Consider the following 576716-nt stretch of genomic DNA (forward strand, 5'->3'; position numbering starts at 1 on the left):
GGCAATGGTACATGGATTGTAACGAGTAGATTGCAAGTCTATGTAGGAGGTATGACTATTTAAATGGTGAGAGTGAGCAGTGTCGCGATTGTACAAATGTTGATCTAGTGGTGTGTGCAAGTGAAGCCTAGTAACTTCTGGGAATGGTGAGTGAGGGGTGATGTAAGTGGGAATGGTAAATGCTTCTGGTGTAACAAAAAATTGTGGCTAAATGGTGTAGGGGAAAGGGTGGTGTTGACATGTAGTCAGAGCATCTTAAGAGTTACTGAGTGATACCAGTACTAATCAGTGTTAAGAAGCTTAGTGGCCCGGGCTATATGTCAAAGGCTTAGCAAAGTGACAAGGGAAGATGTGAGTGGTGTTAATAGGCATAGGAGTCGTTTTAGGAATAAGGGGCAATAATCTCACTCCCCATCATTATGGACACTTTCTCAATCCTGAGCTTCTAAACTACACATTTTTGATACATGGTGTAATAGTCTAATTAGTTCAGGGGAAGCAACTCAGGACTGCAAGACATAAGATCGTAGAGGACTGGAAACCAAATGCAAAATGCCATGGAATAAAGTGAAATAACTGGTTTCGCCCTGATTGGCTGAGATTAATTTAAGCATTTCATCCATCACTTTTTTTGTGTACTTCACTGTGTTGTCCAGATATTCTGCTATACCTGGCCGAAGAACCCTAACTTGGACAAAACCGGTCCTGGGTTGCTTGTGTTCCGGTTAAGGGGGGGGCCTTTCTTGGTAGTTCAGGCTCAACTGTTCCCACTAGTACAGGGTCAAGACTGATTTGCATATCGCTGGACCTGAGGTGCAATGGTGTGGAAAATGAAGATGGATTGGGGTGCGGCCCGAGTAATTACCAGTGGCGGAGATTAATTTAAGCATTCCATCTATCACTTTTTGCATACTTGATTATTACATGGGACTGACAGCTGTCTTAGAGTCTGCATATGGAGGACATGTTACTGCGTCAGAAACGTGAAGATATACCATCCATCGTAGGACCAGGTAAGATAGTCAGTGAATCTGGCTGCTGGCACTGGTGAGTTAGCCCAGGTAATAGATACATTGCAGTGGAGTTTCTTGATGTGTAAATGAAAGAAGCATACAGAAGGTATTGAAGAAAGCAACAACCATGCATGGCTAAAGGCTACAGAAAAAGGTATGGTGACACTGGAGTTCTCATTCACAGTCAAGGCCCAGCCGAATGACACTTACCCTGAAAAGACACATGACATGTCTTCTAGCCACCGTATTACCTGTGCTCTCCAACATCCAGCAGCACCTGGTCTCTTCTGACAACATATTTGAATTTTGTAATGGAAGCCTTTTCTTCTTGTGAAACACTGCTTTAACTTTGTTTTGAAAATTGTGGGAGGTGGAGAGTATTTTAATTACAGCCAGAAACATTTTTTTTTCTACAAATAATCATAAGGCCCACAAACAATTGTCATGACTTTAATGATTCTATAGGCCATCCTGTCACATACCCCTTTCATCCCTCTGTCAACTACATCACTGGCTATGTGCTACTTTTGCCCATTCCATAATCAGTTACTGCTCTCTGCTGCCAGTAATTCTGCTAAGTTGAGATCACTCGCTCCACTGCAGTCTCTCCCTTCATCGAAAAAGCGCTTTGATGCCTTATCAGGGGTAGTAATCGCTATATAAATCAATTACAATACAATACAGTGCATGAACTATCATTGTACTAATGCATCAGGCATGTATTGCAACGTGTAAACACTTTCTGATGTGGGGGTAGGAAGGAAGAGTGGCAAAGGAAGGAAGCAGACAGATAGAAGTCATGAAAGATGTGCAAGAAGGAAAAACAAAAGGAAGAATGTAAATGGAGAAGAGATGGATGCAAAGGCACACAAAGAATTTGAAGAGAACTTGGGAGAGCAGAGCTAGGGAGTACAAGATTGGAGTAGAACATGGTGAAAGTGAAAAGAGAAGAAGTGAGTAAGAGGCAACGGAAGAAGAGCAGTCCTAGAGGAAATGGTGTGAATAGAGAGAATGAGGAAAAGACGTGGAACTGAAAAATGAAAAGCGGTGAGAATAGGGAGAACAGAGATAAAGGGGAAACTCAGAAACAGAGAAGAGCATGAGGGGGAGAAGGATAGAAGAGAGGTGAGAAGGGGAGGAAGAAAAGCTGAGTGTAGGAGAGAAAAAAAAGTGTAGTTATGCATTATTAAACATATAGTTATTTAATATGTATGGTTGAGGGATGACACAGTAATAGCATACTTAGCATGCTGCAATAGTGGCTAGTTGTGCTGTCCAATACACGCAATAAGGTTAAGGTCTGCTGAATTTAAAATATATTTCTGTAGCATCACCATAGGTACGCCTGATGCGAGATAATAAAGTGCCAGTAATGCCATCGGGATCAAACTTTGGTGGAGATCGGGTTCTGAATATTGAAAGAGTTATATTACATGATTAGGATAGAAAACACATAATTCTACTGAAATCTCTTTCAAAATGAAGACATTCAGACAGGCTTCCACGTGCACCTTAGAAATAATTAAGCACAAAACTAACTCACCTGAGTCTGCTCCACGGTGTGTTGAGATGTGAACAAACATTACCTGCCTCCCACGCACAGACACATTTGCTGCAGTGTCTTAAAGTGCCAAGCACATTCATGCAATCTGGATGTATGTCGTTACTACGCATGCTTTTACAACGCATGCCTTTACCACGCAACTTTTACAACGCAAGTCGTTACAACGACTTGCGTTGGGGGGCGCTGGATAGTGAATAGTTTAATTTACTATTCAAACTCCAGTCCCAGTGGATATTAGGGAAGGTTTTGGATAGTAAATTAAATCATTTCCTATCCTACAGCCCCCCCCCACCAGCGCAAGTCGTTGTAACATCTTGCGTTGTAAAAGTTGCGTGGTAAAGGTAGTGCGTGGTAAAAGTTGCGTTGTAAACGCTGTTCCCCATGCAATCTATTACTGGTTCCATTCACACATTTTCAAGAAGATCGACAAAGTAATTAAAGCACAAAGGAGCAGTGGACTCCTGCTTCCACCATCGTTCCCAAACAAAGCGCTACATTTTAGCGCCGAATAATAAAGAGTAGCGGGTTCCCGCCTTTGAAACAAAGGGCAGCGTTTTCCGAGGAACCCAAAGTGCGAGAAAAGGTGGCAAAAATCAAACCCATCGCACTTGCTGCCTCTTCCCCCTGCCCCACAGCTAAAATACAGAAAAAACTGAGGAAATATCTCTTCTTTGCCTCTCTAGTACGGTCTCCCCGAATCTGTACACGGTGACGAACAAGAATTTAAATTCGACTAGTGGCATTAATAGGTGACACCTATTAATGCCACTAGTCGATTTTAAATTGAATGTCTTGTTTAAAGTTGTTTATGATTTTATATAATTAATTATGTATTATTGATTTTTGTTGTATTTGTATGATATGAATTCTCTTTTTTATACATGTTTAAATTAAAAATAATATAATTTTTAACAGATTTGTGCCTTGGTTGTTCTCCCTTACTGCAATCCTATTTCCCTCTATGTTGTTATAGAATGCCTAGGTTTTTACACACAAGCCTACAAATTACTCCATGCAGCTTGTGAGCATCAGAATTAAAAATGTGCAAACATTCGTGACAAGAATTTTCAATTCTATTAAGGACTAGGAGGCGAGGATTATGCTTTTCTCATTTCTTTAATGAAATGCTCAGCAGCCAATAAATGAACAAAAAACTACATCTCCCATGAACCTCAGGGAGTAACCATAGAGTACAGCGTATAAAAGGTCCACACACTAGTCTGTCTTCCTCTTTCTTTGTGGGAAAATGTCCAAGTTAAAGTAAAATCCTAAATACAACAGGAACAACAATTCCAAACAGGCCGCTGTCATCCAGAGGATCCTGAAAAAGGCAGCCGAAGAACCATGGGTCCAGAAACCAGGAGGAGCAACTGATTCCGCCGAGGAACAAACATCATCACTTCTGGTCTGAACCTGGAAAGAAGATACGAAGCCATAATATCCAAAGTAATATTACTGAACAACAAATCAGGGAGGGAGAACAAGGAATGAAATATTTGTAACTGCGTATATACAGTCATAATACATTAGCATACAAATATGAAACACGGGTGGGATAATCCTCGCCTCCTAGTCCTTAATAGAATTGAAAATTCTTGTCACGAATGTTTGCAAATTTTTTATTCTATGTCAGGACAGGAGGCTCTGATTATGCTTTTTTAAAGCTGATCCACCACCACAGAAGCAACACTATCGATAGGCTTGAAATAAAAAGTCTTAAACACAGAAGCAGATGACCAATCTGCAGCCTTCATGATATCAAACAGAGTAACACCCATGGAATAAGCTTTGGACGCCATCGCTCCACGTGCAGAGTGTGCGCCAAACACAGAAACATCAATTCCAGCTTCAGACATAAGCCCCCGCACCCAGCGCGCTAAGGTGGCTGGAGAGACAGGGCGAAAAGGCTTTTGTAACGCAATCAGAAGCTGACCCTGCATGTCTGAGCGCAAAGAAGCGGTACTCACCTCATAATCCTTCAGGCATTGAACCACACAAAGGTTGGGGTGAGAAGGAAAAGAAGGATAAGAAATAGAAGGCGTATTAGATTTGGTACGTCTGGAGAGATGAAAGGAAACTCCTTCAGGAGTGAAGCTGCGACCCGCCAGATCCAAAGCGTGTACATCCGACACGCGCTTACATGAGACCAAACATAGCAACATAGTCAGTTTTGCAGATAGTTGCTTGCGAGATAAGGAAGTATTGGAAGGCCAGGCCTCCAAAAATCTGAGGACAACTGAAACATCCCACAAGGTAACATACTTAGGGGTGGGAGGTTTTGCAAAACGAACTCCTTTAAGCAACCTGGAAACAAAAGGATGTTCACCCGCGGGTTTCCCATCTATGTGGGCATGACCCGCCGAGATCGCTGACCGGAAACCGTTGATAGTCGAATAAGCCAGACCAGAGGTGGCTAAGGAGGCCAAGAAATTAACAATCATGCTGATATCTGCTGAAACGGGATCAACTTGTTGTTGTGAACACCAATCACACCAACGCTTCCAAGACCCCTTATACCGTTTGTGAGTATTGGGAGCCCATGCTTCACTAAGGAGCTTGGAAGCGTCGCTTGAAAGGCCTGGGAGCGACCAGCGATCCCCGAGATCCTCCACGCGAGAAGGGGGAGGGAGCCTGAGAGGATCAGGGGATGAGGACCTCCGAGAGGGTCCAACAGGAGATTCCACAATGGGGGAAGGAGAAACGGTGGGGCCGAACACATTTCTAGAAGGACCGGAAACCACGCTTGAGCCCTCCAGAGAGGGGCAATCAGAATCAGATCCGTCTGAAATCGTTTGGATTAGGCCAATACCCTGGGAATCATTAGAAATGGAGGGAAGGCATAGCAGAGGGTCGATGGCCACTGCTGGAGAAAGGCATCCGTGGCCAGAGCCTGAGGGTCCGGCCTCCAACTGTAAAAATGCGGAAGTTGCGCATTGAGGCGTGAGGCAAAGAGATCTAGTTGGCAAGGACCCCAACGCCGATGGAGAGCACGGAAGACTCGGGGATGCAGCCTCCAATCGCTGTAATCCCGGAGATGCCTGGAGTGCCAGTCCGCTATCTGATTGTGGCATCCCGGAAGGTACTCCGCAATAACAGTGATCTTCTTCTGCAGACAGAAGTGCCAAAAATCTTTGGCGATCTCCGCCAGGATTCTGGACCTGGTCCCGCCCAGTTTGTTTACATAGCGGACTGCCGAGATATTGTCCATCCGGAGAAGGACACAACAACTGGTCTGCAGGGGGGAAAAACATTTGATCGCAAAGGAACCCGCTAGAAGTTCCAGACAGTTGATATGAAGCTTCAATTCCTGAGGGGACCAACGACCCCCGGTCGAGACCGAGCCGCAACGGGCTCCCCAGCCCCACCGACTGGCATCGGATTCTATCACCAGATCCGGAGACACACCGAAGAGGGCTCGGCCGTTCCAGGCCTCCATGTGGTCCAACCACCACTGCATCTCCCACCGGACCTCCTCCGTAAGAGGAATCTGATCGGAATATCCGAGGCCTTTCCGGAGATGAAGAATTTTCAGGCGCTGCATTGCCCTGTAATGCAGGGGACCCGGAAAAATCGCCTGAATGGATGACGCCAGCAGACCGACTACACGTGCCAACGACCTCAACGACACAGTCGGTCTGGAAATAACAGACGTCAACTCTCTCTTGATATAACGCATCTTTTGGTTGGGCAAGAGAAGTTGACAAGTAACCGAGTCGATCTGGAAGCCCAGGAAATCGATACGCTGGGCTGGAACCAAAACCGATTTCTGAACATTGATTAGAAACCCCAGAGACTGTAAAAGAGTGATGGACAATTCCAGATGTTGAAGAAGTTTGAGAGGACAATCCGCCATAAGGAGAATATCGTCCAGATAAATAATCAACCTGACACCCAGCGACCGAAGATGTTCCACAACTGGTCTCAACAGCTTCGTGAAGCACCATGGTGCTGACGAAAGACCGAACGGGAGAACCTGATACTCGTACCAGACTCCCTGCCAGAGAAACTGGAGAAAACGGCGATGAGGTTTGTAAATCGGAACCGAGAGATATGCATCTTTGAGGTCCAGCCTGACCATCCAATCCCCTTCTCGAAGGAGATCCCTCAACAGACGGATGCCCTCCATCTTGAAATGTCGATAGACGACTCCGCCGTTGAAGTCTTTCAGGTTGAGAACAAGACGAGCACCGCCCCCTTTTTTCTCGACCAGAAAGACAGAACTGGCAAACCCCTTTGGATGACGGGTGGTTGGAATCACCGCCCCCTTTTTGAGAAGAGAGTCTATCTCCTCGGAGAGACAAACCTGATCCTGAAGAGAAAAACGCAGACAAGGAGGGGGACAAGTCTGATGCATCGGGTGATAGAATTCTATTCTGAACCCCTGAACAGTTTGTAGCACCCAAGCATCGCCGGAGAGCATGCGCCAATTCTGCAGGAAAAACTGAATGCGACCCCCCAACATCACATCGCATGCATGAATCAGGCTCACCTGTAGAGTGGGAATCTTGGTATTGTCCCTGATGACCACCGGAACGTCCTTTGCTGTACTGGCCTTTTCCTTTTCTGGAAGGATAAAAGTTGGCTCTCGATGAATAACCTGCGTCGTAGGAGCCTCTGTGCTGAGAGGAATTGCCTCTCTGGGACTGATTGGCAGAGCCACGGCCGAACGAGCGTCCCCTACCTCGTCCGGCCTTTCCAAAAACCGGACGCATGGCTCGCCGCAAGGAGGCCTGCGCCTTGTCGATGCCACTGAAGGTGGATACAAAGCGCGTGAGTTCCTTAAGGAATGGCTGACCAAACAGGAGGCCGTCCGCCTCAGGGCCCGACTCAGAAGTGGCCAATTCAGAGAGTCTAGGGTCAAGCTTTAACAAGATGGACCTGCGACGTTCCGCAGACATTGCACAATTTGCATTACCCAATTGGCAAATCGCCCGTTGCGCCCATTCGATCATCTCCTTTGGGTTCACAAGGGCAGAAGCTGCTTGTGCTCTGAAACCAAGGTCCAAAATCTTAGTGAGAGGCCCAAGCAGGTCTAACATCTTATCTTGACAAGACCGCCAAGATCTATCAAGGCCCTTCTTCGGGTCCTTGGCATATTTTTTCAAATACGTGACCATCATGGGGTCAACGTCTGGTGTCTCAGCCAAATGGGCAGACAAATCAGGCCTCGGGCACTCTGAGCGCAACCGGGCACGAACTGAAGCCTCAAAAGGTTGGCGGATATGCGCCTCAATGTAGGCAGCTACAGCTGGAGAAGGCACCCATGAGGAAGAGTTCGGATGGATTATGTCTGCAGGCTCGAAATTGAGCACCGTAGGACGCTCGGGAGCGTCTACAAAATGTTCTTTACAGACCCGTTTTTTAGGTGGAGGAGAAACATGGTCTGAAGATGCTGAAGAAAGCACATTGTCCGAATCAGCCTCGTGAAGACCAGCAGTTGAGGATGGCGCAGCTGCTAAACTTTTTGCCAGACGCTGAAAGTCAGTCTTGTGAGGGTTAACAGGCGACTTCGCCGTTTTCTTGGAAGCAGGCAACCAGCCCTGCTGTTGTGCATAGAGATTGAGATGACGCTTCAAAGGGTTAATAGCACGTACTAGTGCTTTGTTAACGGACTGTTGAACACCCTTGTCTAATTGTTCAACTAAGTCCTGTTCTAAGGAGCCTTCCTCCTCATCAGCATAGTAGTAGTCGTCTTCTACGTCATCAAAATATTCAGCCATTCTACACCAAGGTAGAGGTAAAAAGCCCACAAGACGACTAGAAAATTATGGAGTGTTGGAAACACCAGTCAAGGGGGAGTGTATAACCCCAAAGCAGGCTTAAAAGCAGGAAGAAACCTGACTTGCTAGCAATTAGAACGTGGAGGGAGCCAAAGCCTGCACCAAACAACACTCTAGGCAGAGCCTATGCCAAGAAATACACTACCAAAGTCCTAAAAGACCTCGGCGTCAGACGGGGTGAACTGCACTGACAGGCCGTGGGCAAGACGTCAACAAACGCCGTCACTGAACCAGCTGAAGAGAAAACAACCGGAAATGGGACAGCGCGCATGCGTGACTGTCGCCTGCCAGTGAAAACCGCCGAAGAGCGCTCGCGCTCCCAAAACAAACGGAACCCCTGCTCCCGCTCCACAAGAAGCGCGCGAGCAGCTAGGAAGCGCTCGGCGACCAAAACGGAGGTGAGACACACGCTCCGGTAACTATACAAACTGCACGCTGAAGCGGCGAAGAAGCGCGAAGAAAAAACAACGGAGCCCAAGCCCCAGACGCGCGACACACTGCGCAATGGCAAAGCACAAAGCGACAGTAAGCAACAAGGCACAATATTACATAAACAGTAAAATGCCAAGCAATGTTACATAAACAGTAGAGTAAGAAAGATAATGCACTTAACTGGCTGCGGAGCAGCAAAGAAAGAGGAAGACAGACTAGTGTGTGGACCTTTTATACGCTGTACTCTATGGTTACTCCCTGAGGTTCATGGGAGATGTAGTTTTTTGTTCATTTATTGGCTGCTGAGCATTTCATTAAAGAAATGAGAAAAGCATAATCAGAGCCTCCTGTCCTGACATAGAATTAATTTGGAGGCCTTTCGGCCACAACAAGGCGGCCCGTACAAATTGCCGCCCGTCTCAAAGCAAAGTCAGTACCTATAGTGAACTGGGACTCTGCTTTGGGCTAAAAAATTGCTTGACATCTGCCCAGACTGTCGTGCCTGGCTGGCGCAGCGCGGCTTTCCTTTGACTCTCTCTCACTGCTGCCAATGATTTACCGATGGGGGTCCTGCCCTCTCAGCACTCAATGCTAATGACTGTCAATCACTGTGGCACGCCATGTTGCCCCAGTGCCGTCACGTCCGGAGGAAGAGAAAGTGAGGCAGAACGGCGGGGGACTCAATCTGAGTCAGCCGAGTCCTCTTCGCCGGGTGCGCAGTCTGTGCGGACTCTTCATTCTGCAGTGTGCAGGCAGCGCCGCAATTTTATTAAACCCCTGGCGTGCCCGTGTTCACATAACTTGCCAGCCCCTGTGATGGGGTGGGGTGGGGTGGGGGGGGGGGGAGGGGGAAACTCGGAGAGTGACTGACCGACGCAGAGTGAATTCTCTCCCCTCCCAACAGCAGTAAGGAAGGCGGTGGTGGTGCCCAGGTGGGTATGGGAAGCACACATCGAGATTATGGGAAGAGAGTCAGGAGCAGAAGACACAAAGGGGAGCAGTCATTAAATTAACAAGCCCAGCAGAAATATTATAGGTACTCTTGAAATCCCCTCTCAGAGACCGGAAAAAGACAGGAGGACTCTGGGAATGTAAGCCTCTTTTTGGCACCCAGTATAGAGGGGTGGTGGGGGTCATTTCAGCAGTTCCTGTTGTTTCCTGGGCCATGGACGGAGGGTTCCTTCAAAGATAATGACAAGGGGAGGAAAAGGTAATGCATTGTTACATGTTGTGGAGATCGCATGCGTGAGTTGGGACTGAGTGTGCATGTGGTGATTATACAATAATGTGTGGTGGCGACTGCCGGTGTGCATGGGGATTGCAGATGTTGGTGCTGGTTATACAGATGCATGTGCTGATGATTGCTCGTGGTGGCGGTGGTTGCACATGTGCTTGAGGTGGTGATCAGAGATGTGAATGATGATGGCATGTGTACATGATGTTATGTTTGTATGTGTAACTGGTGACTGTGCATGCACCTGAGGTGGAGGTCACTGGTGTGTGTGAATGGGGATAGCACTCTACATGAGGTTATGATTGCATGTATAACTGGTGATTGTACATGCACCTGAGGAGAGGAGGGGGTTAGAGGTGTACATGATGATTGCAGGTGCTGGTTACACAGGTACATGTGGTTGTGATTGCTTAGGTGCATGAGGCACTGACTGTACATGCACCTGAGGTGTGAATGGTGATTGCGCCTGTACATGTTGTGATGATTGCATATGTAACTGGTGATTGTACATGAACCTGAGGTGGTGGTCATTGGTGTGCATGGTGAAAGCACGTTACATGGTGTTATGATTGCATGTGTAACTGGTGGTTGTGCATGCACCTGAAGTGTGAATGGTGATTGAACGTGGACATGATGTTATGTTTGCATGTGTTCCTGGTGACTGTACATGCGTATGGGGTGGTGGTCGCAGGAACCTTACCCGGTGGATGCTCAGCCAGGACACCTTGCCTGGGTGCAGAGGAGCAAGCAGGGTGGCAGCCATTGTGAGAAGGTGGCCTGATATGCAGTGCTCACTATTCTAGTGAACACTATGTATCAGTCCAGCAACCCTTATTGATGATTGGTTGTAAGTCAACCTTATAGACCAGCTATCCTAGTAGCGTGGATACGAGCAGTCTAAGGCTAAAGACTCGAGAGGGCGTGTTAAGCCAGCTGTTATACCACACATACACCCCTTGAACACCAAGTGAAAGGACACCACACAAGTGTTATGAAAATAAACAGTTATTTATTAAGAATCACAACAGCCCTGTACTCTTTATGAGGACAGGGTACTAAGCACAAACCAAAACTCTTACAAAAATACTTAAGTTAGCACAGTATATACAAATGCCCGAGGGGCACGGAAAACCATATACTCTGAAAGTGGAATGCGAAATTACTAGCAGGTAAGTACAGTACTAATAGGCTTTGGAATCGCTAGGACTTGACTATAGAATCTTCAGATTACTTCTAGGAGACCTAGGGGACTCGGGTGCAGAGTGTGCACTCTCACGCGGGATGCGGGACAAAGTCTATGGTAGCTAGAAATTGCAAAGTTAGTGTTCTCGGGCGAACCCGACCTGGTAGGGAGAAAACGAAAGTGGATCCTGACCCTTGGATAGTGAGGCTATGCTGGGGCACCGAAATGCCGAAGTTACCTAGCCCAGGGGCTGCAGCTGCATAGGACTCAAAAGACGTCGGGAATCCTCGTTGCCGGACCAGGAGCCTGGAAGAAAGAAGTTGCTGGCAGGCGACCAGTGAAGAAAGTTCGGTGGATCCAAGCCTGGATCGATGGAAGATGACACCTGAAAGCAGAGGGGACCAAGTTCGAGACTACTAGCCAGTAGTCAGTGGGCACCAGGAGGGCACCGGATGGTAGCCACCTCGACAAGGTGAGTGGGTGACGCTGTGCTCGAAGATCTCACGGACCAGGAGGCGTTGTCGGCGACCAGGAAGGAGGAGCGAGCTGTCCCACGAAGATTGAAGCTGTCGGCGTCGCTGGACCCAGGATTGGGCAACAAAGCCTTGGCAAATTCAAGCCCACGCGGTGGACCTAAAATGGCGTCTGGAGTGGACCAGGAGGGTCCGGGGTGCCTCTCTTGAAGAAGGAAGCAAGGGCCAGTCTGGAGCAACCAGACCAGCAGCAGTGATGACGTCGGGCGTCGTGAAGAAGGCCACAAGCCAGCCGGCTAGTAGCCACACAGCGCGGTGAGCCCGCAAAAGCAGAAGGGCCCCACGCAGATAGTGGAGATGCTGGAGGGCTGATCTTCGGTGCTGGAGCTGCTCAGGGTTGGGGCTTCTCGGACCCCAAAGCACTCACCAGTGGAGCACACGGTGGGCTTGTTACAAAGAAGTCGTGCAGTCTTGGCAATCGTCGGTCCCTCGAGGTCTCGTCGCACTCACGGTTCTCAGCTTTGCTGTAGAGGTGAGTAGAGGTCAGAGGTGCCAGGGAAGCCGGGTCTCGTCGAGCTGGGTCGTCGGATTCGTGATGAAGGACTTGCAGCAGACCGCAGTGTTCTTAGGATGGTGCCTGCGGATGCAGAGTGACTACTCCTTAGCCACAAGGGAGAATCTTGAAGAAGAAATCTTGATGTCCTTTCGTAGAAAGTCGTGTCTTGATTCCAAAGATGATCTAATTTTAACAGGGGGCCCGCTCCCATCTTTATACTAAAAAAGGGGGCTGACCCGGTGACTAGGTCCTGCCTATGGGTGGGACTAGGAGGGGGGTGGTTACACCCCTCTGCCATGCCGGACTTCCCCCAGGCCAGGGGCTGGTGTGCCCCTGGAACTGGTTCTGACCGGCCTATGCGTAGTGAGCACCGGGGTGCCACTCAGCAGTCACCTTCCTGAAAAGCCCTGCCTACCCAGGATACACAAAACCATGTCTGGGACGGTGCTAGCACCGCCCCTGACAGGAAACCCTTTGTCCAGGCTCCCCTCGCTGGAAGGACTCCCAGCTGCAGGGGGTCAGACTCGTGTCTGTGGTGGCAGCATCCATTTTGTGGAGCTGAGGCTTCGCTTAACTTTAACCGGGGTTCACAGTTACATACATGTCGTGTCCCTCTAGAAGGGTGGAATGCTAACCCCGTCGCCAGAATTGGCGAGGGGTTAGTATTCCAATTCGTATGACACCTTACTCGACTTGTTTTGATAAAGCAGTACCAAAGTTAGCATTTAACCGCGAGGATTATAATGCACTTAAGAGTATATGGTATGCGATATCATGGAACAGCTATTAGGACTTGGTTCCGCAAGCTGCAGACAGGCTCAGCTCATGCCAGAGCACCACCTCACACGATTCCAAGCACTCTGCCTTCAGGATTGTCAAGGCCTGCCATAGGAGTGACTGATAGGAATCTGTGTGTCCATTCTAGGGTTAGGTATAGGTATACTACACCTACAGCAAAGGGTGATTACACGACTTTGCCCCAGCTGTCATGCAGCCAGTTGTGTCAAATTTAGGAGGCCAGCCAGGGGTGGCATAATACATGCTGCAGTCCCTGGCAGCCCTGGGTACACCTATGCCCTGAGTTACAGGGTCTGATAAGGTGGCCCAGTACCAATTGGAAATGTACCTAGGGTACATGGAATCCATTTTAAAGAGAGAGCAGTAGGCCTGGGGTCCTGATTGGCAGGATCCCAGGTCGACTATGTCCAAAACCAGCTAAAACACAGGGCAAAAAGTTGGGGGCAACCATAGTCAGGATGTACCTTCCTACAGCCATCTCCTCTTTGTAGCATTTTTTTGTGTTTCGGTAGTGGTGTGTCACTCAAATAATGCACCAGTTTATGTGATGGTGTGTGATATACAGGATAGTGTGTTGCTAATATAGCGTGTGTAACACAGCAGTTTGTAACAGTGCACATAATGTGACGCAACGCAATGTGCGTGATGAAATCTGTGAGAGTGCGTGCCTGTGACCTTGTGTGCGTAAGGCCCTGTGAAAGTGTGTGTGTGACATCGTCATTGATTCTGTGAGTAACAGTGTGCACTACAGTATACGTGACAATGTGTTGCTTTTTTGCCGTATGCGTTCGAATGATTGTCGTATACCTTTCATTGTTAAGAACTGCTTTATCCCACACACTGGAAGTGCTTGCAGACTTGTACCAGTGTGTACTTGTGTTTTATGTTTTTCAGCGGCTTGAGACCCTCATTATAAGAACACTTATTGATTGATATCACAAGTAAGTCTTTCGGCAAGGGCAGTACTTTGTGTCACTGACATAGGTCAGATCTAATTACGTTTTTTGACGGGGAGGAAGGAAGCAGTGTGGTGCAAAGATACAGCGCATAAAAAATTTTGTGCATTAGATGCAGACATTTCAACCCTCCCGATTCAGACGGGAGACTACCGATTTCAAGGCTAGTCTCCCGCCTCCCGATTGCTGCAAGCAAAAACCCGAGTCCTCGGGGTTTCAGCTGACAGGGCTAGGTATTGTGTAAAGTGCTAATTCTTCGGGCCATAGTCAGAGTGGCATGCAGGGGCTCTAGAAGGGGTGAAAAACCAACAAAGCTTCATTAAGAAACGAATGGTCTTTTAAAGACCCGTGAAGTACTGGGGGGGGGGGGCAGGGGGCGGCTGTATGTGCCCGGGAAGCTGTTTCAGCCTGGGCTGCCACACAGTGGGGTGGGGTGGGGGGTGTTGTGTACTGCCAGCAACCTGACAGTCTAGTGCACAATACTTGCATCTCACCCTCTCTCTGCCTGCCATTGCGCTCCATGCTTCTGAAAGGGAAGAATAAAATGTGCATGTGCGTTTCATATGTCCGATCCTGCAGCAGCACACTTCCAAAGCCCATACATGACAGTAACCAATTCAATTCAATTCCTTTATTATGTTTTGGAACTCCGAGGAGATCCACATAAAAACCATACACAGTACAAAACCCACTGAATGCAAAATAGATCTTTACAATGCTTACAAAAAATACAGAGAAGTCAAATATCATCAGCCACAAAAGTCATCAATAAATAGCTAAAAAGCATTAAAAAAAAGTTAAAAACATTAAAACAAAAAAATTCATTTGGAGGGTTATACAGTGCAAGTTGAAAAGAGTTAGCATTTAAAATACCCAATTGCAGACATATGAATCTTAACCACTTGCGCCGGAACGGGCGCAATATGGGACATATGAAGAGAACATGCAAGCAATCCTGGGAGGGCAAGTTGCAAAGATTACAAATTGGAGGAGTACCGTACCATTTTGCTAATAAATTGTTTAATGGTAATAGATCCTGTCTTAGGAGAAACCAGAAACGTCGAATGCCATGAGGTAAATTCCAGGTGACATAAGGTTGAATGGCTTTCCTCATGTACGAATCAGTAAGATGGTTAGCTCCCTTCTTAGCGAGGATAGCCTCCTTGTCCATTTTAAAACTAAGATCCCAGGTTGCCTCTTTCAGAAGTAACTTTAATTGTGCGGCAGAAATAATAAAGAGAGTGGTCTCTTCCAATTGAAGAAGATCTACCGCCTTTCTAAAATTTTTAACAATTTGTGAGTGTTCTTTTAAACTGCCTAAAAGTTCAATCTTCATAAAGTCTCTTAATGAACCCTTTTCTCCTCTAGCCAAACTAGCCACCCACCGTACTACCGCTGCTAGGCCCTGCGCCCAGCTACTGCGAAGGCCATATTCAAGTCTGCAGGCGGCTGCAGAGCAGGCAGTATTAAGAGAAGATATAGATCTTAACAACTTCCCTTCTATAGTGTGTAAAAAATTCCATTGCCTTAGATCTACCAATTCCATTCCATACAAAAGGGAGGATGGAATTTTTGCCCTAAAAACTTCCAGTAGGTGATCGAAATGCCTTCTCCCCGTGGCTAAATATAAGGTAGCCAAGCCCTTTCCCTGGGACAAAGCTTTGCGGGAGTTGTTATCAGTATGGGGTTTGTCACTTAAATTATTGGAGATAATTTTTCCTAAATAGACATATGTCTTTACCACCTCCAATTTGTGACCGCCAGCTGACCATACAAAATTCTTATACTTTAACTTTTTTCTCCCTGCAATACACATGATTTTGCTTTTTGATGCATTAATCTTCAAGAAGTGGGCTTCGGAAAAAAGATCAAGTGCTCAAAGACGATTGGCCAACCCTTTAGGTGTTAGATCAAATATTATAATGTCGTCTGCATATAACAAACAGGAAATAGGAATTCCCCCTACAATCGGGGCTATTCCATCACTTGACGAGATAGATGCAGGAAGATCCGCAATATACAAGGAAAAGAGCAATGGAGCAAGGAGACAACCCTGTTTCAATCCATTAATTGATGGGATAACTTGTGATAGCCCCCTTGTTCCACCTTGAAGAACACGGCACCATGTATCAGTATGTAAAACCTGCACCAGGTCAAGCAAGTGAGGAGGCATGCCCATTGCGGATAGCTTTCTCCACAGCAGAATACGATCCACCTTATCGAATGCTGTGGAGAAGTCTATAAATGCCGCATACACAAATCCCCCACGGACCTTTACATATTTATCCGAAATGATCTGTAGTGCAGTAAGGTTATCTAAGGTGCCTTGCCCTTTTCGAAATCCGGTCTGTTCTAAGGGTAATATATTGTTTGCCTCAACCCAATCATTAATTAAGGATAGCAAACACTTGGTAAAAACTTTTCCAGTTGCGTCAAAGAGGGCTATTTGACGATAGTTTTTTGGAATATCCCTATTGCCCTTCTTGAAGAGTGGCACCAGTATACTCCCTTTCCAAGAAGAAGGGACAATTTTCTTCATGAAACAGAAAACATGAAACAATATTTTGATCCATAAAATTGGCTTCTGTTTCAGGACGGATATCGGGAGTTCATCAGTTCCCATGGTTCCTGAAGTACGCATATCTTTAATCGCCTGTTCAATAGTTTTTTCTGTGGGGGGTTCTATTGCCGAGTCAAACTCAATACTAAGGTTCCTAAGCTCAGCCGACTCCCCATTCAAAGCGTATAAAGTAGAAATATAATTGACCCATAATGATTCAGGGATGGGAATCGGTAGGGGACCAACTCTTGCACCGCATCCCTCTCCAATAAGGGTCCAAAACTTTCTAACTTTGCCATGAACCACTGCCTCCCGTAGACTTATCCAAAGGGAATCTTCTTTTTCTTTTTTTATCCTTTTCTTAATCCTATTTCTCCTTCTTTTTAAGCAATCAATTTTATGGACTCTTTCGATTGATCTGCGCACGTATTGTTCCCTCACTAACTTATTTATTTCCTTATTAAGAAGAATAATCGATCTTGGGAGAAGAATCCTTTTCCGTGTCGAATTAGATTTTTTAACATCCAAAATGATTCTCTCCATGAGATCCTTAAAGCGGGTTAACTCAGACCCTTTCCAGTTATTTAACTCTAAGATAGTTTTATTCAAAATACGCCCCAAGCCATCTATGGCTTTGAAGTCCCAGAAACATCTACCAGACTTTTTATTCATGTTGACCATATCACCATTAAGAGACCAGGGGTCAGATTCAGGAAGGCGTATTGAAAGGGTTAGAGTTAACAACTTATGGTCACTCAATATATTGTCTGAGACCACCAAATCTCTCAATAAAGGGAAGGAACAATAATCTATAATTGCATAGTCCAAAATGGACTCACTTGTACTGGATTTGTGGGTGTAATTCGCTGGAACATCCGAAGGGAGCCTACCATTCACTATTAGTCCCTCCGTAAGAGATAATTCTTCCAGCAGAATTTTCCCTCTTTTATTAGTTTTGATTTTGTCAGGGAAGAGGGCTTGAGGAATCAAAAAAGCTTCCTCTTTAGACTTATTTCTAAAGAGTTCTAAGCTAAAGTTGGATACTCTACAATTGAAATCCCCCACTAACAGGACCATGGGAGTAGGTATTTCCTCCTTAATCTTTTTAATAAAACTAAAAACCTGCTTCAGTACACTGCTATAGCAATTCTCAGGGGGGATATAAGCATTTATTATGACCAGTGGGTTTTTATGTTCCCCATTACCAAAGCTATTAAAAATAACCACCTGAAAAAGGTTACTTTGATCCACATAGTGGAAATAGTTCCACTTTATTCTATTAGAGAGGAGGCATGCAATTCCGCCTTTTGCATGTCCTCTCTTCGAGAGAAAAGCCGCAATCTCATGTACAAAATAATCCTTCCCCACATCCATTCTATTGATACACCAGGTCTCTTGAATACAAATCACATCTGGGTTCAGTGAGAAAAGATACTGTAATTTCTCAGGACTATTATTTATCCCTGCAGCATTCCAAGAAAGAATTTTTAAACAGCTGCTAAAGATGAGAAAATAGCTTTGGGTTATCTTTTGATTTGTTTAATAGGACCCCAGGAAGCCAATCGCATTGATGGTTATCTTCTCTAGGGGTAGAAATTTTTTGCAAAGCTGGAGTTACATGGGATACTAACCTTTTAGTTTTTGATATACAAATCTTTAAATCCTCAAAAGACAAAGGGTGACCTGATTGACTAGAACGATTTTCATGAAATCTATCTCTACAATTCGCCAAAACAGTAACCAGATTCAAGACCCCACTGCCCATTTGTTGCGGACGAACCGCCTGCCATATGCTGCAAGTGACAATACGAAGAGGCTGCTCCCGTGGAAGTCTAGGGTATCCTCATGATATGCAGGCCTGCAGTTTCCGGTTGCAGCGTGCAGTGCTGCTATAATAAAAACATTATTGGGTGGCTGAGAAAAAAAAAAAAACTACGTGCGGCGTGCCGATTACTGGCAAAATCCTTCCCCGTAGCGACGTAATTCTAAAAGCTGGTAGAAATTAAAACATAAAAGGAGGAATAACCATAGCCTTCCCTTTCAAAACAACCCGGCGATCGACTGATCATTATAATGCTCCGCAAACAGCACGGAATACTGAAGTAACTTTTGGATGTGCGCTGTGTTTCACCGATGGGATCACGTTTCATGTTGTGGGCCGGCAGCCGTTAGGCCAGCGGGTGACACTGTATAATATGGAGTGTCCCGTCAGGTTCTTGTAACCTCTGCCCTTCAGCTACCTCTGGGCTTCCTTTCTCACTATCTGCGATGCCGAAGAACTCGTTCTAAACCACCGCCCCTCTCTCTCTCCATAGGAGTATCTTAATCCAGTTTTCAGTGCAATAAAGAGACCAGATCTGCGGCTCCCTGAGCTAACTCTGCGGCGATGTTCTGTCATCCATACAGTATTTTATCTAGCTGGAGCTATTGTCCACTTTCACTTAACCGCAGCCAGGTTGCACTCCTGAGCCAGCAGCGCTCAACAGCGTGTAAATATTCACAAGTGACTGGTCCTAAAACCAATTCTGACCTTCACTAATCTAACTGGTGCTCATGCAAAGTGCTCCAATGCACGCTATATAAAACTGCGACAAAAAGCAACGAACAGGAGTCCAGTTTGCACCTCAAAAAACAATTGATGTCATTTATTTTGTGCGGTGGTTATTTACTGGTAATAGCCATAGTGTCATTTAGAAAATACTTAGTAATCACAGAATACTTGCCCTTCTTCGGATTCATTTGTACAACATCTGCGACGTGTTATACATGTACAGAGTACAGTCAAACTGATATACCTTATGATATTTATGTTTCCTGTGTCTTAATTGCTTGAGTTTGCTCGCGAGGAAGTGTCACTCGTAGTCATTGAAATGTCACTCAAAATTTCACTGAAAATATGAAAATGTCACTCGTAGTAATATGAAACCTTGGCAGCTATGTGCTTTCATTGAATAGCGCTATTGCGCCGTGACATCAATGGTGCAAGTTCAAAAAAAATCTTTCAGCGCGGCCACGGGCGGGCGCCAGTTTGGCAGGTACTAGTATATCAAATCAAATGGGCATCATTTCACCCATTCTATGCTAAATTTAGCAGTTCCTCTAGCTCGAATGAGATTGTATTTTTCTACCCAATTTCGAATCAGGAGCGTAAATAATTTTTATGGGTGTTTAAAATTGCTGCATTTCTATTTGTGGTCTGGGGTAAGACATTGCAGTCCAGCCATGTCGAGTGCCCAGAGGCAGGCTTCCGCAACCAGATGCATGCAGCTGCACAGACAACTCTGCTCGGATTTTACCACATAATGAGCATTCAGCAGCACGCACATGGCACCAGCATACAGCTAGAACACCTCCTCAAATTAGGCACTGCGTGTATTAAGCCGTACAGCCTTCCATGTTAAGATGAGGGATTCTTTATCACGAGGCTCCCTTTGATCTTCTGATTCTCTCTCGAAACTCTCTTCCAGCACTTCCCCGCCGCCCTCCTCACGTAGGGTTCTGTCAAAAGAGCCTGGTGTTGTACTAGCTCTGCGACAGGCAGAAGTAGAAAGAACATTTAGTGTCAAGAATACAACAACACCAGGCTCTCCTACTTAACTGAAGGGTTAATTTATTAATCATTTTATGATATAAATGACTGGTCCAACAAATTATTTTTAGCGCGGCCACACACATCAGTTAAATGGAGAACATGATAACATGTTCTCCATTTAACAGGAAATTAAAAAAATATTCATATTCTCAACATATATTAATTTATTATATTTAGGCAGGTGGCGTCTTTTAAATCAGCTTCGAACATCAGTGGTCGGGGCCCTCATTGCGCTAGTGCGCTGTGTCAACACTGGTACCAGAATCTCAGTTTATATGTACTAATTAAATAGTTTCTTTTAACATTCTGGTAATTTTCTCGACAAAGCAGGCCCCCAGGAATTAATGCTGCCAGGTGGCGCTCTGGCCGAGTCAAATTACAGCATGGGTACTCACAAACTTTCTCTCTGGGGCCGAATTTACAGTGTGGTTTGTGGCCGAGGGCCGCACCGGAGGGGGAGGGGTCAGTGGGGGGGGGCGGGGCTAGAGAAAAAAATATTGTGACCATGAGGTTGAACACATGCCCCTGCAGTGGACGCCTTCGTCCACTGAGCCAACAGACCCGGCATACACACATCTCTCTCTCTCTCTCTCCCTCCCTCTGTCTGTCTCCCTCTGTCTGTCACTCTCTGTCTGTCACCCTCTGTCTCCCTCTGTCTCCCTCCCTCTGTCTCCCTCTGTCTCCCTCTGTCTGTCTACCTCTGTCTGTCTCCATCTGTCACCCTCTGTCTCCCTCTCTCTGTCTCCCTCTCTCTCTGTCTCCCTCTCTCTCTGTCTCCCTCCCTCTATCTCCCTCCCTCTGTCTTGTCTGTCTGTCTCCCTCCCTCTGTCTGCCTCCCTCCCTCTATCTGTCTCCCTCCCTCTATCTCCCTCCCTCCCTCTATCTTCCTCCCTCTGTCTGTCTCCCTACCTCTATCTGTCTCCCACCCCCCTCTGTCTGTCTCCCTCTCTCTGTCTGTCTCCCTCCCTCTGTCTGTCTCCCTCAGTCTCCCTCTCCCTGACTCACTCCCTCTGTCTCGCTCCATCACCTCACCGGGCTCTCACTCCCGCTGACCTCCTACCTCACCCAGCCTCACAGTTCCTACTGCCCTCCCACCTCACTGGTCTGTCTGTCTCCCTCCCTCTGTCTCCCTCTCCCTCCATCTGTCTCTCCCTGACTCGCTCCCTCTGCCTCCCTCTCTCTCCCTCTGTCTCCCTCCCTCTGTCTTCCTCCCTCTGTCTCCCTCCCTCTGTCTCCCTCCCTCTGTCTCCCTCCCTCTGTCTCCCTCCCTCTGTCTCCCTCCCTCTGTCTCCCTCCTCTGTCTCCCTCTCTCTGTCTCCCTCTCTCTGTCTCCTTCCCTCCCTCTATCTCCCTCCCTTTGTCTACCTCCCTCTATCTCTCTCCCTCCCTCTGTCTGTCTCCCTCTCCCTCCCTCTGTCTCTCCCTGACTCACTCCCTCTGCCTCCCTCCCTCAGCCTCCCTCTCTCTCCCTCTGTCTCCCTCCCTCTGTCTTCCTCCCTCTGTCTCCCTCCCTCTATCTCCCTCTCTCTGTCTCCCTCTCTCTGTCTCCTTCCCTCCCTCTATCTCCCTCCCTTTGTCTACCTCCCTCTATCTCTCTCCCTCCCTCTGTCTGTCTCCCTCTCCCTCCCTCTGTCTCTCCCTGACTCGCTCCCTCTGCCTCCCTCCCACTCCCCCTCTCTCTGTCTCCCTCCCTCTGTCGCCAGCCTCGGATTGGTAACGCGGGCACTCGGGCAATGCCCGAGGGGCCGGTGTCTGAGTTCCTCCTGAGGGTTGCTTTTTTTAGCAGTCTGGGGCCGATTTGGACGGTGTCTCTATTTTCGGAATACAGCCAGCGGCCCAGTGGGTGTCTGAGTGGCCTTTCTGCAGGCAAATGGACGCTCATTACCACCCTCCCCCGCCACCAACACCGCCGGTCCCCACCCCCGGTTTAGCAACAGGCAGAGGTATCACTCCCTTTGTCTCGCTGGCCGGCCCCTTAATGTATGCATATACTGAGCGGAGCAGGGGACCTCAGTAGAAGTGGCCTCACTTGTTTTCAGGTGTGTTTCACTAGTGTAAACTAATGCGTGCATTTTTTTAAGCCCCCCTCCTTTGTAATTGAATTACGCTGAAGTAGTGATGTGAGGAAAGGCATTATGCAAATGAGGGCCGATTTTTTTTGTATGTGCCCGGGCTGATTTTCAATCCCAATCCGACCCTGTCTGTCGCCCTCCCTCTCTCTCTGTCTCCCTCTGTCTCTCTCTGTCTCCCTCCCTCTCCCTCCCTGTCTCCCTCTGTCTGTCTCCCTCTCCCTCACTCCGTCTCCCCCTGACTCCCTCCGTCCCCCTCTCTCTGACTGCCTCTCTCTGTCTCCCTCTCTCTCTCTCTCCCCTCCCTCCCTCTGTCTTCCTTTCCCTCCCTCTCTCTCCCTCTGTCTGTCTCCCTCTGTCTGTTTCCCTCTCTCTGTCTCCTTTTCTCTGTCTCCCTCCCCGTCTCTCTGTCACTCTGCCTCTATCTGTCTCTTCCTGTCCCTGCCTCTATCTGTCCCTGCCTCTATCTGTCTCTGTCTGTCCCTGTCTCTGTCTCCCTCCATCTGTCTCCCTCTCCGTCTCTCTGTCTCTGCCTGTCTCGGTCTATCTCTGCCTCTATCTCTGTCTCTATCTCTGTCTCTCTCTCTGTCTCTATCGCTGTCTGTCTCTACCGCTATCTGTCTCTACCTCTATATGTCTCTACCTCTCTCTGTCTGTCCCTGTCTCTGACCCTATCTAGCTCTGTCTGCCCCTGTCTCTATCTGTCTCTGCCTCTATCTGTCTCTATATGTATTTATCTGTCTCTATCTCTATCTGTCTCACCTCACCTCACCCGGCGCTCACTCCCTGCTGCTCTCCCACCTCATCCATGCTCTCAGTCCCTGCTGCCCTTCCACCTCACTGGGCTCTCAGTCCCTGCTGTCCTCTGTCACTACACCCGCTGTCCTCCCCCCCCCCACACTCCCCGCGGCGTGTGTGTTGTGTCAGCCCAGGCTGACACAGCTTCCCAGACACATACACAGTACTTCACAGGTCTTTAAAAAGACCATTTACATGTTAATTAGGCTTTGTTCACCTCTTCTTAGCGCCCCTGCAGCTCCACTCTGACTGTGGCTGGAATCGCCCGGCCCCCACAGAGCAGTACCAGCGGTGTTTGCTGACACAAAAAAAAGAACACAGGTACGATGTCTGTATGGTCCGCCAAGAATGGCTTGCCGGGCCTCTGGCGGCCCGCGTGCCGTACTTTGAGTACCCGTGAATTACAGGAACACCGACGCCTGTGTCAAACTGATATACCTTATGATATTTATGTTTCCTGTGTCTTAATTGCTTGATTTTACTCGCGAGAAAGTATCACTCGTAGTCATTGAAATGTCACTCAAAATTTCACTGAAAATATGAAAATGTCACTCGTAGTAATATGAAACCTTGGCAGCTATGTGCTTTCATTGAATAGCGCTATTGCGCCGTGACATCAATGGTGCAAGTTCAAAAAAAATCTTTCAGCGCGGCCACGGGCGGGCGTCAGTTTGGCAGGTACTAGTATATCAAATCAAATGGGCATCATTTCACCCATTCTATGCTAAATTTAGCAGTTCCTCTAGCTCGAATGAGATTGTATTTTTCTACCCAATTTCGAATCAGGAGCGTAAATAATTTTTATGGGTGTTTAAAATTGCTGCATTTCTACTTGTGGTCTGGGGTAAGACATTGCAGTCCAGCCATGTCGAGTGCCCAGAGGCAGGCTTCCGCAACCAGATGCATGCAGCTGCACAGACAACTCTGCTCGGATTTTACCACATAATGAGCATTCAGCAGCACGCACATGGCACCAGCATACAGCTAGAACACCTCCTCAAATTAGGCACTGCGTGTATTAAGCCGTACAGCCTTCCATGTTAAGATGAGGGATTCTTTATCACGAGGCTCCCTTTGATCTTCTGATTCTCTCTCGAAACTCTCTTCCAGCACTTCCCCGCCGCCCTCCTCACGTAGGGTTCTGTCAAAAGAGCCTGGTGTTGTACTAGCTCTGCGACAGGCAGAAGTAGAATGAACATTTAGTGTCAAGAATACAACAACACCAGGCTCTCCTACTTAACTGAAGGGTTAATTTATTAATCATTTTATGATATAAATGACTGGTCCAACAAATTATTTTTAGCGCGGCCACACACATCAGTTAAATGGAGAACATGATAACATGTTCTCCATTTAACAGGAAATTAAAAAAATATTCATATTCTCAACATATATTAATTTATTATATTTAGGCAGGTGGCGTCTTTTAAATCAGCTTCGAACATCAGTGGTCGGGGCCCTCATTGCGCTAGTGCGCTGTGTCAACACTGGTACCAGAATCTCAGTTTATATGTACTAATTAAATAGTTTCTTTTAACATTCTGGTAATTTTCTCGACAAAGCAGGCCCCCAGGAATTAATGCTGCCAGGTGGCGCTCTGGCCGAGTTAAATTACAGCATGGGTACTCACAAACTTTCTCTCTGGGGCCGAATTTACAGTGTGGTTTGTGGCCGAGGGCCGCACCGGAGGGGGAGGGGTCAGTGGGGGGGGCGGGGCTAGAGAAAAAAATATTGTGACCATGAGGTTGAACACATGCCCCTGCAGTGGACGCCTTCGTCCACTGAGCCAACAGACCCGGCATACACACATCTCTCTCTCTCTCTCTCCCTCCCTCTGTCTGTCTCCCTCTGTCTGTCACTCTCTGTCTGTCACCCTCTGTCTCCCTCTGTCTCCCTCCCTCTGTCTCCCTCTGTCTCCCTCTGTCTGTCTACCTCTGTCTGTCTCCATCTGTCACCCTCTGTCTCCCTCTCTCTGTCTCCCTCTCTCTCTGTCTCCCTCTCTCTCTGTCTCCCTCCCTCTATCTCCCTCCCTCTGTCTTGTCTGTCTGTCTCCCTCCCTCTGTCTGCCTCCCTCCCTCTATCTGTCTCCCTCCCTCTATCTCCCTCCCTCCCTCTATCTTCCTCCCTCTGTCTGTCTCCCTACCTCTATCTGTCTCCCACCCCCCTCTGTGTGTCTCCCTCTCTCTGTCTGTCTCCCTCCCTCTGTCTGTCTCCCTCAGTCTCCCTCTCCCTGACTCACTCCCTCTGTCTCGCTCCATCACCTCACCGGGCTCTCACTCCCGCTGACCTCCTACCTCACCCAGCCTCACAGTTCCTACTGCCCTCCCACCTCACTGGGATCTCCGTCCCAGCTGCCCTCCCACCTCACTGGTCTGTCTGTCTCTCTCCCTCTGTCTCCCTCTCCCTCCATCTGTCTCTCCCTGACTCGCTCCCTCTGCCTCCCTCTGTCTCCCTCCCTCTGTCTTCCTCCCTCTGTCTCCCTCCCTCTGTCTCCCTCCCTCTGTCTCCCTCCCTCTGTCTCCCTCCCTCTGTCTCCCTCCCTCTGTCTCCCTCCTCTGTCTCCCTCTCTCTGTCTCCCTCTCTCTGTCTCCTTCCCTCCCTCTATCTCCCTCCCTTTGTCTACCTCCCTCTATCTCTCTCCCTCCCTCTGTCTGTCTCCCTCTCCCTCCCTCTGTCTCTCCCTGACTCACTCCCTCTGCCTCCCTCCCTCAGCCTCCCTCTCTCTCCCTCCCTCTGTCTTCCTCCCTCTGTCTCCCTCCCTCTATCTCCCTCTCTCTGTCTCCCTCTCTCTGTCTCCTTCCCTCCCTCTATCTCCCTCCCTTTGTCTACCTCCCTCTATCTCTCTCCCTCCCTCTGTCTGTCTCCCTCTCCCTCCCTCTGTCTCTCCCTGACTCGCTCCCTCTGCCTCCCTCCCACTCCCCCTCTCTCTGTCTCCCTCCCTCTGTCGCCAGCCTCGGATTGGTAACGCGGGCACTCGGGCAATGCCCGAGGGGCCGGTGTCTGAGTTCCTCCTGTGGGTTGCTTTTTTTAGCAGTCTGGGGCCGATTTGGACGGTGTCTCTATTTTCGGAATACAGCCAGCGGCCCAGTGGGTGTCTGAGTGGCCTTTCTGCAGGCAAATGGACGCTCATTACCACCCTCCCCCGCCACCAACACCGCCGGTCCCCACCCCCGGTTTAGCAACAGGCAGAGGTATCACTCCCTTTGTCTCGCTGGCCGGCCCCTTAATGTATGCATATACTGAGCGGAGCAGGGGACCTCAGTAGAAGTGGCCTCACTTGTTTTCAGGTGTGTTTCACTAGTGTAAACTAATGCGTGCATTTTTTTAAGCCCCCCTCCTTTGTAATTGAATTACGCTGAAGTAGTGATGTGAGGAAAGGCATTATGCAAATGAGGGCCGATTTTTTTTGTATGTGCCCGGGCTGATTTTCAATCCCAATCCGACCCTGTCTGTCGCCCTCCCTCTCTCTGTCTCCCTCTGTCTCTCTCTGTCTCCCTCCCTCTCCCTCCCTGTCTCCCTCTGTCTGTCTCCCTCTCCCTCACTCCGTCTCCCCCTGACTCCCTCCGTCCCCCTCTCTCTGACTGCCTCTCTCTGTCTCCCTCTCTCTCTCTCTCCCCTCCCTCCCTCTGTCTTCCTTTCCCTCCCTCTCTCTCCCTCTGTCTGTCTCCCTCTGTCTGTTTCCCTCTCTCTGTCTCCTTTTCTCTGTCTCCCTCCCCGTCTCTCTGTCACTCTGCCTCTATCTGTCTCTTCCTGTCCCTGCCTCTATCTGTCCCTGCCTCTATCTGTCTCTGTCTGTCCCTGTCTCTGTCTCCCTCCATCTGTCTCCCTCTCCGTCTCTCTGTCTCTGCCTGTCTCGGTCTATCTCTGCCTCTATCTCTGTCTCTATCTCTGTCTCTCTCTCTGTCTCTATCGCTGTCTGTCTCTACCGCTATCTGTCTCTACCTCTATATGTCTCTACCTCTCTCTGTCTGTCCCTGTCTCTGACCCTATCTAGCTCTGTCTGCCCCTGTTTCTATCTGTCTCTGCCTCTATCTGTCTCTATATGTATTTATCTGTCTCTATCTCTATCTGTCTCACCTCACCTCACCCGGCGCTCACTCCCTGCTGCTCTCCCACCTCATCCATGCTCTCACTTCCTGCTGCCCTCCCACCTCACTGGGCTCTCAGTCCCTGCTGCCCTTCCACCTCACTGGGCTCTCAGTCCCTGCTGTCCTCTGTCACTACACCCGCTGTCCTCCCCCCCCCCACACTCCCCGCGGCGTGTGTGTTGTGTCAGCCCAGGCTGACACAGCTTCCCAGACACATACACAGTACTTCACAGGTCTTTAAAAAGACCATTTACATGTTAATTAGGCTTTGTTCACCTCTTCTTAGCGCCCCTGCAGCTCCACTCTGACTGTGGCTGGAATCGCCCGGCCCCCACAGAGCAGTACCAGCGGTGTTTGCTGACACAAAAAAAAGAACACAGGTACGATGTCTGTATGGTCCGCGGGCCGCCAAGAATGGCTTGCCGGGCCTCTGGCGGCCCGCGTGCCGTACTTTGAGTACCCGTGAATTACAGGAACACCGACGCCTGTGTTAGACCTCCTGACCTTGACACACAAGTGGAGGTTAGTGTCCTTCCATTTCTGGTGCCTTGCAACACTTTTAAATTCTTTTAGGGGTTATGTTGATCAAATGCGTGTAATTATATTTATATAAATATTTCCCTTGTCTTCATTGCTTGATTTTGCTAATAAGAAAGTGTCACTCATAGTCGTTGATATGTCACTCTTAATTACACTGAAATTATAAAAATGTCACACATAGCAATCTGAAACCTTGGCAGACCAGAGTTACAAGTTGGCTCAGGCTGTAAAAGCTGGTGCCTGAGCACAATTTGAAAATATTTTGTGTCAGCATACAACAAATATCATGTTACATTAAAATATGGTGTCTTTACAGTTCAAATAAATATATCTCTTTTATATGCTGAATTGTGGTAAATCATATTATTTGTTATCTTTTAAACGTAAAAGTATACTGAGAAACATTGACTTGTCATAAATGTACAATGTTAATATTAAATACTCAATTTCAGTAAGGCAGCATACTACACTCTACTTCCTGGTGCGTGAAGACCCCATTAGTATGAAGCAACATTTATTTGTATGTAAATGAAAACCTGTGAATTAGCTAAACAGCGTTCATTGTTCACTAATCAACAAGTAATTCTTAAATTATTACTAAGGTGCGGTGGGGTAAGGATGGAGAGAAAACCAACAGAATCCCAGTGCAAAGGGGTGTCCGCCAGGGCTGTGTGCTGGCCCCCACACTATTCTCATTATATGTCAATGGTGTGGTTGAACATCTGCTTAAGGAGCCAGCAGACGCCCCGTCCCTGGCGGGCACCCGGATACCAACTTTGCTCTTTGCCGATGACACTTTGCTCATCGCCAAAACACCGCAGGGTCTCCAAAAGCTCCTCACTCGTTTCCAGGAGTTCTGCTCCCTCAGGGGCCTCATAATTAATGTGGATAAGACCAAATTTCTATCTATGAATCCCCCAAAAAACCCTGGTCCTCCACCGGTCCTAAATTCAGTTGCACTCGAAAGGGTCCTCGAGTTTGATTACTTGGGGATTCGCCTTAGTAACACTATGAGCTGGACCCCACACATCAATAAGATGTTACTTAATCACAAAAGGGTGGCGGGTGCTATACTCAGGGAACACCGTTCTTCCCCCAAACATTGCATCTCCCCAGCAATAGACATTTACAAAGCCAGAGGGGTTCCAGCGGCTTTGTATGGGGCGGAATTGTGGGGCTCTAATAATTTAGAAGCACTGGGGAAAGCAGAAAACACATTTTTGAAAGACCTTTTGCTACTCCCAACCAGCACACCTACTATCCCAGTGCTCCTCGACACGGGCTGCAATTCAATCATGGACCAGGCACGATTGCGGCCACTGCTCCTTTGGGGCCGTTTATGGAGGGTACCGGAACTAGCCTCCTATGCAGCTGGTCTGTCCGAAGTACTTGCAATGGACGGATGGCATCGGATAAAATGGTTAAGAGACATCAAGAGTCTCCTGGTGGAGTTGGGTTTGGAAAATTGTTGGGTTACCCGTTCTGCCCCACCAAAAGTCACCCTGAAGAAGATATATTGCGACTGGGTAACCAACAAACTCATTTGCTACCCCCGTCACTGCAACTCAACCACTGCATTTTTACAAATTAAAGACGCTGTAGCATTTGAGCCCTACCTGGATTTAATCTCCATCTCCATGGACAGGGCCCTCTATTTCAAATTTCGAGTGGGCACTTTACCCCTGGCCGACCTGGTGTCAGGTGGAGATCAACAACGGCTCAGCCCTCTGCTTTTTGTGCGGCGTGTACTACAAGGGTCGAGTCAGTGGCACACTTTCTGTTCGAATGCCCCGAGTACCGTGCCCCAAGGAAGCGATGGTTGGCATCCCTGTGCAGGCTCCTTGGCACCAGACAACATTTGGTGGCACTCCGCATTTTACTAACTGACACTTCCCCTTCTACAGTTTGCGCTGTCTCCAAATTTCTAAAATGGGCTTGGATAATTAGAACAAAAAGGCTTTCCATTTCAATTTAATACTATTTTTAACTATTTATTGCATTTTTTATTTGAATGGTTTATGAAATTATAACTGTAAGCCCCTTTTTTTTAATGCTTGAAATTGCATGTTTGTAATGTATTGCTTTTAAGATATTTACGTATCGAAATAAAGCCTTTTTCACTTTCACTCACTTTCACTAAGGCTTATTTTTTGTGACAAAAATGAAACCAGAACAGAGAAAGGCTTTCAAGTAACAAGCAAGCCCTCCTCAAACCATCAGGGCCAGTTTAATTTTGTGAGTGCCTATGAAGTAAACAGATAGTCCTCTTAAAAGCATCCTCAAATCATCAGGAACCACCTAATCTTCAGACGTCATCGACTGCTAATCCTCTGATTATCGGAAACAATCACACCTTGTGGCGTCATCAGATACTCATTTTCAACTCATCCTCAAATCATCAGGCTCAGGTTGGACGCTAGAGGGAGCTTGTGAGTCATCCCAGAAACGCCAGATCGCCATCTTCACTGCCACGGGAGGACGCGGTGGTTGCCGTTCTTTGCAGTCTTGCGATCTGCACTGCACTGCGCCCGTGGAGTTCGTGGGGCCCGTGGGAGTTGGAGAAGATCTGAGGAGCCGAGGAGCGAGGCACGCAGTGAGAGACGGGGGTTCGAGAGAGCTGTCTCCTTCAACGTAGCTCCGCTCCGCCCGCCTGCTGCTCTGTCTGTTGGCCCGAACTCAGCTGGACTTGCACCCTGGCCCTGTCTCTCCGACACAGCTGCAGTGAGACGACAACACAGTGAGCAGGTCGGCGGGAGGGAGAGCGGGCTGCCACGGGCTGTTGGAGCAAGTTGAAAGGCGAGAGAGGATGTGCATCTGTCGTGCCTCTGAGTGGTCTAAGTATCGGGTGAGGCACTGAGCCAGTATAGCCGCCACCCCGGTAAACCAAACATTCAAACACTTTCTGCAAAACTCCCGTAAAAACATTAAATAGGCTCAAGGACTAAGGACCACAGTCTACGGCGGTGCAGGGGCTGCTGGGGCTGCTGGCAGATGTGAGCGCTGTCTCAAGCGCTGTGATAACAACGCCTGCTAGCGGGGGGTGCTTCACTTTTTGGCCCCCCCTGGGCACCCAGGTAATCGCCCATTGACCTCGGCGCTAAAGTGTTAATGTTAATGTGCGGTAGGCAGGCGTGAGTGCTGCGTGGAGCTCTGAGCGCTGTGATAACAACGCCGACACTGACCAACTCAACCATCTGGACCAGACATCTATTGAGAAAAGTCTTTAATCTCAAGCGAATTAGAGCGTAGGAGGTCTACGAATTAAAGGGATACAGAGCGGCTGCGGGTACATTGCCCCCTTCTTCATCACCCCGACGCTCCCAGAGGGAACAACGCTAACGCTGCAGGAGAGCAGTAGGAAATCACAGGGGAAATAATGAGGACTAGAAACTCTACCCTATTGCAGGCCCAGATACAGGCAAAGCCCCGCCCTCATATTTTGAAAAATCTCGAAAAACTTCCGCACATTATGACTACACTAATTGAGGATCTTAAAATAGAAGCTGGCAAGAACAAGGCCTCAAACGTAAAGGCACCAGCGCCTGATCCCTCTAAAAAAGAAGGCTTGAAAATCCCTCTCCTAGACAGCATAGAAATCGGTAAGGCAAATAACTTCGATAGGGTGGAACCCCATCATTGATCAATGCAAACTCAGTAGAGGTCTCATCGACCATAACAAAAACCCATGATCGGCAGCAGATTCCCATACTGACCAGCCCAGAACTCCAAAAACACCTATCGAGGAAAAATAAGAAAAAATGAAAAAAACTGAACAAAGCGAACAAAAACAAATCTATACGGGAATGGCTTTGCCCCTGCAACCATACGCAAGGTCATAAACAGACACCGGAAATGATAGAACTAGACGCAACTCCCACAATACCAGAAAGCTTGGTACAAAAGCATGAAGTTCTCTATCTCGCTGAAGCAGCAATTAATCCAGGGCCGGCTGCCCCTCCGGTAACGTCCCGGCAAGTTCCACCAGAACCAATCATAAGCCTAGTAAATGAACTACAATGCCAAAATGCTGTTGAAGCGACTCAAATTTGCTCTATTGAACATAATGCTCGCTCAAACGACCCTTTGGTCGCTGTCTCAGCAATGTCGACGACGCATGGTGCGCCTCAAGTGCCATGGGTTGTCTTAGATACCAAGAACATCGTAAACTCTTCGTTTAACAATTGCCTTCCTAGAATTCCATTCACGGTGGCCCCTCAACAAGCCACGAGTTCAAAAGGTCAGGCAAGTGCCCTTCCACCTGGATGTCCACAGTCATTACAAACAGGCGGTCAGGCCGCGGTCCCTGTTTGTTATTTAAAGTACGACCAACCACAGGACCGGGAAATTAGGCTGTACCCAGATTATGTCTCGCAGGGGAGGTGGGACATCCTCGATCGCCGTAACCTTCTGACCCTCTGTGCGAACATTCCAGGGCTGGAGGGAATAAAATCTACGGACATTGAAACCGTCTCTTTCCTACTGCCAGATGCGGAAGAGAAAAATGAAACAACGGAGTTAACTTTTACGAGCTCGGCCATGGCAGAGGCCTTGAAAAGCCAGGATAAGCTCCTGGAAAGCTGGGGCATAAAGATAAAACCCAAGCGTCTACAAAAATATCCTCTTATACTAAAAACACAGTTGGTATATCCCCGACGGGAAACACGGCCCAACCAGCTGGAGAGCCTTCATGCTCACAGGCGCTATCCACCTATGCGCCAAAAAAGGGGTCTAAAGGGGGCATTAACACTGGTCAATCCATCAGAACCCCAATAAAGATAACCATGAATCCAATCCAGGGTACACGCATATGCGCTACACTGGGACCTGTGAATAAAGACTGGTCCTGGCTGCTGCTTGCTCTAAACTCCAAGACCTAATGGTCTTTGCCCTAATGCCTGGGGCTATTCCCACTGATGCACAGTAAACATGTACCCAAAGCCCCCAGAGAAGGAACGGGCTCCAGTGAGTCTGAAAATCATGTCTTGGAACGTTGCTGGGCTCAGGAGGTTGCTTCTTAAACAAACCGCGGTGACATTTATGAAGGAAGCAGACATCATCTGTACACAAGAAACCTGGCAAATGCATCCTCTCTCCTTGAGAGGATACGCTGAGTATGGAAAACCTGCTAAAAAGCTCAACATTTTCGGTAGACCTGCCGGTGGGATATGCATCTATATTAAACACTCACTCAACTTGGAATTCGCAGAAATATCCAACCCCCCAGGCAGGCATCCTGAAAGGCTGTCGGCTAACAAACAGGAACTTTTCATTTTTATTAGTTAATCTTTATCACAACCCTCACGGGCCCAATTCTAACATGGCCACGCTGATACACCATATCGAGCGCCTAATGCTCCAATTCGCGGGCCTTGAATGCATTATTCTTGGTGATTTTAACTCTCATAATATAGGGGTCTCAACCACACGCAGGTGCCAGGCAGGGGCTACCAATGCCCTGAACGACCTACTAAAATCCTATAATCTGGTGACGGCGCACTCTGTCCTTCTAAGAACACTCCTGGGCTGATCGTCGCTCCCACATTTAATAACCAAACTACGGTCGACTATATAATCCTAAGTGGCAAACTCCAACTTTTAATGTCAAATTTCTCAGTCCAACCGCGTAGTGACAGCGATCACGCTGCCCTAATTGTCACATCGAACCTTATAGCGGACTACCGCCACAAGCTTGAATTCATCAGGGAAGCCGATGGAGAAGAACTAATAAAGCTGCCCAGAAGGATCAAATGGGAACAGACCGCAATCAATAGATTCAACAGCTGGGCAAATCATTGGACAGGGTGCTCACTAAGCGATCAGAAAAAGGACGCCATAGAAACTTGGAGTGTCACAATAGAGACCTTTGCGGTGATTCTTCGCGGGAACTTGAATAATATATCGCACAGGCGCCCCTCACCTACATATGGGTATAACTCTGAAATTAAAATAAGCGCAAAAAATCTAAATAAGAAACAAAAACTTTTCCGCAAAATTGGGACAAGCTTAAACAAGATCGAACTACAAGAAGCCAAAAAAAGACATGCAAAGAAGGTTTGGGCAGCAAAACGTGCCCATTGTGAAGCACAATGGCTAAGAATTTTTGACTTTTTGAGCCTGGGAGAAACACAGGAGTTTTGGAAGTACATATGCAACCTGGGCAGAGACACAAACCATAGAGAAAACTCCCTTGAAGCCTTTATGTGGGTTGCCCATGTAAAAGCACTTTATACTAATATTGGCGCTGCTAACATGCAAATTGACACTCCCATTGTTGGAGACAATCTAGGCACATACACCGAGCTGATGGCTCCACCGGGAAAATTGCTTGTCTCCAAAATCATTAAAAACATCAGACAAAACGCTGCTCCAGGTCCTAATGGTCTCCCTGGACATCTATTCAAGGCAAATATCGATTTTTCGTCCACTAATCTGACCCACTTGTATTCTGAATGTTAGCTCCAGGGGGACGTACCAGACTCATGGAGAGGCTCGCTTTTACAGCCCATCCATAAAAAAGGCCCAAAAACTGAACCTACCAACTTCTGCATGATCGCCCTGATCGATATCGAGGGAAAACCTTATGCCAGCGCCATCTTGAGGGACCTCGCAGATTGGACGAGCGCAGAAGGCATCCTTCCATTTTGTCAAACCGGTTTTAGATCTGGGTCTGCCACAGTTGACAACATCATCGCACTTTCTTTCCTGGCACATCGCGCTCGGAAAAGCAAAAGCCTTCCCCTCTTCGCCTGCTTTATTGACTATTCGGCGGTGTTTGATGGGGTAGATCGCCCAATTCTGTGGCACAAGCTGGTCCAATGGAACATCAACCCGGTACTGCTAAGAGCGATACAGTCCCTTTACCAAAAAACATGGGTGCAAATTAAACTTTCGAGGGACCAAGCATCAGCTAAGATCAACACAGACAGAGGTTTAAAACAAGGGTGCGTGCTAGCCCCACTATTGTTCAATTTATACACAGCGGACATGGAGAAGGCTTTGACTAGGGCTGCCCTGGCCACCCCAAAGATTGGTGGAAATAAAATTCTTTTCATGCAATATGCTGATGACTTGGTTCTTTTTGACCACACGAGAATGGGGCTACAAAAGGTGCTGACGGCTCTTGCCACGCACAACGACAAAAACAGGCTTGTAGCAAACCCGAGTAAGTCAAAAGTCATTATTTTTGGTCATTATCCAAGGAAGAAAGCTTTCAAATGGAGACTAGGCAACCTCCTTCTGGATTCCACGCAGCGGTACATCTATTTGGGCATTTGTTTCCAGGAATCGGGGCTCGCAAGCGCCCACCTTAAGTCAATCCAAGCCAACGGTAACTCCATCACCTATGCCATTTGCAAGCATCCTTACATAGCCCGTCCACCACGGCCATTAATAGAGTTCTTAAAGCCAAACTTATGCCGGCACTCAACTATGCCCTACAGGCATTCCCGGGCAAACTGAGTAATGAATTAGAAAAAATTCAGTGCAGAGCATATAGGAAAGTCTACCATCTTCCAAGGTGTACTAGAAACACAGTCGTTCGCCTGGAGTTCTCGCTCAACCAGCAAAACCTGGAAGAGTTGTCCGCCTTAAGTAAATATTACTTCTTAACAACGGCGGCACAGGAGAACACATTAAAGGCAGTCTTGAAATGTATTTTCATAGAGCCTGGGAACCCCTGGTCGGCCACCCTCGAAGTGGCTAAGGCCCAGCTCAAACTTGCCACGGACTCATGGAACCCTGAATATGTCAAATATTTTGCCATTAAGAATGCGATAAAAAAACAAGTGCGTCTGCGGTCACGGGAACTGGACTCCCTGAGAAGAAAAGACTTGCATAAGACCTTGTGTCTCCAGCACACCCATCATACTCCTAAACATCATCTCACGCAGGCGGTGGGCCGTGCCGCCCTCCATAAGATTTTGGCTTATAGACTACATCCATTGCCCCTTAAAGAACTATATTCCTGCGGTCAGGCCAGCTTTGAAGTCCGGGAATGCAGGCTCTGCAGGTATAAACGTGAGACCTTGGCCTACCTCCTCTTCTGCTGCCCGGCCCGTAGTCTTTACCTTAGGCCATTATTAGGACAATCGGGGTCACGCACCGCAGAGGGGATCACTCATCTGTATACCCTGTCCACGGTAAAGCACATGGCGGCCTTTGGAAAGTTCATCTTTCAAGCTCGAGCTATGTTGATGGCTTCCACAGGCCAGATTCCAGAGTCTCCTGCTGGCCCATGAATCCTTTCCCCAGCATGTTTTGCACCTATGGACCTTTTGCAATTTCCTTGATTTTAACTTTTGTAATGTTACTTTTGTATTTTGGTTTTGTGTAATGGTTTTTAGTAACCAAACAAATATATTCATCAGGCTCACTTTTCTAAGCTCTGCTGATGACCTCAAGAGCTTGATGATGTCTAGAGTAGTTGGATGATCATTCAATGACTCTGGGATGGCTTCTAAAGTAATCCTTTTTGACCTGGGCAAGTAGGTATTTTCATAAAATGGAAAACCAGCACACATGACGTGTAGAAAGAAACACAATGAATCGGAGGCAAGTGTGTGTGTGTACTTTATTGAAGCAAGCAAGACAGCGTCCTCCCTGTTCCAGTCCTCCTTCAACTGTCACCCTCTCTCCCATTCCATTTCGGAACACATGGTCACCTGTCACCAGGATACATTGACCATGGTTACCAAGACGCCACATGCTTGAGCAGCCTAACTCGCCCAGGATTTTCTTTGCATATCTGGACTTAGACTGCAAAGCCCAGTCTGCAATTAAAAAACTGCATTGGGTCAGTTATTCGGGCTCCTAACTGGGATACGTGAGCGCCTCACCACATACACCATGCATTTACCCGAGCGAGGGTAGTTTGTCGACCAACCTTACTGAAATGCGACCGCCTATACATTGACGACCTAGGCCTCCCTAAATGGGTGTCTTCGCACAAGTTCTCAGGTTAAATCTCCATCGCCAACATTCCTCCTCCCGACAACTCCCAAGATGCTGATGGCTCATGTTATGCCTTTCGCATAACTAGACACATTAAAAAAAAGCCTCGTAGCAAATTCACTTTGTACAGAGCTTCAAATTGTGCCCCAATCCTCACAGTGAGCACCCCATGCCCTCTCTTGGCTGCTCAAAGGTGACTTACTACATGACACTCCTCTGCTCCGCTTGGTGTAAAAAAAAAAAAAACACTCCCATGACAGCCCTGAGAACACTGCCCACCAATTGTACTGCGTAAGGGAATACTTTTGCTTATTTCTACTTCCCAGCCAAAGCGAACACCAGGCCCGACATAGATCAGCGGGTCCGAAATTAAACGAACGAACTAAAACTGAACGGCTAGAGCCCACAAACTCAGTTTGTCTACGTGCTGCTGGTCAATTACTTCCGGGGAAAGTCTGAGAAATTGGGCGGTTTTTCCGGGGTAATGGGCGGGATTTCCGGGTCAGATAGGTTGACTTTTCCGGTGAGGGCTCTTTTTATGCAACCAATCAACGTATGAAAGAGGCAGTACGGATGCTAAGCTCCTCCTAGTACCGCCCCTTACTATGTCAATCACTATAAACTAGGTTTTCTATTGCCGCTCCCTGGCTTCATCTACTGAAGTCGGTTTACAGTCGAAACAGTGGAACCGGATTTTTAAGATCTCTAGAGGCGGGAGGTAAGGCTCATTGTTCGGGAACCTCCCGCCCGCACCGGGAGGGTTGGAACATATGCCACATTTGTAAATTTATAAAACAAGGTCTGCCTCTTCTTTTGTCACACTTGATTGTGAAGCTTATACCGAGAATGGTGATTAGCATTTCCTTTGTGTCAATCATGAATGTGTATGCAGCTTCCGAACTACGAGGTGGCTGCAGTGTTCACATAATGCACAATTTTTAGACTGCATGGTGCTCGTGGAAATGTATACTTTTTTACACTCCGAGTGTATGTATTTGTTTTTTTTAGATCGAGGACTCTGTTTTGCTTCTTTGATTTTAAATCTCACATCGTATTAGTGGAATGTCAAGTAAACATGTGACAAATGTGCTCTCTTTGTGGTAAAAGAGCTACGTTTGTTACACTTGTGAAACGGTTGACAACCTGAACAGCTGTGCTAAAATATGAGAAATGTAAAGTTTCCACAACAACCGTAAAAGAATAAATAAGAGCATCATATAATTTACATAAATGATTAATATATAATATATATGTTCACGAACTACATAGAAAACACATAATGAGTCGTCCGCGGTGTGGGCTTCACGTTAATATAATTACTCTATAGTCTGATTAACTCTACAGTTGAAAATCAAGTGGACAGTTCTAACAATAGGAGGCTGGAACATCTGATCGCTTTATGAATCCCGTAGTTGAAGCTCATGTTAACATATTTCACAGCTAGATTGGAAGATATATTGACAGTACCCCCTTTGTTTTTGTCGGTAGAACATATTTGTACGGTGGCAATTCTTCTGGTGTATCCAATAAATCCTGTACAGAAGAACACCAGTTTATCAAATAATTTTCTAGTTGGTCATCATTTCTTTATTTTTATTCTAATTTTGTACTCCGTAGACCGTTCTACTATACCTGATCCATTATTTTCTTTTAGTCTTAGGGTTAAACAACCATCGTATAGCGCTAGTCGTTTTCTAGCCAACTGGTATGTAAAGTGTGCTGTTGTCTACTTGATTCTGATTTTATTTTTGAATCGGGCAACTCCTAAAACATAATTTTGCTTCTTCTGAAAATTTAGATGTGCATACTTCTGGCTTGCTTTCGCCTGATTATCCAAAAAACGAATGCAATTGGGACACGACCATGTAAAGTGGAGAAAATATAGGCCAATTTTTCCTCATTTTTGGACAATGTCAAATGTGTTATGCAGGCTCTGTGAAGTATATCAAAATGTATGAGCCCAAACTTTGCTTTATTACCTCGTGAAGTAGCAGCAGGGCCTTATCCCATTCTTTTGGTGCATTTAGTCACCTTGGTCAGCTTCCAATTTTTACCTCACTGTCAATGTATTTTCACCTCAATGTCTGTTTAGCAGTAGTATCACATTTCTTAGACTACTCATCTACTTCCACAATTGATGTTGTAGGAACAGGCGTTGGATCTAACCATGTGTTCTTAGCTGCCTATATATTCTATGATATGAATGTTCTTTATTTGCATGAAGTCAAAATCTGTTCAAAACATATTTAAAACCCAGTACATAAAAACTTCTCAAAGATTTATACAGACGTAATATCACAGTTTACCATAAAATGCATAAGATAACATGCTCTTAAAAGAAATGCCATTAAAATTGATGTATACATAAGTATGGCTATTTAAATGATTGAAGGCGATTCTATTATTATATATGACTCCGAGCTTTTCACTGAACTTATATACAACCTTTACCAGTCTAATGTTCAAGTGGGTGTTGACGGGATTTGACGCTACCATAATGGCATGTCTGCACATTAAAAATAAAAGATCTGCCCGTGAGCTCTGTGTGTTCTCTGAAGAGTGCTGGGCACAATCATACTACATGCATAAGGGTTTCTTTTCCAGCATTGCACAGCCTGCAGGTAGAGTCGTTATGGCATGTGAGGCACTTTGGTAAAGGGCCCAAGGTTGGAAAAACCACAAAGCTTTAGTGCATGAACTTCAGGTTGACATATTTTGAGTAATTTGTGCTCAGAAATGCCTGGTGGCCTTTTGCATTATGTGTGTTTACCACCCTCCAAGGATGCCTTTACCATGCTAACCTGCTGTTATCTTCTAGTTTGCTGACCTGAGTGCTGATGGAACCACATTTTTTAAACACTGCCTAAGTCAACTGCTGATTCCACAGATCCCTTGCCTGGAAAGTATCTAAGGACGGTTCTGGGAACCAAAGGTGCAAAGAGTTTCTCGGGCTAGTTCAGATTTCTTATCTGTTAAGATTCTCCAGGGTGCCTTGCCTAGAGGCTCATAGTTTGTGGCACAAAGTCAGAAATACCTTCTGTCTGGCTATTACTTGATTTAGCAGGCCAAATTGTAGGTGCACTTGTGCTGGGGAAGCTGTACTTGTAAGGCGAAAAGCAGATTTGTATATTTTGGCCACCCATCCGTTTAAGAAGCCAGCATCCTTCCCCATCAGGATTTTACTCCCGTATGTTATTGATGGCAATAGCTTCGCCTTTATGACCTGAAGGATTGGATCTAGGCTGGAGCCCCATAGATGTTTAGAGGCATTTGTAAAAGCACATTTTAGGGCCTGGGCTTTATTTCTGCATGATTCTTTTGCTGTGTCAAGTTACTTTATGCATCGATCCAAACTACTTATACTCTGTTACTTTATCACAGCTCTAGTTTCTCCAGTGGTACACCCCTTTTTTGTTGACTCTCCTACCATAAATAACTGCTTTGGTTTTTGCCAAGTTAATTTCCAAACCATTTGACCTAATATATTCCTCAAACTTATTTATTAGTCGCTGGTGTCCTCTTTTTAAAAAAAATATAACGAAATTATCTATGTACAAAAGGTTGGATAGTAACTTTCCTCCAATTTTTTGCGTATGTTAATTGATATGATCCAACGCCAATGTGAGATCTGATATATTAAGGTTGAATAACAAGGGAGCGGGCACAAAGCCTTGTTAGAGCCTAGCTGTTATATGCACCTTCCGGCTTACATAATTATCATCACTAAATATTATCCTTATCCAGGTATTGGAGTATAGGCGTTCTATTGCCTCTAACAGTTTCCTTGTAATAGACAATGATAGCATTTTTCTCCATAATTGACTTCTATGGACATAAATGTCACAATAAAATAACGTCTAGATGAAAAATAAATACTTTTGATCTTGCTAAAAACTCATCCTATTTGATTATGCTTATGCAAGTTTGATTCTTAAATGCAACCAATTTTGCTAAGATCTACTTTTCGACCACATCTTATGTGGGTTCTTAAAGGCAAACACTCTCATAAGATTCAGGAATATATTTGGTAGACAACATTTAATAATAAAAAATATATATCTTGCGTCATTACAACAGTTTATTTTATTTAATTTATTTTATTTATTTATTGCTATTTTTAAAGCGCGCAAATACCCCTACGGGTGTCTCGGCGCTAGTGATCAGAGAACTCCTTGCTCTTTGAGGGTAGTTAGACAGAGGAGAAAAGCCATGTCTTAAGGCTCTTTCGGAATTTGATGAGGGTGGGGGCAGTTTTGATATGCAGTGGGAGGGTATTCCATAATTTGGCAGTAGCTGTAGTAAAGCACCTGTCTCCCCAAGTGGCTTTTTTTGTCCGAGGGACAGACAGCATGCAAGTAGTAGAGGATCGAAGTGTTCTGCGATGCTCCAGAGGATGAAGAGCTATTTTTAGGAACTTAGGCCCTGGGTAATTAAGGGTCTTGTAAGCTATGCAAAGAGCCTTGAATTTTATTCGGTTCCTAATTGGGAGCCAGTGGAGCTCTTTGATGCGGTGGGATACTGAAGTGAATTTGGGGATTGAAAGTAAAATTCTTGCAGCCGCGTTTTGGACGGTCTGGAATTTGTTAAGGACTCCTTCCTGCGCATTAAGAAGCAGAGAGTTGCAGTAGTCCGTTTTTGAGAACACAAGAGTACTGATGAGAGTTTTGCCAGCTGACTGAGGTAGATATGGAAGAAGTTTCTTGATATTTTTAAGTATAAAGAAAGCAGATGATGTCACGGCATTGGCGTGGTGGTGGAAGGTTAGTTTATTATCGAAGATAACTCCCAAGTTACGAACCTTAGTCACCGGTTCGGGGGGGGGGTCCTAGCTCCGATGGCCACCATTGTGGGGACCATGCTGGTTTCAAGCTCCCGAATGTCATCACCTCAGTTTTATCGGAGTTAAGCTTGAGGCAGTTTGATGACATCCAGGAGCTTATTGCCTTCATACCCTCCTGGAAGTTGGCTGCTATGCTCGCTCCGTTGTCATGTACCGATAGCACTAATTGCGTGTCATCGGCGTATGTGGTCAGTGCAATGCCATAGGATTTTATCACCCTCGCCAAGTCCGATACATAGATATTAAAAAGCGTCGGACTTAGCGAGGAACCTTGTGGGACTCCACAGGGGAGGGAGAAGGTCTGGGAGGTGTAGTTGCCCATTTTGACAGTCTGTGGCCGGTTGGCGAGAAATTAAGCAATCAGGTCTTTGGCTGTTCCTCCTATTCCCAGGGCTGCGACACGGTCGATCAAAGTGATATGATCGACCGTGTCAAATGCAGCGGAGAGATCTAGGAGTATCAAGACAGCTGATCCTCCCTTGTCCATAGTTGTTCTAATTTCGTCCGCGGCTTTCAGTAGTGCCGTCTCAGTCCCGTGTCCCTGCCTAAAACCGAACTGTGTGTCATCTAACAGGTTGTTGTCATTTATGTATTTTGACAGCTGCAGGTTCATGGACTTTTCAAAAATCTTTGCTGGAAATGGGAGACAAGCGATAGGTCTATAGCTTGCTGGAAGAAGAGGGTCTAGCGTGGGTTTTTTCAGCAATGGTTTTATGATCGCTTCTTTCCAGACTGAAGGATATGTTCCCGTAGCGAACATGGCATTACATATTGTGGATAGTGAAGGGGAAATTGCTTCCGGTATGCGGTTGAGAATGGAAGGGGGACAAGGGTCGAGGGGGGAGCCTGATTTGGTGCTGGCTACTAGATGTTGAATTTGATCTTTATCTACAGGGTTAAAAGATAAAAAAGTTGGTGAATTGCTAGTAGAGGGAGAAGTCACAGATTGTAGAGGGGTAGATCTCGAAAAAGTCTGGAAGATGGAGCTGACTTTTTCCTCAAAAAAACTGGCCAAGGCATCGGTCAGTGATTGAGAAGTCTCTAAGGGCGGCGTCGGGGGGTTGGATAAGGTGGTGACTACCCTGAATAGTTCTCCTGAAGAATTTTTTGCCTGATTGATCTGAGTGATATAGTAGTGACTTTTCTCGGTAGTTATCGCTCTTTTGTAGATAGCGAGGGCGGTTTTATAGTTGGATTTGTCTGCCGGGTTGTAGTTGCGGCGCCATTGTCTTTCCAGGTTCCTGCAATGTTGTTTGTGCATGCATAGGGCCTCCGTGAACCATGGGGCTGAAGGTGTTGTTCTATTTCGGTGTGTTGTTTTGGGAGGGGCTAGTTTGTTACAGGCCAAGTCCAGGTTGGTCAGGTAGTTTAGAGATGCTTTGGTAGGGTCTTGCTCAGTAGGGATATATGTATCCTGTATCATCTCTGCTAATTGAGATATATCAATATTTTTCCAGTCTCTGTATGTTGATCGAGCTGGTACGTCGGTGTTCGATTTAATGGCGGTTGTTTGTATAGTGAAGCAAATGGCTGAGTGGTCTGACCAGATCAAAGGGATTATCTGGGTAATATTTACAAGAGGACTGTTTGTAAATATGCCGTCTAATGTGTGACCGGCCTGGTGAGTCGGAGAGTTAATGAGCTGTATTAGTCCCACAGCTTCAAGATCTGAAATTAATTGCAAGGTATCTTGGTTATTTGAAATCTCAAGGTGAAAATTAAAGTCACCTAGTAGCGTAAACTGGGGGGTGCCAGCTACTGCTTCCAGTAAATTACCTATGTTAGTTAAAAACTTCGCTCTTGAGCCCGGAGGGCGGTAAATCAGCATTCCCTTAAAGGATGCTTTTGCTGATAGTCCTAAAGTAAATGTAAGTGACTCGTATTCAGAACATATATGTGGTTCGGTCACAAGTTTGAAGTGGCTTTTATAAATGATGGCTATGCCGCCACCTCTTTTTATTGGTCTATCGAGTCTACAAACATTGAAATTGTTGGGAGTGGCTTCAGCGAAGTCGGGTCCTGAGGCCTCATCGCCCCAAGTTTCAGTAATAAACAGTAGGTCAAGTTTATACGCATCGATCAAGTCGGCTATTTCCGTTTTGTGTTTAGGGAGGGATCTGGCGTTTATTAATGCCGCTTGTATGGAAGGTATGTTGTTTGAGGGTTTACTGGAACGTTTGATGCAAAATGGACATGACACTGGGCCTAATATATGGTTGGAGTGTCTTAAAGTAGGGGGTGAGTGCGGTTGGTCCGCTAGATGTCTTAGTTGTCGTAGTTCGCCGGCGGAATAGGTTAGTCTCACCGTATCTGAATGAGGCCGTGGGTCTGGGGTTGCAGGGGGGGTGGCCGTTGGCCCGCCCACGGCGCGGACGAGCGCAGACGAGCTTGCCTTATGCGCGCCTTCGGCGCGCATTCGTCGCGCCCGCTGCGCTCGTCCGCTGCGCTTCCTGTTGCAGCACATTTTTATGTCAATGGCCTGGCATAGAATGAAGGCGTGGTTACGTGATAGGTCACGTGGGTGGGCGTGTCCGCTGCTGTGACGCGGCGTTGCCCTAGCAACAGGATGCCGATGCCGTCTGTTACGAGTACGCAGGCGAATGTGTGGAAGTTAGCAGTTCTATTTAAAATCAAGCAACAACACAACACAACAGATTAAAATAAGGGCGAGCTAACTCCCGGCTTCCGCCTCAGGAGTGGAGTTCTTTGAACGCGCGAAAACAAGCTGCGCGCGCTCAAATAGAGCTAGTGGTCACGTGATAGGTCACGTGGGTGGGCGTGTCCGCTGCTGTGACGCGGCGTTGCCCTAGCAACAGGATGCCGATGCCGTCTGTTACGAGTACGCAGGCGAATGTGTGGAAGTTAGCAGTTCTATTTAAAATCAAGCAACAACACAACACAACAGATTAAAATAAGGGCGAGCTAACTCCCGGCTTCCGCCTCAGGAGTGGAGTTCTTTGAACGCGCGAAAACAATCTGCGCGCGCTCAAATAGAGCTAGTGGTCACGTGATAGGTCACGTGGGTGGGCGTGTCCGCTGCTGTGACGCGGCGTTGCCCTAGCAACAGGATGCCGATGCCGTCTGTTACGAGTACGCAGGCGAATGTGTGGAAGTTAGCAGTTCTATTTAAAATCAAGCAACAACACAACACAACAGATTAAAATAAGGGCGAGCTAACTCCCGGCTTCCGCCTCAGGAGTGGAGTTCTTTGAACGCGCGAAAACAATCTGCGCGCGCTCAAATAGAGCTAGTGGTCACGTGATAGGTCACGTGGGTGGGCGTGTCCGCTGCTGTGACGCGGCGTTGCCCTAGCAACAGGATGCCGATGCCGTCTGTTACGAGTACGCAGGCGAATGTGTGGAAGTTAGCAGTTCTATTTAAAATCAAGCAACAACACAACACAACAGATTAAAATAAGGGCGAGCTAACTCCTGGCTTCCGCCTCAGGAGTGGAGTTCTTTGAACGCGCGAAAACAATCTGCGCGCGCTCAAATAGAGCTAGTGGTCACGTGATAGGTCACGTGGGTGGGCGTGTCCGCTGCTGTGACGCGGCGTTGCCCTAGCAACAGGATGCCGATGCCGTCTGTTACGAGTACGCAGGAGAATGTGTGGAAGTTAGCAGTTCTATTTAAAATCAAGCAACAACACAACACAACAGATTAAAATAAGGGCGAGCTAACTCCCGGCTTCCGCCTCAGGAGTGGAGTTCTTTGAACGCGCGAAACAATCTGCGCGCGCTCAAATAGAGCTAGTGGTCACGTGATAGGTCACGTGGGTGGGCGTGTCCGCTGCTGTGACGCGGCGTTGCCCTAGCAACAGGATGCCGATGCCGTCTGTTACGAGTACGCAGTAGCAGTTAGATTAGCACATTATTTTCTAGGCACGCAGAGGTTAGTTTGAGATACTGCAGTTTTACTGAATTTGCAATTGCTTATGCTTTTTAGTGGCGTAAGTAGTGCATATCAAGGCAGTTGCTTATTTGCTATTTATGCACCTATTTCGTTTTGGTTTATGGAATCCATTTATGTCCAATAATCTGTTGACTGCAGCTAATTTGGTGTATTCAGCCGAGGCAATTTGAAATACGTAATGAAAGGCTGATGATACATACACTGTGACCGAAAGACCAAAATAGTGCATCCATTTACAGGTCTACTTATTTCTCTTGGATCACTATACTCTCATGTTTTACGCATTATCACACAGTAGAGTTGTTCTATTTTGGCAGAGAGATCATGATGTCTGCTTTCTTTAAATGATTATTGCATATTACCTGTTTGATATTTGGGTGATCTCCTAACATTTAAATAGGGATTTACTCCTCAAAGGGTGGGTTCCTTGCTCCCAGTAACTGGAAAATGCACTTTTTTTTCAAACCCCGAGCAAATCAGTGTTTTTGTGGTAATATTCGAATATTTGAGGATGGAAGTGTTTGCTTAGTTTTTGATGACACTATTCCCACATCTGTTTGAGGAAAAATACAGATTGCTAATAATGAATTTAATGACGCCACTCTTATGTGAAAGGCAGGTCTTAGTTACCTGCATTATCTTTAAGCAGGTAGGAGAGTCTCGCCTTTCTGGTAGATTAGAGAAAAAGTACTGATTTATAAGCAGTCCCATCAACCGTTACGCTGTTTTCTCCCTGCCCTATTTCCAGCAAGACTGTTTTTAAGGATTGTCTGCATCCTTGGATGGATAGCTAGAATAAATAAGTGTTGAATATTTGTCAGAGGACAGTCAGTTGGGAATTATTGCCAAACAAATAGAAGAATGCTGGGTCAGTTTAAGGAATGAATACACGCTTGGGGGTTGTTAGCACCAGTTTGCTATTCTGGTCTCCCCACTTAAGAAAGAAATCAAAACAAGCCATAAATTGCATGATAGCACTTAAAACTTTATTCATTAATATAAAATGTATATGCTTGAGCCAATTAAGTAAGTGTATTGTGCATATCGATTCTTATAATCACCTATACCACTGCTGTTTGAGTGTGGTCCTTTGGCCTAGTATCGACTGGAGTCAAATCAGAATGTTCTTTGAATTTTAGTTTTTAATTGCTGTGCTTCTGTCTTGACCAAGCTTTGAACATAACCTGCAAAGAAGCCAGGTGGTAATTTTTAGACAACCTTTTAATGACCATGTATTTTTCTTTTAATTGCCAGTTGTGATTACTTTTTGCTTGTGTATATTTATTACTACTGATTGTATATGCCAACCAATAAAAATGCTATTAGTCTTAGGAACACAATTTCCAATCTGAAACATGTCTATAGTTTTATATTAAGTATAGTTGTTTCTTGTTTTTGCTTGATTCCATTTTTAAGATTACATTGTATAAAGAGTTATCCACTACAGTTCCTCCAAAGATGCAAAGTGCAATTATGCAGAAGTGAGACTTTAATACAAAAGAGCCAAAGTGTACACCATTAAAAGATGTACTTTTTGCATTGGTATTACATATTTCATAAAACAAGCTGTTTACAATTTAATATATTTATTTGTTTAATGCCAGTGCGAGGTCATCTGACTTATTTATTAAAAAGTGTAAAACCTAAAACAACACAGGGCTGAGTTTTTATATTGGTTAAAAAAAAATTACCTCCGATTTGCTCTTTAATCACGGTCTGCAGAAAAAAAAGCTGAATGGATAAAACCCGTTCTCTTGATGCCTGTGCAAAATACTTGTAAAAGGTTACCTTAGAATAATGGCTGGTACCACTTTGAGAAAGGTATAATAGGATGACTTAGTCTTATTCTGCTACTTAGCTGGTTGCTTTCGATTATGCAACTAGTCGCTCTTGAGGAGAAAAAGGAACATCTACATTTACTTGTCAGACACCATACTCCTCCTTTTTTTACAAATTTACTTCAATAAAATCACGCACATTTGTAAAAATACAGTCTTATCCCAAGAAATAGGCTTGTCTGTCTTCCACTAATCACAACAGTAATACCTTTGTTATAATTGAACAGTCGTTTACTAACATGAAAATGCTAATGATAATGCAATACCCTGAAATATTAGACAAATTATACTAATCCATTAGTTGTGTGATTAGATTTTCAAAAAGTCAAACCTCTTTTATCGAATCCCAATTCGAATTTATCTTTTAAAGTACATTACTCTGCAGTGTCTTGAGTAGCTATTATCAGGACTGCATTGACACAGTTTCTGCAGCGAAGGTGATTTGAAGTGCTGCGCCATGAGCTGATTTATACTAAAGGTACTGACAATAATTTGTACTTGGGGTCCTATGTGCGTTTAATCCTCAGCATAGTTTTAGTACTTTGGTAATGTGGGCTACAGCATATCTGAGGCCCACTTATTTTCCCCTTGTGTGTAGCTGAGAGAGAATTGCGGCGTGATCATTTGAACAAGCCTTACAGAGCAGCACCAGTGACCTCATGAAAAGAATGTTCTTTTTCGTTTGAACTGGTTCTCTTTTAGAGAAACTGAAAAGGATGACTAGACAGACAGTCAAGCCTGAAGACCCACTTTTTCGCCATAACCATCTAAACTTGAGTCCGGGTGGGTTTTGTTTTTATAGAGCTACCAAGGGCCACTCTTAGGTTGTCTGGAAGGGTCCAAGGTATTGGAGTCAAGACCCTCCCAGGTAAGCTTACCCTTGTGTGAAACGCCTATAGCGAAATGGGGAAACACTCAACGGTTATGCCTCTGTATGGGCTCACAAGCTCTGAATACATTCTATTGCTCCAGTGTGCTCTTTAGTTGCTGGTAGATGACCTGCAAGAAAGATGAACAAATGAAGAGTGAAGGATGACGGAACGTGCACATGGTACTTTAGTACCAAAATAGTATTAGGAAGCAAGGTTATCTCATCTGATGCAGAGAGACATTTTTGTTATTCCCGTATCAGAGTATGGAGACGTTCCTACCTTTGTTAGTATACTTTATGCCTTAGAAGGAGGAGCAAATGAAGAATGAATAGTGACTTTTCACATCAATGGTTGGGAAGCAAAGATCTCAACTGAGGGAGGGATGCATTTTGTTTAACGTAGCAATAGTCCAACTTCCATAGGGTTGGAGATGGCAGACATTCATGTGATGACTGAAGTACCATTAAAGGAGGTATACTATTGCTATGCATTGGACCCCCACACTTTGCTGACCCACGGTATACATCTTGCTGGACCCTAAAACAACAAAGGTTTTGGAAGATTACTGTGATTAAACTACCCAATATGACAGAGCACATCTGGAACTCTAGATGGGCAAATGTCAAGGAAAGGAAGGACCCCCTTAGGCTTAAAGTGTGGAAAGAGATGAGGCTCATTAGGGAGCAGACTCGTTTCCAGTGAAATCATGCCGTAGGCCAAGTCTGCCAGGAAAGCAAGCCACAAAGGTAATAATTTGACCAAGACTCAAATGGTGTGCCTAAAGAAATGCCACATAGTGACCCTACTGTCTCCAGCACGATGTCACCCCCATGGAATTCGGGGAAGGGAATTTTTCTGTAGATATGAAAATAAATAATAAGGATGCACAAAGCTATTGTTACGTTAAAGTACCAATACCAATGACGATTTGGAATGCAAGTATGTTAAATAACAAGTCCAGGAAATATTGCGCTGCTGAACAAGGTAAGTGAACGTTGTTCAGTAAGGGGAAAGCAGAGAGGAAGATGACAATGGGCAACTTCACCCATCTAAATCTTTCAAGTAGGCAATGTGAAGTCAGTATAAAGAAAGAAACTTGAGGTAATTACTAGTTTGGTCTCCTGGATTGCCCTAGCACCTAAAGATATGTGTTTTCTGTAATGGTTTGGATGATATTCAATCACGTTGACAATTTTCTTTATTAGCTCACCAGACTTTGAAAAGACAGGTGCACAAATGCAGTGCTCAGTTCAATAATCATTGAGAATATTATAGTCTAGCATGATAGCTTTGTAAGCGACTAGAGGAAGCATAACCATAGATAAACTATGTAAAACAATTATATAAATCTGTGCTAAAATGTAATCATAGTAATTTTGATCAAGCAAAACCGGTAGAACACATTTTGATGACCCTCCTTTTACTTGTTATGATCCCTCTTTTGGTTATTACTTTATTATGCAACTAGGAAGGTTGATTTTCATAGCTATATCCGCTTCCCTGTTAATTTTCTGTCACCAACTAAAAGTATTTTTGTTTTATAGAAGTGATAAAATTATCATAATGTAAAATCACCTTATTTGGAGTAAGGTCTGGAGTTAGTGATTGAGGAAGTCATTTGCAGCACCTTGCTAATACCTGCTGTGGCACCCAACTGTAACCCTGTCAAGGGCTACTGAGAATATTTACATGCTTTTTAGGTTTGAGCTGCGTAGGAAAAAGACCTTAAGCTATCGCTTTTGTTTTTGTCCTAAAAACATGCATGCGTTCCATTGCCTTCAACGGCAACGTGTGCGCGTTTGGCGATTCCCTTGCGGGAGCGAGCTTGACACCATGTGTTTGTAATAAACAAAGCCATCTCAAATAAAAGGAGTGGCCCCAAGTCCTCCTGGTACACCCCTGAACTGGGATGTATGAGAAAGAAATGTAAAAAGCTGGAGCGAGAATGGCGGAAGAACTGGGCGACCACCAAAAAAGACAACTATCGTGAAGCCATGAGAGCATACAAGGTGGCTTGCAATTTGACCAAAGCCGCCCATTTTGAGGAAAGAATCAGAATGGCAGGTAACTCTTCTAGGGAGACTTATCAGATCCTTAAAGAGCTTCTCACTGTCCCCACTCCCCCGGTAACTCATGAGGTAAATTCTGATAAATGCAATCAACTGGCCCAGTTTTTTGATGTCAAAATACAGAACATCTTAGCCAGCCTTCCTCTGAGTACCGGTAGGGTAGACAAAGCAGCTCCGGAGGCCGCATTGGATGAAAAGGTGTTTGATAGCTTCCCCCCCATCTCAAAGGAGGCTTTTTGTGAGGAGCTTTCAGCCCTGAAGAGCGGCTCCCCTTCGGACCCCATGCCCATTCGGATCCTCAAGCAATTTACGAACATCATTGCAGGCCCAGCAATCGACCTGCTGAATGCCTCATTTACCCATGGCATTGTTCCACCTAGTTGGAAGCAAGCCATTGTCAAGGCCCTTCTGAAAAAGCCAGGCCTTGATCCGGCCGATTTGGCGAATTACCGTCCCATCTCGCTTCTGCCCGGGCTGAATAAGATCGCCGAGAAGTTTGCCAATCGCCAGCTTTCGCACTTCCTGGAATCTAATGATCTACTGGGTCGTACTCAGACGGGCTTTCGGCCTGGCCAGGGAACCGATTCGGCCTTGATTTCAATGGTGGAGGAAGGCAGATGCATCTTGGATTCGGGAGGATCCGCTGCGGTGGTCCTCCTGGATCTAAGCGCTGCATTTGATACGGTTGATCATAATATCCTGATCAACCGTTTGGGGAAGATTGGAGTGAGAGGGTCGGCCCTCAAATGGCTCGCGTCGTACTTGAGCGGCCGGACTTATCAGGTCTGCGAAGACAATCTTCGATCTCTGCCTACCCCCCTTCAGTGTGGAGTACCGCAGGGCTCTTCATTGAGCCCTACGCTTTTTAACATCTACATGGCCCCACTGGAGGCGGTGGTTTCACCCTTCGGGGTGAAAATCGCAACCTACGCAGACGACACTCAATTGATCGTCTCTCTGTCCCTCTCGGAAAGCCAGGGGGAAAAGTTCGCATCATGTTTAGTTAACATCATGTCATGGATGTCGGATTCCCGGCTCAAACTAAATGGGACGAAAACGGAGCTGATGCTTCTTGGCAATCTGTGTACAACACTCCCCAAATCCATGTGGCCGGATAGTCTAGGTGCCCCCCCAGTTCCCAAAGAAGCAATAAAAAGTCTAGGTCTGGCTAGAACCGGAACTGTCAATGACCACTCAAGCTAAACGAGTGGCAGGGACTTGCTATGGACTGCTTAGGTCAGTACGGAAGATCCTCCCGCTACTCCCTGAAAACTCCCGGAAACTACTGGTGCAAGGATTAGTCATGTCAAGGCTAGATTATAGCAATGCCTTATTCCTTGGCTCACCAGAATCCACTCTGAATGTGCTCCAAAGAGCTCAGAATGCGGCTGCACGAATGCTCACTGGTACTGCCAAAAGATCATCAGCTAAGCCTGCTCTCAAGGCCTTGCATTGGCTGCCAATCCGAGCTCGCATAAAATTTAAATCCCTTTGCATCGTGTTTAAAGCTTTGCAAGGATCAGGCCCTCCAATCCTTAGAGACCTGGTGCGCCCTACAAACCTACGCGAGCCCTTTGCTCGGATGATGGTAATTTTGTGGTGATACCCAGAGCCAAAAAGGTGAAGTCCGGCGGTCGCCGGTTCTCTATTAATGCAGGCCAATTATGGAATGCTCTGCCGATAGCCTTGCGGAAAGAATCCAATCTAGTGCGTTTCCGCAAGGCATTGAAAACTTATCTCTTCCCCCTTTAGGCTTTCGCTTCAGTTGTATTTGGGTGGTGGTCCTGTGTTTTGTTTCAGCGCTGGGACGCTCAAGGGCAGCCATGCGCTTTATAAATCTCTTTTCATGGTGCCCCTGGCTCGCACCCACAAGGGAAATGCTTTGTGTGCACTCCCCTCAACCCTCCCACTTTTAGCGCGAGGCGCCCGCACGCTTGTTTCTTTTACCACAGTACAGCAAACTTGGCATTATGAAAACACTGTTTACTACCTTTCAGATCGCGTGTAACAGGGGAAAGAAATCTAATAGTCATGAGGTGTCTACTGTATGATTTTACCTTTACTGTATAACTAATGCCTTGAACGCTGGTTTTGGTGAAATACCTTTTGTGAAAGCAAATTCACATGATAATAAAAACAGAATGGTAAAAGTCATATGCAAATCAACAGTGGCAATTATACCCTGACTACCAGGAGGGCACCACACGTGACAATGGTAATAAAAAGCACAATGCACTCTTCGTGTACTATGGCAAAATATCAATACATTTATTCAGAAAGTAATTGATATAAATGTACCCCATTATAGAAGAAAGGGTCTCAATGGGAAGAGGCCTCTCGGACATAAGCAAATGTTTCAACAATTGTTTTAGTACATTTTGTGCACACCATATAACTGTGCAAAATTGGATCGTGATGTTATTAGTACCGTAGGGTCTTCAATTGTGGCTATTCAAAACTCTTGTATTAAGGGGGTTAACTAGTTTCTCCTAAGAGCTTTGTACATGGGACAGCAAAAGAGAGCTATGTGTATGGACATTACTTAGGCTGCACCTTTCACGGTTAGCGGCCTCCAGGGAGTTGATTATGGTGGATTGGGTCCGTTCCGGAGAAAAACATTTTGGCAAAGCCTTCGTATTTTTATAAATGTGCATACAAACCCCTTTGGAGGGATGTATATGTACGCCGTGTTATTTTATGATATGCTTCAACAGGTGTTGGTCCGGATTATTCTATTGCCTATGCATCTAATTCGACTGATTTCTAGTGAACCCCCCCTGCGCCTCGTCCCCCACCAAAAATAACCAGGAGATGTGCAATTAACTTGATATTCAGGGCTGGTCGCCTGGTCGTCTTTTGTTATTTCCGTTTTGTTCCGTGTGGGCGCACCCCGTGATTGAGTACTTGATTCATTGCCACACTGGTGCTTCTCTATATGATGCTTTGCTTCTCGCCACTATATACTACTCTAGCCAACCCAGCTGTAGTTTCTCGGTTCCACTTGAAAACTCCAGAGCTGAATTGATGCCTGGTGTGCAAGAAAGCGAAGTGAGAGAGGAGACCCATTGGGCAGTGCCCACCATCCTAATGGAGGAACAGTCTTGTGATCTTGGGTGAGATCCACCCCAAGTCATCTTTGTGTGTGGTTCTTTCTATTTATTATTCTAGATGATCCTGGATCATCTGTTGAGGAAGAGCCGGGTCCTTACCGCCGTCATTAATTCCAAGGGATTGTCTTTGCTAGATGGGGAATTCCGTACCAATGTGTTTCTTTTTTTGGTGAAGGATGAGCTGCTGAGGTGTAATACCCTTGGAACTGTTCTTGGAGGTAGCATGGCCCTTTGTCATTGCTAATCGCAAATAGCTCTGGCTAAACACTAATAAGGTCCCAAAAGCGAGACCTATTGGCTATGCCAATGCTTGTTTTTACAAGCCAGTACCCACAAAGATTTGTAGTGACACCTAGTTTTTCTGTAAAGTGATCATTATCAGCCTGATCCACAAGAGCAAATTATGATCTCGCTCCCCCTGGAATGAGAAAAGGCCCAGTCGACAAGTTGATCCTAACAATAGAAGAAGTTAAGGAAACAATTGATTTTTGCCTAGGGCATAAGGCTCCGGGATGCGGCAGAATGCTGGTCGATTTAATAGTCAAGGGTGGAATTATGGGCCCCTTATTCACCAAGTTCTATGAAAATTGTGATCGTAATAATCTACAGAAATCTTGGTCGTCTTCTGTAATTATCCTTCTTTTTAAACACGAAAATCGAGGGGTACCAAGATGCTACTCACCAATATCATTTATCGACACTTCGTTCAGAGTACTCGGGTAAGTAATCTACAGCAGGATGTGTGCTTGGGCCTCCATCAGTAACATCTTACATCTAACTCAATATGGTTTTAAGGAACGGCTGCGGATAGTGGAGCAGTGCTTAAATTTGCAGCTAATCCTGAGTAAATAACAAGTGCCTTTCCTGACCACTGTACCTAGCATTTATGGACCTATTGACCGCCTTTGATTCAGTCAGTCAATCCAAGTGGTGGCATATCTTGCTAGAAATGCGTTTTGATTGATGTTTAACGGACTCCGCACAAATCTGGTCGCAAGCTTAAGATATGGAGACTCCAGGGAGTTCATAGAGCCCGTTTCATTGCCTAGAGGCGTGTGTTGGCCCTGCTTTTAATTATTTTATATACGAATAATTTAACTCCATTTACGGTAAACTCTGCCAGTTACATTCCCATGATCAGCAAAGCACTCTTGCAGGCATTGCTGTAATCGGATGATTCTATGCTGATCGCACATACTCCTAATGCCTTGTGCTCCTTGGCCCATGCATTTGTTAATTTCAAGACCAGTTTAAGTCTTTTAAGTCCCATATCATGGGACAACTGAAGAGAGTTTCCACTATTGTGTATGGAGCCAATAGCCTAACAGTTTCTTACTTGGGTATCTGTTGTGACTCATCCGGGCCATAGTCCTCCCATATTTTAACCTCTTTGAGTAAATGTATTGGATCCTTAGGCTAGCTATTAAGTATGCTGCAGCCTTCTGGACTCTTGGGGTCTTACTACCTACTTTGAAACCTACAAAAATCAGTATATGTCAATCGCTGCATATAGTGCTGGGGTGGGTGTTCCCTGACAGTACCAATTTACAGTATGAGGAACATTGTTTACTCCAGTTCTATCAATCCCCCCCAATTGCACTTTTCACGTGAGGAACTGGGTTTCAGATATCTGGAAGATAGTATATATGGGCCCCTTTGGTAATGTGGCTTTCAGTCTGGAATAACTCGGTGACCACTCTTAATGTTGCCATTATCAAGGACTGGTTAAGCCTTGATCAGGCCTCCAGCATTTCCTGGATGTTCTTGTTTCAGGCACCCTGAATAGTATAGGCATTTCCCACCTTTTTGATAATCGAACTCCAGTTGTTACACAGGATAAGAAAATCGTGAAGGCCCAGCTCCTGACCAGTAGTGGCCGTAAAATGGAAATGTCTGCTATCTTCAAACCAACTGTGGAGGAATATCTTTCCCTAAGTCCGGATGGAGGTACAGCATTATATCAGAGTTTGGTGTTGGGCAAATTGAAATGGTCTGTCCTATTTAGTTTCCGGGCTTGGACAGTTCTTTATCTTCTTTGTTTTCAGCTGGATTTTTAGCACGATTAGTCATCCCAAACCTGCCTGTGTGACGGGGTTTCCACTCAGTTTTATGCACTGTAGATTTACCTGTCTGCATTTGCAATTACTTCAGAATGAATAGGTTTGTCTTAGAGTAAGTCCATATTGAAAATGTGAATTTTTTTTCTGGGAAAAGCATGCTTTGGTGATCATTATTTTACCGTTTTACTCATTTAAATGGGTTTCACGCTGTACATGTTACATTTTATGAAATGTGGTGCATTATCTTTTATGTGTGCGTCTTACACACAAAGTTGTTTGGCTGACATATGATTTTTCTCAGATGCTGTCCTTCAGCAAACGTGCAGCATAAATCTAAGGAGCATTTGCAAAGCCAATAGGTCTTGCCTATGCAAGACATATTGGCTCTGTCAATATGTTTTAGCCTTGTTGTACACCAGCATGGCTGCTGTTCAGCATGGCTAAGAGTTAATGGGGTAAAGGAGAGTAGTGTCATAAAGTAGAGTGTTGTGGAGTGGAGTGGAGTGGTGTAGAGTGCCATAGAATGAAAGGGCGTGGAGTAGAGTTGAGTGGTGTATAGGGTAAGCATAGAGTGTTGTAGAGCAGAATTGCTTGTGGAGTGGCATTTAGTGAAGTAATGTAGGATAGTGGAATGGCATAGAGTAGAGAGTTGTTGAGTGGAGTGCATGTTGTAGAATCGAGTGGAGCATAGTGGCGTAGAGGGAGTTGCGTAGGATGTCATAAAGTGGAGTAGTGTCAGTGTCCTAGAGTGAAGTAGAGCATCAGAGTGGGCTATCTTGGAGTGTGGTGTGGTAGTGTGGACTAGAGTGAAGTGGTATAAAGTACAGTGGTGCAGAATAGATTGGTGTAGAGTTTATTGGCTTTGAGTAAAGTGGCGTAGAGTTAATTGGCCTAGAGAACAGTAGTGTTGAGTGCAGTGACGTAGAGTAAAATGTTCCTGAGTAGAGTTCAGCGGTGTAGATTAGAGTGAAGTGGCATAGAGTAGAGTAAAGTGGTGTGTAGGGTAGTGACCTAGAGTGCGTTGGCGTTGAGTGCAGTAAAGTGTCATAGAGTTGAGTGTTGTGGAGTGGCATAGAGTGCAGTAACACACATTGCATTGTTGTAGAGTTCATTGGCGTAGAGTGGTGCAGTGGCAAAGAGTGCAGTGATGCATAGTAGAGTTTGGTAGAGTGCACTGGCGAAGAGTGGTGCAGAGTAGAGCAAAGAAGCATACAGTGAAGTAGTGTAGAGTGCACATGGTGTGCAGTGTATTAGAGTGGCATAGAATGTACTTGCCATAGAGTATAGTGATGTAGAGTTAATTGGTGTAGAGTGCAGTAGAGTGGCTCAGAATAGAGTGGTGCAGAGAAGAGTGGCTTGAAGTTCAGTGGCAGAGAGTGCAGTGTTGTAGATGGCATTGGTGTAGAGTGCAGTGGCGTAGAGTGGTGCGGAGTAAAGTGGCGGCGTGTGCAGCGGTGTAGATAGTGGCATAGAATGCAGTGACATAGAGTGACAGCTGTGGAGTATAGGTATACAGTGCAGAAGTGCTGAATAGATTGGCATGAAGTGTTTTGGATTGGAGTGAAGTGGTGCAGAGTGCATTGGTGTAGAGTATAGCGCATAGAGTAGAGTGCAGTGGGGAGCAATGCAGGGTGGATTGCAGTGGTTTAGAGTGGCGGAGTGTGGAATTGCACATAATAGAATAGAGTGGCATAGAGTAAATTGTTTCAGAGTAGAGTGAAGTGGCATAGAGTAGAGTGTCGTAGAATGCAGTGGTGCTGAGTAGATTATAGTGGCTTAGAGTAGATTGGCGAAGTGTTCCGCGGTGCATAGTAGAGTAGTGTGTGGTAGAGTGCTTTGGCATTTTATTTATTTATTTATTTTTTCAATTTATAGGGCGCAACAGCTACCCAAAAAGGGTTTCCCGGCGCCTAGACACAGCTAGTTTGAGGACAGAAAAAGGGGGGAAATGGCTGTTGAGTATTATTGTTCAAATAGCCAGGTCTTAACAAGCTTTCTGAATCTGATGTAATTTTCTTCCTTCCGGATGAAGGGAGGGAGCGTGTTCCAAAGGGAGGGTCCCAGATGGGCAAAGGATCTGCCACCTGTTCTCGCCCGTTTGAATCTCGGTACGCAGAAAAAGGCTGCCGTCTGCGACCGAAGGTTTCGCTTGGGAGTGTAGAGGTAGGCGAGGGTTTGAAGATATTTAGGTGCTGTACCTGCTTTAATTCTGAACATATAGTTCAGGGCTTTAAAGCGGATTCTGTTTTCAATCCTGAGCCAATGGAGTTTCCGACGATGGTTCGAGACTCCGGAGTTCTTGGGAATATTACATAGTAGCCGAACTGCTGCGTTTTGCACCACCTGCAGTCGGCCGACTACAGATTTGTTTGCGCCCAGGTATAGAATGTTGCCGTAGTCAAGCCTTGATGTAATGAGGGCATTGACTACGGTCTTTTGCGTGGACAAAGGCAGCATCCAGAGGATCTTCCTCAACCATTTAACTATAGTGAGGCATAGGTCAGTTACTTTACTGGCCTGTTGGTTCATGGATAGGGAATTGTCCAGAATGAAGCCCAAATTTCGAGCGTGGGTCACCGGGGTAGGAAGGGCGCCCATCTGGTCAGGCCAGTGTACGGGATTCCACAGATCTTGATCTTTTCCCAAGACCAGTATCTCCGTCTTGTCGCCGTTTAGTTTTAACTGTTTTTTTGTCATCCAGTTCAGGATGTTTAGGAGTCCGTCTTTGAGTAACAAAGGAGAGTGAGGACAAGATTCGGATAGGGAAAAGATGATTTGGGAGTCGTCGGCATAGTTCATAAGAGTGAGACCCGATTGTTCAACAAGGTCGGCCAGGGGTTTGAGATATAAATTGAGTAGAGTGGTGTAGAGTACAAAGGCGTTGAGTGAAGTGGCTAGTGTGGAGGGGTGCAGAGTAAAGTGCATAGTGTTAAGTGGTACAGTGTTGTGAAGCGGTGCAAAGCAGAGTGGCGTGGGTGGGGTAAAATGGAGTATGCATGGTGTGGTAGCACACTGCAATTACAGACAACCCATCTTCAATTGAAATGACTATTACATTTCCACAGACATACAGTTTTACTGATAAAAATACACATTGCACAAACGATAGAGTATTGATCCGTTTTGGGCATGTTAAAATATTTTTCCCCCACACTTCAGAATTACCAAAAAATGTGCTTTATTTCTGTTTTCCATATTCTGAAATATCTGCACAGTTCATTGACAGGCATTTAAATTTTGTGCTTGAAAAAAATAACCGCTAGAAAAAATAACATCACACTGCCTTTCTAGCTCACACGTGTACCCAGAATGAGTGTCACATAAATGCCCTCACTTTGAAGTCTGAGAAAGAAAGGTAAACACCAAGCTTTCTGGAAGACAGAGGCTGACATTTGACCTCTGCCTTTGAATGCACAGCAAGCAAACGTGACAAGATAAAAGAGGATGTGGCCTTGCGGCTAGAGCAGTCTACCTTGACCTTGGAGAACCGGGTTCGAGGATCGGCAGGGACGCTCAACATCTTGTGAGTCTGGGTAAATCACTTAACCTCCCCGGTGCCTAACAAAAAGTGAATGTGTCTGTCAGTAACGCAACTGGTGCTCATTTAAAGCGTTCTGATACCTTTGGGTCAAGTTAACTATATAAAACTCCGTAAATAAAATAAATGAATAAGAGCAAGGTTTAAATGGCCGATATGGACAAAGGAAGGGACAAACTCAAGCTAGCCATCTTAAAACAATTAAAACCAGCAAATCGAGAGCAAGGAATTGTGAGCTACAAACCACCGAGCCAATGGTAAGCAATGAGCTGAATGCGTTCCCCGGAAAGCTTTCTGAATGTTCCCAAGATGTTGTTTACAGACCAGACAGCTGCGCTGTTTGTTAGGTTTAGTCCTAAAAAATGATTTACCAGTGGTTCATGCATAGCTCCCAGAAAAGTTATCCAAAATACAATCCTTTAGCATTCTGAGATTGGTACTATATGAAAGTGTAACTGTCAGTTACCCGGATGTTGGGTCTTCGTTTTGTTGAACACACATTCAGGTTTTTCTATTTTTATGCAAATATCCAGTCATTCCGTCCCTCAAAGACATACAAATTGCTATTGATAAAATTCTGTATGTACACACAGTGACTTTTTATCTCATAGACCTCAGGATTTCAGTGACCTCTATGGGCAGATCTGTGCTTGGTTTCCCCTCCCCCCCTCCTTTTTGGCCACAAGTTAACAGTAGATACAACTGTTAAGAATCTTGATGGCAAAAAAACATAAAATTGCAAAAATGAGAATTTCACGATATTTCCTAATGAGATTCTCACTGGGTCTTACCTTCTGTAGCTTGTGGGGAACAGTGGGTACATACTATGCAGAGGAAAGTAGCATACTATTTAGAATTGATTGAGAGATTTATAAAGCGCATGGAAACTCAGCTGAGTGTCCCTGTGCTAGCTTAAAGGCTATCTGCATAGGCAAACAGTGACACTATTCCTGTTAAAACATCCAGGTTTTTAATTTTTTTCTTGAAGATTGATGTCTCCGCTGTTGTGCATAACTCCAAAGGAAGTTTTTTCCAGGCAACCGAGCCAAGATAGAAGAAAGACGTGCCTCCATTTTTCCCTCGATGAATCATGGGGATAGTAAGGATCCTAGTTCATAGTTTTGTTGAACACTTGGGTCAGCTGAATGTTATTTAAGCAAGGGTAGAATTTTAGCTTGCTTCCATTGTATAGGAATCACTCTTGTAGTCAGAGGCGTTGAGAACTTTGTTTGCTAAAGGATTAATGGTAAGTGTGCCTTTAGCAAGTAAATTAGGCAGGCTTGGTCAGAAGGGCACCCTGATTTGAGGCTTTTGATGGCTACTAAAGAATCCTCCAAAGAAACAGGAAGGAAATTAAAGTTGCCATCCCAGTGGTTTTCTTACTCATACATGCAACCTCAGGTCTGCTAGAGAATCTAATAAAACGCTAGCTTGAATGCTTGTGATTTTACTATTAAATTACGAGGCCAGTTGATTGCACCAGAGGGCTGATGGTCTCAAATGGCAGCCTCTGGGCTCACAAACGTTTTCACTATTTTAAAGATTTTCTTGGACTTGTTGCCAGAATCTGCTAGCCTTTCCTCAAAGTAGGCATTTTTGGCTATGCTTACTTCTAAATAATATTTTTTTAATGCTGCTTTATAAGTCCTTTTTTCCTCAATGTTTTAATCTTTCCGCCATTGTCTTTCTAAAATTTTACTGTGCTTCTTTGCATTTCTAAGGCTCTACTTATACCAAGAGATAGATGGCTTAGTTCTATAATATATATATATTCGGATACCGATGCCAGTTTGTTATATATTCTATGGATCCAGTCATCCAATCTTTTCACATCTAAATCTATTACCCCAGAGAGTGCAGGAATATCCTCTTCCAGAGCTCGAGTAAAGGCCAGTAGTTGTATTTTATGACCGGGATGTGGAATTCCTATAGCCCAACGCCCAGGACATATTGTTTGGGGTCAAGGGCAACAATTTATCATATGTATTTTGTCCTTGGGACAAGTAGGCCCAATCCCCTGCAGCACAATCCCTTTGGCTGTCAGTTTGGAGTACCACATTACGGATCAGGGAAGGGCACGGTCAGCAGTTAAGGTAATATTTTTGTCCATGTGTAATTGCTGTTCAAACTGGTATTTATGGTTCATTAATTGAAAGCCTTTATTTTTAGGATGAGCGCTCTAAGTAAATGTTGTAAGCTGTGACTGCACTACTGCCAGTGGTTCCAGTATACAAATGTTTATACACATTTTCAAGGTTTAGCAATATGAGGCTATGTATAATGCTCCCAGAATGCTCTCTGATTTGATGCAAACATTTGCAGAAGCTTGAAACAAAATTAATGATTCTTTGCTTTCAAAATAAAATGTCCATAAAAAAATGAAAGCAGGAAAAAAACATTTAGCTACACCACTGTAAAAATGTAGGTACCCTTTCTTTGCAGCATCATTTAGTAACGTGTTGATGCATACTAGTATTTCCCAAAAATATTCATAATGGAAAATCAGTGTAACCAGTTTCAATGCGATTATGGGGAAACAAAAATATGCAAGCATTGGCAATGACAGTAGGTCTGAAATTGGTGGTCAGTTTTTAAATTTTGTCAATTTGTGACTTGTTTTGGCATGGTTTTTAAAAAACCTTGTTGTGTGGGAGCTGCTAGGCCCTCATTATAACAAACACTGGCAAAAGCAAAAGTTGTTTTTGGTCTCAATTTTTTCTAACAACAATGGTCCCATGCATAGATAGGTACAGGAGAAATAAATATAGAAACAATGGCGCTATATTGAGTAGCGTGATTTGTCCAGCCGGACAGGGATCACAGATTTTTACTATAGAGTAAATTCAACAAGGAAAATACCTTACATTCACAAAGAGTGAGACACAAGCCTGTGCCCTCACGCTTACAAATTGGCAAAGTAAGAAGATCGGAAAGGCAGAAGAGAGATGTTTAGGCAGAAAGTGAGCGATTTCTGAGAAATGAAAAGTAACAGAAATTCAATTACACCATTATATGCATATCACATTCGGTATACATTCACATATATGGTGTTACAACAAGTCGACGGCGTTTCGATCCCTTAACCATAATACATGGGATCATCAAAACAAAAGTATTATGCCTAAGGAGTAAATTACACAATAGCCTGTTTAGAACGGCTAAGCGAATTAACCGAGGATTGTGGCTTGCTTAGCGTGGCCAGCGGCCGGAAAGGATTCAATGCCAAGTACGTCGCCCTGCCGATTAATGCCCGGAATGGGCACTGAGTAAGTTACGGACTATTTCCCCGGCAGTACGGCAGCTCCAGGATGGGGCTGTCAGCCGGACGTTTGGAATCCCGCGTTAGGGAACTTCCGAGGGCCGAGTAGGGCGTTACAATACAAGAGCCGAGAGAAGGTTCGAGTGTGGACCTTAGTTTACCAGGATGCCCGCAATGGGGAGAATTGGCATCAGGCGCCAGGAATGAGGCGCGGGAGCACGAGCCAAGATAGAGGCTTCGTGTATGAATCCGGCTGTCTCAATATAGCGCCATTGTGCCTATATTTATTTCTCCTGTACCTATCTATGCATGGGACCATTGTTGTTAGAAAAAATTATGTTCCCCGAGGTCCTGTGCTGACTCGTTGCGTGCCCTTGTTGTTTTTAGGTCTCGCCTGTCGATGCGCATGCGCATCGAGCAAGCGAGACTATGGGGGCTTATCCACTCTTTGTCCAACTTGCAAGGAATCGTGGCGATTCCTTGCAGTGCCCGTGACTTTTAAGCTCAATGCGCATGCGCATTGAGCTTAAAAGCGCGTGCACATGCCCCCAGCCGCCTGCCTTGCCTACTCTCCCGCCCCCTCACTTCTTGATTGCACGGACGCTAGGCCGTGCCTCCCCTACTCTCCTCCTCCTACTCTCCTCCCCTCGCCGTCTGTTCCCGCACTCCTCCCACACCCCCGCTCCGCCCCCTCCCCTGCCTGCCATGTCGCCTCCCCTACTCTCCTCCTCCTACTCTCCTCCCCTCGCCGTCTGTTCCCGCACTCCTCCCACACCCCCGCTCCGCCCCCTCCCCTGCCTGCCATGTCGCGTCGCATTTCTCCTCCCCCCTCCCCCAGCACGCGACGCCTTCCTCTTCTCCGCGGTGATTGCACAGCCCCTTGTTTTAAAAGCAGCCATAGTACTATCCATAGGCAACTCCAGCCTGAGCAGTGCGGTGTGTGTGCAGCGGGGGAGCTGCAAGGAGCTCGGATGGGGGAAGGCTCAGGATCCTCAAGTGAAACGTTAGTAACAGACGCAGCACTCCCTGCCCAGGCTCCGCATCATCTGCATCACGGAATCCCTGCAGCTAGTTAGAACGAGCATTTCTCGTAAGTGTTTGAGTTTTATCGTTGTGTCAGTGACACGTTGCACTCGTTTGCCTTCTTCCTTATTCTCTGTCGCCCTCAAAAAAGTCATGCCAGAGGAAGACCTCCCCCCTCGATCCAGAAGCAGCGTGACCACCCTCCCATCTCCCCACCCGCTCGTCATGCCAGCCGCGACTAGTGTGCCACATTGAGGCTGTCACTCAACCTTCACCTTTGGCCCCTGCTTGTCCTTTCCTCACCCTGATGTCCCCGTGCACACACAGTTGCAGTAGGCCTTGAGCACTAAACTCTTATGTATCGCACATAGGTCAGGATCCCGCACCCTCGGTAGCTATACAATTACTATCAGCGTGACAGCTCGAGTGTGCTATTAGTGACCCTGCCTCACTGTTCATGTGCCAGGCTGCGCGTTTTGACACAACAACACAGCAGGTAATGCCGGAGCCCACGCAAGTCGAGAGTTATACAGACGCCAAAGTGCAACACCCTCACATTTCATAAAGCAGGATTACAGCCCGTCTCCTATTGCCCGGAGTGTCAATCAAAGGAAGAGTCAGGATCACCACATGCACAGCCCATGGCTACTGGCTTTGCTGAATGAATGTCCCTTCACTAGAAGTTCCGTATGCAGCGCACCTAAAGTTTCTCAAGTATCCAGCCACACACCTGCTCCACCCGCCGCAGCCCCGAGTTCCCAAACATGTCCACAGAGTCGCTGTGTAAGTGCAAGAGTGTGTAAGGAAATGTGCGATAGCAACATCCTACCGGTCACAGTGCAATCCAGCTTTTCCGAGTTTTTTCCACCTCCTTACCCTTTTGCACTTTTGAAACGCCCACCCCAGTGCCTTCAAGGCTGTGTGTGCTGTGCAGGTCTCTCTCCGCAGTTCCTCCAGGGTTTGTGTGCAGGCCTTTTCCTTATCACTTCAACCTCTCCATGAAGTGTATCCTCGGGCGTGTCCTGGGCTTCCAACTGGCCCTCTGCGTGTGCCTGGCTCACATGAGTTTATCAGCTGTGTGCTCTCACTCAGGGGGTACTCATTCAGTGGCACACCTAGAATGCCATGGGCCCTAAAGTAAGTAAGGGAATGGGGTCCCATCCTCTGGTTTAGTAGTTAAAAACACACTTTAATGGGGATAAATTGGAGTCGTCACACCCATGGTCCTCTGAGTCACTGCACCTGCTGCTCCCGACTCTGGCCCTGGTGTCACTGCACCGTCTGCACCATCAATATATATGCCTATATCTATTCAGCCCCCGGGGCTGTCGGTCCTTGGCTCAGTCACTGTAGGGGCGCGCTGCTTTCATTAGAGTTTGAAGACTAGGGCTCTAGGGCCTATTGGCTTAGCCTGTGGCCAATGTTAAGCTCCAAACTCCTACGAAAGGTGATGTCACCCATCAAATACAGGTAGCCCCGCCCACACTCCACAAACACCCTCTGCCTAACAGCTGAACAAAGCCACACTTGCGTCGAAGTGGAAAGTCCCCGACGATCTCTGTTCGATCTTTAGTCTGCTTTGCTTTCACTTTCTTTTAAGACAGTAAAGTTAGCATTTCCAGGAAAGGAAGGACACCCACGCGCAGTACATGTGAATGCCCTCACCCTCACTCACCCTCAACCCCTCACCCTCACTCACCCTCAACCCCTCACCCTCAACCCCTCACCCTCAACCCCTCACCCTCAACCCCTCACCCTCACTCACACTCACCCTCACTCACCCTCACCCTCACTCACCCTCACCCTCACTCACCCTCACCCACCCTCACCCTCACCCACCCTCACCCTCACCCACCCTCACCCTCACTCACCCTCACCCTCACTCACCCTCACCCTCACTCACCCTCACCCTCACTCACCCTCAACCCCTCACTCACCCTCACTCACCCTCACCCTCACTCACCCTCACTCACCCTCAACCCCTCACCCTCAACCCAACACCCTCACCCTCACTCACCCTCAACCCCTCACCCTCACCCTCACTCACCCTCAACCCCTCACCCTCAACCCCTCACTCTCACTCATCCTCACTCACCCTCAACCCCTCACCCTCACCCTCACTCACCCTCACCCACCCTCAACCCCTCACCCTCACTCACCCTCACTCACCCTCACTCACCCTCACTCACCCTCACTCACCCTCACTCACCCTCAACCCCTCACCCTCAATCACCCTCACTCACCCTCAACCCCTCACCCTCAATCACCCTCAACCCCTCACCCTCAATCACCCTCAACCCCTCACCCTCACTCTCACTCACCCTCACTCACCCTCACCCTCACTCACCCTCACCCACCCTCACCCACCCTCAACACCTCATCCTCACTCACCCTCACCCTCACTCACCCTCACCCTCACTCACCCTCACCCTCACTCACCCTCACCCTCACTCACCCTCAACCCCTCACCCTCACTCACCCTCACCCTCAACCCCTCACCCTCAACCCCTCACCCTCAACCCCTCACCCTCAACCCCTCACCCTCAACCCCTCACCCTCAACCCCTCACCCTCAACCCCTCACCCTCAACCCCTCACCCTCAACCCCTCACCCTCACCCTCACTCACCCTCACCCTCACCCTCACCCTCACCCACCCTCACTCACCCTCACTCACCCTTACTCACCCTCACTCACCCTTACTCCCCCTCACCCACCCTCACTCACCCTCAACCCCTCACCCTCACTCACCCTCACCCTCACTCACCCTCAACCCCTCACTCACCCTCACTCACCCTCACCCTCACTCACCCTCACTCACCCTCACTCACCCTTACTCCCCCTCACTCACCCTCACCCTCACTCACCCTCACCCTCACTCACCCTCACCCTCCCTCACCCTCACTCACCCTCACCCTCACTCACCCTCACCCTCACTCACCCTCACTCACCCTCACTCACCCTCACCCTCACTCACCCTCACTCACCCTCAACCCCTCACTCACCCTCACTCACCCTCACTCACCCTCAACCCCTCACCCTCAACCCCTCACCCTCACCCTCACTCACCCTCAACCCCTCACCCTCACCCTCACTCACCCTCAACCCCTCACCCTCAACCCCTCACTCTCACTCATCCTCACTCACCCTCAACCCCTCACCCTCACCCTCACTCACCCTCACCCACCCTCAACCCCTCACCCTCACCCTCACTCACCCTCACTCACCCTCAACCCCTCACCCTCAATCACCCTCAACCCCTCACCCTCACTCACCCTCACTCACCCTCACTCACCCTCACTCACCCTCACCCACCCTCACCCACCCTCAACACCTCATCCTCACTCACCCTCACTCACCCTCACCCTCACCCTCACTCACCCTCACCCTCACTCACCCTCACCCTCACTCACCCTCACCCTCACTCACCCTCAACCCCTCACCCTCAACCCCTCACCCTCACCCTCACCCTCACTCACCCTCAACCCCTCACCCTCAACCCCTCACCCTCAACCCCTCACCCTCAACCCCTCACCCTCAACCCCTCACCCTCAACCCCTCACCCTCAACCCCTCACCCTCAACCCCTCACCCTCAACCCCTCACCCTCAACTCCTCACCCTCAACTCCTCACCCTCAACCCCTCACCCTCAACCCCTCACCCTCACTCTCACTCACCCTCACCCTCTCACCCTCACCCTCACCCACCCTCACTCACCCTTACTCACCCTTACTCACCCTCACTCACCCTTACTCCCCCTCACCCACCCTCACTCACCCTCAACCCCTCACCCACCCTCACCCTCACTCACCCTCAACCCCTCACTCACCCTCAACCCCTCACCCTCACTCACCCTCACCCTCACTCACCCTCAACCCCTCACTCACCCTCACTCACCCTCACCCTCACTCACCCTCACTCACCCTCACTCAGCGCAACCACAGCATCTTCACTAAATATATTTAATAAACTTTAAGCTATTGGCAATATAAAATAAAATCCATTTTATTTACGTATTAATTATTAATTGTTTTTTAAAGCCATTGAGTTTTTTAATATCAATACATATAAGTCCCGTTAATACAAAACATGTTGCTTTACAAATGCTAGAGGTGTCACATTTACAAAAATTATAACTATTGGCTTTGTAAAGAAGAAAGCTATTAATTTAGCCATTTAGAAAAAACAACACATAAATAAAAAACAAAAAAATAAATAACACCTATAGCTCAAACTTTACTACTGCGAGACCTATTGCATTTCCAATGCTTGTTTTATATGTTTTTGGTCTCAAAGCACACACTGCCACAGTTACTGGCTCTAACCCAAACTACTTTGTGTGACGATATGCTTCTTGTGATAGAGCAGAATGCTGCCACAGAGAGAGACAGAATGTTAATAAACTCAAAAGGCCGCGGTCAACGCCAGACCAAATTAGTGGCCCAACTATTATAGAAAGTCTCAAAAGTGCACCCATGGTATATGTCCTTGCAGTAAGTGCAGCTATACGGCCTTCATAAATTCTCAAGAATTTACAAAAGTAGGTCAAGAAATAGTACTCCCAGAAAATATTTGTGAACTGCATTTTGGCAGGAGCAAATATGCATGTGTAGATCTGCTCATGAGAACATCTGAGTGTTTGCAAGTTCACGTTCCTTCCAGCCACTTTTTTCCCCAACACTGGAAGAAGGTTTAGGTCTGACATTATCAGGAGTAAATTGCCAACATTTCTCAGTATGGGAACAGATTAGAGAAGAGTTGTTAAACTCTTAAAACATGCAAGTTAGTAGTTTAGCACAGACTCAAAAGGGCATCCTAACCCTTGAACTATTGCTTACTTCAGCACTAGTATGTAGATCTGTGGAAACATGGCAACATAAGGGGATTGCAAGTATTCGAGTGAGTATATCCTCTTTATTGCTTGATTACTTAAAATCATTGCAATCACAGCATCATAATTAACCAAAAGGGGGGCGTGGCTTGGGCGCCGATGGCGATGGTCGCCTGAGAGCTCGGCTCCGGGACTGAGCCTGGATTTATCCTGAATATCGGAGGCTGAGGGGCACCCCAGACCCCGCATTCGGTTGAGCGAGGCGACGACACCCGCCCGAGGGCCCTGGTGGAGTTTGGTCGGAGGTGGCTTTGAAGAAATGCCGAAGTTTGCGGAGTGGCGGAGTGCGACCCAATATGGCGCCCGGACCCCTTTGTCCCCTTGATCGGACCTACGGAGTTGAGGAGGTCTCGCGGGTGTCGCCCGGCACCCGGCTTCACCAGCCTCAGGAGTTTTAGACATTAGACATTGGCTGGTTCGGACCCTCTACAGCGGGACCATACTCGATTGGACGTCTGGGCGGGTGCCCACGCACTGGAGGGCGCCGGGCACGGGCGCACCCAGCACTAGGCAGTGGTCGACACCGCGACTCCGCAACGGGCTGCGGGTTCCTTGCCGCCCCAACTACATGGATGGCGCGACGCTCGGGCGCCACAGGACAACCGGGGGAGCTGGTGGCCCGTGCCCCAGAGCTATAGTGGGTGAACGGGCCTGCCCGACTCGGAGACGGGTATCTCCGCCCCCTTATCGGTGCCCTCGGACGCCGTGGAGGTGGCGTGAGCCGAAGCGGCGGAGTCTCCACAGGCTCTGGAGAAGGAGATCGCCCATTCCGGACTGGAGAGCGGAATCCCGGGGAAAACGTGCTGGACACTTGCACACGGAGGCGACTACTCCGGGTCCTTTGTGAAGAGCCCCTGGCAGCATGGGGAAACCTAGAGGAGCCAAGGGATCCAGCCAGGCCACCTCGGACTCTGAGGCCCAGGACAAGGAAGAACATGGAGATCCAAAAAGACCTGGTGGCGCACCACTCCAGCAACAATTTGACCGTGTACTGGAAGCTATAGAGGCAACTCGGTCGGCCCTACAACAGGACATTGCCCAGGTGGCGACTGGCCTGGGTCTCCTTAGGGCAGACCATGGCAAGCTCTCGGACCGGGTCAAGGAGGTGGAGAGCACGGTGAGGACTATAGAACCGGCGCAGAGAACCCTGGCTGCGACGATAAAGGATGCCATGTCCCGAATCGAGACCCTCGAACGGAGGGCGGAAGATGCGGAAGGCCGAAATAGGAGGAATAACATTCGGGTAGTGGGCCTGCCGGAAAAGGTTGAGGAAGGCGACATGGTGCGCTACCTGGAGACCTGGCTCCGAGACACGGTGGTCCCGGAGGGCCTGTCCTCCTTTTATACTCTAGAACGGGCCCACAGAGTTCCAGCGCGACCCCCGCAACAGGGACGAGCCCCGAGGCCGGTGGTGGCGCGGTTGCTACATTTCCGGGACAGAGACCTGATCCTCAATGCCGCCAGACACAATGGCCCGTTCCAGGTTGCAAACAGCCAGGTGAATATCTTCCCTGACTATACCTACGAGACGCAGCGCAAGCGGTTCTCCTTCCTGGCGGTTAAGCGTGAACTCAGGAGTGAAGGCATCCAATATTCACTCCTATTTCCCGCGAGGCTCCGAGTCATTGTCGACGACAAAACCCGGTTCTTCGACACCCCGGAGGAGGCCTGTGACTGGCTCGAACTGTACCGAACAGGGAAGGATGGTTATAGCGCCTCGACCCATCAGGCGGAGGAGCCGGAACAAAGGAGGCGATCTAAAAGGGACAGGAACCGCCGCGGCCGCACAGGAGGACCCTCGACAGCGGAGACATCATCTGAGCGGAGGGGAGTGTTGAAAGTTCTGTCGGGAGCAAGGGGCGAAGTCATCGAAGAGGAGGAAGAAAACCCGGGTGCTCGGGGGGCTCCATCGGACTCGGAAGACTCAGTGGCAGACAGTACCCACACACCGGTGATCACACCGAAATCGGTGGAGGACCTTCTGGACGGACAGGGGTAATGGGATCGATTGCCTTGTTTTGGGTGGGGGCCCGGCAGGGGGGAGGCGGCTGCCGTCCTTTATTGCTGACAATGGGAGAGGGAGGGTCGGGAGGCTTCTACTCTTGCCCCGAAAGAATTTGATACGGGGGGGCTCATGATAGTCCTAGTAGCCTGGGCGACGAGGGCCCACTGCCTCCGCTCAGCCCGCACCTGGCCCATAAGGCCTTCCTACGGTGGCGACCGTAGGGCTAGTGGGGTTTGTGGGGTTTTTGGGGTTGTTCTCCGTAGAAGTTTGGATGGGATCTAGATGGTGCAGTTTGGGTCCTGTTCTGGGGTGGTTGGGTGGGGGTTCTGTTGGGTTTTGGGGGGTTTGGTTCTGGTTGGGGAAAATGGCCGCCGACAGCGCTGGGAGGAACGATGTCTTTTCTTTGTGGGGACCCGGACGGGGGGACTGTGCAAGAACACTTTGGGACAATGGCTGATGTTGCTAACTTGAAATGTATTACTTGGAACGTGAGGGGGCTGCACACTATGTCCAGGCGTCACAAGGTCCACGCTTATTTAGTGCGTAGGGGAGTGCAAATGGCGCTGCTGCAGGAAACGCATCTGAACAAGGCGGAAGGGGCGGCGCTTCAGCGTAGGTGGCGAGGGCAGGTCTTCTCCACGGCGTACTCTGCTTATGCCAGGGGGGCGCTAATATGGATCAGGGCAGGAGTCCCCTTTCAAGTCACGAGGACAGTGTTGGACCCGGAGGGGCGCTTTGTGGCCATATCAGGCACGCTGGGAGGGAGGGACTTGAATGTTTGTTGTGTGTATGCCCCTAATATGGATCAGACTGCCTTCCTTTCCGGGTTATCGGGCTCGTTGGCCCACCTTTTCACCGGTCCCCTCCTGCTGGGGGGAGACTTTAACTCCGTGGTTGATGTAGACATGGACCGCTCGCATCCCCCGCTCCCCGACTCCCCGGTCCGGCGGGTGGCAAAGGGCCGTCAAGATTGGCAGACCCGCTGGGGTTTGACGGACATCTGGAGGGCGCATCACCCCGCGTCTAGAGATTATTCGTACTTTTCGAGCCTTCATGAGCTGCATGTTAGACTGGATGGCTTTCTTGGTTCGTCCGAATTAGTCTCGTCGGCGGTCCGATCAGAGTATTTATCGCGGACCATTTCGGACCATAACCCCCTCCTACTGGACATTCGCTGGTTCCCTGGGACGCCAGCGGTACCCACCTGGAAGATGCGCCCCGAGATCCTTGAGGACAGTGTCTTCAAGGCAGACCTAGGGGAGAAAATCACGGATTATTTTGCATCCAACGGCGGTTCCGCGAGTACTAGGGCGCTCGAATGGGACGCTTTCAAGGTGGTGGTGAGGGGGTACTGTATCTCTAAGAGGGTGGGCATGCGGCGTGTTATCCTGGCTGATTTAGACGCAGCGGACCGGACGCTTCGCGAGCTCGAAATTAGCCGACCCGGACACCCGGAATTGCAAACACGAACGGTAGAGGCGAGGGAGAAGGTGGCGGTGGAGGTCGAGCGGCTCCGCTGTTTCGATTACAAGGCCTACATGGTCCGATCTATAGCGGAGGGCGACAGATCGAGCGCATTACTGGCGTGGTTGGCCAACCCTACGCGCCAGTCCCAAACGACGACTGGGATGCGTGGGGCGGATGGGACCGAGGTGTGCACCCAACCGGAGATTCTTACTTGCTTCCGGCATTATTATGAATGTTTATATCGCAGTCGCTCCGCACGCGACCCAGACCGGCTTGTTGACTATCTTCGCCCGCTGGAACTCCGCACGGTGGAACGAGAAGTGGCAGACGCCCTGGGATCTGACATTGGCTTGGGGGAGATCCGCGGGGCCATCAAACGGATGGCGAGGAACAAGACCCCGGGCCTGGATGGCCTGCCGGTGGAGTTCTATGCAGCTTATGCTGACCTTCTGGCCCCTCGTTTACTGGTGGTCTACAGAGAGGCGAAGAGGCTGGGTCGCCTCCCCGGCTCGATGTGTGAGGCGTTGGTGGTTCCTCTTCTCAAGCCAGGCCGAGACTCGTCTGACCCGGGGTCCTACCGTCCCCTCTCTATGTTGACGGTGGACTACAAGATATTGAGCAGCATCTTGGCCTCGAGGCTGTTGGGACACATGCGTTCCCTAGTACACGAGGACCAAGCCGGTTTCATCCCACGGCGAAATACGACCATGAACATCCGACGGTTGTTCCGCTTGCTTGGGGAACCGTTTGTGGATGCCCCGTCCCCGGTAGTTTTGTCGGTGGACCTGGAGAAGGCGTTCGATAGCCTAGAATGGGACTATTTGGACGTGGTATTGCGGAAATTCGGCCTTGGGGAGGGATTTGTTAAATGGACGGCAGTTCTTTACGCTTCTGCTTCAGCCAGGGTTAGATCGGGCCCCTTGATTTCATCGCGTTATCCGGTGGAGCGTGGCACGCGGCAAGGGTGTTCCTTATCCCCGCTTCTTTTTGCACTAGCGGTGGAGCCACTAGCGATGCATCTTCGCTCGGGAGCCCACTATACGGGCCTATGGACAGCGGCGGGCCCGCATTACGTTTCGCTCTATGCGGACGACCTGTTGATCTTCCTGGAGGATCCGATCGACGCGTTACGGGGAGCGGAATTAGCGCTAACGGAGTTCGGGGAAGTTTCAGGACTACGAGTGAACTGGTCTAAGACCTGCCTCTTCCCGATGCGTAGGGGTGTCCCCATTCCGGCGCTAAGTAGAGAGATCAGATGGGAACCCGACTGCTTTAAATACCTTGGGGTATTTGTGTACCACGACCAGCCCGACCTCCTGGACGGAAACATTGCCCGGTGCATGCGAGCACTCCGAGGCAGCATGGATTTTTGGGCCACGCTGCCGCTCTCAGTGGCAGGACGCATTGCCCTGCTCAAAATGGTGGCGCTCCCCCGACTATTGTATTACTTTCGGACTTTGCCGATCTGGGTACCACCGGCTACGTTTCGCCGCTTGCGTTCTATGGTGATCGGGTTCCTTTGGGGCACGGGCCGGCGGCGGGTGGCTCTCAATACCCTGATGAGGCCGAAGGACGAAGGGGGGCTCGCTGTGCCGGACTTTGAGAAGTACTATCTGGCGGCGCAGCTCCAGACATACACCCAGGAGATAGCCAGGGAGTTCAGAGGCCCGGAAGACGATAGGGGGACGGGTATAGCCAGGCACGTCCTATCGTTTATCGCGCTGCGACAGCGTTTAGTCCTTCGGGACCTGTCGATGGAGGAGCGGACTATCCGACTCTGTTGGAATCGGGCTCATAATAGAGGTCACCTGCGGACCCCATATGCACCTGAAATACCATTGGGGATGCTGACGGCCCTCCCCCACGGTGGAGACTGGTCGCGACTGGCGGACTGGGAGGAGTCGGGTTTACAGCTCGTCGGAGACCTGTATGAGGACGGAGTGCTCCTGTCCTTTCAGGATCTCATTGACCGCTTTGGGATCCCCCGGGGCGACTTTCTGCTGCACTCGGCCATTGTGCGAGTGATCCAGGCGTATTGGCAAAACGGACTAGAGGAACCTCAGTTGTCTCAGGTGTGCCAGTATGTAATGATGTCGGCAGGAACAGTGAAGGCGGTCACATGCCTTTACGGCAGAGTGATCACCGAGGGGTTGGTCCCTCTCACCACACTGAAGTCCCGCTGGGAAGAGGACATCGGTAGGGAGATCCCGGAGACGACCTGGTCCCAGCTGGTGAGGCGAGCATGGAAGGGTACGCGTTGTGCCCGTTTCCAACTGGTCCACTACTATGTTCTCCATAGGGCGTACCTGACCCCGGTTAAGATCAGGCGTTATTTTACCACAGCCTCGGCGGAATGCCCCAGGTGCCCGGCTCAGGAGGCGGACCTCCTACACATGCTATGGGCCTGTCCCGGATTGACGGCCTACTGGCAGGAGGTGGCGGCGACCTTAGAAGAGGTGACGGGGAGGCGCTTATCGTTCGACGCGGCGGTAGGGCTACTGCACTGGTTCCCCCATACCCCCCGGAATAAAATCTCCAGTAAGTTTATAGACCTGGGGCTCCTACTGGCTAAGCGAGAGGTGACCAGGAATTGGAAGGCACGTGCTGGTCCTACGGGCAGCAGATGGCACGGTGAACTTTTGAAATGGGCGGCGGGTGAGAGCGCGCTGCGATATCAGTTGGCTTGGAGGCAAAGCAATGAGAAGGCGCAGGAGGCCGCGTTAGAATGGGAAACGCTGGTGCAGGCCCTCAGATTATTGTACCCCCAGCGATTCCGAAAACGAAGAAGCAACTAGACCCGAGTCCCTTTAAACACTAGCATTAACAGCACTATTATCTTCCCCGGGGGTCAAACAGTGGATCCTACAGTGATAAACTCCCTGGCGCTGATGGTGGGGGGGGGGGGAGTTTCATAATGTCTGGTAGTTGAGGGAGGGGGGGTTTTCTTCTTTTTGGGGGTTGGGGTTTGTTTAGAAAAGCAGATGACGGACAGTGTGTTATCCGGACCAGCTCCAGCACCCTATTGACCCCAGCTACATTCACCGCCTAACCCCAAGAATACGAGCCGCTTGGCTGCATAGCAATACTATGGAAGGGGGTCGTGGGCTGTGGTGTGTAAGAGTTGGCTGTAATATGAGGCTGGTCATTACTGTATTGTTGTACTGATTCCTGCAATAAAAATATATTTAAAAAAAAAAAATAATAATTAACCAAAAAAAACACAATTACATTTTAAAACAAGAGATCTTTTCTTCACATAATTCAAAAAACAATCCCATATTTACAGTTTAAAATCTTGTTGATAAGCCCAAATCTAGCCACCTTACATCTTGAATTACATAATACAGGTTAAAGTGACGGTGTGCTTTACATACTTTTGCATAAATATCATAAGGAAATCTTATCGACCAATAAACATTAATTTCCCATCCTTTCGAATGATCTAATGTGCAAAAAGTGCATCAGTTTGCTGCGATGGTAACCCCGCTGATATTACATTTAAAATTAATACCGTTGTAACAAAAATTATTAATTTAATCAAGATTATAAATCATTAAAATCAATAGCACCAAGGTCATAAAATTAGAGGGGATCTACCCTATAATAAACATTTGTCTACTGCCATTACAAATTTTACCAATTGACATAGAAGTGGAACCGATTCACCGGACAATGACATGGTTAATGCCTGTCGAGCAGATCTCACACCACTCATCAGAAAATAAGGTCTCAGAAAAAAGTCTAAGATTAGTCAACCTCGGGCATACACATATTATATGTACAAGAGTTTCCTGTGGCCAACCACAGAATCTACAATTGGAGTCCGGCCACTGTTTAATCCAAGAACGAGTGCCCTCATTTATTGGGTTTATACCCATACGTAGCCTTAGAAACATTTTTTTAAACTTTACAGAAAAGAAGACATTTAAATATGGCTGAACACGCGGGGATTGATATAAATTAATCACGTACCATGCATCATTTTTTTTCTGCTAAAGCAATTTTATCCAATTTAAACGATTCCGCTTTGATATGCTTTTTTTAAATTAGTTTATAGTTAGGCATTTTTGAAGCTGACAGTTCAATTTCCAGGCTGATATCATGTAAGGATGCTAAAATATAGGCTAGTATTCAAACACTACTATGGTATGAGCCCTGGCATAATCAGAAGACTATATCCGAGATTGCTACCATAATTTGTCGCTGCACTACATGGCACCAAAGGGAGAAGTGGATTTTGTTACAGGACAAGTAGATTTAGGAAGCAACCTGCCCCATGGACAAGTACATATTTTATTAAATTCCACACCCCTGTAATTTTATATGCACTCTAGATGAGACTTGTGCTTTATCTAATGTGGGTAGAAAATGTGTCAATTTTTGCCAACTGAATTTGATTAGGTAAACCAATGGCCAAAGTTCAACTAGATGTAGCTTGATGTTGGAAAAGATTTGGTCTAGACTATGACCTGCTTGATGTGATGAATTAAACACATGCTGGGAAAGCCCCAATATTAAAATCACTTAGGGTTATGAAATGGTCATATTTAAGGTACCAGGAAGCCAGGGCACTACCCAAGGATCTAAGAAAAGGGCCAGCATATCCCGGTGGGCTATAGATAAGAGCTCCAGCTACCGATTGATTGGGGGGGGGAGAGGGGGAGGCGAAAGGCTAACCTTTCTGTACCTTCCAATTCCGCAAGTAGGATTGGCATGCAATCATATTCATTTCTATGGACTGTTGCAACCTCTCTCCCCCCTGCCCTTAATGCTGTCCTTTCTAAGGATTGTATAGCCCTTAGGCTGCTGCTATTGTTGGATTAAAGAATGTTTTAAGACAGGTTTCTGTTAGAAATAAGATCAGGCTTCTCTTCATTCAAGACATCGAATACCTTGGTTTTATGCTTCTGTAGCAAGCGAACATTCACTAATGCTGCACAAAACTACGTTTGTCAAACACTTAGCATGATTAGTGACTGCAGCCTGTATTTTTATTGAAGGTTTTGGTGTGCAGTGACAATGTGTGCAGGAAAACCTATCTCTTAAAAGAGGGGAGGAATTAGAAGTGCATCCAGACCCGGAGGCCATGCTAAGCAGTGCACTGCCCTCATATGTAATATGCTGCTTACCTTCTGTGGAGCAGCGGACAGAGTGGCTGTCACTGGCAGCTTCCGGGATGCAGATGGGCGCAGATGGACTTGCCTTAGGCACGCCAGCAGCGCAGGTGCGCTATCATCATCGAGATAAGGGCCCAGAGCTCTTATAGACTCTGCCTACAAGGGCTCACCCCTTTAGCTAAGAGAAATGCCCCCCAGCACGTCTATCATCGCCCAAGAAAATACATTGTTAAAATCAACAGAATTGTATTTTTAAAAAGTTCTACAAACATTAGTGGCTGAAAAGTTACTGTCCGTCTCAGAATCAGTTTTCTTGCACAAATAAGAGCTTGCACCCAAAACCGAATTAGCACTGTAATTACACTTGTATTCTAAATATTTATTAATTTGTATCTGTTTGTTTATGTTGTGTATGGATGAGGCATATGGACTTGTTAAAAGTATTGTTAATGTAGCCAAAACGTTTCCTTGTATAGAAAGTTGGATCCTGTTAACAGATCCAGACTTACATTTTTCTGGTCTTTAAAATTTGGCTTCCTGCAAGCAAAATTCCATATTCAATTACTGTCAGTGATTGTACGTTTTGTGTTAGGCAAATGATATAATCTCTAGAGGGGATTTGGTAATTAAAAACTGTAAGGTGACTCCATTTGTTAAACACGCCATTCCAACATCGAGTGTAGCATGTAGGCCACACGTTCGGATTTTCAGCGAAAACCAAGTATTACACAGATGGTGCCTGATGGTTATGTGCTTTCCCTAGTGTTTTATGTTTCGCATTGTCCAGCAACAATCTTAAACCCTAAGCAGGCACACGTTCAGTGTGGCGTTTCTTAATGCAGAAACATCGTTTCATGATCAGGAACTTCTATCAGGGCTCTGCCTGAAGGGGAGTTAAAATGATGGCTAAGAGTCCACTAATTCGTGTTGTATTTTCAACAAAAAGTTGATTTAGTCTACTTTTTTGGATTAGGTCGATATTTCTCTTTTTGCTATTTGTGAAAAGTAGCCCATAAATAAGTCAGGAAAAAGAGTGGGCTAACCTTCCCTATATTATGTGGTCTCGCTGGCACTAATATGGAGGCAAGCTGGCTTCCCACCAAAATAAGGCAAGTCAGCTTGCCCCATATTAGTAGGCACATATGGTAATTTAAAGCTAAATCAGCTTTTCAAATTCCTTGGGAACACGTAGGAGAGCACCGTTTTTGGTAGATTTGCTGATACAAGTGTAGAAAAGATGAGTATGAAGAGCAAATTGGAGGTACTCTTCCCCTGCCACGCCGTGGGACTCCTTTATTTTATAACCTAAAAATGGAGCCCGCAATTACATGGTGAGTGTGAGATGGGGCATTTGTTTGTGAATCCTGTGTTAGTTGAATTTGGAACGGCACAGATACATTTTGATAGACAGTGGGGGGAATTCTAATAATTGCAGGATGATTTCCCAGTGCGGGCTCCAGAATCAGAGATGCTTGGGAAGTTGTTGAAGCTGTCACAGGGTGGCCTTGCAATATCATTTGTGGATATTGAGGGATGATGGATCAAGATTGCCTTTGGCCTCAAAATGTAAATGGGACTTCGACTGTGAGATGCCACTTTCTGACATGGTGTGGACTTGGACCTGTCAGTCCTTAGAGAAGGTATTGGGAAATGCCCAATTTAAGCTTGCACAGTAGTTTTCTCCCTAGAACATATCATACTCAGAAGACTGTCCACAATATCTAGGTATTCCATACAGGTCTCCCTGCTCCAGATGATGGACATAATGGCCTGATTTATACATATGATGTGGTCATAAATGATAGTCAGTGAATATTGTAAGTGTTTATCCAGCTGAATGATGTGACTCGAAGGTTGAATAGATGTAATGTCAAATATTGTACACTGGTACTTCTCTCGAGTATGCAAGGTATTGCTGCAGCATAAGTTTTTTGTCCTTCGCATAGTTAATATACATTGAAAGTAGATGTCTATTCCCCCACTGACTAAGTGGCCTAGGCATGTGCTGGAGTGGGCTGAGGTAAAAGAGTACCATACATTGACAACTAGAAGCAATTCTGAACTGGATCAGGGCTTAGTTACATAGTGCATACTGATGCTTCATTTAATACATCCACCTGATATTCTGAATTTGATTCACACACACACCTCCCGCGAAACAATGTGAATTCTGTGTTGTTGTTAAATTATAGTATGATAATGGAGAACCTTACAATCCACACATACCTTCTGGCTATTGTAACTCATCCACAGGATGCATGATACTTCAGTGCTTTACATGGTTATTTGTCTTCAGTGCTGAGTAAATCAATAAAGAGTGGAAAAAAAGGTAAAATAAATTCCTGGAATGATAGCCCGCTTATATTGAAGCCGCTGCAATTCTTCGGATATCATTGATCATCCTCCTTATCAGTCCCGGAGTCAAAGAACAGACAATATAATTGTAATTTCCAGAACTGTTACATCATCTACCTGTACTAAGCTTGAAATAAAAATAGCCAGTATTTACCTACTCCTTACAATTATAAATAAGTTAGACACACAAACTGTGTTGTGTTGGGTATGTTATTTGTAGATTTGAATCACAGGATATTGAGTGAACAAAGTGCTGCACCATATTGTCCAAATGGCTGTATTCTTGTTATTTTGGCTAATCACTTGGATTATTGGGGTAGGTACCTTTTCACATTAAAAATGTATTATTGACTAACTATTGGCACACTAGCAGTCGGAGTGTTGCGCAAGACCCGGTTCCTCATAAAATTTGGAAGACCTTTGAGACAGAATTGTTTCCTACGCTGAGATTAATTTGTAATCAATCTCTTAATAGTGGTGTAGTGCCATTGCAGTGGAAACAAGCTTTGGTAACCCCTCTGCTTAAAAAGGCCTCTTTGGATCCAGAATGTCCCAAGAACTATAGGCCGATTTCTCTCTTGGCCGTTCCGGCCAAAATTACGGAGAAAGTGGTCAGTAGGACCCTCTCCAATTACCTGGAGCAGCGCAAACTGTTGGAAGAAGCTCAGTTCGGCTTCCGGCCAGCTCACGGTACGGAGTCTGCCCTGGTGACCGTGATGGATGAACTTCGGTCACGGGCAGACAGGGATCAGGCAGCTGTTCTTATCCTGCTTGACCTGTCTGCCGCGTTCGCCACGGTCAACCATGGGACTCTGTTGAGCGGGCTGGAGAAGGTAGGGGTGAAGGGCTGCGCCCTGCAATGGTTCCAATCTTTCCTCACGGGTCGAACGCAGGCGGTCTCCCTCCCTATTGGTCTGAACTGATCAAAATCACACATGGGGTACCACAGGGCTCATTTATCAGCCCAATTCTTTTCAACATATATATGAAACCTCTGATTGCAGTTGTCAAAGAACACAGGATTAACAACACAAACTACGGAGCTATGGTGGAGTTCCACGCCTCCACGTAGCACCTGAGATCCTTGCTTTTCGCTCTCCCCCCCCCCCCCCCCCCCCCCCCCCCCCCCGGCAGGTAGCTGGCGTTTTCGGAGCTCGCGGCATTTTAGTTAATGTGGCACTTTCAGCGTTTTCACCGTTTTTCGAAGATTTATATAAGTGGCGGCGATACCGCACGGAAACGAGGTTTTGAGACAGCGAAGTGAGGCGAAGAATCTTCTTTACTGAACCCGCGCCCAGTCTAAGTCATGTGAACCTGCGGACCTGTTCCCGGCCGAAAAAGCTTGTAGCTTTGGTTTTTGGCTACATTCGTATCCAGCAGTAGCGACGGCGGGTGAGTCCTGATCAACCATATATCAACGTAACACATGAAGCAATTGCTTACGGCGGCAGGCTTAGGTAAGGGCGCGAGAGGTGGAAGAATTTCGAAAATTTGAACTTTTCTTGCTAAAGGTCATTGTATTCATTAACTGGGAAATCGCCGTATCTTCGCAGTGATATTGCTGAAGTACTGAAGGGCTGGTTCTAGTAAGTTTAAGCATCCCCCCTCTACCACTGCGGACCAGGACTTCAATATCCAGCATCCTGTGCTTCTATATATTTCCTAGCACCGAGAACGGGAAAGTGTTATAGAACGGGCTTGTAAGAACAAGGAAGCCCTTTCGCAAAAAAAAGTTACAGAAGCTGTAACAGGATTTACTACTACTGAAAACTAAAAATGGGCAAGCTTCTGAATGCACGTAATAAGGCGAAGGCTCGTTGACAGCAGGCTAAGGAAGCAGAAAATGCTGCTAAACTAGTGGACAAAGATGAATGTAAGGAAGAGGTCTCTTTTGAAAGCTCGGATGAGTTGGAGCGGTCTCTTACTGAGCCACATATTCAAACCAGCCCAGGAGATAATTTGGGGCAAGCTGAGACTGGGAAGATGAATATTGGTTCGGAGGTACCTCAGCTCGGCCAATCTGTTCAAAATGGCCTAAACGAAGTAAAAAAGGTTAAGACGCCGTGTGCGCTTAAGGGTCCAAAGCATTTCCCTTTTAGTTGAAAAAAAAAACAAGTATACACTCCACAAGCAACCCTGGTCAACCAGCTGTCTTTCAGCATCAAGTCGTTTTTCGGAAACATTGGCTGTTAGTGTTCTCAGGGAATTTGGACCATGCACTAAACACAGCGGCCACTAATGCCTTAAGGCCTGCCATGACTTCACCTCAAGGCAAAAAAACCCCGATATTCTTAGTTCAAGGAGAAAATGAAGTGGGCAACGCTACAGTGTTACAAGACGACCTCAAACCCGCGCGCCTTGTTGACCCATTCAGCCCTATCCTAGGTATGAATACAGAGACTGTGGGTCAAATCCAGATGTCAGTAAAAGACATGTTGAATTTAATTTTAGACGAGGTGCGGGAGATGAAAAGGTTTCATAAAGCAGAATTGACTTCAATTCATCAGCGATTGGACAAAATCGAAGATCTAGTTTCCACCTTCCCAGCTCGTCTTCAAGAAGCTGAGAAACAAATTTCAAATTTGGAGGATCAGATGACGGAGGCTAAAAAAGATGTGAAAGTAATGTCCAAGATCACACAGGCATTGGAAGTAAAACTGGATGATCTCGAAAATTACATTAGAAGATCAAATCTTCGAATAGTGGGGGTGCCTGAAGGAATAGAGGGGTCCAACATGGTGCAGTGGGTTACTTCTTTTTTACAACAGAAAGTGATTCCAGAATATAAGGGGGATTGAATGATTACTAGAGCTCATAGAGTACCTGCTCAGCCCTTCCCCAACTCCACACTGCCTCGCACAATTCTGTTAAACTTTACAGATGTCCGGCTAAAAGAGACTATCCTATCTAAGGCTATCCAGCAGAGACAATTCGCGGTGAATGAGACAATTAAATGTCAAATTTTTTCTGATATGTCTGCAGCGGCCGCACGTAGAAGGAAAGAGTTTGTGAAGATTCTCCATCTGTTTAAAGCTAAGGGAGCCCAAGCTATGATTATCCAGCAGTCTAAGCTGAAAGTTTTGGTCAAGGGCATATTTTATATTCTATCTGATGTGGATGAAGCACAGGATTTGCTTAAGGAGATTTCACATGGTCAGAAGGGCTAGATACTGCTAGGTTTTGTTAATTACTTTAGTTAGGTCATCGTTATTAGGTGTTTTTGAAGCTTGGGGGGAGAATTGGGAGGAGAAGGGCCAGGGGCAAGGGGTCCTGGGGGTCAAGGGGTGTAATAACACAACACCCCAATGTTAGGGGGTAGAGTTCTGTGGCTGGCGTGGGGGAGGGTAGTAGGAGTAGGGCCACAGGTGGGGGGTTGGTGGGGTCATGGGTGTGGGGGTGAAAAAAGAAGTGGAAAAATGAAGTCCTTGGTGCTATTCTGGTTAATTATTTTTTGGCTGATGGGTTTTTGGCTTTTTGTAAAAAGACAAAAAAAAGCGTGATTGGATAGAGAACGTGAAATGTCTATGCAAATGTTTAATAATTTTAAATGTCTACTAGGGAGTATTTGAAAATAATTTCTTTTAATGTCAATGGTTTAAACAATAAGAAGAAAATGCGTGCTATAGAAATGTGGATCAAGACTGAAAACCCCTCAGTAATACTGTTACAGGAGACACACATTCCGTTTTCAAAAATCGAAGAGTTTTCAATGTTTAAAACATGGGCTTCATATCGAGGCTTTTCTTCGTTTACTGAGTCTCAGCGGCGGGTCACGCTATTACTAAATAAGAACATACATGCTGAAATTATACAAACAGAAGAAAACGGCTCAGGACGTTGGTGTTGGGCTACATGTAAAATCAAAAATAGACAAAGACCTATTACCTCTGTAAGTTTTTATGCCCCAGTAGAGGACAACTCTGGAGTCTATGAAGATTTGTTTCAATCTTTATTGATGGTGGGAGGGGATTTTGTTATCGGAGGTGATTTCAATATTCTCATGAATTTAAAGTTGGATTCCACTACTTATTCAAGAAAGCAGCTTGAACCTAAATCATTGAAATCTATTTTTAATTATATAACAACACTTGACCTTTGTGACCCATGGCGTATGCAAAACCCATTAAAAAAAGAGTATACTTGTTGGTCAGGGAGATTTAAATCTTCCTCCCGTTTTGATTATTTTTTGGCTTCTAGACATCTTAATTTCTGTCACCAGAGTACTCTGCATAATGGGTTCTCTGATCACGCAATGCTAGTTATTGAGTTTGTTTTGGGGGAAAACTTGAAAACAAAATATATTTGAATGATGAAATGTGGGTAGCATCATTAAAATTAGAGATTACAGATTTTGTTGCCCGTAATATTGAAGCAGCTCCTCTTAATATCGTTTGGGATTCCTTAAAGGCCTTTATTCGTGGTATAGTTATAGGGAAAGACACAGCAGAATTGACCACCGCTAGGTCTATCAAGATTTCGCTGCAACAAAGAATACAGGTTTTAACTGACTTAAGGCAGCAGAATCCTTCTAGAAGTATTCAAAATCAATTAAATGAAGCGAAACGGGAACTCGGCGCAAACTTTTATGATCAGAGCGAGGAGATTTTTCGTGGGCAATCTCAAAAAGTTTATGAAGAAAGTAATTTTACGGGGAAATTCTTAGCCTGGCAGGCTAGAGAACAAGCTGCCGCAAATTTGATTTGAGGTTTAAAATGCCCAGTCAATCATATTGATACATCAGATTCGGGTGGGATAGGGAAGATAATGCTTTCCCATTATAACAATATTTACAGTTGTCAACACATTATAGACCATCAAAAGTTAACAGATTTTTTAGAAAAATACGTATTGCCTACGCTCCCTCAAACAGAACAATTGATAATGGGCAGTCCATTTTCTATGGAAGAAATAGAGTTGGTGGTGAAAGACCTTCCGAATGGTAAGGCCTCTGGCCCAGAGGGGCTGCCCGCAGAGTTTTTTAAGGTTTTTTTCTAGTGCCTTTTCCAATCTTTTTTTTGCAATTATTAAATTCTATGTTGGAAGGTGGTCCAATTCCAGATTCCTTTCGCGAAGGAACCGTGGTGAGCTTTTTGAAGAAGGGGAAAGAAGCCAAAGACCCAAATTCGTACAGACCTATTACATTATTAAATTCCGATTACAAAATTGCTACAAAACTACTATCAATGCGTTTTAATCTCATATTAACGGATTTGATCCATCCTGATCAAAATGGCTTTATTGCAGGACGACAACTGATAACTAATACACATTATTTGATTGAGGCTTTAGATTATCTCGAGACACAGGGGTTCCAGCATTAATTTTGTTATTAGATGCTGAAAAAGCTTTTGATTTGGTGGTTTGGGAGACACTTTTTATTATTTTGCAGTATTTTGGGATTCCTGAAAAAATCATAAATTTAATTTGTAATCTTTATACTGGTGCTAAAGCCAATATCCTTCTAAATACAGCCATGGTGGGATCAGTGTTAGTTAAACGGGGTTTGAGGCAAGGATGCCCATTATCACCTGTTCTTTTCGCGTTTGCCATTGAACCATTAGCAGTCGCAATTCGGAATTGCGGGAATACTCTCCCTCCCGTTACTTCTATGGCTAAGATTAAGCTATATGCGGATGATATTATGTTGTTAATTAAACCCGACATACAATCTCAAGTACGGGCTCTTCAGATTTTTGAAGAATTTGAGGCTTTGAGGGGATATCGGATCAATAAAAAGAAAACGGAAATTCTGGTATGTGGAGGTATAGACCCAGAACTCCATCCTGATATAGGCTGTTGCATCAATAATAAACCTAAAAGATATCTCGTTTTTTTTTTTTTTTTTTTCTCAGCTTCAAAGATCTATACATACTTAATTTCGATCCCCTTCTTCAAAAAATGTGTACAATGTTTGCACGGTGGACCTCATTGCCATTGTCCATTCTTGGTCGTATCGCATTGATAAAAATGTCCGTCCTTCCTTTATTTAATTTTCTGTTTTCCACCATCTCTTGTTTTTTGCCCGGCGCTTTTTTTCTAGGGTAGAATCTCTGTTTTCGGCTTTTGTTTGGCAAAAAAAACACCATGAATTGCAATGGGAACCCTCTTTGAGGATTCAGATCAAGGAGGTCTTTCTTTACCAAATCTTACGGATTACTATAATGCATATTTTGCACATTATCTGTCAAGATTTAAAAACCAAACTCTCGGCCAGAACTTATTCATAATTTTCTTTTTCGATCTTATTTGCATTGAAATTCAGATACCTTCCCCCCCTCCAGGTACTTAAATCACCCAAATTTGTTCGCTATAAGACATTGGCCTGGCTTTTTAAAAAATGCTGCGCTATGCTTAAAAGATATTCTCTTCCCCCCTTTAATTTAACAACCCCTTTGTCTAGTGCATTTCCGTTTTTAGGGATTAAAATAGGGTCAGAGATAGTTGAAAATTGGGTTAGGGCAGGGTTTATTAAAATAACGGATTTTTTAAGAAATGGATTGTGGATAACCTCGATAGAGATGGCACGTCTAATTCACAGGAATTCTCTGTTGATTGGTTCCTATAATATGATTTAAAAAAATTTGGGGCAATTGGATCCCACACAGATTAGTCAGCCTACCCAATTGACTAACGACCTTTTTATAGATGAACGGTTAAGGAAACCCGGGGATTTATAAACGCTTTTTAGCGTAGAGTAGGGAGGTGGATTTAAGCCTAAAAGCAATTAGAAAATGGCAGGAACAAGAAAATCATGTGTTATCTCTGAATACTTAGAGGACCATTAATACATTTAATTTCAGTATACTAAGGGGTGCCAATTGGCGCAGAATCTTATTCTTTGGTAAATTGGCTACTGTACCGTACACCCGCGGTTATCTCTAAAATGTACACTAATAATTCATATAATTGTTTTAGATGTCTACAACATGCCCCGGCCAATTGGTCCCATATTATGGTACACTGTACTAAAATTAAGGCATTCTGAGATGAAATTTTTGTTTCTCTTCAAATTCATTATAAGATTATGATTTCCTTCAATGTAAAATGTATGCTTTATGGTTTTGATCCGGATCTTAAGCTCTCAGACCAGTTGGTTAAATTAGTGTACATTGCAATGGCAGTGGCTAGATCCTTGCTATTGCAGAATTGGCGGTCAGATCCCATCCATGCAGGAATGGCTACAGAAAATGAAGAGAATCAGGAAAAGCAAAGAAATTTATGCTTTGAGGATAGGGGGGGTAAGAACATTTGAAAAAATTGGGGGATCCTATTTTGATTAAATTGTATATAGGACTTCGTAGATGAAAGTGAACGATAATTGATGTTTGTATCTATAGGCTGGATATGTTATATGATACGCTATATGATGAATTTTGTTTGTGTATTATGATTGTCACTAAAGGACTTCAATAAAAAATGTTTTTTTTTAAAACTATCACAAACTGCGCCGATGACATGCAGCTTATCTTCTCATTGGAGGGAGAACAGGCTACCTCTATCGAGGAGTTTCACTGTTGTTTGCGTGACACGACTCAGTGGCTGAAGGGCAACTCACTAAAATGTAATGCCGGTAAGACGGAGGTACTCTTCAGTTCTGCGGATAGGGTTCCCTCAGTGTTGCCAATTAACTTCTGGCCTAGTGATATGTTGACAGTAGTGAGACCAGTGGATAAGGTTTGCAATCTAGGCATTATGTTTAATAACAAATTGACCATGGAGGCCCAAGTTACCAGAACGGTGGAAAGCTGCCTTGGGATCATTAGATCATTACATAAAATGTTCCCTCTACTACCTTCTCAATCACAGGCACTAGTTGTACAGAGTACAGTTTTGAGCAGACTGGACTATTGTAATGCCCTTCTGCTTGAATCTCCTAAGTCTCTTGTGGACAGACTTCTTAGAATTCAGTTGACTGCAGCTAAACTCGCTCTGGGCTGGCCTAGAAGGTCTTCGTCCTCCCGGGCCCTGGCAGAACTACACTGGCTCCCGGTGGGACAGAGAATTCAGTTCAAGTCCCTCTGTCTTGTGTTTAAAGCCCTGCACGGGATGGGTCCTGTCTCGTTACAGAGGGCATTTGAGTGGTATGTCCCAGCCAGAAATCTTCGTTCCGCCTCGACTAGATTAGTTAAGATCGCGAGGTTTAGGAAAGTTAGAACGGGTGGCAGAACCTTTACGGTTGCTGCGGCCAGGCTGTGGAACGGGCTTTCCCTGGAATTGAGACAGATCAGTGATTGCCTTCTTTTTAGAAGGAAGTTAAAAACTCGTTGTTTCCGATAGTCTAGTTGCTGTATTGCCCTGCATCAGTTTGCCCTGTTGCTTTATTTGTTCGCCTCTTGCCATGTACTCTGAGTTCTCTAGCGCCAGGATGCCGTCAGGTGATGGAGCTCTTTATAAATGAAATATATAAATACATTAAAGATTTGGCAAATATTCCAGGCAAAATACTATCTTGACAGAGGTTTCAAAGTACAGTAAAATTAATTTATAAGACACAATAAATGTAAAGTTCCTTCCACTTGTAACCCTGTTAGCAGGAGGGAGATATGGGAGTGCAGTGAGGTCTAAACTTTTACCACCCGTTGTTATAGGCATTTGTGTGAAGGTGCATTTGCCAGAACAGTGAGGGAAATGCCTTTTCTCTATATTACATACCCAGAACTGGTGGGGTTTGAAAGTTTTCTTTGTTTGGTTTAAGTCAAGAAGATAAGAAAAGTGCCAAGGAGCTGCACACTGCTTTTTTAGGTCTCGCCTGTCGATGCGCATGCGCATCGAGCAAGGCGAGAGTATTGGCACTTATCCACTCTTTATCCACACTGCAAGGAATCGTGGCGATTCCTTGCAGTGCCCGTGACTTTTAAGCTCAATGCGCATGCGCATTGAGCTTAAAAGCGCGTGCACGTCCGTCTTGGTTTACCCGCTCCGCCCCCTCTCCTTCCCGCCGTGTCGCATTTCTCCTCCCCCCTCCCCTCTCTTCCCTCCGTCTCGTTTGTTTAATTTAACCCGCTCCGCCCCCTCCCCTTCCCGCCGCCTCTCCCTACCCGTCTTTTTGTTTCTTTTCTTGTTGTTGTTGTTGTAAATCTAACCCAGTAATAACAGTGGGATGGAAATTGATTTTGGCTGTTCTTGGACGACTCCTAAACCTCCCTAGGTCATCACGGGCAGCTTGAGTGCATTATGATTTGCACGATTTCAAGGCAGGGCTGCCATTTGAAACGTAAGTGCCCTGTATTTTAAATTGATTTCGCTGAGGTTTAAACCCTCTTTTCGGACTACTCAGTCTTGTTTTTCACTTGAATATAAGGCGTGTGTGTGTGGAAACTTTGTCCTCCTGCTTCGATGTATATCTCCAAAAATACGTGGTTACTTGCATCGTTTGGTTCATTCTAGGTATGTTCTTAACTGGGATCTCTTGTGACAGTCCACGCGTTTTAAGTGGCAACCCCCATGCCAGATAGCCCCCTCCCTCTCCATGACTGTGTTTTTATATTTTGTCATTTGGAAACTACTGCTACTCTTCCTTGATTAGATACGTATTTTCTGTCCAAGCCTTTTGGATAAAATGCTTGTATAGCCGCATTTCCAGCTTCTAACCTAATCGTTCATCAATTCCCTCAAACGTTTTGCGTTGTATATTTTCACACCTTTACCTACACGAATGTATGCTCTTAACATTCGTTGAGGATTATCGTTTTACTACATTTTGATTGAGTTCCCAAGCCCATTGCATTTTAGATTATATTTGGGATAGTTGCTAAACGTGTTTTTTGGATGCTTTGGTATGTCCACTTTTTAGAAATGGAACGAGAATGTAATTAGCAAGAAAGTGGACTGGGTGAATGGGTTACATGGGACTAAGTCACTTGAGTTTTACACCCCATCGGATCAAGATGTCACCTAAAGATTTGCATTTGCAAGGTTTGATTGGGCCAAACAATATTGCTGTATTCCTGCTGGAGTATATAGCATTATTTTGTTTCAGCCCTGTTGCAGAATATTGCACTTCTCTATTTTATTAATACCCCCTGTGTTTTGTGGCACAAACATTGAAATTGTGCTGCACACATTTGCATTTTTTTGCAGCAATATTTTGGAATTTTATTTTACTGATGTCCCTTAGTTTACCACAGTTTAAAGCCCCCAAAAAGTTATTCTCCTGTCATTAACTTACCCTGCCATAACCCTCCTATATCACCACCATCCCACTTGTCACCATCCTCAGCAAGCACCTCCTGTGATAGTGTCTTCCTCTGCCACCACAGTCATGTCATCACCTTTCCTTGCCATTCCCGTTATGTCACCACTCCTCCTCCCATGACCTGTCACTTAGCTTGCTCTGCCATCACCCTCCATGCTTCTCTGCCTTTACATCTCGCTAGTAATCATCTCGCTCTGTCCTAACCTCCCTCTATATCGCCTTCACCGTCCCGTTATCACACTTTTATGCCATTGCCAAGCTTTTCAGCCATAGTAATACAACATTGATTGGAACGCACAGTAAACACTTAATATTTTAGCTAATTTTGTGGTAACTCATCTTATACTGCATTCACCTGCCTTTTGTACAGCGTGCAATAACATTTTCTATTTTTATTGTGGCAGCCTATTTTATACAGTCTGTAATACACTGTTTAAACTCCTGGTATGTGTTCATAGTACTTTGTCAGACGGGGCCCTCATATAACCATAGATACACAATGCTATTCCCAGGTGCACCAACCAGGATTCAGATCTGCGACCCTCCGGCTACACTGACAGAAACCTGAACTGATTGCAATAACCAGCTGGGTTTTCCTAGCAGATCAATGCATTTCTCAAAGATGAGTCTAACTTGCATTTGTCATTTTAAAGTGTGTGCATCACGTGCTATATACAATTACTTCTAGGTGGAAGGCCAACAAAATAGTTCCCAAATATTTTGTTTGTGTCTGACCCGCCCCCTTTTGTGTTCAGTATCAGTATCATAGTCCCATACATTTTTTAAAACTCTTTAACCACTGCTTATAAGTTAATAATCAAATTATACACTTTTGTTTTGTGTGTGCACCATATCCCAGTAAGTTAAAATAAATATGCTGCACAGATAAGAGGCGGGTGCAGTGCTTGTGCTCTGCCCAATGATCATTTTAGGAGGGAAGAGGTGTGGAGGAAGTCCACGTCTTGCTTGTCCGACCTGCACGCATACCTGCAGTGAGAACTGAGCCTGTCCTATGCAGGTAAACAGTCTGTAAAATATGAAAAGGCGTGGACATAGCGGCAGCTATGACACTTAGACGCGCTGACCTGCTCCTGCAGAGAACAAAATTGAAACGATTCTTCAGCCAGTTCCACAGAGGCACACGCGAGCCTGTTATGAAGTGCTTTGTGCAGATATCTAATAGCCTTGTGTCATTGAAAACACGGAACCGGGGAAAAAAGCCTATCCCCGTGCGTAAAATAGCTTTTTTTTGTGGGTGCTGTCCCTAATCGTTTTTCACATTTTTTTTTATAGCTAGCTCGTATGTAGTGTGTGTGTGTGTGTGTGTGTGTGTGTAGAGGGGGAGATCTCCCCACACACACTCCACCCACACACTATAATATCAGGGATGTAATATGTGAGGTAATAAGCAGTGCATTGCAGGGGCGTACGTTATACTTGGCTCAAGTAAATAACTGCCAAATGTCTCTGGTTTGGTTTCTCATACAAAACGAGAAACATTTGAGCTAACTATAACGTACGCCCCTGCAATGCACTGCTTATTACCTCACATATTACATCACTCATGACATTGGTCAGTAACATCACTTATGACATCATCCACAGAAGCACTCACCCACCTACTCATACCCCCATACAATCTCTCGTATGCCACCTCACACACCCGTACAACCACTGACATATCCATACTCAGACCTAATGCTCACCCTCACTCACCCTCACTCACCCTCAACACCTCACCCTCACTCACCCTCAACCTCACTCACCCTCAACCCCTCACCCTCAACAACTCACTCACCCTCAACCCCTCACCCTCAACAACTCACTCACCCTCACTCACTAACGCTCACCCACCCTCACCCTCACTCACCCTCAACACCTCACCCTCACTCACCCTCAACCCTTCACCCTCACTCACCCTCAACACCTCACCCTCAACTCCTCACCCTAACTCACCCTCACTCACCCTCAACACCTCACCCTCAACCTCAACCCCTCACTCTCACTCACCCTCAACCCCTCACCCTCACTCACCCTCAACCCCTCACCCTCACTCACCCTCACCCACCCTCACCCTCACTCACCCTCAACCCCTCACCCTCACACAGTGCAATAGGTCTCAGACCATTTCAGTTAGAGCTTTAAGAAATGTTTATGGCTTTTTTTATTTGTAATTCTTTAGCATTGGCTACAGGAAACAAAAATGCTAAACATTTACAAAAAAAACCCATAAACAATTCTAAAAGCACTAACTCTAATGGTGCGAGACCTATTGCATTTCCAATGCTTGTCTGAAAGCAGCAATACAGTGCTTGATCAGAAAAGTACCAACCTAATGGGCTTTGACTGCAGAAGGATTTGCTGTATTGTTTTCTTAAATGTCAATGTTTTCAGGTGGGAAAGGCCATTGCTGCAATTTGTATCACCATATGCAGTCCATTTTTGTGTTGGCTTTAAGTTCAGGTAGATGATCATATTTGTTAGGTTCGGCATCTTAAAAAATGCAACTGTGGTAAAAGGATACATTTATCAATATTATGGTTTCAAACCATTGTGTTCTAGAGAAGGCTCACCTGTGCATTGCACAGCACTATCAACCCATTAAGTACTGTCGTCGGCCATTGAATGTTCGGAGCACTACCTGGCTGGTGCTGCACACGTCCAATGTCTGACGCAGCCCCACACGGTTTTTAAAATGGCTGCACTGCCGCAAAAAAACGACCACGGTTAACGGGTTAAATTGTTTGCTTTCAAACTAGGTCTGTGAGTGGTGCATTTGCAAATACCAGCTAACAAAGGTTTTGTACAACTGTGCAGGTCTTCTACTAGTTTGCATAAACCCTTTGTAGCCAAAGTCCACTTTCTGAATCATTCTTATGATGTCTACTTTTGTGTTGGGCATAGAGAACTCCCAGCAGTAATTTCAGTTACTGCTTTAATAAAAGATAGTTATGTGTATTCGTGCTCAACATGCAAGTAAGTGAGATCCTCTTTGAAAGCATGTCCAGTATCGCATCATGCCCTTGTGATTAGTGAAGTCATTGCGATATATATGACCGAGTCCGAGCTTAAGATTGTATAAATTGGTGTGTGGTTTTATTCTTCCAAGGGGTAAACTAACAAAGTCAGTTAATCTGTGGCAAGAATGACCCGGATTATAGGAATTTTGAGGATTTGAGTTACTTCTCTTACCAAATTTTCAAGTAATGTATAGATGGTATCCCAACTTCTTGGCAGCTTTTTAGTACATTCATGGGTAGCCAGTTTATCTTTGACTCGTTCCTTAATATTTTATCACTATACACTCCTGGCTAGATACTATTGTTGAGACTTATAGAATCTGTGTTAACCTTTATGAAGATAAACACAATTTTGTTTTCATCTTTACATGAGCATTTCTGTTGTATTTGGATACAGACGCTGAGCGCCACTTAAAACATATGTTTTGATTTGAAACCACTAGCCCTCTCTTTTTCTGAAATCTGGAGCTGGACTTCATTAAATGTAGTAAACAGTTGTCACTCTGTGGAGAGATTAGTACACAAAGACAAGTTGCTTTGATGTCATACTTGTTCCTTGTACTGTTTGAGTTCCTCCTCAGATAACCATCCGTTTGCTCTCCACTATTTCTAACTTTCAGGAACATTCACTTTCTGGCATAGATTATCCCCACTAAATGGTGCTTTTTACTTTGTCTAGTTTTGGGTGCTCCAAATCTTATTATTGTGTTTGTTTCTGTTGAATCAGGTGCTTGTAAATGCAGAAGTAGCCTTAACAGTTGCAAACATGTGAAGACTGAAATATTAGGGATTCCAAGCGTTGAAGGTAAGCAATCAACTGCTTTGCAACATTTTCCCATGAACTGCTATAGATAATTTTCAGCACTGTCTGTTGCACACAAAACATCCATAAAAGGAATGTGTTAAGTTACTTTTCTAGAGAATTTCTGCGAGTATCGCACAATTTTCATATCTTCATGAGACTGCCTGTAAATAAATGCGTATAAATCTCAGCTTTACCTTCTGTTTATTCAATATAGTGTCTTTGTCCTTGATGTAAATTCTGATCTTTTTGCCCAGCCTACCCCACTAGCATAACTCAATATAATTAACACTTAGTTACAGTTTCCACTGCTTGACAATCTCATCTTTACTATGCATTGATAGCTCTCTTACGAATTGTCTTCAGTGCCTGTAAGCAGATTGCAAAACAAAAATGACACTAATGTTCCTGTTGCCTTTTGTAGGATCCTGAAGTATTTATTGTCGATTTTAAATGATGTTGCTAGTTTAGTTATAGATTACACTCTTTCAGATATAAAATGAAGATAATGGTCTAAAATTCTAAGAGACCATTTCACATTTTATCTATCAATTTCTCATATCACCTTGGTTGCTTCTCTCAGAGAGTTGAGTGATTTTTTTTTTAGTTTCAGTAGTTTTTGTTTTATCAATTTATTTTTATTTTACCATTTGTAAAGCGCCTGGTTACAACCAACGGTGTGTCTCCGTGCAAAAATCAGTACATCTGTCATGGGTAATAAGACAGAGGATACGACCGAAACCTAGACTAAAGGGTAAAAGACTAGTAGCAGACAACTAAAACTGGAGTTAAAGTGCAAACAGCCAGGTTTTTAGTTCCTTGCAAAAGGTCCGTTCCACTGGCTCAGATCTCAGATTCAGAGGCAGAATGTTTTACTTTTTAGCTGCAAGGTAACTAAATGATCGAGCTCCCCTCCTGGCTCTTTGAACTCTAGGTAACTTTGCCAGTTGAGATCCTCTATGTTGGATTCCGTGTAAGAAGTAATCATAGATCGAAGGTAACTAGAACTCTTATTACCCAAAATTCTGTGGTAGTAGCACATTGCCTTATAGATGATCCTCTTCTCCACGGGCAGCCAGTGAAGAATAGACAGAGCCTTAGAGGCAGAAGTTCTTCTCTGAAGGTTGAGAACCAGACACGTGGCTGCATTTTTAATGTGTTGGAGTTTAATTAGACTTTCTTTAGGTGCTCCTAAATATAAAATATTGCCATACTCTATTTGAGATGTGACCAGGGCATGGACAATTGTTTTCCTGGCCACTATAGGTAAAAGGTCAAGGAGTTTTCTTAGAACTTTGAGAGTACTAAAGCACTTACCAACTACTTTCCTGATTTGATTTTTGAACTAACGTTTCGGATAAAACCACACCCCAAAATTTTTAGTTTCTGTTTTAGGGGTAGGGGTTTGCCCCAGAGTCTCGGGACACCACGCCCATGACTAAATAGAAGGTGCTTTCCCAACTATCAGTACCTCAGTTTTGTTGCCATTAAGTTTTTGGCAATTTTTAGACATCAAGGAGACTAGTTCCTCTACACTTAGTGAAAAAAAGGAAGCCGCTGCCTCCGTGTCCTGAGATAGTTACAATAAGCTGCAGATCATCAGCATAGGACACAATTGTTACATTGTGTTTTTCCACAATTTCTGTAAGGGGGGCAATCTAAAGATTAAATAAAGTAGGGCTCCATATAGAGCCCTGTAGGACCCCTTGCAAAAGGGGGATACTCTCTGACATAAAAGTATGCTGGGCAACCTGAAAAGTACGCGCAAGAAGAAGGGAGCGCATCCAACTCAGAGCTGTACCCCTAACACTGCATTGGAATAACCTTCGAAGAAGTATATTGTGTGATATGGTGGGTGACAAAGACCACGCTTAGGTCCAATAATATCAGTGCAGCTGTTTGTCCAGCATCAGCACACCTCAAAGTATCAGTGACAAGAAGGGCGGACTCCGTCGAGTATGAAGCTCTAAATCCTGATTGTGTAGGATGAAATAAATCATTCACATTAATATGATTTATGATTTGCTTATTCACCACTTCCGCCTTGATTTTAGCAAATAGTAGCAGCAGAGAAATACGACTTACGTTTTCTGGTATCGGGATCAGCAGAAGGATTTTTCTGTAGCGGGAGAATTGTCGTCTGCTTCCATTTAAAAGGGACCTCGCCTAGGCAAAACAATAGTGTTATGAGCTGTTGAACATATGGGAGGATAATTTCCTTTCCATGCATCAGAAGTTTAGGCAGGGCTGGATCCGTAGGAAAACCTGATGATTTGATGCCTAAAGCCAGGTCCTTCAGATCATCCAAGTCATGGGTCTTAAATTAAGACCATTCTCCCTGAAAGATTCTTCAGAAAGGATATCTAGGTTGATGGTACTGCGCACATCTAAGGGAAAAGTATTATAGATCTTTAGTACTTTAGATGCAAAGTAATTGGCAATCTTCTTGCAGTTCTCCATGGATGACGTCGCAGGAGCTGTTGTTCATTCCAGTGAAGACAGTGATTTCAAGATAGAGAAGAGTTCTTTGGATGAAACATTAGCTTTCTCTATTTTTTCGGTGTAGCAAAGGCACCTTGTTTTCCTGATGAGCGTCTGATAATTTTTAACCCCTTCCATGCTGATGACAGAACGGTTCCGTCATCAGCTACGGGTGAGCTGTGCTGATGACGGAACCGTTCCGTCATGACTCCGCCCGCGCAAGGCGGAGTCAGCACAGGCGGAAAATACGCCCCGCACGAAAGGGGTTAAGCTTGTTTTGTAATTGACTCCTTATAGGGCAGTACTCTTTCCTCCAAATTTGCTTCAGGCGTTTGTACGTTTTTTTGGCTACGTTAAGATCTTCATTGAACCAAGGAGCTCCCGCAAAGACACTGGGTCACAAGGGAAGTTATAACCTGAAATCTAAGATGACTGACGCATTTCAGTACTTAGTGGGAGTTCATGACATGCTGGGAAATGTAGTTTGTAAATGAGGCCCTGTAGCATCACCAAACTCCATTAGAGTTTGACATGCAGGGAAGTTTAATTTGTAGTCCAGGCACCGTGGCATAATGCATTTTCCTCACACTTGCAGACTGTCTCCAGACATCGCCAAGACTGTCCAAAGATCACCACTTTTCCTTCCCTGAGATGGACTCTGCATGAACTGATTGGAATATCTTTCCCCCACCCGTGGCGAGTATTAAGCCATATCTCCAGGCATGCTTCCTGAGAGCATGCTGCTGAGGGTGTGGTGGTATCCCTAAGTGCAGACCAACGAATAAAATATTTGTTGTGTTTTGTCATTAAGAAACAGAACCAGGCACAGGTAGAACAAGCATTAGAAATGCAATAGGTCTCGGGTTTATTTGAGTTCGAGCTAATGGCATTGTAAATGGCAATGTCTTTTAGCCATCTGTTATGGAGTGTATGCATGTGGTGTGTAGTGGAATTATGTGGGTTGGATTGGAATTGTAGCAATGGTGGCATGCTGCGCTTTAGATGAATATGTTTAAAAGTAAAGTGCACCATACTGCGGTTGCTACAATATTTAATTGTGGATGCGTTAACAATTGATGTGTGCACTGATGACTGGTGGTGTGTGTGCCTGTAGAAATTGTGCACTGATGGCTGGTGGTGTGTGTGCTTGGTGGAAGCGTGCACTGCCGGCTGAAGGTGTGTGTGTTTGGTGGAAGCGTGCACTGATGGCTGGTGGTGTGTGTGCCTGGTAAAAGCGTGCACAGGCGGCTAATGGTGTTTGTGCCCGGTGAAAGCGTGCACTGACGGCTGGTGATGTTTGTGCCCGGTGAAAGTGTGCTGTGACGGCTGGTGGTGTGTGTGGTTGTGTGGTGGTGTGTGTGGTGGTGAGAGTGGTGTGTGTGTGTGTGTGGTCTTATGTGCGCGGTCTTATGTGCGCGGTCTTATGTGCGCGGTCTTATGTGTGTGGTCTTATGTGTGTGGTCTCATTCTGCACTCCCTCTGCTCACACTCACACTCATCTCTGCAGCACTCACTCACACTCTGCTGCACACACTCTCACTCTGCACACACTCTCACTCTGCACACAATCTCACTCTGCACTCACTCTGCACTCACTCTGCACTCACTCTCACCCTGCAGGACTCACTCTCACCCTGCAGCACTCACTCTCACCCTGCAGCACTCACTCTCGCTCTGCAGCACTCACTCTCACTCTGTAGCACTCACTCTCTCTCTGTAGAACTCACTCTCACTCTGCAGCACTCACTCTCACTCTGCAGCACTCACTCTCACTCTGCAGCACTCACTCTCACTCTGCAGCACTCACTCACTCTGCAGCACTCACTCACTCTGCAGCACTCACTCTCACTCTGCAGCACTCACTCTCACTCTGCAGCACACACTCTCACTCTGCAGCACACACTCTCACTCTGCAGCACTCACTCTCACTCTGCAGCACTCACTCTCACTCTGCAGCACTCACTCTCACTCTGCAGCACTCACTCTCACTCTGCACACACTCTCACTCTGCACACACTCTCACTCTGCACACACTCTCACTCTGCACACACTCTCACTCTGCACACACTCTCACTCTGCACACACTCTCACTCTGCACTCACTCTCACTCTGCACTCACTCTCACTCTGCACTCACTCTCACTCTGCACTCACTCTCACTCTGCACACACTCTCACTCTGCACACACTCTCACTCTGCACACACTCTCACTCTGCACACACTCTCACTCTGCACACACTCTCACTCTGCACACACTCTCACTATGCAGCACACACTCACTCTGCAGCACTCACTCTCACTCTGCAGCACTCACTCTCACTCTGCAGCACTCACTCTCACTCTGCAGCACTCACTCTCACTCTGCAGCACTCACTCTCACTCTGCAGCACTCACTCTCACTCTGCAGCACTCACTCTCACTCTGCAGCACTCACTCTTCAGCGCTCACTCTACAGCGCTCACTCTGCAGCGCTCACTCTGCAGCGCTCACTCTGCAGCGCTCACTCTGCAGCGTTCACTCTGCAGCGCTCACTCTGCAGCGCTCACTCTGCAGCACTCACTCTCACTCTGCAGCACTCACTCTCACTCTGCAGCTCTCACTCTCACTCTGCAGCACTCACTCTCACTCTGCAGCACTCACTCTCACTCTGCAGCACTCACTCTCACTCTGCAGCACTCACTCTCACTCTGCACACACTCTCACTCTGCACACACCCTCACTCTGCACACACCCTCACTCTGCAGCACACACTCTCACTCTGCAGCACTCACTCTCACTCTGCAGCACTCACTCTCACTCTGCAGCACTCACTCTCACTCTGCAGCACTCACTCTCACTCTGCAGCACTCACTCTCACTCTGCAGCACTCACTCTCACTCTGCAGCACTCTCTCACTCTGCAGCACTCTCTCACTCTGCACACACTCTCACTCTGCACACACTCTCACTCTGCACACACTCTCACTCTGCACACACCCTCACTCTGCAGCACTCACTCTGCAGCGCTCACTCTGCAGCGCTCACTCTGCAGCGCTCACTCTGCAGCGCTCACTCTGCAGCGCTCACTCTGCAGCGCTCACTCTGCAGCGCTCACTCTGCAGCGCTCACTCTCACTCTCACTCTGCAGCGCTCACTCTCACTCTCACTCTGCAGCACTCACTCTCACTCTGCAGCACTCACTCTCACTCTGCAGCACTCTCTCACTCTGCACACACACTCACTCTGCACACACTCTCACTCTGCACACACCCTCACTCTGCAGCACTCACTCTGCAGCACTCACTCTGCAGCACTCACTCTGCAGCGCTCACTCTGCAGCGCTCACTCTGCAGCGCTCACTCTGCAGCGCTCACTCTGCAGCGCTCACTCTGCAGCGCTCACTCTGCAGCGCTCACTCTGCAGCGCTCACTCTGCAGCGCTCACTCTGCAGCGCTCACTCTCACTCTCACTCTGCAGCGCTCACTCTGCAGCGCTCACTCTGCAGCGCTCACTCTGCAGCGCTCACTCTGCAGCGCTCACTCTGCAGCGCTCACTCTGCAGCGCTCACTCTGCAGCGCTCACTCTGCAGCGCTCACTCTGCAGCACTCACTCTCACTCTGCAGCACTCACTCTCACTCTGCAGCACTCACTCTCACTCTGCAGCACTCACTCTCACTCTGCAGCACTCACTCTCACTCTGCAGCACTCACTCTCACTCTGCAGCACTCTCACTCTGCCGCGCTCACTCTGCCGCGCTCACTCTGCCGCGCTCACTCTGCCGCGCTCACTCTGCAGCGCTCACTCTGCAGCGCTCACTCTGCAGCGCTCACTCTGCAGCGCTCACTCTGCTGCACTCACTCTGCTGCACTCACTCTGCTGCACTCACTCTGCTGCACTCACTATGCAGCACTCACTCTCACTCTGAACACACTCTCACTCTGCACACACTCACTCTGCAGCACTCACTCTGCAGCACTCACTCTCACTCTGAACACACTCTCACTCTGCACACACTCTCACTCTGCACACACTCTCACTCTGCACACACTCTCACTCTGCACACACTCTCACTCTGCACACACTCTCACTCTGCACACACTCTCACTCTGCACACACTCTCACTCTGCACACACTCTCACTCTGCACACACTCTCACTCTGCACGCACTCTCACTCTGCAGCACTCACTCTCACTCTGCAGCACTCACTCTCACTCTGCAGCACTCACTCTCACTCTGCACACACTCTCACTCTGCAGCACTCACTCTGCAGCGCTCACTCTGCAGCGCTCACTCTGCAGCGCTCACTCTGCAGCGCTCACTCTGCAGCGCTCACTCTGCAGCGTTCACTCTGCAGCGTTCACTCTGCAGCGCTCACTCTGCAGCACTCACTCTCACTCTGCAGCACTCACTCTCACTCTGCAACTCTCACTCTGCAGCACTCACTCTCACTCTGCAGCACTCACTCTCACTCTGCAGCACTCACTCTCACTCTGCAGCACTCACTCTCACTCTGCAGCACTCACTCTCACTCTGCAGCACTCACTCTCACTCTGCAGCACTCACTCTGCAGCGCTCACTCTGCAGCGCTCACTCTCACTCTGCGACTCTCACTCTCACTCTGCAGCACTCACTATCACTCTGCAGCACTCACTCTCACTCTGCCGCGCTCACTCGGCCGCGCTCACTCTGCCGCGCTCACTCGGCCGCGCTCACTCTGCCGCGCTCACTCTGCCGCGCTCACTCTGCCGCGCTCACTCTGCCGCGCTCACTCTGCCGCGCTCACTCTGCCGCGCTCACTCTGCCGCGCTCACTCTGCCGCGCTCACTCTGCAGCGCTCACTCTGCAGCGCTCACTCTGCAGCGCTCACTCTGCAGCGCTCACTCTGCAGCGCTCACTCTGCAGCGCTCACTCTGCAGCACTCACTCTCACTCTGCAGCACTCACTCTGCCGCGCTCACTCTGCCGCGCTCACTCTGCCGCGCTCACTCTGCCGCGCTCACTCTGCCGCGCTCACTCTGCCGCGCTCACTCTGCCGCGCTCACTCTGCCGCGCTCACTCTGCCGCGCTCACTCTGCCGCGCTCACTCTGCCGCGCTCACTCTGCCGCGCTCACTCTGCCGCGCTCACTCTCTCTCTGCACACACTCTCACTCTGCACACACTCTCACTCTGCACACACTCTCACTCTGCACACACTCTCACTCTGCACACACTCTCACTCTGCACACACTCTCACTCTGCACACACTCTCACTCTGCACACACTCTCACTCTGCACACACTCTCACTCTGCACACACTCTCACTCTGCTGCACTCACTCTGCTGCACTCACTCTGCAGCACTCACTCTGCAGCACTCACTCTCACTCTGCACACACTCTCACTCTGCTGCACTCTCACTCTGCTGCACTCTCACTCTGCTGCGCTCACTCTGCTGCGCTCACTCTGCCGCGCTCACTCTGCCGCGCTCACTCTGCCGCGCTCACTCTGCCGCGCTCACTCTGCCGCGCTCACTCTGCCGCGCTCACTCTGCCGCGCTCACTCTGCAGCGCTCACTCTGCAGCGCTCACTCTGCTGCACTCACTCTGCTGCACTCACTCTGCTGCACTCACTCTGCTGCACTCACTCTGCTGCACTCACTCTGCTGCACTCACTCTGCTGCACTCACTCTGCTGCACTCACTCTGCAGCACTCACTCTCACTCTGCACACACTCTCACTCTGCACACACTCTCACTCTGCACACACTCTCACTCTGCACACACTCTCACTCTGCACACACTCTCACTCTGCACACACTCTCACTCTGCTGCACTCACTCTCACTCTGAACACACTCTCACTCTGAACACACTCACTCTGCACACACTCTCACTCTCGGCAAACTAATCAATGAGGCATGAACTGCTATCTTCAGCGAGAGAAATGAAAAATAAACCGGAGATAATCCCCTCCGTTAAAAGGTTATTCTCTGTGATAAAAGCCATTTTGTTAATTGATTTACTTACTGCTGTGGTGAGATAAAGAGAGGGAACAATTAGAGAATTCCAGTAGAAAGGATTTGAAAGGGCAGTGACGACTTACCATTTTATGCTGTTTGATTGACAATGTAGTTTAGTGCAATGTAGAAGTACTCCAGCATTCTGAAAGGAGAGGTGTTCCATTTCGCATTAGTGCTACCAGTTAAACAATAGAGGATTGAAAAGAACACGCTCCCAAAATTGTTTTTTGTCTAATTAAAATTTCACCTCTTCATCATAATTAATTTGCTCCTCTCTGAGCACTGCATGAAAGTACTGACGGATACAAGGCCTACCAATCTTAACTGGACACCTTCTTAAGAGGAATGCACAATGATGTTGTGCCCATACAAAATACTTAATCTATTTTGTATTTTCATTTATCACTCTGCCACACGCATCACACCAAATATTTCCCTTTGCTGGTTCAGTCCGTATTACTGTCAGGTTTTAATTTCTGGTTCTGAAATAAAAGACGTGTTTCTTCGGCCGCCGACGTTACAAACTGCTTCCTTCTATCACAGGCGCGAGCTCCTGCTAATTTAATGACGTGACTCATTCAAAAGAGCAAATCCAACATCCTTGAAATAGCCACACAGCAAAGATGAAATCATATGTCTGCAAATACGAAAGGGGGCTACCAGGGAGTTTTTTTTTGGGTGATACTGTATGTATAATTGTGCGAGCAAAATAGTATTTAGATCTCACAAAGAGCGAAATTAATTTCATCATGAGCGGCATATTTGAATGGAGCTTATACGTGCACGCGAACCATGTGCTTATCTATTCGGTAAACAAAATAATATCCATAGCTCTCGCCAGCCCCTCGTCTGCATCTACTCCCCGGATAGGCGTGGGGGCTCCAGCAGGACGGAACAAGGACCGGGTCTGAGAAAGGAATGCGCGCTGGAGTGAAAAAACAAGCTCACGCGCCGCGCGCCTCTCTGCAGACTCCCCCTGCATTCCAGAGAGGCGCGCGTCGCGATCCGGTCTGCCATGCATGCTGTGGAGACAAGACCTGGCCGCGCGCACAACGTTATCCTATGGGGAAACGCTGCACGCGGCCAGGTCTTGTCTCACTTCGGCGTTCTCAGAATGCTGAGACGCCAACTATAGTTCTCTGGCGAAAACGCGCTTTCAGCGCGTTACTAGCCGACACCTGAAAATGCAGGGAAATATATTCATTCCTTTGAACGTGCCATGTCTCTGTACCTCACACCCCATTTAATGAAACAATATCGTTTTGTATTTTCATATACAAATTTAAGAATGAAGGTGCTTAAATCATTTTATGCCTAGAAAGAAGCATGTATGGCCGGTTTCCCTCCCTTATAGCTTTAAAAATAGTAACTATCCTTGATTGGAATGTTGGTATCTCAAAATACGGGCTTCAAATTCAAATCAACAGTCCAGACATTGATATATAAGGAAACACCACTATATTATATGTGTATATTATATACATGTTTGCGGAGTGGTTGAGAAAAGGGGCGGGTCCTCTGACGCGGTCTCAGCAATCCCGCTGTGGGCGAATCACTTGTGGCAACAATAGGGGTTCTTGTCCCCCAACGACCCTCAGCAGCCAAGGGGACTTCCTCCCCCAACCGGTAGTGCGCCAGAATGTCCCAATGCAGAGTGATTGAGAAAGGGGACGGGGCCTCCGACGTGGTTAAGCAATCCCGCGGTGGAGGACTTGTTTGTTACAACAATAGCGGTTCTTGACCCCCAGTGACCCTCAGCAGCCATGGGGACTCCATCCCCTTAGAGGTCTTAGCATTCCCACTGTGGGGGACTTACTGGTGGCAACAATAGGAGTTCTAGGCCCCAAGGGCCCTCAGCTGCCAAGGTAACACACTCACTCACACACCCACTGAGACTGTTGCAGGGATTCTGCTCCTACAGAACTGTGCACAGAGACCCAGGACCTCAGTGAATTGTGGTGGACCAAAAAACTCACCTCAGTACCTAGAAACGCTAACCAGCTAGCATCAGTGTCACATTAGCACTTCGTCCTATAGCAAAGGAACCAATGATTAGACAACCCAGAACAAGCGACTTAGGTTATACTCAGGAATGGTGGGAAGCAAGAACACTCTTTCGTTATACTCTTATACAGGAGTAAAAAGAGACACAGGTAAGGTTAAAATATTTATTTTAACGACGTGCTCTAAGATGCAGTATCTTTGCTAACATAAGCAGACATATGATTAGAAATAATATGATCAGCATTGTTACAATTCCATAAAACACAAAAGGTGAAATCATATTACAATGATGGTGAAAACAGGTTTTATAGTGCCTAGTGAATTACCCTCCCTAGCTAGGAACTATGTTTTATAAAATATAGAAGGTCTCTTAGGCTTGTGTGGGGGACCCCATACCTCCAAGATCAGCAGGAATGGATCACATCAGGATCTGCAAAAGCTCTCTTTCTCTCTGGAAAAACGGGATTCTTCCAAGTGTCTGAAATCATGCTTACAGTGCAATATTAAAGGAGCCAGAATCGCGTTGGCTGCAGCTGCATGTATGTTATGTCTAAAACGTGAGCCAATCAGCCCGAATAACAGCTACCTAGTTATGATAACCTTGGAGGCTTTAGCACTCACTGTGCAGACTAGGGTTGCGATATTAGTCTAGGGATGCCGAAAACAAGCCATTCTCATGTGGAGCATTTCACGCAGCCTAACTTACAACAACAGCTATATGTGGTGTTGTGTGCAAAAAGCAGCAAAAAGGTAAAGTGGCGTTTAAACTTCTAATAAGCCTATGCTAACATAGCAATGTGTGTAACAAGGCCCAGCCCTCACTACAAGACACTCATGCACTTCCTCACATAATCACTTTCAAAGGTTCAATCAATATTAATATTTATTCGGTAAATAAAATCACCTTAAAATAATACAGATCAAAAGATAATATCAAATTCATAGTTGATAAAAGCATACAGTATTATTGCTCATAAAACTGAACATTTTTTTTTTTCTAAAACGTTTTTATTGTTTGCAAGAAGTGACAAAATTCATAGCAGATCAGTTCCATAATTAACATACAGTTATAAATTCATAACATTGAGGAATAAAAACGTTATACAGTATTTCGTAAATCAAACTTCACATTGATTCTACAATTAAAGTACTAACCTACAATAACAGAAAAAAAAAAAACGGATTGGGCCTAATCACAGCTCTTGACCATCAAAAAAACTCTTCCAAATCTTTTCTTTTTTCAAAAGGGCTTTAGGGCATCTAAGCTTAGCTAGAGAGAACTCCATAGTTCTAATTTCATATACCAGAGCTAGCCAGTCAGCAACCTTGGGGGGTTCGTTAGAGATCCAGACCCTGGCTATAATTAATCTAGCACATGCGAGCAAAATCGTTAAAAGATCTTTATTGGGACAGTTCTTATCTTGAATATCTAACAAAACCCATTGTGCCGTAAAATCCATTGAGCTTATTTGGTAAAATTGAAGATAGTAAGATATACGGTTCCAAAAATTGGAAAGTGCGGGACAGTAAAATAACATATGTTCAATTCCAGCCGCGGCAGTATCACATTTAGCACATTTGGATTTATCTGTCAAGGAGTTACCTTGTGACCAGCTGGATATCCTTTGTGGCGTATAATATAGCTCCGTAACTGTCCTATATAGTTGCATTTTCAAGTTGGAAGAGTGAACTATATCATTTAAGTGAGTTAGGGCATTACCAATGTGAACTGAATTGATGTTTTGGCCTAATCTACGAGACCATTTAGCTGCAATTTGAGTTGTGTTTTCACCCTTCTCCTTAATAAGCCATTGATATCCCCATTTAATCAGTGATTTAGTTTTTTCTGAATAGATACCCTCAAGAATTTCAGATTGTCCGACTTCCATTATCTTCAATTTGTTGCAAAAAAAATCTCTAAGTTGTCTATATTTAAAGTGCATATCATCAGTAAGCCCATTTGTAATTTTTAAATTCTCAAAATCCATCAAACCATTGATACCATACAGGTCTCCTAGTGTGTTTATACCTAGTCTCATCCACCGATTACCCAATCCATCCGAAAAGATGCCAGGAAGGCCAGGATTATTCCATAGTCTAAGCTCAGCGTTATAAAATGAGCAATTACTAATGTGCAGGATTTTGTCCCAAATTCTGATAGCATGCTTAGCCGTCTTAAATTTTACTCTTTTAAAGTAATTAGGGTCGTGAACCCGTAATAGAAATTGGTTGGCATCTGCCCCCAGCATATAGTGATGAAAAAATAAAGGAGGAGTACTCTTTAATAGGCTCCTAATGCGCAAAAAAAAAGTAGCTAAAAAGTAGAGATTAAAATCCGGAAAGGTAAGTCCCCCCTTAGAGATAGGTAGTGTCAGAAGTTTAACCGCCCTCCGTGCCTTTTTATACCCCCAGATAAAGCTGCTACAGATACCATCCAATTTCTTAAAAAACAGCTTATTTGGCAGTAGTGGTATAGCTCTACACAAATAAAGTAACTTAGGTAAGATTTTCATTTTGATCAGATTTAATCTCCCTAGTAAACTCAGAGGTATCTTATGCCATTTTTTAAAGCTCGCAGTTGTTTCTTTGAGAAATGCCCCATAGTTTATTTCAGCAATTTTCTCCACTTTAGCCATAAGCTTTATACCTAGATATACAGCTTCTTTGCAGGTCTTATAGTTGCATGCAGCCGGGGTGTAATTAAGTATGATTTGGGTTTTGTTAACATTTAGTTTATACCCAGAGATTTCCCCATATTTGTGTGCTTCCTCTATAATTGCTGGCATAGCTTTACACACATCCGATGTATATATTGCGATATCATCCGCGAAAGCTGTTAATTTAAGGGTTATGTCCCCATGTTGAGCAGGTATTATATTTGTTTGGGCATTTAAAGCATTTAAAAAAGGTTCTAAGGATAAAGCAAATAATAATGGTGAAAGGGGGCATCCCTGCCTAGTACCTCTAGAAATCTTAAAATTGTTAGAATCAGTGCCTCCGTAGCTAATCACCGCCCGTGGTTCATCATAGATTGACATAACCCAGTCTAAGTAAGGGCCATTTATACCCATTTTTCTTAATACTGTCCATAAATAATCCCACCCCACTCGGTCAAATGCCTTTTCCGCATCTAACATTATCATACCGAGTAGGGTGTTAGTGGTTTCTGCTACATCCAAGGCAGTTATGGAAGTATTAACATGCATAGTGGTATCTCTACCTATCACAAAGCCATGCTGTTGGGGATTAACAATATCTGGCATATGGGGCGCTTGCCGAGTAGCTAGAATTTTAGCAAAAATTTTCACATCGGAATTTAGTAGAGATATGGGCCGATACGATCCACATTCTTTTTCTGGCTTCCCCTTTTTCAAAAAAAATATGATTTTAGCGAGTTTCCATGAAGAAGGAGCTTGTTTAGAAACAATAATAGAGTTAATAACTGTTTGTAGTAATGGAGCCAACTCTTGATAGCAGAGTTTATACAATTCTCCTGGTATACAATCTTCCCCAACTGCCTTACCTAAAGGTAAATGATCGATAGCTATTTTAATCTCCTCAATAGTAATGTTTGAATTTAGTTGTTGAATTATTTCATGTTTCAGTTCTCGCGTTGAGCTTAGATGTTGATCAAGATATTTTTCAATGTCTAACTTGCTCGGTAGCTCCTCTGGGGTATAAAGATGCTGGTAAAATTTAACAAATTGATTTAAAATTTGATCTTCTTGCCCATATAACACTAAATCTGACCCCATTATTTCCTTTATTCTAGTTTTCGCTTTCCTATCTGCGGTTTTAAAGGCTAATATTTTTCCGATGCAGTCGCCGCCTTCATATTGATCTAATTTGTATTTATGTAATCTAACCGCATACCTTTCCCTTAACGTTTTCCTAAGTCCAGCTTGTAGCCCTGCTAGTTGTGTTCTAATCAGATCAATATTATTTTTTGATTGCAATGTTGCTTCAGCCAGTTGTGATTCCAGATCTGATAGTTTAGATGTCATATCCTTATTCTTATTGCGATTTTCTGCATTAAGCCTATATGCATACTGTTGGACACAACCTCTGATACTACACTTGCAGGTGTCCCATACAGTATTGATGCTCGCTGTGTTAATATTTAGCATAATAAATTCCTGTATATGATTTTTGATTAATGTAATAAAAATTGGGTCAACCAATAAGTGTCTAGGAAAAGTGAATTTTCTTAGTTTTACATTCTGATTTTCAATGTTGATTTCCACAAGAAGAGGATTGTGATCCGATGTTATTTTAGGACAGATTTCAATCGTGCAATTTTCTAAAATATGTTCAGAGGCCCATATCATGTCAATCCTAGAACATGATCTATGCGGGGCAGAATAATAGGTAAAACCTGGCACCTTTGTGTGTTTAGACCGCCATATGTCTCTAATATTGTTTAGTCTTGCCAATTCTAAAATCGCAGTTCTAACTTTATGCATTCTCTTATAATTCATTGGCCCCGTAGAATCCATTTTATAATTCATCACACAATTAAAGTCTCCAGCAATAATAATTTCCCCTTCCCATTCTAGTAGTTCTAAACTTAAATCTTCATAGATTTTAGGCTTATCAATATTTGGGCCATATACCACACAAAATACTAATTTAGCTTTAGCACCTTGAATCTGTGCTATTGCCCATCTGCCTCTATTATCTGTGGCAGTCTTCATTATATCTAATTGAAGTGTTCTTTGTTTTAAAATAGCAACCCCCCTTATGGTCTCATTCAGCGAAGTACAGATAACCAATTCATAACCTAGTTGTGTTAGCAATTTTTTATCTTGATATTTTATATGAGTTTCTGACAACAGCACTATGTTAGGGTTATACATTTTAATCTCTTCCTTTACTAGATTTCTTTTACTTTTATTGTTTAGGCCATCTACATTCCAACATAAAATTCTTAACTTAAGCATTTATTTAATATTGATCTTATACATAATGTACTCCTATTCCTCCATGTTTTAACCTTTATTAGCATTACATTCCTACTTTCCTTAAACAAAAATAAAACGTCAAAACTTGCAAACACATTTTTCCTTTTTACCTCCACCCCCCACCCCCGACTCCTGCTGCCACCCTTGCCCTTGTGGCAGCCCCACCCCCTCCCTTGCAACGCCCCGTTTCTAGGGGGGGAGCTCCCCTCTAGCATTGCTGCCGCTGGAGTGGCAGCTCTGTGAAGAAGCATGCATGAGTGGTTGCTCAAACCTAAGTAGATTCATAATTTTAGTACCTTTAGTATCTATATTCAAATCACATTTCAAAGTATCGCAAAATATCACACTAAAATAGAGGAAGAAGAAAAAGAACAAAAAGGGAATAGAGGGTATATACATATGCCTATATCTAACCTGCCTTCTTATATATTAGAAAAAAAAGAGAAGGTAAAAGAAAAGAAAGTATAGCCCTAGTTCTCTTTTTCTTTTTGCTTTCTTCTTTCATTATCACATGAGAATTTTTCCAAGCATTGTTTCGCAGATAAAGGATCGGTGAAAAAGGCCACTTGTCCATCCCGAATGACTTTAAGGCGAGCAGGTTCTTGCAGATAGGCCAAGCATCCTATATTTTTAAAGGCATCAATTAATTTCTGGAGTTCCCACCGTTTATCCATAGTTACCTTAGTTAAATCAGACTTCACAAAAAAAGTGAAGTTATCAACGGTTACAGGGTTATTTGGTTTTGCTTTTAGTGCAACTGCTTGTCGCAAAAGAAAATTGCCAAAGTAAATCAAAAAAGGTCTCGGGAACTTGCTGTTAGTGTTCCTTTGAACTAACGGAAGTCTGTGTACTCTTTGGAGTTGAGAGTCCCAATCCCAATCCGCGAGATCAACAAAGGCCCTTTGAAAAAGTTTGACCACAAAAGCTCGCGGGTCTGACCCCTCAATACCTTCCGGTATTCCAAATAATCTAAGATTTTGTCTTCGGGCCCTATTTTCCAAATCTTCCACTTTGGCTTCCAGAAGGGTCACTCTAGAAGTATTCTGTTTAATAGTTGAAGAAGCATGATTAACATCTTCTTCCACCTCCACTATTCGTGTTTTAATATCTTCTATTTCTTTACTTATTCCTCCTAGATTTTGACAAATGTCGCTCATGGTTCCTTGTATTTTAATGTTATCCTCTCTTAGTTGGAGGTATTGTTGTTGACTCTCAACCCTCTGATCTAACAAGGTCTGCATAATTGCCTCCATTGATATGCCTTTTGGTGGTATGAAATTGGAAGTGTCAGAAGAGCATGGCAGATAAGAATTTCCAGCTTGTACTAAAGACCCTCCAGGTATTGTTTCTTGCAGATTTAAATATGTGCCTGTTGGCACTTCAACCGAAGAATCTAATTCAACTGCTTTTCCTGGATTATCTTCAGAATTATGATCAATTTGATCTAGTTGTGTCTGTGTTTTCCTCAAACTGGATACTATAGTTTCCTCGGCTGCGTTTATCTCCTCACTATTTGGATTTGACAGCTCGAGATTTTGTTCCATACTTGATTTCTCGAACTCATTTGATATAGTTTGTAACATAGAGGTATCTAGAGTACCAATAGAAATAGAAGAGACTCCAGGAGTCTCTGAATGTGTCACAACATTTATGTCATTATTCTCCTCTTCCGAGACTATGATCGTGTTACTAGAGACCTCTTGATTCAAAGGTAGTACATTTACGTTAGAGTCAACTAGGGGATCCATAGGTCTGTCCACGTTTAAGCTTGTATTATTACTTGAATTATCCTCTTGAATTTTACTCAGCTGCCCGTTGAACTCGTCTGGACTGGCCCCCGATAGTCTTAAGGCCATATTCTTTACTCCGCCTTTGGCTTCTATCCACCTTCTCAAAGGGCTGTCATCAATTAAGCGACTTCTTTTATTTTCGACCATTTCTTTACCTGTTGCTTTTAATAGGAGGATTTTTTGTTTCGTCTTAACCTTTCTCTTAGCTTTCCTTGGTACCAATTTTTTACTAGTTATCGCTTTGGGAGTCTCATTGAGCCCTTCTTCTTCTTCCGAAATTTCCTCGTAGTCAACATTTGAATCTTCATCTGATTTAGTTCCAGATTCCTGACCTAAATCAATCACACCCTCTCCCTCCTTCTCCTTCTCTCTTGGTTTGTGTTTATCAATCTTTACACACATGTTATTGCTAGCGTTAGAAATCTCGGAGCCTCCCAGTTGATCTTGTACCATCTGCAGTGGTTTATTGGTTAAATCAGTCTCTATATTGCTCGCAGTTTCACTAATCTGGCCCAGCTTCGTTTCACTAGTTCCCTTAGTTTCCTTAGTTACAGAATTTGTAGGCCCCTTGTCTATAGATACTTTATCCGATCCTTTCTTGCCACCATGTCTCTCAGTAGTAAGCCCAATATCCTTAATGGCTTCCTGCGTACTCCTCTCTGCCTGTACCTCTCCGGATATTTTACCTAGTTCTTTATTTCTGGCACATGTTTCTTCGTTTTTATTTTTATTTTTATCACCTTTAACATTCTCATTCATCTTATCTTTGCCGGCAGGCAGCATCTCTGTTAAACTAGAGTCCACCTTTAGCACGCCCCTGGTGTTTCCCTTTGCAGCAGCGGTGGAATCAATTATCTTCCCTGGGCACAAGCTCTTACCGACATCACTTTCTATTTTTTTAGCTCCATTACTAGCTCCATGGGTGTTCAGACCGGGGTTAATAGTCCCACTTAAAGATGTTTGGCTAGTCTCACTCTTATCCCCCAGGGTGCTTACCACCGTTACCCCTACAGCCACCGCAGTCATAGTACCTGTAGGTGTTTTTTTAAGCGCCAAAGCGGTCTTCCTGGATCTGGTCTGACGTGAGGACATCGACTCGTGCACCACTGCTGTTTCTGTCAATTCCGCCGATTCAGCCGCTCCCGTCCGTCTCTGCAGCCGTGTTCTTGGGAAAACTCTCAGGTGTGCGCCCTGAGTCAACGCTCGGAATGCCCAGCTGATCGAAAAGGTGGAGGGCGGTGTGGTATGAGTGAAGCTCACTGCTCGGCTCCGGGAGCGAAGCAAGCTCCTGCCGTGTTGCAGCAGCTTCCACAACATTGACCCCGCCAAGCGCCAAACGCCAAACACCAAACGCCAAAACGCCAGTCACCAGCTGATCCTCTTGCACCTCTCGATACGTAAGTGCAAAATTGCCCGTAAATCAGTAAATCGCCAGTAAGCAAGTTAAATCTTCCTCTCCTTCCACTCCTACTCCGTTCTCCGTTCTCGGTTAGAACACCGTTAGGTGAAATTCGTGCCTTCGTACATTAACCGCAGTTACCAGGAGCAGACCACACATGCAGCGTCTCCACTCGGCGGCGTTCAGCCCGCCATCTTGACTCCTCCCCCGACTTACTGGCTTATTGTAAGTTGCTCATAAAACTGAACATTAATGCAATTAATCAGGTCTCGTTCTCCTAGCCACCCAAACAGCGCGTAAAACGGATTAAACAGTAAAAATCACTTACTCCGTGGGGAGCATCTGGAGATACATCTGGGTAGGCCCAACTTGTTTCAAATCCAGAGATTTCAACAAAGGAATCAAACGCTTTCTCAGCCATCTGAAAAGAGCAAAACATTATAAAATGCAGCATATCCTTCGGAGACAAATTATCGCAGCTGCAGGGTGCCCTTTCCTCGGGCTGTGCTCACCCACATGGAGTTGCCAAGAAATGGTGCAGTTGTTTGAACCTAAACCTGGCCAATAAAAACCTGTCATGCTGTGAGCGAACCACGACCAGATACGGCTCCATTCTCTTCACAGTTTTGAAGATCATGTGACCTCGAACTCATGGCTTCTGAAGTTCTAAGCCTTCTCTCCCCAAATGTGAGCGTTCCAAAAACAAAATTTTGACACTCCGCAGCTCGCAGATGGAGAGAGAGGTAGGGTCCACATACATGTCAGCCATACCTATGGAAGAAAAGGCTGTATAAGCTAACTTTGGTCTGGTGTTTACCCGATCCATGGCCAAACAGTCCACGAGGATCAACCAGCTTAGCTTCAGTTCTGCCCTGCTCAAGATCTTAATCCAGCACAGGAGCGGACTTAAAGATATCAAGTCCGAGACTTGTTCAAGCCCAAGCTCGCCATGCATGGACAAGACTGCGGTATACTGAGGTACCTGGAACAACTTGCATAAAAAAATATTCTTCCATATTTGGATCCGATCCAACTTGACATACCCCCAGACTTCACTGCCATAACGAAGCTGTGCAATGCACTTGGCCTGATACATTTCTAGGAGATCCATTGGAGCCCTGTAGCTGAGCCTTTGTACAAAACTAAAAACTGCCCCAATGTTTTTAAAGAGACTAATCTTTTTGCCTCGACCAAAGGTTTCCAACAATTATTAGCATCAAATCAAGTACCCAGATAAGGGAACGACTTAACTTTGCTCAGGTTAAAATTTGATATCTTAAAAATCTTGCTACTTGTCGATTTGGCACACTACCATTTCATATGACTTCCAAAAGTTAACCAACAAGTCAAGATGCCCCATAAAAGACACATACCTAGGCAGAAGCAAATCCAACCCGCGTGCGGTCCCAGCCATAAGGACCGTGTCCTCTTCATATAATAAAACAGGGTGAAATCTATTACCAGCCTTAGGGCAGTGGGCCGGAACTGCTAAGATCACAGACTCTAGCCCGTTCACATTCAGCTTAAACAGAAAAGGGGCAAGTATGCACCCCTGACAAACCCCAAATCTTGTCATGAATGAACGAGTACACACTTCACCCTGAGAAAAACACACCAAGGCTGAAGTCTTTGAATGGAGATCAGCTAAAAGGGCCACAATACTTGGATCAACCCCCATCTTACTGAGCAAAGCCCAGATTTTCACTCTGTTCACCCTTCCAAATTCAGACGTCAAGTCCATAAATGCTACATGTAAAGATTCAGACCGCGCCACCGTATATTTCTTAATAATTAGATGGAGATTCAAACACTGGTCTGAAGTCAGCCTCCCTGCCCTAAAGCCATATTGAACATCGCTCAAAATACTTTATTTTTTCCTGCCCAGTCGCACAACCTATTTAAAATCACCCTCCCCAAGACCTTAAGCGTTGCAACCGATAAGAATATTGGTCGATAACATTGAGGGTTCTCTTAGTCCCTCTTCTTTAAAATGGGAACAATCCCGGCAGTGGACCATGAGGTTAACGACCTACCTGTGCAGCCACGTTCAAGACCTTTTTGGTGCCCAGACTTCTGTATTTGCTTTGAAAAGATCTGGCGGTATACTGTCAGGGCCCAGGGCCTTATTGCTAGACAAGGCAAGAATGACGTATGCGACTTCATCTAGGGTGAAGACCACTCGGTTACCAACTGTGACAGGTGCATCTGGTGTTTTAACACCCCCTCCCACCCCCTGTTTATACCCTCAAAATGATCCACCCACTGTTCTGAGATGTGATGGCATAGGAGCGGGCCAGAGCCATCAGCAAAGTAAGGCCTGGTTAACTACTTGCCAAAAAAAGAGCTGTCCCCTGTCTGACAAGCTTGACAGATCTCCTCCCAGGCTGATTCCTGTAGGTTATGTTTGCACGTCATTTGAGCCTGCTTGTAAGCTCGCCTACAATTGTCAATCATGTGCACTTCCCTTGGTGACTGCTTGAAGGCCACCTTTAAATGGCGCAGGGTTCTTGAGCAGTCCCCATCAAACAATTTAGGGTTTTGTGACACCTGGGCACTAGAGGCTGTAGCAGTCATTAGTTTACGAACCCTCGGGGCTATGACTTTGAAAGCTTCCAGTACCCCCCCACCCCACCCCTTAATCACTATCAAGAAGACAGATATTGATTTCACGCAGACACAAGGCTTGGAGTCACTGAGGGTCCACCTGACACCATTTCAACCTTCTTCCTTGGTCAACAGTAGATAGCCTCATAAGTGCCCCCCTTGCCTGTGATTTCGGGACCATGGTGATATCCAAGGTTAAGGATAGTTGGTTGTGATCACTAAAAGGGCTAAAAAGAATATTAAAATGAGAAATAAACAGGTATAATGGTGCTGAAACAAAATTAAATCCGCGATTGATCTACAGCCTCTCCGTTTAAAAATCTGGCAGATAACAGGGTTCAAAGAGTTCACCAATTTCACCCTACTAAAAACCTAATTATGAGAGTTTAAGAGCTCATTGAGATACCGACCTTCCTGTGAGTGTACAAAATGTACCATCTTTCAACAGACCACTGTAAATTAAACCATCGCTGTCTAGATGAGGGTTACATAAATGACTATTGAAATCACCGACCAGGACAATTTGAGCTCGGCCATCACCCTTTGCTGTAATGGAGCCATAAACACCATCCAGATGAGACTTCGAAGGGGTCTGAGGTACCCCTCTTACTATAATAAAAATGTATTCAAACCATCGGAAAACAGCCAGTCGGTGAAAGCTGTACTCCCTGCATTGTGCGCATGTGCCATTAAGGTCCAAAATGTAGAGGAGCGGCTTGTTTTGGGGAAAAGAGGTGGGGTGGGGGAGGGGGCCCGGAGGGGGGTATGAATGGGGAACAGGAAAGAAAAATGACAAAAGAGGCATTGGGGCGGTTAAGGGGGGACAGCGAAGCCCTTCAGCATTGCGTCGTGAGAGCAGCTTCAGGATTTGCCTGAGCTCAGATGTGCGCTCCAGGGCAGCCCGGGAGTCTGTGCCTGCTCTCTCCAAGCCCAGCATTGCAGCAGGTGTTGGACCGGGGTCACTGCACATGTGGTTTGTGGCCGGCCTGAGACCGCCGGCCTAAAACCACATGCGCAGTGTAGGTAGAGTCCACCACATCCTCTCCACCTTATCCTCTCCAGCCTAACATAACTCTGGCCAGGCCCCAAGCCCAGCATAAGCTTATCATAATGATAAAAAGATGATGAAACAGGTTTAAACCCCTTTTTATTATTGTTAAATTGTTTTGAGCCGCCACTCAATTCAGTTCTGAAAAATATAGTTAAGCACCCCCCTCTGCCCTTCCTACCTTTTGAGGGCACAGCAATTTCAAAGTAAGTCAAAGTAAGTCATGGAACCCTCAAGGAAGAAGCGGTTATCAGTTCCCCAAGTTTCTTGGAGACAAATTATGTGAAAAGATTTAACAAATTGCACCCACCAAGGATCACTAAACTACGAGGAAAGACCTGCAATGTTCCATAACGGCACCATAAGGCCTGGCCTCTTTCTACTGCTCTTTCCAATGCACTGGTTCATTTCTTGCGCAATGCCTATATCGGAATGTCTATTGCCTCCACCCTCGAATTCATCCCAAACCCCATACCACTCCTATGATCCCTAAGGTGACCCTTTCTGGACTCTTCCCTACTCCGCCCCTCCTTGCATCGTCTCATGCCTCTTTTTACTATTCTGTACACCAAGGCAAGCTTTTCTGGACCATCCCTCTGACTCTTCCCCTTCCACCTCCCTTTTACTCCTCCCGCTCCACCTCCCTTTGGCTCATCCTAGGCCTCCTTCTACTGCTAGGAGTTCCAAAACAGGAAAAGGGAACATTCTAAATCCTTCGCTTCTATCCCTCCACTTTCCTTTTCAATCCAAATAGTGGACTAACATGTCCACCACTCAAATTAATTTCACTATACTAGTTCACCACTGGTCCTTTATGGGTGGTGTGCTGCTCGCAGAAAAAGCACTTGAACACCCCATCAGGGGTAGCAAGCGCTATATAAATGCAGACGTTTTTACCTATTCTACCCCTTCGCTATCCTTCCCAATCCAAAAAACTGACTAATATATCACCACTCAAATTACTTTCATATTTTCATTATACTAATTCACCACTAATCCTTTATGGGTTCCGAAGTAGCGTGCTACTCGCCGAAAAGACGCTTCCAATATAGATGTTGTCTTGGTTGAGCTGCCTTGCAGCTGAGAGGCGTTGAGCTGGCGGATCTCCCCGCCATCCGCCACCTACCTTCTGGGCTTGTCCTTTGTTGCTTGGCATCCCCTTTGGTCCCGCTCCATTTGCCAAAGACGATTCGAGGCAGTGAGTAAATCCAGCACTGGTTTATGTGACTACGTGACCCCTACCTGCTTGTGGTCTCGTTAACTCTGACTTTTGCAGGCCCCCTGATGTACTTTCTACCATTGCCGGTCTGTCCGATGCTATCTGTTTTTCCAGCCCCTTGACTTTACCCCCAAATCCCCACTACCTTCTATGCTCTATTGGGACTTGTTTCTTTTTTCTGTGTTATGCTATTCTCTTGTAACTAATGTAACTATGCAATAACTGTACTCAAGTAAAGCACTCTGATACCTCCGGGTCTAGCCAGCGATATATATAAAAATCTGCAAATAAATAAAAAACTGCCAGAGAAACATTGTGTGGGGGGCAGAGGGGGCGGCCTAAATGCAAGATGGTCATTAACTAGACCAGACCCCTAGCAAAGCGATTAACATCAAGTGGGCGAGCTGAGCTTCCCAGTCTGTAAAAGAAACCCAGAAGCTGTGCAGCTATCCCTGGTGTGCCTGATGACAAACGAGGGGCAGCAGCAAGTAGGTCACCAGCTAGCCTGGGTTTATTAAAGTTCAACACCACGCAGTCTCCTGCCCAAGGTTTCCTATCCTTGCCTATCCAGCTTACTCTGCGTACCATGATGATAGAATCCGCAATCTCTCTTCTGTGAGAGAGATGTGAGCTAAGCCAGTGAGGCACCTTGTTCTTAAGTTCCTGAAATTATTCCCCAATGGGCGTAGAGTGGGAGGGGACATTACCTAGGACAAGAGTATAAGGAGTTGCATCCGGGGGAAGTTTAACTCTCCCCCGGGGTTAAAAGGAAATGCTGGGCACAGACTCCTCCCTTTATTGCCCAAACGGTGGGGGTGAACAACTATGCTACGAGTTCTCCCACCCCCGAACCCTGGCTTTGGTACAACTTGGATTGGGCCTGTCCCTCCGAGGTCATGAGTAGACACAGGTTCTCTCACAGGGATGATGAAATCAATTGACCCCTAATGCTCAGCAGATGAACCCTGCTCCTGGCCCTCCCCAAACCCCATTCTCTCCTTAACCATTAAGGAAAATAACTCAAACTCTGTCTTCAATGTGAGAAATTCTCGCCAAGATTGGATCCAGCTTGTTGTTTAGCAAAGTCTTGAGGTCCCTAATCGAGGCATTCCTGAGGAAAGGGACCCCATACTCTCCAGATTAGTTAGAAATGGGCCGAGCCACTGACCGCCTCAAAGGGAGGCTGGGCAGATACGCAAGACTTCCGTTTTCGCCTTAGGTTGATAACTGTTTTGGTGGGAATTGCAGAACTTTCCACACCAGAAATAACCCCATTCATCAGAGTTTCCTCACGCCTGCCCAATTGACCCTGGTCGTGAGGTGGCCCCTCCAAACTAGAGCAAACGGGTGACCTATGAGGGGGTGCAAGGGACATATCCCTGTCCAGCGAGAGCTTCTTTTCAACCAGCCCGATGAAGAAAACCTTTTATGATAGATACACAGGGGCAACGGAATCGGGCAGGGTTTTAATGGAAGGATCTTTCTTTTTTCCATGGTCGCATCCCCCTTAAGCACCATTTAACACCTTAACAAGCTAAAAACCAACACAATGTTGTCATATAGAAATTCCCAGTAGATATCCAGGCGAAACAGTCCGACATGAGTCGCAGGAAAGTAGGTCACAGAGCGAAAGTACCTTGGCCTTGTCCTGAGTGATGTATTAGACCGAGCGAGGTTGCCTCCAGGGCAGATAGCCTTTAATCTTCTGCACAACGATTTATGGTGCTTCGGCGCCCTCCAGGAACGTGCGGCTTTTGGGGCGTTCAGTGATTGCTGGGGGGGGTGTAGTTTCTTCCCCGCCAAAGTGCAAGGCAGGACAAGCTGGAGGAAAGAAGCAAGGCTCTAACAATTAATAAGGCGTGACCTAAGGCAAACCACTCCCAATCCAAAATGGCCACTATCAAAGGAAGAAGGCTCAGTATCTAAGCAGGCCTCCTAAATCCAAGATGGCCACCACACAGGGAGTATGGCTGGCGCAATGGGGCAGGCATGCAAGGCTCTGATTTGCCATTGACAGCCACACGGGTCCGGCGGAGGCTTGAAGGCCGCTGTGTATCGGTTCCGATAATTATGTTAGTTCTTTGCTTACTTGGATACCGGGTGGGCTGGTGGTTTAGGCGACCACAGTGGTTCGTGCAAGGCTCCCTATGGCTGACCGGCATCAGATCTCTCTGGGGCTTAGTTGAAATGTAGGCGCTGAGCCGCAGGCGTTGATTTGGGAGATGAGTGACCCTCTGCAGTTCAGCGGAGCCGCTCACTTGCTGCCTCTGCACTGTGTATGCTGCCAAGGCCTGCCCGAGAAATAATTGATTAATGAAACTGGGCCAGCCTGGCGCTTCCTCTCAAAGCATGAGAAGCCCCAGCTCTGTACCCTGCAATCACTGCTAACAGCCATGACCTGGTGAGCGATACAGGCTATAGGCACCTTGTGGGCCTGATCAAGATGTTTGATCTGTTTAGTTAGCTTGAAGGGCTGTGAAACACAACTTGATTTCCAAGAGAGAGAACAACCCCCCCCCCCCCCCCCCCCCTTTCAACTAGCAGCAGGAAAGAGATGGGCTTTGGCTTATTAATCCGTCAGATAGTGGAGTCTCCAGTATCCCTCAGCTTCCTTTTTAGTCCCATTTGAGGCAAAGTTCCAATACTTCAGTCTTAGCTGAAGGCTTTCGAGTCATAGTCCCACCCGAAGGTGAACCCTGACTCCTCACGGTTGCTCGCTCTCACCTTTGAGATCCGGAGGACGCATCGCGTTGTCTCTCACAGGGGAAAAGGGCTGCCGCTACTGTGGCTCTACTTTATTCAATCACTGCCTTAGCCAAGTGTTTCTGGGACTTCTATAGACGGTATCAATATGGGTGGTCCTACAACATAGCATTTCAGTGTGTTGGCAAAGGTACTGTTTGTTGTTAGTGCGGTTGGTGGATGAAGTCTCATTTGGTTCCTCAGCAGAGGGGGCTAACAGGAAGAAAACAGTACCAGGGTAAGAGTATTCTACTCCTTGGTTCAGTTTGCTTACACCGCTGCACCGAACAACAGCACAGAGCAGGATCCCGGGAGTTGAGCAGGAAGGAGAGCCACACATTTTCAAAGGTGACAAGTTACACTTAGTAAATAAAATGAAACATTAGAAAACCAAAAGGTTATAGAGAGACATCCTAGTTGGGAAATGGAATTTAAAAAACCTTAGAAAAGCACTGGAAAAAACAAAGGTTACATGGATGTTGTAGTTGGACTCAAATAGAAATTCATCAGTTATAGATCCCTGAGCTAACTATCGTTTACGCCCCTGCAACACACTGCTGAATCCTCACATATTAAAACACTCATGACATGATCTGTGACATCACTGATGGCATCACTGATGACAAGCCGCACATGGTTTTCACAACCTTTATCACTTGCAGGCAGCTTGAGGTCAGTCGGTAACTCAATATTTACCTTTCACTTGCCACCCAGGCACTGATACCACCCCAACATGGAGGCTGTGTACACGGGTGTGTGTGACCTAGAAATCCCAATAGTAGAGGTTTCAGTCCCTGCGTCTGTTACCCAACCGTCATCACCAATAGAAAGAGGACAATGTTACGAGGCAATGGCTTGGCTTCCGAGTTACCCGTTTTTGTGCCTTCAAATGTGCCAAAGAGCAGCGCGGGCACTGATTGGTTCTCATTACTGCTGCGCCTATAACTACATTTGCTGCTGGTACAACATATAAGCTCTCGCAACTACAATTGTGTATTACAAAACAGGGTTCAATGACCAACAGTAAAAGGAAACGCAGACGCAGGTTCTTTGGTGTGAAATTTCTTATTACAGCAAGACGTTGGTTTTCCTCCAGACTTAAGAATGATATCAAACGCCGACACGTGTTTCGTCGTGTACGGGTGAGTCAAACACGACTCTTCAGGGCTGATAATACAAAACATTGTAGGCAAATTTTAGTCTAGGTATGCATAGGTTAGGTACTGCATATGGTGACAAAAGTGTAGCCAACATGCAGTTTGACGTGCGTTTGTGTCGCACATGATGGGTGAAAATAAGTGACAGTACTTGCATATTCAGTCAAGTGCTCGGTCTATAGTGCTAAAGTGTACGAGTAAGTGAGAGATAAAACATAAGACCTTGGTGTGGTCATGAGTCACTCGTACACAGTGGTCCTAAAATTATGAGGGTGTCCGTCGTGATGGTGAGTAAAAACGTGAGATGCACTGCTTCTATTAATATTGAGACATAAGTGAGGAGGTGTTGTGTGACCTCATAGCGTGGCAGTGGCAAGGTGCATAAACTGACTAAAGATCCAGAGAGCGCAAGTTCATGCAAAGTCTGATGTTCTAAGGATAATATTTATTACCTTATACTCCCAATCCACAGTGTGGTTGGAGTAAGTCTGGGTCTTTCAAAGCTCAGTTATAGGCTATATTGTGAGAAAAAGGAAAGAAAAGCAAAAAGCAAAAAGATTCATGAGGAGGCTTCTAAAGGAAATAAAGGGGTATCCTGCGAACTGGACAACTGTATCACTAGCATGAATAACAGATTTCTTAACAGGGGTTACTCCAAAACTACCCTCAAAAAAGCTGAGACAAAAACAAAGGCCATCACGAGACCTGATTGTCTCAAAGCACGTACTGAGGTGAAAACCTCTGACCCAAAAGTTAGATTTATAACTGAATTCAATGAACTGAACCAACTTACTAGGAAGAGTCTCAACAGACATTGGAAACTTCTATTAGAGGATGCCACACTGAAGGAATTTTTATCTGACAGACCCTCCATCACTTACAGGAAAGGTTTCACCTTGAGGAATAAACTGAGTCCCACCGTTCCCCGCAACACCACGGCACAGAACTGGCTATCCACAAGGGGCCTTGGCTTCTACAGATGTGGATTCTGTACTATGTGCAGATGGGGCAAACACGGCACAATAAACTTTGCTAATCATGATGGAATGGTCTACCAGATAAAATACAACATTACTTGCCTCAGTAAGTTCGTAGTGTATATCATTGAATGTAAATGTGGCAAGATATATGTAGGGAGCACTATTAGGGCCCTAAAAGAGAGGATAGCTGAACATATGAGAGCTATACAAAGGAGGGACGCTAGATACCCAGTAGCCCTTCATATCGCAGAGTGTCAACCCAATGAGGACGACATCATAGTACGTGTTTTTGGAATTGATTTAATTCCCCTCAATATTAGAGGGGGCAACCGGGAATTGCAGCTCAGGCGCAGGGAGGCGACATGGATCATGCGCTTACGTAGCGTAGAACATGGGCTTAACTACGACTCTGAGCTGCAATATTTCCTGGGAGACTAGATTCTCACCGGGGGGATCCTTGGTGCACACTGCTTACAGTTTTGGTGAAAACATCTTCTTCACACTCCGTAATTCTGAATTCCAAGAGCATAACATTTGAGGACAACAAGGAAATGACCTCTCTCTCTAGGAGTGACATGTTTCCCACCACTGTATTTTAATGCGTTAAGACAATCTTGTTTTATATTTGTATTGTTTAATAATACATAGGGCTATATGTTTTTTTGTCACAAAATCTTTGACTTGCAGACCATCGTTTTTAGACTTGCTGACCATCAGTCATACATGTTTTAAGATTTCACATGTTGAAACAATGTTTAGACACATTTGTATACATCCAAATGTACAAGGGCATGATATATCCTCCTCAATTTGTCACCTTGAACACGAGCATATACACACTTTCTCCTAAACGTGCACCATATGTATGAATGATCCGGCCACATTTGGGGTGATTATGCATGCTCTACGCCATACTTTTTCCTTTATACGTTGTTTCAATAGACCTAAACATTTTACAATGGACTCATGAAACCGACACGCATTATTAGTGTCATTGCAATAACTTCATTCTGATACAAGAAATGAGGTTATATATAATTGCTGATAATAGTAATTGTCTTGTCAATTAAACTGCCCATTTTTTGGTAATATCGGGACCTTGGTCTAATTGACACACGCGAGTGTTTACACACCAATCGCCTTAAATCGAACTTTGGACAAAAACACAGATGCCCTTCTCTCACCATGCAATTTTTACCTCTTAATAATGGCGCTGGTTTCTGCCTCGCCGCTGAGACCTTTTCTATGTCGTTTTTCTACCATTTAATCCCTCCTCTCCCGGGGTCACGTGTTCGTACACGAGAGACGACCGCCGGGAACAAACAGAGGAGGGATTACACGGAGCGGGTAAGAGCGATTTTTCTGCTTCACTAGCGTTAACTCGTCTTTTGCGCAGTACTTTATGAGCATACTTGCTCCTAACATATGGTCCTTATGGACGATTACCCTTACGATGCCTTGTCTTCACTTGACAGCGCACCGCCACAGAGGAGACAGACTCGTTTACTCAAACCGGCATTGTTCAAGAATCCCCTCCCGGCTTACCGCCTGACGACAAACAGGTGTCAGGTAAGACAAACCGATCCCCAACAAATCCCTCCCCCTTCTAGTTTTATCCGCTACATTGCGTTTTGTACAAGATCGGCTGGGCTGGCTCTGTACAATATATCCACAGATAGAAATAGCTGCTTTTAAATAAATGCTTTAGCGCTATATAATGGTGACACATGATGTCCATATTTTTCCTTTTTCCTACATGTAGCGCTGTTACAATCTGTTAAAGACCACCAATGGGAGTGGACAACTCCATTCTCTTACCGCAAATAACCATCTACTCAATCAGTTTCATCTATATATGAACAGAATAAAATCCTATTGGTAAGGAATAGTATTTCATGCTGGCCCCAACAATATTCAACCGGATACCCCTTTATTTCCTTTAGAAGCCTCCTCATGAATCTTTTTGCTTTTTGCTTTTCTTTCCTTTTTCTCACAATATAGCCTATAACTGAGCTTTGAAAGACCCAGACTTACTCCAACCACACTGTGGATTGGGAGTATAAGGTAATAAATATTATCCTTAGAACATCAGACTTTGCATGAACTTGCGCTCTCTGGATCTTTAGTCAGTTTATGCACCTTGCCACTGCCACGCTATGAGGTCACACAACACCTCCTCACTTATGTCTCAATATTAATAGAAGCAGTGCATCTCACGTTTTTACTCACCATCACGACGGACACCCTCATAATTTTAGGACCACTGTGTACGAGTGACTCATGACCACACCAAGGTCTTATGTTTTATCTCTCACTTACTCGTACACTTTAGCACTATAGACCGAGCACTTGACTGAATATGCAAGTACTGTCACTTATTTTCACCCATCATGTGCGACACAAACGCACGTCAAACTGCATGTTGGCTACACTTTTGTCACCATATGCAGTACCTAACCTATGCATACCTAGACTAAAATTTGCCTACAATGTTTTGTATTATCAGCCCTGAAGAGTCGTGTTTGACTCACCCGTACACGACGAAACACGTGTCGGCGTTTGATATCATTCTTAAGTCTGGAGGAAAACCAACGTCTTGCTGTAATAAGAAATTTCACATCAAAGAACCTGCGTCTGCGTTTCCTTTTACTGTTGGTCATTGAACCCTGTTTTGTAATACACAATTGTAGTTGCGAGAGCTTATATGTTGTACTGTTGTCTTGTCTTTTGACCTGTTGAGACGGTTAAGGGTGTTTTTCCGTCTGCTCTTTACGCACTACACAAAGATACATTTGTCCTTACACACTTTGTAACGTTTAACCAAGGCAGTGCGCCCTTGTAGTCCTACTTTTCTAAAAAACCCCATGCACAGTACATTTGCTGCTGGCTTAGGCTTGTTCACATTTCTTCCTTCTTTTCACAATGCCTAACTCTACTTCTTTTCACCTTTTTTCCCTCCCTGCTCTCTTGCTTCCACTTTTCCTTCCCACAATCTCTGTTTCTCCCCCTTACTATCTACTAATCTTTATTTCTTCCCTTTTACTTTTTGGTTTTATCTTCAAACTGTAAAAAAATATCGCAGGAATCTCGCAGGAATCTCAGCGCTCTCAAAACAGGAATAACAAATGCTGATTGTACTTGATTACTATTGCACCAGACCAATCCCAATTAGTATATCATAATCGGAAGGTAGCGAGGGTCTGCTGCGCTCCAAACTGATAATTTGCAGGTTGTACAAGATCACAGCAGCAGGTGCCTAGCCCACCACGCTATTTTACACAAGCTCTGAGTTTTTTTTAAAGTCCATTCCCTCGCACTCCTGCACTGTTATGTTTCAGCTGTACATTTCTAGGGTCCAAGTTTTTAGTTAGAACTGTGATGCTAATTCTGTTTCAGATGCAAACTCCCAAACCCCTCCCCTCCTGCCTCTCAGCGGCGTGACTTCCATTTGTACAGCAGGTGCAGTGGCACCGGGACCCAGAGCCCTGAAGGGTCCGTTGAGCCCTGATAATTGCTGTATTTTATAATTCAAACAGCGACCAGGGTGGCCCATTACTTGCACTAGGCCAATGACACGCTGGCTATGCTACTGCCACTCACAATTTAGGGGTCAAATCACATCTTAAATATTTGCTCCCAGGATTTGCTGCGAGAAAACCTGCCACAAATCGCGGGAGTAAACTGAGCGAAATTTCATTTTTTTGCACCCTCCATTAGAAGAAATATTGCCTGAATGGTTTATATGTATGTTTATGTAATTGTTTTGACTTCCAACGTGTTGCACTTTATCCTCTGCAGAGGGTTTAAGACACTGTAAGCAGACGGAATTTCTGAAAATAAATGTCATAGACCAGACCAGCACAGCACCACCATCTCAGCTTGACTCAGCACCACCTCAGCATCACTGATTATGGCATCATTTTAACACCACAGCATCAACACAGCACAACCTCCGCATCAGTACAACAATTTCACAGCACCTCCCCAGCATCACTTCAGCACCAGTCAGCATCACTCATCACCACTGCAGCAACACCACCTGAGCTTCACTCACCAGCACCTGGGCACGACCACAACCACAGCACCACCTCAGCATCACTCAGGCCCAGCACAGCACCATCCCAGCACAGTACCACCTCAGTATCACTCCGCACCAGGACAGCACCACCTGAGCACCACCAATGCATCAGTCCAGCAATACCCCCGCACCGTTTCTGCATCTGCGCAGCACCACTTCAACACCAGTCACGGTCACTCAGGACCACTTCAGCAGCACCACCTGAACGTCACTCAGCATCAGCTGAGCACTACTACAACCATCAGCACAACACCACCTCAACATTATTCAGCCCCAGCGCAGCACCATCTTAGCACCACCGCAGCACTACCTCAGCACTAGCACAACACCACCTCAGCACCACCTGACTAGTAACACAGCACAACCTCAACATTAGTGCAGCACCAGCACAGCATCACTCAGCACAGCATCACTCAGCACCAGCATCACTCAACACCACCACCTCGGCATCACTCTGCACCACCTCAGCATCATTAAACATCACCTCAGTATCACTCAGCACCACATGAGCACCACCTCCGCACAAGCACACCGCCACCTAAGCACTACTTCAGTTTAACTCTGCATGATCTGAGCACCAGCACAGCACTACTTTGGCATTAGTGCAGCACTACCACCTCTGCATCAGTGTAGCACGAGTACTACCTCAGCATCACTCACCACCACAGCACCACCTCCGTATCAGCACAGCACCACCTCCGCATCAGTGCACCACCAGCAAAGCACCAACTCAATACCAGCGCAGCCCCATCACAGCATCAGGGTTGCACCACCTCCGCACAACTACAGCATTAGCGCATCACTCAGCACCACTTCTGCACAAGCACACCACCACCTCAGCACCATGTCAGTATAACTCCGCATCACCTGAGCATCAGCATAGCATCATCTCAGCAACAGGAAAGACAAACTGGAAGACAGTGTATATATTAATTTTCTTTTAATAGGGTTGTTCGTTTGTACATTATGTTTACTTGTTTACTGTATGCATGTAAAGAGCTCTGATACCTAAGGGTCAAGCTAGCGCTATATACAACTTTTAAAATAAAAAAAATTGTAAATGACAAAGCTATTCATTTTGCTATTCTCAAAACCAACACATAAATAAAAAAAAATGTCATTTACAATCCCAAAAGCTCAAACTTTTCTAATGTGAGACCTATTGCATTGCAAATGCTTGTTTTAAAGCTGAGGTAAGAGGGGTTACAACGCAGGTCCCTTGGGAGGGCATTCCAGATGTTTGGGACATTTCCAGAGAAGGAGCGAGATTGAGTGGGTTTCTTTTTTAAAAGCTGGGGGACATAGAGGAGCGCCGTGGCGCTTCTCATCAGTCTGGAGCAGCCCGCTTTATTTATTTATTTATTTATTTACTTGGGGAAAAACCTTTATTGATGATTCAAAGCACACAGCTATTCAGCCTTACATCCCTGAGGCTAGGCAGCAATAGAAAAGCGGAGAAGTGTGCACAAAACAATTAGAGGAGTAATCAGGTTTAATTCTATAATATATTATGAACCTAAAGAACATTACCGAAACCTAAAAGGAAGGGAAAAGAAGAAGGGGGGGAGGGGAAAAGGAAAGGGTGGCAAGGTAAAACATAGGAACAGTGAAGCACAAATCCAGGGGGCGAGTGGGACCTGTAGACATTTTGAACGAAACCTATCGGGAAGAGCATACAAGTGTGGGGGGACTAAAGGACAGGATTACGTTAAAATGGAACATTGAGTGGAGGGAATGGTTAGGGTGAGAGACGAGCCTCCAGCGGACCTACATCAGGGGGCACACAAATATCGCCCCTGTAAGCATTCCATGCCCCCCAGACCACACCCCACATCCTGGGCTTGCCCCTAGCTAGGTACACAGTTTTGTCACGGAGCATGCACCAGTCTTTATTAGTTTTCCAGAGACTCACGGAGGGGGGGGTCGGGGCGCCCCACTTTTGAGCAATATCTCGCTTGGCCACCATGTTCCCTAGCGTGATCCAGCGAGTTTGGGCATTATTGTAGTCAGTCGGACCCCACACGTTCAACAAACAACGTCGAGCTTACGCAGACACATCAACGACAGTCACTTCACGCATAACCGCATGCACCCGCTCCCAATAGGAGGCAATAACCTGACATTCCCAAATGGTATGCATGAAGGTGGCCAGTGCACCGCATCCTCGCCTACAAAGGCCATCCTGGGAAAGCCCCATATGAATCAACCTGGGGCCAGTAACGTAACCCCTGTGGAGAATTTTAAGCTGAACTAGACGCAGCCTAGCCGAAATCGCTACTTCTTTCGGGGAGGACACCGCACACTGCCAATCCTCATCATCCAACTCAATCCCATCACGCACCCACTGATCACGCACTTTCAGCAACAGGTCCGTCCGAACGTTTATTAGCTTTTTATAAGTCAGGGAAATGGCGCTGTCTGGCATATGGCCGTCCAGCACCCTATCCTCCAACGGGGACGATACGGGGACCTTCTCACCAACAGGCAGGGTAGACGTAAGGGCATGTCTCAACTGTGCATATCTAAAATATTCCGTGGCGCCCAGTTGGAATTCAGTCTGCAAAGTCTCAAAGGATTTGATTTCTCCTCTGGCCATCACATCAGCCACCTTAGAAATACCAATGAGGTCCCATCGGTCAAACCCCTTCGAGTGCCACAGCCTACCCAACAAGTCGGAGTCATAGAGGGGAGTGGCCATGGTGAGCCTACCCCTCCACCCCAGCGCCTTCGTAATGGCCCTCCACATCTGCACAGCGGTCTTGGTGGGACCAGTCAATCCTCCGTCCGGAGATCTAGAGTACAACGCCCCTGTAGTACATCCCGTCATTCATGAGCCAACGATCCATGGCGTATCCCGGGCTTTCCGCCGGGCCATAAAAGCCATGATTAAGAGCAGCCAATTGGGAGGCCCAGTAGTACCGACGGACATCAGGCAAGGCAATACCGCCGTCGTACCACGGGATGGTCAGCTTAACCACGGCTATACGCGGCCTACCCTCCCACAAAAGGGCCCGCTGTAGACCTTCAATTTCCCTGAAATACTTCGAAGGGACAGGGTCCTGCGTATTCTGAAGCGCGTATAGGAATCTCGGCAGGGACATCATCTTAAATAATGCCGCGCGGCCCAACAGGGACAGCGGCAACCTTTTCCAGCCTTCCACATCGCGCCTGAGGCGCGCAAGAGGAGGAAACAAATTGTTGGCGTATCGCGCCCGGGCATCCTTTGATACATAGATGCCCAGGTACTTGAATCCCTGCTGCGAGACCTGTATCGCACAACCCCTAGGGAGGCGTGGAGTGTCTCCGCTAAGCACATAGAGGTAAGATTTGGACCAGTTGATAACTAGGCCCGAGTACCCACCAAAGGTGCACAGTACGTCAAGCATAACAATCAAGGACCGACAGGGGGAGGTAAGGTAAAGCAGAATATCGTCCGCATAAAGCGAGACTCGATCTTCAAAGCCAGGCGACCACTTGATCCCACTGATGTCAGGGTGAGTGCGGATCCTAGCGGCCAGCGGCTCAAGCGCCAGGGCAAAAAGGAGCGGTGATAGCGGACATCCCTGTCTCGTACCCCTGCGCAAGGCAAAGGAAGCAGACATCCGACCGTTGACCGTTACATTGGCCAACGGGGAGGCATAGAGAAGCCGGACCTAACTTATGAAGTCGGGGCCGAACCCAAACTTGGACAGTACCACCCAGAGATAATTCCATTCGAGGGAATCAAACGCCATCGTTGCGTCCAGGGAAGCCGGGACCGTCGGCTCACAAAGCTTGTGCACCCGCGCCATGACAGCGTGAAGCCTCCGAAGGTTAAGGGCGGTATTGCGGTGGGGTATAAAGCCCGACTGATCCGGATGGACCAAGTCAGCGATCACACCCACGAGCCGATTCGCCAGCAACTTAGCCAGGATCTTGGGTTCGGCATTCAACAGAGAGAATGGGCGATATGATCTACAAAGGTCTCTGGGCTTCCCCTCCTTATGAATGACCACAATGGTGGCCAGGCGCTGATCCAGTGGGAGCTCACCAACCTCCCGGGCCTCCAAGAACATACGCCGCAGGGGTACTGCGACGGTGTCTGTTTTAATCTTGTAGAGTTCCACCGGAAGGCCATTAGGACCGGGAGCCTTGCCAGACTGCAAGGACCGTATAGCAAGCGCCACTTCATCTGCCGTGATACCCCGGTCCATGTCGTCTCGCTCGGTGTCCGACAGGCAAGGAAGCTCAACCCCTTCCAGGAAAGAGGTCGAGTCCGACTCAGTCAAGGTGGAGACTGAGGTGTAAACCGTCTCGAAGTAGTCGGCAAAGGCCGAGGCGATAGCACTGGGGTCAGTAACAACCACCCCGTCTTCGCCCAGAATCTCAGGCACTACACGGGAAGCCAACTCCCTCCTATCCAACCAGGCAAGGAGCTTGCCCGCCTTATCTCCGGCATCGTAGATCCTCCCTTGTTGTTTCCTGCCCATCGCCTTGGCAGCGTCAGTGGCAGTGGCTCGATATTCCGACTGCTTTAGGGAGAGAGCGTGCAGCAATTCGGGTGTCGGGTCTAGCGCCAGCTGGGAATCCAGGCTCGCTATATCCGACTCCAACCGCACCAGTTCCTCATCCCTTCGTCTACGCACCTCGGCTATCAGGGAGAAGGCTTCTCCTCTCAGGACAGTCTTAAAAGCCTCCCAGAGGGATAAGGCCGACGTTACCGAGCCCGTATTCTCAGCGAAATACAGGTCGATGGCTTTAGCTAGGAGGTCTCGAGTCTTAGGGTTGCGGAAGTACCATGGGTTGACCGGCGCCACCCTGGACGTTGCCACAGTATCAAAGTCAAAGGACACCCAGACAGGGGAATGGTCCGAGATACCTCTGGCCATAAGGCGGGCTCCAGAGACGGTCGATGCCTGAACCGCCGGAGTCAAGATATAATCAATCCTAGAAAGGCTACCGTGTGCGCCCGAGTGAAAGGTGTACTGGCGCTGAGCAGGGTGTAGAAGCCGCCAACAGTCAATAAGGCCCATAGTACTCATGAAATTCGGGAGCCATGATTGCGCACTGCGAAGATCTCTGGACGGAAAACGGTCAAGGGTCCCCGAAACCACAGAGTTGAAGTCTCCACCAAGGACAAGCCATCCCTCCGGGAGGCCCAAAATGGCGCCCCCGAGATCCTGAAAGGTAGTCGTCTGCAAACCCGGAGGGACGTAAACTGAAACCAAAATCAGGGTGCGCCCCTCCCACCTGCCCACCACAACAACATATCGGCCCCTATCATCAATCACAGTGGACTCCACCTCCAGGGGGAGAGACATGCGCATCATGATTCCAACCCCTCGGGACCCCGAAGAGAACCCAGAATGAGCCACCATCTTAAACCCCTTTCTGTTAAGAGCGTGACATGTATTGCCAATGAGATGCGTCTCCTGCAAGAGGATAACATCGGGTACACAGCGCTTAAACATTTGTAACACAACCCCACGTTTAATGCGATCCCCCAGCCCATTCACATTCCAACTCAACACATTTAAAGTCCTACCCCCCATCATCAAAGATGCACCGTCCCACCCACCACCCCCAGAAAACTGCCACTGCAACGCTGCAATCAGAACAATAGTATCCTTGCCATAATAAAGGGGGAAAAAGAAAAAGCGAAAGAGAAACACACAAACCAACCACCCCCCACCCTGCACCCCTGCATTAGACTAAAAAGCCCCCCCAACTCGCAGTGTGCCTGTCGCCCCTAGTAAACTAACCTACAAAAAGCCCCCAGAGGAGAAAGGAGACATCCTATCACCCCCCGTTACCCTCCAAAGTTGAAAAAACAGCAGAAATGAGAAAAGACAACAAGTGCCAGTAACTGCTTGCATCCGCAGGGTCCTCTACCGAAAGAGATCCGGAGAAGCACAGTTTATTCCTGAGAGCCAGGACCACCCGACGCCTCTTCCGACTGGTCCTCAGGGGTAGTCCGACGTTGAGGCAAAGTGTCCAGCCAGTCCCCAGCAGCCTCTGGCAATCAAAAAACACCGCTCGTTCGCCATGTTCTATACGAAGCTTCGCTGGGTAAAGCATGGAGTACCTCATCCCCATCTCTCTCAGTCTCCGTTTAACACCCATGAAGCTCTGTCGACGCTTCTGTACCGCTTGAGTGAAATCAGGGAAGAAGTTCACCTCAGCGTTTTGAAATTTCAACGGACCTCCTCTCCTTGATGCCTGCAGGATCGCATCACGGTCTCTGTAGTTAAAAAGCCTGGCGATGATGGGGCGCGGAGACGCTCCCAATTTCGGCTGGCCTCCTGGCAGTCTATGCGCTCGTTCCACCGAGAAAAACTTACTCAGGCCACCTGGAACCAAGTGCTTCACCACCAACTCTTCGACAAATAGATCGGCAGCGTCCTCTTCCGCCCCCTCCGGTACACCTATAATGCGGACGTTCTGGCGCCGTGCCCGTCCCTCAAAATCATCGAGCCGGCGGGCAAGCATCAAATTGGCGGCCTTCAAGTCCCGAACCTCCGATTGCACATCAGACATGTCCGTAGTCAAGCTCGACGTCTTGATGTCGAGCGACTTGACCCTGTCATTCGTTTTTCCGAGGTCGGCTCTGATTAGGTTGAGATCAATCGTGAGGGTATCGACCTTGTGCGACAACACTTCATGCTGCTTATGCATTTCAGCCTTAACGCCCGCAATGGCTCCCATCACGTTCCGGAGGGTGGGTTCAGCATCCTCCGGAGACACATCTCGGTGTGAGTCCTTGGTGCGGCCCGAAGCACCAGGCGAGCCCTTAGGAAAGGAGAAGCGCTCAGAGATGGTAGGCTGCGAGAGGGGAGGTTTCCTGCTGACTCTCGGGGGTTTGCCCTTGTCCGGGTCTCCTCTGCCCGCCATGATGGGTGACGGGAATCGTGTGACCCAAGGCGGGGTCAAGCCCACACTACCACCATCAGACGGTCGAAATCAACAATCACCTCCACCGTCCCAGCGGAACACCAGGTCTCCAGGCAGGCCAGTCAGGTCACCGGTATTGAGCAGGGCAAATCACACCCTCTCGAACTGCCACCGTGTAGAAGCGCCGCCGTCTCCCTCACAATGCCAGGCCAGTATGGCGTCGTCGTCACCAAACTTCACAATGGTGTAACTTGGCACAGGAAGCCCGGATCTTCAATCGGAGAACGGGCCCCGCATCCGCAACAGCACCACAACTGAATCCCACCACCGTGGGACAGGATAGATAACAGGATCAATGCGGAGGATCGGAGGGTCTTCGGAGCTCCGAGCTCACGCGGCCATCTTGGTTGCCCGCGAAGCTCCTCCTCCCCCAGCCCGCTTTATTGAGTTTGTTAGTTAGGTACATCGGGGATTGTTGGTGAAGAGCTTTGTGTGTGATGCATGCAGTCTTATAAAAGAATCTTCCTTCAATGGGCAGCCAATTTAGGGCTTTAAGGGCCGGAGAGATGTGGTTGAATCGTTTACAGTCTGTGATGAGCCTGGCAGCCAAGTTGAGCACAGCTCTAAAGGGAGCTAGGTGTACTTTAGGGGTTCCGGTGAGGATCGCATTGCCGTAGTCCAGTTTAGAGAGGACTAGTGATTGGACCACCCATTTGAACTCGTCAAGAGGAATAAAGGGTTTGATTTTCTTGAGGTGTCGGAGTGTGAAAAGTGCTCCTTTAGCCGATTTTTGGGCTCGCGCCCTGCGTTGCACTGTGTAGCTGTGCTCACGCAGCAAGACTCCTTTTGTCCGGGGTGCAGAAATGGACCCTGGAATTGTACACACTTGTGCGTGTGTTTTTTGTTTTGTGGGCTCTAATTGGGCTTTAAGTGCGTGTTTTGTTTCAACAGAGCACGCAATAGGCCAAAGGCGGGCGCATTGCTCTGCCCACGGCCTACTGGTGTCTGTTATGCGCACCAAAGCTCATGTGGTTTCAATTATCGTGCCCAGACACGTGAGCGATAATTGAAAGCACATGTGGCGCGTGCGCACCACTCGCGGGCGTGTTTTTTATATTAGGCAGCATGAAACCCTGGTTCGTAAGGGTCAACAAGACACGTGAAAACTCCCATTTGTTTAGGCGTTCAAGCACAAGTACCCACAATGTCATATTTGTATTTACGTAGCTCCAAAAGTCATGAGCATTTAGTCAAAAACAGTATCATAAGGAGAAGGCTATAAGTATATTGAGGCAATGACGAACATAGCGACGATTACAGTATCTAAGGATAGCGTAGCTGAATCAAAGGCTAATCCCTAAATGTCTTACCGAGTTGCGGAGAGTACTCCCGTTGAAATCAGAGTATCGGATGTGAGTGAAACAGAGTACACAAACTCTCCTATTGAAATAGGCAAGAGAACTAATTAGCTTCATGTTCTCAAGAATAAAAGAAACCGGACTTCTCACCAGTGGCATTTCTAATATGAGCCATCTTGGAGAGGTGAGATATAAGCATTGGATATAAGAAACGTAATATTTCGAAGTCAAAATATATTTATTGGGCATTTGTAATCCAATCTAAAACAAAGGTAGGCTACGGCACTACCTAAGAGTTGAGGAAAAGACTATATAAAATCTTTAAGAGTAGAAAATCGTATTGAGGTAGGGCCAGGAATGACCGATAACACTACCTGAGAGGTGAAGAGATTAGCAAGAGCACGCATGCATAACTCGCATGCATCCTTGTGGCAACATAAGCATATAGTAGCGAGTACATTACCCACTATAAGACACTGGCTAAAGATATACTAAACCTGCCTAATTAGAATTACAGTATCAGCGTAATAAGCAGTGACATTGTGGTAACAGAGGTATCTGTAACATAGGTACAGGTCGCAAGTCTTTACAATTTCATCCAGAACACGCATTCGCATTGCAATTGGTCTCGCATTATCAATGTTTGAGCTATTGGTGTTGCATTATTTAGCAATGCCAATAGCTCAAACTTAAATAATGCGAGACCTATGCATTGCAAATGCTTGTTTTATGTGGGCCTTAAGAGCCAGGTTTTCGTCAAGAGTGAAACCTAGGGATTTTGCCGAATCCGATAAGGTGAGCGAACAATTAAAGGCATTGAGATCCTTGATTCAGCCTTGGACGGATAGCCGGTTGTTTTTTGGAGAGAAGAGAATAATTTCAATTTTTTAGGGTTCAGTTTAAGATGGTTGGAGTAGAACCAGGATTGGATCTTGCTCATGGTATTGTTTAAATGAAGTACATTAGAGTGGGATTTAATCTTATAGTAGAGTTTGGTGTCATCAGCATAGAGGTGATAGTTGATTCCAGCTTGTTTTGGTATGAGGGTAAGGGGTTCCATAAAGAAGTTGAGGAGAGAGGGGGGAGAATAGAGCCCTGGGGGACACCCAGGGAGACAGGTGTACTTGTTAATTTGTGTCTACAAATATGCAGAAGCAACCATTTTATTTTATTGGATTATCAAGATACAAATCGAGCCAATACTCGCGATTAATGTTTGACACATCATTTACACCCACAGTACCTGTAGTGATGAACAGATTATGATTCCTGCAGAAACTGCTGGTAATACAACATAAACATGAACATGACAGAGCATTTAAAACCCCACACCGTTGAAGGTATCATCTTTTGTTTGATTATCAAAATGTGTAGCTTTCCTAAACTGTTCCGGGACTTGCAGCGCAAAGGGTAACCATCCTATATTGGGTCTATTTCTGGCAGAGGTGGTAGCTCTATTCCTTGATAGATCACCCATCTGGACCATACCTTTCTGTGTTTTTTGGGGTACCCTCTTGCCTAAAATATTGCTATATCTGCCCTCATGCAAGAGTCTAAGGCTTGCCTCCAATCTTTAGGGGAGATGTTGCCTTCCACTGCTGTGCAATGTCTCTTTTAGCCTGGGCGAGGAACAGGAAAGGCAGATGCTGTTTATATGTGTTCCCTCCAATCACATCTGTGCTATGTAATAAGGAGAGTCACGGGTAAGAAGGAAGATCCAAACCCAGGACCTGATCCAGGCCACTCTACGCCAGAATGGCTGCAATGCGCTACAGCACCATACAGTATGTGAAAATGTACCCTCTTCTTTATCCCAGCGGAGACACACTGGGGACGGAATAACCCCCATCCAGATCTAGTGTAATATATACAATGTATATGTTTAAATTGAATGAGGCGATAGCGCGAGGACACCGCTGCACCCCGGGGCTGGCCAGAGCCTCTGGCCAATCATCATCCGTCATATCTGGTAGATCCCAGAGCCATGCCGCCCATGTCTTGTGTAAGGTGGTGTGGGTTTGCGTAGTCAGTGTCTGATTTATCTGGCGTATTTTGTGTGTCACAATGTCCCCGGTGAGCAACCGTCCCTCCAACGGGTGATATTCAGGTAAAGTCTCTAATGAGTGTAGTTGGGGGTGGAGTGCATGTCACAACTGAAGATGCTTATGAAATTGTGACTTATGTAGCTGAAACTCGGTCCGGAAGCTGGGCAAAAGATTTAAGTGTAGTTCCCTTCATAACATTGCCCAGGGTAGATATACCCAGTAGATCCCACTTCCGGAAGCCCCTTAGCTCTGCCACTGGGCGTAGATGGGTACCATTCCACAGCGGCGTCAAACCAGTCAGGTGGCCCCGCCATATCATCTGCCAGACCGCGTATGGCCAAAGTTATATCACCACCCTACCAGCAGGTGGCAGGAGATCCATGTTTGTTTGGCTCCATCGGAGCTGAAGGAGAGATTTATATTCCATAGCCCTATGTTCCAACCGGTATGCTGGATCCGACGGCGAGCTATGCCACCACTCGTTAATGACTAATAGATGAGATGCTGCATAGTAGGCAAACAGAAGTAACCATTTTAACCTCTGGTGGTAGCCAAGAGTTTTTGACTTTGCTATAATGTGATCTATAATATGCTTACTTATAAGGAGGGGTACAAAAGGGGGTGGTGATGGACGGAGCATCTGAACCAATCAAACACTCACACCCAGTCAACAGATCTGGGTTTAATCCATCACCGTTCTTTAGCCCACTCTGCCACCCCAGTTCAGACATGGCCATATGCAAATCAATCTGACCCTGTGCCTCATGGGAACAGTCCAGCCCGAACTGCCAAGCCATGCCTTCCCTGGACCGGAAACAAGCTTCCTAGGACCGGTTTCTGGCATTACAGCCGTCTTCAGCCAGGCTTGCTTGAATCCAGTGGCAATGTGAGCAAGGGACTCACGTCTGAGCATACCCTGCCAACTTATAGCGAACAAAGCAGTACAAAAGGGGGTGGTGATGGACGGAGCATCTGAACCAATCAAACACTCACACCCAGTCAACAGATCTGGGTTTAATCCATCACCTTTCTTTAGCCCACTCTGCCACCCCAGTTCAGACATGGCCATATGCAAATCATTCTGACCCGGTGCCCCATGGGAACAGTCCAGCCCGAACTGCCAAGCCATGCCTTCCCTGGACCGAAAACAAGCTTCCTAGGACCGTTTTCTGGCATTACAGCCGTCTTCAGCCAGGCTTGCTTGAATCCAGTGGCAAAGTGAGCAAGGGACTCACGTCTGAGCATCACCACCCCCTTTTGTACTTATAAGGAGGGGCTTCTTGCCCACTCTTACCATTGTCTAACTGCACTGCGAGTGACAAGCTTCTGCTGCTTCACAAAGATCGCATCCACACACAATGTAGTTCCTTTCAGTGCCAGGGAGTTCTATGGCAGTAGGTGCTTTTTGAGACCAAACAAATATTTCTGCTTTTAGCCAATATTTTTTTATGTTGATGAGGGCCCAGGACAGCATCTCCAACAATAGGTCTGTTGGCTTTGCATGTACGTTTATGAGAGTGTTTGAAACTAGTGCTTGTTCCTCGCTAGGCAGCTCATAGTCTAGTAAGATCACAGTTCAGAACCCAATTTAAAATGCTCAGAAATGTATACCTGTAGTACATGACAATTCTATCTTCAGGTTGCAGTTGCACAGCCAGGTGTTCATCAATTATGTATGTGCCATCCCTCAATATTACATTCATATCTTCCCTTAGCAGTTTGTTGCATGACTAAAAGACCAAGGCACTTATTTTTCATTCCTGCGTTAATACTGTGAATTAATATCTTGTCCCTACAGATGTAAAGGATGGCTGGTATTGTGAGTCCTATGCTATACTTATGTAAAAATATTTTGCTACATCAGTTGTGCTTTTACACTTTGTGCAATTAGGTTGCACCTTTAAACCTGTACTTTGAACATTCTGAATTGCTAATCTACAAATAATTCTAATCTCCAGGACCCATCGTGCTTCAAAGTGGAAAATCGTAGATGGGCATGGTATATCTATACCCTTGTATAGTTGCTTATCTAGGATTCCCTTCAGATGCCTTTTAGCCTCCAGCGTTCCTAGGAGCATGGTACTGAACTTGTGGCTCATCGCTTAAACCCATCAACCAGTCTTATTTTTGTAATGGGTAGAGGCCAACTGTTGTGCCCACTATAGGGATATTGGTTGCTAAATGATAGGCACCAAAAAGAAGAATGCATCCTTTACATCTTCTTCCCCTATGGAGGTGTCAGCTATAAGCTTCTTCCTCCACTAATATTATAGAATAGGAATCCGTTAAATTGGAGCAGAATAGGATTGAAATTGTGCGCTCAGTGTTGCATTCAGTTTGATTTCTGTAAATTAAATACAGTTCATTATATGCTCTACTAGAGTTTCAGTTTGAAGGTAGTTTCTGTACTCCGCTGTGTACAAGCAATACCTGATATTCTAGCTAGATATCGTAATTTCTGCCCCACTCTAGGATGGCAGCACCCACTCCTCGTGGAACAGGAGAACCTTCCTTTTGCGTGGCACCTTTCTCCCTTACCAGGTACCTTCCTCTTTTGGAAGTGCTTGTTTGTCAGGATATTTTACCATCTGTTTTCTCTTGCTGGTATGATTTGTCTCTTTTTGAAATGTACACTCTAGTCTGCATCAGATCTCCTATCCCCATGATCCTGCAGGGATTGAAAGTAACAGTCATCAGTGGATTGACACCTGGTTCTCTTATTTCTTTCCTATTGCTTATAACTCCCCTCATGTTCCTCTCTAGTATGTTTTTTATTTTATTTTTGCTGCATTCACCCTGGGTTTTTGAATGATCCCCATTGAGTTAACAGTTGATCCTGATATTTCTCTTTCAAATTCCGTTAGTTTTCAGATTGAGATTTTATTTGAGATCTGAATCCTTGAGGATCTCTATATATTGAGACATAACCGCAGGAAATACTTTCCGATAACCTGTTTCTTTCTGTTCAGGTGGAGTAGCTGTGTACTTCTGGAATTTGCCCGAATGCAGTGCATCATTTCCTATATTTGCAGGAGCAATTTTGGTTATGGTAAGAATAGTCCAGATCCATTTCATACCCAGTAGCGCCATGTTCCTCTTAGTTCTGTTTTGAACCTCTGCAGTAGTTCTATTGTAGGTATACCATGTGTGGTCTTATGTAAGGTTGGAAATCTACTTATACAGGACTGGCACTGTCAAGCGTTAGGCATAATCTCTCTAGAAAGACACATTCACTATTTCAGGTTCTCAATGTTTAGTAGAGTAAGGGTATCCTGCCTTTAGCGGATATGTTTTCCAAGCAGGAAGAATGAAATCGCATTTTGATCGGTTGGCTAAACCATATAATCACATTCAAAGTTTGTGTTAATATCAAGTGATTGAATAAGTGTAAGTGTTTGAGCTGTCCCTGTCCTCTCTGAACTCATTGCCTTAGCACATACTGTCTAAGCTTCTAAGCTTCCAGTCAATTCCTCTCCCTCCCCTCAATATTTCCTTAGCTACATCCATATTTCGTTGGTCCCTCACAGTCTGTGTAGTTTAGGTAGCTAATGCTGGCAATGTTTATTTTGCTAAGGTTAGCATACAAACATACAGTAAGTATGAGGATGTCTTCCATGGAACAAAGTTATGTGCTCATACATCATGGGTACTTTGTTGTACCTCTAAAGATCATACTGTGCTGGAAGATCTATCTGAGTGTATTTGGTGAAATGCCCGGAATCATTTGGAGGCTCTAGATCAATCCAAGATTATAAGATCTAAGATGCATATGCCAGACATGACCAACAATAAACATGATTTCTCCCCCTTTTAATGGTAAGCTATTTCTTGTTAGATATGCAGGAAGGTAATGGGCACTTTTTTCGAGCATTTCTACTTTTGCACCCATTGAGTTCAAAGACTCATGTAATGGTACTCCAGATACGTGTGTATGGATAGTTGCAATTTAGTTTGCGTGCCACTGGATTTTAGGTTCTATCTTTGGGCCCCCTCATAGAATTGGATCCCATCATTGGACACAACTGTTGTGAAGCCCCCATTTTTAGGTATGTCCTTATACCCTAGAGGGAACCTCTTCCTTTGCCAAGAAATTGAAAAGATACCAGTATTTCTCATCTTCTCCTTTTGAGTTTTACTTACATGAGAAGAAGGATGCTTATACTCTTAACAAACCTTTCGTAGTATCTCTTGCTCTTGAAGCGTAAAGATAAGGCATCCTGACCTGAATCCTGCCCTCATCCCAAAAAACACTCCCATGTATTTTACAATCCTTGATCTGTATTATGTGATGGTTTAATATAAATTATGTGAATAGCTACCATAATCATAGTAACAGAACTTAGCTGTAATATTTCTAGAGTGAAAATAGACCCTAGTCACAATTGAGCGCACACCTGTACACTATTAAAATAAACTCTCTATGTGCCTTACTGCATCCTATTATCATAACGTTTGCAGATGAGTCGTGTAACCCCCCGCCCCCAATACCATCAGACAAGTTAAATGTCCTGACAAGTCACATTTTCCCAGAACTCTCTTCTATTTCTAGCCTTGGATTATTATTGCGAATCTATATACCCTTTTCACCTTAGTATTTCTATGGAGCATATGGGGGTCACTCACTCGAAACACCATATTTGCAGCATCCATCTAAAGACCATGCTATGATTTAAAATAGCATTAATTCATAAGTGGAGCAACATTAGACGTTGTTACTTTTGGAACCCTGTTAGCACAGAAGCCGAAGTGTGTTACAAGGTCATCTTGCCGAAAACATTTACTTTACAACCTCAGTTACTGCTAACATCCAGCAGGAAAGTGGAAAATATGCCCTCTGCAGAAGAGCAGAAAACATTCTGTAATTTTGAGCCCACAAATATTTGTTCAGCTTGTATAAAAAAACTAACAAGCATTTATTTTTAGTCTTGTTATTCTGACTCTACGCAAGTAAAATCTTTATTGATTGATTAATAAAAATCATTACAATATTTGGAGCATTACCAGCTGTAATCACATTAGTACAAAGGATTAATTATAATCAAATGTATAAATAGATAAAATAGGTAAGGACCACTTACATTTCATCCTTTTCAACTGATAGTAGTGATAACGTGTTTCATTAGAACATTGATACCACATAAACATCTTAAAGTAGCTTGTCTGTTGTCTATAATTATCATAGTTTCTGTAGTCATTGCCTTACTAATAAGAGATCTCCATGCTTGCACGCGATCATTGCCCTACGTTTTCGTTAACTATACATCTATAAAGTCACTATTTGCTTATTTTGCTGTGCTATGTACAGCATTAAAATAAATGGATAAAATTCCTCAATTCCCATCACTTTTAATACAGACTTATTAAACTCCTCAAAGATGTAACGGGCTTAAATGCAGTCTCTTAGTGCTAACCCAAACTATATTTCTTTCTTTAGATAGCATGTCAGTAAAGTGCTTCTGATTGTCCTAATAGTACCTAGTACATACTCTCTGTTTAATTCTTAATTTAGGTTGTTTTCTGTTATAAAGATATGCTTGACAAAATGTCTAATTAAATGTATTAATTTCCCAGAAAGACATAAGATTATTTCTTGACGGCAGGTTCTCACCCCTTGTTAATTGAAAATGGCTTTCAACAAAGCTTACCTTTCCTTTAAGAGGCAATTGCAAGTACCCACAATATGTGTTCGTGTTTAACGAGCAAACCCACAGAGTCTACAGTTGGTGTCGGCCAGTTGCATATCCATCTTGGGGTTACATCCTGTGTTGGATATTGGCCAAATCTTATTTTAAAAATGTGTCCCTAATAATAAATGGCTGAAGATAAAGTAGTAGATAAGGTTGGAGCTCCTTTTTATTAAAATAATTAACAATCGACCAGGCATGTTTTTTTGCTGATACAGCCTCCTTATTGAGTATCTGAGATAAAATGTTCATAGATCGATTTTAAAAGATGCTTAAAAATATTTCAATTTCTTCCCCAGTTATCATAAGGGTAGAGGTTAAATGTATTTAGACTCTTAGTTAAGTAAGACCTCCACCCAATTGCAAGTCTGATTAGATAAATTCTTGTCAACACATGTTTAAAAGGCTACGAATCGGATAAAAACAAGGAATAGCTTTTTAGGAATGCTGAATGCCTTACCAGTAGTTGGCTTGACATGCCAAATTCTATTTGGATATTTGCATGTCCGATATGTTTTGAAATCCTAAAAGTACATTTTAAAATCCTAATTTGTAAATTATCAAAAAATTGAGAATCCTTGCCTCGGAAAATTACAGACCCGTAGGCCAAGGCAGGAATTGTCTTGGCCTTCATAAATTTAACTAAATGCTTGTGACTGAGACATGCAAGTTTCTGTAGTAGGGGATCTCTGTGTATAGTCATAATCTAGTGAATAGTCCCGCCCATGTGCGTGGACCCCGGCAATCAAAAATAATCTCTTAAGTTGTCAAAATAATGCAGAAACTGCAAAGACACTTAAAGAGAGAATTTAAAGACAAATAATACAGCCTATATCCACAGGCTACACTGTCCAGTACTTCAACTAGAAATTCCACCAAAAAACACCACACATAATACAGCCTGCCAGTTTCTACCATAGAGAAACTTGCCTCCCCCAGTAAAAGACTCTGGAATGATAGAGAGGAAGGTAGGGACAGACAAGCCCCATAGGCTGCCATTATGTGGCTAGGATACTGTGCCTTTAAGAGAACTTTCCAGAACTTCTCCCAGTATCCCAGAATGCATAGCAGGCCCCTCTACTTTCAGTTCTTTTTTCCGGCTCCTGCTTACAGGACCCTGGCATTGAGCTCTCCCTTGTTTCAAGGGTTTATTGAATATTTTGGCACTTTTGTGTTTTAAAAGTGTTTCAGCTTACTTTCTTGGTGTTCTTTCTCTTTTGTGTGCTGATTCAGGCGTTTTAGGGCTCTAAAATGCCTGGCCTTTTTGATAAGTGTCCAGCATGTGGGAGGAAGAAGGCCAAGAGTGATCCCCACGATGTCTGCATCGTCTGCCTCCCTGAAGATCATGTCCCTGAGGATTGTGTCATCTGCAAGCAGTTTACTGCTCGGACTCTGAGGGACAGGATGAAGATCAGGCTTTCTGGCCTTGAGGAGAGACGGCTGCAGGTGGGTCTGGGCAGGCTGGGAAGGTTCCCTCTGCCTCTGCTGAGGCCTCTGGGGAAGGAACGTTCAACGTCACGGAGGCGGCGTACGACGTCGCGGAGGAAGAGGTCGACGTCGAGGGGTCGGCGTTCGACGTCGAGGAAGAGGAGGTCGACGTCGCGGAGGCGGCGTTCGACGCCGGAGTCGCGGAGGCGACGTTCGACACCAGAAAAGCGACGCTCAGCGTCGAGAAGAAAGAGGTCGGCGTCTGGGAGTCGTTCAGCCTCTCCAAAACGGCGCAAGAGGGATTCTGGTCCCAGAAGTCAGACTGCTTCTAGTGGAGGGCGCAAGAGGAAGCGATCACCTGCTGAAGGGGCTGGATCTCAGCCCCCTTCGCCTAAGGGGTCACCGGGCTCGGTGTACTCAGAGGTGTACACGCCATCTCGGCCTCGGTCGCCAACTCCTCCTCCTGTTCCTAAAGAGGATCCTCCATCCAACCCTCCACTTCCGTCAGGCGACCCACCACCTCCACCAGTCCCTCCGCATGGGCCCGCCCCGCAGCCGAGGGTTCCTCCGCCGAGGTCCACTTCGCTGCCATCTTTGCCTGTACCTCCTAAGGGGACCCCTAAACCGAAACCCCGAGAGGAGCCAAGGAAGCCCCCACCACGGAAACCGGTGGAGCGGCCACGGGCTGGCAGGTCTCGCTCTCGATCTGGGAGAAGGGAGAGATCGCGACACAGATCGTCCACGAGGTCGAGACACCGCCATAGGAGGCGCGACTCTCGCTCCCACACAAGGTCCTCTGGTACCAGAGACTATTCTCCTACCTTGTCCGAGTCCCCGGACTCGAGGGTGTCCCCAATTGATGACCTGGTGGCGTTCCATGATGTGCTTTTACGGGGCGCTGCGAAGTTGGGCATATCCTTGACGGTGCCTACTCCTAAAACTTCAGTCATTTTTGAGACATTGCATCAAAAACACCTGTCTCGTCCTCTCCTGCCTCTGGTGCCGGGCCTGGAGGAACCGGCTATGGCCCTTTTTCTCACCCCTGCGGTGACGAAGGCGGCTCCATCGAGGCTGCTGAAGAAGTACCGGGCTCCCGACTCGGACCCGGCCCTTCTGAGGGCGGAACCCCCTCCAGACTCTGTAATTGTGACGGCGGCCCGCAAGCAACATGCCACCTCCCCGTCATCCACGGTTCCCCCGGATAAGGAGTCCAGATGGATGGATTCGGCAGGGAGGAAAGTGTGTGGAACATCGGCTACCTCTATGAAGGCTGCGAGTGCCACGGCGCTGTTGGGACGCTACGACCGCGCCCTCTGGGACTCCCTCCAGCAGTTTGCGGAGTTGTTGCCCCGTGAGAAGCGCGAGGACTTCCAGGAAGTGCTGAATGAAGGGATGCTGGTGGCTAACCAGATTATCAGCGCTGCAGCGGACTCTTCCTTGTTGGCAGCTCATGAGTTCTGCCATGGGGTTAATCAACGACGTCACGCCTGGCTCCGTCTTACGTCCCTGAAACCGGACGCACAGCAGAGGATGGCCAACCTACCATTCTCCGGCGAGACCCTCTTCGGGAAGCATGCGGACGATGAGATGGCCCGCATGAAGGCGGAGGCCGAAGCGCTCACGGCGGTGGGCCTGGAGAAGCCTAAAGACACGAAGAAGTCGTACCGCCCGTTCCAACGGCGGTTCGGTGGGCAAGGCAGAGGACGTGGCCAGGCTTCGGGACAGTCGCAACAACAACAACAGTTCCGTAAGCCATTCCAGAAGCGCCAGAAGGGCAGAGGAGGCCAGCAGTCGGCTCCGGCGCCCAAGGGCCAGGCTGGGTCTAGGCCCTAGGAACCTACTTCCCCCGGTTCTGTTACCCACTCCGGTAGGGGGAAGCATTCAATTTTTTCTGGCAGAGTGGAGAAAAATTACTCCGGACAAGTGGGTGCTGAATATTGTTTGCAATGGATACAGTCTTCGGTTCACCAGCCCTCCTCCAGCAATTCCACCGGTCAGCTCGCAGTTTCAGCTGCGCGAGCTTCAGGCGGAAGCGGATATCCTGTTAAGGAAAAGGGCGATAGAAGACGTACCTCTGTCTCAGAGAGGAAGAGGTCTATACTCCCGGTTCTTTGTGGTTCGCAAGAAGGACAAGAACGAGTTCAGGCCCATTCTGGACTTGCGACAGGCAAACAAATGGATTCGCAGGGAAAAGTTTTGCATGCTGTCGTTGCATCAGATGTATCCTCAGTTGCAACAGGGGGACTGGCTATGTGCTATAGACCTCCAGGATGCTTACTTCCATGTGCCCATTGCACACAAACACAGGAAGTTCCTGCGGTTCCAGGTCGGCGCCAATCATTATCAATACACAGTACTCCCATTCGGACTGAAGTCTGCGCGAGAACATTCTCGAAGTGCATGGCGGTGGTAGCAGCACACCTGAGGAAGAACAAGGTGTTCGCCTGCCCGTACCTGGACGATTGGTTGATCAAGGCATCCTCCTTCTCGGAAGCGCAAGCACACTTCCAGAAGACGTGCGTTCTCTTGAACAAGCTGGGGCTGCACATCAACATGGCCAAGTCTGTCCCGACTCCGGTCCAATGCATACAGTACTTGGGAGCCTCCATCAATACGCTGTCAGCAAGCGTGTCTCCTTCGGAAGAGCGACGATTATCTCTCCTTCGGAAGGCTCAGGCTCTTATGACAACTCCATCTACAACAGTGAGGACGGTGTCTTCTCTACTGGGATCGATGGCCTCTTGTATCTTCCGGACGCCACACGCACGGCTGCACATGAGACAGCTGCAGGAGTGCTTGGAGGACCAGTGGGATCAGAGGAAAGGATCTTGGGACGACAAGATTCGACTGTCGCTGCATGCTCTTCAGTCTCTGAAGTGGTGGTGTTCGGCGGAGAATCTCCTCAGAGGGGTTCCCTTTCACAAGGACATTCCCACGCAGACTGTCGTGACGGATGCTTCTCTCCTGGGATGGGGAGCACACCCCGGGACTCTACAGATTCAAGGAACGTGGTCACCAATGGAGGCCACGTATCACATCAATTTCCTGGACCTCAGAGCTGTTCACTTGGCACTGAAGGCCTTTCTTCTCTCCTTCCAGACCAACTCTCTGCTTGTACAGACGGACAATACCACCACGATGTATTACCTCAACAAGCAGGGGGGCTCGAGATCGCGCACTCTGTCACAGGAGGCGCAGGCGATCTGGCACTGGCTCCTAGCCAGAGGACTGACGATAACGGCTACCCATCTGCCAGGTGTGCAGAATGTTCAGGCAGACGCACTGAGCAGGCTGGTTCAGGAAAACCAAGAGTGGGTCATAAAGACGAAGTACTAGGAGAAGTCTTCGCAAGGTGGGGAACTCCAGACGTAGATTTGTTCGCCACCGCCGACAACAGCAAGTGCAGAGACTTCGCCTCCAGGTACTTCCAGCAAGGAACGCTGGGTAATGCGTTATGGATCGACTGGACGAACTGCTTTCTGTACGCCTTTCCTCCCATTCCCCTGATTCCGGCGGTGCTCATCAAGCTGGCCCGGTCCAGGGCTCGGATGATACTCATTGCCCCGGAGTGGCCCAGGCAGTGGTGGTTCACGGACCTGCTTCACCGGTCTCTCCTTCCTCACATTCGGTTGCCGTGCAAGCCGGACCTTCTCACGAAGTTCGGGGGACGGATGTTACACCCCAACCTCTCGTCTTTGAGTTTGGCGGCATGGCTCCTGAGATAGTGCAATATGGCCATCTGAATCTGCCCGAGAATTGCATGGACATACTGAAGGAGTCTAAGAGACCTTCCACTCGGACTTCATATGCTTACAAGTGGAAGAGGTTTTTGTATCTGGTGCCAGTCTAAGAACCATGACCCTACGACCTGTAAGGAAGATGTCATCCTTCCTTACCTTTTACATTTGGCGCAGTCTGGCCTTAATGTTCATTCCATTAAGGTTCATCTTGCTGCATTGACTGCCTACAGGAAATGCCCTTCACAGACTTCCTTTTTCCAGATCCCTGTGATCAAAGATTTTCTGGAAGGATTGAAGAAAGTATTCCCTCCTGTCAGGCTTCCTTCACCTTCATGGGAATTGAATGTGGTGCTGTCCAGATTGATGAAGGAGCCTTTTGAACCTATCCATAAGGCTTCGTTGCAGCACCTGTCCTGGAAGGCGGCGTTCCTCCTGGCCATTACATCGGCCCGCAGGGTGAGTGAAATTCAGGCATTGTGTTGTACTGAACCTTATACTGTGTTTCATGCTGCTAAGGTTGTTATGCGTACTAACCCTAAATTTCTTCCCAAGGTTATTTCTGATTTTCATGTCAACCAGACCATAACTTTGCCTACGTTTTTTCAGAACCCTTCATCCCCAGCGGAGAGGTCTCTCCATTCCCTGGATGTTAGGAGGGTGTTGAAATTTTATCTGGATAAAACCAAAGATATTCGTAGGTCTGACCAGTTGTTCATCAATTATGGATCGGTCAGGACGGATCTTGCGACCTCTAAGCAGTCCATCTCTAGGTGGATTGTGTCCTGCATACAATTATGTTCCCAAAAGGCTAATAAGACCTTAGGAGGTAAGCCTAAGGCTCATTCCACCAGGGGCAAAGCTGCCACGACGGCTCTGCTCTGTAACGTGCCGATTGCTGAAATCTGCAAGGCAGCCACTTGGAAGTCGGTTCATACCTTTGCTAAGCATTACTGCCTGGACACTGACACCAGGGCAGACGCTCAGGTTGGGCAGGCTTCGCTGCGGAATTTGTTAGCACAGTAGTGGCGTTATGTATTATTCTCCACCGCCGCTTTGGTGTGGGGATGGGCTTGCCATTCTATTCACTAGATTATGACTAAACACAGAGATCCCCTACTACAGAAGGAGTAGTTTCTGTCCTGTAACTCCAGTTCTGTAGTAGGGGTATCTCTGTTATAGTCATAAGCGCCTGCCCTCCTCCCCGGTGGAGATATTTCATCATGTAAGGAATGCGACAGGTCTGACGTGCTTCGCCTTCAAAAAGAACTGAAAGTAGAGGGACCTGCTATGCATTCTGGGATACTGGGAGAAGTTCTGGAAAGTTCTCTTAAAGGCACAGTATCCTATTTAAGCCACATAATGGCAGCCTATGGGGCTTGTCTGTCCCTACCTTCCTCTCTATCATTCCAGAGTCTTTTACTGGGGGAGGCAAGTTTCTCTATGGTAGAAACTGGCAGGCTATATTATGTGTGGTTTTTTTTGGTGGAATTTCTAGTTGAAGTACTGGACAGTGTCGCCTGTGGATGTAGGCTGCATTATTTGTCTTTAAATTCTCTCTTAAGTGTCTTTGCAGTTTCTGCATTATTTTGACAACTTAAGAGATTATTTTTGATTGCCGGGGTCCACGCACATGGGCGGGACTATTCACTAGATTATGACTATAACAGAGATACCCCTACTACAGAACTGGAGTTACAGGACAGAAACTACTCCTTATCTCGCAGGATTCTAAAAGCGAATGCAAGAGATGTAGCTTTGGACTCTACATTTGAAAAATGATTTTTATAGGTAACCCTATCATCAAATGTAATTCCCAAGTATTTGTAATTTTCCATGCACGCCTACCTTGTATACTTGACCCTATCATCATAAATTTTTTTTAAAATATACAATTGTAAGGCATATGCGAAAATATAGTTGTTGAAAGAACTTAGTAGCCGTGGTAGATCTATTGGGGTGTGGCTAAGCAATACTGTATCATTGGCGTACTGCAAGTATTTTATGTTTGCTCCAGAAAGATTTGGTGAAAGGGTATTAACATTCTATAAATTAAAAGGCGAATCCGCAATGAAAAGATTAAATAGACAAGGAGCTAGAACACAACCTTACTTCAAACCACAAAAGGTCTTAATACGGCGTGTAGTGCAGGTGCCATCTCCCATTTTCACATGGATCCAAGTATTTGAAAATAACAAAACAATCATATACAGTATTTTTTTTGTATACACCAAGCTGCCGGCTTCTTCCAAAGTATGTACAGGGACCAGAGTCAAAAGTGGCTTTCAGGTCCATGAAGCAAATATGTAACTTATTTTTTTTAGCTTCCTCCTCTAACAGCGTGAGGGATATTAGATTGATAATCATTGACTGGCCTCTTCTAAACCTGGTTTGAAAGATCGGAATTATCTTTAGATAGTCGGTCCACTCTTCCAAATCCTTAAGTAAACACGTTGCAAAGATTTTCCCCTCCACATCAGTTAGAGATATGAGGCGATAGTTAGCAGGATTGACAGGGGGACCACTCTTGTAGATGGGTTGGATAATACTCCCCTGCCAAGAGTCTGGGATTACTTTGAACATGACGGTTTCTTTAAACAATGGTGTGAATTTTTTTCCCACAGATTGGGTTTGCTCTTGAACACCGCATTAGGAATTCCATTTGGACCTGGAGCGTCATTTGATTTAATCCTACCTATCATTTTCATGGTCTCCTCCTCTTGTATAGGGATCAATAGAAGTTGGTATTCATCATGGGGTTTTTCCTCAGTGTAGATTTGTTAAGTGAACTTATAATATACAAGTCAGTGCAAAAATACAGACAACTTTAACATACATTAAGGCTTCCAATGCATGTTAACAACAAACAAGTTCTTCTATCCGAGTGGTCAATTTCGATATAGGATTACAAAAAATAGCTATTTTGTGTCCCTGGTGTAATTGGAAACCTTGGAAGAGAACTTCCAATTTTGATTCGGGGTTACCAGCCACCTGCAGAACATGCTGATAGAGTGGATTGCCAGATAGTTATAGAGCCATTGAACCATCCGTTGTCTTCATGCCTTATTTACAAAAATGAACAAAAAGGATTGCAAGTACTGTGCAATGGTTTAAGCGTTTGAAAAGGGGGTTGAACTCACTATCGCTCAGCCCAAGGACCACTCTTTCAGTCAAGGCTTTTTAGCAAAAATAATTGATTTATTTTATTGGATTTTTTCTTTTACTTTTAATTTTAAAGAGTAAATTTCGAGAACACAATTTTTTTGGAGTTCGTAGAAACAAAAATGTGAAGCTACAACTCACATCTGATACATTTATCAGTATAATCCAGGAGGATAACTAAAGGGTATTTAGACTAACGGTTGGACACAGAAGAAAAGGGCACGAATGCCAAAGAATAAATTCAAAAGGTAGTACATATAACATATGACACTCCTGGACAACAATTTGACGACAGACAAACAAATAAATAAGATGGGGCAAGAGGGAACCTTTCCTCTATCACAATATAATTTCTTACTATTGAGGGGCCCTATAAAAAATCCTGTTCTAAATACAACAGGTAGGCCTAATCCACTAAATGGAGGGATAGACTAGTACAAATCTCATTTAGGAGGACGACCATCCAACATTATTGTAATCCAAACATTTTTTGAAAAGGATTGGTCTCTAAAACAGAATGAATCGGAAACACTGGGGGGGTCGACGCGTTTCGAATCCCTGGGGTTTTGGGGATTCTCTTCAGGACCAAACAACAAAATCTGAAAAACATAAAATAAACAACGTACTGTCAGACATTCAAATGGACGACCTTCAACTTACATACGGCTTAGCAAGTTCCTGTTTCATACCTGAGTTATCTTGTGTTGTTACCCATGTCTTGGTGTCTGGAAAAAAAAAATATGCATGTCTAGCGATTTTATTTTAAATAACAGGGGAGGCTTAAAGTCGAATTATATAAACAGATGATGCCACTTACATGTTTGCGACGATCAACAGATTCAAAGTGGGTTCACTATCACAAATATTTTTCATCAAGGAGAGATACGTTGCTCTCTGTAAGAAACGGAACAGGGCATGAATGCTTTATGAACGACGTCGGAAATGCAAACGCGTCGCGTAAGTAAAAACTAACATATCATTTAAGCATGGCAGGGTGTCGTCAGGACGACTCGTGCTAATGCTATAGCTGAGTAGAAGATGGAATTGGCTGAACCGCAATTACATGCCGGTGTTCTTGGGTATTTGTGGAAGTCGGGAAAGTATTTCTAAAGGCGCCGCGTGACTTAATAAGTGAATGCCGGCTGGCGCTTGAAGTATTTTACAAGGAACAAGGTCACTCTCCGGTTTACCTTGGATCTTCGTAATATCCTCCTCAGTGCGGTGTCGCCATCAGTGCAGACGCCGTCGGGCTATCGTTTCCGGTTCAACGTATTTAAAGGAAGTTGTTGAGGTCCTTGTGTGCAGGTTATCCTGGGAATTGTAGTTTAAATGAGGTTGCACAAGACGGCGTGCCCGACTATTATGGAATTGTTCAGTTGTCCGAAGGTGCAACGAAGTGAGATACATTGTGCTTCAACATATATTGAACATTTTAAGGCAAATTTACTGTGAGGAGTCGTAATATTAGCGCAGAAGCTGCAGAAAAGTGTGTGTAACGTTTATCTGCATGTTTGCATGTCTAGGGTGGGACTCGGTGGACTAGTCAATCTGCCTGGCGGCGAAGTTTAGCTATTGGCTGCAATCGACGACTACGTAGGACGCGTCATCTTGGATGTTTACAAGGCATGACTAGAATGAGTGAAGGTAGTGCCTTTACAAGCCACTGGTTAGAATGATGCCACTGATATTGTTCTCAATAAAGCTCAATTGCCACATTTCTCTCATGCTGATGTGTGTTCATTGATCCCATTGGGTAAGCCTCACTCCTGATATTACCAAGATTAATCGTGGATGATGCATAAATACAACACGTTTCAGAGATGATATAATTCAGACATTTCATTTAAGCCCTGAATCGTAGTGTTAAATTTTAAGATAAGCATCACTTCTCTCTGTCTCAATTTGGCCTCCACGTCTCCACCTCTTGGATCTGGGTCAATTTTGGATATGATTGTCCATTTCAAATCATTATCCCCATGAGATTCATCAATCCAATGTTGGACTAGGGGAGCTGTTAACACTTTCTTTTTTTTATCCGGGATTTATGCTGCGACATTCTTTGCCTGGCCTCCTGATTGGTTTTACCAATGTACAGCTTATTACAGGGGCAGATTATCCCATACACTATATTTCGCGTTTTACAATTCGTGAATTGATCATGTTTCCATGAAACGCCTTTGTGTTGGAAGAGGTTGCCTTCAACAGTAGAGTTGCAACACAGGCATGTGCCGCATTTTCAATGTCCAGTGATAGGGGGAAGGTTTACATAGTCCCGTAGAGACATAGTCCTTGTTTTCGGAACAGCTGCTCGAACAATTTGGTTGGCAATGCTTTTGTCCTTCTTAAAGGCGAAGAGTGGTATGTCTTTAAACTGCTCATCGATTTCTTTTACTAAGTGCCAATTTTGTTGGATGATCTTTTTCAAAAAGTTGGATGAAGGACAGAAGGTTGAAACGCAAACTGTGCGATTTAGTTGTTTCTTCTCTCTCTTTTTAAGCAGTTCTTCCCGTGGTGTCCACCACGCACGCTTAATGGCTTGTTTCAATAGTTTAGCCGGGTACCCACGATCCAGTAGTCTTTCCTTCAACGTGTTAGCATGAATCATGTATTCGCCCTTGAAGGAACAATTCCTACGGATGCAGAGGAATTGCCCCACTGGTAAGTTCTGTTTTTAAATTTCTCGGATGGCTACTTGAATAGTCCAAGGCTTTGTTCCGATCAGATTTCTTCCTATATAGTGTGGTCACTAGTTGGCCATTGGAGCAGTATATTTCAACATCCAAAAATGAAAGACGTGTTTTCGATGACTCTAGACTGAATTGGATGTCTCTAGTTCTATTGTTGAGCCATTCATGGAATTGTAGGAGCTGTTCGTTGTTGCCAGACCATGTGAAAAAAACGTCATCTATAAAACGGACTCAACCTCCGATCCACTGTTGAAAAGGGTTGTTGTTATAAATGAATGTGTCTTCGTACTGGCTCATGTACAATATTGCCAGCTCTGGGGCAAATGGGCAGCCCATTGCGACTCCCTTGATTTGGAAGTAGAAGTCGTCTTTGAATTTGAAGTAGTTTTTTGTGAGAGCCATTTTAGCTAAATCCAGGATGAATTCAGTTGGGATTTTCGATGGCATTTCCCGTTTATTCAAGAAAATTTCTAAGACCTCTAGAGCTTGGTCTTGAGGGATTTGAGTGTACAATGAAACAATATCCATACTGACCAAAAGGTCGTGTTCTGAATTGAATGGAAGTTCTTGTAGTTTATTTAGAAAGTCCGTTGTGTCTTGGAGAAAAGACCTGACTGTGGTTTTAAAACCAAATCGATTAATTTAGAGACTGGTTACAAAAATGGCACAAACCCCTCCTTTATAACTTGTTTTATTTGGGCTATATAATGAGCCTTTCTGTTTTGTCGTGATGTGCAGAATAGGCCTAGTTCAAAATACCAAAAAACACCGCAGGGAGTGAAAGGGTCACATTTAAAGACCTGCCCTGGTTGCATCCCCTTATGTAAAACACAGAAAACCAGGGGGTCTCACAAGAAGCTATTTAATCCGCTTCAAAAGGCCAGATTCCTTGATTAAGTGAATCCAGGCACCAGGTCCTACATAGCCTCAAAATATATGAGTAACAAATAGTAGACAAACAACAAGGACATAAGTGATTGTCGGTGAGACTCAAAGTAGTCAATGGATTCCCATCAATCTGTCACGATGATCAATCTTCTCATTTGGTCCTCCATACGTTGGGATGGTATATCTCTTGATCATTGAGACTTTTATCCATACCCACTGTATCAGACTGAAAAATGGGTCAAGCCCACAATCACATTCCGACCATGAGAGATTTAGTCTGTGGGAATAGTGCAGTGCAAAAAACAGAAAAAGAAGTGGTGAGATAAAATACGGTGAAGAGTCCAGGAAAGGAAATATTTTATTTAAGTACTGGCTCTGCCCCTAATTAAAACCAAGAACAGTGCAACAAAGCAGTTTCGACCAAATAGCTGCCAACGGGCCAACATGTTTCAGCCAAACGGGAAACCATCCCTCGGCTTTCTTCAGGGCCTCTGCTATATAATTATTGCTACTGCAAAAAGTGATGAAACTAACTACAAAAAGGATACAAACAAACATATAGGTGTTACTGTTCCTCTATGTCAAGTGGTGTGTCTCACATCCAGCTTGACCGGGGACCGGACCTCACCTCACCTGGACCAAGCTCAGGGAATAGGAGGCCCCGCTCTGTCCCTCGTTGCCTCGGGCGGAACCTGAGGCTACAATGCCCCTCCCCCACCCCAGAGCGCGTCTCACAGCTTTTTGTGCTTTTTAAAAAAATTGGAATTATGCCTTCTCGCTCCCGCCTCCTCCCTGCCGTCATTGCTGCCTTCCTACGCTGCTGCCTCTGATTTGAATTATGCCTTCATCTTTGGGATTCGGGCTTGTTTTCCCATATCTCGCCCTTTTCTTGCTCCCTTTCCTTGCTTCCCCACTTGATGTCTTCCTCATAGCGGCAAGCTGTCTAGCTTCCCTTTCTTCGCTTCAACATATCACGAATTGCACCCAACATAGTTTTGATGCTACATAATTCAACTTTTACTTCTTATTCCTTGTGCGCCCTCTTGCGGCTTCTTCCAGTGTATCACACTCTTGTATCATTGCACTAAGAAATCAAATGCACATATGGAAAGCTTTCATTTAAGCTTGATGTACTTTTCATTAGTGAAAAGTACACACTGTGGAATGCATTCACTTCTTTATTTCATACATGCATTGTTTGCAAAAAGCAATCTGCTTTGTTATTTTTTTCTCTGCAAGATACATTGCTTTACTTTGCAGCAATGCAATGGTACCCCTGCACCCAAATTCAGCTTCTGCACCAAGCAGTTCCTATTCTCTTGTTGTCCAACTGCTGCTGAAATACTAACTCGATGCGCACGTCAGTTTTGTAAAGTCAGCAGATCAGGTTTAGAACTGAAAGTGATTCTGCGAACACTTGCTTTCTCAAAGCAGGTATGCCCTATTTAATGGGACGGGAGCTGTTGGCACCAGAAGAGTAGACAGCGCATTCTCCCCTGATGTCAAACATGGAGGAAGATAAGACGTAGAGACGAGGGGAAAATCTGCCCACGGTCCGTCTGGGTAGATGACGGCAGGAGTCCATAACCCATCTCCTCTTTAGCTATTTGGTAGTTCCACCGGGCATCAGCACATAGGTGAGTCGCTGGTCTTTCTCCCACTGTTTCTCGCTGCTAACATTCACTGGCTGTGGGGTAGGATGTGTTCCTGTACCGTTTACGTTCCCAGCAAGTAACTGTGCGTATATCAACTGTGCGGCCCTGGATCGCCAACGTTCAGGTTCTCTTGCCCTCTGAACACTGCTGCGAAGTTGTTCCCTTCTTGCCTTAGGATCAAAGACCTCCCTCCTGGAGCACGGTAAAGATGAGGAAGACAGGGCATTCACCAGATTCTGTTGCGACATTGCTCAACTTTTTACCTGTGCTTCCTTGTCGCAGTTATCTGTGTCTGTAGGGGCATAAGCACTATCCGTTGCATCCAGGGGGCTCAAACTCCAAGCAAGCTGGTCACCGTGGGTCTGAGGGGACTACAGAGGTGTATTATTGTTTTTTTTTTTTTTACTTTCTTTATTGCAATTTTCTTAGCATACTTTGCACATGGAAACAGGTACATCACATAGACCACCCCATACAATAAGTAATACATTCCCCCGTCCGGGGTTACCAAACCATTACGGGTGGTATCTGAGGCACCCATCAAACCAATCAATCAGTGAAAGCATCATTCTCATGAATCGCGTTCAGTGTAGTATTATTGTTTCAGCGTAGGGCCTCTGCTGGATGCAGACTGTTCTTGAGAGGATGCTCCTGGGAGAAGGGTGCCACACCGCGGGGGAGGGAAGGGGGGGGGGGCAGCCTCTGTTCAGTTGGTGCAGGGAGTCCCCAAGCCGTTCGCGCCCTCTTTCATTTTGCTGTCGACTCAAGTGTTGGGCACCATTTTAGGGTCAGGCGCGGGGTCTTTGAGAGTTGAGAGTCCCTTGGAGGCCACAAGTATCACCGCCCCTGTGAAAGTGCGCGTAGTGGATGCCCTGATGATCCTCAGTTGAGGTGTGCAGCTCCCAGTAATTAGTGGTGCTGCCTGTGCGCATTCCCCCACCGTTGCTCGCGGGACTCACAGAGAATCGACTGTGGTCATTAGCAGCAATTGCACTCTTGCTGTCCTCACCGCGGGGGAGATTGGACACCCGCTGCAACGCAGACAGGATTGCGGGGGACGGGGACAGTCCCCCCACGATGCTGCACTCTCCGCCGGTTCCCGCTGCTAGTATCTGCTTGTGGCTGCCACTTTGTCCCTCTAGGCTCTGCCACCTGGCAGCCGCCTGCAGCCCTCTACATTTCCTGCCCGCACCTCCACTGGCCTCGCAACGTTCTGCACGGAGGTCAGGCACCCTTCACAGGCCACAGAAACGTCAGCAAGCTCAGCTTTTCCCGGTCGCCTCAATTGTCCTCAGCGCGGAGGTCAGGCAACTCCATTACAGCGTCAGGCAAGCAGCTCGCCCCACTAATTCTTCAAGCTCACTTCCCCCTTCGGTACCCTGCAGCTGCCCTTCGTTTTCAGTGCCGCTGGGACTGCATACCTTTCAGCAAGTTTTGGAGTCGCTTGGACGCTGGTTCCGCCAGGATTAATGCAGGATTAATTGCTTAGGGGCAAGAACTCCGCTTTAGCACGTCCACCCGGCTCACATGGTCCCATGGTCCCTCTCTTTCTCTCCCCTTCATTCACTCTCTCCCCTTCATTCACTCTCTCCCCTTCTTTCTTTCTCTCTCTCGCTCCCCTTTATTTTCTCTCCTCTCGGTCTCTCTTCTCTCACTCACTCTCCCACTTGAACTCCATCTGCCATTTATTTATTTATTTTCTTATAACGCGCCTGAATCAGCCCCGAAGGGGTATCTCCGCGCGTAGCTTCTGTAAGGGTTAAGAAACATACTAGGGCATGACAGTGTAGGAGAGCAGGAGGGAATTAATCTAGGGTGAAAAGGTATGTTTTTAATTTTTTTCTAAAAGAGAGGAGATTAGGGATTTGTCTCAGCTGTGGAGGCAGGGAGTTCCATAGCAAGGGGCCTTTGAGTGAGGGGGCCCGGCCTCCCAGTCTTGCTCTGGTCACTCTGGGCACCTGCATCAACATGGTGTTGCTGGAGCGCAGGGCACGTCCAGGAGAGTAAGGGACAAAAATGTCTCTTAAGTATTTGGGACCGGACCCATAAATACACTTATGCATTATACAGCATAGTTTAAAGTTGACGCATTGTCTCACCGGGAGCCAGTGAAGGTGAGAGAGGAGTGGGCGTGATGGGGTCCGGGGGGGGCATTCAAGATGAGTCTTGCTGCAGTGTTCTGCACCACTTGCAATCTGCACAGTTGTTCTTGATTGGCAGAGATGAGTAGACCATTACAATAGTCTACCCGTCCGATGACCAGTGCTTGTACCAGCGTCTTCCTATGGATGTCGGTTAGGAAGGGGAAAATACGTCGTAGAAGTCCAATTACTCGGAAACAGGTTCCCGTAACTTGATTAACATGGTCTTTTAGTATCAATGCTTGGTCTAGGCGCACTCCCAAATTTTTGATGGTCTGTTTTGGCACGGGGACAGGTCCTAGCTCAAGTGGCCACCAGTCCGGGGACCAAAGCAGGGTGGCCCCTCCAAACAACATGACTTCAGTTTTAGTCACATTGCAATGGAGGAAGTTCTGGGCCATCCAACCTGCCACAGCTCTCATACCATTTTGAAAGGATTGCATGACTGCAGGTGTGATGGTTTGGAAGGGAAACAACATTCCTTGTTCCATTCTTTTGCTCTTGTATTCGCTCCTCCACTTTCCTCCTCTTTGGCATGCAGGTTGTAAAAAGCATTGGCATAGTCAATAGGTCTCCCCTTTGGGACCTTATAAGCGTTTTGCCATGCAACAGTTAATGTTGTTGCAGTAAGGATATTGTGCTGCATAACTAAATACCTATAAGGTCCCAAAGGCAAGACCTATTGGCTATGCCAATGCTTGTTTAAAGCATGAACCTGCGCTACATTCACTGCACTTGTAAAAATATCTTAGTTCTGTGTGCAAGTTTAATCTTCATTTCATGTTTCTCACATTTTGGCAAAGGGGAGTCAACTAAATCCAGTGCATTACTATCTAATTGCACCATTATCCTCAGCTCAGTAAAAACCTAAGCTACGCTATAAGTATAATTTAATTCCTGGATTCATTTTCTCCTAGATTCATTTTCTCCTACAAGACTGAATTCATGGTCTGCTATTTTCTATTTAGAATGCCAACACCCTTTTTTTAGCTGTCTGCTGCCGATGTCCTATGTTGGACAACACCGACACTTACAGTGATCTTTGGGCCAACATATTTCTTACCACTGATTAGCTTTCATGTCAATCTAATTTACTTGCGTATTAACTAATGTCTTTCTTTTCTCTGTTTGTTTGTCCCTCCCCTAGGGCATAGTTTTTTTTATTAGATTGATTTGTAGCCTTCTACTACTACCATGTTGCTCACTTCTCCCATTTTTGTCAGTTGCTTTCCTCACACCTTCTTATGAGCCATTCCTCCCTTCACCTCAAGCTCGTCTGTTGCTACCATTCTAAACATATATATATATATATATATATATATATATATATATATATATATATACACAAGGCTTCGGGTGAGCCGAAACGTTATGGCGACTTGCACGCAAATTAAGAAATAAACTGCACTGAAATTCCAGGTCCGTGTCTGTGCTGCTTGGGAGGGCGCTTGGAGTGAGCGAGCCTTGAGGCGGAAACGGAACGTGTTAATATATAAATATATATATATCATGTATGTTTTTTGCTGGTGCTACACTGCATTACTGAAAGTATCTTTTCCCTTTTTGCCGATGCTGAACAGCATTGATAAAAAGTATTGGCAAAGCCATTAAGTCTGCATTGACAGTCAAGAGAGGAAATCTGTTGTTTTTCTCATTGCATGTTTACACTGCTGTTTTTGTGCATGAAGGTATGCCATATCTATATTCACACTTATCTGCAACACAACATGCTATGAGCAGCTACCAGTTTGTCATATCTTGTTTGGAGCACATTGCTGAACTTCTCACAGCTCACCTTACTCCTTCATATATGACAAACTCATTCTGCACCATTGCAGCAGTTCGCTTTGAAAGGGATTTAGAAATGTGATTCCCAGGTATGAAGCACTATACAAACTATACAATAAAATGCAATGCCAGCCTTCTTCCAGGTGAGATGTTTTCTTCAGGTGCTTCCATTAGCAGTGGCCTGAACTTAATATATCTGTCAAATTTCATCAGTAAAAAGCTTACAGGCTATATTAACGTGGTTTCTTCTTTCTGTTTCTCTCCTAAAAATCTAGCTTATGTTTCACTGGACATAAATTATTGGTGTTTCTTATTCCAGTTTGAATTCTGACATTTCCGTAATGTTGCAGTTGCAGATTTGTTTATCAAATCCATTACTACCTGCTTGTCGGTTTTAGTTTAATAAAATATAGTTATTTGACCAGAATCATCATGTTTAGGATAGAAACAGACTGGCAGTTGTTGTGGGCTGCTGCCTTGGATTTGTGTTATTCTGTTACTTTGCTTCTTTCTTTGCATCGTAGAGGCTGTGATCTTCAACCTACAGATATACATTATTTATAGAATTTCTGAGCATCTCAGTCATGATTCTTTTCAATTGTTTAAACTGAATCAGGCTTATGTTCACACCTTCAGATTTGCTTTTTACTATGAACTCCGTGGCTAATTCAGTAGCCTTAGGATGGTATTGTACATTTCCCTGTACCATTCAAAGCTCCGTTTACGTTTAAGCCACAGCAGTGAAACTGGTTTGGCATCTCAGAATATTCTTTCCAGCTGAACTGAGTTGATCTCTCCATTTTGTTAGGTTGAGCCTAGCAGCATGCATGCTGAGACATGCTGTATCTCCTCTAGGGGCATTGATTCCGCCCCTCGCCTTACATTGATTCCTTACAGTGGCTTTCAAAATCCGGTTGTTTTGTGTGGCATATGGATCACATTAGTCCCTCCCTTCATGGTTTTGTTCACACTCATGACAGCTGACCGTCTTGCATGTCTAATCTCTCCAAGGGGGGCAACAGGGAAGGTTGGGGTCCTGTCTCTGACTGGCTTGGACCACTACAAACTGCCAAACAAAAAGATAGCCAATCAGGTTTTACTTGTTTCAAATTTGATCACACTCAGCCTGCAAGTACTGAGGGGTCAGAGTTTTTTTAATGTTTTTTCTCTTCTAGAATTTTTATATTTTCTTTTTGTATGTCATTGAAAGAAGACAGTTTATCAAACAATAAAGAATGCATTCAGAAAACAATGTGCGCAATATATACACGTGTTCAATATGTACATCATCAATACTGAGTTTCAAACAAACCAAAAATACATAACAGAAAGGTAAGTGAATTACATTAATACAATGCCTAACAACAATTTTGAAAGTAGGCACCAGTCCTTCAGATTATAAAACAGAAGATGGGCGGACAACAAAGTTCGTAAATACTGCCTGCCAAACTTACTGAGCCAGTGATTGGATATTTATATGGTTGCACTGCTAGGGACAGAAAGTGTGGTATTGTTTGTATCCCTAGTTGCACCCTTCCTCTTTATCTCTGGCTCGAGGTCAACGCGTTTCGAACCACAAGACGATTCAGGGTTCTCCTCAGGACACGGACTGGATGGAGCCGTAGCTGTAAGCCATCATAATGGAATCTTGTGTAAGTATTGGTAGCAATCACATTACGGTGTACTACAAGACTTTATAACCGGTATGTATAGATACCTGGATGTAGTGTTCATGGTCTCAGTGAATGGGGGCAGCAGCCTCACTGAGCACACATTATCTGCGGAGAAACAGGTATATCAGTGAGTGATAACCTGTACCTGCAACGGACTAGTAATCTCACAAGTGGCCGGGGCTAGAAAGGAGATCATCCTACCTGACTTTGTGTGACAGTCATGGCGTTTGTTTGGAAAGAGAGACCTCCCATGGAACGTGGTATCTGCAGAGGGACATATGCAAACGTGTGTAAGTATTTTAATCTGCATCTGCTGCTGTCCAATTCGCACAGGACGGCGAAACCTCCTACCTGTTCTTCAGGCGGATGGCCGCAAAACAAATTGTTGTGGCCGTGCGGTCCAGCGGTTCAGGTTCAGTTGGATTCGATTTTAACTGTATGAGAGAATACAGAGAGGAGCATTCAGAGTGAGCGCGATGAAGCGCAAGCGGGAGCGTTTAGATATCGGAGCCGTGAGGCGAGAGCAGCCCACAGAGTGGCGTACTGTGAAGCATGTACTTACTCGTGCGGCGAGCTTTCTTCTCCTCATTCGATCATCCGGCAAGTGGCGTGGAGGCGCCGCAGGCCAGTTTGGATGATATAAAGTAGCCATATTAGTTGGGCATGACTACACGCTGAGGATGCTGGTGGTCATAGTTTAATGTCATGGATGGCGCTGCGAGCTTGTTCTTGTGATAGGGAAAGACCGTAGTTACTGAGCGTGTCTGGACACTAGGAAAACTAGTATTAAAAATGTTATCTGCGCTCATATGGGACGCGAGTAATGTTGGCCCGGTTTCTGCTGGGGGACGTATGTATGGCGCCGCAAGCCTGTTCTTATGATTGGGGAAAGACCATAGTTACTGGGCGTGTTTATAGTGTTATCTACGCTCATAAGGGAAGCGAGTACTGTTAGCCCAGTTGCTGCTGGGGGACATATTGGCAGTGGTTGTTGGCCCGAGTGCCGCTGGTGAGACGTGTGTGTTTAAGAGGGATAAAGGAGGGCTGCCCTGCACGGCTGGCACGGAATAGCAGAAAACAGTCACAGACATTCTGAGCGAAAGTGGCTCACATTAAAAAACGAGGACTCTTGCGTTATAAATTGCTTGCTTCAGAAAGTTGATTGAGTCCTGATGTGGTTGTGTCAAATTTCAAAATTAGGTATGCTTCTTTTTGGGAAAGGCGTATTTCAGGATCTCCACTGCCGCCTTTGATAACTGACAGCACCGTCTATCTCAGGTCGTGGGCATGGTGATTGTTCTGTAAAAAATGAGACACTAGTGGCGCTATCAGGACTTTATTATTAATTCGGGAGCGATGTTGTATGATCCTTTGTCGCACCTCCTGTGTAGTCTTCCCAATGTACACTTTGTCACAAGGACATTTAATGGCATATACTGCATTTTTGGTTTTACAATTGGTGTGCGCCTCGTGTCGCCAAAATTTAGTTCCATCAGTGAACAGTGACCCTTCCATCGTGAGATTGCAAACTGAACAGGTACCGCATTTGCGGTGTCCCTTCACTGGATTCATGCCAAAGAGGGTGCTCTGGGTATCTTTTTTTCTTTTGGGGACTTGTAGATGTAATCAGCTGTTCTATGCTCCGGTTGTTTTTGAGGGCGAAGAGTGGTGAACCAATGTCAGGCATGATTTCTTCCACCAAGTGCCAGTTTTTACGTATGATTTTCTGCAAAGGGTGGGTATGGGGTCCAAACGTGGACACACATACCATCCGCTGCGTAGGTGATCGTTGCCTCTTTTCTAATAGATGTTCCCTTGGGGTTCATCTGGCCCTTTTCATGGAGTGCTTGAGCATTTTACGAGGGTATCCTCTTTCCTGTAGTTTTTTGACCAGGGCTTCGCCGTGGGCGTCGAAATCTTGGACTCTGGAACAATTCCGCCTTACCCTCAGGAATTGCCCGTATGGGAGATTATTTTTGAGACTCCTGGGATGATAGCTACTAAAATCTAGAGCATTGTTTTTGTCCGTCTTTTTCTGGAAAAGAGTGCATGCAAGTCCATCTGAAGTTATCTTGACTTCCACATCCAAAAACGGTAAGGCTTTTGCATCATAGCAGAGACTGAACTTGATGTCCGGGCTTCGGTTGTTAAGCCACATATGGAATTCCTCCAGCCGCTGTGGTGTACCACTCCAGATACACCACACGTCGTCTATGTATCGTAGCCACTGATGGATGTGGTCTTGATATGGATTATTGTTATATACATATCTTTCTTCATATTGGCCAATGTACAGGATCGCCATTTCAGGGGCAAAAGGGCAGCCCATCGCTGAACCCTTGACTTGTAGGAACATTTCTTCCTCAAAGGTAAAGAAATTTCTTTTGAGCGCTAGAGAAGCGAAGGAGACGATGAGGTCTGTAGGCACTCGGTGTGGGCGAGCCCTTTTTTCCCAGCAGATTTCAATGACGTCAAGTCCATCCTGTTGTGGAATCTGAGTGTACAGAGATGACACATCCATCGTGACCATCAACTGTGTATTGGAATCAAATTTGAGCCCCTTGACTTTGTTGATAAAGTCCATAGTGTCCCTGAGATAAGATGGTACCTGGACTACAAGTGGCTTGAGGAACACATGGACGAACTGGGAAATGGGTTCAAGGACCGAATCGCACCCGGACACGATGGGCCGTCCGGGAGGTCTTGTAGCATCTTTGTGCACTTTCTGTAGGAAGTATAGGTGGGGCACACGGGGATACCTTTTGACGAGGTATTCGGCTTCTTTGGGGCCAAGTATCCCTTTTTCCTGTGCATCATTTACCAGTAGGGAGATTTCTTGTGTTATCTGGATGGTAGGGTCTTGAGTGATTCGGCGATACCATTCCTGGTTATACACGGGACTCCTGCCTTCAGCTCTGTATAGTTCCTTGGACCATAGGACAACAGCGCCCCCCTTATCTGCCGGTCTTTTATAATGGCATCTTGCTGGTTCTTTAATTCACGGATGGCTTCCCTCTGATCTTTTGTAAGATTAGTAGGAACAAAAGTCCGTTGGTTTTCCAGACGATTGAGTAACGACATGACTGCCCGCTCAAAAGTGATAATGTTTTTATAAGTGATAATGTCCCTCTGTAGATACCACGTTCCATGCGAGGTCTCTCTTTCCAAACAAACGCAATGACTGTCACACAAAGTCAGGTAGGATGATCTCCTTTCTAGCCCCGGCCACTTGTGAGATTACTAGTCTGTTGCAGGTACAGGTTATCACTCACTGATATACCTGTTTCTCCGCAGATAATGTGTGCTCAGTGAGGCTGCTGCCCCCATTCACCGAGACCATGAACACTACATCCAGGTATCTATACATACCGGTTATAGAGTCTTATAGTAAACCGTAATGTGATTGCTACCAATACTTACACCAGATTCCATTATGATTGCTTACAGCTACGGCTCCATCCAGTCCGTGTCCTGAGGAGAACCCTGAATCGTCTTGTGGTTCGAAACGCGTTGACCCCGAGCCAGGGATAAAGAGGAAGGATGCAACTAGGGATAAAAAACAATACCACACTTTCTGTCCCTAGCAGTGCAACCTTATAAATATCCAATCACTGGCTCAGTAAGATTGGCAGACAGTATTTACGAACTTTGTTGTCCGGCCGTCTTCTGTTTTATAATCTGAAGGACTGGTGCCTACTTTGAAATGTTCCTACAAGTCAAGGGTTCAGCGATGGGCTGCCCTTTTGCCCCTGAAATGGCGATCTTGTACATGGGCCAATATGAAGAAAGATAAGTATATAACAACAATCCATATCAAGAACACATCCATATTTTTGGGGGATAGTTTTTCTCTTCATGCACATAGGAAGGGAAATCGGAGCGGTACAAAGAAAATGGAGGTGCCAACATGCAGCCCTGCTTCATACCCTGTGGTGTGGGGATAGAATTGGAAAGACCTTGAACTCCACCCCAACAGACTTTTACACCTAGTAGAAGAATGCAAGGACAGCCACAGGTGCAATAAACTACTTGTTATCCCTAGCGCAGATAATTTGTGCCATAAAGTCTGTCTTTCCACAAAATCAAATGCAGTTGAAAAGTCAATAAAATCTGTATATAAATATGACTTATTTCTTGTCAATCAATCAATCAATCATAGACATTTAAAGAGCGATCTACTTACCCGGAGGGTCTCAAGGCAGACATCTAATAAAAGTTGTAGAACTGCTATGTTGTCAATAACCGACCGCTTTGCTCTAGAACCAGACTGTTTGAGGGGAATGATGTTTGCTTCCTGTTCCCATTTACGCATGCAATGAGATCTGCCTATAATTCACTGGAACAGCTTACTTCCTTTCTTATGCATAGTGACGATAGCAGTCCCCCTCCAGGATTTTGTCAAGTGGCCAGTTGAATAGCAAAATGTAAAGAAAGAAAGACAATTGGCCCACAAATCTGATTTGTTTTTCAACGTCAAAATAGGAAATCCATCTGGGCCCATTGCCGCCAATGCTCTTGCTTTCATAATCTTACTATTTGATTATAAGAGGGTGTCTGAACAACTTATAAGCTTTGTGGAAGAACTTCAAAAGCGCTTGTGGCCTTATTTTATTTGTACAGCACCGTAACGTAATCCTAGCAGGTTGTAAATGGAATCTCATTTGATGTCAAATCCCTTTTTATGCTGGATGTTTTGCAGTTATGCTCCAGAAATCCTGTGCATTATTCTGTGAAGCAGCTTGGTGCAGGGAGATCCAGAGCGGATCAGTTTGCTTGACTGAACTGATCTTCTGTGCTGTTTCATTGTTTCCTTTTCTCTTTCAAGTACTTTATTACCTTTTATTTCTTCTTGTGTTAATCTCCGCCATCCCAGAACAGGTGCGCTGTGACCCGTCCTTCACACTTTTAGGAGATTATTTTAACATAGTGTGATCACTTTATGGCGTTCCTACCACTGAGAAATATGCTACTAAGTGAAATATTGCAAAGGAGGTTCTAGCATGATCAAAAATGGTGGAGCAAAGAAAGCCATATCGAGTCCCCTTTGCCAGAACGTCAGATTCTTTCCGGTTGTTCAAATATGGGATACCCAAGAGGCTTAACTCTTCCAGAAGGAGAACACTCCTTCTGTCACTGATACTTTGATTAGGAAATGTAGACTGCAATGTTCCTCAACTCTCCTCTAGTTCAGTATGTTGATTGACCTCCAGCAAACAGTTTAAGATTTTTACATTAAAAGCGCCTGTAATTAGGATCTCATGGATTTTTTTCTTTGTTTTTTTTCTTTCCTTTATTTCCTTTACAATTTTCCTTCAAAATGCCATAATTGTAGCTTCCCAGGGACACACAAATATTAAGGGCCTTATTTCTGCAGTTGCGGAACGGACCGACTAACCTCCGGTCGGCGGTCCTGACACCGCTATCATGTTGCGACCGCACATTTCCCGATGGGAGCGTGTGTGGCAGTTGGGAACCAGTTGCAGCACAAGCTCCCCTAGAGTAATGGTTGTTTCTCTAAATCCCTGCAGGGACTTACAGGGGGCGTACCATAGGTGCCCCCCGGCTCACAACTGGAGAGCCTGGGGAGAAGGGGGCCCTGCTAGGGGCCCCATAAGTCGCTCTCCAACAGCCTTTCCATGCCAGAAAGATCGACATGGAAAGGCTGTCGGAAACTGAAATCATAATCACGACTGGGAAAACGCCCTCGGTAAGGGATTATGTGGAGATTTCTCAGTGGCCGACGGGCTCCCTGAGCCCGTCATATGCCATTCGGATTGACAAGCTGGTTTACACTTCGACTGCCGACATTGTAGTTCAGCTGTCGGACTGTAAACCTACCATGCCAGTCAGTAAGCCTCCGACGATCGGTCGGAGGCTTACAAACCAACATCGTAATAGACCCCTTAATATTTAGAGATTTTCCATGGGGAAATAGCATGAGTGGCATTAAAATCTTTAAAACTTGAAGGTACTTACTTTCTGTGGGTATTGTTTGAAATTTTCAATGAAACTTTGTCGAAAGTAAGATATCTAGGCTTCCTTAGCATGATCACTTTTTGTTGCCACTGCTGGACAATTAAAGACGTAATAAGAGTAAACTGTTAAAGCATTTCCTCACCAGGTTTCTTGAAGACAGATTAAGGGGAAATTCTGAGAAATAAGCAAGTTTATTTTACTTTAATCTATTCCTGCTATATTCCATGAAAGTTTTAGAGCATGATTTCTGCTAAACAAAGCGTGAATTTGAAGGGACTGTTTTATTACCAGTCATGTTCCATTAGAAGCTGCCCTAATTGCTGCTGTTCTAGAGCTTTTTATCTGTTTTCCTGAAGGATTTTTTCCGCATTCACAGATCGAGCTAGAGAATACAGGTCTGTCTGGAGGGCTGTAGAACTTAAGTAGGGTGCATGTTCTCAGGAGACTTGCATATCACTTTAACTGGCCTTTCTTCTTCCTAGCTCTGTGTGGGTGACATAAGATAAGTGTCATATCCAATTTCCCTAAAGAAATCCGCATTTGACAACCTGTTTCAGTTGCCAAATGTAACCAGAATTCTACTCTTGCCCGGTTCAAGTTGTTATTATCTGGGAATTAAATCCTTTCTATGTCCACCGAATAAATAGTTTTTATTGGCGTGCATAAGGGCAGCAACTTCAAGATACTTTCTCGATTTTAGTAGAGCTTCATCACCTGTAAAGAGGTGAGGTCTATTACATTTGTCGACCAACGAGGAGCTGCAATTTTCTTATTCTTTGACTGGGTAATTTCTTATTTTATAATATTTCTTAAATTCCATACGTTTTGGACATCCGAAAATGTGGACTTGTTCGAATGAAAATTAATTGTGAGGGGTCTAAGGAGATTTCTTCTTTTCGACTTGATTGGTTTGTAGTTCACCTTTTGTAGCTTCACAGTGACTTCCGTTGATCAAAATTATTCCTCCTTTTGCCAAGTTGTTGGGGAACCTATTACTGGAATACTCAGATTATGTGTTTCAATCTTTAATGTATCTTGTGTATTCAGAGCCACTTGTGCTTTATTTACAAATTAAATATTCCCTTGCTTTAAGTCAGATGTCATAGATAGATCTAGTTCAGCCTGGTAATCTCTGGAGGAGACAACTCCATCACCAGAGAAGTGCATCATAGAAGGTTATTAAAGCTTAGTTTTCATCTGCCTTTTTTAATTCTTCTTTTACTTTTGGATCTTTTAATGTATCTCTTCTTCTTTGCTTGTTCCTTAATGCTGTTATTTAAAAGAGCCAAAATGTTGCTCTTAGATTTCAGTTTCACCTAGCCATCAGCTGTAGCTAAGGTTGACTTAGTTTGCATAATTCCTTTGTTCATAAATATGGGAAAAAGTGCCAAAGAGCCTTGCGTTTTTTGCACTGGGAGCGACCATGTGTTAGTTTCGAATTATCCGAAACATCCATTTTGAATGGATGGAAAAAGGTTCCGAAGCTCGTACACTACTCCATGTAACAATCTTACCTTCTTCCTTAATGTTTTCTGCAAGCAGCTGAACCCATCTGTGTTGCTGATTCCTTTGCCCCTGTTTATTCCAAATATTCTACACAGACTCTGAGAGGGATGTTTTTCATTGAGACCCTCTGGTGAAAATCAAATCCTTTGAACGTGCTTGTTCCTGGTGCCACTGTGGCACTGTAGGCTACGTGTCTGAAACATGTGCTATCCTCCTGCTTAAATGTAGAGTCCATATGGTCTTTATCATTGTGTGCTTCCAGACCACCTTGCTCTGAGAGTAGGCACCTTGTGTCACCCCGGATACCCTGACAAAAGGACTGCTTCTCTGAAGTCGGAAATTCAGTTGAGAAAAGGGGGACTGGGCTGCTTAGATCAACTAGCAGCATGGTATGCCATAGTCTCGTAAACTCAAAACCAAAGTATCAGAAAATATTAAGGAAAAAGAACTGAGCCAAACATTTCCCTCATCATTCCACTTCTGATGGGCAAAAGTAACTTTAAGGGACCTGATCACTTCATTACCAGCGATCACTCTAATTTGATAACTATGATTGATTGACAATATTTCTGCTTCTGAACGGCACATATTCTGCAGAATTTAATCGTATCAGAAGGTGGTCTTAATCAAAATGATGAGCTTCAGATCTGTTCATGGAACATTGTGGGCATGGACAGGCAATTGAAACTCAGTGAAAGGTGGCCTTCTTGATTTCTTATAGGATTACCTTGTGATTTGTCTTCAAGAGTTGTGGAAATATTCGACTTTTTGTTCGGGTCCCCTTTTGCTGTGTCATTGTTGGCTGCGGGAACTGCTAATTGAGAAGCTGAAAACCAAACGATACGGGTAATGGATGGATCACGGGGATAATAACCCTGGCAATGTGGTTGGGAGGGCTGGATAAGCTGTTGTGTGCTTTGTGCTTGACTGATATTGCCCTGCTTTAGATTCTCTTTTTGTGATGCATGGTGATTGAATATAGATAGTGTAATTGTTCTATTGTATTGGGCTGGTTTATAACAAAATGCGTATTACTAGTTTATGAAAAAAAGTCTACCAAGGCAAATTGTGCAGTTCTATAAAATGTTACAAATGAGATACTTCCGAAGCCCAGTGAAAAAATATGGTTTACCCCTACCCTGCTGACACCCCCACATGGCTCTGACTCGAGTTGACATTGTTGACAAAGGTACCCGATCTTGGATGGTAGGCTCAAAATTAAACAAAACGTTATCGGGTACTCAAACTCATCAGGAGAATCTTTCTAAAAATGTTTAGATTTTTTTTTTTACTTGGTGGATAATTTTGGTGAATGCTCTTTAAACATGCTTCATTGGAGACTTAACTCGCGCTGATTTTCCTGTTTGTTGCTCCTGAAAGTAAAGATTTTAATAAACAGATGGAGGCAAGTATTATCTGTCTATCTACCTTATGATCTGTTTTTCTGTTCGGTTTACCATTGAACATGAACAAAGCTAATCATTTGGAAAATGTTCACATTCTGTCTGTTAAAGGTTGTATTTTGAGTTTCTTTATGCTTTAATAAGAAGATAGTGACACCACACATCAGAGAAAGAAGCTAGCTGGCAGCCACTGGTTCAACTTGTTGATTCGCTACCTATTATGGTTGTTCCCCCCACAGTCACTAATGGCAGATGTAGTTATTTTGAGTTTTGTCCTAATCTGAAGATAAATTAAAGCACGTTGGTTCTTAATACTAGCCGTCCTTCTGTTTATAAAAGTATATTTTCCGGCTTAATAGTTAGGAAACCGTCCATTGATTAAAATCTCCTGAAAATGCTTTAATGTGCATTTTCCTTTGGTACAGTGACTTGAGACAGCACTGCATAAGCCTGAAATATAATCAGTATAATGTAGGTGAAAATGTTTACAAAAATACAGGTAAGCAGATTTCTTGGGTTTCAGGCCATGTTTAAAGTTGTAACATCTCTCCCTATGTGTTCTTTTATTTAGACGCCTACATATATCATTTATCTTTGTTTTTCTTTTTAGGGCACATGTCATAAACGAAGTTTCTTTGTTGTGTGTAATTTTACAGAACACAACAAGAGTTCAAAATGAATCAGGTGAGTCACAGGGACTTTCCAAAGGTATGTTTATCAGAAGGCCATAACACGTACCCAATAATGCTATACAACCCTCACTTCACCACGCTAGTTGCATCTAAGAATTGTGTTCGCTTACCGATACAGGGGGCCATATTCACACAGCGAATTGTGAAGGAGTCAAAAATCTGGTTCAAGATCACACCTACCTTTAAGAAATACTTCTGACTTTTTTAGAACTTCACAAAACCCAAAGAGCATTCCAAAAAACTATGACAGTTGTGATGATCGTGTGAGTTGATCACAGATCTAAAACTTCTTTCTTCAACACCTCTTCTTTAATTGTGTTGCCGTACAGCATGGCTATAGGCAAAGACAATAGCGCTGTCTTAGGCAAGACTTTTATTTTGTCCATGCTGATGCTTGTTTGTTAGAGAAAGCAAGTTACGCAATATGGCTTACCAGTGGTTCATCTAGGGATGAGAAAATGTCCGGTGATTAATGGAATATAAATTCTTTCAGTTTGAGTTAGCCTTGGAATCCCCCCTTGAACACCCACTAGTATCCTAGCGTGGGCACTCTCTGGAGTAACCATTACGCTTTAAAAAATTTTTACATAACATGTTAATGGTTTTTATCGGACTACTAGCTTTATTGCTCCTAACTAATCTAACAAAGGGACATTTATGCATCAACATATCTTTGTAATGGCACAGAAGGTCTAAAAAAAATGAAATGGAATATGGCCTTATTTTACCAGTGCTTTAGATTGATTTAAGTGCTGTTACTTATGAACTGAAGCAGTACCTGCCCAGTAACGCTCAACAAGATTAAACTTGTCTAGGATGTCAGTGTTTCCTTTTATAGGGTACACGGCTCAGTGGCTCAAGATTAATTGTCTTTTTTGGAGTTGGCCGTGACCGATTTGCATAGTTTGTCCTACAGTAATTGGGAGTACTCAAAGTTGATTGTATCTCTGCTATCCATCACATTAATGTCGTCAAGCATTTTTCACACATGTAGCAGTACAGTTCCTTTTTACTTCCGATCCTCGATTCTGGGTTCCATGATGAGTAACTGTCAATCAAATAGTTAACATTGGTTGACCGTTCTCCCACATTCAGAGCTTTTGGTCCTGTTTTAGGAGTCCATACAAATTATTTGCAAAGACAAGGCTATCTTGCACCGGGGATCTCTGCACCGGATTAAGCTGACCTTGTACCGTGCAGTATATAAATTGTGTTGGTAATGTAAAATGATAAAAAAGGAAAACACGACTGTTTTTTCTTTTTCCTGTTCTGTTAGCTGCTCCTAAAATGGTATCTGTGGATTGTGCCTGCTGTATCGCTGCTGTCTTAGCATTCTGTGATTTAAACCATAATTGTTCTTGGCAAGTTTTTCTACCTTTTGTGGACGTTTAAATGTCGAAGTCCAATAATTAGCTCTGCTAACAAAGTGATTCTGCTTTTGTCTGACTAAATAGTCTTACCACCAGGGTCACATGTCCTGAGGTCATTGAGTAAATTAAAAAAAATCTTCATAGATGCTTCTCGAAGACTATTAAATTACCAGCTCCATCTGCAAATCATGGCTTAAATGAAGGTCTCCGCAGGTGGACTTGGATTTCCCCAAAAGACAAATTCTAGGTTATGTATCTAGACTCTTGCCCGAGATTCAGATTGCTCCTAAATATAAGCTCTTTGAGGACTAAGACAAAGTCTTTGTATTAATGAACTAAATGCAAACAGATTAGTGGCTCATAGTTTTGTAACCATTCTCCTAATAACAGTGTGCAGTAAATGATTATGGGGGTTAAAAAGGTTTGATTGAAAGGGGATGAACATGTATATTCTGCTTTAGCATAGCTTAGTGTATTCTCTCTTACCCTTTTCCCCCAACCCTGTCTCATCTCTGTGCCCCTTTATCCATCCAATTTAGAGCTCTGCATTCTATTTTGGTACATGTACACACATGTACACATTTTCTAAGCGGTTTGAGGGAAGATACAGTATTGCATTTGGGATTTTATCGAAAGGGAGCTAGGCAGGACGAGGTAAGGGGATAAAGGAATTCTTGTGTCTGGTTTACACCCATTTTCATTCTTTTGATATAAACGGTCAATCCAGTGGTCAACTTCAGTTTTGTGAATCGTTAAATGGCAAAGGATCTAAGAATCGTGGAAAGTGAATGGTTTTCTTCATAATCAAAGAGCTATTTTTCAGGTTTAGAAGAATTTAAACAAGTTGTATTTTTTCTTCAGGACTTCCATATCCCCCTCAGAAAGGTGCATGTGTTGATTACATATTGGTCAACTTAAAGGTTTAGCTTCATGACCGGCAACCTACATTAGATGAACTGTCATCTTGATCAGTAATTTCTCCCAAAGTACAAATATCTCTGTGTAGCAGAGTGATACCTTAGGCAGATGGGCAGGAAAATTGTGCCTTATGGTTGTTAGCACATGTGGCCCTAATTCAGATGAGCCATTGCTGTTGTACAACAGAGAGAGAGCGCGTGATTGAGCTACTTTTGCTGAGGATTAAAAGAATTGGTTTTCCAGTGGATAAGTGGCCCTGTATGGCTTCAACCCACCTAGTCTGTAAGCATCTGATATTTACATTAGAACATCAAACACTTTGGGTGATGGGATAAGGTATTAAGTCCCAAAATATTATACTGGTTTAATATGTTGCCAATCACTATTTTTATTTATTCAAAAATGCTTTAACCCCTTCCATGCGGCCGCGATTCCCCTGGTGTGCTGTAAACAACACGAACAGGGGCGGGCCGTGACGAACCCCAGCCGTCATCAGCACACGAGCACCGTACTGCATGACGGCTGGGGTTCGTCATCAGCATGGAAGGGGTTAATAAATTCAAGAATATTACTCTGTCCAGTACAAGTATGATATAAAACACAACCAGCATACTCTAGTTGCAACAGAAGAGTATAAGAGGTCATAGTTGCACCTTAAACTTAGTCAAGGTATCTGGTTAAAATCAGTCTAGATGATTACACTTTCTTTATATGTATGTATTGATATGTATATAGCACAGAATTAGGTAGGTAGAAACGGAGTCCTGCACATCAGTTGTGGATTTTCACCTTTGCATTTTTCAGTTACATTACATTTCACATATATTTGCAATTGTATTACATTTCATTCATATTTACCATTTAAGGGACAGGGAGATGAATACCTTAGCTCAAAATCACATATTTTCCGATCACGGCCGAAGCCAGGATTGGATCCTACATCCCACGGGTTCCCAACTGGCGGCTTAGCCTAGTAACCACACCTCCACTATACGGCCAGACTCCATAGTAAGCCATGGTTTCTTCCAAAAACCAGCCAACAAGATGCTCCTTGGCTTTTTTTAGGGATGTAAATAAAGTAAAATCAGAGAACTACAAAATAAGAAGAAATCTGAAGGTGCAAACATTTTTTAACAATACTGTGAAGTGTAAACCATTATAACACTGTAAAATATCCTGGTACCATAGTTAGTTAACCCAGTAGGAAATTTAAGGAAAGTGATCACAAAGACACCATTTAGAATACAAAACAGTTTCTTTTTGTCATTTATTTTAGATAAATGTATTATTTCTTATGTTCACTTATGTAAAAGGTTCTGCCGGGTGCATCCTTTTCTCAGTCTTTAAATACTTGGACAATATCTAATACAAGTTCCTCAATCTGTTACCTATCTGTTTTTAAATGATGATCTATATTTCTAAAATTTGGATCCTAGCAGGTCCCCAGCTATAACATTATCAGTATGTCTCCCTCTGTTTAAGTGAGAGGGTTAGAAGCAGGTATGCAACACCAAAGTCCATGCACGCTTAGAAATAACATGAGAACTATCCGTAACATAAAGAGTAGCGATGCAGAACAACATGCATGGAACAATGAGCATTACATCTTGCCATAGGAACATGAATAGGACCAATGCTGGTATTTGGTTTTCTTGTGATTTAAGTGCAAATAAAATGTGAAAACCTCAAGATTATTTTTTAAAGTCCAAAAAGACCCAGAATACATTTCTATTAAATTTACATGCAAAATGATTAAAACATTTCTCGTATAGCACGTTTTAAAAAGCTTATGGATAAAATTTTGAGTTAAAAAACACAGACGGCAGCGTTTTGCAACAATGGACTGTTTTTAAATTTAAGATGGCTGGATCCCAGAATAGGAAGTATTTGTACAGTTCAAATGAACAGAGATGTGTCCACAAATAAAAATTAGAGTTAAGAAGGAATGAAAAGAACATTTTCTTTGGCTTTATTTAAATTTAACCAGTAACACTCGAGGGCAGATACATAAACCCACAGTGGTACACACTGAGGAGAACAAGTGACCCCCCTTTCCACTGATCAGCCTAACCTCTGTGTCTGTATTTACTTTTTAAGGCAAATCATAACGATTCTTTTACATTTCCATTCTTAGTCCTCAAAAAGTAGGGTCAGAGGGTTGATGATGTATAAGTAAACTCCGCCTACGCAAGGCTACATCCGGTGGCAGAATGGTAAATGGAGCATGTGGCAGAGCCTAGGATAAGCATTTCAATGTTTGAGCTATTCCATTTTGGGCAACTTCTCATAGTGAATGTATATATCATTTGCGTAGTGAACATAGTAAAAAGACAACGATACAGTCAGTAATTTAAGGGAATGCCTTCTAAGATCAGCAGTGAACTGTTACTACATCATATTATAGTATTGTTTAAAGCGGTGTGTTTACTGCTCTTTCCAAAATTGGACTCAACAAAAAACAAACGCCTCCTGTACCGTGGATTCTTCCAACTATAATCAACTGCAGAATACTTTCTTTTTCTGCAGGAGAAATTCCTTCACTTATTTCATTTTATGCATTTGATTTAACAGTACCACTGTTGTTTTAAGCCCATCTCTTTATAAACACCATAACTCACAAAATGCATTTGACCATGTTATTGCCTTACTACTCATTTACCGATGAAGTGGTCAAATGCATATTGTGAGTTCTGGTGTTGATAAAGAGATGGGCTTAAAACAGTGGTACTGTTAATTCAAATGGATGAATTAAGGTTGATTATTCCTGATTATCTTGAGTGCCCTAGTCAGTGGCCTCAAATATATAAATTGTAAAAATCAAAATTAAAATAATCAAAATATTGTACATATCAAATAGAACAACAGCAACAAGTGTATCATTTTGGTGGAAATGTATATAATTGGAAAGATTAGCAGGGTACACAAAACATTCACCAAAACAAAAATGACAGATATTCAGTCTTCCAAATAAAATTGTCTCATAGTCACTTTTGTAGATAAACCATTACTCTTGCCTATTTACAAATAGAAATTATTAAGGGTGGGCGTAGTTCGCGAAGTAGCGCTACGAGAAGCTGCGCGAACTTCACGTAGCACTACGCGAGCTGCGTAGTAGCATGTTCGCACTGTGCAAGATGCGTTTTCAATGATTGCACAGTGCGGACAAGCATCCGGCACTTTGCAATCATTGAAAACGGCATCTTGCACAGTGCAAGCAGTAGTTTTCTGCTGCTCAAGTAGATTTTTACTCGAGCGGGAGCTTTCTCAACGCGAACTGGCAGTTTCTCATTGCGAGCGGTCGCGAGCATGCGCAGCCACTCGCAATGAGAAACCTGACCTCCCCGCGTTGAGAATCTCGCCAGGATGTCATTTTGCTTGCTTGCGGTCGCGAACATGACGTTGAGGTCCGCAAACAAGCAAAAAATGACCGCTGCACTACGCTACGCTGCACTACGCGTGTTCGCACTGTTCTACATGCAGCTCGCGTAGTGCGAAGTTGCACAAACTTCGCAAACTACGCGAGCGTAGCGTAGTGCTTCGCCCAGGGTTAGAAATTATCATTCAAATGTCAATAATTAGGTCCTATATAACGATTCTTTGTTGAAAATGGTTTGAATATGTCATCGTTTCAGTCTTGTGTTGTGGTACATCTAACAGACCATCTTCAGGACAAGAAAGTTCATGTATGGACTGAAGACCCTTAGGACAGGATCAAAATGAGGACTTTACAGAAATGTATCCGGATAAGGGATAATTGCATCAAAGCTAGAACGGCGATCTTTGAAGGTTTGCTTAGTAACTATTAACGCAAGTATCGATTCGCCCAAAAGGCTAACGGCGATATAACTTCAAGACAGCGTATAATTACCTAAATATACCAAAAACACAAATCGCTTTGATTCCTTTATTATTCATCCATTCAAGTCCTACCTCCTTCCAATTGGAAAGTACACTTATTAGATGTAACAAGGCATGCCCAATGGGATGGGTAGGCCTCACAGTAGTGAAAAAGGTATTTGGTTGTTATTCACTACCAGGATATACAAAACCTAAAATTACATGTCCTGCCTTTTACTTACACAGCACCCTGCCTTATGAGCTACCTTGGGCCTACCTTAGGAGTGACTTGTAGGTAATAAAAGGGAGGTTTAAGGCTTGGCAAGATATTTTAAATGCCAAGTCAACAATGGCAGTGTAAACTGCACACACAGGCTCTGCAGTGGTAGTCCTGAGACAGGTTTAAAAGGGCTACTTAAGTGGGTGGCACGATCGGTGCTGCAGGCCCACTAGTAGCATTTTTTGTTGGGCAAAATTGAAGCAGCAGGGCCTGCCGGACGCGATCTTAAACCCAATAATGGACCTATACACCAACACCTGGATGCAGGTGAAGATTGATAACGGCAATCGGCTCACAAGGAAGATCGGCACCTGTGAAGGTCTAAAGCAAGGCTGTGTCTTGGCCCCCCATCTGTTTAACTTATTCATAGCCGACTTGACACCAAGGCTTGATGGGATTAATGCACCCCCCCCCACGCCTAGGAATAATGCCCCTCACGCACCTCTCCTACGCTGATGACGTTGTTCTCCTTAGTCAGACGAAAACAGGACTGCAACGTCTCATAAACGAACTGGCTGAATACACCAAACAGAACCTTCTGCAAATAAACACCACGAAAACAAAGGTCATGATTATAACTCACCGTCGTACAAAAGTACTGAATTACACAATTGACAACAACAAATTGGAAGTAGTGGACAATTATAAGTACTTGGGAATATACTTGGATAGACGGTTTACATTCTCCGCGCACTTCAATGACATTGAGAAGAAAGGAACAGCGCTACTCCATGCATTTAGCAGTTTATCTAAGTCGCTTAAGGGCCCTCTGTTCACCCCCCTCTTAACAGTCATCAAAGCTAAGCTACTTCCAACAATAGCTTATGGCAGTGTGGTACATTGTGGAAAGAGCGCGTCGCTCTTGGACAAAATCCAAACAAGGGTGTATAAACGCATATTCAGATTGCCATGCAATGCTTCACCCGCCCAGGTTCGGCTTGAATTTGGATTGAAGTGTCAAGCACTGCAAAAAAAAATACGACACAGTTAGATTCTGGTACAATGTGTGGCTGAACTGTGTGACACAAATTAATCTTGCTATCTGGGAAGCCATGCAAAGCAACCCAAACTCCCAGTACGCAAAGTATTTAAAATCCTCCCTAGAAATCACAGCACTCGCGTCATTGTGGCAAAAGAAGTTACCAGTGTCCTCATTCAAACAGGCTGCAAAAAAGGCAGCTACTTGACGCTCATTGATTGATGATAAAACAATCCTGAGACAACGCTCACACTCCTGAATGATAATCCAATCATACAAGAAGCTGGCCCCGGCACCCTATCTAGGGCTAGCCTTTTCCTCACATTTGAAATCCAAATACCTAACCCTACGAATGGGTAATTTGCCAACAAATGCTGACCAACCAGGCTGGAGGACACCAGGCTCAAAGGAGTGTAACTTATGTGGCGCTGCGGTACAAGACCTCATTCATCTGATCTGCATTTGCCCGCAACTAGACAGTGAACGTCGCACCTGCTCAAGGCAAAATTCAATAAACTGGGAATCCGCACATGCCGCTCAGCCATAGTCCAAGTGTTGGACTCAGCGGACCCTCAATTTATCTGTCGAACAATTAAATATGTTATCAATTTTGAAAAAAAACAGAAATTGTGTCAAGACCTACAACAAATGTGATCTTTCTGAACTTTTTAACCTGTACTATATAGAAATTTGAATTAGCACTTACAATTTTTTTTATACCAGTACAAATATTATGTTTACCTTTTTAAAAATTTAGTTTTATTATTCTATAAGAAAGTGCTTTCTCCGATCCATCTTAAATCAATGTTGCATCTCATATTGTAATGGTTTTTATTAACTACACAATAAAGAATTTTTTATTTTTTTTTACCACTAGTAGCATTTAATTTACAAACCCCGTGCACATACAGTGCACTTTACTAGGGACTTCCACGTAAACTAAATATGCCAATTGTGAGTAAATCAATGTTAACCATGTTTAGGAGAGTGATCACATGCACTTTAGCACTGGTCAGCAATGGTAAAGTGCATATGAGTCCTAAAACTACCAAAAGTAGATCGGCAAAACATGAGGTAAACAGGCAAAAGGTTTTGGGGAAGACCACCCTAAGGCTGACGGGTCTAACAATGGATACTCGGCTGTTGCCAGCTTATCCAAAGGTGTTGTCGCAGATAATTAATATTGGGGTTTGTGATCCATTTTTGGGACAGAAGCCTGACTGGTCAGGAACTTCAATATGGTAACCTTCAAGTAAGGCTATACATTGTACACTTAAGAAGATGATTTGATGGGGGATGTGGACATTTAGTTTTTTATTTGTTTAAAGGTAGTTTGGTCAGTCCCATTTGATAAATGTGTATTGACATTTTTCGATACTACTGAAATGATTAGCTTGCCTCATCACTTTGCAAATTAAGCTCAGATGGTGTGGGCTGAGTCTTGGGTGGAGGCTGCTGAGATGGGCGTCAGTCTGTTGATGGTTTTTTGAGTAATGAATAACCATCCCCATGGTCCTATCGAGGCATTGCCACACATAAACCCAGTTGTCCTTGGCCAGTGAGGACAGACCACAATCAAGGAGGAAAGACTAGTCTGTAACAGTAATGCTCAATTGCATAGCCAACAAACACCCATCTGAGTGAAGGAGGCATAGGAAATGTTAACAAGCTAATTCAAATCGGTCTTTTCCGAGTTTGTTTAAATTCCCAAACCCTGATCAGTGTTACTTTTCTCTGGTACCTATGAGTCTGGGAAGAAGGCAACTGAGTCCAGTTAGCAACTTACTATGAAGTTGGGTTTCTGCTCACAATGAACAGGTGATATGTGAAAAGGAGTATTTTTCAGTTGTTTTCTCTTTTTGTTTTTAATACAAGTACCTTCTTAAACCTGCCCAATGACTGTTCTCTAAGCCAGAACCAAATTTGTACTTCACCTTCAAAATCATACTTTTTTAATCTCTAGAGAAAACCAAAGTAATCTCATTTTTAAAGACTTATAAAAGCCTTGACCGTCTGACTGTTTGTAGGTGAATGGACCTGCTTCCCTCGCTTCATAGAAGAACCAATTTCTACAGCCAACACAGCTATCCCTCATTTGCCACATAAGTCACTTCTGGCAAAACCCCCTCCTCAACTGCTGATAAACCCTTTATTGCATTATGCAGATCTACGACCTAATTGCCACAATCAGCACAGTTTTTCCGTAACTTGCCACTGACACAAGGGCTTTTTTTTAAACCTTTTGGCAGATCATTCCCTTGTTCAGCTGGCTATTATCTTCCGCAGTGCAGACAGTAAAGCTATTCCTCACGTCACAGACATCAAAACTAGCCTTCACTTGGCACAGTAAGCAGAGCTATCCTTCAATTTCCACAGACAGCAAATATATAACTGAACTTGTCAGATTAATATCTTTTTCCGTATGACTAATATCTTGCCCTGTGTTACTTAACTGCCACATACATTATTACTGCTTTTAACTTGGCTCATTCAACTCATCTATTCCTAAATTCATAGACAAATGAGCTATCTCTTATCTAAGAGATCAATTTCCTTGCTCAGCTGGATGATCTCTTACTCATTCAAAGCTGTCCTTCACCCGCGCCAGCAGAAGAACCCTTTGACTGTTAATACTGCAAAGCTATCTTACAGATAGCCAAGCAATGGTCTTCTCTAAAGTTGAATCCCTACACAGATGCACACCTGATTATCTGAAGACCCAGAGACTACACGTTTTTCCTGCCAGTGCCAGTCTACCCTTTCAGTTAAACAGTGTATTTGATCAAATGGTGATAAAAGTGGCTATATCAATCACTGATCAGACCGCAAGATCGCCATGTCAAGAGATTACTGATAAGAGACAATGGTGCTTGTATAACAGTTCCCTAATTTATTGCTACCTGCATTTAGTATTTTTCAAATATTGGATGAAAAGAGGCAACACTTGTTTCTCTGGACAACCACTTACTCCAGGCCTTACTTCAGTAAGCACATTGAAAAGAAACAAATAAAATCATAATCTTCGAAGACTCTTCCAGGACAACAGGGTGCAATCATCCGGACCCAACACTAGGCGGCGATCTATGCACAGATATGAATGTCAGCAGCCCTACATGTCAAGAACAGATGCATAACTGGTAAGTAGCATATTCCTTTTCAGATGTCCCTGCTACCCTGAGTTCCTTAACTCTGTCCATCATTCTCTAAATCGGGCCTAAATGTTGATTATTGACTACTTAACTTAACAAAACTGTGCACTTATTTCCAAACTCTAGTACTTACATAGAGTCAATATATTGATAAGCTATTTGTTTGTCTCCAGTAATACTATCATAAACAATCGTTCGTAGCACATTATTTTCTGTAATATAATCATTTGTTGACCCGTTATTGATGTGGTTGTATTGCACAGTAGGACAGAACAAGCGCACAGTTGCAATAGAAACATGAATCCATTTTTATAGTGCATAGGAAATAAATGGCAAAGACAAATTAACCAAAAACCCATAAAGAGGGGGCGGACTGGGTGTCAATGAAGGTCCAATACCTGGTCTCCTAAAGTTGTGGTCAAACCGAATGAGGGAGGTACTGTTCCTATTCAACCTCCAACCCACTACCCTCAACCCCAACCAACCAGCGAACATGAGCCAAGCCATTGCCTCCTGGTCTCCTCTCACCACCATGACCACCTCCGCCAACCTGTCTTCATCCACTCCAAGGCGCCCACCGACTCCCTGCCCCCACTACTTCTACAACCTCACAACAAACTCATTCAGCATGCGTCTAACCAGCATCCTCAACACTTCCATCTCCACAGCAACCTTCCCAGACAGACAGGTTCCCTTTGTTCACGTTCTTGCAGGCTTTTATCAGGCAAACAATGGTAGTCCTAATGATGATCCACTATCCATGAAAGGATCGAAACGCCGTCGACATGATATGTGGGCTTAACACTAGTTCACTATTATGTGCATAATATGTTTTGTTCCCCACATATGTGAAGCAAGTGTATTATAGAGTCCCTTTCTTGCTCCATTTTCCGTTTACATGCCTGATGTATTTGTATATGTTTGTATTGTCCCTTAGTCTGTGTAAGCTTTGAGGATACAGGACTGTGTCCCACTGTTTTATTGCTCTTCTTCAACTGTTTAATTGAATTATTGAATACATTTTGCAAGTCCGGCTGGACTTTTTTTGCTATTATAGCGCACATTGTGGCCTATAATTATTATACCCTTCTATCTTTGTGTCAAGGGCCATTGTTTTTCGTAAAATTGATACCCCAGGTCCTTGCCTACCTAGCGGGTTCCCTTGTTTTTTATAGTAGTATGAACTTCTATCCCTTCACTGTTATAATCCAAATAACAGACTAACATGTTCATCGCTCAAAGCAAATTAATTTCATATTTGCCTACACTAATCCACCACTAATCCTTTTTGGGTTCCAAAGTAGCCTGCTACACACTGAAAAGTACTACAACACTTCATTAGGGGTAGCAAGCGCTATATAAATGCAAACCTCCGCTATTCTTCTCAATCCAAATAACAGACTAACATAGTAGCATGCTACTCACTGAAAAAATGCCTCTACACCTCGTCGCGGGTAGTAAGCATATAATTAATAATATCATAGTAGAATGATAAATTAATGAATGTGTATGTTATTCAACTCCATCCACACCTCTACTTTATTTTGGTGAATAAAAAAAGAGAATCGATTGTGAAACTCCTCAGCTGTTTTATAGTACAGGCAAAAGTTATATATTATACAAAGTTTGTTACTGTGTATGCTAAGAGAAAATTGAAGTTTACACCCATACCTCTACTCCAACCCTGGTTTAGAGGAAAAGGGATAGAACCTGCCACAATAAAAAGCGCATTCTAAAGGTTTGAACTAATTTTGTATGGTAGTTCAAGCATTGAAACAGTTATGGAACAGGCTTTGGCTAAGCCAGAAGGTCTGGTTTTAATATGCCCATGCATGCAGCATTAGCACAATAGTTTTAGACAAATGGAATTGAGCCAGCAGAGTGCACAAAGAGGTCTTTAGTTGTAAAGTACTCCCTCATACGTTTAGTACAAGCACCGAAGTGGAGCAGGAAGGAATTACGTTCACAGCTGGTAGCCTTAAGTGAGAGGTGAATACTCCACTGGGCTGAGACAAAACATAATTGTCCAAACCTTAGCCAAAGGCTGCGAGAGGTCGACTCGAAGCCTATTTTGTGTATATTGTTGGCAAAAGGTCACTAGTTTGAAGTTTAGCATATGTCACACGAGCTATTAAAAAAATATATAGTATATGTTAAGGTATAAGGTTAAGCTCCGTTTATTTTAATTGGAGCGTAGGCTAACTCTCTTGAAAGATGGAAAGTGCCTATTCATATATCTAGATAGAAATATTTTGTCACACACTTCTATAATTGATTTGTAGGAAATTCAGGAATTAATCGGTGACTTTTCTGTTTTCTCCAGAGTTTCAGTCTAATGGTGGGTTTTTGATTCTTTCAGTACCTTTTTTGAAGGTGAAATTTATATCTGAGGTCCACCATAATGAGGGCTGATAAATTTGGACTGATGTTTAAGAGAATGGTGCCCAGATTTGTGTTCTTTATTTGCATATGCCCGTTTATTGTAATCAAATTTTTTGAAATTACATCCGAGTTAAAATGATGTATTCCTACGATAATAATCTTATTGGTCCTGGCGATTGTAGCGAGAGACTATTGCCAGTTTTCAGATTAAATTCATATGGAAAAAGCCACAAAAGGTATTTTGTAAGGGTGATCCAACATAGACGGTTTCAGTGAGTAATGGAGAAATTTTAATCCTGAGTCCAAACAATATAGGCTTTCTCCTTGTCTCATGGGTCTTTGTAACAAGGTAACCATATTTATAGGTCTAAAAAATGCCCTTTGAAATTTGATACATTTTGAAATTGCATGGTGAAATCAGGTCATGCCCATGCCATTTTAGTATTTGATCTGGATTATTTCACATGGGGAACATGTATATGTTAATGGTTAAAGATGTTATCACTGCTTTAAAAAAAATCAATAATATATTTGTTGTGTTTGAATTTAGAAGACTCAACTCTTGCCTATTTTCAAATCTGGGAAAAATATAAAGCAGCTTCAAAGCTGTTTGATATGTACGTATTGACCAACAAAGAGACTATCCAATTTCTTAGAACAAAAATACATGTAATTGGAAAATAATAAAGAGTTTCTAGTGTTTTACTGAAAATAAAGGTAAATAAACTGGATGTAAAGAGTGCCGAAGGATGTAGGTAAATTACTTAAGTGTAACACAAAGTTTTCCAGGCATTGTTTATGAGGAGTGTAAGTTTATTACTTCTGATATTTACCTTTTATAAGACCCACCTTACATTGTATGATGTATTGCTATAGAGAGAGTATTTCCACCCTACAAACTAAGTTGATATTGCTATTTTGGAATGATTTAGAATGCAAAGAAAGATTTGTATTAAGGTTTGTAAGAATATATAGCATATTGGCAAATAAATGTCAAATTAGTTCTTCTCAGGCAAGTAATGTCCTGCAAATAATCGAAAACAGTTCCCCAACATGCCCCTCCCTCTGCTCTTGACGATGATCAATGCATATGCAGGATTATGTACACAAGATAGTATATGTTCCTAGAAAAACAAAATTGTTGATGCAAATGGTGGAGTGTAAATGTAGAGAATTATCAGATTTCCTTGGTGTGTGATGGGAGCAGGCCCGCTGTTAAGGAAAAGGAATGGAATGATGGATATGTAAATGGCAAAACTGTGTGCGAAGTGAAGAAATTGTCTCCGGTTGTCCAAGGAAGAAACTTTGAGTAGGCAAGTGAAAGTGTTTTGTGAGCTAAGGGAAGAACTTTCTGTGGCAGGCAAATTACATTGTTTGCGACGGAAGGGTAGCGTCGCCAAATAGTCTGAGAACATTCATTATCAAAAATAGATGCACGATGGGCCATCTCTGAATCATGAGAACTTAGCAGGCCATAAAAAGTCTTTATTGGTGGGCTAGTACGGATGTAGCAATTGAACGAGTGGTGAGAGAATGTGTGAAATGTGCAGGTACAGAGAAATCATTGACAACATTGAGACCACACCTGTGATGTGAAGTGTCTGAAAGAATGGTGGGAGTGTATTGCATTATTATTCTCAAGTGGAACCTCAACATAAACTTTTCTTGGTTGTTCTGAATTTGTCTTACAGGTGGCTAGTGGTAAAAGTGGTGGAGAAGGCAGACACTGATGTTGTCGTGGAGTTCTTACTAGAGATTTTTGTGCGAAGGAGTGCCTATTAGCCGATTGATTGATAATGGAGTACAATTTCTGCTTCTAAAGACTAGTGTTTTGGGACAATTATGGTGTGGTGCATTGCACTATGTAATTGTACAATCCCAAATGGTATGGTGGAGAAATTTAATAAGCTGTTGAAAGGGATTATTCAGTTGTTATAAATGAATGATTCTAATAATACTGTGCGGTCTTGTAGGTCGTCTGTCTGCAATGGCACGCCTGTTAGCAGTCTTTTTCTGAGGTTTACATGCAATCTCAGTTGGTTGTTCCATAGGAATCTACAGAAAGAGTGCTCAATAGAAAATGTATAAGCATGGATGCATAAGGTGCATGCCACGTACAAAGAGTATTTTGATAGGAAAGGGAGTTGTAAAATACCAATTATTGAGATTGGGTAAATGGTGAGTCCAGAAGCCTAGCTATTAGTAGACGGTAGATGTTGGCATATGAATCAGGTAGTGGTATGCAGGAAGGAGGAAAACTTGTCAAAACATGCATGTGCTTCTTAAAGGTAATCGTTTCGGGCAGATGATGGAAGTGTGTTTTTTTTTTTCCAAAACAGATTTTAGTGCGTCTTTCAACCATACACAACCAGGTGGCACCTGGAATATTGACATATACATAGGTATGCAGAGTGGAATTGCTGATATTGACAGTTATATTTTAAGATTCAACAATGAAACCTATAGAAACTAGCGCTATTACCAACATTACCCAATGTCATCTGCCCGCTGCACCCCCAGTCTTCCCGGTCTTTGCAACTGAAGATGTAAACTAAGGAAGATTCCCCCAACCACTACTCCATTATCTCTGCAGATCGAGGCAACCGGTTCCAGATAGAGACCCTGGCAATCTAGCCATTTTTCCATACCTTAGAATGTTTCTGAGGACTTTCTCTCACTTAAAAAATATGTAGTTCCAAGCCCATACAGAAATCCATTCCCCTCCTACACGTCTCCACCCAGGGAGGAGATGAGGCCTTCCATGCCCTGGCTATGTCCCGCTTCGCCACTATAAGGCCTAAGAACAGTAAGTGACGTTTATACCTTTTGCTTCCTATACCTTCTGTGATCTGCAAGAGGACTAGGTTTGGTGAGGCAGGCACATCCCATCCCAGGACCTCCGAAAGGGAATTGGATACCTTCAGCCAGAACCTCTGAAGCACAGTACACTGCCAGACTGTATTAAACCAAGTGCCCTCCCACCAGGCCGGCCCTCCACAGTCTGTGATTAGTGAAATAGGCCTGGTGAAGGTATTTACATTGTATGAGTCGAAGATGTAATGCTATTGCTGCACCACGCGGGGTCTCTAATGCTTCGGTCCAATCATCCCGTCCAACGGTCCTCTGTCACTCTGCCAGGTCTCTCAAAGTGTATCTAATGTGGTGTGGCTGTTGGTGTATCAATGTGGTGTGTTATATATTTTGGTAATCTTATAATCGCCTAAGTCTCCCATAAAAACCTTACCTTCGATGGGGTTCACCTCTGGCAGGGCGTCTAGGTGTAGAATTGACTGTGAGAGGGCATGCGGGGATTGGAGATATTTATAGAACTGTGTATTGGGCATACCAAATTTCTGCTGAAGCTCCTGGAATGATTTTAAAATTGGTCCCCTCATGACCACCCCCAACGTGGAAATACCCTATGTTCTCCCATCCACTGAAACCAGTCAGCATCGAGATTTTGGGGTAGAAGACGTTATACCATAGGGGAGTCTCACTGGTCAGTCGCCCCCACCATCTCAAGCGACTTAGGACCTGACTCCATAATGTGAATACAGTTGTTGCGCCTGCAGGAGGGTTCGCAGTGTCGCTCCAGAGTAAAGAATTGTTTATAGTGCTGTATCGCCCATTAGCCAGCGTTCTACCGCGTACGCCGGGTCCCGTCTATCTCCATACCACCAGTCATTCAACACCAGAAGATGGGACACAGAATCACAGAATATCTGGATTGGCCATTCCCCCCTAGTATGTAGATTGGAAACAAGTTCTCAGGGCAACCTGGGCGGATGTCCCACCCCAAAGGAATTGACCCAGCAATGTGTTTATGCAGATCTGCCGAATAGGGACAGGGGCAGGTGCAGGTGAGACCAGATTCTGATCTGCGCTTTAGTCTGCGTCATCAATGGGAACCAATTTCTGTCACATGAGTCAGATTGGTAGGAAGTTAGAAACATCCCAAGGTATTTGAACCCCTCCGCGACCACTGTCACATCCTTAGACCAAGTGCCCAATTCTGATACCCCCCTCCTTAGAGGCCAAAGGAACAACTTGCGTGCATTCATATAGAGGCCAGATCTTTCTCCGAAAAACTGCACGATGCGAAGTATCATAGGCCCTGACTGATTAAGATCAGTGGGGAAAAAAAGCACATCATCCGGAAGTGTGATGTTTGATGGTAGTAGTAATAGGAAAGATACGGAGAGTAGTGCAGATGGAGATGTTGAGGGAGGAAGTGCTGATGTTGCTGTTGAAGGAAGAAATGGTGTTCCTGATGTTCCAAGTGGAATGCATGATGTGGTGCCAGATAAAGGTGATCCAGTTGTTGTTGAAGAGAATGGTGTTCTATGTGTTCAGTGTATCACACATGACGTTGAGCAACCACATAAGGGTAGTCTAGAAGATGTTCTTGACTGTCCTACAAGTAATGTTCACGTTTGGGATTGTCCTACAAGGGTTAGTCTGGACAGGATAGAAGTTGCTAAAAAAGGGTAGTCCAGAAACTGTTCCTGACTGCCCTACAAGTAATGTTCATGTTCCGGATTGTCCTACAAGGGGTGTTCTGGACAGGATGGAAGTCCTGTATCTTCTAAGGGAAGACTTGTTTAACCACTGAAGTAGTCGTCTGATTACCAGTGTCATGTTTAGGTTATCTTTTTACTGTATTCCATGCAACCCTATTACCAGTGTATGAGTATGGTTGTTGAATATACAGTACTGTGTACAAATTAGGTTAATGAATGTAGGTTATTATAGAATTGTTCTTGTGCATATATGTATAGTTGTAATCGTTTTTTTTATTGTCCTTTGTTTTTTTATAAGAGGAAAAGATGTGTTGTGATGTCACATGGAATGGAATGTGAGTGTTCTGGGAAGGAATGTTTAATAAGAGGCGTAGATTATTGGGAGGTAATTTGGAGGGACTTGCGGTTATTAACATCGCTTTCTCTGGAGCTATGTACTTCACGTTATACAAGTCAATAAATCCTGAACAGGTACAGTTCTTATCCTTCGCACATTGATCAGCTTTCAGTCCCTCTTGCATTGCTCCCTTGATACAATGTGTTTAGGGTGCTATTGGAAGGCCGGGCAGGGGAGAATGAGCTGCACAATTTTTACTACTCCTGAGATAGGTTTGTCATCTGCTGGGGCAGCAAGCCTGTTTTTTAGTATCTTATTGAACGTATATGATTTATTATTATTATTATTCAGATTCTTCTAGGTCTGTTTTTAATATTTTAGATGTATTTATTTCTCTGATGTTACTTACACTTTTGTATAGTTAATGACATGAATTTGTATGAAACTCATCTGAAAATGGTGCTAACATTAAGTAAGCATTAAAAGATTGCATTTGAAATCTAACTACCAGCCAGTAGATTTAAATCTTAATCCAGCAGGCACAGTATTACAAGCAGTCTAGAGGAGTTTCCTCACCTCTTTAGTGAGGAATACTAGACATCCTCTTGATTGGTAAAATTTAGTGGATGAGTAATCGAAGCAGTTAGAGCTTTTGCCATGTCTGATAGTAGCATTTTCAGTCTTCCATTGGCCAGATCTCAATGCTCTGCTTTTGGGAATTCAAACAGTTATCTCAAGCCCTTCAATAATGCATTCATCTATCAAAACAAATGCTGAAATACTAAACCTCTTATGAAGTCTAGTGGCTCATAGTATTCTTGTTCGAAATCATCATTTGCTAAGTGTTTGCTGCTAATTCTAAAACAAAATAGAACTCTTAGAAATGCAAGTAAATGACAAACACAAAAAAATCAAAGACAGGGCCTTGCTTTGTGTGCACATGTGGAGCCATCATTTGTGCATGCGTGTGTTGTCATATTAAATATAGTTTTATTTTCTTTACAAATTATTTTTAATTGGTATATATCCAGTGCAGCAGCAGGCTCCTCTTTAAAATATTTACAAAAAGCCTACTACAATGGAAAAAAACTGAAAAGTATTGCTTTCTGTATAAAATATATATCTGTTATAAATTAATGTAATGATGTCGTTTTGATATGTAATTATAGTCTCTCAGGCGTGGCAGTGCAAGCACCCCATAGTATGCCGAATGATAGCCAAACAGTTAGTAACATGAGGTGAGAGAGAAATACACCTCTGTGTGGAGCCAAAACCACACTTTGTATATGTGAGTTAAAGGTAGGTCTTGCTGACTGCTGCTCTGTCCAGCAGGCCTGAAAACCAGGCTTGACACTTAGTAAGATGGAGTTGATGTTGATTTTAGGGACCTGGATTCTGTTGTAAGTATTTTAAGTTACATATGAAGTTGGTATCTGACGTAGATCTTAGAGTAGGGATTTGAAGAAGGAGGTCCATTTTTCCCCTTCTTGGATAGCGATTACATTTAAAGACTCATTTTTAGATCTCAGCTAAACTTTGCTTGCTCTGTCTCCTTGAGACATGTTGTATATACGTCACAGCCTTCAGCCCATCCATAGGCTTCCCATTTGCTGGCTCCATTGTCACTCTCATATTCTTTCTCCCCATTTGTCCATGGCATGCATGCGTCATGCCTCTTCCTGTGTTTAGCCCTCCCGAGAGCAAGGACCAAGTACCATATCAATCCACTAGTCACCGTTTTAGCGTCTGTTTTACAGACACCTTTTTGCTTTGACTAAGAGCAGTTCCCATCAGCACTTGTGTTTCACTCCAAGCTCCTCTGTAAATTGGCCTATAAATCTTGTTCTTATCTCCTCACATTTGCTGTGCAATCAAAGATAGGGATCAAATGTCAGACGCTCTTTTCTTTGTCTGATTTCTGTAGCTTTCTACCTGCTTACCCAACGTTCGCTCTCTGGTGCGGTGCAATCTAAATGCATCCCACGACCGACCTTCTTTTGAAATAGTTATGTTTTTCTCCCCATCACACACTCAACAGCAGCTTTGCACTCATTGATGGTGAAGTGCTCTCCCATGTGTGTGTGTTGTCTGCGGAGCTCCTGTGGGCTCATTGATTTTTATGAGTTCAGTAAATTGACTAGATTTAGAATAGGGCGAGCCAATAAAAAAAACTTGTAAAAAACCTATATCCATGGTTGGCTCTTACTGTTTATTGTAAAAATAAAGGGGTTTTCGGACGAGTGTCATCCGTGTGGAAGAACGTAGCTGAGAGTGGATCAAGTTTTGTCATTTCATGGCGAGGACTTGTATGTGTTTTCGTAGCATTGGTTTGCAAAGGTCAGTTGCTTTGTTGTGCAGCCATCAGATGTCCCCTACTCCGGCTGCTGCTGGGTGCCTTTTGTGTGGGTGGAGCAGATGAACCCATGCATGGGATTGGCAAATAGTAGTCGGTTTTGCTTTTCCCATTTTACAAAACTGTAGCAATATATTGTGCTCCTTTACATTGCTGACACATCTTCTTAGAGTAGCATCAGAAACCAGGATGAACACATTACTGTAATTCTTGTAATGCACTGTGTCTGTGCATGCTTTACTTTGTAACTGGGGAAGAAGGTCCTCCCCATTGGCCTTTCCCTCGTTTTTAGGTCTCGCCTACCGATGCAGCGCCATGCGCTGCTCGCGCGTAAGCGAGACTTATTGTTGCCATGTAGCTTAGCGGAGTGGGACAGGAGAGGTGCACGAGCTTTTTAACACATTGGAGACAATGGCTGTGCCCGCGCGCTTTTGGAGACCTGGGATGTGAACGCGCGCGTCTCTTCTCGCGCTCCCCCACGCTTTAACTTTCGCGAGCGAGGGCGCCTGGACAGCCTCGTCAGGATCGCACCACGTTTCACCTCCCGGTCAGCCTCTGAGGTTAATGGCTTTCTCATGGAGGTTTGTGTGGATTCTGTGGAGTCTGCGGTAAATGCCGAGAGAGGAGGTCGCAGCATATCTTCGAGCATCTGAAGTGCGCACGCCCGCGCTGGGTACTGTAGGATCAAGGCACTGTGCAGCGAGGCTGGTGCTGCAGCTTGTTCGTTGGCTGATGGCGGCAGGGCTCTGGTGTCCTCAGTGTTGGTCTTCGGCAGAGGCCTCTGCTCAGACCCTACGCGGCGGCAGCAGCTACCACCGCTACTAATCGCTCTTTTGTATTTGATGTGTTAAAGCAGGAGACTCGCCATGAGTTCAGACGTGATCCAAGTGATCAATGTGTCCCCCAGCGCTAGTTCCGAGCAGATGCGGACCCTCTTTGGGTTCCTGGGACTGATCGAGAAGTTACGGCTCTTTTCTCGGAGTAAGTGTACCCCTGGTTGGGCAACGGGGCGGGGAAGAGATCAGCTCTATGTACGTGGCGGAATCTTAGTGTGGGACCCGAGCAGGCCGCTCTGGGCCTCTGCACGGCGAATTATGATGTATCTGAGGCCCATTGATGGCGCCTAACCCCTCTCTGTATAGGTGCAGAAATGGGTTTTCTGTGGCGCGCTGCTTTCTAGGGTACATTGCCTTTACCGTAGCAACTTCTGCAGCATGGTCACTTGAGAAAGCGAATTGCAGTTTCTTGAGGATCCATTTGGGTAGATCTGGGGTGCCATGTGTTAGGTTTTTTTTGAGGGGGTGGTGTATTAGCGCGCCTGGGTAATGACACATTATAAGGCTTGCACCGTCAGATGTGGACTGCGTGCTTAACGAGCCTTTGTGGATGTTTTATGAATTGGCTGTTGTGTACATTTGTGTGCCTGCTCTGACTGTTTTCGTGGATGTGACCGCGTGCTTAGTAGCATCTCATATGGGCATTTAGATGTTTTGTTTTTTAAGTTTGCTGCTGTGTAAATCCCAATGTGCGCCTGCTCTGACCCTGTTTGGGTAGATTGTGACCGACTGTCAGCTTTTAAGCCCACCTATCGGTAGCATCCCCCTCCTCAGAATGGTCGCGTGTCTCGTAGCTGCCCTGTGAATTTATGGGAAAACTATTTCTGGGGCCGACCTTCTAAGACAGTACTGGATGGTGTAATATATCTCCGCGGTTGTATGTGGCATCGATCAAAGTAAACAAATTATCGTTTTGTTGACATATATGTTTACGTGTTTCGCAATTGGTAAGACTATAGTTTACGATCTTTTGTTATTTTCAGTAGTGTTTATGGATGACGCTTTTTCAGAAGTTAAAGTGCCGTTTGCTAATTATTTTCCATGTATTATATATAGCCTCCGTGATCAAAAGGGTTCGGGTTGGGGGAGGCAGATTTTCTCTGTAATGTAGACATTTTCTGGAAGGATGACCTTTGATTTACTTTATTGATCTTCGTTTCAAGAGTTATGAGAAGCTACACTTGAAAGCAAGGTTGGGGGAAATGTTCAGCCCCTATGCCTTAACTACATGTGCAGATGTCATGTTAAGGTTCAGTATGTGTGGTCTTGTGCTAAGGAAGGCAGATGTTTAGAGAAAAAAAACTTTTTTCCCCCAGACTTAGACATTATTGTGAGCCCTCTGAATTTAGATGAGCTACTGTCAGCGAAATAATCAAAAGTGGGGACGTTTTAACTGTGTGGAAAGGTTTGGTAGGAGTGGTTTGTAGTGATTTAAAAAACATGTTTTTTGTCTTTTGCTTTATAAAGGGGGTTTCCATTAGTGCATTTTAGAGGACAAGAATGCGTACTAAGTGTACTTTTATTGTCTGTGTGTTTAGTCTATATGTTATGCTACTTGTTGTTGAGTGCTCCCGTATGTTGGGAGATAACAATTGTTCACCCATGCCTTTATTCACCCATACTAGTATTTTACAAGCAATCCTGGTATATTATTCCTCAGTCCAGGCAGTAGTAATGATTTCATGTATTGCACTCTGCGTCAGGTCTGCTTATCAGAGATGATCATGCCTTGTTTCTGCAGTGCTGCAGACTTGGCTTATGTTATGTATTGTATTGTAATTGCATTTATGTAGCGCCTACTACCCCCGATGAATCGCTTCTTTGGTGGGTAGCACGCTACTCGAAAACCCATAAAGTATTAGTGGTGAAATAGCATAGTAAAATATGAAAGTAATTTGAGTGGTGGCTATGCTAGTCCGGTATTTGGATTCCGAAGGATATTGGAGCGATAAAAAGGGAAAAGAGTTTGCATTTATATATCGCTTGCTACCCCGGGTGGGGTGTTGAAGCGCTTTTTCGGCAAGTAGTACGCTACTCCGGAACCTGTAAAGGATTGGTCCGGCCTAAAAAAATACACTCGCCAACTTGCAATGTTGAGTGAGATTTTAGCATTTTCTCGACCTTGCTGGCCCCTCCCCCCTATGAAATGTTTGGCTGTTGCGTTTTTAGCTTTAAAAAAAGTTGCTTTCCCTTTATTGATCTTTTAGCACAAACAAAGTTTTAAGATATTAATGTCTCTCATGACTTAGGACTTCTGGAATTTATAGCCCCTCTGAAGAAATTGATGTTTTATTTTTCACTATAACTGAAATTGTTCTGTGTATTTTATATTCTTTTGTGTACCTCTTTGGAGTTCCAAATCATGAAAATAAACGAACTTGTCATATGCTTGCAAGGAAAAATCTTTGCTTGCATTTACTCCAGTTACTTTGTGATATATTATATTAATACCAGTTAGGTGGGATCAATAATGATGGCTATGTGGTTTCAGGTGAATGGTTGGTGAGAGAGGCTGGGGGTGATTACATAATGTTATGTCACAAGGATAAGGTTTTAAAGCAGTAGATGCTGCCGGATGTGGAAAAACAAGCATTTGCAATGAAATAGGTCTTGCATTATTAAAGTTTGAGCTGCTGGCATTGCTACATAATGTAGCACCAATAGCTCAAACATTAATAATGCGAGACCTATTGCATTGCAAATGCTTGTTACGCACTGCGTACAAATGCTGTGTGTAGCTCATTCATGCTTCGTATTCTAACGTCAACCAGACAAGAGAACAATGCTTCGAGCTTGCAAATGCTCCTAGCTGCCTTATTTTGCAGACAGATGCTTAATTGTACACACTTCTAATTCCGAAGCACATCAGGCATGCTAGATGCTGCTCGTGTCTGTTTGCATCCCACTCTATTGTTTGTGATGTGTTTCCCATCTGTCGAGCAAAGCAGCAGCATTTCCGTATATCAAGATGCTGTTGCTCCTTCACTTAGCAGCTTCAGCATGGGAATTGTTTCCTTCCCAGTGTAAGAATTGGCTTGTAGTTTGGTTTGCCCTGTTCCCATCATGCACTGGGACAGGAACAGACTAATTTGCATATAGCCAGGTTCTGAGCTGGGATGGTGCAGTGAGCTAAAAAACGGTGTTGGATCTAGCCCTGATCTCTTGACTGGGTGAGAGTATTCTGCTTAATTCAGAAACTCTTTCCATCACCACCCCTTGTTGTTAAATATTTTGTCCACCCTAAGCGTGGAAGGGTATACTCAGATGTGAGTCCCTTGCTCATTGCACCATCAGGATTCAAGCAAGCCGGGCCGACGACGGCTGAAGTGCCAGAAACCGGTCCCCGGAAGCTTGTTTCCCTCCCAGTGTAAGAATTGGCTTGGTAGTTTGGTTTGCCCTGTTCCCATCATGCACTGGGACAGGAACAGACTAATTTGCATATAGCCAAGTTCTGAGCTGGGACGGTGCAGTGAGCTAAAAAACGGTGTTGGATCTAGCCCTGATCTCTTGACTGGGTGAGAGTATTCTGCTTAATTCAGAAACTCTGTCCATCACCACCCCTTGTTGTTAATAAATGTCCCAACATCGAAGTTGCGGCAGACTGAACATGGTCACTGGGACCTTCGCTCCTCTGAGCTGAAGGGCCTATTAGCACAGGAGCCAGGCGCAACGTCTTAGCCTATTCCCACCCCACTCTGTCACCAAAAGAGTAGCAACGTGTAACCGAATGTATGCCCTATGCGGTCTACAGACTCTGTTAAATTTAAAAAACACATTTGATCTACTACAGCATTTAGGAGGTTCTGTTGTTCTCAATATGGTGCAGATATACACACCCTGCATGCTATGTTCACCATAATTAGTGCTTACTTCCAAATGGATATATAATTAGATGTTTTAGTCGCCTATAAAATCAGTTCCGTTAAACAAATTGTTTGGGGGAGGCTAAAAGACAGTAACATTGACAACAGCAATAAATTTCGCTCACGGGCACCCCCATTCATGTTAAAATGCTGGATGCATGAAGCTGTTTGGAATTTATTGGCCGCAGCTTTCATTAACATTGCACCAAACCACCCCACAAATCTTTAACAGCGGGGGTCCTAAAACTTCTTGCACGTAAATAATTGGGCATCATAGAAACGATTTACTGTAGAGCGTGTTATAAATCACATGGCCTGATTGTTACCAGGTGACATATCAAAGCGTAAATCACTCCTTAGTCCTAAATCAAATAGCAATATTATTCCAGTCATAAGTCAAACATGCAGATACCTCTGTCACGTCGCAAAAGTGTTTTTTGTCATGCATAATGCGGCGTTTATTGTTGTCACCTTGAGCCCCTTGATCTGAGGTTTCACAGACTATGTGACTCAGGGGTATTCCACCATCTCTATTTAGGCCCAACTCGCTGCCATAATTATTTGGTGTGATCTGCCTACCGGCAGGCCTGGGCTTCAAGTGCAGTGTTCTGGTACCCCTCCCCTCTCTGACCGCCTTTCCATGCTGCAAGGCCATCCCAAGGTAAGTATGTGGTCTGCTACTCTGATGGTGGCCTTTCAAACTCTTAAGCTCCATTCCATAGACTTTAACCACTGTGACTCCTTTTCTTTTGCTGCAACAGTTTCTCGTTGATTTGTTGGTGCAGGGAAGTGGGTTTTGCTAATTCCGTGTCGCTGTCATCGCCAGCACAAACAGTACCTGAGTACGGGTGCTTCCCTCTTCCATAGGGCCTTAATGCCCTGCGGGTACACTTCAAACCATGTACCCCCCCACCCCCTGGGCCCACACCCCCATCATTGGGCAGCAGGTTTTCACCCACTCTTTCTCCTTTTGGCACTCTCTTTCCCCTACCCTGCTGTTCTTTAGGGGTGACTGGGGGGGCACTTCCTGGCCTTTGTTGTGTCCCCTCCTGGGGTACACGGTTCCTGATTCTTTTGCGCTGCTTACCGTGCAGGCCCTACTAGACCCCTACAAATGCTGGCCTCTGCTATAGCTTTCGGATTACCGAGACGTATCGACTTTGTCAATGTTTGTTTCACATACCAATAAGGAGGACTATTCTTGAATTCAGTATTTAAATTGATCTCTTTGTCTACCTTCCCTCGTTATCTTCTCACCATCTCAGATTTAGATGTGAATTTTGGGCGCAGCTACCTTCAGCGCTTTCGGAAACCCGACATTTTCTAGAACTTGCTTGACTGTTTACAGTCGGTTAGCTGTTGAATTAAGTGCTCTGGCTTTCGTAGTGATTTTGTTGCTCTTGCGCCTATTTACCAGGCCTTGAGTTTCTACAGTATGCATCCATTTCGGGTGGATGCAGCAAACATTTGGCATACTTTCCCTCTTTTCTTTCAGGTACACACAAATCTAGGTTTTCGTAATGAACTGCAGATTGTGTGTGCATGCTGTTCCCCTTGCAGAAACTCATCTGTAGCTAAGAAGCATCTGGGGCAAGGAAATGTATTTACCTTAAATGTAATAACATTAATGTAGTTGCTCTGCCGGAATACTGACAGTGCAGCTGAAAGCAACTTTTCTAGTGGTGAAGTCTGTGTGCAGCAGTGTCTGCATGGTGGAATGACCGTGTTCTCCAGCAGTCAGGTATCGCAAACAGGCTCCTGGTTCAGGAGGTTTTAAGGTCTAGCCTAGCTGCAGAGCGCATGCGCTGATCGCTCTGCGAGGCATGCTGTAATAGAGTATAGCCCTGCCCACTCTCCGCCCATATTTTTAATTGGCTTGTGTCATTTTCCTTTGTAAACGCTGGCTTTTGATTCATTATGAGGCTTGTTAGTTCCTCCTTGGTACCGCCTTGTCCACATTTATTACCACCCATAACGACAACCTTTTATTTTTCTCGTTACACGGTCTGCATTATCTAGTGGGTGAGCACTATTTTGTTTGCCATTGATGGGTACAATGGCGGCTGCCTTTTTTAGGTCTCGCCTAGACGAAAGCAAAGCGAAGCTTTGCTGTCTAGGGAGACAACTAATGTTGTCTCTTTCCGGGGAATGTGGACGGCAGACTGTGACGAGCTTGTCCCCCTGGAGATTGTAGCTCGTGAACGCGCACGTCGCGTCGCCGTGCCTGATATTCCCATGCACAGAAAGGCTCCCGCACGCATGCGCACATACACACACTGCACACACACACACACACACCCTTAAAGAAAGGCTCACGCACGCATGCGCACATACACACACTGCATACACACACACACGCACCCCCCCTTAAATAGACACACGCGCAGACAGACACACGCACGCACAGACACACGCACGCACAGACACACTACAACAGACACACGCGCACACCCCACCCCCACTCACCCCACCCCCACTTACCCCTCCTCTCCCTCAACACACTCACCTGTTCTGGCGGTGCTCGGCGGCGGTTCTGGCTCTCGGGCGGCGGTAGCGCTTTGCGGGGCTCTCTCACCACATAAGAGCCCTGCCTTCCCCATGCGCCCGGCCGCTCTTCACCCGGTCCCCCATCTCGGGACCGGGACTCGATCAGGAGCCCTCGGGGCTCCTCGGACAGTGGCTTTTCTCTCGCGCCGCGATGGGGGCGGGACTTCCGGTTGGGGCCGCGCTGCGATTGGCCGGCAGCCCGGCGGGAACTTGAAGAAACTCGTTAAATTTGGTTTAGGATAGGGTGGAAGAGAATGGAGTGCAACAGGAGCGAAGAAGACGGAGGAGCGAAGTTGCACATTCAGTGCTGGGAAAAAGCACAGCCATTTCTTTTAACGAAGATAAAAAAAAAAGAGTGAATGACAATTGTGTATTAATAAAAATCTTGAATAAGCCCTTCAGTTTTGTATGTCAGGAACATTGTAACACCTCGTCAACAGCGCTATGTGCTTAAAGCAGAGGACGACACACTGTTTGCGTAGTTCATTCAGAAGTATTGTGGCCTCCGCGGAATCTGCAATGCGGCTGTCCATCCTTGACAGAGCTAAAGTGTTGGAATAAAACAAATTCCTTCATTTCTGCAGAGCAAATGATTATACGACGCGCATTGTTGGTATGCGACGCGAGGACAGAAGTTGAAGGGCTTTACTCACCAGGCGCGCGCGGAACGCAGGTGTGGGGCTGCACGGAAACAGCATCTCCGCTGGGGTTTCAGGCTCTGCCTCTGTGGTGAGCACGTTCCAGGACCTCCGAGAGACCTTGAAAGTAAAATAAAAGATCCAACACAGAGACCAACCCTGGCCTGCCTCCCACTTGTCAGGCAGTATTTAATTTCTTTGTAGGGAGAAAAGCAGTGCCGAGAGATGAGCCTATGTAAATTCAACCACGCTTTCCAAATATGACATAAGGACCATGCATCTACCAGAGAATGGTTGTTGCAGGTAAGCAACTTTTCCTCTCCCTTCTGCCCCACACTGGTATACTGATGTTAGATAGGTAAGTTGTTTTTCTCGATCATAGGATATTCTTTAATAGTTGTAAACAATGATTAGACCTATTCATATGTTGGACGGGGAACACTTTTAAAGCCAAGCGAAAGAATCTCTGTTTAGCACAAAAATTGCCTATATAAAGTCCATATTTGCTTTCTATTAAACAACTCTGTAACAAAATATTTCAGAACCTGTTACAAAATTAAAATGGGTTTCACCCATACTTTGCAATTTTACTGCCCAATACATTTTTCAATAAGAAAAAAGATAATTGTGTCCATAGCATGTAGCTATCCCAAAAACCTGAATTGTTACGTTAGGGCCTCTTAAGGATGTCCACAATATGTTCAGATAGCACAGTGACTGTAAGCCTCACTAAGAAGAACCCTAGAACACAATGCTCCTGTCTTTTATCATTTTTCACTTTGAATCTATTGCACTTGTGTCAAATTTGTATTTATTTTTTAACACCAACCTTTCTTGACATCCTGAAATGTATTTCTGTGAGGTAGGATGTCCATACTTAATTTGTACAGGAAAGCAAAGTGACCATGAAGTATTTTTCCATTCGCTAGTCATTCAGGCCTCTTCACTTCCCTCCTCAACCCCACCGTCGTACCTCCCTAAAGTATTTCACCGCCAGTCTGCTCCACCAGTGTTTTGAACTACCTGCGCTTTACACTGACAGCCGCATCTTCATACTGCGACATCGGAGACCCCTTCACCACCACATCACTCAGGAACACCACCACATCACTCAGGAACACCACCACATCACTCAGGAACACCACCACATCACTCAGGAACACCACCACATCACTCAGGAACACCACCACATCACTCAGGGACACCACCACATCACTCAGTGACACCACCACATCACTCAGTGACACCACCACATCACTCAGGGACACCACCACATCACTCAGGGACACCACCACATCACTCAGGGACACCACCACATCACTCAGGGACACCACCACATCACTCAGGGACACCACCACATCACTCAGGGACACCACCACATCACTCTGGGGACACCACCACATTACTCTGGGGACACCACCACATCGCTCGGGACACCACCACATCGCTCGGGACACCACCACATCGCTCGGGACACCACCCACATCACTCGGGACACCACCCACGTCACTCGGGACACCACCCACTTCACCCTTCCACCGACACAATTACAATAACTTTTATTTAAGTATTAACTATTAAAAAAATGAAAAGCCATTGTTATTTGTAATATCAATACATCTAAGTCACGTACATACAACTCCTATTGCATTACAAATGCTATAGGTGTCACATTTGCAAAAGTTATAACTATTGGCATTTTCATACACAATGCCAATAACTCAAACTTTAATGCTGCGAGACCTATTGCATTGTAAATGCTTGTTTTTTGTATGTGCATGCTGAGCAAGGCACCGCTTTACGGACACTGCACTCAGATCATTTTATTTGTAAAAGTTTGATGTTGTGTGCTGTGCCCTCTTCTGGGACACCACGCTCTGTTTATTTATTTATTTTAATTTTAAAACTGAGCCCGGCGCCTGCTACAGGGATACCGCAATCGATATTGTTTTTTTTAAACTTTAATACTGAGCGTGGCACCCGCTTTAGGGACACCCTTTTATTTTTGTTTTGTTTTTTAACTTTTACAATACCAACAGGTCAAAATCTGGCAATTGCGAGACGTATTGCATTGTAAATGCTTGTTTTATAATTGGGAAGCTGCTTTCTGGAACACTGACCTGAGACTAGGCAATACAATGAATCTAATGCAATTAACATTATGATAATTACATTCACGCTCTCCGAGAGTGCCCCAGAAACCAGCTATGCTGGACTTTGGCAAATTTGTTTTTCGTCTTGGTAGCAATTGTGATTTAACTCTGCAAGTAAAAAAAGACATAACATATTCTGCATATTCTGGTTTTAGCCCGAAATTTTCTCCTGGCTGTATGTACCATATCTGTCCTGGTTTGATCTTTTGAAGAAGCATTGCCCACCATAGTTGATAGTGTGTCAAGGAGCACGACGTGCACTTCTTTAATTAACTGTAATATGAGTTTTTCCCAATTGAAATAGATAGTATGCAGTAATACTGTTAACTGCATTGGCAATGTTTGAGTTTCGTTTCTAGCTATGCATCTTAATGACCTATAAGTCTGCAAACCTCCGTGATTGTCGCTCTCTAAAATAGTATGCATATGCTTTGTTCAGTTTTATTAGTTTTTCTGCAGATCAAATCAGTGCGCATAAACCTACTTAAATGTTGGCTTGCAGGATGGAAACACAACTGTAGAAGAAGACGAGACACTGGCTGATGTACCTCAACATGTGTTTGACACTCTTCCTGATGAAGTGAAGCTTTTCCCATCAGCTGTTAATAAGGCCCGTCTTGGTGAGTGTGAAATATTTAAATGGCTAAATAAATTATTGTAACATTCTTTGTTCGTCCTCCCCTAACCCTCAACAGTACACCGGAAATCCTACAGAACACGCTGATGTCATACCCCCCAAGTTAGTGCAGATATTACCTACAGCCATTTTAATCTTTGCTACTTTTACTCTTGTGTCTCGACTGGCCCCTTTTATCTCCTACGAGCAAGGGGTTAAAGCTGTGACTTTTCTCGATGTGCTCTTTGTTTTGCATCGTCCGATTTGCCAGAAATCTTTAAGAAGGCTGTAGCAGGATGTGTGAAGTAACAATGGTTAAAGAAGAATGTATTTCTGCATATTAAGACCCTACAACCTTTCTTTGCCGTTTTTGTGAGAAACTATTTGAGCCTACCAATGAAAAATTCCCCTTTGACCCACCAGCATCAGGCTTGCATCGTACATTTTGAAGTGACCTCGGACACATCCATTCTACTGGTCATGGTATTCTGTGGGGGTGCTTTTCAGGTGGATGCTTACGGAGCACCTATCAAACTAGGTACTGATTGGGTCATATTAACGAGCACTAAACGTTCATGCTTGCATTGGGTTTATTAGCTGCCTTGTTATATTTTGAGTTGGTGGGTGTTATAAATAACATGTTTATATTATATGTGTAGTTTATATATGGTGTAAAAGGATTTGTGTACTAACAATACTTTTCTGGCATTGCATGTACTGCTGTAGTTGGTACACATAGGAGTATTTCTAGGTATGATTGCTTACATTGCATACAGTGGGGTTATGACGGTGTTATCAAATTGTAATTATGGGCACTAGGATGTTGGTCAATGTCACACTTCTTTGCGGTCACTAGTAAAAGAGTCTCAGCAAGTATCTGGCTTGAACTTTTGCAATGTGGTGAGTATCAGCCACGTCTTCAAAAAGCAACTTTCCTTAAGAGCAGAATTTCCATACGTTTACATCCAGAGACTCACAAAAAGCCTAGCTGCTTTATTCCTAAAAATCCTGCATGACCTTTAATTTCTCTTTCCCACCTTTATTTTGAATGCACCTCTCCGTACCTTATGTCTCTTCTATATAGAAAACTGCTCTTAAATCTCAAGCATGACTGTCTTCAAGCTTTTTTTTTTTTTAAATCATTTGCTTTTCATATACCCTTTTCTATTGATCATACCGAGTCACTAATGTGCCACGAAGAAACTAATACATGCAATGGTTTCCTGTAGGATGAAGGACTAACTCCAATAACCAGTGGTCTGACCTCTAACTTTGGGCAACTGGGGAGTGTGCTACTTGCTGCAAAAACCCTTCTGGGTAGTAAGCATAATATCAATGCAATTTCAATTCCATTCAATTTCAATAACGAACCGGAGCCATTTTGATGTCAAGGGCTCGTCAGCTAATTGTACCAAATATATGTAACTGGAGGAGGATTGTAGAGTACATAGGTATTTTTTACCTCTCTGAATCGTTAATTGTACATGCACATTAATCTAGGAGAATAAGGCCCCAGTACATTTTGTGAAAGTTAAAAAAAAAATCCCCAAATCTCTGGTACCGCAAAAGAAAGTTCCATACTAGCAAGCCATATGTTTGTTCACCGTTAGGTGTTATAACTGCTGTAAGTGCATTTATCTTGTGAGATATGTTGCAAATTGATTAACTCCTGAATATTCTGGTTCACTAATTAATTAATCTTCAGTGAAACATGACAGGACGAAATTAGGCTGTCTGGTTTTAGGTTTAAACCTAAAATAAATGATAAAACCCCCTGAAAGAGAAATAGCCCTCACCAGTTAAAACATATAAACACTGAAAAAACACCTGACCAACCACAAACTAAATGCCATTCAGTGAAAGGAAAAAGAGAGTGAAAGAGTCATTTTTTTCTTCCTGAAGGGGCCAATACAATGTAACTTTGTTATATAAGCTAGCAGTAAAAAAGACTGGGCTAACATTATTCTGCTTGAATTTGTTGTTTAGGGATATCACTAGAATAGTGTCTTCTTCCTTTGGCTTTTTTCAGTTTTGTTGTCTTTGGTCTAAAGATGCAGGATTTAAAAGCATGTTTTAGGTTTTGTTTAATTATTTTATAAACTGTAGAGAATATGGAAATATCAAAATCATATTTGATATTTTAGCTGTGTTTGATTCTTTTACTGATAGGTAAAATGGCTGGTTTCATAAGAATCTTTCCTAATATGTGTTATTACATTTACCCACAGAGAGTGGGTAAAAACCCTAACTACATCAGCCTCTAGTTTCTAGTGAGTCAGTATTGATAGGTGAATTGTCAACACCCCAGGCTTTAAACATTCGATGCAGGGTAAAGTGAGAAGTATATGTGAAAAGAGCACCATCACCAAGCATCTCGAATAGTGGTGAAGACGTGACACCAGACTTTTGGAAAACATGAAACGCAGTGTCACTAGGAATGCTATGCAAAAAAAGGTTCTTTCCAAGTTCAACAAAGATAGGAGTGATATTGTTCGTATTTTCAGTTATTCCTGCGATTTATATCAATATTTTGTGTGATGATCTGTCAAAATTGATACCTTAGCTGAAGTGCTTCCTGTAAGAGATCCTTGCCACTTATTATATGGTATTCGGAAAGCATCTTTACAATCTTCAGAGTTAATGAGGAATGCTATTGACTTTTTAGTCCATTCTTGTGCACTGTTTTCATATGCACAGGAACTAAAATGCAAATATTTATCATTTCATGCTTTGTGTGGCATTAAAGAACGAGTCATCCCAACTGTGTACCTTAGCTGATAGCTCTCAGTCCAAGGGGCTATGAATGCTATATTATCCATGTGGCAACCATTTACAGAATTTAACGCTGAGTGATGATGCCAAAGGCAAGAAATGTGAGGATCTTTGGTCGCATATTAATAGTGATGTGAAAAAGTACACTCTACTGCATTCTTTGATTTTTACAGGAAAACATAAGTGCTGTAGAGGGCATATTAAAAAAAGTTCTAGATCCCTTCCATAAAGAGGAATTTCCTCTGTAGTTTCAAAACTGCTGCTCCAGTTTTGACTACTTCAATAACTCTCAGGGCATAAGCACCCAGCTCAATGCAATTGTTGCAGACCCTGCCTTAAGAATCGCAATCTTGAAGTGCACCAGTATTGGCATGGAAAGCTATGTTAGTGGCCAGGGTTAACAAATTGTGTACTGGCTGTTTTGACGTGCCCTTCTCAAGAGTCAATGTTGAGAGGGCCTTTTCACAGAAGTGTACATAGGAAGGAAAGAGCGAGCACACATGACCATGGCTCACTGAATGAGTATTGTATGGTGTACTTCAATAAGTTTAATTTGCAAAAATCTATTTGGATCTCATATACACTATACGTACAGTGGCTATATACCATGCACTATCAGTGCAGAAAGCAAACAATAAGAAAAGCAACATGTTGCATAAACACCTAAAAAACACTTTTTCCGTTGTTTTTAATGGCGTGAAAATGTGTAACCACTGATAACCACTGTATTTTTAACGTAGTGAAATCACTTGAAAAACACTGGAAAAAACCCCACCAGAATTTACCAAAAATAGAAACTGAAAACAGGAAAGCCTAGACATAATGTTGTTTTCTCATCAATAAAGTAGTTTTTTTTAAATCTCATTTTAGTTGAGAAGTCAGTATAAAGTTCACCCATAAAGTGACCTTTTTCTTAGGGCAGACGAGAGCCTTGAACCATCTGATCATAGAAATGTTCCAACATCATGGTGCTTAGAACTAGATTGTATAAATGGTAATAATTCTTTCTTTCCTTGGCATCAATCTTACACATTGCTTTTATGGTAATTTCAGTCTCTGTACCATATAGCTTTTTCTCTAATATCACCTTCTCTAACTCGCACAGCTTATATGTTGAAATTTCTGAAGAGAATTATGAAATCTAAGAATTACTGCAATAAAAACTATTTTGCAATTGGCATCAAAATTGAGCAAAGGAGAAGCTTATTGGTCTTAAATATCATCTTGTAACAGTAGAATAAGGCATACAAATAGACGTGCCTGATCTCCAAGGACAATTTTGTATAACTCAGAGCCTATATTTCTCTTACATTTCCTCTATGTTCCTATTTTCTATTACATTTGTGTACCATCAGTACAAATGTTTATTATTGCACTTCCCACTTCCATTATAAGGTTATTCAACCTTCTGCAAGGAAAAATGCATTTTCTCATTAATGCAGTCCCAGTAATAAGCAATTAAGGTTCCTTGGTACACCAATATGAGAGGTCCTGTTTAAACCTTTCCTTCAAGATGTTTCTTTTCACCCATTTTTAAAATACATTTTTAATAATAATTGTTTTGAAGGCCTTCAGAGCTTCCAGTGTTATCAGCATATGGCATTTACTTTTACATTAATGGCAAATATAGCCTTAGTTCTGTGTGAAAACATTATTTTTCAAAAATAGTCTACAAGTCATGCTTGATTAGTGCTAGTTGGGCCACGGTGCTACTGTAGTGGCAGCTACCCTCACAGGTGCTATGTTAACACCTCTTTGATGACCATTCCATTTTGCCGCAAGATGTGTACCATGTGACCTCTCCTGGAGCTCCCACTGATGATTTTGCTCCAGATTTCCCAGCATGGAATTTTGGTGAATGTATTAGAACCCTCAACCAATCAATCAATCCCTATCTCAGCCCTCTACAGTATCTTATGGGGGTTCCACAGGGGTCCGCCCTTTCACCCATACTCTTCAATTTATTCTTGGAACCCTTAGCAAATGCTCTAAACTCAGCGAACATTCTTTCTCATATGTATGCATATGACATTTAACTATATCTGAAAATCACCTCCCTAGAAGACTTAATTTCACTCGACTCTACTCTGATAACCACTCACAACTGGCTCACTGAGATCCACCTCATGCTCAACACCTCAAACGGAATTCCTCCTCATCGCTCCCCCTAATCTTACTCCCAAGATCGACCTCTGGATGAAATATTACAGCTTTCAACTGCTCTCCCCACGTTAAGTCAGCTGAATCTCTCGGATTTACACTAGACATGCATTTGGACATGCAAAATCATATTAGCAATTACCAAGGGAGCTAAACACAAGATGAGTGTACTAAGGAATCTCAAACCATTCATTCTACAGGAAGACTGTAAGCTGGCGGTACAAGCTCTTGTACTGCCAAGGCTAGACTACGGTAGCTCCATTTAGTCTTCTCAAACATAACTTGGCCCGACTAAGGGCTCCCATTAATGCCAGAGCCAGATTAATTACTGGTACAAAAAGATGCAGTCACATATCCCCATCCTTAAAAACACAAAACTGGCTGCCCTATGAAGCAAGAATACAGCTAAAGATTGCCTGCACGACTCACAAAGCCCTACATTTCAAGACCCCCCTATTTATCTGCTTCAAAAGCAAGAATTATCAGCGGGTTGCAAACTGTCACAAAGTGCAAGGTCACTGCTCCTGAAACCACAGATTTTCCACTAAAAGAGAACGAGTCACAGAGCTTTCTCAGGCATTGTCCTGAAGATTTGGAACTCTCTTCCACCTGAAGTCCATTGAATCTCATCCACCGCTTCTTTCAAAAAGGAAGTGCAAAAAATCCTAGTGAAAGTTTCTGCCCTAAAAGCCTTGTCTCTACTGCCCACTTACCTGTCCTCTATTCTTATGCCCTGATTGACTACTACATTGTTTTACACCTGGGAATCCCAGTGTTGGCATGCTATGCACATATATGTAACTACTGTATCCTACCTACCCTAAATGTGAAGCGCTCTGATACCCGCTTGTGTCAAAACTTTAAAAATAAATAAATAAACCACCGTAGCCTTCTTCCACATGCCCTCCTTCTGGTTCTATATCTCATGCCACTTCCAATGACCAGGTCCTTCTAACTGCCTCAAGACATGGCAGGCACCTGTTCCTCAGAGAAAAATTGTGACATCTACCCACCCAAGACGGTGTTCTCCAACCAAGATACAGCTCAATTCATGGGCTTTCTGTTCCCTCTGGTAGGCCTTTGATGCATACACTATTGCGCCTGGAGCGGCTTTCACTTTCAGGGTAAACAATTTGTGTGAATAAAACACCCAGGCAAATTTATAAAAGGAATTAAACTGTAACCTATGTGTAAAAACAGTTGTTGATCATTATTATTCTTGTCTGGCAAATGCCAGTATTCATGTGTTAGTGGTTATTAGAGATTTGCCTGGGTGTTTTATTCACACAAATTGTTTTCCCTGACCCAGGAAATTGATCCTTATCAGGGGGTCCTTGTTTTGTTTCACATATTTCACTTCCAGGGTAGCCACAGCTTTCCGCAGTTCATGTATCAACGTCTGTATATGTGTTGCTTTTGGTTATATAGTACCCAGCGTAGATTCTGTAGTGTCCACTCCGTCTACGAGCAGGGTTGCGCACCAGTGCACCACCGCCTCCAGACTATGCGCTTCCCTAGTCCCGCTATCCACTGTTTACTCCAAGAATGCCTACTCATTAGCTGATTGCCCTACTAAGTCTGCGTATGGCCTATGGTGGCTCTGTGGCATCCAATCATCCAGTGGGAGAGTTGTAGACCCACCAGTAGTGTCTGGTTGGGGTGATCTCCCTGTGCGAGGCTCCTTCTGTTGCATGGGCTCCAGGTGGCGTTTCTTATCGATACCGCCCCCTGTAGCTGATCACCCTGTGGGGGAGATGGCACCTCACAGGCGGTGTCCACTTGGTGCGATATTCGCGCATGAGGCTCCTCTCGTGTCATGGGTCGTGATGGCGTTTCTGGTCTTCACTGCTCCCTGCATTGAGGTCCTGCAGCATGCCTCCGCTCTGGCTTGCGGCCTCCCCAGAACCTGGGGGTAGATCCTGCGCCTCAGGTACCGCTCTCCACTGTGGATCCCTGGACCTTCCACCTGGTCTCATTGGGGTTAGAGTGATTATTGAAGCTGTTCAGGAAAGACCGATAATCAGTACGCATGATTATTTATACGGTCACAGTACGGGAGCTTGCTAGCATGCAACCATTGCGCCTGCCATCTTGGCCACACCCCACTGGCTCCAGACCTGACCCTCACTGGGCTCCAACACACACAGGGCACTCTGCCCCAGTGGTTGCTAGCACAACACCATAAATGCTGGCCCAATACTACCTCTTGTTTTACATAGTAGTTTTGACTCTGCACTTAAAGCTGCTAACCCTATCCAGGTATGAATCATGACACTGCTGAGCTCCTGTTAAGGATTGCCCTCTTGTGTAAAGGCTAAGATTTATTTAGTGGCGCTGAGCATTTCTGAAGTGTACAGTGAAAACTGAGAGCCTTGACTTCTAACGGAGCCCTTCATGAACCTCCCGCTGCCTGGATTACTTTCTTTCTGTGAATCTTTGTAAAATGATGGGCACTGCCTGTGCTTGTTGCTCTGTATATACCTTCATGCCACTATTGAGTGCCCCATGTTTCACAAGTGAGGGATGGTCGCTGGAAGGTGAGACCCGAGAGAGAACAGGAGCTACTTAATTTCTCGCTTCTAGGACTCTCCCTGTCTGCATGTATTCCTTGGGCTCCTGTGTGATCTTTGTGTCTACATCTGCTCCTCTCTGGCTCTTACCAACCCCAGCCTGTTCTTTGATTTGCTCCTCTTCACTAACTTCTTTCGGTCCCTCCTGGGTTCTCTTTTCACTTAGTGCTCCTTAGACAATAAAACTCTTACTGTGTATTACCAGTCTTAAAATACACAAGGATGCTCTAATTCCCTAATATCTGTGTGCACTGCAATATTACGTTTTTACCTCGTTTTGCACTCTGTTTCTACCACTACAATCACAGAGACTCTCACAGACTACACCTTGGTGTCCCAGGGCAGAGACAGACAGACAGACAGACACCACACGCACACACACACACGCTAACACACGCAGACACACACACACTCCACACACACACACACCCCACACACACTCCACACACAAACTTCACTCACACACTTCACTCACACACTTCACTCACACACTTCACTCACACTTCACTCACACACTTCACACTTCACACACACACACACTTCACACACACACACTTCACACACACACACTTCACACACTCCTCACACACACTCCTCACACACACAGACACACACGCAGACACACACAGCTTCCTCACACGCACACTTAACTTTCTCGCACGCACACTTAACTTTCTCGCACACACACTTACCTTTCTCGCACACACACTTTCTTTCTCACACACACACACACACGCACACACACACACACACTTAACTTTCTCACATACTATAAAATCCTCACACACCTACATACAGCTCCCAGGCATACCTTTGCACAACACTTCTCATGAACCCATCGTTGTTCCAACATGTACTCATATACACAAGTCACTTAACACAGGCAAACATCTATCCTTAAACATACTCCAGTACAATGTCTGAAAAAACAGCCAGAAGACTAAGAAATTAAACCAAATGAATATGCCCTTTGGAGAATTTTACGAGATGGGTTGCAATTTTGCGGTCATGAAAATTTCAGTGCTACAAAATAGGACACTGTTCTCTCGTTCTCTCATCTGTTAGGGTACCTTATTGTGCAGTATATGTACTCCATATTAGTTCTGTTTTGTTTGATGATTGTGAAATGCTTGTACATGTTTGATTTTGACACATGAGATTGTTGTTCAGGTGGTGGGCCATTCTGCTGAATCTTAACTGGAGTAGAGTATATTTCCAGAAGGTAAGAAATACCTAGAGAATGAAAAAGGCTCAATAGGTTTTAAGACACCACACCATCTATTCTTAAAAAATAAAGAATACAGTGTATTGTTTGTTCAACCTTTCACAAAAGCAGCAAGAAATTCAACAAGCAATGGCAAAGCCAAATGGCCTTGCTTGTAAATGAAAATGTAGTCTAGAGAATATAACGTAAGGACCATATCGACCAGAACAATGGCTCAGCGAGTATATCTAGAATGACAGTTATACTGCCATGGGAGACTTGTATCAATAAGATTAGGAGCTCAAGAGGTATAAACAGACACATGTATTCCCTCATTAACAACAAATACACCAAAAGGGGCTGCATTCACAGGGGCATATAATTACATGTATATATGTTTGATTGCTCCCAGCTTTTAGAAAAACATGAAGAGAATTCATGCAGAGTGGGCTCAATATAATGTGGCAAAAACATTTTTGAACGGTTTTATAACTGCATGTTGGAAATGCAGTTATTATAGTTAGCCAGTCAAGCCACACGAGAGGGCAATGCCCAAAACAGTAAAAAGATCATGATCCTCCCCACTCACCGCACATGTGTGAAGCACATCCCATGCCCGAAAGGGCACTGATATCATGCAGTGTTACTCTATACAAAAACTATTAGAGCAGAGGGCTCTAGGGACATCGTATTTGAGGGCTTTTTATTATAGATTCAACATATGTCAATGAGTTGCTCCAATTAATATAGATCTATGCGCACTAAATATACTGAAGTAGAGATAGTGTAGAGTGAATGCACAAGAAGGAACAACAGGGTACCCAGAGTTAATGGATTCCAAGTTAGAATGTCCTCGTGTCAACTCACCTAATATGCAGAGCACAGAATTATAACTCAATTCGGTCGAATCCTCATAGAATAAAATTTGCCGAACGCTGGAAACGCTGACCAAGATAGTATAAGCTGTATGGTGTGAACTCTTTTCTTCAGTCCAGTGTAGAGATCTCCCTTAAGAAGAGTTATACTCTATCCTCTGTAAGTAGGTTCCATGTAGAAATGACTCTTGATGTCTCTTCTCTCTTGGGATGTAAAGTAAGGTAGTGCTATAGTACAAATATGTGGCTCTATATGGCACTGCTTCCCTTTTCACAAAAGGGTATCTGTTTAAACGTGGTATGATGCATGTGGTGTTGGTTTTCTTTTAGATTTTTTCACATTGACCTTTTAGAAACTGTTTTAAACCGGGGACACGTGTGGTATCGCCTCTCTTTATCGTAGTCCAAATAGGTAATTTTCCCTGTGTTTTTTTAGATTATTTGAAGTATCTATAAAATGTCTGTTTTCATGACCTGTTTACAGACATAATTCCAATTGGAACGGGCCCCTTGAACGTGCTTCCATATACGTTTATGCACCCTGAGGAAGATGGCTTTATAAGATTGTCTTGCTTCGTCCTCCCAAAATACCACTCCCACATGATGGCTCAAACATGATGAATCAGGAGACCTATAACACAACAACACCTAGAAAGGGGTTTCACTTTATAAAATGAAATACATCAATGTCTCTCTTTTTAGAATAAGGCTTGTTTTTTTTCATGCAATGCTCTCTAACAGTAAGGCTTTCCCGGATGTCAAATGTGCCACATTCAAATGTATATAGAGATATATATTTATAAGTAAGCAATAATAACATACTTGGCAAATGCAACTGTTAAATGCATGAATAATAATAATGAATAAACAAACAGCAAATAATACCAGACATCCTTCAAGAAATCAAAAAGATATATACACTAAATACATCAATGATTACTTTATTGTGCACTCTGAATCACTCGCACATCACAAAGAAAACACCTCAAATGATCATAGCCACTGGCCACACATCACAATTGCAACAATCAAAACTCAAACAATTCACCTGGTGCAATCTACATCCTGACCCACTTCAGACTGGGGAACTTGCAGCCGAAGCTAGGAGACTCCGCAACCAGATGCCTGCATTGTTCAGGCTCAAACAATCCCGGTTTCTAAGTCAACAACCCTCCGCTTTATAGTCTCGAAACACACTATAAGGTTTGAAAGACCTTCCCTCTGCCCCAGGGAAACTTACTGGAATTGTCCACCTTCCATGTAAGCATTCCAAAGACAAAACGAGTTCCCACGTTCCCTCTGCATTCTCACATGTTCCAGCTTTTATCCTAATTAAGCTTACGAAAGCCTTTGAGGGTGCATTCAATAATATCTTCTCCCCCCCCCCAAAAAAGCAACCTTGAACGCGATTAACCCAAAAAACTGGAGCACTCTGTAGGCCTGCCTTTGCACGCAAAAAATCTCAAGCAAGACAGTCAGAAAGCTCAAGCAAGACAGAGTCAGAATTCAGGATGACACAAGGCCATGTCAAAGCCAATAGTAAGAACTTCATAATACTTCCCAATGTACAACACAATGCACATTTGTGCACCATTGCCCATAGCATCACATACTTCACCTCTCAATGTACAACATAATGTACATTTATGCACCATTGCTCATAACACTGCCTTCGAGACTAAAAAGTACATTCCACACCTCTCTCATGCTTTCAAATGCACATCCCACACGTTGTGTTCTTGGCAAGCTGTTCTACTCTGTGACAGCTCCCACTTTAAGACTGCAAGACTTAATCTTCCAGCGAAACAAGGAATATGCAGGATGTTGTACATTCAGGCTAGGATACAATAACACACCAAAAGTCCATTAAAATGATGACAGTCAAAGGTCATCATATTGTGTCAAACCAGAGGAGTGCCTCTAGCACTACATTGATCGGATCATTTCTCACCGAAACGCGTGTCGGTGCATTTTTTCTATTTATTCAGATAAGAAGGCACATTTTATTATTCTATTCTGATCATAAAATAATACTATAAAAAACGAATAATAGTATTCTATTTGAGTCCAATGTAAACCAACAGTGACAAATGTATGGATGAGCCATGAATTAATGAAATGTCCATAAGTCATTGTTTTTAGAGAGTAGATTAAATAATGTTGAATGAACGTGGCTGGGTGTGTTGATATAGGAGTATGGTTTTTAGATGTTTGTGGTATGATCAAGGAGCCTAATATAAATGAATGTGAATGTGTGTATTTCCAATTGGATATACTTATGAATGTGTCTTCTGAACTTCGGATGACCTGTATAAAAAAAAACCTATAAAATAAATGTATGAGCTAAAAAAATCTCTTTGAATAGGTTTGAATAACGAAATAGATACATTAAAGAAATTGAGTTACACCTATGAAAATATAAGTGGTGAGGCAGGACTAGTGTTTATTGAACTGATCTTTTGCCCTGATTTGCCATCTCCTATCATAGATTTTTAGGGGCCCTCTTCTGTCCAGTTCTTACTTTATTGGTCAACTCTTTTTCACTTCCGGTGTTATAGTTGTCAGAAAGCCAGCATCCAAACTCACTTTTGCCAGATGGATGACTTTTAACATCTCTCTGTAATATGTAATACACAGGTCGCATTTTTCATCCAATGCCTATGCACTTTCCACCAGAGCATTGGCTGCATCTGTAAAATTTTGCGGACACGTTTCTTTCTGAGCAATTTGCATGCCAGCTATATTGAAAACGGGCACACAAAATTTTGGAAGCATTATTTTGGTTTTCAGGGCAATACAGAATTTGCCTAGCGGTCTTAGGGAATCTTTTCTTTCCATAATTCAGTGTCTGCCCTATGCTGCTTTCCCTCCTCACTTTATTTTTAGTATTTCTTTGAGAGGTACAGACAAGTTGTGAATAAGACCGATCCAGGGACCCCTGATAGAATATGGTTATGTTCATTTTGCCACTGTTACTCCTTAACTATAGGGTCTTTCTTGTTTTCAGTACCCTCATGCCTTGTCTGTCACATTTCTTAGTGACAATACAACCTGGCTCATTCTTCTCCGATATGTCACAAGAATTCATCCGAGTTGTGACTACCTTGGTGTAGACATAGTCCGTTATTGAATGAATCAGTTTTTTTGTTGTTTAACTACTCCCATCTAAAAATGAGATAATTCAAACTAAACAGGAGTCTAAATAATGGGATAGTTCTTTGAGACTAGAGTGCTATGGGATCTTTTTTCAACCGTACAAGGGGAGAGGAATCTAGCAAAATGTTTGATTCTGAGCCTTCATGTTACAGCAGGAGGTTCTATCAATAAAAGAAGAAGCACGTGTTTTGTATAGTGTTGAGTGCTGAATCGACCTTGATGTGAATCGACTTGGTTGTTTATACTCCACACACGTCTTTGATTGGATGGTCATTTTCAAGATTTTTAAACTGTGACATTTTGCTAAATTGGCCGTAGAATTTTCAAAATGGATGTTATGCAAGCTTTTTGAAGAGAACTAACAGAACTAGACAGGAGGGAAACATTGACCTTGATGAAGAACTGTGAGCAATTGTTTGAGTTAGATTATTGAGGTCTTTTGGAAGGCAAATGACTATCGGATTGGTTTCCCAAGTGAGGGTTTGCTGAGATGGGAAATTGAGAATGTAGTAAGGAGTCAAACGCTGAATGAAACTTCATTGAGATACCTATAACAGAGGTTTAGATTAGCATGGGTGTTTTGTAGAAGAGACTAATTTACACGGCAAAGGCATGAATGAACTTTGGACTGATGTTTTTATATCATTCGCAAAAATAAAAACAAACTTTATTACAAAGAATTTGATTTGAGTATTGTTGATTTATTTAAGATTATATTAACAGATACATGATCTGGTTGTGGGCCTGAAACAAATATATATTTCACAGTGACAATTAAACATCTCTTGCTTAAAGAATTGGCTTTTTGCAAGTCTTACATTCGCTCTGTAAGCTTTTATTTATTCTTTGTAGTTAATTACGTTTGAGAATGCATTTATTGTGTTTCATTTTGTAAGACCAACGTTAACCAGGATTTAAAGAAAGGAGCTTACCTATTTATTTTAGTTGTTTGTGAAGGTAGTGATGGAGAAGTTAGAATTGAGCACTTCTTTCTTTCTGTGCCATAGCTGTAATGTAATGTGCTGTTAGTTATGTTAAAATAAAGGAGACAGATGTATATTGGAAATAAATAAACAACTAGTCCTTTCATTACTGTGATATGGATATCATTTTGTGGCACTTTTAGGCCAAACATTTGGAATTGTGGGTAGTGATTGATTGATTGATGAAATCCGAAATCTTCTATTTTATTGAGTGATTTAGGTTGCAGCTGTGCGGGATCAAGGCATAGACCAAAATCTCAGCAAGTTAGTGTAGTGCTATTTAGGAAAGAATATCGCACTGCCCTCACACCCTGAAAAGCTAGCATCAAAATCCAAAGCGATGGGGAAAGGTGGTAAATTTTCTTAAATGTGAAATTATAAGACAAACATTGGCAAAGCCAATAGGTCTTGCCTATGCAAGAGCTGTTGGCTTTTGCCATTGTGTTTAGTCATGTTGTACACCAGCGTGGCTGCTATTCAGCGTGGCTACATATTACTGGTGTACAGAAGAGTGGAGGGGCGTAGAGTGGAGGACCTAGAGTGGAATAACGTGTAGTAAAGTGGAGTGTTGTAGATTAGTGTCATAGATTGGTGTAGAGTGAAGTGGAGTAGAGTTGTGGAGTGGCTTAGAGAGGCTCAGAGTGAAGTGGCATAGTGTAGTAAAGTGGAGAGAAGTAGAGTGCCATGGAGTTGAGGGGTGTAGAGTAAAGTGTTGTAGAGTGGAGGGGCATAATGTGGAGTAGAGGCATGGAGTGCCCTAGAGTGGAGTACAGTATTTTGGAGTGTTGTAGAGTGGAGAGTAGCAGATTGGCATAGTGAAGTGGAGTAGATTGGAGTGGCTTAGTGTAGAGTATGCATGCTGTGTTAGCGCATTGCCATTACAAACAACACTTTTCAGTTGACATGATCATTACATTTGCGCAAACTAGTTTTACTGATAAAACTATTCAGCGCGCAAACGATAATGTGTCGAAATGGCATCACCTAGGATACTGGTATGTTCTGAGCATATTAAAATATTTATTTCCACCACACTTCCGTATTACAAAAACATTTGCTCCATTTGTGGTTTCCCAATTCTGATGTATGCTGAAATGTTTGCACAGTTAATTCCCAGACATTTAAATTTTTTTGTGTGCTGAGAAAAAATCTGTTCTTTCCCAGTCCTTGGAAAGATTGGCACATTAATCCTCTCACTTTTAAGTCCGAGAAAGAAATGCAAACACCATGCTCCTTCAGAAGACAGAGCCTGACATTTGGAGTCTGTCTTTGAACGCACTTCAAACGTGACCAGATAAGAGCAAAATGTAGAAGCTTGTTTACAGAAAGCAAGGAGTCATGGAAAAATAAAGGAGCAATGGGACAAGCTTTTCTCCGCCGAGGGACAAAGACATGCTGGACAGCCTAAAATAAACAAAAGCAGCAAATAGAAAGCCAGAAACATGCGAGATACAAACCACAAAGCCAATGGTAAGCACTGGGTGAATGCTATCCAAGGGAAGCTTTCAGAATGCCCACAGTACGTCTTTTCGCAACCAGACCCCTGTGCGGTCTGGTAGGCTTCGACCACAAAGAGGGCTGTCGATGGAAAATACAGGACCATGATTTTGTTAGGCAGTGGGCTCATATGTATCACACCACCACCTTGAAAGGCAGAGTGTTACTTTGTGTGTGTCTGCAGGATTGCATTTATGCAGAGGGAAAATAGAGGATGATAAGACTTAGTGAGCCTTTATAAGTTAATCCAGTTAAATCAATCTTTGCACTTACCAACATCTTGAATTTCATTTATCTGAGTAGGAGTGTAATGTGAATTTGCCCATGACACACTGTGATGTATAATACCTTTTTAGACTCTACCATAATGGAATGACTTGAGTTTTGCATTAAAAAGACAGGAGGCAGGCAGATATTGAACACCTACTTAATTTTCAAAGTACATAGGATATCAGTTCATTTTACAGATCCACATGGTATAACCCCTGGTAAAACTCATCAGTAGCAGCAATGCGGTCATCCCCATGGCATAGATTAAAGCTCCATAGAACGTCCACCAAGGACCACCCACCATGTCATTAACTGTAGGAACAAGAAGACGAGGCACAGAGATAGGTCATAGGACTAGTAAGTTACCATACCACATAATGGTTTGTGCTAACGTGATGTGAGGTTCGTGATACTGAATAAAATAAGCAGTTAAAGGTAGTCATTTGCATCTGAATGTATGAATGCGAGAGCAGGTGATTTTATAGACGAACCTAGGAGCTCTATCATAGTCTTATGTAGTGAGTACTGGATACCTTCCAGTTTGAAGGCATGATGTGAATGTGCTGGTTACTACAGTATACCAAAGAAGGATAGAAGCCTATATTACGTGGCAGTAGGTTGTTGAAAATCAGCAAGTGTATTATGATTTTTTGTAATAGACAATCACCTCTAACCTCCGTTTCTGTGTGCCAGTTGCTGAAAATCTCACGCTGCTGGTATGTAATAGGCCCAGGAGAAATGTCCTTTGCACCAGAAAGCTTCGGCGTCAGCGCGCTTTACAAATGGCACTTAACATAACATAACATAACCAGAGTTATCCTGCGTTATTTTTGTGATTTTGCCTTGTATTTGTTCTATGATATTACTGAAATTACGGTATTGTGCACAGTTGCGTAAATGTTTGCCTTCCATGGAAACATTTTAGCGCGAAGGAACAGCGTAACCAACCAGAATGTGAGCTTTGGCAGTTTGTGGTGCTTGAGTTTTTTGAGTTATATATTTTAGGTCTCGCGACCTATCAATGCGCGCAAGCGCATTGAGCGGAGCAAGAATTTATGTCCTCAAAATCCTCGTCAAACCAAGGGCTTTTTGCTGCAGTTTTCTTTGAGTTCACGTGACCAAACAAGCACGCGCATCAGCCTCCCTCCCTCCCTCCTAATTGCATTTTTTTCACGGCCGCCACCACATCAAAGGGCTTCTCCCTTTGATGTGGTGGCGGCTTCTCCTCCCCTAATTATTCATGGCTCGGCCGTACTTTCAGTTTCCCGGGAGCGCTTATTTATATGCATCCTGGTTTTGAATTTGCGCTGTCTTTTTTTGCTCTTAAACCTCAACTCCCCCCACCCCCTACCATGAAATCGATTGCGTTTGTATCAAGGTGTCAAGCCCGAAAGACCAGAGTTGCTTTGACACCCTCTCTAGTTGCATAGCCCATCGTTGGTTACCCCACCCCGTTCCCCTCTCCCCTTTTATTTTAAATGTCTAACCTTCAATCCGGTACTTTACCCCTTCAATGTAACTGACCCCCTCCCCAACCCCCTTCAGTAACCCCCTCCGTGCCGCGGGCAGCCCTATCTCGTCCCCGGGGTCCTGGTACTCCGTGCAGAGAGACAACGTGCTACCACCGCCGCTTAGACGCACTAATGTGAGTGCTGTAGATAGACATACACTGAGGAGAGCCGGGGGCTGGGAGGGAGGGTTCTTTGAGGGTATCAGGCATGCTGGGAAAAAGCCCTAGTGTACCTATCGACTTCACAATGGGGGAGGGGGAGGTAGCGAGCAGTACTACCCTGCTATCTTAGTCAGAGGACTGCAACCTAGGACCATAGGGCTGGGGGGTATACGACACGTGATCGTGGGAGACAGGATTGGAGGAATCTGTTTTTAAATGTAGATATATGTGCGTTCGGTACATCTTTGTCAGTGGCACGAAGGAAGGGTGTTGGATGCAGCATACTCGAGAATCCTTATTGTGCCGAGATCAAATACCAAGTGACAGGGGGTGCGAGTTCTTGGACATTACAGTGGAGGACACATCAAAGGTGGGGACATACACCCTGGTAGCATACTGTTGGGTTGCGGGTGGGCATACAAGCCTAACTACGTGAAGAAATTTCTCTGCCATTTTGATTACACTACTGTTGCAAAAACATGATGTGTATTGCATTTTACTTGCATTTAAATAGCACTGACTCAGTGTTACTATGAGTTGAAGCGCTTTACAAAGATTAGCATGCTACTCCAAAACCCAAGGTTAGTGGTTTGTACAGTAGTTATTGGTTAGTCATGGTTACTTGAATTAGTGTTGTGCTCTAAAGCCAATAACGCCAAGCATTTACTCGAATTTCCTTGTGGCAAATTAAATGAATAGGATCACCGAACTTCAAACACATGGAAAAAAATCTGATACATTGTGTTGGGTTTTATGTCTCCCTACATAACGTCCTCGAATTTCACTTTGCTCTATCCTTCTGCTGCATGCAAACAACGCTGACCTTACACTTTTGACAGCTAAACTATATCATCTGTCTCCCTTCGGTATAAAACGTAGCTGTTTGCACCCCGAATTTTACAAAAACGTTTTCTTAAATGCGTTATCCTCGCTGTTTTATGACTATGGGGTTCAATCAGGTTTATCGTGTGATCGGCTCAGGTTGTTAAGTGAAGTCAGTTATGGGAGACAGCTTAACAACTAGGCAGAGCCAAGACCTCCCTATGGCACAAGTCAGAGAGCAGGGAGTCATTAACTGTCAGATTGCAGCTCCTTTGTCCTGGCAGGTTGAATACCTACGCAACAATTCAGCTCACATAAAAAACAGATACATAAATCTGGAGGATACTGTAAGAGACCCTGCCATCCAAATTGGCACATTGGCATGGCTGCTTTACATTGCTAACTCCCGCACGTCACACTGCAAGACGGAGGATGACGGTGTTAGACACCTCATTCTGGAGAACGGGTTTGGGTCAGGGGCAAACTGTGAATGTCACAGTAGTACTCATCTCAATGAAAATGTTAAGTGTCCAGTAGCTATTTAACAACGAGGGAAAGGGGATACTGTAAGTGACAAAGAAAATTATGACAGAGAGCGTAGATTACACGGCACTGCAATTAATTGGTACAATCTCCCATCCAACCCAGAACCTGTTTTCCAAACTTTACCCCCTCACCCTCTCACCCTCACACCCTCACTCACCCTCTCATCCTCACCCCCCCTCACAACCCTCTCACCCTCACTCAGCCTCACACCCTCACCCACCCTCACCCTCACACCCCCTCACCCCCTCACACCACTCAGTGCTACAACACATATGTGTTTGTAGGTGCAAATGCAATGTTCTTGGATTTTCGTCACAATAAAATACACTGAACATAATCTTCACAAAATGTATTTACAAACGTTTAAGCTATTGCCATATAAATTAACAATAACTTTTATTTAAGTATTAATTATTTACAAAATTAAAAGCCATTGTTATTTGTAATATCAATACATCTAAGTCACGTAAATACAACACACATTGCATTACAAATGCTATAGGTGTCCCATTTGCGAAAGTTAAAACTATTGACATTGTAACTGACAAAGCTATTCATTTTGCTATTTTCAAAACCAACACATAAATTAAAAAAGTGTCATTTACAATACCAATCGCTCAAACTTTCCTAATGCAAAAAGTTAAAAGTATGGGCATTGTAAATCACTAAACAAAAAAATAAAATGTCATTTACAAAACCAATAGCTCAAACGTTCCTACTGCGAGACCTATTGGCAACGCCAGTGCTGGTTTTATCATGAAATTAGGCGTCCCGCCCAAAACTGACTCCAATATGCATTTTGTGCAAAGATTTAGCACCAAATGCCTGTTTCGCATTGGCAATCATGTTTCCATTTTCCGTAACTTTCCTGAAATATCCCCTAATTAGTCAAATGCAAATGAAGCACATTTTGTACATCCCTGCAGCAGTACAAGGGCGAAATCTGTAAAATAAAAGTATGTGTCAACACTAAGGTTTCTGCTCTCAAGACAATAAACAGTTGAAATCTGACTTTGGATTTAGTTAGCTGTGGAAGGAATCTTTCTTGAAATTGTCAATAAAATTGGCTGTGTTGGGAATTTTTTTTGCATTAACTTCATGGCAAATAAAAAGGCAGTTCTAATTGATCTCCTCCTTTTTGATTTTTGTAATGAACTTTTTTTCCCTGCAGTTTTTTATATAGCGCAAACTCGACCCAAAGGCATTTGTGCGCTTTACATGAGAACCTTTTTCACTTATGAACCACTTGGGCTTGTTTGCATGCCACCTTACTCCTTCACCCCTCCTAAATACATGATTTACCTCCGGCCTTTCCTCTTTAATAAAGTCCAATGGTCGTGTATAATCGTTTACTCTTGATTCAACAAATAAAATTGTTGCTTTCATCTGAACTCGTGTTATTTCTAGTTGTTAAATCTCTGTAAAAATAGTTTTAGCATCCTATTGCTGTAAGATACAAGCTTTGTAACATTAATTCTTTTTTAAAAAAAGTTTTGTGTGTGTAATGTTTTTTTAGGCTCTATGTGCGAAATTAAAGAAAACATACTTTTATAACAGTGTGATTTGTTTTTACAGGTGTTTGGACCACAACGCGAATATTAAAGGGGCGAAAGTTTGGACCATTTGTTGGAGAGAAGAAAAAAAGATCTCAAGTAAAGAGCAATGTATACATGTGGGAGGTAAGACCTTTTTTCATTATTAGGTGAATCTGAAAAGCATTTTCACTTTCACAATTGTTTGGGTTTCAACTGATGTGCTGCATGTATCTGTTGCATGTTCACATTCTGCTGCACTCTCCCGCGGTTTTTCCAGAATATTTCAACTTATTTTCTCAAAGTATTTGTTTTCACCTTCAGTTCAGTTCTGATAAGAATGACTACGATCACGTTCTTTGAAGCCAACAATGCAGCTGGACACAGTTTCCAACTTAAATAATTTTTGTCTGACATCGGATCTGGACCTTTTATATGGTGGGGTGTAGATACTATACATCTGTACACTTCTGAAATGAAACCATAATTTCGACTGTACCAACTGACAATTCTAACCTACAAGAAAACAAGGACATATTTTTGGTCTGGCCTAGTGGCAGGTTTGTCTCACCAGACTCCTGTTTTAAAAATAAAAACACATATGTACATATACATAAAGGTACTTCAAGCTATCTTCATTGGCTTGTGCTGCTTTCCTTCACATTATCATCCAGCATGGGTCAATTATTCAGCCCACTTCAGCCCCTGATGCTCTCACTGTGAGTGACAGCATTTTGCCTCTATACATGTGGTCATCCTCTAAAGAAATAGTTCACATCAGTGTTGGATGGTGTGGCAATCAAGATCGCTTCAGCTGTCTTACTACTCAGTTTGCACACTATAAATAATATGCATCATGCTGAAAGAGAGGGACTTTGGGTGAGTGTCAATCTGAAGTGCTCTAAAATCACTAGTAATTGCATCAAGAATTTTTAATTCTATTAAGGATACAAAGACGAGGATTATGCTTCTCTTTCTTTAATTTTAGAAAATACAGTAGCCAATAAACATTATTAAACTGAAAACTGCACTTCCTATGAGCCCCTCTCTCTATCAATCACTGGGGACATGTAACCGTATATAAGTGAATGCCACCATAGTTCCTCCTCTTTCTGATGGATACATCTGCCTGTAGATTCCTCACCTTTGAATTTTCCCATGCGCAGCATTCCATGGAAACTTTTTTCATAGCTCTCCCACGTCGACGAGGACGACACAATGGATGGTTCTGCTCGCGACTCCGCGAGATGTCATTGAAGCCATAAGAAGTCCTCGTTGGCGTGCTGACGTTAGTTCCCTTTTTTCTGTGCCGTTGACGCTTAACGGTTTTCCTTGGACTCCATTTCTTTGTGGTTAACATTGTTACAGTCTATCTATAATTGTAGCAGTGCAATAGCTACTCAGAAATAAATCATGGTTCAAACATTGTAGGGAATGTGGGGGACTTATGTTCATCATGGATCTCCACGATGATTGCCTTTGGAGCCTGCCATCTGACTAAGACATCGAGGGATGCTCTTTGTGGCACCATATGAACCCGAAGACACGCAAGGAGATGGTAGCAAAACTATTCATGGCGCAGGGCGAAGAATTAGAAGAGGGGTTGTAAGTGGACAAAGTCGCCGACTCCACACACCTCGAATTCGTCGAGAAAACATAAGGAGAAGCAGCATCATAGTTCCAAGCGTCGCTCTTCTAAAGACAAGTGACCGAAGTCGGGGTCCTCAGCCCTGCGGTGTCACATGAAGAATAACATCTCTGCAGGTGACTCTGGTGCATTCTCCGACTCCGAGACGCTCTCTGGTGCCCAGGGAGGCGACTCCTTTGCCTCCGGCCACTTCGTCCTGACGTCTTTGGCGCCACAGCCAGAACCAGCCTTGCGACCTCGGGCGATTCCACATCAGTCATTTCCGAATCTGTACCCACCTTTTGCGGCTCCATGTGCAGATCCGCATTTTTAAATGCAATGTATGGCATGTTTGCCAGGGCGGTTGACCTATCGGTGCGCCCGGTAGCCCCGTGGAACCCCATTATTATGCACAGGCACTCTTTATGCCTTCATGCCTATGACTCCGACTTGGGCTTTCCCAAAGCCGAGATTCTTAACGCTGATACAGTCCCAGGAGGGAAAGATGGGCTATTCTCTGGTGCCGTCAGGCTCCAGTCTTGACTACGTGCGGCGCCTCCAGCGGTCCCTGAATGGCCTTCATTAAAGCCGGCTCCAAAGTCTCTGGCGATGCTGACGCCAATATCGAAGATACAATCAAGAAGGAACTCAGAGGCTTCTGGAATAGGAGGAATTCCAGGAGCAACAGGAATAAGTGGAGAAAGACGATATTGGATCCCATGAATGATTTTGAAGGACTTCAGGAAGGTAGTGGGCTGGATACATCACCAAAGCTCTTCCTTATTAGGAGGTTTCTTCCTACCATTCTGTTATAAGGAAGGCTGCTGTCCTTCTGGATTTACAGTTGCCTATTGCAGAGGTCAAATCATACATTTTGACGGAGGTTCTTCACTCCCCTTCATCAGTGAATGAAAGCTTTGATGGAACTGATCATGGAAGTTTGGCAAAAGCCTGTGTCTGCCCCAGCTGTATCCAGAACGGTGGCAAGATCGATACAAAGGTGCACCTGGGGATCCAGCGTTTTTATCAACACTCATTCACCCGAGAGCTTGGTGGTTCAACCTTCATGTTCTTCGAAACAATCCTCTGGTTCCTTTCCATCCATTCCGGGGAATAGGGTTTCAAAAAAATAAAACAGTCTGCTAAAAAGGTATTTAATCGGCCAATATGGCTTTGAAGTCGACTAATGCTACGTGCCTGTTGAGATGCTACATCCATGCATTGATAGTCCGCTAAGGATGTGATTCCTAAACTGCCAGAGGATGTGCAGGGCCACTTCACGGAGGTGCTGTTGAACACTTAAGCTGCAGCCTGTCAGGATATTCAGTCCGGACTTGACATGACTGTCTCCATTGCTAGGGTGATGGGCTCATCGGTGGTAACTAGGAGGCACGCCTAGTTGAGGAGCAGGTTTCTCTCCAGATGTTCATTCCACTCTGTTGGATTTTCCCATTGATGGCTCTAGACTCTTTGCGACCAAGACTGACTCAGCACTACAGTGTTTATAAGATAGTAGAGCTACTGCTAGATCTTTAGGTTTGCAATCTCATCCTAGGGGATACTGAAGATTTTGGGGCTTTGGGAAGGCTGCTCCTTTTCTGGCCCGACAGCAGCAGCAACAACAGAACCTGCTGTATAAACGTACAGAGGGAAGGTAAGAGGTCTTCTTCGAGGATCTGCTCGCCAACAAGACTCCTGCTCCTCCTCCTCTCCTGTTCCCCCGACTGGCTCCACAGGGAAGCAGCTCTAGATCCCCTATCTTAGAGCATGTTGGACTTGTAGGAGGTCGGGTGTCCCATTTTTTACAAAATTGGAAATCTGTTACATCTGATCTTTAGGTTTCGAATCTTGTAGAAAATGTGTATGCCCTTGCTTTCTGGTACGTATCCCCCTCCTTTCCACCATCTCCAGGGCTGGTGTACGGCGGTCCATCTGCTGCTCCTGCAACAAGAGGTCCTGTTCTTGCTACAGAAAGCTGCAATAGAGGTCGTTCCGGAGCAGGAAAGAGGTCAAGGATGCTACTCCCGGTATTTCGTGATCCACAAAAAGGATGGCCGATTGAGATTCTAGACCTCAGGATCTTGAATTTTTAACTCAACAGGAGAAGTTCAAGATGTTGACCCTAGCTCATGTTCTGCTGGCGCTGCAGCAGGAAGACTGGATGGTGTTGATCGAATAACAGGATGCGTATTTCCACATTACCATCCTGGAGTCGCATCAGAAGTATCTCTGTTTTATGGTGGGGTCCCAACACTACCAGTTTGTGGTCCTCCCGTTCGGTCTTACATCCGCACCACGGGTCTTCAGAAAGGTGATGGCGGTGGTAGCAGCACATCTCAGAAGGTCGGGGAATCCTGTTTCCCTCTATCTGCATGACTGGCTGCTCAAGGCAGTCGCCAGAGATGGTACTTCATCATTTGCAAGTTACAACACAGCTGTTGTTTGACTTGGGTTTTTCGATAAATGTAACCAAATCTCCCCTGGTGCCCTATCAGAGCAACCTGTTCATAGGGGCAGTACTGGACGCTACTTTAAGTTATGCTTTCCCACCTCCTCAGAGGATTCTAGATGTCCAAGCTATGATTACAATGTTTCATGGTTGAGTGGCTGTTCCAGTCCTGAAGGTTCTGCGCCTACTCAATCTATTAGCTTTCTGCATACTGTTAGTCAACCATGCGCGCTTGCACATGAGGGCACTCCAGTGGTGCATCCGCAGGCCGTGGTTTCAACGCAACGGGTATCTCGGGGAAATGGCCAGAGTCTCTAGAGATACTGCAGCGGAGCTGTAGTGGTGGAGTGTTCCAGACAACCTGTCTCAAGGGAAGCGGTTTCAGCCTCCTTCTCCGGTGGCCACAGTGATAACTGATGCCTCCACTCTGGGGTGGGGTGCTCATCTGGAGGATCTGGAGATCAAGAGACTTTGGTATCCAGAGGAAAGATTGTTTCACATCAATCTTCTAGAATTGCCGGCAAGATGTTTGGCTCTCAAGGCCTTTCTTTTCTCCCTTTGCGTGCAGTCGGTTCAGATCCTGACGGACAACACTACCATAATGTGGTACATAAACAAACAGGGAGGAGTAGGGTTGTATTGTCTCTGCAGAGATGCTCTGCGGCTCTGGTCCTAAGCTCAGGACCATCTGATGTGCGTGATTGCTTATCTTCTGGCCGGAGTGCTGAATGTGTGTGTGGACAGTCTCAGTCAGCAGTACTCAGCCGATCAGGAGTGGCATCTTCATCCAGAGGTGGTTCCATCACATTTTCATAACGTGGGGGTTTCCTCAGTTAGACCCGTTTGCCACTCACGAGGACTTGCACTTTCTGTCATTCTGCAGACTCCAGTATTCGATGTGGAGAGCATTGGGAGATACTTTTCAGTTAGATTGGGGCTCACAGCTTCTTTACGCATTCCCTCCCATGCCCTTGATTCTTCAGGTTCCGAGGAAGATTCACCAAGACCGGACCCAAGTCATATTGACGGTCCCGGATTGGCCAAGACCTCCTTCACGTCTCATCTCACCCTCCGCTCTGTCTCCCTCTCAGGGCAGACCTCCTCTCACAGTGGCAGGTTCAACACCCCCACCTCCAGAGTCTGCACCTTCATGCTTGGAGATTGAATGGGGCAACCTGAGTTCTTTCTCCCTCCCACCGGATGTGGTGGATGTTATATTATTGTCCAGAAGACACTCCACCAAATCTTTCTATTCTGGTTGGTGGGCCAAGTTTATTAAATGGTGTGTAGAGAGATCAATTGATCCTTTATAGGCCCATTTGTTTGATATTCTGAGTTTTGCTCTTTTCTTGGCTCATCAGGGTTGTGCGGTAACAACTGGTAAAGGATACTTGTCTGCCTTTCTTTGCTTGCCAGACCAACCCTTTTTGTTTGTCTCCTATAGTCATGAGATTTATTGAGAGTGTCACTTTCCAGTTTCCTCCCATTCCATTTATCATGCGTCAGTGGGATTTAAAATTAGTTATTACTTTTCTAATGGGTTGCCCCTTTGAGCCTCTACATAGTTTTCCGTTGAGGCTCCTGTCGTTCAAGATAATTTTTCTGATTGCGATTGCCTTGGCCAGGAAGATTAATGAGCTACAGGCTCTTATTTCTAAGCCTCTTTTCACCTCTATTCATGCAGATAAGATGGTTCTTAGGACCAGAGCTGCTTTCCTGCCTAATGTGGTCACTCCTTTCCACCTAAGGCAATCTATTACTCTACCCACTTTCTATCCTCCCCCTCATCCTTCTAAGGAGGAGGAGAGACTTCACCGCCTGTACCCTAATAGGGTGGTCAGCTTCTACCTGTACTGGTATAAAGACTTCAGGCTGGATGACCAACTCTTCATTGGATACATAGGAAAAATGAAGGGCAATGCTGTCCAGGTGGATCATCCTCTGCATCAATATCTGCTGTGCCTTGGCCAAGAAGGAGCCTCCTGAAGGTATTCAAGCTCATTCCACCAGAGCGAAGTCTTCTACTTTGGCTGTGCCTGTTGTAGATGTCTGCAAAGCGGCAACTTGGACCTCCCTTCACATTTTTGTGAAGCATTACTGCTTGGATTCGGAGATGAGGCGGGACGGCCATTTTCAACGTTCTGTGCTGCACGAGTGTTTGATACATGTAGGCGGCTCCATCCACCGGAAGCAGGACTGCTTGTGGATTCAATTCAAAAGATGAGCAATCCACAGGCAGATGTATCCATCAGAAGAACAAGTTACTTACCTTCGTTAACACTTTTTCTGGTAGATACAGTATCTGCCTGTGGATTCCTCACTGACCCACCACCTCCCCATTGTCTGCCTATTTTTTTTTTTTGTTACTTTCTTTATTGCAGTTTTTCTGGTATACTTAACAAATGACAACAATTACTGCCCATGGACCACCCTGAACAATGAGCAATACAATCCCCGATCAAAGGCTATTAAACCAGTGTGGGTTTCCACTGAAATAGTTACCAAACCAACAATCAGCAAGAACATTGTCGTTACTAATCATTTTAACTTGTAACCAACACCCCCCCTCTATCCCCCCACAAAATCCCCCCCCCCCCCGCCCCACCGGGGCTACCCCCCTAGAGGTCTAGCTACCAACAGTTCAATCAAGGATGTCCGCTGGTCTTTCCGCTTGTCTGGGGGATTCTATTCCCTCCTGTCCATTCCCCGTCTCCTCCTCCGTCTGTGTAGAACTAGGGGAGCTTCCTCCTATCTCCTGGACCATTAGCCCCCATGCCTGCAATACCTCCAGGAGTTTGGCATCCCTTCTAGTACTACGTATGTGCGCCTCCGCCAGTGCCCATTCCTTGAAGTCCGTCTTCCATCTCGCTATTTGCGGCCCATGTGGTGTCAGCCAGTCGATTTGCTATTCGCCGCCTAGCCGTCACCAGCCCTAATACCAGGAACTTACTACTGGTTTTGCGTTTAGGGTCTCGGGGAATCAATCCCAGGATGCAAGTACATAGCTCCATGGCAACCCTCCATCCCGTAATTCTATGCAGGTCCTCTAGGATTGCTGTCCAAAAAACCTGGACTGTCTGACATGACCAAACCATGCGTGGGAAATCTGCTCTTTCACAGTGGCATCTGGAGCACCTCGGGTCTCTTGAACTATCAATAGTGTGTAGGCGCTTGGGGGACAGGCATGTCATATGAACCATATTGTATTGTATCTGTTTATATCTATTGGAGACCGCCACCTTGCGTACTCCCTCATGAATTTTCTCCCACTCCCGTGGTGTAATCTCCTGCGGGCTCACCTCCTGCCATTCATTTACCCTCCACTTTGAGAGGTGCACCTTTTCTATCTTCCCTTAAAGCCCTATACAAGTGTGTGACCAGTTTCCGCCCTCCCGCCATGGACATCATCGTGACCAGGGTACGTGTAGGTTCCATGAATGTAGATCATAGCTGTTGTGCCGTTGCCGCTATTTTGGCATAGTGCAAAAATTGCCCTGATCCCAACTCAAGAGTCCACTACTTTTGGCCCACCTACTTCCTGGTATGTTAGAAACCACTGTTCCGGGTATAGGTCCGATAGCATAAGACAGCCTCCCGCCTTCCACTTGTCAGTAGACATGACGCGCTCGATGAGCGCGAAAGGCAGCATCAGCCAAAAGTCCACCTCCGGGGCGAATGGTCGCACCTGAATAATTCGCTTAACCACCCTGGCCCAGATGGCAGCCAACAATCCGCCCAATGGGGGACATTGCTTCTGGTGTCCCTTCGTGCGCCATAAGAGCGCGCCCAGCTGCTGGTCCCCATATGTGTCAGCCAGGAGCGAACGTTCTCATGAAGGGTCCGTGTCGAGCCAAGCCACTTCGTGCTGTAATTGGGATGCAAAATAATAAAGTTCTAGATCAGGGATTTCCAAACCACCCCTACCCCAGGTACGTTTTATGACTTCCAGGCTTACCTGACAACGTTTGCCATTCCAAAGTAATTACAGGAGCAGTGAATCGAGGTCCTTGAAGACCTGGTGCGGGAGCTCAAAGAAGGAACCCTGCATTGTGTACAGACATCGGGGTAGCACCACCATTTTAATCAGGGCGATTTTCCCCATCAGTGAAAGCTTGAGCGTGTTCCAAAAATCAATACTGCCTCTGAGACCTCTAAGGATCCTCCCCTTATTATGCTGATAAAAAACCTCCGTCCCTACTTATCCAGATCCCAAGATAGCGCAACACATCAGGCACCCATGGGAGCCCCTGCTCAGGGAGTCTGGCTCCTCCCCGGTCAGCCTCTGACCCCACCGAGTATAGTTGTGATTTGGCCTTCTTGACACAGAGTACAGAAACCTCGGCAAACCGGCCTAAAGCCGCCATCAATATCGGTAACAAGTGGGTAGGTTCCGGCAGGTACACCAGTGCGTCATCCGCATACAGTGATGCATCATTCTCCAGGGCTCCCATTCGAAAACCCTGCCCCTGGAGGACCCCACGAAGATGGCATGCTAATGGCTCCATCGACAGGGCGAACAGCATGGGGGAAAGTAGACACCCCTGTCGCGTCCCACTGGCTATTGATATTGCATCCGGGACATAATGTCCCATACGGACCCTTGCCACCGGCAGAGTATAAAGGAGTTTTACCCAATTCACAAACCCCTCACCGATCCCACCTAAGCAAATCGAACGCCTGTTTGATGTCAAGGAATACCAGGGTATTCTGTTCGGCTCCACCCTGTAGCGATTTCATGACATGGGCCAGGCGACAGATATTCCAAAGCGTGTTCCTTCCTGGAATAAAACCAAACTGGTCGTCATATACCAACCGTCTAAGATACGGAAGCAGTCTGTTAGCCAGTACCTGACTAATGATCTTAATATCAACATTTAGCATTGAGATCGGCCTATAGGAGGCCGGGAGCAGGGGATCCTTCCCCTGTTTGGGAATCATTATATTCAGCGCCTCTCGCATGGAAGCAGGAAATATGCCTGCCTCCCCAGCTTCCGCAACAATATCCAGGAGCCGAGGAACCAGGATTCCCCCAAGTTCTTTGTAGAGCTCCGCCGCCAGACCATCCGCGCCAGGAGCTGTTTTCAAATGGGCGATTGCCGCTCTCACCTCCTCTACCCTAAAGGGTGCCCCCAGGAACTCCTGGCTTTCCGTGTCAAGGCAAGGCAGGTCCATTGTCTGCCTACTTATACCGAAAAGAATTTTGGGCATAACATTCTTGTATTTCATTGTCATTTGAATAGATATGATGCTTGTCGCTAGGAAATTTCTATAGTTGAGAATTTTCTTTCTTCTTTGAATCGTATACTGTGTATATTTGTGCATTTATTGTATACTGTACGTACATGCTAAATGTTTGTCGTTAACCTGTTCGCCTCGAAGGCACAGAAAAATGGGTGGAACGGATGTCGGCATGCCGACTAAATCTTCTTATGGCTCCGATGACGTCACGCGGAGTCGCGAGCGGGGCTCTACCATTGTGACGTCCTCGTTGATGTGGGAGAGCTTTGAAAAAAGTTTCAGTTGAATGCTGCACAAGGGGCAATTCAAGAGGTGAGGAATCCACAGGCAGATACTGTACCCATCAGAAAAAGTGTTACCAAAGGTAAGTAACTTTCTCCTTTCTCTATAATCTTCAAAAATCATTCAAACAAACTCCAACTAAACCCATTGTTGAATCAGGACTCTTACGCCAACCACGTGAACCATACAAACAGCCGAAGGGCATTTTTCTCCTTTGTGAACCAGCGTCATTTGATGCCAACAGTCAGGCCCCTTCAGGTTGCCTTAGTATCTGCACCTGGAAAGAAACAAAAGCAGTAGCACTGTATCTACTCATCATATATCTATCATCAAAGGCGGGGGGAAAAACATGACATCCCAATAATATCAATAACATAAGTCAGACATTTGCTTAATTAACCAATGGGAGGGATAATACCTGCCACTGTGTCCTTAATAGAATTTAAATTTCTTAACGCAATGGCTAGAATTGTCTTTATTCTATTTCTGGAATGGAGGCTTTGGATTATGCTAAAGTTGTCCCGCAATATTAAATGCAACATCCACTACTGGTTTATTGAGAATAAAAACTATAAAAAAGTGAAATCAGAAGGCCATTCTGCCATGGCCATTAGCTCCTCAATTCGAGAACCGGTGGAAAAAGCTTTAAAGGCCATTGCTCCACGCATAGAATGTGCTCCAAAGCAGGACATAACAATGCCAGCTTCAGCCAAAATCCACGTGCCCTGCCTAGCCAAAGTTGCGGAAGTGACCAGGCAGAAAGGTTTCTGCAATAAAGTAACTGCCCAGCATGATCACTTCGTTATTCCCAAGTATGCTCCTCCTAACATTTAAAACATTTAACCACACAATTTGTGATGGTTAGGAAAGGCAGAATAAACAATACATCTAAAATCAGTTTTAGTACGTCTAGAAATGGAAAAAGACTCCCCTGAAGGAGTAAACAGTCGTACGTGCTAAATCCAAGGCTCAAATGTCCGAAACCCTTCTGCAGGAAATTAAACACAGAAGTTGGGTACATTTTGCTGACAATTGCTTATGTGAAAGGTCTTTGTTAGCTGGCCAGGCTCTGAGGGAAAGTAAGACAACATCTACATCCCATAAAGTAGAATACTTCGGTTGCGGGGGACATACCATCCTTATTCCCTATAGTACTTTACACTAAAGAAGATGTTCCCCAATGGGTTGCAGTCCAGATGAGGATGACCTGCACAAATGGCAGAACGGACGTTTTTCACCATCCAAGTCTTGTGTGGCAAGATCTGGCAGAAAATTCACAATGATCCACATCCTGTTTACCGCACCAAGAAACCCAGCGACACCAGGCAGATTCATAACGTTTTTATGTAGGATGAGACCATAATTGGGATAGGAAGAAGTGTATCTGGCAAAACTCATGGCATTTTGCAACCTCACCTGAAAGTCACCATATCATGAGTCACACAAGCCCCTGAGTCACTAGTGGATGATGAAGTCTTGCCGGATCAGCTAGAAGGTCCGGAGGAGGGGGGGGGGGGGGTGCAATTGACTTGGAAGGGCACAGGATAACTCATTCATCACTGGAACCATGGCTGGGCTTTCCAATAAGGTGTATCCAGAATCCATTCTACTTTTTGTCATCTCACCAGTGACCGCACTGTCTGCATCATTAAAAATGGTGGAAAAGCAAACAGACATATCGACCAGTCTTTGAGAAAAGCATCTGAGCTTAGTGCTCGATGGTCTGGCCTCTGACTAAAAAAGAGCAGGAGTTGCGCAGTGAGCCAGGAGGCAAATAGATCGGCTGTGCAGGGACCATGGTGCAGGTTCAAGAGATGTAGTCTCCAATCATTGGAATTGCGGAGAAATCCGGAATTCCATTCTGCTCCCACAATGGACCGGCCAGGGATGCATTCCGCCTTCACCAATATCTGATTCTGGAGGCAATCATGCCACAAATGTTTGGCAATCTTCACCAGAAGACGTGATTTTGTCCCTCCCAGTAGATTGCTGTATCGGACCGCCGATACATTTTCCAACCTCAAAGAAGTGGAACAACTCGCTTTGTGTGCTGACAGGGTACGGGTCGCAGAGGAGCCCACCAATAATTGAAGGCAATTGATGTGAAGGAAGAGTTCCTCCAGGGACACCTGCCCCATCTCTATGGAACCACCGTGGGCTCCCTATCCCCAGCGAATCGATCACCACCTCCGGGACCGAGACAAAAATTGCTTTGCCATTCCAGGCATCCATATGCTCCAGCCACCAAGACATCTCAGTCTTGATCTCCTCGGACAAGGAAATCTGCTTGGAATTAGTCAGCCCTTTGTAAAGGTGTAAAATCTTCAACCACTGAAGGGCCCGGTAATGGAGGGTACCCAGAAAAATGGCTTGAATGGAAGAAGCCAATTGCCATACTAGGCATGCCAAGGTCCTCAGTGATTTAGTCGGAGAGGCTAGGGCTCTCCTCAACCACTCCTTTATGGATAATCGTTTCCTTAAGGGTAAGAGAAGTTGGTTTCCGACCGAGTCCACTTGGAAGTCCAGAAAATTCAAGATTTGCGACAGATTCAGAACTGATTTCTTCATGTTGAGGGCAAACCCCAGATCCTGAAAACGCAGACCCATCCAGGGCAGGTGAAGGAGAATGGTTTCTCTATCTTGCGCCATGACAAGAATATCATCTAAGTATATGATCAGTCGCACCCCTTGCTCCCGAAGGTACTGAACAACTGTTCGAAGGAGCTTGGAGAAACACTTTTGAGCCGAGGACAGACTGCAGGCCATGGCGATAAACTCGTACCATAGATGATGCCACTGGAATTGGAGAAACCTTTGATGGGTAGCAAAAATTAGAACCGCCAAATATGAGTCTTTGAGATTTAGGCATCCTTGCCAGTCTCCTTCTTGCAAAAGGTCTTGTAACAAATGTATGCTTTCCATCTTGAAGTGGCGATACACAATCCAGGAATTGAACTCTTTGAGGTTGAGAACCAAACCGAATTCCTGACCCTTCTTGGGAACCAAACAAAATGTACTGGCAAAACCTCCCTGGTGCAGGGAAGTCTGGGCCACGGCTACTTTGGTTATAGGGAATAAATGTCTTTGTCTATGAAATTGGTCTCTGCTTGAGACGAATGGAGAGGGAAAGGATGTCTCCCTTGACCTGGCGATGAGTAAAACTCCGTTGAAAACCCTGAACGGTATGCAATACCCATGGGTCTTGTGATATCATTTGCCAATTGTGGGAAAACAATTGAATCCCCCCACCCCAATAACGTCTAGTTGTAGAAGAATGATCATCTGTGTAAGAGGAACTGCAGCGTTGTCTCCGCCTCTGTATTCCCCCACGACAGGCACGTCCTTGCTCCCTGTTGCATGTGAGGTAGAAGTTGCAGGTGTGTGTGGGAGCTCCCCCACCTCTATGCGCATATGCACGAGAGGCCTGGTGGAAACTACGGGCTGAGGCTCGGTCCAAGTGCAGCCCAGTCCCAGATTTTGGTAAGTGGACCAGAAATGTCTAGGAGTTTATCCTGACACCCGCCCCAGGCCTTATTGAGACCCTTCTTGGGATCTTTGGCAAATTTCTTGATAAATGTGGCCATGTTAGGATCAAGCTCAGGAGTATCCGCCAATTTGCCTTAGAGGGATGGGTGTGGGCACTCAGACCGCAATGTATTGCACACTTCATGCTCTAAGCCCTGTCGCAGATCATCTCGTACATAATAGGCCACTTCAACCCATTCTGTAGATAGGGTGTATAATCTTTCTAGGTTCAAAAATCAGAACGCCTGTCCCCGCAAACATATACAGAATCCCTGCTCTCATTTCATGAGTTACAGATAATTTCCAGCCCTCACACAATTTAAAAACATTTTCAAAACAGTCCTGTGAACATTTCCACATTGATTGTTAAACAAAATGTGAACACAACGTCTGAGCAAATTCTTACCTCTGGCAGTACATAAAAGCCAAACTACCTGTACTCTGATTCTGCATGAAAGCTGTACTGAAAATGTGCAATTTGCAGCCAAGTTTCATGCAAACTTTAGGCAACCTGTACAAAGACTTAAGATGCACACAGCTACTAAGTATGTGATCATTTAACTTCTGCACAATCTTTGCATGTGTAAATTGTGAGACTTGCTGTACATGGTATGCACACAACCTTCCATCAGCCTGTACACTGGCTGTGTACACCGCTTGCACACATCTTCAGTACCTAACTTACATATTAGCACTGTATATGTTGTACACCAAACAGCTGTGCCGTGTTTTTCTGGTCCATCCTTCATGTGCTGATCCAGTGTAAGTTTTTTCTTTGAATTATGGGACTTGTAGCATTTGTTTATTACATTATAAAACAGGACTTCAAGTCCCGAAACTCAGAAGAAAAATACCTCGACTGGCGCAGCGCATCACACAGGGACCTGGGATAGTTAGCAACTATGACAAAAGCACACAAACAGACATGTTCCTTATATTCTTCATTTCTCAGAGTTATCCTTTTGAAAGCCTGGATATAAAGTGATATGTGCTGTATGTAACGGTTCACAAAAAAAAGCCCCAGCACAGGGGACAGTGAGAATAATGTGATGTTCTTCTGCCACCCCGTTTACCCCAACTCACCACCTAGACACTTGCAAAACAACCTCAAATAAACCAAAAGTATTAAAACGTTATATGGTGTGGAAGAGTGTTCTTTTTGCATCTAATAGTAGCAGCTAATATAAAGGTGTTCAGTGGCACTCAAACTCTTGTGGGGGTACATATGGGTCTCTTCAGCAGGTACAATACCAACTGGTCTATCTCACTTATAGGCTTTAGTTTGTGTCCTGGTTTCGAAGAACCTTGCCTGCCCTGTGTATCCTGCTATAATAATTCATAGACACCACACTATGCATAATCAGCACATCTCCTAAGTCAACCTTAGGAAATGCACACACACATTACAGTGAGGCAAATTATGCGGAATACTTTGCACTGCAAGAGGTAAACTCTTTGAAGGTCTGTGGAAGAAGTTGAGACCGGCAACGAAGGTTGTGTTGGATAGACTACAGGAGAGGAAAATGGACACTATACTCAAGTCTACTCAAGAGACGAGTAACCGCAGAGTGCCAAGGAACACTATCTTTTCAGCAGTGTGGTGTGTGAATGGCTGAATGGTGAAGTATCTGTACACATAAGGTCATGGCTCCATCTCTTCTTCCCTACCACTTTCGTTCTCAAAAGATGCTCTGGAAAGAGCTCACAGACATTACCTAGGGCATTTTTGGAGGTACCTGTTCCCACTCCACCTAGGGAGCCTTTCAAGCTATCTACATTGCTTTAATGACTCTACAACACACAGGAAAATGCCAACGCCTGGTTATCCTACTCTCTTGCTGTTATGTTATTAGTTATGTTATTAGGTGTTTGTAAAGGGCAGCATCAGCTGTTCAATCTCCCCTCACTCCTCACTAGGTGCAGCACATGCAAATATAGATACAACACAATACAAAAACAGGTGAAGTTCAATCATCTCCAAACCATTGTTCCTTAACATGCACAGAAGTTAATATATATGTATCTACAGTGAAAGCTTTCTCCCAAACAGAATAGGTACAGTACAGGCTCCCATGAACAAGCTTGGCTAACACACAAAGCTGATACAGAAGCAAGTTTCTCTTTCAAACAAATAAATGATATAGCATGGAGACGGTATGCATACAAAAGTAAGCTTCTCCCACTTGCACAGCAGATACAGAAAGCCCAATGCTGTGCAAACTTCTTATACACCCGGAACCGATACAATCGGATATGCTTCAATGTCTCAGACTGAATAGCAGTGGTCACATCAGTGCAAGCTTCCGTCATACACAGAACTGGTACAGTGCAAGAGTTGTCAATGCTTACAAACAGGGGGGGGCAAGATATGGATCCATAATGAAGGCAGATTAAGTATAGCCCTGCCAAATTAAGCATCCTGGTTCATTCACAGAGACCAAGTACAATACAGGTATGTCTAGTCCCAAACGTTCCTCATACAAAGAGCATTTACAGAACAGAAAAATTGGAGTTAAAGCTTCCCTGGTAAACGGTAGGTATGGCAGTAACGTTTTTACATACAGTGGATAAAGTCAAGCACTTGAAGTGCAAACTTCACTTGCACAGAACAGGTACCACACCCAGAATTTTTGCAATGTGGAAAAGCTTCTACAGTGCAAGTCACCTCTATGCACAGGACAAATACCAGAACAGCAGTGCAAGATATATATATATATATATATATATATATTCGTGGAATCCTGTAAGATTAGCTCACACGCCTTCAGTCGCGCATTAACCAAAAAGCAGGACACGGACCCAGATTACTTTGTCTCTATGTTTTATTTGCCCAAAGTCAGATATATGCAGGTTACAAGTATTTGCAGTATAACTTTCCGTCTGCTCACACATGGAACCATTATACAGACTGGGACTAGCAATAGTAAGAGATGGACATGATTTCTTTATATATAGAACAGTTGCAATACAGACATACGTAGTGTATGGTTTGCTCCTCTCTCACACAGACCAGACCTAGCAAGAGCAGCAGGTTACTCTTAAGCTCACACATTTAACACTGATAAAGTTCAAGAACCAACAATGCAACCATCTGTCACAGAACAGGTGTTGCATTGCTATCTCTCTCCATATCTATCCATCTCTTTATCGCTCTATCTCTCTCTATCTCTTTATCTCTCTATCTATCTATCTCTCTATCTCTGACTCCCACTGTCTTTTAAATTCCCACACAAATCTTTTCCTGAGAGACCAGACAGACTCAAGCTAGAGGTTTTACTCCATACTACTTGCTGGCATTCGAAGAGGCAGCATGGGAGGACTGCCATCTTTCGTTCTTTGCTGGACCCATTACAGAAGTAAATTTGATATAGTCTACAGAGACTCAAACAAAGTGGTCAACCAGCAGTAAACTATACTTTTCAATTGGTAAGGAATGATGGCATTACCAGTTCTCTAACACGTCAGCAATCTAGGAATGATAAAGTAATGAGAAAGTATTCCAAAAGCATACAGATATGTCTGTAGGAGAAACATGTAAGATACCTACCCATTTTAAACGGAGGAACTGGAAAAAATGTACTCAGACGGCATTTGAATATATGCTATTGCAGGATAAGCCCCCGCTTAGTAATACCCTCAAAAAGGCGCGGATGGAGTATGAACAATGGATATCGAAGGCGCTAGACAAGGTGGCTAAAAAACAACAGAGCCTGTAAGTCAAAGGTACTAAGGAGTGATAATCAACACTGGTATAATTGCACGGAAGTGAACCTAACTAAAGACCATCAACAGTAGCTGATTGAGTCCTATCAGCCCACCCAATGGCGGAGCCTCATCATGTAGGACTCCAATACCAAGGTAAGTAAGAGGGCCAACATGGTTTTGCACGTTAAATCATCCCACTTGAATATGTTTGGTGTAGATTTAACTTTTGAGCAATGTAAAAATGCAATGTCTACATTGTTCTTTTCTTCTTTCTTTTTTTCCTTCTTGTATTCTCACAGGAAAAATCCATCGCATCACCACGACAATACTGACAAGATGTGGTAGGATGGTTCCGTTTTGTTCATATATTGTACATTTCCTTAACTCTTGCACACACATTATAGTGTCTTGCAGTAGCAGATATTAATTCGGCCCTGACGAATGCCAGTGATTCTTCACATTTAAGGCAGAAACATGTTGGCCCTCTTATATCTTACTTAGTTTTCTATCAAGCAAGTCAAACAGTGATTTTTTCCACACTGTTTTTTCACTATTTTTTAACCTGACGTCCAGGCAAACGCTAATAAAGGTCTTTGTTTGCCTCGATAGCCATTTTAATCACACACTATTTTATTTTCTTTTCCTGCACTGCACATATCAGTCTCCCACTCAAGTCTAACAACGGTGGTGACCTTACCTCGGTCGAGTAATGCATCGCTAATTGACAACTGGGCGATTGCACACTTACCTTGGTATTGGAGTCCTACATGATGAGGCTCCGCCATTGGGTGGGCTGATAGGACTCAATCAGCTACTGTTGATGGTCTTTAGTTAGGTTCACTTCCGTGCAATTATACCAGTGTTGATTATCACTCCTTAGTACCTTTGACTTACAGGCTCTGTTGTTTTTTAGGTAGTCTTACAGGGGGTATTAGCCTGTTTTGTCGGTAAACATTTCCCTCGGACCCTCTCTTACGAGTTGTTTAGATAGCTAGACAAGGTGGCCCCATGGACCCTAAAAGCCCCAGTACGTAAGAGTAGGTCGGCCCCTTGGTCCACCGATGAATTGCGCGCGGTTAAAGCCAGATGTAAAAGATCGGAACATCTGTGGCGCAAGGATTATGACACAGCCCTGAAAGAGGCATATAGGATCAGTCTGAAGGAGTACCATGGAGGGATTAACAAGGCCAAGAGAGAATTTATCCAAGGGAGGATTGATTCCTCGGAAAATTCCTCCAAAGAGCTCTTTCTAATTTATAAAGAACTCACGATGCCTACAAGGGTAGAGACTAAAGATCTTTATTCCACGGAGATATGCGAATCTATCGCAGATCATTTTGTGAATAAAGTGGAACAGATCTATATGTCCTTTCAGCAGGACCCAGGTGATGGAAACTCTGTGGGGGATACCTGCCTTGCACCTATTAAGAAAGTCCATCTTAAGGAATTCATGGTGCCCCCAAGGGAGGAACTGATAAATCTTATCATGAGTATCCAGTCAGAATCCCCTTTAGATGTGGCTCAGCCTAAAATTCTTAGTCAATAGGTCCATCTCCTGTGGAACTATATAGGCAATTTGGTGACCCTCTCGTTTCAAGAAAGATATGTGCCTGAGGAATGGAAACTGGCACAGGTAGTTCCCATTAAAAAGAAAGCTAACTTGAATATTTCCCAATTGGATAACCTCCAGCCCATTTCTCTTCTTCCTTTCTGTGCCAAGGTGGTGAAAAAATTGGTGAATAACCAGTTGGTTAAATTTGTGGAGGACAGGAGGAAAATCATCTCCTACATGTTTCCCAGTTTGGTTTTAGGGCCAAACATTCTACTGAGATGCCCTCCTTTCCTCAACAGAGATGCTTCGTCAGAGAGTGGATGAAGGACAGACTGCCGCTCTAATATTGCTGGACTTAAGTGCGGCATTTGATACCGTGTCGCACGTTAAACTTCTGACCAGTTTGAGCGAGTTGGGGGTTGAAAGGCTAGCCTATGAATGGATGGTCTCTTTTTTGGCGGACAGAAAATTCCAAATGCACTGTCCCCCCCTTTAGGTCCACGTCCCGTTCTCTAAAACAAGGGGTCCCGCAGGGCTCTATTTTGAGCCCTACGCTGTTTAATCTCTATATGGCACCCCTGGCCAGGATGGTGGAGTCCTACGGGGTGGACATTGTATCCTATGTGGATGATACGCAACTGGTGGTTACTTTATCTCACAACCCAGTTGAGACGGCGGACATTTTTTCTGCATGCCTGGTATCTCTTGCAGCTTGGATGAAGAGCAATTGCCTTCGCCTTAATGGCAATAAGACTGAACTACTGGTGATTGGCTCTTCTCCATCCATTTGGTCATCCGCATGGTGGCCCACAGAATTGGGTCCGACACCTGCCCCCTCTAACACAGTGAAGAACTTGGGTGTTCTGCTGGACACCAATCTTTCATACTCCCAACATATTGCCAAGATAGCAGGGAAATGTTATGGCATATTGAAGGTCCTACGCAAAATCTTGGATCTGAAAGAGACACGTTAGTGATAAATTCCGTACCTTAGAATATCCCCAGGCATCAGACTGGATCCGGCAATTTTTGCGTAGCAGTACCCTTGAGCGTCGGTAGGCGTCTTCTGCGGCTCCGTCGCCGGCGTCGTGGGCGCCGTGATGACGTTGTCGGAGTACTTAGCCGCCGCTTCCGCGTGCTGACGCCAGTTCTTCTTTTTTACGCGCCAGCAGCGCAGATCCGGAAAAAGTGGTACCTTAGTCACTTTTTGACTAAATCTTTTTTGATCTTTTGATCATCCTTTTTCGAGTCTTCGACTCCGATCGGTGCCGATAGGGATGCCTGGTTTCAAGCCCAGTGAAGATTGCGACCGACTGATGTCGGTCACGGATCCTCACCGTCGGTGTCTCCACTGTCTCTGCGTCGACCACGACGACAAGACCTGCCTCGACTGCCGGGCCCTTACTTCGAAAGCTAGATGGGAGCGGTCCCGTAAACGACTCGAACTCCGGCAGTCGGCCCCCGCCGAGTGAGGTCCCGGTCCGGACGGAGGTTGAGGGACCGGTCGCGGGAGCGGAGCCGTCATAGCTCCGGGAGTCAACATCACTCCTCTGGGTCGAAGTCGTCAGGTAAGCACAAGAAGTTGAAGAGACGTCATCGCTCTTCCGACTCTAATTCCCAGACCGCATTCCCGTCGGCTCCGCCGGACAGGGAATCCAAGAGGTATGAGCAGTATGGCAAAAAGATCTTCTCCTCCCTTAGTCTGGGACTGCGGTCTTCCAACACTGCATGCCTCTTGGGCCGCTACACCCACTCTCTGTGGGATACGGTCGCAGAAGTGCTGCCAGAGTGTCCGTTGGAGGTACGGGCCAAACTCTGCCAAGCCCTTGTGGAAGGTCGGGATGCAGCCAGATATTCTATCCGGTGTGGACTGGATACCACCGACTCACTGGGCAGAGCGATGGCAACGACGTGGTGGTCAGACGCCATGCCTGGTTGAGGTCAGCCAATTTCTCTGCCGATGTCCAGAACTCACTGATGGACATGCTGTTCGATGGCCGTCGGCTTTTTGGCGACAAGGCAGACCATGCGCTTGAGCGTTTTAAGGACTACAGGGCCACGGCCAAGTCCTTGGGCCTCTCGGCCCCACGCTAGCAATTGGCTGCCTTTCACTCCTTTCGTGGCCACTGAAGGGGTGTACCCACACGTGCTGCCAGTCACGCTCTACAGGGTAATACCCAACGCAGTGGCGGCCGTGGAAACCGCCGTGGCGGCGGTAGGGGACAACGGCGAGGTCAGTCCACACCTTCCCCTGCAGCATCCGCCTCAAAACCCTCCTAGTCCGTGCTTTCAGGCCCATGTGACGCCAGTGGGTGGCAGGGTTCGCCATCACCTCCTCCACTGGCGCACTGTCACGTCGGACAGGTGGGTGCTGCAGATCGTCTGAAGGGGCTACTCCCTCCCCTTCGAGGCGACTCCTCCAGCCATGCCACCGCAGAACCACCGTGTATCGGGGGATCATTTGCGACTTCTGCAGGAGGAAGTTACGGCCCTCTTGGCCAAGGGGGCCATCGAGCGCGTTCCTGGGCCAGAAGTAGGGTGTGGTTGCTACTCCCACTACTTTCTGGTACCCAAGAAGGGCAAAGGGGGCCTACGCCCTATCTTGGACCTACGGAACGTCAACGGCCTCCTCCGGAATGAGAAGTTCAAGATGCTGACACTGGCTCAGGTTGTAGCTGCCCTGGACCCAGGAGACTGGATGGTAGCGTTGGACTTGCAGGACGCTTACTTTCACATTCCTGTCCTGCCGGCCCACCGGCGCTACCTGCGGTTCACGGTTGGCCACAAGCACTTTCAGTACACCGTGCTCCCCTTCGGCCTTACCAGCGCCCCACGGGTGTTCACAAAGGTGATGGCGGTGGTCGCAGCTCATCTGCGCAGGTTAGGGGTTTCAGTCTTCCCCTACCTCGACGACTGGTTGTTGAAGGCGGGCTCGCCCCAGACAGTCGTCAGCCACCTCCAGACTACGGCGGATCTCCTGCACCAGCTGGGGTTCTCCATCAATGTGCCGAAGTCACACCTGTGCCCCTCTCAGAAGCTCCTCTTCATCGGAGCGGTTCTAGACTCTGTGCGGTTTCGGGTTTATCCGCCAGAACAGCGTGTCCGGGATATTCAGGCTCTCATCCCACTCTTTCAGCCTTTATCCCGGATCTCGGTCAGGTTGACGCTGCGGCTTCTGGGGCTGATGGCCTCCTGCATCCTACTGGTGCATCACGCCAGGTGGCGGATGCGGGCTCTGCAGTGGGACCTGAAGTTTCAGTGGGCCCAGCATCAGGGCAACCTGTTCTACCACGTCCTGATCTCGGAGGGCACTGCGAGACAGCTGCAGTGGTGGCTCACGGACCACGATTGGGTCAGCGGCAGATCCCTCTCCCTTCCTCAACCGGAGTACGTAGTTGTGACGGACGCGTCCCTCCAGGGCTGGGGAGGCCACATGAGAGGCGGAGATCAGAGGCCTCTGGTCTCCGGCGGAGTCCCGGCTCCATATCAACCTTTTGGAGCTGCGGGCGATTCGTCTAGCTCTGAAGGCATTCCTCCCCTCTGTCCGAGGGAGTGTAGTGCAGGTGTTCATGGACAACACCACCGCCATGTGGTACTGCAACAAACAGGGCGGGTGGGGTCGTGGACCCTATGCCAGGAGGCTCTGCGCCTCTGGCAATGGCTGGAACATCAGGGCGTGACCCTGGTGGTTCAACACCTGGCAGGTTCTCTGAATGCCAGGGCGGACAAATTCAGCCACCGGTGCATGATGGATCACGAATGGCTGGCGCAAGGTCTCTTTCTGCAGTGGGGAGAGCCTTGGTTAGATCTATTCGCCACCGAAGAGAACGCGCAATGTCATCAGTTCTGCGCGTTGGAATTTCCAAGGCAGCACTCGCTCGGAGACGCTTTTCGTCGCGAGTGGGGTTGCGGTCTGTTGTACGCCTTTCCGCCTATACCACTTCTGCCCAGAGTGCTGAAGAAGATCAAGCGCGACCGGGCCCAAGTCATCCTTGTGGCTCCGGACTGGGCACGTAGGTACTGGTATCCAGAGCTACTCAGTATGTCAGTCGATCCCCCGGTTCGTCTGCCTCTTCAGGAGGACTTTCTGTCGTAGCAGCAGGGGACGGTCCTCCACCCGAACCTGTCCAGTCTCCACCTCCATGCTTGGAGATTGAGCGGCGACAGTTGAGCCCATTTGATTTCCCTCCTGAAGTCTGTAACATCATTCTGGCAGCCAGGCGTCGCTCCACAAAGTCGGTATACGCCTGCAGGTGGAACAGATTTGTGGCATGGTGCACAGCAAAGGCTGTGGATCCTCTCTCTGCCCCTCTTTCTGAGGTTCTTCTCTTCCTTCTTTCTCTTGGCCAGCAGGGCTCTGCTCTTCGCACTATCAAGGGCTATCTTTCTGCCTGATCAACCATCTTTGTTCAAGTCCCCTATTGTAAATCGATTCCTAAAAGGCATCACTCACACATTTCCACTTGTTCCGTTTGTGATGCCTCAGTGGGACTTGAACCTTGTACTTACATTTCTGATGTGCGCTCCCTTTCAGCCACTTCACAACTGTCCTCTCCGCCTTCTTACACTGAAGACTGCTTTCCTGGTTGCCATCACCTCTGCCAGGAGAGTGAGTGAGCTCCAGGCCCTCTCTTGTACTCCTCCTTTCCTTTCTGTCCATCCGGACAAGGTTGTGTTGGCGTACTAAGCCGTCTTTCCTGCCCAAGGTTGTCACAGCCTTCCACATCGGGCAGTCCATCACTTTGCCAACATTCTTTCCGCCACCGCACCCCTCTAAAGAGGAAGAGCGGCTCCACCGTCTGGACCCAAAACGTGCGCTCTCATTCTACTTGGATCGCACACGCCAGTTCCGAGTGGATGACCAACTCTTTGTTGGCTATGTGGGCGCTAAGAAGGGGAAGGCGGTACATAAGAGGACCATCTCCCGATGGATCATCTTGTGTATCCAGGCATGCTACTCCTTGGCTAGAAAGGTGCCCCCTGTTGGATTGCGGGCTCACTCCACCCGAGCCACGGCGACAACTACTGCCCTGGGCCGGGGAGTGCCCTTGCAGGACATTTGCCAGGCAGCTACGTGGGCCTCGCTGCACAGGTTTGCAAGACACTATTGCCTGGACAGTCAAGTCCGGAGGGATGGCTTCTTTGGCCGTTCCGTCCTCCAGGACTTTCTGGTGTGATTATTGGTTCGCAGACCCACCACTGGGGTTGGTATTGCTGGGGTATCTATTCTAAGGTAAGGAATCTATCACTAACGTGTCTCTTTCAGATGCACAAGTTACTGCTTGTGTAACGATAGATCTTTAAGAGACATTAATTAGTGATGGATTCCTTATCGACCCACCCATCCTCCCCGTTCTGCGAACCGATATCTAGGGTTAAGGTCATCCCCTTTCAGGGCCCTAGTTTCAATGGCACCAGTGTTGGTTTTTAACACGGCTCAGCGCTTCTGGCGTGGAAAAGCTGTGGCTAAGAACTGACGTCAGCACGCGGAGGCGGCATCTAAGTACTCCGACGTCATCACGGCACGGACGCGGAGCCGCAGACGACGCCTACCGACGCGCAAGGGTACTGCTACGCAAACATTTCCGGATCCAGTCTGACGCTGGGGATATTCTAAGGTAAGGAATCTATCACTAACTAATGTCTCTTACAGATATATCGTTACACAAGTAGTAACTTGTGCATCTCCTACCTATCACAGCTAGAAAAACATTAGTGCATGCCTTGGTCACATCCCATCTAGACTACGGGAATTCCCTGCTGTGTGGCCTTAGCAATAAGGGCCTGAACCAGCTACAATAAACGCGGCGGCCAGGTTGGTTTTAAAGCTGCCTAGGAAGTCCTCGGGGAAGTGTGCGTTACAGACCTTGCACTGGCTCCCCGTGAGAGAACGCATTCGGTTTAAGACCATGTACATAAGTCATCAGATTGCACATGGCGAGGGCCCGATGCATCTTCATAGGCTAATTACCATATACCGCCCGAAACGTCTTTTTAGATTTATGGGCAGTATGCAGTTCTTGTTCCCCCTCCTATACAAATCACGGATGGGTGGGCGCTCTTTCAGGTTCTTGGCAAGTAAGCAGTGGAATGATCTTCCGGTTGAGCTCCGTATGGAACCGTCGGAAACAAGGTTCCAACAGAAACTCAAGACCTATCTGTTCCCTGTAGCCTAATATCTTCCTAGCGCTTCCCCTCCCCTTGTCTCCTTTTCCCGGTGTAGGTGGTGATCTATATGCTTATTTTAGGTGGGAATGCATCCTAGCGCAGAGACGCACTGTTCTAGTGTATTCAGGCGCTTAATAAATGTTTTTATAATTATTATTATTATTCAAAGATGGCCTTCCGTGAATATGTACGATTCAGAAAAGGGGGTGGTGATGAACAGAGTGTCTGCATTAAGCAGACCACTCTTACCCAGTCCAAAGATCAGGGCTTGATCCATCACCGTTATTTATCTCACTGCACCATCCCAGCTCAGAACCTGGCTTTATGCAAATCAGTCTGTCCCTGGCCCAGTGCATCATGGGAACAGGGCAGACTAAACTACCAAGCCAATTCTTCACCAGAAAGGAGACAAGCTACCGGGGACCGGTTTCTGGCATTTCAGCTGTCTTCGGCCCGGCTTGCTTGAATCCTGATGGTGCAGTGAGAAAGGGACTCATGTCTGAGTATACCCTGCCACACCTATAGTGGCCAAAAACGATTCAGAAAAGGGGGTGGTGATGAACAGAGTGTCTGAATTAAGCAGACCACTCTTACCCAGTCCAAAGATCAGGGCTTGATCCACCAACGTTATTTATCTCACTGCACCATCCCAGCTCAGAACCTGGCTATATGCAAATCAGTCTGTCCCTGGCCCAGTGCATCATGGGAACAGGGCAGACTAAACTACCAAGCCAATTCTTCACCAGAAAGGAGACAAGCTACCGGGGACCGGTTTCTGGCATTTCAGCCATCTTCGGCCCGGCTTGCTTGAATCCTGATGGTGCAGTGAGAAAGGGACTCATGTCTGAGTATACCCTGCCACACCTATAGTGGCCAAAAACGATTCAGAAAAGGGGGTGGTGATGAACAGAGTGTCTGAATTAAGCAGACCACTCTTACCCAGTCCAAAGATCAGGGCTTGATCCATCACCGTTATTTATCTCACTGCACCATCCCAGCTCAGAACCTGGCTATATGCAAATCAGTCTGTCCCTGGCCCAGTGCATCATGGGAACAGGGCAGACTAAACTACCGTGAATATGTGAGCATCACTAAGAGCTCTGAAGTGTCTTCCAGCTCTTTATCATTGGTTTAATGTTTGAAGATAACTGACCATTTAAAGGCAGTGCTTAGGTTTTCTTGGAACAGTAAATATAGCTGTGCAATAACTGCAATAAACACTGGTAGACCTCTTGGTTACCAATGCTTGTTATAAGTTGCTTCTGCGATCCTGCACCAGAGCACCTCTGTCAAATCAAAATGACTCATTGAAGTGGGAGGAGAACAGAGATAGATCTGGGATAATATCCCTTTTAAATTCTGCCTCAGTAGAACTGTTGCAATCTTCATAAAGACTACATTCAACGGGCAACCTTTGTTTAGAAAAATACACAGAAGATTACCTGCAGCGGCACAGTGGCCAACCTATGAAGGCCATTGCAGTTTTCACAAACCCAATGCCAGGGTTCCCAGCAGTGAACCAGAGGGACGTATTGTGGCAACACAAGATGCAGAGTCTTTGACCCTAAATACGCAGTAGCAATGACCCCGCTCACCTTTATAGTGGCCTTAAGACAACTTTTCAGGAAATAATTAGGTTTTCCCCTCGACAATGGGAAGACGTGACCTCAAAACAATAAACTCCTGCACAAGGGAAAAACATTACTGTATGTGGGTATAGCATTCATATGGAAATTCTTCTTCCTCCCATCAAGAACAGACAAAATCAACAAAGAACGTTTGTGCACTGTTTGGAGGAAGTTGCATCACTGGTAAAAAAAAAATGAAGAAGGAACTATTGCCACCATCTGAATGGAGGCATGGAGTGTAATCTGTAATTTTCTCATCCCAAAAGGGATGGCATTTTAAGCCTGGTTTTGGATCTACAAAGTGAATCACAATGTGTGCACCCTGCAGTTAAACATGAAAACTTTTCAAGAGCTCATTCTTCTTCTTCAATAAGGCCCCCCTGTGTCAGCACTCATCCTTCTTACGTTCACTTGCCAATGCATCTTGCACACTGATAGTATTTTAGGTCTGTGGTAGGTTGTAAGGATTATCAAGTGACAGTTCTCTGCTTTTGCCATAAAATCCGTAGACCATATGCAGTCCGTGCTTGTTGCTCACTTATGATGTATACTTTCCAGCAATGCTCAGTTAATTATTCATCCACAGTTTGTGATTCAGCATCAGTACCCCTAATCCCATGTTAGACACCATCAGCTACTAAAGAACTTTGAGTGCTCAGATCCCAGCCGTCTCCTTTGCCTGCTTCCTCACTCTGCGCATGCTACGTAAGATCTTCAAGTGACTACCCCTACACACAAGATGCACCGTTACACAAGCCCTTATCAGCCGACTGGACTACAGCAACGCCCTCTAAGTAGGAATCGGCGCACACTTCCTACGGAGGCTTCAGACCATACAGAAAGCTGCAGCCAGACTCTTCCTCAGCCTTCCCCGACAAACTCACATCCCATCTCCGGCAACTCCACTGGCTCCACATACAGAAAAGATGCATATTCAAGCTGCTGACCCACACACACAAGGCTTTACCCAACCAAGGACCCGCCTACATTAATCGCCGCCTGAACTTTCACAAACTATGAGAATACTCTGCTCCACCTCCCTTTCACTTGCCCATACTCCCCGCATCTACAGAAGCAGAAGTGGAGGACTCGCATTCTCCTACATTGAAGCAAAGACCTGGAACATTTTTCCCACGCACCTCCAGAACATCACCTCACTTCCGGTATTCTGAATGGCCCTCAAGACCTGGCTGTTCGAATAATCCCCCGGGACCCGCAAGTGCCTGTAAACCCTATCTGGTGATTATTCACGCTTTGTGAATCCTGATTGATTGCCAGAGGTATGTGCTTATTCGTAGCAAGAAGGAGATGCAAGTGTTGCGGAAGTTGAGGTGATGAACCTGTTGGATGTCATAGCTTTATATGTGGGGGGCTTGAACCATTTACCTGATTAAACAACTGTGTGTGTGCGTCTTTTAATGAGACTACATGCAATAGGCCACAAGCGGGCGCCTTTGCTCCGCCTATGGCCTATTGGTGTCTATTACGCGCTTCAATAGGCCATGGCTCGCAGTGGCGCGCGCACCACTCACAGGCTTTTTCTTTTTTTTTTTATCCGCTTTCCTTACAGCTGTGCGCTAGTTTTACAAATGTCTGGCTCTCTGCCACTCACGGGCCCCCAAGAGTGCTGTCTCCAAATCTCTGGGCAACCCAGACCAGGGATTGTCCTGTAGGAACAAGCTTTGTTCCCCTGGCGTGACTGTAGCCCAGAGGGAGAAGATACTGCAGACACGCCGCGGCCCGACCTCACAAGGCAGGTCAGGGAACTGTCCACAGCCACCGGAGTAGCGCCGCCATTCACTTGCCCATCGAAGTATGCACCGCCGGCTGAGTCAGGCAGGTCAGTGCCTCCATCAAGGGCCCAGCAACTCCTGTGACCGGGCCGTCCCCGGCCCCCTCTGCTCCGGTCTTCAGCCAGGCCCTCCATCGGCCACGAAATAACGGCCCGGGGGCAGCACAAACATTATGTAGGTTCCGGCTTGGATTATTGCTAGCCCCCGCTCACCTCTCGGCAGGGGCTCTCTGGTGCCCCATCACGCCTCCAAGTCACCCCCCAGGCGTCTCCACCAGCTTCAGGCGGGGAAGGTAGGCAAGGCGGCGCACCTTCCGGTGGCAGAACCACCCCACAGCAGGTCCACTCCGTTATCCACACCTCTCGAGCCTCTGCCCACAGCCTTTAGGGCTGGAGCACCTCAGCTGCTCGTCCCACTGCTGTTCCCTGTCCTCGTCGACCTTCAGTCTGTAAGGCCGCACACCACCCCGTCGCTGCTGTAATGCTTCTAAAACAAATCCAGATGCAGTCGGTTAGACAGGGTGTCAAGGGCGTCCGCCAGGGCCTGAGCAGCTAAGGGTGAGTCCATTAATGACCTGATGATGCCAAAGTACAGGATAACAGGATAGCGAAAGTTTGTTGAATGTTAGTCTTTATTCACCTATTAGCTTATCTTTTTTCTGTCTCAGGGTTATCTGTAAGTTTACTTCTACTGTTCTTGAGTGGTCATGTGTGTTCCTCTGCATGCCTGAACACCGGGGATACTGTGCCATTGCATAGCATTATAAAATGTATTTTCAGATACGTGTTTAGATTTAATGGGCTCCCTGAGTTAACAGTTAACAATATTGCCTTTCCATTTCATGATCTAACATATTGATCCGTGAGATGTGTACGAATGGCACATGCATCTGTACTGGCATGTACATACACATTTATAATCTTATGACCTGGTGTATGTGCTCTGAAAGACACACTGTTGTAGACATGCTACAAAATATAGTGTCAAATGTCTCTAAGGAAAACTAAAAACCTGTGGAGTATGGCTTTGACTGACTTCACATGGCCCAGTATTCAGTGCACCCCAAATGCCCAGGTGTGAGAATACCGAGGCCGATTCTACTGTCTGCGGGAATGCACCTTGTGAAATCACTGGCTTTTCAGAATGGAGCCTAAGGTTAGAGGGTCTGGGGTGTATGAAACGCTCACTCTAGCAGCCCCTGAGCCTGTCCCTACTCTCCTGACTTTGCACTTCCTCGCTCGCATTTACTAATAGTCCTCAATATTGGGGAAAACCTGCAGCTTTGATCTGATAGTTGCATGCCCTCTAGTTTATTCTCAAATCTACAGACTAAATATAACAATTTACTGACATTGATGGAGCGATACCCGCCGTAATTGTTAATTTCGGCCCCCACATTTCCTCAAGTAGTTTCTGGGCAACTGTAATGTGCTCCACCCATAGAAGTCTTACTGAGTGCGATCATAGTGACATAAAAGTATAAAGTAATCTGACAATGTGAAAGTGGAGCTGTGCAAAGTCGTGAAGTTCAATGGTGTGCAATTTGGCTTTATTAAAAAAAAAAAAAGAAAGAAAATTGAGCTTTCTCAACAGTGCACCGCTAAGGGGCTGATTGTGGGCCATTGAGTTAATATTCAATGTTAATTGCAGCCCGTGTGCGCTGCAATTAACATTGAATACTAACTCATAGGCCCACAATCAGCCCCGCAGCTGTGCACTGTTAAGAAAAGAAAAGCACAGTGTCAAACACGGCCTGAGCTAAAACACACGTCGTTTTTGAAACTCGGTTTTTCTTTTCTTAACAGTGCACAGCTGCGGGGCTGATTGTGGGCCTTTGAGTTAGTATTCAATGTTAATTGCAGCGCACACGGGCTGCAATTAACATTGAATATTAACTCAATGGCCCACAATCAGCCCCGCAGCGGTGCACTGTAAGGAAAGGAATGCAGCAAGTGCAAGGGCCATTTGCACGTAAACGTACGCCCTCCCAAAACCCACTTATCTGCCATTCCGTTGTGATCTTCTTGTCTCCAGCAAACAGAAAATGCCGGGTTTTCGCGGCCCGAACATTTTAAAAGCGGCGGCGCGAACAGTCTCAGGATGTGCGCGCTAAATAATGAGCACTGCGCGCTTGGGGAGCCTTCAATGCTCGCACGCCTGGGCGCGCAGGTTATTGGGAACAGTGGTCACAGGTGACCTGATCTTGAGATGATCTAGTATTGGTGACAGCAAAAGTTGAACGCAAACTACAGTGGTGGAAACGTCACATCCTATGGCTGAGCAGTACAACAACATCTTGTAACCACTACTGAAGATGCATCACAAACTACATGGGTAGCACATATGCAAGACTTGGCAGTTAAGGGCAGATGGACTTTAAGAGGAGCTCAATTCCACATCCAGTGCCCTAGAATTGAAAAGAGTAGCTGTGACGCTTCAGAAATTCCTATCACATAAAGTGGTGCTGATTTGCACAAGCAACCAATGCACTGCTTGTATGGCGCGCAATGCCCATTGGCCTGGCTCTGTATATACTATACCAAAATGAGGTATAGTGTGCAGAGTCCAGTGGAACCCCATTGGTAGGCAGAGGTAAAAGTACATAGCACCTTACTCTCTATTTGCCTTCAGCGGCACTAGGGCGGTTGGGTGCATAATGCTAAGGCCCAATGTTATCCAATTTGGGGTGGGGCCTCTGGTTGATGGCAGCTCACAAGCAGGCCACAGGGTTGTGGGAGCAAAAAGCTCCTGGTGTTCAGCTCAGGGCAAAAGGTGGTCCGAGTTAGCACACAAGGTGCACCCACAGCGGCACGGACGGCCTGGTGCTTTTTTTGCGTCTGGTGCCCCGTTGTTTTTAATGGGGATTGCCTGTTTTGGTTTTTGGCTGCAGGCTCGGTCCAGGAAGACTTCCAAGCGGAACCAACAGCTGGGCAGGTAAGTTTGAGTGCTCGAGACATAGGTGCACATCAGGTTCTTTTCTCCAGGGCGCAGGGTGGCTGGATGCAAGGGGGTATTTTGAGGTCTGATTTCACCTTACTGGGCCACTCGCGGTTTGGGGGGGGGTCTCCGTGCAGAGGCTGCAGGCGACATCAGGGAGTCTTGGAGGGGTCAACCCACAGTTGGCTCGGACTCTGGAGTGCTGTGGACCGTGCTGGGACCGGTGAGCCACCTATATTCAGGCCATAGGCATTGGGTGCAGTGGTGGTTCCAGACATCGGGCTTATTTGTCCTCCGCAGGCTCAGTCTATCTTGGGAGTTTCTTTTGAACGAGCTGCTGTTCACAGGAGATCCGGTCTTTGTGGAAGGCAGTCAGTCCTCCCAGGGGTTCTGGAGGTCACTGGCTGAAGGACAAGGCGACATTTGGTGCAGGATCTCTGGAAAGTGCAAACGGGCCAGTAGGGCTGGGGCCAAGTCAGTTCTTCTCTGCAGTCGCCTCTGCTGGGCATCTTCTTTCGTCCTTCTTAGGTTGCGGAAATCTGTCTTCTTGGTTCAGAATTTAGGGGATGTTTTAGGGGTCTCGAGGTCAGTAGCCAATGGGTCACTGACCTTAGGGTGACTACACCCTTGGTGTGTTCATCCTGGATGGGTGAGTGGGCACAATCCCTAATCCTGTTTGGAGAGTGCCTGCCTTCTGCAAGATGGCGAGCACTGAAGAGTAGGCTTCACCTCGCCTCCCCCACCTGAAGGGTAAGATTGGCAGAGGTGGGCACACTTTCTGGGTATTGCTAATTTTTCCCGCGTGTCTTCCCATAGAAAAGGAGAGGAGACAGGAAGGGGACCTTGCTCTTGATAGCTGGAGAGGCAGGGGGATTCGTTACGAAGGCAGCAAGGCCTTTGAAGCTCCCCTGCCACAGATGGCTCTTCCTGGCCTGGGGAGTTGTGACCACCTCTGCCCAAGAAAGGCTTTGTTTCTGCGCTCAGGGAGCTAAGGCTCCCACCCCAGGGGTCCAGAAACATGTCTTGTGGTGGTAGGCTGGTGTGTACCAGTCAGGGCACCCACCAGAGGATGGTCGTTTTTCAGGGGGCATCTCTAAGATGCCCTTTGAGTGCATTGTATAACAAATCCCACACTGGCATCAGTATGGATTTGTTATGCTGAGACGTTTTCTACCAAACTTCTCAGCATTCAGTAATGCCATTATGGTGCTGTGGAGTTCGTAATGACAAACTCCCAGACCTTATACTCTTTATGGCTTTACTGCACTTACAATATCTAAAAATGTACTTTGACACTATAGGGGTACATTGCTCATGTACCTGTACCCTCACTAATGGTATTGTGTACCCAGCCAGAGGGGTGTCTTACCTATACCGTAGGCAGTGGGTTGCAGGCATGCCACACAGGAATGTGTGCCATGTCAACTCTTCACTTTTCTCTGCACCAAAACATGTAGCCTGCAATGGTAGTGTGTGTTTAAGGTACAGGACCTACTATGGGTGATAAAATGTGTGTTGCAGCCCTTAGAGGCCTTCCGTGGTCAGTTACCTTGGTACTCATGGTACCTTTTACAAGAGACTTGCATGTGGCCAGAGAGGTGCCATTTGATGGTTCAAAGGTACAGTTTTGGGAAAGAACGCAGGCCCTGGGCACCTGATTGCGGGGGAACCAGGGCACATCAAGTCAAAGTGCATCAGAAATCTCGCAAAAAGTGGGGGTGTTACTGCAGCCGAAACGCAGCTCCTACACTCCCCAGTTTTTTCATCCCACTTAATGTCCTGCATAATAGCAATAGTTAACTTATATCTGAAACTCTATACCACCGTCAGTAGCATGCTGAGTTACTTCAAGTGTCCGGGGATGCACACTGCATTAAGACAACTCACTCCTCATTCTCGCCTTTCACTTTCACATTCACCCTGCACTCACAGCGATCACAATGCACTCACACTGATCACCATGCACTCATACTATTCACCCGCTCACTCTGCACTCACTGCGATCACTCTGCACACACAATGCACTTGAGCTGTTCACCCTGTAGTCATACGAACACACTACTCACCCGCACTCATGTGACGCTTCACCCACATGTCCCCCTCACTGCTCAATCTGCAGTCTCACTCAAACAAGCCCATCAACCCTGCACTTGCATCCGCACCATATGGTCACCTCACTCACCCTGCAGTCACTCCTCTTACCCTACTCTCACACTAATTCATCACTCACTGTGCACTTACATGAGCACTCCTGCCACCCACACAGTGCAGAGGATTAATGTGCCTGATACAAAGAATGTGTACCAAGCAGATCACAGAAATGTTTGAGTGTACTATGAGTAGCGTTATAAAAAAAATCTAAGGTTTGTCAGAAAGGTGCTATAGAGAGATGAGGTGCATTGTTGGTGAGTGGTACTGAGGGAATTCATGGAAAGGAAATGGGGGAGGGGGCTTCAAAAATAAATGTTGCTGCACCGTGTGTGACCAGTTCTAGGGCCAGCCCTGGCTGGGAGTGTTAAACCCCCCCCCCCCGCACACCCCCCAACGTTCTGGTCTAGTTGTGCCCCTGATACTTGTAGGTAGGCACTGGGAGTCGCACATACCCCCTCGTTTTTCAACGGTAGTATAGTAAATCTGGAATTGAGCAGAGAACAGGCGCACAGAATCCTGTCGAAGCAAATGCCAATGGTATTTAAAACTCTACAGATTTGTTAAGCAGGAAGAACCAAGAAATGCACAAGTGGTAAATTAATTATGCAGTTCTGCAGTGATGGTTTAACAAATCGGGTTCTGCAAACATCAACACACTTGCGTCAAAAAGATCCAAAATGTAAACACCTCCCCTCCAGGTGCAAAACCCAGAGACCCAAGGAGATCCTATGTCGGTGACCTTTTGGTGTGCTTGCCTTCTTATGCCTCTACTTCTGAAAGTAGTTAGGAAAATGGGCCAAGCAATAATGACCATTATTTTTATAGCCCTGACACTCATCATTAATTATAGTCATGCCTGAAGATGGACACAACTCTAGATGGCATGAGTCTGGCACAGCACTTAAGCATGGAAGCATACAACGGTTTTGGAGTGAATATTGGGAAGGTTCAGAAACACTGAGTGCAGTCGTGCTGATTCTCCGGGATCTATTGAATGCTCACAGGTTGATAATTCATCTGTAATTTGATTGTCTGACCTTGGACCTCGAGTGGCTCCAGTCTTGCTTTCTATTTGAATAGCATTTCTTTTTCTATTCCTTGAGGCTGGTAGTCTGAGCTCTATCTGCTCAGCAGTACTGAGTGTGCCCCATTAAGTACCATTAGAGGAGGGACAGGTAAACAAGCACAGAATTTATGTCGTCCATTCACACATGAAATGTACACAAGTTCTAGAAACCCTTCTAGCCGCCGGAGCCTTTTCTGCCATCTGTATTGTTTTTCTTTACAAAAGTCAAGTTTACTTGAACTCTTGTCTCAACCCAATCAATATTTGAGCGTATACGACCGTCATTCTTTTTTTTTTTTATATGATTTGAGTTGATATTCGAATTTTATCAAATAAATATATCGAATTACACTAGTGATTTAAACAATAACAGGGTTCTAGTTCGCCTTTACTAGTGAGATTGAAAGTTTCAAGGAACATTCACTTGCATGTAATGTTCACATCAAAAAAGCTTCCAGCCTCTGGCCAGGCAATCTCGGCCTCTGTAACTACTCCAGTGCCAACCAAAAATTAACTCTATAACAATCATGACTCGGTGATGATTTGCGATGTTGGACATTGTGCCTTTAAACTGAAAATGTAACTTTTGCTTTCACGCATTATCTGTCCTTATACCTTAAACACAAAAGCAGATGTCTTAAACATACTGCCTTTGATGGCATCAGCAAAGAAAGCTAAGCTGCAATTATGTTTTCTTGTTCATCTCTTCAGAAACGAGCAACCAATGAAAACAAATCAACTGATAAAATCACTTTCAAAGATATGTAAATTGTCTGATAGTGTTGCTTTGGTCCTGCTTGTACTCTTAAACTATTTTAATGATGTGTGGTAAAACTGTGCTTTCATGTTAAATGTACATTTGTTCTGGATGACAAATGTTAATTGTATGCATTTGTTTATTGAAAGTAATTTCCATGATCTTCTATTAGGTATATTACCCAAACCTGGGATGGATGTGCATTGATGCTACTGATCCAAAGAAAGGGAGCTGGTTGCGGTATGTGAACTGGGCTCGGTCAGCAAAGGAACAAAATCTATGTCCTCTGGAAATCAAGAGAGCCATTTACTACAAAACGTTAAAGGTAGCAACCTCTTTAAATTCCAATTAGACTTGAGCCTCACATCCGTTTTTTCATGTCTTCATTTTAACTCTCACTGACTTGATTTCAAGTAGTTTACTTTTGGAGATGTTCTTTTTCTAGTGTTGATATATCTGCTTTCAGTGATTTGAAAATTGTTAGCACATGATCTACACATTGATTTTTAGAACGCTGTATAACCATCTTTCATTTAATGTGTGCAGATCTTGGTATCACATCACCTTTCTGTTAGATTGTATTCATTTCTTATTGACCTTTAACTAAAGATCATCAAGTCTGTTATTAGGTCAACTGTGATTGCTGCACGAACATGTAGGGACCTCATCGATATCGATACTGATATTAATGAAGGTGTATCTGCATACCATGAATGTGTGTATTGCCTACAGGAGCACAGTTTAATACTGATATTAATGAAGGTGTATCTGCAGACTATGAATGTGATGTGTGTATTGCCTACAAGAGCACAGTTTAGGGTGTTGAAACCGAATGGTGCAGCAGGTAATGTGTATGCTCAGAGTTTGGTGTGAGCAACAGCACTTGTCGGTGCTTGATTGGGTGAGCATCTTCAATGTGTGGCTTGTGTGTCTGAAATGTGAATTGTCAAAGAGCTTCTGATAGTGTTAGGAATGGGCTCTCTGGGATCGGAGTGGAAGTGTTGACATTCGGTCTTGCTACACCCCATGGAAGAGTAGCAAAGTGATTCGCCTGGCAAGAACTGCTTGAATGTGATGCTTTCTGCAATACGTAAGTGCTAATCCATTCACTATGTGAATCCTGTGTCACAACCTGTAGATTCCAAGGCCGACTTTTTATAGCTGCATGAGCTCAAGATGAGGAAGAGCCACTTGCAACCCAGGCAGCAAGTGGGCACCACAGGTCAGGCGACCACTAGTGGCTACCAAGCCTATAAGTGAGAAATGATCAGATGGGATCTGCCTTCTTGTCCATGGATGGCCTTTGCCTTGATCCCTGCTCAAAGCATGTTAGTCTCTTATGAAGTGAGAAAGGCCCATTACAGCTCGATGTACCCGGGACAGACTTAATCTCCTATTGGAGTGTGACCAATCGATGTGACTCTGATATCTGTGCTGTCAGTCCCTTAAACCTAATTCTGGTGAGTATCTCTCTGTAGCGAATAAACTAGTATTATGAGCCCTCTGTTTGTCAAGGAGCTCCTTTAGCGTATAAAGAACCAGGTATAGCACTCAGTGTGACGTGTGTGTCTTATTTACCAATGTGTTAGTGTTCTTGGGCCAGGCAACCAAAGGGGGGAGCACTTGTGTACAGCAACATATTATGTTTTTTTGTTTAGAACTGTTCCTAAACACCATGTTTACATACATATAACCAACATGCTCTACAAATGTAGGCATAAAGTGTCTGCTTCTTTGCACTTTGACCTATTTCTGCAGCACCTTTATGCATCACACAGTGGGTGGGTGTTAAGTATGTATTAACAAGGGACTGAACTAAACACTTATTTAAACAAAGTCCGATGTTATGTTAAAATTCTTGTAAAGCGCACTTACACCCAACGGTTTCATGGCGCTGTGAGCAAAAGAGGACGGACTGTCAGAAGTCAAGGTAACAGAGAGAAGGAGTTTTTAGTCATAAGCTTTACAGAACAAGAAAGTTTTCAGGAGGGACCTAAAATGGGCATAAGAAGTGGTAAGTCAGCTCCAGAGGGAGTGCATTCCAGCGCGAGGGGGCGAGAAACGAAAATCTGAGGCCACCATGCTTTTTGCGATTAAAAGTGGGAGTCGTGAGGAGGGCGAGATGGGAGGAACGAAGGTTGCGCGATGGGAGGTAGTGGTGAAGGAGGGAAGAAATAAAAACCGGGCCAAGGCTTTAAAGGTGATGCAACCTAATTTAAATTCACAGCGTTTGGCCACCGGGAGCCAGTGAAGGGTTTTAAGCAGGGGACGAACATGGTGGTGTCTGGGCTGATGAAAAATTAATCTTGCAGCCTGGTTCTGTACAAGCTGCAAACGGTTCAGCTGGTATGCAGGAATTCCGACATAGAGGGAGTTAGCTTAATCGATCCTGGAGATTACGAGTGCCAGAAGGGCCAGGGTAAGGGCCTCTGTAGTGAGGAAGCAAGATATTTTGCGGAACTTTCGAAGGTAGAAAAAGCTAGAAGAGATCACAGCATTAATATGGGGCTTCATCGAGAGGTCCTTACAAATAATAACTCCCAGACTCTTAGCAGAGTCGACAGGGCGAGAAGGAGAGCCAAGACACGAAGGCCAGAAGTTGGAACTCCGAGGATTGGAGACGCCCCCGATCAAGACCAACTCGGTCTTGTCGGGGTTGAGCTTTAGATGATTTTCTCCCATCCAATCACTGATAAGGCACAAGGTGGGTTGAAAGTTGTGAATGGATTGGTCAGAGGAATCAATGTCAAAAACCAACTGAATTTCATCCGCATAATTGAATGCGGTGACATTGCTTCCACGTAAAGAACGAATAAGGGGAGTGAGGTACAAATTAAAAAGGAGGGGAGAAAGGGAAGAACCCTGAGGGACATCACATGTCAACTTAACTTCATCCGCTGAAAAGTGGGAGAGGCGAACTGCCTTGTGCCGATTGCTTAAAAAGGAGCGAACCCACTCAAGGGCTGGCCCCTGGATGCCGGCATCTCTGACACGGCCGACCAGAATATCGTGTTCGACCGTGTCAAAAGCAGCCGACAAATCCAAGAGCACCAAGGCCTGGCTAATCTTGAGGTCCGCCCCTCTCCGCAGCTCCACCATCACTGAGAGTATGACTGACTCAGTCGAATGGGCGGGTCTAAAACCAGCCTGTTGGGAATCAAGGAACTGGGTATGTTCGATGAAGGAGCTCAAAAAGTTAGTGACACGGGCCTCCAAAACTTTACTAAGGAAGGAGGGAGATAGGACGAAAGTTACTCATCAGAGACTGATCGGCATTAGGCTTCTTTAGGATTGGTACCACTTCGGCGGTCTTAAAGGAGTCGGGGACCAGACTGAGTCGAAGGGAGTTGTTGAGAATTGTCAGGGGCGGCTTTGGACAGGCAGTAAAGGCCTCTCGCAAGACATGGGGGGGGGGGGGGGGCAGCAGTCTGGGGGAACCAGAGGCCACCTTTTTTTTTTTTTTTCAAAACCGTTTTTATTAAGAGTTCAAGCAAGATTCGGTACAGCCCTCCACAGTCAGGAGGAGACTGTCAATGACACATACGTAAAGGCACATCAATGAACCCAGAGTTTCAGAATAACATACCCCAAACCGTCCCCATCCCACCCATCCCCAAAAACGCCCTCCAACCCCGTTCCCAAACTACCCACCCCTTATCCCACCCTAACCCAGTGCACGTGATCACAGCTTAGCAACATGAGATGAAAAGCAAAGGCGGTGTCGGCCAGCAGCCTAGGGTACAGGATCCACATCTGGAGGCAGTACATCGTCAATGTCAATCCGGGGGTCAAGGGCCAGGCCCCTGTAGTCCGCCCACCGTTTCCAGATTTTGTAATGTTTGCGGGGACACCCCCGGGCTTCAAATACAGGCTGCTCCAGGCCCATGAGAAAGTCCAATCCTGCCTTCCATGCACCAAGCGGGGGGCACGTTCACTCTTCCAGGCCTGGGCCAGATCCCGCTTGGCCACCACCAGTCCTAGTAGCAACAGATGACGTTTGTAAATGTTACCCCCAACGTTTTCCAGGACATGAAGAAGGCCCAGCCTAGGGGTACGGGGCAGGTCCCACCCCAACACCTCTGACAGGCAGTCCCAAACCCCAGCCCAGAATCTAGTCAGTCTCTCACATGACCACACTGTATGGAAAAGTGTCCCCCTTTCAGTACCGCACCTCAGACACTCCGGAGCGGCTATAAGACCCGCTCGCCACAGACGGTCCCTAGTATAATATGCCCTGTGGAGGTATTTGAATTGGATAAAGCGAAGGCGGATGGCTATAGCAGGACCACGGGGAGATTCAAGGGCCTCACGCCAATCATCTTCATCCAAGGGGCCAACATCATTCTCCCAGGAGGCCTTCAATGTCGAGAGGGAAGGGGAGCAGTGCGTAACCAGGGAGCGGTATATCTGAGAGACCTTCTTGTCGCCCAGGTCTCCCATAAAAAGTTTTGCCTCAATGGGACTAAAGTCGGGGAGTTGCTCTAAGCCCACCAGGCTAGGGGCGAGGGCGTGGCGGAACTGGAGGTACCGGAAGAATTGGGACCTGGGCATGTTAAATTCAGAACTAAGGTCCTGAAAGGACTTAAGCGTAGTGCCAGTGAGGACATGGCCGAGGGACGAAATCCCGATCGCGTCCCAGCCGTCAAACCCGGACAGAGACGCCAGCGCCGGGAGCAAGCCATTACGCCATAACGGAGTCTCGGCCGTCAGTCTACCCCACCAACCCATACGGTGCAGGGCTTGTCGCCAGACCGCGAAGACCACCTGGGTGACTTTCGGCAGCAGTCTCCTCTGCCTGGCCGAGTATAGTAAGGTGTGGAGGGAGGCACCACCCATCAGAAAGTGCTCTAGAGCATAGGCCGGATCACTACGGTCTCCATACCACCACTCGTTAAGCACCAGGAGGTGGGAGGCCTGATAATAAGACAACAGATCCGCGGACGCCAAAGAGGCCACCTTTTTTAATAGAACAAAAAATTCCTCCTCCGAGATCGGGGGTATCTGTACAGCTAAATGGGGACTCGGAGTGGCGGGGATCAGTGTAGATAATGGCATACGGCGAGAAATACTATTTTTAATTTTAACAATTTTATCCACAAAAAAGGAGTTAAGGGAGTCACAAAGGGCTTGGGAAGGAAGAGGTTTAATGGTCACCTTGTCTGGGCGTGACAGTTCTTCCACAATGGAAAAGATATCTTTCGCCTTGGTGGCAGAATCTACAATTCTTTTAGAGAAATATAAGGTTTTAGCCTGAATAATGCTTTGCTTATAATCTTTAAGTAGGGCCGTAAATGCTAATTTTTTCTCTGGATTATAGTCTCGCCTCCAGCGACGCTCGGCCTGCCTAAGCGTAAGTTTTTTTCCTTTGAGTTCTTCTGAGAACGTTCTTTGCGCATCATGGGGACGTTTTAATTCAACACGTTTGAGTGGTGCCACAATATCTCTAGCTGATTCAAGCCAGTATCTCAGGTTCAAGGCCTGGGTGTTTGGGAGATCACACTCAGCAGGCGAGGAAGCACTGAGCAGGGTGCAAAATTCACTAATATCAGGCCTATTACAATTCCTGGCCAAAAGATTTCCCTCACGGGTTAGGCTAATGTGGGAGGCAGTGACAAGGGAGAATGAAATAATAGAGTGATCAGACCATGGACAGGAAGAATAAGAGGATTACTATTGTGGCAATAAAAGACAAAGTGACACTTAAGCATCTTAACAGATTACTGTGATCAACATGGTACAACATCTGGTTTAAAGAGCATTTGATTCCAGGCTGTATACCATGCAGTGTGCATGCTAGAACAACACAGTAGTATAGACTGACGGATTACAAGAGGAAAATGAATGCTGGGCGATGAAGGTAAACCAAAGTGCGCATTTGTACAACAAAACATGTAACCTGCACAAAGACTTTTGAAAATGAGCGGCTGACCATTATTTCAAAGTGTACGTGGGAGTAATGGGGCAGAGAGAACACTTGGGTATACCTTTAACCACTGGAGAATGCAAGATTGTCCATTGTTGACCAGCAATAATTAATTGATGGAAAGATCTGTTAGAATTGCCAAGGAAGTCAGAGTTGAAGACAAAAAGTACAGAAATGTAGTAAAGAAAAGTTAGCTGACTGTGACAATGATTGTCGAGGGAAGGCTTTCTTTCTAAATTTGTAAGTTTAGAACTATTCACAGCCAATTTGTGTTTTATTTTTTTTTAACTAATTTTATATAAGAAAATATATATGGACTAGAATTCATAGCAGTACATTAACCCAAAAAGAGGTTTACTATTGAGTGTTGTACCTAAAACATAAGTAAGGAATGCATAAATCACTGGAGATTCACGGGCAGGATCCAAATTGAAGTCACATTGGATCACAAAATCGTGAAACCTCCAAAACAAGCCACCAGAGTTCTAATAAAGACATGTCATATAGAAGTTCTGCTGCAACAGGTTGAATGAGCCTCTGATATCCTGAAAGAGTTGTCTCATTACCATCTGGTTTTGTACTCGACAAGCCTGCCTGGAAGCATAAGACTAAATGATTGCTACTTATTCTTTGACCAGCAAAAGCGGTCTGATTACATTTATCATCAGGACCCAAATTAAACTGGGTTACTCAGGAAGCATGCATTGCAATTATACATCATTTAAGAGGGAGAGAAAAAAATAAAAGTTCATAATCTTCGATAAGTGATACAACATTGGAAACATCTATGTGCCGGAGATTTCTGGATTCTCTTGAATACTCTAGGTGTACTTACGTGGAGAAGATAATTTCCATGTTCAGCACTGGCGCTCACATATTTGAAATGGTTAGAAAAGAGGTCCAAATAAAGTAGAACCAACCACTATCTGTTAGCAAGAGTGTGCTGACATTGATTCACTGGGACCTTGGAAAGTGATTCCAGACTTGAAGGGTTCAGGGACATGGCTAGAGCTGTAATAAAGAATAGTCTTTGACATAAGTGAAAAAAACTGAATACCATAAGAACTAAGCCCTCTGAATTAACTTGTAATCATTGCATAGGAATCATGGGGGAATTTTAACAAAGAAACCAAGGCAGGGCTGAGAGGGTACTGTGTGGCAGACGGTACTCACCTGGAGGCCTGTGCTCGGCGTTCTGTCCTCCCCGCCCCGGTCCGACGCGGTAGCCAGTACCGTTGCGCGGAGGGCGGGGTAGGTAGAGCCAGGCACTTCCGGGTGCGGCGGTTAGCGCTCTAGTTGGAGGGAGCGATTAAAGATAAAGGACCCGTGCCTCAGCGGCCGAGCAGCGGGCGCGCCATCAGCGCCGAAGACAAGCCCGTCTGCGCCCGTCCGCTGCCGTACAGGACTAGGTGCCAGACTCCCTTCCGGTCCCCCCACTGTAATATAATGCTAAACAACTGCTGGACCTAAGACCGGGGCTGGGAATAAGTGTGCACTTAGTATAACACTAACCTCAGAACATAAAAGATGTAACTATTGCCCGTTCACTCTGGCCCAGCAGCTCAAAATGATAAGACTATCCCTCATTAATTGTAGATCTTTAGGGAAGCATAAAATGGATGTTCACGACTTACTAATAGATGGACAGTTGCATGCCCTGTTCTTAACAGAAACGTGGCTAAATGAAGACTCTGCACCTGACATAATAGATTCATTATCACCGGGATACGATATCAACAGGATAGATAGACCCACGGGGCGGGGAGGCGGACTAGCCATAATTTTTAAATCCGAAATAAACTTACATTGGAGTTAGCTGATATTAAGGAGAGTGAAGCTGGCTTCTTCTCCATCATAGGCCGGGAAAGACAGGTCCTGAAAGGATTCCTAGTCTATAGGCCTCCGGGCCCAGCGACCAGATTTACGGACAGCCTGATAGACTGTTTGGTACAGCCAGCCCTAAGATATGAGAGATTGTTACTCTTGGGGGACCTAAATCTCCACTTTGATGATCCCATCAACACAGAGGCACTGGAGATCCGTAATGATCTGGCAGCGATGCATATGACCCTTAAATCGGAACTCCCTACCCATGGTCGTGGCCACTTATTAGATCCGATCTTCTCCAATTGGGAGCTGATGGCCGTTGATCCCCCAGTGCCTGTGGTGTGGTCGGATCACTATCAGATTTCCTTTAAGATAGAGGCACAGATGGAGAGAGTAGATAAGACGGAAGATATAACTAGCCGCATGAAATGGGCAGGCTTCTCCAGAGATAAATTTGAAGATCTTCTTGGACAGGGTGAACCCCCAGAGGGTCTAGAGATTGAGGTGGCATGCGAAGCACTGGACATCCGCATCTCACGAGCGCTGGACTACAGAGCACCCTGGACCAAAAATAGACCATGGAGGCAAACTAAATCTGCGCCATGTTTGGGCCCGAACTCGTTAAGGAAAAGGCTGCGTGCAAACGGCTCGAAAGACGCTGGAGGAAAGGCTTCTCCATCGCCGACAGGGTGGATTATAAAATCAGATTCAAGAGCTACCATGCTTTGATTAGGAAATACCGGACCTCTTACTATAAGGACAGAATAGAGGGAGCTGATAACTCAGCTGAAGAATTGTTTGCTGTGTTTAAGGAAGCATCCTCTCTGTCCAGCTCCACTGCACCTCTGAAAGGTTCTGTAGAATTCTGTGATCGCGTGGCACAGTTCTTTGCGGATAAAGTGGGGAAAATGTATTCCTCTTTTCCGGCGGAGGCTAGAACAGATGGTAAGATAGAAGAGGTCAATGTAAAACATAAAGGATCTGAGTTACTAGTATCCTTTAGCACCCCCCAGCAAGACATCTTAATTGATATAGCGTCTAAAATTAAATCGGGTTCCCCTAATGACCCGGCGCCCGCAAGAATACTCAGGGAAAGCATAAAAACTCTGGAACCCCACATACGACATCTGTTAGATCTCTCCTTTGGTCGGGGAGTGTCCCGTCAGCCTGGAAAGAGGCTGTGGTGCTCCCGCTCAAGAAAAAACCTAATATTAGCACAGAGCAATTAGACAACTTGCGTCCAATCTATCTTCTCCCCTATTTCTCTAAAATTGCGGAGAAAGTTGTCAACATACAACTGACAGAACACATTGAAACATGTAAATTACTCCACCCCACAAAATCAGGCTTTCGAGCGTCCTACTCGACCGAATCTGCCCTACTTCTATCAACAGAAACCATTCGTAAGTTGGTGGATGAAGGTCAGACAACAGCACTTATCCTTTTGGATTTAAGTGCTGCTTTCGACACTGTAGTACATCACATCTTGCTGCAGTGTCTAAAAAAAGGGGGAGTGGCAGGAAGAGCTTTTGAGTGGCTGGAATCGTTCCTTCAGAATCGCAGCTTCCAAGTAGCCCATGGACCCTATCGGTCGAAGAGTACCAGGCTGAATCAGGGGGTGCCTCAAGGGTCCAGTTTGAGCCCCACCCTTTTTAACCTCTACGTAACTCCGATAGCAGAGATCACAGAAAGGTTTTGGGTACAAGTGGTAACCTACGCTGACGACACCCAACTTGTGGTGTCTCTCGCTCAACCAGATGAGGCAGCAGCCAGTAACTTCTCGATGCGCCTACAGGAAATAGCGGCCTGGATGGCCATTAATTGCCTGAAATTAAACAGAAGTAAGACCGAAGTGCTGGTGGTGGGAAACGCACCGTCTGTGTGGACATCGGCATGGTGGCGCAGGTGCTGTGGCCTCAACCCTGTCCCAGCGAACAAGTTAGAAATGTAGGTATTTGGCTAGATAATAAAATCTCTTACAAACACCATACCAGACGCGTGGCAGGACAATACTTTGGTATTCTGAAGAGTATGCGTAACACACTGGATCTACTCCCTACTTCGGCCAGGAAAACCCTTGTCCATGCTCTTGTCACATCTAGGCTGGACTATGGGAACGTCCTATACCTGGGAGCTAATGTCAAGTGCATCACTCGGTTACAGCGTATACAAAATGCGGCTGCCCGTATGATCCTGATGCTTCCCAAAATACCGTCATCTAAGAAAGCCCTTGAATCCCTTCACTGGCTGCCTATTAAAGAACGGGTGCTCCATAAAACCCTGCTGATTAGTCACTGTATCATGCGGGGGAAAGGACCTTCCTACCTCTTGGACCTACTGACCCGGTATACTCCTATGCGCCATTTGAGATCTTCCGGGACAGGGCTGATTAAGGTCCCTAGGTTTGAAAGAGCTCGGATGGGTGGGCGCTCCTTCTGAGTTCAGGCTGCTCAACACTGGACCAGACTCCCACCCGAAATGCGAACAGAGACCTCGGAACGCATATTCCGGAAACAACTGAAAACCTACCTCTTCCCTCTGGCTAGAGAATGAGGAGGTTTCGCATCTGAGGACTGAATACTTGCCTGCTCAACTGATGCTAGCTACGCCACAGCGCGGAGACACACTGATCTCAGTGTAACCAGGCGCTTTATAAAACTTTTTATTATTATTATTTATTAACAAGAGCACCTGGATTTGGCATGTTGTCATCAGAAGTTGGTGTCCTTCGTGCCCTTGCAAAGTTGGTTACTGTGAATCGTAGAAAATGAAAAATAGAAACTGTTTGTCAGTCTCTATCCATTCCTGAAACATTTGCTTGAATGTACAGAGCATCATACTGCTTCTTGTTAAGAACACTGATGTGATAGTCTTCAGTAGAGGGAAGCAACTTGTATGGTAAAGTCTTCACATTAGCTCCATTTCCTCCAGGGGAGGTGTCTGTACTTATAATCTCTTTTTGTGGAAGTGGAGGACATAGAGTAGGTCTGCTCTATTGTTCTGCACATACTACTTATGTATTGGTCCCTCTGTCCTTCAATACCAGGGGCTCCCTTTATTTGTTTTCATTTAAGTGGACAAGCCACTAGGCAGAGAGCCACTTTAACAGACAACACAATTGCCTCTGACTGTTTCAATAAACACAGTTGTAGAAAATAAGGAATAAAAGTGGATAATTAGTCAATGAAGTAAAGTCTGAAGGTTTGTATTTTTAAATCCTTCTGGAATGTAAGAAGGTTCAGATTTAGTCTGAGAACTCCACAATTTTGGAGTTCGGGTTTTGCTGTAATTCTTTAAATATTAATGCAATTAACAACAAATAGTGGAATAGAGACTGCATGGGAGGCAGTACTACAGATAGGGGGCCAGTGGCCCTGATAGACCCACCAGGAATATCCCCTGATCTGTGTTTGGGGCATACATGTGTATGATCACTTAGTTGCGGCCCTCTAACCGGCCTACCACCACCACATACCTACACGCTGGATTAAAAAGGGCTCCTGTGTGTTGGAAAGGGACTCCTGCGTGTATCAAAGTTAGTGTTCCCTACTGTGGCATTCATCTTTACACAAAAGAAATGGGACTCAATCTCTCATCCTCACTAAATATCATATCCGATTTCAATGTATTCAGTTCAACATTCTAGATAGAGCTGACCTGCCCCGGCATGCCTAGGAAAAATCTATAACACTGTGAATTCTACATGCCCTTGTTGCTAAACTGAGGACGCAGACATTAAATCCATATTTTGGAACTGCCAAATCTATACCACCTTGTGGCTTGAAATAGCTAATACGCTTGCACTTGTCAGAGGCCGCTTTGACTTGCAGAGCTTAGAAAGTTGTATCCTGAGCCACTTAAAGTGCCTCAAAGTGGGGAGATTTAACAGCTGATTCCTGGACTTGGCATTTCTCCTCACAAGACCTACTCTCACCAAGAAATGGAAGGCCATCTCTCTGCCAGATATTACCTATTGGCATGACACAGTAACACGTTGGGCTGAAATGGGTTCTGTCTCTCTGCATAAAGAGGCCAGGGGCCTCTGGAATCGGGCCATAGCATTAAAATGGGACGAGATATTATCCACATTTAAGAATCAACAAAAAGATCACACACTGCTGCCATGTGGGGTATCCCATATTGTCAAACCTCAGTCAGTACCATCCTTACTCTAAACTGTGAACATTGCATAGCCCAACCAAGCCACACCATCAGTGCAATGATAGCCATGAGAGCATGGAGGGCCACCTACACTATTTCCTCAGAACAAGCAATAATAATGACTACTTTTTTACCCCAGTTGATATACAGTAATATTGCTCCTCAGACCATTCTTCGACTTTTAATTTTTTTGTTCTATTCCTTGGTGCAACAGTGACACAATCTTCTGCCTGCTCCTGCAAATGCTGATTATTTCTTATTTACTACAATGTAAATCTGTGATTAACTCACTTCATCCTGATGTAATAATAATGGAATAAATATATTGTGTCATTGATCACATCAACATCAAAATGTCAGTGTCACCCAGGATAAGCAAAAGTCGTCTGAACTAAGGGACATGGCAAGGTTTCGGTTGCTGAGCTAAACAGCACGTTATTCCTTACTTGTGGGCGTTGTTGTGATAGGCAGAATATCAGGGCCTCAGAGGTCGAAAGTGGAAGAAATCTCCATCAGGTAGGATTAAAGCAGGGACACAGCATCTCTGGTGAGAAGGGCCCCACACTACCTCAAACATAGGTAGCATGTCATTGAGTTTGTAGGAGATCAGTTCATGGAAAATTATTTGGTATAATTTGATCCTCCATCAGTATTGGATGGCAAGGTAGGATGTCGCCAGTGCCATAGAATCCATAGCTTAGCCACGACCAGCAAGGAAGCTAACCATCTAGGCTCATGCAACGTCCAGTTTGGGTGATCTGAAATGTCATTGAGAAGTGCAAACTGGGGAAAGACCAAGATCAGTGTTTGGCCATTCTGTCTGAGAAAGTCCCACACGTGTTCCCAAAAAGATGAAAGTGGCAAGCAAGACCGCTGGATATGAAACGAGTCATGGTGCTCTGCACTGCATCTCCAACAGAGGTCATGTGGCAAGAACTTCACCTGTTTGAGCTTCCAGCAAGACCCATACCAGTCGTTCAGGGACCTGAAATATAAGAATTTCAGGTGGGACTCCTGGAGGACTTTACCGTTGTCAAGGGGCACCGATGCCCAAACATCTGGGATTTAAGGCTTCCCCAAAAGTGGTTGCCACCACAGTCTAATAGCCATTAGGGTCGGCAGTGAATGAGGAATTATAAAAAGGACCCCATGGAGGCCCGATGCCACTCCACTGTACCACCCAGAGCCTGTAGATGAGGAGACGGGACTATTCCACTGGAGTGATGCCACGGGCAGAGCTGAGACAATGAATCAGTTGGTGACAGTGGCAGGAGTCATTAGCCGAGAGCCCATATTCAGCAGGAAGGATTGTTAATGATTTGAGCCTCTCACCATCAAAGAAATGATAAGTCTGCCATATACCAGGGTCATACCAGGACTCCCAGTGGAAGAGCCACTGTCTATACACAGAGCTGCCTTGTGCCACAAAGGGGACATATGATGTAGAAAAGAGGAGATTCCTACAAGTTTATAGACATCTCTGTATTCTGCGTCAGTCGTAGCCACACCAGGTTCAGGGCAGCAGTGTAGAGGGCTGGTCACACTTAAGGAGGTGACACTCTAGGTGTATCCACAATGGTACCTCGCGGCCCTGGTGCATGTGAGGAACGAGCTGGGAGAGGTGAAAGGCCAGACTATAGGAAGCCATGTCGGGGAGCCTCACACTGCCCGCTACAGTATCCACTCATAGGCTGGTCATAGCTTAAGCACTCTCCAAATGTAAGATCTTATGTCCGCCTCGATGTATGCCAGAAATGGTTTGGGTCTCTTGAGGGGCAGAATTCGGAAGAGGTAGTTGAGCAGGGCACCAAAGTCATTTTCACCATTTGGACCCTTCCCCAAAGTGACAGGTTGTGGTGAGGCACTTCATGAAGTCCTGCTGTAGCGTTCCGTTAAGAGGATGAGAGTGTCATCCATCATCCAACAGAGCCCCCTGTTGACTCGAGTATAAATGTCATGTGGTGCTGCATTCATAGGTGGTAGATTTAGTCATGTGTTGGGCCTTGCTTTTGGATTAATTCATTTTGTAGCCTGGGATCGCAGAAAAGTCCTCTATGATGGACATCACTGTGGCAATGAAAGACCTCGGGCAGGATAAGAGAAGCAGGGCATTGTCCGCATAGAGTACAACCTGAACCTCTCCACTTGGAGATTGATTTCTGCCTCCCACGCCCCACTGGTGAAGGCCAGCAAAAGCTCTATTGCAATAATTAAGAGTGGTGTGGACAGCGGGCATCCCTGGCGGGTACCTCTATTGTTCATAAAGGGGTCCGGGCAGAAGCCTTCACAGGACACTTTGGCTGTTGAAAATCATACAATAGGTGAACCTTAGTGAGGAGGTTGCTCCCAGACCTATGTGCGACAGGACCTGGAACAGGTATGGCCTCTCTACCTGGTCAAAGGCTCCAACGTGTCACTGCTCACATGCCAAAGGAGGTGGACTAGGGTTTGAAGGTGGTTGCAGGAGCTGCGGCCCAAGGCAAAGTCCACTCATGGTTCATGGAGGAGCTGGGGGATTGCCCTCCCCAGACAGTTTGCGAATATTTTATCCATATTCTTAGATCGACATTGAGGAGGGATAGTGGACGATAGTTGGCACAATTCAGGAGGTCCTTGTTATACTTTGGAGGAAGGGTGATAACCACTTTGTTGAATATTGCTCTCAGAGAATGATTCTCCACTGCAGCACAGAAAGCCCAAGTCAGACGGGTTATAACCAGGCCCTTCGCCATTTTGTAAAACTCACCGGGAAACCCATCTTCACCTGGGGATTTATAGATTGGGAGCGCTACCAATGCCTCATCCACATCCTCCTCTGTGAAATCCCCAAACATCAGATCCCAACCCTCTTTGTTAACGGTGAGTAGATGCAGTGATCCCTAAACAGCTTCAATCTGTTCGGGAGAGGCTCTAGAGTCTGAGGAGTACAAAGATTACTAGAAGGGCACAAATTTATAAACTATAACACTAGGGTGTACCAGGAGTTAACCCCAACGATTTCTGTATGACCAGAATGGCTAGGTGGGATTCCTTCTCTCTTAGTTGGGCAGCCATGATGCTCCCAGCTTTCTCCCTATGATTATAGTGACACCAGTGAAGCTTGACCAAAGCTTTTTTGCTCGCGTCTGAGAAAAAAAGAGTTGAGACGTCTCTTTGCCAGTTCTAGCCTGTTCTGCAATGTGGGGGTGGGACTGGTGATGCTTCAAGGTGCCAACCTTCAACTGTAGTGAGTGGAGTTCCACCTGGGCTTTGTGTTTCGCTAACGCTGGATTCTGCATCACCCTCCCTCTCAGCGTTGTCTTTCCCACAGTCCAGAGTACTCTATGGGAGCCCACCTAGCCTTGTCCGTGAAATAGGAACCAGTGTGGTTGCAAAGCTGTTCCTTGCCCTCGGGGCACTTGTTGGCAATCACCCTTGTACGTCACTGGGCTGAAGTAGCGGAGGTGGGGGGGACACAACCGGTTTCACTCCTAACTGAACTGGAATATGGTCTACAATGGCTCCCTCTAGGATAGCGTGGTTTGTGATGTGATGGAGCAGTCTACCTTGCATGAGGTAATAGTCAATGTGGGACCGGGTTCCTCATGGCCAGAAGAAAAAAGTATAATCCCTATCGAATGGGTGGCGCAAACGCCACACCTCTACCAAGGTATGATAATCCTGCAGGTCTTTCTGTCTGGTGGTGAGAGTTTATCCGTCCGGTATGGTCCAAGGACTGATCCGAGGCTAAATTCCAGTTGCCCTCCAGGAGGACAGGAGATGATCCAAAGGACATAAGAAGCCTGGTCAGCTGAGCATAGAAGCAAGACTTATTCACTCTAGGAACAGACCAGCACCACTGAACGCTCCAGGATCCATAGCTTTGCCACAGCCCCACAAACTCTTGAGGACCATACACAGCAGATGTTTTGCATCAAGGGCAGCCATCCCGCTCTACTTCGAGCAGCTGTTCACTTTAGAAGGCTCACCTTGGTCATCCACTGTTCTACTACTACTAACATCCCCCCCCCCCCTCCCCACCAATATGCGTTTTAGCCTCAATGACTGGGTCTCCTGAAGTAATCCATTATCTGTGTTTTGTGTGTAGATAGTGTAAATTATTTTTGCTCTAGATATAGTGGGCCAAGCCACTGACCTCTCATGACAATATAATATGCGGCTGAGTTACTGCCATGGGAAGCCCCAGGAGAGACTGTTGCCTTCAGAGACTGCAGTACTCCACGGGAAGGGTGAGTGGTAGGTAAGGAGCAGTAACTCCTGGCTGATGTGGTACTACAAAAAAAAGGGGAGGAGGGAAGATGGAGTACACAGACGCCCTCGAGGGAAAGAGCAGAGACTAACCTACAAACTTCAGACCGAGAGCTTGAGCCTATGCTGGACAGGGCTATAACAAACCCCTTCCCACCTGCGTAGCACTAGATTTAGGAAGATATGAGAGGTCTGAAGGAAGGAATGCAGGTTATATCTACCAGACTCGAGGATATTCTATTTTGTTCCCAGTGCATCTAGGTGAACCACACGCATAGGCAAGGGTTAGGAGCCTCTGCCATGGTCAGTGCCCGCAGCACTGCCACCCAGGCGGAGACATATAAGAGGGCCTATTTGTCGAAAGGCGCCACGGTCAGAGCAGGTAAGAGTGGCCACGCCTGCCAGTGCGGGTAACTAGACAGACATGAAGGCTGTGGCCCGGAGGACTGAAAGGCAAAACAAAAAAGCAAACACCAATGATGCAAAGAAAACGACAAACGCAGCACTACTGTGAGCCAGCAAAGTGAAAGGATGAAGAAAGGCCTGTAGCCTCTTTCCCCACAAGGTCTTAGTAGGTAGGTCAAATGCTCTTGCTCTTTGAGTTGGCCCGAACGAGGCCGGAAAGAAACCACTGAGGAAGGGAGAGGCAACATAACCCAAAACTTGGTCGCAGCAGAGACACTAGGCCACAGAAGAGCTGGCGTGCTGTGGGACAAGCAAGGCCTGCTGCACCCAGCAGTTGCCCTAGTCCGAGCTGGTCCGTTGTCAGATGTGGGGGTATCCACAGATCCCTCAGATGGCACCCGTACCGTTGTCCTTGATGGCTCTGGACAGCAGGTATCAGGCCGGGGTCTGGGCCAAGGGCAGGGCATGCCACATCTCCAGTCCAGAGGAACAACCTGCTCCCAGGATGCTGCCTCCTAGAATAGGCAGCTGTCGATGCAGCATGGTTATCGGTAACCCAGGGGGTCAAAATTGTGCATGGAGAGTTATCAGACTAAGGTTCCCAGCTGTGAAAAATGCCAAAGATGTGGGCAGCTGAATTACTTTGATCTCCCTCTGGAGGTAGCTCATGTCATCTTGGCAGCAAGTCGTCCCTCGACAAAGACCACATGCGCCTTTAGTGATTACAAGTTTGTGTTTTGGTGCAGAAAACACCAAAATGACCTGATCCAGGCCCAATTCAATCCAGTTGCTTGATGTCTTGTTGGAAATTGGGTTACCGGTTGAGGGGAGTGGATGTGAAATCCTTCTCGAGTAGCAATCACAATTTCTGTTAAGGTGAAGTCACAGCAAACCCCAAATTAACCTGTGCTTATCCCTCTGGTAGGTTGGCAACAAAGTTGATCCTTTTGGGCATCATGGACTGTTGTTGCTGGAGCTTCGCATTGGCAGTCATGACGAGCTATTGATGCTGCATCACGAAGTGGAGATCTCATGCTGCTGGCAGTTTTCAGTGGTTGCTGTGTTACGAAGAGTCGCGGTTACTGGAACTTTGCGTTTGGCTGGCGGCGCTGGCAGCAAGATCTTGGCACGAACTGGCCCGCTGGCACTTGTGAAGAGCCCAAAATTTTAGGAGAGCTCAACTGAGGCCACACCAAGAGTCCAGTGCCTGAAGGGTGCCATTTGAGATTCAAGAATTGACTCCGGCAGGTCCAGATACAGGTCCAAGCAGCATGTCCTCTGGGCAGTTGCAGGGAGTGATCCTGTGGAACCTTCTCATGTCCCTGTAGTTCAAAACAGGAGATCAGCTGTTGACCCATGAAATCACTTCAGCCTGAGATGAACTGTGCAGGTTCTGTCTTCCTTCTCTGCAACCAAAGTGGCAGTCATTCTGGCAGCAAAGCAGCACAGCAGTATCTTTTCTGCAGTATCCACAGGTCCAGGAGTATTCGGAAGAGTTGGGTCCGAGGGTCCAAACTTTATACTTGATACCCACTTTGAAGTAGAGGAAGGGAAGTCCTTGAAGTTCATTGCCTCCTCTGCCCTGGCTCCAAGCTGGCTGTGTGAGCAAAGAATTGGTGAAAAGTCCTTTGTGTGGAGGTAGGGCACAGCCAGTTGCAAGCGGGGTGGGCACAGCTCCTGCCCTCCCACGCCTCCCATCCTTCACGTTGATGTTCCCTCCAGGCACACCTAATCTCTCTATTGTGTGGATTCCTGAGTGAAATAAGCAAAGTCCAACTGTCTGCTATGTCCAGTCAAGTGACCCAGGGATAGACTGAAGGGACCAAATAGTTAGGGCTTTCTAAAAGTGGCATTTTTAAAATTGTAATCAAAATTGAACGTTACCATTTAAGAGGATTTTTAATCCCAATTTCTCAGACACCAAACATGAAATGTTTAACCTGTTCCTAATCAAAAGTTAGCCCTTATTAAATGTAAGAAGGCAACCCAATGTTATCCTACGGGAGAGGTAGGCCTTGCAGTACTTCAAAATTAATGTAATCGTTTTTCTCTACCAGGATATGTAAAACGAAAAAGTGCATGTCCAACTTTTAAAATACACCTCACCCTGCCCTATGGGTTGATTAAGGCTTACCCTAGGGGTGACTTATATTTATTATAATGGAAGGTTTAGGCCCAAAAGGGTTGTTTTTTCATGTCGAAAGCAGTTTAAAACTGCACACACTGACTGCAATGGCAGGCCTGAGATATGTTTAAATGGCTCACTAGTGGCATTTAATTTGCAGGCCTGAGCTACATGTAATACCACTTTACTATGGAGTTAAAAGTAAAGTAAGTGCCAATTGGGTGTACTGCAATGTTACCATGTTTAAAGGAGAGAGCAGACACACTTTAGCACCGGTTAGCAGTACTAAAGTGCACAGAGCCATAAGGCCAACAAAAACAAAAAAATGGAGGAGTAAGGAACAACTGATGGGTCTAACATTCCTCTTGTTTGTCTCATCCGACAAGGCTTTGCTTTGTGCATGGTTGAACTTTCTTTCGGCTAATGCTTGTTCAACCTTCCCTGCTTAAATCACTGGATGTGATGAGGTTTTTGAAAGGGTTGCAGCATCGGTTTCCCCCCTTCTCATTGTGGGATGTCCCAATTGGACCTCAATCTCATCCTTTCTTATTCGATGTGTACTCAATTCGAATCGCTCCCCAGCTGTTCTACAGCTCCTCAGGCACTGAGCGCTTATTATTTGTGGATATCTATTTCTTTTTATTTATGCGAGCACCGGTTCCAGCATACCCCAGAAGCCCCGGTCGGCACTCCTGACTTCTGTTTCATTTTGAGGTTAGTACTTAGAGGAATGTTTTACCCTGCGATAATATGGAGTGCCTTGTAAATCCTGAGGTGCACTGTCGGAGGTCAGCGGTGGGTGCAAGACTTCAGGCAGTAGGTGAGCAGCCCTGCACCGGCACAAAAGGCAACACAGGCCCACTCCCAGGGGTTAATCAGCAAAGAGGACGACGCTCACGCCCCGTCCAGTGCTTAAATGGCCATCTGTCTTTTGCACGCGATGGGCTCGTCGGTCAGGGTTTCTTAAAGGGGGAGGGTGGCATGCTTAGTGGCCAAGGAGCCAGTGCACCCCTCCCCACAGCACACCACGCTCCTCACCCTTCAGCGAGTTTGCCACATGTACCGCACACATCCTAATTACTGTTACAATACCCTCACCATCTCCATATTTCACCGCACTCCCCACTGTTACAACATTCACCACACTCTGCCTGCTTAGCACGTTTGCCACAGTCATCTAATTTTTCAACACTATCTCACTCAAAACGTTCAGCGTATTTATAAAATCCATGCCCCATATTCTCCACACCAACCAGATAATACATACCAGACCCAGATATTCACTGCACCCAGCACTCACAGCACACTCATCAGATACCCCCGGAAATTTTTAAAGGATATTAGCTCCAACAGATTTCCTCAACCACACCATGGCCATTCCTAAACGTGAATATGGAGTAAATGTCGCACTTTCGTATTGCTACTTACCACACAGCTCGCTGATTTTTGCTTCCTTCCCGTTCCAGCTCCGTTTAGTAAACTGCCTTCTCCAATGCCAGATACACTAACCAACATTTTTAGTGTTTCTTTTCCCATTAAAAGTAAACAAGCATTAAAAATGCAATAGGTCTCGCCTTTTATTAAGTTAAAGCCATTTGCTTTGCTATATAATACCATTAGCAAAGCACATGGCTTTAACTTAATCAGAGGCGAGACCTATTGCATTTTCAGTGCTTGTTTGTATTTCTGTCACAACTTTCTCCCTTGACTTCACTTTAGTGAAGTGCCCATTGTCGGACAGAAATAAATGTGTCAACAATAATCTGTAATGCTGCATTATGTATCTTCCACGCTCATACAGAACTGTAAAACTTCAAATATTTTGAGGACACCCCTCAAAGACCCTAAGGCATGTGAATAAGGTAAAGGATTACATACACAATAATAGGCAGTGAGTCTGTGGTGGGATCGTTGATGGAAATGCCATAAGATGGAAAAGGGCTTCCACTACCATCATGGAAGCCATGATAAGACTCTTCAAGAAAGAGGTCTCAAATATGTTTCTGTTAGGGATGTGTACTCTTCCAGCAACCTTTGCCATCAAATAATTGTATGATGTTGAGAACCCTCTTGACATGAAGACTGCACTGTCCAGAAACGTATTGATGTCAAATCAAATCAAATCAAATAACTTTATTCGATTCCACAAAGGAGTCATAAAAGTATACACTAATATCATAAAACCACAATACATATATGCATACCTAAAATTTACAATACATTAAAAATAGCCTCAATCGGACATAAAGTGCAAAGTTGGTTTATCAACAGGGCAACAGAAGAAACATTTATGAATAGTTTACTTTGGGTAGAAGTCGTGTAAATCCCAGACGGATATAGGGCCGTCTCCTTTTTGGGGTGGGTAAGATCGTAGAAGGGGGACAATGTTCCTATCTCTAAATTTTACTAGGACCAGATCCCCACTAATATCTTTAGTTAGAGACCCTAGCCAGCCTACCCTTTTAACACTCATGATACCTCCGTCATGATCATGTGCAAGTGGTCTGTTTTTGGAAAGCCAGAATATGACCTTATTTAAAAGTTCCTGACGGCTTTCAAATTTCCCACGACAGGGTGCCGGTATTCCTGATAAAACAAGAACAAATGGGGCGGCTTCAGGGGGCAAGTGTATCGATTCTAGGCTACTTAGACTTGGGTCCTCTCTGGCGGCAATATGCCTATTAAACCCAGGTTTAGGAACGGCTTTGGGTATAGCAGGTTTCTTAAGAAGCTGTGGAGAAGTTTGGGAGTATTTACTTAGATTAGTAGACAAAGGAACTTTTGTTGTAGTGGACAAATCAGAGCCATTGGGTATTGCCTTCTTAAGGGTGGAGGGGGAATTAATTGTAGTATTTATCTCTTTTGTTATGGAGATAGCCGTAAGGGGTCTTCCCCCGTTAGATGGGTCATTATTAGGTGGTTTGAGATTGGCTAAAATAATTCTCTCAATGCCCGTTATCCTATCACCCAGGGCGTTGATTTTTCCTACCAGTGGTGATACGATAGAATTAAATAATAACTCTATCTGAGACAGTAAAAGTACTTGGTCTACGTAAGTGCCATACTCCGCCATAATTAAGGGGGGGTTGGTGACTTGCGATATAGGACCATCGCACGATTTTGGTGTGTTTAGATGATTCCCACTTTCAATAATCTCGTCATGCTTCCTTTTCTCATTAGGGCCCTGAAACAAGGCAACACCTTGGGTATTGTCTATTAAAGATGGTAGGAGTAAGTCACATGGTTTCCTAATTGGGGAAGAAATGCTAGTGCCTTTTACATGGAATGGGGATGCCACTGGGGCATACTTAGTGCCGCATAGAGAATTCATTTCCTCCCAAAAAGATAAATTCTGTGAGCTAACAAGGTTCAAAGGGGAAGATTGCCTAGTGTCTATCAATTGTCGCAACTCGTTCGCATCATCACAAAGAGTGGGCAGTAATCGATTGGTCACCGTAAAGTTCAGGGTCCCCTGTCCTGGGTCAAGTGTTTGAGAAGATTTCTTATTGATTTGCTTAAGTGACATAGTGCAACCTGGTAATATAATAACGAGGGAAACAGACACACTAACCAAGAAGTAATATGGGTATGAATCAAACGAAGTACTACCACTGGTTGCGGTGCCAAGGGGGGGTGGCCCGTCCCGTCCTCCTCGGTCCTATGAGGGCCTTGGAGGGCCCGCCCTTTGCCCGGGCTTTGCCCCGGGCTATGTCCCGCGCGCGTCCCGCGGCGCGGGATTAAAGGCGAGATTTAAACCTTACAGGCGGGGGGCGGGGACGCCGAGGGAAGAGGCATCAGCTGGGGAGCAGAGAGCCTGCTGGTCCTCGCAGTCCCTCGGCGTCGGGTACAATCAGAGTCCTTTTCCCCTCGGCAGCACACCCCTCGCAGCCCTCACAGAGTCTCTTGCGCTAGCAAAAGCGCTGGAAAAGCGCTGGAAAAGCGCTGGAATCCCCGTCGTCCTTCCCTGGAATCTGCACACCGTGAGTGGCACCCGCGGAGCGGGGGCCGCGATAGTATTAATAATGTCCAGGTGGGGGGGGGGGGGCGGGACGCCGAGGGAAGAGGCAGCAGCTGGGGAGCAGAGAGCCTGCTGGTCCTCGCAGTCCCTCGGCGTCTGGTACAATCAGAGTCCTTTTCCCCTCAGCAGCTCACCCCTCGCAGCACTCACAGAGTCTCTTGCGCTAGCAAAAGCGCTGGAGAAGCGCTGGAATCCCCGTCGTCCTTCCCTGGAATCTGCACACCGTGAGTGGCACCCGCGGAGCGGGGGCCGCGATAAGTATTAATAATGTCCAGGTGGGGGGGTGGGGGGGCGGGGACGCCGAGGGAAGAGGCATCAGCTGGGGAGCAGAGAGCCTGCTGGTCCTCGCAGTCCCTCGGCGTCTGGTACAATCAGAGTCCTTTTCCCCTCAGCAGCACACCCCTCGCAGCCCTCACAGAGTCTCTTGCGCTAGCAAAAGCGCTGGAAAAGCGCTGGAATCCCCGTCGTCCTTCCCTGGAATCTGCACACCGTGAGTGGCACCCGCGGAGCGGGGGCCGCGATAAGTATTAATAATGTCCAGGTGGGGGGGGGGGGGCGGGGACGCCGAGGGAAGAGGCAGCAGCTGGGGAGCAGAGAGCCTGCTGGTCCTCGCAGTCCCTCGGCGTCTGGTACAATCAGAGTCCTTTTCCCCTCAGCAGCACACCCCTCGCAGCCCTCACAGAGTCTCTTGCGCTAGCAAAAGCGCTGGAAAAGCGCTGGAATCCCCGTCGTCCTTCCCTGGAATCTGCACACCGTGAGATGTCAAGACCATCTTGGAAGACAGACACCATCAGTGTCAAGAGTCAAAGTCAAAATCACCTTTGACATTAAAACATAACACATCTTCTGATTCTGTGAACTTACGACCTAAGAAATGAAAACAAAAACGGTTTGAGAAATCTTCTTAATAAAGTTTATTGATTCCTTGGGCACCTCCAGGTTGGGACATATTTCAACTCGAAAACATCGTTCTGGGGATGTATCCTTGACTCAGTGCCAGAAAATGGGGTTCCTCCAGGTTGTTCCAGATCTCTTTGGTGGATACCATATATACCAATGCACTTTTATTCGTCCTCCTATATGTGCAGTTTCTGACAGGGCGCTACGTTTGATCTCTGTGTGATACCAGCATTACCTCTAACATTACCGTTGAGGATTTCATTGATACAAGCTTTGCCCATTCCACGTTGTCAAGCCCAGAGGGCTGACCAAGCTAAGCATCCCTAGGCCAACGCTACATTGTCACAGCATCACAACTTTCGAAATGCTACAGCAGTGTCCCCCAAAAGGGTTGCTTCTTCCATTGGTTCCCAACGTTCTTCCTTCTGCCATTAAGAAATACTTAATGCCTGCTTTAATCGAATCCGCATCCTCTTATGATGTGCAGAACATGGTCATCTGCTTCCACATTCTGATCATAGGCAGGCACTGTTATTGTCTCAGCAATCTGAGAATGCATTTACCAGCACGGTTTGTGCTATACCACCAAACAAGGAGAGTAGAGATCTGTAGTCTGTGGGTCCCAAACCTCGTGGAGCATCAGAAACTTTGCTAATGGCGGTCAGTGCGGAACATCTGTGAATTTGGCTATGACTGTCAATACTTCAACTTGCTAGGACATTCTCACCGGGTACTCTGTTGTCCATGAAAAGATTTAATGAGGACTTAGATAGAGAAAAAACCCTTCAATTACATTTTTACATTTCAGTGATTGTTTCTTGTCTCGAACCTGGTTATAAATGTTGCTGCTGACTTTTCAGTCTTAAATGCTCATGGATACAATTTCAGAAATTTCCTACGGATGCCACTGTGTTTCAACCGGAGGGACCTGAATCTAGACACCCAAAACAAAGTGCTCAGTTGGTGGTAGAAACATTCAAGGCTGTGGGTCTGCAAAATAAGAATTGCACAAATTATATTGCAAGTTCACATAAGAGCTGTACCACCAGCAAAGATCGCAGGACCCTTAATAACAGCAACAAGGCACATTTTGCCACAAAAAACAACCAAACATAAGGGGCTCAACAGCATTTCACTATAACAGAGAAACCCAATTATAATCCCAAACCAGTGATGCTTTAGTTTCCCATCTTCCTGTGCACTCGAGTGAGAGTAAGCATTGGATATCCTCAGAATAGGCTTAGTCTGGCCCTGACTGTTAGCTCTAAGTCATACCATCACAGTCGTGCACAGATCTGACCGTGTTGAAACAGGCTTTAAGTAAATTCTTCCATGAATGGGTAGTGCATGAAGAACTATTGTACAGCAATTTCCAGGATTGGAGTGGTCTGCTAATAAACTCACTCATAAATATAAAGAACAAAAGTTGGCCCTACTTCATGTATAGATACTTTTAACCTGAATCTAAAAGCTATGCCTTTTGAACAGAAGGTCATATAAATGTATTACAGTGCCGCGCCCCAATTCTACAGATTAAGCTAGTCATCAACCTGGGACAGTCCATCTCCAAAGTGATTCAGCTTGCACAGGAATGGCTTTGAAATTAATGGTTTCTAGATCTCCAAGTATTTTAGAGATCCTACAAGGAACTGCAGGTTGTCTGATTTCCGCTCCTTGATTTTCAAACCCAGAGACCACCCGAAAGCTTAGTGGCTTGGTTCCTGAACTCCTCTCTTATGAACATCTAAATCTACAGCAAGACTGTATGAACAACATAAATGGTCCCATATGCTTTCACATGGAAGATGTTTTGCATTTGGCGTTTTCATAAAATTATCATTTCTACCAAATCACAGTGTCGGCACGTAATCCGATTTGTGCAATTCCATTTTTTCTTTAGATCCAGAGCCCTCAGTGTTTCTGCTTCTGCCTTTCTTCTGCAAATCCCTTTGTTTGGAAAGCGATGTACCAGAGAAGGAGTGGTTCAGCAGTTTTTCGTATCAGGCTTCAGACCACGCAAAAAGTTTTTAATAGAGATAATTCATCTCTTTACACATTCCTTTCGGATCCCACATGTGGGTGAAACTATTCAGTTTATCATTTCAGTGAGGATTTCCATGATGGAGAACCAGGGTTACAAGTAAATAACTTTTTTCTCTTATTTGGTCACATCAACTCTTAGAAAAGAGTTAGAGAATAAACTGAAAATGTGAACATATTTTATTGTGCAATTTGACGAGAAATAAAAAATGAAGTTCTCGACTTCATGTAAGTACATAGCCTTCTGGAACAGCACTTGATATCCACAGGTGTTTTTAGAACTAAAGGACACACCAGCAACAGAAGATTAAAAAAGCCCTTTGTCATACCATTCCATGAGGCAAGTGTATGTAAGCTGACAATGAAGTAATAACTCACATAACTCACGAGAGGAGGTGATATGTGCTAGTTAGTGGTTGCGTAGTACTTTCACATATCAAACTGCAATATGTAATCCTACGCTAGTTGTATTGCACATCTGTTACTGCACCGACCTAGGAAAAGTGAGATAATCCATTAAAATCAGCAAAATGTACTCCGGCTGTGTGAGAAAGAAGACCATTGTTGTTATTGATTGTGTAAATTTACACTTGTATATTGCACAACCTGCCATTAGTATGTAATTTCAACTTATTTCGCGAGTCTGTGGTATGACTCTCAAAAGCTTCCCATCACAGAAAGAGTCTGATTCAGTTTTGTGGATGTGTGTCATTTTTAATGAGTTATGTTTCTTGGTGAATGAAACCAGAGGGGAGCGCTGCAGCAAACTGTTTATGTATTTCCTTGGTAGGTACAGGTTCCATTGCCTGGAAAACCTTTGTATATGGTAAGTAAAGTTGTGGTTGGTAGCAAATGCAACTGCATGCCTTAAGAGACAACTAATTGCATACTGGGCAGTATTATGATCATATTCAGACTTTTCTCTTAATATGAGTTCTGTTGTAAGATTTTGTGTAGTTTGTTTTGGTGTGCATTGCTTTTGTAAGCATGGTGAAAAGCCCACGACATGACCTCTCTTCTCTGTCGGGTGTTGGTGTGTAATGTGCTGTCTAATGCTTACGGTTGAGGTTGTGTGTGTGTTGTGTAATTTCTAATGCATATGTTTGTTGCCTTCTGTAAACTGCTGATAGTTTAGGAGGAAGTTATCTGGACTGTCAAGAATAGCAAAAATAAGACTGACTTCTGAATTGCTAGCTTTTGGAACAACTGATAAATTTTGCTCAATCGGTCCATATTGCTTCATGTGTGATACGATAATCGGACCAATGACCTTTGTTAGATGCTGGATTAATATTTGAGTGACAAACCAGTGTCTATGAAGAAAATGAACTGTTAAACAATATGGCCCATAAAAGCAGTATATGGCTGATATGCGGTTATGGAAATAAATTATACTGGTAAAATGGACTTCTCAGAGGCACTTCCTGAGTTTTTATTCCATGCAAAGAAATATTGATTTGTTCGGTAGTTTGTTTATGGATAGGATAACTGGAATAAGAGTACTATTAAACTAGATATTTATTTTGCCTAACTGAGCTTTGTATGGTTGTTAAATGAATCAATTTTAATGACCGATATCCTGAAGTTGTAGAATGTTTATTTAGGCTATGTAAATGTTTGATTGCATTTGTTTTTTTGTTGTTTTATTTGTTTATGGCATTCTTGTTCAAATAAAGAACAGCATGGCGGACATAGTATGTCTTTATGTTGTAAAATGTATTTTGGATGTATTTTCATATAAGGCTGATCTAGTTATTCTGAGCTCCCAACTCGCAGCTGCGGGAGAATGAATGTTGCCTGGGTGAAATAAGTTAGGTGTAAGGATTGTTTTAAGGGCTATTTCTGGGAAGTAGTGTGTGTGTTTTAGCCGGGTTTGGCCTTAGATCTAGAAATACTAAGTGACTGGTGATATAAAAGGTAGTGCGTGATCTGGGCTCCAACAGACAAGAAATGAAACAGAAGTCAATGAAGATTTGGAAGGTTTCCACCGATCTTAAATGTGACCCCAGAAGAGTAGATAATGGCCCAGAGATTGTTCAAGTCAAGCAAGTCGAGAAGAAGAGTGTGTAGTATTGAAGGATAACACTTGGTAGCTTGGTTGTATGTCGAAGCTTAGTTGACTTCCCACCATCAATTTGACTCTGACTAAAAAACAGATGAGAGCTGGATGTCAGATTGGTCATTGTTGAAAGTATATTAGATTGGTCATCGTTGACAGTATTTCAGGGTTGCCAATATTTGATGCCGCGGGAAGTACAAAAAGCATGAGGGCAGATGAGAGCGGGTTGAGGTAGCAACAGTTGAAGTCTTCAGCTAGTGTTAACTATAGAATATATTTTGTAAAAGCCCTTCTGCTGAAGATTGCTAATATTGTTTTTGAAAAAAAGCAGAGTAGCTATTTGGCCCCCTTGGAAAAGAATGGAAGGATGAAATGGGAAGCCGCTGGAGAGTGTTAGTTTACCTGATGATTTATTGAGCATGTTTAAAACTACCTTGGATTTAAAAACGGAAGCGTGAGAGAAAGTTGGAAATAAAATGATAGCTAGTAGGAACTTGAAAGCAGTAGGCAAAGTTGGTGGCGTTAGATGAGGCAAGGGCCTTCTTTGCTAATTAAGGGTCCAGGTCATGGTAGAGCATTGAATAGGTTGGGCGAGTAGAAAAGCGAAAGGCTCTGCAGTGGAATGTTCTAATTATTTTAATTTTAGAGAAGAATAAATTGGCAAAATAGTCTCTGAACTTTGACAGCTATTAATGGGAAAACAAAAAAAGTTAATGAAAACTTTACCCAGAGGAAGTAATTGTTAACTTTTATTGCTTGAATACCTTCTCTGTGTAAAATGGTTTAGGTTGTTTGGGTTAGACTTTTCCTGCCCACATCGTTATCTTCACATGAATGTTTCATAACTTGAGTTACTGATTGTTTAAACTTCTACGAATTTGTTTACGATTTAAGAATACAAAATGATATCGAGAATGAACGAGTAAACTAAAATAGATCTGGGGAATCTCGGGCGAGTTTATGGAAAGTACGGTTGTCTGTGACTTGAAATACTTTGATTTCTCAACGCTTCAGCCCAGTTGTGTTTCCTTGTTAGTTTCATAGTTGCTTCAAATAGTGGCTTCATGTTACGTATCTCTTTGGCTACCTTAATATTGGTTTGCACAATGCCACGTAATTCCTGTAAATGTTACGAGGCCGATATTTTGCAAGTGCATGTAATAAAAAAAAATGTACGCACAAAGCGTCCCTCCTTGGAACTCTGTTTATCGATCTATGAAAAGTTGCTGCCACCGAGGCCCACTTGTACTTGCATTCCTCCCTCCAGCAGAGGGTTCTGTACAGAGCTGACTGTGCTCCAGATACCGAAGCCAGGGCTGCGCGCACCAGAGCGAAGGGTTAAACAGCCCTTCCTGTTTAGCTAGTCAGTCAGTCAGTTAGGAAATATGTTCTGAGTGCAGAGTACAGCTGTTTGTAATCCTCCAGCAGCTCCACACCCTCTGGCCCTGAGCCTGTTCCCTTCTCCCTTTTCGCTAACAACCTCCCCTCTGATTGGATTTGCATTTGTCTCTCTCTGCCCGTCAGCCAATTGAGCCCGGAGAGGAGCTGTTGGTGTGGTACAATGGGGAAGACAACCCAGAGATAGCAGCTGCTATTGAGGAAGAGCGGGCCAAGCACCGGATCAAGAGGAACTCGCCCAAAGCCAAGAAAGGTACACGGGCACAATAATTAAGGGGGGAGTGGGGGCCGGGTACCCTCAGACCTCACCCGGGGGGTTTCTGTGTCCGCTCGAAGACACGTCAACGCTGGCGTCTCGAGCGAAACTTGCTAACTTGCACAAGAGCCTCCTCTAGAGAACGTGAGGTAATCAGTGCCGCACTCCGCGAGGAGGCTGTGGCGCGTGAGTGTGTCACTGTGACCTTTTCAGCCTGCACTGTCTGCTGCTGCTCCCCAGCGAAGACGTCCGTGGCTTAAAGAGCCAGGCTCTGCCGTGGCGGTCATGTGACGTGCAGCCAGCGCTGCACAGGCGTACCTTTAAACTCGCTGCTGGCACACCTTTCCCACTAATTGTCGTTCTGCGTGTTTTTTCTTCTTTACATTATTAATCGCGCAATTTGGGCGTTAAAGTGCATTTTGTTAAAGCCAGATGGGATTTGAATGAGCGTTGAAAATCTTTTAGCAGTAATATTTGTGTTGTGTGCTAGCTGCACTTCAGAAATGGCGATAGGAATGCTGTGGTTTCCTCGTTGGTGATTTCACATGAAGGATGATGTCTCATGTTACGCTGTGTGGTGTACCCAGTGCTGAACTAGTATATTGCACAAACTCGGGTGCTATTAGAACTGACCTTTTATACTTGGATTTTGCCTGTTTTTGCAAGCAGAAGGTCAAAGTGTGTGCCCTTATTTCGCGTTATTTACATAACATGTTGCTGGAGGTATCTGAAAACACAAGTATTACAATTTTTTTTAATGAGCTACAATTTTAAGCATTTACAACATGTATTTCAGAACAGTTGTCATCACGGAAAGAAAAGCAGAACACACTAGTTAATTATTGTATTTATTTATTCTAGCATTGCAGCATTTATATAGCGCATACTACACCTGTGTGTGTCACTGAAGTTCTTGCCTACGTGGGCCACTGAAGTGCATGCCTACGTGGGCAGCAGCTATTCCATGTAGTTTGTGTTTGGGAGGGTGTTGTCTTTGCATTTAATCTTATGTGGCAAGTGGTTAAAATAGCATTGCCAATTATATGAAATGAAACTACGATGAATATTGACGCAACCAATTATGTTATGTTTGTTTTTTATTAATCCTCTAGCTATCAGGTCACAGCTTTGAATACAGTTGTGGGTAACTCGAGACCTCGTCCTTATGAGGTCGGTACTTTAATTACCATTTATGTAAGTGAGGCATCCCCATGAAACACAACAATTGCAGTAGCCGATACTATAGAGAACAAAATGAGTGTTTTGTGGCTTTTGGTAGTCGGATCAGGATTTGCGGCTGAATATAGTACACAGAAATCTCAATTTGTTACATACCAGGCATCAAAAGCTTATCCAGTCCATATTTAACCTATACATATGATTTGATGTTCTCTGTTTGTAATGGGGGAAAAAAAATCAAAACTACTTGTCTCAGAAAGTAAAGAATAAAATCAAGACTTTGTAGTCTGGTTGAATGTAACAAGGAAAACCCTAGGGCTAGGGACATTGGGAAAGAGTTTACATCTATTTGATCATGGGTTTAGTTGCACAGCTCAAGTCTGTAATAAATGTTTTTTTATTATGTTTTTAAGTCACGCCTCTTTAGAGTGGGAGGAAAAAAGCGGGAGTCTCTAAAGTGGCGCGGACTGAAAAGCATAATAACAAAACATTTCCTAAAGGCCTGGGCTGTGCGACTAAACCTATGAACAAATAGATGTGGACTAGAATCATATGCTTTGTAAGTTTATATATAGATCTATGCCTTAAAGAGTCATAAATCTGTGTTTGGAACGTTTGAACATTCACTGACCAACTCGGCATGCGCATCATAGGCAGCTGGCAATCACTTTTCTCTTGAGAGTTTGGACAGGGTAAACATGAATGGATGCACATTGCAGCGTTACAAAATCAGTTCACAACACTCATTTTCTGACTCACTAATAATGGTTCATAGGAATACATGCCAGTGCTTCGACCTGTAGCCACCTGAACCTTCCTTAAAACTATGGACTTTGAAGGTGTGTGACTAGCACAGTAAACGTAATAGTTTTGTACGTCTTCCTTGTCTAAATTTTACCAGAGCTCCCAAGTCACCCAGTTTAATGCGTTAGGTGCTCATCCAATCCAGGTATCCGTTGCATGCTGAGCTTTGTGGTCTCTCTTGACCGATTATACAATTATGATTAAAGTCACAGAATTCAAAGAAAAGACGTTGGCTGGCTGAGCTACTCATGAATGGAACTACTAACTGCAGACTGGCAAGCTTTTTAAAAAGGCCTATTTGATCTTTTGATGTGTCCCATCTAAGGGTGCTATTGAAACTGTTGATTGTCTTACTCTGGGTTGTTTCCATGATGTGTGACATTGGGTAAACATAAAAAAACACACAAAGTGTCCCAGCACAGATATTGAGCATTCCATTTCGAAAGAGAAACTGTACTGCTTCTGCCTCAAATGAAACCGAGCAGACAATTTGCAAATCAAAGGGAGCTCTGAGAAATGTAATATCATTTACTTTTTAATTTTTTTTAAATAAATGACCAGCTTCTGTGAAGTCAGTTGAATGCTTTGCTGAACAAGGTAACTGCGTAGCTATTTCAAAAACACCACTATGTCCAGTTCTGTACTGTATAGAGCCTAAGCACTATTCTCTTCCCGTTGCTGCTGGTGAGATGAATAGGCTCAGTGTGAGTTTTAGAAGATGTTATCTGCCTGCTGTTCGACTTTAGGGAAGAGGTATTTGGCTAAATCCTTGAGCCTGTACTTATTGTTCGTATCAGTGAAGAAATATTCAAAACAAAAGAGCCCGTAAGGGACCGTCTGGAGTCTCGGATTTCTGAACTTTCTGTGCTGATCTCATGCATGGGCCATAAAGAGCTTGGTCTTCCGCTCATTAATGGCCATATGCATGTGACTGCGTTTGTTGCATGACCTTGAGTCATGTTTCCACCCCAGGCACAAAAGGGTTGGAAGCCTGGATCCTGATCTGACCCACTAAAAGCATTGGATGAAAACATCATCCAGTTATGAATGGTAGGAGAGTGCCAAGGCAACAACCTCCAGAATACGGTCCCCCATGATCGGTGATGTTGAACCTTGGTTCTTGTGTAAGGGGAGAAGAGCTACGGTTCATCAAAGATTCAAAGGCTTTTACCAACAGTTCTGTCTTTGCAAACTATGTGAGGCCTAAGATTTAGTTGGGATCTTATTAATGAGTCTTGTGCATTCTAGAGTTGCGTTATTTGTACTGCGAAGAACTTGACTCTGTGTTGGATCTGCCTGAATTTGGTTGTATAGAATATTCCTTCAAGGGGTGCAATGTAGCACCAGGTTACGGGAGTAGATTGGGACTTATCGTTGAAGACTGTTTGCCGGGTGTACAGCATCTTAAATTTGGCTCTTCGCATTTGACCAGGGGTGGTTATACTCCTTGAGTGAGGCCTTGTTGTGTTTTCAGCTTCCTGGTTCTCTTTTGTGTGCAGTTCATGCATTCCTGTTTTGTGGGTAATCCCATGTGCTTGAAGTTGTGCACCGCTCTTCATTCCCAATTATCTTTTAAGTTCCAATCGTTGCTTCGAGAGCATGAGTTCCTCCTGAATATAGTTGCAGGGAGAACCCAATTGTGCATTCTGTGCTAGGGTCAACAAGAGTTGTGGACCTTTACAAACTGAGGTTTCTTATAATGGTGTACTGTGGTTGGTGTCTCATCCCTATATTGTCTGGGCAAGCAAATGCTAGGGCATTTATTTTTGATTCTTAGATTAAGTACGTTCCATTCTGATAGATATTTCTACCTGCAGAATTCTCACCTTTTGAATATTGCGAGGCACCAGACAAAATACAGAACATTTGGCATCTGTAAGTGGTGCTAACTCCACCTGAAGGCAGTACAGACTGCCGTCACTGGAGCCACGTAGTGCCACCACAGCGTACCTATGTAATTCTCCTTTTTTCATCTCCCTGTGCAGACCCAGAGCTGCCCTATGTGGATAATTCACACTTTAAAACAAATTCTCACCAAACTTCTAAAACTGTCTGTGCAGGGCTTAGGGATATCTAGCTTTAAGACGTCAGTTTCTAAGCCTTGCTGCTCCAGAGATCGATAGATGTTCATTTCTGACCTCAAGGAGGTCTATCTGTGGTTCCTGCGGAGGAAACATGCAGGTAATGCAACAAACGCAGCAGGCCATTAAGGAGCGGCAGACCAAGCTCTTTATGGCTCATGCATGAGATGAGCATTGCAGTTGGCCTCAAGGTTGCATTTCTCAGTTCTCTAAGCAAAAGAAAAACACAAAAATAGGAGATGAAGTGATAAGACCCTGCAGCATTGTTGGAAGCCCCGAAGTAGGTTGACTCCATGCACTTTGCCTCGAGTGGAATCATTTTTGGAGCCAGTGTTTTTAGACTTCACTCTGCTGAAAAGGTCGCTCTGGCAGTGTCGCCAAATGAGATGCCTTCCATGGTGCCCATCCCAGCTACTGCCGGTTTCCCCCTCAGTTGCAGGGCCAGTGTTGATTCTTTTTCAATTATCAGTGCCACACTGAAGCGTTCCCGGCATCTGGAGTTAACCTAGCACAGTTCCTTCACACCATGATAGTTATTCAGGTATGCAGCAATCTTCTCTTGTACACCTCCGAGTCCCCATGAAGCACTTGAGGCTTTGTTTGGGTTTCCGACAATGGGCCCACCCTCTGAACCATTCGTCTTTCTGGCGCTTGCCTTAGCCCTTCTGCGGCTGAGACCCTTGCCAGGACTCCTCTTACGACGACAGCACTGAAGCTGACCCCTTGCTGCCTCTGGCGTCAGAGCCAGTGCCTCCGGAGCATCCTTGGAAGAGCCTGGTAATCTTGTTAGGTCTAGGAGGAATGCCCCAAAGATAGCAAAACAGTCTATTTATAGAGAGGAGTCTCAGTTTGAAACCACTCCGCGCCAGCTTTATTGGCAAACCCCAGACAACATTTTTGGTTCTGACTCGAGCAATATTCAGAAGGCTCCTAACCCCATCCCACGAGGAAGTGGATTTCTACCATGTCTTAAGGAAGGCATCAGAAATGTTGGAGCTGCCCCTGCCAACAGTGGAACCCAGGTAGAACATATTGACAGAGGCCCTAGAACCTATTTTGCCGACCTCAGAACCTTAACTGCCTTCTAACCCAGCACTAGTTCATTCTGTTGAGTCGGCTTGGGAGAAGCCCATCTCCAATCCAGCTGTGAACCGCCTGATTGCTAGAAAATTTAGGCTATGCTCTGAAGATTCAGCCTTTCTCTCTGTCCACCTTTCACTAGAAAGTGTATTGATACAGGTATCATCATGCACAAGCAAAATCTGAGTAGAGAGTTTACAATATTAGAAGCAGTAGGTAAGAAAATGTTCTCAGTGAGAAATTTGTCCTTAGATTGATGAATGCCATTTGCCAGGTATAACTACAATCTGTGGGACCTGGTAGCCATAGTGGTACTGAATTTACCACATCACCTTAGTAGTCTGGGATGTCTGGGACCCTTTCAGGTCAACCCTAAAGGCAGGTTTGGATACTCTGGACTCTGTAGAAGCAATCATGGTTTCTTCAGTAGCTCTGAGAAGGCACGCATGGCTAAAGTCAACAGAACACTGCTGATTCAGCCTTGGAAATGTTCACGGCAGAAGGAGTGACTGGCCAATTTTTAGGGCTTCAATTTCCAGCCTGAGACTGCAAGCAGTATCACACATTTAATGGCTTCTCCTGAGAATGTCTTTCATCAGCATCAGTAGAGGGGCATAATCAAAAGAAAAGGCTGTTTACCCAGCCACCTTCCTACTCCTCCCCCTGTTTTTCTACGCTCACTGCATTAAAAACCTCTAGCTTCTACTTAAAGGAGCACATGCAGCCCGTCGGAAGACAAGGTCTTCCTTTCTGCTGAGCCTGGAAGCCCGTAACATCAGACCAGTGAGTCTTACACATCATAGAAAGGGGAAATATCCTTCTGTTCCAATAGACACCACCCTAGATTCCTCCTGCCAAGTCCCTCCAGTCAGAGGATCATTTTCAGAGCTTGCAGCAAGAGAGGGTAAACCTGTTACTGAACGGCTGAAGTGGAGTTATTCCTAGAGAAATAAAATATGGCAGGGGTGCTAACTCTGTACTCATGATTATTAAGCAGAACAACTATCTTTGTCCGATAGCAAAACGTGAACTTTCAGCATCTCAATGAAAAGTTCAAGATGCTGATACTGGCTTAGGTACTTTGGTACTAGAGGCAGAAGATTGGATAATGTCACTTAACTTCCAGGATGCCTACTTTCACACACAGATCCTGCAATCACAGAGAAGGTACCTGCACTTCATGGTAGGTTCTACTGACTACAATTTCACTGTCCTCCTATTCGGATTAACATAGTCACCTCAAGCCTACATAAGGTTGATGGTGGTGATTGTTGCGTATCTGCACAAGTTGGGGATTGCAGTGTTCCTGTACCTCGACGTTTGACTTCTTAAGAACAGCTTGTCACAGCCGGTGTCAGACTAACTACTGGTTACAGTATCCCTTCTGTTCGAATTGGGATTTTCCATCAAAATGCCCACTTTTTATCTAGAGCCCTCTCAGTGCCTCCTTTTTTATTTGGTAAGTAGTAGGCAGATAGGTAGGGAGTAGGGAAAGAATGCCTTCCTTCTTTCACAAAAGACCCCAGATATTCACAATAGAATGCTGATGTTTTGGAGGGATCTCCGGTTCCACTCCTGATGGTCTTCTCCGGTGGACTTCTTTGCCACCTGTGAGAATGCACACAGCCCATAGTTCTGTGATCTTCAGTATCCGTTCCTAGGAACCCTGGGGGGGACATGTTTCAGTTGAGGTCGAATTTTTCACCTATTAGGATTATTATTATGAAATTGAATTGTAGGGCCCTCAGCTACTGGAGAATTTACTGAACGAAGGAGAAATTAGAGATTGAAAAACCAGGTCTTCAAACTTTTGCAGAATACACCATACACGATTTCATCGCGTAGTGAGATCGGTAGAGTTTTCCACAGGGTTGGTTCTAAATAAGAAATTGGCCAACCAAGAGTGAGAGAGTTTGATTTTTGGAACGATAAACCTGGTCTACTGGGCAGAGCGGTGCTGAACTAAATCTCACAAATATTTCGGGGCCACTCCAGTTTTTATTTTGAACATATAGCACAGGCCTTTACATTTGACTCTGGTTTTCCACCGTCAAACAATGTAAATCGCAAAGGAAACCTAACTATTCATTTCCTCTCTTACCCTTGATGAAGCTATGCCAGGACTCACATGTGTTTCCTCCTTGTTCCCTTGTCTAACTATCCATCCAAGTGGACCCCTTCTTCCACCCAGAGGGGCAGGTGCTGCACCCCAACTTCAGAGGCTCCTCCTACATGCCTGGAAATTGAATGGGGACATCTGAGCTCCTTTCAGCTTTCACTGAAGTGGTTGATATTTTGTTAACTTGATGCCCATCCACAGTCTATCTACTCAGGAGGTTTAATCGCTTTGTCACATAGCGTACAGAGCAAAGTGTGAACCCAATAAAGGCACATTTGTCAGATGTTCTGCACTTTGCCCTTTTGCTATTCCAATAGGGGCGTGCAATGGGCGCATTGCTGCTCTTTCAGTATTTTTATCTGCTTTCCCGATCAACCATCCCAATTTAAATCCCCAATTGTCAACTGGACTCTTTGTTACTCCTCCAATGTATCTAAAAATGTGTATAACTTTTTTGATGGGAGATCCGTTCAAACTCTGCTACAGTTGCCAAGTAAAATGGTTAACTTTTAAGACTCTGTTTGTATGCCTTTCACATGTTACTACCCAGACATTTTGTTAGGTCTCGCCTGTTGTCGATGCGCATGCGCATCGAGCAAAGCGAGACTATTGCGAGTTATCCACACTTTATCTGCACTGCAAGGAATCGTGGCGATTCCTTGCAGTGCCCGTGAGTTTTAAGGTCAATGCGCATGCGCATTAAGCTTATGCGCATGCGCATTGACCTTAAAAGTCACGGGCGCGTGCACGTCCGTCTTTGTTTACCCCTCCGCCCCCTCCCGCCGTGTCGCATTTCTCCTCCCCCTCCCCTCTCTTCCTTCCGTCGTGTCGCCCCTCTCCCCTCTCCGCCCCCTCCCCTGCCCGCCCCCTCCCGCCGTGTCGCATTTCTCCTCCCCCTCCCCTCTCTTCCTTCCGTCCTGCCGTGTCGCACCTCGCCTGCACGTTTTCGGCAAGGAACTTTGCCAGCGCTTGTTTCTCCGTGCAATTAATTAATGTTCTTACTTATAACTGCTGAGTTTTTCCTCTTTCACAAGAAGGCATGGCGAGCATTGTACCGAATCCCGCCCTTGGGTGAATTTAAACCCACTGTGCCAGGAATTGTCTCATAACTAAATCAACGCCCTTATTGAGATAATTAACACGGTGTGCTTGAATTTCCTTTTCAGTTTAAGCATTTGGAGCCGCTCCGTAAACACACCAGAATATTTTTTCCCATTTTATTCCTATTTACGCTACCACAGTTACCGCATTTTGCCTGTTAATGCCCTTAACAACGAGGATGTAAGAAGTAACTTGTGCAACACACAAGAATAACACAGAGGTGCCTTAGTACACTGCTCCTGCACGTTTTCGGCAAGGAACTTTGCCAGCGCTTGTTTCTCCGTGCAATTAGTTAATGTTCTTACTTATAACTGCTGAGTTTTTCCTCTTTCACAAGAAGGCATGGCGAGCATTGTACCGAATCCCGCCCTTGGGTGAATTTAAACCCACTGTGCCAGGAATTGTCTCATAACTAAATCAACGCCCTTATTGAGATAATTAACACGGTGTGCTTGAATTTCCTTTTCAGTTTAAGCATTTGGAGCCGCTCCGTAAACACACCAGAATATTTTTTCCCATTTTATTCCTATTTACGCTACCACAGTTACCGCATTTTGCCTGTTAATGCCCTTAACAACGAGGATGTAAGAAGTAACTTGTGCAACACACAAGAATAACACAGAGGTGCCTTAGTACACTGCTGAGAGAAAAAGGTGTGTGTGGCTTTTTTGTTTCCATTCAAATCATCTGTGTTGGAACTGCTTTTGCAATACAAATGAACTCCGTTTCCTGTACGGTGCCAAAACCCATAAATTTGCTGGATCATTTAGCGCTCAAGTGGGTGACAAATTATACAGATGCGCATTATATTTGCGCTGTGTGCTCAAAGTGTTATTTCACCTAAATTTAACAATCGAGGAAAAAGCAATGTTTTTACACCTTTTATTCCCTCATTACAAGGTTTGGGTCACTGTTCTCACCAGAGAGTAACCGTGGTAACAGGAGTGCCAAACACAGGTCAGCTTAATGTGCTTCCAGTCCCAAATGCACGCTGATGTAAGATAGACTGTAGAACCATTTCCACCATTTTTTTTCTACTAACGCTTATATTCAAATGCACCATTGGCTGATGTTCTCCAGGAGTTGCCACATAAGAATTATAAGAATCAGTGACCAATGAAACGTAATTTTACCCTCAACCCCTCACCCACCCTCAACCCCTCACCCACCCTCAACCCCTCACCCTCACTCACCCTCAACCCCTCACTCACCCTCACTCACCCTCAACCCCTCACTCACCCTCACTCACCCTCACTCACCCTCACTCACCCTCACTCACCCTCACTCACCCTCACTCACCCTCACTCACCCTCAACCCCTCACTCACCCTCACTCACCCTCACCCTCACTCACCCTCAACCCCTCACCCTCACCCACCCTCAACCCCTCACCCACCCTCAACCTCACTCACCCTCAACCCCTCACTCACCCTCACTCACCCTCAACCCCTCACTCACCCTCAACCCCTCACTCACCCTCACCCTCAACCCCTCACTCACCCTCACTCACACTCACTCACACTCACTCACACTCACTCACCCTCAACCCCTCACCCTCACCCACCCTCAACCCCTCACCCACCCTCAACCCCTCACCCTCACTCACCCTCAACCCCTCACTCACCCTCACTCACCCTCAACCCCTCACTCACCCTCACTCACCCTCAACCCCTCACTCACCCTCACTCACCCTCAACCCCTCACTCACCCTCACTCACCCTCACTCACCCTCACCCTCACTCACCCTCAACCCCTCACTCACCCTCACTCACCCTCACCCTCACTCACCCTCACCCTCAACCCCTCACTCACCCTCACTCACCCTCACCCTCACTCACCCTCAACCCCTCACCCTCACCCACCCTCAACCCCTCACCCACCCTCAACCCCTCACCCTCACTCACCCTCAACCCCTCACTCACCCTCAACCCCTCACTCACCCTCACTCACCCTCAACCCCTCACTCACCCTCACTCACCCTCAACTCCTCACCCACCCTCAACCCCTCACCCTCACTCACCCTCAACCCCTCACTCACCCTCACTCACCCTCACCCTCAACCCCTCACTCACCCTCACTCACCCTCACCCTCACTCACCCTCAACCCCTCACCCACCCTCAACCCCTCACCCACCCTCAACCCCTCACCCTCACTCACCCTCAACCCCTCACCCTCACTCACCCTCAACCCCTCACTCACCCTCACTCACCCCCAACCCCTCACCCACCCTCAACCCCTCACCCTCACTCACCCTCAACCCCTCACTCACCCTCACTCACCCTCAACCCCTCACTCACCCTCACTCACCCTCACTCACCCTCACCCTCAACCCCTCACTCACCCTCACTCACCCTCACCCTCACTCACCCTCAACCCCTCACCCTCACCCACCCTCAACCCCTCACCCACCCTCAACCCCTCACTCACCCTCAACCCCTCACTCACCCTCAACCCCTCACTCACCCTCAACTCCTCACCCACCCTCAACCCCTCACCCTCACTCACCCTCAACCCCTCACTCACCCTCACTCACCCTCAACCCCTCACTCACCCTCAACCCCTCACTCACCCTCACCCTCACTCACCCTCACCCTCAACCCCTCACTCCCCCTCACTCACCCTCACCCTCACTCACCCTCAACCCCTCACCCACCCTCAACCCCTCACCCACCCTCAACCCCTCACCCTCACTCACCCTCAACCCCTCACCCTCACTCACCCTCAACCCCTCACTCACCCTCACTCACCCTCAACCCCTCACTCACCCTCAACCCCTCACTCACCCTCACTCACCCTCACCCTCAACCCCTCACTCACCCTCAACCCCTCACACTCACCCACCCTCACTCACCCTCACTCACCCTCACTCACCCTCACTCACCCTCACTCACCCTCACTCACCCTCACTCACCCTCACTCACCCTCACTCACCCTCAACCCCTCACCCTCACTCACCCTCAACCCCTCACCCACCCTCAACCCCTCACCCTCAACCCCTCACTCACCCTCACTCACCCTCACCCTCAACACCTCGGCCTCACCCTCACTCACCCTCAACCACTCACCCTCACTCACCCTCAACCTCACTCACCCTCACCCTCACTCACCCTCACTCTCACTCATCCTCACTCACCCTCACCCACCCTCAACCCCTCACCCTCACTCACCCTCAACCCCTCACCTCACTCACCCTCAACCCCTCACCCACCCTCAACCCCTCACCCTCACTCACCCTCAACCTCATGCTAAAGATTTACAAAAAAACCCATAAACAATTCTAAAAGCACTAACTCTAATGCTGCGAGACCTATTGCATTTCTAATGCTTGTTCTTCAGGAGTACAGTTTCTTTCCAGGGTGGTGACACCCTGCCTGAGGTGTTGAACCCTTTCCATCTTGGGCAGTGCAATATACTTAATACTTTATTCTCTCTGACCCATCCCTCTAAGTAGGAAGAGAGATTACATGAGCTGGGCTCTAGGAGGGCATTCATTTAATACATGGACTGAACCAGGGAGTTGGATCTTGCAACCAGCTTAGTTTGATATTCAGGCAACAAAAAGGCCAAGGCAGTCCAGAAGAGGACATTCTAAATGCTGGATCATACTGTCCGTCAAATATGTTCTACCCTTGCTAAGAAGGAACCGCTAGAAAGGATCTGCAGTCATTTCACCAGGCCACAGTCTTCAACTTCAGCATTTGCCAGGTGGATTACAGGCAGAGCTGTGTTGTGAAGCAACTTAGGCTTCTCGCATACTTCAGAAAGCCCTATTGCTTTGACTCGGAAGTGGGAAGAGATGGACATTTTGCCCTTTCCATACCACAGGACTTCATCAGACCACTCCTGCAGACCCACCAGCTGGAGGACTTACTGATAGCTATTCACAAGATGAGGAATCGGCTGGAAGGTGCATCCATCAGAAGTAAAATTTAGCTTGCCTGCAGTAAAAAAAAATTCTGGTGGATACTCTACTTGCAGATATCTCATTGTTCCCCCTTTCCCCACCCCGTCTCCACTTTCTATAGTGTTCATAGGTCACTCACTGATATTAATAAGGTTCTAATCAAGTTTGTGGTTCTGCACTTACGTGTTTAATCTATTGTTAGCCTTGTGTCTGTCACAGACAAATTGATGTGGAACTGACTTTGATTCATCAGGAAGTCGCTGTATGACTCCATTGATGGCATAGCTGCACATCTTGCAGCTTTGAAATGGAACCAGCATCACCTCCAGTAGGAGCAAACATATGTCTAAAGTTTTGAAACGGCGCCTGGTGATAGACTTTTAAAACGTGATGAATCTGGAAGCTGATATTTGGCACTGAGCTCCTCCTTGTTTTCCATCTGCATCATACCATATGTCAGTGGTCTTCAAAATTGTTAAAGCTGCTGTGCTTCACCAACCCCCCTGCGTGAATAAAGAAATCTGGCTCCACTAAAATGAAAATATGTTTTCACATTTATTCCGTAAAAGTGGCAATGTTTAAATATGTCTAAACAGATGTAAACATTGCATTTGTGACGGTTATCCTGTTTAAAAATGCAATAAAGTACACAAGTGCCAAGATACTATTGTGGTCAGCCAGGTCTTACTAAAGTGTAAAACTATCCACAGCATGATTCGTTACACACTGAGTTTGTGGCCTTCCCCCATTGACACATTCTCCCAGTCAGGATAATAATGACATAAGATGTTAGTGATGACCCATTACATAGGTCTGACTATCGATCAGTGTTATTAGTACGATGCTTCTATTGGCCAGGGCCATAGGATCATTTAATGCTCCCAATGTGGGCTGCAACTCCCCCCTCAATCCTCCCCAGTTTGAACACCCCTGCTGCATGTGCAGTGTGGCTCAATGATTAGAGCGGCAGACCCTGGTGTAGATGTCTAGCCCGGGACCAGGGTTCAATTCCCCGCCTCGGCAGGTCTTGGGCTCAAAATTCCACGGACCTGATCATGCTCGCCTCTGTGCCTATTCCAATCATTGAGTCCCACTCTGCAACTCTGGGCAATAGCTTGCTTAATCTCCACAACGGCCCCCACAACGCTATGGATGCTTGGCCTCCACCTTGGGGGTGCCCCGTAGTGGACGCCTGCCTCACAGGGAAAGCCAGGATGGGTTCAACAGCAGTATTCGTACAAGCGCCTTGAGACCCTTGCGGGTGAGTAGTGCGCTATACAAGTATCAATTTACAATTTATGGTGATGCATGCATGCATCCTCACGATGGGCAGCTGTAGTGCCATTACACCTAAGCACACATGCCTCATAATGCATAGGTGCTTACAAGCATTTGAAAAACATAGGCAAAACCAGTCGGTCAGAAAATGCTGATGAGACCTATTAGCTTTGCCAATGCTAGTTAAGTTTTAATATGTAATGGCTTTTATGGGAACAGTAGTGTGTTGATGATTGCGTAAGTGTGTGCCCTAGTCACACAGGTGACAATCCACAATATAAGTAACCAGTGCCGTGTAGAAGTCTCCAAAGGGACATTATGGAGAGAGAGAGAGAGAGATATGCCCTTTCTTACCTAAAAGCTTGATAACCTTTGATATTTTTTGGGTGTATTTCAGTGTTTTTGTGTTTTTTAAACGTAAAGTAAGATGTCTGTTGCCATGCGTGGTGTTTGATTGGATGCAGGGCCGTGCAGCCAGACCCTGGCTTAACACCCACAACCCTGCGGTGGCGAAAAATGGTGTCATTTTAAGTAGGACCGACCAACTGGCTCTGTCAAAATCATAACACTAAAGTATATAAAAAATAATTAAACACCTAGTGGCTTTATCAAGTGTCAGGTCAGCAAATTGACATATTTAGAACAGACATATTGGCTTTGTCAAAAAGTCCCTACGATCTATAATCAAATCTATATTTTATAAATCCACACTTTACAATGTTTAATAATAGTGACTGGCATATTTTCATGAATGCATTTTTCTAAATAAAAACATAAAACATGTCTTTGAAATCCTTTAATAACATTTTTCAGGCTACATAGTATAGCCATAGAAGCAACCGTAAGGGGGCAATGCAGTGAAGCTGAAGAGCCTACTACTCCGGCTTATAGTACTAATTAAAAAAAAAGTATAGTAAGCTCTGTTGGCGTCATTGATTAAATGACCCAGGAAATGTGCTCTTTTTGTGTTTTAAATGTTGCTGGGGTGCTGCTGAGATCTCTGAAGCCCTCCAGAACATAATAAAAGCTTGGTGATGTTCTAGTACATCTCATGAACCCTACCAGGATAATACAAATAGAGTTCAAAAGCCCTCACAGGGCATAATGCTGGAGCAGTGAATAATAAATCAGCAGTTCCTGATGCTTATTTATTAGTCTTTTTTTGTGTTTGTTGTTTTTTTTCTTTATTAGTTTGAGGACCGCAGGGGGGTGGGGGTGGGGGGAGCCCCAATCCGGACCTCATCCCAGCTAGCACTCATTGTTGTGCTGGTGGGAGCCGGCTCAGTAACTTTGTTACCGCCTGAGCGGGAGCAGCATTTTTCACTATGTCCACCAGGCAGGGGATAAGTTGTGTATTGCCCCACCCTACAAGCAGAAACATGTGTCCCGGATTGCTTGATTCCGGGACACTGTTCACGTCTGTCTCTGGCCAGGTGGGAGCAGCATTTTTCACTATTTCTACCTGGGCGGGACAAAGTTGTGTATGGCCCCACTTTACAAGCAGAAACCTGTGTCCCGGATGGTTAGATCTCTGGACACTGTTCACGTCTGTCCCTGGGGGATGGGATCACTGGGTCCTCTAAAAGGCATGGAGATGGAGGTCCTCATGCCCCCTCCCCTAATTAACAGGATCAGCCTTGGGGAATGGAATCCCTGGGGCTTGTAAGGGTCTCAGGGATCCGGGCAGCATGCCGAATTCCCCCCCAATACTTCCCCCCTCCCCCCAAATAAATTTCAAAATTGCTATAACCCTGGCCCACCCAGGGAGGTTCGAGGCTAGCCTTGCTGATGAGGGGTGTTACCCTAAAACCGGTCCCAGGGTGCTTGTTTCTGGTGCCGGGAAGACCTGGCATGGCAGTTCTGGCTGGACTGTTCCCATGAGGAGCAGGGTCAAGACTGATTTGCATATGGCTGGGTCTGAACTGGGGTGGCAAATGAACTAAAGAACGATGATGGATTCATCCAGATCTGTGACTGGGACAGAGAATCTAAAATGTATCAGTTCTCCGTCCATCATCACTTTGTGTTTAATTTATATTTCGCCCAACAGGATATCCGTCACCGTTGTAATCAGAAAAAGCATTAGTTAGACCGAAGTAGCAACTTCTTCAAAACATATGACTGAAGGGTCAATTGTAGTCAGCTCAATAGCTGCAGTTAGCAACCCCGAATTTATGGCTAAAATAATTAGGAATATTGAAATTGTAATTATTTATCGTTTACTACCCCTGACAAGGCCTAGGCACACTTTTCTTCCAGTAGCATGCTACACTGAAACCCAGAATGATTAGTGGTGTATTAGTATAGGGAAATAAGAGTTAATTTGGGCATAGGACATGCAAGTCTGTTCGTTGGATTAAATAGGATGATGGAGGGATAGAAGAGGGAAGAGTCTATAAACTGTTATTTGAGAGATCATAGTAGTAAGAGGTGGTTTAGGATGAGTAAAAATAGATATGGGGAGGGAAGAGTCTCTAGAAAGGAATTCCGGAGATCATAGTACTAAAATGAGGACTGGGATGAGTTAAAGGAAGACTACATGAGGGAATAGTTTAAAAGGGTTGTTTGGAGGCTCATAGTAGTAAAATGAGGGTTGAAAGGGGGGTACGAGTCTGAAAGTCTAGGTAGAGGATATTTTGAGAGAGGTATAAGGTGAGACAGAGTAGCGCATTGGAGAGAGCGAAATGCCTTTTAAAAAATGTTTTTTTTTTCTTCTACCGTAGGAGTAAAGCAATCGATATATAAATACAGGACTACAAAGAGAGGGTATACATGTATAAGGAAGATAATATATTGAGATTTTAAAGTTGTATAAACTCAGACTTTCAAGTGTTGCTGAGCTTGAAGCGTTTGTATTTATGTATTTTTAGAACTATTTTTAGTTTTTAAATGTTTTTATCTTTTGCTCAATATTTCAATAGTGAATCACTTGTAGGTAAAATAGTTATAACAGTTAGAGACCCATAAGCATCTAATCAATTAACTTGTATCAACACTATGCAGTGACCTATAAACATGTTAAGCATGGAGTAATATATGTGTTTAACCAAAAGTAATCTATACATTTGTTTAGTAGACCTATATTTTTTAAGAACCCTAGTTATTATACCGATTTGTTCAAAGAAATACACATCTCAAAATACATACATCTAATCAAACTATAAACCTTTAAATACATAGGGATATGCTGTACATTAGTGTTTGAGAATGGTGGTTATGTAGGGAAGAGCCAACTCTTGGGTAGTCTTCTGAAGATAAGATAGTTATCCTTGGACATTATGTTTGGGGGTAATGAATCCCATTGTGTGGCTGCCTGAACAGAGAAAGATGTACCACCTATGGTCTTTTTCTTGTATGGTGGGGTTTTGAGGCAAGGTGCCAGTCTTGAGCAGTGTATTTGGTGAATTTATTCCTGATGAAAACCGGTCCTGTTCCATGCATTGCTTTGTGTGTGATACAAAGCAGCTTGAAGGTGGATCTTCTGGCAAACCGTAACCAATGCAGGGTCAAGGTAGGTGAGATGTGGGCTTGTGGGCTTTACATGTAGGAGTAGTCTGGCAGCAGAGTTCTAAATCCATTGTAATCTTTTCATAGTTGATAAAGATGATCCGTGTTAGAGGCCATTGGCGTAATCAAGAATAGACCGTACAACTGAGATAGCCTGGACCTTGTGTGGAAATCCCAGGTAGAGGAAGATGCGTTGCAGAGTTTTCATAGTAATAAAGCTTGATCTTTCTAATTTGTCCACTTGGGCATTCATTGATAACTCGGAGTCCAGGATAATTCCAAGGTTTCTTACTTCCTTAGATACTTTGGAATGTGGTCCCAGATTGTCCGGCCAGGCACAGAGTGGGTCATAATTATTCCAGTCGCCACATGCGAGTATTTCCGTTGTGGAAGCATTCAATTTCAGATGGCTCTATGTCATCTATTGATCAACGGCTCTAATGCAACTGTTGATTTTTGGGTTTCCAATGTCTTTGGGGCTTTACAGTTTGAGGAGTGTTTGTGTCACATCTGCATAGTTATTGCATGTGAGCTGAAATTCATTGATGATTACTTGTAATGAATTCATGTAGATGTTGAAAAGAATGGGGTAGATGATGGAGCCTTGAGGGACCCCTGCTTTTGTGAAGTATGGTTTGTATGAGAAAGGGGGAGAATGGATAAGATTTGTTCTGTTTTGAAGGTAGGATGTGATTCAGTCGAGAGCAGTCCCCTCTGTCTGCTTTATAAAGTCTTTGTGTTAGTGTCATAGTCAGCTGTGTCGAAGGCAGCTGAGAGGTCCAGGAAAAGTAGTTCCAACACAATTCTATTGTATTTTAAAGGTCATCCCAGATAGTGTTGAGGGCAGATTCTATTCCTCTTCCTGGGTGGATTTCAGTTTGGTGGTCTGAAAGTTTGGAGCTATCTTCACTGAATTGACTTATGGGCGAATGCTGCTCTTTCTATCAATTTTTGGAGGAAAGGTCCATTTGAAATTGGTAGTCAGTTGTTTGGTCCATGTCGGTTTGTCGCCTTTAATAATGGGCGTATGTATGCAATTTTTAAGTCTTTTGGAAAGAGTCCTGTAGTTGAACATTTATTGATGATTCTTCTTACTGGTCTGGTAGCAGATGTGGATAATTTTTGAAAATATGTGGTGGACAAGGGTCAGAAGGGCAGCCAGAAGGCCTGCTTGCTTTGGCTAGATCCATAAATTCACTTTGTGATATTTCTTTGAAGGAATGCAGAGGCTGCAATAGCCTAATCTTCGTATGCTTTGCGGTCACTCATTTTCTCGCTTCACACTGATCCGCAGCATTAAAGTCATGCATTCAGGTTCCACTTCCTCTTACCTCTGCTCTAACCTAAGCTTGGACCAAGTATAGTTTCCGGCTAGCTGCGCCAGTGTCCTTCCACTGGCTGCAGGCTTCTCTATTTACTTTTTAATTTTATTTTGTTCTCTCACTCCATAAGCATGCACATGTTTTGGATGGTCTTCTTTCACATTCCTTCCGCACTGTACTTGCAACCAGAGCCCCTTCCCACATGTTGTTGGTTCCACCCACCCTCATTAAAGCTAGTCATGCATGCATGTTTCAATGTACTTGTAGAGTACAAGTTTATTAATGTGTGTTTCATTCGCGTGGTAGATGTAAGTTTTTGTTTTTTGTGAGGGAGCAGCAAAATAGCTGATCAGGTGTTTCTACGCTGCACAGCTAGCACTGCAGTCTTTATATTGCACTGCTCCTTCCTTTGGGACTAGACACCCACTTCACAAATATTTCCAGGAAAGCACATAAAACAAATAAACCTTCTCAGCTTGCCTTTGATTGGACCGGGAAGCAGACCCCTAAGAGCTTGGCAAGAATGTTGCACTGAACGCTGGTGCATTTTGGGACTGCATGTGCCCCGCTCTGTCCGGGGCCAGGGAGAGGTCGGACAGCTTGCATTTCCCTAAATAAGAATGACAGATCCTGCATTCAGGCCCAGACTGGCCATAGCGGGCACCGGGCAATTCCCTGGTGCGCCGCAAGGGTGGGGGCCGGTTTTGGGTCCCTCTGGGCCGTTTTTGTTACAGGGCCGTTTTTGCAGCATAGCTGCAAAATCGGCCCTGTACCAAAATTGGCCAAACCTGCCCCGGCAAAGAGCTCGGCGGCACCGCCAGGGAGGGAGGGGGGGGCATGCACTTTGCCAGGGCCGGTTGTGGTTTCCAGTCCGGCCCTGCCTGCATTTTAACATTATAACATTAACATTCAATAAACACTACAAACATATATTTTATACCTAAATATATGCAAATGCTGTATGTGTTTACGTTCGTGTGTATACATTACACACAAACACACCTATTAACCCAAATGTAATTTATGAGCACACATATCTTAAAATGACATGCATTAACACAATCTCATTTTCGTATGCTACACCGTACATTGTTTCATACCTATTTTTTCATGCTTATGAGTGAACTTCAAAGCTACAATTGAAATTCTACAACAATGAAATTAAGCTTTTAGTTGGGAAAATGGTTTGTAGCCACTGTGCAGCTGCCACTTAATTACCTCTTCAAAGGTTCTTTATTTCATAATATAACTACGAAGTTATGGTTACCTCCTAGCTTGCCAGTTGTCAATGAACTGTGGGACAAAAAGCCTGTGTTCTACTTTACAAGGTGTCTATAATTCACAGTGACACTAAGGCTGGAATTGAGTGAAGTTTCTTTTTAGGTTTCGCCTGGCGTCCACTGCGCAGCAGTGGTCTTGCAGGCGAAATCTTTTGTCTAGCAGTACGGGGCTTTGTCCCGCCTGTCTCTTCCATTGGCTAGCTCCATAAATGGAGGCTAGCCATTGGCAGAGAGATCTGTCCGTTATTCTCCGAGCAGATTCGTGGGCGTTCTGTAGATTTTTTCTCATTTCGCCCCTTTTAGAACGTCATGCGGCGGCGGGCGGATGTTTTTTTTTTTTCCTCTGCATGGTTTGGCCATTTTGGACGTGTGTTTTGCAGGGGTGGGTTGCGCGATTTCAGTTTCCTTGATTTGCTAGCAGGTAAGCGGTATTGTGTACGTCCGTGGCTTGTCTTTGTTTTCTGGTTGTTTACTTTGTAGGTCTTGTCCGTGTCCTGTTGTCTCTGTGTACTGTTCTTCGTGTCTGTTGTCTTTGTTTTTGTCATCTGGGTGTCCTGTGGTCTCGGTTTGCTGTCGTGCGTGGCCCCCCTTCCCTCTGCCCGCAGCTCTCCTCCCTGCAGCACTTCTCCGTCCCGCTCTCGCTAACGAAAACGTCAAACAATTGCCCCAGGGAGCCCACAGCCTGAAAACCTCGCATCACCTACTCCCCAACCCCGCTTTCTTCATAGAACAGTCCACTTCTCCTTAACCCAATGCCCCGTTGAGTAGGTTCCCCTTTGTAGCGCCGAAAGCCTTCTATTACAACTCCAGTCAGTCCACTTATGGCATTCGCTTTTCCGATCTCCAAATGGCAACAAAGTCCTGCTCCCTTCACGGACTTCAGCGAGTCAGTCACCTCGTGCCCAACTCCTCACACAATGCCACGTATGCCGCTCTTATAGATTACCAGCCTCTGTCTATTGCAGAGTCTTTATTCTCCTGTCACGAAACCCCGTCCCCGCTCTCGCGGCATGGTAAGCATCTAAAGAATTAGCCCAGAAAACCGCTTACTCACCGTCAGTTACTTCCCATGCTTGAAGCTGCTCCTCGAGGCTGGCTGTTTCTGCGGCCTCAGTAACAAGAAAAAACGTTTTTTGATGAACTGCATTTGTAACACGTTGCCAGGAATTCAACCCGCTTCTATTTTTGGGCAGTTTAAATAACGCGAAAGTAGGTATTGGAGTGCTTTACATGAGCACCAACTACTTTACACAAGTACATTAGGTAATGTTATTCTTTCTGTGCTGTGGCATTTCTGAAGTAGCGTCCAAACCTGGGCCTGTGGTGTTCCTGGATCCAAAGCACAGTGGTATGCAGTAGGGTACGAGGTTGTTATTCCTCCTCTATAGTTGTACGCCGTCTTCTTCCCAGTTCAGTGGTATTTGTCCCTCGCAGTTACAATTGCAGCCTCTCTCGTGCAGTCAGGACATAATGTTTCTACTTCTGAGGTTTCATTTAGCTATTTAAGGTATTCTGGGAGTTGTTTTCGTTTGATTGGCAGGCCGGATACCAATGGTTTGTTCAGAATAGCCAAGCACTGGAAACATGGCTGTGCTTGCTTCCCTGCCCCCTGGCTGTGCTTGTTTCCCTGCCCCCTGGCTGTGCTTATTTCCCTGGCCCCTGGCTGTGCTTGATTCCCTGCCCCCTGGCTGTGCTTGCTTCCCTGTCCTTGCTTACTACCTTGCCCCCTGGCCGTGCTTGCTTCCCCGCCCCCCTGGCTGTGCTTGATCCCCCGCCCCCTGGCTGTGCTTGCTCCCCTGCAACCTGGCTGTGCTTGCTTCCATGCCCCCTGGCTGTGCTTGCTCCCCCGCCCCCTGGTTCCCCTTCCCCTGGCTGTGCTTGCTCCCCTGCAACCTGGCTGTGCTTGCTCCCCTGCAACCTGGCTGTGCTTGCTCCCCTGCAACCTGGCTGTGCTTGCTCCCCTGCAACCTGGCGTTGCTTGCTCCCCTGCAACCTGGCTGTGCTTGCTTCCCTGCCACCTGGCTGTTCTTGCTTCCCTGCCACCTGGCTGTTCTTGCTTCCCTGCCACCTGGCTGTGCTTGCTTCCCTGTCCCCTCGCTGTGCTTGCTTCCCTGCCCCCTTGCTGTGCTTGCTTCCCTGCCCCCTTGCTGTGCTTGCTTCCCTGCCCCCTCGCTGTGCTTGCTTCCCTGCCCCCTCGCTGTGCTAGCTTCCCTGCCCCCTCGCTGTGCTTGCTTCCCTGCCCCCTCGCTGTGCTTGCTTCCCTGCCCCCTCGCTGTGCTTGCTTCCCTGCCCCCTCGCTGTGCTTGCTACCCTGCCCCCTTGCTGTGCTTGCTACCCTGCCCCCTGGCTGTGCTTGCTACCCTGCCCCCTCGCTGTGCTTGCTACCCTGCCCCCTCGCTGTGCTTGCTACCCTGCCCCCTCGCTGTGCTTGCTTCCCTGCCCCCTCGCTGTGCTTGCTTCCCTGCCCCCTCGCTGTGCTTGCTACCCTGCCCCCTCGCTGTGCTTGCTACCCTGCCCCCTCGCTGTGCTTGCTACCCTGCCCCCTCGCTGTGCTTGCTTCCCTGCCCCCTCGCTGTGCTTGCTTCCCTGCCCCCTCGCTGTGCTTGCTACCCTGCCCCCTCGCTGTGCTTGCTACCCTGCCCCCTCGCTGTGCTTGCTACCCTGCCCCCTCGCTGTGCTTGCTACCCTGCCCCCTCGCTGTGCTTGCTTCCCTGCCCCCTCGCTGTGCTTGCTTCCCTGCCCCCTCGCTGTGCTTGCTTCCCTGCCCCCTCGCTGTGCTTGCTTCCCTGCCCCCTCGCTGTGCTTGCTTCCCTGCCCCCTCGCTGTGCTTTCTCTCCTGAGTGTGTGTGTGGCTCTGGGTGGGTGTGTGTGGCTCTGGGTGGGTGTGTGTGTGGCTCTGGGTGGGTATGTGTGTGTGTGTGGCTCTGGGTGTGTGTGTGTGTGTGTGTGGCTCTGGGTGTGTGTGTGTGGCTCTGGGTGGGTGTGTGTGGCTCTGGGTGTGTGTGGCTGTGGGTGTGTGTGGCTCTGGGTGGGTGTGTGTGGCTCTGGGTGGGTGTGGCTCTGGGTGTGTGTGGGTGTGTGTGGCTCTGGGTGTGTGTGTGTGGCTCTGGGTGTGTGTGTGTGGCTCTGGGTGTGTGTGTGTGGCTGGCTCTGGGTGTGTGTGTGGCTGGCTCTGGGTGTGTGTGTGTGTGTGTGTGTGTGTGTGGCTCTGGGTGTGTGTGTGTGTATGGTAGTAGTTGCTGTTTGCTAAGCTCGTCCGTAGGGTACAATAGGTCTCACCTTTACGAGAGATTAAGCTAATGACAATGTAAATGACAATGCCATTTATTTATCTGTTTTCAAAACCAACACATTAATACAAATTTTGTCATTTACAATGCCAATAGCTCTAACTTTTCCAAAGGCGAAACCGTTGCATTGTGAATGCTTGTTTAATATCTCTATTCAAATTCTTTTGACCCTGTCAATGTTCTACATATTGCAGTGCAGCCGAGCCACTGTACAAAATGGCCCAAAGAAGAAAAAAACGCCATGACCGGAACAGTGCCGGCCTCGTCACAGCTCACTTTAAAAAAAAATCTTAAGCCATGCCAAAGTCAATAGACTTTGCGTTCGTGAAACCCATTGGCTTTGCCAATCATTATTTAGGGTTTGGTTTCCGTCGCACTAGTACTGACCTTCACTATGTTTCTAGATGGTAGTTCTGTATACATCTGGTGCTAGTTTCTTGCATTTTAAAAACTATTTTTTCTCTCCCACCATCCGGGGACAGGCACAAGCCATCTTTTCCAAAAACAATCACGAAAGGATGTTCTTTAATCCTCAATGTCCCTTGCTTTAATACCTGTTAATTCGCTACAGTACAATGCCTCCCAGACCTTAAATTACAGTGAGTTCTTGAGTATGGATCTACATGAGTGTCTCTACTCCGGTTCAAAGGATGAATGTTCCTTACTCTAGTATTCATTTTTTTTTTTTTCTATAAAGCTTCCCACTTATTCTGAATTCATGTTACTCAGCAATGTTGTTGAATATTGTTGGACTTGGCCCTTTTTGGCTTAAGTTCCTTAAACTTTTTGCCTTCCTCCTACATCTTTTTCTGACATTGTGACATGATATTGCCGACTAAGATGCTTTCAGCACTTTGCCACTGCTGATCAGTGTCAAAGTGTAAGTGCTCCCTGTTTTAAAGTCTTCTGGTAATTGGTTGTCCATAATTGGTATGTTTGTCTTACTAGTAAAGTCCCTAGTAAAGTGCACTGTGTGCCAGGGCAGGTAATGCAACTGCTACTAGTGGGTCTGCAGCACTAATTGTGCCACCCACACAAGTAGCCCTAAAAAGAGATCAACGGCCTGCCTCTGCAGTGTCTGCGCGCAGTTTAACTGCCATGTTGTCCTGACCAGTGCACCCACTTTCCGAGCCTTACCCTTCCCTTTTTATGCACACCAGCCATACCTATAGTAGTCCCAAGGTACCCCCCCCCCTGCTGTGTATGTGAAAGGTAGGACATTTACTGAGGTGTGTACCATGTCCTGACAGTGAAATACTGCCAAATTCGTTTTTCTTTTTTTCACAACAAATTTTATTGAGTGATTAAGTAAAATAAGACATGTGGCTCCCCACAGTCAGGAGATCACCACCAAGCATCGTGGCACATTTTAAGTCACTAGTACAAAGTCCAATCAATAAAAGGAGAATAGACAAAAAAGAAAAACCCCTCCACCCCTCCTCCACCACCCGCCAACCCCCACCACCCAACTACCCTGCTACCCACCCCTTATCCCTCCCTAACCCCATGCACGTGAGAATAGAAAACATTCAGCACTTGGTTGTAGTGTGCTAGGCATGACACAGTTCTCAGGCCTGTACGGCATTCTCCACCTATATTTCTTCTTCTTGTTCTACTGGGGGATCCAGTGTCAACCCCCTATAGTCCGCCCACCACTTCCAGATCTTAAAATGCTCACGGGGGCATCCTCTCGCTTCAAACACCGGGCGTTCTAGCCCCATAAAGTAGTCTAGTCCAGCCTTCCATGCACACAGGGGGGGTTGGGGGGGGGGGGGGGGGGGTCGTTCTCCCTTCCATGCTCGGGCCAGGTCTCTTTTGGAAACAAGTCCCAGCAACAATAGATGGCGTTAGTATATGTTTCCACCGACACCCTCCAATACATGGAGCAACCCTAACCGATGGGTGCGGGGAAGATCCCATCCCAATACCTCTGACAGGCAACTCCACACGCCCCTCCAGAAATCAATCAGCCTAGTACACGACCACACAGTATGCAGCAGCGTACCCGTTGCAGCCCACAGCGCAGACACTCCGGAGACCCAATCAGTCCCGCCTTCCACAGCCGCTCGCGGGTGTAGTAGGCCCTGTGTAAATACTTGTATTGGATTAGCCTAAGTCGCATTGCAATGGCAGTCCCACGCGGGGATTCCAAGGCTTCCCTCCAATCATCTTCGTCTAGGGGACCAACGTCCACCTCCCAGGCCTCCTTGAGGGAAAGTAGGGTGGAGGAGCAATGAGTGACCAGTGTTTGATAGATTCGGGAGATCTTCTTATCTCCAAGGTCTCCCATAAAGACCTTCGCTTCAATTGGGCTAAATTCTGGGAGCGACTCCATGTTAGCGATGCTGGGCGCTAGTGCATGGCGAAACTGTAGGTATCGAAAGAATTGGGTCTGGGGCATATGGAACTCAGTACTGAGCTCCTGGAACGATTTGAGGGTGACCCCGGTCAGTACATGGCCTAACGACGAGATCCCAATGGCGTCCCAGCTATCGAACCCTACCAGTGAGGTCAGCTCGGGGAGCAGCCCGTTGTTCCACAACGGAGTCTCCGCTGTTAATCTACCCCACCAGCCCATGCGACGCAGCGCCTGTCGCCACACAACAAAGACAATTCTCGTGACACACGGCAATGTCCGCCGCAGCCTAGCTGGGTACAGGATCGTGTGTAGTGTGTTGTCCCCCATCAGCGAGCGCTCCAGGGCATATGCTGGGTCCCCTCTGTCTCCATACCACCATTCATTAAGTACCAATAGCTAGGAGGCCTGATAATAGGACAATAGGTCCGAAGTGGCCAGACCACCACAATACGTGGACAGGAAGCATGTCCTCAGCGCCACCCTGGCAGCCCCCCCAGCCCATGGGAAACGGCCTAATTTATTTATTTATTTGTATACTTATAGAGCGCAGCCTGTCACCCAAAGGGCATCCTGGCGCTTTGAACTTCGGCGGAACATCACTCACTGCTCAGACAATTTTCGGGAACAGATGCGTTTTCAGCGCTTTCCTAAATGGTAGGTAATCCTTGTGGCTTCTCAGAGAGAGGGGCAGGGAGTTCCAAAGTCTGGCCGCCGCAACACTGAATGAGCGGCCACCCATCCTGACTCTCTGGAACCTCAGGACCACCAACAAGTTGGCCGAAGATGAGCGAAGGGGCCGAGAGGCAGAGTACCACGCAAACATGTCACAAAGTGGTACTGGGCCCTGTTGGTGTACTGCCTTAAACACCAAACACGCAGCCTTATACACCACTCGCAGATGCACCGGGAGCCAATGCAGGTCTCTTAAAGCAAGAGTGGAAGAGCTAGACCTGGCACGCGACAGAGCCAACTTGGCAGCCATGTTCTGCACCCGTTGTAGCTTCCCCACCAGATTTTTTGGGGCCTCCAGAAGCAGCGCATTGCAGTAATCTAAGCGGCTTAGAATAGTGCTGCGAACTACCTCTGGCCTGGCCTGGGCGGGGAGAAGGGGCAGAACTTTGCGCAACATGCGTAACAGCATCATGCACGTAGAAATGGTTTTGTTTACGTGCAAGTCAAGCTGTAGGTTAGGGCCAAAGATAACCCCCAAGTTGCGGGCTGATTCCGCCGCCGCTACTCGTTCCGGAAAGGCAGTGGGCCAGAAGTTCTCTGGAAGAGCCCGCGGAATTCGATCACTGGAGCAGTGGAGCACCTCCGTTTTAGAGCTGTTAAATTGGAGGGAGTTGGCCCGAAGCCAATCTGCTGTGGCTGCCATACAGCGATGAAAAGTCTCCAGCGAGACCGCATTGTTTCCTTCCAGAGAAAAAACCAGCTGGGTGTCATCGGCGTAGTTAAAAGCCGAGACACCAAAAGATTTTATAAGCTGGACCAGCGGGCGAAGATACAGATTGAAAAGTATAGGGCTGATGGCCGAACCCTGTGGGACCCCCTGTCCCACTTTCCTTGACTCAGAGCGGAATGGAGGAAGCGAAACCAGCTGTTGCCGGCTACCCAGATAAGAAGCCAGCCAATCTCTTGCACTCCCTTGACCCCGCACTCCTCCAGTCTTCTGATGAGGGTTTGATGGCAAACCGTATCGAACGCGGCCGACATGTCGAGCAGCACTAAAAAGGCTGCACGACCACTGTCGACACGCGTCCGAAGGTTGTCCAGTACGGTAACCAGTGCTGACTCCGTCCCATGCCCGGGGCGGAAGCCAAACTGTGCCTCGTCAAACCAACCGATGTTCTCTAAAAAGCCTGAGAGCGAGCGGGTCACCCATTTTTCCATGATCTTAATAGGAAATGGGAGCAGGGAGATTGGCCTGTAGTTGGAAAGACAGGCAGGGTCTAACGTTGGCTTCTTAAGCAGTGGAGAAACTACTGCTAGCTTCCAGCAGTCAGGAACCCAGGCCGACTCCAAAGACTGGAGGCAGATGGCGTGCAACGGCGGGAAGAGTTCTGCGTGGAAGACCTTCCAAAATTTGGGAGGTAGTGGGTCGAGCGGAGAGCCCGAGGCAACTGTGTGTGCCAAGCTACAAAATTCCTCATAAGAGGGACAGGGAAACTGTCTTAGTTTGGGTCGACTGGATTGAATATCCGGAGCTCCCAAGCAAAGACCTAGGTCACTCGAATGGGGTCGACTGGGTGTTCCGTCCGGAGCTCCCGGAATGGGACCAGGTGTGCCCATCTGGGGTCGACTGGATGGACCACCCGGAGCTCCCACTCCAAGCGTACCCTGTGAAGGAGCTGCATCAGTCTGCTGGGGTCGACTGGGTGACCCGTTCGGAGCTCCCACGCCAGGACAAAGCCCGACTGACCGGGGTCGACTGAGCGGGCTAACCGGAGCTCCCAGACCGGGGGCCGCGGGCAGAGGGTTTTTTAAGCCCTCTAGGATCTTAGCAGTCTTCTCCTCAAAAGCACCCGCCAGTGCATCGCACAGGGCCTGCGACGCCACGACCGTGTTGGCCACACAGGCTGGATGAGACAAGTCCCTGACAATTTTGAACAGGGCTTGAGATTTATTAGGCGCCTTATTCAAGGTGGATTCCAAAAAGGCCGCCTTTGCCAACTTGATCTGCGCCTTATAGCCCTGCAGTGCGAGCCTAAACGAGGCCTTTGCCGATGGCAAATACTGCTTCCTCCACGCCCGCTCAGCACGTTTGCAGCTCAGTTTAAGCAGTCGTAACTCTTCCGTATACCAGGGGAAGGCACGGTTCACTCTCCCTCGAGACCTACGAAGAGGCACCAGCTTATCCAACGAGTCAGTGATAGACTGACATAAGGAAAAATAGCTTTCCTCCACCGAATTGCCCAGGCGAAAGTTGGCTGGTAGTAATGCAGGTGGTGAGGATGACTTAGAGAGACGAGACCAAGGTCTACCCAGTTTTGAACCTCCTACCCCAGCGGCTTCCGCGGGGTAGACCCCTATACCAAGGGAGAAGGTCACCAATGCGTGGTCCGTCCAGCATTGGCTTAAAATATCGTTGACCGCTACTGATTGAGCGTCAGCGAAAATCAGGTCCAAGACATGCCCTCCTCTGTGAGTCGCAGAACCTACAAGTTGCTGCAGCTGAATGTCACCAAAAGCTTGACAGAGTGTCGTAAACGCCCCATCCAGAGGTCCACCCTGCCAAAGATTGAAGTCCCCCAGGACAGAGTTGACCTGCCGAAACCACCGGGTGTTAATCAGGTGGGGGTAGCTTTGCAGCTGGTATAAAAGGCGCGAGAGCGCAACCATTTTGAAAATCGCGGACCTACCGAAAATAGTTAGGGGCATCCGAGACCACGTTTTCACGTCCGTCTGAACCCTCTCCCATACTGGCACTATGTTACGCTCCCAGGCAATATCCACAGATTCCGAGAGGAACACCCCCAGATACTTCAAACCTCCGGCCGCTACCTGCAATCCTGATGCCCAGGGGTCCGCCACAACTCCGCCCCCCAACACCCACAGAGTGGGTTTAGACAATGGCCCGATACCTCCCCAAAAATACGCATGATTTCCAAAACTCGGGGCCCCGAGCAACGCAAATCAGTAAGAAAGAAGAGGGCGTCGTCTGCATACAATGGGATTCTATCAGTGAGGTTCCCACTCCACACAAAGCCCCGCATCTGGGCGTCTATGCGCACCCAAGAGGCCAGAGGCTCCATCGCTAGGGCAAATAAGTACGGGGACAGTGGGAACCCCTGCCGGGTCCCCCGACCAATCTGAAACTTTTCAGAGACCGCCCCGGAGACACGCACCGAAGCTGTAATATCGGTATACAGTAGTTTGATGTATGAAAGAAACACCGGGCCCAGCTTGAGACTAGGCAGGAGCGCAAATGGTTATGTCCAGCTAACCGAGTCAAAAGCTTTATCAATATCTGCTAGTAGCAAAGCCGCCTGCTCCCCCGTGGCCCCCATGGCATCAACCGCTGTCTGTGCCCGCCGGATGTTGTGCCGCGTTGCCCTATGAGGCATAAAGCCGGCCTGGTCTGGGTGGACCAGGTCCGTCACATATGGGAGTAGTCGGTTCGCCAGAGCCTTAGCTAGTATTTTAGCTTCTATGTTGAGCAGAGATATTGGGCGATAAGAGTCATGTCTATCGGGGGGGTCTGCCCGGCTTCTGAAAGACCACTACTTCGGCATGACGCCAGTCAGGTGGCAACCTACCCCGTGTTCGTGCCGCCTCCAGTGCACTCCGGTAATGGGACCCCAGTTGGATTTGAAATTTCCTATAAAATTCACTCGGGAAGCCACTTGGCCCAAGTGCCTTCCCCGTGTTGAGCTGTCCCAGTGCATTACATAGTTCTTCCGCTGTAAGGGGAATGTCGAGTGCCTTCCTGGTCTCATCCGAGACCGCCCTCGGAGGCAAGTCGTCAATGAATTTAGCTACCTCATCCGCCAACAGACAATCCCTCGGAGCATATTGTGCCGTAAAGTAGCAGGCAAAACTCGCTGCCAGCTCAGCCGAGTCCGTGATCGCCACCCCATCCCCAGCAGTGAGGCCCGGCAGCGTAATCGGTTGGAGCTTACGTTGACATAGTCTATGGAGCATTGTACATGACTTATCTCCCCACTGATATATTCTACTCCGCGTGGCCAGCGACGCTTGTCTAGCCTCATCAAGCAACATAGATGCATATGACTGTTGCGCCTGCAGGAGCAACCGCACCGCAATCTCATCGCCCCCTCCCCGGCCCCGCTGTTCCAGGGTTTCCACCAGTGTGGCCGCCTCAGCGAGTGTCTCCCGGCGTCGTTGACGGGCCGCCGCACACCACACGATGTCCACACCCCGTATAGTGGGTTTCATCGCCTCCCAAGCTACGACTGCGTCTGTCGTCCACTAGGTTTTCCTGCCAGTAATGGGCAATCGCCTCCCACAGATGTTGGATATAGCCGGGCTGCCGAAGGTGCCACGAGGACATCCTCCACCGGAACAGTTGTCGTTTCCTAAGCAGCTCGACCCTGACCACTACCGGGGAGTGGTCAACCAGCCCTCTCGGTAAGATCCCGGCCTCCCACACTCTGTTCAGGCAGACACTGGGCACAAACACATAATCCAGTCTCGAGAAAGAGCCATGCACCGCAGAAACATATGTGTACTCGTGCGCCTTAAGGTGCATATGTCGCCACACATCCACCCAGCCCATCCCTTCCACCATATCATTTAACCGGGTAGGGGGGGCAGCCGTTAGTATCCCCTGCAGTCTCTGACGGTCCATACATACATCCATCACCTGATTCCAATCACCCCCCACTACAGACAAGGACTCTGGGATATCCTCCCATACTGTAAACAGCTTCTCAGACAAGGCCCACTGCAGAGGAGGAGGGGCGTAAGGCCCACTGCAGAGGAGGAGGGGCGTAGACACTTCCAAAACCCACTGGTTCAGTACCTACCATCCCTTTGACAAAAATGTAGCGACCCTGTTGGTCTGCCCACTGCTTCTCGTGGACGTAGGCCAACCTGCGATGTACCAAGATAGCAACACCTCTGGACCCCCTAGAGAACCCGGCATGAAAGACTTGTTGGTAGCCAAACCTCTGTAGACTAAGCACCTTCGATCCCATCATGTGCGTTTCCTGTAGCAAGAGCACATCTGCAGCCTCCCTCTTCCCCATCGCAAAATCGCCCCGTTTAATCTTGTCAAGCATCCCCCTGACATTCCAGGTTACCACACGTATGGACTCACTGGGGAGCCCTTGAGGTACATCAGCCAAAGTCAAGTGGGACTAACCAAGTAGGCCCTCTGCGCCACACCCACACACTCAGCACCATCATTAGTAAATCAGAGAAAGTCACGTGCAGTCCCCCCCCACCTACCCCAAGTCCCCCCCACAACAACACCAACCCCCCCACCTACCTTAACCCAATCCATCCCCAACTCTTCCCCTCTCTCCCCCCCTTCACCCCACGCCCCCCACCCCTATACCTCATAAAACTCCGAAGTACCTGTCGCGGCATGGGCAACCTCGGGCCCAAAACAGAGGACCCAAGGCCAACCATACCAATGGATCCCAACACCCAACAGTAAAATCACCCCCCCCAGTCAACTTCCACTCTGGTACGAGGTTGGTGGCCCCTATTGAGTAACCTCCCGAACCCCAAACCGCAACACCACACATGTACAAGGCACCATTTAGAATTGGCAACATAGGCAGTGTTAATGCATCCAGACAATGGGTTCTGACCATGCGACCCCCGTCAGCTGGAGTCCATAGCATCCACAGACAAGTGCAGTTCTCCCCAGGCCCTCAATGGTTTTTCCCAGAGTGCTCAGAGTCCATAGTTACACTATCTTGTGTCTCACTGGCGGAATCGGATCTCTTCCGCGATCTGGACCTCCGGTTCCGTCCGCCCCGGGCAGGCTGGCCCCTCCGGTCCTGCGACGATCCCCTCGAACAACCCGGGTCCTGGCACGGCTGGGCATGTGGCCTAATCCTCACCGTTTCGTCAGTCCATTTAAAGACGTCCTCAGGGGTATCAAAGAAGTGTGTCCGTGACTGGTAACCACCCGCAGGCGGGCCGGATACAGCAGGGAGTACTGAATTTTCAAGCCCCGCAATTTGGCCTTGGCAGCTATGAACGAGTGACGCTGCTGCTGCTGCTGCACAAGCCTGGGGTAGTCGGGAAAGATCATGATCTTCTGATTCTCGAATGAAATGGAGTCCCTGGTTCTTGCTTGCCGCAAGATAGCGTCTCTATCATGATAATTCAAAAGTCTAGCGATCACTGGTCTGGGCCGCTCGCCCTCCGGTGGCCTCTGTGTCAAAGCCCGATGCGCACGCTCAATTACAAAGCAAGTGGAGAGAACTCCCGAGGGCATCCAGCCCTCCAACCACTGGGATAGAAACTGTTCCATATTTCCTTTCTCACACCTCTCCGGAAAACCAACGAAGCGAAGGTTGTTTCTGCGTGCGCGCCCTTCGGCATCTTCCACCCGGAGCGCGAGGCTCTTCTGAATGTGTTCCATCGCCGCCATTTTCTTTTTCAGGGTCCCGACGTCGTCTTCAACCACCGAAATCCTGGATTCCGTCTCCGTAATCCGTGCCACCGCATTCCGTAGGTCTTGACGCAATAGGGTCACATCCGCACCTACTGCCCCAATCTTGGCGTCCAGCATGTCCCTGGACTGGGTGATCGCTGCCATGAGCGCCGCATTGTCCGGCCCCGCGCCATGGCCTTCTCCGGATGCTCCGGGCCCCCCACTGGGCCCCGTGAATTTATCGATGGGTCCTTGTTTGGAGGGACCGCCGCCACCCCTGGTCATGACTGCGGTCAACCCTGGGGCTGCTATGTTATGAGTGTTCGCACTAGTGCAGGCTCCACACACCTCCAAGAATGTCCACTGTAGGCCAGCCCAGTGTTTCTTCTGTTCCTGGGTGTAAACGTCTTTGATACTACTACCACTGGTACTGGGTTGGTTCCCCGGTCGAAACCAGGGCAGGTGTCGCAAACCAGTATCAGACTGGCCCTCGGTCTGCACCCACCGCGCCGGCCGCCTCGTGGTTCTGCAGTTCCGGGGCCCACCTGCTCCTGATCGCTCTGCATAGTTCGCCGGGTGCTGCGAGCCCACGCACTCTAGTGGCCGCCCTCCCAAGCCCAGCAGCCGACAGCACCAACACCAGGGCCTCAGGGGAGTCACTTACTGTTCGTATGCCGCCTCAGGGCTGCGCCAGGCACGGGCACGATCTTCGCCAGTCCGTTCGGCTGCCCACCAGTCCGCCTCCAGAGGAAGCTCAGTATCGTTGTGTTCAACCCTCTGGATAAGGCCATATACCAGGGTCTCAGCCTACCAGGCCCCGCCGCCGGTCCGTTGCAGCCAGAGTCAGATGCCAGCTCCAGGATCACCAAACTCGAGGCCCCGGCTGCCTGGAAGCGATGTAGGCCGCCGCTCCCCCGGGGGTCCTCCGTGCGCCAATCACTTCCCCTGTAGCCGGCGAGACAGCTTGGGGCTCATCCGGCGCTCCGCCGACCCCAGGAGGCTCCGAGCCCCGGTAATTTTGCAGTGCGGCCGGCCCGCACACAAGCCCTCCTGCCCGGCGGCACCAAAATCGAGGCCCCGGCCTCGCCGTTCAGGACTAGGCCGCAGGACGCCGCCGGCGACTCAGCCGCACCGGACAGTCCAGGAGCGCCGCTTTTTACACCGGAGGACTCTCTGCACCGTCTGCCACACTTGCCCCACAGTTGGTCTGCGGTGTGGGCCCGGGGGCCAGGATAACTGGTCGGATATGGATCGGGTCGGCGGGAGCTCTAGGAAGCTGCAACCGCCATCGTCGCCCGCTAAGCCACGCCGCCAAATTAGTTTTTCACTGTTGCAAGGCCATCTTGCCCATAGGACAGAATTGGGGATGCTGTGTCGCATGTTTCCGATTTATGAAAAAACCGAGCACTATCCTTGTACTCTTATCCTAGCGCACTGCACCAAGTGGGAACAACTCCCTCCAATAAATCCTGTTCCTCCAAGTAATCCACAGTAATCTGTTAATCAGTTCGATTTTCATTCTCCTTATTGCTTTTTAATTCTTGATTTTCTTCACCACAACGGAGACAGTGAGATGCAATCTGTAGTCTTTATTAGACATTTTCAAATACATACTGTATGCCATTCCAAGCTTCGTACAGTAGTACGCACAAACTGATCTCTGTGTAAAATTGAGCATGATGTAAATTATCCCAATGCATTTCAAGCCTATTAGGCTCTTCGTCAGGGGAATCTAAAACGTAAAATAGAACAGTGTCACTTGATTATGCCATTCTAATCCATGTGTGCTCACTCTCTTATTTCAAATCATAATAAAAATACAAATACAAACCACTTTATGAATCATGCCCCCTGCTTTCATAAATCAAGCCCCCTTCCGTCATTAACCCTTATGAAAGGAACTGTGGTAATAATTACATAGAACTACAATGAACTCTCTGGTGTCCTCCCACCTTGTCCTTATATGCTAACCCAGCTGTTCCAGAGCATCATGGAAATACTCATACAAACCACTTTGTTAATCCTGCCCTCGCCCTTCGTCAAGTCATTTTTAGAAAAGGAACCGTGATATCAACTACAGCTCTCTGATGTCCTCCCACCTTAACCAAACGTTCAATTGCTTCCTGAAAAGGCTCAATTTCCATTCGATATTTACCCGTTTTCACTGGTAACTAACTCTTACTCTCAGCCATTCATTACAATACTGCTTTCTATCCGGTCATACTAACTTACTAGTTAATCCTCACTCAGAACTTCAAAATGCTGCCTTCCTTCCTTATTATCCCTCGCTGTAGCATTTGTGTGCCCTCATTCCATATCTCACCCTTTTCTTTCCTATTCACAATCTGCATACAGTCACTCCAAACAGCCTCACCCGCTTTCTCTCCTTTCCGTGAAAGTCACATCCTCGTACTTGCTTTTAGTATAGTCAATTCATGCACACTCGCGTCCTCTTTAATTGCCGTAAAACATGCTCCTAATTTCCTGCACATGACTCCCGCCCAAGCCCTTCACTCGTTATCAGAATCTACACCTCTAATCTCCACCTCAACAACTACAACTCCCACAAAGCTCTCTTCATCCCTCAAAAAGGACATCACACGCTGCCCGTCATTAAATTACTAACTCCCAAGTGTCATACTTATAATATGAAATTAAATTATCCCTCAAAATAAATGGTGCACTGCGAATTAATATCAGTGACGCACTATACTTTCTTGCATAGCCTCACATGTTTCCAGCATATCTTCCCAAAGGCATATGATGGAGAGATGAAGTTTAGTGTGCCTGAACTCAGAATTTAATAATACATCTTTTTGTGAATAAGGTTTTTAAAATGTGTGTTTAGAAACCACTCTTTTAGAAGTGGCTGGTTTCTTGTCGTAAACCATCCTGCGTGCCTCTGCCTGGTTGTGTATTGACTGTCTGGGTTTGGATGTGACTGGGTCTGGGGAGTGTCCTGCCAGTAAGGAGTAGGTGAGACAGCAACAGGCTGGCCTGCATTTGATGTGGGGGGAGGAGTAGCCCCCTGGATGGGAAGAGGGCTGTGTTGCTGCCACCAAAGGATGGCTCCATATCCCGCGGAGCGCCTGGGGCCCAGACCCTCACTATCAAAGGAAGAGGGTTTGCACTGTTAGGAAGATACCTACCTCTGGTTTGGACCGGGCTCAGAGCCCCCTGAACACCAAGACTTCAAAGGCATTTAGGGGTATAATTGTGAGAGCTGAAACCCCCGAACTCAAGACTGAACTCAAGCCTAGGATTCAGACTACTTCGTGAAGAGGAACCTCTGTCAAAGAAGAACAGCTGAAGAGACTGAAGAGAAGGACTACCCTTGCTGTGTGTTCTAGGGTTGGCCTGCAGTTTGGTGATTTGACTAAGGAGAGGACAAGGGACGTTGCTGTGTCCCCCTGCTTGAAAGGACTTTGCTGAGTCCTGAAGTAATTTGTTTCCAAGGGCCCGAGAGAAGCTAGCTCCCTGTTGTGGAAACTCGGGAACATAAAAGTTTGCAAGTGTGTCTCAGCGACGCTGTGTGCGTGTGCTTTTTGCAGCCTGAGACAGTTGTGAGAATTGCCCCATGACCGTGTGCTCCGGAGCAGTCTTGCACTCTGCTTCGATCGACAGTGTGACCAGAAGTGTTGTGATAGTTATCCCCATCGGCCTGGACCATCGTCCCAAGGGGGAGCCTTGAGAAATCACTGCCGCCGGGCCGAGCCTGCCGTTGCCAAGGGGAGACCTGTGAACCTTCCTCATTGTGGGTCCGAGGTCCTTTGCCCAAGATCAACGGAGTCGCGCCGGAAGCCGATCAGCTACGAGGCCGTCGCCTGGTAGCCCGACTCTCACTGCGAGGAGCAGCTGCCGCCAACCCGAAGCCGCACAGTGACGCCCAACCCGCGAGGAGCGGAGAGAGATTTCACACCCCTCCAGGTAACGTTGAGCGAGCGTGTGTCGCCGCTTGGGGCGGAGTGTGTGCTACAATAGACCCCTCTCGGCCCTTCCCATCTCTGCAGCGCAAGGCTCCGCTCAAGTCAGTATCGCGGCCCGTACTCGCCGAGGAGTGGCAGTACCGAGGTCGGATTGGTGAGCTGCACTTTGTTTCCTTCTCAACAGGATTGGGGGCATATTTTGGCAATCTGTGACCGCGAGTCAGCCAGGAGTGGCATAGAGACCTTCACGAGCACCGCGATCGGTGCCAAATTGTTTTTACGATCCGCATTAGTACTTGCACTAAGAACTGCATTATCTGCTTCTACGATCCGCATTAGTACTTGCATTACGGACTGCATTATGTTATGTTATGTTATGTTATGTTATGTTATGTTAGCTACATTTATTTTGCGCACAGCTGCTCCAGCGAAGGAGCGTCCTGGCGCATGGAAAAGGTGAACATAACACAACGCGAGGAAAAAAGTGAGAGTCAACATAAAAAGTTTAAAACAGGTAGGTTTTCACGGCCCTGCGAAATGCTAGTAGATCCTCTAAAAGGCGGATTTCCAAAGGAAGAGAATTCCGGAGAGCCGCAGCTCTCACACGGAAGGAGCGCCCGCCCATCCGGCTAAGCCTGAAACGCGGGGTAACCGCAAGGGATTGCCCAAGAGATCTGAGGGAGCGAGTCGGGACATAAGGGGATAGGAGGTTATTGAGGATCTCAGGTGCCGATCCTTTTAAAATTTTAAAAGCGAGGCTGAGTACCTTAAAATGGATTCGGCTTTTCACTGGTAACCAGTGTAGAGACCGCAGAGTATTGGACGTGGGACAGGACCTCGGCAGGCCCACCACTGCTCTCGCAGCCGCGTTCTGGACGCGCTGCAGGCAGACGATCTCAGCTTGGTTAGCTCCCAGCAGGAGCGAACTGGCGTAGTCCAGCCGGGAGATGATCGTCGCTTGGATGACCAACTGTCTCGTCGGGGCATCGAAAAATTTAAGCACCGGCCTCAGTCCGCGCAGAACACCAAAGCAGCATGCTGCCACTCTCTTAGTGTGGGTGGTAAAACATAAGGTGTGGTCGAGCCATACTCCCAGGTTTCTGAGCTCCATCACCGGTATGGGGGCAGGCCCGAGCTCCTGTGGCCACCAATTGTCCCCCCAGCAGTCCGTTCCTCTTCCCACGATCATCACCTCCGTTTTTTTCGCGTTCAGCTGGAGACAGTTATTATTCATCCAGCTGGCCACCTCTCTCAGCCCGTCTCGGAACCTGGGGGCATCCAGTTCGGCATCCCCGCTGATCGTGACCGCTAGCTGTGTGTCGTCGGCATATGAGACCATAATAAGGCCCCACTGCCTGGCGACATCAGCCAGCGGCCGCACGTAAAGATTGAAAAGCGTGGGACTCAGCGAGGAGCCCTGGGGAACCCCCAGGTCCAACTGATGGAATTTGGACTGAAAAGGAGGGTGTAGGAGGATGCGATGGGACACTGTGTCAAAGGCAGCGCTAAGATCTAATAAAATAAGCGCTGCCGTTTGACCTGCATCCAACACACTCCGCAGATGTTCCACCATTGCCAGAAGGGCGGTTTCCGTGCTGTGCCCAGCACGTAACCCATTCTGTGTAGGATCGAGGACATTGGCCAGGGCCAGATGCTCAGATAAGGCTAGGTTAACATGGGCCTCCATGACTTTGGCCGGCCAGGGAAGCAATGAGATCGGGCGATAGTTTTCCGGTTTTAGAGGATCCAATGATGGTTTTTTCAGGATCGGGGAAACCACCGCCTGCTTCCACTTGGCAGGAACAGTGCCTGAAGTCATGGAAAGATTGATTAATGAACACACTACCGTGCGCCCCTGAAAAGACGGATCTCTGAAGAGAGCAGGTCTGAGTGGGTCCGCCGGAGAGCCGGACTTGACACGTTGTGCCAGCTTGACAAACCCATCCCAAGAGAGAGTAGGGAGAGAATGTAATACCGGGCGGCTGCAGAGGTCGTTCCGAGGAGAAAGTGGTAATGTCGTGCTGGGAAATGACAGATAGATGTTCTTAACTTTCTCCAAAAAGAAAGCGGCCAAAATCTCACACTGTGAGGTGGAGCCATCCACAGGCGGAGCCGCTCTCTTAGCCATCAAATCTTTTAAAGCTTTAAAGATGGTCTTCGAGGGGTTATGGCTATTACGGAATTCCATTGCGTAGAACGCCGCGCGGGCTCTACAAATAGCTCGATGGTAGAGCTTAACAGCGGCCAAGTACGCGGTTTTTTTAACGGCATCGTACGCCTTCCGCCGCTCCCTTTCTGCCCGCCTACACGAGCCCTTCAGAGCGCGGAGAGCACTGTCGTACCAAGGGCTCGACTGCCTGGAGCTGATATACGATCTACGATCCACATTAGTACTTGCATTAAGGACTGTCTTATTTCTACATTACGAACTGCATAGCATTGCATTAGGACTGCATTAAATCATCATGAACTGCTCATTAATACCGCAAGAACTTACAAGTGATTGTTGGCCTAATAACCGGCCCAGTGAAATATTACGAATACGCATATCTGGATATTTTTATTGTTTGGTCTCTTCGTATTTCTTCTTGATAAAGATGCCACTATTTTCCTAAATCAGTGTGATGTCCATTTGTGGTGTTATCACAGTATTACTGGGAGTGTGGTTTCAAATACTTTACACATTGCCATGAAGAAACGCCTGGCTGCCCGTGCCAAGCTACTGGTGGTGCAAACAAAACAGGTGATGGACCGAATGTGGATCAATGTCCCACATTCACCCCAGTCCAAAGATCTGGGCCCAAATCCATCGTTTTTTTGCACTCCACACCACCCTGGGTTAGACAATGGCGATATGCAAATCAGCTCTGACCCTGTGCCCCATGGGAACAGTCCAGTCCGAACTACAAAAGCCATGTCCTTCCCAGAACGGAATCAAGCATCCGAGGACCGGACCGGTTTCGAGGTAACACCTCTCATCAGCCCGGCTAGCTTGACTCCAGTGGTGTGGAGTGCCTGGGACCCACGTCTGAGCATCCCCAGCGCACCTATGGCGGTATTGCAAGCAAAACAGGTGATGGACCGAATGTGGATCAATGTCACACATTCACCCCAGCCCAAAGATCTGGGCCCAAATCCATCGTTTTTTTGCACTACACAGCACCCTTGGTTAGACAATGGCGATATGCAAATCAGCTCTGACCCTGTGCCCCATGGGAACAGTCCAGTCCGAACTACAAAAGCCATGTCCTTCCCAGAACGGAATTAAGCATCCGAGGACCGGACCGGTTTCGAGGTAACACCTCTCATCAGCCCGGCTAGCTTGACTCCAGTGGTGTGGAGTGCCTGGGACCCACGTCTGAGCATCCCCAGCGCACGTATGGCGGTATTGCAAACAAAACAGGTGATGGACCGAATGTGGATCAATGTCACACATTAACCCCAGTCCAAAGATCTGGGCCCAAATCCATCGTTTTTTTGCACTCCACACCACCCTGGGTTAGACAATGGCGGTATGCAACTCAGCTCTGACCCTGTGCCCCATGGGAACAGTCCAGTCCGAACTACAAAAGCCATGTCCTTCCCAGAACGGAATCAAGCATCCGAGGACCGGACCGGTTTCGAGGTAACACCTCTCATCAGCCCGGCTATCTTGACTCCAGTTCGGACTGGACTGTTCCCATGGGGCACAGGGTCAGAGCTGATTTGCATAAAGCCATTATCTGACCCAGGTTGGTGTGGAGTGCAAAAAACGATGGATTTAGGCCCAGATCCTTGTACTGGGGTGAATGTAAGACATTGATCTACATTCTGTCCATCAAATTGTTTTTTGTAATTTTCTCCCTGAGTGTACTGGGGTAGCTCAGACGTGGGTCCCAGAGCCTCCACACCACTGGAGTCAAGCTAGCCGGGCTGATGAGAGGTGTTACCTCGAAACCGGTCCGGTCCTCGGATGCTTGATTCCGGTCTGGGAAAGATATGGCTGTTGTAGTTCGGACTGGACTGTTCCCATGGGGCACAGGGTCAGAGCTGATTTGCATAAAGCCATTATCTGACCCAGGGTGGTGTGGAGTGCAAAAAACGATGGATTTAGGCCCAGATCCTTGTACTGGGATGAATGTAAGACATTGATCTACATTCTGTCCATCAAATTGTTTTTTGTAATTTTCTCCCTGAGTGTACTGGGGTAGCTCAGACGTGGGTCCCAGAGCCTCCACACCACTGGAGTCAAGCTAGCCGGGCTGATGAGAGGTGTTACCTCAAAACCGGTCCGGTCCTCGGATGCTTGATTCCGGTCTGGGAAAGATATGGCTGTTGTAGTTCGGACTGGACTGTTCCCATGGGGCACAGGGTCAGAGCTGATTTGCATAAAGCCATTATCTGACCCAGGGTGGTGTGGAGTGCAAAAAACGATGGATTTAGGCCCAGATCCTTGTACTGGGGTGAATGTAAGACATTGATTTACATTCTGTCCATCAAATTGTTTTTTGTAATAAGCTACTGGTGGTGGGCAGGGGTTATCAAGATTGTGTCCCTCCTTTCCCTGACTAGAAGCATGGGTCCCTATTTAAACTAAGATACCTACCTTAGCCAACTAGAGACCTCCCATTTCTAACCAATATTATTTATTGTATTTATCTCTGCCCTTTGACCTGACTCCAGGCCTTTTCTTGTTTTTATAGTTGTGATTGGTAACTTCTCATGCCAACAGGGTGTCATACCTTTCATTACATAGGGACTTGAAGAGTGAGATGGTGGTTGAAGAAAGACTCAGAGTGAAGCTAAATAGCAAAATCGCAAGTCCCTCCTTCCCCAGAGACCCACTACGGTACCTGACCGGTTAATGCCTGGATCTTCACCGCATTCCACTGGACAAACTGGTTGGGATTGTACATGGTGTTCATCAGCACCTTCGCACCCACCTGTGGGATGTGGCCTTTCACAACACTAAGCTAAAAGGCACATAAACTGATTGTCTGTAATGAATTTTCTGGAGTTTTTTAATACCTTTATCCAGTCACGTCAAACCCATAAATTTGTTGGTCATTTAAACATTGGAATTACACTGAATGGTGGAAAAATATTAGCTGTGATTCAGAGTAGTTATGTAAGAGAAATGATCCAACTCCATACATGGAATGATTAAATAAAGGTGAGAAAAACCGCTTTTGTGTTGTATATGATTTCTCGAAAGGAAAAAGGATAAAGTTAGAGAGAGCGCTGTATAATGCCATATATTGTTATGTGGAGGAGTGCCTATAGAAAGAGAGACCCATTTTTAATTTTATGTTTCATATTTTTTCATATTTTTGAATTTATTTTTAAGCTTAGAAGGAGAAATATGAGCACCTTTTTATTCCTCAAAGTTTGACAAAAGATTAACAACTGAATTAAAAAACTATAACGGGTGTTTGACTGGAATTATCGAATAGAACAATAAAAATTGATAGTGGTACCATTGTTTTAATAGTGCCTAGTGTTTCCCACCTGGATAAAAAGAGGTACCTGCATGTCACTAGGTCGCTCTTGCATCAGATCTTGGGGGGCTCTCTCGTACCATACCCCCATCTCGCTCAAAGTCTTCCGGCAAGTCAAACTGTGTAAGGTACATCATTCTGGACTTGTCCCTCTTCCGAAACTCCAATTCATGTGACAAGCAACACAGTCTTCACTCTAAGGACCCTTCTTTTCTATCATCCACAGAGTCTGAGGCCATTCCAAGACTTGTTCCAATGTGCCTGAACGGCCTAGCCTTTGTCAACCCCTTGCCAGATAAAGGCCTTCAAGGAGTCCATGCTGGACATTTTCAAGATGCCACTGGCTCCCTCTGGAAAGCCTTTGGGGCCTCCCATCTTCTCAAAGCTGCAGGGAACACCTAGTGCACTTCTTCTGGGCAGTCCGTCTCTGACAGGCCCTATGTCATACCGGTTTGCTTTCCCCGCTGATGCCCGTCCAGACTTGTTCCCTGGCACTGAGGTCCACACCAGCCCCTTCTGTGATGTACTACTGACAACTCCACCGACCCCTGTGCCAGATCGAATCCTGACCCCAGTCTCCAACCTGGAGCCACCGGTGGCCCACATCAGGCTGATCATGTCCTTTAGAATGACCAGTGTGCAACAATCAATTGCAAAAACCAACTCCCAGTTGCTTCTATGGTACTACATGAGGCTGGAGGCCCTGTTCGTTTCTTTCTAAGATGAAATCCAAGAGCTGCATAATGCCATCCATGAGGAGGAGGGCGTGCAGGCAACTAACCACTGCCTCATAATACAGATGCAGCACACCTGTTTTAGGACCTAGAAAATGCCAGTGTGGTGAAACCGAATTGGAATTGCCACCTGGTCCACCAAGTGAAGAAATTGCAATTTTCTTTAGCTAACAGTGATTTCCATAGCAGAAACTAGTGCTTGCTTACCGGTTGACCTTTTGTATTAAACTGAAGGTCATCAATCTATTGTGTCTGATGTACGTTGGTACTTAACACCTTGGCTGCTAGGGATATTTTTCTCCTGTGCTGACCTTTGATGTTTACCCATTGTTCATGACAAGCTCAGCTCGTCATCAGCACAGCTCCACTGTGCCTCATGACGAGCTGAGCTCGTCATAAGCATCGAAGGGGTTTATTGTGACAGAGTTGTAGAGAGTTTATTCATTGCTTAGTTCATAAGGGGTTTGTCTAGGTAAATTTTGTTAATCTTGGGAGATCTTTGTAGAGTTTTTTGTGTGTGGTGGGCGTCCCAAAGGACTCCTGTTTATGTTTTTCAGGTCAGGCCTGAGCAGCGCAAGCTCTGCTCTGCGAGCCATGCTGTATTGGAGTATGGGATAGAAGCCATGCCCACTCTCCTCCCATATTTGTCATTGGCTTGTCATTGTCCTTCGTAAATTCTGGCTTCTAATTTGTTAATAGGCTTGTTAGTACCGCAGCATGAAGGATGGGACCCCCTCAAGAGATAAATTATGATCAAGGAACAGAGGGGAAAGAAAGAGTTCATTCTAGAGGTTTGTTCCTTCACTGGTCATGGATTTCACTTGACAATATACTCAGAATTATTTAACTAAGGTGACAGAATAATATGACAATATTTACTTTATCATAATGTTTATTTTCATTTAGTGTAATTTCTCATTTTACTTTTTTATAAAAAGGAGACAGTTAATTATAAATACATTTTTAAAGTGAATATTTTGCTTTTAAGCACGAGTACAATTATAAACACATCAATGATTGAAAAAATATACACAATTATAATATACAATTAATTTTAAGAAAACCACCTGATATCGAGCAACCAATTCAAATCACTCCCATACACACATACATACTACAATCAACCCACACTAACAAAAAGGAAAAAAGGGGGGAAAAACTGAGTGTTAGTTGACAAGATAGAAAATGCCAATACTAGGGTCTCAGAAGGTAATTCGAGACCCCTGCACTAGGTCGGTCGACGCGCGTTTCGGTGGGTAACCACCTTCCTCAGGACCTTTTTTTCTTTTTGGACTCAAAGATATCAGGGGAGCTATAAAATTGTTTACATGAGAAAAAAAGAGAAAAGAGAATATATCTGTCACCAACTCTATCATAACAAAATAAAGACAAAATGCGACAAAAAAACCTTGTCTAGATTTTACACAGCAGCTTTGCACATGACCAGCAATTGCAAAAGAAAAAAAACTAAGCAGAAACATTACTCTCTGCATATCATAGAGTCATAATATAAATTGAGACCAAAGTTACATAAGGACAAAGAGGGATAAATTTGACTCATATTATTTACAAGATTCCTTTCATATTGAATTGAAGATACAAAAGGCATTTTCATATTGACCAAAAACATCACTATACTTACAGAGAAAAACTAGAAGGTTCCTATTCCTTTGGAAATCTTTTCCTACCAGTTGAACAATTTTAAGACAGGATATATATTAAGGGGCACCTGCATGGAAAATACAAGGACCCTTACTCTACATTCTACAGATAAGTTGGTACAACATACATTTCTCTGTAAATGGTTAAGCTTACCAAATCATGGTAAAAGGCAGAGAACGATGGTAGCGATTGTAGCGATTATTCCAGTCTGCTTGAGCAATAGAAGTCTATTCTCCCGTAAGTAAGATTGGCTAAAATATAAACATGCCAATATTATAATTTGTGCATTGATGTTCTTTTTTCTACAAGCACAATACTGTGATCGAGGACTTAAGGCGCACGAGAAACAAGAAAAACGCACCTCCTCAATAATTTATAGTGCCCTTAGCGATGCGTCCCAGGTAAATTTGAAACTGGTTCCTAATATGGCGTGACTTAGTCTTGACAAATGTGATCTGAAAGATGGAAAAAAGAGGGATGCAAGTGCACAAACGTGAGATATCTCAACTAAAGATGAAAGGAGTGGCAAAACAAGTTACTTAGGTTTGTGCGTACGGAGAAAATCTTACGTTTATTATTTCTGTGATTTTCGTAGAGAGTATATGTTGATAGGGGCTTGTAACGCAGCTCACTATACTGCGTGCATCTGAAATATAAACGGACACATAGATGCAGGGTGGAAAAGAAACTCTAGTTTCACGGAGTAACAGCAGAGTAAATACGGCATAGAAAATTAAGCCCGTGCCATAAAAAAGAGTTTACCTCCGTGGCTATCAGGCAAACGGCTCTAATCAGTATAGTTATATTAATGCATGATCCTAGTTCATTACATACCTGAACGTTATGTCACACGGCGTCTACTCTCATCTTCCTGTAGAATCGGCGGTAGGTAACGTACTGCGTTCAGCGCCCGGTTTATGATCCCTCCTTTGAGATGTGGAATCCCGCGATGTTTGTTTTGTTATCACGAGAGTACGGGCGTTAATTTAGAGTTAGCATAGAAAAAGGACTGTTTCGCTAGCCCATTGCTCGACGGGTCCTCCGTAGTATCAACACAAAAGGTGGACTACAGAATACTGGCTAGTCACTAGTCACTCGAAACATATGTACAACACACAGTGCAGTTGGAAGGGGTGCAACTGGAAGGAGAATCAAGCTGTAAAGCACAATAAGTACTTCATGAGATGTAGACCACCGATGTAAGAAGTAGATGTGGTCCCTTAAATAGAAAATATCCATAATCAAGCGATCACATATTCAACTCCAGCCAATTAAAATAAAACTGGGGGCCATATTTGAGTGCTAATAATAATAATGAACGGTTGGATGCATGTTTGTATCATAGTATTTCATAACTTCCTAATATCGGACAGCCTTGATGCAGTCTTAGTACAGAGAAATAAAGAGAAAAAAACCGTAAAATTACAATGCACAATCGTAGGATGGTAGCTCAGAAATAAAGATACAGATTCTGAAATGGAAATAATACCTATGTTTCTATTTTGTAACATACCAGCAAATTTCCTCGTTCAGTCCTCGTTTGACACTATCAAAATGATATATCCAAAAAGTTTCGCGTTTCTTGCGGGTAATTTCGTTAGGTTGGCCTATTTTCGGTATTACCTTTTCTAGTATCGACCATTTAATGTCTCGCTCAGTGTGGTTGTTGTCCAAACAATGTTGGACTAAGGGAGCGAACAGTTTTTTAGTCCTGATGGCAGACTTGTGTTCACTGTAACGGACGCGAAATTCGCGACCTGTTTCTCCCACATAGGCCAAACCACAACTACAGAATAGGATATAGACAATGTTATTGCTGCGACAGTTGGTCAAATGTCGCAGTTTGATTTCTCTGTCATTGTATCTGATAGTCTCAGATGTGATTGCTGAATCACATGCGTGGCATGAACAACATCTGTGGTTGCCCAGAACGGCTGGTAAGCCTGAGATAGAGCGCAGATTTTCTGAAGGGAAGCTTTTAGTTTGTCTAGTGTGTACTAGAATGTCCCTAAGGTTTCTGTTCCTTCTATATTTATTTATTTATTTATTTATATGCTTATTTCGCGCCTGAATCAGCCCCGAAGGGTTATCTCCGCGCGTAGCTTCTGAGCAGGTATCATGGAACTACCAAGGACATAAGACTGCTGCGAATGCGGGGGAAAACATTAGTCTTGGGGAAAAAGATATGTTTTTAACTTCCTTCTAAAGGACAGATGGTTGGAGGTATGTCTCAGCAACGGGGGCAGAGAATTCCAAAGCATCGGGCCTTTAAGTGAGATGGCCCGTCCTCCCTGTCTTGCTCTCGTCACCCTAGGGACCTGAAGCAGCATAGTGCTGCTGGAGCGTAGAGCACGTCTAGGTAGGTACGGGACAAATATGTCTCTTAGATATTGAGGGCCAGATCCGTAGATACATTTGTGCATTATACAACATACTTTGAAGTCAATGCGCTGTTTCACCGGAAGCCAGTGAAGTGAAGAGAGGAGAGGGCGTGAGGGAGTACGGGGCAAAGCATTCAAAATGAGTCTTGCCGCGGTGTTCTGCACCACCTGCAGCCGACCCAACTGTTCTTGGTTGGCAGAAATAAGCAGTCCATTGCAATAATCCATCCGACCGATGACCAATGTTTGTACCAGCGTCTTCCTATGGATGTCAGGTAGGAAGGGGAATATGCGTCGAAGTAACCCTATCACTCGGAAACAAGTTCCCGTGACTTGATTAACGTGGTCTTTTAGGATCAGTGCTTGATCTAGACGCACACCCAGATTTTTTACTGTCTGCTTTGGTACCGGAACAGGTCCTAGCTCAGTTGGCCACCAGTCGGGAGACCATAGCAGAGTGGCCCCTCCAAACAACATGACTTCAGTCTTGGTCACGTTGCATTGGAGGAAGTTGTGGGCCATCCAATCTGCCACGGCTCGCATACCATTTTGGAAAGATTCTATAACCGTTGGTGTAAGAGTAAGGCTACCAAAGGTAGTGGCAGAGGGTGAGCATTGTCATCAGAGTTTAAAATTCTCCAATTTTTATTGATGATGTTCCTGATTTTAAAATTCAAAGTGGAGTGGTTGATGACACAGGTTATCCGATTTTGTTTCTCACGTTTGGTACCTTGGAGTAATGCAGTCCTGTCATAATATTTGGCTCTTTTGTACGCATGCCGCACGAGGCGATGGGGATATCCTCTTTTGAGCAACCTTTCTTGGAGAGCATCTCCATGCTTGTGGAAAGAATTCATGTCCGTACAGTTGCGACGGATACGCACAAATTCCCCAAAAGGGATGGATTCTCTTTGACAATTTGGGTGATAACTGTCGAACTTAAGGATAGTGTTCTTGGCTGTGTTTTTTCTGAAAAGACTTACTGATAGATGACCATTAGTATCTTCAATACTAATGTCTAAGAAGTCCACTTTACGATTGTTAAAGTTTACTGTGAACTTCAGATTAGTATCACTGGCATTCAACCAAAGGATAAATGCTTGTAAAAGGTCTTCTGGGCCTTTCCAAATAAAAAAAATGTCATCTATAAAACGTTTCCAAACTGAAACATTTTCAAAAAATGGAGCCAGTTCGTTATAGATGTTCTTGAGCTCCCACTCTCCCATGAAGGTATTAGCTACACTGGGGGCACAAGAAGCCCCCATTGAAGTCCCTTTAATTTGTTTATAGAGACGACCATTGCACTCAAAAAAATTATTCAAGAGGACGACCTCCAAACATTGTAGAATAAAGATGTCAGGGCGGTCCGACGGGTATCTCTGTAGTAGATCTGAGACCGCCTGTAACGCTCGACATTGAGGAATATTGGTGTATAATGCCTCAATGTCGAGCGTCACCAGGATGTCTGTGTCAGAATTAAATGGTAGGCCCTCTATCTTGTTGATTATGTCCCCGGTATCTCGGATGTAAGAAGTATACTTCTGAGTCAGGGGGCACAGAAATCTATCCACATATTTTGATAATGGTTCCGTACATGATCCAATGGTCGCTATTATGGGCCGCATGGGTGGATTAGTTTCTGACTTATGGGTTTTGGGTAGCCCATAAAGAGCAGAGGTGATAGGGGAGGATTTATTCAAAAAGGCATATTCATCATCACAGATGAAACCATCTGTGAATGCTTCTCGGGTTATTTCTTGAATATGTCTGTTTAGCCTCTCCAATTCCTTCCGTTGGGCTGGTCTATAATGGTCTGTTACTGATAACATCTCAGACATTTTTTCATCATAAGTAGCTCTGTCAAATACGGTGATACCCCCACCTTTGTCACAAGGTTTAATGATAACCGAGGGATTTATTTTTAATTCATTAAGAGATGCAATTTCTGAGTTGGATAGATTAGATTGGGGTTTGTAGGGATTTTTTACAACTCTTGCAATGTCTCGAAGAACATTCTGTTCAAATATGCGTACATCTTTACTTACCATGTCCAATGTCGGGGTGAAGGTTGATGGCGGTTTACACTTTGACAAGTTATTATCTTCCTCATTTTGTGGGCGATCAGAGAAAAATTTATTTAATCTAACCTTTCGGAAGAAGGCAAACAAATCCTCATGCAACTTGAATTTGTTGAAGTGTGTACTCGGGACAAAAGATAACCCCTTACTAAGTATTTGTATGTCCTCTGGTTTAAGTAGCAAGGAGGAAAGATTGTAGATAGGTAGGTTTTCTGCAGTGTTAGGAGTGGAGTCCTTGGTACCTCCTACCACCAGTACTGCTGATTGCGTGTCCTCACGTACTGTTGTGGAGGTTGAGGGCTCATTGGGGCTTGAGCTCCTTGGTCCTGCCATCGTACATTCCTCCCTCTGTACTGGCCCCGGGGTAAAAAACCCCTTCCATTAAATGGACGTTGAGTAGGTCTACCTCTAAATGGCCTAGAGTTGTATTGACCATTATTCATCTCTTGGTAATTGTCCCCATCTGATCCAGAGGAACCAGAGTCTGAGAAGTTCGTAAACCTCCTCCTAGGGTAGCTATTGAAGTTAGGGTTGTAGTTGCCTTGTGTCCCTTCCTGATAGTAGTTAGGGGTAAGGTAAGGGTAGATCTTTTCCTTAGTAAACCACCTAACATCTTTTCTTAGCTTCTCTGTCTTTTTATTAGTGAGGTAGGTGTCAAAGTCTTTCATTTCAGTTTGTATTTTTTCTAGACTATTTTTAGCTTCATCTACTGCCGTTGATGCATTGAGTTTGGCCTTCCACAGAAATCTATCCACATATTTTGATAATGGTTCCGTACATGATCCGCGCCAGGATACTCCCCAGTAGCAGAGCGCGCTATAAAATGGTTTATAATAATAATACATGATCCAATGGTCGATATTATGGGCCGCATGGGTGGATTAGTTTCTGACTTATGGGTTTTGGGTAGCCCATAAAGAGCAGAGGTGATAGGGGAGGATTTATTCAAAAAGGCATATTCATCATCACAGATGAAACCATCTGTGAATGCTTCTCGGGTTATTTCTTGAATATGTCTGTTTAGCCTCTCCAATTCCTTCCGTTGGGCTGGTCTATAATGGTCTGTTACTGATAACATCTCAGACATTTTTTCATCATAAGTAGCTCTGTCAAATACGGTGATACCCCCACCTTTGTCACAAGGTTTAATGATAACCGAGGGATTTATTTTTAATTCATTAAGAGATGCAATTTCTGAGTTGCTGGTATGTTACAAAATAGAAACATAGGTATTATTTCCATTTCAGAATCTGTATCTTTATTTCTGAGCTACCATCCTACGATTGTGCATTGTAATTTTACGTTTTTTTTCTCTTTATTTCTCTGTACTAAGACTGCATCAAGGCTGTCCGATATTAGGAAGTTATGAAATACTATGATACAAACATGCATCCAACCGTTCATTATTATTATTAGCACTCAAATATGGCCCCCAGTTTTATTTTAATTGGCTGGAGTTGAATATGTGATCGCTTGATTATGGATATTTTCTATTTAAGGGACCACATCTACTTCTTACATCGGTGGTCTACATCTCATGAAGTACTTATTGTGCTTTACAGCTTGATTCTCCTTCCAGTTGCACCCCTTCCAACTGCACTGTGTGTTGTACATATGTTTCGAGTGACTAGTGACTAGCCAGTATTCTGTAGTCCACCTTTTGTGTTGATACTACGGAGGACCCGTCGAGCAATGGGCTAGCGAAACATAGTCCTTTTTCTATGCTAACTCTAAATTAACGCCCGTACTCTCGTGATAACAAAACAAACATCGCGGGATTCCACGTCTCAAAGGAGGGATCATAAACCGGGCGCTGAACGCAGTACGTTACCTACCGCCGATTCTACAGGAAGATGAGAGTAGACGCCGCGTGACATAGCGTTCAGGTATGTAGTGAACTAGGATCATGCATTAATATAACTATACTGATTAGAGCCGTTTGCCTGATAGCCACGGAGGTAAACTCTTGTTTATGGCACGGGCTTAATTTTCTATGCCGTATTTACTCTGCTGTTACTCCGTGAAACTAGAGTTTCTTTTCCACCCTGCATCTATGTGTCCGTTTATATTTCAGATGCACGCAGTATAGTGAGCGGCGTTACAAGCCCCTATCAACATATACTCTCTACGAAAATCACAGAAATAATAAACGTAAGATTTTCTCCGTACGCACAAACCTAAGTAACTTGTTTTGCCACTCCTTTCATCTTTAGTTGAGATATCTCACGTTTGTGCACTTGCATCCCTCTTTTTTCCATCTTTCAGATCACATTTGTCAAGACTAAGTCACGCCATATTAGGAACCAGTTTCAAATTTACCTGGGACGCATCGCTAAGGGCACTATAAATTATTGAGGTGCGTTTTTCTTGTTTCTCGTGCGCCTTAAGTCATCGATCACAGTATTGTGCTTGTAGAAAAAAAAACATCAATGCACAAATTATAATATTGGCATGTTTATATTTTAGCCAATCTTACTTACGGGAGAATAGACTTCTATTGCTCAAGCAGACTGGAATAATCGCTACAATCGCTACCATCGTTCTCTGCCTTTTACCATGATTTGGTAAGCTTAACCATTTACAGAGAAATGTATGTTGTACCAACTTATCTGTAGAATGTAGAGTAAGGGTCCTTTAATATATATCCTGTCTTAAAATCGTTCAACTGGTAGGAAAAGATTACCAAAGGAATAGGAACCTTCTAGTTTTTCTCTGTAAGTATAGTGATGTTTTTGGTCAATATGAAAATGCCTTTTGTATCTTCAATTTAATATGAAAGGAATCTTGTAAATAATATGAGTCTAATTTATCCCTCTTTGTCCTTATGTAACTTTGGTCTCAATTTATATTATGACTCTATGATATGCAGAGAGTAATGTTTCTGCTTAGTTTTTTTTCTTTTGCAATTGCTGGTCATGTGCAAAGCTGCTGTGTAAAATCTAGACAAGGTTTTTTTGTCGCATTTTGTCTTTATTTTGTTATGATAGAGTTGGTGACAGATATATTCTCTTTTCTCTTGTTTTTTCTCTTGTAAACAATTTTATAGGTCCCCTGATATCTTTGAGTCCAAAAAGAAAAAAAGGTCCTGAGGAAGGTGGTTACCCACCGAAACGCGCGTCGACCGACCTAGTGCAGGGGTCTCGAATTACCTTCTGAGACCCTAGTATTGGCATTTTCTATCTTGTCAACTAACACTCAGTTTTTCCCTCCTTTTTTCCTTTTTGTTAGTGTGGGTTGATTGTAGTATGTATGTGTGTATGGGAGTGATTTGAATTGGTTGCTCGATATCAGGTGGTTTTCTTAAAATTAATTGTATATTATAATTGTGTATATTTTTTCAATCATTGATGTGTTTATAATTGTACTCGTGCTTAAAAGCAAAAATATTCACTTTAAAAATGTATTTATAATTAACTGTCTCCTTTTTATAAAAAAGTAAAATGAGAAATTACACTAAATGAAAATAAACATTATGATAAAGTAAATATTGTCATATTATTCTGTCACCTTAGTTAAATAATTCTGAGTATATTGTCAAGTGAAATCCATGACCAGTGAAGGAACAAACCTCTAGAATAGGCTTGTTAGTACCACCATGTCGTCATTCGTAACCTCTCATAAGGACTGCTCCTTTTATTTGGGTTGTTACACAGCGAGTCTTTTTTAGTCTGCAAGCACTATTTTCTTTAAATAGTTTCTCCTACTGCAGGCACGACATGCTTTCCTGCAACATTCAGCGCACCATGCATGCTTTCACTTTCTAACCAGCCTGGGACAATGGCAGCTGCTTTTTAGGTTTCGCCTGGCGTCCGCTGCGCAGCAGCGTTCGCGCAGGCAAAATCTTTTGTCAAGAGTATGGTGCTTTGTCACGCCTCTCACTTCCATTGGCTACCTCCATAAATGGAGGCTAGCCATTGGAAGTGAGATCTGCCTGTCATTGTTCGAGGCGATTCGTGGGCGTTTCGGCAATGTTTTTCTCATCCTGCCTCTTTTCTGACGTCATGTGGCGGTGGGCGTGTACTTTTTTTTTTTTTTTTGGTCCTGTGATGTTTTCGGCATTTTGGAAAAGCCTTTGGCCGAAGTGGTTGTCTCATGTTGTCTTTGGTTTTACGTTTTTGTTTGTTTTTTGCTATTGTCTGTACATGCCCGTGTTGTTAATGTTTCTGTTTGCACAGTATGGTCCTAACACGTTTTTTTTTTTTCAGAGTATGCGCTCATGTTTGGCTCGTGGCTTCAGTCGTCTCTTGTGGCCGCCTGTTCATGCCCGTGTCCACTGGGCTACTCACACTGTTTTGTTGTGTCGCGTAGCTCTGCGTGTAGGCATCGACTCATGATCGAGGTCGTGTTTTCAAGCCCCACCTTCTGCGGTGGGGATTTGGTGCACATGGTGTGGCCGAGGAAGGGAACTGGTGTCCCATGTGGGGGCCGTGCAGCGAGGAGCACAGGGATGGTGTGTCGCTTCCCTAACAGGCGTCACATCACTGATGGTTGCCGCTTTAGGTCGTTTTCTCCGAGGTTATGGGGAGGCTTGCCCGGGCGTAGATGGCACGAGGTAGTGCTCCGCCGTCTTCATAGGGGACGACGCGCGTGGTCGGTGGGGCGTTCCACCCCCTCATCAAAGCGACCCCCACCCTAAGATGCAGCGATGGCGCAACGTTGTACTGGAAGTAGGGAAGCGTGTGGCCTGAAGGGCAAGTCGTGCAATGGATGGGGTCTGGTGTAGGCAGACCCTTTGGACAGCCAATGTAGAACGGCGACTTCGCAGATTGCATTGATAAAAGACCAGCCTGACATGTGTGCAATAACGTGAATAGTGCAACGTGGGGGTTGTAGTGCAAGTACTGCAACATGTGGGCTGAGTAAGTAGTGCAACAATCCGGCTGCAGCTTTAGGTAAGAGGCCGGTGAGCTGCAGTGTAAACAGAGGCGCGTGGATAGAGCTGCAGTAGCACATCTGCGAGCTATAATGCAAATGAGAACACACAGCACGTGTTTTGTGGCATCAAAACAACTTCCTTTAGGCAAGTAGAATGTCTGTGGGCTGCAGTGCGAGCAGCGTAGCCTGTGGTTGTAGTGTAAGTAGTGTAAAGATGCAATGAGCGGCAGGAGCCCAGCAGATGGCAGACACAGCTCTCTCTGACTGTATTTCTGAGAGCTGTTAATCCGATTGCCAAGGCGCCGCCAGTCGCGTGGAGGTGTGCTCCCTGGCACGCAGCGATCAGTACGGCCACTGACCGGATATGGACCGCGCCACCCGAACCCTACTACTGCTCCCTGCAGACAGGCTTCGGGAGAGGCCGGCTCCGGGCGGATGGCGCCTGCAGAGGCTGCGAGAAGTCGACGTAAAGGGCCCCAGGCACTCCTCCTCTGTGGGACGAGGTGCACTCCCCACAGCCTGAAATATTGATGGCGGGCGCCGCAGGCTGGGCCGTTTCATGTCCCACACACCGCAGAACACAACTTGTTGCCGGGGGGAGCAGGATTAATTGGCTGTCAGTACAAACACTCTCCGAAATACCACCAATAATGCGGTGTGTGTGAGCGTGCGGCTAACTGAGCGCGGCTCTGCGGGAGTTTGGATGTAGGTCACGCGCAGATACCTTTAAACAGGGTAGGAGATGCCAGTTTGTGTGCAGTGCTGAGGCCCCACGGATGTGCGCCATGGACTCATCTGCGCACCCCACGCAGGGGACACTTTTACTCACCAATGAGTTTTTACCTGCTGGGATCCCACGTCTTTCAGACGCGTTCACTTTACCCAAGGCGCCACATGATTGAAACACATGGATAACTAGCATGGCAAACAGGTGTGACACACCAAGGTCACACGTGAACTCCGCCTCCAACGACATAGGTGCCCACAGACGCTTGTGGTGGGCGGGGCTGCGGGGGCTGGGTGTGGAGCAGCAAAGCTTGACCCTGCATTTCGGAGGCGGTTACACACACGGGGTTGCGTGTCGGGGCGTCAAAGCAAGGCCTCTTACCTCACAGGCATCAGTTTGTGACAGAGCGTAATGAAGGGGGCTGCACACAGGGCCGTGATTGAGTGTGTGTGTGTGGGGGGGGGGGGGGTACTCTTCACACATAAGCACTAGAGCACGCCGCTAGTCGGATCTGTGTGTGATTGTAGTGTGGGAAAGTGGGAGGCAAGGAGTGTGCACACATACACCTGGGACTGACGCCCCGACCCGAAGGTGGCTGCACCCTGGAGGTTTTTTGATGAATATGTCTGGGAGTATGTGCTAGGGAGTGCAGAGTGCTAGGGAGTGCAGAGTGCTAGGGAGTGCAGAGTGCTAGGGAGTGCAGAGTGCTAGGGAGTGCAGAGTGCTAGGGAGTGCTAGAGATATATGTGTAGCTCAAAGTGTGTATGTGTATGTGGCTCTAGAGTGGTGTGTGTGTAGCTCTAGGGTGGTGTGTATGTGGCTCTGGGGGGAGGTGTGTGTAGCTCTGGGAGGGGTGTGTGGCTCTGGGGGAGTGTGTGTAGCTCTAAGTGCATGTGTAACTAGGGAGTGCATAGTGACTAGGAAGTGCAGAGTGACTAGAGAGTGCAGAGTGCTAGAGAGTTCAGAGTACTAGGGAGTGCAGAGTGCTAGGGAGTGACTAAGGAGTGCTAGGAAATGACTAGAGAGTGCTAGGGAGTGCACAATGCTAAGAGGTGCGGAGTGACTAGGGAAGCTAGGGAGTGCACAGTGCTAGGGAGTGTAGAGTAACTAGGGAGTGCTATAGAGTTCTAGAGACTGCAAAGATTACGCTAATAACAATGTAAGTGACAATGCCATTTATTTATCTGTTTTCAAAACCAACACATAAATAAAAATTTGGTCATTAACAATGCCAATAGCTCAAACTTTTCCAAAGGCGAAACCATTGCATTGAAAATGCTTGTTTAAATAGATCTTGCATTTACAAAAGTTTGAGAAATTGACATTGTACATAGCAATGCTTTTTATTTATGTGTTAATCATCAAAACATGTAAATAGAAGTCATTGTCATTTACAATGCCAATAGCTTAAACTCTCGCAAATACGATACCTGTGGTATTGCAAACGTTTTTTTTTATAAGTGTCGCATGTCCGTTGGCCCAGAACATTTTTCTCTTTCTATTCATCATAGTCTAGGTCAGTAACTTTGAATCCCTGTGCTATGCAGGGGTTTGCTTTGTTTATGATCTATTTAACTGACTATCTTTACAAGGCCCGTTAGTGTGGAGCTTGATGGTGCTTGTTGATTCGTCTACATTTGACTAATTATTGGCAAAATTGCAGTATCGTGTGCATTAAGATGCAAGTCTACAGTCTAATGTGTGCTTTTTGAGTATTTAATTTAATGGTGTGGCTGAAAATGATAGTGAATTTGTTTCATCAAGAGCTCCTTTGTGACTTCAGTGTAGACTTATTAAAGGCCATCAGACATATATATTGGTTGAGTAATTTATGAACTATTAATAATATGCTGATTCTGAGCCTATATGGTGTGCTTTGAGCTATAGTGATGTACACGTCACAAAACTGGCTTTTCTCTCACCTAAAGCTTGGATATATGTACGATGCTCAAGACTTTTTAAAGGGTGGAAGAGAGTTCACCCTGTAGGAGAAGAGCATGGTATGTAAAACAGGGTGCAGATTGTCCATTTTAGACTCCTCATAATCTGGCACGAGGACATAAAGTATGGTTAGAACCTGATGTAGCGATATAATTGCTTAATCCTTAGTACAGGCATTTAAGACATTTCAGCATAAAATACATCCAAGATTGTGCCACGTTTTTGCAAGGTCTCTATAGACAGCAACCAAAAAAACAAATACCTGCTGGAAGATAAAAATCTATTGATATCTCAAAAACCTAATTCCTTTACCTAAGCCGAAGTCCTTCTCCTTAAATGAGCAGACGTAACGGTTGGACAGACCGTCAGCACTTCTACCTCATAGCTGTTGTAACTGTTCGTGTTTCTTGGCCTAGACAGGGTTGTAGTCTTTTACTGGGTAGGTATCTCCACACTCACTCATTCTTTAACCCCATGGATTACCGCCTCTCCCCAATAACCTGCATCAACCAGGACCAATAGGTTAGCACGAGGAGCTGGGGAGTTATGCTGTAGGAATTCGGAAAATTATGCAAAGTGTTTGTGCGGTTCATTTGCACAGGTATGATATTTGTATTTAACCTGTGTAGATTAATCATTTGTTTTAAACACATAATTTAGAGGTTGTACCCAAGACCCTTTCTGTAAAGAACATTACAGTGAACAAAGTCCAATACAGCTCGTGGTCATTCATTCAAAAGTTTCAGTGGGACAATACCTAAAATAATTTTGGAATTTCAACTCAGTAGTATCATTCTGTGGGTCTTAGGTCAATGAACATCTGTCGAAGAAACCCGGGAATAAACAGAAAAGGCCCTTAGTACATACACATTTTTGCAGTATCAATTAACTCTGTCAAAATAATAATAGGCAATGTACCACAATAATAATTTCCATTTCAAATCTATCTAGAGGATATTGGCATGTGCTTCCAAAATGCATACTTTGTCACAAATATCGAAAAACTGCAAATTCTAATGAATAATATGAGCCAGCTGCATCAGTAGAAGTTTATGTACACCGAGACCCCTTTCCCTCTGGTTCTTTTGCTTAATTTGCCTGTTTTAACCCCCACTGTATACGGGGATGCTGGTCCTCCTCAACAATACTCGTATGTAGTCTCCCAGTACATATTCTCAAAAATCTTCCTTCTAATGTATGGTCTGTAGTTATGAGGTATAAATATTTTTGGCTAATCAGGGTATGGTGTGCTATAGGACTGTGTTGGCATGTTTGCAGTGGCTGGGGATCGGCAGACATGTTAGAAATGGTGCTGCGAAACCTTTTTATATAGATCATACTACTTATTCTTAAAAGTAAAGAAAAATATTTTTAAAGGACTACCATGTGCCTCGACAAAAGTTTAAAATGGCAATATGCTCACAGTTCTGTTTTCCAGCGGCACAGATCTCTTAATTCAAGAGCTGCCGGACGCTGTCAGTTACAGTGTATCTGCTGGCACTATCCAAAGAGTTCTAAAAAATACTGGAAGAAGATCCCTTAATGGGATGCTCTGATAAGGGTTGTCAGTTGAGGCAGCTATACTAGGTCACTTACCTCACTGCTTGTCAGCCATCTTTTTAACAACTAATATCGGAGTGTACATCGGTCTGGCGTGCAGGTGAACAAGGGATTGTTTAGTAGTAAGCCAAGTTATTAGAAGCCATATGGAGGCTACTGAGTGAAGTAGGAAAAATTTCACAGAATCAGTCCAGAGGTTATGTGCCAATATGCCGCCCAAAACCCTTCAACGTGTTGGAATAAAAACACATTTCACGACATGTTGTAGTAAACAGCGCAGCCACTTGAATCGGGTGGAACACTTATGTTTCAAAACTATACCATCATATAAATGTAGTACTGTCTACTAGGATACAAGCGAGGGTAGGGTTAACCCACCCACTTTGCAACAATTGCAGATATTGAAATTAATGAGAGAGCATATACAATCCATCATTATACTTTGTCTCCCCCCCCCCCCCCCCCCCCCCAAATTGTATTTTGGGTTTCATAAGAGGTAAGAGGGTCAGACCAAGATGTCTAACTAGTAAAGAGTTGCAGCAGTGTAGAATAGTAGGGTAGGGCTTGGAAATGGCTGAAACCGCCACTGGATTCCCTCACCCATCAACTGTCCTTCCAGGCCTCCTGCTCTACCGTACCCATTTTCAGTGTCCGTGGCGAGGCTCATATTTATGTTGCTAAGGCCTTCGGAAAGGCCTACATGATACCCCAACAGATCTAAATGTCTGACACCTAAAAGTTCACCATGACCACTCACCTTTTCCTGGTCGATCATACTATAGCTGATACCATACAAAATGCTCACATCATGAGTAGACTCATGTCCGTACCTCAAGTCTACTGAAGTCACTTGGGGCAATTGGCGACCAGTAGCATCGCTGAACATTTGGTCTGAAGACTTAGGATAGTTCTTTCAAGATGACCTATCTGCAGGAAGACAAGAAGACATCAGAAACACCTTTTACATAGGAATAAACCGTTATCTTCAGCTCCCTAAACAATTTATATAGCTATGTTGATCCTCCTTAACTTATTAGCAGCAGGCGCACTAGCATGGTTGGATGCAACGTTTAATCAGAATCTGCAAGTACTATATGTGAATATGCAGTGCCCAGTCCCGCACCAACTGAATAAATTGAGGGTTATTCCCATGCTTCTTGCCCCTCACCTCTATTAAGTAATCTAGCATGTATTGCCTCACCTTAATTTGCATCACTTAAAATTCCATGTATATTGAGACAGGAGGTATGTGTGTATGCATATGTGTGTGTGTGTGTGTGTGTGTGTGTATATATATATGTGTATATATATATATATATATATATATATATATATATATATATATATATATATATATATATATATATTCACAGAAAAAACCATAGGTTATAGACCATATATAGTTAGGAATTTGCATTTACAAAACCTTATTTTACTCGCACAAAACCATTGAAATTCCATATATAGTTAGATGCACTAACTATATATCGCGGACCCGCAATCCACTGCTAATGATGTCACATATTACATCATTCATGACATGGTCAGTGACATCACTGATGACATCACTGATGACATCTCAAATGACATCACTGATGACATCTCAAATGACATCACTGATGACATCACTGATGACAACACCCAGTGACTGTATGTTTCTGTAAAGTTAAAATATGTCTTACATATTGAAGAATGAGTGGATGTATAAGTGTCTGGATGAAGGATTTAGTAGGTGCATGACTGACTGTATGAGAGAATGATTAAATGTGTCTCACTGAGTGCATGGGTTAGTGATTAAAGTGTCTTAATTTGGCAATCATTATTTATGTTCTTCTGTAAACTGCTGCATGTTTAAATCAGTAGCTATATCAGTAACTATATGGGTTATTGAATGGTTGCCCAAGTATTTGTATGGGAGACTGAGTATGTGTGTGGGTGGCTGGGAGGTGTATAACTCTGTGCATAGATGTGTGAGCAGTTGATTCCCTAGGTGTATGGGTTCAAAAGTGCATGTAGAAACAGCTGTATGGACAGTTGACTGTGTGCATGAGTATATTGGTGAGTGAATGGATATCTCAGTTCTACATGTCAAAATAAGTACATATGTAAAACACACTCCATGTGAGAGTTGACATATATAAATAACTGAACATAAGAGCCAGTGAATGTGAGAGTGGCTGTATGAATCATTGTGAACTTGTATCAAGGATTGTATAAGAGAGTAAATATGTGTTAGTATATGTTTGAATAAGTAAGGTGTGTATAACTGTATAGTTGAGGAAATGGAGGTGTGATTGATTCTTTGCATGACTGACTAGGTGTGTGGGTAACTCCATGGATGTGTGACAGTCTGTGAGTGCCTGTTTACACTGAGTGTATCTAAGGTTATATTAGAGTCTGAAGATGTATTATCACATAAATGATATCATCAGTGATGTAATCAGTAATGTCAAATGAGATGTCAGTGATGTCATCAGTGATGTCATTTGAGATGTCATCAGTGATGTCATTTGAGATGTCATCAGTGATGTCATCAGTGATGTCACTGACCATGTCATGAATGATGTAATATGTGGCATCATTAGCAGTGGATTGCGGGTCCGCGATATATAGTTAGTGCATCTAACTATATATGGAATTTCAATGGTTTTGTGCGAGTAAAATAAGGTTTTGTAAATGCAAATTCCTAACTATATATGGTCTATAACCTATGGTTTTTTCTGTGAATTTCATTGGTTTTTTAAAAGCTAATATCTATAGCTGTAAAATATATTCTTTATTAAGTGACGTATCACGTAGCCCGTGAGACACCTCATGATGCATCGCATAACCGTGACGTATCGTCTCTGCAGCGCAAACCAAACCCAAAACGTAAGCGCGCCAGAACACGCTTAGAGATATATATATTTTTTTTTAACCTTAATCAGACAAAATCCACACGTGCACATATCACAAACATTCAAAAAACACAATATGTCGGACTCCCGTTACGCTGCCGGTTAGCTGCCCGGTTAACGTACCAGGAAGCACCTTTACCGCGAAAAATCGCAATTTTTTTTTTCACCCCCCAGGGAACTTTAATAGCCCCCTCATCAATCCTAGGGGTTCAGGAGGGGTTTGCCTTACCCCTTTCATTCATTTACACCTTTTTTTTTTCCACCTCTTGTCTCTCGATCCTACCGAGAGACAAGATGGCGGCCGCTCCGGACTGTTTACAATGTTGACAGCCAATCAGCTACTCGTCAGACTCTCGTTACACTGCCGGTTAGCTGTCCGGTTAGCTGCCCGGTTCGCGTACCAAGACGCGTCTCTACGGCGAAAAAATCTGAATTTTTTTTTTTTTTTTTTTGGGCCCAGCGTGGCTCTATAATATCCCCTCATCAATCCTAGGGGGTCAGAAGGGGTCTACCTTGCCCCTTTCCTTCATTTCCCCCTTTGTTTTGGCCTCCTCTTGTCTCTCGATCCTACCGAGAGACAAGATGGCGGCCGCTCCGGACTGTTTACAATGTTGACAGCCAATCAGCTACTCGTCAGACTCTCGTTACACTGCCGGTTAGCTGTCCGGTTAGCTGCCCGGTTCGCGTACCAAGACGCGTCTCTACGGCGAAAAAATCGGAATTTTTTTTTTTTTTTTTTTTGGGCCCAGCGTGGCTCTATAATATCCCCTCATCAATCCTAGGGGGTCAGAAGGGGTCTACCTTGCCCCCTTTCCTTCATTTCCCCCTTTGTTTTGGCCTCCTCTTGTCTCTCGATCCTACCGAGAGACAAGATGGCGGCCGCACCGGACTGTTTAGAATGTTGACAGACACCGGAGAGCCAATCAGCTTTGCTTCGCAGAGTTCCGATAAGCGAAAAGTACGCGAACCGGAGCGCTGCCCGGAGCGCTGTTACAGATATATATCTTGTTTTAAACGTTAATTTCTCAAAATTCACTGAAGCACATATATTGAAACCTAGCAAAGGCACATCGGGCTAACAGTCCCTACAATTTTGCCAAGTTTCGTGGAAATCCATTCAGCCGTTCGGGCTAAAAGTGAGTCCAACCGCCCTATGGAAATTAACATGGGAAAAACGCGTTTTGGGACCCCCCTTTTTTCTCGGCCCCCCCTTGACGAACCCCCCCCAAATTTCCAGGAGCTGCTCAGAAACAAAATGTGCCATTTTCCTGAAAATTTCAGCCAATTCCGTGCACAAACGCCAAAGTTATTAGGCATAGAATTTTCAAAAGTTCCATAGAGAAAAAATCCTAACTATATATACCTACTGGCTATCGCCAGTAGGTAATATATATATATATATATATATATATATATATTTCTTCCACCAAAGTGATCCTTCGACTCTGTGCGCTCAACTGTGGGTGCTCTGCAAAGGGGCCGGATCCTGGCCCAATTCACAATTTTTCACCAAAGATGCCGCACTCAGGGTTTGAGTTAAAAAATTCAGGTTTATTTCTCCAGCTCGGACCAACGCGTTTAAGCCTTAACAGGCTTTGTTCACGGTAAGTGAGCTTTTTTCTATGTCTACTATTTATCCCAATTGGCGTTTAAGATGCATTGTGGGACTAGTAGTTGTTACATTGTACATTTCATTTACATCATGTATAACATGCAATGTATAAACGCAATCATTTAAGTTGATTGTTTCATTTTCTCATTGAGCTATTATGAGTTTACTTTTGATGACTCATTCTGAAACAAAGAAAGAACTAATTGCAGACTGGCTGGAAAACAATACAGAATGCTCATTAAATATGATGCGCATCTTAATAAAACATGCCAGAATTGATATAGCTGAAATTACGACCAAAATCAATGAAATGGAAGAGAACATTAAACAACAAATCAATAAAGATGAAGCATCAAAAATGAGAAAAGAGATGGAAGACTGACTTGAAAAATATGAGACCGAAATAGAAGAACGCAAATAGCGAAAATTTAAGAGATGAAAAAGATTATGCAGTGGGTAGGATCTTAACATTTGCCAGACGGTTTGACCATCTCAAAAAGAACTTTCAACGTCAAGGTACACTAAGTACACCAGCGAGCACCAGTGGATCAGAGAGAAGTGAGACTGAAGGTTCAGACAGTGGAGCAAGTAACACAGGGTTCGAGGCATGTGGGCTGCTGAATTCATATCTGTGCATAGTCCGCCACCTAGTGTTGGGTCCGGATGATTGCACATTGTTGTCCTGGAAGAGTCTTCGAAGTATCACGAGATAGGTGGCTCCTCCCCTGGACTACAGTGCGCATGGGCATCGCCTCCATCCCCAGATTGTTTTTTTCCGCCATAGGGTTCGGATGTGTTTTCGGTTCCCTCCTTCGGAACCGATAGTTGTTCGATTTTACTTGAGACCAAAAGGTCTTTAGGCTGGGCGTCGGTATAGTTGCGTTCGGGTTTTCTTACTGACTCTCAGCTCCAATCTCCTACTGCCCTTCCACGTGCTTCGACGCGGACGGGCCTACACTAACTCATTTGCGATGGAGCGGACTCCATTCAAGAAGTGTCCGCTATGTCACTCGAAATCCTCGCACCTCGACGTGCACCCTGTGTGCAACACATGCTTGTCGCCGGATCACCGTGAAGACACCTGCATGGCTTGTTCAAAGTTTAGGAGTAAAAAAACTTTGAAGATTCGCCGGGCTAATCGACTCCAGGCACAGTTGTCGGCTTCGGCACCCCCACCTGATGACATCTTTCAGGAATCGATTGAGGAGGAAGCCGGCGTACAAGAGTCGGACTCTGGCCCCGCGTCCGAAGAAGAGGCCTACGACGCGGACGAGGAGGCCGGCGACGAAGTCTCCGGTGAGGTAGGGGACGACGAACTGATTTGTGCCGCCATGGGAGATAGCTCAGAGGAAGAGCATCCCCAAACGGACTCCGGGGTTTCCCCCCGTCATACGGCCCAGGTCGAGGGATCGCCTTCGGGCCTTACCCGAGATCTTACTACAAGTCCTACGTCCCCGCCCCCGGGCCCGGTCACGGACATTTCTGGCAAGAAACCGAAAGTGAAGCCAACCGGTCACGCACCCTCGGATGCGAAACCGAAACCGAAACTGGCGTTGGTAAAGAAGGTTCTGGAGGCGTCAACTTCCACGAAACCCAAAATGGCCGACTCGAAGAGCCACGCCAAGATGGCCGACCACAAAAGCCGCGCCAAAATGGCCGACCCGAAGTCCTCGGGGTCGGCGCCGAAGGTGAAGACTTCCGACGCGGCTGTGTCGGCACCGAGAGGGGTCGCGGACCCGAAGACGGCTTCGAAGAAGCGTCACGCCGACGGTGCGACGGGCCAGGAGGCGTCGGCACCGAAGAAGAGGCCTGCCGACGACCGGGCTCTCGGAGACGAAGAGGCGCTCGAGACAGTTCAGCCCTCGGCATCCCTTACTAAGAAGGTGGGAGAATCCTTGAAGCGGATCCAACAGTCCACTGTGGTTCCCAGCCAGGACGCTGGCGTGCCAAGGCCCACGCCGAAGCCTGCCAAGGGACAAACGCCCATCCGTTTTACCCTTCCTCCCAAGTCGGCGCCGAAGGCCTTCGCGCCTAAGCAGAGCGGACATTCTCAAGAAGCATTGACGCCGAAAGCTGCCTTGGTGGTATCGAAGCTTCGGCTCCAACCGCTCGCGGTGGAGGAACGTCGAGAGGTGACAATCGACGCCAACACCGGAAAATTGTCGCTCCTCAAAAGAAAGATTACCTCGGAGCCGCCATTGGAACCCTTTAGGATTCCATTAAAGAACAAAAAGTACTCTGCGGACTCTTCGGCTCTGATGGAACCTCTGTCTCCACAAGCCATGGAACGCTCGCCGGCCCATTCCCCAGTGCCTGAGGTGGAGGAGGAATACGACGAGTACACATATCCTGCGTACTCGGATCCGGACGAGGAGCAAGTGCCCTGGACAGCAGGAGGCGACACGGACGACCTGCAGTCGGGTCAGGACACTCAACTTTTCGCCACTAAGACGTCCCCGACGGAGGACTCGGCGGCGTTTAATGCATTAATAGAAAGAGCTGCAGCGAACCATGACGTCGAACTGCACTCAGACCCGGTGGATGCGGACTTCTTGGTCGACACCTTCTCGGTAGCCGAAAAGCAAGTCAAGACGCTACCTATGCTCAAAGGGGTGCTGAAGCATGCACAGGAGGTATTTAAGGAGCCCACCCGGGCGCGGGTGGTCAATCCTCGCATCGACAGGAAGTATAAGGCGGCGCCCACGGATCCCACGTATATTAAGGGACATTTGCCATTGGACTCCCTGGTGGTGTCCAACGCTCGAAAGAGGGCGAATTCGCAGACTACTGGTGATGCTCCTCCCCCAGACAAAGAGTCAAAGATCTTTGAGGCATCGGGCAAACGCATTGCTGCACAGGCAGCAAACATTTGGAGGATCTCTAACACCCAAGCCCTGCTTGCACGTTATGATAGGGCCCATTACGACACATTAGAGGCCATCCTACAACACTTGCCTGACCAATACAAGGAGGCGGGGGAGATGCTCATTCAGGAGGGTAAACTCATTACTAATGCATCCATCAAATGTGCCCTAGATGTAGCGGACACTGCCTCCAGGGCTATCAATACAAGCGTGTTACTCAGACGCCATGCCTGGCTTCGAATTTCTGGGTTCAAGCCCGACATACAAACCACATTACTGGGTCAGACGGTGAATCCTGACCATCTGTTCGGCCCTGAAGTGGATGCCTCCCTAGAAAAAATGAAAAAAGATACCGAAACTGCCAAGTCTATGGGGGCTTTACAAAGTCAGCAGTTTCGGGGTGGTTCTTTTCGCCGCTCCAATTCAAGAGGCACCTCAAGAGGCCAGGCACCCCAAACCACGCAATACTACAAGGGTAACACCCAGTCCTCGTATAACAACAACAAGGGCAGGGGTGGCTACAGAGGCAATAATATCAAGGGCAGAGGACGTGGAAACAATGCCTCCAGGTCCACCGCCTCCAACAAGCAGTGACGTCTTGTCACTTCCCCCCGATCACACAACACCTGTCGGGGGGAGACTACAGCAGTTCCTGCCGGCGTGGAGGTCCATCACCACGGACAGGTGGGTGAGGTCTCTTATCCAGTACGGGTACTGTCTAGAACTTACGTCCATTCCACCGGACATACCGCCAAGAGGCCGTGCTATGTCCGACGAGCACTTGACCTTGTTGCAGCAAGAAGTACTAATCATGCTGCAAAAAGGGGCGATAGAGCTTGTTCCATTGCAAGAACAAGGAACAGGGGTTTACTCCCTGTATTTTCTCATTCCCAAAAAGGACGGATCACTCAGGCCGATCCTGGACCTCAGGCCCCTGAACTGGTACATCAACTCAGAGCACTTCCATATGCTCACGTTGCAGCAGGTGCTTCCCCTACTTCAACAGGGGGACTTCCTAGCAACGCTGGATCTGAAGGATGCCTATTTTCACATTCCCCTGCATCCTTCACACAGGAAGTATCTCAGATTCAAGATCTTAGACCAGCATTACCAGTTCAGGGTCCTGCCGTTCGGGGTCACCACGGCACCAAGAGTTTTCACCAAGTGCCTAGCGACTGTAGCAGCGCATCTCCGTCGCCAGCACGTCCATGTCTTTCCATACCTCGACGACTGGCTTATTCAGGCAAAGACGGAACAGCAGTGCGTAGACCACGTGTCACGCACCATCCACCTCCTGCACGATCTGGGATTCTCTCTGAACTACCCAAAGTCCCATCTCCAGCCCGCCCACGTGCGTCAGTATCTGGGCGCGACAATCAACACTCTGGCGGCCACTGCGCAGCCGAGTTCAGTGAGAATCGCCGGCATCCAGGCGCTGATCCAACGATTCAGACCCCAGACCTCGCTTCCAGCGAGGGTGTTCATGCAGTTGATAGGCATGATGGCCTCCTGCATCTCCATTGTCCCGCACGCGAGACTACATATGCGTCCGCTTCAGGAGTGCCTGGCACGTCAGTGGACTCAGGCTCATGGGCAACTGACAGACCTAGTGTTGGTGAGCGGTCGGGCGTACAACTCTCTGCATTGGTGGAAGCCACAAAACCTTTGCAAGGGCCGACCATTCCAAGAGCCTGTCCCACAGATCATCCTGACAACGGACGCCTCTCTCCAGGGATGGGGAGCTCATGTACTCCATTACACAGTGCAGGGACTATGGACACTTCAGCAAAGGAAGATGCACATCAATGTGTTGGAACTGATGGCAATCTTCATGGCCTTAAAGGCGTTCAAAGTACATCTGTGCAACAAGGTCGTGTTGATCCGGACGGACAACATGACGGCCATGTACTACATCCAGAAGCAGGGGGGAACACACTCTCCACAGCTGTCTCATCTGGCTCAGAGCATGTGGAAGTGGGCCATTCAGAGGAACATATTCCTCATGGCAGAACATCTCCCAGGCAAGGACAACCAGATGGCGGATCTGCTCAGCAGACACAGCCATCAGATGCACGAGTGGGAGTTACATCCATCAGTACTCCAACCGTACTTCCAAAGGTGGGGTCATCCAGAGATAGACCTGTTCGCCACAAAGGAGAACGCAAAATGCCAAAGCTTCGCCGCCAGGTTCCCACACCCCCAATCACAGGGCAATGCGATGTGGATGAACTGGTCAGGCAGATTTGCGTACGCTTTTCCCCCAGCACCTCTGATACCGCTGGTGGCACGCAAGCTCAGGCAGCACTCGATGACTCTCATCCTGGTTGCTCCTACGTGGGCTCGCCAACCATGGTACACCACGTTTCTGGAACTCTCCGTGGTACCGCATCAAAGGCTTCATCTCACTCCCAGCCTTCTGACGCAGAGCCATGGCGACATTCAGCACCCAGATCCGCAACAGCTCAACCTGGCGATCTGGCTCCTGAAGTCCTAGAGTTTGGCTACCTTAATCTTCCTCCCGATTGCATGGACATCATTCGGGAAGCGAGAAAGCCCACTACTAGAGCTTGTTATGCGGCTAAATGGAAGAGGTTTGTCGTCTACTGCGTGGAGCACAGCATTGACCCGCTAGACGCTTCCATTCAAAACATCATATGTTACCTCTTTCACCTGTATCGGTGTAATCTAGCTTACTCTTCCATCCGCATTCACCTGTCGGCTATGGCAGCATACCTCCAAAATAGGCAACACCTGTCACTCTTTAAGGTCCCTGCTATCAAGGCTTTTCTGGAAGGACTCAAGAGAGTCATTCCACCAAGGACTCCACCAGCACCGGAATGGAACCTCAATGTGGTTCTTACAAGGCTGATGGGTCCCCCCTTTGAGCCACTACACTCTTGCGAACTGCAGTTTCTGACCTGGAAGGTGGCTTTCTTAGTAGCAATCACATCGCTACGGAGGGTTAGCGAACTGCAGGCGCTCACCATCCAAGAACCTTTCTTCCAGGTCCATGCTAACAGGGTGGTGCTCCGCACTAACCCTAAATTCTTGCCCAAAGTGGTCTCACAGTTCCACATGAACCAAACTATTGAATTGCCGGTGTTCTTCCAAAACCCAGAGACGCTGGCGGAGCGGATGCTCCACACTCTTGATGTAAAGAGGGCCTTGATGTATTATGTGGACAGGACAAAAGATTTCCGCAAAACCAAACAACTTTTTGTTGCTTTTGCCACTCAACACAAGGGAAACGCAATCTCCAAAGCAGGAATAGCTAGATGGATAGTAAAGTGCATTCAGATCTGCTACGCTAAAGCAAAGCGCACTCTCACTATACCACCGAGGGCCCACTCCACTAGAAAGTTGGGGGCCTCTATGGCGTTCTTAGGTAACATTCCCTTAGAAGACATCTGTAGAGCAGCCACATGGTCTACCACTCATACTTTCACCAAGCACTACTGTGTAGACGTGCATTCAAAACAACAGGCAGCTGTTGGTCAGGCTGTTCTAAAAACGCTTTTTCAGACTGCTGCAGCTGGCACGGGCGGCCGCCGCTAATGGAGGGACTGCTATGTATTCTATGCACAGATATGAATTCAGCAGCCCACATGCCTCGAACTGCAAATGCTACTTACCAGTATGCATCTGTTCTTGGCATGTAGGGCTGCTGACATTCATATCGCCCACCCTCCTCCCCGGCGCCTGTAGCAGCTGCAGTATGTATTCATATACAAACATATGCTCATAGCATGGTCATCACTCACTTCTGCACTCCATCTCTGCCTATGGCTAAAAACAATCTGGGGATGGAGGCGATGCCCATGCGCACTGTAGTCCAGGGGAGGAGCCACCTATCTCGTGATACTTCGAAGACTCTTCCAGGACAACAATGTGCAATCATCCGGACCCAACACTAGGTGGCGGACTATGCACAGATATGAATGTCAGCAGCCCTACATGCCAAGAACAGATGCATACTGGTAAGTAGCATTTGCATTTGGATTTTTTTAGACTAAGTGCTGCTCTGGAACATGGACAAATCCAAGTCCAGAGGAGGGGGCCGCGGAAGAGGATCATTCCAGCCCCGAGGAAGAGGAAAGAACATCGCTGTCGGAGCACGAGGAAAACCAGAAGAGCCAAAAGAAAAAAAGTCCTATCCCCCCAGGAATCGAAAGTAGAAAACTTGATAATTAATTTATTAAAACATGTCCTAACAGAAGAAGAAAGAACGTTATTAAATAAAGGACTTTAACTTTGCCCTGAAAAACATTTCCACCCAACTGAAATCAGAATTGACTTGTATAAATATATACGTAAGCTTAAATTAGCCAAAGTTCATGCACGGCGGCCCAAACAAATGTTGAACACAATAGGTGGAGAGCCACCAGATAACAATCCCAACTGGCAGATTGAAGAAATACCCGACCCGATCTCCAGAATATATTCGGACTGCTGTATGACCAAGAGACTACTGAAATTTCGGGAACCCAGTTGTTGGAGGATCTAAATATTAGAACTGACCGGAGGGTCAAAAGTGGCCTGAAGAAAAAATCTAGATTTTGTCCCAACCTGTCACCAGGTAATAGAATTGATATGTTTTCAGAAGCTATAGTGGAGGAAATAGAGAAGCTCTCTAACACAAGAAAAGGAAATAAAAGAGAGAATCTCACAAGAGGAGAAAGACATGCCATCAAGACACTGAATGACGACCTCAATCTTACTTTAAAACCTGCAGACAAGGGTGGCAATATTGTCCTGATGGACACACAAAACTATGTAAAAGAAGCAAAACGACAACTGGAAAACCAAGAAAATTACAGTAAATTACAAACGAATCCCATAAATCAGATGACGCTGCAACTAAATGGACTATTACATGATTGGCAAAGGGAAGAGCTACTGGATGAAGATGAAAAGAGATTTCTAATGAATGAATACCCAGTAATCCCCACAATTTATTTTCTGCCGAAAATACATAAGACACTCATTGATCCACCAGACAGACCGATTGTGGCATCATGTCTAAGCCTTTACGAAAACATCTCTCAGTATGTAGATCTGTTCCTAGCACCCATTGCAAAGAGCATGAGCTCCTATATTAAAGACACTGGAGATTTTTTACGAATCCTTAAAGCCATTATGTGGAGTGAGGACTACCTACTGGTAACGATAGATGCAGTTTCACTGTACACGTCAATAAAACATGAAATAGGCTTAGAGGCATGTAATTACTTTTTGAAACAGCGAAACATCGGAGACCGCAAACACACAGAAATGTTAATGAACATGATCAGGTTATGTCTCAACAACAGTGTATTCCTATTCAACAACCAACTATACAAGCAAGAGTGCGGAACGGCCATGGGAATTTCATTCTCACCAAACTATGCCAATATTACAATGGGGTGGTGGGAAAAAACAATAGCGTGGAACCCCACGAACCAATCAGATCTAGACAGAATAATACTATGGGTCCGTTACATCGACGATCTGTTTTTAATTTGGAATGGCACGGAAACTAATTTCAATATGTATTTCTCTAAACAGTGTGGCAATGATATCGGACTACAGTTCACACACACTACCAACAAACAAGAAATTGATTTCCTGGATTTGAAAATATATGTTGAGAATAATCAAATACAAACAACACTGTTCAGGAAAAAAACACCGACAAACAGTATCCTACATGGAACCAGTTTCCACCCTCAACCGCTGCTTGCAAGTACACCGTATGGTGAATTTGTTTGTATGAAAAGAAATTGCTTGAATGAACAAGATGCAGAAACCAAAATCATGGAAACAACGGAAAGACTAAGGTCAAGAGGATACAGTGAAAGAATACTGGAAAAAAGTAAAAGAAGAGTGGAACTTAAAACCAGAAAAAGATGAATCACATGGACCACCGCCATTTGTGACAACATTCAGTAAAGAAAGTGGCATCATAAAAAGTAAGATAAAAAAATATTGGCGCCTGATATCGGGGGACCTCGACATAGGAAAATAAGTAGGCGAAGGACCAATGATAAGTTTTAAAAAGCCATCGTCACTAAAAGATCATCGTGTCAAAAGTCACTTCAAGTCAAAAACATTAGAAAATAAAAGCAATTGGCTTACTGACCAACAAAATGGATTTAGAAAATGTAATGTCTGTAAGGCATGCAAGATTGGCCAAAATAAAAACACCTTTGAAGAACCTGATGGGGAAAAAAACAGCGATTGAAGGAAGAATCACTTGCTCCTCCACACATGTGGTATACATCATACAATGCAAATGTGGTTCATCTTATGTTGGAAGCACAACCTGTGCTTTAAAAAAACGAATACTGGAACACATCAGAGCTGTGAAAAACAAGGACATGTCATACGCCACAGCCAAACATATGTCAATGTGCCAAAAAAGTAATTGGAGAGTAATGTCATATTATGGAATACATATGGTCAAATTGGATGAACGAGGAGGCAACAGACTGCGCAAATTGCGACAAATTGAATCTAAATTCATAATCAGACTTAAAACAAAAAACGCCACGTGGGAGGACTTTTGATGAGGAGCTTCATATACATTTTGACTAATAACTGTAATAATTGGATACTTTTCATAAATTGATACAAATATGGTATAATGGGGTACTGTACCCAAATACACATATAGTAATACACATCAAAGTAAACTCATAATAGCTCAATGAGTACTATACCATGTAAATATTTACTCTGTAAATGATGATAATAATATGAGAATGAAACTGCTTTTGTGCGCGTAAAAATGCAGCGCGAATAGATCAAGAGAAAATGAAATAATCAACTTAAATGATTGCGTTTATACATTGCATGTTCTACGTGATGTAAATGAAATGTACAATGTAACAACTACTAGTCCCACAATGCATCTTAAACGCCAATTGGGATAAATAGTAGACATAGAAAAAAGCTCACTTACCGTGAACAAAGCCTGTTAAGGCTGAAACGCGTTGGTCCGAGCTGGAGAAATAAACCGCATCTTTGGTGGAAAAAAAAAAAAAATATATATATATATATATATATATATATATATATATATATATATATATATATATATATCTCTTCTATCAGACGGCTTTAATTAAAGCCTCTGAAGATATAAGAACTATCGGGGACCAGGGAGGCACAGCGGTGCTCATATTGCTAGATTTGTCAGCTGCATTTGACACGATCGATCATTCCGTCCTGATCGACCGTGTCTCGTCTATGGGCATCGAAGATAGGGCAAAAGAACTGCTCACCTCCTTTCTCTCCAACAGGACACAGGTTGTGACCCTAGGTTCCTTTCAATCTGCCCAACTGACTCTACCTTGTGGAGTTCCCCAAGGCTCATTCTTAAGTCCGACACTTTTTAATATCTATGTGTCGGACCTAGCTAGAGCCATAAAAGCTCATGGGATGGGCCTTACGTCCTACGCGGATGATACCCAGTTGGTGCTTGCAGTAAACAATGATGGGGAGAAGGTTGCTGCAAGCTTCCAAGAAGGCATGCTGGCCATCAGTAATTGGATGGGCAGCAACTGCCTCAAATTGAACTCCGAAAAAACGGAGGTCATTATTTTCGGAAAGCTGTCTCCTTCATGGTCCAGCTCTTGGTGGCCACCGTCATTGGGTACTCTGCCCAACCCAGTCACCAAGGTTAGGAACTTAGGAATTAGGTTTGATGATGGTCTGAATTTTGTTTCCCATGCCAATCAAGTGGTCTCAACAGCGTTTCACAAACTTAGATTGATTAAGAAAATTCTTCCATATCTCCCGAAACGGCAGGAAAAACTTTGGTCAGCATGCTGGTGATGTCATCTTTGGACTATTGCAATGGGTTGTTTGCTAACGCACAAAGCAGGGTAATCAACAAACTGCAAACGGTTCAAAATACAGCCACCAGAATGTTGTTAGGGACCCCTAAATTTAAACCGATATCTCACGTGATCAAAAACTACCATTGGTTGGCAGTAAGGAATCGCATAAAATTTAAGGCGTTATGCAATGCCTTCAAAGCCTCACGTAAATTAAGACCCCAGTTCCTGATAAATCAGTTATCCACATACTGTCCCAATAGACAACTTCGTTCTTCCACTGCATACCAGCTACATTTACCACGTACAAAGACAGTGTCTTGGGGAGACAGGTGTTTTGTTGTGACAGCTGCAAGATTGTGGAATGCCCTTCCGTTGCAGATCCGTTCCTGCCAGTCACTGCTACACTTTAGCAAAATGATAAACACTAAGGGCCAGATGTAGGTAAGTAACATTTACCTATTCTTAATTACCGAAAATTACTGAATTTTACCGATTCGGTAATTAAGAATCGGTAAATGTGAGGGGTGGGTATGTAGGGAATCCAGATGTTCCCTTTTACCGAATCGGTAAAAGTCGGTATTTACCGAATCGGTAAATACCGAATCGTTAAAGCCTATTGATTCCTATGGGCTTCAAAGCCCATAGGAATCAATAGGCTTTACCGATTCGGTATTTACCGAATCGGTAAATACCGAATTTCACAAGGGTGCAGGGGGTGTCACTTTGACAGGATTGGGTGCCATGTGGCAGGCATGCAAGCCCTAGAGGCAGGTCTGCCTGCCACATGGCATAGGTGTGCATGCACACATGTGCATGCACACGGGAATCGGTATTTTACCATGAAGTTGGATTTCATGGTAAAATACCGATTCGTTAAGGCCTTTGGGACTTCTGAGTCCCACCTACATATGGAATTTACAGAATCGGTAAAATTACCGATTCGGTAATTTTGCCGATTCTGTAAATGTAGATTTAACTACATGTGGCCTTGGATTTAGGCCCCTACATACCGATTGGCCATTTACCGGTCGGTAACGGCCGAAATCGGCCGTTACCGGTCGTTAAATGGCCTGAAACGGCCACCTACATCGGGCCCATGGTTGTTTAACCAATAAGCTGGCCTCTGATTCTGCTTAGTCCACAGCGCCGAGACGCCCAAGGGCATTTGTTGCGCTTTACAAGTTTAAAATAAATATATATATCCAACCAAGTTGCCTCTGATTTCAGGAAGCCACTCTGCTGGTGCTGTTTAAACAAAACCTTTATTTCACCAAGCTGCACATTTTGTCTGGTTAATTTCGAGCCTTCCCCGACGCGTTTCGAAGCTGCTGCTTCTTTCTCATGGGGCCATGGGCAGCACGTGACAGGGTTTAACCACATACTTCATTTTTAAACCATTACATGCATACTCTCTCCAGTGAGGTATGCTGGGGGATGTAGTTCGATTCTTCCCCTTCATTGGGGTCCCTCATGTGCCATAATTCAATGACATTTAAAACTCATTTCACCGCCCTCCAGTGGGCTTCAGGCATTTAGTGCAGTAGTTTACTTATGAAAACACCAGCGCTGTAATTCCGGCGGAGTGATCCCCGCCTACAGACCTGTTCCACTGAGTCTTGCCAGGTGGTGCATCCTCCGCGGCTGAGGCAGCAGCGTTAAACATCCAACCAAGTTGCCCCTGATTTAAGGACGCCACTCTGCTGGTGCTGTTTAAACAAAACCTTTATTTCACCAAGCTGCATATATATATATATATATATATATTTCACTGAAACAAACCAGGCGCGTTATAATTAGAAATTAGCATTTAGAAAAAAACGTAGAAATTCACTGAAAAAACCTAGGTTTCAGGGGCGTGGCGTTCCTCGGGGCAGCAGGGGGGGCCGTGTGCCCCAGCAAATTAAACAATAAGCCCCCGGGGCCATAATTTAACCCCTCCCATGCTCAGCTCGTCATGAGCCACAGTTCCTGTGTGCTCATGACGAGCAGAGCTCGTCAAGACCGTTCGACGCTCACACGCGGGGCTATTTCCCCTGCGGGGCGAGTGTTCTAAAGAAACTAATGTGGTGTGCTCGTCATGAGCACACGACCACCGTGGCTCATAACAAGTTGAGCTCGTCAAGAGCACAGGGGCGCTGTGCGCGCATTACCCCAGCACAGCAGAGGAATCAGCCCCGCAGGCAAGGGGTTAAAATCAAAGGCTGTTGAAAGTGCTATATTCGTATGCTCCACAAACTGTTAAGTGCTTCGATGAGGAAGTATGAGTTTGACTGAAGTACACAATTCAACTTTGATAGGCAGGTTTATCATCCTGTGAAATGGGTTTGTTAAAGCAATTAGTCATTAATGGGTAGATTGTCACTATACTGAGTTAAAGCTCATAGACCGGTATTTTTGCATTTGAGATGCATCATCCCAAATCCAAAAATCGCAAAATTTGTGATTACTTAAATTGCGATTGCATTTAGAGAATCATAAATTGCGATTCCCAAAATGCAATGCATTATTCCCCCAAAATTTGCGATTTCGCAAATAAGAACTCACAAATTTCCATCAATTCGAAGTTGATGGTAATTTGCTAAAACTTTGAAAAATGCACAAAAAATGCAATTTTCAAAGTTCCATGTTGCACACATACATGCCCTTGGGGCGCGTGTGTGTGCAACATGTGGTCATATGGCAATTTCAGGTGTGCATCAGTGTGTCCTTTTGGCCCCCCTGCACTCTTGAAATTGCATGCGCAATTTGCGAGTCCTATTTGGTACTCGCAAATTGTGCATGCAATTCCCATTCATTCCTATGGGCCCTCTAGACCCAAGGAAATGAATGGTAAGCGATTCCTTAAATGCGATTCGTAATTTGCGAATTGCAATTAAGGAATCACAATTTATTTTTGCAATTCTTACATGTATAAGCAATTGAGATTCCTAAATTGTGATTTCTTAAGAATCGCAATTGCTCACTTTGATGCATGTGGCCCTTTATTTTTAAATTTGCAAATTTATGACAACAGAGAGAGTATTTCAATCCGCACTAATGTGGATTCCCTTTTGCAAGGTTTTTAATTGGGCAGAAATGTTGCTCTTCTACTGAAAAAAAGAGTGCTTGTATTGCTCTTTTTGCCTTGTGTGAAAGTTTATGCTTATTTCTGAATAATTACAAATTCATTAGGACGGCCATATTTACTGTCAAAATCATATGTTAGAGCAAATAGGTCTTTAAGGACGGATTAAGGATAACACGTACTAAAGCATGTAGAAAAGTAATGAGTTACAGCGATACTCACAGATTACTGTAGTAGGAAAGGGATTGGGTTTCACCCTCTAATTCGCCTTATTACAAACCTTGATGGTAGAAGATCTGCACTTTGATAATTGTTTTTAACCCTTGTAATTTAATTTGTAAAGCGTAGGAATCACCCCCAAAGGGGTATCTCCGCGCTAAGGAATGGTGTAGGTAGGGCTAGGCAGGTCATTTACTGAAACAATTCAGTCTTTGGGCATTTCCTGAAGGATTGGTACACTTCCATATTCGGATGGGCAGTTGATTCAAGTACACAGGGGCAAGATAAGATAGCTTTGCCCCCTGCCCTAAGTTTCCTGTAACGGGGAAGGGCCAGCAGGGGTTTGTCACCCGAGCAAAGAGAACATCTGGACAGGTAATATTCAATTTGTTCAGCAAGATAACTAGGGCCTCTGTCATGTAGTGACTTATGAACAAGATTGCAGATTTTAAACTTGATTCTCTGGCGGATGGAAAGCCATTGAAGCTGCCATAACAATGGCCGGGAAGGGGTTCTTGAGGTTATGTTGAGAGCCAAACCGGCTGCTGTATTTGAAACCACCTGCAATTAGTTTATCATAGTTTGGCTGGCAAACATAAGAAGGGCGTTACAGTAATCGAAGCGGCTTATAACTAAGGCGTATTAGGGTTGTGCAAGGGAATGAGGTTGAATACTCTATGAAGGAGGCCAAGTGTGTGAAAACAGGTACCTGTGGTGGCCAGAAATTGGTCTCTCGTAGTTAGACCGAGGTCCAGTCGGACACCCAGGTTTTTAGCCACAGATTTGGGGGTAGTAGCTAGCCCCAGCTCTGCGGCCCACCAGTCGGGGGACCACAGGGTTTGGGATTTACCAAACAGCAAGATTTCAGTTTTGGCTGCATTGAGCTGAAAGAAGTTAGGAGTCATCCAACCAGAGATTGCTTGCATACCTTCCGCAAAACGAGATTTGGTAGAGACCTTATTGTTATCAAAAGATAAGAGAAGTCGAGTGTCGTCCGCATAGAAATATGGGGTGAATCTGTGGTCTCTGATGATCTTGGCAAGGGGGGAAACGCACACATTGAACAAAGTAGGGCTAAGGCAGGAGCCCTGTGGTACCCCCTTAGTCAGCTCAAGAATGCGAGACCAAAAAGGGCCCAAGTTGACAGTTTAGGTTCGCTGGTCCAGGAGCCTGGCAAACCATTTGAGGCCCAGTCCCTGGCCAGTCTTGTTTAATCTATGGAGGAGAATCTGGTTAACCACTGTGTCAAAACCCGTGGACAAATTCAGTAGTACCAACAGCGTCGCCTTAATGTTGTCCAGGGCCATTTAGTGTAATTTGTGACACCTATATGAGTGGTTTCAGTAAAGTGGTTAGGTCTGAAGCCGGATTGGGATTTGTTCGGTTTGACATTGGACTCCTAATATCCCATAAATATTAATGTGTTTTCCAGGAGTTTACTCATGAGTGGAAGGAGATAAAGTTTGTTTACCCAGTTGAAGGTAAATGGGTCCTTTTCCGAATCGGAAGGACTTGTGCTGATTTGCTGATTCCATTCACATGGGTGTTTCCCTTCAGTAAAGGAGGCATTTAATATCATATCATGGAGCTAGTTGAGGGGCTAGCGAAGCAAACAGCTTGGCAGGCAGAATATCGAGGTGGGAGCCTGATCTAGCTGTTCTCAGCATCTCTTCTACTTGGGGTATCTGCAAGACATGAAAGCTCTCAAGGCAACCCTTGCTCTTACACCGAGATGTAGGCAGTTTAGGAAGGTAGGATCTAACTACATGGTTACCCCCACCTTTTTTCTGGTGTTTTGCTGGTTTTTGTCTAGTCTGACTGGGATCCGGCTATCCAGGACCCCAGTCTAAATGCATTCTCCCTTTAATTGCAATGCATGTACTTTAGGTACACTCCAGAGTGGGATTTGGGGTACTCTTTTTAGTCTCTAGTATATGGTACACTATGTACCCAGGGCATAGGTACCCCAGAAGCCTCCCATGGGCTGCAGCATGTATTATGCCACCCCTGAGAGGCCATCCAAATTGACACAACAGGCCTGCTACTGCAGACTGTGTAAGATGGTGCTTGCACCACTTACTGAGATATAGGTTCACTATATCTCTCTACATCACTACACTTAAATACCTATCAGTCACCCTATGGCAGGCCTTATCAATCCTGAAGGCAGGGTGCTGGGTATAACGTTAGAGGGTGCCCTTGCATGAGCAGAGCCTCTCTGCATGCCTTCGGAGACCATTCTCTCGGGTGGTCTGTGATGTAGCCAGACATATATGTTTAAGTGCATTATAACCTAGCAGTAAATGCTAACTTTAAAACGGTTGTTTAGAAACATGTCGAGTTTGGTGTCAAACAACTTGGAATCATACCTCCACACCAGTATCTGGTTTGGAAGGTATGATTCCACCCTTCTAGAAGGACACATGTGGATCACCGGTCTACCCGGTACCAGCTTTTTCGACCTGGGCAAGCAGCCCCCTTTCTCCGGGGGCTCCCCAGACTCCCTCTCACATAAGATTAATGCCCTCTGTTCCCTCCAATCAGGGTGGCCATCGCTCCCCTTCGAGACCTGGGAGTGAGCTAATTAGCAACAACCCTTCGTGCCCTGTGTTGTCGCATAGAATTTTATATAAAATAGAACAGTCTACAACGTGTTTTATCATGCAGCTCAGGGGAATGAGGGCTGTAGAAGCTCTACTTGTTATTTCATCCCAGGATAGTGCCCATGCTGCTCCTGGTCTCTGGCAGTGTGTCTCCTTGCTGCTGCTAGGGGAGTGGGTGCTGTGCCCACAGACCCCACGGGGACCACAGAAGCACCCCCTGCTGGAGACTGACTGCCCGCTTTAGCAACGTGTTTTCCCCATGTTAATTCCCATAGGAAAATTTAGACACTGCTACAGCACGAACTCGTGAACAGAATAACCCCAAATTTGGCGAAAAGGTAGCCCTTAGTTCAGAAATAGACGTTTTTTTAAATTGTGTAAATATGTTCAGTAGTTCCTGAGAAATTAAAAAAATAGAGGTTGGAAAAATCAATTTCCCATAGGAAACTTTAGACACGGTTACAGCCGCAACTGCTGAACGGAATTGCACCAAATTTGGCACAAAGGGAGTCCTTGGCTCAGAACGAGACCTTTTTTTTTTTTTCAATGGTGTAAATCCGTCCAGTAATTGCTGGGAAAATCAAAAAATAAAAGTTTCGATATTTAGAGGCACGGAGGATCCGCGGACCCCTCCGTCCACGAGCTTTATACTAAATTGGCTGTCAACACTTCAAACCAGGAAGTGTTGGCAGCCTCGGTTACCGAGTCACAAGAAAACAGAAAAACTAACTCGAAAAACAAGAAGAAAATGGGGCAGGGTAGAAGCACCCTGACCCCCTAGGCCTGCTCAGGGGGTCCCACAAGGACCCACAGGGCCGAAAAAAGCAATAAAAAAATAATAATAAATCCGTGAGATTCGCGCACCCAGCACGAATTTTGGGCAACATTTTCTTAAAAAACGAAGCACAGGCTCCCGCGCTTCGTTATTATTTAGCCCCCCGGTGGGCCACGTCCCGGGGGCAGAGAAAAAAGTGTGGGGGTCCCAAAACCCCCCCACACTGCCTCAGGGACCGCCACCCCCCAGGGCTTCCTTTTGAATGGGTTGGAGGGCCTCCAAGACCCTCCCCCATGCCCGAAACGCCGTTGACCATCCAGCGCGATCAACGGCGCGATACACGAAGTGGTTCACGACCACTACATTGAACCAAAATAGATACAAACTCCTGAAGTTATCTGGAACCACTCTGTACCGAATGTTTCACTGTACATTTCTGCACCAGTCACCTTGTGCCGCCCCCGCTGTTCACATTGTCACATTCGTCGCTACCTTGGTTTTCACTCACACATCTTGAGCAGCACGTGCAATTTGGGTTGTTCTCAATTTTATTATTTGTATATTGCAGTGCTGTAATAACTGCGAAATGCTCCTTTCTTGTTTTTTCCCCAAAATGCTTATATAAATGATGCCTTAAGCACATGCTATAATCATATAGAGTCTCCTTGCTTCCTTATGGATAATGTTGTATTCATATCCGCTCTAATTGCCTTCAAATAATACCAGTTGGGATACCATATGTTTGTACTATATTATACCCCAATCCCAACACGGTTGACAGGTTTTTGCTCCTGTTGTTGATACAAGGCTGCTCCTCTATGGCGTTCCATGACCCCCGGGAGGGGAGGGGGGGGGCAGGGGCTTTCTTTCGATCTTCCGCTTTGTTTCCTATGTGGGTGCATGTGGCAGAGCTTTAAGTGGGCCGTGTCTCGCCGGTGCTGGGCACCCGTAGTTTTTTATAGGGAGCCTCAAAACTGGTCCCTATCGGTCTTGTGTACTACTCACTCTCTACTACTAACTCTCTACTATTCACTCTCTACTACTCATTCTACTACTTACTCTACTAACCACTCTCTACTAATCACTCTCTACTAATCACTCTCTACTACTCACTCTCTACTAATCACTCTACTACTCTCTCTCTACTACTTTCTCTACTACTCTCTACTACTCACTCTCTATTACTCACTCTCCACTACTCACTGCTACTTACTCTCTTCTACTTACTCTCTTCTACTTACTCTCTTCTACTTACTCTCTTCTACTTACTCTCTACTACTTACTCTCTACTACTTTCTCTCTACTACTCACACTCTACTCACTCTCCACTACTCACTGCTACTTACTCTCTTCTACTTACTCTCTTCTACTTACTCTCTACTACTTACTCTCTACTACTTTCTCTCTACTACTCACACTCTACTGACTCTCCACTACTCACTCTACTACTCACGCTCTACTACTTAATCTCTACCACTCACTCTCCACTACTTATTCTACCACTCACTCTCTACTACTCTACTACTACTCACTCAACTACTCTACTACTCACTCTACTACTCACTCTACTACTCACTCTACTACTTACTCTCTACTACTTACTCTCTACTACTTACTCTCTACTACTTACTCTCTACTACTCACTCTCTACTACTCACTCTCTACTACTCACTCTTTACTACTCACTGTACTACTCACTCTACTATTCACTCTCTACTACTCACTCTACTATTCACTCTCTACTACTCACTCTCTACTACTCACTCTACTACTCACTCTCAAACAACTACTCAGACTCTACTCACTCTCCACTGCTCACTCTCTACCTCTCGCGCTACCTCTCTCTCTACCTCTCTACTCCTCTCTACCTCTCTACTCCTCTCTACCTCTCTACTCCTCTCTACCTCTCTACTCCTCTCTACCTCTCTCTACGCGCACAGTTATGCAGACATATATATATATATATATATATATATATACACATCTGCATATCTATATAAATGCATGTATACATATGCATGTTATGTACATGAAAGTCTAAAAAACACTAATAAAAGCAAAGCTAAAAAGCCACCTAATTACCAACAGAATTGCTTTAACTTGGGCGAGAGCTATTGCATTTTCAATGCTTGTTTACAGTAGCTGCTTGTAAGGTTTAGCAGGTTCTTTGGTAATCAAACGTCTGGCCTCTGACCCGCTCTCCCATTTAGTCTTTCACAGAATGAAAAATAGTTCCAAATCGTGTTACTTGAAATCATTTACTTGACCCAAGTTGAAGTTGGTAGCACAAAAAAATCAGTAACTTTAAAAGTTTGGTTTAGATAATCACCTACTCTTCCAAGCAAAAAAAATATTGCTTCTCAACAGTACTAGGGTAGACACACCTTCTGTATGTCCGGTATTTGAAACTTCACTGGCAAGTATTTCAGGTTTTCTGAATGATGTTTGTATCTATCACGCAGATTTTGTTACATCCTACATGACTCATTGCTTAGTGATCAAAGCTATACATTAGAAGACCGAACTGAACTCCATAGTCGTTATTGGATTGCTGAATGTAGGAGAGATGCTCTTTTTCTCTGTTAATCAATCTTTGACTGGAAATTCTTCACACAAGAAGATATTGGTAGTCCCACTGTGGTTGATGCAGGCATTGTTCTCAGACCTAGTTAACAAAGAGTACTTTTCCTCTAGCCTTTGCAACTTCTTATTCTTTAGATATTTCAGCAAACCATGTTGCCAGTTCCTCAGTCAAACACCCTTTTATATGAGGATTAATAAAATGTCTAAAATTATAACTTAAACTACTAAATCATTTAATATTTCGAAATTCTCCGCTTTTTGTTGGCAAATTGGATGTTTTCTTATTTTTCAGTTGACATGCCCCGAAACCCACATTTCTTCTCTTTGTTGTTTCTTTTTGTTACTTGCGATGTTAAAGACAGTAATTTAGGGTCCTCCGGCTAAGTCGTCATTCCTCACAGTTTAGTTCACTTAGTAATCTGGGTTAATCAGCAAACATCTGCCTCAAAGGCTTTAGTTTCCACCATATTGTGAGGGGTAAACTGGAGAAAATTCTTCAAGTTGTATTTTGGTCTTCTGTAGCTCTACCCTCAGAACTTTGTTTCTAGCCTTTGTTTGAAGTTTTCTGAAAAAGATTTGTTAAGCACCAGGTGGTGTTATTGTTGCAATATGTTCGTACTAAAATATTTCAATTTTAGAATCTGGTTTTTCTTTTTTTTTCTCCATAATGTTATTGTTTCTATAATAATTTACTTTTCTCTTACTGTAAATGATTCATTCAAATATTTATTAGTGTCACTTTTCATTTAGGTAGAAGAAGATCGCTTGATGGGAAAAGAAAAAGGAACAAGAGCACAGGTCTAAGGCAAAGAAAGCAAGATTCTGGTGACACTTCTGCAGACATGAGGGACTCTGAAAAGGGTAAACATGTCAAGTCAAGTCAAGTCATAACATTTATATAGCGCACTACATACCCGGAGGGTTTCAAGGCGCTTAGGAAGGGGAGAAGTATTATTTGTCAAATATCCACGTTTTAAGCTGCTTTCTGAACGCTAGGTGATTTTGGGTGAGGCGAAGGTAAGCGGGGAGTGAGTTCCATGTCTTGGCAGCCAGGTAAGAGAAGGATCTGCCTCCCATGGTGGTCTTGTTGATGCGAGGTACAGTGGCGAAGGCTTGGCTGGAAGAGCGAAGTTGGCGATAGGGGGTGTAAAAGGACAGTCGAGAGTTGAGGCACTCTGGTCCGATGTCGTAGAGTGATTTGTGTGCGTGGGTAAGCAGTCGGAAAGTAATCCTCTTATTGACGGGTAGCCAGTGGAGGTCTTTAAGGTGACCAGAGATGTGTTCGTTGCGTGGGATGTCTAATATGAGCCTGGCTGAGGCGTTTTGGATTCGTTGTTGTTTCTTCTGGAGTTTTGCGGTAGTACCTGCGTAGAGGGTGTTTCCATAGTCCAGTCGGCTCGTGACCAGAGCGTGGGTGACTGTTTTCCTTGTTTCGGAGGGGATCCAGCGAAATGTTTTTCTGAGCATGCGAAGAATGTTAAAGCATGAAGAGGATACGGCACTGACTTGTCTGTTCATTGAGAGTGAAGAGTCCAGGATGACGCCTAGGTTCCGTGCGTGGTCTGTCGGGGTGGGTGCTTTTCCGAGGGCTTCCGGCCACCAAGAGTCGTCCCATGCAGAGGGGGATTTACCTAGGATGAGGACTTCTGTTTTGTCTGAGTTCAGTTTCAGACGGCTTTGTTTCATCCATTCGGCGACTTCTTTCATTCCCTCGTGTAGGTTCGTTTTGGCGGTGCTGGGGTCCTTGGTGAGAGATAGGATCAGTTGAGTGTCATCCGCGTAAGAGATGATGTTGAGGTTGTGTTGGCGGGCGATGGCCGCGAGGGGGCTCATGTATACGTTGAAGAGGGTGGGGCTGAGTGAGGATCCTTGTGGTACGCCGCAGATGATTTCTGAGGCCTCGGACTTGAATGGTGGGAGGCGGACTCTCTGCGTTCTTCCGGTGAGGAACGAGGTGATCCATTCCAGTGCCTTTCCTTGGATTCCGATGTTTCTGAGGCGTTGTAAAAGGGTGCTGTGGCAGACTGTGTCGAAGGCTGCAGAGAGGTCGAGGAGGATGAGGGCGACTGTGTCTCCATTGTCCAGTAGAGTTCGAATGTCGTCTGTTGCTGCGATGAGGGCGGTCTCAGTGCTGTGTTTGGCTCGGAAGCCGGACTGTGAGGAGTCGAGTGATTTGTTGGCTTCGAGGAAGGCGGCGAGCTGGTTGTTGACAGCTTTCTCGATGACTTTGGCCGGGAATGGAAGAAGCGAGATGGGGCGGTAGTTTTTGAGTTCGGTGGGGTCTGCTGTTGGTTTTTTCAGAAGGGCGGTGAGTTCAGCGTGTTTCCAGCTTTCCGGGAAGGTGGCGGAGTTGAAGGAGCAGTTGATGACGTCTCGGAGGTGCAGAGCTATGACGGAGTCTGCTTTGTTGAAGATGTGGTGAGGGCATGGGTCTGTGGGGGATCCAGAGTGGATAGAATTCATCAGGCGGATGGTGTCCTCAGTGGAGATTGGGTTCCAGGCGTTAAGGGTGTTAATGGGGGGAAGATGGTCAGCTGATGGTAGGGTGGGTTGGCTTCCGGGTTGGTTGTCAAAGCTGTTGTGGATGTCAGCAATCTTGTTGTGGAAAAAAGAGGCTAGGGAATCGCAGAGGGTTTGAGAGGGGGTGATGTCGTTGGAGTTGGCCGAGGGGTTGGAGAATTCCTTGACGATGTTGAAAAGTTCCTTGCTGTTGTGGGCGTTGTTGTCAAGTCTATCTTTGAATGCTGTTTTCTTGGATTTTCGGATCAGTTGGTGGTGAGTACGGATGGCGCTTTTGAAGGCGTCCTTGTTGCTGGTGGATGGGTCTTTTTTCCAGGCCTTTTCAAGGGAGCGGCATAGTTTCTTGGACTTCTTGAGGTCGTCGTTGAACCATGAGGCCTTCTTGATGCTAAGTTTGTGTTGACGTTTTTTCAGTGGTGCTAAGTTGTCGGCAGTGTTGGATAACCACAGGGTGAGGTTGGAGGCGGCTTCGTTGGCGTTAGAAGAGAGGGCTGGGGAGGTTTGAAGGAGCGATGTGGAGATCTGTTCTGTGGTGATTTTGTTCCAGTTTCTTTGTAGAGTTGGTTGGAGGTGGATGATGGGTTTCGGCTTGTTGTAGGTGAAGTGAACGCAGCTGTGGTCGGTCCAGAGGAGATCCGTAGTGTGGCTGAAGGAGACATGGTTGCTGGAGGTGAAGATTGGGTCGAGTGTGTGACCTGCGATGTGGGTGGGGGAAGTGACCAGTTGTTTAAGTCCGAGGTTGGCGAGGTTGTCCAAGAGGGTGGCGGTGTTGCGGTCGTTGATCTTTTCAAGGTGGAAGTTGAAGTCTCCCAGAAGGATGTAGTCTTTGGAGGGGAGTGCGTGTGGAGTGATGAAGTCCGTGATGTCTTCACTAAATTTTGCGCGTGGTCCTGGTGGTCTGTAGAGGAGGGTGCCTCTGAGTGTGGTCTTGGGGTCGATGTGGATCTGGAAGTGAAGGTGTTCGGAGTTGGCGAGGTTGGCATCAGAGCTGGTTGAGATGCGGATAGTTTTCTTATGGACGATAGCGATTCCACCTCCTGTATGGTCGGTGCGGTCCTTGCGTGTGATCTTATAGTCATCAGGGATAGCGATGGCGATGTCAGGGGCGGAGGAAGCGTTCATCCATGTTTCCGTTAGGAAGGCGACGTCTGGAGAGATGGTGTCTATTAGGTTCCAAAGGTCAGTGGCGTGCCTGTGGACCGAGCGGGTGTTGAGAAGGATGCATTCTAGGTGGTTGGGGTCGGGAATCGGTGTTGTGGTCGTAGCGGAGAGGTTGTTGGTGCCGCTAAATTTGCAGGAGAAGCAGGAAAACGGTCCATGGGTGCGTCCAGGAGCGGCTTGGACGCAGGTGGGGGCGCGACCAGGGTTGAGGGCTAGGAGGGTGGCTGCATCGTAGGTAACGCGGGGGGGCTGGGCAGCGCGAGGGGCAGGGGGACTGGCGCTGGGCGCGGGCCAGGCGCAGACGGGCGTAGACGGGCTTACCTTTGGCGCACCTTCGGCGCGGATTGGGCGCGATCGCTGCGCGTGAACGCTGCGCGCAAGTGCGACTGTCATATATGGATACTGGGAAGGGGAGGGGCGAGGGGGGGGTCAGCTAGGAGGCGGGAGCGGGGAGGGGCTGAGGTCAGGGAGGTTAAACAACAACAACACCAGTGCGATTAAAATGGCCGCAATCGGAATAGCTTCGAGTGCAAGCGCACCTTGGCAGCTAAGCGCTATGGAGAGTTACTTGGCACTAGAAAGCTACAGTGTAGCAATGCGACGCCGTCGAGCGCGAGCAGATAGAAATAAAAGCGAATCCCAAATTAGGTAGGGCAGTCTAGCGCTACGATCTGTGGGCAGGTTAAGTGGCAAAGCAGTCAAGCGCTACAATCAGGTTTAAATGCAATTAATCTGCGCAGGTAAAATGCAATAAGTTGTGCAAGCACAGCAGGAAGCACTTATCTGTCTGGCGGTATGGGCAGCAGGGAGCAGCGTTGGGAGCGACCTCTTCTGCGAGGAGCAGGGCGGTCACAGCGTTCGGGCGGAAGAGAGAGGAGAGCAGTATCCGTGGGAGGGGGGGGTCAGCTGGGAGGCGGGAGCGGGGAGGGGCTGAGGTCAGGGAGGTTAAACAACAACAACACCAGTGCGATTAAAATGGCCGCAATCGGAATAGCTTCGAGTGCAAGCGCACCTTGGCAGCTAAGCGCTATGGAGAGTTACTTGGCACTAGAAAGCTACAGTGTAGCAATGCGACGCCGTCGAGCGCGAGCAGATAGAAATAAAAGCAAATCCCAAATTAGGTAGGGCAGTCTAGCGCTACGATCTGTGGGCAGGTTAAGTGGCAAAGCAGTCAAGCGCTACAATCAGGTTTAAATGCAATTAATCTGCGCAGGTAAAATGCAATAAGTTGTGCAAGCACAGCAGGAAGCACTTATCTGTCTGGCGGTATGGGCAGCAGGGAGCAGCGTTGGGAGCGACCTCTTCTGCGAGGAGCAGGGCGGTCACCGCGTTCGGGCGGAAGAGAGAGGAGAGCAGTATCCGTGGGAGGGGGGGGTCAGCTGGGAGGCGGGAGCGGGGAGGGGCTGAGGTCAGGGAGGTTAAACAACAACAGCACCAGTGCGATTAAAATGGCCGCAATCGGAATAGCTTCGAGTGCAAGCGCACCTTGGCAGCTAAGCGCTATGGAGAGTTACTTGGCACTAGAAAGCTACAGTGTAGCAATGCGACGCCGTCGAGCGCGAGCAGATAGAAATAAAAGCAAATCCCAAATTAGGTAGGGCAGTCTAGCGCTACGATCTGTGGGCAGGTTAAGTGGCAAAGCAGTCAAGCGCTACAATCAGGTTTAAATGCAATTAATCTGCGCAGGTAAAATGCAATAAGTTGTGCAAGCACAGCAGGAAGCACTTATCTGTCTGGCGGTATGGGCAGCAGGGAGCAGCGTTGGGAGCGACCTCTTCTGCGAGGAGCAGGGTCCTTATGATTTTTTGAATCATTTTTTATAGATGATCATGGGCATGTGGTATATGTTACGGTAGTGGTTTTATGACTGTGTGCAGTTTGGTTCTTTAATATATATTAATTTGTATTCTTTACCAAAAAAAATTCAATGTTAATTTTTTTCAGAAAGGCAAGTATGATCTAATGATCTCGAAATGGCCTTGAAAACTGCGCAATTACATCTATTTGTTTCAGAAAGTAGAAGTATATAATAAACCTGTTTGTGTAAAACCTTACGGTTCTAGGTACTCCTTGTTAAAGATTTCAAGAGTACTATAAGCCCAGTATCGGCTTCTCAATCCTGTTCACCACCCTATCCAAACAGTGGATGCACATGGTGCTTTACTGGGCGATTTCCATAGGAACATCCCATTTATAAGGGAGTAGATGAAAGGAAAGCTAAAAAGGGATACAATAAGGTAGAGATTGGAAAGGGAAGGAGTCATCAAAGAGCATCACAGCACGGGCCTATAGGGGGTAAGTGGGTGACCGTATTGGTGACCAAGAGTCAAGTCTTTTCATTGGCTTCAGATCTATATTTGCATCAAGTTAATTCCACTGAGCCAGAGTAAAATTGTGATAAATGCCAGGGAACTTCAAACTTTTAATATTGGGTTGGAGATGGATATCGGTGGCCCTTTCAAGCACCTGGCCACATCTAATAAGGCGTCATACCTGCATTGAGTTAAGGAACATTTGGTGGGCTGCCAAACTCCAGAATAAGAACTGTTTGTCTCCAAATTTCACACTGAGTTTTACTGGATAAACCTTTTCACTTAGGCTCCTTTTGCCCTATATTCCTGCTGCTGCTTTAACAATGCAATTCTCCTTTTTTCTATGTCTGACAGGCATCTGCAGAGAAATAGAAGTGGTTGCCCTCCACCAGCATTCTCCCTTTGCAACGGGGACTCTTTTAGGTTACTTCATCTTTTAAGATCAGCAAGGCCATGGGGCCTGCTTCTTCCTTCTCTGCCAGTTGGAAAGGCAACAGTTGGATGTAATTCATCGTGAGATACCATGCCCCCCCTCCTCACACACAGCTATGAATAAGCTCAAATGTGAATCACCTTTCCATTTCAGTCTCCGTAGATTCACATATTCTTGGACTTCACAGTGGTCTCCATTTGCTCCTATTGACTATCATCAATGGTACTTTTTCCAAGTGTCCTGAATGGTTCCGCATGGGCATTGACAGTGAAACCTGTTGGTTCAAGCACCAGAAATATTTTATTTTTGAAAAATGTTGGGTCACATGGGAAGAGCTTCCTCTCGTCCCAGCACTATTTTTGTTTTCAGTCATTGACATGTAGCATTTTTAGAAACGGTCTCTAGTTGGCAGTGGTTTGCATCCAGTCCAAGTAGGGACCCTCACTCTAGTCCGGAGAAGGTAGTCACACAGCTAAGATAACCCCTGCTCACCCCCTTGGTAGCTTGGCACGAGCAGTCCGGTTTATCTCAGAGGCAATGTGTAATGCATTTGCACATATACATAGGCCGTAACTAACTGAAAACAGTACGAAAGGAGTCCACACCAGTTTAGAAAAATAGCCAGTATTTATCTGAATAAAACTAGATCAAAAATCCAACATACACAAGTAAAGACATCACTTTTCAAAGGGTAAGCAAATGTAGACCTAGAAATGTAAGAATGCATCACTTTTAGTACAAAGTGCATTGGATGCATCAAAATTCAAAAGACAAAAACTGGCACAGGGAAGGTGAGGTGCCAGAAAAACAAAGTGATGCTTCAGTCCCTACTGCCAGTGGAGGTGATGCGTCAAAACTCCAGACAGGCTGCCTCTGTCCCTTACTGTTGAGTTTCTTCGATGAAGAGACAGCTTCGAAGTACGATGTGTCGACGCACTATGTCAATGCAGTTGCGAAGGAGGCGATGCGTCTGTTTTCACAGCTGCGAAGCAGGCGATGCGTCTGTTCTTCAAAGCAGGGGCTGCATTGGAGTCATTGCGGGTGCCACGGACGTCGGTCAGACAGTGCTCAGGACTCGTTCTGTAGTGATTTTTCAGCTGCACAGCAGGCGCCGATAGTTGATATGTATATTTTCTTGTTTGAAAATCAGATTCTACTTACAGGAGCCCAGAAACTGGATTTGGTATCACTTGGAAAGTCGGGGCTCTCAGCAGAAGAGCCCAGGCACTGATAGGTGAATCCTTTGATGGTCCTGAGACTTCTTAACAGGAGACAAGCATGCACCAGCCCTTGGAGAACCTTAGAAGCAGGATGTCAAAAGCAAAGTCTAGTCCTTTCGCTCCCAGGACAGATGAGGCAGACCAGCACAACAAAGCATCAGCCTGAGTGTCAGTCCCTCTTACAGCATCCAGCTCTTCTTCCTGGCAGAATGTTTTTTTGTCCAGAAGCGTTCTGAAGTTGTGTCACAGCTCCAGTACTTATACCAGTTTCTGCCTTTTGAAGTAGACTAACTTCAAAGGAAAGTCTTGTAGTGCGCGATACCCTGCCTTCCCTGCTTCCAAACACACTACAGTGTGGTGGTGACAGCTTTGTGTGTTAAGTCAGGCACAGCCCTGTTCAGGTGTCCGTGACAACTCCTCCCACCACTCTAGCTCAGGGCGGCCCAACATCCTGATGATGGCCCATTAGGATATGCAAGGCACACCTCAACTCCCTTTTTGTGACGGTCTAGAGTGAATGCACACAAGGCCAACTGTCAGCCAACTCTGACGTGTATTCTACAGACAGGCAGTCTTTCTAAAAGTGACATATTCAAGCATGCAATTTAAAAAACAAATTCACCAAAACATATATTTATGAGTTCAGAGACCCCAAACTCCATATCTCTATCTTCTCCCAATTGGAAATTACACTTAAAAGATATTTGAAGTCAATCCCTCTATTTCCCTATGCAAAAGATAGGCCTTGCAATAGTGAAAAACAAAATAAGCAGTATTTCACTTATTAGGACATGTAAAACACACCAGCACATGTCCTACCTTCTAAATACACTGCACCCTGTCCATTTGGCTGCCTTACCTCAGCGGTGCCTTACATGTAGTAAAAATGGAAGGTTTAGTTCTGGCAAGTGGGAGCACTTGACAGATCAAAATGGCTGTTTAAAATTGCACTCACAGACATTGCAGTGGCATATCTGCAGTGACAGATCTGAGACATGATTGCAGGTCTACTAATGTGGTTGGCACAATCAGTGCTGCAGGCCTATCAGCAGCATTTAATGTTCGAGACATGTGGGCTGCTGAATTCCTATCTGTGCATAGATCGCCGCCTAGTGTTGTGTCTGGATGATTGCACATTGTTGTCCTGGAAGAGTCTTCAAAGTATCACGAGATAGGTGGCTCCTCTCCTGGACTACAGTGCGCATGGGCATCCTTTCCATCCTCAGATTGGTTTTTTCTGCCATTGGGTTCGGATGTACTTTCTTGACTCAAGTTCGGAATCCATATAAAACTCTTTGCGCAAGGCCAAAAGGCCTTCGGGGCATCGATATTGTCTCGTTCGGTGCCTATTCTTCGAACAGGACGTCGAAGGCCGTTTGCCTTTTCGACACCACAGGCCCCAACTACGACGACGATGGAACGGAGCCCCTTCAAGAGATGCCCCGTCTGCAACTCAAAATACCCTCACATTGATGTGCACCCAGTGTGCAATAAATGTTTATTCCCGGACCACGACGAGGCCAGCTGTATGGCCTGTTCCAAGTTCCGGTTGAAGAAGACGCTTCGAGTTCGACGTGCCTCACGACAGTCTGCGCAAAAAGCGGCGCCTGACCCGGAGAACATCTTCGAGGCCGAGGACGAAGAAGGCGTCAATGAAGAGGATCCTGACCAGCAGTCGGACCCCGAGTCGGAGCGAGACTCTACCTTCGGTGTGGACGACGATGAAGACTACGTCCATGACGAAGACGTCGTCGAGGTAGGAGACGACGCAGAGGCCATTAGAGCCGTCGATGACGACTCGAGCGATGAGCAAGGCCCACCCGCAATTGCAGGGCCTAATATTGACACTGTGCTCTCTAAGGCTCAGGTCGAGGCATCGCCGGAAGGCCTTAGCCGAGATCTTACTCCACATTCTATAGCCCCGCGTCAAGGCCCGGCTAAGAATACTTCTAAGGAGCCATCGGTCGATCCACCAAAATCGAAACCGAAACCAGTAGAGGCGAAAACAAAACTGTTGAAGGCAGTCCTCGGATCGACTCCCTCGGCTCCAGTCAAGTCTAAAAGTGTCATCGACCCTTTGGGGTCACAAGGGGGCGTCGGCCCGAAGAGCGGGGCGCCGAAGCCAGCCTCTGCGGTCAAGCACGTCACTCTAACGCCGTCGACGTCCAAACATGGCGACACTGCCAAAGGACTCCAGCCAAAAAAGACTGTCGAAACGACGCTTACAGCCTCCAAGCCAATGTTAGGCAAGGCCCTCGAGTCGAAAACCAAAGCCGACCCGAAAGAGCATATTGCATCGAAGCCCAAGGCCGTACCTGCTACGCACCATGAGCTCTAGTCTACGCAAGGCCGCAAGCATGCTGGTGAGCCACCAAAGCAAATCTGATCGAAAACGTCGATCTCGAAGAAGGTCGGTTAGTCTCCGGTGATTCCTCCACCAATGAAATACGGACTGCCCCCGACCGCTCGACCCAAAGCGTTCGAGCCACAAAGGTGCGCCGAAACCTCCAAGAAGGTATCGGGACCTTCCAAGTCTCAGCCCATCACAGATGAGGTAATGTTCCAGGCACCCACGTATGACAATCAGTCGAAGCTCTTCATCGACTCGGATTCTGGAAGACTCACCATTCACAAACGGAAAATCGCTCCAGAACATTCTTTAGAGTCATACAAAATCCCTCTCAAAAGGAAGAAGGATTCAGCCACCTCACCTGTTCTCTTTGAACGTGTTGAGACATATCCACAACACGATGTCGATTCTCCCACACGCAGCGATGAGGATGTGGGAGATGATTACAGTCATATGGGATTCATTTATCATGCTGACACAGATCAAGGGGAACCTCAACACTGGACTGACCCTGTTGACCCTGATGATCCACACACTACGCCTGATACTCAGTCTTATAATGTCAAGACCTCGCCTACTGAGGACACGGCTGTGTTTAACGCTGTAATTGAAAGGGCGGCCATTAACCATGACGTTGAAATGCACGCTGAGCCTGTGGAGGAGGACTTTCTGTTCGATACTTTCTCCACCTCAGAAAGATCAGTAAAGACATTGCCTATGCTAAAGGGTGCCCTCAAACATGCTACTGACATTTTCAAGGAGACCACAAGGGCAAGGGTTGTAAACCCAAGGATTGAAAGAAAATATAGGCCTGCGCCTGTGGACCCTATGTACATCAAGGGCCAGCTCCTATTGGACTCCCTAGTAGTGGCTAATGCTCGCAAGAGAGCAAACTCTCAAACAAGTGGTGATGCTCTTCCTCCGGACAAAGGATCTAAAATCTTGGAAGCTTCTGGCAAACGGGTAGCAGCTCAACAGGCTAATATTTGGAGGATCTCAAATTCACAACCACTATTAGCCAGATATGATAGGGCTCACTACGACACGTTAGAACAGCTGATGCAACACCTTCCTGACGCTTATAAAGAGGGAGCAGAAATGCTAATACAGGAAGGAAAGTTAATTTCAAATGCATCCATCAAGTATGCACTAGATGCAGCAGACACAGCAGCTAGAGCCATCAACACTAGTGTAATGCTAAGACGTCATGCCTGGCTCCGCATCTCTGGTTTCAAACCAGAGATCCAAACAACTTTGCTCAATCAGCCAGTTAACCCTGACTTTCTTTTTGGTCCTGATGTAGACACAACCCTTGAAAAAATTAAAAAAGACACTGAGACAGCAAAATCCATGGGGGCTCTGCAGTCACAGCGGTTCAGGGGCAGTTCCTTTCGTCGCTCCGGTAACAGGGAGCTTCTAGAGGTCAAGCATTGCAGCAAGCCCAATACAACAAGGGGAGCACACAAACCACCTACAACAAGAATAACAGGGGTGGATATAGTGGGAACAGCACCAAAGGCAGAGGACGTGGAAATAACAATGCCGGATCCTCCGCCAACAATAAACAGTGACGCCTTGTCACTGCCCCCCCGACTATATAACACCGGTCGGGGGAAGACTCCAGCAGTTCCTGCCAGTCTGGGAAGGCATTACCACGGACAGGTGGGTGAGACAACTTATCCAATACGGCTATTGTCTAGAACTAACCTCCACTCCTCCCAACATACCCCCAAGGCACCGTCCTATGTCCGCAGAGCACATGCACTTATTGCAGCAAGAAGTAGTCAGCATGCTGCAAAAAGGAGCCATAGAACTCGTGCCTTTCGAACAGCAAGGTACAGGGTTGTACTCACTGTACTTCTTGATCCCAAAAAAGGACGGATACCTGCGGCCCATTCTAGACCTCAGACTCCTAAACCAGTACATCTTATCAGAACATTTTCATATGTTAACTTTACAGCAAGTTCTACCATTGCTCAGGCAGGGAGACTTCCTGCCAACACTAGACCTGAAGGATGCATATTTTCACATTCCCATTCACCCAGGTCACAGGAAGTATCTCAGGTTCACTGTCAACAACCAGCATTACCAGTTCAAGGTCCTGCCTTTCGGGGTCACTACAGCCCCCAGGGTGTTCACCAAGTGCTTGGCGACAGTGGCTGCGCACCTTCGGAGACAACACATCCATGTCTATCCTTACCTGGACGACTGGCTTGTTCAAGCAAAGTCAGCCCAGCAATGTGCCAGCCATATGTCCCGCACGATTCACCTCCTACACAGTCTAGGATTTTCACTAAATTACCCAAAGTCACACCTTCAGCCCGCACATGTACAACAGTACCTAGGGGCAACAATAAACACTATGACAGCAACAGCGCAGCCAAACCCAGCCAGGGTCAGCAGCATGCGATTGCTAATCCAGAGGTTCAAACCCCAACACTTGCTCCCGGCGCAGGTGTTCATGCAATTGATAGGTATGATGGCCTACTGCATCTTCATAGTCCCACACGCGAGGCTGCACATGCGTCCCCTCCAGGAGTGCTTAGCACTCCTGTGGAACCAGGCTCGTGGACATCTAAAAGACCTAGTGTTGGTGACCGGTCGTGCTTACAACTCTCTGCGTTGGTGGAACACACAAAACCTTTGCAGGGGACGACCGTTCCAAGAGCCTGTACCACAAGTAGTGCGGACGACGGACGCGTCTCTCCAGGGTTGGGGAGCGCATGTCCTCCATTATACAGTGCAGGGACTATGGACGACACAGCAGCAGAAGATGCACATCAACCTGCTGGAACTGATGGCAATCTTCATGGCAATGAAGGGGTTCAAGTTACACTTGTGCAACAAAGTCGTGCTGATCCGGACGGACAACATGACTGCCATGTATTACATCCAGAAGCAGGGAGGCACACACTCCACAATTGTCTCATCTAGCCCAAAGCTTGTGGAAGTGGGCCATTCAAAGAAACATGTTCCTCATGGCGGAACATCTCCCAGGCATGGACAACCAGATGGCGGACCTGCTCAGCAGGCACAGCCATCAGATGCACGAGTGGGAAATACACCCCTCGGTGCTCCAACCATATTTCCAGCGGTGTGGTCATCCAGAAATCGACCTATTCGCCACACAGGAAAACGCAAAATACCAAACCTTCGCCGCCAGGTTCCCACACCCGCAGTCTCAGGGCAATGCGATATGGATGAACTGGTCAGGCAGATTTGCGTACGCTTTTCCTCCAGCACCACTCATACCGCTAGTGGCACGCAGACTGCGACAACACTCCATGACGCTCATCCTGGTTGCTCCAACGTGGGCACGGCAGGTCTGGTACACCACGTTCCTAGAACTTTCAGTGGTGCCCCACGAAAGGCTGCGCCTCACTCCCAGTCTCCTCACTCAGAGCCATGGAGACATTCAGCACCCAGATCCACAGCAGTTGAGCTTTGCGATATGGCTCCTGAGTTCATAGTTTGGCTACCTCAACCTACCCCCTGACTCTATGAACATCATCAAGGAGGCAATGCGCCCTACAACTAGGGCATGCTATGCGGCCAAATGGAAACTGTTTGTCATTTACTGTTCCAATAATGACATTAACCCGCTGGATGCGTCCATGCAGAACATCATATGTTATTTGTTGCATCTATACAGATGCAATCTAGCATATAGTTCCATCAGGATACACCTAGCCGCCATTGCAGCATATCTTCAGAACAGGCAGCATCTTTCACTTTACAGGGTGCCTGCCATTAAAGCCTTTATGGAAGGACTCAAGAGTGATCCCTCTCAGGCACCCTCCTTCACCCGTCTGGAATCTAAATTTAGTTCTCGCCAGACTAATGGGACCGCCCTTTGAACCTCTTCACTCTTGTGAAATTCAGTTTCTTACATGGAAAGTGGCCTTTCTGGTAGCCATCACATCACTAAGAAGAGTTAGTGAGCTTCAAGCCCTAACTATTCAAGAGCCTTTCATACAGATTCATGCTAATAAGGTAGTGCTACGTACCAACCCTAAATTCATGCCTAAAGTGTCGCAGTTCCACATTAATCAAACCATAGAACTGCCAGTTTTCGTCTCCAATCCAGATTCTGTGGCAGAGCGAGCACTGCACACCTTGGATGTTAAGAGCTCTCCTGTATTACATCGACAGGACAAAAGATTTTAGGAAGACTAAACAACTGTTTGTTGCCTTCTATCCACAACACAAAGGCAACCCCATTTCCAAATCAGGTATAGCCAGATGGATTGTTAAGTGCATACAAAGCTGTTATCAAAAAGCTAAACGCACATTAACAGTTCCCCCAAGAGCGCATTCCACACGCAAGTGAGGGGCATCCATGGCTTTCCTAGGTAACATTCCCCTAGAGGATATATGTAGAACAGCCACATGGACCACCATACATACATTTACCAAACACTACTGCGTAGATGTACACTCCAAACAGCTAGCTGCTGTAGGACAGGCTGTTCTCAAAACCCTTTTTCAGACTGCTGCAGCTGGCACGGGCAACCACCGCTAAGGAGGTAACTGCTATTTATTCTATGCACAGATATGAATTCAGCAGCCCACATGCCTCGAACGGAATATGCTACTTACCAGTATGCATCTGTTCTTGGCATGTAGGGCTGCTGACATTCATATTGCCCGCCCTCCTCCCCGGTGCCTGTCGCAGCTGTAGCACTCAGAATTATTCTCAGGCATGGTCATCACTTACTGTACTACACTCCATCTCTGCCACAATGGCGAAAAACAATCTGAGGATGGAAAGGATGCCCATGCGCACTGTAGTCCAGGGCAGGCGCCACCTATCTCGTGATACTTCGAAGACTCTTCCAGGACAACAATGTGCAATCATCCGGACCCAACACTAGGCGGCGATCTATGCACAGATATGAATGTCAGCAGCCCTACATGCCAAGAACAGATGCATACTGGTAAGTAGCATATTCCTTATAGGCCCTGGGCACACCTGGTGCACTTTACTAGGGACTACTAAATCAAATATGCCAAACTGGTATAAACCAATCACCAATACAATTTAGACGGAGCATATGCACTTTAGCACTGGTTGACAGTGGTAAAGTGCTCAGAGTCCTAATGACAACAGAAACAGGTCAGAAGAAATAAGAGGAGGAAGATATAAAGTTTGAAGATCACCCTGAAGAACCGCTAGGTCCAATCAGCATGCTGACGTCAAAGTGATTGAAAGTGAAACCTTTGTGCACCTGGTGTACCGTCTTTATATGAAGAGGTTTGGGAACACTGGGTGGTACAAATTTTGTGGAGCCGCACCGATTCCGTAATTTTCCTTCACATAAATGCGAGGAAATGTATGATTTTAGCCAAAGTTTAAGATTTGCCGGTTATTCTGGATAAGAATAGATAGTGGTATCCATGCACATCATACCATTCAGTAGTGCCTACATTTGTTAGGATTCCTTGGTTGTCCACCAAGTCAGGACCCAAATTCCATTGCTATCCACATCGCCAAAATCAGTTTTCTTGGTGAACATTTGATATCTTTGTTGCATTTTGGGGACTTTCCTGATGCAGGCGATAGATCTACTTACACAAATTGGGTACAATTTTAATTGGGAGCCGTCTGGGAACACAGAATGGTAGAGCGTATGTTATTATTTGAATTTCACTCCATTTTAGGCTTCCAAATGTAAGCCAGCTTGCTGAAAAGAATATATTTGGGGGAAATGCCATCTGAGACATAGGATAGTATGGGTCACCTTCAATTCATAGTTGTAGAAATAACCTCTTCCTAAACTCAGTATCTTGGGTACTTTTCTTCAAAGGCTTCCTTTTTGTTGTTTGTTAGATTTATCCAAGCATAGTAGTTACACAATAGAAAATCATTATGAACTGCTGCTTTATTTTCTTTGAGAAAACCATGAGCAATGTACACAAATGCCCCATTCCTGAATTAGCACTTCTGTCTACATTTCAGAAATGTATAGCTTTCTAGGTTCACCCATGGGTTTCACACGTTTCCATCATAAACTGAAAGTCGATAGGAATAATGGACTATGACTTACAAAAATGCAGAAACTGTGGTGAATATTTTTACTAATTCTTCTTGTTCCTGCAAGCTGGGAAGATATTGATCTTAGCATAGCAAACATATTGTTGATTGTATCTTTAGACAACAAAATATTTTCCCAGAAAAGTCTGTTCCTCCATTTTTTTCAAAGAAAACAAAGCAAAATTGTGCCTTATTTTTGGCTACTTTCTTAATTCCCTTCAGGGTTATCCACAAACCCTACATACCTTTTAGAATCCAACACATGGGCGGGTGGAGGAAACATATGTTAGAGGCATATGGGCTGCAGATGGTACATAATGAATAGATCGCCATCTGGTGTTGGGCTCGGATGATTACACTTGTTTTTCTCTTGGAGAGTCTTTTGTAGCTTGGGGACTCCTCCTTTGGTTGCTAGTGCGCATGGGCATCGGCTCCATCCTTAGATTGTTTTTTTCCGCCATCGGGTTCGGATGAGGATTGAAGCGCTCCAGATCGACTTCGAAAAGAAGTGACTTTTCGGCACGTATTCCCTTTCCAATTCGACGGTATTGTTATCGAACGCGATTTCATTTCCATTCCAACGCGTTTCGATTCCAACATCAAAGAAAAACTTTGATCTACGTCGACAAACAGAAGGCCTTTCTCGACGTGGTCAAGCCCGGAGTCCATGGAAAGGACTCCATTTAAGAAATGTCCAACGATTGGTGCTAAGTTCCCACACAAGGACCTACACGAGGTGTGCAACCTCTGCCTGAACACGAATCCAGGGACTGCGAAGCCTGCGCAGCTTTTTCTTCCAAGTCGACGATTAGAAACCGTCGAGCTCGAAGACACGAGGTTTCCAGAATGCAGTCGGAGGCGATCCCGGAGCTGTTCGAAAACCAGAACCTCGAAGAAGAAGAGGATCATGAAGAACAGTCGGGGTCGGAAGGGGACGAGTCGGCGGTCGAAGAATTCGACGTTCAACAAACTGTGAGTGACGACTTCCCCTTACCAAAAAACCGACCCCGTGCGGTAACGACCCCGCCTTCGAGCCCGGTCAAACGGCAGAAAAAAGTTTCCGACGCCCCGCCTTCGGGCCCGGCAACAAAACTGAAACCGAAACTCTCGGTCTCCCACCATGTCGGATCCGAGAAACGGTCGACATCGACTTCGACACCGAAGCTTCATGCAAGGGAAAGCTCGGAATCGAAACATTCCATGTCGAAACCGAAACATGCTTCGACGTCGAAGACTCACTCGGCACCGAAAAAATCGGACTCGAGCAAATCCTCGGTGCCGAAGACACCGAACATTGACGATCGGAAGCAAAGGCACCTTTCGGAACCAAAAGCTTCGGTACCGACACAGGAGCAACAAACAGATCCGAAACAAAAGATTTTGTTTATCGATCCACAAACTGGCAAAGTGGTGACGAAGAAGAGGAAGAATGAACAGCTAGAGGACAAAGCTCTTCCTTCTAAGAAGAAAACAATGGGGACAAATACAACTCCTCCTACTTCTCCTCGACCTAGGGTCTCACACCCTCTTCTCCTATTCCTCACACTATGCCAACTATTCCTCCACCTTCTACACCAAGACCATCTACACCTCACACAGATGTAGACAGTGACACAGGGGAGGGGGAACCTCATGGGGACGATGAATCTATCCCAGATGAGGAAGACCCATGGGAGCATTATGACGCAGGGTCAGATGATGACAACGACCCACAGTTATAACCCTCAAAACCTTCACCCCCTGATGATAACACAGGTTTTGTACAGCTCATTAATAGGGCAGCAAAATATCATAAGGTAGACCTACATACAGAACCTCAAGTAGAGGATTTCCTATTAGAGACACTACCTACTGCACAAAGAACATCAGGTACTCTACCCATGCTGAAGGGTCTTCTCAGTCACACAACAGACATATTTAAAGACCCAGTGAGGGCTAGGGTGTTAAACCCAAGAATTGATAAAAAATATAAGGCAGCTCCAAAGGACCCAATATTTATCAAGGGGCAGGTACTTCTGGACTCGCTTGTAGTTTCCAACGCTCGCAAAAGAGCAAACTCATTATCTACAGGAGAAGCCCCTCCACCTGATAAAGAGTCAAAATGAATAGATGCATCAGGAAAAAGAGTAACATCACAAGCGGCAAACAGCTGGCGCATAGCCAATACACAAGCGCTACTTGCACGCTATGATAGGGCGCATTATAATGAGTTAGAAAAGCTCATCACACATCTCCCTAAAGAACATCCGAAAAGGGCAGATCAGCTTATACAGGAAGGAAAGATAATAACTAACACTTCCATTAAATGCGCCCTGGACGCAGCAGACACTGCAGCAAGATCCATCAACACCAGTATCATGATAAGAAGACCTGCATGGCTTAGAGTCTCAGGGTTCAAACAAGAAGTACAAACATCTTTATTGAACCAACCTTTTGATCAGAAGACACTTTTCGGGCTCAGGCACAGATGAGACTTTAGAAAAGATGAAAAAGGACACAGAAACGGCTAAGTCAATGGGAGCATTACAACAGCCAACACAAAGGGGTTCCTTTCGTAGATCCACCTATAGAGGGGGCTCAAAAAGTACAGGAACAAGTCGGCAATCTACCTCTTTTACACCAACATCACCCAGAGGTAATTCAAGAGGCAGTTACAGAGGTAACAACAACAAGGGTAGAGGTCGCGGAAATAATAACAACCGCAACTCCCCAACCCCAAAACAGTGACTTAATACAACTCCCCCCAGACCACATAACACCGGTCGGGGGACGTCTATCACAGTTCCTACCTGTCTGGGAAAACATCACATCAGACAAGTGGGTGAGACAAATTATCCAACATGGTTATTGCCTGGAACTCACAGCTACCCCACCAAACATCCCCCCCAAACAGCGTCCAATGAGTCAAGACCATCTGACATTGTTAAAAGAAGTACTATCACTGCTATAAAAGCATGCCATAGAGAAGGTTCCAAAACATCAACAAGGGACAGGAGTATACTCTCTATACTTCCTAATCCCCAAAAAAGACGGGTCTCTAAGACCAATCTTAGACCTCAGACCTCTCAATGCATACATAAATTCGGAACATTTCCTCATGGTCACGCTCCAACAAGTACTTCCTTTACTGAAGAAAGGGGACTTTCTTTCTACACTGGATCTAAAAGACGCTTACTTTCACATCCCAATTCACAAAGCCCACAGGAAATACCTACGGTTTGTAGTGGAAGGACAACATTATCAGTTCAAGGTCCTTCCGTTTGGGGTCACAACGGCACCAAGAGTGTTCACAAAATGCCTAGCAGTGGTTGCAGCACACCTAAGAAGACAACAAATACATGTTTTCCCTTCCTTGGACGATTGGTTCATAAAGGCCAAGTCACAAGAAGAATGCCTTCACAACACACAGAAGACCATTCAATTACTGCATCACCTAGGGTTTACAGTGAACTACAAAAAATCCCACCTACAACCAAACAAGATTCAACAATACCTGGGGGCTACTATAGACACAGAAAGAGCCAAAGCATACCCCAATCCAATCAGGATACAGACAATGGTCACGTTGATACAAAGATTTCAACCACAACACTCACTACCAGCACGAGTGTTAATGCAGCTGTTAGGCATGATGTCCTCCTGCATACTACTAATACCACATGCCAGACTACAGATGCGTCCACTACAGGAGTGTCTAGCGACACAGTGGAATCAGGCTCAAGGTCAGATTACAGATCTGGTGTTGGTAGACAACCGTACGCATCGCTCTCTGAAGTGGTGGAACATAACAAACATTTCCAAGGGACGGTCGTTCCTAGAACCGATTCCACAATTGATACTGACAGCAGACGCATCGCTCTCCGGATGGGGAGCGCATCTGGACAAATACACAGTGCAGGGGAAATGGAGTGTGCAGCAAAAGAAACTGCACATCAACTACTTGGAACTACTAGCAGTATTTCTAGCATTAAAATCTTTCCAAATGCAGATAACCAACAAGGCAGTCCTGATCAGAACAGACAACATGACTGCAATGTATTATATTCAAAAACAGGGGGGGACGCACTCTCTCCAACTATCCAAACTAGCACAGGACATTTGGAGATGGGCCATTCCTCAAAAGATCTATCTGTTAGCAGAACACCTACCAGGAGTTCAAAATCAGATAGCAGACATCCTAAGCAGAGAGTCAGAACAAGTACACAAATGGGAGCTGCACAACCAGATACTGCAGCCATTCTTCCAAAGATGGGGGCAACCAGAGATAGATCTGTTTGCCAATCATCAGAACGCAAAATGCCAAAACTTCGCATCCAGGTACCCACACCACCGGGCCCAGGGCAATGCACTATGGATAAATTGGTCCAACAAATTTGCTTACGCTTTTCCCCCTCTCCCACTAATTCCATTAGTGGTTCGGAAACTGCAACGGCACTCAATGACAATGATACTAGTAGCACCCACGTGGGCAAGACAACCGTGGTTCACCACGCTACGGCAACTCTCACAGGTGCCACATCAAAAGCTAAGATTATTACCCATGCACCTTACACAGAACCATGGAGAAATAATGCGCCCAGATCCCAAACAATTGAACCTAGCGATCTGGCTCCTGAGGTCATAGAGTTTGGATATTTAGATTTACCTCCAGAATGTATGGTAATCATTAAACAAGCAAGACGTCCTACCACCAGAGCATGCTATGCAGCAAAATGTGGAACTACCGGTCTTCTTTCCAAAACCACAAACAGTAGCGGAAAGGGCCCTACATACATTGGATGTCAGAAGGGCAATATTGTATTATATAGAAAGAACACAAACTTTCAGAAAGACAAAACAGCTATTTGTAGCGTTTTCTCCTACACATAAGGGCAATCCCATCTCTAAAGCAGGCATTGCCAGATGGATTGTAAAATGTATACAAATATGCTACTTAAAAGCAAAGAGGACATTAACTGTTCCTCCTAGAGCTCACTCTACACGTAAACTAGGAGCATCTATGGCATTCTTGGGAAACATTCCACTAGATGACATATGCAAAGCAGCTACCTGGGTTACACCGCATACCTTCACAAAGCACTATTGTGTAGATGTGCACACAACACAACAAGCTAGAGTGGGACAAGCTGTATTAAAGACTTTATTTCAGACTGTTGCAACAGTCACGGGCGACCATCGCTAGAGAGAGAACTGCTGTATAGTCTATTCATAATGTACCATCTGCAGCCCATATGCCTCGAACAGAATATGCTACTTACCAGTATGCATCTGTTCTTGGCATAGAGGGCTGCAGAGTGGTACATGCCCTCCCACCCTCCCCGGAAACCTGTGTCTGTTCCAACAATATCTTATTTAGATACACTTACATGGGCATTTCTATCTCTATTCTATCATACTACTCCACCTAACCCTACTATGGCAAAACAATCTAAGGATGGAGCCGATGCCCATGCGCACTAGCAACCAAAGGAGGAGTCACCAAGCTACAAAAGACTCTCCAAGAGAAAAACAAGTGCAATCATCCGAGCCCAACACCAGATGGCGATCTATTCATAATGTACCACTCTGTAGCCCTCTATGCCAAGAACAGATGCATACTGGTAAGTAGCATATTGCTTATCTCGTATACCTTCTGTTGGAAACAGTTATGATGTTATACGTAAACAACCTTAAACATCTTAAAAAGTGCTCAGCACACGAGGGGAAATGTAGCAGTTAGAGGGTTATTGAAAAGATATTGAGATTCATTGCATTTCTAGTTGCATTAACGTATTACATGTATCACTTGCAGACAATAGGTATTTACTCACAATGATAATATTGTGATTGGATGACAGACTAATCCCAACATGTTTTTCTTTTTTTTTTTTTATTCCGAGTACTGTTCTTTTTTTTTTTTTATTTATTTTTCACCAGTTTTTACACAGACAAAATAGCAATGTAACAATGCAGCTAAAAAACACAGCCGTGGTGGAGCATCATCATGGTAGATCAGGCAAAACACATATACATAGAATAGCAGCAGAAGGGAATGCAATGTGGTCAGAAATTAATATACTTACACGTTTGGCAAAATAGCAGTTAACATGCAGAATAGAGGGCAATGACCCATGTTCACAATTTCTCTGTTTAAAACTTTAATAAAACTTTCCAAAGTTCCAAAGCTTCTAATCTAACCTCGGAAAGTCTGTGCACCTTCATTGGATTTAAATTGGTCTGAATCGGACTCATGAGCTCAGATTTCGAACCAATAAACTGCTTCGGTTGTTATGTACTCCAGCCTGGGTCTAAATAGGTAAATGATATTCCACCGATCCCAATGAAGACCCAGGGAATCTGGTTCTTAGCTCCAACAGACGTAGGGTAAGATGGGGGAAATTGGTAAACTCAAAAGAGAGTAAAAGTAAAATCTATGAACTAGCACTCCCCAAGCTAGATGAAATGGACAGACTAATCAACCAGCCTAGACCCCCAGATTTTAATGAGAAACTAGCCCAAATCCATATAGACTTAGTGGGAACCCTAGGAGAGGTTTTCTACCCGGTGGTAGTGCCAAGGAAGAAAAAGACTCGAACCTCAACCTGGTACAATTCCTCTTGTAAAAAGATCAAGACAGAGCTAATCGCCACAAAAAAATCAGGTACTAATAAGGGTAAGGTAGCTGAGCTTAGGCGGAAATACAGGGAAGCCATGGCACAAGCAAAGTCTGAATGAGACTGGAATAGATGGCAGGACCTCTCCCTAGCACTAGAAGCGACGGATTCTAGAAAATGTTGGTCTTTGGTTAATACCGGCTCAGGAGAACCAAAAACTGCAGTGGAGCCAAACATAGCAGCTTCTGTCTGGGAAGCCCATTTTAGCAAATTGTACCAATATACCCCTGAATTTGCTAATGATGTGGCCACTGATGTCTTACCTGACCCTGTAGTTGGACTAGAATTTACTCTGGGCGAGGTAGTCAGTGCAATAGAGAGACTGGCGTTGGGGAAGGCCCCGGGACTTGACAGATTGCCTGGCGATCTTTTTAGACATCATCCAGAGATCTGGGGCCCGTACCTCCTTATCCTTTTTAATTCCATTGGTGGAGGTATGGAGATACCCTGTACTTGGCTGGGGGCAGAGATAGTACCTATCTTTAAAAAGGGCTCTCCTCTGATCCCAGCCAACTACAGGCCGATGAGCCTTATAGATGTCCCCCAAAAAATATTCTCTCGCCTTCTCCTGGACCACCTTCTAGACTGGATGGAGGAAAACGAGATCCTGAGTCCCCTCCAGGCGGGCTTCAGGAAAAACACGTCCACCATGGATCTGATTTTCCGCCTCATTCTCCTCTATTGGAAAACTGTGAGGATCGAGGGGGGAGGCTGTACATGGTGTTCGTGGACCTGAGGTCCGCCTTTGATTTGGTTCCCCGCAAGAAACTATGGGAGGTCCTAAAGGAGATGGGTGTTCCCACCCATCTACTACATGCCATAATTAGGCTCCATGACAGCAACTTTGCTCAGGTTAGGTGTGGGAGGGATGGAGCGTTGTCATCTAGGTTCCCAGTCCTTAGAGGGGTACGACAGGGTTGCGTTTTGGCGCCAACCCTGTTTTGCCTTTTCGTTAAGTGTCAAATCCCATCTCGACAATGTTAGGGACAATGACGCTCCCCTGTTGGCAGACGATACCCTCCTGCTTTCCAAATCTCCGATGGGGATCCAACGGATATTAGATGGGTTTGGTCTTTTTTGTAGACAACACGGTCTAGAGATCAATACAGAAAAGACCAAATTCATGATATTCAACCCCTCCCCTAAAACCAGACCTAATCCAACACTGGGTTCAGCAAGACTGGAAAGGGTAAAAACGTTCCAGTACCTGGGGGTAACCCTCCATGAGAACTTATCCTGGGACCCTCAGATCCCGGTTAAAGTTGTCCCAATTGTCGGGGGCGATTTTGAAGGTCGCAAACACTTCTACCTTCAAACCCATTAGCCCGGCAGTAGAGATTTATAAAACCCAAGCCAAAGCGGCCGCATCCTATGGTAGTGAGTTATGGGGGTATAAAGCTGGAACAGAACTTGTCAGAGTAGAAAACAACTTCCTCAGACGTCTCCTGGCCCTCCCCCGTGGCACACCCCTGCTTCCTTTATGACTAGATGTGGGTCTCCCCTCGATAGGCGAGGATCTGGAACTAAAACCGCTAAGATTTTGGCAAGGCTCTTGACCACCGGCGAGCTTGCACACTACAGGCAAGACCTTATCCATGTAATGAATCTGAACCAGCGTGACAGAATCCCGTGGTTGGCCTTTATAAAGAGAGAACTGTACCGCCTGAGACTCCCCGAGCTATGGGAGTTTCCTGAACAAGGCTGTCAGGGTCCCTCGCAAAAGACTGGTCGAAATATACAGGGAGAAAAGTCTAGTTTCTCTGGTTTGTTCACCCAATAATGGCATTTTAACTGAACAATTCTTGAAATCCAAAAATTCTTATCAATTTGAAGGTTTTATGGACATTTTCCCTATTTTAGCAAGAAAATTGTTTATTCAATGGAGGTTAGGCACCCTGCCCATCAAAACCTTTACTTGTAAATGGACAATGAGGGATGATAAAATCTGTCCAGGGTGCAGTAATCATGATGAGGAGGAAATTCACGTTCTGTTTTTCTGCCCAGCTTACAATAGACCAAGGAAATACTGGCTAGCGCCATTATGTAGGAATTTGGGCATAAGGAACCATTTACACTCATACAGAATACTGAAAACAAGTACCCTGCCCCACATAGTCTTTGCAAGTTTATAATGGCTATGTGGCAGGTAAGGAGAAAATTAGCAAAAGACTGAACACTAACTAATGTTAACTCCTACTCATGTCCAGACTCTCCTAGGAAATGAATTCTTATGAAATGTACAGTTGCATGTTTTTACTGTATGTGGATGTCTTTTAAATGCGAATGTTTGTATTGTATCTTTTATGGTCTGAAAGGCCGAAATAAATAATTTTTGGATTGGATTGGTAAATGACCTTTCACCTACATTCGTCCTACCTTGCTCTGCACTGACTTTTTACCCAGTTATATGCTGAATAAATGTCAATCAGTTTCCTTGACACTAGCCTCATTTATAATGCATTAGGATTCTTGGAAAATTCCCCTGCACACAACGTACATAATAGTATTAACATACTCTGTATAAGTCATTATCATCTTCATCCTGGTGCGAAAGAACTACTTCGCATAATTGCAGGTATTGTTTTAGGCTCATTTTTTTCCAATCGTACTTCCAACATATCGATTGTGATAGGAACCCAGAGGCTATCTTTTTGGTATAAAAGAACCATACTAGATAGACAGAGGGGAAGCTTCCACACTGACACAAGACGCTGAGGTCCCTGCACGCAGAAGCTCCAGCATGCCGTGGTCTGACATCCCTTGTGGGGTGTCCAATTTGAGCCCAAGACTGGGTCTTTTGTTCTCTTCCATCGAGTAATGGGATTGACTCTTTTCTTAGGGGATTCTTGGCTCTTATACCCACATACATGCTAGGTACACTTAGGTAAAGTTTGCGTCATAGGAGGACGCTTGATTATTGTCATGTTTATATGCCTGCATATATTCACTGTTTTAGCACCATGGTAGAATTCTACCTTTTATTTACTCTGTTGGTGCTTGTAATCTTATACATCTTTTTGTCTAATGGTGGTCGCAGCAAACATGTTTTGTGCTAGAATGACGCTGGTTCCATAAATGCTTATTGAAAACGTCCCGATTGTTTATTCTGCATATTTCTCTGGCACTATTGACTGAGCGAAAAGTACTGTACTGTTTCCAGGATCCCCGCAGGATCAAGGGTTGTCATGTTTGATAGTTGTAGAAAACTATGCGCTCCTTGATCTGGTTAGGGGACTTATATTGACACTGTGAGGCTAAGAACTTCTGGTTTTTATGGGGATTTCCAGGATTCCCTTAAGGACATGCCTTTTGATGGCATCCATCTCTTTGTAGACCTGGCAGACATGGCTCTGGGGAGCTATGCCCAAGTCTTTAGGCCTTTCGGTGTCCACCCATCCTCCTCTGCTATTTGCCCCTTTCGGGCCACGGAAGAGGCTTTCAGCTGCACCATCAAAATCCCAGCCACAAGATCATGCAAGTTCGGACACCTCCAGCGGCCGCAGGTCCTTTCGACCCTGCAGGTCAAGCGGCTAGACGTACACTCCTCCCCCTGCAGCCTCTAAACTTTCCTAATCGGTCCCCTCTAGATAATAGTCGACCGGTTGGTGGCAGGATCAGCCAACTCCTCTTCCAGTGGCAGAAACGTCATTTCGGACAAGTGAGTTCTTCAGATAGTAAGAAGAGGCTATTCCTTCTCCTTCGAGACTACCCCTCCAACCATGCCTCCGACTTACGACCAGCTGATGGAGGACCACCTGACTTTGCTTCGGGAGGAAGAAAGGACTCTGTTGGCCAAGGGAGCAGTAGAGAGGGTTTAGGTGCCAGATATAGGCTGTGGTTTCTATTCCTGATGCTTTCTGGTTCTGAAAAAGAACAAGGGCTTTTGTCCTATTCTAGATCTGTGACCCTTCAACTACTTCCTCAAAAAGTTCAAAATGCTCACTCCGTCTCAGCTCTTCTCTGTCCTAGACCCCAGAGCCTGGATGGTAGCGTTGACTTGCTGGGCTCCTATTTTCACATTTCCAGCCTGCCTGCCCATCAGCGCTACCTACAGTTCACGGTAGGCCAGGAGCAGTTTCAGTTCAGTGTTCTCCTTTGGCCTTACCAGTATCCCTCTGGTGTTCACCAAGGTGATGGCAGTGGCCGCAGCTCCTCTGTGCAGTTTGACGACTGGCTGTTGAAGGCGAGCTCGCTCCAGACTGTCCTCTCCCACCTCTAGACTACGGCAAATCTCCTGCATTCGCTGGGGTTACCTAGCAATGTGCCGAAGTCACAACTGACTCCCTCTCAGATGCTCCCTTTCATTGGAGTTGTTCTGGACACTGCAGTTTTGGTCCTATCCTCCCGAGCAGCGAGTCCAGGATGTTTAGGCTATTATACCGATGTTTCAGTCTCTGTCCAGGATTTCGGTGAGACTGACTCTGAGGCTGCTGGGCCTCATAGCCTCCTGCTAGTGACGCATGCCAGATGGCATATTCTGGCTCTGCAGTGGGACCTGAAGTTCCAATATGGGGAATCTCTACAGTTATCACGCCTCTCTGACTATTTGGCATTGGGCAACACATTACAAAATCCAACTGCTAGCAGAACACCTTCCAGGGACGGCCAACCAATTTGCCGACCTCCACAGCAGGATGCAGCAACAAGTCCACGAGTGGGAACTCCAACCCAGAGTCGTCCTCCCATACTACCACAAATGGGGGTTTCCACAAATGGATATCTTTGCTACAGCACAGAACTCAAAATGCCCAAACTTCGCCTCCAGGTTCCTACACCTTCTATCCAAAGGCCAGGCCCAATGAATGAATTGGTTCGGGATATTTGCTTTCGCCTTTCCGCCCCTCCCCCTTCTTCCATTTCTGTCTCTGAGGCTCAGGCAAACGTCCCTCATCCTTATTTTGGTGGCTCCTGTGAGAAGTTGGCCTGGCATATGCTGTCCACTATTGTAACGGGCACCTTGCACCAGACCAAACGACCCCTTATTGATAGTAGGTTGAAGACAACCTTATAGAAAGCTACCCTAGTGGTAGCTGTGGAGAGCAGCCTTCAGGCTAAGTCTTGAAGGCTTGAAGGAGTGTAAAGCAGCTTGTTTTACCAGTATATAATCTCATGTAATGACCAAATAAAAGGAGAACCACACCAGGTATATATATACAATATATGTATTTATTCTAAACACATCCCTCTAGTCTCTTTGAGGCTAGAGTCAAAAGTAGACAAGTAAACTTATTTAGCACACAGTAAATTAGCACAATATATGATAAGCCCTAGGGGCATCCCAAACCATATACTAAAAGTGGTATAAGAACCACGACTGATATAGATACAAGGCCTAGAGCCTTTAGAACCGCTGGGGCCACCAGGAACCACCCAAGGTAGTGACACAGGGGACCCACGGGGGGCGCGGCGCGTACAGTGCCTAAACACAGCCGCGTATCACCATTAACTTCTATAGGGAAATTCGCGGTTGGAAAATTACAGATTAAGGACACTTAGAAGTGGACTTGGAGCAAACCCCTTTAGAACTAGGCAGTTCTAGAGTCAATACCCACGGGAGCACCGGAGTACTCGAGTTACCTCACCCAGGGAAGCCGGGTGAATAGGTGTCTTTTGGTGTCTGGTTTAGTCGTCTTTTTCAATGGTGAGCTGCTGAAAAGTGCTGCAGGCGACCAAGTGGAAAGTGTCCGGATATTTCCAAGGGTGGACCGAGGATCTGAAGACCCTGAAAGCAGAGGGGACAGAGTCTGGGTCACTGGACAGAGTCTGGGTCACTAGCCAGTGACCAGGAATGCAAGGAGAAGATGCCAACCAATGTCGGGTGATTTCAGGTGAAGAAGGTGAAGCTTGACTCTTCAGCCACGAGGACCAGGAGGCATCGACGATGACCAGGAGCTGGATTCGAGCTGTCTCACGAAGGATGTCGAGTGCTGCAGGGTCAGTATCCGATTTGGACCCAACAAGCATTTGCAACAGCAACCCACGCAGAAAGCAAAGATTGGCTTCGGTCCAGACCAGAAAGGTCTGAGGGACTCATCCTTTGGAGGGGAGTCAGGGCACATCTGGAACAACCAGGGAAGCCCAAAGGAACTGAAGAGTTACCTTCGTGGGGACCCACCAGTCGACGGACAAGGGATCGGGAAGGAGCCTCGAGCTGAAATGCTAGAAGCGGGCCCACTGAACACTCAGGGAGTGTAGGCCAACAATCTTCTGTGCAAATGGTGCTCAGGGCTTGGACTACAAGTATCCCAGCGCACAAACTTCGGGAAAGCTCGGGAAGTCCATGCACTAGCAAATGTGCACGGTGTCCAGGGGTTCCGTTTCCACGTCACTCATGAGGGCTGCGGGTCTCAGCTTTGCTGGGATCTCAGGTCGGCCTGGAAGTCTGGGTCCTGTGTCGCGAATCCTTTGGGATCCGGAGGAAGCCTTGGAAATACAGACCGGCAAGATGCTTCGTTAGTGCCTGTTTGAACAGGGGAGTCACTTCTTGACCCCAAGGGAGATTCTTTTGTCTTCTAGTCGAAATAGAATGTCGAAGTTCCAGGATATATGTTGCAGAGTTTCATCTAGGGTAATCTAAAGTCCTAAGGACTGGGTTCCTATACTTATACTTAAGTTTAGGGGTTGGACTTACTCTAGGGTCCCACCTATGGAGGACCCAGGGTGGGGGTGGTTACACCCCTTCCCTTTGTCCAGTTTCGCGCCAGAGAAGGGGATGAGTGCCCCTGCAACCGGTTTGAGCTGGGGTATGCACAGGGACACCAAGTGTGCCCCCACCACTGTCTGAAAAAGCATTCTATGAATGCACCCACCCAGCCTCAATACACTAAAGCCGGTCTGGGAGGTGGTTACACCTCCCTGTGACAGGAAACCTAGTGTCCAGGCCTCCCCTGCCGGAGTTTCTTCCAGCAGCAGACCCGTGTCTGTGGCTGTGGCATCCATTTTGTGATGCCAGGGCTCTTTAAAACTATTACCTGGTAAGAAAGTGTGTACATGACTTCTCCCTCTAGAAGGTTGGAATTCTACCCCCGCCACCAGGACTGGCAGGGGGGGGGGGGGGGGGGTAGCGTTCCAAAGTGTTTGACACCAGACATGACATGTTTCCATGCAGCCATTCCAAAGTTAGCATTTACCGCAAGTTTATAATGCACTTAAGAGTATATGGTCTGGCTGCATCACAGAACAGCTACAGAGAAGTGATTCCGAAAGCTGCTGAGGGGCTCAGCTCATGTTTGGGCACCCTCTCACACAAAACCAAACACTCTGCCTTCAGGATTGTTAAGGCCTGCCATAGGAGTGACTTATAGGTTTATATGTGTCGGTGATATAAGGTAGATTATAGGTAACCTCTATCTCAGTAAGAGGTGCATGCACCACCTTACCCAGGCTGCAGTAGCAGACCTGTGGTGCCATAATGGAAGGCTTCCCAGGGGTGGCATAATACATGCTTCAGCCCCTCGTAGGCCCTTGGGGTACCTATGCCCTTAGTACTTAAGGTACCATATACCAGGAACTCACAAGGGTAACCCAGTAACCAATCTGGAGTGTACCTAATGTACATGCAATCAATTTAGAGAGGAAGCAGCTAGGCTGGGCTCCTGGTTAGCAGGTCCCCACCCAGACTAAAGTCGAAAAACAGTGAAACACCAGCAAAAGGTGGGGATAGCCATAGTAAGCAGATCCTACTCTCCTACAGCTCCCACATGGGCTTGTCAACTATGATTAACCAAACTTCTAGAACACTTAGTAGTTCCAAACCAGATGCTTCACCTCACTTCAAACCTTCTTACTCAGAGCCATGGAGAAATCAGACATCCAAACCCCAAGGAGCTCAACCTAGAGATTTGGCTCCTGAAGTCATAGAGTTTGGATACCTGCATTAACCACCTGATTGCATGCCAATTCTTAAAGAAGCAAGAAAGCCAACCACTAGAGCATGCTATGCAGCAAAGTCTGGGTTGATAATAAGCTATCTTTTGATAGCCATATAAAGAGAACTGTAGGCAAGTGCTTCGGAGTGATGAAGACTCTCAACCGTACCCTTGACTTGCTGCCTCTCAACTCCAGACGGACTATGACGCAGGCACTAATAACTTCCCGGATTGATTACGGGAATGTTTTACTCTTAGGCACTTCAGAGAAAAATATAAAGAAATTACAGGTCCTACAAAATTCGGCAGCACGCCTAGTATTAAGACTGCCCCGCAGAGCCCCTTCACGACCCTCTCTGGCAACTCTCCATTGGCTGCCTATCAAGAAGAGGATCATTTTCAAAGCTCTGCTATGGTGTCACAAGATCCTCCATAACAAGGCACCTGCCTATATGTCGGATCTGGCTTCGCCATATGAACCCAACAGAACCCTTAGATCCAAAGGTACAGGTCTGCTCAGACTTGCCTGTCCTAAAAAGGCCAGAATGGGAGGCAGATCCTTCCGCACAATGGCAGCGAAGCACTGGAACCTTCTGCCCATGGACACCAGGTTAGAGGTGAATGAGACCGCTTTTAGGAAGAAATTGAAAACTTGCCTCTTTAATCCGTGATAGGTTCTCTATTTCCACATAACTCACTCTCTCCACAGCGCGGGGACACGCCGGGAGGCGTCACCAGGCGCTTTATAAGCTCCTTTAAACTAAACTTAAACTAAAGTGGAAAATAGTGTTAAAGGCCCGAGCCGAAGTCGAGGGCCTTTAACAAGGGAGCAGGACTTTAATAGCTGGATAGCCCAGCAGAGGGCAGAATGTTCTAACAAATAAAGGCTTCAGGGAGCCCGAGGGGATTGAAATCCCCTCGGGCTCCCTGAAGCCTTTGATCAAAGCCACATCTGTGAACAAAGACTACCATTGGAATGTTGGAGCTCCGGGCTTATAATGCGGAAAGACTGTGCACTAGGGAGAGGAGGGGGCGTGGCAATTATTTACAAATAACAGTACACATGCCGGGGCTCCCCTGACTCTATCCCAGACTGCGAAAGTCTACCTTTTTGTATTGACTTTTCCCCCAATAATTGTTTTTCGGGCACTCTTATAGATCGCCCTCCAGGCCCCCCAAAGCAGTTTCATACAGCTTTACCATCAATTGTCGCTGAGTTGGTTACAATTCCCGCAAATTTCACGCTGTTAGGCGACCTTAACATCTATATTGATACTGACACCGACCGTATTGCGATGGAGCTGGCGGACGATCTAGCCTCATTACAACTGGAACAACTGGTTGTCTCCTCTACCCATATTAAAGTCCATGTTTTGGATCCAGTTTTCAGTAATTGCTCCGAGCTTAGGGTTGGCTCTACTATCTGTCTTCCTTGGACAGACCACTCACTGATCCCTTTCACATGGTCTATAAGCAAGCCATCTTCTTTGATTCCCACCCCACGGAAATCTAGAAATTGGGCCAGACTCCCAGTGGAACAGTTGATAATATTCTTATGACCTCTAGACCTCCACCTAAAGAGGATCTTCTTGCAGCCAATAGGGAGTACGATGAGTGGATTTTGAATTCTCTTGAGGCCACACTTCCCCTTTGTAAATCTACTTTAAAGCGGTTGCGGAAAACCACCCCCTGGTATTCAGCGGAGCTTAGGGGAAAAGAACCCGACAATGTAAAAATTTAGAAAGAAGGTGGCGCCTGGAATACGCTTCTTCTGATAAAATTTTATACAGAGGCAGTAAGAGCCTACAAACAAGAGATAAAAAGCACGCAAGCGGCTTACTTTATAGGAAAAATTACGTTGGCTAAATGAAAACCAAAAGAAATTTTTCAAATAGTAAAGAGTCTCACTAAACCTCCTCTTTCTCCTGCGTCCATCTGTAATACAGCGGCTCACTGTAATGATTTAGCAGAATTCTTTTACCAAAATGTGTATCAAATTTATGTATCATTTACAAATGCGTACCCAGACCGCCCTGGTCAAAAACGGCCACTACCGTTAGAAGCTGTCCACCAGTCTCCAGCTATCTTGGATCAGTTTTCTTTACTTGAACAGGAGACCCTTGAATTAATGGTGCGTCAAGTAAAGGCAGGCTCCCCATGTGACCCAGCCCCACCGGATATATTGGTTTCGGTAATCCATGTTGTTCTTTCTATTATAATGAACCTTCTCAATGCCTCCCTGACTTCCGAGATAGTTCCGTTCACCTGGAAACAAGCCACGGTGCGCGCACTTTTAAAGAAACCGAATTTGGACCCTGGTAATTTCAATAACTATCGTCCTATTTCCTTGCTCCCCTGGGTGAGCAAAATTCTCGAAAAACACATAAACATACACTTAACGAATTTTCCTGAGAGTAACCTCCTCGATCTGAGTGCAGCATTTGACACGGTCAATCATGACATGCTATTGTGTCGCCTTTCTGATTTGGGAATATCAGGGAGGGCAATAATCTGGCTCAAATCCTTTCTGAGCAATAGGACTTTTCAGGTCTTCGAGGGAGATACTGTCTCCTCCAGCAAACCATTGAGCTGCGGGGTTCCGCAGGGCTCATCTTTGAGCCCTACGTTATTCAACGTTTATAAGAGACCGCTGGCTGAGGTAGTCCATTCATTTGGCATCAAGATCATTACATATGCGGACGATACTCAGCTAGTGGTCTCCCTCGCACAGGAGGACGGTCAGCTAGCACGGAGTAGCTTGATGAAATGCCTGGAGGAAGTAAAAAAACTGGATGACAACATCTTGTCTCAAGCTCAACTGAGACAAAACGGAGCTGATGCTCCTTGGTCCTTCTGCCCTATCTAACATTGACTTCCTATGGCCCCCCAGCCTCGGTACACCACCTACACCTAAAGACAATATAAAAAGTCTGGGGGTATATCTGGATAAATCTCTGTCTTTTAACACCGAGGCAACTAAGCTATCAGCAATTTGCTTTGGTCTTCTCAGGATGTTGAAAAAAGTTCTTCCACTCCTACCTATGGAAGCCAAACAGATAGTCATTCAAGGTCTGATCCAGTCTCGATTGGACTTTAGTAATGCCTTGTACCTAGGTGTGCCCGATTACACACTGCAAAAACTGCAGATTATTCAGAACTGCGCTGCCCGCACGCTGCTTCAGTTGCCCCGCAGAGCGTCAGCAAAGCTTGGGCTCAGGAACCTACACTGGCTCCCGGTGCGGGAAAGAATTTACTTTAAAGCAATGTGCATCTCCCACCAGGCTTATTGGCAGACTGGCCCGGCAGTCAGCCGTGGGCTGATTACACCGTACCGCCCCAGCATACAACTCCGCTCAAGTCAGGCCTTTTTGGCTACAGTTCCCAGAGTTGAGAGAACGAGAGCAGGTGGTAGGCTGTTTTCTTACAATGCCGCCAAATTGAGGAACCTACTTCCGCTCCAGCTTAAGGCTAACCCCAATTTACTTTCTTTCCGTAAGCAATTAAAACTTTTCTTTTTAACACATACAACTAGTTCTCTGCGACAACTGTTTTCAGCGGGTAGCACCATTTTCTTGTAGCGCTTGGACGCCCCAGGGCAGCAACCGTGCTTTACGAATCCTCTTCATTTCATTTCATAACCAGCCATTATAAGCCCAGAGCTACTCCATTGTTTTCAACGGAGATCCCATCATTCCACTGTTCTAATAAACTGTAATAACCAAACACTTGGCCCATTAGATGTTTCTATACAGCAAATCATTTGTTATCTATTGCATCTGTAACATGCAGGCCCTGCCTAGACATCCATACGTCATCCATACGTCTACACCTTGCAGTGGTAGCTGCATTGCTTCAAAACAGGCAACACATATCTCTATTCAAAGTACCAGTTATTAAGTCCTTTATGGAAGGCCTTAAAAGAGTTATACCACAAAAATCCACCTGCACCTGTATGGAACCTTAATATTTTTCTAAAAAGACTTATGGGTCCACCTTTCAAACCATTTGACAATTGCCCACTGCAATTTCTTTCTTGGAAGGTTGTTTTTTTAATTGCTATCACTTCACTAAGAAGTGTCAGCGAGCTTCAGGCACTAACTGCAGAAGAACCATTTTATCAACTTCACCTTACCTCATGACTGGAAAAGACTTCTTCAAAGAAAAAAACAACAACCTGCAAACGCATGTGAATATACAGCTCCACTTGCCAAGAACGGATGCTTACTGGGTAAGTAACCTAATCCTTCCACGTGGGGCAGTCAGCCACATTGCTCACTCTCAATGCTTCCCTCACCTCTCTAAAGACCTAGAATGCATGTTGTCGTTCTACCTTGACCACACTAAAGAGCTCTGGGTGGATGACCAACTCTTCGCCGGGTATGTTGGATCAAGGAAAGTTTGTGCTGAGCAGAAAAGGACTATTTCTTGATGGGTAGTCCTCTGCCTTAAAATTTGCCACAGTCTGGTCAAGAAACACAGCACAGACATCGACTTCAGCCACGCCACAGAGCTTCAATGGATGGACCACAGCTGCGTCCACTTCACCTTCAAGAGAACGACGACCCACCAACACCAGCAACAGGCCGCCCGCAGAAGCTGGAACAAGATCACAGCAGACCAGCTCGCCACCTCCCTGAGCCAGCACCCTCCTGCCAGCTCAGCGAACCCCAGCCAGGCCGCCGACAACCTCACGAAGTGGATCAGCAACTGCGCGGACGAACTCGCCCCACTGAGGACCCCGCCTAGCAGACCCGGCAGCAAGAAGGCCCCTTGGTTCACCGACGAACTCAAGAGCTCCAAGAAGAACTGCCGAGCCCTCGAGAAAGTCTGGAGAAGGGAACCGACACCGGACAACAGGACCTCCTTCAAACTTGCCACCCGGAAACACCACCAGCTGATCCGCGCCGCCAAGAAAACAGCATTCAAGGACCGGTTGGACAACAACGCACACAACTGCAAGGAACTCTTCAACATCGTGAAAGAGCTTTCCAACCCCAGCGCAGGAAACAACGACATCACCCCATCGCAAGACCTCTGCAACTCCCTCGCTTCATACTTCCACAACAAGATCGCGGACATACACAACAGCTTCAACAACCAACCAACGCACACCATGACCGAACAACCACCCCCCACCACCACCCTCCACGCCTGGACCCCGATCAGCACCGAAGACACCATCCACACGATGAACTCCATCCACTCCGGATCACCGACCGACCCCTGCCCTCACCACGTCTTCAACAAGGCCGACGCTGTCATCGCACCCCACCTGCGAGACATCATCAACACATCCTTCGACACCGCCATCTTCCCTGAGAGCTGGAAACACGCCGAACTCAGCGCTCTACTCAAGAAACCAACAGCGGACCCCACCGACCTCAAGAATTACCGCCCCATCTCGCTCCTCCCGTTTCCAGCCAAAGTCATTGAGAAGACCGTCAACAAGCAGATGGCCGCCTTCCTCGAGACGAACGGATCCCTCGACCCCTCACAGTCCGGCTTCCGAGCCAATCACAGCACCGAGACCGCCCTCATCGCCGCCACCGATGACATCCGAGCCCTGATGGACAATGGAGAAACAGCGGCCCTCATCCTCCTAGACCTCTCCGCGGCATTCGACACGGTCTGCCACCGCACCCTAGTACGGCGCCTCAGCAACATCGGAATCCAGGACAAGGCGCTGGAATGGATCATCTCCTTCCTCGACGGAAGAACACAGAGGGTCCGCCTACCACCGTACAAGTCAGAGGCCTCCGAAGTCATCTGCGGCGTCCCCCAAGGATCATCTCTGAGCCCCACCCTCTTCAACGTCTACATGAGCCCCCTCGCGGCCTTCGTACGCAAACACAACCTCAGCATAATCTCCTACGCCGACGACACCCAGCTGATCCTCTCCCTGACCAACGACCCCGCCGCCGCCAGAGCCAACCTGCACGAAGGGATGAAAGAGGTAGCCGAGTGGATGACGTCCAGCCGCCTGAAACTGAACTCGGACAAGACGGAGGTCCTCATCCTGGGCTCCTCACCCTCCGCCTGGGACGACTCCTGGTGGCCTCCCGCCCTGGGCACCGCACCCAAACCGACAGACCATGCACGCAACCTGGGCTTCATCCTGGACTCCTCCCTCTCCATGACCAGGCAAGTCAACAACGTCTCCTCGGCGTGCTTCAACATCCTACGCATGCTGCGGAAGATCTTCTGGTGGATCCCCACCGAGACCAGGAAGACCGTCACCCAGGCCCTCGTCACCAGCCGACTGGACTACGGCAACGCCCTCTACGCCGGTACCACCGCCAAGCTCCAGAAGAGACTCCAGCGGATCCAGAACGCCTCAGCCAGACTCATCCTCGACATCCCACGAACCAGCCACATCTCCGGACATCTGAGAGACCTTCACTGGCTCCCCGTCAACAAAAGAATCACCTTCCGCCTCCTCACCCACGCACACAAAGCCCTACACGACCAAGGCCCGAGCTACCTCAACAGCCGAGTCAACTTCTACGCTCCCAAACGCCACCTCCGATCAGCCAACCACGCCCTCGCCGCCGTCCCCCGCATCCGAAGAGCGACTACAGGAGGAAGGTCCTTCTCCTACCTGGCCGCCAAGACCTGGAACTCCCTCCCGACCGACCTGCGCCTGACCCAAGACCACCTCTCCTTCAGGAAGAAGCTGAAGACCTGGCTGTTCGAGCAGTAGCGCCCCCCCCCCCCTCCCCCCCCAGCGCCTTGAGACCCTACGGGTATGTAGCGCGCTTTATAAGTGTCACTGATTGAAACAGCCTCCTAAAGGCTTAGGAACATCTTTCAACCAGAGCTAAGACTGCAACCACAGTGTTGCAACGTGGTGTTCCAGTCCTTGACATTTCTCAGGCAGCAACGTGGGTATCACTAAGCAATACTACCTGGACAGTCAAGTCCACAGGGACGGCCTTTTTGGCCGCTCTATTCTGCACGACTTCCTAGTCTTAACTTGTCTGCAGTCCCTCCGGGGATGATATTGCTTGGATATCTATTATACGGTAAGGAATCTGCATCGGAGTGTCTGTATCAGATGAACAAGTTACTTTCCTTCAGAAAGGCCTTTTCTGGTAGAGACATAATCTAGCCACAGATTCCTTCCAATCCATGCATCCTCTCTGCACTGCGGACACATTTTTAGGGTTTGGGCTGATCTCTTTCAAGCTCCTAGTTGATCTAAATGCACCACTGTACGGGCACTTGATGGGTCCGCGGTCTTGGCATGGAAAGTAGTGAAAAATAACTGATGTTAGCATGCCGAGGTGGTGCCTATGTAGGTGATGTGGACTTTACTTTCGGCGTGAATGAAGATGTCACGCAAATCTGACTGATGCCACTTACAGGCACTCAAGGGTATTGCTCGAGCCAAAGACTTCCGGATCCAGCGTGACGCCTGGAAGTCTCTACGGTAAGGAATCTGCAGCTAGATTATGTCCCTTCCAGGTGAGGCATTACCGAAGGTAAGTAACTTGTCCGTTAAGCAGTTGCGGACCCCCTCAGTAGGCTTCGCTGAAAAAAGGGATATGATGATGGTAGAAGGTGGATGTGAGCATTACAGCAGGTGAGAGAATGGGAAATACCCTTAAAAAAACACTCCTTACCTAAATCTATTGCATGAACTCCCCCATTCTAATCAAGAGCATCGTCTGGAAAGCAGTTTTCTCTGTCATGGCACAGCTACCACTCGTAACAAATTTTGGAATAACTGTGGGGAAGCAGAAAAAAGCAGAATGGCAACTTATTAAATTTTATTATACCTATCCCTTTTACTTCGGTCAACAGTGACATACCGTTGTCTGTGGATGACCTTCCTATTTCAATCTGAGTAGCGTGCCAAAGCACTGAATGAGGTTCCCGACTGTTGCTAGTTCTGTTTGACATATCATTACCTATATGACCAGGAATATCTTGTTCGAGGCATGTGGGCTGCTGAATTCATATCTGTGCATAGATCGCCGCCTAATGTTGGGTCCGGATGATTGCACATTGTTGTCCTGGAAGAGTCTTCGAAGTATCACGAGATAGGTGGCTCCTCCCCTGGACTACAGTGCGCATGGGCATCGCCTCCATCCCCAGATTGTTTTTTTCCGCCATTGGGTTCGGATGTGTTTCGGTTCCCTCTGTCGGAATCGATAGTTGTTTAACTTTTCTAACTTGAGACCAAAAGGTCTTTAGGCTTGGCGTCGGTATCGTTTTTCGTTCGGGTTTAACCGTTCTTCAGCTCCGAACTCTTGCTGCCCTTCCGCGTGCTGTCGGCGCGGACGGGTCTACACGACGCTCCAGACATGGAACGAACTCCGCTTAAGAGGTGCCCGGTGTGCACCTCAAAGTATTCACACCTCGACGTGCACCCAGTGTGCAACAAATGTCTGTCGCCGGACCATGATGAGGCCAGGTGTATGGCCTGCTCAAAGTTCCGGTGTAAGAAGACTCTCAAGCTTCGTCGGGCCGCTAGACTCCAGGCCCAGTTATCAGCGCCCCCGCCAGACAACATCTTCGAAGAAGACGTTGGAGACGACAATGTCTTTCAAGTTTCGGACTCTAGCCCGGCGTCGGAGGAAGAAAACTACGACGCGGGAGACGAGGAGTTTGATGAAGTCGTCAGTGAGGTAGGGGACGACGATGGGGCCATTGCCACCATGGAGGATAGCTCAGAGGAGGAGCATCCTCAAACTGACTCAGGGGTCAACCCCCACTATACGGCCCAGGTCGAGGGATCGCCTTCGGGCCTTACCCAAGACCTCGTTAATCGTCCCACGGCCTCGCCTCCGGGCCCGGCCACGGACATTTCTGATGTGCCACTCCCGTTGAAGAAAACGAAAGTGAAGCCATCGGGGTCCACACCAACGGTTTCGAAACCGAAAGTGAAAGTCGCACTGGTGGGACAGAAGGCTTCAGAGGCCTCGACGTCTAAGAAATTCAAGATGGCCGACAGCAAGAGCCGCGCCAAGATGGCCGACCCGAAGACCCCGGTGTCGAAGGCGAAGACGACCGACGCGGCTGCGTCGGCGCCGAAGGTGGTCGAGGTCGATGACCCAAAGAAGGCTCCGAAGAAGCGTCAGGTAGACGCCGAAGCTCTGGCTGCGCCGACTCCGGCCGTCAAGGCCAAGGATGGTGATGTGTCGGCTCCGAAGATCGTGCCTTTCGCCGACCCGACTCCGGACTCGGGGAAATCGCTCGAGCCGGTCCAGCCCTCCCCGGCCTTAACAAAAAAGGTCGTGGAGTCCCTGCAGCGGATTCGGAAGGACGCTGTGGCTCCCGAACCGAAGGATGTGGTGCAGAAGCCTGCACCAAAGCCGGCAAAGGCGCAAACGCCTATCCACTTCACGCTGCCGCCGAAGACGACGCCGAAGGCTTTCGCTCCGAAGCATGGGGCCGGGGTGCCTTTGAAGGTGGTGTCGACGCCCAAGGCGTCATTGGTAGTGCCGAAGCCTCGGCTCCAGCCACTCGCAGATGAGGAGCGTCGAGAGGTTATCATCGACGCCAACACCGGGAAGCTCTCTCTCCTCAAACGGAAGATCACCACGGAGCCGGTGTTGGAACATTATCGTATTCCACTCAAAAACAAGAAGGACTCTGCGGGTACTTCTGCCCCTATAGAGCCTGCATCTCCACATAATTTGGAACTTTCACCGGCGCATTCAAACGCTGGGGAAGGTGAAGGAGATGAAGAGGACGAGTACAATTATCCAGCATACTCGGATCCAGAGGAGGTACATGAACCTTGGTCTGCCGGAGGCGACCCTGAGGACCCTCAGTCGGGTCATGAACCTCAGCTTTTTGCAGCAAAGACTTCTCCAACGGAGGACTCTGCGGCCTTCAACGCTCTGATTGAGAGAGCTGCGGCTAATCATGATGTAGACCTACATTCAGATCCTGTGGATGTCGATTTTTTGTTTGACACTTTCTCAGTGGCCGAAAAGTCAGTCAAGACATTGCCTATGCTCAAGGGAGTGCTGAAGCACGCGCCAGAGGTTTTCAGGGAGCCCACTCGGGCGCGAGTCATCAATCCTCGCATTGACAAAAAATACAAGGCAGCGCCCTCGGATCCAACGTACATCAAGGGACACTTGCCACTGGATTCTTTGGTTGTATCCAACGCACGTAAGCGGGCGAACTCGCAGACCACGGGTGACGCTCCTCCCCCTGACAAAGAGTCAAAAATCTTTGAAGCCTCAGGGAAACGAATTGCTGCGCAGGCAGCTAATATTTGGCGCATTTCAAACACGCAGGCCCTACTTGCACGCTACGATAGGGCGCATTACGACACCCTAGAAACACTTCTGCAGCACTTACCTGATCAGTACAAGGAGGCAGGTGAAATGTTGATTCAGGAGGGGAAGCTGATCACCAACGCTTCCATCAAATGTGCGCTGGACGTGGCTGATACCGCCTCCAGGGCGATCAACACTAGCGTGTTGCTGAGGAGACATGCATGGCTTAGAATATCAGGCTTCAAACCAGATATACAGACAACCATCCTGAACCAAACAGTTAATCCTGACCACCTGTTTGGCCCCGAGGTGGATGCGACACTTGAAAAGATGAAGAAAGACACGGACACTGCCAAGTATATGGGGGCCCTCCAGTCTCAGCAGTTTCGGGGTGGTTCCTTTCGCCGCTCCAATAACAGAGGCACCTCAAGGGGTCAGGCATCACAATCCACACAGTACTATAAGAGCAACACCCAAACCTCATACACCAACAAAGGTAGAGGTGGTTACAGGGGCAACAACGTCAAAGGCAGGGGACGTGGAAACAACAGCTCCAGGTCCTCCTCCACCAACAAACAGTGACGCCTTGTCACTGCCCCCCGACCACACAACACCGGTCAGGGGGAGACTCCAGCAGTTCCTGCCCGCGTGGAGATCCATCACCACGGACAGGTGGGTCAAATCTCTTATCCAGTACGGTTACTGTCTGGAACTTACGTCCACTCCACCAAACATACCTCCAAGAAACCGTCCTATGTCCGGCGAGCACTTGCACTTGTTGCAGCAGGAGGTTCAAGTCATGCTGCAAAAAGGGGCAATAGAGCTCGTTCCACTGCCAGAAAGGAGAACAGGAGTTTACTCTCTGTACTTTCTAATCCCCAAAAAGGACGGATCCCTCAGGCCCATCCTGGACCTCAGGCCCCTCAACTGGTACATTCTATCGGAGCACTTCCATATGCTCACGTTGCAGCAGGTCCTCCCTCTGCTTCAACAGGGGGACTTCCTGGCTACGCTGGATCTCAAGGATGCATACTTTCATATCCCCCTGCATCCTTCCCACAGGAAGTACCTCAGATTCACGATTCAAGACCAGCACTACCAGTTCAGGGTTCTGCCTTTCGGGGTCACCACAGCGCCAAGAGTCTTTACAAAGTGTCTGGCGACTGTGGCGGCGCATCTACGACGCCAGAACGTCCACGTCTACCCCTATCTAGACGACTGGCTCATTCAGGCAAAGTCAGAACAGCAGTGCGCCGACCACGTGTCCCGCACCATTCATCTCCTGCACGATCTGGGATTCTCGCTGAACTATCCAAAATCCCATCTCCAACCCGCCCATATACGGCAGTATCTGGGCGCGACAATAAACACTCTGGCAGCCACTGCGCAGCTAAATTCAGTGAGAATCGCCAGTATCCAAACGCTGATCCAACGATTCAGACCTCGGCACTCGCTTCCAGCGAAGGTGTTCATGCAGTTGATAGGCATGATGGCCTCCTGCATCTCCATCGTCCCGCACGCGAGACTACATATGCGTCCGCTTCAGGAGTGCCTGGCACGTCAGTGGACTCGGGCTCATGGGCAACTGACAGACCTAGTGTTGGTGAGCGGTCGGGCGTACAACTCTCTGCATTGGTGGAATCCACAAAACCTTTGCAAGGGCCGACCGTTCCAGGAGCCTGTGCCACAGATTATCCTGACAACGGACGCTTCTCTCCAGGGATGGGGAGCGCATGTACTCCACTACACAGTGCAGGGACTATGGACACTACAGCAAAGGAAGATGCACATCAACGTTTTGGAACTGATGGCAATCTTCATGGCCTTGAAGGCATTCAAAGTACATCTGTGCAACAAGGTCGTGTTGATCCGGACGGACAACATGACGGCCATGTACTACATTCAGAAACAGGGGGGCACACACTCTCCGCAGCTGTCTCATCTGGCTCAGAGCATGTGGAAGTGGGCCATTCAGAGGAACATCTTCCTCATGGCGGAGCATCTCCCGGGCAAGGACAACCAGATGGCGGACCTGCTCAGCAGGCACAGCCACCAAATGCACGAGTGGGAGATACATCCATCAGTACTCCAACCGTACTTCCAAAAGTGGGGTCATCCAGAGATAGACCTGTTCGCCACAAAGGAGAACGCAAAATGCCGAAGCTTCGCCGCCAGGTTCCCACACCCGCAATCGCAGGGCAATGCGATGTGGATGAACTGGTCAGGCAGATTTGCGTACCCTTTTCCCCCAGCACCTCTGATACCGCTGGTGGCACGCAAACTCAGGCAGCACTCGATGACTCTCATCCTGGTTGCTCCAACGTGGGCTCGCCAACCATGGTACACCACGTTTCTGGAACTCTCCGTGGTACCGCATCAAAGGCTTCATCTCACTCCCAGCCTTCTGACGCAGAGCCATGGCGACATTCAGCACCCAGATCCGCAACAGCTCAACCTGGCGATCTGGCTCCTGAAGTCCTAGAGTTTGGCTACCTCAATCTTCCCCCCGATTGCATGGACATCATTCGGGAGGCAAGGAAGCCCACTACTAGAGCTTGTTATGCGGCTAAATGGAAGCGGTTTGTCATTTACTGTGTAAACCACGATATTGACCCGCTGGATGCTTCCATTCAGAACATCATTTGTTACCTGTTCCACCTGTACCAATGCAATTTGGCGTATTCTTCCATCCGCATTCACTTGTCTGCCATGGCAGCATACCTCCAGAATAGGCAACACCTATCACTTTTTAAAGTCCCTGCTATCAAGGCCTTTCTGGAAGGACTCAAAAGGGTAATTCCACCACAGACACCACCAGCTCCGGAATGGAACCTCAATGTGGTTCTTACAAGGCTGATGGGTCCTCCCTTTGAGCCACTGCACTCTTGTGAGCTTCAGTTTCTGACTTGGAAGGTTGCTTTCTTGGTAGCAATTACATCGCTACGGAGGGTTAGTGAGTTGCAGGCGCTCACCATCCAAGAACCTTTCTTCCAAGTACACGCTAACAGGGTGGTGCTCCGCACTAACCCTAAATTCTTACCCAAGGTTGTATCTCAATTCCACATGAACCAGACAATTGAGTTGCCAGTGTTCTTTCAAAACCCAGAGTCGCTGGCGGAGCAGATGCTCCACACCCTTGACGTTAAAAGAGCCTTAATGTACTACATTGACAGGACAAAAGATTTTCGTAAGACCAAGCAACTTTTCGTTGCATTTGCCTCACACCACAAGGGAAACGCTATCTCCAAAGCTGGGATCGCTAGGTGGATCGTGAGATGCATTCAGATCTGTTACGCTAAGGCTAAACGCACTCTCACAATTCCACCAAGAGCCCACTCCACCAGAAAGTTGGGGGCCTCTATGGCTTTCCTAGGTAACATTCCATTAGAAGATATTTGTAGAGCAGCCTCATGGTCTACCACACATACTTTTACTAAACATTACTGTGTAGACGTGCACTCCAAACAGCAGGCAGCTGTTGGTCAGGCTGTTCTCAAAACACTTTTTCAGACTGCTGCAGCTGGCACGGGCGGCCGCCAATAATGGGAGGACTGCTATGTATTCTATGCACAGATATGAATTCAGCAGCCCACATGCCTCGAACTGCAAATGCTACTTACCAGTATGCATCTGTTCTTGGCATGTAGGGCTGCTGACATTCATATCGCCCACCCTCCTCCCCGGCGCCTGTAGCAGCTGCAGTATTCATATATATATATATATATATATATATATATATATATATATATATATATATATATATATATATATATATATATGTATATATATATATATATATATATATATATATATATATATATATGCTCTTAGCATGGGCATCACTCACATACTTCACTCCATCTCTGCCAATGGCTAAAAACAATCTGGGGATAGAGGCGATGCCCATGCGCACTGTAGTCCAGGGGAGGAGCCACCTATCTCGTGATACTTCGAAGACTCTTCCAGGACAACAATGTGCAATCATCCGGACCCAACACTAGGCGGCGATCTATGCACTGATATGAATGTCAGCAGCCCTACATGCCAAGAACAGATGCATACTGGTAAGTAGCATTTGCATTATTTACTATGATTTGTGAGCAGCAGATATCCTAATGTGGTACTGGATGTATACTATACTTGACAGAGTTCAGCTTTGCTTGAATTTGTTTGTGCAGTGTATGGAAAGATACTCTCTTCAGGTAAATAAGTCAAAAAGTGATATAGTAAAGAATGCCTACCAAAGCCAAGACACTACTCGTCTCTTAACTTCTTGGTCACCTCCACTTAACATCTGTTTAAATACCCAGGGTGTCATACTAAATGAACGCTGTTGTTTGCGCAACCGATTTTCCAGAACACATTCTTTACTGTGAGTCAGGGAAGGCAGTAATTAGCAGGAAACTAATTCCTTTTCACATAAATGACTACATATAGAAAAGGGAGCCATTATAAGCAGTCTGTGTGAATATTAATTGGCTAGATTCCTCGAAAAGAAAATAGCTAAATGCACTTTAAAAGGAGGTGGATTCCTAAAGAACACAGTTGGTTTTATTGAGAGAAAGCTGATATGATGGGCAGATTCTCCAGTTAAGGTAGGGCAAGATAAGGGATATTATTCTCCTCCCAATTTCACTTTCACCTCCTTCGCTTCACATCAGCACTCCGCTTTCTCAAAAGTGCTGCTCATCAGGCCAATAACACACACCTGAATCCGCCATTCTTTTCTACCTAAGGTTTTGAATGCGGCCGGTCCATTTATCTGTTGTCTACTGCCCATCCCTGTATTTTCATGGTTGGTGGCATGCACGATTTCCCCTGCATGTGGTCTTATCTCAAAGCCATAAGCTACTGAAATTTACATCCATTTGCAAAACCTTTTGGCTAAATCATGCAAACACAGGCATGCGCTAATATACTGACATCTTTTTGTACTGTCGCTGTGCAACAGGCCTCTTATGCCTCTTCTATGTCTCCTCTGTGCTGTGTAGTTTATTCCCCATGCTTGTAGTTCTGCATATGGGGTCTTACTGTCAGATTCTTCCGTCATAGACCGCATTTGGAAACCAAGAGATTGGCCTTCACAATTGGCATCCAAATTTTCTCGAAAGGCAAGCAATACTTTCCCTTGTTCACTGGGATTTTTCAAACTAGAGCACACACAAGACAAGGGATTGATCAAGGGCTCTTTGCTGCATCTCTTCAACCCTACCACTCATAGGAAAGCGATAACAGAGGTGTAAGACATTCATATATTCCAAGTAATTATTCTCAACAAGGTTAGCTCATTTTAAAACCGGGAAAGGCAAAAGCAACATTTTCTGCCATTGATCATTTAATTCAAAGATTATTTTCTGGCTGCCATTACTTTCCCGGTACTAAATAAAATTCCCCATCACCCACATACTCATCAGAATGCAATAACCGAAATTCCTGATCCAGTGAGACCAATGAATTGTTCTGCACTTTCTAAGGTTTTAACTTTTTTAACTCGTGAATATTGATATATTGCTCACTGTTATTTTGCACCAAAGTTGTTCTTGCCACCACTCTCTCGCCCTGGTCCGACTCGGCAAGTGCCGTTGCGCGGAGGGCTCCTTGGGAGTTGCACTCACTTCCTGTTCTTACTGGGGTTAGCGCACTAGTCTTTGGCGCCCCATCTCTACTTAGGGCAAGACGAATGCGCAGCGGGTGCGCCAAAGGCAAGCCCGTCTGCACCCGTCCGCGCCTGGACCGGGGCCAGGGCCAGCCCCCTGGCCTGATGGCCCCAGACCTAAAGAAACTATATTACTCCGGCAAGGAACGCTTAAAACTACTCTTGCCATTTAACACGGCATGTTCCCACTTGGTACTAGAGGTTTCTGCCAATACACCTTTAAAGCCTCCACCCACTGCTCTTTCAAACCTTCTATCTACTTAAATCCAGACGCTACCAACACACGGAGTACTAACAAAAACAAAAATGTCACAGCAGCTCTCATTAATGCTCGTTCATTAGGCAAACACAAAGACGAGATAGTAGACCTGCTAACTGACCATATTCTTAATGTCCTTTTTATAACTGAGGCGTGGACAGACCCTGCATCTGGACTGGATCTCGCAGCGGCTACGCCCGAGGGCTATACCGCCTTAAGACAAGATAGACCGAATAAAAAAAGGGGGCGGGTTAGCGATAATCTTCCGCAGTAATTTAACAACCAAAATAGACCTTCCATCTCCAACCTGTGAAGCAATGTACTTCTCTATTCTACTCACTCCCTCTCAAACCTTTAAAGGAATTTTACTCTGATCATCCTCCAGGATCTAGGACAGAGTTTCTTTCCACTCTAAGAAACATGGTGGAATCTATAGCAGCCGAAGACACCTTCACCATTCTAGGTGATTTTAATTTTCACCTAGAAAACCACCAAGACAAGGACACCAACACACTACTTGCAGACTTGGAAGTGGTGGGTCTATCACAGCGAGTTCTTAAGACCACACACACAGCAGGTCACACCTTGGATGGCCTCTTCTCAAATTCTCAAAATATATATATTTTTTAATTCTTCCTTTAGTCTGGACCGACCATCATGCAATCATATTTAACATTCTCACCGACAATAAGTCTCCTCTAAATACCACCATAAATAGTCCAGTTGTAATTGAAGCCTGGAAACACATAGATCATCATCTTCTCAAGACACATCTATCCTCCACTCAACGTCTCTTCAGATCCAAATATTGCCTCGGCTAACTACGCAAACTGGTTGCATAATGCATTCAACCTGTTAGTTCCTAACAAAACACTCTCTAAAAATCGGAGCTCTCAGTCAGCTCCGTGGTTCACTGAATCACTTGGGAGCAAAAGAAACTTTGCAGAAATCGGGAAAGACAATGACGTAAATCCTAGACCAGTGAAGAGAAACTCCTTTACAAAGACCAACTTTCCAAATACAAACTTATGATTGTGCAAGAAAAAAGCTCCGATTGAATCGGCAAAAAATTCCAACAAACTGCTCTATCAAGTAGTCTCTAAGTTATCAGGTCATACCCCCGCTGCAGTCACAACTCCTTCACAGTCACTGTGTAACTATCTAGCGGACTATTTCTATGGAAAAGTAAATGACATTCACATCTCAAACTAATATTGTCGACCAATCTCTGACGAATGGCACCTCAGAACATCTTCTAGTGCAATTTGAAAATAACACTCCAGACCAAATTGCTAATCTAATATCCTCTATTAAGTTGGACTCAGCCAATGATCCTTGTCCGTCGGCTGTACTCACACCAGTCGCTGAACAGGTGGCATCTGTTTTAGCCAACATTTTTAACGCGTGGTTTACTTCTGGCATATACCCCACTTCCTGGAAGAAAACTATCTTAAAACCTTTTATTAAAAAAATCAAACCTGGACCCAGCTGACACAAAAAACTATGGGCCCATAGCCAGCCTGCTTTTTCCGGCCAAAATTGTTGAAAAAGTGATGAATATTCAACTCTCTAAGTACATGGAAGACCATCATCTGTTAGATGATACAAAATTTGGTTTTTGCAGAGGCCATGGAACAGAGACTGCACTAATTAAGGTGTCTGAAGAGATTAGAACTATTCTGGATCAGGGAGGAACAGCAGTTCTTATTTTGCTGGACCTCTCAGCTGCTTTTGACACTGTCGATCACACCATTTTGGGTACTCAACATAGGGCAAGAGATTTGCTATTATCCTTTCTCACCAATCGCACTCAGTCGTTAAACTTAGGCAATTTCCATTCTGCCCAAATGGCCCTCCCATGTGGTGTCCCGCAAGTTTCATCCCGAAGTCCGACTCTTTTTAATATCTACTTGTCGGACTTAGCCAGACTCATCAAGGCACACGTCTGGGCCTTACATCTTATGCCGACGATACCCAATTGGTGCTTGCAATAAATACCAAAGGAGAAAGGGTAGCAGCTAACTTCCAAAAGGGCATGCTGGCAATCAGTAGCTGGATGGCCAGCAATTGCCTCAAGCTAAACTCTGACAAACTGAGGTTATGACGTTTGGCAAGTTATCTCCCATCTGGTCCCACACTTGGTGGTCCTCCTCACTGCGCCCTCCACCGATTCCAGTCACCAAGGTTAGGAATCTGGGCGTTGTATTCGATGACAAACTGACCTTTGCCTCTCATGCTAATTCGGTGGCCTCAGCCTCATTTCATAAACTACGTATGATTAAAAAGATTTTGCCATTTCTCCCATCGAATGCAGGAAAAACTCTGGTCAGAACATTAGTTATGCCTTCCATAGATTATTGCAATGGGCTTCTTGCGAATGCACATATCAAGGTCATTCAAAAGCTTCAAACAGTCCAGAACGTGGCAGCTGGAATGCTGTCAGGAACCCCCAAGTTCAAGACCTTCTCGCATGTCATCAAGAACTATCACTGGCTTTCCGTGAAGAATCGCATAAAGTTGAAGGCATTATGTCTTGCTTTTAGGGCCTCCCTTAAAACTGGACCCCAATTTTTAATAACTCCGTTAATAACCCATATTCCGAACAGGGTACTTCGCTCAGCAACCTCACGAGATGGCACCTATGTGAGAAGCTCCTCTGGAACACCTACAATATCCTACATAATCCTGGAAAAATGAACTAAACGTGATCGACTTGGCAGTGAAGTCCAAGGTACCGGAAGCCCCGGAACACTGATGTGTTGAGAGCGCCCCGTCTACAAAACGCAACAGAGGTAACGATGCTGAGGAGACTTGCGGCCCATCGGCGTAAAGTGAATGTAAGCTGCGGCCCACAGCCGTGAATCCCGCCGGCACGCAGCACGGCCGCGGTGTGGGAGGGGACCCGCTGCGAGCTCCCCACTGTCCCCAAAAGGTAGCAACACAATGGCGGTGTGGGGAAGACCCGACCCATAGCAGCGGCTGCGGAGTCCAGCCACGGAAGGGGGCGATCGGCAGTCCGGAGCGACGCAGGGTAGATCTAATGAGCTGCGCCACACTCGCTAGTTGCTGAACCCGGGAGCCGTCTCGAATGAATGCCTGCGGCGCCCCATGCGCCGGACATTGCGCTCTCACCTCTGTGGTACTGGGGTGAGATTGTGATCAGTGCCAAGGTCCCCTAACGCAAATACAGCACACAAGTGCCCGCACAGGACGCGCACGGCGGGGTGCTCTCATTGAACCGCTGGTCGGAGTGACACAAGTCCCGCTGAGCGTACAAATCAGCCCCTGCTGTGCCCATGGATACGGGGAGTGCAGCCCCGGGCGGTGATTGTATTTTTATACTATTGAGGGGCACTGGCGGCGACGCTGAGCAACAAGGAAACACGCACAAGACCTGCAGGCTGCACCACACATGCTAATAGATACACCCTGGGGCCACATTGTCCAAAAGTCTACTGTGCCATCGACCACTTACCCAAAACACTTTCCGATCATGCCCCAGTGTGTCTCAAATTGGAAATCCCGACACATACCCTGCGTCAATTCACGTGGAGATTGAGACAAACAGCGCTTCAAGACCAGGTGTTCCGAGAGGAATTATGCCAGGCGATTATAGATTTTTTTTTTTTACACCACTCTGGATCGGTAAAAAGCACGAAGACACTTTGGGAGGCTTTCAAAGTTACAATAAGGGGCCATTGCATTATTAAACAGGCAGGCATACTCCGAGATATTCAAAGACAACTAGAGAGAGTAGAAGCCGACATTAATAGGCTGGAGTGTGAGTTTGAAGACACCGATGACAGCTCACTGCTAGCCGACATTAGGGTGCAGATAGACAAATAGAATGAGCTGGCAGACGACGAGATAAAATATATCTCTCGTAAATACACAGCTAGGAGGTACGGAGAGGGCGGGAGACCTGGAAGGGTGTTATCATACAAAATTAAACCCACCAATACAACAGCATACATTACACCGCTACACAACAATCAGCGTCAAAAGGTGCATGACACCCCAGCTATTCTTAAATGCTTGACCAACTACTACACTCATTTATACACTACCCGGACGGCGGCCTCTACATCGGACATACAGAAATATCTGGGAGACATAGCAGTAGCATGGCTATCCGATACGCATCGGAAATATTTCTGCCATCACATTACAAAAGACGAAATCATAGAAGCTATTCAATCCCTCCCAAACAACAAAGCACCGGGATTGGATGGTCTCCCTGGGGAATTTTATAAGGAATTTAGTGAGTTGTTGATCCCACGTTTTGCGGAAATGCTTGAGGAAGCCTACGGGGAGGGCACACTCCCGACCTCACTTAGTGAGGCGCTCTTGATAGCACTCCCAAAACCGGGCAAGGATCCTACTGAGTGCGAATCGTACAGACCTCTATCCCTGATAAATATAGACGCCAAGATTCTGGCAAAAATAATAGCGAATAGAATTCAACCGCTACTGTGTAATTTGATATTGTCAGACCAGGCAGGCTTTATGCCAACTCAATCCACCACTCATAATATACGCACTGTATTTCCGCTATATCGTCATATTGATCCGGAAATTCCAGCGGCTGCGGCACTCTTGGATGCTGCAAAAACATTTGATACAGTGGAGTGGAATTTCATGTTTGTCACCCTTCGTACAATGGGGTTCCCGGAACCATTCCTTAAGTGGATCTCACTATTATACACCTCGCCTAGAACACGGGTAAGAATAAACAGGAACACATCATGCCCGATAGAGATCACACGAGGCACCAGACCGGGCTGCCCCTTGTCACCAATGCCATTTGCCCTCATTCTGGAACCACTGGCCTGTAAAAGTAGGCAGACCCACTCCAAGGCGGTTTTGAGTTCGACCTCCGACCCATTGGAATTTCACTGTACGCTGAAGACATGGCCCTTTACACCACGCATCCCAATAGTACTCTTAACCCTCTTATTAGGGAATATGTCAAATATGAAAAAATATGCAGGCCTGCGAATAAATTGGGACAAATCTGTGGTGATCCTCCTCACCGCCGACACCCCAGAACCTATATGGAATACACTCTAACATGGCGGACGCACCCAGTTAAATATCTGGGTGTCTGGATACAACGGGACCCAGAATTGGTAATCAGAGAGAACTACGGAAGAGCGATGGTGAGACTGGAGGAACAGGTGGATAAATGAATAAAATTGCCTCTCTCTATGGCAGATAGAATAGCTCTACAAAAAATGATTATACTACCCAGGTTCCTGTACCTTTTCTGGAACATACCAATATGGTTAACAAAGGCCTTCTTTATTAAATTACGTTCCATCTTGCGACTCACATGGGCTGACAAACAAGCCAGAATTGGCTGGAAGACACTGACACTACCTTACCACCTAGGGGGTTTCGAGGCACCAGATTTTTAATTATATTACCTTTGTGCACAGGCACACCACGCACATTTCTGGACAAAACATCATTGATTTTTATCCGGCACATAACGGTGGAAAAAGACAGTGTGCATCTCAAGCTATTGACTGCATTAATATCAGATCCTATGAAACACACATCACAAACAAGATACAAACAGCTCAATGCACTTCTAGGGCGTGGCACGCACTAGCACAAAAAGCACACAAAATCCCAGTATATGCGAGAGCGCTGCCTACGGCGAGACATCCCAAACTCACTGTAACACAAGAAAAGAACATGCAAGATCTGCTGACAGAGATAGGTTTGACTACTATGGGCACTTTATTCCCACAAAATAAATTTATTAGCCTGACAGACCCTTCTTTTTGCGCCCATCAAACTCCATTGAAGAAGTTTGCTTACTTACGGCTACGCTCCGGGATTAGGGACTTATACAGTGCATTCCCAGATGAACCCCACAAATAAACACATTGCAGATACTGCTAACGGCCCCTAACCGGGGAAACTTGGTGACTCGACTGTACAATGCGGCCCAAGAGGAGCAGGTTGAGAAACCCAACACAGCAGTGCAACGGTGGGAAACAACATTGGGCGTGACAATAGCTGAGCAAGACTGTAATTACAGCTGCAAACAACTCACGTTACTCACATCCAACTGTAACTTGCCCATTATTCACTTCAGATTTATTCACCAACTAGATTACACACCGGCTAAACTACACAGACTAGGCCTCAGAGAGTCGGATAACTGTCAAAGGTGCAGGGCGCCGAGCGCTGACTTCTTGCATATATCGTGGGCATGCCCTCGGTTACAGAGCTACTGGAGCGAAGTCACTAATGCACTTACCGAGATGCTATCGGAACAGATACCTAACACTCGCCTGGTATGCATTTTAGGAGTCGGGAAACTCGAATACGCTAGGTGTAGAAAATTCCTGGCGGTCGCACTACTGCTAGCTAAGAGGCGCATAGCGATGAGATGGGGAAGCAAGAGACCTCCTAGACTAAAAGATTGGATTGCAGATAGGTCTTTATTGTAAGGCAACGCTAGAGACATACGCCAAAGACATTCCACAAGCCTCGAGGCCCAGAGACTTCTGTGAACCGCTGGTTCAATACTTACAGGCTGTCTCAGAGGCTGTAGAAGCAGACTGATCTATAAAATTGTATCTCGACGTATGAATATAAATAAACGCAACTTATGTGCAATAGGCACATCGCACAGAAGATGACGGGGGTCCCAGCGTGGGTGTAGGCATTTTTTGGGGGAATAACTGGCTCTTGACTGCCGTAATGTAGAGTTGTAAGGATCTTAAATGATTTGTACAAGTTGCAGAATATATTCCCATGTGAAATGCAAGAATATTGTATGATAAATCCAATGCTTATCACTGCTATGTAACTACTGGTTGGTGCAAAAATTAAAATAAAATAAAAAAGCTTCAGACTGGGTTATTTCCGGAACTCTTCCAGTAACTGAAACGTAGCATAAACAATATTTATGTGATTGGTTTAAAGTGGGTTTCTGTAAACCTCACTCTTCTCTGGAAAAGAAGTTTATCTCTTGTTTAGTGAGTATTACACTCTTTGGTTCCCATATACATTCAGGTTGTTTCTTAAACTGAAATATAAAAAAGTGTTCATATTGATTATACATTTCGCACATACACCAATGAATCCCTTTCCTAAGCCTGTACCACTACCTTAAGTACAAACCTATTTGTCATGAAATATCAATAGTCTTTATAGGTGATGAGGATCCTTTCAGTAAACAGCGTAGCCTGTAATCCTTTAGAAGTCTGTGGTACTCTTTTTCCTGAGAAAAGGTTTTGGTATCGCAAGAAGTAGGGTCCTTGACCCTTGTGATCCTCAAGAGAGCCAACAAGTTTGATAGTTCTAGAGGGTTTCTCAGGTGAATGGTTTTGAAGGTAAGGCAGCATATTTTACATTTCAAACTCTCCCTGTGGTAACAGTGAGGGTCTATTCGTATGTGTGGCAGGTGTTCGAATTTTAACTTTGAAGTGATTAGTCAGGCTTTGGAGTGAAATACTGCTTTTAGCTTGATTGCTTGAGGTGTTCCTACAAACTGGGTCCATTCTGGTGTACTTAAGATGCAGATTTCAGTTTTTGTGTAAGGCTATTTTTAAAATGTTTTTTGATGGGGTGGAGAAAGTAATTTGCTGATGTTATGAGTTTGTTAAGTTGTGCGGACCGATCTAGGCTTTTGCCTAGGATGAGGACTAGTGACTTTATTGGGGAGAAACTATTGTGTTTTAGGTCATACTGTAACAATGGATGGAGTTTGTCATGGTACTTTTGAAATACCATGAGGAATTCGATTTTTAGAGGTTTAGCATCAGTAAATGTTCGAACTTCCTTTGTTGCATTTTTTAGATCCGATATATTTTACAGATGTCTTTAGATGCAGATGTCTTTAGATATCTGCATATTGGTTCTCCTTTACATTTGAATTTGCCAGGGATAAGCTGAGTGGTTCTCACGTACAGGTTAAAAAGCAAAGGAGAAAGACTAGTGCATTGTGGGACACCTAATATCGCATGTGATGTTTCAATTACATTTGTTTCTGAGCACAATGAGTGATATGAACTACTTTAACACCTGATTTATAAAGCCCTTTCTGCATTCCTGTCAGCCTGTTAAGATCAATGGTGTTGATGGCAGCTGTGAGAGGTCTAGAAGGGCCAGTACCAGGAGTTGTTATTGTCCAATGTTCGATAAATGTAATTTATGACTTTGTGTTGCTAATTTTGTACTTTACTACTCTGAAGCCGAATTGGTAGTGAGCGAATACATTGTTCTCTTGATGTCGTTTTTAGGTCTCGCCTAGCGTTGCAGTGCATTCACGTTGCTCGCTCTGCGAGACCTCTTGTGATCAAGGAGATTTCTGAAGGGCACTTGAAGTGCTGCCACTCTTTCTTATTGGCGTGCGTCAGCATTTATGTTAAACGCTGGCTCCCTATTTAAAATGATGCTTTTTTGTTTACGCCCTGTCTCCTCTTTGGACGGCCCATCTGGACTGGGTTGTCTGCTTCACGGCTGTCGTGAAGCAATTTCTTATCTATAGGGGCGTGTACACATCTGTTTCACTCAGCCCCTTGTTTATATTTGCATCGCCCTTTCACTTAAAGCACGATGCAAATATAAACAAGCGGCTTACTTCCCACAATGGCGTGCGCTTGTTAAACTGTACGACTAAGCGTGGCTCCGCTTCTGGGACACCACGCTCGGTTTATGTATTTATTTTTTTAAACTGTAAGAATGATCACGGCTCCCGCTTCTGGGACACCGCGCTCACTGCTACAAACTTTACAATGCTTTGCGGTGAAGGACAGACTGCGCTACGAAAACGTTGTTTTTTTTAAATAAATGTGAGTGAAATCGTCCCATGTGGTGCTTTCACTTTAATGGTGGCCACGCCCTTTTATAAAGACGCTGCTCGCCGTATTCCGCTTACAGCGATCTTCGTCCAAACAAAGGGGCATGGTCACCATTAAAGTATAAGCTCCGCATGGGGAATTTCACAATGAAATGATTTCTTCAGCGAACAATACACAGAACAGCAATGTTCCTAGGCCCCGGTACACACATAGCTGCAGAATGCGCGGATCACAAGTGTGCACAAGAATCGGAAACAGTGTAGGATTGAACAGCGCTGCCAAGCATCCAAATCAGTATTGGACACAGAGAAGAAGGGACGGACTGAGCTGCAGAGATCACAGAGCACAAGCTCGTGCAGGAAGGGTCGGTGTGAGTTTGCACCAAGAGTAACTGCAGCACAGAGGCTCAGTGTGCAGCAAGCCCACACAGCAGCCGGAGAGCAATGTGCATGGAACATCACAGTTCTCAGGGAGCCCCTGAGCGCCAACCATGCCAGCGAAAAGAACAGGAAGGAACTGCTTAAAAAAACTCTTAAACTCCCAGCCCGACTACTCCATCCTCGCACCGGCTGACCTCCTGCTTATATACAGAGCACGGTGCTATGTGCACCGCTCTCCTCTCACACCAGTCGGACCTGGGACTAGTCTGGCTATCTGGATCTGCGCCACATTCGGACGGCTCACATGCCACTGCACACAAAAGTGGTCGCTGGCTGGCCCCACCAGAGTGCAGCGCTTCTCTGCCACCCCGCCCCTTGTCTTGGCGCCTGGGCACACGCCCCCTACACCAGCCATATCTACCTGTCCCCATTCTTCCCAGCCCCTCCTTTTGCTGCCCACTACTAAGCTTGGGTGTACTTCACTTAATGTACCTAAATGACCCCCTCAGCCAGATGTAGCAACCCTCTCCAGCATCTCCGCAACTCACCTTTCATTTGTGTGTCCCGGGGGTGTACCCTCTCCCCTCCTGCCTATTGTCGTGCTGAGCCGTCCCTTCCTACACCCATGTGCACTTACCTGACATCTTCACCCAGGCGAACTTACCTGTTTCCAGCAATTGACCAGGCGCATTTAGCTGCCCGACTTATCTCTGGTCTCGGTGTGCCAAGCTGATTCCTTCACCCAGACATAGTTACCTGCTTGCCTCCCGCCCCACAGGTGTGTTCGTCACCACCTTCCTCCGCCCAGGTGTACTAAACTGACCCCCCCTGTCTCACCATCTCTTCTCACCAGCCAGAAGTACACACCTGACCACTTTTACTCAGGTGCACGCACCCTGTGCCTGGCTCAGCATTCTAAACCTAAAGTGCACTCACCTGCCTCGTATCCTTCCATGGGCACTCTTGTCCTCCCTCACACATGATCTCTTTCCGCAGCTAAATGTGCATGCTTGTGCTGCACCCTGCACTCATACCTGCTGTCCATGTGCGCAAAAGTGTACTTACCTGTAACCACTGTACAAGATGCATTCACCTGCCACTGATCGCGGGGGGCTCGTAGCTTCCTCCTGCTCTCAGGTGTGCCTTCTCCCCGTTCCTGCTCCCAGTGGTACCAAGCCCCGTTGCCATAAATGCAGGCTCCCTCTCCCTGGGGATGCATGCCTGTATCCTGCTGTTCTTTGGCCTGCTGGCTCTGCTCAAGATGTGCAGTCCCGCCGCCCTACTCACCCCGGCCCGCCTGCTGTACCTGAAGCTGCACTGGCTGTGCCACTCCTACCTGCCACCCGTGGCCTGAAAGAGGGTGTTTGTCACAGGTGAGCGTCATGTGTATCTTATGCACCCAAGTTACTATTCTGTGTAGTCCCCAATCAATGGCCAGTACCGGTGTTCGGTACTGTGAAGTTCTGTACACTGCATGATGCAGCCGCTCTTTACTGTACTGCTCTGAGTACCCTACACTGCACAGCCAGAATGGCAACTCTCTCTGTACTCCTGTGCACATCCCTTCCTAGCAGTGCACAGCCTATCACTTGAATTCGTGGGCTTTAACAACCATTACTGCCTTCAACAGTGGGCTATAGTTCTTCGTTTTACTACAGTTTCAAGAAAGACAGTAAAGTGGTACAGCACTCTACTGGTCTAGTTTGTATACTTTGTGCTCTGCGGGTACTGCCCCAACTCTTTAGTTCCGTGTACCGTTCACAACAAAAGTTCTGAACCGCAGCTGTTTAGTGCATCAGGGTTGCATTTTTAGAATGAGGAATTATTGACAGGTTTTCTTTGTACCTATGGAATTGCTCTAGGCTGGCACTCCCGGGCAGAGAAAATACACACAAAACTACAAAGAGGAGAAATGTAAAATGGCTGGAGATTACCAGACAGGTTAGCAGTCCTGAGGTCAAAAACATACCCATGGATAGAAAGCTTTACAAAGTTGCCATGTTTTAGGCTTCCTTACATTTGTGTGATAGTTGTGATCATTAAACAAAAATTCATATTGGAAAAGGTATCTATAAACAAATCAAAGGGAGTGAAGAGATGCTGTAGAGCATGGGCTAACCATCCTCTGACACAGAACTTTACACAAACCATAGAGGCCCAACTCAATTGGATCAATCTAATAACCCTCCTTTAACCTAAGGAAACAAGCATTTGCAATGCAATAGGTCTCGCATTTACGCGAGTTTGAGCTATTGGCATTGTAATGTAAATGTAAATGACAATGCCTTTCATTTATGTTTTCCAAGCAAATCATAAATACAAGGTGTTGCATTTACAATGCCAATAGCTCAAACTTGCGTAATTTCGAGACCTATAGCATTGCAAATGCTTGTTTTGCTGAATGGAGACTCACTGTTCAATAGTTATCACGAGACAACCCCATTACCAGCCATTTGTATAGCAGCCTTCCTTTTCAAGCTCTCCATTTTAACAACTCATAACTACTGCCTAATTTAAGATAATTTCTCTGATTTCTGTTCTAGCACCCTGCAGTCTGAATTCCGGGTGTTTAATGTTGTTACATGTATTCATGGTTCTGGCCCTGCACTTTGCAAACAAAAACACATGCTACATAAGTCTGTGCCTAGAAAAGCATGCAGCTGTATCTCTCAAAGCGTAGCCTTTCACTGGCTAATGCATATAGTCAAAAATTAAAATATTATTGCAACATCACATCCTCATTGTTCTTTAAAATTTGGCTCTGTGCAAATCAATGTAAATGCATGAATGTGTTGATGAAGATGTCTAGATGCCAGGGGTGTTTCATCCACCCATGGCGTGCTGCTGGTCATCACTAACAATAGCCCAACACGCTGTTCATGTGCTGTACCCACGGCTTAAAATACTGTTGTCCGATAGTTGTATCCCAGCTCATGGCTCACCAAGCCTTTTCCTTCACCCACCAAACCTAGGCCTCAAGTCCTGGGACTCCGCTGCCCCTTTACTCATTTGAGAGTAGCCTCTCAGGCTTGTCGGGCCTTGGGAGAAGCCTTGTTTAGCAAGTGAGTGAAGATGGCGGCAAAGGATTTGGTTCAGTTCATCTCCAGGTGCAGGTAGAGCATGATGAGACACTACACAGAACTGGGTAGGAGGGCAGCCTGCTGAGATATGCCTCCTCTGACAGCAGCCTCCCCCATGCTGGAAAGCTCTTTGGGCATCATGTTCATGGTGGAGCAGCGAAACACCTGCTCAAGCCCACAGTGCACCTCAAGCAGATGGGATGAACAGAGCCCTGCTTGTGTATGCTTATAGCAGTAATGTCTTTCCCAGTCATGCTGCCGACCATGCAAAACTACAAAGACAGAGAGGTAAAACTTACAGCTCCCACTGCCTGTCGAAACTGCGTTTAATGTGTGCGCACTTGGAAAAAGTCCCTTGGTGACAGACTCTTGCATTGTCAAGCAGACGTGGAAGAAAGACTCAGTTTCTGTCCAGTGTATCATGTACACCACACACCATTGCATCCCCACCAGCTGCTGTAAGTGGGTAGTTCGGAATCTGATACAGACCTTTTAGTCTAAGTGTTTCATTGTAGCTGCTGTTCAAAAAAAGCCTACACCGCCCTGTCTTATTAAAGTTCTGATGTGTGTTCATTTTAGGGAAGAAATGCCCAGTGTGGTATGGCCAGAAGCCCTGCAGCTGCTGGCCCACTGTTGTTGCTTTTTCAGCAGTGCACCAGCCCTCCTGCTGCTGACAAAAGTAGAGATTGTGGGATGGTAGCACTGGATACTAGCAGCTATCTCATGGCAGAAGGGATCGATGTTCTGCATTTGTAGGCAGGGAACATATGATAACCATGCTCCTCTATGCATGGCAATGGAATCACTCCTTAAGCGGGGGTGGTGAAAAAGTTGACCACTAAAATGCTGAATTAAGGCTCATCAATTAACGGTACGACCCAGGGCTGACTGTTTACTTTTTTGTAGTGACATGCACTCTTGCACACAGCTAAATCTTCCTAAAGCCTTAAAAGAACATGCCTGGTTACATCCATGCATTTAAGCCGTAGTAATAGGTGTGCTAGATACACACCAGCTCTGGGGTATAAGAATTAGAATAGTGCCAGAGCCCATCAGCCACGTCCTAGAGAAACAAAACTGAAATAAGTATAATACCCCTCAAAAACGTTAGTCATCAAAATGGATTAGTGTACTATGCACTTGCCAGATATGAGGGTTGGTATTGTACTAGTCCTATGTATTTTTAGACCACACACCTACAAATAATCACAGCAGAGTCCAGGAGCTCTGAGTTTTAGAAAAAGTTCAGCATTAGCTGGTGCCGCTTCAGTTCGTAGAACTACGGCTAGCATGGCATAACCATGAAGCAGTGGTTCACATCACTATTACGCAAGGCAGCCAATCCTAAGCGCCAAAGCATAATCTCATCCACCATCTTGCACGTTCACTGTTGGTGATCTATGCACAAGTACTCTCCAGCCTGAGACATACTAAAGTTAAACACTAGTGTCAAGTACATCATGGATCATGGCCTACAAATAGGACTAGCTAGAGCCTCAGCTCTCACCCACAGGCACGAACATTACTCTACATGCATCCTGTAGCCTTGCATATTAGGAACAAGGAACCCAAGCCTACTGCAATGAGTCCTAGAAATGGACTAGCTAGCACAGAAAGTAGACCCCAGCCTAGTGTTACATCAAATGGCTTAACATACTATACACTCAACATCGTTCTCTGATCAATGAAGTAAGGCTAGACAACCTGTCTAAGGTATTATTTAAAATGACAATGCCTTTTCTTTGTTTTTGTTTTTAAAATCTAAATAAAAGGCATTGTCATTTACAATGCCAATAACTTAAACTCTTGCAAACGCGAGACCTATTGCATTGCAAATGCTTGAAGGCATCGTTGAGTTGAACCCTTTTGTCTCCCAAGGCCCCTGATGAGCTCCCTGTTTGCTGTGAGTTAAATAAACAAGCCGGTGGTCACAACTGCGCATGTGAGACCTTCCTGGAGTAAGAGAAACTCATTAAAGAAAATAGTGTGTTCAGACTAAAGAAGACATACCGTGTAACAACAAAATTAAAAGTGGCAGTCCTTACATAAGGTTATAAATGAAGACAAGGTGGTACCTAAGAAGGCACTAACAAGCCTAATAACAAATCAGAAGCCAGCATTTAAGAAGGACAAGGGCATAAGCTAATGACAACTATTGGTGGAGAGTGGGTGATGACTCAAGTACATACTCCCAATACAGCATGGCTCGCAGCGCATGCGTTGCCCAGGCTCGACCTAGAAATAGCTTTGCGAACACTTAAACTAGCAACAGCATAGCACTTCAGCGAAGGCTTTTCTGCTTGCACAGTGGTGTTTTCTGTTCATGTATTGCTTTGCAGATAGTGTTCTAACAAGCAGTACAATTGAAGTATAGTGTTTGCAGGCATTTTTTACTATCTTTGTCCCAGTTCTTTTAAAGTTTGTTCTGAAATTCAGTATTTGGTCACAGGGAATGTTAAAAGCCTAAAGATCAAATGTGTTCAAAATAAATCTTAATAAATATATTTCTGTTTTTCTAGGCCTTAAAGAAAAAGATGAAAAGTCTTCGGTTTCCCCAATCTTATCATTGGAACAAACTGCCTTGATTCAAGAGATGGTAAACCAAGATGCACTTCCTAAGTTAATGATCCCTTCTTCTTATGAACCACACATAATGTCTGACAGCAAACCAGAATCATTAACTGTTTGTGAAGAAGGAATCTATAGAAGTCATGCACAGAATGAAGGTTCTGAAAATGAAGATATGTTTGCAAATGAAGAAAATCTGGAAACTTTGGAGAAATCAAACAGTACTTCAGACGAACCCCGACAACCCTCTCCCAAGAAAAAGGTAGCAGTCAAAACACCAAAAATAAAAAAGGAATCCAATGGTGATCTTCCAGATGCCTTTATGTTCCCTTGCCAACATTGTGAAAGAAAGTTCACAACGAAGCAAGGGCTTGAACGCCACATGCATATTCACGTTTCAAGTCTTAATCACGCCTTTAAGTGCAGATACTGTGGGAAAGCATTTGGTACACAAATAAACAGACGAAGGCATGAGCGTCGACATGAAGCTGGGCCAAAACGGAAACCTACATTGCTACCTTCTGAAGATGTTTCAGACAACAGAATATTGTTGGATGATGGTTCCCTCAAGACTACTGATGAACAAAGTGTGGCCAGCTTTGCACAAGATTGCAACATCTCAGAGTCTGATAAACTTGGCCACGAAACCACCTATCCTTGCCTGAAGGAAGAGAATATGGAACCTCAAGGTTTTCATCCATGCAAATATTGCAAAAAAGTTTTCGGAACCCACATAAACATGCGTAGGCACCAGCGTAGGGTTCATGAAAGGCATCTTATACCCAAAGGTGTCCGTCGAAAAGGACTGCTTGAAGAAAAACTGTCCCAAAAAGAGCAAACCCAGCCGACCCAAAGTGTATATACTACAAGTACAGAGTTTGAAGAGGACAATGAAGCAGATGATGTATATATAATGGATGTTTCTAATAATATATCAGAAAATTTAAATTATTATATTGATGGTAAAATAGAGCCCACCACCAGCACTAGCAATTGTGAGGTAATTGAAGTTCCATCCAACTCTTCTGAGATGTATGGGATAAATTGTTTACTTGCACCTGTCAAAATTGAAGTTACACAAAATATGCCACCACACACACCTACTACTGATAACCTTAAAGACTCCTCAAATAGCGGACAGAATGAATCGAAGAAGAGGAGAACCACTAGTCCTCCTCTTGTACCCATCTTAAAAACGGAAGTGAAAGCTGAACCTATAACTCCATCATGTTCACTAAACCTTCCTCTCAGTGTTTCAGTTAGTGACAGCTCCCCCTTCCACAAAGAAAAAAATGTTTTCTTATCTTCAAAGTTGAAGCAGCTCCTTCAAACGCAGGACGCAAATAAATTAAGCCCGTCACTATTGGTTGAAGCTGCAAAACTGTCACCTAGCGTATCCTCATCTATACTGCCTGCAGTTTGTAGTAGATTCAAGCGAAGAACCAGCACTCCACCCAGCTCTCCACAGCACAGCCCAACCGCTCAAAACTTTGGAAAACCTGTTGAAGGAAAGGGTGCATGGAATGAGGGACTAGGTACAAAAATTCCCAAGTTAGAAAGCCATGATAGTTCACCTGCATGGAGTCTGTCAGGGAGAGAAGAAAAGGAAAGTATGAGCCCATTGTGCAGTGACGATTTCAAAGCATCAAAAGACTGGACAGCAAACATTTCATTTAGCAGTGGGTTTAATCAGCAGCCACTGGATTTATCCAGTGGTGTAAAACTAAAGTCTGAAGACATGTGCTCTCCAGGTCCTTGGGAGTCTGTACTAGACCTTAGTGTGCATAAGAAAACATCTGACACTGAAGGTCAGGAACCGAAAGGGAATACCTTGGTCCAGACATGTGGCATTCTTAAGAAAAAGAAACCTACCACATGTATGCTTCAAAAGGTTCTTTTGAATGAATATAATGGAATGGATGTGATCATAGAAGATGGGCCATGTTCGAGTACAGGTCCGTGTCCACCTGAACAGCAGCAGTCACACACCGAACCTATATCTTTTTCTCCTGCAGCTTCTCTTCTGACCTGTTCCCATATCCTTCAGATTTATGATCTCCCCTCATGTCCCGCACTCCCATTGCTGATTCCTACAAATGTAGGTTCTCCTCTGACATGCCATCCAGAAATAACTATTTCTACAACACTGTCTCTCTCACCTAATGTTTTAACTTCACTACCAGAACCTACACACATGACTCCCACTCGTTCTTGCATATCACCTACAGCTTCTTCCATGCTTTCTCCACTTCCAGAACCCTCCAGTACTACTACCAGTCACACTTGTCTGTCACCTTCATCTTCAACCAGAATAATGCCTTCACTTCCAGAGCCGGCAAACGTTTTCCCTGAACGACCATGTACATCTCCTCCCTCATCTAATATTCTTTCATCATTTGCAGTGCCTGTAAATGATACACATTTAGATTCTTGTGATTCATCTCCTCCCCAAGCCACCATTCTTTCTTCCCTTCCAGAACCTATAAACGAGTCTCTCATTCATTCTTGCACCCCTGACCTGCCCTCATCTCCTGTTTTGTCTTCAGTTCCAGAGCCTGCAAATGTTGCTCCCACTCATTCTTGCACATCACCACTTTCTAACAATAGCCTACATTCACCTCTTCTCGTTCTTTCACCTACCGCGTCTCCCTCCCTGTCTCCTGTTCCCTCAGATGACCCTTCTGTTTCCTCCCCTGGCCCTCCTACACTATCTCCATCGTCTTCATCCGACTCCTCAGACTCTTCTGATTCTTCCTCTTGCTCCTCTTCTCCACCACCTCTTTCAGTAGCATCATTTGTCACTTCTTCCCCAGGCACAGTTGCACCCCCTGCATTACTGATTAAACAGGAGGTGATGGATGGGCAGGTGTCTCCGAAAGAAAATCCACACATTGCAAGTGAACCGAGCTCCCTCAGAGAGAACTTCAGTAAAAACATTGTGTGCAATGTCTGTGAATCACCCTTCTTTTCTATTAAAGAACTTACAAAACATTTATCTACTCATGCCGAAGACTACCCTTTCAAATGTGAATTTTGTGTGCAGCTGTTTAAAGATAAATCTAGCTTAACAGAACATCGCTTTCTGCTACATGGCGTTGGAAAGATATTTATTTGCTCCGTCTGCAAAAAGGAGTTTGCCTTTCTTTGTAATTTGCAGCAACATCAGCAAGATCTACACCCCGATAAAGAATACACCTATCATGAACTTCAAAGTGGCACTCTTCGGCCCCAAAATTTTACAGATCCAAGTAAAGCAAATTTAACTCCAACGATTAGCCTTCCAGAAGAGTCTGTACCTCCATGTGTTGAGGAGGAAGAAGATTTAGATGACTCATCTGAAGAACTTTATACAACCATAAAAATTATGGCATCAGGAGAAAAGTCTAAAGATCCAGATGTTCGGATGGGCCTCAATCAGCACTACCCAAGCTTTAAACCACCCCCGTTTCAGTACCACAACAGAAATCCCCTGGGAATTGGAGCTACTGCCACAAACTTTACTACACATAATATTCCACAAACATTCACTACTGCTATTCGCTGCACTAAATGCGGAAAGAGTGTGGACAACATGCCAGAATTACATAAGCACATCTTGGTATGTGCCTCTGCAAGTGACAAAAAGAGGTATACCCCTAAGAAAAATCCAGTGCCACTAAAACAGACTGTGCAACCTAAAAATGGGCTGCTAATTCTAGACAGTTCTGATAAAAATGCTTTCAGGCGTGCTGGGCAGCCCAAAAAAATGCAGTTCAGCATAGAAATCAGTAAAATGTCTGGTAACAAACTAAAAACGAGTGCCCTGAAAAAAAAGAATCAACTGGTCCATAAAGCAATTTTACAAAAAAAGAAGTCTGCAAAGCACAATGCAGACCTCAAAACAACCGTGCCCAATCCAGAACCACACATTTGCCCTTACTGCAACCGAGAGTTTACATACTTTGGAAGTTTGAATAAGCATGCATCTTACAGCTGTCCAAAAAAGCCTGTTTCTCCTGTCTCCAAAAAAAATAGTCCACAACCTCCCAAGAAAACTAAAAAAGCTTCCTCTTCCTCCAACAGTGAAAAAAACAGCAGTCAACGACGACGGACAGCAGATGCAGAGATTAAAATGCAGAGTACAGAGACTCACTTAGGCAAAACCAGAGCACGAAGCACAGGACCTGCACAAATTAATTTGCCTACAGTATCTGAAAAACCTAAACAAAATGTGAAGTATGTATCTGCTGTTAAATCTAAGAAGCAGTGCTCACCGCCTGTTGTAAGGACCTCCAGCCCTGTCCGAATGGTCAAAATTCCTGAAGTAGTGGAATTAAAAAAAACAAAAACAGTCTTGCTTGATCCCCCACCTCCATCCTCAAGCAAAAAAACACCCGGGAAACTGCATGTACGAGTGCAAAGAAATAAAGCAACATTGCATAGTAAATCTTCAGGAGCATGCACAAAAAGAATAGAACGGTTTAACATGAAATCTAAAAAAAAACCTGGTGGGCCTATCACTCGAAGTTCACAGTTTGCAACAAGCACTGATGCAACAGAGAACAGAAAAGAAGACAGCATTGGAAAGCAAGACGTGAAAGACTGAAGGTAACTGATTTAATGTGATATGGCATTGTTTTGAGCTGTGGTAAATACTGACTCAACAGACACTCACTCATTATTCGGTCTCCTGCCACATGGTATATTCTGTGGCTTGCTCAGCACTGCATGTTTGCCTAAAAGGGCCTGTTAAGGTACTATAGACTATCTTGGAAGGAACATCTTAAAAGGCAGAAAGAGCAGTGAAACTGAAAAGGAAATGGGTCAATGAGAAACATGATAGCAAATGTTCTATAGAAAAGGTATTTGTTGTAGGTGTTCATATAAGGTTCTGAAAGCTATTTAATGATATAAAATAGTTTTTTATTTTAATGTGGTTGACTTGTTTGATCTTACATCTATGGAAAGTACCTTTGAACACTAAATGTCCTACACCCAGTTACTGTGCAATGCAGGCACCCCGGATATGTTTTTGATATTTTGCATACCAGGGCTCATACCTAAATAAAAAATAAATCTATTATCCCAGAGCCGCACCTTTACCTCAAGAACCACTGTGTGGAAATCTGTATTTCTTGCATATTAAATGTGTATATATTTCACATCCCTCAGCATTATTTAGTACCCTTTTCCCAGTCGCCTTTCCCTAAGTTCAACGTGTCTATTAGTGCCTGGACTTCAGAATTTGGGGTATGTCACCCTAAGGCAGTCTTGTGCCAGAAACCGAAATTCAGGTCCTCTTATTCTGACATTGTTTGTCATTGTCCTGTCTTTAATACACCAGTTTCTCAGTCACCACCATGAACCATACATTCCGAATCCTTAGGTTGTATCCTGGTGTCTCAGAAATAAAGATAAGTGTGTGACTGTGTTGTGCTGCCAAGCATCTTCTAATCGAAGTCCGCCTGTCAGAACATTGGTTATATAGTACAGTTCCTTTTGTGTCTACATGGGACCATTCCAGTTGGTATCTCAAGCTGGATGCTTGATAATATTTAAGTAAATGAGGTATGTTTAGTCCCACTTTTTAGGGTTAACTGTTACTTGCTTGCAACCCAATCTTGTCGTTTTGCTTTTCCGTATGTAGTTCAGGCACACATTTTATTATACATTTATATTTACATTTTCAAAGATTTTTGTTGAAATGTATTTAATAAGGTAATGCGAAATGATAAAGTCAAAATGAAATGCATTACGGCAGTGGTTCTTCTTTATACTTTTTGTGGACCCCTACTGAATCATTACTGGAATCCGGGGATCCCCACTAACTCATTATTGGAAGCTGGCCAAAGTAATTTCTATGATTTGAACTTCAAACCAATTCACAAAAATACAAAGGCAAGTATGCTGTAAACAAATGCTCAAATATTGTAATATTTTGTTTAATTCACAATCGGGTATAGAAAAAGTTTTCACATTTTCAGTATTGCTTCTTTATTCGTATCTACTTTATTCTTTTAAATGTATTAATTTTAATATTTGTATGTAATTTGGTAACACAGTACTGGATCCCCTGAGTGGGCCTCATGCTCCCCCATGGGTCATCAGACCACATGTTAAGAAAGTAACATGAGAAAACGAGGCTATCAATTAGTCAAACATTTATAGAGCACTGCAACTCACCTTTGGGGGGTCTCGAGGAACTGGGTAAGTTGGCTGCTGTGTAGTGGGTTGTTCATTCGAACAGCCAGGTCTTGAGTTCCTTCCTGAATTGCTGGAACGAAAGTGCAGCCCTGAGGTGCAGGGGAAGGTTGTTCCATTCCTTGCTCGCCAGGTGTGAGGAAGAGCGTCTTCCACTGTTGGTTTGGCAGATCTATGGGGTGTCTGCGTGGGAGAGGGAGACAGATCGAATGTGTCTGGTCGGTTGGTTGAAGGTCAGGTATTTGTTGATGTATTCTGGTCCTTCTTTGTGCAAGGCCTTGTAAGCGTGTGTGAAGTTGATAACAGGAGCCGTATATCGTTAAATAAGTATTCATTAACATAACTGAACATCACCAACAGTGCACTCCTTCTTTGGTCCAGTACCTCCTTTCAACTGTCACCGACGCTTACACAGAGCTCCAAATAGAATCACATGTTTGCGTGGTGACAGCACTAGAATCTTACATTTATAACAGAAAACATCCCTTCCAGTTACACAGTAAAAGGCAGTAAACACAGAGTGCCATAAATGATTGCAATACAAAAAATGCATAACAAAAATAAAACATAACAATCATATATATGTCCTGACACTTAAAACGACATAAAAGCAAGATAAAATACATAGGAAAAATATATATAACCGACATACCTAAAAAGAAACTTATCCTAAAATTGTACTAAAGTACAACAAAACAATATTCAACCATTCCCCTTACACACAAAACCAGACAGCCTCACAGGATTACTTTGCAACCTTTTTCCATCCACTGGTAACTGCTCCACCTCTTGCCCGACATTGACAGACTGGCCATCAGTAGCCTGTAATTCATTTTCAACTCTCACATAATTTCATTCTTTAAATAGTAAGCTTGTGCTCTCTAACTCCAGGAGTTTCCTGTTCTTCCTGTAACTTTCCATTAAAATTCTTACTCACACGATCAAGATTTCCTCTTCTATATATGTGATTCTCACATTCAAATCCGCAATTCTTTTGATGTTCCATACTTTCCTATCACTTAATCTCGCAGCATTTTTCAAAACCTATGTCACCTCAAAAAGACCTGTAAATTGAATTCCTCCTTTTCTCACCCTCCGGAGTTTTTTTTACTTCAATCAACATTCCAGTCTTAATGCCTGATCCACTGATCCTTTTTTACTATCATACCTTAACTTGTGTTTAGTATAGGTATCTTCAATAGTTTTCCTAATCATTTCCAAATCTACTTTATAGGCAGTAGAATTTTTTAACTATGCAGGATTACTTTTGATTCTTGGAAGATGGCTTCTCATAAATTCAAATGAAGAAAATGTTGTCCTATCATTGGCAGTGATTCTATACTTCCATACATTTTTTGAATTTGTAGTTCCCAATCTTCTTTATCACTCCCTGCCATCTGAATTGCCCCCTTAAGAACCCTGTTAACCCCTTCCCTGCGCCGTGAATTCCAGAGCGGGAGGGGCTAGGGGGTGGGCGTGGCGCTCCCGTACTTGTGAAGGCTCCACGCCGTCATGAGTCACGGGCGGTGTGTGCTCACGTCGGTGTGAGCCATCATGACCCCTGCCCACTCACTAATTTGCCCGCACAGGCGGGGAATTAGTCCCGTGTGGGCGGAGCAGCAGCAGCATGACGGCTCCACGCCGTCATAAGCACACGCCGCCCGTGACTCACGCAACAGGTTTAATCTTTCAATCAAACTATTGCCATTGGGATTATAAAGAGAAGTGGTGCAGTTTGTTTCCCACTCACTTTAAATAACCCTTAGCTTTATTTGACACAAATTGTACACCATTATCGGTGATGATGGTGACAGGTAATCCTTCCCATTTGAGCACCTTATCCAAAAAACACAACGCTGTGTCATTGTCAACTTTCTCCACCAACTGCACCTCTGGCCATCTCGAAAAGATATCCGTAACAGCAATAATATACTTTGGTTGATCTCCAATAGTATCCATGATATCCACAGCTACAGAATTACATGGTTCTTAAAAAACAAAAGGTTTTCACATATTAGGCCTCAAAGTTTTGAGTGACTTATCAGAATTAGCACAACTGATACAATTTCTAACCATTCTCTCTATAAAGATATCTATACCTGGCCACCAATATCATTTAAATGTTTGCTTTGTTTAACAATTCCTCCATAACCTTGCATGGTAATATTATTCCTCTGTGTAGACGGTAGAACTACCCTGTCTCCTCTCCAAATCACACCGTCCTCAAAAATCAATTTGTTCCTTATTTCTCCAAAACTTCTTATTTCAGTGCACCTTTTGTGGGTCATCTATTATTCCTGTACACTAACACTTTTTGTTGAAAGTCATCTTCACTGTACTCGTTCATCCACATTTCTTTATCTATAGCCGGAAAACCATGATCATGTACCCATGCTATATGATACTTATCCCATTCAAAACTTACATTTTCTTTAATCTGTTATAGCCTCCTGGACAAGAAATCTCTGGTAACATTTTCTTTTCCTGGCACATAAACAATCCTATACATAAAACCGTGCAGTCTAAAAGATATTCTTGCTATGTGTGCAGACGCTTTTATCATACCCTCCGTGGTAAGTAATCTGATCAAAGGTTTATGGTCACTTATCAGCAAACATTACTTACCCCAAAGAAATAATCTAAAGCGATCTAGCACCCACTCACAAACTTGGGTCTCTCTCACTTTTGTCCTTTACCTGTGATAAACCAGCACCTATTACTTTGCAATTTGCATCAGTAGTAATCACACACAACAATTAAAACCACTCCAAGCTGTAGCTTTGGCAATGGCAGTCTTAATATCAGAAATATTCCATTTGACAGTCATCGCTCCACTCAAACCTCCACTTATTTTTGAGTAACTGATAATTATTTAATGTTCTTGTGGAAATTGTTTTCATATATTTCAAATAAAATTCTGCGAGACCAAGAAAAGATCTCATATTTTCCTTACTCAATGGTTCTGGTGCTAGTTTAATTCCTTCTACTAAATCAGGTTTGGGCTTGACGCCATCCTTACTTATTGCATAGCCACAATAGGTAACAGATTCTGCTGCATACTTACATTTAGTAAATTCTACGGTCAAGCCCCTATCATTCAATATGCCTAACACTTTCTCCAAAAAGATCATTATGCTCCTATTTGTTCTTCTCATATTTCAGTATGTCATCTTGGAAGCTCAACAGTTGGGACCTTGGAAAATAGCTGATGCATCATACGTTGGAAATACTGCTGCCACAGAATCAAGACCAAACAGCATATTTTATAACGACAGCAACCAATTGTGTAACAGATGTAATGCAGGATCTGCATTCTTCCTTAAGGGAAACCTGATAAGCTGCAGATAAATCTATGGTAGTGAAGACTTTTTACAAGAGCTAGCATTTCTTACATTTTTTGCAAAGAAAATTGATCGACTAGTATATTATTTTTTAAGTGGCACCCGTCAATACACAATCTAATTTTTTCGATACTACGCTACAATGGAAGAAACCCATTCAGAAGACTCGACTTCTTCAATAATGTAATCTTTTACCAGCTTCTGTTGTTCTTTTTCAGCTTCCTCTCTCAATAAAATAGGTATATTTCTAGCCTTGTGTATTTTGGGTACAGCTTCTTTTTTAAGTACAATTTTGTGCCCAGAATCACTGCTTCCCAATAATACCACTAAACACGTTGGGAAACCTATGTAACACATTCTGTCTTGTACTTTCTCTCTCATCAACAGTCACCACAGATTCCAGGCTATTGGGGTTTAATATCCTCTTTAAGTTACCTTGATCATACCAACCAAGCACAAAGGTCCTCTCTTCGCCACATACAATTTGACAATAACTTTACAATTATTAAATCTAAAAAATGAGTGTCCAGTATCCTAAAATTTCCCACGGGCCTTTTCTGGATAGGGGAGCAGAGAGCTGGGCTGGTGGTTCTTCTGGTTGCTGGATGGTTTTTTCAGGGGAGGCTTCGCTTCCGTGTGATTCCAGTCCTTGGGGAAGGAGGCCAAGAGGATGGAGGCTTTCACAACTTTCAGGACTTTGTCGCCAATTGTCTTGCTTTGTTTGATTTTGTATGGGGGCGCTCCAAGAAAGAAGTCCAAAAATGTAGTCACTTGTGTATATAGAAAAGTTCTTTACTTATTTTAGTCCATTCTTTTAAAAGCAATTACCGTGCACTTTACAAACAAATCAGCCAACGCGTTTCACTCCCTTCCAGGGAGTTTCTTCAGGGCTGAAAAAGTATCTTCGGTCGTCTCACCGCAACAGCATGTATGGTCATGGTCCATGCTGTTGCGGTGAGACGACACTTAAAGTGCACGGTGATTGCTTTTAAAAGAATGGACTAATATAAATAAAGAACTTTTCTATATACACAAGTGACTACATTTTTGGACTTCTTTCCTGGTGCGCCCCCATACAAAATCAAACAAAGTACTTTTTGATCCGGAAAGCACAGCGACGTCAATTAGCAGCTGACGTCAGGGTTGGCGGCACAAAACTTTACAGACTACCTTTGGAACTGGGTTTTAGGTGCGGCATTGTAGGGTCCGCTGCTACAATCTCTGTGCTTGCCAATTGTCTTGCTCCGAGACTGAAGAGTTGGTGGGGGCAGGGGTCCATAGGTGTTCCTGAGTGTCAGTTAGTTGATGCGGTCGGGTATCCTGAGTTGCTGAGCATGGCCATTGGTCCTCCAATCAGGCTGCCCCTTTGAGAGGTCTTCTGTCACAACAGCAGGATAGGGTTCTCCTCCCAAACCTGTCAGGGCTCCGCCTTCATGCGTGTAGCTTCAGTGGCAACAGTTTACAGCTTTTGACCTTCCGCCCAAAGTCTTTAGGTCATCTGGTCAGGCGTTCCTCCACCAACAAAGTAAGTGCCTGCCGTATGAGCAAGTTTATGGCATGGTGTGCAGAACGACAGGTTGACCTCCTTCCTGCTCCCCTCCCTCAGGTTCTACTGTTTGTTCTCTCTCTTGCCAGCAGGGCTCTGCTTTGGGCACCTTAAAAGGTTATCTTTCTACCATCTTAGCATTTCTGTGAATGCCTGGTCAGTCATCCCTGTTCAGGTGTACATAGGTTTCTGAAAGGTCTCCAACACTTGTTCCCACCTTCACCCGTTATCATGCCTCAGTAGGGCCTACATTTATTTCTGACTTTCCTATTGTGCACTCCTTTCGAACCGCTACACAACTGTCCTCTCAGACTTATAACTATCAAGATGGACATTCTATTGGCAATAACATCTGCCGAGGGGGTCAGTGAGTTCTATGCTTTGTCATCTAAGCCCCTGTACCTCAACATCTTCCCAGACAAACTGGTCCTTCTCACTAGAGTTTCCTGAAGATGGTCACTCCCTTTTCATGTAGGCCAGTCCATCACCGTGCCTACCTCTCCTCCTCAGCCCACTAAAGATGAGGAGTGACTCCACCGGCTGGTTCTAAAGTGTTGTCATTGTATCTTAACGGCACAAAAGAGTTCCGGATGGATGACCCAGCTTTTTGTGGGATATGTTGAAGCACAGAAAGGGGTGGATCGTGCTCTGTAACAAAATCTGCTGTGCATTGGCCAAGAAGCTAACCCCTGAGGGTTTGCAGGCTCATTCCACTAAGCCAAGGCTGTGACCATTGCATTAGCACACAGAGTTCCGGTCCTGGACATTTGCCAGGCAACAAAGTGGGCAACTCTGCACACATTTACCAAGTACTATGACTGGACTGTCCGGTCGGTAGGAATGGGCTAGGTCTTTGGATCTTGCAGTTCTTTTCATGTGAATATTGCCTCTCAGACCCACCTCTGAAGAGGTATTGCTTGGGTATCTATTCTATGTTAAGAAATGTGTGGCTAGAAGTCTCTATTAGATGAACAAGTTACTTACCTTTGGTAATTTTATCTGGTAGAGACTCTGTCTAGCTGCAGATTCCTTGCTGACCCACCCATCCTACCCGCTCTGTGAACAGATTTCTAGGGAAAGGGTTGTGCCACCTTTCAGAGCCCTATGTTTTCCACACTAGTGGTCAGTGTTTTTCGAGGCTCCGGCTAATGCCGTAGAAAGTCTAGAAAAGAAGCTGACGTCCACGCACTGGGGTGGTGCCTATGTAAGCACTGTACACGTTACTTCTGGTGCAGATGCCGCCAATGGCACCACACTGAACCGAACAACGCCCTCTGCCAATGCGCAGAGGGTACTGCTAACAAAACATTTTCTGATCCAGTGTGACAACCTGGGGATAATTCTAATGTAAGCAATATGTGGCTAGATAGCGTCTCTACCAGATAAGGGGCTCCCAAAGGTAAGTAACGTTTTCTTCAGATCTCGTGACTGTAATATCTAAAGATAAATAATACAGCAAGAAATGAGCCTTGTAAATACATAACAATTGTGTAACATCTGTTGGAAAACCTAATATAAGGCCTTTAATTCATCTAGAAGGGCAACTTTAATATCTAAATAGCTCATAATATATCATTATCTTGTGAGCCTGTAGGTGCAAACCAATTTTGTAACATTTGTTAGGGGAGCTTAATATATGTTGTATCATTCCTTAAAAGGGTGATTTTATATGCATGTCACAAAGTCTCAAAGTAGGCTGATATGGAATGGTGGTTTAGAATCAAATAACAGTTGTTTAACACAAAGGGGGACAGACACTAAAAGTTGTTTTGTGGAGAATCATTCTGGCACATAATTTATAAAGTCTGGACATCACTTTTCTGGATTGTCAGCTGAGAAGCTGCTCTTCTTTCTGTCCACAATATTTGGTTGGATCTCCAGTTCCCCATTTCTGAGTTCACTGAGCAGATGACCCTCTCACTATTACTATCAAGTGTTTTAGTCCGAGTTTAAGCTACAATTATCCCTAAGCATTTCATTTCTGATGGATTCTTCCAACTCCAGATTCTCATCTTCGAATCTACCCAGACTGCAAATTGGGATTGGATCTGGCGACTTTTGTAGTATTGCTCCAATGTGTCAATAGGCGAGGTTGTGCAGCTCCACAGTGACTCCATTCAGCCTTCGAAGCTATGGTGTGGAACTCGAATGCAAGTGTCACACCTGCATGCTTACATCAGTTCCATTCATACAGTGCCTTCCGATACGGCCAAAGAGTTTCGCTCCCCCTTCTAAAAATGACTCTTGAGATGATGGCGATGTCCCCACGGTAAACAACCAGATTCAAGCAGTGCCATGACTGCAGTAAGCACATGTCAGTCACAGGCCCTTGGTGCCTGGTCTCTGGACACGACTTGAAGTTGTGTTGTAAATACGCCGTAAAGTGCTGGAAGGCAATTCAAGACTAGAAGGCAAGTCATTGTTCTCATGCAGGTCCTGCTCAAGCTCTAACTCATGGCCCGTGCTGGGGTAATTCTGCAGCCACTCCATTTCCAGCACTAAACCTTTGGGTAAGGTAAGTCCACGTTAAAAAACAAGCAAAAGAAAGCGAAGAGATACTCAACACAATCCCACCATTGTGACTCCAAAGTAAATGCGCAAGGGCGTCAAGATATAGGTTGCACAACTTCCAGATCATGGGCCACGGAACCAATTCTTCAGTTGGTCCTGATGCATTCCAAGTTTTCTGGGACTTCATCTACCCTGCAGCTAATCGGGGTTATCAAATAGGCCATGTAAAAAAATTTGAATACATTTCCTACTCCCTCTGGCTTGCCTTTGGGTCCCATGGAACCAAAGATGCGACTCCTCCAGTTGGGTTACAACTGGTAGGTCCTTCACCTTGGGACTGGTTACTGGGCCCCTACTTTCTCCGGTACAGACCTAGACCTGTAGATCGGCACCGGTACTGACGCCACCAGTGAAAGTCCATGATCATTGCTGATGCTCATGTCTGACCACAAACCGATGGCAGCTTGAGCTTGCCTTGATGCTGTGCTACACAAGTGCAATCAGTTGTCGTTCAGCCTCCCTCTAACCCTGTCCCTCTGTCACGTAGAAACTATCAGCAGAGAATCTATTTCCGGTTTGGTTTTGATACTGCTCCTGTGCCTGGGCAGGGTATATCCCAAGATGAGGATAAAGATAGTGAAGTGGATTGCTTGCTTTCCCCCTCCTTATACGAATGATGACACCTCATTTGCAGTGGTGATTCAGAGGGCAGTGGAAGTATTAGAATCACATCGGCCCTTCACTGAGAGCAAGACAAATGTTTGGACAGGCTTTCCACAGCCTGGCCAGCAACACCTAAGCCCATGCTCCTTTTTAATGGTACCTTCAGATACTCTAATGGCTACCTGGTCGAAACCATGTTGTTTGCTGCCTGTTAGTCAGCAAGTGGCCAGTCAACTTAAACCAGCACCCAGTGACCCAGATTTTATTACCAACATCCTACTCTGGACATTCTCATGCAGGCCTTGACCAGAATAGTGAATCCTAATTTATTTCCACCCAATTCCCTATATAAAGAAATAAAAAGGTTTGATGTTTTGTCAAACAAATTCACTCTTCTCTCAGCCTGGCACGGAGGTCTGTAAATACAATGCAGTTTTCCTGTTGAGCCGATAAACATATGACCTTTGGGACGTGGGCAGCACGACCTTGCAGTTGGTCCCAGAGGACTTTGAGGTCATATTTGGCTCAGAAGAACCAGGACTGGCAGAAAGGGGCCAAGTACATCATCTGCACAAGCATAAATGCCACAAAGCAAACACAAGTAGATGATGGACGGAGCTCTGAAACTTTTCAGACACTCACCCTCAGTCACAGATCTGGGTTGAATCCATCATCATCCTTTAGCTCACTTCGCCACCCCAGTTCAGACATAGTTATATGCAATTCAGCCTTGACCCTGTGCCTCATGGCAACAGTCCAGCCCGAACTGCCAAGCCATGTCTTCCCTGGACCGGAAACAAGAATCCTGGGATCGGTTTTGGGCTATCAGCCTTCATCGGCCAGACTAGCGTGAATCCAGTGGCAAAGTGAGCAAGGGATCCGCATCTGGGCATGCCCTGCCAACTTAAGGCAAACAAAGCAAACACAAGGAGATGATGGACGGAGCGCTGAAACTTTTCAGACACCCCCAGTCACAGATCTGGGTTGAATCCATCATCATTCCTTAGCTTACTTTGCCATCCTAGTTCAGACACCGCTATATCCGGTCCTTAGAAGACCTGGCTTGGCAGTTCAGGCTGGACTGTCCCATGAGGCACAGAGTCAAGACTGACTTGCATATAGCTGTGTCTGAACTGCTGTGAAATCTCTCTATTAAGAACAGCCGATCAAGACAGTCATTTGGGTGAGCGCCTGTGTCTATTTTGCAAGTAATACATTTGAATGTGGGGAAATGCAGGTCAGCTTAAAGATAGGCAATACTAAAAGCTTTCACTAAATCTCCAAGAAACAGTTTGTTTTTAAGGTACGTGGTATTTAAAGGGTGAAATGGAAGCCTTTACATAAGTCTCTTCATGCACTAAACATTTCCATCTCGAGACTGCTTCTTCAAAATGTTTTGAGAATCAAACTGTAAATTGGCTTTTAAATAATTCTGATGCCCAGATATGGATGAGTGGAGATCAGTCTTTCTGGGCCAGCAGAATCCTATCTTCTTGCTTCAATCTCTGCACCTCTGATAAAACCCGAAAATGATTGCCCTTTCATAACCTCCTCTTTCTTGAACTCTTATAGGTGCTTATTTGTAAAGCAATGGCACTCCCAACAAATGAATCCCAAAGGGAATTTTCTTTGACTTGGGGCCATTCTTGTGTCCTGTCCCTTTGGTGAGGAGGACACCTCCATCTTTTTGATATACTCCCAGCACAGGAACATTGCTGTTGCAAAAAAAAAAAAACACATCCTTTCCACATTTCACACAGGAGAACTTTAGTTTTGCCTCTCTTCTGAGATGCCCCTTAGCAAAAGATTAGTTCATGCAGCTGCACCATTGTTTTTTTTGGTGCTATTTTCCGGTCATGTAGTAAACGGCTAGTGCAGGCAGAAGATGTCTGTTGTCTCATATGGGCATGATTCATCCACTGAGGGGTGATATTTTATTAATCTTTTAAAGTAATTTGGACGTGGTCTCTGCCGGAGTGGGTATAGTCAACAGCTGTTTACCCCTTTATTGGGTCTTGTAGATTTGCCTTAGTGAGGTGTTTGAGGCCCATAGACAGGTTATCTAGTGCCTTCTAACATAGTTACCTATGCTGACAGCAAACTACCAAGCATTGAAGGAATGAAGTTGTGAAAAAAAGCCAGGCATCTTTGATTTGGCTAATTGAAACTGCTGCCCTCATCCTCTCGGACCTCTCAGCGCCTTCGACACTGTCTCCCACCACACCCTCTGCGCAAGAGTCCACAACGCTGGCATCGGATACAAAGCCCAAGAATGGGTCCGCTCCTTCCTCACCAGTCGAATACAGAAAGTCAGACTTCCACCGTTCAGCTCAGAACCCAAAGAGATCAGCTCCAACATCTACATGACCCTACTTGCAGCCATTGTCAGGAACCTCGGACTCAATATAGTCTCCTACACCAATGACACCCAGCTGATCTCTCCCTCACAGACAAACCCATAGCCACCAAGATCAATTTCCACAATGGGATGAAGGCAGTCGCCACCTGGATGAAGGACAGCTGCCTCAAGTTTAACTCAGGAAAGACCGAAGTCCTCATCCTGGGCTCCACCACCTGCGCCTGGGATGACTCCTAGTGGACCACAGCGCTCGGGACCCCTTCCTCAAACACCCGCCCCCCCCATACCCACGGACCGTGCACGAAACCTCAGCATCATCCTGGACCCCTCGCTCTCAATGAACTGCTAAATCAATGCTGTTTTGTTCTCCTGCTTCCACACACTCTACCTGCTTCACACGATCTTCAAGTGGATCCCCAAAAACAGTCACCCTTGTGTTTGTCGCAACTAGACTCGACTACGGCAATGCACACCACCCAGAAACTCCTAAAGAAACTGCAGAATATTCAGAGTGCCTCTGCCAGACTCAACTTGAGTATCTCACGCCACAGCCACATTACCGGCCACCTGATAGAGCTTCATTGGCTATCTATCAATAAAAGAATTACCTTTAAGCTCCTCACTAGCGCCTTCAAAGCCTTTCACAACGCTGGACCTGCAAACCTCAAACACCGCCTCTCCTTCTATATTCCCACCAGACATCTCTGGTCTGCCCAACTGGCCCTGGCCACCATCCAACAGATCTGCAAGACCATAACTGGAGGAAGATCCTTCTCCTACCTTGCTGCGAAGTCCTGGAACTCCCTGCCTCTGCACCTTAGGCAATCATAATCACAATCTCTGTAGCAATTCAGGAAAGATCGCAAGACCTGGCTCTTCGACTGATCCACAGATCCACCCGCCTCCCCCCCACACTCAGCGCCTCGAGACCCTTAAGGGTGAGTAGTCGCTCTTTATAAGAAACTTGATAGATTGAATTGATTTATTCACTGCTTAATTTGTAACAGAAAAGTGCTGGTGCCCAACGTTTCTCTCCGAAGCTTGCCTCCGGCTCTGCTGTACATCCATCACAGAATACAAAGGCTGCTTATTCTTGTTTCCACTAAATGCTTGTTTCGTCCAACATTACCTGCCTCTTCATTCAATTTTTGCAGGATTTTTCATCCCTGCTTGCTCCTTTTGTCATTTTTTCCACATCTTTCTTTTCCGGCTTCTTTCCACTTTCCTGCCTTTTGTTTTCCTCCTGTGGTGAATGAAGAGGAATCCTGGTACCCAAAAATTAGTGGTGATGGGCCCCACCTCTAACTACCGACTCCAGTTAAGCACTGGAGATCTGAATAGCAGAAGACGTGCTGATGTGGGACCATCCCCCATTTTGCTCCTGGCTGATCTGAGTAAATCGTTCTTGTCTTAAATAATACAAGTCATCAGGCTGCTGGTGTGAATGATTTAGTTTGTGACATAATGACATTAAAACAGCTGCCTCAGAAGTGGATGTACCTAAATGTTGAGCACAATGTGCTGGTTCACTCTAAATTTCAAGGAGATCTGTGGAGTTTCAAATGCCACTGATGGTAGCTTGCAGTGCTGTGCTTGCTTTCATCAGGAGCCATTGGATGTCTTTCTTTCACATATCCTTGCCTGCAGTGCACACAGCCATTTCATTACAATGCACAAAAGAAGAAAATTAGATGGAACATTGCGTAATAGCACCCTTCCCTCAGTCCTAAAACATTGTTACCAAACATTAATTATGCCCTTTCCTAAACGCTAAAAGTTCCTAACTAATCCTTAATACTACCAATCTTTTAACCCTACCATTCCATTACTACTGCTTACTGTTACCCCTCCCTGAATCTTAAAAACATGTTAGTAGTCCCCCTTCTCCTTTCTAACCTCCCTGTAACTGCTACTTTAGCAGAAGGATACCCGCATTGCCTTATAAGGCACATACGGCCACATGCATCATTGCACCCGTTTGCGATTCCTAAATTTTAAAAATTAAGGAATCGCAATTTAGAAATCGCAAACAGCAATGCATCAACAAATCGCATTTATTTTTGCGATTCTGTATTTTTCCTTAATTGCGATTCACAATTTGCGAGGTGAATGCAATTTCAAGGGTGATGGGGGGTCCAAAGAACCCCTCCCTGCACCCCTAAAATGTAGCTTTAAATGCAATTTACACACACACATGGCCCAAGGCATGTGTGTGTAAATTAAAACTTTCAAAAATGCAATTTGTGCATATTTGAAAGTTTTCGGTAAATTAGCATGAAGTTCAACTTCATGCTAATTTACCACTTCCAAATTGCGAATTCGCAATTGAAAAATGATCATGCATTGCATTTAAGAAATCTGAAATTGCGATTTTTTTTTTTAAATGCAATTGCAATTTTAGAAATCGCAACATGGTTGCGATTCCTAAAATTGCGAAATGCATGATGCATTCCAAATTAGTCAATTGCATTCGCAAACGGCCGAAAATTGCGATTCGCACCGTTTGCGAATGCAATTGACTTTGATGCATGTGGGCAATAATTCTTTATCTTTTTATATAGCCACAACATTTTATATTCTATTTTCTTTTCCAATAAACCACATTTTTGGCACAACTCTTTTATTAGTCTGCTCTTTTCCCACAGTATCTTTACTGCGGGGGGTACCGGTCTTTAATATCTGCCAAGTTGTGACAGTGGCTTTGGGGCGTTCGCACTTAAAGCATTACTGCTTTGATAGTCAGATCGTGCTGGGAAGACACTCCGCACTCTATATTTGGGAGGTAGTGCTTTGGAATATATTTGAAGGTGCGGAATCTGCAGTTAGAAATATTCATGTGAGCAACAAGTTACTTACCTTCGGTAACGATCATTTTGGGGAGATAGTCTATCTAACTGCATATTTTTTACTAATGCCCTCCCCCTCCTGTTTTATTAACAACAGTTGTTCAGGTTGTGGGTCTGAGAGCGTGAAAAGGTAAAGGGAGAAAATAGTGATGACAGTAGGCAGCAGTGGTATTTATACGCCTCTCTGCTCCTTTACTTCCGGGGCGGTAATGTTGTTGGCAAGGAAACTCACGATGCCGCCTGTCAGAGCCCTGCAGGAGCAGTGCTACAAAATTCTCCAGATCCAGAGTGGCACTTGGTGGATATTCTAGGGTGAGGTGTGTGCATTTAGATAGCCTACCCACCAGAAGAAGCATTACCAAAGATAAGTAATGTGTTTGTCTTTTTCCCACTTTTTAAACAGATTTTCGGTTTACATAGTATTGATCAGTGTTGCACGTGTTGAGGTTTAGTCCCTCTGATTTCTTCATGTTAATTTTAAATCCAAATAATAGTTGACATTTTTTTAATTCTGTGAATATTGAAGGATTGGCTAGTTAGTCAGGGTAAGAATTAGATCATCCGCAAAGGCTGTAGATTTAAAATTGAAACAACAAGAAGTGATGGATGAAATGTTTGAATTAAACTCAGCCAGTAGTAATTGCTTTGGGCCGCATTACAGACTATCGTTTTCACCCACCATGCAATCCTAGGTATAGGCCCGCCTTCTGCAAATCCGTACAGATCCAGCTTCTTATGGAAACAGTCTATCTCAAGCAGTCTGGTGCGGATCCTTCAAGAACGGACCACAAGCAACTCCAGGCTCGTTTTTAACCTACTGAGGTCTCAACGGTGAGGTAAAGCGGGACAGGGACAGGGCCCACGGCTAGGCATACTCATCGCACTTAAGGCGTAAACTGAAACAACAAAAAGGTGATGGGTGGAATACTTTAATTAATCTCACACTGTCACTGGAACCATGCCATACCCAACTGATGAGCCCTACCAAGGGTGAAACTAGTCTTGGATTGCTTGTGTTCTGGTTCAGGGAGGAGCTGGCCTGGCAGTTTGGGCTGGACTATGTTCCCAATAGTGCACGGTCAAGACTTAATTGCATATGGTTGAATCAAAACTGAGGTGGCATGGTGTTCAAAACAATGATGGACGCGGCTTCTAGTAATTGCCAGTGGCTGCGATTAGTGATGCATGGAATGGTTTTTTATGCATCATTTTTTGTGTGCTTATGAATTAATTTGAAACTTATAAAGCACACTGCTACCCAAAAATGGAGCATCCTGGTGCTACAGTTTGAATCCGATATCCCAGATGAGAGGAAAAGTAAGAGGAAAGTGGCATTAAAATAATCATGTCCCAACTTCAATTTCTTTAAGTCCACGTTCTCCCTCAACCTTTGCAGAAACAGCTAGTACAATTAACAAGGCAGACTAAGAGTAACTCTGCCTTGTCCCCCTTTTAATGTGGATCCTTTGAGGTGGTCTGCCATTCATCTTGTTCTTAGCTCCCACATTCTTGTATCCTGGTCTTGCACATTTTCTAAGGTGACATCCGAACCTCACCTTTTGCAAGCCCAGTCAGCACGGTCAAATGCCTTGCTACAGCAAGTGATAATTCTGTTGCTCTGCCTACCCTGCGTGCTGCATAAATAAATGCAGTTTTCCTAGTCGCATTGCAAGTTTCCCTCCCTAAATTAAATCTGGTTTAGTTTGGGCGCATCAGGTCTGGCGCAAAAAATCTAGCCTTGAAGCCAAGACCCTGGTGAAATACTAAGCATATAGGTTGAGAATTGAGATGGACTATATTATTGGCACCTTAAGGGGTCTTTAGCTGGTTTACAAAGCAAGCTTATATGAGCTTCAGTCATAATGATGCAAAAAGAGCAATTGATGGAAAGCATTCAGAGCAATGTCATACATTCACCCCAGTACAGAGACCTGGTCACCCTGCCTTTCTAGTTTGGACCCAGCCATATGCAAATCAGTCTTGACCCTGCGCCCAGTTCAGGCTGGACTGTTCCCACAAGGAACAGGGTCAGGACTGATTTGCATATGGCTGGGTCCAAACTGGGGTGGTGAGCAAAAGAATGATGGATTTAACCCAGACCCTTGGGACTGGGGGTGAATGTTTGCATTCTTATTAATTGTTTATTTTAGTTCCTCTATATATTTCGCCAATGTAGAGAGCATCAGCGTATCTGTCAGATTTTGTTCTCTAGCTTGCAGGTCACCACTGTCTGGAAGGTGCTACTCGGGTATTTTCTATAAAAGACCTTTGTTGAACTTTTAGTTTAGCTGCTAGTGGGGGGGGGCTACTTTATTGCCCTCTTTGTAATTTAAATAAATTTGGGATGTAATGTTCAGTCGATTTCTTAATATTTAATGTGTGCTCTTAAGGATATTACTATCCTCTAGGCCTTTTGAGATGTGGTTTTGTGTTTAGTTTCTGCCTCTTGCAGTACTTGGTGTAGATCGTTATCCCAAGCCTCTCTTTTCTTTTCCCTCACATATCTACTATGAATTGACACCTGACTACTGCTTTCTCTGTGTACTTCCCTGCCAAATTGTTTTGGAGTTAGTCTTTAATACATATGGCTATTATGGTCCTAATCAGAGGATCTTTTAATTGTATGTCACTGAGCATTCTCAAGACCTTCTGTTCCGTGTGACTTCCCCCTCCTGCTGTAGGGTATAATAAAAGGGGCCATGATGTAGTGTAATTGGGCCGTGTTACACCTCCTCCTCCATGTAGATAAAGCATTTGTCTGCCAGCATGGAGTCCATTCCAGTACATGTCTTGTGAGTAGCTGAAATGAAAAAAATCGTATAGTCTTTGACAAGTGGGTGTCTGTGCTGCAACAGGTCTATCAGACAGTTTTTCTCCGTCCACCTCTTCCCGGTGACCGAGATGGATACTGAGACACCCCATATCTGCACTGTCCTGACCGTTTCTGCTGACATTTGTAGTACCCACTGGCTGTCTTTAAAACGAATGAAGGACTGTGTAACCCTTCCTTCATAATAGGATGCCTCCTCCTGCTACTCTTTTGGAAGCAGAAGATACACACCATTCTGGGAAGCTTCTAGATCGAAGTCTGGCTATAGTGCCTTGCAAGAGAGAAGTTGTCTGGAAAAAAGCATCTGTATTGATTATTTCGAGTTCTTTAGGATACTAATGCATTTTGTTGGGCTGGTGAAGCCTTTCACATTGTATGTTCTTGTGTTTATGACCTGTACATTTGGAACATTCATGACTTACGTGGGTGTGATGACCTGATTTGTAGGTCAGTGCTTATTGCCAAGCTACATTATGACCAATGTTGAATTTATTCTTTTATCTGCTAGTGATCTACCCATCCTCCCTCAACTTACAAAGGAATTTTAACCTGATACTGGTTTCAACATTGTTCCCTTCCAGTTGGACTGTGTTCAGTTGTGTTGTGCATTAGTACAAGGCCTTGTCTTTGGTAGAAGTCCCCAACTCCACCCTGCCACAGGAAATTATGTTTGAGGCATGTGTGGCTGTAAATACTTCTCCAGGTGTTTGGGAGTTGGCCCTTTTTTAGGTCTCGGTCTGCGTAGGCTGCGCTTGCGCAGTCTCGCCGGCGAGGTCTTATGTTTCTTAGTGTGGGGCTTTAACCTGCCCCTGTTCTCCATTGGCTGGCTTCCTAAACGGAGGCCTACCATTGGAGAAGAGGGGCGTCTGTCCATTTAAGCCCCGTCTTTTTTGGTTTCGGGCGTGTTTTTTCATGTTCTTTCTCTCCTCTTCCCATTGGCTGGAATTTTATATTCCAGCCAATGGGAAGAGGAGAGAAAGAAAAACACGCCCTCCAGTCGGAAAATGACGGGCCGTTTCTCCGAAGCATTTCTGCTTGACCTCGGAGAAACATGGTGGTCCTTTCCCCCTTGCGCTGTTCTTGGGGCTCTCTGAGTGTCTGTCCCTCGGGGCCCGGCTTGTTTTTCATAGTAGCATTCATCAGACGATTCACTTTCTACTTTCCCCTACTGAGGCAGCCATGCAAAGACAGGAGTGCGCTAAAAAAAAGCATAATAAATAAGCCCCTTGCGCGAGATAGCCAGCATTCTGCACAGGCCATACGCAGTTACAAAGGCCGGGCTGGAGCCTGATGCGCGTGCCTGCGCCGCCGTTTTTTTTCCCCTCCCTCCTCTCTCGCAGGCGTCTTGCGCCCCTCCTTTGCAATTGCCAGCGCCCTCGCACCGCTTTGCCTCGTGCCGTTATCGTTCTTCCCTTCGGAAGGCCGGCCCGGCGCCCCCGCCAGCTCGCACGCTCCTTCTCTCATGTCCTGTCTCGCGCTCCCTCCTCACGTGTTCTCCCTGTCTCCCGGCCGGTTGACCTCGGAGAAACATGGTGGTCCTTTCCCCCTTGCGCTGTTCTTGGGGCTCTCTGAGTGTCTGTCCCTCGGGGCCCGGCTTGTTTTTCATAGTAGCATTCATCAGACGATTCACTTTCTACTTTCCCCTACTGAGGCAGCCATGCAAAGACAGGAGTGCGCTAAAAAAAAGCATAATAAATAAGCCCCTTGCGCGAGATAGCCAGCATTCTGCACAGGCCATACGCAGTTACAAAGGCCGGGCTGGAGCCTGATGCGCGTGCCTGCGCCGCCGTTTTTTTTCCCCTCCCTCCTCTCTCGCAGGCGTCTTGCGCCCCTCCTTTGCAATTGCCAGCGCCCTCGCACCGCTTTGCCTCGTGCCGTTATCGTTCTTCCCTTCGGAAGGCCGGCCCGGCGCCCCCGCCAGCTCGCACGCTCCTTCTCTCATGTCCTGTCTCGCGCTCCCTCCTCACGTGTTCTCCCTGTCTCCCGGCCGGAAGTGGGGGGGGGGGAAGGCAATCCTCTCCCTCACATGACCCGAGTGTGTTTCCCCTTGATCAGCAGCGCCAATACCCCTTGTCCCTGTACCCCGAGGAGGGAGAGAGAGGCCCGCCTGCCGCCCGCATGACTACTACACCCTAACAGCAGCCAGGAAATAAGAGGCGCCCGACCACGGCGGGCCCAGCGCCCTCCCGCGCTCCCCCTTCCAGAAATTTCCACCGCCCCATCCCCACCCCCATGGACCTGCTGGATCCAGGCCTGGACACCAACTCCAGGTAAATGTAAAAGTAAATGTGTTTCGATTTATATAGCGCACTTTAACCCAGGGGTCTCAAGGCGCTTGCTTAGGGAACCCGTCCTGGTATTCCCCTGTGAGATACCCCGGCCGGGTATCCACAAGGTGAAAGCCAGGCATCCCGCCGCGAGGGGACGTAGTGGAGATTAAGCAAGCTATTGCCCAGAGTCGCAGAGTGTGACCCCATGAGTCGAGTAGGCACCGGAGCGAGAATTGTCGAGGCCGTGGAATTGAAAAAATGATGATTGAAAATAATCGTTTTTATAAATAACTAGTCACTTCTTCACAATTGTCACTATGTGTTTTTCACACTTGTCACTATCAATTTAATTAGTCCAGGCAGATTCACAGCCCTTTAACATTCCACCCCACCCTGCACTCTATGAGAGGGGGGCTACCAAAATGCCATAGCCCCACATTAATCAACAGCTGGCCAGTCTAAGAATGCTGTCCACCCTCCACTCAAAGATGGCCGCTACCCAAGCGCCATAGCCGTTCTAAGATGGCGCCCACTTTTAACAACACGTGACCGGGGCTAATTCTACAAACCGCTTCAGTGGACATGTCTCCACGCTGAATCCGGCATTGACCGAGCACCCCTGGGAGAGGCGCTGTCTTATCATGACTAAGTAAGTAGAGCGGCATTGTTTGCATGCTAGATCTGATCCCCATTATAGAGTCACGCGCTGCTTTTACTCTCTACGCGCTGACTCTCAAATCTTTGTTTTCAGCGCTCGAGTTCCACATTTGTGAACCCCAGGGCGAGGCAAGCCACAATAGTGACTTTGTAAGTAATCTTCTGATTTTAAGACACGTCCACGCTATGACCCCTGCTCCCCTGTTCACACTAAGCCGAGTTTCCTATTCTTTTTGCTAGAGCGCAAACTGGTCGGAATACTGGCGCCGAAGTATAGAGCCATCGATGCCCTTATACTTCTGATTCCGGCGCTCGCACGCAATTTAAAGGTAACCGTTTACCATTCCTAGACGGAACATGTATGCCTGTGTTCTCATTTTTCCGTCTTAATCCCTGACCTATTTCTTGTTTTTAGTGCGGCCACCCGGTTCATTTATAGACGGGCGCTGAAGTTTTAAAACCACCAAAACAACATAATCATTGAACTCCACTTATAATCACGTGGACGCTCAACCGCTTGGTACGTTACATATGCTGTAGGCGATCCATAACTATTGCTGCAGCAAGGGGTAAAAATGGTTAAAAATGGTTGATTTGCAAACAACAGGCTCTGTCTTTTCCTTAGCCTGACACTACCACTCCCGCCTAAAAGTAAAAGAGACCCCCACTATGAGGATCCATAGAGTTACTTTTTCACTAATTCTCTAGCCCCCTCAGGCCAAATTCCCTCTCCGGTTTTAGTATTCTAAATACTAAAGAAGTGCAACCTTGCATTATCACTGCACTGTAATTAAAACCACTTTCACCATAGAGCCCTATAGATGAATGAATTTCACGCATGCCACTGCGATTTCGGATATTGTGAAAATAAGCATTGTGAAGCTTTTCTATTTTATTAATTTTTATTTTTTAATTCTGTACTTGGCACAAACACCATGCACTGGTTAACGCACTGCGATTTCGAATGTGTTACTACGTGGGCATCTAGCTTTTAAACTATTCCTTGTTGGCTAACGGATCTTTAAAGAAATTCTTCTTTCTTTGTTTTTTTTTTCTCTCTAACAGGCTTGTCTCATTCAGGCATGTTTTGTTATTATATAAGTCCTGATGATGATCCCATGCATCTAATAGAGCTATAGGGATCGAAACGTCGACACCCAAGAGTGGGTTGACACTCATATTATTGTCCAAAAAACTTGTGTACATTCCACTCCAGGCGACACTGCCAGTAATCTTTGAATTTTCTGCAGTGCCCTGTCTTTGCTCTTTTTCCTTGCCTGAAAAACACCCTCTTTCTCACCCTATATCTATTTTTCCTTTCTTTGTCAGTACGGCACAGGCTTGTGTCTTGTTATTATTGTTTTGTATACGTGACATTGTTTTTTGAGAATAAACTCCTTTCCCGGCTGGGTCAGGATATCTTGATCTGTATAGTTTCCATTGTGTTTCTATACTACATTGTACATATGTTGAATAAGCTAGGTTCCATTGTTTCCTATAACCCATGAGTCGAGTAGGCACCGGAGCGAGAATTGTCGACTCCGTGGAATTTTTGAGCCTGAGACCCGCCGAGGCGGGGAATCGAACCCTGGTCCACGGCCGATCTCAGCTTCCGGGTCTGCCGCCTCTAACCACAGAGCCACGCTTCTCCAGGTGAGTGCTGGGAGGGCCCACTGACAGCCACGGGCGGAAGGGAGGAGGCTGACTTTGTGAATAGCAAGCCGCGGGAGCTCTGTTTGTGTAGGGTATGACAAGGGGAATCAGCTGTGTATATCTAAAGAGAGTGATTTATTATTCTTGCTTATAACGCGTCTGTGTCATGCATTGGGGAGTATAGCATGTACGTGTACACTGTAAATGCGTAGAGGTGAATAGTTTTGTGTGCACTCACAATATTGGTGTACTATATTCTATGAATCTGAAAGAGACACGTTAGTGATAGATTCCTTACCTTAGAATATCCCCAGGCGTCAGACTGGATCCGGAAATTTTTGCGTAGCAATACCCCTGCGCGCTGGTAGGCGTCGTCTGCGGCTCCGCGTCCGTCGTCGGCGTCGTGAGCGCCGGGATGACGTCGTCGGAGTATATAGACGGCGCCCATGCGCGCTGACGTCAGTTCTTCTTTTTTCCGCGCCAGCTAGCGCAGATCCGGAAGAAGCTCTACCCCCAGTCACTTTTTGACTGAAAACTTTTTTGATCTTTTTGATCCTCTATTTAGTCGATTCTCGACTATCGGTGCCAGGGATGCCCGGGTTCAAGCCTTGCTCGAAGTGCGGCCGACTCATGTCGGTCACGGACCCCCATCGCCAGTGCCTAGGCCTCGACCACGACGATCGAACCTGCTCCGACTGCCGGGCCCTGACGTCGAAGGCTAGGCGGGAGCGGTCCCGCAAGCGTCTCGAGCTGAGGCAGTCGGCCCCGCGCCGCTCCAGGTCCCGGTCCCGGTCCCACGGGAGGTCGAGGGACAGGTCGCGAGGTCGGAGTCATCGACGTTCCGGGAGTGGACACCGATCGTCTGGTTCCAAGTCCTCAGGTAAGAGGCGTGAGAGGTCGGAGCGACACCATCGATCCTCCGACCCGCCCCGTCGCTCGCACGATGCGACCGGGGACTCGGGCGACACCGCCCACGCGGCTCCGCGGGAGTCGCAAGCGTCGCCGCCTGCCCCACACCTTCGGGTCCCTGGGCACGGCGCGTCGCAGGAGGAGGTCGAGAGGTACCTCATGGCCATGAGGGCCCTCCCTCCTCAGTCGGTTCCCGTGGCGCCTTCGGGCCGATCGGCTCCGTCTGGAGGTCCTTCCGGGTCGGGCGCTTCGGCCCCGACGACGTCGGGTACTTCGGGCCCGGCGCCGCTGGCGACTTCGGTCCCGGCGCCGCACGACCTCGCTGGATCCGGCTCCGGATCCGGGACCTCGCCGGTCGACCCTACGACCTCGCCGGCGCCGTCCCTTCAGGTGTCGTCCCCGGCGGCCGATGTGGTTGCCGCCCCCAATGTTTCCCGCGGTCCTCCTCAGGAGTCGGAGGGGCGCCGCTGGGCGCCGATTCCGTCGGCCTTCGGAGAGTTCTATCTCCACGAGGAGGCCCTGGCTGTTAATCCTGGTCTCCAGGAGCCAGGTGACGAGGAGCAATGGGAGGGGTCCGAGGACCCTCTGGCACGTGATTGCCAGTCGAATCAGGACTGGACATATGAGCTTGGGGAGGCCAGTGGTATTGACACCTCGCCAGACACTGGATTTACGTCGCCCCCGACTGTGGCTTCGGAGGCGGGTTCTGCTTACAGTGTAGTGTTGACGAAGGCAGCTAAGGCCTTAAACCTTCAGCTCCCCGTCGCGGCCGTGAGGACTAATCTCCTCACTGAGGTCCTCAAACAGCAGTCCGGCTCCGCGGAGCCCCTCCTGCCGTTCAACGAGGCCTTGTGTGACGTTCTTCTGGGCACTTGGTCCAAGCCCGCCACAGGCCCCCCTGTGGACAGGAACGTGGCCAGACGCTACCGCCCGGCACCGGGCGACCCTTGCTTTTTGTCCACCCACCCCACCCCCGAGAGTCTGGTCATCCAGGCCTCCAACTCCCAGACCGCATTCCCGTCGGCCCCGCCCGACAGGGAATCCAAGAGATATGAGCAGTTCGGGAAGAAGGTCTTCTCGTCTGTGAGCCTAGGGCTACGGTCAGTGAACACCAACTGTCTCTTGGGCCGCTACACCCACACTCTGTGGGACACGGTTGCGGAGGTGCTGCCACAATGCCCTGAGGAGGTCAGGGCTAAACTCAGCCAAACCCTTGCGGACGGCCGAGATGCGGCACGTTTTTCTATCCAGTGTGGGCTGGATACCACGGACTCACTGGGCAGGGCGATGGCAACGACGGTGGCGGTTCGACGCCACGCCTGGTTGAGGTCCGCCAACTTCTCGGCCGATGTCCAGGCCACCCTCCTGGACATGCCGTTTGATGGCCGTCGCCTCTTCGGCGACAAGGCAGACCATGCGCTGGAACGTTTCAAGGACTCCAGGGCCACGGCCAAGTCCTTGGGCCTTACGGCCCCACGCCAGCAATCGGGTGCCTTTCGCTCCTTTCGTGGCCACGGAAGGGGCGCCCCACCACGGACCGCCAGCCACACGCCGCAAAATATCCAGCAGCGCGGTGGCGGACGTGGGAACCGCCGCGGCGGTGGTCGGGGTCAGCGGCGAGGCCAGTCCACACCTCCCTCAGCAGCCCCCGCCTCAAAACCTTCCTAGTCCGAGTTTTCAGGCCCATGTGACGCCTGTGGGAGGCAGGGTTCGCCATCACCTCTCCCACTGGCATACAGTCACTTCGGACAGGTGGGTGCTGCAAATTGTCCGAAGGGGTTTCTCCCTCCCCTTCGAGTCTTCCCCTCCATCCATGCCACCTCAATACCACCGTGTGTCGGGGGATCACTTGCAACTTCTGCAAGAGGAAGTTTCGGCCCTCTTGGCCAAGAGGGCCATCGAGCGCGTTCCTGGGCCAGAAGTAGGACGTGGCTGTTACTCCCACTACTTTCTGGTACCCAAGAAGGGCAAAGGGGGCCTGCGCCCTATCTTGGATCTGCGGAACGTCAACGGCTTCCTCCGGACGGAGAAGTTCAAGATGCTCACTTTGGCTCAGGTCCTGGCTGCCCTGGACCCAGGAGACTGGATGGTAGCGTTGGACTTGCAGGACGCCTATTTCCACATCCCCGTCCTGCCGGCCCACCGGCGTTACCTGCGGTTCACGGTAGGCCTAGAGCACTTTCAGTTTACCGTGCTCCCCTTCGGCCTTACCAGCGCCCCACGGGTGTTCACGAAGGTGATGGCGGTGGTCGCAGCCCATCTGCGCAGGCAAGGGGTGTCAGTCTTCCCCTACCTCGACGACTGGTTGTTGAAGGCGGGCTCGCCCCAGACAGTCGTCAGCCACCTCCAGACTACGGCCGACCTCCTGCACTTGCTGGGGTTCTCCATCAATGTGCCGAAGTCACACCTGTGTCCCTCTCAGAAGCTCCTTTTCATCGGAGCGGTTCTCGACTCGGCGCAGTTTCGGGTTTACCCACCCGAGCAGCGGGTTCGGGATATTCAGGCTCTGATTCCTGTCTTCGAACCGTTATCCCGGGTCTCGGTCAGGTTGACGCTGCGGCTTCTGGGACTGATGGCCTCCTGCATCCTTCTGGTGCGTCACGCCAGGTGGCGGATGCGGGCTCTGCAGTGGGACCTGAAGTTTCAGTGGGCCCAGCATCAGGGCAACCTGTCCGATCATGTCCTGATCTCGGAGGGCACTGCGAAGCAACTGCAGTGGTGGCTCACGGACCGCGACTGGGTCAGTGGCAGACCCCTCTCTCTACCCCAGCCGGAGCACGTATTTGTGACGGACGCGTCCCTCCAGGGCTGGGGAGGCCACATGGGAGAGGCGGAGATCAGAGGCCTCTGGTCTCCGGCGGAGTCCCGGCTCCACATCAACCTTCTGGAGCTGCGGGCGATTCGTCTTGCACTGAAGGCATTCCTCCCCTCTGTCAGGGGGAGCGTGGTGCAAGTGTTCACCGACAACACCACCGCCATGTGGTACTGCAACAAACAGGGCGGTGTGGGGTCGTGGACCCTTTGCCAGGAGGCTCTGCGCCTCTGGCAGTGGCTGGAACATCAGGGCGTGACCCTGGTGGTTCAACACCTGGCAGGCTCTCTGAATGCCAGGGCGGACGAACTCAGCCGCCGGTGCATGATGGATCACGAATGGCGTCTGAACTCGGACGTGGCGCAAGGTCTCTTTCGACAGTGGGGAGAGCCTTGGTTAGATCTATTCGCCACAGAAGAGAACGCGCAATGTCAGCAGTTCTGCGCGTTGGAGTTTCCAAGGCGGCACTCGCTCGGAGACGCTTTTCGTCGCGAGTGGAGCTGCGGTCTGTTGTACGCCTTTCCGCCTATACCACTTCTGCCCAGAGTGCTGAAGAAGATCAGGCGCGACCGGGCCCAGGTCGTCCTTGTGGCTCCGGACTGGGCACGAAGATACTGGTATCCCGAGCTACTCAGCATGTCAGTCGATCCCCCGATTCGTCTGCCTCTTCGGGAGGACCTTCTGTCGCAGCAGCAGGGGACGGTCCTGCACCCGAACCTGTCCAGTCTCCACCTACAAGCTTGGAGATTGAGCGGCGGCAGTTGAGGCCATTTGACTTGCCTCCCGAAGTCTGTGACATCATTCTGGCAGCCAGGCGTCCCTCCACGAAGTCGGTATACGCCTGCCGGTGGAACAGATTTGTGGCATGGTGCGCAGCAAAGGCTGTGGATCCCCTCTCTGCACCCCTTTCGGAAGTGCTGCTCTTTCTTCTTTCCCTTGCCCAGCAGGGCTCTGCTCTGGGCACTCTTAAAGGGTACCTTTCTGCTCTTTCGGCCTTCTTGAGGCTACCAGATCAGCCTTCTTTATTCAAGTCCCCTATTGTGAGTAGATTTCTGAAGGGCATCACGCACATGTTTCCTCCTGTTCCCTTCGTGATGCCCCAGTGGGACTTGAATCTGGTTCTCACCTATCTGATGTGTGCTCCCTTTGAGCCACTTCATAACTGCCCTCTTCGTCTGCTTACTCTAAAGACGGCCTTCCTGGTTGCCATCACCTCTGCCAGGAGGGTGAGTGAGCTCCAGGCTCTTTCTTCTTCTCCACCTTTCCTGTCTGTTCATCCTGATAAGGTGGTGTTGCGTACACGACCTTCCTTTCTGCCCAAGGTTGTCACGGCCTTCCACATCGGGCAGTCCATCACCTTGCCCACCTTCTTTCCGCCTCCGCATCCCTCGAAAGAGGAGGAGAGGCTCCACCGTCTGGATCCAAAACGTGCGCTCTCCTACTACCTAGACCGCACTCGCCAATTCCGGGTGGATGACCAACTCTTCGTTGGTTACGTGGGCGCGAAGAAGGGAAAGGCTGTACACAAGAGGACCATCTCCAGGTGGATCATCTTGTGCATCCAAGCATGCTACTCCATGGCGAGGAAGGAGCCCCCGGCTGGATTGCGGGCTCACTCCACTCGGGCCACGGCAACGACAACTGCCCTGGGCCGCGGTGTCCCCCTGCAGGACATCTGTCAGGCAGCCACGTGGGCCTCGCTGCACACGTTCGCAAGACACTACTGCCTGGACAGTCAAGTCCGGAGGGATGGCTTCTTTGGCCGTTCCGTCCTCCAGGACTTTCTGGTGTGATATTGGTTCGCAGACCCACCACCGGGGTTGGTATTGCTGGGGTATCTATTCTAAGGTAAGGAATCTATCACTAACGTGTCTCTTTCAGATGCACAAGTTACTACTTGTGTAACGATATATCTGTAAGAGACATTAGTTAGTGATAGATTCCTTACCGCCCTCCCATCCTCCCCGTTCTGCGAAACGATATTTAGGGTTAAGGTCATCCCCTTTCAGGGCCCTAGTTTCATGGCACCAGTGTTAGTTCTATCATGGCTCTGCGTATCTGGCGCGGAAAAGCTGTGTTATCAGAACTGACGTCAGCGCGCATGGGCGCCGTCTATATACTCCGACGACGTCATCCCGGCGCTCACGACGCCGACGACGGACGCGGAGCCGCAGACGACGCCTACCAGCGCGCAGGTGTATTGCTACGCAAAAATTTCCGGATCCAGTCTGACGCCTGGGGATATTCTAAGGTAAGGAATCTATCACTAACTAATGTCTCTTACAGATATATCGTTACACAAGTAGTAACTTGTGCGTTAGTATATGTCTGTTCGAATATAGGTACTCTATATACACACAAAAGTTATTTGTACGCAGGCCTGCACAATCTGTATATATGTACTAAAATAATATTTCCCCAAGTGGTTTTTACCGTAATGAAAAATGCAAAACAAATACGCAACAATGTTTATGGTAAGTATTCTGAGAAACAATTTAGTGTCCAGCGATATGCCTGTTTGCTCCTTTCGTGAACGCAGTTTGGTTCTTTCCCTACACTGAAGGGAAACGAATGGGCTCACGTATAAGTGGGCCGTATGCTCAGAGCGGCAGTTGAGTGCTGACAGGTCCGTGCCTCCTGATCGAATCTCAAAATTAACTTGGTTTCAGCTTTACAGTTGTTGTAAACCCCAAATTACCATTAAAACAATGCATATCATACCACGCTACACGAAATGTGTTCAGCAAATTTAAAAAAAGGGAACATTCATACATGCACACCTGTACAACATGTAAGGCTAGTTAGTACAAGATTTATATGATATACAATATCTTATCATGTATTTAAGGCAGGTCAGAAATATGGAATTAATCTTTATTTTGGAATGCGCTGCAGGTGTTTTGTGTTGCTGTATATGATTTACATTTGAAGTTTTAGTGGTACTTTATGATATGTGTTTTCTATAGTTGGGCTCGTTGTGCTCGCTTTTCTTGCCTCTGTTCCCTCGTTGTGCTCGTTTTTCTTGCCCCTGTTCCCTGGTTGTGCTTGTTTTTCTTGCCTCTGCCCCCTGGTTGTGATCGTTTTTCTGGCCTCTGTTCCCTGGTTGTGATCGTTTTTCTGGCCTTTGTTCCCTGGTTGTGCTCGTTTTTCTGGCCTCTGTTCCCTGGTTGTGATCGTTTTTCTTGCCTCTGTTCCCTGGTTGTGATTGTTTTTCTTGCCTCTGTTCCCTGGTGTGATCGTTTTTTCTTGCCTCTGTTTCATGGTTGTGCTAGTTTTTTCTTGCCTCTGTTACCCCATTGTGCTCGCTTTTCTTGCCTATGTTCCCTGGTTGCGCTAGTTTTTCTTGCTTCTGCCCCCTGGTTGTGCTCGTTTATCTGGCCTCTGTCCCCTGGTTGTGCCTGGTTGTGATCGTTGTTCTTGCCTCTGTTCCCTGGTTGTGATAGTTTTTTCTTGCTTCTGTTCCCTGGTTGTGCTCGTTTTTTCTTGCCGACGTTCCCTGGTTGTGCTCGTTTTTCTTGTCTCTGTTCCCTGGTTGTGCCTGGTTGTGATCGCTTCTCTTGCCTCTGTTCCCTGGTTGTGGTTGTTTTTCTTGCCTCTGTTCCCTGGTTGTGATCGTTTTTCTTGTTTAAAACTTTTCTGCAGAAAAATCTTGCCATTGGGTATTCCCAAATGTTGACAAGCATGCTTCAGGTCTGTGCATGCTAGTACCGCTTAAACGCAACAGCTGTGTGTGTGTGTGTGGCGCTCTGTGTGTGGCGCTCTGTGTGTGGCGCTCTGTGTGTGGCGCTCTGTGTGTGGCGCTCTGTGTGTGGCGCTCTGTGTGTGGCGCTCTGTGTGTGGCGCTCTGTGTGTAGCGCTGTGTGTGTGGCGCTGTGTGTGTGGCGCTGTGTGTGTGTGGCGCTGTGTGTGTGTGGCTGTGTGTGTGTGTGTGTGTGTGTGTGTGTGTGTGGCGCTGTGTGTGTGTGTGTGTGGTGCTGTGTGTGTGTGTGGTGCTGTGTGTGTGTGTGTGGTGCTGTGTGTGTGTGTGTGTGGTGCTGTGTGTGTGTGTGTGTGGTGCTGTGTGTGTGTGTGGTGCTGTGTGTGTGTGTGGTGCTGTGTGTGTGTGTGGCGCTGTGTGTGTGTGTGGCGCTGTGTGTGTGTGTAGCGCTGTGTGTGAGTGGCGCTCTGTATGTGAGTGGCGCTCTGTGTGTTTGTGACGCTGTGTGTGGCGCTGTGTGCGTGTGTATGGCGCTGTGTGCGTGTGTGGCGCTGTGTGTGTGTGGCGGCCAACATTTTGGGTATCATCGGCTGTTATGATCAGCATATGTGGTCTGACATGGTCTCCATGATAGACCTCATCCTTGAACACAGGATGCAGGAGACTGGAAAAATGCTCTTGGAGAGAGAGTGCGAGAAGCCTCTGAGAACATCAATTTTGGTGTGGATATAGCCAACGCAGGTTTCACCAGCTTGTAATTGCGGCAGTGTTGAGGCGCCAGGGATAGTTGAAAGCAACTACCTTTAGACCTGAAGTCAAGACAAAGATCCTGGACATGGCGTTTGATGGGGAAGATTTGTTTGACAAACATATCGACGAGGTGATGTTATCCTTAAAGACTGACACCGATACAGCAAGGTCTTTAGGCACCCTCCAGTACAGAAAGACGCGTTTTACTGGAGCGAAAGGACGCGATTTCACCACATACAGAGGTGGTTATCAGAGGGCACAACAATATCAACCCTATCGACTGCAATACAGGGAAACCTACCAACCTGCCACTTACAGTCAGTTTTCTACAGCTGGTTTCTCTCATCAGGGGGCCGCAAGAAAACTCCGGCCTAATGCAGAGCAAAATTGAAGAAAACAATGATCTAAGTAGGGAACCAGCTCCCCGTTTCCTCTTCTGTGGCAGCGAAGATCTCCAGTTTCTTTCAGCAATGGCTTGCAAAATAGACCAATGGGTACTAGAAATCGGATCCTTTGGCCATACGCTGGAGTTTGTGAAGAGGCCTCCAACTACTCCACCTAAGGGAGCCCCTACCCCTCATCTTCACTTATTGCACACAGAGTCAAAAATCGTGCTCTCAAAAGGAGCGATTGTTGAAGTTCCAACTCTGCAAAGGGGTCAGGGTTTCTATTCCCGTTTTTTAATAATAAAGACAGGAGAGTGGAGACAAGTACTTGATCTCAAAAGGCTAAACAAGTTAAAGGGAAAAGAAACATTTAGGATGATGACCCTGGTCGAGACCCTGCGTCGCCTCAACAAAAGAGACTTCATGACCTCCCTCGATTTGCAAGATACATACTTCCTCATTCCCATTCATTGGAACCATCAAACTCTTCAGGTTTACAGTAGCTGGTACCCTCTACCAATTCAAGGTCCTTCCCTTTAGCCTCAAATTGGCGTCCAGAATATTTACAAAGTGCCTCTCCCCAGTGGCTGCAGTCCTACGTTCTCATGGTCACCAAGTATTCCCCTACTTGGACGACAGGCTGCTGAAGGCCCCAGCAGAAAGTCAAGCCACCAGAACCACTAACACTTGTCTTTAACTGTTCAACAAGCTAGGGTTAACAGTGAACCTCAAAAAAGTCTTTATTTATTCCTAGTCAGATGGCACCATTTCTTGGAACCAAGTTGGTTACTGTCCAATGCACAGCCATTCTACGGGAAAAACACCAAATCCGTCTGACAGTTGGCTATGGCCATTTCAAAAGGAAAGTCTATCAGTAAGGAGGTACAAATCGCTCCCAAGACTGCTCATCAGTAATAGATCTAGTGCCCTTAGCCAGGTTCAAGGTGAGACTTCTCCAGGAGGGACTTTCGAACTTCAGAAACAGTGGCTGCAAATCCTGGGATCCTTGTAAGACATCCTTCAGGACACCCCAGCCACGAAAATAGCTATGCAATGGTGGTACCACAGACCAAACCTTTTGAGAGGACTTCCTTACTAGGCAAATGGTCCAGTTCTCAAAAACTAAGACCCATCAACAGCCTGGAGCTGAAGGCTATATTCCTCTCTTTACAGGCCTTTCTACCACGTATAGCAGGTGCCTCCGTACTGGTCCTTATTGACAATACGACAAGTATGTTCTACATAAACTAACAAAGTGTAACTAAATCTCCTACGCTTTCGCAAAAAGCGCAAGAATTATGGAACTAGACAACGGAGCATGGAATTTCTCTTAGGGCTGAGCGCATTCCAGGCTTGCACAACCTGCTAGTGGATGCTCTCAGCAGAGCTGCAAACCATTGCCACGGATGGAGCTCAGCCAATCCCAACTGGATGGAGTATTTGCACTATGAGGGAAACCAGTGCTGGACCTGTTTGCTGCAGACATCTACGCCAAACGCCACTCCTATGGCAGCAGAACCTTCCTCCCAGGGTCTCAGGGCAATGCTCTTTTGATGCAATTTTTAGGGATATATGCCTATTCATTTCCCCCCATCCGCTTGATCCCCAGAGTGTTGACCTAAATGAAGCAGGAGAGTTGCTGCCTGATACTCATTGCGCCCATTTGGCCCAGGCAGCACTGGTTCCCTTAACCCCATCTTTCTGAAACCAGACCCATATGTCTGCAGCTGTCCCCCGCTTTCCTGACCAGAGACAATGGACAGGTGTGCCATCCGAATCCGGTGTCTCTGCTCTTGCATGCCAGACTCTTGAGTTCTGGAATTTAGAGACATGAACATTTCACAGGAATGTAGAGACATCCTTGTGAAATCTTGAGCGTAAAGTACCAACAAAAACGTACAAGCTCCTTAGCAAAATCTGATGTAGCTTTCGTCTCAGTCAAGATGACTTTACCTTTCATCTTTCGTTATAGAAGAGCTTCCAGCGCCCCCTCTTTTTGTTTCTAAAGCTTGATAAAGTAATTTATGAAAGGGTTTATCTGCACTTTTCCTTCCTTCAAGTTCTTAATATGGAAAGTAGCTCTTCTGCTGGCCCTCCCCTGAGCCAGAAGGGTCAGTGATATTCAAGCTTTCACCATCAAGAAGCCTTTTCTACTGTTCAAAGAACATACTGTGATTCTAAGGACTAATCCTCTATTCAGTCTTAAGTACTGACTCAATCCCACCTTAACGAGCCTGTCATTCTCCGTTCCTTCTTCCCTTTACCATCATCGCCTGCAGAGCAAGCATTACATATTCTTGATGTTAAGCGTTGCCTTCAGAGAACGATGGACTTTCAGAAAACGGATCAATTACTGGTGGCCTGCGGCCAAGGCAGAGAAGGAAATGTGATGGCTAAAGTCACTATCGTAAGATGTATTTCAGCGTTGATATAGTTCTGTCGCGTCAAGGCTAACAAGCCTTTGGAGAGAAGAACAAAAGCCCACTCCACCAGAGCAGTAGCTACATCAGCTGCCCTCTTTGCTGGACTGACTCTGGAAAATATTTATCGTGCTGCAACCTGGAGGACCACTCATACCTTCACACAGCACTAATGCCTTGAATCCGCACAAGATGCATACGCGGCTGTGGGCCAGGCTGTGCTTCATCACCTCTTACATTAAGGTAAGCCTCTTTTTAACTCTTAGAAATAGCCTTTTGTTCTCATGGTGATCACATATGCTTACAAGCTCATGTTTATGTATAATATAACTAAATAGTTTGAATCGTGTGTTACACTGTTTTTTCTTGCCTCTTGTTTCTACTCTACAAGAAAATGTGAGTACATTGGTATTAAGTTAACCTTTTTCTTACAAACCTGTTCGTTTCATTTGTTCCCTTTCGTCCTTTTATGCAATAGTAAAAAAAAAAAAAAATGAAGGGGGGGGGGGGGGGGGGGGTGACACATAGACATCTTTTGATCTATTGTATCACTACAAATTTCTGGGGTCAGTATTCTTTAGAAGTCTCCCACCATCCACAACAGACAAGATAATATTAGATGTTACTGCTTGTTAAAAACCTAATTTATGTGGGTACTCATTAAAAATAACTGTTGCTAGGTGCATTTGCTAAAGCTTTAGCTGGCAGGATCGCTTACCTTTCCTACAGATTTTAGATGGTTCACTAATCTTTCAAAAATATTAGCCTTGTTTATGGTTACGCGCACTGACCACAGAATACATTTCCACCGAGCAGTTGATAGCTTAACAACTTACCACAAGGTTGAAAAGCGTGGCAGTATGTTTATAGTGAAAGTATGTCCATTCAACAGTTGTGGTCACTAAAATAACCTTCTTTTCATGAGCTGTATATAAAATGAATGGTGACCGTGATGATATAGCTTTTTATAATGTTCAGGAAGGGGGTGCTTTGGGTTTCATTGCTATCGTTGAAAGCTCCTACACAACATCTCTTATAAATATACATTTAAAAATGATCATGGCTTTCAAGCTCCGTAGGACAGCTTTTTCTAAACTAGTTTCAGTAAGAAAGGGCCACTAATGAGGGGTATTGCTAGGCAGAATGTGAAATTTGAGGATACCATAGGGCAACTATAATAAAACATACATCATTTGCTACTTTTGGAAGAATATTGGGGTTATCTGCATAAATCACCCAGATGTATTAATAGCCATGATCTCCTGTTTTGTCGTACTAGCAGCCAGTCCCGACGTTGTCCGGGTATGAATTGCTGCCGGCCAGTAGTATATTGTTTTGTAGGATTTCGTTTTGATAGCATTTATTATCTGTGACAGGCCTGTGAAACGCTCCGATTCACAGTGCACTGCTGATGCACTTAAGAGTGCGCGTTCAGTAGTGTGTGAACTCGAGTTTCCCTGCTTTATTTTTTCTTACAATATTATATAGCGCGAACTCGACAACATGGCATGAGCACAATTTACATTACAGAAAAACACATTCATTTGTGGTAGGCACGGGGAGACAACGCGATTTGCCTGGAATCACAGGATGTTGAGCTGATACCGAGATTCGAACGTAGCTCCCCAGCTCTAAAGTTCGCAATTCTAGAACTTGTGGCGGGAGGTGTGTCTAAAAGTGTATGTCGGTGCTGGCCATCAATGAGAGACCTGTGCATTTTTCAAATGGGTGGTGAAAAAATGAGTATGTTGCTGGAGATGTGGGCCGCCGTGCCACGAATGTACTTACCGAGGGAGGGTAAACACCCATTATTCAGCAACTTTCTTTCCGCATATCATCTCTCCGCATACTTTCATTACGAAAGTACCATGACTCCGCAATGCCATTATAACGCATGGCATTACATTTTAAATGCTTTTACCATACATACATTTACAACGATATTCGTTGTAAATGCATGAATGGTAAAAGCATGTTTTTTTTTAATGTTTGGATAAGATAAGTATGGGTATAGGGGTATATGTTTTGGGTACTGAGGTATGTTTTGGGGTGTTTGGGTATTTTAAGGGTTCAGATATAGTTTTGGGTTATGGGGTACAGGGGTAGTTTTAGGGTTTAGGGATAGGTATGGGTTTTGCGGTACAGGGGTATTTTTAGGGTTCAGGGCTAGGTTTCGGTTTTGGGGTATAGGGGTATTTTTAGGGTTCAGGGGTAACTTTCAGTGTTGGGGTACAGGGGTATTTTAAGGGTTCAGGGCTAGGTTGGGGTTTTGGGGTACAGGGGTATTTTTAGGGTTCAGGGCTAGATTTGGGTTTTGGGGTACAGTGGTATTTTAGGGTTTAGGGGTATTTTAGGGTTCAGGGGTAGGTTTGGGTTCAGGGGTAGGTTTGGGTTTTAGGGTACAGGGTTATTTTTAGGGTTTCAGGGCTAGGTTTGGGTTTTGGGGTATAGGGGTATTTTTAGGGTTCAGGGGTAGGTTTCATTGTTGGGGTACAGGGGTATTTTAAGGGTTCAGGGCTAGGTTGGGGTTTTGGGGTACAGGGGTTTTTTAGGGTTCAGGGCTAGATTTGGGGTACAGTGGTATTTTAGGGTTCAGGGGTAGGTTTGGGTTTTAGGGTACAGGGTTATTTTTAGGGTTTCAGGGCTAGGTTTGGGTTTTGGGGTATAGTGGTATTTTTAGGGTTCAGGGGTAGGTTTCAGTGTTGGGGTACAGGGTTTTTTAGGGTTCAGGGGTAGGTTTGGGGTACAGGGGTATTTTACGGGTTCAGGGCTAGGTTTGGGTATTGGGGTTCGGGGGTATTTTAGGGTTCAGGGGTATTTTAGGGTTCAGGGGTAGGTTTGGGGGTACAGTGGTATGTTTGGGGGTACAGTGGTATGTTTGGGGGTACAGTGGTATGTTTAGGGTTCAGGGCTAGGTTTGGGTTTTGGGGTACAGGGGGTATTTTTAGGTTTCAGGGCTAGGTTTGGGGTACAGGGTATATTTATAGGGTTAAGATGGGTTAGTGTTTAAGGGTGTTGGGGTATTTTAAGGAGTAAGAATGGGTTATGATTACGGGGTGCAGGGGTATTTAAAGGGAGCAGGGTGGGATTAGCACACAATATGAGACATGGCATGAAGGGCGGAACATACCACACGCCCCCAGCGTTTGTCACGCCCCTCAGCATACGCCCACAGCACAGACACGCCCACAAGGGACTACTTTGCTGGCACGGTTCTTTTACCTTTTAAATGTTTATGGTGGGCGTCTGCATAGCCCATGTCCTTCTGCTGCAACTGCCCTTTCCAACGCTGTATTGGGTGTTGTGATTGGTGCTGTGGTTCCTGAGATTACCCGCCTCAAATGTTTGGGCTCTCTCTTTATTATATTAGTATAGATTTATTTGTGTCATTGTTATATAACTGTTTCTGACTTCCGGAACGGGTTGAACCTTTTCATATTGTTGTTCTGGTTTTTTAATGTACTCTCTCTGCACACACCAATGGGTTTTGTTTGATTATCCATGTTGAGTAAAAACTATACAGATCTGTACATGATTATGTTCAATTGTCTGACCATTAATTGGTGTTTTATTATTTTTCAGGAATTTTCCATTAGCATAAATTGCGAGATGGAAGATCCGCTGCATGCGTAGACTAGGGCAAGCACTGGGACAGAAGGCAACTTAGTGCGATTGATGAAATAGATTCCTTCAGGGTGTTGGCTGACATGTCACCTCGCTGCTACCAGATCCTCAGCACTTCAAGAAGATTTCTACCGACTGTGTCTGTAAAGCAGGCATAAATGAGCAGAAGGTGTGGCTGTCGAACGATCGCTCAACCTTGAAGGATAACGTACAGAAAGACTTTTCCAGCTCCTCCCGTAAAGCAAGTTCCCTATGTACTTTATAAGTAGTGCGTGAATTCAGGGGTTTCAAGATGGCTGTTGCAGTCAACTAAAGTATTTCTACCACACGTTGAATCTTGCCAAGCTGTCTTTTACTAGTAGTTCTGTTCAAAGAGCTAAATAAACCCAGAAATGTTCCTTCATATGTGTAAGATTTCACATTGTTGAATAGATGTGAGAAGCACGATTAAATGGGGTTTGGGCTCAAATGGGGCCTGTTTCCACATTTTTACATACAAATAAAAATAGATTTTGGTCCCATTCATGAGATCAGTTCTTTTTGTTTCGTAGCAAAGGTTATTCTTCCAACTGTTGAATAACTCCCTCTTTGAAATAAACGTTTGAGAAGATTACATCAGACGTCCTGCATTTTAGAATTCCTTTGTAGATTACCTGAATGCAACTTGTTTCGTCAGCTTTTCCAACATCGGTTTCCATCCGACTATTTTCTTTTTCATGTCTGTTTATGGTTGAGCCGTAAGATAATGACATTGTTTCATTTACACTTCCCAATTTGTTCTGGACTTACAGTTAAAGTAATCTACCTCTTAAAATGTAGTTTAAGACTTGTTTAGTGAATTTTGTGCCATTTAATGCATTAACTTTCACTATCATTCCCATGTTGTTACATTTATTTTATGGGGACTTTTATGTTGAAATATTGTACAAAGCATATGTAGTAAGTAAAAATATTTAAAGTTATTTAAATTGTTTTGGACACTTAATTGTATTATGTAATTTACATTTTACAATATGTTCTTTTGGGGAATTGTTCATCCGGAGAGTGGCTCTGTACTGCAGTTTGCTGTTCGTTCTGTTACTGTTTCTTCTGCTGACAACTGATTGAATGAAAATTCAGATGGAATAATTAAAATTTGCAATTTGACATAAAATATGTTTTCATTGCTTTAAATATTATATCGTTGACAGGTACATTTTAGGTATTCAACAATGCACATTTTTGTCTGCATGATAATGAATATAGTATACTGTCTGATCTGTAAAAAAATAAAATCTTTGATGCTCTTGCAAGCACTTAATGACCACATAGATGTGGCTTCCACGATATCTTTTTATATAATTGTAACGAATAAAAGAAACATTATTTAAGAAAAAAACCTAAAAGCATTACATTTTGTATATAAATAGAAATCATAAATCCCAGTAATCTTGTATACATTTTTCTCGATGCTCCAGTGGAATTTTATGTGGCAAGGTACGGCTCAAGTGTTTTTTTATGCTTAGACTTAATAGCTATCAAACCTGTTTTGTAAACTACAACATCTGACACGTTCTTGACTTTAAAAGAAGTTTTTTTAATGTCCTGTTAAGATTCTTTTTTTTTGTTTGTTGCATTTCTTGCAGGAGGATCCATGACTGCTCAAGTGTTTATTTGTTTATGTATTTATTGGCAAATGCAAGCCCACGGTGACCACCCGTTAAATGTGCACTCCTTGTAGCATATATTGAGGCATATTCATGTAGTCCTGAATATGGCCATCAGCATAAAAACCATCAGTTGGCTTATCTAGAAACTCGATTTTGGCAACCAATTAAATTGGACATTAATCATCCATTTGATATTTTGATTGTCTTGGTTTTGGCCACAAACGTGACACCCAGCAGTACCTCGAGGGACCTGAAGGACATTCCGCTTGACATTCTGGTCACTGTGGTCATTGTCAATGCTTTGGTGAACATCAAAGCCACACATTTTCAAACCCATCTCCCCATCAATGTAAGTATTCTACTTGACTCCTGAAGATTATTCTTCCAAGCATTAGAATGTGCAGCCTGACATATATTTTGGATACTATTGATGATGTTCTTATAATATTGGTGTGTAAGAATAATGAATGGGTGATTTCAACTCCCGTAGTGAAGAACGTCTTTTCACTCCGCAGATTACTGTTCATCAACTGTAAAATTAAAAGAGAACACTCAAACAAAATTAGTGTTTTTAACAACTGGCTTCTCCATATTTTCATCCATTTTATTGCATACCATTAAATTGCTGTTAGTGACAAAGGGTTTCATCTAGTAGATATTCCAATCCAATCACTGCTACATTTTGAAATCCTATCTTAATTATATCTATTTTTTACAGCACATCCTGCTATGTAGTGCAGAAGTTGGGAATGTGCCCCAGTTACTGATGGGGCACCCTCGCAAGGGTATCCAAGCCTTGTCTGGTTGTGGGCCACAGGGCCAGCACCCACCTCAGAGATCCTGTGTTCCGCTTGTACCTTTTAAAGTTGCAGCATTGTCTTTATCCAGTCAGTTGTTCTGCAGCATGTGTTTGCATGCAGGCTGCTAGTCATGGTTTCTGATCGGGCTCTTGGGGTTCCGGGGCATGGCTTCTTCCTTCACACTGGCAGGCTGGGTGTGCAGCAGGGTCCCTGTCTCTGTGATGACAAGAGGAACAGGGGGGTTCAGGTAGAGCCCAGGTACACTAAGCTAGGGGAGAGAGACAACGTGCAAAACAGTCCTTTCTTAATGGGCAATCGTGTGCAAATCATATGATGGCACTTCCTGCACATGGTCAATTCCAAGTTGGCAGTCAAGATTAAGCAAATCCTATTGTGAACCCTAAGGTTAATAAAACAGCAATTCCGGTTTCATGTTTTCTCTTCCTGAAACTTTTACTTTCTATGTTTACCCAATTTAAAAAAGGTAGCATGGTTGCTTGTGGTGCTATGCAATCATGTTTTTCAGTGGAATAGTTGGTTACCTGTTTGCCTAATAATTTTATCCCTTAATTTTTTCCAAGTCAATCTTAGGATCATTTCTGTTTGGATTTTCCGAGGCTTCCAACGTTCTGCATTTACTGGTCTTTCGTGGTTCTTTCTCAGGCTTTTTGCTACCTGCTACTCCCCCCCAAAATATTTGATCGTTGTTGCTCTGATGTTTTTTTTTTTTCTATTCCCGTCTGTTTTTTTCTCTGTGTGGCCCATTCAGGAGAACACCTGCCATTTCACCCAATATTATTGTGTAATAGGCAAAGTGGCTACAGAAGTAAGTCACCCTTGCCTCAGTCAGGCTAAATGATGGAAGTATGGATCGTCCCCTATGTCCAGCATTTGAAAGGTTTAGTTGACGGTGATCCCAGTATTCTGAAACAATGAATTCCATGGGGCTACCACTCTACACCTGCATTACCAATAACTCCTAACAATTAAAGTTGGAAAATGCTTCTGTTCAGTAGACCATTGCTTCTCGATCTTACAGCAGTCTGGTTGTTCGCTCTAATGCTCCTCGATTTTTAGGGGATACACCCATAGTAACAGAATTCCTCCGCTCCATTTTTTCTATTGATCCACCCTTTTTACTCCTGATTGGGCGATGGTGCGGTATTGCCTGGCCAACTTTTAGGAGAACCTGTGCCTTAAACTTGTCACCCATATACTCTATGTATCCTTGTCTGAATGGCTGTCCATATTTTGTGGCTCCATTTTTGAAATCTAAATTCCAGTGGGCAAGATAACAATGTCCCCATCTAAAACAGTGGGTTTAAAACGATACCATGACTGTTATAAACAGATGACTAGTACAGACCTGTACGAAATGTATCTCTAGTGTTTGGGTCCAAGGCACAACTCCCAAGTAGTGTGAGGAATATGCCCTTGTGTACCCAAAGCCAATCCAGGACCGTGAAACTGCATTAAAAGACCCCAGGCAAGCACAGCTCATTTGCTAAGTTGAGGGCGCTGACCCATTCCCACTCTCGATGCCGGATCTGCAACAGGTCCTCGTCATGATCTATGTCATCTGGTAAGCCCAGATTGAAGCACAAGCACCAGAAGTCGAAACAGAACTTGACCATATCCTGCCACTCTCTATCTACAGAAAAACACTATCATGTTACAATGACGTCTATTCCTTGAAGACGCGGAAGTGGCGATAGATGAGGCGGAGAGGTTACTAAAGCACTTTGGTGAACTCTCGGGATTAAAAGTTAACTGGCCCAAAACCTGCTTATTCCCTGTGAGACGAGGGTGTGGAAAGGTAGGGCCGATTTCGACCAAGAACCCTTCAGTATTTGCCCGGCGTTAGCCGCCTCTCATACCATTCAATATTACCAAACAAAGAGGCAGGCGCTGGAGACTGGAAGGCAGGAAACAGGAGTTTATTCCGACGGAGCAGAACACGTCAAATCAGACAACAGGGTATCTTCTCGAGGTGCTCTAAACGCATGCTTGAGGCCTGGCCTCTTATACACAGTTTTATGGCTTTATTGCATGAAACACATTCCTGTCAATGCTTTGATGTACGGAAAGACATCCTCGAAATCCCCACTTCAAGCCCGTTCCCACACACATTTACAGTAGAAGTCCCCACCCCGGTCACAGTAGGTGATGATTATTACACAGCGGGACATTCCGTCGATCCCCGGAATGTGTGTGCCTGATCGGCTCTCATGGGGTGGGGGGGCCTTGATCAGTCGGAGATCCTTTGAATCGGGGCAGCTGCTTACTGTAAGGGGGCCAATAAATGGCATCCGCAGGGCCAGGTGGCGGCCTGGGAACGGGCAGGACAGCTGGGCACAGAGGAAAGGGGTTTTATCAAAGGATGAGGAGGTGTTGGCCGGGTGCGGAATGCGCTTCCGAGGCAGAGTCGCGCTGGAAGGGAGGTTTATGGTTCAGGCATGAGAGAGCAGGGGCTGTCAGCGCGCGGGGGATGCTTGCGAGGTCAGAGGGAGAGACGCGCTAGCTAGCGGCACTGGGCAGGGAGACCATGGCATTCAAAATGGCTGCTGCTTAGGCGCACATAGCAAGCCTAGAAAGGGGCAGGATAGCGCCGATAATGTTGACATCGCAAAAACAGATTTTAACAGTCCTCCCTTTTCAACATATCTAGCCAGCTTGTCAGTTAACCTCTATCCCCATCATATTCTTTACTTCTATGTCGTATATAGCTCTCATGCGTTCGGCCTCAAAGTCCACAGTCTTGGGGCAGAGACAGTTAATGCAAAGTGAACACAGGGGTGGCAGGCACTGAACACCCAGGCAGAATCCACATATTACCATGATCGGTATCAATATGACCATAAACAATCTCCACCCCCAGTCCTTTACAGTACTCCAGAACCATCCACCAAGTGACCATTCTTGTTCCTGGTGAACTTCTGAGGAAAGTCTGTGGAGGTGTTCAATGGCTTTGTACACTGAGGGTGAATTGTCCGGTATATAGGTGCAGCAGCTGGAACCAATGATGCGGATGCTCCTCCACGATCTGCTAGAACCACATCTAGAACAAGGCGGTTCTGAAGAGCCACCAAGCAGACCACCTGAAGCTCGCCTGTGTTGTTCGTGAGGATGCCAGCTGTAATGTTCATTGTCGTTTCAACTGCCTGAGTCAAATGTCGGATGGCACGGCTGTTCGCCATCGGACCCCAGAGCGGAACAAGTCCCTTCATTGCATCGAGGAACTGTGCTCCGGTGGAGTCGGCTTGTTCAATGTCCTTGGCTCGTTTTTGTCTGTGGTGATTCGCTGGAGCCACATAGGTTGGAGGAAGGATGAAGGCAATATAACAGGTGCCCCCCCAGCCTTTGGGGAGCCAGGTGTAGGCCTTTGTACCACAAACAAAGTACATATTCGGTGAGGAGACAAAAGAGGGTGGATCAGTGGAGTCCAAGGTTCGGATGATGTGGCAAGCGCTGCGGCCTACCAGCTGCGTCCCAAGCCCTTCGATGCACATAAGGCCTGTGACGTTGATGACGGATAGGGCCACAGTCAGGGTGGCAGCTGTTCGTTTCCGGAGGTAGGAGAAGGTGGGTCTGGTCGGATTGTTAAACACCTGCATTTCAATCCGTTCTTTGACGGGGATGTCCAGATGAATAGAGTCATTAGACGTCAGAGGGCAGAAGGGGGTAGCAGTTTTCTCTGTTTTGTTCTGCCAGACTCCATCATAGAAACGTGCTATAGTCTTGCTGGAAGTGATGTTATCCCTGTAGCTTTCTTGCAGGAGGATCAGCCAAGCGAGACATGAACCATGGACAGAGAAAGGCGAAGGAATGAAAGGGATAGAGTGTCCAGTGGCGTGGGGTAGCAACCCACAGATCCAGCAGTTGGTGGCATTGGTCGCGAGATTGTGGTGGTGCAGCAGTTGCACGAAGGAGTTGTTCCAAAATTCTTTTCGCCTCTCTCGGAGCTGGGGTGAGAGAGAGATCAGATAATGTTCTTTCATTGTGGTAGGCTGTGCAGTGGTCAGGAATGTCTCGTGGGCTGGTGCGCTCTCTTCCACAATCCAGAGGGTGGTCATGAGGAGGAGGCAAAAGAGAAGGGCGATAAAAAGTTCAATAGTCTTCGAACTGTGGATTTTGTCAGTCTTTGGGTTTCGGTAGTGAATCTTCGGATGTCCGGTTGCTTCCATCATCTTCTAGTCGGGCGCTTCCATCATCTTCCTGTCGGGCGCTTCCATCATTTTCAAGGGGCTCGGTAGCGGGCAGAACCACAAACTTCGTCTGTCTTCTCTCCTGGCAGCCTTAGTGGTGTTAGGTCACCGCTCTGAGAATTATGACTTAGTCAATGGTCTGCTTAGCCGAAGCTCCCTCCTTTCGTCGCAGGTTATACTCTTCTCTGGATGGCACAGTGGGATCGGGAATCTGCTAGTTCAAGTGTCTCTGTGTCCGGATAGCAGTTCAGTGATGGTCGGTCTTTGTTCAGGAGCTCTTCTTGGGTGGCCACGTCTTCGGTCATCGTCCGAGTCGGGGAGATTCGTTTGCAGTGGTGCGCATGGACCCAATTGCTTTTTCCTTCCACTCGAAGTGCTGTTCGGGTGGTGAGTAGGACTTGCCAGGGGCCCGTCCACCGGGGTTCCAGACTCTTCGCACGCTGGAAGTTCCGAATTAATATGAAATCCCCAGGTTGGATGGTGTGTCCGGGACCCCTGGAAGCGTCGGGTATGGCATGCAGCACCTGTTGGTGGATAACAGACAGTGTTTTAGTCAACTGGTACAAGTAATCAGACATTAGGACGTCCGGGACGTCATGAATGGATGTCGGTTTTGGTGCGGACCAGATATTCATAGGACGGCCGAATACGACCTCGTAAGGTGTCAAGTGGTGTTTGGTGGGGGTGGAACGCATTGAGAGCAATGCCAGTGGGAGAGCGTCTGGCCATTTCAGTCCTGTGGTCGCCACTATTTTGGCCAATTTAAGTTTCAGTGTGGCATTATGTCGTTCAACTAGTCCAGCAGATTGGGGGTGGAAGACTGCGTGGAACTTTTGTTTTACACCCAACCACTTCAAAATGAGTTGGATAACTTCGGCTACAAAGAATTCCTTTAGTAGTACTTTTGCGGTGGCAATGGCAGTGTTGTCACGGGTTGGATAGGCTTCCACCCACTTGCTGAATGCACACACAACAACAAGTACGTACTTCAGGCCTCGACATCCTTCTAGTTGGATGTAGTCCATCTGCAGGACTTCAAACGGGTGATTGGGAACCCCAAACTCTCCCCGGGGTACTACAGTTCCCTTCCCAGGGTTGTGTTGCAGGCATATCAAACATTGCTGGACTAGACGTTTGGCGGAGTCTGCGATCTTATCATTGCGCCAGACTTTGGAAACAAGTTCGGTCATGGGGGCTGGCCCTATGTGAGCAGGGGAGTGTGCCATGGTCAGTATGGGGATCAGGTATGAATCGGGTAGCAACCATTTGTGTGTGTCTTTTGTCCGCCTGCAGCCTTCATCATCCCTCAGTCCCACCCGTGCCCATTCAGTCAATTCGTGTTGTGAGCTGGCCATTTCAATGTCCCTAATAGTGTCCCTAGCGTCCATCCATTTCTCTTCTTGTGACCTAGTCACGTACATGCGTGTCGTCGTTCTATTCTCAGCTGTGGTTCGGGCAGTGATGTCGGCTAGTGCGTTTCCCTGTCCAATGATATCTGTCACTTTCTTGTGTGCCTGGCATTTGATGACTGCAAGTCGTTTGGGGAGGAGGACGGCTTCAATCAGGGCGGAGACTAGATCCCCGTGTAAGATCGGTGTACCATGTGAAGTCAGGAATCCCCTTTCCCTCCAAAGGAGCCCAAAACGATGAACCACCCCGAAGCGTACTGGCTGTCAGTGTAAATGTTTGCTGTGGTTCCTGTCCCTAAGATGCATGCTCGGGTGAGGGCAATCAGTTCTGCTGCCTGTGCAGATCGTTGTGCGATGCGTGCGGTTTCCACTACAGTTCGGGCTGTGGTAACTGCATAAGCGGCTGAGGTGGTGCCATCTGGGAGTTTGATGCAAGAGCCGTCCACCCACAGCTCTCCGTCGGGGTCTGGGAAGGCTGTGTCTCTGAGGTCAACTCTACTCCTAGTCTGTGAGGGTCACACAGTCATGCACAGGGGATACATTGGGATCGTTCTCTGGTAGGGGTAACAAAGTCGCTGGGTTCAGTGTGGTGCATCTTTTCAGGGTGATGTGGGGTGCAAGCAGAGTCAATTCGTACCCAGTCAGTCGTGCACTAGTCAAGTGTTGCGTTTTGGTCTGGTTCAGGAGGGTGTCAACCGCATGGGGTACTATCACCGTGAGGGGGTTCGAGAGTACGATCCCCTCACTCTGTCGGATAGAGATAGCAGCGGCAGCTACAGCTCGAAGGCAGGCAGGCAAAGCTCTGGCTACGGGGTCAAGAGTGGCAGAGAAGTAGGCGCACGGGCGCTGTTTAGGGCGAATAGACTGGGTCAAGACAGACAAAGCACATCCCTCCCTTTCGTGAGTGTAGAGGGAGAAGGGCTTCGTGTAGTCGGGAGTTCCTAGGACAGGGGCTGAGCAGAGGGCATTTCTTAGTTCTATGAAGGAGGATTGGCATTCAGGAGTCCAAGGGAGTGGGAAGGGGGACATCTTTAGCCAGTAGAGAAAGCAGTGGTTTCACAATGAGGCTGAAATTTGGCAACCACTGCCGACAGAAGGAGGTGAGGCCTAGTAGGGAGCGGACTTGTTTCTGGGTCTTAGGGACAGGGGTCTCCAGAATGTTTTGGATTCGATCGGGACTAAGTTTTCTTCCGTCTTTGGACAAAAGGTGGCCTAGGTAAGTGACCTGAGGTTGGCAGAATTGCAGCTTCTTCTTGGAGACCTTGTGGCCATTTTCCGCAAGGAAGTGCAGGAGCTGGATGGTGGCTGTGACTGCAAGTGGAGTGGTGTCGGCCGCCAAAAGAATATCATCGACGTACTGTATCAACACCACTCCATCCGGTAGCTGGACTGCGTCCAGTTGTCTCTTGAGGGCCTGACTGTAAATGCTGGGACTTTCAGTGTAGCCCTGGGGTGCTCGACAAAATCTATATGAGCGGGCTTATAGGGTGAAGCCGAAGAGGTATCGGCTGTCTGGGTGGATAGGGATAGAGAAGAAGGCGTTTTTGAGGTCAATGACAGTGAAGGTGGTGGCAGTAGAAGGAATCAGAGTCAGGATAGTGGTGATGTCTGAGACTACAGGGTACTGAGGTACGACCACTTTGTTAACCTCTCGGAGGTCGATGATGAAGCGGTACGCTTTCTCATCTCCCTCTCCTTGCTTCTTTATGATGGGAAGGATAGGGCTGTTGCAAACATTGCTAACCACTTCCTCTACCACTCCTGCGTCTATCAGGGACTGAATAATCTTTACCAATGCCTTCTCGCCCTCAGGCGATATCCGATATTGTGGGAGTTTCTGGAGTATTGCATCTTGTCGAACAGTTATGTGCACTGGGTCGATCATCATGCGTCCTACGTCCGAGTCAGTCTTGGCCCACAGATATGGGGGTAGGGTGTCGAGTAGGGACAAGTCAGCATCAGTAATGGAAAACATGCGTCGGGTGGGACAAAGTCTGAGCAGGGTCGGGTTGTCGTATAAAAAGACTCGAACTCCATCTTGCGAACACCTAATAGTGGCTCAGAAATGCTTCAACAAGTCCAGTCCCATAATGGCGTCCGGGGTATTGGAGGAAAGCAAAAACGTTGTGTCAGTAATGTTGTTCTCTAGGTCAAAGGAGATTGGTGTGGACAAAGGGTTAGTGGAGGGCGTTCCTTAGAAGCCTATCGATGTTACAAGTGAGCCAGACAAGGGTGCCCTTGGAATCAGTCGTTTAGATAACGCACTACGTGTCGCTCCAGTGTCTACCAGAAATGGAGACTTCGTCCCCAGGACCTTAGCGGTGACATAAGGGCCTTGCTGGTCAACTTAGAGCTCGACTGGATCCCTCCCTTGCCCTAGGCAGTCCTATGCGAAGTCGTGGGTGTCGTCGCAGTCAGACTGCTGGTACTGGTTCTGCCGGGACGGTCAAATGTGTTCGGTCTGCCTGGTCTGTCGTTAGTCGTTTCATTCGTGGACCCTCGTCCCTGTCCTCTATTTCTCTGAACACCCGATACGTCTCTGGGATCCCTATTTTTGTTCATCTCCAACAGAACCGGACACTGGGATTTCCAGTGGCCGAATCCCTTGCAGAATGCACATTGGTCTTCGCTAATATCTTTCCGTCCAACATAGAGTGCGGGAGCACGGTCCTTAGGGGGTGGATTCCTAGGGGCATTCGTCTGGTAGTTCCCCTTGTACTGCTCTCGACCTACAGTCACCCCTTGCAACTGTGCAATCATCACCCTTTCTTTCAAGTCCTTTTTCTTTCTCTGTCGCCCTATCATTTTCGTTTTTCTGATGCTCGTATTATTGGGCCATCTGAAGGATAGCCGCAGGCTTGGAGGCTGCCCAACTATTCTCGCTGGCTTGTAGTTTCTGAGAGACCTCCTGCGACAGACCTTTGGCGTAGTTCTGGACAAATAGGTGGTGTCCGGTTGCAGAGGTCATGTCCTGGCCACTGTAATCGGAAAACACCGTCTCAAACCGGGAGAAATATTCTGATACGTCTTCCTGGGGTTTCTGGCGACAGGCCGTCACTATTGACCAGTCTACTTTCTTTTCTGGGATCAGGGTTTTCAGTTTCTGTACAATTTTGTCTGGGAGTTCTAATATGGACTTTAAAGGTTTCTGTCCAGCCTCTCGTTGTCTATCTATGCCATCGAGTTGTGACCAGGTATGTCCTAACAGCTCAAGGTGGTTGACTTTCCGGATTTGCTTCCACACATCAGCTGGCAGACATAACCCGAAAAACAAGCCGATGTCAGCTAGGGTCATAATCGTTGAACCTAAGGCGGTACCTAGTTCAGTGTAGAAGGCAGTGGGGTTTTTCCGCAAATCGGGCAGAGATTTTCGGAACGTTAGGATGTCTTGTCGATCCCATGGTTGGTAAACCCAGTTATACATTACCCTCCCAAGCCACATCCCCCGAAATTCAAATCCTTAGCTGGAATGTGGATGGTATTTCCACTAAAATAGCTTTACCAACTTGGCTTGATGTGGTTAGCTCTTTCTCAGTTTTATTCTTTCAAACCCCGGTACATCTTTTGGGCTTTCAGACCTTCCACTCACCGGCGTTAGAGAGTAAGCAAGGAAGAAATGGGGGGGGGGTTGTGTATATATGTCAATGTAGTTGGGGGTTTGAGGGTTTGGAAACATCTCCTCAGGGAGTCTTATCAAATAATTGCCATTCAAATGGGTATATCACTGAACCTGTTAATAATTAATTTTTATAACATGCCATTACAGGGATTGGAGAAAGAATTAAATGAACTGCCCCACGCCGTTGTTTCTATCAAAGAGCAGAGCGGGGTGAATGGGTTACTGCCTTTATGGGCGATTTGAATTGTTATACCTGTCAATATGCCTCAAGGGGATTATGTGAGTTTTTTCCACCCCTGATAATGAAATTGACGATACCCTAAATCATTTTATGCATTCAAAAACAGGGGAGGTATTAAATAACTTTTTAGCACATTTTAACTTAGCTTTAGCAAATGATTTATGTTTCCCACCGAAACCCTTTAAACCTTCTTTTCATGGAAGAGGTTCAAATTCTACCATTGAGTTTGTACTCTTCTCCAAAATGCATGCTTCCCTGATATCCTCTTGGGATACACTTGACCAGATATATGGTGACCATTATCCCTTAGCCCTTTCCATCTTTTTACCATCTTCTACTACTCGCCATCATTCTCTCCCCATAAGCTATGAGCAACCAATCACAATAGGGGCGACAAATGGCTATACCCGTCAGTTCAAGCCAGGTCCTATTACACCAAAAGGATGGTTTGATAAAGATTGTACGAGAGCTTTAAAAATTTTGAAGAAAGCTTTACAATCTACTCCAAAGTCACCATCTGAGATACGTCAGGCTAGATCTCGGTACCGCCTTGCTATAAAGAGTAGGAACATTTTTTTGAAAGCGGAAGCTTGGCAGACACTGTTGTTAACTTGTGAAAGCCGTGATTCCTCAGCTTTTTGGAAATTTGTCAATGCCCCACTTCCGTGGGTCAAAATGCCCGAGAGGAGGTTAGATCTGGCAATCGATGGAGATAATTGGGCTGCATATTTCCAACAGCTGTATAGCAAACCTAGTCTTTCCGATACATCTCCAATGGTTCCCACTCCTTCTTTCAATAGTACCATAATGGGCCTGAGAGAGGGTTCTCCTAACATCGTTTTTTCATGTGAGGAGGTTACTCTCGCCATCAGAGAGAGCCCTTCTGGTAAGGCCCCCGGTCCAGATGCCATCCCAGTGGATGTCTTCAAGGCCGAAATAGACTTCTGGGCCCCGTTATTAACTTCTGCCTTGAACTGCGCAAATGCTTATGGTCAAATTCCAACTTGGGCAGAGGCCATTGTGGTACCTATATACAAAAAAGGAGATAGGCATGTACCCTCTTGTTACCGTCCTATCTCCTTGCTTGATGCGTTAATGAAGGTTGCGGGACGCATCATTTTAAAACGCATCCACAGCTGGACAGAGGAGGCGGATGTACTTTCTAGACTTCAATATGGCTTTCGAACTGGTAGGGGCACAGTCGAACAGAGTTTGAACTTATACTTTTTAATGTCAAAATACGTGGAGGCTAAAAATGGTAACCTTTTTGTAACATTTATAGATTTGAGCTCTGCGTTCGACTGCGTCGACCATGACCAGCTATGGAGTGTTCTTAAGCACCTGGGGATGAACTTATCCATTCTTAATTTTATCATGGACTTGTATAGAGATGCGGGGCTAGGGTGCGGTATGGACAGAGAGGGGAATGCTCCCCTAGATTCACCATTGCTAGAGGTGTGAGGCAGGGGTGCATACTAGCCCCCCTGCTCTTCGCTCTTTACATAAACGCCATTGGTGACCATATGCGGAGTGCTGAATGTGACTACCCTAAGGTGGAGGGTCATGCCGTCCCAATCCTGTTATATGCCGATGACGCGGCTATATTGTCTCAAACCAGGTTGGGGCTGCAAAGGGCTGTCACCAAATTCACCGACTTCATGCAAGAAAAGGGTCTGAAAGTAAATATCGGTAAGACCTTTTCCCTGGCTTGTAGTAAGGGTACCAAGAAAATCCCATGTCCGATATTTATTGAAGGACAAAAAATAGATACCGTAGAACAATTTCCTTATTTGGGTATCTACTTTCATAGAAAGGTGACCTGGCAGTCTGCTGTAAAAGCCAGGAAGCTTGCCTTCACTAGAGCGATTGGGGCATTGCGAGACTTTGCTAGCAAAATAGGGGGGAGACCAGTCAAGCAGCTTATTACCATCTACAAAGCAAAATGTGTATCAACGGCAATCTATGGGGCTGGTCTCTGGGGGATTGACACCATAACACCCATCCAGAAAGTTGAAAACCAGTTCCTAAGGTACCTGCTAGGGATGCCAAAGTCAACATCCACTTATATGATCCATATAGAGCTGGGGCTACCGTTCATTTCTGACGTAATTAAGACTGAGCCCTTTCTCTTATGGCATAAGATTTGGACCACCACAGAGACAGCTTTTAATTGAGAAATAATTGTTGACAGCCAAAAACTAGAGGGGGCTAAACATATAAAATGGCTGTCATACGTTAAAAGGTTTTGCTTTGAAATTGGTCGCCCAGAGTTTTTCACTGACCCTCTGAGCTTGGAGCATATTACCAGGAAAGCTTTGAGAAAGCTCCTAATGGATCATTTAGAAGCGAAAAGATGGACTATTCAAAAAGCCAATAAAACTGTTTTGGATTTCCAAAGGATTACTATGATTCAGGGACTACAATTATATCTTTCTACTGACATTACTTGTTTCTCAAGAATGCTCCTTTCTAGACTCAGACTGGGCTCCTTTTTTCGGCTTATTACCTTCCCCTCCTGCAATGACTGGTCCCGAAACCTGCCCCCTTGCCCATGCGATGACATTTCACCTCAATCCAATATACATTTCATACTGTTTTGTAAATATTATCTAGTTCCTAGAAAATCCTTATTGAGACCATTATTGAAGATCTGTGGTCTGCGGTCTTGTAAAGATGCCTTTGACCAATTACAACAACTGGAGAATAGGGATGTGATATTTACCATGGGAAAGTTCTTGAAATTGCTGCTAAAATTTAGGAATTTGTTACGATGGGACATATGAATTTGCGTTTTTATTTGTTGTCCTTTCAAATTTTTTTTTAAATACTGTTTTTATGGAAAATGTTAACCCCTCTGCTCCCTGAACTTATGTTTCTTTTCTGGGTTATAAATTGATTAATGTAATGTATGCTTTTATGATATCCTTCTGATAATCGAATAAAGCTTATTTTGATTTGATTTGATTTGACATTACCCTCACTCTAGCGTCCTGGTGGTTAACGTCATCGTGTGTTCCCTGGCCTCGTGGGGGGACCCAGTAGGGAGCAGCCTCTCTAATTGGCATCATGGCGCTAGTTTGTTCTATTCGTGGTTCGGTCGCTACAGGTGTCGTAGGTTTAGCTTCCAACCCTTGTTCAGTGAGGTGCCGGAAAACCTCGAGCGTTCGTGCAAGGAGATCCGTCACATCACACTCACCCTCATCCCTGATATCGACCTTTCTATACAGCGTCGTTAGTCTCTCGGGACCTTTGTCTCGATATCGGTCCTCATACGCGTTTAGGGCATGATAACACAATCGTACAGCAAAGTGTCATCTGTGGCTCCCAGCATATGAGTTGAACATATCCATGATGTGTTCCTCGCTCTCCTTTCGTTCTACTAGTGTCCTGACTACCTTGTCAATCCCTGCTCGCTCATCTTTGCTCAACCTGTTCGTTCTTGTGGAATCTGTCTTTCGGGTCTCAGGATCATCTAACATTGCTGCTTGCGCTGTTTCTATAACAAGGGGTTCGGCCGGCGCGGAGGCCATGGGGACCGAGGCCCTGGTACTACTCTCGCCTGTGCTTGGGGGGGTGGGTGCTGCGTTAAAGGTTGGGAAGGGGCATATGGAGGGGGCATGTAGATGATCGGAGGACCTAATAAAAGATCATCGTTGGCTCGCTGTTTCGAGGGTAATTCAGGGTAGAGCGTAGAGGGTGTTCTAACAGGACACTGACTCGATGTTTCGGACTCTTGTTTCCGTTTGGCTTCCTCTCTCTCCTTAATCTCTTCCTCCAATTTTCTAGCAGCCAGGTGAGCTGCTTTCCGTAGTTCTTTCTCTAATCTAATCTCGTTTCTTTTCTTGCGTTCTGTTTCTTTACGCCACATGCCGAAGCTATCAAGCATAGTGGGCGTTGTCTTATTGTTACGAAGGGCTGTTTCTAGCGCGCTTATGTTATCTTCATTGAAGGATCCTATCAGTGGCCACTGACTTTCTCGATCCTTTTTGGTGTATTTATGCCACAGCCTACTATAGGCTATAGCGACTAGTCCATGCTTTGTGTACATGTCCTTATTAGGGGTGCCTTCCAGTGGAGCCGGATGGTTCATCTCTAATAAGCGGTCCGGGCTGAACCAACTACCAATCAGTGGGGAGAAGATGGGCATGACGGGTTACAACGGGAGACAAAAGTCTGCACTACCTATCTTTTCACTGCTTACAAAGACTAGACAGAATATCTCTATTCTACGTTATTTGTAAGCAGAGAATACCTCCAAAGAACCAATATCGAACAATTCAATGTTCGGACAATCAAACAATCAATGGCGAGAAAGAAATAGGCACGACGGGTTACAACGGGAGACAAAAGTCTGCGTTACCTACCCTTCACTACCTGCAAAGGAGGATAGAATACCTTTATTCTTCCCTGTTTGCAGACAGAGAATTCTCGAGAGAACAATCCTCAAACAAACAATGTTCGGGCAAACAATCAATCAGTGGGGGAGAAAAATAGGCACGACTGGTTACAACGGGGGGCAAAAGTCTGCGTTACCTACCCTTCACTACCTGCAAAGGAAGAGAGAATCTTTCTATTCTTCTCCGTTTGCAGACAGAGAATCTCCAAAAGGAACCAACAATTCAAAGAGTAATACTAGTATTTTCCAAACAATCATTTCGCAATTCGTCGTGTTACACGACCTTACCCGGACCGCATGGACAGTTTCTTGTCTTCCGAATCCAGCGCCCGATCGTCCTCTATCTTCTGTCGCGGCACTCCTGATGGTTCCCAGTCAGGACCGTAGATCACTCGAGAGAGGTCTGTTCGGAACCAGTGAAGTTCGGATGATCGGCTGTCAGACGAGGGTCTATCGGACAGGAGCTCTCCCGATCGTTGCAGTCGTTCACTCTGTCGTCAGGACCTCTCCCACTGGATCCACGTGTCGCTGATGGGCCCCACGTTTGGGATGCCAATTGTGGAAAGGTAGGGCTGATTTCGACCAAGAACCCTTCAGTATTTGCGCGGCGTTAGCTGCCTCTCATACCATTCAATATTACCAAACAAAGAGGCAGGCGCTTGAGACTGGAAGGCAGGAAACAGGAGTTAATTCCGACGGAGCAGAACACGTCAAATCAGACAACAGGGTATCTTCTCGAGGTGCTCTAAACGCATCCTTGAGGCCTGGCCTCTTATACACAGTTTTATGGCTTTATTGCATGAAACACATTCCTGTCAATGCTTTGATGTACGGAAAGACATCCTCGGAATCCCCACTTCAAGCCCGTTCCCACACACATTTACAGTAGAAGTCCCCACCCCGGTCACAGTAGGTGATGATTATTACACAGCGGGACATTCCGTCGATCCCCGGAATGTGTGTGCCTGATCGGATCTCATGGGGTGCGGGGGCCTTGATTAGTCGGAGATCCTTTGAATCGGGGCAGCTGCTTACTGTAAGGGGGCCAATAAATGGCATCCGCAGGGCCAGGTGTTGGCCTGGGAACGGGCAGGACAGCTGGGCACAAAGGAAAGGGGGTTTATCAAAGGATGAGGAGGTGTTGGCTTGGTGCGGAATGCGCTTCCTAGGCAGAGTCGCGCTGGAAGGGAGGTTTATGGTTCAGGCATGAGAGCGCGGGGGCTGTCAGCGCGCGGGGGATGCTTGCGAGGTCAGAGGGAGAGACGCGCTAGCTAGCGGCACTGGGCAGGGAGACCATGGCATTCAAAATGGCTGCTGCTTACGCGCACCTACAAGCCTAGAAAGGGGCAAGATGGCGCCGATAATGTTGACATCGCAAAACCAGATTTTAACAAGGGGAGGCATGTCCTGCCATCCGTCCCTCACTCAACTGGGAGCCCACCTGCCTCAAATACCTAAGAGTATACATATATCATATGGCAACAGATATGCTGGAGGGAAATGTGGGCAGGTGCATACGAGCGTTGAAGGGTAGCATGGCCTTTTGGGCCACCCTCCTGCTTTCAGTAACGGGCCGAATCTCTTTATTGAAAACTATCAGCCTGTCCCGACCTTGTCCGGGAGCAACAGGCTTCCCAGACCCCCGCCCGCCCCAACATTGTCCAGCAGCCCGGGCCCCCGCCCAGCCCGTCCCCCGCCTGCCCCGACATGGGCCCTTTACCTCAGCCGCCGCTCTTCCCGCCTGTCCGCTGCTGATATACTGCTTTAAATATGTCTGTTCTTCTTTGCAGAGGTGTACAGCTGACCAATCCGTTCTACAGAGTGTACATTGGCTGGGAAAGCTTAACTCATAGCTAATCTTTTTGGCCTAGAGGTGTGTTCATGATTGCTGTTTCACCATAGAAAAAATACAGGATCATTCTCTTTTCACCTGCAGCCCGGGCCCCCGCCCAGCCCGTCCCCCGCCCCGCCCACCCCGTCCCCCGCCTGCCCCGACATGGGTCCCCTTACCTCAGCCGCCGCTCCTCCCGCCTGTCCGCTGCTCGCACCGCCGCTGGCCTGTCCGCTGCTCCTCACATCACTGCTCCTCCCCCGCGCCATGTCCGCCGCTCCCTTACCTCAGCCGCCGCTCCTCCAGCCAGTCCGCTGCTCGCACCGCCGCTGGCCTGTTCACTGCTCCTCACGTCACCGCTCCTCCCCGCGCCATGTCCGCCGCTCCTCGTCGGGCTCCTGGACGCCGCTCCTCCCCGCGCTCCTGACGTGAGCACGCATGTCGCGGCCGGCGCTTCTTCGGAGGGACTACTTTTTTTTTACTGTACATTTTTTAAATAACGTTTTTTTTTCAAATTTATATAGCCTATATCCATCTACACACCCTGACGATTCCAACGGTGTATCGGGTGTGTGGATTGGCGCTGTGGTTCCTGAGTTTACCCGCCTCAAAGACTGAAAGTTCTTCCTTTATTATAGTAGTATAGATGATAGCCCTACCGCGCCTTCTATATTACTTCCGCACACTACCTGTGTGGATACCAAGTTCCACCTTCCGACAATTGAAATCACAACTGACCTCGTTTATTTGGAGATTGGGTAGGAGCAGAGTAGCACTGTCAACGCTTACCCGTCCGAAAGACGAAGGGGGCTTAGCGGTCCCAGACTTCGAGCTTTACTACCTAGCTGCCCAGTTGCAATTATTCACGCAGGAAGTGGCGAGGGTCTTTCAAAGACCGGAAAATGAGAGAGAAGGGGGTACTTTGCGGCATATCCTTGCCTATATAACCCTACAGCAGCGACTAGCCCTTAGTGACTTATCGCTTGAGGAGAAGACGTTCCGGCTTTGCTGGAATCGCTCCCAACGTCGAGCGAGAGTGCAACATCCTTATGCACCAGAGATTCTTCTCGGGATGATAACGGCGCTCCCTCACGGAGGGGATTGGTCGCAATTACAGGCCTGGGAAGACGCCGGGCTGCAGGTTCTTGGCGATCTGTATGAGGATGGGGCGCTCTTGCCATTCCAGACACTCCAAGAGAGGTTTGACCTCCCAAGAGGAGGATACTTACTACATGCTGCGGTCACCAGAGCTATACAAGCGCACTGGAAAGAAGGGTTATTAGAACCCACAACGACCATGGCCTGTCAATACGCCATGATGGCAGCGGGGACTTATAAAGCAGTCACATGCCTGTTCTCTAGAATGCTCCGGGAGAACTTGCCACCATTGACGGCGCAGAATGCCAAATGGGAGGAAGACGTGAATAAGGAGATCCCCGAAGCAGCCTGGGAGCAGATTGTGCGGCGGGCGCGGAAAAGTACGAGGAACGCACGCTTTCAGCAGATACACTTCTTTATCCTTCACAGGGCCTACTTAACGCCTGGTAAAATCAAGAAGTATTTCAGAGCGGAAGAGGCAGCATGTCCCAGATGTACCACAGAGGGGGCGGAACTGGATCATATGCTGTGGTCCTGTCCTGCACTGGGGGACTACTGGCGGGCGGTGGGTGACACGCTGAATGCAGTGACGGAGAGACAACTGCAATTTGATATGGCTACCAGTGTGTTACATTGGTTCCCACACACTCCCAAAAATAGAATCACAAGCAAGTTTATTGATATGGGCCTTCTCCTGGCTAAAAGAGAAATCACGAGACTTTGGAAGGCGAGATCAGGTCCCACGCACAAGAGATGGCTCAAAGAATTACTGAAATGGGCTGCTGACGACAAGGCGCTAGACGCAGCGACAGCGTGGGAAACATTAGTGCAGGCTTTACGTGACTACACATCGCACGATGAAGAGGAAGGGCCTGATGCCGACATCGACACTCCCCAAGGCACACCAGGCACATCACATGATTAGACACTTATGTGCTCCTGACTACAGTCACAGATGCAGACTAGACGAGCTCACATGCGCAGGTGGTGAGGTTTGGGGGGAGGGATGGATAGTTGGGGATAGGTTAGAAGTTTCAGGGGGGAGGAGGGAGGGAACCAATGGGGGGGAGAAAAATAAAAATAAGGAAGAGCAGATATGGAAGGTCTTTATACACTGTTTACGGCTTGTGATGGTGCTATTGCTTATATCATTCTCCCACTTGATGCCGCCCGACCCCTGGTATGTGGGCTTAATGGCAGTGTACGGAATTGAACAGAGTCTGGCGCCCTAAAGCAGCCAGAGGTAACAGTTTTGTGTGGGAAAACTTGTGAGATTTGTACATCTGCAATAAAAAATATTTTAAAAAATCATGTTACTATGACATTAAGGTGACACTCGCACTCATCCCAATCTCCATTTGAGGAGCTGATCCCACAGTTGATCCTGATGCACCGGAGTTCTCAAAGTCGTCTGCTATGCCACATCAGATCTAGGTATTTAGGGAGGCCATGCTGTGTACTCTTGCCCCTCTTCCGCATCACTATGGCATGCCTTCGGGCCCCACTGTTCCATAGGGGCCTCCAGGTGGGTTACAGCTGACTGGTCAGTCCTCAGCACTGTCTGAGCTGCTGGACCCCACCGCAGGTACCATGCGGACTTTAATTCCACATCAAAGTCCTGTGGTGGTCCCTCATTCGTCCATGCTGGTCCAGCATCGTCAGGAATCCTTTACTGAACAGTGTCTGACCCCAACCTGAATCTGTCTTGACCCCAAACAAGGTCTTGTTCCAACTCCATTCCTGTGCACGCGGTTTCCATACAGTCTGATTCAGACAAAATACTTTTTCTACCAAGGAGCTATCCTCAGTTGCTCCACCAGTTTTTAGGTCGAGCGACCTATCTCAATGCGCATGCGCATTGAGCGGGAGCGAAGATATATAGGGACTTAAATAAGCTTTACCTAGACTGGGCGATTTGGTGCTGTGCCCGTGGCTTTTAGGTCAATGCGCAAGCGCATTGACCTAAAATGCGCGTGCACATCATCAAATCGCCGTCTGTTCCCTCAGCCGCACTCCTCCCACACCTTTGAAGTGAAGCTTAGCTTCACTTCAAAGGCCCCTGCTGCTTAACACCCTCTCCCCACTCCTCCACCTCCCCTGCCCGCCGTGTCGCATTTCTCCCCCCCTTCTCTGCCTTCAATCCGTCTTGTTTCTCATTGTAATTCCGCACGGCTTGCCCAACTCTGTTAGCATCTCTTTTTATTTTTGGCAACTCTGGCGCCGCACTTAGGGTGCACCACTGCGCTCGCTTTTCCACTATTTGCTCCTCGTTGTCCTGCATTGTAACTTTAAGTATTAACTGCATGGGCGCCGTTCTTAATATTTTAGCAGGCGCCCGGTTGTATATATTTTATTTGCTGCTTAACACCCTCTCCCCACTCCGCCCCCTCCCCTGCCCGTGTCGTGAAGTCTGCACCAATGGCTAGCACTAGGAGCCTCACCTACTCCTGCGCTCTTCCTGCTTGGGGTTTGCCAACCTAGGCGTCCGCAGGCTACAGCTCCAATGCCCCGTTGGGCGCTTGGCCTGCCTTCTCAGCCTTCCATGGAACGCGACGTCCAGGCCACCCCTGCAGCACGGTCCTCAATGGCCTCTAACTCACAGCAGGATGCTTGGTTTTTTTCGGGATGGCTTCCACCGTTGGTCGTGTAATGTACTCTTTGTTCTAAATTCCGGAAGAATTGAATCTGTCTTAGACACAAATACAGACACAAATTTAAATGTTATTGAAATAAGATCATCTTTTCTCTGTCACAAACCCTTATGGAACCCACAGGACTACCACACCCACCACCACTACATCCACCACCACATCTACAACAACCACCACCCCATCCACCGCCACATCCACCGCCACATCCACCACCACATCCACCACCACCGTATCCACCACCACCACACCCACCACCACTACATCCACCACCACAACCACCACCCCATCCACCACCACCGCATCCACCATCACCACATCCACCGCATCCACCACCACATCCACCATCAACACCACATCCACCATCACATCCACCATCACCTCCACATCCACCATGACATCCACCGCCACATCCACAACCACATCCACCACCACCACCACACCCACCACCACATCCACTACAACCACCACCCCATCCACCACCACCGCATCCACCACCACATCTACCACATCCACTGCATCCACCACCACCACATCCACCACATCCACCACCACATCCACCATCACCACCACATCCACCACCACATCCACCACCACATCCACCACCACATCCACCACCACTTCACCACCACCACTTCACCACCGCATCCACCACCACCACATCCACCATCACATCCACATCCACCATGACATCCACCACCACATCCACCACTGCATCCACCACCGCATCCACCACCACCACATCCACCACCGCCACATCCACCACCGCCACATCCACCACCACCACATCCACCACCGCCACATCCACCACCACATCCACCACCACCACATCCACCACCACCACCACCACATCCACCGCATCCACCATCACCACTACATCCACCACCACATCCACCACTTCCACCGCATCCACCACCACATCCACCACCACCACATCCACCACCGCATCCACCACCACCACATCCACCACCTCATCCACCACCTCATCCACCACCTCATCCACCACCTCATCCACCACCTCATCCACCACCGCATCCACCACCACCACATCCACCACCACCGCATCCACCACCACCACCGCATCCACCACCACATCCACTGCAACCACCACCCCATCCACCACATCCACCGCATCCACCACCACCACATCCACCGCATCCACCACCGCATCCACCACCACATCCACCATCACCACCACATCCACCATCACATCCACCATCACATCCACCACCACATCCTCCACCACATCCACCACCACATCCACCACCACCACATCCACCACCACTTCAACACCACATCCACCACATCCACCATCACATCCACCATCACATCCACCGCCACATCCACCACCGCATCCACCGCCACATCCACCACCACCACATCCACCACCACATCCACCACCACCACATCCACCACCACCACCACATCCACCGCATCCACCACCACCACATCCATCACCACATCCACCACCACATCCACCACCACATCCACCGCATCCACCACCACCACATGCACCACTGCATCCACCACCACCGCATCCACCACCACATCCACCACCACATCCACCACCTCATCCACCACCGCATCCACCACCACCACATCCACCACACCCACCACCATCACTTCCACCACCACATCCACCACCACTTTCACCACATCCACAACCACCACATCCACCACTACATCCACCACACCCACCACCACCACATCCACCATCACCACCACATCCACCATCACCACCACATCCACCATCACATCCACCACCACCACAACCACCACATCCACCACCACATCCACCACATCCATCACCACCGCATCCACCACCACCGCATGCACCACCACCACCACCACCACACCCACCACCACTACATCCACCACCACATCCACTACAACAACCACCACCGCATCCACCACCACCACCGCATCCACAACCACCACCACATCCACCACCACATCCACCATCACATCCACCACCACCACCACATCCACCGCATCCACCACCACATCCACCACTTCCACCACCACCACCACATCCACCACCACCGCCACCACATCCACCACCGCATCCACCACCACCACATCCACCACCACCTCATCCACCACCGCATCCACCACCACTACATCCACCACACCCACCACCATCACTTCCACCACCACCACCGCATCCACCATCACATCCACCACCACCACATCCACCACCACATCCACCACCACACCCACCACCACACCCACCACCACACCCACCATCACATCCACCATGAAATCCACTGCCACATCCACTGCCACATCCACTGCCACATCCACCGCCACATCCACCACCACATCCACCACCACATCCACCACCGCATCCACCACCACCACCACATCCACCACCGCATCCACCACCACCAGCACATCCACCACCTCATCCGCCACCTCATCCACCACCGCATCCACCACCACCACATCCACCACACCCACCACCACATCCACCACATCCACCACCACATCCACCACCACATCCACCCCCACATCCACCCCCACATCCACCCCCACATCCACCACCATCACCACCACCACATCCACCATCACCACCACCACCACATCCACCATCACCACCACCACCACACCCACCACCACCACACCCACCACCACCACCATATCCCCAGATCCACCACCACCACATCTATATGTGTGTGGCTCTGTGTGTGTGTAGGTGCAAATGCAATGTTCGTCACAATAAAATACACTGAACATAATCTTCACAAAAGTTATTTACAAACGTTTAAGCTATTGCTATTATAAATTACAATAACTTTTATTTAAGTATTAATTATTTACAAAATTAAAAGCCATTGTTATTTGTAATATCAAGACATCTAAGTCACGTAAATAAAACGCACATTGCATTACAAATGCTATAGGTGTCACATTTGCAAAAGTTAAAACTATTGGCATTGTAACTGACAAAGCTATTAATTTTGCTACTTTCAAAACCAACACGTACATAAAAAAAGTGTCATTTACAATACCAATAGCTCAAACTTTCCTAATGCGAGACCTATTGCATTTCCAATGCTTGTTTGGTTTGCCTTGTAGCCAGAATATGCCACAATTAGGAGATGTCAGTAGTGAAGATGTAGACTACCTACCCCCACATTACAGACCCCCATCCCCCTCCCAGATATTGCGGAATAGGTTTTCAAATTTAGCGTCACAAAAATGAAACTTTTGCAGCATTATTGCACTTAATTTTACATGGAATCATTCCTTTTAAGCCTTAAATCGATAGAACCTGTTTTAGTAGAGTATTCCACTTTGAATTAGGCATGTATAACGTTTCTGCTGCTCTACAGAAGCACAGCTCCTATCCTAAACCTTGTGGGAGGGGGTCTTATTTCTCCCTGGGATGTTCTAACACCCATGTGTGCACCCCTGCCGGGAACCACTACCTCCCGAATCTGAGAGGCATGACACCACCTCCTCGGGCACCCTCGATGCAGGATCGTAGTGGAGTACGTTTTCCACAGTCAAATATGCATAAGGTAAATCTTATACAAATATTACTTAGAGATGGTGTGATCAGAAAACACAACTCTGCCCCAGTCGTCACAAAGGAATGCATAATGATATCTCTGAAAATAAACTCTCACGCATCAAAATGTATATTTATTTTCAGTTAAGTAGCTGAGAAATTACTCCTTTCGTGTTTCTCCTCTGCCATTACTCTGAGGCCCAAAGGATCCCATGGATTAGGGCTATGCATCTGAAGTCATCCCGGTTTGCCTCTTCTCAACACCCTCTTGACTCATTTTTACAAAACCGCTGTCCCGGAGAGGTTAATGCTGACCTTGAGATGCCTTTGCCTAAAAGCGAAGGGGGTGGTGGGGTACAAAGAGCTAAATAATAGCCCTTCTCACCAGCCTTCAATTGATGGAGTCGCTTAAGACTTCATGGTTACAAAAATGTATTTTGTAAGAGGTAAAGTAAGGTTATCAGCTGAGTTGCGGAGTAATTGAGACACTTACAAAAATTTGGCCACTAGGTACAGTCTGATTACTAATTGGTAAAATATACATTTTGAAAGCACTTAAAAAATCCTAAACACTACTTTAGGATGTGGTGTTAGAGCTGCCGACTTTGGAATTGGGGAATCAGGTTTGAGTCCCGGCGGATGCTCTACATCCTTTGATTCTAGGCAAATGACTTAATCTCAATGTGTTTAAAAAATGATTGTGACCATGTGTAATGTAAACGGTGCTCATGTAAAGTGCTCCAATACCTTTCGGGGAAGTCTGCACTATATACAACTGCAAAAACAAAGAAAAGATTTGCGGCAGCCCAACTTACACTGTGTACAATACTAATTCAAAATAATGATTTACTTATTCACAGTGCTTTCTGTCACAGGCTGGGACTTCATAGCACTATAAATACATAACACAATATTCCACACTGCCAACTAGGATTCAATTCTGTGCCTGTCTGGTCACGGTCTCACACGGACATAAACACACACACACCCTACAGTGATCACATTAACTAACAGAGATATCACATTTGCCACCAATTTAATGTTTTTGTTTTTCTGTAGTTTAATGTAGGACACATTTGACTCGAGATATTGCAGGGCTTTACATGAGCACCAATTACATTCCACAAGGTCACATTTATTTTTAGGCTTTTCATTTCACTGTATGTACTACTTTTTTGTCTTCACGTAACTGCATGTAAAATAACAAAATCCTAACAGAATAGTTTTTTCTTTTTAGGCACCTCTTTGAAACTGCCAGCACACTCAATGACCCCAGTCCCATAACACTCAAGACCACAGTTTCTATACTTATTAATGCACTTCAAGTCTGTAAATGAAAATGGCCTGGAAATGCAGCAAATAAAGAAGGTCGCACTCCCACGCAATCTTCTTTTTTATTTCAAAAGATTTTTATTGAAGACATTTTCTGATATGATACAGATACAGTACAGTGGTAATGCGGGGACACATACAGATGAGGCACAGGCATATTATGGTAAACATACGGCATATAGGCATGGTTGCTCATATTGGTAGTCGGCGTGTCTGTAGGCCCGGAGAGTCTGGAAGAAAGTGTGAAGGGAGGAAAAAGGAGGGGGGGTGCGACAGGCCGGTTACAGGATGGTTTCCTCTAACCTGTGGCTGATTGCTTCCTATGGAAGCTGGCCTGTTGGCAGTCTACGGGGGTTTGTGTGACCCTAAGTGTGCATCTAGGGCGGCCCACATCCCGCTTCTTTCTGTGTGGCTGGTTGAGTGCTTTGCCGTAATATTGTCCGCCCCTCTCCGGAAGGTTACCCAGTTGAACCATCTCTTAAAGGTCGCCTTGCTAGTGCACTTCAAGTTCGCTAAGATTGTTTTAACAGCATATACACTTTATGCATTAAAGCTGATCTTAATGGCCATGGTCTTGTCAAAGATAGACTATGGCAATATCATCTATAATGGAGCTCCTGCCTATGCCCTGCAACGTCTGCAGTTGGTACAGAATCAGGCGGCCCGCCTGGTTTTTGGTTTATCCAGGTCCCATCATTCGACCCCTCTGCTCAGAAGCCTACACTGGCTGCCTATAAAACAACGGGCCAGGTTTAAGTTGGGGTGTTTGACTTTTCAAGCAAGAGCGGGCACAGCCCCTGCTTTTATCAACTCGGCAATCTCTTCCTATGTTCCCCTCAGGGACCTTCGCTCCTCTAGCCTGGCCTTGTTAACTACGCCTCGCTTTAAAAAGAAACGGTCAGGAGGGCAGAAGTTTGCTGTCCTTGCACCTACCCACTGGAATGACCTCCCTCTATCTTTTAGTCTCTCCTCTTCCTATATGGAGTTCCAGAGGTCACTAAAAACGTTCCTATTCCAGCAGGCTTTCGGCTCCTAGCTCTCTTCTTGCTCTCACTCAGTGACCTCGCCAGCGCCATGAAACTGATTTAGTGTACGTGCGGTTTATAAGTCTTTTTAAATTCAAATTCAAATCCCCTCTTCATTGTTGCCCCCCATACCCCCGCGATTTGTGTGGTTGTACACACACAAGATGTCCTTGTTTCCCAAAAGTTGGTACTATAAGGGGCAAAAAAAAATTTTAATTATGTTTTCACGAACATTTGTCAGCCTCGTGGACAACAATCATATCAGATCGTGCATTCTGCAAATTTTGCGGGCAGTTTTGTATAAAGCGCACGCAGCCTTTTTGCAAAACAGCTGATTTCGCTCTTTTTTGCAAATCGCGAAATCCTTGGGGGTCTGATTACAGTTTGTACATGGATTTGCAGGATGCGAGTAGGCTTGATATTTCACCTGATACAAGGTTGATTTCCCCTCTTGGGTCGCCAATGGAAGAGAGTGCTTCCACTGCTGTTGTCATCAGATATGGTACTGAGGTCCTTGATGTTCAACTGCCATCTGTTGAAGTGAAATAAAATGCTCTTAGTTTCTACAGCCTGGCTTGACTTCTTCTGAGCACTTGCTATCGATCAATAAAGCCCTAACTGATACTTATATGGGTACTTGGTCTACACCTTGTTTTGCCCACCAGGAAACTGACAGACCACAGACTAGCGCCGGATGAACCTGTTTTTCTTATGCAGCATCCTACTTCTCAGAGTTTGGTCCAAGCTTTCACCAGCAAAGTGAATCCTAGTTCATTCCCCATTACTTCCCTCTAAAAGCGAGACAAAAATGATTGAAGTAATCTTGAAAGGTTTGTTCTCTTTGACCAGCTTAACCTTGAGGTCGGTCAATGCAAGTAGCCTACAATGCCATTATACACATAGTAAGCATGGGCAGTAAAATGTTATCAACTGTCCTGTAACATTTTAGGAACTCTTTGGCTCAAACTATTCATGATGGCCAGGATGCCGCAAAATGTGTGATTCGGGCTGATCAGCCTATTACTGATTGCTTGCTTGGGGTAAACGGTTGGCACAACTGTGGTGCTCCATTGCTATGCGTGAATGTTATCCGCTGGCTTTTCTGGAGAGGTTTAGCCATCCCTGTGCCTTTTGATGGATCATACATTTTGGGAGAAAATCTCTCTCACCCGTCACAGCTTCTGCCAAAATACAACAGAAAAAACACAACTCCACTAATCGCTCCCCATGGAGTCTAGCAATAACAAACCAATTATAATAATATCTTTATTTCTTTTATTTAATCCGGGCACTTTATTTTACTCTTTAGGCGCGTCTACTGTGAGATGACCCCCTTCTTTAAAAGGGACAACAGTGTTGTTCGGAGTAGGAAATTCCTTGGAAGCTTCAGCTACACACTATATTAAGGGGAATTTTTTCGCTTGAGGTAAAATATACCAACCATAAAGAGACTTTGAAGCTTTCCATTTACATAGGAATCGTTGTTTCATCTGTTTTGTATTCTGTTTTATAGGCTTCTTATGTGAGTACACCTCCCCGTTGTTTGTATTTCATGGCTCAAGATAGGTTAGAAATTTGGGGATCTTGTTCCCCGACAAGTAGCCTTCTGACATTAGATAACTAAGGTATAGTTGGTAGATCATTTAATCACACAGGAGCGGATAGTTGAAACAGAAACATGGTAAGGGCTCTGTTCACTTTGGGTGTTTTTATTTTTATTAATTAATTATTGATTTGTATATTATTTGGTGGTGTAACACTGATTTTTACACTGGGTGTAGTTAAGTGCTTTGGCAATTATATGGGTTGAACCTGTAAGAGTTTTGTATTGATTATTTTGAAAATATTTTTTAGATCAGTGTTGGATTGCTGTAGCCACCCCCCTCCCTCTCTCCGCTTTGCTGGTTTTATGAAAATTTTCTACCCTGAAGAAGGTGTGGCCTGCTGACCATGGTTCACTAAAACGCTTGTTGGCACCTGTGCTACATCTGAAAAAACACACAACAAATGTATTTCTGCATTTATCTGCAGCAGTCTTTCACTAGTGTGGCATTTTAAATTGATGAATACTGTCTAGGTAGATTTTATTTACAGGAATATATTTCCTGATACTATGAATATCTCTGTATTGGTCTAAAATACATATATGCATTTTTGATCTTAGGTTATAATATTGTATAGATAGAAGCATTTAAGGAACTATGCTGATATATGTTTATGGTGCTGTACTATGCTTATTACATCGGTTTTAATGATTGTTCTGATATGGTTTGGAAGATATGAGTTCTATGTATGTAATGTGAGAGTACGAAGTATATTGTTAAATTGTTGATTAAGGGAAATGACAGCTAGTCTGCTACACTAAATTTGTATGATTAAATCCTATTTTTGATATGCTTTTTTTTGGTGGATTAGCGAGACTCTTGCCTTATCTGCTGCTTTTCTAGGGGGCCAAGGACGTCGCCCTTACTCGCTCCTGCTGCCGCATTGTTTCCGGTCCTGTTGCTGGGTGGAAGGACTACAACTCGGGTGGAAGGACTACAACTCCCAGCAGGCTTCCCCGTGCCCACTGACACCATCACACGTAAGCGCCAGGAGGCGCTTAAAAACACCTACAGCCTCCTGCAGCGCGAGACGTGCGCTGGCGTGTCTGGGCTTTGCCGGGGATAAGGGCGGGGCCGTCTGCGGCTGGAGGAGGCTGGGCTGGGCCACCCCCCTTGGCTAACGTACCTACATTCAATCATAGAACTCTATTGGGTATGATTTACACATGTTTTAATACTTGTTTAAATCTGCTGTCAATTACCTCATTCACTAGAATTGCCTTTGTATAGTCTTGGGGCTGCCAGGGCGAAGTGGAAAAGAGTTTATGGAATTGGCCCTCCTGCGTTAGTTCATCATGTTAATTGATTGAATAATAAGGTATTGGAGGTGACGAAGAAGAAAGGGGTATATCTCATTGCTGACATATTGAATCCAGTGTAATTGAAGGACTGAAACTGTAACGACTAATCCAAGTGTATGTATAGTTGGCATTTGATTGAGTACAGTGAAAATTATCGTTAGTGCAGATTTGCGGAACAATACCAGTTTTGCATTGTGTATTTGAGAGCGCCAACTTAGTATACCTAATGATAATCTTCGTTCCGCAAGAGCAATTTCATGGGATATGAGGGATTCAGCTCTTAAAATAAAACTGTCCAAGGTCCCTGCTATACATTTTTGCTTGCTCATGATAGTATAGTATACTGTGCTTCTGCCTCGAAAGAGAATACGAGGCAGAAGCACGGACCTACAATCTATCAGAACATATCCAGTTCAAGGAGAGTGGGGACCATAATAGTGGATTAGACACCAAGACCTCTTCATCCCTCGTTGAGAAGCGTGAAACATTTTAAAAGCAAACTCTGGGACCAGCAGCCCGGAAGAGACAAGGGAATAGTAAAGATAAAGATCCTACAATCAATCGATATAGATCTGAGATCCTTTTTTAACCGGAATGAGTGAAGAATAATACTTCCTGGGATAGACACTACCTGGGTTTTCTAAAACGAAGACTTTAAGTTTGAAGTATATCAGCGGAACGGGTAGAAGTCAAAACCCCAAAGAGATCTTTCCCCCCCGCTTCCCCCATATAAGACGAGGAGCCAATAAAGAAGGATATCCTAAATTTTGGAAACGATGACCCCAAGATTTATCCTGTCCTGAAGAAGGTGTTACAATACCCATGTGTTTGACACCGAAACGCGTCGACGCACTGTTCTGTAAATAGAATCCAAATAGAGCCTAGGGAACAACAGATATCCACAAATTATTGGTACTATACCCCCTACAACTAGATATAGCAAGGCTTCTCTGGATCATGTAAACGTCTAGCAAGAATATCTAAAGCTACTGAGAGAAAGGGTTTTTTTTTACTTTATTTTTTATCTACTAATGTACTGTATTTTTGTGATGATTAGAATTTTTCTAAGTTTTAAACTGTGATTAATTGTTATACTGTGTTGCTGTCATAAATTGTTCTTTTGATTTCAAATTTTTAATTTAATCTGTATACACTTGATGAGATACTGTGAATACTTGTTTATAATGTTATGTATTGTTTTCTTGATGATGTTTTAATTAGGCATATTCTCAGGAACTTTTTCTGAATTTTAAATAGGGAAGATAACGTTTCTCTTCCATTTTATATGATCAAATAAAGAAGACTGTAAACGTTACATTCTAGTGTGGAAAATCGATATTTACATTTATATTAAGGTTTAACTGTATGTATGAGATATATAATAAATGAGAGAGTGAGTAAAAAGGTAGTAATTCCAGGGATTCCCCTTTGACTTTGTTGCCTACTTCGAACAGTTCCTAGTTGAGGTTCAACCACCTTTGGCTAAAACATTGTTTTTGAAGCTAAGGTATGGAATTCTGAAAACAAATAAAACCGTTGCCAGGTGGACAAGTCTCTGTAAAGAGAAGACTAGTGATTTATGTACCCTATGCACGAGTAATTCAAAAGAAGATGAAGCTCATATCCTCTTTTTTTTGCCCATTTTATGAGGTAGCTAGGAAAAGATGGATTATACAGGTCTGTCGAAATCTAGGTGTGCGTTCATACAAGGAAGCGGAAAGGATCCTTAAAACGGACACCAGGCAGGTGATAGTTTTTGGTGTCAGTAGATTCTTATTAGCAACGAGTTTTTTACGTAATAAAGTGGGCCTGAAACTATAATGAAACCAGTGATGAAAGTGTATTGTAACTTATTACAAAATGTTGCTGCTATCATGTCCATATATTCTTAGATTTTAAAAGTACCTTTTGTAATGGGAAATGAATTATAAACTGTTTTTATGCACAATTCTTATGTGTTTTTTAATTAGATGCCTTTTTAGATTATTTAAACTAAATTTGTAATGTTACGATTTCCTAACGTCGTCCGTGCTACCTGCAAGAGTATAATTTACCATTTTTGAACTGGCTGTAATTCTTGTTTTTATGTCTCTTTTATGGCCCTATTGTGCTGAAATAAAGATTATAAATGAAAATGAAATAGTATAGATAGAAGCATTTAAGGAACTATGCTTAGATATGTTTATGGTGCTGTACTATGCTTATTACATCGGTTTTAATGATCTGATATGGTTTGGAAGATATGAGTGGTATGTATGTAATGTGAGAGTACGAAGTGTATTGTTCAATTGTTGCTTAGGGGAAATGACAGCTTGTCTGCAACACTAAATTTGTATGATGTTTTTGATATGCTTATGTTATATTAAAAAAATATATTTTTGATTAAATAAAATAATTGAAGGTTCTATTATAGTTTGTGTGTTGTTAATAGAATCCTAGATCTTCGCCCTATAAACTCCTTCCTGCGGCAGGATACATTAAAAATGCTTAGGTTTTGTTACCTTTGGATCCGGGCGACTGGATGGTAGCCTGGACCAGCATGACTCCTAAGGATACATTAAAAATGCTTAGGTTTTGTTACCTTTGGATCCGGGCGACTGGATGGTAGCCTGGACCAGCATGACTCCTACTTTTATGAGCCTGTCCTGCCGTCCTAGAGATGTTACCTTCAGTTCAAGGTTGGTTAGGACCGTTGTCAGTTTGCTTTCCTCCCTTTATCCTTACCAGTGCCTCTCAGATGTTGACAGAAGTGATGGCTGTGGTCGGCTAACATCTACTGAGGTTGGATATACCAGTTTTCCGCTACCTCGATGACTGGCGGCTGAAGGCAGACTTGTCGCAGTTATTCACAAAATGCTTCCTGATGACCGTTAGCCTCCTGACATCTGTGGGGTTATTGATTAATGAGCAGAAGCCACACCTGGCTCGTTGTAAAGATTTATTGGTATAGGAGACATCTTGACACAGTATTGTCCAGGGTCTTTCCTGCACCACAATGAGTCCAGGACATTTGGGCTATGATCCTCCTTTTTCGCCCTCAGTGTGAGAAGTTGCCCTGATATATGCTGACCACTAATTATAGTGGACACCTTGAACCAGTTCAAACAACACTTATTGATGAATCGGTTAAAGACAACCTTTATTGAAAGGTATCCTAGTGGTAGCTATGGAGAGCAGCCTTCAGGCCAAGTATCGAAGGAATGTAAAGCAGCTTGTTTTACCAGATCAGAACCTCCTGAATTACTAAATGAATGGAGAACCACACAAGGAATATATAAAATATATGTATTTATTACCAAACACTCTCTACTAACCTCTTTGAGATTAGAGAACAAAGCACACAATATTAAACCACTAGAAGGACAGTAAATAGCACAATACACAGTGGGCTCCAGGGGTGGACCAAACCATATACTAAGAAAGTGGTATAACAACCACGACTTAACTAGACACAGTGCCTAGAGCACGTAGAATCGCTGGGTCACCAAGGAATCACCCATAATAGTGACACAGGGAGCCCACGGAGGACGGGTGCAGTGTGAGAACACAGGCGCGAGCTCCGTACAACTCTATGGGAAAGTAGCGGTTGGAATTTTACAGATTAAGGACACTTCGGAGAGGACTTTGATCAAACCCTTTCAAACATAGAAGATTCTAAGGCCAGCACCCTTGTGAGCACCGGAGTACTCGTGTTAGCTAACCCAGGGAAGCCGGGTGCAGGGGTGTCACTAGGGTTGGTGTCACCCACTGCGTGTAACTCATGGTGTCACCCCCTCACAACTTACCCCATGGACCTCCTCTGTGACAGCCAAGGCCGCCTCGTCCGGCACGCCTTTCCGGTGGTCATCCTGGCCCCTGCAGACCTCCTGTTCATCCAAATCCTTGGTCTGGATGTCCCGTCTGGATTTGCCAGCCTCTGGTTGCGCTAGTTGTTCTCCCACTGCTTTCTCCTCCGTAGCGTCCTCCTTAGTGTTGTCCTCCTCTGCTCTCCGGCTTTCACCTCCTTGCATTAGAGTTCCCCTCAGCAGTTCCGGGCCATCGGAATATAAAGTCCCTTCTCCCCCTTGCACTGGAAGTATTACACCTGCAACAGAGGAGGAGACCAGGAAGCAGGAGTCCTTGGTGCCCCCGGGGCTCCCGCCTGTGCGGCTGGTGGTGCCTGTTTAAAATCCCTCCCTCTCACTATAGCACACCCAGGTTTGCTCTACGCTTCCTCAACTACATGCCTAATTGAAAGTGCTGCCTAAGTACACAGCTTCGTTGCTTTGTCTCCGAAAGTTCCGGCGGCCGTTACACAATGGCAAAAAACTAAACCGCAATTCGACCGGTTACCTTCTGAAACAACACTGTTCAATTGCAGACCACAAAAGCCTCTCCAGGTCTAATAAATCAGAAATTTAGGGATGGTGACTTTTCCATCATTCTTTAGGTAGAAATGAAAACACCCATCAAACTATACCTAGTAGAGATTCCAGAAATAAATGCATAAACATGAATATGTACCAGAATTTTTTTTTTTTTTAAAACAACTATGTAAATAGCTGGAGGTCTCCCTACTAAACTTTGGGTCGGTTGTGATGAAAAAGCAGGTAATTTGGACAAACTCTTCCCCAGTTCGTGTTTCCTGTACCTGCAGTTTCTTTCCTTCACAGGAAGTCCTGTAAACACATAAGAGAGAGGGGGGCTTCAGTCCCTGCTGCATGTGTGTAGGGCGCCGTCTTATAGCATCCCTGGGAGCTGCTGTACACCGGACAGTGCACCGCAGCCCTTAACAGTCAGAGACATCCCCTGCTGCTTCACAGCGCTTGGAGAACAGCGGAGACGGGATAATGCAAGCGTCTGCAGGATTGCGATTTATGACACTCCTTGCTTTAGGGAAGGGTTTTTCACCCCTTTCCTGTGCGTGTAACAGTGACTTATTTGCATGAGGTAGGAACCCCTGGTTCACTAGAAACTCCGAGTGAGGGGTGGGCTACGGTTGGAATCATTATTAACTAACCTGTGAAACAGCTTGCACAGTATGATGAATAGCCACCCATCCCCCAACATACACACATTTTGACTGTACCCTTCACCCACTGAATAGACTTTTGAAGTTTTTTCAAGCTGCGTTTTTTAAAATGTTATTGCATAGTGGCTCACTTATCCCACTCAGATGTGTTTTGATACATATTGGGAGGAAGTTGTCGTAACATGTGTGCATTGTGTACACCGCATATTTAAAGGCATTGTCGATGTTGCGTGATTGGTTAAATTACCTCCGTGTTCACACGCCAATCTTCGCTCTGCTGTGTGCTTCGTGAAGCAGAGCGCCCAAGGGTGCCTAAAGATGCGTGTCTATCTCCTCCTGTGCATGCAGCACAGTTTAAAATTTGCTAACATTCGTGCCAAGAATTTTCAATTCTATTAAGGACAGGAGGCGAGGATTATGCTTATCTCAATTTCTTTACTGAAACACAGCAGCCAATCAAAACACAGTAAAGAAAACGAAAACTACATTACCCATAAACCCTGGGTAACCATAGAGTGCATAAACAGTATATAAAGAGTCATAGAGGTCACAACTTCCTCTTTCTTTGTCCAGAACCATACAGGAAGAACAACGTTAAGTCCAGTAATCCATTAAGGACATCCCACGGAGAGGTCATCATCCGGATGAAGGGACGAAGGAACCTCCCATAGCCACAGGAACAACAGTAGACCAACGAATAGGAGAAACTCGCAACACACCTCATTTAAGGTCGGAGCCTGGAGGAAATAAAAAACAGAGCCATAAAGGCCATTCCAAAAGGAAGAAATACAAAGTTCAAACAGGGCGGGAAAAAAGTCATAGAATAATTAACATAATGGTTTAGCAATAATGCATAAATCAATACAATATAAAGACTGTAAATAAGGGTGGGATAATCCTCGCCTCCTGTCCTTAATAGAATTGAAAATTCTTGGCACGAATGTTAGCAAATGTTAAATTCTATGTCAGGACGGAGGCTCCGATTATGCTTGTTCAAAGCTTAGCCACCACAACAGAAGCAACATCAACAATAGGTTTGAAATAAAACGTTTTAAATACAGATTCTGAAGACCAATCAGCGGCCTTCATTTTATCCTGGAGGCCAACCCCCAAGGAAAAAGCCTTAGAAGCCATGGCTCCCTGAGCAGAATGGGCCCCAAAGACGGAAACGTCAATGCCCGCCTCTAACATGAGCCAGCGCACCCAACGTGTCAAGGTAGCGGGAGAGACAGGCTTAAAAGGCTTTTGCAAAGCTATAAGCAGTTGACCCTGCAAATCATGTCGAAAAGGTGCAGTACTCACCTCGTAATCCTTAATGCATTGTACCACACACAGCTTTGGATTGTGTGGAAAAGAAGGATAAGACACAGAAGACGTGTTACATTTAGTACGGCGAGAAATGGCAAATGAAACACCTTCCGGAGAGAAAGTGCGCCCGGCAAGATCCAGAGCACAAACATCTGGCACACGTTTGCAGGACAACAGGCATAGCAACATAGTCAGTTTGGCCGACAATTGCTTACGAGAAAGCAAGGAATTAGCAGGCCAGGAATTCAAGAAACGCAAAACCACGGAGACATCCCATAAGGCGACATACGTAGGGCAAGGAGTTTTTACCATCCAAATGCCTCTGAGTAATTTGGAAACCAAAGGATGCTCCCCAATAGGTTTACTCTCCACAGGAACATGACCAGCAGAAATAGCAGAACGAAAGTTATTTACCGTTCTGTATGCCAAACCTGAAGAAGCAAGAGAGGCAAGAAAATTCAGAACTAAAGTGACATCTTCAGAAGAGGGATCCATTGACCGTTGTGTACACCAATCACACCACCGTTTCCAAGCTGACGCATAACGTTTGTGTGTGTTGGGGGCCCAAGCTTCACCGATAAATCGGGCAGCGTCTGAAGAAAGGCCTGAGACTTGCCAGTGTCCCCCAAAATCCGCCACGCCACAAGACGGAGATGTCCCGAAAGAATAAGGGGGTGAGGCTTCAGCCGAGGGTCCAGCATCCGGTTCCACCTGTTGGGGAGAAGGAGCGGCGGGGAGCAACTCATCTCCAGAAGAACTGCAAACCACGCCTGAGCCCTCCAAAGAGGAGTGATTCGAATGATCTCTGAGAGAAAACTCCTCGTGCGGGCCAGAACCCTGGGAATCATCATGAAGGGAGGAAACGCATAGCACAGGAGAGGCGGCCAAGACTGGAGACAGGCATCCGTGGCGAGAGCCTCCGGATCCGGACGCCAGCTGTAAAACAGGGGAAGCTGTCTGTTCAGGCAAGACGCAAAAAGATCCATGTGGCATTGTCCCCAAGTCCGGGACAAAGTCCGAAACACCCGAGGGTGAAGTCGCCAGTTGCTGTAATCCCGCAGATGGCGAGAGTTCCAATCTGCTATACGATTGTCGCGACCAGGAAGGTACTCGGCAATAATCATGATCTGACGTTGCAAGCATAGATGCCAAAAGTACTTCGCGATCTCTGACAGGAGTTTGGACTTCGTGCCCCCGAGCTTGTTGACATACCTCACCACTGAGATGTTGTCCATGCGGAGGAGAATGCAACAGTTCGTCGCCTGAGGGGAAAGACAACGGATCGCGGAAGAGCCCACAAGAAGCTCTAGGCAATTGATGTGGAGGGATAACTCCTCCTGGGACCAACGGCCCCCCGTCGTCAGAGAACTGCACCAGGCTCCCCATCCCCAAAGACTCACATCTGACTCTATAACCACGTCTGGAGTCTTCCCGAACAGCGCACGACCGTTCCAAGACTCCATGTGGTCCAGCCACCACAACATCTCGCAGCGAGCATCCTCCGAAAGAGGGATGAGATCGGAGTAACGAAGGCCCTTCTGAAGATGCTTGATCTTGAGGCGCTGAAGAGCGCGATAGTGTAAGGGACCCGGAAAATTGGCTTGGATTGAAGAGGACAACAGACCCATGATCCGAGCCACTGATCGCAAAGAGACCACCTGTTTGGACAAGACCATGCGCAACTCCCGTTTGATCGCTCTGATCTTCTGACCGGGAAGAAGGCGCTGACAGGCCACCAAATCGATGCGGAACCCGAGAAAGTCCATCTTCTGCGAGGGTTGAAAGTCTGACTTCAGAGGATTGACAAGAAATCCCAGAGATTGTAAGAGTTCTATGGACCATTGTAAATGAAGTTGCAGAAGAAGAGGGCAATGAGCCATCAAAAAAATGTCGTTGAGATAGACAATCAAACAGACTCCACGGGCCCGCAAAGATTCCATCACTGGACTTATGAGCTTCGTAAAGCACCATGGAGTGGAAGAAAGACTGAAAGGGAGGACAGTGTACTCAAACCATTGCCCCAGCCACTGAAACTGAAGGAAGCGACGGTGAGGAACATAGATCGGCACAGACAGGTATGCGTCTTTCAGGTCCAGACGGCCCATCCAGTCCCCTTCCTGAAGAAGATCTAGAAAGAAGATGGATACCCTCCATCTTGAAATGACGGTATACAACTCTGCCGTTGAAATCTTTGAGGTTGAGGACTAGACGGGAACCTCCCCCTTTTTTCTCCACTAGAAAAATGTTGCTGACGAAGCCGTCGGGATGACGGGAAGAAGGAATGATGGCCTCTTTCGCCAGAAGAGATTCGACTTCCTCGGAGATGAAGTCCTGATCTAGTTGGGAATAAACAAGGGGTAGCGGAAGGCGGTGTTGGAGAGGGCGTTCGTAAAACTCTTGTTTGAACCCTTGCATCGTCTCCAACACCCAGGCATCGCTGGAGATTAACCGCCAATTGTGGAGAAAATACTTCAGTCTGCCCCCCTAAACAACCTCGGAAGCCAGAATCAAGCTCACCTGAGTTGGAGGAATCTTGACGTCCTCCTTGGGCACCTCCGTAGCCGCCCTTGTTGTAGTTGTTTCTGCCTTTGCGTGAAGGATAGAATCTGGATTTGCCAGAGCCATAGTTGTCTTGTCCGCCTCCTCTCTGGGACTGACCACCTCTTTGGTTAGGTTGATTACCTCCCCGGCTGGACGAACGTCCCCTTCGTCCGGCCCGTCCGAAAACCGGATGGAAGGCATGACGTAGATTGGATTGCGCTTTGTCAAGGCCACTGAACGTCGCCACAAAGTTAATTTTTTTAGAAAGGGAGGTACCAAAGAGAAACCCTTGCGCCATGGAACCCGATTCTGAAGGGGCGAGATCCGTCAACTTAGGGTCCAACTTCATTAGAATGGAGCGGCGACGCTCGCAGGACAGGGAACAATTTGCATTGCCCAGAATGCAGATGGCTCTCTGAGACCATCCCACTAATTCTTCAAGATCAATCATTGTGTTAGAATTTTTTGCACAATACGCCAAGTCAGTCATGGGAGAAACCTGTTGCGCCTTAACAGACGTAGAAGATTTTTTAGAAGTCTTGGAAGAGGACAGAGTCTTTGCCAATTTTACAAAATCCGCCATATGAGGATTCTTAGGTGACTTCTTCGAACGTCCTGACTTAGGTAGCCAGCCTTGCTGAGTGGCATACTCAGACAAATGCCTTTTGAGAGGGGCTATAGCCTGGTACAGGGCTTGATCCATATACTCAGCACCCTCAGAGCCTGCGGGCTCTTCCTCACCGTAATAATAATCCTCTTCATCCTCATAATAGTCACCCATTTCGACCTTTAGTAAAGAAATATGCCCAAAGAGGAGAAGTAAAGATATTAACACCCAAAGGGCAATGCAGGGGGAGTGTACACCCCAAAGCAAGCCAAAATGTAGCAGGAACCAACCTGACAAAATTTTTTAAAATGTGGAGGGAGGGCTTGCTGTCACACTCTAGGCAGAGCCTATTCCAAAATTTTACAACCCCAGTTCTAAAATAAACCAGGGCGTGAGGGGCCTAACGACAGGCAGGAGGGCAAAGGCTGAAAGCCAAATTGACTTATCTTCCAAACAGAGTTATGCTCGCAGCGCAGGAAGTCCTGTCAGAATCGGAATTGGGAGTTAGATTGGAATTGACCTACCTCTGGGCAATCTCTAACGGCTCTCCACAACACAAGGGCGGAAAAGGGCGGTAGTGTTGGTGGCCTAGAGTAAGCTCATCTAGAGTTAACATCTATTGGTGGCATGTATGAGGACGGAAAAAAAAAATGGGAAAAAAAAAAAAGAAATCTGCCACACAAGGACTGAAAGTGCAGTTCCACCGTCTTCCGCTGAGGCAAACAACCGGTGGTACTGCGCATGCGCGGAGCGTGCCTGCCGAAAATGGGAGACGCGCAAAAAGGACGCGTGTCTCTCAGCCCCGCTCCCGCTCCGCAGAAAGAACTACAGGCGCAGAAAGCAAGCCTGCAACCGTGGGGTGTGCACACGCCCCCGAAGCCACACCGAGACCAAGCGGCGTGAGGAAAACGGCAATAAGGCAAAGCGCAGAAAGCAACAGCGCAAGCACAGGAACCGGAGTGGTTCAATTTGCATATAACGACAGCGCAAAAGGCAGGTAACAAAGCGTGCTTAATTATAACAATTAGAAAGGCACAAATTGTAATAGTAGAGGAAAAAGCACTTATCTGGCTGCGGAGCAGCAAAGAAAGAGGAAGTTGTGACCTCTATGACTCTTTATATACTGTTTATGCACTCTATGGTTACCCAGGGTTTATGGGTAATGTAGTTTTCGTTTTCTTTACTGTGTTTTGATTGGCTGCTGTGTTTCAGTAAAGAAATTGAGATAAGCATAATCGGAGCCGCCGTCCTGACATAGAATCTGAGCGCCACGCGAGTTCACGTGTTCCACCTGTTACCGCTAGGGGCGCCCAGGGCATGGCGTAGACATGCAGCCACGGTGAGCAGGGCAGCAGGGTCACACTTAAGCTCTGAGGGATGCTCTCAAATTAGAGGGGAGCTTCTCGCTGCTGCATCTAAAGGGATGGGCGTTGTTACGGGGACGAGCTGATTCGGAGGTGTGTTTGCACATGTTCGAGGAGGACGGGTGAGACTATTCGAGGTGTTTGCCTGCTGGAAATACTGCCAGAGCTTAAACAGCATAACCATATTGATGTCACCCCATGTGCTGGTGTCACCCGGTGCGGTCTGCACCCCCTCTAGTGACGCCACTGGCCGGGTGCATAGGTGTCAAGTGATGTCGGGAATCTTCGTAGTTTTTAATGGTGTGATGCTGAAAAGTGCTGCTGCTGTGAAGAGGAAAAGTGTCCTGTGGAATCCAAGCCTGGATTCGAGGTGAAAAGAACCTGAAATCAGAGGGGACAGAGTCTGGGTCACTTCAGGGTGACCAGGGGCTCGGTAGACTAATGCCCACGGATGTCGGGTGCTTCAGGTGAGTTGACGGGATGCTCAACTCTGCAGACACGGGGACTAGGAGATGTCGAGGATGACCAAAGTCCGGAGGTGAGCTGTCCCACGAAAGATGTTGAGTGCTGGGGGGGGGGGTCAGTGTTCGGATGGAACATCAGCAAGCCTTGGCAACTGCAATCCACGCGGTCAGAGGAAATCCGCTCCGGTGATGACCAGCAAGGTCCTGGGGACTCTCCAAGCAATGGAAAGTCAGGGCACATCTGGAGCAACTTGGCAAGCCCACGGGAAGTCAAAGTTACCTTCACAGGGACCAACGGACCAGGGATCATGAAGGGACCTCAAGAGGAATCCCGAAATACCAGCCCACAGAACACTTGTGGAGTGTAGGCCGAAAATCTTCAGTGGAAACACTGCTCGGGGTCAGGACTACAAGTAGCCCAAAGCACAGCCTTAGGGGTCGCCGGAAAGCATATTCTGCTGCAAAAGAGCACGATGCACAGGGGTTTGGGTTGCACAGTCCCCACGAGGGATACGGGCCTCAGAATTGATGCTGAGAGCGCAGATCAACCTCACGAGACATCGGGAACCCACTTCCTGTATTCCAGAAATCTTCTGAGATGCAAACCGGTCAGATGCGTTTAGGTGCCTGCTTAGCAGGGGAGTAACTCTTCTACTCCAAGGGAGATTCTTCAGTCGTCCAGCGTTGCGCAGATCATCGAAGTACTTGGTTTCTGTAGCAGAGTTTAGTCCAGGTAAAATCTAAAGTCCTGTAGTCAGGGGTTCCTTCTTTATACCCAAGGAAGGGGTCGGACAAACTCTGGGGACCCACCTATGGGAGGCTCAGGACAGAGGGGTGGTTACACCCATGTCCTTTGTCCAGTTTCGCACCAGAGCAGGAGACAATGGCTCCTGCAACCAGTTTGAACTGGACTATGCACAGGGACACCAGATGTGCCCCCAGTGTAGACATCAAAGCACTCTGAGTGTACCCACCCACCCCCAAAACACTAAAGCCTGTCTGGCAGGTGGTTACCCCTCACCTGTGACAGTAAGCCTATTGTCAAGTCTTCCCTATCTCGAGCTTGGCTCAGCAGCAGGAGGGCAGACTCGTGTCTGTGGCTGGCAGCCTCATTTTGTGATGCCCTGGTCGAGAAAGCTGGTATCTGTGTGTCGCATATGTCCCTTTAGGAGGGTGGAATCCTACCTCCCCCGCCAGTTACTGGTGTGGTGGTATGATTCCAAGGTGTTTGACACCAAACACAACATGTTTCTAAGCAGCCATTTTAAAGTTAGCATTTACCGCGAGGTTATAATGCACTTAAAAGTATATGGTTGGCTGCATCACAGAACAACCCTGGAGAATAGGTTCCGAAGGCTGCAGAGGGGCTCTGCTCATGCACGGGCACCCTCTCACATGAAACCCAGCACCCTGCCTTCATGATTGGTAAGGCCTGCCATAGGGGTGACTAATAGGTTTATATGTGCAGTGATATAAGGTAGATATAGTGAACCTATATTTTAGTAAGGGGTGCATGCACCACCTTACACAGGCTGCAGTAGCAGACCTGTGGTGTCAGTTTGAGTGGTCTCTCCAGGGTGGCACAATACATGCAGCCCCTGGGAGGCCTCTGGGGTACCTGTGCCCTAGGTACATAGTATACCATATACTAGGGAGTTATAAGGGTACCCCAGAATCCAATCTGGAGTGTACCTAAAGTACATGCGATCAATTTAGAGGAGAAAGCAGCTAGGCTGGGGTCCTGAATAGCCAGATCCCAGCCAGTCTAAGACGAAAATAGTGAAGCATTAGTAAAAAGTGAGGGTAACTATAACAAGCATATCTTACTCACTTACACTCAGCCCTGGATCTTGGTGAAAAGATGCACTAAGCCTACTTAGCCTCTTAACCGCTTTCATCCTGCATGTCCACTTCGTCAGGTGACATATGCAGGCTCTGCAGTGGCATCTGTTTCTCAGTTGTTCCCGCACTAAGGAAACCTGTTGGATGTCATCCAGATTTCGTAGAAGGCATAGGGTCTGCATTCGTTGGTGGCTGCTCAGCCGTAGCCTGACCAGCATCAGACCGCTCTCCCTTTCCCTCCCAGAGATCGTGGTGACGGATGCATCACTGCTGGGTTGAGAAAGCCATCTGTGAGTGGGAGATGGAAAAAAAAAAGGAAATCCTGCTCCACATCAATCTGTTGGGGCTTGGATTTGTTCGCCTGGCGTCAGCGGCCTTCCTGCAGTCCAAGAACACAGCTTCTCAAAAACATGACTGTAAAATGGTACTACAACTAGCAGGGTGTAGTGGGGTCCACAGTCCTATGACCAGAGACAAGAGCTCCTAGGAATCTCCCTTATCATGAACCACCTGGCAAAATCTTTAAACGCCAAATCCAATGAGCTCAGTGATTGCACCTGGCTGTCAGAACTCAACCATATTCCCCCAAAATGAGGTTGTCAGTCAATATAGTCAGACATCAAGCATTACGCAGGGTCAGAAATGGCGTAGCTAGGTTCAGATCCCACTCCTGGAAGAATCCTCAGATGGCAGCCAAATTGACAGGGAAAGGTTTCACTTAGATTTCTAGTGATTCCTGAGAATGAAGGCAGAAATAGAAATTTGACAGCTGTGGCATTAGAATCCTCGCACTTCACCTGAGGATTTGCAAGGTAATGGAAGTCTTGCTATGAGCTTGCGGCGGGTTAGTTAGATAAGGTAGTGCCCATCGCTTGTTTGTCGCATAATTAATGTTGCGACGCGTTGGAACTAATTATTTGATAGTGCTGTATTTAGTAAGCAGGTTGTTTGAACTGCAAACTTGGAGAGTTTTGGTTTAGACGGCACAGTTTCGCTCGGTAATAAAATAACGGAGTTGAGGGGAGAGCTTCTCAAGCCACACAGGTTTTGTTTGAACTTGCATGGCACTCGAGTTTTTAGGCATTTACGTGTTGAATTCTCACTGTGCTTGTCAATGCAGTTCTTGGTTGTCTTGGATTCATATTTGGCGAGAGGCACAGATGCCTATACTTGCCCTAGGGTGAATTCCATTTGTGAACCAAATTAACTATTTGAAGTGCGTATTCCAATGTACACTCGCTCATGTTGAAAACCTCCTACCTGAATTGTATTTCTTCTGACTACACGTTTCATTAGTCAGTTGTAGAGCATATTCATATATAAAAGGCTTTTCTCAACCTCACTTGTCGTTTTCATGGAAAAAAGGAAATATTGTATCTAAGGCAGGATATTTCCTTACGCTAAGAGAGGCATTAGCTATGAATACATAGAGTAAGCACATTATAATATCATTAGAGTTATTACGGCATTGTAGTGATTAACCAGTGTGTTTAGAAAAAGAGAGTGAAATATTAGGTTTCATTTTGCAGTTCACCTTAATAAGAAATATACAGAAAACGGGAATCAAAGCAAAATTGCCTGCACCAGTTTAAAAAGCCCCATCAGTATTAAAGAAACAAAGGTGCAAGACACGGGCTGGAAGCACAATTCCCTATACCTCCGTAATTCAGAAGCTGATTCTAAGAACCTAGCATTCCTCAATATACAAACACATAATAGCCCGGCACACTCTGTACACAAAATGTTACAAATTCAAAATCAGTTCAAAGTAAATTGTTCCAAAGACGAGTCGATGTTCGATTTCAGTTCATTCTTTATTTTTCTGTCTTTAAAAACTTTTGAAACCGCCACTTTTGAAACCGCCAACGTGTTTCGTCCCACCCAGGGACTTCTTCAGGGCTTGAAATGTAAATACAGAATATTTAAATTGATAATCTCTCATATGTTCATAATTGGTGATTTTTTGATTTTAAGTTAGTGCACTTCTTCGTACATTAGATGTGGTATTGGCAGCTAAAGAATCTCTGATAAGAAACAGTGTCCCGGATGAAGTAAATCCGGTCCGCAAAAAAGTCCTCGACAGTGTCCGTCTCACGTAGATCTGGAAAGCGCTTCAAGGTGCAGGGGGCAAAAGGGAGATCCCTCATTGGTTCTTTTTTGCCACTGTTGAGAACATGCAGTGGCAAAAGCTTGTGGGTATTGGCATTCTCAAGAACCTTATCTCTAGGCGATGCACTCTACAGGCAATAATTACAATACAAGTGGTTAAATTGGGTGCGCATGAGCGTGAAGCAGGGATGTTGCATCATTGCTACATTGTAGGAAGCTGAGTCTGTATATACCTTACCAAACTAAGGTATAGTGTGCATAGAGTCCAGTGGAACCCCAAAGGTAAGCAGAGGTAAAAGTAGATAATACCTTACTCTCTATTTGTGGTAGTGTGGCGAGCAGTAAGGCTTTATCATGCCGCAGTGTTAAGCATTTATTGTACACACTCAGGTAAGAAATTATGTCACACACTCGAAGACTGAACTCGGACCAATTTTGTTTGTATAAAATTATTATTTTGTTATTTTATTTCTAGAACCAAGCCAGGCCTGTTGCAGGTAAGTAAAATAATACTTTGCAGGTGTATTGCAGTTGAAATACAATTTAACTGCAGTTAGATGCAATTGGTTTGGTTACAGGTAAGCCTGTTGGTTGTAAAGCAGTTTGAATTACTTTTCAGATTACTTTGTACATTACTTTTCAGATGACAAGTTACTTTATCTACTCAGTGTGATATGCCTAGATATCACACTGGGACATTTCCCAGAAGAAAGGTAAGTAAATCTGTTTTTGTACATTTGCAGTTTTTCAGGGTTTCATACTAACAAACTCCACACTTAAAAGAATTTTCAAAGAAAAGCAGTCAATGCAATCCTATGGGAGAAAACATTGGTATTGACTTAACTGTAAGTACTTAGGTTTGGGAGTTGGTTTTCTGGGGTTAGAACCTGGAGTCCCCCAGGGTCAAGGATGCACTCAGACCTGTACCCTCAGCGGCACTATTGCGGCCGGGTGCAGAGTGCTGAGGCCCAATGTTATCCAGTGGGGGATAGGGGGCCTCCGGTTGGTGGCTGCTCACGACCAGGTCACAAGTTTGTGGGAGTAAAGCTCCTGGACTTAAGCTCAGGGTAAAGGGGGGATCCGAGTTAGCACATAAAGTGCACCCACAGGGGCGACAGGGTGCAGGGTGCTGTTTTGTTGTCTAGTGCCCTGTTATCAATGGGGATTGCTGGTTTTGGTTTCTAGCTGCATGCTTGATCCAGGAGGGACCAACAACTCGGCAGGTAAGTTGCAGGGCTCGGGGATGTAGGGCACCGCCAGTCCTCTTCTCCAGGGCTGAATGCAGGGGAGTCGTTTGAGGTTGAATTTCACCTGACTGGGCCACTCGCAGTTGGGGGTTCTCCATGCAGATGCAGGTGATGTCGGGGAGTACTGGAGGGGTTAGCCCATGGTGGACTCGGACTCTGGTGCGTTGGGGGACCGGTGGGCCACGAGGGTTCTGGCCGTAGGCATCAGGCGCCGTGGTGGTTCCAGGTGACTGTTTTCTTTGTCTTCAGCAGGCTCAGAGTCTGATTGGAGTTTCTTTTGAACAGAGCTGCTGTTCACAAGAGATCTGGACTTTGTTGAATTCAGTCACTTCTCCCAAGGGTTCTGGAGGTCGCTGGCTGCAGGACAAAGTGACTTTTGGCGCAGGATCTCTGGAAACTGCAGAAGGGCCGGTAGGGCTGGGGCCAAGTCAGTTCTTCTTTGCAGTCTCCTCTGCTGGGCGTCTTCTTTCATCCTTTCTCCATAGGTTGCAGGAATCTGTCTTCTTGCACCTAAATGCTGTATTTAGTGGGCATTTTAAGGGTCTCGAGGTCAGTAGCTAATCGGCTACTGATCTTAGGGTGACTTCACTCTTGGTGTGCTCACCCACATGGGGTAGTGGGCACAATCTTTAATCCTGATTAGAGAGTGCCTGCCATCTGCAAGATGGTGGGCACTGAAGAGTGGGCTTCATCTTACCTCCCCCACCTGAGGGGTAGGGTTGGCAGGGGTAGGGTATCCTGCCGAAAAAGAGGGTGAGACAGAAAGGGGACTTGCTCCTGATGGCAGGAGGGGCTGGGGGTCGCATTATAAAGGCGGCAAGGCCTATGAAACTCCTCTGCCACAGATGGTTATTCCTGACCTGGGGTAGGTGTGAACACCTCTGCCCAGGAAAGGCATTGTTTCTGAGCTCAGGGAGCAAAGGATCCCCCCTTTCAGGGGTTTAGAAACATGTCTCGCAGGGAGGCGTTTACCAGTCAGGAACCCAACACAGGCTGATCATTTTTCAAAGGGCATCTCTAAGATGGCCTCTGAGTGCATTGTATAATAAATTCCACTCTGGGATCAGTGTGGGTTTATTATGCTGAGAAGTTCAATACCAAACTTCCCAGAATTCAGTAAAGCCATTATCGTGCTTTGCAGTTCGTAATGATAAACTCCCAGATCATATATTCTTTTATGGCTTTACTGCACTTACAGTGCCTAAGAATGAACTTTGACGCTGTAGAGGTACAATGGTCATGCTACTGTACCATCACCAGTGGTATAGTGCACTCAGGTAGAGGGGTGTCTTACCTACACCATAGGCAGTGGGTTGCAGGCGTGGCACACAGGTATGTGCCAAAACACGCACAATATATATATATATATATATATATATATATATATATATATACATACATACATATATACACACATACATACATATATAGTTACGGTACAAGACCTCCAATGGTGGCACAATAAGCGATTCACCCTTAGAGGCCTTCGATGGTTAGAATGCCCTTGGTACCTTTTACAAGGGACTTACTTGTGGCCAGAGAGGTGCCAATTCGGGGTACAAAGGTTCATTTTTGGGAAAGAACACAGGCCCTGGGGACCTGATTGGCAGGGACCCAGGGCACAGCAAGTCAAAGTGCATCTGAAATCTGGAAAAAAGGGTAGGGGGTTTACTGCAACAAAAACACAGCTTCCTACATACATGAAATAGATGATCAACTTACATGGCAACAGTTGTATCTACAAATAATGATAACCACATATTCAGCCAATAAGGTTTCTCCTTTGTGCATGCATGGATTTTATCCGAGTATTTCCATCCACCCCTGACCTCTATTAATTTGCAAAAAGCTATGAGTGCCTTGAAGGAATCAAGTGATCAGCAAAGAACTAAATTGCCTCTTTTTGTTCCCAAAAGTATTGTTGTCATTACACATCCTTCCAGCCCGTCAGTTACCCATGAAACCTCATCTTCGTTTCTTTCCTACATCTATTGTTACTAGAAAGATTAATCCTATCACATATAGCCTCAAGTTACATTCCAGTTTGACGATTCAATCAACCCTGTATGTTTAAACTCAAATCTGTTTTGTTTATTGACAGAGCAAAAAAGATACACACTGTTAACCAACCCAATGTTTGAAAAACTATTTAAAATAAGATAAATGTTCAAAATAAAGAGTGAAATGAATGGTGACAATATTGTCCTAAGCAAACAATCAACTAAGATAATAACAAATAACCATACAATAAATATTTTAAACTAGACCATGAATTGAAATCTAAAATCTGTGAAATTGGAGACTACTCCAATAGTGGGCCCAAAATAATCCTTAAATGTTGCAACACATTTTTGCCCTGTGCCTGATAAATCGCAGCCTCTATCTCAAAGGTGTGCAAATGTGTGGTCCACCACTTCTCCACCTTCAGTGATTCATGGATAATACTATGTTCAGCAATGCACAAATGTGCTGTGGTAACGATAGTTGAGCAGGATCCTCTCCGTTTATCAGATATATGTTCATTATTATCCATGTTGTCAAGCTTAATTCAGATCTTAAAATGGTTTCTTTCTGTGCGAAACTGCTTTCCAGAACCCACATTGAACATTACAATTGGAAAACATGCATTTCTTCTGTATCCTCACCATCTCACCTGGGACGTTTAGAATCATCTATACATTTCTATATAAACAGATACAAAGGAATATCATATAATCGGTTATTTACCTTGAAGTATAGCATGTAAGATTGGCTGCCCCGAAGATGCTGTGTCCCAGATTGATGGAGTACACCAACCTGTCTATAGAAATACGTGTCCATGTCTCTGGGCCACTTCATAATCAGTGGTTGAAGACCGTTATCTGATGTTATAAATAATTCATGTGCTGCTAGTGTGGAAGCAGGTTTTGGACCTTTCTTTGGTATATCCATCAAGGGATTCTAGTTCTCATTGTTTTTTCCAAGGTCAATTTTAACCAAAAGTCACTAATGTAAGTACTTAAAAAGGGTTGTCCTGTGGAGATCGCAGCATGCCTGCAGTTCCCTAAACAATCAGACCACATCCTCTTTATAAAGATAGCCAAAAGTATCTGCCCCTTTCTCTGGCCAAAATAGTACACAACTGGCCGCATAAAATGTTGGGAAACTAATCCTTCCCTCAAAAAAGGAGTGTCTTATGGATTGTACCAAGTGTGTTATAACTGCGCATTTGTCGGGCAACATCAACATTGGTATGACTCAGCCCCTCAGGAGATGTTGACCTATAGTCCTGCTAGCTGGCAGTGCACTATCCGAACCTCTAAAATTACAGGGTACCGAATAACATAACACAACATGTTTTTGTAAACCGCATGTTCACCCTGAATGGCCTCTTGGTGCTGAATAACACATGTTTGTGAAACCTCAGAACATGGCAACCCTGATCCCCCAAAGTCATTGTGGTAACAGATCTAGAACCTTTTTGTTTGGATTCTAGTGCATAACCAAAGAAATGCACAATTTATACTCAGCAAGGCTTTATAATATTTCTTGTGATTCTTGTATAAAAGATGTGTGCTGTGATTGAGTACAATTATGAGTAAAATTAAACAAATTAGCTTAACTTGCATTACATGAACAATGAAAAGAAGAAACAAATACTGTGTATGTGTACTACTAACAAGCGCTCCTAGACCTAGTCTTCCCTAGGGTGGGTCATCTGCCAAATTCCTGCTGGGTGGACTAACACCTGATTACCTGTGGGTAGGTGTCATCAGGCTGTCTGTCTTGGTGCAGAGCAACACATCTCTCATGTTGGTATGCAGGAATACCATGAGCTGGAATCCTGACGTGGTAACCCCTCAGTGTCATCTAAGTGCTTCTCTGCCTAAACATGGCAGTGGCTGTGTATTTTTAAAACAATAGAACCCATGTGGCCATGTTGCAACCCCTGTTTGGGAAGCAGTTGCTTATTCTAGTTGTAGAACTGTGTCGCCAACTAGACAAATATGACATTTGCACAGTGATCTTTATCCCTTGTACTGCATATTCAAGGTATCATGATAGAGTGCCTACGAAGTTGACAAGGAATGCCAATTTAGAGAATGTTATTCTGCATTGACACACACGTATATGTTTGTCAAATGTTATTGTGTGTAAACGAGAAGGCAACTTAAGAAACATGAGCATGTAAATGGTGCTGTTTCTGCTAGGCCTTGCCTTACCATGTGACAGCCACTCCTTGGACAGAAATCACCAAAGCTATCCCTAGACAAGAGCTAAAATATAAGGGTCAATCAATATAAAGAACCCTTCTAAAATCTAAAAAGCATCAAGTTTCTTTAACAGAGTATACTGACAACCATTAAACATGTTAAAATGATAAAAGCAAATGTAAAACATTTTAGAAAGCAATTTAGCATTTACAAAAAGAAGAGCCAAATGAAAATTTGTCCCACGACTCGAAAGTGTCAGATTATTTGTGTTCTGAGAGGTAGCCGAAACATCGCTGTTACCAGCAACTACATATGAGCCCATAGGCACCCATCCAATCAGATCCATAGAGTAAGCATGTTTCCATCCATCCACTTCAGCAGCCACCGAAGGAGGAGTAGCCAGTGTGAGCCAAGATCTAGATCAACAGGATCAGAAGCATACCAAGAAGGCTCGTAGAGTGCTTTTAGAAGCAAGGCATGCATGAAGGGCAACAGTAGAAGTAGGCCGCTAACGGGCTGACCCTCAGGCCAATGGCTAAAAATTGAACCAGTTGCATTCCTAGGCATGAATTCAGTGCACACTTGAAGTTGCACAGAAGACAACGGAATTCAGGCTGCAGAAAGTGTAGCCACACAAGCCCAAAGGACAAGAACCAATGTTCCTTTAGTTCCCGAGGGGAGGGTGCGTCAAAGCACTGTATCATGTACTCACAACACAGGAACACATGTGGAAGTGCTAGTTCCATTTGGCCTCTTAATTGGACATCCATTGTGGAGCAGAAAGAGTAAATTCAAAGTCCTGACAATTAGTAACAAGACCAGCGGAAGACCTCCAAAAATGCTTCCCTGCACGGAGTGAATAAATGATAAAATAACTGGAAGAGAAATAAATCTGTGGATTATTCAATCGGCGGAAGGTATTTCTGCAACAGTAAACAGCAATTTCTCTAGCTTCTCTATGTGTAACATGATGTATATTGCATCTTTCCTTGTCATGATTGTCCTTTGTTTTGTGAGATTGTAAGTTAAAAATAAGCTGTGGCATTGAGGTGTCGCCATGGTACGCAACCTGAATGGAGTGTTTGCTGTCAGCATAATAACATAATTGATCTAAGCTGTGATTGCCCATGTTGTAAAGAGGACAATTCATTCTGTATGATGTCTATTCCAGATGGCACAATGTTACCAAGTGCGTATATCCTAGTGGATAAAGCAGTTATACCATGAACTACTACCGCAAGAGCCCTTTCTAAATTTCCTCTGTCATTCTTTCGCAGTCTCTCAGCAGTCTCCTAGTGGGAAACGTTCCACACATTGTAAATTACGTATAAGTGCATTTGAATGTGGTTTTTGAGGACCCAAGATAAAGTCATGTAGCCCTATGTCATCAGAAAGAAGGGACAAGTGTTGTTTCACCTGGGACAATGTCGAGGTTTATAGCTAATCAAAGCACAACTTCCCAACACTGTTATTTGTTACCACCTATGTTCCCTTTAGGGTGCGTGCCTGCGCACCTTTCCTTCTAAAAGCGCGCAGGTTCTTCTTTTGAGCACGCATGCCGAACATGCACAAAGAGAGACTTTCTCAACGGCTTATTTTTAAATGAGCTACTTGACAGTTTCTCTTGGTGCATGCTGGCACTTGCGCTCGCTTCGCGACTGGTTTTAGGAAAGTATGGGGTACTCAAGGGCCTTTTTGGCCTTTGATGGGAAGAGCTGCACCTACAACATTATTCTGACATACACATTACAAAGCAAACTTTCTTGTTGCTGTTTTAATACAGTATTGTAAACAAGAATATGAAATGAACACCGTGAGGATGAGAGCGAAGGTGGGCTTGTCAAAAATGGAGCGGATGGAAAGGAGAGACACTCGCTGCTCTGTGAGTATGGCTGGCTTCCTTTTCCTACAATAAGATAGCTTATGCTACCTACTGATTAGTTGTTTGTGCGTTTTCACCTTTTTATGTGTTCGTAAGTCATACATTTTTAAAATTATCTTTTTATACATTTATTTATATCTGTGTGTTAAAGCCGAATAAAGTTTATTGAAGATGATTTTTTTTTTCTATTTTTTTTTGTAGCTACATGTATGGATGAATTCAGGTGATGAACAAAACGTAATAATAACCTAGGAATCGCTGCCTCAATGCTTTTTGGAGCACTGCAGAACATAGAATTTGGTATGTACCTATTGTGCTTCACTAGTGCAGCACTGCATGAAACAAAGGGCGGCGTTTGAGGGCTTCACAAAGTGCAAGAAAGAAAATGATAGACATCATCTCAAAAACATCAACATACAATCCGAGCTGCTATACAGCACATGGGCACCTTGCATAGAAATTATCTCAAAACCCAATATAGTGGGTGATACAACAATACAAATACGAACTACAGTAAAAACTCTGCCCCTCTGTCCGCCAGCTTGTGTGATGAGCCGGCGCCTTTACGCAGTGCTCTTATGTCATTTTTAGCTCTCGCCTACGAACGTGTGCATGCACTGCATAGGAGACCTTCAGCCATCGTGCAACTCTTTTTTAAAGCACATACTCGTGCTTGTGGCGGCATACAGCTTGTGGCAATACGCAGCTGCGCGCCACAAGCATGAGTATGTGCTTTGAAAAAGAGCAGACTGCGTGTGCACAAGTACTCGTTAATTAACTTTCGCAGCCGCAGGGCCGCGCTTGTGTTTCAGTGTTTTTTTGGCACATGATTGTTTGCAGTTGCTTGGACGGGCTGCCCATTAAAGCCATGGCCTTTTATAGAAGCTTCCCTTGTCCAAAGACTTCAAGAAGTAGTGTTCCACTCCCTTTAATCCCCATCTCTGCTGCTCCCAGTGCTCGCTTGCAGGACTCTCATTGCTTCTGGTCCTCTGCTTTACTCTCTTTTGCTTTCCTTTCCGCAAGTTCCCCGGCAATACTTGCTTTTTTCCACATGATTGGCTTTACTTCAGTTCTGCTGGCACAGAGCAGTCATGGAGTGCTTCCCTGTTTCCACTTTCCCCACCCATCATTGTTTGCTGCTCATTCCACCACTCAGCGTCATGTCGCGATGTGGGTTGTGCAGTATCTGATTCCCCATATCAAAATTGGAGTGACTGGTTTCTACTAAGCTCCTCTGCCTCTGCCACTGTTCTCCTTTCATTCTTAAGAATATGGAGCTATCAAACCACATGTTTGTGGTTGTCAGGTGTACGCAGTGTCTTGCCAGGCACACTATGGTGAATTGCTGACTGCAGTCCCATTTTGCTAACATTAATATCTCTGCATGATGTCATATGAGATGACGCTCTGTCAGTCCCTCATGTGCCACCTTCCTTTATCCTTTGTGTTCACGAACCTTGCAGTTGCCTAATGCCCTGAAATCTTCCTTCCCACTCCTGCTCTTGCTCGCTGTACGCCTGTTAGATCCAGCTTTGTGGGATGCTGAGCCAGTGGGTGACAGTATATCTACATCACCGCCGCTATATGTGTAACACTATTCAACAGATTTTTTTGTAAGACTGCTTTAATATTAAATCTGCAATTTTCCTTTTGTTTCAAGCTTCAGAGCCCTCAATAGGTCTCGCCTTTGGGACCTTATAAGTGTTTAGCCATGCACCAGTTCATGTTGTTGTGATGGAGCAAGTATTCGCATGTCACGCGACTTGCTCGTATCAAGAACCTAAAATAACGTTAATAGACTAATTCAACATGTTTTGTCTTACTAATATTGCACATTTTACACTACACGGGCTGTCCCAGTGAAGCTTGCCTATGTGTTTTCTAAAACGTAATACGCTTGCCTTTAAAATGGTCGCTGCTTTGCGGGAATTTAATCTGCGCATGCGTCAGTCATACCCATGTGATGTGACGCACTCGCAGTTCTGGTGGGAATTTGTTGCTCATGCGCAGTGCACTTAAGATGGCCGCTTTGTTTTCTCACATGCTCCGTGCTTGCATTGCCGCTTTCACAAAGCTGTCTGTTCTGCTTAACTCCTAATGCTATAGTTATTATAAAGTAAGGGGTGTAGTATAGCCAATCATGGTATACAGTGTATTCATTTTTTCCTGTATTTCTAAATTGTTTTCGCTTACTTTTCATGTACCATACTCTTTGGGCCTGGGAGACGTTTACTACTTCATATTTGAAGCTCATATGGTCCCAGTCACGCGATGGGGGAAAAGAAAGCCATGCAGCAGTGGAACCCAGCCAGCTGGCAGCCAAAGCCAAGATGCTCCTGGGAACCGACCTGTTACCCAGCAAGACGAAGCTGACTTGTACCTAATTTCGATACAATTGTATTAAACTTATGTATACTCTTTTGTTCACTGTAATTCGTATGTCATGGGAAGCTAGAAATTAAGGGGTGGGTTCGAAAATGAATACTAAGCCTGAGAAAGTCTAAATTTTAGGTGATGTGATGACTTAACCTCCTCCTTTGACCAATCAGAATTTAGGGAACCTTTCACTTGCAACATTGGTGGGTGGTACACTGACCCAAAAATAGTATAACTAGCCTAGGTTTAGCTAGAGAAATTGTCCGAATAGCTGACCTGTCACTGACCCAATGAACTCTATAGGTGATTAATACAGAGAGCTGCGGATCACTCTGTCCGTAATTTTCACAGACTCAGTCGGGGTTTGGGAAACCGTAAGTGCTGGCGAAGCACTTTGCTGGGAGATTTGAAAACACAATCGGGGTTATTGGCAGATTCCTTGCAGAGAGGGAGTAGCGCAGGCTTTGCAACCGAAGCTGCGGGTGTTGGTCGTACCCTTTGGTGAACCCGGTCCTGATCCAAATCCTGGGGTTACCCTGTTCTGACTGTCCATAAGCTGTACCTGCTCGCCTACTGGCAACCTAAGTCCTTGAGGGTCCTTTCTCGCCTTTCCCAACTGACCCGTGGCCAGAGTTAGTCTTCGATCTCTCCTAGGTAAATATAACCTATGTGGGTGTCTGTTATCTAATCTCCTTCCCATCGTCTTGAATAAAGCATAAACCTGCTTATGTCTTATTTCTCATACTCTCCTAAAATACATTTTTCATGCATTATCTATTAGCATGTTCCATTTTCTACCTACCTTTAGTTAATGCTAAATCGTTCTTTGCATATATAGTTGTTACATTCTTACCCTCCCTATAGATGATAAGTACATCTGAACAAATCAAGTTAGCTAAGTTTCATTTCCTCTGAACCGTTAGTGAGTTTTGAAAGTCTACTTTGATTAGTATGTTCCCTTTCTTACCCGCCTTTAGTAAAATTGTGAAATTCTGTTAAGCAAAAAATAGCGTGTTTCCCTATTTTTCCCTTCCCTTTATTTCAGATATCTAAATGATTCTTACTCTCATTCATTGTTATACAATATTCCTAATTCTGGTTATAGATAGTTTGATCTGTGTTAATCTTATGCTCATGACATATGATGACGAAGAAAATTAGATAAAGGTGTTTAAAACTTCTTGCGTCTGTGGGTATTATAAGAGTACAAACCGTTATTTTCAATGATACATGGTGTTTGTGTTGTCTACTTACTCCTACAGCTAGCTTCCTGATCCATTGTGATCATAGGTACCTGTTTCAAGGATTGGTAAGTCAGGTACATGGAAACGTACGGAAGTGAACTGAATTACTGATAACAGTGTGTAGGTTACCTGATTAAAAGTAAATAAGTATATTGGTTTATGGGCCCAAGTGTGCATTATCCGGTAACAAAGTTAGTCGGGTGACCTGCGCGCTCTATCAGTTGCACCAAGGATATTGTGCTGGATAACTAAGCACTTATAAGGTCCCAAAAGTGAGATCTATTGGCTATGCCAATGCTTGTTGTATTGGCATTTGTATCGCAGCGATTGGTTCACATAAGGCTATACTGTTTCTATGCATTTAGCACTAAAAAGGTGACCGAATAGCCAGCTGCTCTTTGATTGAGAGAGAAGGGACGCATCTTGTTTTTCACAGTGTAGGGGGAACAGGTAGATGTCCATCAAAGTGCCTACTCAAGGCTGCTTAGATGGATAATTTTAGGGTGGCAGTTGGGTACCTGAAAAATCATCCGCCTGTGATGGGTTTGGAGATTTGTGGATGAAGTCAGGGAGGCACCATTTGTATCGGCCAATAGTTAATCTGAACACCGTATTTGAAAAGTAACAATGGATTATTTTGTGGGCTTTCCGTGGGTGTCAGACTAAATACTGTAGGACAGTGTGCACGCTCTGATCTCGTTTGCGGCTGAACGTTTTCTGATTCCTCCCATCAATATAGCCATTTGAAGTCCAAATTTTTCCAGTACACAGCAGTTGGAGCACAGTGCCACAGGAGAAGAGTGTAGGGAGCGGAGTGTTATAGGATACACACAGCTGTTGAGATATTGACAGTGAAGTAATAGAGGTAGTAGTGTCAACAATTTAGCGGGCCGTCCATGGAAAGGTTCTGGCTTGGTTGTAAGAGCCTCTGCACGAGCTAAGTGCTGATAATGTTTGGCATGTAAATTGTGCTTTAAACATCATGAGAAAGTCTCTTCAAAATTCCAAACAGCATATTTCTTTAACATACAGAAGCGTTTCCCTTTAGTATATCAGAATATTTCACTGCATTGAAAAGTATTTAATAAAACTGACAGTTTTTAAATATGAACTTAGAAACACATATGCCTCCTGACATGACAACAATGCCATTAGTGAACTAAGAAGTAAGTCAGTTGCCACTGTGGCACCCTATATTCTTATAGGTGGATCAACATTAATGTCTATTAAATAAAACACAAGATATGTTTTGTACAGCAGACACCCTCAACTTATATATTCCAAAGTTCTCTCATATACAATATTTTTTTTAAAAAATAGGTACAGTTAAATAACATGTTTGCCTAAGATCACACAATGTGACCAAGCAGGGAAGCCAAGATGTATCACAGGCTTTTTGGTTTCTCATTGTTCAGTTCCAGGGTATCTTATCCCCTTTCCTGCTTTACAACCAGGGTTAATGTTTCTCTTTAATTCATGGGGAGCATGAGCTTAGAGTGTGGCTGGCAGGCAGAAGCCACATGAAAGCTAAGCTCATTCTGGTCTTGAGGTTCCAAGAGGACGTCAAGTTGAGCTAGACTCCTATGAGTGGGCATACACTGAATTAATATATATTTGTATCTGTATTTACTACTCCAGGAGATACTGTTAACTTCTGACTCAAAACAGTACCCTGCCTACTCTTTTCCTTTGCCTGAAACAGCCCTTTCACTCTTTCCTATCCTCTTTTTCATTTCTCCCGGTACGGCACAGGAGTGTGCTTTACTGCAATGAATTGCTGTTGTAGAAATGTATTTAGAATAAGAATCTTTTTTATCTGAGTAATAAATTCCCTGTCCGGCTGGGCAAGGAACATAAATATATAGCAGCCTATTGTGGTCTATATAACAATTGTCTATTATTCTATTTATGCTTAGGACCTTTGTCTCCCAAAACTTAAGTCAAGTTGCGCTAGAGCCAGGCATCTGGCTCGAGCCACCAGTTGCTTTCAAACCTCTATGAAGTGTTGGCAGTGCCAAAGGAAAATAAAACATATTGTGATAGAGAGCGTGAAAGCATGGTCCTTTGAGGGGAGGGAAAGGACATGTCCTAGAAGGGTATGCCTTGCTTGACACCATTGGTCTGTAGTGATGGACAGCTAGTGATATAAATGAAAGGGCACCCTCCCCATTACAGGCCACATGTGTTCCCTCAGGATAATCTAAAGTGGTTGTAGGGTTCTGGAGAGGAGAGGGCCTTTGCTTCTGTCCTTGCCACCCTTAGAACTGCCATGTCCTCTGTATTGTGGAAAGAACTGGTTGTACTGCTATTGCAAAGGTTATGAAGAGTGGCACTGCCAAAAGGGTATATAGCCTTGGGTTAATCCCTGAACTTGCAGTATTTTCTGTGGAACTGAAGAGCAGGGAAAGGCAGGCCCAATGAGCAAGCCATGGTACGACCCTGTTTAAAGTGCTACAAGGACAGGTCAGGCTTTTTGCCAAGAACAAAGGGAATGCTCATAAGAATAAAATGGACATCACCAAACAGCCTGCAGAGTGCATCCATGTATGTTGATGCATGGCAATAGAGAAGCACATGTACCTCAGCACCCATTTCACAGTATGAAGGCCAAAATAGAAGAGGTTCTCTTTGGCTGTGTACTGACCATCATACAACACTTCTACAAAATGGTCACAAAGGAAGGGTCCGAATAACATTTGCACAATTTCCTAAAGATTGTGAAAGTAACAGGCAAGAAGGCAAGTTGCATTTTTTAGTTGAAAAAGCTAGACTCCCTGAAAAGAATACCTTCTTCCCCATTGCCTCAGTCCTCGTAGTCTTCCTCTCTGGGAGTAGATAGGAAAGAGTCAGGATTCTGCTAGGAGTAAAAGGATCTGTATCACAATTCTCTCTGGGAGTAAGCCAGGGAAGTTAAAGAGAGATGGAAACTCTAGGTAGAAAACAGGAGCCTCTGGGCCCAGAGCCAGATGCATCTCAAACAAAATTGTCTTTGAGAATGAAGTCGATGCCCAGGTATCATGGAATGACCTGGAACGGCATCTCACCTAGCGCTCATCCTACACTCATACACTCATGCCAAGAAGAGCTCTGCCTTCTAATCATTCATAGCCATGACCTGTGTTAAGCTGCACTTCTCAAATGACTCAAGGTATGTTTGGGCTCCAGGCACCAGAGGTAAATATCTATGCTGTCCGATGTCAGGCCATGGCTAGCTCATCTCCTGCTGGCCTTTGTGAGGCATAGCTAACTCATCAAAACCTTCTTTTCACTTTGCATTCTAGCGTTTATAGATTTGTTATAATATGGTATAAAAATGCATGTCATGCAATGACCAGAATCAAACCTGACTGGGTCAGCTATTCATGCCTGGCTCTCCCACACTAGTCAAAATAAATTTACTTAATGGTGCAAACATTTGAGTTCTGTAATGTCTGTGCTTGTGTAATGGAAGTGCTAGAAGAGTAAATGTGATGGGAAACTGGTATGATCATGTTTGTGTATAATACGTCTGACTTAAATATGATTATTACGTGCAAATTAGTGTGAGTCAAAATTCACCTTTTGCATTTAATTTGAAGTAGCAGAACCTATTGACTTTGATAGCTATTGCACTGCATCGCTTGCGTAGTGAGTTGTTGCATGCCTTCGGTGCACATATTATTGGCTACAGTTCACAGAGACCCTTCATTGCAGCACACAGAAGAAATAAAATAAAAGGGAACATTGGTTATTACCCCCCAATGTTGTGTTGGAACGTCACGTGGGTCGGGCCTGCTGATTTTGAACCCTTCTTGAAATCTTTGTTGCTACCCAGGAAACGTGAATGATATCTGTTAGTATTTAACAGCCACACTATCCATCCTCCCTGATTGGTCCCTGAAGAATTGCAAGGCATAGTGTCTAAAGCGCCATTAGTATATTTTGTGAGCCATTGAGTATGAATGCTAGCTGTATTTAAATTATCTTAGCCGTGACATAATATCTGTTGCACTGTTTAGTTCAGTAAAATCATTTGGTATGGTATCTGGCAGGCTCTGAATGGTGCCTTGTTCCCTGAAGCTGCCAATCTTTAGTTCCCCGAATTGATTTAAACTCAACTGTGTCTCTCAAAAAGTTAAACCCTTCTATGGAAAATTGGAAAAGAAAAGATTCAGAATATTTCAGTTTCATGTAAGTAAGGATATTTTTCTTTGCCGGTGATGGTGCAAGCTTGTATTAATAAGACACTGGGTCAGTTGTATTGTGACCAGAGAAATATGAAAACTTCTGTGCAAACGTCTGTGAGCTTCCCTGCAATGTAGTAGGGCAGTGTTCCCAATGCCTGTAATTAAATATTACATGTGGAGTACTTGCTTTATGCAAGAAGTGATCACCATAATGGTGAAAACAGAACATTTCATCATAGTTGGAAGTCAATGTCAATGTCAAATGCTTTTATATAGCGCACTTATCACCAAAAAAGGTCTCAAGGCGCTTTGCAGGAAAACGGCATTGACCCCCTGGAACAAGACAGGTATGAGGGGACTTTATTTGGGAAAAAGCCACGTTTTTAGACCCCTTCGAAACTCCAGATGGTTAGCGAGGGACAGGATATGAGTGGGTAGTTTATTCCATAGTTGGGGGGCCACATATGAAAAAGAGTGGCACCCATTCCTAGATGATCGGACTCTAGGCTGGGACAACAAAAACCTAGAGCTAGAGCGAAGAGCTCTGGATGGAATATACCAGGCTAATTTCTTTATTAGATAGGACGGGCCGATTCCATGAAGAAGTTTATGAGTTAAGCTTAGGATTTTGAAATGGCATCTTTGGCGCACGGGAAGCCAGTGCAGCCGTTTAAGGGTGGGTTTGGAAGCAGACCTGGGAGGCAGGCCCAGCACCGCCTAGCCGCCGCATTCTGTATGGTTTGTATTTTGGTCAGCAGGCTCACATTAATGGAGGCAAACAAGGCATTACCATAATCGAGCCTGTTGACAATCAATCCCTGAACCAGAGGCTTTCTGGCTTCAACTGGGAGCCATTTGAAAATGTTGCGCAATAGTCGGAGAATGCCAAAACAAGTCCCGGCCACATGGTTGACGTGAGTCTTCATAGAGAGATCCCCATCAAGCATAATCCCTAGATCTCTTACAGCTTCTTTAGGCTCGGGCAAGGCCCTAAATCAAAAGGCCACCAGTCCTGAGACCAGAAGTTCTTGGCCTTGCCAAATAGTAAAATTTCGGTCTTACTGCAGTTGAGTTGAAGTTTGTTTTCACTCATCCAGTTTTTGATGTGAGTCATACATTGTTTAAAACTGGTGCAGGTCTCCTGGAGATTAGATCTGCAGGTGATAAGTACCTGCGTATCATCTGCGTAAGACACGGTGGAGAAGCCATAAGATTTTATAATGAGGGCCAGAGGGCGAAGATAGAGATTAAATAATAAAGGGCTGAGGATAGATCCCTGTGGGACCCCCACCGAAAGAGGAATAGTGGCAGATTCAAAAGAGTTCATCCTGATGTAAGAGTGACGGTCAATCAATCAATCAATCAGTGACACTTATAAAGCGCGCTACATACCCGTAGGGTCTCAAGGCGCTGGGGGGGGAGGTGCCGCTACTGCTCGAACAGCCAGGTCTTCAGCTTCTTCCTGAAGGAGAGGTGGTCTTGGGTCAGGCGCAGGTCGGTCGGGAGGGAGTTCCAGGTCTTGGCGGCCAGGTAGGAGAAGGACCTTCCTCCTGTCGTCGCTCTTCGGATGCGGGGGACGGCGGCGAGGGCGTGGTTGGCTGATCGGAGGTGGCGTTTGGGAGCGTAGAAGTTGACTCAGCTGTTGAGGTAGCTCGGGCCTTGGTCGTGTAGGGCTTTGTGTGCGTGGGTGAGGAGGCGGAAGTTGATTCTTTTGTTGACGGGGAGCCAGTGAAGGTCTCTCAGATGTCCGGAGATGTGGCTGGTTCGTGGGATGTCGAGGATGAGTCTGGCTGAGGCGTTCTGGATCCGCTGGAGTCTCTTCTGGAGCTTGGCGGTGGTGCCAGCGTAGAGGGCGTTGCCGTAGTCCAGTCGGCTGGTGACGAGGGCCTGGGTGACGGTCTTTCTGGTCTCGGTGGGGATCCACCAGAAGATCTTCCGTAGCATGCGTAGGATGTTGAAGCACGCCGAGGAGACGTTGTTGACTTGCCTGGTCATGGAGAGGGAGGAGTCCAGGATGACGCCCAGGTTTCGTGCATGGTCTGTCGGTTTGGGTGCGGTGCCCAGGGCGGGAGGCCACCAGGAGTCGTCCCAGGCGGAGGGTGAGGAGCCCAGGATGAGGACCTCCGTCTTGTCCGAGTTCAGTTTCAGGCGGCTGGTTGTCATCCACTCGGCTACCTCTTTCATCCCTTCGTGCAGGTTGGCTCTGGCGGCGGCGGGGTCGTTGGTCAGGGAGAGGATCAGCTGGGTGTCGTCGGCGTAGGAGATTATGCTGAGGTTGTGTTTGCGTACGATGGCCGCGAGGGGGCTCATGTAGACGTTGAAGAGGGTGGGGCTCAGAGATGATCCTTGGGGGACGCCGCAGATGACTTCGGAGGCCTCTGACTTGTAAGGTGGTAGGCGGACTCTCTGTGTTCTTCCGTCGAGGAAGGAGGTGATCCATTCCAGCGCCTTGTCCTGGATGCCGATGTTGCTGAGGCGCCGTACTAGGGTGCGGTGGCAGACCGTGTCGAATGCCGCGGAGAGGTCTAGGAGGATGAGGGCCGCTGTTTCTCCATTGTCCATCAGGGCTCGGATGTCATCGGTGGCGGCGATGAGGGCGGTCTCGGTGCTGTGGTTGGCTCGGAAGCCGGACTGTGAGGGGTCGAGGGATCCGTTCGTCTCGAGGAAGGCGGCCATCTGCTTGTTGACGGTCTTCTCGATGACTTTGGCTGGAAACGGGAGGAGCGAGATGGGGCGGTAATTCTTGAGTTCGGTGGGGTCCGCTGTGGGTTTCTTGAGTAGAGCGCTGAGTTTGGCGTGCTTCCAGCTCTCGGGGAAGGTGGCTGTGTCGAAGGATGTGTTGATGATGTCTCGCAGGTGGGGTGCGATGACAGCGTCGGCCTTGTTGAAGACGTGGTGAGGGCAGGGGTCGGTCGGTGATCCGGAGTGGATGGAGTTCATCGTGCGGATGGTGTCTTCGGTGCTGATCGGGGTCCAGGCGTGGAGGGTGGTGGTGGGGGGGGGTGGTTGTTCGGTCATGGTGTGCGTTGGTTGGTTGTTGAAGCTGTTGTGTATGTCCGCGATCTTGTTGTGGAAGTATGAAGCGAGGGAGTTGCAGAGGTCTTGCGATGGGATGATGTCGTTGTTTCCTGCGCTGGGGTTGGAAAGCTCTTTCACGATGTTGAAGAGTTCCTTGCAGTTGTGTGCGTTGTTGTCCAACCGGTCCTTGAAAGCTGTTTTCTTGGCGGCGCGGATCAGCTGGTGGTGTTTCCGGGTGGCAAGTTTGAAGGAGGTCCTGTTGTCCGGTGTCGGTTCCCTTCTCCAGACTTTCTCGAGGGCTCGGCAGTTCTTCTTGGAGCTCTTGAGTTCGTCGGTGAACCAAGGGGCCTTCTTGCTGCCGGGTCTGCTAGGCGGGGTCCTCAGTGGGGCGAGTTCGTCCGCGCAGTTGCTGATCCACTTCGTGAGGTTGTCGGCGGCCTGGCTGGGGTTCGCTGAGTTGGCAGGAGGGTGCTGGCTCAGGGAGGTGGCGAGCTGGTCTGCTGTGATCTTGTTCCAGCTTCTGCGGGCGGTCTGTTTCTGGTGGTGGTGGGTCGTCGTTCTCTTGAAGGTGAAGTGGACGCAGCTGTGGTCCGTCCATGGAAGCTCAGTGGCGTGGCTGAAGTTGATGTCTGTGCTGGAAGAGAAGACTGCGTCGAGTGTGTGTCCGGCGAGGTGGGTGGGGGTGGACACCAGTTGCTTGAGTCCCAGGTTGGCGAGGTTGTCGAGCAGGGTGCTGGTGTTGCGGTCGTTGTTGTTCTCCAGATGGAAGTTGAGGTCTCCCAGGAGGATGTAGTCAGCGGAGGGGAGGGCATGCGGGCTGACAAAGTCGGCGATGTCCTCGCTGAATTGCGTGCGTGGTCCCGGGGGTCAGTAGATCAGGGTGCCTCTGAGGGTGGTGTTCGGGTTGGTGTGGATCTGGAAATGCAGGTGTTCGGCGCTGGTCAGGGTGTTGTCGGTGCTGGTCGTGAGACGGATGGTGCTCCTGTGGACGATGGCGATGCCTCCTCCCATCTGGTTGGCGTTTCGGTCCCTCCGGACGATCTTGTAGCCCTCTGGGATAGCGATGGCGATGTCGGGAGCTGAAGAGGTGTTCATCCAGGTCTCCGTGAGGAAGGCAACGTCAGGGGCTGTGGCGTCTAGGAGGTTCCAGAGTTCGATGGCGTGTCTGTGGACGGAGCGGGTGTTGAGCAGGATGCACTTGAGGTGGGTGCTGCTGGTGTTTGACTTGGCGGGTGTTGGTGCGAGGCAGGTCCGGGTGCAGGAGAACTTGCAGGCGTGGCAGCTGAAGGGACCGTGGGTGCGCCGTGGAGTGGCTTGGTGGCACTCTGGGCGTCGGCCGGTGTTGAGTGCAATGAGGGTGGCGGCGGAGTACGTCAGGCGGGTCGGTCGGGGTCTTCGTGGGCCAGGGGTCCTGGCGCTGGGCGCGGTCCGGTCGCGGACGGGCGCAGACGGGCTTACCTTTGGCGCGCCTTCGGCGCACAATCGGCGCGCCCGCTGCGCGTGACCGCTGCGCGTTCGCACGGTCGCCATTTAAGGCGAAGTGCGCGGGTGGGCGGAGCAGCTGGGAGGCGGGAGCGGGGAGGGTTACAGAAGAGAAAGAAGGGGCGGGGACAAGCGGCGGTGGCGGGAAGGGAGGGCGGGGGCGGCTAGGTAGGCGGACAACAAGGAAGGAAGGTCAAAACACGGGCCAAATAAAATTCGGCAACACAGGCACAAAAAATCGGCAAAACAAGGAAAAAACAGAGGTTAAGCACAACAGGCACAAATGCTTGAAAAAACAAGGCAAAAACAATCCCCGCAGCGGAGGCAGCCGGCAACCGGCAAAACGAGGCAGCAGCGAGGCAGAGGGCAGGCAGGGGCACACGCAGCAGCTGGTGGCCGTGCGGCGCGGGGGTGTCCCACAAGTGGGTCACACTCACCTGCGTCGCACGGTCGCCATTTAAGGCCAAGTGCGCGGGTGGGCGGAGCAGCTGGGAGGCGGGAGCGGGGAGGGTTACAGAAGAGAAAGAAGGGGCGGGGACAAGCGGCGGTGGCGGGAAGGGAGGGCGGGGGGCGGCTAGGTAGGCGGACAACAAGGAAGGAAGGTCAAAACACGGGCCAAATAAAATTCGGCAACACAGGCACAAAAAATCGGCAAAACAAGGAAAAAACAGAGGTTAAGCACAACAGGCACAAATGCTTGAAAAAACAAGGCAAAAACAATCCCCGCAGCGGAGGCAGCCGGCAACCGGCAAAACGAGGCAGCAGCGAGGCAGAGGGCAGGCAGGGGCACACGCAGCAGCTGGTGGCCGTGCGGCGCGGGGGTGTCCCACAAGTGGGTCACACTCACCTGCGTCGCACGGTCGCCATTTAAGGCCAAGTGCGCGGGTGGGCGGAGCAGCTGGGAGGCGGGAGCGGGGAGGGTTACAGAAGAGAAAGAAGGGGCGGGGACAAGCGGCGGTGGCGGGAAGGGAGGGCGGGGGGCGGCTAGGTAGGCGGGCAACAAGGAAGGAAGGTCAAAACACGGGCCAAATAAAATTCGGCAACACAGGCACAAAAAATCGGCAAAACAAGGAAAAAACAGAGGTTAAGCACAACAGGCACAAATGCTTGAAAAAACAAGGCAAAAACAATCCCCGCAGCGGAGGCAGCCGGCAACCGGCAAAACGAGGCAGCAGCGAGGCAGAGGGCAGGCAGGGGCACACGCAGCAGCTGGTGGCCGTGCGGCGCGGGGGTGTCCCACAAGTGGGTCCCTGAGATAGTCCGCGAAATGTATGAAGTGCCTTCATACATTTCTTCGGAATTTAAGATAGTGGACTGCTCAAGATCTTTCAGCATTCGTCTCAATGTCCCAGTCATCGGAGACGATACTAATGGTGATAAAATCATGTACAGAAACGTAAAATGCATATGGAATTTTGCAAAAGTTCAGTAGGACCAAATATGTCATTCAATACCCTACCCCAAATGGTTTCATCTGGATCGGAACAGCAGAAATGTTCACCAGGGAAAGGTCCTGCTGTGTGATGAAGAATGGGTTGTTAAAACCACTTTCACCATTTGTACTGCAGAGTGTTCTTGAATATAGAGTCCATTTAAAAGCAAGAAAAAGACTGTCACAAAACAAATCCACATTACAAGGAAAAGTAATGAAATTGTAAGCAACAGGTATGTAGGAACAAAGTAGGTTTTTTTCATCCAAAAATAGAAAACACGTAATCTACCTCGGAGAGATGGCTTTGGGGGTGGTAGTGGCACAGACGAAAAGTCATCAAAGTTGACAGAGTAGCTGGAGGCTGTTTGTTCTATTTTTGGCAGCTCTGGACATTGTGTAGAACTTGGAATTGACTCAAATTATGGTACGTTGACATAAACACCATCCATTCAGGTTTCAGAATAGAAATCTGTGTTTCTTTGAAAGCTGGTTGTACCGTTGTTGTAGATATAGTCTGCAGGAGTGATACTTAATTGTTTGCTATCCCCAACCAGGGTGTAGAAGCTTCATCGCTGATCAAATTTTCCAAAGGGACTTCTTGGATAGTAGTGAAAGGAGACTGGTAACTACTCAGGATCTTACGTGGCCTACTGTGTAGAACCAGCAAAATGATGCGTTTGATGAAATCCGAGATCTGTTGACACAAATCTCTTATTTTAGCAACCAACAAGGGGCAGTAAAAGTGCAATTCTGGTACCTTCAACCACGAGAACAGGTACAGACCTAAATTCTTTTTTGTCCACAATTTTCTCTCTGATCAATTCGCCACTCTTGGGGGATCCAGCGAGAGGCTGCTGGTACTTCCTTGACTTCCCCAATGGTGGTATGTTTTATTTAGGCATTGCTTTGCTCGTCCCGAAAACTGTTCAGTTCCTGTAAAACAGCCAATTGTTTATTGATATCAAACTATGTGTCTGCTACCAATGTCCCGGTACTGTCAAGGTCAGGTAACCACATCTTAACCCCAAACAGGATATCATAGGAAGTCTTTCCACCCAGGGATCTTCTAAACAGAGTGTTTAATGCGCGTATGCCAAAATAGGTGATGGACCCAACTGTGACCTGAGCCTAATACCCTTGCTGTTAATGACTGCTGTAAGTCACAGTTCTTACTTTCCACTACTACATTTCCCTCTGGATGGTTGGAGTTCCACATGGTCGCACTTAATTTTCCTATGGTGTCTTTGTAAGCCTTAAAGGTGAACGCCGGCCTCTGGTTTGAATGGAATGTGCAAACGGCTGATGTCCCAATGTAGACTTGCAAGTATTTGATAACAGTTCAGGCGTCAGCCGAATGTTGTGGCCATACCCATAGGAATCGGGAGCAGGAATCCCCTGCAACCAAGATGTATTTGTAAGCCCCATCTGATTGCAAGGGGCCGCAGTGGACCAAATAAATACAAGCCAGAGGCATGTCTGAAATCTAAAGGGGCAGTGGCCGTGCTATGGTGGAACCATTTATCTGCTGGCAGATGTCACAATTAGGGACAGAGTCTCTAGTCTGCTTGTGAAGATCTGGCCACCAATAGCATTGTTACAATTGTGAAATTGTACCTGCGTGTGTAGATGCTAAACCCTCATGTGCTGCTAGGATCCACCATAACCTGCGATCTGAATTTGGTATTACTCTATCCACCACTCTGGGAATAGGAGCAAATGGTATGGTTTGCACTCCTAACTGGTAGAAGTACTTTGCTGGAAAGCATTTCGGCAGATGTATGTCTTCACATGCAGTGTTGAAATCTTTCTTTTTTTAAATTAAATGTATAGCCCATGTGACAGTGGCAGCTCCTCCGCTAGGACAGAAGAGCGTCGCCTCACTGATCAAAATGAAAAATAACATGATAATAATGATACGTAATTATCATTTTATTTTTCCTTTTGAAGTCAGTGGCTCTGTGGGCAGGGTTGGTCAGAGCAGGGAGAGGAGTGGTTTGCACTCCTTAAGTGTGCATGGCAGCTTGGCTGGCCCTCTCGGGCCGGCCAAACAGTCCTGCGCAATTTGCATCTACCCCACCAGTCTTACTTTACACAGCCTGGTGAGTAACATGCAAACCCTCCCAGTCCCCGTCCGAGTGCAGTGGTTTGGCATTCAGACCAATCACAACGCTGTATTGCAGCTTGTTGTACCTCGTACAACGATGTGTGACATTTACTCTAGTATCCGGTATTTTCACCTGGATATAGTTACTCAACGCTACTCCCACCAAACAATTCATCGGGTTCCAGCAAACTATCTTGACTTCTGCAGCGCTGTCTAGCATGCTCAGAGCTCACTCCCCACTCAGAAGCAGTATCCTCAATATATGCTGCATGCTTGACTTTCAATTCAGCCACCTTCTTTTTGAATTGGGGTTTTGGCTGTTTGAGTTTGTCTTCCTTTTTATTATGTAGTTAGAAGGCATTGTGAGTCCTTCCTCTGTTTCACATACTCCTCTGCTATGCGCTCTGACCATCCCCCTCTCTCTAATCGCTTCTCGGATGTCTCCTGAAAGGAACGGGACAAACGTGCATCAGTATCCTGATACCTGTTAGGCGCTTTAATATTATCACAGTTACGTAGATTATAGCGTTTTTCAGTGGCCGCCTCTTGAGGAGATCTGCCCCTTAACTTCGTTTTTTCTTTGTTTCTTACTATCCCACTTCTTCGTAGAAGTCAGGCTCTTGCTGAGAGTTATACTTCTCAGAATTACTCTTAAATTGAGGTTTACTAAGTGTAGCTACCAAATTATCTCTACCCACTGTTGCATAAGGTTCATCGATAATTGTTGGTAATTTGCCCTCTGTTGTCATGGAGCCAAATTACGTAGGCACTGGCATATAGCTAACGCTGCTGCTTCCTCTTTAATGTTGGTTTACATGATGGCAGACGCTGCAGCAAAATTGCCCATCCGTTTCATCCCCAATCCAGGGCAGGTGCCTCCTCTCATTCATTTTGAATCTGTTTAAGCACATTTGGAAAAACAGCTAATGAGTTCTGATATATACTGCAGCAATGACCATACCCCATGTGGTGCAAATAGAAAGAATTATGTGTTTCTCCTTAGGTACTGTATAGGGAAACACAGCTTCAAGCTGGCTTATTTTATGTGCAATCCAGAACTTAATTTCCTCCCGTCTGGTGGGTCTATTACCCATAACAGCATTGATAGTCTGTGGACTAATTCCTGGTGTAGCCAAATGTGGTTGTGCAGCTTGAGCAGCCCTTGCAGAATTTGTCATTGTTCGCAAAGCAAACTGTATTAAACATCTATATGTTTTGACCAGTGTATAATGTGTGCAGTTCTGGATCTCCTAGATTATTTAAATCTGGATATGGTGTGTATCCAGCTAAGACTGGCCATGTTGCTCTTCATTGCTAAGGGGGAACTATTCTCATGTTTGTATATGTATAAGGTAGTGCACTTTCAAACCAATTTTGATGTTCTTGGTAAGTTAATGAAATTTCTAGAGCTTCATAAGCTATGTAGTAGTTAGATACTGTATCTTCAGTGTTTACGTGTGAAAGAGTCTTGTCTGCTGGGACTGTAACCCATGAATAGAATACATCTGTCCTGAATGCTTCATGAGCCTCCACAATGAAGGTAACGTCTCCACCCGTCTGGGGCAGACCAAGGTGCAACAACATTCGTGTAACTGCATGTCTGCAGCAGTTACCTGGTATGTTGTTGACTACTTTATCGTGTCAGACATTTGGATATGTGGAATCAGAAAAGGGTACCTAATGAAGGGGGTGGATCCTTTGACAAGTTCAAGTTTGAACAACCTACAGCCTATACATAGGGTTAACCTACTAAGCTGATAATTATTTTCCCTAACACCGAGGGCATCTAAGGTTAATTGATGACTAGGGGTCTTTGGGTACAAAAAAGAAAACTACTCAGGCGATCCATTAAATAGGAGCCCAAACTCTTTGGTAGTGCCATGTCGTACGGTTTGTACCAACTGTGGTAAAACTGCATTTCTAGCACAACATAAACGTTGAGATGATGCAAGTCTGATTCCACGCACCCCCTCCAGAGATGTTGGTCTGAAGTCCTACTAGCTCACAGTGCACCATCTCAACCCCTAACCTTACAGGGTTCCTAATGTGTGTGCATCCTCAGGGCATGACAACCCTGATCCCACAAGGAAATCATGGTAACTGATCTAGAACCATTTTGTTTGGATTCTTGTGCATACCCAAAGAAGTACACAAGATATACTCAGCAAGGATTTACACTATTTATTTTAGCATTGAGATTTTTGCATTAAAGGTGTGCACTGTGATTATGAGTCAACTGAAACAGATTAGTGTAATTAGCATTGTAAGACTAGTGAAATGAATAAACATTTCCACCATTCTGCTAAGATAGTGTATACATGCAGGCATAAAAGTAGTTGTGTATGTGTACTCCTAACAAGCACTCCCTAACCTAGTCTTAGCTAGGGTGGGGCATCTGCAAAATTCTTGCCAGGTGGACAAACTCCTTGTTACCTGTGGGTAAGTCTCATCAGGCTGTTCCGTCTTGGTGTAGAGCTACACATCCCTTGTGTTAGTACGCAGGAATCAGCTGAGCTGGAATCCTGACATGTGGTAAACACGCAGTGTCAGCTGAGTGCTCCTCTGCCTAAACATGCAAGTGGCTGAGTATTTATAACAATAGAACCCATGTGGCAATGTTCCAACCCCTGTTTGGGCCACTGTTGTTTATTCTAGTGTGATAGTGGTGTCACCAACTGGAAAAATAACAAATATGACATTTGCGCAGTGAACTTTATTCCTTATACTGAATTGTCAAGGTATGGTGATAGTGTCTTCAAAGCTGAAATATAAGCAATGCAGATTCAGAGTTTGTTATCCTGCATTGACACGCACACATAAATGTATGTCAGAAGTCATTGTGTGTAAAAGAGAAGGCAACTTAAGAAACGTGAACATGCTATCCTGACCAAGTGACAGGTTATTTCTAGACATTTAAGTTATGTTAATCAACACCAGGATTACAATGTTATGTAAGCAGTGAGTAAACTTTATAATTTCACTATTTTTGTAGTGATTTGGATCCGTACTACAGAGAAAGCTAGAAGAGGGAGATTCTCCTAATTGTATAAACAATGGTGGGTGTGTTGCTGCAGAAAGTCGATGTAGCAGGAATCACATACTTTTTCCCTACAGGCCCAAATTAATTATCAGAAGTCAGAAAAGGCCCATCTGCCTCAAGATAAAGGGATTTTCTTAATGAATATTGCCCGCCTGGCTCTTTCGTAGCCCCAGATGAAGATCCTGATTGCTGACTCGACATTTGAAAAAAGGAATTTGACACTGCTAGTAACGTAGAGAGAGGTGTCATTTTGACAGTGTTACAAATCCCAATCAGACTAATAGGAAGACAGAGCCAATTCTGCACAGGTGTAACACAAGCCTCAACAATTCAAAATTCATCTTTATCACTAGTCCTACCACATTTGTAATTCTCGCTCCCAAATAAGTACATTCCGTAATAATGTATCCATCTTCTAAATCGTCGTCTTAATTCATTATAATTAGAGTTTTGATGGTGTTGAAATAATCTTCCAAATATATCAAACACCTGCCAATAGCTTCCAAAGCCTCTTTGACAGATGATGTAATCCACATAAACAGACAATTTTAAGGTGTATCCATTGCTTGCTAACATTCTGGATATATAGCAAATAACGAAGGGAAACCTTTGGAAATTCACACGGCCTGCAAAATCATGCCAGTGATCATAATTCTTACAAATGGATCACAATATAATGTTTGGATCCACGTAATAAATGTTAGCCGAAAATCCATGTGATACACATTCTTGCACAAGTATCGCCAGAAGACGCTGTCACTTGCCCTTTCTGCGTCTATGGACAGCGCACCTTCTCGTGGCAATGAGTTCGAACTATATCCTACGGAGTATCAGTATGACCAGACGAGGGAAAGGGAGGTGCATATCTTTGTCAATAGTAACATGTTGTGTGAGTCTCAGGTTTCCCAACAAGAAATGAGGTGCCCCAAACTAAACAAGCATTTGCAATGCAATTGTTCTCGCATTTGCGAGAGTTTGAGTTATTGGCATTGCAACTTACAATGCCTTTTATTCATATGTTGTTTTTCAATACAGATAAATAAAAGGCATTGTCAAGTACAATGCCAATAGCTTAAACTCTCGCAAATGCGAGACCTATTGCATTGCAAATTCTTGTTGAACACATTAACAAAGTGTGACCCCACCTCCTCATATCACAAAAACCAATGGTAGATGAACAGCTTCAACAATTTTAAAAGCTGTTGTCAGCCAGGCACATATGGCAGAGTATACCTTACATTTCACGGCAAGCATCGGGAAGATCCATATCATAACAAACCACAAATTTCTTTGTTAAAAGGTGGTCCACGCTCACAGGCTGTTGAACTATAAAAACAAAATAAATCAAAATCCAGGTTTAGGGAGTGAAGAGGTAGTGCTCATAAGAGTACTATGGTGGATGCATCCTCCTCCATGCAAGGTATTAGCAAACAAAAAGATCCACCTCAAAGAGGTATACTGTATGTCTAGAAATGTAAGGCATACACAAATGTTGTTAAAATACCCCTCACACACCAAAAGGACCCTTGGTGTCATGCTTCATCATCGGGGTCTTCCCGCCCACTGCGGGACGGGGCGTGCTGCGACTGGCGACCACGCTGGAGCACTTTAATATTGTAAGTGCTATGTGAGGTGTATCCGTTGTGAGTGAAAAGGGTCAGGGGTGAATGAAAAAGTGATGTTTAAAAAATACCTGGCCTTATGGTATCAAAAAAACTTTATTTGGTCATAGGCTGGTACTATTAAAAAATGTGGGTTGGAGAGATCACGCTAGTAATGTGCAGATTCTCCTTTGGGTGTCAACATGTTTCGAAGCTGGAAATGCTTCTTCGTCAGGACAAGGTTTTGATCCCTTGGTCACTCGCTATGTTGCTATCAATATGTGAAGAAAAATATATGTACAAGTGATATTAAAATACAATACCTATTTGGTATGGGTATAATTGTTCTAAAGCTCTATCAGTATTTCTGAGTATAGGCCTGTAAAAAGAGATCACAGTTAATTCAGCGCGCTCTCAATGCTCAAACACAGATCACCTAAGGAAGAAAAGGTGATGCATAGTGAAAATTTCTACAGTTAAACAGTGGTGCCGTGACTTGTATCGGTAAAGGAAGGGGAAACAATACACACAACAAAACAAACATGAAACAGAAAGCACACACTCTATATGGTGATCATTCAACACAAGTCAAACATTATTCAATAAGTTGAGTAGCAGAGTCCTCAGATGTTTTTTTTGAAGTTTTAATCTTTATTCATTTCTTCAAACAAGTAGCCAACGCGTTTCGTCCTCCACGGACTTCTTCAGGGCAGTTGGAGTGAGCTCTTCTCAATTTTTAGTCAGGAGACTTTAATTTCATCCAGAGTAGGCTCCAGGTTAAAATCAGATTTATTCGTTTATTTTGTGAAGAGACATTCCAATTTCATTCCAATTTCTTCTCGTGTGACATCACACGAGAAGACGCCACGCGATGGAGCCGGCCTGATCCATATTCACAAATTGTTACTTTTGGGCTATCTGACTCTAACTATACAAAACTTAATGATATTGGAATGTCTCTTCACAAAATAAACGAATAAATCTGATTTTAACCTGGAGCCTACTCTGGATGAAATTAAAGTCTCCTGACTAAAAATTGAGAAGACCTCACTCCAACTGCCCTGAAGAAGTCCGTGGAGGACGAAACGCGTTGGCTACTGGATTGAAGAAATGAATAAAGTTTAAAACTTCAAAAAAACATCTGAGGACTCTGCTACTCAACTTATTGAATAATTTTTGATTTCTGTTGAATCATCATTAGTGCAATAGATTTCTAAAATACTGACGTGTGTGCTGGATCAATTGTTAAAAAACTGTTTGCTAGAACAAGTTTCTTGTCTTAGGAGATCTAGGGAAAGGAATCTCCGATCCGTGTCACCACACAATAAATAAGGCATTATATAGGATAAGTGCAATTGTGCTGTAAACCCCATTTCCCATTCTTTTGTACTTTGACTCTATATGGTGAATTCAGAGTAGATTTTTGGCTAAAATGAAATGAGTTCTGTTCAGATAACAACGAAAAGTACATACTAGAAACATAAGGAGTCAATGCTCCATGAGCCTCCGGGTTGAGAGGTACGATGAAACTTTCATCAGCATGTATGGGAAAAATAGAGAAGAAAAACCAAAGTCTTGTATAATGGCTTCTTGGGGAAGAAAATGCCTCCAAAACTAATCGTTTCTCAAAGGGAAGTAAAGCGGGGTCAGTTCTCCCCCAGACGCCTATGCCGTACTTAAATCATGTAGTGCAGTCTTGGCTTCCTCTGTCGTCAACCCGCGGTTCCGTGGTGTGAGCGAGAGGACGAGTAGTGGCGTTTTTTTACACTACCTGATTGATTAATTGTTATGAAATCATTTGCACCTGGCCGACCGGAAGTCGCATGAACACTAGAATGTCACCTACTGTTTTACGTGGGTTTTTGGGTGCCATGTTGGTGTTATCAAATAGACCCCTTGATCGTAATCATGGTTAAGTAGCCAGGGCATCGTGTTAAACGGGACCTGTACGCCCCGTAATTTTCGTTGCACAAATACTTTCGAGCGAGTAAATAGTAATCATTCAAGATATACGCATTTAAAGTCGGCGGCCATGTTGGAAGGAGAAAACGCTAGACCGTGGTCACAAGTAGCGGGTAACTCTGATTGGTTAGTTACCGCCGCTAGTAAATGAGCCTACGGTGCCATCTGGAGCGGAGGTGGTGATCTTAAACACGAGTATAGACATGGTATTGCTGCAAACCAGGGGCAGTCAATAAAGTTGATAAAAACAATGTACCAGTTGTTTTGACATGAATGGTCATTAAAGCGGGAGGCCCAATTTTTGAAGGGTAGGGGTGGAACTGCCCTAAGATGCATATTTAAAATTGATAATCCCGCATACATGGTACTACTCAGTTAGAACCAGGTTCTGTCAGTGATTTATGTATGAGGATAGGGTTAGATATATATATTAGCTGTCAGTAGGGTACATAAAATCCGATAATACGCGAGCCACAGGAGGTGATGGTGGTTTTGGAGGACCCACTGGCTGTTGAGTGTCAATTTAATTGTGCCCAAGGAATGTCGTCATTGAGACCTGTGATATATGTGCCAAGGCGGAATACCCACCGCTGTTCTTTCTCAAGGAGACCTCTCTCATTCTGAATCTGCTCAATCACTGTCCAATGCAGATCTTTTATGCCGAGACCCATAGTCAAATAATGGTTGACCATCTTGGTCGTGCTTTTCTTGCATCGGATGTTGCTCTTATGCTCCCCGATCCGTATCTTTATCGGTCTGGACGTCATTCCTACGTATTCCTTGACACAAGGTCATGTGATCAGGTAGACAACATTTTTGCTGTTGCAGTTTGTGAAGGCTCTCTGCTCCCATGACGTACCATTTGCAAATCTTATGGTCTTGCTCTTCTTGGTTAATTCACAGGTGCTGCACGAGCCGCTAGGATGGTGTCCCTGTACTGATTGCAATCTTGTAGTGCAAGGGGTTCGTCCTTCCGTGACCCTAGGTCTCGTATGAACCAATATGTCCCCCAGATTCCTACCCCTCCTGTGTGAAAACATAGATTTGGGAAAATCAAGGGTGCCACAATTCAGGGTTTTACAATGTTTATTGACTATTTCTGGAGATTTTGTTGGAATTAGTGTTGTAGGTGGTCACACAGATGGGACGTTTCTCTGGTTCCTTAGGTGAAAGGTCGTCTAATAGTGCTTCCCTGTTGTTGTTCCTAGCTCTTTTCAGACCTTTCTGTGCAATCTTTACAGGGTAATTCCTTTTAAGTAGTTTTTGTTCCAAATCAGATGCGTGTTTTTTTAAATTCTGAGATATCGGAACAGTTTCTACGGAGGCGTAGAAACTGTCCATTAGGGAGATTGTCTCGCAAGTGTCTCGGGTAAAAGCTATTTTATAGTAGAAGGCAACTTTTGGCCGTGGGTTTGAAATGAGTGTTGGTCTTCAGTTTGCCTTGGTCTGGATAGATGTTGAGGTCCAGAAATACTAGATTTTTGTTGGACGCGGTGTGGGTGAATTTAAGGAACTATAAAAACACTCTGGCCTCCTACATCACTGTGCACAATGCACGACTGACTTCAAACAGACATATATGGCAGCCAGGGAGAGGCACGGAGACGTAACACACTGGAACACTTTCAAACTGAATTGTAAACGCTTTGCAAACTTTCTCTGTTTTTTTCTTCAACATAGACTTGACTTTTTGAGAAAACCACAAAAAGCACTTTTCAGAAACTAGTTGTGAAAGAGTTTATTCTCAATATATTTAATGCACAAAATAATATAATAGAAAATATCACAATAATTTGACCACATTAACGTGAGTAGGCGCAAGGTTTAAAGTCAGGTCAAAACATAATGGTCGGCCTTTTCCCCCCTTCTTCCCCTCCCCCCAATTTTAATATCCTTCCACTGCATGGCAAAATACACTTGTTTGGCATCTGCCAATATTCTAGGTTACTAATTACATATCAGCTTGCAGTAAGGCCAAGATTACTTTCAATATCACAGTTGTCTAAAGATCACGAAAGCAATCTCGATAATGCAAACACATTTATTACAGCAACATCGTGTCCTTACAATTGTCATTCAAAGAAAACTGACACAAATCTCTATTCCTTTAGCTAATGAGAGAGCGCAAATTTGAATAGAAATTATGTATAGGCCGTATTTACAAGCACATTGTATAACGTAGGAATGAAACGTATATCGTAATGTGAAATTGACACTTATAGCATATAGATAACCGATGTAATCAACGTAAATATAGGAAACGTAACTATATTCACTTTAGAACATGTATTAGATTTAGAAGGCCCGTGTATGTAGTAGGCTAATATAGAGATGATGTAGAAATGCTTACGAAATGTAGAACGTGTAAAGTAGAATGCATGTACGTGTGTAACCTTAAACGGAGAAGCGGCGAGAAATATAACAACGGAGAAATGTGCAGAGAGCATACACGGCGATGTAACGGATGAAAATATAAAGTTATACTCTATGTAGTTTGTATGTAATATAGAATGTATTCACATATATATATAACTGACTTTTGCTAAATACGAATATATAAATGTGTGTTAAAGGTTATACTGTGTAGAAGGTTTTTAAGAATGTTAGAAAGGTTTAGGTCATTTGTGATTCTAACCTGACTGACCAAGGGTTAGCAGGAGCACAGTCCAATGTATGTAATTTAGCGGACTTACAGGAGTCGTAAATAGCTTGATGTGGACGTGAGAGCCAAGAAGTCTAGCACTTGTTAGATTTAAGGTGACAACGCTGGACAAGGTTTATGGCCTGAACGTGATAGGAAGCGCTAAGAATTTGAGACTTGTTTTTGAATGACCATTCACAGGACCTAGAAGGTCAAAGAATAGCAGTTGTAAGTTAAAGTCTTGTTTAAGTTCATATGACTCTTGATTTGAAAGTGTCAGTTGAAGTCACCAATGAGAAGATGAAGATGACATCTAAAGAAGAAAGGTCAACTTAACGGACGGCGAAAGAGATGAAGCAATGGACGAAGCTAGAAGCTGACATCATCGGGGAAAGTCCGTGGTGGGCGTCAAGGGGCGTTCCACCCACACTGGGATTGTGTATTTTAGGGACAGCACCCCGGGGATAAGATAGCAATTGGAGATTAGGAACAGCAAGGGAATTGCTCAGAGAGAGAAGGACGAAGCATAAGATGACTTGAGCAGATGCGCTGAGAGAGATCAGAGCGCAGGAGAGCAGTAGGCCGAGGACCCTTAAGAAGAGCGGATGGGTAGACAGAGAGGGTACTGCTTCTTAAACTTAAGTTACCTTTAGAGGCCAAGAGAGTTTGATCTTCTTTGGAAGTCAAACTGCTGACACCTTTTTAGGTCAGGAACTAACGAAGTAGGGATGTCACATAGCATAGAGTAGGGACAGATTTAACGTGATACTTTTTCTCTTTCTGTAGATGACGCCAAGGAACCACTTCACATCGAAGCTTTAAATTGCTGAATGTGGAATTGATTTTGTATTCTTTTGTATACTTTGATCCCGAGAGGATTGTATTTGCATTTAACTTTGACTTTTATATAAAACTTTCAAACTTTATCAGTTGTAAGTGTTTTTTCCGAGTGGCGTCCGTTAATGGGGTTTGTCTAAACCTATACAGGGGTTGTCTTTTACTCAATGACAGATACTAGCGGTCCAAAATAGATGAATGAGATAAGTTATTAAATTGATCATAAATTGATATCAAAATCTCATTCCCCGCAGTTGGTAGCAGAGAAATGATGGTTATCTTCTTGAGGAAGACGACCTAGGCCAGGTTTAGTTTACCCCAAGGTCCCTAGTCATCAACGACCAGAAGAAGAATTGCAGCCGAAGACGGTGCTGACGGTGCGACGAGAGAAAAGCAGCAGAATCGGTCGAGAGTGAGTATAAGGGTCATGCGTTGTAAGATTGCGGTGTTTTATGTTGTTCCAGTGTTGTAATGTCAAGCGGAGTTGAATGCCTGTAGTGTGATTGAGGGAAGGTTGTGAGCGCGCGCAACCGGATGAAATCTTAAGCTCCAGGGAAGGACTTAAGTGGTTCGGGTGTATCGAACACCCAGAGTAATTTGTCTACCATTGAAAGGGAGTCATGAGGTACCATTGATTTTCCCGACAGACCGATGATAGGGGGAGCGTTAGAGTGAGTGAATGAGTAGCGGACGCTGGTCGTACGTTTACTGTGTGTAAGTAACCTATCAGTTGAGGCGATCGTCCGACTGTGAGAGGGAAGACGTTTCGTCAGTTGAGGTGACAATTACAGTTAGACTGTGGCCGTACAGTCAGAGAAAAGTGATCGCTTGGACGGAAGTAGTCATTTTTCAGTGTATGAATGAAAACGCATGCGAGATCGTGAGACGAGTTGAGAACGGAGGAAAACTGCTGAAGAGGAAACGAGTGACGTCAGCATAGAACCGCGCTGAGATTGGTTAGTTTGTCAGACGTCAGCGAAGAGTCGCACTGAGATAGGCCGATTAGCAAGAGCCGCGTAGGGATTGGTTGTTGGTTGTCATCGGGACGTAAACAAGGAAGAGTAAAGGAAAATTGTAGATTATTGAAAATGAAGTGTTTTAAGAGTTTAAGAGCACTCTTTAGGAGAAATAGAAGAAACTTATATGCCGGAGAGGAAGCTCCACCAGAAGGCACACCAGCTTATTATATGGCAGTGAATGTAGGCTTACACTCGATATTATGGATCTCCGAGTGGAATAAGTTAACTGAAGGGAGTAAGGAACTGACGTTTCCGAGATTCGGAACGTTTAAACTAGATGTGTTGAACCAACTAAAAGCGGTAATGCTTGCAACAAGACCTCTACCGAGGCCAACACAGTTCGAAGCACTTAGTGTATGGTTTAGAACAGCACACGAAAAGAGCGTAAAGAGGCGCCAAGAAAGAGTGAGAAGATCGGTAAAAGCAGTGCAGGATGCTAAATGGGATGAGGAAGCTAAGAAATGGAGGGTGCAAAAGATAGAAGCAGACAAACTGTTCACCATGATAGAAGCCACGGGAGAAAAGAAACCTCTAGAGGAAGAAGAGGAAAGCGAGTCAGAAGAGGATTTGATAGAGAGGCTATTGACAGATAGACCACCTCCGTACAGCGGAGGGGCCGCAAGTCCTATATTACCACAAGAGGACGGAGCTAGATGGGGGGAATATAAATCGATCCCAGTAACGGATTGGGATGCCAAGAAAGAGGAGGAAGTACCTCAATCTAGTTCCGAACAGAGAGTAGTGGGAAGATTCGTGGTCCAGAAAATGCCAGAAACGCAACATGCAAGGTCTTACCAAATGCCAGATGCTCTACAAGTACCGGTTACCATAGGCCCTATTGTGTCAATCTACAACCCAGAAGGGGTCCAGCAGGAGGAACAGGCACGATGGGACAGGGATAGGGCAGAGATGGAGAATAGGGATCAGAGGCAGATATTAGCACCAATGAGTCGGAGTACTCCATTAGATGCAGCAACAGGTCCCTGGGTAGAACAAGGGCGTCAAAGAGGGCCAATGGACTTAAGGGGACCAAAACCGAAAACCCATAAGGAATTAAGGGAATACCTGAAAGAATGGGATACTGCCGAAGAGAATCGGAGTAAAGGTTTAGAAACAGGAGCAGAGTGGAGAGACCAGGATAACCGGATCCTCTCTCATTGTGGAGCTGGCGAAAGCAGCCCGGAGTGGGAGAGAGGGAGTCAGGAAAGCAGAGGAAATAATTGTCCTACTAGCAGCGGCAATAAGCAAATGTGCGACGACAGGAGTACAGGGTGTGGCGAAGTGCCTCGTGTCACCTTTAGTGAAGGGGAACGAAGGACGCAGGAGTACCGAAATACTTTCAGATGCACTCACCATACCCCGGGTGAAACAGTGCAACATTGGAATCACGGGAACATGGAGAGTCGTGAAGGGTCTCGCCATGCATCCGGTGAGCGCGAGCGAAGTCATGAGAATATAGGGAGTCGCGAAACGTCTCGCCATACTTCTGGTGATCAGGATCGAGATCGCGGGAGCATGGGGAGCCATGAAGGACCTTATCGTTTATTGAGCGACACCAGACAGCAAGCGAGTTACAGTGGTTTAGAACAGAACGGTGGATCCTATCTCGTATCTGGAGAAACCGAGCCGAAACGACGAAGTGTAGGGATGGGGGATGGAGTAATGTTCCACCACCCCCCACGGGAAGATGGAAAGGCTTGGGATCTAGAGAGGTGGGAACAAAGGAATGGAAAGAGAACTCCCCATAACTCACCTGTGCTCAGGCGTAGGGCGCATAGTGGAGATAAGAGAGGTATGAGCGAACCACCTAGGACGGACATACTGAGAGCTGAAATAAAAGCCAGACGGATCGATGTAATGAGTTTGAAGTCAGACTTAGATGAAATAATTGACGGCACAGTGGCAATAGAGAGATTAGAATTGTACGCACCAGATGAAATATTATTTTTAGCCAAGGATATTACTCGGAAAGCGAGGTCAGCTCATGAAAATTTATCTAATTTGGCAAATAGATACATGATAGACCTGTCAAGAACCAAAGTTTTACAGCCCAATCATAGGCTAAATTGCACAGACCTAGACTTAGATGAACGTAGAACGATTGGACTAAGAGTACACATACGGGAACTAGTCATGTGTATCAGAATATGGAGAGATCTGGATAGATGGGAGGAAAAATGGTCTAAGAGGGGATCTGTTAGAAGAAGTACAATTGCGAAGTCCCAAGATACAGACCTAATGCGAATGGAAGCTTTCCCTTTGCGGGAAATCGCGAACGGAAACTACGTTCACGTACCCTGGAGTAGGGGGGATTTGGCGGCATTTACCAATTCCTTCCCAAAGCTTAGAGAAAATCCCGTTGAGTGGTACAAGCAAGTAGAGAGGTTCGTGAAGATCTCTAAGGTGCTGTGGATCGATTTGAACACATTGTTCGATATCGTAGTACCCGGAGATTTGTGGACGGCATGCAAGCTTAGTGTTGAATGGCCCGCTTGCGAGCCTCCGAGAGATATTCGGACAAATGGTCCATCAGACAGAGTTATGGAAAAATACGAAAGAGTAATAACATGGCTGAAAGAGAAAGTGCCAGTACAAGACATAGACTGGGTTAAGATAGATCGAACAACTCAAGAGCCCAAAGAGACAGTTCATGAGTTCTATGAGAGGCTACTGAAAGCATTTAAGCAATACAGTGGGTTAGACGTAATGGATCCAAAGGACATAGGACAGTTTGTGTCGAAGTTTGTTTTAGGATTAAGACCAGACATAAGCCTGATGATACAACAGCATCTGATTTGTTGGCAGAACAAACCTTTAGATGAAATTCTTAGGTATGCAAGGTACTGTAGTGATGAGATAGATTCAAAGGCAAAGAAACTCAAGGAAAAGTTAATGCTGGTACAAATGCAAGCAGCTGGAAAGGGTGGGCAGCGGCAACAGGGAATAGGAACGCAAGCGAAGAAACAGAATAGTCAGAGCAGAGATGAGGAAGAAAGACCGAGACCGAGAATGGATATTGCAACACTGAAAAAGACAACGAGGTGTCATCAGTGTAACGAAGTGGGACATTGGAGACGCGAGTGTCCTTACAATGTTGAGACAGGGGAATTAGAACAAGAGGAGGAAGAGGTACAGAATAACGTGGTTAAGGGAGCCGCAGCCCCGAAGGGAAAGTTTATCAAAGGGGGGACTCAGACTCCTCGAGCCCCGTTTCCTCAACCACCTCGCATTTCAAATGGAGGAAAAACCTATAGACAAATGCCACTGTTTGTAGGAGGAGAGGAATGCTACTACGTTGATCCTCTTACAGGGCAACGAGTGAATAGGGAGGAAGACTGTACTCTAGGAGCCGCCTTGGAAGTAGATCAGAGAGGACCATACGTAGAGGCTGAAGTAGCTGGATGTCCTACAACCTTTTTGGTGGATACGGGGGCCACTCGATCCACGCTGAGATCAGCGGTAGTCCCAGGTTTGCCAATATCGGGAGAAACGATTCAGGTGGTAGGAGTCGCAAACAAGGGGATGACTAATCCTCTGACCGAACCAGTGTCAGTAAAGATAGGGAATTACAGTGACGAACATCAGTTTGTGATCTGTGATTCTAGTCCTGTGTGTTTGCTAGGGAGAGATTTGCTGTGTAAACTGAATTGCACAATACATTGTACACCTGAAGGAGTAGAAGTGCAGACGAATGATGAGGATGCCGATTTTAAAATTGTAAACTCGCAAGAGTGCGTGGAACTATATCCTACCTTAACAGTGGAGGAACTTCCACAGGATTTGAGGGAGAAAGTGTCAGCTGAGGTGTGGGATTTTACTGGAGAGGAAATAGGACTGATTAAAGGAGTAGAACCAGTAAAGATCTTGGTAAGGCTCAATGCTGAGTATCCAAGAACCCCACAATACAAGTTGACTCCAGAGACGATTGCAGGAATAAAGCCTGTGATCGAATCCATGATTAAACAGGGAATACTGAAGGAGATCGTGGGAAGTCCATGTAACTCCCCGATTATGGGTTTGCAGAAGCCTAGTGGAAAATACAGGATAGTGCAGGATCTTCGGAAGATTAATAACATTGTTGTCTCATGTTGTCCAGTGGTACCGAATCCATCAGTGATATTATTTCAGATACCGTTCCAAGCTGAATGGTTTACCGTGATAGATTTGTGCCAGGCTTTCTTTTCGATTCCTTTAGATGAAGAGAGCCAGTATCTTTTCGCTTTTAAGCTGGAAGATCGCGTCTTAACATGGTGTCGTATCCCTCAGGGGTATACAGAAAGCCCATCGATCTTTAACCAGTTATTAAAACGAAATCTGGAAAGTCTAGTACTGCCCAAGAATTCGGTTCTAGTCCAGTACATAGACGACCTCCTAGTTGCGTCAGAAACTGAGGAAGCTTGCAGGGAAGACACTATAACCTTGTTAAATCACTTGGCCGAGAACGGACACAAGGTGTCTCCAAGTAAATTGCAATATTGTAAGACTGAAGTGCAATACTTGGGCCATAGGATTGAAAAAGGAAAGCGGAAGGTGTCTCCAGATAGAATAGAGGCGATCATGAAAATGAACGCGCCTACAACACAAAGAGAAGTCAGGATGTTTCTAGGTATGGTCGGTTACTGTCGGCAGTGGATAGCCAACTTCTCACTGAAGGCAAAACCGTTATTACAACTGACGCACAAAGGAGTAAGTGATCCGGTACCATGGGACAAAGATTGTTTGATGGCGTTTTTGCAGCTGAGGGAGGACTTATGTCGTGCCCCGGCCTTAGGAATGCCTGATTACACAAAACCATTTTTGCTTTACTGCTGCGAAAGAGAGGGATGCGCTTTAGCAGTTTTAGCTCAGATCCACGGAGATGCGCGTAGACCAGTGGCATATTTCTCGGCTACATTAGATCCAGTAGCCGCAGCGTTGCCCGGATGTCTCAAATCCGTAGCTGCAACGGGTGTCAGCATTGAACGTTCTGAAAGCGTAGTCATGGGTCATCAGTTAGAGGTGTACGTACCACATTCTGTAGAACTGTTAATGACCAGGACTAAGACTCAGCATCTGACAAATAGCAGGCTCACACGCTACGAGCAAGTCATACTGGCTGCCGAGAATGTGACCCTAAAAAGATGCTCCGTCTTGAATCCTGCAACTTTGATGCCACTTCCGAATGAGGTGGATGATGAAAACTGTACAGATCATGACTGCCTTGATGTGACTGAACTATGCACCAAACCGAGACCCGATATTGTGGATGAACCATTGACTGACCCAGATGAAATTTTCTTTGTTGATGGTTCATGTGTAAGATACAATGTCCGTCAGCTGAGAGCAGCTTATGCAGTTTGCACAATTACGAGGGTAATAGAAGCCGCTTGCCTGGAAGGAGTACACTCCGCTCAGGTAGCTGAAATTGTTGCTTTGACTCGTGCTTGCTTAGCGGGCGACAAACTTCGAGTCACCATATACACCGATAGCCAGTACGGTTTCGGGGTAGTTCACGATTACGGGCAGTTATGGTCTCAAAGAGGTTACATGACCTCCTCGGGTTCTCCCATTAGGAATGGAGAATTCGTGAGACTTTTGTTAGAAGCATTGCAAGGTCCAACAGCTATAGCAGTGGTCAAATGTACAGCGCATACAAAAAATGTTGACTTTGTGTCACTAGGAAACCGCTATGCTGATGAAGTAGCGCGTTACTGCGCAGAACAGGGATATTCTCACACCGATGTAAGAGTGGGGGGAATCCAGGAAAGAACTGAATTGACTATGTTGTTAGATACTGTAGATACGTGGGATGAATTAAGAAGTGTTCAGGAAAATGCACCAGATGATGAGAAAAAGAGTTGGGAAACAGCTGGTTGTTCTAGAAGTGAGATGAATTTCTGGATATCTGCAGATGGGAGAGCAGTTTTACCAAACAAACTTGTTAGTCCAATGGCAAGGAAATTGCATGGATCAGCACACATAGGAAGAGATGCTATGGTGAGAGTGTTTAGACAAACGTGGTTTAATCCCAAATTTAGAGTAGCGGCAGAAGCTGTGTGTCAGCGATGTACGATCTGTCAGCAACTAAACGTAGGAAAGAGAACACCAGTCACATTGAGTCACATTGGGAGGTCTGGGGGGCCTTTCAATAGGATGCAGCTTGATTTTATTGAAATGCCTAAATGCAACAGACTCAGATACGTTTTAGTGATTGTTTGCATATTTTCTAGATGGGTTGAGGCTTACCCTACACGTAGGTGCGATACACTTACAGTAGCAAAATTGTTACTTAGAGAGTTAATACCGAGGTTTGGGGTGCCATCCTCTTTGGAATCGGACAGAGGAACTCATTTTAACAGCGAAATAGTGAAGATGCTATGTTCAGCTTTGAATATCGATCAGAAGTTACACTGCAGCTATCGACCAGAAGCTTCAGGGATCGTAGAGCAAATCAACAGCACGATAAAATCCAGACTTGCCAAAGTTTGTTCAGCAACATCCCTGAGTTGGCCAGACGCACTTCCAGTGGTTCTTATGAGTATACGTAGCACACCGGATAGGAAAACAGGTCTCTCTCCTTATGAAGTGCTAATGGGGAGAGCCATGAGATTGCCATCGGTTCCGACTGCAGCTCTAGTGAACATCACAGACGATTTGATCTTGGACTACTGTAAGGGACTATCTGATGCCGTTAATTCTGTGTCCCTCCAGGTCCAGGCTGCAGAGGTTCCATCAGCACAAGACTTGTGCCATGACCTGAGTCCGGGAGACTGGGTCCTGGTGAAGAAGCATGTCAGGAAGAACTGCTTAGACGTGCGCTGGAGAGGACCGTTTCAAGTTATACTTGTGACGAATACTGCAGTAAAGTGTGGAGGTCTGCCAAACTGGATACATGCCTCACACACCCGAAGAGTGCCAACACCTCTAGAAGAAACAGCTCCTCTCTCGGATGAGAATCCAGCGGAAACCGGAGAAGCCATAGAGGGGGAAAGCCAAGCTGTGGAGGTGAGCGAAGAGGCTGAGATTGAGACGGAACAGGTCGACGAAGGTCAAGACATCAGTGAGACCGAAGTCGCCTCAGGAGAAGAAAGTAATTGGGAGTCCGATACAGACATCGAACAAACTGAGAGTGACCAAGAGACTGGTCCAAGAACAAGGAGCAGGAGGACAAAGAGAGACGAAGCCAGTTGGCCGGAGAGAAGGAAAGGGCCAAGCTCGGAAGAAAAGCAAGAAAGAACTCTTGTTCTGATCGCTGAAGAATCGGACCAGGAAGAGGAAACTACAGACTCAGGAACTGAAAGTCCAAGGAGATCGAGAAGGGTACGTGTGCCCTGCAGAAGGTACGCCACCCCAGAGTGGACTTATCTAGCAGATGTCTTGGGGACAGAAATCTGGGAGAGTGAAGAAAGTGAAAGTAATCGATCACGATCCATTTGTGGCAGTGGAGATATGGATGTTGACGCCTGGACTCGAGACTGAGGGATTATTGACTTTCACACTTCCCATACCCCCATATTTGAGTCAAATTCAAGATCTAGTGCTAAATAGGTTACAATTTCCAACATTTGGTCAGCAAATGCCAGAAGAAGAAGAAAAAGTTATTCGTTTTGAATTATTGGAAATTGTTGTGAAAGCTGCAGGTGCGAGAATAATTGTGGATGCATAAAAGACTTTTGTGTATAAGCTATAAAGAAGAAGATAACTTAGCGCCGAGTGGAAAGAAGAATAAAATTAGGGATTACATTTAGTGGACGGAGAAGGGTTAGGGTTGTCTGTTGCTAAAAGAGAGAAAGACATTGTTGCGAAAAAGAGACTTAGTTAATAAAAAAGGCACTTTAAAGACTGAGAAAGCAAAGAAAGCAAACAAAGACTGGAAAAGAAAAACTTTTCGCAAAAGAAGGAGCTAAGCTGTTTTGATAACATGGATAACGGAAACCCAAACCGAAAGGCTAGATGTATAGTAGGTACACTAATAGCAGTAGTAATTTTTCTCATAATTACAGTAGTGACAATATCATACCTAATAGGACATGAAAGTGATCAGGAAATAGCAAATGTAAAGCCTATAACGACTTTGAAACCTGTTCTAGTGGGGAAAAAGGAGGAGAGCAATGTTATACGTGAAAAGGCGTTATTGGCAGATGAAGCTCGTAGATTACACGTAGACGAGTCACAGGGAAACTTTAGGTCAAATGCATATGCTAAACTATTGTACGAGTATATCGATGCCATGGAGGCCAAAGAATGCTATGTATGTATGCAATTGCCGGCTTCTGTAGACGAAGGCATTAGATATCATCATCTTCCATTGACTTATGGGATAACATGTAGTTTACTGCTTAGTATATTTTATGGTAGAGAAGGATTTGAGTACTACTTTTCAAATTATGATTCGGTACTGCCTGAAGTTCCGAATTATAAGCAAATGAATAAGTGGGACTATTACAAAAAGGAGGATAGACTAGCTAAATTCTTTCTTCCTTGGGATACACTAGATACATCATATGCACGCAGAAATAACCTAACTTGCAAAGTATCAGAGGTAGAGAAGAAGTTCATAGGACAAGTAGATGATAGATACAGAAGACAGAAGATTCTAAAAATGTCAGGACAGTGGAAAACGGATTGGACCGAAGAAGAGAAGGCGCATAAAAAGAAAGGTAGCAATGGTCCAATAGCATTGGATAGAACGCAGAAAGGAAAGTTATGTTTAACTCGAAGCAAGACGTATTATGAGAGTGTATTTGTAGGTGAAGTTAATTGCGAACATGCTTTTAGATTAGAGTATTATACGAAAGATTTTATGAAAGGAATGCAAGCTATTCCGAATGTGTATTTTGTATGTGGAAGAAATGCCTATGTAAAACTACCTGACAATTGGTATGGTTCGTGTTACTTGGCAATTGTCTTCCCCAAAATATATCATGCGAAGGATTTAGCGATCATAGAAGGAAAGGCTTCGACGAGGGCGAAAAGGGAAGTAGGAGATGCGGAAGTAGTAGGAGATGTATTTGGAGCGATGTTTCCTATGTTAGGTTTAATCCTTAACGATGTTAAGATCAGGAGACTAGCTACAGTTGTAGATAGATTATCTGCAAGTACTGCAAGGTCATTAATGTTGGTAGAAGGCGAGATGCAGTCGATTAGAGCAATGGTTCTTCAGAACCGACTTGCTTTAGATGTACTGCTAGCAAAAGAAGGCGGAGTTTGTAAGGCTTTGAAGGTCCAGGAATGTTGTACTTATATTCCTGATAATTCAAAACCACTTGAGAAAGTCATACGGAACATTACACAGATTCATCAAGAAATCGAAGATTTATCAAAAATAAACGTTTGGGAAAAAGTTGGTCATGGAGTAGGAAAGGTTGGGAGTTGGTTTGCTAATCTTGGTAAAAGCATAGTATGGTATATATTAAAACCTGTATTAATAGTATTAATTTGCATAATCACATTGTTAGGTTTAGTAAAATTGTATAAATGGTATAGGTCGAACCAGTTACAACGAACAATGAGAGAGCAAGAAAGGAGATTAGCTGCTTTACAAGATCAACAGTACAAAAGCTTAAGAGCACTCGAAACGATGAAAAGAGGGAATGTCGTAACTAGTTCGGTTTAGAGATGTTATTCAAATTGCGTTTAGTGATGACTCCTAAAAGTCATCAAAGGGGGGACTGAGAGAGCGCAAATTTGAATAGAAATTATGTATAGGCCGTATTTACAAGCACATTGTATAACGTAGGAATGAAACGTATATCGTAATGTGAAATTGACACTTATAGCATATAGATAACCGATGTAATCAACGTAAATATAGGAAACGTAACTATATTCACTTTAGAACATGTATTAGATTTAGAAGGCCCGTGTATGTAGTAGGCTAATATAGAGATGATGTAGAAATGCTTACGAAATGTAGAACGTGTAAAGTAGAATGCATGTACGTGTGTAACCTTAAACGGAGAAGCGGCGAGAAATATAACATGGAGAAATGTGCAGAGAGCATACACGGCGATGTAACGGATGAAAATATAAAGTTATACTCTATGTAGTTTGTATGTAATATAGAATGTATTCACATATATATATAACTGACTTTTGCTAAATACGAATATATAAATGTGTGTTAAAGGTTATACTGTGTAGAAGGTTTTTAAGAATGTTAGAAAGGTTTAGGTCATTTGTGATTCTAACCTGACTGACCAAGGGTTAGCAGGAGCACAGTCCAATGTATGTAATTTAGCGGACTTACAGGAGTCGTAAATAGCTTGATGTGGACGTGAGAGCCAAGAAGTCTAGCACTTGTTAGATTTAAGGTGACAACGCTGGACAAGGTTTATGGCCTGAACGTGATAGGAAGCGCTAAGAATTTGACACTTGTTTTTGAATGACCATTCACAGGACCTAGAAGGTCAAAGAATAGCAGTTGTAAGTTAAAGTCTTGTTTAAGTTCATATGACTCTTGATTTGAAAGTGTCAGTTGAAGTCACCAATGAGAAGATGAAGATGACATCTAAAGAAGAAAGGTCAACTTAACGGACGGCGAAAGAGATGAAGCAATGGACGAAGCTAGAAGCTGACATCATCGGGGAAAGTCCGTGGTGGGCGTCAAGGGGCGTTCCACCCACACTGGGATTGTGTATTTTAGGGACAGCACCCCGGGGATAAGATAGCAATTGGAGATTAGGAACAGCAAGGGAATTGCTCAGAGAGAGAAGGACGAAGCATAAGATGACTTGAGCAGATGCGCTGAGAGAGATCAGAGCGCAGGAGAGCAGTAGGCCGAGGACCCTTAAGAAGAGCGGATGGGTAGACAGAGAGGGTACTGCTTCTTAAACTTAAGTTACCTTTAGAGGCCAAGAGAGTTTGATCTTCTTTGGAAGTCAAACTGCTGACACCTTTTTAGGTCAGGAACTAACGAAGTAGGGATGTCACATAGCATAGAGTAGGGACAGATTTAACGTGATACTTTTTCTCTTTCTGTAGATGACGCCAAGGAACCACTTCACATCGAAGCTTTAAATTGCTGAATGTGGAATTGATTTTGTATTCTTTTGTATACTTTGATCCCGAGAGGATTGTATTTGCATTTAACTTTGACTTTTATATAAAACTTTCAAACTTTATCAGTTGTAAGTGGTTTTTCCGAGTGGCGTCCGTTAATGGGGTTTGTCTAAACCTATACAGGGGTTGTCTTTTACTCAATGACAGATACTAGCGGTCCAAAATAGATGAATGAGATAAGTTATTAAATTGATCATAAATTGATATCAAAATCTCATTCCCCGCACTAACAATCCATCCAAATGGCACTGTTCGCAGTCTACCCATCCAGCACAGAGCTGCCCACACTGAAACATCTCTTCTCTATTGTTTGAGGAAAGTTTTGGAGGGAAACATGACAAGTTACTCCATTGCTGTGGTGCCGTGACTTGCACACTTTAAGTTCACAGTACCCTCAAACAGGGTACTGTTCTTTAAAGAAACTGTAACTTATGCATAACCAGGAAACAAACACAAATAAGCATTTGTAAGACACAGACAACAGGAGGGAGGACGTGAGAGTAAAGCAAATGAGCAGCCAGTGAAGATTTATGGCCCGATGAGGGAGATAAGCTATGCCCAGGTTGTGGATATTGTGAGGGTTGGCAGGGAGGGGCACCGGAAGAGAGACTCCGGATGCGAGGCTCTGCGAGTTTTAAGTGAATGTGCTTGTCCTGTGCTGGTGCAGAGCTCAGGGAAACAAAAGACAGGGAGGGGTTAAGGGTGGGTGCATTGTGGGAGGGTGACTGAGGGAAAGGGAGATAAACCCCTTGTAAAACAAGCATTGGAAATGCAATAGGTCTCGCAGTAGTAAAGTTTGAGCTATAGGTGTTATTTATTTTTTTGTTTTTTATTTATGTGTTGTTTTTTCTAAATAGCGAAATTAATAGCTTTCTTCTTTACAAAGCCAATAGTTATAATTTTTGTAAATGTGACACCTCTAGCATTTGTAAAGCAACATGTTTTGTATTAACGGGACTTATATGTGACTTATATGTATTGAAATACAAAAAATCAATGGCTTTAAAAAAAATTAATAATTAATACGTAAATAAAATGGATTTTATTTTATATTGCCAATAGCTTAAAGTTTATTAAATATATTTAGTTTAAGATGCTGTGGTTGCGCTGAGTGAGGGTGAGTGAGGGTGAGGGTGAGTGAGGGTGAGGGTGAGTGAGGGGTTGAGGGTGAGTGAGGGTGAGGGGTTGAGGGTGAGTGAGGGTGGGTGAGGGGTTGAGGGTGAGTGAGGGTGGGTGAGGGTGAGTGAGGGTGAGTGAGGGTGAGTGAGGGTGAGTGAGTGAGGGTGAGTGAGGGTGAGTGAGGGTGAGTGAGGGTGAGTGAGGGTGAGTGAGGGTGAGTGAGGGTGAGGGGTTGAGGGTGAGTGAGGGTGAGGGGTTGAGGGTGAGTGAGGATGAGTGAGAGTGAGGGGTTGAGGGTGAGGGGTTGAGGGTGAGTGAGGGTGAGGGGTTGAGGGTGAGTGAGGGTGAGTGAGGGTGAGGGTGAGTGAGGGTGAGGGATTGAGGGTGAGGGGTTGAGGGTGAGTGAGGGTGAGGGTGAGTGAGTGTGAGTGAGGGTGAGGGGTTGAGGGTGAGTGAGGGTGAGGGTGAGTGAGGATGAGGTGTTGAGGGTGGGTGAGGGTGAGTGAGGGTGAGTGAGGGTGAGGGGTTGAGGGTGAGTGAGGGTGAGTGAGGGTGAGGGTTTGAGGGTGAGTGAGGGTGAGGGGTTGAGGGTGGGTGAGGGTGAGTGAGGGTGAGGGGTTGAGGGTGAGTGAGGATGAGTGAGGGGTTGAGGGTGAGGGGTTGAGGGTGAGTGAGGGTGAGGGGTTGAGGGTGAGTGAGGGTGAGTGAGGGTGAGGGTGAGTGAGGGTGAGTGAGGGTGGGGTGTTGAGGGTGAGTGAGGGTGGGTGAGGGTGAGTGAGGGTGAGGGTGAGTGAGGGTGAGGGGTTGAGGGTGAGTGAGGGTGAGTGGTTGATGGTGAGTAAGGGTGAGGGGTTGAGGGTGAGTGAGGGTGAGGGGTTGAAGGTGAGTGAGGGTGAGGGGTTGAGGGTGAGGGGTTGAGGGTGAGGGAGGGTGAGGGGGTGAGGGTGAGTGAGGGTGAGGGGTTGAGGGTGAGTGAGGGTGAGGGGTTGAGGGTGAGTGAGGGTGAGGGGTTGAGGGTGAGTGAGGGTGAGTGAGAGTGAGGGTGAGTGAGGGGGTGAGGGGTTGAGGGTGAGTGAGGGTGAGGGGTTGAGGGTGAGTGAGGGTGAGGGGTTGAGGGTGAGTGAGGGTGAGGGTGAGTGAGGGTGAGGGTGAGGGGTTGAGGGTGAGGGGTTGAGGGTGAGTGAGGGTGAGGGGTTGAGGGTGAGGGGTTGAGGGTGAGTGAGGGTGAGGGTGAGTGAGGGTGAGGGGTTGAGGGTGAGGGGTTGAGGGTGAGGGGTTGAGGGTGAGTGAGGGTGAGGGGTTGAGGGTGAGGGGTTGAGGGTGAGTGAGGGTGAGGGTGAGTGAGGGTGAGTGAGGGAGGGTGAGGGGTTGAGGGGGAGGGGTCGAGGGGGAGGGGTTGAGGGTGAGTGAGGGTGAGGGGTTGAGGGTGAGGGGTTGAGGGTGAGGGGTTGAGGGTGAGTGAGGGTGAGGGGTTGAGGGTGAGTGAGGGTGAGGGGTTGAGGGTGAGTGAGGATGAGTGAGAGTGAGGGTGAGTGAGGGGTTGAGGGTGAGGGGTTGAGGGTGAGTGAGGGTGAGGTGTTGAGGGTGAGTGAGGGTGAGGGTGAGTGAGGGTGAGGGGTTGAGGGTGAGTGAGGTTGAGTGAGGGTGAGTGAGGGTGAGGGTGAGGGGTTGAGGGTGAGTGAGGGGTTGAGGGTGAGGGGTTGAGGGTGAGTGAGGGTGAGGGGTTGAGGGTGAGTGAGGGTGAGTGAGGGTGAGTGAGGGTGAGGTGTTGAGGGGGAGGGGTCGAGGGTGAGGGTGAGTGAGGGTGAGGGGTTGAGGGTGAATGAGGGTGAGGGGTTGAGGGTGAGTGAGGGTGAGGGGTTGAGGGTGAGTGAGGGTGAGGGTGAGTGAGGGTGAGGGGTGGCCAACATCGCTATCCTCGTTAAACCAGTTGGCTCATCAGTGTTTGTCAACAGTGCGCCTTGTTGAGTAAGCAGAAAGAGATCGACGCCGGTTCGATAATGCCACAGCTCTGTGCTAACAAAAATGCGGAAAAAATAAGCATTTAAATCATTGGCAAATTCAGTAAGCAGAAAGAGATCGACGCCGGTTCGATAATGCCACAGCTCTGTGCTAACAAAAATGCGGAAAAAAGTAAGCATTTAAATCATTGCCAAATTCTACGGAAATTGATTGCAAATGGGAGCAGCTCTGCTTGCAAATCCTCCCTCCGTCGCCCAGGCTGCTGGACTGGAATTGCAGCAGCTAGAAGTGAGGAAGAAAAAAACAAGCAGCAGAGCACGGCGTCAGTGTTGGCATTGATGGGGGGTAGGAGGGAAGTGGGGATTTAAAAAAAATGCGACACGGCGGGCAGGGGAGGGGGCGGAGCGGGTAAAATAAACAAACAAGACGGAGGGAAGAGAGGGGAGGGGGGAGGATAAATGCGACACGGCGGGAAGGGGAGGGGGCGGAGCGGGTAAAATAAACAAACAAGACGGAGGGAAGAGAGGGGAGGGGGGAGGAGAAATGCGACACGGCGGGAAGGGGAGGGGGCGGAGCGGGTAAAACAAGACGGACGTACACGCGCTTTTAAGCTCAATGCGCATGCGCAATGAGCTTAAAAGTCACGGGCACTGCAAGGAATAGCCACGATTCCTTGCAGTGGATAAAGAGTGGATAAGCCCCCATAGTCTCGCTTGCTCGATGCGCATGCGCATCGACAGGCGAGACCTAAAAAGCTGATGCATTTGCAGAGACGATCTGGCCTAACATGCAGAGCTGGGGATTCCGGAACTCGGAGTCTCGGCATAAGCTCTCTGTGCCTTCCAAAAATAAAATCTAGACGTGTCGAGCAATTAAAAGTTTAGTAAAAAAATAGCGAAAGTCTGCTATTTATTGTTGCTTTGTATATGGACAGCAGGCAGACGCAGTGGCACGAGAATCCTTGTGACAACCCAAAAAAAGCTGTTGCCATTGGGCAAAGGCTGCTGCTTGTTTATATTTGTATTGTGTTTTCAGTTTAACAATAGCTGCCTCCCCACACTGCACTCGCGGGTGGGGGGCCAGCTATTGTTAATGTGAAAGCGCAATGCAAAAATAAACACACACCGCCATTGCCAAAACTGACTGACTGAAAAAACATATTGCTTAACGACTTATGAAGGAGGCCGTGTAACGCGGCAAGTAAAAGATCCAGTCCGGATTTGCGGTCACAAAAGGAGACAGGGCGGTAACACAGAGGGGCTAAGAAGCCTCATATTGAATCGGAAGCCAGCGTTTACCATTGACAATGCCACCAGCCGATGAAAAATATGGGTGGGCCTTCCACAGCACTTCCACATCTAACCCTAGTACAATATGCCTCGCAGAGCTTGCTGCGCATGCATTGCACCGCTAGGCTCGACCTAAAAAGACAGGAGATCTAGGGCAGCAGCTGGGAGAGGTAATGGGCGGGTTTTGGGGTGGGCAGGGCTGGTGTACTATTTTGAATTTCTGTGGGAGGAAAGGAAGGTTCTTGGTGGTGTGAGTGTAAATATAGAGCTATAAGCCACTGCAAAATTTAACAGAGAGCATACAGTCACAAACATACATTCAGTGTAGGTGTGGAGCAGCAGCATGCAGAGGGATGGGGGGGGGTCTTAATATTTTGCTTTCAAATGCAGCCTAACTACAATTGTCTATTGAAGGGAACACATAATTGCTTTTGTTCCTGGTGTGCCTGACTGGGAGAATATGGAAGTGACAGAAAGCACATCTGGTCACTTGCAACTATTAAACACAGAAGTTTGCCAGGGGAAATGGAGCTATACTACACTTGGCACATCACAAGTTGCCAAAAAGATAAACTGCAATTTGAAAGTGCTTTTGACTTTCTTTTTTTTTTTTTTTAAATCTTTTTTATTGAAGAGACAAGGACAAAGAAAAAAAACCAATAACAGGTAGTTTACATCGCAGAATAAAGGATCAATAATATACATTCAGGGGATATAGACGGAGAATCATCGATAATGTCTGGTCACGAGTTACATCTGGCATGTGGCCGTGCTACAATCCGGATAGTCAAGCCACCGCCTACCACCAACCCCACCTCCCCAGGAAAACAGGATAAACATTGAGTAACAGCCCAGAGTAGAAGGGAGGGGGAAGGGTGCAGCAACAATATGGTTACGATGTAACACAGTAATATATTACGTAGCAATTGAATGACTCATGCAAATGATATCCCACCCGGAACCTGTCTACCCTTTAACACAATTCCGCTACTCAATAAGACCACCTATACCAGGATTTTGAAGGCTTTCAAACATAAAAACTACAAATACGAACTAAACAAACACCCCTCCCGCCACCCTGCACCCCAGCATGTGGCTTGCGCCCTATCCTCAACTAGCTGTGTGCCTGTCGCCCCATCTAACTAGGTACTAAATGTAGTAAAACTTGGAGGAGGACATCTCGATACGGGCCCCCGGTCCCCCCTCCCCCCCGCCAGAACCAAGAATCCCCATAAGAAACACACAACACTATTAAGAGGCAAAGATCAAACTAAACAGGGGAAACAGCAGCTACCACCCTACCTCCCGTAAACACAATGGTAACGAATCCCACTTCAGAAAACCCATGGTGGCAAACCCCAACAATTAGTCTCATCCTTGACCCTTCCGATCAGGCGTACGAGCCCCCTCCAGGAAGGTTTTCGCCTCCGCAGGATATTCGAGATGTGAAAACAGTTCAGTGAAGTTCCGTACGAGGCGAGGCAAAGTTGCAAAATCTCTGGAAACCCTGTCGGCATCAACGATAACCCTCATCGACATAAGCTTCCAACATCGTTGTCTACGTGAGGATAATGAAAGCGTCGAAGAGGGAATACACACTGAATCGTTCCATAGATAGATTAAACCATACTTAGTAGACGATATTGGTGGGTTTGACAGTCCGTAGAGCACGTTGAGTCCACGATTGTCAGCCATCACATTGCCATGAAGCTCCGACACCTCTCGTGGCACAGGGCCCACTGCCGTTACATGGACCGCCGTGGGTGGTATAAGCTGATCTGGATATTGAAATGGCGATGGGACCGGTCCCACTTGTCCGAGCCCCTGTGCAGCCGCAGTCATTTTCCGGACAATGGACTCCACATGGGAATGTAGTGCCCGATGGCTGCCAATACAGCTCGTATCGACGGTTCATACTCAGTCCGTCCCGCCGCATCTTGTTCCAAGACACCCATGTTCGCGTCCCCCCGAGGCCCGGCCTACCCCGGGGGAATGGACAAATTTTGGGACGGACTGTCTCAGATGGAGACCGAGGACTTACCAAGTCGCGATCCAGGCTCCGGTGCCACAAGCGTAGACCCCAACCCGGCAAACACCGAATGGGTAATATTCGGTATTACCGATTTGGTATTTACGGAATCGTAAATCGCCTGGAGGCCCATAGGAATGAATGGGAAGCCATTCACTATTACCGATTCCGTAAATACCGAATCAGTAATAGGGAGAACATATTCAAGGGTGGCAGGGTGTCACATTGACACCCTGTTGCACCCCTGAATCGTGCTTGTGTGCACATGTGGCACACATACATGCCCTAAGGACATGTATGTCTGCCACATGGCAGTTTTAAAAAAGCTTTGCTTTTTTAAATGTTTTCGATATTTACCACCAACTTGTAGTTGGTGGTAAATAACGAATCCTTAAATAAAAAATGCACTCATTTGGGTGCTCCCTACATAGGATTTAAGGCTTTGGTAATTTACCGATTTGGTATTTTAAGGATTCGGTAATTTACCGATTCCTTAAATTACCAAATCAGTAAATTACCGAATCCTTAAATCCAGCCTCCTACATTAGAAAAAGCTAAACACCGGTCGGTAACGGCAAATTTACCGATTTTTGGCCGTTACCGACCGGTATTAAGCTACCTATTAAGCTACCTACATATGGCCCTTAATCTCTAAATAAAGTGATGTATTTACGTCTGGGTTGACTGCCCTGCCTCGATCTGAACAAGAGCAGGAAGTAAATCAAATATGTAATGCGACTCATGGGTGCAGGGCTTACTCACTAAAACCCTCCATGCCATGGGAGTGCCACTGCTTGCGGTAGTTTCGTACATTACAGGTTGCCTCCTGCACAAGGCCAGACATAATTCACAGGCATACATCCCGTCCTTTCCCATTCGTTACATGGTTGGATTAGATGCAAGCATGCTTAGTGAGATTTGATGCCTTGTCCTCGTTAATGGGAAGAGGTAATGCTAAACTTGTATTAGGTATAATTTGCTGAGATCCAAATATCCCTAAAATGGCTTCCTGGCTGAAAATCGCAATTGTGCCGCTATCCTCAGCCAGGAAACTCAGTAGGCCTGTTTTTTTTTTTTTAAAGGTGTTTTTTCCCCTTGGGGGACAATTGCACCCCCAGGGGAATATGAAAGTTTAAAACTTTAAAAAAGAAAAACTAAACAATGAAATTGTCAGGGGTCAGCCCTCTTGCACATGGGCGGTCCCCCCCTGTGGACACCAACTTTTTTGAAGGGAAATGTGCAGTTCCCTAGGGGTCACGTAAGGTACCCCTGGGGAACCACACTTTTCCAAAAAAAGGCAACGCAAATTAGGTATGAGGGTTGACTCCCAGCTAAGGAGAACCGTAATGAGCCAAATACCCGACTCTTGGAGTACAGTTACTATCATCCCGGTGTACAAAAAAGGGGATAGGCGCTCACCCTCATGCTACAGACCAATTTCTCCTATAGACTCTAGCATGAGATCTTAGAAAGAGTTATTTTGTTCCGCCTGGAAACATTGGCCACAGAAAATACGATTCTGTCTGGTGTGCAAATTGGTTTCAGCTCAGGATTCGGGATGGTAGACCAGTGCCAAAATCTTTGCATGATTTTAGGGAAATGTGTAATGGCTAACAAAGGAAGTTTGCACCGTACATTCATCGACTTATCTAGTGCCTTTTAATTCTTGAACTGGTCTAACCTAGAACCTTGTTGGAAAGTGTGGGGTGGACCCAGAACTACTTGCCCTAATCAAAAGTTTTTCACCAGAATCTTAAAGTCTGGGTCCACAACAGATTACAGGGTGAAACTACTCTCAAAATTAGACCCGCACAGGGAGTGAGGCGGTTATATCCTTACTCCCTTCCTCTTCCTTCGCTACATAAATGGGAACTATAAATATTAGGCTGTTGGTGGGAAAGGATACCCAACAAATTTGTATGCAATCTGTCCCAATACTCCTGTAAGCGGACAACGCCATACTGATTGCCCGTGCTGCAAAAGGCATTCAGATTTTATTAGATTAATTTTCCTCTTACATGGAAGGCCTGGACCTTAAAATTAACCATTCCAAATCATTTAGAACGATTTGTGGTCCTAGTAGTACAAGACTAAATCACACATTATGGGGAAAAACCTGCTTGGAGAAAGTGACCGATTTTAATTACTTGGGGATTCTTTTTAGTTCCTCCTTGAAATGGAACATATTTTTAACTGCAAGGTCGCATCATATTAAAATGAATATTGCTGCTATTTTTTAATTTGCAAATAGGCTGGGACAGAAGCCTATTAGGGAGATGACTCGTATGTATAGGAGTACATGTGTTTCTGAGGTACTTTACGGAGCAGGCCTGTGGGGGTTATCAAATGTGTCTATACTCCAGAGGGTTGAATATTGCTTTATACGAAGGATTCTTGCATTCCCTCTGGAACCGCCACGTGATTTTCCATGAAGAAATGGGTCTCCCCTATCTGCAGGATCAGATGAGTCTTGACCCTCTTTTGCTGTGGGTAAGGACCTGGGGAAACCTGGAGGAGGCTTTGGTGAGATTTAAGGTTTTGGATTGCTTAGCACTGGATGGGGTGACGCAGCTCCCATGGTTAGTATATCTTAAGAATACATTTGAGGCCATAGGATTAGCCAAAATGTTTGATAACCCTCATATGATATCCATTTGAAGTAAAAAGGTAGTTAATAAATGTTTCTATAACCACTGAACAGATCTGAGGATGCGGCGGACCCAGTCTCTGATTTCATTTGAACCTCATCCACTGATGTTACTTGACATATTTTAGACTGAGATTAATACATTTTTAGGTCACTTTTCCCCTACCACATATATGGTTGAATTATATATCTTTATACTGTTATAATAATGTTTGTAAACAAAGTAAGCCACATTTTATATTGTTCTGCCCCTGATATAATGGTCCCTGGCAAGATTTTCTGGTTTCTGTATGACGAAAATCCCATCTGAGCACCCAACAGAAAGGCCTGGTGTTCTTAGAGGAATTAGGTACTTTAGAAACTTGCCTAGCGGTGTTCAATTTTATTAGACAGGCCGTAAGGAAGGATGAAAAAGGTATGAACTCACCTTTTTACAATGCTAATTCTGTCCCCATTTTATATCTTTTAGACGTTCTAAGATGTAGAACGTTTTATTTATTAATCCCCATGTACTGCTGTATGTCTGATATTCAAAGAGACTCCAAGATGGCGGCCGGCGGCGACCTTTAGATGGCGATCGCCGCTTCCACTGGCTCGCCCCAACTTCTCTCTGGCCTCCTGTTAATCCTGCGGCCCTCTCTCGGATTTTCTGGCCTGCCTCCCGACCTGCTGCTGGTTTGGGGCCACTGCCATTACCGGAATGCCCTGCGGTCCTGCAACACGGGCCGGATCTCCGGATCACTCACCCCTCTCCCCCCGCATGGCACCAGTGTTGTGAATGTGCCGTGCAAGGCTGCATTGCTCCCGGAGTCCACACTGCTTGCCCCCCTGCCGGCCCGCCGCCGATTCCCACACATCTTCCAGGGCGGTTGAATCCACACACAACCCACCAGCTGCCGTGCCAGCGCCTCACGGCCAACGCGTGACCGCACCAACAGCGTCAACACGGCCTTCACCACCTTGCGCACACTCACCCCCACCGAGCCGGTTGACCGCAAGCTCTCCAAGATGGTGACGCGCCTGCGGCTGGCCTCCAGCTTCACCTCCCACCTGGGCTCCCACCTTCTTTCCTGGACTTCTTTACTTTTTGTTCTGTCCTCGCCGACATTTTGCTGCTGATTTTGGACAGTTTTCTCTGGACTCTGACCCTCCATCCATTCCCTCGTCCTTTAACCCTTTTCCCCGTTGGTGATCCTCAAATGTTTCTTCCCTTTTCTGCTTTGCCATTCTCTCCATACCCTTGCATCCCTCCCACCCTCCCTTTGTGCTGTGACTGCATCCACACTTATGGAACTCTGCTTTTTTGCATATTGAAATAACTCTAATCCCTAGTATATGCAGTAGACCTTTGTACCATCTACCATTCCTATGTGACTCTTAGAGTATATCCAGTAATATCCCTTCCCTATGTATATAGAGATAACTCTAATGACTAGTCTCCTATGTGACTGTTAGCGTATATCCATGTGTATCCCTTCCCTATGTATATAGAGATAACTCAAACAACTAGTCTCCTATGTGACTTTTAGAGTATATCCATGTGTATCCCTTCCCTATGTATATAGAGATAACTCTAATCACTAGTTTATGTAGTAGACCTTTGTAATATCTACCATTCCTATGTGACTCTTAGAGTATATCCAGTCATATCCCTTCCCTATGTATATAGAGATAACTCTAATGACTAGTCTCCTATGTGACTGTTAGAGTATATCCATGTGTATCCCTTCCCTATGTATATAGAGATAACTCTAACGACTAGTCTCCTATGTGACTTTTAGAGTATATCCATGTGTATCCCTTCCCTATGTATATAGAGATAACTCTAACGACTAGTCTCCTATGTGACTTTTAGAGTATATCCATGTGTATCCCTTCCCTATGTATATAGAGATAACTCTAATCACTAGTTTATGTAGTAGACCTTTGTAATATCTACCATTCCTATGTGACTCTTAGAGTATATCCAGTATTATCCCTTCCCTATGTATATAGAGATAACTCTAATCACTAGTATATGCAGTAGTCCGCTGTGCTCTCTACCATTCCTATGTCACTCTTAGAGTATATCCATGTGTATCCCTTACCTATGTAGATAGAGATAACTCTAATCACTAGTATATGCAGCAGACCTTTGTACTATCTACAATTCCTATGTGACCCCTAGAGTATATCCATTTGTATCTCCTCCTTGTGTGACTTTACCTCTTGTACATTTGCAATTTTTTCTGTTTGTATCCTTTATGTAAAGCATGTAATCCTAAGTCCTTATGTTTTCAACTGGTTCTTATGTAAAGCGCTCTGACACCTTCGGGTAACATTTGCGCTAGATAAAATCGCATAAATAAAATAAATAAATAAAAATAAATAAAATGTCATTACGCTGTTTCCCTATGTGATTTGCACTATGCACTTTAATAATTTTAAGGGGTGAATTTCTTTTTTGTTGTTGTGTTTTATGTCTTTTATGGCTGTTTTCCAAATAAAGATTAGTTTGGATTGGGTCTCTGACTGTTTAACAAAATATAACCACAATCAAGGGATAAGCCTAAAATGGAACATGATAATTCATAAGGATTTTGAGGAGTCTATTATTAAAACGAATCTAACACAAATGTTGACCTGTATACCTGATACATCACAGCCAGATGTAATAATACAAAATTTCGAAACTATTTGTGATGACCTGGTCAAGAATTTGCTGAGACCAGTGAGAAAAGGCAGCCTCCTGAAATAAGATGGTTTAACGCCGAGTGTACTGCGGCGCAAAACAAATCGAATTGAAGAAGGCATTACATACAGTCCCCCGTCATAGGCATATCATAGAGGCAGCCAGGCAGACTATAGACCTGTAATTGAGCAGAGAAAGGATGAATTGAGAAGGCAGGCTTGGGATGATCTCGAAAGAGCAAGTGCTCTAAAGGACTCTAGGAGTTTCTGGGAGGTGCTAAATCGCCCACTCTTCACCAAAGAGACAAGGCCCATGGATACAAATATAACAGGGGTGGCTTGGAAGACCCATTTCACGAACATATTCAGTACAAAGAGTGTCTTACTAAGCGAGTGGGAGGAGGAAATATGTATCAACACACAAACCGCACAACAGCTTAGTACATCACTTTCATTAGGTGAAGTAGAGGAGGCACTGAGAAATGGTATTCCCTTAAAATCTCCAGGGCCAGACGATGTGCCCTTGGACCTATTTTAAAAGCAACCCACAAATATGGGTCCCGTGTTACTCAATGTTTTAAAGCGGCAATTGTGGGCCGTATTCCATCATCATGGAAAAAAGCAGTGGTGATGCCAATTTTTAAAAAGGGAAATGGAAATGACCCCACATGCTATAGACCGATTTTTCTAGTAGATGCTTCATGCAAGCTGCTGGGGCGGGTAATCCTTGCACGCCTGGAGTCATGGGCCAATACCTCTGGCCTTATGGTGAATACCCAATTTGGCTTCAGGAAGGGAAGGGGAACGACAGAGCAATGCCTCAACCTGTCTATGATTATGGGCAAGTACATGAAGGCCAGGGGTGTTTCGATCCACTTGGCCTTTATGGACTTGTCCAGCGCCTTCGACACAGGGAAAATTGTGGGCACTAATGGACACCATGGGATTTGAGGAACCACTTGTTACCCTGTTGCGCAGAATACTTGTATCTACTACTGTAGCTATCCGGTATGGCCCAGGGGGAGAAAAGACCAATCCAATTGCATCATCTGAGGCAGTGCACCAGGGTTGTATATTGGTCCCTTCTTATTTTTAGTATATACAAATGGCTTCGAGCATTTTTTGTTACAGCAACAATTGGATTTTCCAACAATAGAAGGTAAACGGGTACCTTTATTGTCCTATGCGGACAATACAGTCCTGATGACCTTAACAGCTAACAGCCTACAAAAATGTCTGAATGCATTTAATGAGTTTGACAGGACTGAACCTTAAGGTTAATTTTAATAAATCTTTTATTATGACCTGTGGCCCAAATAAAACTAAAACACTCAAGTATATAGTAAATGATACAGCTATCTACAAAGTGCCAAATTTTACCTATTTGGGGAATCTTCTTAATAATAAATTGAGCTGGAACCACTTAATCACGACAAGGCTACAACAAATTAGTAGAACTATAGAGGGGTGTTGCGTTTTGCCAGCAAACTTGATCGTAAGCCGATAGCTGAATTGAAAACATTGTATAAATCCAAATGTCTGTCAGTGGCCACAGTAAGGGAATACCACAAAAGTGCATAGATTCAAATATTAGAGAATACATTTTTAAAATGACTCCTACGTATCCCCACTAGTGCCTCTATCTCCTTCTGTCATTCTGAGGTGGGTTTAGAATATGTGACTGACAGAATTCATATTGCCCCCTTGCTTCTATGGGGGAAAACCTGGACCTCAGAAGAATTACTATTCTCAAGAGGCATTCTAAGGGATTGCATGAATCTTGACAACGCAATGGCGGTCCCCTGGCTTCGTTATGTTAAGGAAACTTTTTGTAAGATAGGCCTTGAAGATTTTTATAAAAACCCGGAATCTATTCAATCCAATGTAAAGATGGTTATTAAAAATGCATATTATTAGTTTTTAAGCTTGTCTAACCAGGGCAGTAACACAGTGGATCGTGCTTTTTCAAATCAACAACAATTTTATTTGTCTTGTACCACCCAGGTTTATTTGCGTTTCCTAATGACCAGATTTCGTTTAAGCGCATTGCACTTTCTTGTGGCTTTCCCAAAACAGGGGGGATGGTGTGAGAGACTTCCCCCCTGTCTGTGTAATAACGTAGCCCAGCAAAGCACAATGCACCTTATGCTCTTTTGCACACTCTACAAAGATCCAAGAGCCCGTTTTGTTGAGCCTATTTTAAGGGATATTCATTCCTGTTCTTACAAAGACCTGGTATTAACTCTTGTGCACTGTTTTCTAAACTTTGTGTATTTTAAAATGAATGTATGATCCTTCTGTAAACTTTTATGATTCATTTGAATCAAAGAAAGTTATTTGACTTACTGACTGAATGGGTCGACCCTCTTTGGAGGCCTATGAATATAGAGACGTGTGAGCAGAGATCGGTTTTTGCTCTTGCAGTGTAGGCTGCATTTCAATGAAAATTCTACTGCACTGGTCTGGGACCATCCAGGCCAATGACAGGTTGTTCAAAATGTATCCGGTTGTGGAACATTTGTCTGCCAGGTTTCTAGAGATTTATACTCCAGGACATAATATTGCCATTGATAACATATTTTCATAAACTAGACACCAGGGTGACTCCAGGGTGGTGAATGTTACGTGGAACCCGCAATGTTTTCTTACCCACAATCATAGGCTAAAAAATATATTTTGTTCATATTTATGTGATTCATAGTACTGGAATCTGCGAGGAACAACAACTTTCCTGCCACCAGGAGTTCCCACATATCTCCTGACAAAAATTATACTTCACCTGAGTGGGTAGGTCTAGTGTCCACAAAAAGGCGGGGTCTAAGATGCAAGGTAGCAACATCAACAAAAGGGGTAGCTGCAGTTTTTAGGCCTGGACTCAGCTGCCACTCAGGAAAACCTACCAAACCCAGACATTTCTCAAGATTAGACTCCCAGGCGAGTACAGGGTTGTGTGCCTTTTGTGGTCCCACAAAGTTTTTTTACCCACAGTGCCCTGTAAACCTCAAAATTTGTATAAAGTCACACTTTATGCGTGCAGTTCTGTGACATATTCTTTTAGAATCAGAAGGAATCCACAAAATTCCTACCAACAGGCATTCCCCCACTCGTCCAACTAAAAATGCTGACACATTTGTTTGGAAAGGGTCAAACTTAAGTCAATGGGAGTCCTAGCAAAGGGACATTCATTGACCTTGGTTTGATCTGTTTCTGATTGGGCACTAGGCTCAGGCACACAAGTGAGGTCCCATTTTTTATCAGAAGACTTGAGAGAATGGTAGGTGGGAGGAAATGTGTTGCTCCCTGCAAATTCCAGAACTTTCCATCACAGAAATGTGATGATAATATGTTTTTTTGTCAAAGTTTGTGGTTTGCAAGGGATTCTGGGTAAAAAACCTAGTGAAAGCCACGCAAATCACCCACGCTGGATACACCTAGGTTTTTAGGTTTTCAAAAATGTACT

General features: G+C 45.8%; 2 protein-coding genes across 4 annotated transcripts; both read left to right on the forward strand.

Moving 5' to 3' along the window:
- Positions 1-37180: 37180 nt before the first annotated feature.
- On the forward strand, positions 37181-471491 carry PRDM2 (PR/SET domain 2). 3 transcript variants are annotated; one of them, XM_086921861.1, is made up of 11 exons: positions 37181-37303; positions 92881-92958; positions 138634-138713; positions 170003-170076; positions 200749-200866; positions 220965-221068; positions 255972-256124; positions 285030-285156; positions 368084-368194; positions 428836-433471; positions 470297-471491. In XM_086921861.1, exons 4-10 carry the CDS (start codon positions 170068-170070, stop codon positions 433467-433469), a joined length of 5256 nt encoding a protein of 1751 aa, XP_086777987.1. In that variant the 5' UTR covers positions 37181-37303; positions 92881-92958; positions 138634-138713; positions 170003-170067; the 3' UTR covers positions 433470-433471; positions 470297-471491. The 3 variants fall into 3 exon arrangements, with proteins under 3 accessions (XP_086777987.1, XP_086777989.1, XP_086777988.1); XM_086921863.1 differs by lacking the exon at positions 285030-285156 and having other exon boundaries at positions 37219-37303; XM_086921862.1 differs by lacking the exon at positions 170003-170076 and having other exon boundaries at positions 37227-37303.
- On the forward strand, positions 347588-356382 carry LOC147711049 (uncharacterized). Its single transcript, XM_086921864.1, has 2 exons — positions 347588-348003; positions 354255-356382. The coding sequence occupies exon 2, from the start codon at positions 354860-354862 to the stop codon at positions 356156-356158; it is 1299 nt and encodes a 432-aa protein (XP_086777990.1). The 5' UTR covers positions 347588-348003; positions 354255-354859; the 3' UTR covers positions 356159-356382.
- Positions 471492-576716: the final 105225 nt, after the last annotated feature.

Source organism: Lissotriton vulgaris, chromosome 5 (genome assembly GCF_964263255.1).
Source record: "Lissotriton vulgaris chromosome 5, aLisVul1.2, whole genome shotgun sequence".
Classification (NCBI taxonomy): domain Eukaryota; kingdom Metazoa; phylum Chordata; class Amphibia; order Caudata; family Salamandridae; genus Lissotriton; species Lissotriton vulgaris.

Coding starts and splice junctions, on each gene's coding strand:
- LOC147711049 (XM_086921864.1), top strand. CDS start 354,860: ATGTTTTCAGAAGCTATAGTGGAGGAAATAGAGAAGCTCTCTAACACA.
- PRDM2 (XM_086921861.1), top strand. Junction 221,069..255,971: donor GCAATGTATACATGTGGGAG/GTAAGACCTTTT, acceptor ATCTTCTATTAG/GTATATTACCCAAACCTGGG. Junction 285,157..368,083: donor CTCGCCCAAAGCCAAGAAAG/GTACACGGGCAC, acceptor CTTTTCATTTAG/GTAGAAGAAGATCGCTTGAT.